Source organism: Thamnophis sirtalis, unplaced genomic scaffold (assembly GCF_051295495.1).
Source record: "Thamnophis sirtalis isolate CommonGarterSnake01/CBP01778 unplaced genomic scaffold, rThaSir2_p1.2 scaffold_6, whole genome shotgun sequence".
NCBI lineage: Eukaryota > Metazoa > Chordata > Lepidosauria > Squamata > Natricidae > Thamnophis > Thamnophis sirtalis.
This window is the reverse complement of record NW_028261386.1, coordinates 48,631,448-49,208,163: the sequence shown is the minus strand read 5'-3', so window position 1 is coordinate 49,208,163 and position 576,716 is coordinate 48,631,448. Positions and strand designations below refer to the sequence as shown.

General features: G+C 38.0%; 12 protein-coding genes and 1 long non-coding RNA gene across 25 annotated transcripts; 6 read left to right on the top strand and 7 right to left on the bottom strand.

Moving 5' to 3' along the window:
• Positions 1-45,358: 45,358 nt before the first annotated feature.
• Positions 45,359-54,705, bottom strand: LOC148044970 (mitochondrial amidoxime reducing component 2-like). Its single transcript, XM_087717822.1, has 7 exons — positions 53,819-54,705; positions 51,876-52,049; positions 50,200-50,362; positions 47,440-47,580; positions 46,850-46,911; positions 46,661-46,732; positions 45,359-45,875 (listed from the first exon to the last, which is right to left on the bottom strand). The coding sequence occupies exons 1-7, from the start codon at positions 54,082-54,084 to the stop codon at positions 45,749-45,751; spliced, it is 1,005 nt and encodes a 334-aa protein (XP_087573948.1). The 5' UTR covers positions 54,085-54,705; the 3' UTR covers positions 45,359-45,748.
• A 2,274-nt stretch (positions 54,706-56,979) lies between these two features.
• On the bottom strand, positions 56,980-69,426 carry MTARC2 (mitochondrial amidoxime reducing component 2). The gene is made up of 7 exons (XM_087717821.1): positions 68,579-69,426; positions 66,242-66,415; positions 63,199-63,361; positions 61,999-62,139; positions 60,083-60,144; positions 59,933-60,004; positions 56,980-58,992 (listed from the first exon to the last, which is right to left on the bottom strand). Exons 1-7 carry the CDS (start codon positions 68,839-68,841, stop codon positions 58,866-58,868), a joined length of 1,002 nt encoding a protein of 333 aa, XP_087573947.1. The 5' UTR covers positions 68,842-69,426; the 3' UTR covers positions 56,980-58,865.
• A 2,156-nt stretch (positions 69,427-71,582) lies between these two features.
• Positions 71,583-73,561, top strand: PFN3 (profilin 3). 2 transcript variants are annotated; one of them, XM_087719115.1, is made up of 2 exons: positions 71,583-71,788; positions 72,986-73,561. In XM_087719115.1, exon 2 carries the CDS (start codon positions 73,066-73,068, stop codon positions 73,477-73,479), a length of 414 nt encoding a protein of 137 aa, XP_087575241.1. In that variant the 5' UTR covers positions 71,583-71,788; positions 72,986-73,065; the 3' UTR covers positions 73,480-73,561. The 2 variants fall into 2 exon arrangements, with proteins under 2 accessions (XP_087575241.1, XP_013914583.2); XM_014059108.2 differs by having other exon boundaries at positions 72,973-73,561.
• Positions 73,562-80,490: 6,929 nt separating this feature from the next.
• Positions 80,491-96,673, bottom strand: CUNH1orf115 (chromosome unknown C1orf115 homolog). Its single transcript, XM_014074186.2, has 2 exons — positions 96,100-96,673; positions 80,491-81,232 (listed from the first exon to the last, which is right to left on the bottom strand). Exons 1-2 carry the CDS (start codon positions 96,391-96,393, stop codon positions 81,113-81,115), a joined length of 414 nt encoding a protein of 137 aa, XP_013929661.2. The 5' UTR covers positions 96,394-96,673; the 3' UTR covers positions 80,491-81,112.
• A 2,631-nt stretch (positions 96,674-99,304) lies between these two features.
• On the bottom strand, positions 99,305-162,308 carry MARK1 (microtubule affinity regulating kinase 1). Of its 6 annotated transcripts, none has more exons than XM_087717815.1 (18): positions 161,923-162,308; positions 133,041-133,244; positions 132,182-132,235; positions 129,520-129,568; positions 127,856-127,921; positions 126,204-126,274; positions 124,421-124,477; positions 122,808-123,044; positions 122,600-122,719; positions 121,895-121,994; positions 121,087-121,199; positions 114,485-114,659; positions 112,321-112,514; positions 110,594-110,694; positions 108,366-108,524; positions 107,079-107,330; positions 103,969-104,013; positions 99,305-101,257 (listed from the first exon to the last, which is right to left on the bottom strand). In XM_087717815.1, exons 1-18 carry the CDS (start codon positions 161,971-161,973, stop codon positions 100,903-100,905), a joined length of 2,403 nt encoding a protein of 800 aa, XP_087573941.1. In that variant the 5' UTR covers positions 161,974-162,308; the 3' UTR covers positions 99,305-100,902. The 6 variants fall into 6 exon arrangements, with proteins under 6 accessions (XP_087573941.1, XP_087573940.1, XP_087573943.1 ...); XM_087717814.1 differs by having other exon boundaries at positions 107,079-107,333; positions 161,923-162,304; XM_087717817.1 differs by having other exon boundaries at positions 114,506-114,659; positions 161,923-162,304.
• Positions 162,309-175,816: 13,508 nt separating this feature from the next.
• Positions 175,817-191,712, bottom strand: LOC148044969 (uncharacterized). The gene is made up of 2 exons (XR_015697150.1): positions 190,910-191,712; positions 175,817-176,092 (listed from the first exon to the last, which is right to left on the bottom strand). It is a non-coding gene; the product is annotated as an uncharacterized LOC148044969 (long non-coding RNA).
• A 162-nt stretch (positions 191,713-191,874) lies between these two features.
• On the top strand, positions 191,875-249,136 carry RAB3GAP2 (RAB3 GTPase activating non-catalytic protein subunit 2). 3 transcript variants are annotated; one of them, XM_087717808.1, is made up of 35 exons: positions 191,878-192,055; positions 203,867-203,931; positions 204,391-204,517; positions 207,930-208,029; positions 211,226-211,273; positions 211,383-211,458; positions 212,959-213,060; positions 214,000-214,099; positions 215,062-215,154; positions 215,720-215,868; positions 218,512-218,591; positions 218,691-218,780; positions 219,589-219,728; positions 220,230-220,446; positions 220,813-220,956; positions 221,887-221,969; positions 223,583-223,647; positions 224,369-224,459; positions 227,624-227,751; positions 228,947-229,160; positions 229,933-230,030; positions 233,221-233,326; positions 234,063-234,214; positions 235,168-235,384; positions 237,799-237,972; positions 238,068-238,174; positions 240,480-240,546; positions 241,251-241,321; positions 242,516-242,551; positions 243,902-243,976; positions 244,358-244,576; positions 245,269-245,358; positions 245,449-245,661; positions 247,225-247,383; positions 248,371-249,136. In XM_087717808.1, the coding sequence occupies exons 1-35, from the start codon at positions 191,935-191,937 to the stop codon at positions 248,512-248,514; spliced, it is 4,161 nt and encodes a 1,386-aa protein (XP_087573934.1). In that variant the 5' UTR covers positions 191,878-191,934; the 3' UTR covers positions 248,515-249,136. The 3 variants fall into 3 exon arrangements, with proteins under 3 accessions (XP_087573937.1, XP_087573934.1, XP_087573933.1); XM_087717807.1 differs by having other exon boundaries at positions 215,056-215,154; XM_087717811.1 differs by lacking the exon at positions 245,269-245,358 and having other exon boundaries at positions 191,875-192,055; positions 215,056-215,154.
• Positions 249,137-250,049: 913 nt separating this feature from the next.
• IARS2 (isoleucyl-tRNA synthetase 2, mitochondrial) lies at positions 250,050-286,508 on the bottom strand. The gene is made up of 23 exons (XM_087717812.1): positions 286,255-286,508; positions 285,083-285,205; positions 284,276-284,432; positions 281,533-281,681; positions 281,024-281,073; positions 280,827-280,936; positions 280,645-280,735; positions 279,628-279,743; positions 278,038-278,207; positions 277,113-277,203; positions 276,592-276,743; positions 275,667-275,827; positions 267,478-267,580; positions 266,716-266,806; positions 262,471-262,579; positions 262,009-262,111; positions 256,380-256,505; positions 254,832-254,963; positions 253,664-253,770; positions 253,284-253,429; positions 251,927-252,117; positions 250,530-250,671; positions 250,050-250,378 (listed from the first exon to the last, which is right to left on the bottom strand). Exons 1-23 carry the CDS (start codon positions 286,459-286,461, stop codon positions 250,236-250,238), a joined length of 2,970 nt encoding a protein of 989 aa, XP_087573938.1. The 5' UTR covers positions 286,462-286,508; the 3' UTR covers positions 250,050-250,235.
• A 106-nt stretch (positions 286,509-286,614) lies between these two features.
• Positions 286,615-300,653, top strand: BPNT1 (3'(2'), 5'-bisphosphate nucleotidase 1). 2 transcript variants are annotated; one of them, XM_087717813.1, is made up of 9 exons: positions 286,615-286,794; positions 290,794-290,918; positions 292,208-292,312; positions 293,447-293,554; positions 293,784-293,832; positions 296,987-297,078; positions 297,446-297,643; positions 298,538-298,643; positions 300,016-300,653. In XM_087717813.1, exons 2-9 carry the CDS (start codon positions 290,799-290,801, stop codon positions 300,162-300,164), a joined length of 927 nt encoding a protein of 308 aa, XP_087573939.1. In that variant the 5' UTR covers positions 286,615-286,794; positions 290,794-290,798; the 3' UTR covers positions 300,165-300,653. The 2 variants fall into 2 exon arrangements, with proteins under 2 accessions (XP_087573939.1, XP_013919732.1); XM_014064257.2 differs by having other exon boundaries at positions 286,615-286,893.
• A 491-nt stretch (positions 300,654-301,144) lies between these two features.
• EPRS1 (glutamyl-prolyl-tRNA synthetase 1) lies at positions 301,145-344,133 on the top strand. Of its 4 annotated transcripts, XM_014064251.2 has the most exons (34): positions 301,145-301,271; positions 303,791-303,875; positions 306,730-306,829; positions 307,252-307,408; positions 309,223-309,368; positions 310,592-310,686; positions 312,102-312,228; positions 313,771-313,963; positions 314,346-314,517; positions 315,843-316,076; positions 317,211-317,295; positions 317,973-318,032; positions 318,321-318,341; positions 321,093-321,203; positions 322,262-322,398; positions 322,816-323,023; positions 323,552-323,664; positions 324,414-324,531; positions 324,858-325,241; positions 326,427-326,684; positions 328,019-328,252; positions 330,456-330,724; positions 332,331-332,382; positions 333,469-333,678; positions 334,014-334,086; positions 334,787-334,866; positions 336,123-336,224; positions 337,315-337,470; positions 337,556-337,753; positions 338,899-339,072; positions 339,495-339,655; positions 340,713-340,791; positions 343,233-343,297; positions 343,769-344,133. In XM_014064251.2, the coding sequence occupies exons 1-34, from the start codon at positions 301,229-301,231 to the stop codon at positions 343,917-343,919; spliced, it is 4,851 nt and encodes a 1,616-aa protein (XP_013919726.2). In that variant the 5' UTR covers positions 301,145-301,228; the 3' UTR covers positions 343,920-344,133. The 4 variants fall into 4 exon arrangements, with proteins under 4 accessions (XP_013919726.2, XP_013919727.2, XP_013919728.2 ...); XM_014064252.2 differs by lacking the exon at positions 318,321-318,341; XM_014064253.2 differs by lacking the exon at positions 326,427-326,684.
• Positions 344,134-353,284: 9,151 nt separating this feature from the next.
• Positions 353,285-357,312, top strand: LOC148044968 (calcium/manganese antiporter SLC30A10-like). Its single transcript, XM_087717806.1, is given in 4 exon segments — positions 353,285-354,338; positions 356,125-356,172; positions 356,884-356,923; positions 356,925-357,312. Coding segments are annotated over 4 exon segments (588 nt in total). The 5' UTR covers positions 353,285-353,890; the 3' UTR covers positions 356,977-357,312.
• Positions 357,313-362,495: 5,183 nt separating this feature from the next.
• On the top strand, positions 362,496-366,402 carry LOC106540903 (calcium/manganese antiporter SLC30A10). The gene is made up of 4 exons (XM_087717805.1): positions 362,496-363,156; positions 363,916-363,999; positions 364,182-364,421; positions 365,421-366,402. The coding sequence occupies exons 1-4, from the start codon at positions 362,598-362,600 to the stop codon at positions 365,906-365,908; spliced, it is 1,371 nt and encodes a 456-aa protein (XP_087573931.1). The 5' UTR covers positions 362,496-362,597; the 3' UTR covers positions 365,909-366,402.
• A 166,173-nt stretch (positions 366,403-532,575) lies between these two features.
• Positions 532,576-554,985, bottom strand: LYPLAL1 (lysophospholipase like 1). The gene is made up of 5 exons (XM_014052809.2): positions 554,828-554,985; positions 552,017-552,116; positions 537,794-537,963; positions 534,067-534,182; positions 532,576-532,909 (listed from the first exon to the last, which is right to left on the bottom strand). Exons 1-5 carry the CDS (start codon positions 554,916-554,918, stop codon positions 532,685-532,687), a joined length of 702 nt encoding a protein of 233 aa, XP_013908284.1. The 5' UTR covers positions 554,919-554,985; the 3' UTR covers positions 532,576-532,684.
• Between the last annotated feature and the right edge of the window lie 21,731 nt (positions 554,986-576,716).

Below are 576,716 nucleotides of genomic sequence, written 5' to 3'. Positions count from 1 at the left end.
CACCCGCCCACGAGTCTTCAGCAAAATCAGCTTCCCAGACTCTTTTTTTTTTCCTACCTCGGAGAGAAAAAAAAGAAAAGAAAACGTTTCTTCTGGGATTTGATTGGACAGGAAGCGGCCAATCAGAGCAGCAGAGGGCTGGCCAAGAAAGGAAGGAAGGAAGAAGGGGGAACAGCAAGCCACGCCCCCGCCGAGCTCTCAAGTTTGTGACGGTCCTCGACCCAGCGAAAATCGGGTTTTCGGGGCTGTCCGTTCCGTGAACTGGGTCTTTCTCGAAAGTGCAGGGTTCTGGCTAATTGGTCTCGCCGGTCCTCTTTGCCCAAGGAAATGGTGTAGATATGCCCGATTCGGAGCCTGTAACTCTTTATTCTTCACGATCCGTCGCATTTGAGCTTCAGAGGCAGCGCTAGAGGCAGCTGAGGCTTCTCTTCGGAGCCTTCTTCGGGAAGGAGAGGAGATCCCCGCGAGCGATGCAAAGAGTGGGCATTCCCTTTCCAAATGAATTACCAAGCCTGGCTAACGGAGTAGGAGTGTTTAAAAAAAAAGAAAAGATTTGAGGCGGGGTCATTCCCCTCCATTCCTGAATATGGAGGATTTGGGCTGTGGGGGGGATGAATCTTTTGTAAGCAGCTCCTTTCATTCTCTGATGTAGGCTGGGACTGACTAGTGCCCGAAACTTCCGTGGGAAGGATCCAGTTGCAATTTCAGTTGCACCGCAGTGAGCTCAGTGGATCTGTGGCTAGGCTGTTTCGAAAGACAATTCCCGTAGACCGGTGCAAACAACACATCCCGATTGCTTTATTTCGAAGTGTGTGAATGGGTGGCAACAAGGCCTGAACTACAAAAAAAGCACAAATAAACCCCCTGGATCTGGACTTCTTTTTCAGAAGTGAAAGGAGATTTTTGGAATTTGATCCAGTCACAGAAACAAGTGCTAGGGAATTGTGGTAAAAATCAGGAAGAAAAACTAGATTCCCCTAGAAATAAATCCCATGAGGTCCAGAAGTGTTTGATATCATATACTGAAACTCAGAGCTACCGTATTTATAGGTTAGATGGTTATCCACCCTCACCTTGAACCCCTGGGACAGAAAAGTAATCAGTGCTGATCTTCAAGGAAACATACCTTTCCTAATTCCAGTTCAATGCTCCAGCAGTATAAGACTTCCCCCTTTTTAATATTCTCTGCAACACTAAGTTTGCACAATTTTGTACAATTAGTCTAAATTATTGCCCTTGAGTTTTAGATCTTTTTCCCCCTGCAAATTTCTTTAAAATATTTCTTCTTTAAAATATTTTGAGTCCAGATTCTTATTACACAGGAATATTGCCTCATACAGAGACAGTATTCGCTACAGAGATAGAAATACTAGGAAAACAGTGTATTTCTCTAAACTGGAGACAGTGCTGAATTTGTTAACCATACAATCATTTTTGTTATACGTTTATTTTCAACGATCAGGTTGAAATCTTATAGTCCAGAACTGAATGTGTGGGCAGTGGAAACAGAAATGTTTATAACGTTGTCCTTTTCCACATTTATCATTTCTAAATTTAATTATTATTTATTTTGCATATGATGAGAACATGACAGAAGAGAAGTAAACATAAATACAGTCCATGTAATTATACATAAAACTTGTACAGGGGTATGGCAGTGGCCTCATAACTACATATCCAATTCATATTTCTGAGTATGAACATGCTACTTCTGCTTGTTAATTTCAACAAGATTTGTGTAAATGCCCTAAAGACCAGATGGAAATAAATGACGTTTACTCAAAGATTTTATATTCAGCATATAGAATAACAAGCATAAAGCAAGCCTTGCACAGCCATTAGGCGTTTTTAAGAAGTCCAAACATTCTGTGTTCCTGATATCTAACCATCCCTATATAGAAGGCTTTTTTAAAGAACACTAGATTTAAATACTCTTCACAATTACCATTTGAATGACTGTGCTTTGTTTTGCAATCCTTATCAGTCCCTCTAATCCTAATGGATTTTACATAAAGTGAATTGCTTCAACAGCAGGGAGGAAAACTCATTGGTTAGTGGCGTGGGCTTCTTCAGGAGATCCACAAGTCAGAATGAAACCAACCCTTTCAAAAAAAATCTACAGCAAATGTTCAGAACTTAAAAAAAATATCCTAATCATAAAATCACTCCCAGTGGGGAGATAGCTATAAAATCACTAACCTTACAGTCGCTTAAGACTAGCAACTGCAGGGGCACAAATCTTCACTAGGAAGGTCCCACTGAATTCGGTGAAGAACATTTTGGAGGAAAGATACGTAGATCAGTCTTCCATGCAATTAAACTCTTTTCACAAGTATGCCTAATGTCCTGTCCAGAATTATGAGCAAGAAGCCATCAATTTTATTTCATTTTCCATTTTGCAGAAATTACTAGGAAAAAACCCCTACCTCAGCCATCCTTGCGATACCATAAAAATCAACTTGTTATTTTCATATTGGCACATGTTATAAATGTTTGAATGCGGTCCTACATATATTGGGTGAAACTTTAGATCCCAGAATAATTATTGTACAATATACATTCACTTTTTCTGGAAAGAATGGCAAGGATTTATCTCCACCATTGACTAATCAAAAATCTCCTTCCAACCCACTTTAGCTCAACTTCTGGTGATTTTGGACATCTCTGTTCAATAAATTTGATGGCAGAGGGAAAGGATTGCAGAGGGATGACAGAGGGAAAGGACTTCTATCTTTTTTCCAAAGAGCTGAACTGACAGTGGCAGAGGGAACATTTGAAAAAGAAAACTTGTTCAGGGAGAAAGAAAAAGCAAAAATCCATCTTCCCAAGTTTGGACATAAACATAATAAAGAAAATGATTTATCAACCTACATTATGGTGATTTTCTAGGAATCTGAAAGACAGCCCTTTCTGAATTAACCAGCCTCACTTTCAAAAAAGTGTAGGTTTGAAGGAGTTTGAGCAAAGTTATTAAGGGCCAGCTCTATTTATTACAAAAGTAAATAGCCATGAAGCCAGGAATATTTCCTTCTGATCCAAGTGGGCAGAAAAATGTCCAGCTGAAGCTTTAGTTTTAAGGCAAATTCAACAAATGTGGCATTTTCTGCAGTGATTTCAAAACAATATTTTAAAAGCAGACTATGATCCTATAAGCAACAGATGGATTTTATTTATAATTGCATCCACAAAAGTATAATCATTACCTTTAAAAAAAACCCAGCTTTTTGAGGTGCCTTGGTGACAGGAGCCACCCACCAACTTTCTGAATAGGCCAGTATTATATGTCCAACTGTGCACTGCCAGGCTTGCCCCAGCTTCTCCTTCACAGCTCTTTTTCAAGGGAGAGGGGCTTTCCCAGAGGTGCCAAATGGGCGGCATCATTCTCAGAGAAGCAAAGTTAGCAGGGGCATCTGTCTAAGAAGAGAGTGAATTTTGAGATGTCCTTCCAAATGTCAAGGGAAATGACGTACATAGAAAGTCAAGTGGGTAGCTGCTTAATTACTTAAAGCAGTAATTAATCTGCTTGGTGTGGACTGATACTATTGTTTTGTCTGGAAGGAGTCCTGCCACCCAAACAGGCGAAATCAAATGCCCTCTGAAAAGGTGGGATTGAAAATAAAGTTTTGCTTCCCCGTTTTTTTCAAAACAGATTCCACATTCTAGCTTGCCAGACAAAACTACCCCCTTGTCTCCTTCCCACTAGCCAGAACAGATCCTTCACTCCTCGGCCACTGGTTTCCCCTTTGAATGGTTTTTAAGACCATTTTCTTGTCAGGGAAAGTGATTTGCAACTGCCCAGTTTGCATTATGAGGACCGGGAAGGGGAGCCTGAGTATTTCTGGATAAGGAATATTTCAGAAAGAAAGAAAAAAATACAGGAAGGAGGGAGGGGAGAGACTCTTGATCAGCTCAGCATTTGCATGTTTAAGGATATCTAAAAATAACCCATAGGAAGTCCTCTCCCAAATAAGTTACAATAGAGTTAGACCTAAGGGTGGGCCTCATGCCTTATGGGATAGCAAGGGATTGTTATCCAGGCAATTATTTGTGAGGTGAAACTATCTATAAATGCAAGATGTTGGTGTTTTTTTTTAAATTATCTCATGGAATCTTACAGCTCACAGCTATTGCATTACTGCAATCCACCTATTTTCTCCAGCGTAGAGCAAGAAAGCAACAACCTTCACCCAATGGAAATATTTTTCTCCAGCATTATATGACAGGAGATATTTTCCCTTTCTCATGAGGTGCATAATTAAACTTCACTAATTCACTACCAAAAGCTTTAGTAGCATATATGTCTCATTTTTCATTAACTTTAATAGCAAATTTATAAAAGTTCCTTCCCTCTGCTGTCACTTCAGTTAAATAAAACTTTCATCTGCGTCAAGTGTTTCTCTGGTCCTCAGATGAAGATAAACAACAGAGGTCAAGCTGGAACCATTTAGAAGAATCTCGTCTGCCCACTGATAAAAGTAAAAAACTTGATTAGTTGGACCTCACAGAAAATCTAAGGCAACTATATTCTGAAAGTTTATTCCCAGAGTTCAGTTGTGCTTGTTCCTAAGCATCCGATATTTTTGTTAGCAATGTCCCATAAAGCTTTCTCTTTAATATCTAAAATTGTTCAGTTTCTGCATCTGACTGGGGTCTTTTTTTTAAAGAAATAACACATACGCACACATGAAGGACACAGAGATTTCCTTCCCCCTGTTGGAAAGTTTTCTGGTCCTCAAATTTCATTCACTACCCAAGCAAATAGTACAGTATGCATCACCGTGGAATTAAACTGCTCCAAATCTCTAGATGAGAAGTAGCAACACCAAAACTGGGGATCACATATGATTGCTCTCCTCGAAAAATCTCTTTAACAGATGCCAGATGCAAAAATTCTAGCTAAGGCAGAACATATTCTAACCATTAAGAAATAGTGTGCCACTGAGCATATGTTGAATACAGAAATTTGTTGGTGTGAACATAAAAACCCTCTCCTGCTTTTCTCCTGAGATTTCTCTTTCAGCAATCTGAATTGTTCAGAAGTCATTTAGTTGTCCTATGGAAGCCCAAATTCCTGACAAGCATCCAGCATTTAAATAGATCCCAATCACTTTTCTGCTGTCTCTGCTTCAGACACACTTAAAACCCATTCCTAGGCGTGGTACTCAGCATTTAAAAAAGAGAAATTATGCTGTTTTGCTTGAGTAAATTGAAGGAAAGGGCGGAGTAGAAATGTAATAAATAAATGCTATTGGTGGTTTTGTGGTTGTGAATCAAGACTGTAATTGTTATGACATGAATGACTGTAGCGGAGAAGCAAATTGCCTGATCAGATTTTGGCATTTAGCGGAGAAGGGAAGAGACAATTTGCTTCTGATGTTGACTTGTTTGCTCTTTTGGCACAAGTTACATTTTCCTTCAGCAAGACCATGAGCCATCACTATTTAATATCTTCCTTGCAGTTTGCTCCCCTTCAGTCACATCATTTCCGTGGATGTGCCTGGTGTGCGGTGACCATAAGATAGTCCAGCAAATTCCACCTCTCAAATCTCATACATATATATTGATTGCCCTTTTGGATCAACATGAAGGCCTATTTCCTTTGGGAGGTTTTGCTTCTTATAGCAGTCCAGCACATTAATGTCTAGGAAGTTCACAAGCAGGCCACAAAGTCTCCCAGCATCTGGCGCTCAGATCTCAGAGATTCCTCTATGTTCTCCTAGCTAATTGGAAGAGCACACTGGGGAAGCATCTATTTTCGGTGTGTGTATTTGCATGTGTGTTTTCTTAATAAAACCTTAGAGACATTCATATAGCTCTTACCGAGTTAAGAGGTCTAAAGATGTTAGGATGATAAGGCCCTCAAAATCTGGGTATCAGGACTGGGGCTCCCAGAGAACCCCAAGACGTATCTAGGAGTCCCTATTGCTGAAGAAGAGGATTTTTATCCTCTCTTCATCAGTGGTATATATTTTTGTTTTTATGATTGATACTTCTGTGGTTTCAAATATTTTTATCTCTTGTTTTTCTACTGGCGGTTTTATCTACTTTTATGCAGCAGAGTAGCCTTTGGTGGGATGGTTGGCCGTACGAATTTGATAAATAAAGGCTGATGGACTATATTTCCCACTATCCCCAGTCAACAGGAGGTAAGAGATGTCTGAGGGTCTCAGGGCGGGGAAATGTTGACGAAGAGATCATGGCTGGTAGGTGAGGTCCAGCCCAGGTAACATCTAGCCTAGATTAAATTAGGGTTAGACAAGTCATCCATCAAGGCTGAAACAGCACTAAATGTTCTACTGTAATACCATCTCAGCAAATCTGACAGATGCGAAAATGGACAATATTCCAACAAGTTAGGTCATTTAATGAATGTGAAGCAATTAGGCCAAGGAGTTATGCAGCATAAATGTTCAAGAATAGCAATAGCACATAGACTTATACACCGCTTCACAGTGCTTTACAGCCCTCTCTAAGAGGTTTACAGAGTCAGCATACTGTCCCCAACAATGTGAGTCCTCATTTTAATGTGAGTCCTGAACTGCTGGCAGCCGGCATAGCCTGGGATTTAAAACATTGCCTAATCATCAGGCTTCCAATTTTCCTTCCTTTTCCTTCTCAATATTTATAGCCTGTGCTACTCCTAATAGCCTTCTGAGTAGGGTAAAATCCAAAAATGAATTGAAAACTTCCAAAAATAAAAATACTTCAACCAGACTAAATGAAAAGCCCCATGTATGTATGTATGTATGTATGTATGTATGTATGTATGTATGTATGTATGTATGTATGTATGTATGGTCTGTCTGTCTGTCTGTCTACCTACCTACCTACCTACCTACCTACCTACCTACCTACCTACCTATCTGCAGGAGTTCCAAAATTGTAGTGTTCGAAAATGAGTCCCTTTGGCAGTGATTCCTTCAGCTTTCACTTTCAGGGGCTCTTTTAAACCAGTCAAGAGGCAGATAGAGAGAGAAAAAAACAGGCGGAGTTCCGATCACAGCTTCGTGGCCGCCATCTTGACCTTTCTGACCACCCCAACTGGTTCTTGAACAAACGGAAAATCTCAGTCACTCCAATAGGTTCTTCCGCGGGTTTTAGCTATATTCTGACGTTTTTGGTCAGAAGCGGCGGGGCCTTTTGGAGCCCCCGTATGTTTCCAAAAAGCGGGCCTTGTTCTCAAGCAGCTTCCAAGAACCAAGGTGTTTGTGTTATTTGCTTGCTTTAAAGAATGAAAGGCCGTGGCTGGAAGAGGCGCCATTCAAAATACGATCCAATTTATGAAATAGCCACTTGGATCAAGTTTTTTTCACTCTGATAATAAAAGCGGCTACAGCCGATTTCGCCCCATGCCCTCCGTTATTTCAGGACAGTGGATTCCCCGCGCTTCAGGGATTGCAGAGGGAGAACCACAACGGCGAGAGCACGCAAACCGCCCCACCCAGAATGGGAGAAAAAAAGCGCTGCCTCCTTCTAGCCCCCCCCCCTTCCCTGAAGCCCCCGCCGGCTGAAAGCCTAGGGAACTGCGCTGCGCTCAGACGAAGGATCGCATCGGCCCCGCCTGACGCGAAGAAGCCGGTCAGGGCAGGAAGGGCCCGGCTTTGCTGGGACCTCGGGTCATCTCCTGTTTTCAATCGGCTCCGAGGCGGCTTAAATGAGCGGATGCGCCTGCCACATTGGGCGCCCAAAATAGAAGCGCTTGAGGAATTTAGAACCCGCAGAAATCCTTCTTTCTTCCGGAGAGAGAAAGAGGGAGAGAAAGAAACGGGGGGGGGATTCATTTACGAGTCGGAGCGTTTCCCTTTCCAATATTTGTGCAACTTTATCTCGCAAGGCAAATCGCGAGGGTGACGCAAATCCGTCCCTGCGTCTTAGCGCTGCGAAAATAAAGGCGATGGAGCCCATTCACTGCTGCCGCCGCGGCGAACCGAATCTCCGGGGCCGATTGCCCTCTTGTCATCTGGCTGTCCCGAAGCTTCGCAGAAAGACGCGGGGGAACCGCGATCTTCTGCAAGGGGCCGCTAGGCGGGAAACCGAGAAGAAGGTGCAAGAATGAGAGGAAGGCGGTTTTAAGCCGTGCCCGATACCCGGTTCTTTTTCTACAAGGAACGTAGGCTGAGGATGATGGAAGCGGTAGTCTAAGCCTACCTGCAGAGGGGCAGCTGGAAAAAAAGGATCGCGGGTTGATTATTTGTCCCATTCGGGTTAGATAAGGGCGGGAAGAGAGAAAGAAAGCCCGAATGCTTCCCAACAGCTTTTGGAGCAGAAATGGTTGCTTCCCAAACGTAGCTGGCAGAATTCCCACTAATGTAGAGAACAACCATCAGAGGCCCCTAATTGGGCGCCATAATGTATACGTCTGAACTCAATATCATTTTATCCGTTGTGTTTTCTTTCTTACTGTATCCTTCTTGTGAGTTCAGACTCGCAATGAGTCTGCAGGGGATGAGTTTAATGAGTCTAAAGAGGGATGAGTTTAAAGGATGGTATCTTTTGATAATAAGTAACTAACAGTTTAGCTTTCTTTCATCCTTAGATTTTATTGTGAGTTGCCTTGCATGTCCTCTCAACAGTAAAGTGAAACGTTAGGTAATGTAATAGCATATAATAGGGTTAGAAATAAATACCCCTGTGCATAATTACAGTATATGTGAATCTTTCCACTGTTTTCAGGGGAGGTTCATTCTTCTGTACTAATAATACCCAAAGTCTGCAGTCCCCACCCTTCATGCGCTGCACTGATCTTTTCATTTGAGAATACATACTATTTCCTCCCATCTGGTGGTCATCTGGATTTTGACAGCTCAAATATGGCAGCCCCAGTAATTGTTCAAAAGGCATTTCTGCAGCAAAGAGTAATAGATGTTTCATCATGCAAATTCTGCTTGACATTTGCAAACTTACATGCGAGACAAGTCTGAAATCATGAAGCATGATTATCGTGTATGTTTTGTTATCATGTACAGGATTGGAGGAAGCAAATGAAAACATATACGTTATCACACAAATACAACAATTTGAAAGTTTGTTCCAGACATTGGGATGTAGATTCTGATGAATCTGGCTTTGCATATGCCATTTTGGCACTATATTTGCTATGGAAGCCATTGCCTTCAACTGAGTTGGTATAAGTAAGAAGTGTAATAAGTTTTACACAATTTGCAAGTGATGTTAGATGATATTATTGTAAAAACCTTTTCTCCCTCCAAAAGAGATGTCCAGCCATGTAGAATCAATACAAAACTATCCCAGCGTGAAAATTGCTTTATCAATTGCTGACCTCTTTATTATCACTTTTCCCAGCCCAAGCCTGTCAGAACTTCCCTTTAAGGATATATACACTGTCCAAGGACAACTCAAGGGGGAAACCATGGCTTTACCACAATTGCCATTAAAAGCAACTTAAGTCTGCCATTACTCATAGACTGAGAATAAGAATGGCTGAAAAGGATATAAGTGCAAATAGGGGTACTGCTTAATAAATTGATTGTTCGATTGATTGTGCCTTGGAGTCAGTTTTTGTCTCCTGATGACTGCTTGGATTAGTTCCTGCAGTTTGTCATTGCCTCCTTCCTAGAGCTGAAAAAGAATGACTGGCCCAAAAGTTGTGTAGCTGGCTTTGTGCCTAAACAGACTAGAACATCCAGTCTCCTGATTTCTAGTCTGATGGTTTAACCACAAAAAAGACTTTCTTTTTAATAGAATAGAAGGATTTAAAGCTGCTCTCTGTACCTGCAGGTTAGTACTAAATAATATTATTTACTTTAGCTCTTTGCTACCATGTAGCAAAGATGTTGTACTTTCATCATTGTCTTGACCAGAAGTCAAGTTATTATTAGCAGCGAGCATAGAGGTTTGATAAGTAGTGACAATAGGGAATCTCATGATGTGGTTGCTCTCTGCAGACTTAAAAGATAAGTGGAGAGCATTCAGTATAACAAAGTCTTGAGTGTAACTGGGTTTCTCTTAGTCAAGGGAGCATAGCAAGAAGTGAGGAAGCTATGAAAATTCCCAGAACTCAAATCATTACTTCCCATTTGCTAAACTATTAGGAACAGCTGGACTGGAGTTAAGGAAGACATATAGAGCTTCATTTTCTTTCCTGCTTTTTAGGGTTCAGTCTTTATAAGCAAGACAGAAACTGAATCGCTTACATATTAAAAATGGCTCATATAATTTATGTTATACAATTAAGCTACCAGTCACTAAACTGTAAGGTCCTCCTTTCAATTGGAGGCTTAACACAATATAATTCATTTTGGGAACATAGGAAATTCAGCCCCATGTTTCAGATTCGCCATCTAACATTTTGGATATCTCAGGATGAAACCTAGTAAGGCTTCAACTACTCTGAAGAGACAGAGCAATGGGAGCATTAAACGTTCTGCTAACTCAAGATTGCAGGCAGCATTTTAATTTAGTGGTGAAGAATAGCATGGATGGTAAGGTGATGTCCTAAATCACTCACAAGGAAATGGCTTTAGAAGCCCACTTCCTTTAGACCATTTCCACATGGCTGCCTTACAATATCACCCAGATGTTGGTGTGGTGATATGAAGGCTGTCTTTCTTAACTGTTTTATCAGCACAGACATGGTTAGATGATAATATAAAATGCTATAAATCACTCATGAGGAAATGGCTTTTAGACACATCTTTGCCTTGCAGAGGGAGATGGTTCAGATCAGAGAGAAAAAGAGAAGTCCAAGGCATAGCTTTAGGAGTATATAGTATGGTAGACCACATTGATTAGTATTTTCAGTTCACACAGACTGCTTTTGGGGCATAATGGCAGATATAGTCTTTTCCTGTTGGAAAGCAACAGATTGGGGATGTTTGTATGACTTATTCACCCAATCTTTTCTCATGCTAAATAACAATCCTGCTAAGGAGTCACAGTACCAAGGCCATTCAATCCACTGCATTTTTGGATCCGAATTTTCTTGAAGCAGGGAACAATTAGCATTCATAAACATTGACCCTCATGGGGAAGGGACAATTAATCCAGCAAGGGTAGTTTTGACTAAGTTCTCAGGGCCAAGTTGCTAATTTTTATTTGTAGGAAGATTCATTAAAGAGCAACAGAGAGAACACCTTTTGAGCTCTTATTTATCAGGCACAAATCCTGAGAACAGGATTAGCAACCTCTAGCACGTCGCCAGACACCAGAAGCCAGAAGCCAATTGTGCCAAAAATCAGCAGAAGGCTCTTTGTAAGAGGTAGGCCCAGAAGAGCAGCTCCATTTACTGGGAATGGGTCCATCTAGCTCAATCCCACAAATCTCTGGAGGATGTTAAATACTTTTGTTCTGATAATACCAGGGCCATTTCCTGTTTCCAGTGTTATTAAGCTGAATTCTTGCATCAAGGACCGTGCTGTTCCTCTTTTTCTGGTTTGATTATTGTTTAGTTTGACTGCTGTTTTAAAACACTTCTTTGAAGTGGCTGGATGCAGCCCAGGCTGTACAATGTGACTAGAATAAACTTGGTTGCGATCATCCTTGTTCACTTTCATCTTCATTGCACAAACCTCAGTGAAACATCAAGAAAGCTACCCAGTCGGTCTTTGGTTAAGTTCTTGTGGTTAACTTGGCCTTGCCATCTTTCCTCACGCTGCAGGAGAAAAGCCAGTGTGTAGCCTGATACTTAGCATGGGTTTATAATGGGCTGAAAGGAAGCTGAATGTCCAAGACATTGTCCCATAGTATTTTATTTTTTTCTATTCTGCTTGCTTATCAAGGCAAAATATATCATCTGTTCTCTGGCTAAAATTTTCCATGAGGGGGGTTAGACTGAGCAAAGATCTGAAGTCACATAGACTGCATTCACATATGGCACTAACTCAAGGTAGGAGCACATGAAACCAGATGCCAGCCAGCCTTATTAAGCTATGGTGCATTATAAAGAAAAATCAGCCCAAGTTTATGATTTGCATGAATCCAAAAAGTTTAGTTATTTGAATAAGACATTAGTGTGTTGTCTTACTGTGTTGTTGAGTACAAGCAGAGCAACATGGTTGGTTTTTACCTTCTATGCTTTGTAAATCACAATCTATGGCTTGGTATGTTGCGCTGACGTTAAAAATGCTATTTAACAAGCCAAGCTTAAGCAAAGTATATTTGAACGTATTGTGAAGTAGGCCTTATATGCCTCATGGCCAGGGCTGTAGGATCAACATAACCACTAGACACAGCACGGAGGGTTTTCTCTATCTCTTGATTGGCTTCTAAGGGTTGACTGGGTCTCTTACAATAATTCTATCTATAGTCCATTTTATTCCTTGTTTACTACTGGAGCTTCAAGATTTTAACTTTTGTACGTATTCATAAGAATCAATGAGTTCTGAGAAAACATGCATAGAATGAAATCGTAAAAGTTGGAGAAATTATCACTAAATAACTAAACACCCACACCCTTGGTTTCAAGCAGGCTTAATCTGAGATCAACCACCAAATGTAAACATAGTTTGAACAAGTACAAGTTTAGGATGATGGCTTTTGAATTATTGATCTTTTCTGCTGATTAAAATTAGCTTTTTCTTTGCCCTGTCATATGGTTTAGGAAGGAAAAACATAGGTGGCGGGAATGTACACAATTGCATTGTTAACCCGCACTATATTTTACTCAAGCTTTCAGACACACACAATCTGAACTTGACATGGCTACCATCTTGGTTGTCTTTACCCAAACTCTAAGCAACAACAGGCTTAAGGTACCAACTGGATCTGACCTGAAGAAATGGCATCTTTTCAATTGTGTAGCAAGTATGGAATACCATATAGCATTTGTGGGATAAAGCAGTGGGGACTTTTGGAGCAGAGAAATCAGACAACTGCCATGCCTGGCAGTTAAAGGGATTTTCCATTAGGAAAACAAGGAAGTTTATAAGAAGACTCACAAAATCTTTATCAGGATGATAATACTTGAGAATAATGTAACCTTTTGCTTTTGGCTTCCATTTATGAATTATGCTAACTGCTTACCAAGCTACTTCAGTCCTTTAAGAAATCTAAGAATAAAATCAGAGAAATTACAGAACACAGTGTAATTTTTGGTGTGGGGGAAGGGGGCTATGTAACTATTTCCCAGAATTTAAAAACTCGAAGGCCGTGATAGCGAAGCTATGTCACATGTGCCAGAGGTGGCACGCCGAACCTTCTCTGTGGCTAAGCGTGCCGTACCCAGCTGCTCTTCTGGTTTCCGGCATTCCAGTTGGTCTTTGTGTGTGCCATTGCGCCCGAAACCTGAAGACCAGGTGGCCAGTGCACACATGCGCACAGGCCAGCTGGTCTTCGAGTTTTCAGCCTTCCGACACGCACATTCCGGTTTGGGCACTCAGTGCCAAAAGGTTTCCCCATCACTGCTCTAAGGCCTCTATTGAGGGGAGGGAAGAGAAAATAACTTGGTGCTGTGCCGGCTCCATTACTGAACATTCTTGCAAATAATACCCTGTGAACACAGCCATTGCTGAGATTTTTGGTAACAAAAGGAATGTCTGTATGATGTGCATTCTCTGGAAGGCTCAATCCCAATTTATTTTATCACACTTGAATTCAAAGAAAAGCTTACTGGAGCAGGATGCCTTAAAGGCAGTGCACATCCTTTGCTGCCTCTGCTTGGTGTATAAATAGAAGCTTAGTCCAAGGATTTGTAAGTGCAGGATATTTTCACCACTGAAAAAACTCTGCTTCTGGTTTTCCACTCTCTGTGAGTGTCTTTCAGTGCATTGCAAACTCATCTGAATTCTTAGACAATAGAACGGCAGAAACCTTGCTGATTTACAACCCAGAAATAATCTACTTGTAGATCCTAGTTGATTGATTTTTCCATTCCCAATCTAATCCCTGTACAAAACTGTCATTACATTCAGGGCCAATCATTCAATAAAGGCATTCAATAATTGGAATTAATTCAAAACACTGTATTGCTCATATCTCCTGCAACTACTGTCCATGTGTTCCATCAGGTATGCCAACATTCAAATATGGAATAAGAATAAGAAAGTTCTGCCTGCCCAATACAAATCTATATTATTTCTCCTTTTCAGATTTCCTAAACTAAAAAGACATGCTTGAACATTCACATATTCACAACCAGTCCTTAAAGAAAAATCCTGTGCTGGAAGAAGTATGTTCTGGCGTCATCTGCTGGCCTAGTGGATACATTACAGATTGCCATTCTAAAAAAAGAAGCAATGGATGGGGGGAAAGAGGGACATCCCTCATCTTCCTCAGATAAAGATCTTCTTTGATTAGAAGACAGATATTTCCCCCCAGAAGAGAAACTACAGAGGATGTTTCCATCATGACTGGACAATAATTAATAATAGTTAGCACAAAAACCCAAATAGGCACCTACATGAATAAAAAATCGTAGAGGATCTTTTTATAGACATCAGGAGACCCTGAGATATTGTCAGGCTGCAGGTAAGGGATGGCATACATTCAGGGGGAAAAGTAAGTAGTTGCAACTGAGTGTTTTTTACTCTTCAGTACCGTCCTATTTTACGCTCTGTGTAGAAGGTACGAAGGGCTTTTTTCACAGAGCAAAAGTGAGCAAAAGCTCTAAGTACCTTCTACACAGAGCTGATTCACCTCACAAAGCAGGAAGCTGTTTGCTGACTTGTTCTCCTTTTAAAGAACTATGTCTTTGTCTGTACTGGTAGTAAAAGATTGGGAAGGATCCTTACATGGAGTAAGTCACGTTCCTCTAAGAATAATGGAAAGTCCCACAGACGGCCCAGGAAGGATCAAGATTAGAACAGGGCTTTCAATGTCTTGATTCTTTTGACATAAACTGATCCCACATGGGGGGCCTGGATTAGAAAACATGCATAAAATTAATATTACAGATAGTAGATGGACATGCTTGAGAAATTTAAAAGATTCTCAAAATACCTCAGGGCAACCTACAGTCATTGGACAAGCAACACCCCTACCCACAACCATATTTTGGTGGTCTTGAGCTTCCAGGAAAATCATGTTCCTAAAAGCCAATGACAAGCAGCTTGTGAGGCCTGGAAGCCATTTTTTGCATTGGGCCTTCAGGCCTGCCACATTTATTTCTGCGGGAAACAAAGAGGGGGGATTATATGGAGTGGGGTAGAATCAAAATAACATTCCTTTCTTAGAGAGTCAAGGACATCTTGCCCTGCACCTGGAGTAGCATGACTGAGAGGCATCTCCAGTTGGGACGGTGCTTGATTGGACCATGTGATGGACGTGTGGGTGCTGGGCAGGGACTTGAACTTTCTTTTGAGTGGGGAAAACCTGGAAACCTTCAGATTCAGGTTTTCCCAGATGTGCCAATATGGCATCTCTAATAAAATGAAACTTTGAGGAATCTCAAGCCTTGGAGGCTTATTTCGTTGGGGGTGTTACCTGGAACCCTGACACTGCTGGTTGTTTGTTTGTTTGTTTGTTGTTATTTTAAAGCAGTTTTAAAACATTACCAAAGAAGGCAGATTTGAGTATTGCACACCTCCACACTGGAGTAATATCAGAAGATGCTGAGATACCAATAGTTACAAAACAGATTTTTTTTTAAAAAAAGAACAGAATCTAAAAAGTTAAAACACAGATGGATAGTAAAGTAAAGAGTTAAATGCTTGGCAAAAAAAGCACCAATAGAGTCCAAAACCAGTGTCCAGTGTATTCCATAGTCTGGGAATAATACAAGAAGAGGACATTTTCAGCATGTTATGTAGATGGCTCTTGACACCGAGGTCACCTTCTTAAAGGCATCTCCTGAATGTGTTAATGCTATGCAAATTGAAGTAGTGCTCTGAATCCCTGGAAGGCAAAGAGCAGACATTTCTATTTTGTTCCTTAAGTCATCCGTCTTGTAAATTCTTTTCTCCAGCCATTCATATGTATATATTCGAACTAGACTGTGATGTTTTTCTGTGTCACATATGCATGTATATGTGGGTATATGCATAATGGTTCTCTTTTGAGCTGAACGCGACAAAATTTCATTTTAATGTACCCTGATTAGTGTACATGTAAAGTGGTAATAAAATTTTATACTATTCTACTATATACAATCCATTGATTTAGGCAGCAAAAAATATTGGATTGGAGTTGAATTACATAAAAAGGGACAACTTCATTTCAACACTCAAACCACAGGAGCAATAGATCCAAGGAACCTCTGACCTTCTCTGCTATATTAGGCAAAGTCAGCAAATAGCAGTTATGGAAAGAGCTCCTCAGTCTTTCAGTCTGAAATTTCCCTAACCCATTTCCATGTGTTGCAGAGCAATGCTTTTGTATGTTACTTTACCTATTTTGCAACCCTTTCTTTCCATCTGTCCACAAGGCTTAATTTCTAGTGTCCTTCACTGAACCTGTTGTAATTTGTCTATGCCTATGTAGTCTATCTTTGTTTCTTAAGGGAAATAACACACTTGATTTGTTTCTATTGAATTTATTTGGCTATTTCCAGGCCATTTTTCCAACTAGCCAACTAGCGTTCAAGGACATTAATTATCTCACCCCAAATTGTACAATGTGCAAATATGATAAATATTCCTTCCATTTTTTAATGCATATTACTAATGGAAATATTGAGGAGTACTTTAAAAAAATATTTTAATTCATAAACATTTTGAATACAGTGTATTGTCAGGTATACCATTTACAAAAGAAGAACCAGAGAAAAGAAAGTAATAAATATTAACACATGTACTAATAACAATAGTAATAATATATTAACACATGTATTAATAATAGTAATAATATAACTAAGTAATTTTAACTGAGAATCTTTTTATATTAGCATATTTACATTTTTGTTAACTATATTGACATGATTGTAGTTGTAAACCAGCTTTATTTTTAATACATACATTCATATTCTTCCTTCCTCTAATTTCTACCTCTTATCTCTAGTCTCTCATAAGAAAAGGAGTATTGAGGAGTATTGAACTCAGGAGAAACCCCTGATGCCACTTGTCATCTAGCACGTCATCAGTTTGCCATAATTTCTCAAAGGTGCTATACGGGCTACTTCCTAAGGTGCCCTGAGACGCATTTCATGGGGTCCTGAAAAGTTCTAATTCTTAAACAAAATTCCTGGGATAGAATTATTTCTTTTAGAAAAAAAAATGCCTATTAAATATTCTAAAATTACTTATTGCACACAGAGGGAAGTTGTAACAAATAACCACGTACAATGGCAACCACAAAATGAACATACCAACTTACCATGGCAGTCATTTTGAGAGTGCCGTATTTTTCAGAGTATAAGATGCACCTTTTTCCCTCAAAAGAGAGACTGAAAATCTGGGTGCGTCTTATACACTGAATACAGTATTTTTTGCCTCCCGAAACCCTGCCCTCTTCACCAGAATGGCCATGGATAGCCTTTAGGAGGCTTGCAGAGTGCTCCTGGGGGCTGGGGAGGGCAGAAGTGAGCAAAAAAGGGCTGCTTTTTGCTTAATTCCCCCCAGCCCCCAGGAGCACTCTATAAGCCTCCCAAAGGCTATGCATGCACTTTTTCTGACACAAAAAATGGGCCATTTTTGCTTGTTTTGCCCCCCCCCCCAGGAGAACTCTACAAGCCTCCCAAAGGCTATTCATGCCCTTTCTTTGGGGGGAAAAAACAGGCCCGTTTTCATGAAAAGTGGGTTATTTTGGGGAGGTCTACAGAGTGCAAAAACTTTTTTAAAAAATTTGTCTCTTCAAAATCTTGGTGTGTCTTATACTCCGGTGCGTCTTATACTCTGAAAAATACAGGTAGGCAAGTCTCCCATAGTTAGGACGACCAGAATTGGATTTAGAGTTTCTCTAGCTCTTTGCTGTCATCTAGTGGTCATTGGATTTTTACTGCAATAGTAACCATTTTGCCAGAGCTTCCACAACACTTTCTTAAGATTTCATGTGTCTGCTGGTCAACTGAATAAATAAGTACATTTAGTGGACTGCTGCTGTAACCACACCATATTTTGTAGTTTTCACAGCTGTACTTGCTTTTATTTGGAGAGTTGCCACAGGAATTTTTCAGAGCGAATCTCACAAAGGCTTCCAGGAATGAGGGGAAAAGTCAATTGGTGGTCTTCATCCATTCACCCTTCCGCTGCAATTTTGTAGCCTTACTTCAAATATCCTTTGTGATGGAGTGGGATGGGATGTGCTATGGGGTGGCTGAGTTCTTTTAATGTGCTTAAAACATTCACTTTATTTAATCCTTCTTTCAGCCCACGCAGGCATCTTAAGTTCTTTTCAATCTGTCCTGACATATTAATTCTTTGGTTGAAAATGATTGTGCCTGACCAGTGGGAACTGCAATGATGGATGTGAAAGAGTCCCATGTGAAGGATTATTGGGAGATGAAAATCAGAGCTATGGTTTGGATCTCCCCCTCATTCTTGATGCCTTATTTTGTACATCTGATGAAGTATGCCAAGCAGCCAAATCAAAACCCATTCTTCCCATTGAAGGAAAAACAGTCTGTTGTGCTTGTGTGGTGGAAGCCTATTTTTATACCGTCTGTTTGTTCTGCAAGGTGACTCTGTTCACCACAATCCCACCAAGCATTGTTTTGAGAAGAATGCTCTTATATTGATTGTTTGTGCGTCAGTCCAGCTTTCTCTAGAGCGGCACTTGGGATGAAATGAGATAATTTCCATTAACAGGACATGCATTATTAGTCCCCTGTGCCAAATAGAGAGGCTAAGCCAAGGTTGCTATTTCTGGCCATGTTCACCTCAGGAAGGAACTTTCTCAGCTTTAATGGGATTTTGCTATTGTTGGTCGCCTTCTGTTTGACAGAGCGCCAGCAGGGTTGAGAATTGTTTAGAAAGCAACATGAAATATAATAAAGCCCTAACCATTTGCTGCAGCACAGTCCAGTGTGGTGTTTATTTTGAAAGGTGGGGGGGAGTGTAATTATTGACTTTGGCAAGGGGAAAATAATAAAAACTCTGCTGCGTGACTCTTATCTGAGGACATGTTTATCACAGCTTTTGGATTTAAAAACTTATTGCAAATGTCACAGCTGAATTGTGTACTATTCAGCCATGTTGCCTTGGCAGTCTCTTCCCTCACAGAAAGCATCAGTTTTTGAGATTGTTCAATATTGCTCTGGAGAGCCAGGTTCTTGGGAATTATTTTAATGGCCACCAGAAGGCCATCATAATAGTGGCATTCTCATTCTGGAAAGTTCTCTTCTCTTCTGAATCAAGCCAAAGCTGGTTCCTACTAGGTTTTAAAGGGGGGGGGGATCAAAACAATTTTAGTATTTTGCTTGGATGTTAAAGAACAGTATTAATGGAGTGGACAAATAGGGGTTCCTCCCTCTTTTCTGCCATTTCTGCTCAGACCAGCTTTGCATATTTTTGGAAAGCAAACCCACAGAAGTCAACAAAATCTATTTAACAGAGGTTAAAAGGGGGGGGGGGTAGTGACTACTTTTCCAACTAACCATCTCACTTTCCAAATGTGTCAGTTCTTGAGTTCTTTCCACCTTAAATCATTTATAATTTGGATTTTTGTAATGAAACAGTGTTTACTCCCAAATAAATGGGCATGCTATTCTACTCCAGGTGTATCAGTGACATCTTTTAGATCATTGGATCAAAAATTAGAATAAAAGTGGAATCCAGATGATTATTCCATTGATTATTATTATTCCTGATACTTCACATTCAGTGGTGGGTTGCTGCTGGTTGAGCCTGGATAGGGAGAACCAGTAGTAGTGGCGGTGGAAGGCTGTGCCCACCTGCCCGGACACTTCTGCGCAAGCGAGCACAGGAGTGCACCGGAATCAGTAGTAAAAAAATTGGCAACCCACCTCTGATCCCATTGCATCCAGGGAAATTTATTGCTGGATAAAATATCAAAGTGGGGATGGGACATTTTATGATCAGTTGCAACTGTTTCTTACCAGGGAAGATAGGCATCATAGTCTAACAATGTCTAAAGAGCCTTTGGTTTGCCACCCTTGAGGACAGTATCATTAGAATGGTAGATTGTAGATGTCTATGTAGATTTACAGTCATCCAGGTCATGGCTGCCCTAAAGATACTTTTTCAAGAGGCTGAAGAAGCTTCTTGGATGGAAAGTAAAACGTCTTCAAAGAAAAACCAGAAAGTCCAGTTGCCTCTTGAAAGAGCATCTCTGGGATGGTAGATTGTAGACTTCTGCCTGATGAAAATAAGATAGTAGATGAATATTTGATCTCATACACCAAGGCTTTTCATATGGCTGATGCAGTGTTATCTAAACTATTATTTTAGTGCAAGGAGCTTTCCTTAACCAGTTTCTCTCCAAGACATCCCTTTAACAGAGCTGCCTGATGGACAACAGCTAGTAAAATTGCCAGTCTGTGTGGACCTGTCCAGAAATCAGTGAAAGAGTCTGAAGTAAAGTACAGAACTAAGAATATAACAGAGACTCAAGAAAATTTGTCCAAACATTCAAAGATCTAACTAGGGGAGGTTTCATTGAATTAAAAAAAAATCTGTGCCATTTTCAACATACATAATTTACCATTACTTTTTCAGGAGCTATTAATATTCAAAGGAATGTCACATTACTTTAAAATGTTCCCTTGCAATGCAATGTAATGTAGTACAAATTACATTTGTCTTCTCTTCCAGATGGCAATTCTTGTAGAATATTTGGAGTGCAGCAATGGTGGGAATAAGCATTTTCTCAGCCTTGACAACTCCCCAAAGAACTATTTTGGACTCACATGGTATGGTTTCATTCTATAAATGATATTTTATAGCAAATATTAATAAAAGTAGAAAGGATCTGGGACAGAAAATGCCTAATCTCTTGGCTTTCCCCACATTTAAAGCACTAAAAGCATTCAAAAGGACAGAGATAATCAGAAGCATAATTTTTCTTTCATGGTGAACATGAAGATATTATGAAGCAGTTGACCAACCTGCACAAAATTGAAGTCTCTTCAAATGTGGCAGGTGTTTGGGAGGATGGAGTTACGGTTTTCTTCCTTGATTTTGAGAATCATAAGAATTGTCTACTAGAATTCCAGGACAGCACTATTTCTGTCTCAGACAGATCCAGATACCACTCTGCCATCAGAGGTAAGAATGCCAGTTTACCTGGCAGAAAATGCTACTGTTCAATATTACTTAAAGCCCAACCTATCTGAAAGGTGAGGATCTCCTGGGTAAAATGACATGATGCAGAACAACTCTTTCTTCCAAGGATTGAAGACAGAACTTTTTTTTTAATGAGACAAAGTAATTGACCCATTAACTCAAATACAGACAAGCTCCATAAAACATATGTTCATTATTTGAAATAAATTCTAGATAGGTAGATTTCATTCATTGGCAATGAACCTAATTGGAAGTCCTGAAGGTAATAATCTCAAATATTTGGAATTTCTCATTTACTGGGTTTCAATTAACATAGCATAAATAAAGGGGGGGAGGTGAAATTAAATGCAGGGGGAAGTAGATAGCATCAAGCTTTCTGTCCCAAGATGTCTCAAACCTTAGAAAGACCCAGTTTAGATTGCTCTTTCAACCTAAGCTGCCTCTTCCGGTTGTTGTAGGATAGAGTCATATAAACCATGTCTACATACATGATTTTGTGCTTCTTAGATGAAAGAGAGTCTGCATAAGTGGTGTACAATAACGTCTCATGATCTGAAAAGCATTCATTTATTCATAAGCATCCTAGTCGATCAAATATGCCACTCCCTAAATCAGTTTTCTGCTGCCCTCTATATGTTACATTATAGGAAACTGAGGTTCAGAACATCATATACATAATATCATGCCCTTCAGCCATTCCGAATGGCTGAATTTTAATTCGGGATGTTGACATGGTTCCAAAAAACTTTAATTTCCTCAGAGAACAACAATTAATCCATTACTAAGGTTTTTAAAAGAGTCAAAATTTTCCAATGAAATCATGAACATACAAAGATTTAAAGCAAAATTTAGAAATCAAAATAGGAACCATGTGCATAATGAAGAACAGCTATAGTTCTCTTTTCAGTCACCATCACTAAAAAACTAACATATTAAAGAATAATTCCATGCAAACCTTCACTTAATACTGCATAATAATGATGGCAAAATAACTTTTTTTTAAAGAGCAAAGTTGATGATCTATTTTTTGATGGACACAAATTATCTACAAGTATCAAGGATATTACTAAACTTGGTAAACATTTATGTGATGTTGGCTAAATATGGAAGTAACAGGTACATGACATGCAGAATTACATCTAGAAAATATGCTATTATTGCAGTGCTTAAAATTATGTTTCTGAAAAACTGCAATATATACTGCAAGTTATAGTTCTTTATTGTTTTGGGTATCTTAGCTCACACTGTAAGATTAATCCAGCAGCCTTACCTGTTAGAATATTCATGACTGGGAGAGACATGGTAACACGGTCAGCCAATGAATAGGCATAGCAATTAAGTCAGCCAGTTGGGAGATTCAACAGATCTGAGTCTGTGCTGAGAATTGAAACTGAAACACAACTGATCTCTGTCTGCTCTAAACTCTGAGATGAAACTATTCTCTCCTCTTTGTATTCTGCTTGTAACTTCTACCACATTGAAAGAATCTACTATTGGTATTGTACATTTATTCATCTGTTATTATGTATATAAAGAAGTTAACGAACCCAGCTGAATCAGTTATCTGTGTGTGCTTTCTGGATTTGATTTTTTTGCAACAAACTCTGACATTCCCCAGTCTGGCACTTGCCTTCTCTCCAGAGGTGGTGGGACTGGGATTCCCAACAAAAGCAGTAACGCTCTTTGCTTTGTCCAAATGAGTTTTTAACCAGTTAGTTGTAAAACTGAAAGAAACCATATTTGTTTTATAAGAGGTGACTATCTTCATTTGGGCCCTTGTGTTGGAACACCAGTTCTCAAACTTCCCAGCATGTTGGTTGGGAATTCAAGTAGTTATCCTAACACACATGAAGGACAGCAGGTTAAGAGAGGCCAGCACTGAGGAACTTCCTCCCATTTATTTTTCACAAAGCCAGCAGAATTCTCCTTCTAAACACATAAAAGCCAAGCTGTAGTAAGGAGACTTTATTTTCTTTGCAAATAACATTGTGGCTGCCAGATGGCTAAGCATGGAGGAAAAGTACAATGAGATAAACAAGATAGAGCTATTGTGTTGGCCTTGTCCTCACAGAGATTAGCTAGACAGACTGACTTTGCTGAATAGCAATTCCTTTGACTTCTTCAATGTAAATAAGATTACAGGGAATCTTTCCAACTCTCTTTAAGTTTAAGTGACTAATTAAAGGGTGATTGTTCCTCAATTATTAGAATTTTGGAAGAACAGATTGTAAGATAATTTACTGATTTTCTGTTATAAATTTAGTTTATTGCTTCAATATATCTGCTTATTTTTAAATGATTGGGCATTAATGAAAGCAATCATTGATAAATTATAGCATAAAACATAGCATTAAGTTCATATATGTTTAGATAGCAATCAATTTACAGACAATTCAAAGAAGAATCAATATATATCATGCCTATTTTGCCTTTTAGTCATTTTTGACCATTCATAAATCAAACATTTTTCTGTCACTTTTAGCTACAGACCTTTAACAGGCTTCCTATGAGAATGGAACCACAGGAAAATATACGACTGATTTGATGTTTTGAGATGAAACTGATTTCATCAATGTCAACAAGGTGGAATTTTGGAGGTGAAGTAGAATACTGTGTTTCCCCAAAAATAAGACCCTGTCTTATATTTTTTGAACCCCCAAATAAGCGCTGGGCCTTATTTTCGGGAAGGTCTTACTATTTTGGGGCGCAACTTGCGGGTGGCAGGTGGGGAGGGGGAGAAGCAAGACGCGCATCTTACCTGACTTCCAGCTCCATCAACAGCGAGAAACGGTTGGAAGTAGTCCCACAGACTACTTTTCTTGCCCTGCACATGGCAGTTCAGAATGGAGTAGGGAAGCAGGTTAGTGAAGAGTTGTGGTTGCTTTGGGAAGGGTGAGGGACCTGTATGTGTTTGTGTGTGAGAGAGAGAACGGGGCGGGGGGGGAGACGGAGAGAACACTGCTGCCAGCCCTGAATCAGATCTCTCTCTCTCTCTCTCTCTCCCTCCCTCCCTCTCACACACACCACTCTTCTTTAGGATCGCAGCACAGAAGCTCCTCCCAGGAAGGCTTCAGATTGAGCATTTTGGGGAAGTGTTTCTGGTGCTGCGATCCCAAGTACAGAATGATCAGCAGGAAAAGGGGGTGGATTTTCCCGCAGCCCATCCTTTCTTTGGGAATCACAGCACAGATGCCCCTCCCAGGATTGCAAGGCTGAAGGCTTCGGATTGAGCATTTTTTCGGGGGGATGTCTTTGCTCCGATCCCAATAAAGAACGATCAGCAGGAAAAGGGGGAGGAGACCGACAACTGGGAAGGTGCTCTGGAGATCTGGGTCAAGTTGCACAGCCTTCACTGGCTCAGCTGATCAGCGGGCAGCAATCAAAGGGCTAAACCTCCATGAGGTGATAGGAAAGGGAAGGGCTGCCTCTTTTTCTGGCCACCCTATGCCTTCACTGGGACTTATTTTCAGGGGAGGGCGTATATTTATGTCCACCCCCAAAATCAGGGTTGGCCTTATTTTTGGGACAGGTCGTATTTTTGGGAAAATACAGTAGCAGAATAATTATGGTGTTATTCACACCATGAACATAGGTTGGGAATTATTGGCACTGAGGTTCAGTAAACTGATGGACACCAAGTGGGAGAAAAGTGAAAGTGCTCTTGGAGGCCTCATTTGAAAAAGCAACGGGTAGGTCACGACAAAAAAAAACCCTTCATTTTTAATACATTTAATTAAAATTAAATACTGTTAGTCAACTTACGACCACAGTTAAGCCCAACATTTCTGTTGTTAAGTGAGATGTTTGTTAAGTGAATTTTGCTCCATTTTATGACCCTGTCTTATATTTTTTGAACCCCCAAATAAGCGCTGGGCCTTATTTTCGGGAAGGTCTTACTATTTTGGGGCGCAACTTGCGGGTGGCAGGTGGGGAGGGGGAGAAGCAAGACGCGCATCTTACCTGACTTCCAGCTCCATCAACAGCGAGAAACGGTTGGAAGTAGTCCCACAGACTACTTTTCTTGCCCTGCACATGGCAGTTCAGAATGGAGTAGGGAAGCAGGTTAGTGAAGAGTTGTGGTTGCTTTGGGAAGGGTGAGGGACCTGTATGTGTTTGTGTGTGAGAGAGAGAACGGGGCGGGGGGGGGGAGACGGAGAGAACACTGCTGCCAGCCCTGAATCAGATCTCTCTCTCTCTCTCTCTCTCCCTCCCTCCCTCTCACACACACCACTCTTCTTTAGGATCGCAGCACAGAAGCTCCTCCCAGGAAGGCTTCAGATTGAGCATTTTGGGGAAGTGTTTCTGGTGCTGCGATCCCAAGTACAGAACGATCAGCAGGAAAAGGGGGTGGATTTTCCCGCAGCCCATCCTTTCTTTGGGAATCACAGCACAGATGCCCCTCCCAGGATTGCAAGGCTGAAGGCTTCGGATTGAGCATTTTTTCGGGGGGATGTCTTTGCTCCGATCCCAATAAAGAACGATCAGCAGGAAAAGGGGGAGGAGACCGACAACTGGGAAGGTGCTCTGGAGATCTGGGTCAAGTTGCACAGCCTTCACTGGCTCAGCTGATCAGCGGGCAGCAATCAAAGGGCTAAACCTCCATGAGGTGATAGGAAAGGGAAGGGCTGCCTCTTTTTCTGGCCACCCTATGCCTTCACTGGGACTTATTTTCAGGGGAGGGCGTATATTTATGTCCACCCCCAAAATCAGGGTTGGCCTTATTTTTGGGACAGGTCGTATTTTTGGGAAAATACAGTAGCAGAATAATTATGGTGTTATTCACACCATGAACATAGGTTGGGAATTATTGGCACTGAGGTTCAGTAAACTGATGGACACCAAGTGGGAGAAAAGTGAAAGTGCTCTTGGAGGCCTCATTTGAAAAAGCAACGGGTAGGTCACGACAAAAAAAAACCCTTCATTTTTAATACATTTAATTAAAATTAAATACTGTTAGTCAACTTACGACCACAGTTAAGCCCAACATTTCTGTTGTTAAGTGAGATGTTTGTTAAGTGAATTTTGCTCCATTTTATGACCCTGTCTTATATTTTTTGAACCCCCAAATAAGCGCTGGGCCTTATTTTCGGGAAGGTCTTACTATTTTGGGGCGCAACTTGCGGGTGGCAGGTGGGGAGGGGGAGAAGCAAGACGCGCATCTTACCTGACTTCCAGCTCCATCAACAGCGAGAAACGGTTGGAAGTAGTCCCACAGACTACTTTTCTTGCCCTGCACATGGCAGTTCAGAATGGAGTAGGGAAGCAGGTTAGTGAAGAGTTGTGGTTGCTTTGGGAAGGGTGAGGGACCTGTATGTGTTTGTGTGTGAGAGAGAGAACGGGGCGGGGGGGGGGAGACGGAGAGAACACTGCTGCCAGCCCTGAATCAGATCTCTCTCTCTCTCTCTCTCTCCCTCCCTCCCTCTCACACACACCACTCTTCTTTAGGATCGCAGCACAGAAGCTCCTCCCAGGAAGGCTTCAGATTGAGCATTTTGGGGAAGTGTTTCTGGTGCTGCGATCCCAAGTACAGAACGATCAGCAGGAAAAGGGGGTGGATTTTCCCGCAGCCCATCCTTTCTTTGGGAATCACAGCACAGATGCCCCTCCCAGGATTGCAAGGCTGAAGGCTTCGGATTGAGCATTTTTTCGGGGGGATGTCTTTGCTCCGATCCCAATAAAGAACGATCAGCAGGAAAAGGGGGAGGAGACCGACAACTGGGAAGGTGCTCTGGAGATCTGGGTCAAGTTGCACAGCCTTCACTGGCTCAGCTGATCAGCGGGCAGCAATCAAAGGGCTAAACCTCCATGAGGTGATAGGAAAGGGAAGGGCTGCCTCTTTTTCTGGCCACCCTATGCCTTCACTGGGACTTATTTTCAGGGGAGGGCGTATATTTATGTCCACCCCCAAAATCAGGGTTGGCCTTATTTTTGGGACAGGTCGTATTTTTGGGAAAATACAGTAGCAGAATAATTATGGTGTTATTCACACCATGAACATAGGTTGGGAATTATTGGCACTGAGGTTCAGTAAACTGATGGACACCAAGTGGGAGAAAAGTGAAAGTGCTCTTGGAGGCCTCATTTGAAAAAGCAACGGGTAGGTCACGACAAAAAAAAACCCTTCATTTTTAATACATTTAATTAAAATTAAATACTGTTAGTCAACTTACGACCACAGTTAAGCCCAACATTTCTGTTGTTAAGTGAGATGTTTGTTAAGTGAATTTTGCTCCATTTTATGATCTTTCCTGCTACAATTTTTAAGTGAATCAGTGCAGTTGTTAAATAGTAACACAATTGTTAAGAGAATCTAGCTTTCCCATTGACTTTGCTTGTCAGGTCACAAAAGATGATTACATAGCCCCGAGACACTGCAACGGTCATAAATAAGAGACAGTTGCCAAGCATCTGAATTTTGATCATGGGGATGCTGCAAAGGTCATACCTGTGAAAAACGGTCATAAGTCACATTTTTCAGTGCTGTTGTAATTTTGAACAGTCACTAAACAAACTGTTGTAAGGTAAGGAATACCTATATGCTGCCTAGACCCGTGATGGTGAACCTATGGCACACGTGCCACAGGTGGCCCACGTAGCCATATTTGGTGGCACGCCAGCTCTAGTGTGCATGTGCATGCCAGCCATCTGATTTTTCACCCTTCCAGAGGGCATTGGGAGGCCGTTTTCCCTCGCCCTCCGGGAAAATGGCTGGGGAAGGTGAAAAATGGCCCCAACGGGCCAACCAGAAGTTCGGGAACTAACTTCTGTTTGAGCCGTTGGGGCCATTTTTCACCCTCCCCAGACTTCAGAAGAGCCTCCAGCACCTGAGGAGGGATCGCGACACAAGCCAGGGGGGTGTTTGCGCACACATACATGGAGGGGCGCACATGCATGTGCAGGTGGTCAGGGAGATTGAGTGGGCACACGCCCACAATAGCGCCCACATGCACAATTTTGGCATGCTGTAAGAAAAAGGTTTGCCATCCCTGCCCTAGACTATTCCTCTCTCTCGCCTTCAGATTAGCATTTGGTAGATTCTGGAGCTTTTGAAAGGCTGCAGCCAAAGCTCTTTTTTTGCCTGTGGAAAGTTCTGGGGCTTTAGGTTGTATGGGTATGAGTTAAAAAGATTTGCCAAGCAGTGATGCACCAACTACCTACATTTAAAAAATAGGCAGAGCTTGCATCATATTGTCATGTCCAGCATCTTGACTTTTTTGACATCTATGGATATGAATCTACATAATTGCATAATTTCCATGAAAGTGGAGTCTCATGCAAATTGCAGACTGGGGAAAGAATAGACAACTTGTTTTTCTTCCCCTGGGTCTCTACTTCAGAAAAAGGTCCTTTATTTCTCATATTAAAATAACATGAATAGCTACTTAAGCAATTGCTGATTTAGAAAATGTTAAACTGCTTTTTAGATATTCTGAAGATTTTCCACTGAAATTGGCCATTAAATAAATATTTCTCAGATATGAGTCTCAGCAAGTTGGATCCATATATCCTTATTCTTTTAAGTATAGCATGAAAGTTACGAGAAGCTAGGGCTACCAGAGTGCCTCAAATATTTGGACGACCTCGGATAGCAGCAAGCCTTCTGTATTTCGCTATGGCCATCTATTGATCATCCACATTTTCTATAGACTTATATACCACTTCATAGGGCTTTCAGCCCTCTCTAAGCGGTTTACAGAGTCAGCATATTGCCCCCAACAATCCGGGTCCTCAGTTTACCCACCTCGGAAGGATGGAAGGCTGAGTCAACCCTGAGCCGGTGAGATTTGAACCGCTGAACTGCTGAACTAGCAGTCAGCTGAAGTGGCCTGCAGTACTGTACTCTACCCACTGCGCCACCTCGGCTCTTTTGCAACTCAATAGAATTCAATATCTTGTAAAGTAAGATTCTTCAGAATCAATATCAATTTAGTGATTAAATGGAGAAATGCATGTGGTTTTCTCTGCAGCGTTTGGGAAATAGTTTGCAATTGCTTTCTTCCTAAAAGTTTTTCTGACTTTCCACCTACCCTGTAGCTTTGTTGGTTCTCGATGGTGACCCTCTTGGCTTTCTGAAGATCAGGTATAATCATAAGTGTTGCCCATGCTGTGATTCCACAGCCAATATCAAATTACCAATTACTTATTTCTTTCCATGACTTATTATCATCATTGTTTTGAAATATGTTCTTTGTTACATCCTTTCAAATAAAGTTCAGAGTATTTCACTGGGTTTTTGTTATTGTTGTTATCTCACAACCACTCTCTTTTGCACAATATGTTTTTCTTCAGAAGCTAAGCATCTTGTTGTTATCGTTTTCCATCTTCCATTAAATTTGTAATCAAAGAATGGATTATAATCTTTGATTATTCTCATTAACTGCCTTCTAGAGCTGTCTGGCTGCATAATTAGTACTGCATCATCTGCACAGCATTTCATTTTATATTCTCTTCCTTTGAAGTTTGATTCCAGTTATTTATCTGTCTGCCAGCACTTCTAAAGCAATTACAAATAGTAAAGGGAAACAGCAGGCACCCTTGCCTGATGCCCTTAGGTATTAACTAAAGTTTATGAAAAGTATTCCATTTCCAAAGTATGCTTTGGTTTACTATGGATATATACTTTCCACCCACACTTTGATTTTTCCTATCCTTCTCTTTCCTGATTTGATATACCAGATGTTTCCCGGGCCCATTTACATTCTCAAAATGATTTTGTTTGACATAATTTTAAAGCTCTTCCAATTCTAATAAGACTAATAGTTGTTTCTTTATTTCTTTTAATATCTGTCATTTGGATTAGCTTTGTTAATACTTTTCTTTTCTTACAATTGCAGTTTCAATCTATTTTTTCCTGATTTTTGTAATCCTTATAATTCCTTTCATAAAACAACTCTAATCTAGTTGTCTCTGGACATCTCTGCATTGCATTTATATTAAAAAACATTTTAGTTCTCCTTTAGATTTTTGTAGAATACCATAATATGCTTTCTTGGATCAATAGCTATTCATTCATTCTACATTTGAAAAGCAATTTTTCTCCTTGAAACCATGATATTAAAATTGGATAATGATCTTTATATGTCATTGGAGAATCTTCACTTCCCTGATAGATGCTATAAGACCTTAGGAACCCAACAGATATCAATTCTTGAACATGCACAATGTCTTGCTGAAAAGAACATATAATCCCTTGCTTTGGGGATTTTTAGCCTCCAAACATCTGCCAAGGCTAACGTGTTCATGTCTGAAAAATCTTTTTTGGGATCATATGGAAAGAATAAAACAGGATCTTGAAAGGAGGAAAAACAAAACTTACTTGGCTGGGACTGAAAGCATATTATGGTATTCAACAATGAATGCAGTGCCCAAGGTGAACTTATTATTTCAAATGGCACCCATTCCAAAAACTTGTAGTGCTGCGAAGAGCAATCAAAAGATTCATATGGAGTGCGAAAAAGTTTTCTTGTCCTCTTCTGTTGTAGGATTCCAAGCTGATTTACTATATCTGGGCTTTGAAACATCAGGTGACACCAGACAGCAGCAAAGACATATATGGTAGGGAACCCTAGCTTGATGCCATATTTTGATGATTGACCAAGATTCTGCATCAGACCCGTTTAAATCCTGATTTCAGTGAATGAACTAGAGCAGTGTTTCTCAATGTCAGAAATGTAAGATAAATGCACTCCAACTACCAGAATTCATGCTGATTGGGGAATTCTGAGAATTGGAGCCCACCCTAATGTTGCTGAGGTTGAGAATTGTTAAACATTTTCCCTACAAAATCTGCTCAGTATGAAGTGTGATTCTCAGTTTTAGAACCTTAAAATAATCTTGTCCTATTGAGCTGCCTTTTAAAGACCTGGAACCTGTATCTGAATTTTTACAAAAAGCACAGCATCTGAAGACATTATTTCTGCCCAATGTCAGGAGATTCTGTAGGCTCGGCTGCCCTCTGCAACTAAAGAAGGGAAATACACTGTCATTCAAATTGGCTTAAAAAAAAAACCCTTAGCAACAAAAATATGTTTGCCCTTTTAAAAACTAATGGGTTATAAATATATACAGAAACCTGTATCTTGCCCAAACTTTTTTCCTTGTCAGCTAATTGCCAGTTCCAACTGAAAACAATCCTAAAAAATACTTTTGTCCAATAGTTGCTCAACCATTGTACTTATATGTACATCAGTTAAACAGGACACAGTCTAAAATAGGGCAGGACAAGACAAAAACTGATTAATTCAATTAATGACTATTGGTTAAAATTATTTGCCTGTAAAATAAGACACTTCATTTGTAAAAAGAATTGATCCTCTATTTGTATGGACATATGCAAATCATCTTCTCACACACACATTGCTTTCTTTAACAGAAGTTGTACTTATATAGTGAAAGAGAAATCACACAAATCTATGATTAAGCCTATGCAATACTATGAATCCCACTGACTTCAATGGCTCATTCTCTCATGTATGAGCTATATAGGCTATTTCTGTGTTGGAGATGAATGTGTTTGATTTTGTTTGATTTGATTTGATTCCTTCAAATTAAAGTGGAAATTAGGAAATTAATTCGGGTGGAATTTGGCTTTCAGTGGAGAATAGGTAAAAGTGTTAAAAACCACCATGGAAGCAGCAAGGATTGCCTTGCCCCTTCTCACATTATGCTGTCTTGCTTCAGGCTTCCATTAGCAATGTCTTGAGTCATTTGTTTAAATTAGCTCATTTCGCATATTCAGATCTTCCCTCCCCACAAATTATCAGTACGTATTTGAGTTATAAAAGCAAAATCCTGAAATAAATGCAATACTGCAAAACAAGGGGCAATGAATCAGTAGTGGGTTTCGGCTCCCGTTGCAACCGGTATGCTCTAACGGGAGCTGGGAGTGCACCACAGGCATGCGCGCATGCACACGCATCGCCTGCGATGCTCCAGCTGCTCGGGGGATCGTCGCACAGGCGCTATTGGCCCGTTTCCTTCAAATACAGGTAAGGAACAAGGGCGGGCGGGCCCTCCAAAGCACCATTCCAGTACGGTGGTTGCTGCTTCCGGCAGGCACCGGTACGCGTGTATCAGGGCGTACTGCCTTCAACCCACCACTGCAATGAATGGATACTAATAAAGAAGAGAACAAACCGAGAACTAAGGAGAAATTTCCTGACAAAACAAACAGTGGGTCGACTTGCCTTCAGAAGTTGTGGGTGCTCAGCGGATTTTTAAGAAGAAAGGTTTTTAAGAAGAGATTGGACGATTGGACAGTCTGAAATGTTAAAGGGTTTCTTGCATGAGCAGGAGGTTGGGCTAGAAGACCTCCAAGATGCCTTCCAGTTCTGTTACTCTGTTAAATTTTGGTATATAGAGCACAGCTCATAATCAACATTTCTCTACTGATGCACAGAAAGAAATGGGAAAACATGTTAGTAACGTCAAGTGGCAAAAAGGAGATCCTGGAGTGATTAAACAAAGATTCTTGTAATTACAAGTGGGGGTCTTATTACAAGAGAAAATATATAGATCTATATTTGGAGTATAGAAAACAAACTACACGAAGCAAGAAGACCAATGTTTGCATACTTGTCAGGACAATGTTGAGGTAGTTTCCATGATGGCATAAACTAATTAGTGAACATTAAATCACAACTCTTTATACTATGTCCAAAAACCACCACACAAAAGTAAGACAATTTCTCTTGTTGCATTCTTTCCTAAACAATCTTCCTAGCCTTCTCAACTGTCATAGCAACTTGACAAGAACTATCATTGTCCCCTGATTGATTGTGATCAATATGTTGCTCACCATTTTTTTACAGATTCCAACTTGCATCCAATTGCTATTTCACAATCCTGGCTTATGCATATCTTCTGTCAGTAATAGAGGGCAACTGCCTATTGTTCCTACCACAATTCTGTGCCAGCCAACACCTTGCAAATATCAAGTGACAAGTTGGTGCAAATGTTAAATGGTCTTGGGCCCTGGAAGCCCAGCTACCCAAACATTAAACCAACACCCAAGACCCCCCCCCCTCCCTTGTAGGAAAATATGCCATTGCAAATATTTACAACAGCTGATTTAGAGTTATACAGTTTCCCTTCAGCCATAAACCAGAACAAATACTTAAAGATTTATTACATCCTTCTCTCCAGGGACTTAAGTAACTGTAGTTAAATAATAGAGCAGTTAAATAACACAGAGTCCCATTATTTTACTTCCAGGATTCCTGAGAGGCATATTGTTTTCCAAAAGGATTAAGGTCTAAAAACTAAACCTCTAAATATGTCCTTTGTCATTCTCAGTGAATAAAAGGGCCATTTGTAAAATTTTCTTTTATTTGCTACAGCATTAAGCTCTGTTGACTCTTGAGCCAATCTCAGAGTCTTCTAGGCTTACTAATGGGTGATTTGTACATTTTCTTCTACATTGAGGAAACCTCTTGAAACCAAATCCTTGCGATGGCTTCCTCCAGTAGTTGTAATAACTCTGAGACAATGGCCATCATTTTTACCACACTCAAATTTAATACCTGTATGTATAAGGTTATTGTTACAACTGACCTTAGCATTAAATGCTGTAACTGACACAATATGACTGAAGCTCGTAAATTAATATACATTGCTTCTATCTTAGTAAATAGGATTGTGTGAAAATTTGGCCTTGCTTGACCAAAGTCACGATGGGTAATAGTAAACAATATCATGAGCCTATTTAGTGATGACCATGGCATATAGAATACTACAACTTTGGATTAAAAGGAGTAAATGGTAGAAGATGAGGATAAATTAGCTAATGAAAAAAGGAAGAAAAATAGACCTGCTGTATAGAAGTATAAATGTAAGTTTGATTATAAAAGAAAAAGCTAAAATATATTGTATGTCAGAAAACATGAATTGTGTCATCTAGTCATATCATGGAGAAAGTTTATGTGGCTGCTAAGAATTGACACTGACTTGATAGTACCTAATGAATTTCTTCAGGTGGTTGTGGGTTGGTGGTAGTTTCATGTTATACTCAGTGGTGGGATTCAGCCAGTTCACACTACTTCGGGAGAACCAGTTATTAACTTTCTGAGCAGTTTGGTGAACTGATGGTTGGAAGAAATAATTATGGTAGAGAACCAGTTGTTAAATTATTTGAATCCCACCACTGGTTATATTCTAATAAGTATGAAAATGGAAAAGTCTCTCATCAGTTTTGGGGAAATTCGTGCAACATTTGAATAAAATTAAGAGGAAACAAAGTGATCAACTGATTTAGCCTGAAAGTTAGAGAATATGGAAGTAGTTTATGAAATTTTATAGGACTAATAGCAATGTGTCAAAAATAAGAATTGGAAATAAATGTTAGTGTTAAACAAAAATGTTGAAAGGGAAGTCTGTAGGAATAGATGGGATAACTGAAAAAACGTTAAGGCGTTTATTTTATAAAATCTATCTTAGATTCAGGATTCAAGGGATGGCATTATTATCCTCCTAAATAAAGAAAAATTAGTGAAACTACAAGTGGCTTAATTGTTTGAGAAGGTAAATGGCACATTTCTGATTAAAAGAGTACAGGAGATGGTATTATGCAAAATGTGAGAAATACAACATAGCTTTATGCCAAGGAAGGACTGTGGATAGGATTTCAGCTCTTCAGAAGATCACTGAGGAATATAGAAATATGAGAAAGAAGATTTATTGCATATTTGTTTTAAAAGAGCATATGATAAAAATAGGTTTGGATTGTGAAGTTGAAAGTTGACTACTGAATGCAATTAGCATGGTATATGATGGTGTAAAATGTAAGGCGAAATAGAATTGCAAAAGGTTTAACTTTGATCAGGGAGTAAGACAAGGATATGTGGCATCCACTTGATTTCATGTACATGGATAAATGTATATAAAATATTTGGGGGTTGATATCAGGGATGTATTAGTTGAAGAGCAATATGGCCAAATATGACATGCTGTTGGCTGAAAACCAAAATCATTTGCAGTGAAAGATGATACAATAAACCACAGATCTGAAAATTAATGTATCCCAGATCAATGTAAGCATTGTTTGACAAGGAAAATGGAGTGAATAATTGCAGTCTATATTTAACTGGCAAAAACCTAAAGCAAATACATTAATTTGCACTTTGGCAGAATGTTTACTAAAGATGAGAAGTGGAGAAATTTTAAGATGTGAAAATACTGCAGAAACACAGGGGGTAGCATGTGGTCTGTTACAAAAAATGAACACTTGTCAAAGGAAGTAAAAATGGTTCTGTATAATTGTAATTGTACCCTCTTTATTATAAGGAAGTGAGAGTTGGTTTGTTAGGAGAAACATAAACGTTGAATTCAATGGGAATGGGGTACTTAAAGAATGTGTGTGGTAAAATAAGGGGAAGGTCAAGAATGAATGAAGGTTAAATGAATGTAAATAGAAAGAAAAGTAAGTACAGTAACCAGCATAAATAAGTGCATTGTGTTCTATTTAATAATATAGAAAAAAGTAATTATGTTTGAGTAAAACAAGCATATAAAGGAAGAGTGAGTGGATCAAGAAGAAGAGACTGAAAAAGTCAATCATAAATGGAGTGGATGTGAATCTTAAAGACAGAGAAGACATTTAAAGAGCAAGTGCATTGTACCGAAATATATGAAGCTATAATGAGTATAATGGGAGTGAGGATGCTTTGCAGGGGGAAAAAGTTGAGGTGAGATATAGTAACTTGTGTTGTTGTAAATTAGTTTTAGCTCTGTTTACTTAAAGGCCAATGGAAAACCATATTGTTGCAATGATGTCCCCAGGACCAAATTTGATTCAAGAGAATCCTTACTTTTAAATCAGGGATTAGTAATGGAGGCACCAAAATCAAAATTGTGGGAACTAAATTCTACTTAGTTTGACTCCAATAATAAAGAATTGTCAATAATTTATCCAATGAGGAATTAATTAATCTATCGGTAATCCTGAATGTTCTGCACTTTGGGCTAGAACTAGTGATCCAGTGAAGGCCCTAATTGCATTACAACAGATCTGTATCCTTTAACAACTATAAAGGAGGCAATTACTGTTCCAGGAAAAGAAAAAGAAAAACAAGCAATAGAGGGTTGAAGAGGAGGGAGGTTATATTAACAGCCTTCTGACAACAATGTGCTTCAGCTGAGTCAAACATTCTCTCACACAAACACATAAGCATACAGACCCAAACGTTTTGTGCTTCACTTGGTTTGAAATATAGCCCCAGCATTTATCTTGGCTACATTAACAAGATCTGTTTTACCAATACATTTATATTTATGATGACTAAGGGCAGATTATAGCTGTTAAAGTTGGTCCTCCTGACATGAAAACACGACTTTGTCATTAATACATTTTGTAATATAAACTGTGATGTCAGGTCAGTGGAAAGGGTGAAAACTTTCCTAAAGTATGCACACACCACTTTTTTTTTCCAAGTAATTGAGCACTAATGGAATAACAAAAGGTCATAATAACAAACCATTACAGCTTTGGTCTTGGCAACCGAGCCCACAGAAGAATCTGCAAGAAACAGCCATCATTTCTCCAGTGTTATGGCATAAGGATGACAGAAATGGTACACAGATGTGAGTACAGCATGGCGGTAGCTATGTGAAAGCTAAACGATCAATTAGTCTGTTGTTTACCAAAAGCTTTCTTAAGTGATGCTAACCAGAGCTCAAGGCAAGAAAGAAGATCCCAGAGACTGTCATAGGAAGCTCTCAGAGCATGTGTTCAGGGGCTAATGTGACAGTTTTATTCAATCTAACATTTCAAATGAGCCACCAGTGCAAGATGCAAGAAAGGATGGGATTGAATGATGCTCCAATTTTCTTATCCTGTCTCACAAATTGAGCGCATGCAACATCTAAAGTTAAGGGCACAAAGGAAAAGCAACTTCACATATAGTTATCAGACCCAACATTTTGCAGCTAAACTTTAAACGATGCCACAAAATGACTTTCCTATCTTAACACTTTTCAAACACATAGTTGCTATTGGATAGGAATTAGCACAAGACTTTGGAGAGGCATGAGGTTCAAAGTTTTTAGGAAGCTAAGGGCTGCAAAGGAGTTGGAACCATGGTGGGAAATACATGGTTTTCTTTTTTTTTAATGTGCTTTTATATTTTTTAAATAATAAGGTGCTTATTTGAGGATTTAAGCTACAGCTCCCATATGTTTTCCAATTCAAAATGATAGGGAGATATGCTTAATATTTAACTATTATGACTGGAAGGGGAACTGCGAGTGTCGTGTAATGCAGGTTGAGGTTGCCTATTACTGCACTAAGATACATATTGGGGGGTGCAGCTGTTTCATCCCTTTTGTTTGTGAATCTCTCTTGTCCTTCTCACATCTGAAGACTTAGCAACATAGATTCCAGCAGCTACATGGAATTAGAGGAAATGCTACAATCTGATATCATTCTGAGGTTTCTTTTATATTGTGTTTCAGAAATAATATAAAATTTACTTCTAGGAAGATGGTTCTTACTCCTAGAAGAGTGGGAATTCATACTGAACCTCATGTTCTAATGGACAAATCATATTGCCCTCAGTAATACTGATTTCAGAATAAATATATATGTAATATATAAGCATAAGCTATCAAAATATATACAGTATATTTCTGAATGGATCAGGATATAACTTCTAGTTCTTTGGCACAGTAAATAAGTTAGTCCTTTTGTAGCCCTTTCCAATTACTTTCAGCTGTCTTGAAAATCAACTTTGCATTTTCATACTGTACTAAGAAATTCTAATACTATATAACTTGTGTAACATCAAGATATAAAATATTCTATTATAAAATTAAAATAAGCTGAATTATGTTCTGAAATAATTTATGCAGAATCTATATATTAACATTTCTCCAAGCAACCGAGCACTTTCAGGAATGCATTCCAAAATACTGTAAATTCACATTTTTGTACCATGCACACTTTCAAAAAAAATAATCATCCCCAAATACGGTAGATGTTCTGTCCTCTCTATTGTAATATTCTGCTATTTTATGCACAGGGTTTTAAAGACTTTCAAACTCTCATTAACTCAAAAAAAAGTTTGAAAAAAATGGAGCTATTTTGTAAATGTACTTCAAATCAGACCTTATATGTCACAATTGCAAATGAACGAAGGGTGCTTATTATTGAAAATATTAGAGGGGGGGGAGATATCTACATATATAAACATATAAAAACACTTATACATTCATATAGACAGATGCATACCAGGGATGGGTTCTGGCAGGCACTACTGCCTGCTTGTGTGTGTGCCGCGTGCACATGCTCAGTACGGTTAAAATTGTTCTGCGCATGTGCAAAACAAAAAACAAGATGGCTGCGCCTAGGGGAGAAACTATTTGGGGGCATGGCAGGCCTGGTTCCTGCTGGTTCCAGCGACCCAGGCCACCAAACCACTACTGGTTCAGCCAAACCGGTAGGAACCTACCACTATTCTTCCAAAAAGGATTACACATCAGGAATGATATACATTTATTTCTGAATACATTTCAAATGTTGGCAACTCCCGTTAAAAAGATTGTGTCTAGAAGGATATGCACGTGAGATACAGTATCAGAGAACATAAATTTAAGGGCTGGGTTCTTCCCAACACTCAGCCATAATATAGTTGTTGCAGTTTGGCCTAATGTGTTAAGTGATCCTAATCATTGTGGCTTGAAAAATATGGCTTGTGGCCTAGTAAATGAACCCAATTGTAATTTATTCAATAATCCATAGTTAAGCAAGCTGTAGCTTAGCAAATATGAACCACATCATAATCTCAACCAGCTCAAAATTGCTTTAGATAACAAAGGAAAATGATTTTTAAAAAATTGAGTTCACAGACTTTAAGTTAGTTCTACATTGACCCAAACAGATTAGACCTAGTTAATATTATCAAGACTGAGAAACTCACAGTGATACAAGGAGAAAGCAGTGTGCTGGTTCTAATAGTTCATATAATCTGTTTATCAATAGTTTAACTACGGTATTTGTGTAAGTCATATCTGCCTGAATTTACAAATATACTAAGCCACATACCAAGTTTTATACATCAAAATGGCTAGATTCATAGAATGTGCTAAGCTAAAAATCAAACTCTTTTTTTAAAATAGTAACTCGTTTCTCTCCTGGGTGGCTAGAATTAGAGCAGAAAGCATTAAAATGCTCTTAAATTATCTTGGCTACATTTTAATTTATTTTTGTGGCAGCAACACTGTTGTCAGATAAGTGATGAGGTTGTAGGGGTAGGAATATTTTTTTGTTATTTGGACATCTTGGAGATAGAGTGGTAGAAGAATTATTTTCTTTTGACCATTTACCCAGCTGAGATTTAGTATCCTGTCCTGCTAAACTCTTCCCACACAGGCATGGAAAGCACTCTGCATTTGCCAGACGAGCTATTGGGATGATTATGGAATCCTTTCCCCTGCCCAAATTTATGGTGCCCCCCTGAAAAGTTTACACTTAGTTGTATTTATAATGGCTTAAAGGCTCTGTAAAACCTGGACATTGACTCTGCTCTGTTAAGATCCTCAAGCTTCATTACACAAAATGAGGATGGATGCTCTAATGTTAGAGAACAGATGACAGAAAGGGAGTTTGTGGGATCTTCTGTGTTATCATTAAACTTGTCAAGCAATCAAAGAGTTATTAGTAGCTTAATGGGATTTTAAAACTGTTGATTAAGTAACTAATAAAACTAAATAGATCTGTATATTACCAAAAGTCTGATACCACTGCCTTCTTGAGTTGGTGAAAAGAAGAGTAAATTAACTTGCAGCGGAATAAACAAAGCTACCACTTGCTGTTACAACTATTATACTTAACATATTCTTTTACATTGGTTATTAGATTAATCCACCAGAAGAAACATAGATCTTAAGACATACACAAACGTTTACTGAATTAATTGATAAGACATGCTGATTCTTAAGCCCTACTGTAGAGAAATATGGAGATGTAGTGAACTGATGCATACTTACTAATACATAATTATTTTTAATCAGAGATGGGAACTTGTTTACTTTCCTGTTATTATGCTGAAAAGGGCTATTGATATTCTACTCTGCTAAGAATGCTGAGAGAGAGGGAGGGAGGGAGGGAGGGAGGGAGGGAGGGAGGGGGAGAGAAAGAGAGGGAGGGAGGGAAGGGGAGAGAGAGAGGGAGAAAGAGGGAGAGAGAGAGACAGGCTCAAAGTCACCCAGTTCATGGATCCTGGCTTCTAATCCAACACCTTTATCCATCACGGGTAGTCCTCCCTTAACAACCACAATTGGGACCAGCAACTTCATCACTCGGCACTGCACTCGCTAGGCATAAAATTAAATGTCCACAATGAACTTATGTCACTTTCATTCAATCATGAAGCAAGTCACTGTGATTGTTAAGCAAGACATCACATGACCACAACTTGCAATGTGACTTCAACATTCTGCATTAACTCTGCACAAGCCAGTTGGGAACCATGGAAATGATGACCACATGAGCACGGGAAGCTACAATCATAATAAATGAGAAGACTAGTTGCAAAGCTGGGGGCGGGATTTGATTTCCTTTGTTGTAACTTTGAATGGTTGCTAAACAAGACAATGGGAAAGCAAGGACGATCTACGCACCAAATTAGCTCTTCCAAAAAGGATGGGTAGATGGCAAAAAAATGTCAGTGATCACTAGATAGCAGTAAAGTGTTACAGTAAAGCTTTCTATATCTTTGCTGCCATCTAGTGGTTGTCCAACATGCCTGTGCTATCCAATACCTTTGATTACATCCAGTAACAGGTCAATTGACTTCACTTCCAAGATAATGCCTCTCCAAGCAATACAGATTCTTCATACCCTGAAGACATAATGTGTTGCTGTCAGCTTAACATAAGAAAATCATACTTTAAAGCTCATCCCGCTCCATTCTGGTAGCTTCCCAGCTTTGACACAACAATTTCTCTACCAACCTTCTTTATTAGGATTCAGCTTCTTGAGTTTCTTTCAGATCTGCCCACAACATCTATGCCCAATTTTCAAAAATGGCTCCTCTGACAAGTTCTAAAAAGGTAGAGAAGACAGTAAGGCCCCACTTTTTAGTTGAAGAACACGCGCCGTATAAGTACTATTCCTTTTAGCACCATTTGAAAATTACTACACTGCTGCTATTCTATTTGAGAAAATCAAGAGACATTTTTGCCCTTTTCTGCTTTACAAGAACTCTGAAATGTATGTTTTTCTTTAGATGCAGCAGCCCTGCTTGTACTCATTGTGAAGTTCAGAAAATAATAAGGGTGCGTATGCGTTTATTTGCCAGTTTCTTTACACTTGTCAGTTTCTATCATGTTCCAGCTCTCTCTTTCAAACAAGATACTTGTTTGCTGAGCAGCTAGTCAAATTAAGTCTGACAGGATCCAGCAAGTTGCATAATTATGGCAAGTCTGCTTCCCTCTATTCTTAACTGTTTCTCCTCTAGTTTATTACCATGTGATTTCTTTGCCACATTATTGACACTTGGGAGATGCCCAGATGAAACTTGGGAAGAAGGACAGACCAACCAGTCTTTTCCATTCCTGCCACAGAGCTTGACTGACAGGTGTTTTCCCCATTGATGAGGACATGCTGAAAAGGGATAGCAACAAAGCCAGAAGAGAAAACAAATCACTTTACCTATAAGGAATAGTACACCTAACAAATCAGGGCAATGCAGTGACTTGCAGCAGATACAACAGAGAAAGCAGAAAGATTGGCACTGGGATAGTCAAAATTAGAGTGTCAGAATGGTTCCATAACTGACTCAAGGATGGGCATTGAACTGAGTACTGAGGAAAGGCCCTGAGTATCTTAGATAAATCATACTAATACATCAACCCCTATTGAACACAATACGTCAACACTATTGATTTGATAGAGGGTACAAGTAAACCTTTCAGGGTTACACAAGAACCGATACAGCTTTTGCCGTCTATCTGGGTTTCTTTGAATGTACATACAGTCTTTCTAGTCCTTCAGAGATAAATATCTCTATAGTTAAAATGTATTAAATGGATTAAGTGAACTTTTGTAGTGCTGAATTTTAGTGATTTCACAATCTACAGTAGCGCCAGGTAGTTCTGCTTAGCAGTCAAATCACAAATGTTAGGTGGGCCTAGATCAGAGGTCCCCAAACTCTTCAGTGCATAGAGCCTAACCCTTCATGAAGTTTCAGATTGTTCTTTGACCCTCAAACATTTCTTACATGAAAATAATTTAATAAATATTTGTTTAACTAATAGTACTGTGAATAACAATGATGACAATGAATAGCTACATCAACCCTTGGTGGTTGGTACTGATCACTTTAGAGTATCCTGCCCTAAATTAATGTATCTAGTTAGACAACAAGCAGGGACAATCCAACATCAACTCTGAAAAAATATCATCTTAAACTAGTATTCTGCCATTTCCAAAGAATAAGACTCCTTCCTGAATTTATCTGGATGGTACAGATACTTTTTGGGAAAATATTAGCATTCTAACTGCTCACCTACTGTGACCAAACTCTCAACTAAATAAGGTCCGATCTACAAATGCTACCACTTCAGTTTTCAGGCCCAATGACCATATAATACATTTTGTCAGACTGCAAACCAGCTAACAACAAGAAATAACCAAATTTCAGAGCTAAACAAAATCACGTCTAGCAATTCTCAGAGAAGAAAGCCTAGCTATTGGTTAGGCACTGCAGAAACTCCAATCAGTTGAGGAAACCCTATACTTTTAAGTAAACATGCAAAGAACTGTGATCTTCTGATGCTGTATCACATAGATACACACTATTTTTGGCATAGAAGTGGTTTTTAAAAAGTGTCATTTCCCTTTTTAGAATTTCCAATGGGTCTTTACTATATAGGGTCAATATTATTTGGGTCAATGCTTGTCAGCACGTACCTGAAGTTGTAAAGAAACATTCTGCAGGAAATATGATCAACCACAGGAACATCTGGGGAAAAAGGGTGCTTATAAAAAGACAAGAGGACATATCACGCACACAAAGCCCTGCATGGCGCATGAAAACAGGTGTGGCTTAAATTGTACTTCCACAGAGGCCCCTGAACACATAAGTTGTTGTTATTCTCCTTCCTGTCCCAAATTTACCTGCCACTTGCCACCACTTATTTTAAAACCACAAATTACAATCTTGTTCCAGGTATTGTTGTGGCCCAACAGCAGCCGGCTGGTGGAATCTGACAGCGATGAACACTATGGGACTGCCCTAGAGGCTGAGGAAGACTCTGGGGGGGTGTTCGGAGGCAGAGCAGGGACAGAGCAGAGGCCTGTTGGCCACCAGGTGGTGTCTGAGTCAGGGAGCAGTGGAGAAGAACAGAGGGAGGCAGTCCCTGACGTACGTATGCGTAGGGCTGCAAGGAGGACAGAGCAGCTTTGGAAAAAGGGTTACAGAAGGAAATAGGAACAAGTGGCTACTGATTGGCCCCTTCCGGAGAGCTTATAGGTGGCGGAACAGGAAGGGAGTTTTGCAGGAAACAACAATTTACTGATCCAGCCGTAGAGAAAGATTGGGAGAATTTCATGAGTTCAAGCCTTGTTTCATAGAGATAGCTTTCTGGCCTCCCAGCTAAGGGGTTGCTTATCTCCTTCCTTAGTTGTGGCAGACAGCCAAGTCTGTATATATTGTAGAGGCTTGGGACAGAACAGGTATCCTAACAAAAATGAGGGGAGGGAGGGAACAAAATGGCAGATTTGCCTACAACTGCTTATGATATGGACATATAGAACACCAGAAGTCTCCATACTTGCACAATAACATATTTGTAAATGGTTTTTTATTCTTAAAGCTTCTTAAAGACTTAATGCTACTAAACCTCCTGGCAGCAATTAAGATATTGAGGTGTATCATGTGTCCATATGGTTATGGACTACAATACAAAAACAATTTAACAAAATGCATCAGCATCTCCCATCTTCCTTCCCACCCAGCCCCCAGCCCAGTGTTCCTGTGTTTGATTATATTTCTATTCATTCACTTCTATTCCATTTCTATTAATTGAAAATTAGATTACAATATTTCAAAGATGCTTATTTCACACTTTGCCACAAGGTGGCAATATTACCACTCTGTATAAATGAAATCTATCTGCAATTGTCAATACATTTTTTTAAACAATCAAAAATAGAATTTTCCATAAATTAATATGTCATAAATTAAATATTTTTACTTATATATGGATCAAATACAGTCAGAAGTCATTTTTTTTCTATTTTCTTTTTTGTGAAGGATAGCGTTCATCTAAAGGTTTTTGGTACTTGTTGCTAGAAATCTGTCCTCATTCTATGATTGCTGAATTCTCACCAGAACTGTCTTTACAGATCAATTTAGCAGGAAGTGAAGACATCTTTCTTGATTCAAGCACCAGAGGCAGTTTCCCAACTAATGCTGCAATGTTTGACTTAGATGCATTCCATGCTAGCACACAGGACCAATTCTGAGGGCTTCACATTTTGGCAGGTAGCAAAATCTTGTACGATTTTTAATGGACAAAGGTTTAACAAACATGAGCTTGAGTTACCCAGAGTAAAAATGCTTAGAATTTATTGATTGATTGATCCATAAAGATAGTCTTCATTTCTGAAATACAAAATATCTTTGCATCATTATATATGAAGCATTGCTTAAGGATTTTGTAAATGTGAAATATCTCCATGGCCATATTTTTTAAATCAATTAGTAACTAATTTATAGAAATTAACCAGTTAATTTATGATTTTTCAATGTTAAGCTTTAGTTTGTTTAATTTTTCTGGGACAAAATACACATTTAAAAAAATGAAATCCAATAAAGCTGGATCTAATAGCACTGTTTGTAAAATTCCCATATTTATTTATTAGAAAGTTTATATTTCCGCCTATTCACACATGGTGACTCAAGGCAGCTTACAGGGAGAGCTACAAATTTAATCATGGCAACATAGACGCACAGCGGGTATATAAAGTCTGCACACACCTGTTAAAATGCCAGGTTTTTGAGATTTAAAAAAAAAGCAGACATAAATCATTTCAGATTTATGGAAATTCCTCCAGTAAAGAGTTTTCTTTACAAATTTACACTGTTAATTCTAGGCAGCTCAACATCTGTACACTTGTTTTTACAAATGGTCAGTCATTAGTCATTTAGAAATAAGTGATCCAAGCATTCTGAAAAGGATTTTCACTTGTCTTGGCTATACAATAATATTTTCATCATATCCTTATATTAATAGCCTTTTTGGGAAATAAGTAAACCGAAGAATATCCCAGAAAATATATATATATATATCCATTTCAATCATGTTTCTAAAAAAAGCAGAGAGTTTTCTAATATGGAAAGTTTTACTTTCACTATCACCAACTCAGTAGTGTTCAGACAGCAAAACACCTGTATTGCATTAAGAATACTGACTGAAAAAGGTTCTAACTCTTATTTGTTATTCATTCAGTTTGCCCTTCATTCAAATTTCTTTCAATTGCAATGATGGTGTACTGATGTAAATTCTCAGTCATGATGATAGTAATGATTTGCCAACAAACTGGTGATGACCCTTAGTGACCATATGCAACAGCCTACGGATAAGTACCCAAATAAGAAGGAAGAAAAAAAACGATCTTAAAAAATGAGTACAGAATCCATATACAGAGAAATTACACCCCACTGCATAAGTGCCTCCCATCATGAGATTATCTTGTACACAGGATCCCCAACTTCAAGTGTTCCCATTTCCTCAACTCCATATAGCCATCCGAAAGGAGGATTAGACTTATAGTCATGTTCTTCAGAAGGATCACACTTGCGATAACTGAAAATAAAGAAAAGAATGGAAAAACAGAATTAGAAATTATTTTGGAATAAAATAGATCCTATACATTCCAGGATGTACAATAGATGAATAGTGAACTGCAATTTTGCAGCACTGGAGATAATAGATATTTATCAACAGTGATTATGATAGCATGATCATCTACTAGAATGGAATGTTTTCATGCAACATATTCTGTCATTGATTTACAGAGGCATTAGTGTCACAGGCATATAAAATGGATTTAAGCTAGAGACATTGCACAGAGGAAGCAATTACTTAGTTTCTCTAAGTGAAACTGGATTTACAGTTTTGCATAAATTATTAGAAATATTGGAGCTTTAATGCCTGCTCAGCTGTTTCAGAATTATAAGTTTAAGTTTAATAAATGCAGAAGCCCCTGCTTCAAAATCAGAAAGAGAAGAAGACCAGGAACCATGGTAGGGAAGGAAATGAAGAAAAAAAATCTTTTAAGTGGTTTCAGTTAATTATTAGGATAAAGTATTTCAAATTATAACAAATGGGGAATTGCTTTAAAGAAGCTAGTTTGACTTATAAAAAACTGAATCTTGACAAATTAACTGATTTACATGCATACCATGTGAATCTGTCTGCCTAACATTGTATGTTTGAGCTACAAAAGATTTATTGAAAAGAGAGTTTTCATATATGTGGTGCTGGTTTCTATTTGTATAAATTGCTACTTTATGCTGAGTAACATTGTGAACTGGTATAGAGACATCCAAACATCTAAAGAAAGAGCATTCATAAACATTGTCTGCTACCTTTTCAGGGTTTTTAGGACTTTCTTTTCACCTATGTTCCCAGTGTCTGGATCCACTGCTGTGAAAATGCACCTACAGACATAGATGTTGTCACATTTTAATTTCATTTAATAATACAAATGTCTTTAAAAATGAAATTTGTTTTGTGTGGGAACATGAGATTAAAATACCATCATTAAACTCTCTTACCTTGGACATGACATTTTTCCTTTCAACTTAACAGTTCCAATTAATATATCAATCCAAGAATCCTATATCAAAGAAATTGTCTGATTAGATATTTTGCAATTGTATTATTTGACTATTTTCCAATAATATATATATGTTATTGAGCAACATTTCTGCAGTTTCTTTTTAAACCAATATACTCACAAGATCATATTTTAAAAGCTATTAAATTTAACATCACAATAAAACTCTTTTGAGGCATATCTGCAATAACATTAGAACTCAGATGGAGAAAAATAGCAATTCAAACACTCAGTTAACATAGACCTGTAAGAACAAGTTTGATCTAGTAGTTATGACACCGGGCTTGAAAGCTGGAGACTGGGAGTTCAAATCCTGCCTTAGCCATGAAAGCTAGTGAGTGACTTTGGGTCAGTCATTTTCTTTCAGCACAACCCATTTTACAGGGCTGTTGTTGTCGTCAATAAAATAGGAGGAGGAAGTGTGTTGGATATTTTCACTGCTTTGTTTATAAAATAATAAAGATGGGATACAAATAAATAGAATAAAATAATAATAATAATAATAATAATAATAATAATAATACTTACTTCCTCATAAGGACTACAGCCTTTAATAACAATATTCGGCCGGAAGATAGTTATTGAAGCTTTCTTTTCTAACCTTGTATTTAGATCATCCAAGGAAGCTTCAGAAATCAGCAAGAGTGGACTGGCTTCAGCATAGGCAACCTTTAAAAATAAATACAAAAAATGTCTATCATTGATAATCATAAAGATTGGGATTTGTCTCAAAGAGCCACATAACATAACAAAATGACATAACAAAATGCAATCTTCTATTGTGAACATTTCATTCCAGAGTTTAGTGCAATTTGATAAAACTACACTTTAATTTCATAAAATGCTTTTAATTAAAACATGACACATCTATTTTGTATTTTAATTGTAAACATACATAATTGCATTAAGCCTTGATATATTTAATTATGATTGGTTGAATACTGTAATCCTAACTGGTAGGTTTCACACAAATTGTTAAATCATAAATCAGTCAAATTTCATGAAGTGATCTTTATTTATGTATTTACGCATTTATTTAGTAGTAACAAAGTACCTATTTATTAGAAATTTTAAAAATGTATGCAAAGGGAAATAACTAAAGATATTTTCTAATCATGGTTATCAACTAGGTGTATTTAAAATAGAAATGAAAATTATGAGCTTAAAATCAATAGGATGTGAAATGGCTTTTTTTTTCTTCGGCTTTCAATGTTGCAATTTATATAGATTCTTCAATCATTCTTCACTATGAAAATAATCCCTTTGCTAAACAATCTTCCTGGCTGAATTATGTTTACCATCATAATGAAATAAGTTAAAACCATATCTTTTTAAAACCCTATATTTTGGCTGTTGCTTAGTATGGAATAATATGAGGATAAGACAAGTTCTTCCAGACCTTGCACATTTAAAATGAAATCTCAGTGAAGCATTTTATATTAAAGCAAGAAATTTTCTTCCAATTACTAAGAATAATACGAATCATTTAATTTCTGTGTCTTATCTTTATAAATTCAGTGCTTAACTAATCATTTAAGCCTTATTAAAAACTCAAATATGTAAGAATCTATTCTGTTAGCAACATGCATGATAATTCAGTGAATTAATTCCCAAATTATTCTACATGTGCTGAAGAAAATAGTTAAAAGATATAGAATATTTATTAAGAAGCCTCAATAAACAGGGACAATGAAGCGGAACAAGCTTGGCTCCATTTCTTTTCCTTAATTAAATTTTTTGGCACAAAGATGGTACAAATTCTGCAGATATAAGTTTTTCTCTGATTATACATATTTTTGTAATACCATAAAGAAAGAGGTGTACATAAAATGGTTGTATGATTTATTCTGATCCCAGAGCAAACATTCCAGAAGTCACAGTATTATCATATGTTTCCAGGAAGTTGACAAAATACACTGAAACTTCCATACTATTTAATAATCCCAATACATTTAGTTAAATACAAATTATAATTATTTCAGTGGAACATAATTCTAAACATACCATATACCGTATTTTTCAGAGTATAAGACACACCAAGGTTTTGAAGAGACTTTTTTTTTTAAAAAAAGTAGGTACTGTAGGTAGATAGAGGGAGAGAAAGAGAGAGAAATACAGTAAGTATGTAGGGAGAGAGAGAGGGTATAGGTAGGTACAGGGATAAGAGAGAGAAAAAGAAGGAGAGAGAAATACAGTCGATAGGTTGGGAGAGAGAGAGTGAGTAGGTAGGTTGCTAGGTAAAGGGATAGAGAGAGAGAGAGAAATACAGTAGATAGATAGGGCGAAAGAGAGAGTAGGTAGGTACATAGGTAGATAGAGGGGGGGAGAGAGAAATACAGTAGTTAGGGAGACAGAGAGAGAGAGAGAGAGAGAGGGAGGGAGAGAGGCAGGGAGGGAGGGAGAAAGAGAGAGAGAAAGAGAAACAGATGGTAGGTAGGTAGTGTTTCCAGGTGTATTTATCCATGTACTGGAGAAAGAAATAGCTGACAATCTGCAGCACCTAACTTTGTTTCTGCTGGCACAGCACTTGATCAATGTGATTCTCATCAATCAGTTAAAGAGCTTTCCAAAAGGGGGGAGGAGTTTTTGCACTCTGCAAACCTCCCAAAAATGGCACGAATAGCTTTCACAAAAACAGGCCCTTTCCCCCCACCCACCCCCGCACAAAAAAGGCATGAATAGCCTGGGGGGAGAGGAGCAAAAACAAGCAAAAACCGGCCCATTTTTCACAAAAACTGGCTCATTTTTTTCCTCAACAAAATTGCATGTACAGCCTGTGCTGCTTGGGGGGGGGGGGGGGGCAGCAAAAACCGGCCAGTTTTTTCCTCATTTCTGCCCTTCTCAGCCTCCAGTTCTCTGAAAGCTCCATAAGGGTATGCCCAGCCATTTTGGTGAAGGGGCAGGGCTTCGGGAGGCAAAAAAAATGCTGTATTCAATATATAAGACGCACCCAGATTTTCAGCCTCTTTTTTGAGGCAAAAAGGTGTGTCTTATACTCCCAAAAACACTGTAAATATTGGAATTAGGATAGGACTGGGGAGATCATGGATCAAGTCAATCTCAGAAAATTATTGGATGAGTTGAGCCATCCAATCTCAACCCAATCTGCCTCACAGAAGCTTGTATGTAAGCAACCTTGAATTACTGAAGAAGGAGGATGAGGAGAAGGAGGGGCAGAGGAGGAGTTGAAGCATTTCAGCCATTACTATAGAAGTATTCTTTGATACACAAAGTTATGGGGTTTAAAACTAATGCAAATATTATTTTTGAGGGAAACTGTATTCTTACCTCATCTTTTGGTAGAAAAGCAGACAAGAAATCTCCTGGCTTTCTTGTCACCATATTTGTTTCATAATGGATCAACCGATAAGGCTCTATGTTCAGGAAAGTAGTGATCCATTCAGCTGCTTCATCTCCACAATCCCTGCCTTGACTCTGGAGTCCATATCGTCTTAATAGACCAAAAGAAACATTTCTGCAATTCCTTGGAAGCTAGGCACTCAATACATATTTCAGTATTTCATGTTCTTCCATGCTTCACCTTTCTGTGTTCTGCTTGCATATAAAGCAGCTTAACTACCATACCACCCATGAACATCTAAGATTACTGCACAAATCTAACACCACTGGAATTTTAATAATGTAATTTAATAGCTACCTAAATTAACAGGAAAAAAGGATAGAAAGAAAGCCACAGTAAGACTATGAGTAAAAGTATAAAGATATTTACTGGGGGGTGGGGGGAGCATTCATGAGTATTAATAAAAATCAAGAGTTAGAAATAATTATTTTAGCTCTGAGTATCTTTCTATCATACCAAAATAACTGGCACTGAGAAACAGAAAGCAATGTGAATTGACTTTATAAGCTAACACAAACTCTTCAAAATATTAGGATATAGAGAATGTAGAAATTAACAAGCATGAATAAAAATATAAATTGGAAAAGTAGGAACAAAAAAAGGGACATTTCAAAAGCCTTTTACTACATGAATTTAGTAGGGGATCAGTTAAATCTTATCAAATAAATTATAAAAAGGAATAAAATTCAGTAAAATTAAGAAATATTTAATGATTAGCATAAATTATTAGTCATAACAATTGCAGAATTTTAATAGCTTGCTGAAATACATTCAATATAAAATATAATGCATTATTTTCTATAGTATTGAAATATAGTTTTTCCCTTTTGTACTCATGTTATGAATCTGAAATATTAGCTGGAAGCTGCACCTTTAAAAACTGAAGAGATTAATGAGGGCTGCAGTGTAATGACAAAATGATGTCAGCAAGCAGGTGGGACTGAGTGCCATTTCTGAGATTGGGTGATATGGGGTTATTTTGAAGACAGAGGTTTTTAAGTTTAAGGGTTACATCTATCTCCTGATCTGCCTTCCACTCCTATTTTCTACTGCACAACACTGGATTTAGTGTACCTCTATCAGTCAGCAGATTACAACAAAATTATAGCCTCCGGAGGAATTTTTAAAAAAAGCTACAGTGGTGGGATTCAATTTTTTTTACTACCAGTTTTGTGGGCGTGGCGTGGCAGGGGAAGGATACTGTAAAATCTCCATTCCCTCCCCACTCCAGGGGAAGGTTACTGCAAAATCCCCATTCCCTCCTGATCAGATGGGATTAGGGAGGCAGAGAATAGATGGGGGCCAGAACCTGCTGAATACCAGCTCTGCACCACCACCACCCCTCCAAATTCAGTTGTCCCAGATGGCCTTTTCATTTAGAAGGCCTGAAAGGCTCTTGGGCCCACAGTATGATTGTTGGGCAACCAGCATTTTTATTTTGTTATTCCACTTCCCCCACATTTTTGCTTACTATGCTCCATACAAGTCTGAGTAATTGGGGAAACATATGGAAACAAATAAATGGAAAGAATAAAATTTTATCAGAATAAAATTGAAAAACTTGTTAATTAGGAAGCAAAAAAATAAATAAAACTTTTAATACGTGCAATTCCAGATTGAATTTGTCTGTGGGAGATCAACAGGAATTCGCAGTGTCTTCATTCCTGGGGCATTCAGGATTAAATAGTCCTCTTCACAGGATACACTAATTAGAACCATGCGAGGAATGTTCTTAGCAGATAACATTTGTCCATCTTCTTTTATCACAGTCCAAAATCTACATAAGGAAGAGCATATATTGTTTAAAAACACTTACATATGAAACTAATAAGCAACAGAAATACATTGCAGCCTTTAAAATCAACTAGACTCAGCAGTATGCTGGACCCAACTGGGGAATTCCACATGTATTAAAGTTGCACTTCTCCAAAAAATAAAAAATAAAAACAAAAAATCTATTGTAAACCTTGCTAATGATACACTACTACTACATCTAGTAGAAAAGAAAGGGAAGAGACCATGGCCTCAGGGAATCATTTTCATTTCCCCCACCCCCAGGAAAGACAAGTTAAATTGGATTGGATTTGGATTTGTTGTTCTCAATATAATGAACTCTTTCTAATCCAGGGGAATATTGGAGTGGAATTTTGTAAATTCCGTGGCTCTTCATGTGTCCATTATCTATCAAGTGAACAAAACAACACCAAATGTGCTAAATGGGAAACGTTAGCTAAAAACCAGATACAGTAGAAGCTGTGTGTAGGAAAACATGCCAGGGAAAAATCCAAGAGATGCAATTGGTAAAAATGCTGCTCTATTCAAAGCTTACCCACATCAGTCTAACTAGGGCGTATGCAGGCCATCTGTGCTTTCCAGTGCATGCAAGCAGAGATGCACTATGAAGACCCTGAAGCAAAGGGAGAATACCTTACTTGACTATAAGGAAGAAAATGCAAATACTTCCAGTGATCACTGCTTGTAAAGGGCTTTGGAAAAATTCCTGAAGCAATGCTTTTGCTAGTTTACTTAATCTAATTCTATACGCAAAAGGTCCAGCAAAAGATAGATTCTCATTCTTGGGTTTTGCAGCTAGCATTTCCATAACAACCAAGGCAGCATAACATTATTAAGAGAAATGATGGGCTAGCAAGATACTCTTCCTATTGAAAGGAAGGAGAGATTGGCTACTAGCCAATGCAATTAGGGATTCCTTCTGAAGAGTAAAACATCCCTCTAGAAATCAGGGGCAAGAAAGTAAAAAAAGGAATGGTTTGAATTGCGATGTAAAGATACTTACAGCAATCAGGATTTCTTCTAAATACTATACCTGTTTCCTAGCAGTTTTCTTTTCTTTGCCCTATGTTTACTATTTATTTATAGTTTGCCCAACTTTAAGATCAGTGGACTTCAACTCCCAAAATTCTGGCTGGGAATCTGGGAGTTGAAGTCGACCCTTAAAATTACCAGTGTTTGAAAAACACTGGGTTAGGCCATCCTTCCATATTCCTGAGCTAGCAGGAAACTTTCTTAATACAGAACATTACTTCGAGGTTTTTTAAACTAGATCTCCTCTCCCCTCGGAGTAATGGCAATCACTTACGAAGGTCTTGATAAGTGGGGATGGGACAGGTGGGTATTATTGATTTGCAAGCGCATAAGTCCTTAAGATTGCACAACAACGTTCCCATCGACCTGGATAAACAAGCAAGCAGTCCAGAACAATCCCTCCGAGTCCCAAAAGTGCTTTTTCAAGGGGCAATTGGACCTTCTGGTTTTCTTCAGCTGAAGAAGCTTCTTGGATGAGAAGTGAAAATTTCTTCAAAGAAAAACCAGAAAGTCCAATTACCTCTTGAAAAAGCACCTTTGGAAGTGGGTGGTTGAGAATCTCCATATAGACAATCCCTCCGAGGTTTACTGGGGATTCCTACAGGCTCGCGGGATCGGGAGTTGATGAACTCCAGCCCCAACGAATAATCCTGAAAGAAGCGGCCCTTTGGAAAGAGAGTCCGCGCCTCGAAGGCGCCCGCTTTTCCGCGACCAGCTTACCGGTCCCGCAGCTTCTCGCTCCCGAGGCCCAGCGAGGTCATCTCGGCTCGCTTTACAGACACCCCTCGGCAGGATTTGACTGGGTAGATGAAGAGAGCAGCCACCGTCCCCACCAGTTTCAGCCGCGGGCTGCGGCTTCGACGGCTCCACTGCCAACGCCAGGCCGCCACGACCCCGTAGAGGAGAGCCGCAGCGGTGCAAATGTAGGCGAGCAGAAGCGGCGGCGGCAGCCCTGAGAAGGGGACAAGGGCGGCGAAGTCAGCCATAGGGGCGTCTGCGAAGGAGAAACGGGCCTGCTCGCTGGGAGTGGTTCTCGGCCGGTGACTCTTGCAAGGTGGCCGTCGACTTTCCTCGTTTTCGTAATAACAGTAGAAGGCGGAAAAGGAGGGTCTCACTTCTGCTCATTAGCCCCCCCTTCCCTCCCGCTCCTCGAAGGGCTCCTCTCCTCCATTGGAAACTCCGGGCAGAACCAGCCTTGCAACCTCCGCCCTTTCTAGGCAGATGGTCATCTCAGTTCCAGGCAGAGACAAAATCGAGCGTTTGTTAAAGACAGCACCACACTTGTAGGCAGGCAATCTTTTAAGAAAGCTTTGGACACATTAAAGGAGGACGATCATTTGGGTACTAAATTTGCAGGAGAATAAGGAAACAGGGAATGCATTGATCCCTGGAAAAAGAACCATGGGGATAGTTTTTGTAGTGTCTATGACAAAAATTAGTGAAAAGCTTTCCCCAAAAAACCCCTTTTGGCCTAGTGCATGTGTGATTACTTTTTCCAGCATCAGAAAGGCTGCTTTTTCAATTTAGTATTTTCCCAACAAATCTTTATTTTCTTTAAAATATATTTATACTAGCAATAATAGAAAATCTATGACAATGCGCTTTTCCGTTTTTCACCAGATACCCGTATGAGTCATGTGATCCACAGACTACAGTCATCACAGATTTGAAGAGGCTGGATTGAACTCCATTGCTGGAATCAGAAAATAATGTAAATGTAGAGGGTAAAGTCTGTCCATGGATGAGAGAAAAAGCAAACAATTCACTAAGTCCCAACACACAAATTTTTGAATGACTATTGTCCAAAATAAAAGTATCACATATGTTTGTGTCAGAGGTCTGGTAACTTTAGTTTAAGATCAGGTTCCTGGAATACAGTTTCCAAAACAGTGTTAGGAAAAGTTAATCATTCAAAATTATATTTTAAAAATGGACAACGATTGGAAAACATATTGAATCCTTAGCTACTAGTTGAGGAGGTATGAACCAACAATAAGTTGCCTTGCAAGATAGTCTTGGGATTCCAATTTCCATAGAATAATGTGAGCATACTTGAAATAAATTTGGAGTTTTATTAAAATGTAGTTGGTCTTTGTGTCTCAGAACTAACTGATATTCTTCTTCCTTTTATCAGGGACTGCTGCATGCGGCTTGGGAACAATCAAGACTGATGTCCCATCTCACTAAAAAGGTTGTGTGAAAGTTTCAATTGACCAAAGCCAAGATGGGTGATAGAGGTTAGTATCTATAGCCCATTTGATAATGATTATTGCATATGGAAGATTGTAACTGGGAAGGTAAGAAGACTGCATGAATGAATGAACAAAATGGAAAAAGGAGAAAGAAAAGGGGTGTGTATTTTTGTATTCACATAATGCCATGTTGTTGATTGAGAATCCAAATTATTGGTGTGTAATGTTACCTAACATTAGGTAGCTGAATGAAGTTGGCATGAACAGTTTGAACTCCTTGGACCTGAGAAATGGACAGGGTTCTTGTGAGTGAGAGCTCAGACACCTGATCTTTAGAATAGAATAGAACAGAATAACAGAGTTGGAAGGGACCTTGGAGGTCCTCTAGTCCAACCCCCTGCTTAGGCAGGAAACCCTATACCGTTTCAGACAAATGGTTATCCAACATCTTCTTAAAAACTTCCAGTGTTGGAGCATTCACAACTTCTGGAGGCAAGTTGTTCCACTGATTAATTGTTCTAACTGTCAGAAAATTTCTCCTTAGTTCTAAGTTGCTTCTCTCCTTGATTAGTTTCCACCCATTGTTTATTGTCCGCCTTCAGGTGCTTTGGAGAATAGCTTGACTCTCTCGTCTTTGTGGCAGCCCCTGAGATATCGGAACACTGCTGTCATGTCTCCCCTAGTCCTCTTTTTCATTAAACCAGACATACTCAGTTCCTGAAATCGTTCTTCATATGTTTTAGCCTCCAGTCCCCTAATCATCTCTGTTGCTCTTCTCTGCACTCTTTGTAGAGTCTCTTTAGATCCATGCCCTACCTGGCTTGTTAAAACGGCTCAGGAGATGTTGCATGACTGTGACTGACCTTAATAAAATAGTTTCAGATATGAAAAAGTTTCATGTTATTTATCATTTAATGGGAATACAGCACAGCAGAATTTGAGAATCCTTTTTTTCACCTTTAAATTTCATAGAACATGATAGTAATACCAAGAACATATATTGCAGAATAAAGGAAGAATACACACTAAAAAAGGAACTACATTCTTATATCAAATGCATAATTCTACGGTGATGTTGTTGATGTTGATGTTGATTTTATTTACATGCTGCCCTTTTCCCCCGAAGGGGACTCAGAGCGGCTCACAACTCAACCAGGGAAGGGGGATACAAACAAGAATTTAAAACGACATAAACAACAATGCATAATTAAAACACAACAGTCATACCAATTCGAGACGGCAACAGTTCTTTAGCCCCAGGCCTGTCGGAACAGCCAGGTTTTAAGGGCTTTGCGGAAGGTCTGGAGGGTGGTGAGGGTTCGAATCTCCACGGGGAGTTCGTTCCAGAGGGTCGGAGCAGCCACAGAGAAGGCTCTCCTCCGAGTAGTCGCCAGACGACACTGACCGGCGGATGGAATTCGGAGGAGGCCTAATCTGTGGGATCTAATCGGTCTAGTGGAGGTAATTGGCAGCAGGCGGTCTCTCAAGTACCCAGGTCCAATACCATGAAGGGCTTTATAAGTGACGACTAGCGCCTTGAAGCGTATCCGGAGACCAATAGGCAGCCAGTGCAGCTCGCGGAGGATAGGTGTTACGTGGGTGAACCGAGGCGCGGCTGCATTCTGGACAAGCTGAAGTCGCCGAATACTCAAGGGCTGCCCCATGTAGAGCACGTTGCAGTAGTACAGTACATATAAGCTTAGTAATCTCCCTAAATCAGACTCACTAGACAAAATAAGATTATTAATACTTTTGCTAATATATTCTTTCAATAACTTCAGATAATTAATCACATGGAAAAGCACTTGTATGTTTTATATTTTTATTTTTAAAAATCAAGTAATAATTCCCATGTCACTTCCAAAGTTTACATTCAGTAACTTGATAATATTGTTATAAGCAACAGCATATATTACAAATGTTAGTAATTTGATCTCTTAAAAATAAATCAGATACAAATTATGATATAAAGAAAACTTATCGATGCATATTTTATCTATCTTTGTGAAGAATATAAAAGGAATTAGGAAACATGATGCCTATCCAAACTTGACATTATCATAAGTTCCAAGTAAGAGTTAGAATTATAAAACATAAAAATATGGACTGACAGTGAAGAATTTGGAACTTAGAATTGCAGAGTTAAAGAAACCATTTAAGCTATTAAGTCCAAATCCTTGTCTGGTGCTAGAATCCAAATTAAACCATATCAGACAGATGGTTCTCTGCATGAACACATCAACCAGATAAGCACCCCACCATCTCTCATTTCATTGGTTCTGTTATCAAACTAGTATTGATTCATTCATTCCTTGATTCATTTCTTGATTCCTTGATTCATTCAATAATTCATTCATCAAATTTATATAGCTACCTATCTCACAAAAAAGTAACAATAAAACAGTAATATATAAAAATAATAATAGAGAAATTTTAAAAACCATGATTAAAGGTTAAGAGAAGGCAGCAGATGTCAATAACAGTAGAACCACCTAGGAATGTGTTTATGATACTTAATGGGAACCTGCCCTCCTATATCTTAAGTCAGTTATTATTTACCATATTTTTCGGAGTATAAGACGCACATTTTTCCCTCAAAAAAGAGGCTGAAAATCTGGATGCGTCTTATATACTGAATACAGCATTTTTTTGCCTCCCAAAACCCCGTCCTCTTCACCAAAATGGCTGTGCATAGCCTTTAGGAGGCTTTTAGAGTGCTCCTTGGTGCTGGGGAGGGCAGAAATAAGCAAAAAACGGGCCATTTTTTTGCTCAATTTTGCTCCTCCCCAACCCACAGGAGTACTCTATAAGCCTCCTAAAGACTATCCATGCCCCTTTTTTTGAAAAAAATGGGGCCGTTTTTGGGAGCTTTGCAGAGTGAAAAAACTACTTTTAAAAAATTTGCTTCTTCAAAACCTTGGTGCGTCTCATACTAAGGTGTGTCTTATACTCCGAAAAATACAGTAATTAAATCCATTAATAAGAAAGATAACAGTCTTGACCTTCTTCCATATCTCCTTTCAGGTATATCAACAGGGTTATTATATCCCCCTCAACCATCTTTTCTTAAGGTAATCACACCCACCTTCTTCAATCTCTCTTCAAAAATCTTACATTCTCATCCTTTAATCATCTTTGCTAACGTTCTCTGAACCTGAACCTGTTTAAACTTCTCTGAAACCTTAAAGTGTCTCAGTCATAGCACTAAACCATAAAAAACCAGAGTGGAATAATTATATATCCCATTATTTGGAAATTATACGTCAGCTTGATGTAGTCTGAAATTGCATTTGTCTTCTCTGCAGCATATCACATTGATGGCTCATGCTTCGTTTTACCTCTCATTAGCTTTCCATAATCAATATGTATTAATTACTATACAGAGTTGAACTACGACAATGTTGTTGACTCAATTCTAGAAAGCAGAAAATCATTTATTTATCACCAATACAATTGCATTTAAAAAGTTACAGGATGTATTCCTAGATTAAAGATAGGAAATTTTCATTAGAAAAATAGCTTCAAAAAAGATATTTAAAAGATGTCAAAAATGCATTTCCATTTGGAAATTTCTATCACCACATTATCTTGTAAACATGATCTCCAACCTTAAGCGTTCCTGTTTTATCAACTCCAAAGTACCATCCAAACAGAGGGCTTGATTTGTATATATGCTTCTCAGAAGGCTCACACAAGCGGTAACTATTAGAAAAAATAAGGTCATAATGAATTACTCATAAAATAGTTAAAATAAGCAGATAACTTTGTTATAAGAAGCTACCAAACATAAGTTTCCTACATGCCTGAAATTCCAGATTGTTACAAAATCTCACAATCGCATAGTAACAACTATTTTGAAAGTCTAAAATTAAAGCTGAAATCTAAACATAATTGTTTGGACTATTGTTAAACTGAACTCAGTTGGACTTTAGTATAACACACATTCTTAAAAGTTGCACTGTACTTGAAATTGTATTTTCATTTTTTTAATTGAATAATATTCATTTCAGTTATTTGGATTAAGAACATTAAAGAGGAAAACTAAGTAAGACAACTGAAACATTGAAGATGAACTACCTATCTTGGGACACTTATATTCACCTTCATTCATGAAATGCCTAATTTTATTAACGAATTCTGAGGTAGCAAAAATTCACAAAACAAAGAAATGTTGCTATTGCATTTGCTCCAGTTTCTCCAACTTGCTTCCTCCAGGCACACTGGGAATGTAATTGCCATCCAGAAAACGGAAAGTCTCATCTCATATGGAGGGTACCAGTTTATGGAAAGTTGTTCTCAATAAATTTTTAGCCTCCCAAATGTGCAAAGATAATTGCCACATTTGAAAAAATCACAATCATGCACATAATGTGTGTGGGTGTGTGGATACCTTCAAATCAGTCTTGGTTCCTGGTAACTGCCTAGAGAAATCCCTGCAGGGTTTGGATTTTTTTGCTACATTGTTGGAATGGGTTTGCCATTGCCTCCATTCTAAGGGCTGAGAGAGGGTAACTGGACCAAGATTACTCAACTGCTGAAGGTGGGACTAGAATTCACAGACTCCTAGTTTCTAGCCTAATACCTAAACTACACCAAAGTGGCTTTCATCAATTGTATTAAAGATGCCAAAATATTTTATTACCTTTTCAAAGTATTAAGAGGTTCTTTTCTGTCTATGATGCCAGTATCTGGATCAACGGTTGTAAGAATACATCTACAACGAGAAAGCTGAATGAGGTAACCACAACCTTAAATTATTTTCAACCATGAAATAGAATAACAAAATGCATACCTGGGACAGGCCATTGTCCCTCTCATTTGTGCGCTTCCAATTATAATATCATTCCAGGTGTCCTACAAAAATATAAGGGTTAAGTCCAAGGCAATTCAACTTGCTCATATGACTTTTGCATTATTATGAGCTTTCTGACATGAATGTAAATGTCATAAAAGAGACCAATAAAAGGAAAGAATAATACTTCTGAGTGATGCATTTCATAGACGAAGGTCAAATTATGTTCCCTGCTTTGAGTTTTAACTATTCAATTTTATAGAATATCAATTTTATCTAGTCTGAAAATAAAATGATACACCTGATAGTAACTTAATATCTGTACATTATAATCATTTACACTTGTATCTGCAAAACATTGGTCAAGCTTTGCTACTTGTACAACCTGAAATTCTGTTTCATAAATGGTATTTGCTTGCCTATTTGAGGCAATTTTATTTGGAACATTCCCACCTGCAGAAAGTATGGGGACAATTCCTACCTTTTTCAATCCCTTGCACCAGTTCCCCAATTTTCAGGAAATCTCCTAATCCAAGGGTCCTCAACCCCTGGGCCATGGCCCACTACTGGACAGAGGTCTGTTTGAAACTGGCTGCACAAGCAATGGGTGGGCAAACAATTCACCTGCAAAAGTGACAGGTGCTTGGGCTTACGTCAAATGTTGTATTCAGCAGGTTCTGACCAGTTCTGGAGAACCGGTAGCAGAAATTTTGAGTAGTTCGGAGAACCGGTAAATACCACCTCTGACTGCCCCCTGCCCCCCATCTATTCTCTGCCTCCCAAGTCCCAGCTGATGGGGGAGAAATGGGGATTTTGCAGTAACCTTCCTCTGGAGTGGGGTAGGAATGGAGATTTTTCAGTATCCTTCCCCTGCCATGCCCACCAAGCCACGCCCACAGAACCGGTAGTAAAAAAATTGAATCCCACCACTGGCTTACGTGTGATGCTCTATTTGTGCTCGCATTGTGTGAGTGCCAGTCACTCATACAGAACAATTCCCTCTCTCCCCACCCCAAATTGGACTGCCAAGCCAGAAAGCTTGGAGCCCACTATCCTAACCTTCCAGAGGTGATTTTGACGAATGGCATTGGGGAAAAGAGGAACCGGGGAAAAAAATCATGCTAGATCAGAAGACTTTTGCAAATCTGCCAGCATAGAAGAAGACTTTGAAATTATCTATCTGTCTTTATATATGTGTGAGTAAAAGAAAACATAGTATGGCAAATATGCCTGGTTGATATAGGAATCATCAATACTGTAATTTTTCCAAATACTACTTTTTGCTACATATTACAATGGCATTTTTGGAATGAATTTTATTTACGAAAACTAACCTTTAACCTAATCTAAAGCTTTAAAGTGTTGAAACTCTGGTCTGCCACACAGGTTCTTTGGTTTTTTCTAAGAAAGGATACTTCGTGTATTTTAAAATTCTATTATTCAGTGTAAGTAAATGAGACCCCTTACTGCATTGCTTCATCAGGCATTTTATGTTTTTACTACTGATTTTTTAGGATTGATTTCACCTTGAACCTAGAAATTCACTGTGACCAAACAAAGAGCAGATTGATATTTCCACTTGCCAGGGAAAATAACTGACATCACAACTTTTTATTGAAGTAAATGATTTTAAAAAAATTATATTCAGCACGGTTAGCATTATTATTTTTACCCACACTAGACACCCTCCCTCTTCAATTAATTTAGGAATATACTAAAGTTAAAAAAAAGCTTCCTTTCACTGCAAAGACAACTGGCAATAACATGAACTTTTCCTCAATTTAGTGCCTGCCGTATGTTCATTTTCTAGATTTCCAGCCTACTTCCTGGCTGACTCCTGTGAGAAGCACAAGTTTAAAAATGTTTTATTAAACAGTTACATGCATATGTAAGTGCAAAATTATGTCCTACCTTACCTCCTCATGAGGACCACAACCAGTGACCAAAATGCTTGGCCTGAAGTTATGTATTTGAACTTTCTTCTCCATTCTAGAATTAAGCTCTTCCAAAGAAGCTTCAGAGAGAAGCATGACAGGACTACAGTCAGAATAGGCAATCTAAAAGAAGCATATTCCATAAATGAATAATGTCAAACATTTACACAAAATACAGGGAGATGGTCAGTTTGTAGCACAAAAGGAAGCAGCCCCAAAATAACTGTCTGTACGGAGAGGAGGGGTCATGTGCTGTCATGTGAGGACCTTAACGACAATCAGTAGTCCCATTACTAAGCAGCATATTCATATTACATTGTGATTTATAACCGCATTGTTTAGCAATGGCAATTCCAATCCCAATTGCCATTGCTAACCAAGGACTAACCAAGGGAAAAGAATAAAGGGATGACAGAGAATGAGGTGGCTGAATGGAGTCACTAAAGCAGTAGGCATGAGCTTAACTGGACTCCAGAGGATGGTAGAGGACAGGAAGGCCTGGAGGAATGTTATCCATGGGGTCGTGATGGGTCGGACACGACTTCGCAACTAACAACAACAACAACAAACCAAGGATTATTTGTGATATCTGGTAGTCTCATTAAATGATGTATTAAAATATCCGACCAGTCATTTGCTGAAGAAAAAAATAGATTTGTCACATGATAATCAAATCTATTCAGGTTTTACAACAAAGAACCCAGCTATCCATCACTTGGAAACTGATTACAAGGCTGCTCTCCTTGCAAAAGGACCTCCCACACAGTGGTACTTTTTAAAACATTTATTCCATTATATTTGTCTTTTAGTATCAATCGCCATTCCTATGCAGACAGTGTATAAGTGTACAATAAGTTTAAGTGAAACTCAATTGCCTTTTTCTTGACAGCATTATGGAAATAGTCTAGCATCACCTTCTTACAGAATGTTTTTGACTTTGCAATCCTCTCAATTGTCCTGGTTCTGCCTAGTAATATTTCATTCAAATACTAATTACTATAGATCCAATTCTATATAGAGTTTGGAGATTAGCTCTGTTTGCATGTGCATAAAGAAATGAATATGACTAATAATTACACACTTAAATACATTCAATTTGTTTTGAGTACATGATAAAAAAAGAATATGGGTTGAAAAAAAGATTCACTTATACTGTAACGTGTACCACTGATCAAAGCTCACCTTATCAGTGGGACGAAAAGGTTCCATTAAATCTTTTGAATTCCTTGGAACCATATTTGGTTCAAAACAAACCAAGCGGTATGGTTCTGACTTTAAGTAGGCTGTAATCCATTGAGCGGCATCTTCTCCACAATCTCTGCCTTGAACATCAAAGCCAAATATCCTAAAAGAATTGTGAAAGGCATTAATAAGATCTCTGCTACACACTACAATTACATTTAATCAGTGGTGAGATTCAGCCAGTTTGCACCACTTCGGGAGAATCAGTTGTTAACTTTCTGAGCAGTTTGGTGAACTGGTTGTTGGAATAAATCATTAGGAAAGAGAACTGGTTGTTAAATTATTTGAATACCGCCACCAATTTAATAGAATTACAGAGTTGAAAGTGATCATAGATGTAAATTAGTCCAACTGCCTGCTCAGTGCAGGATTCACTAAAGATTCTCTGAAGGATAACCACCCAGTTTCTATTAGAAGATCTCTAACAAAGGACTAGCCACATTTCCATAGCCTGGCAGTTCAAATAGTCAGAAAGTTCCTCCTAATGTCTAATCTAAGCCTCCTTCCTTATTGTTATAACCCACTGGTTCTCATCCTGGTTGTTTTAACTTATTTGTTCTGGAACAGCAGATATAAGTCCCCTCCCCCTCTTCTAACTTTCAAATATTTGACAAACTTTCAGATATTTAAAGAACTTAATGGTACTTCTCTGACTCTTCACCATTTTGTTGGCCTTCCTCTGAACTTGACTGCATTTTGAGTGGTTGGCAATCTGTTTGCATGTATTACTGTGATCAAGTGATTGCCATTTACATTTTCTCTGCTAGTTTCCTCAAAAAGGCAGTACAGTCATTCTGTCTCACTCTCAGGAACAAACCTCAAACCTAATGAAGACTCTAGCAGAGACCGGTGGTATATTCTTCTCCCTTCCAGAAGGCTAAGAAAATCCTTGGAAGCAGGGGCAAATGTTAATCCATTCACATTTTCACTCTCTTCTAGAAGGCTCAGAAACTCTCCAGAGGGGTTGGTAAAATGCTAGCAAAGTATGTATTTTCATTTCCCCCCCAAAAACCCTTAAGTTCCATAAATAAATTTCTAACTCCTGTTTTCTTTAAATAACTTTCCCTCTTCTCTCAAAGTTCTTATCATCTTTCAAGTCCATTTGTAATTTCATGAAATAATTCCAGTAAATCTCTTATATTTCAGTTTAAAAGGGTAGCATTTATAAATCCAGTATTTCTATTTATTTAAACTCTGTTAGATTGGGTAAAGGAGGCACACAAAGGCTTCAGTAGCAACAGCTCTTTATTGCAAGTCAAGTAAACATCCAACTGAGGAATGGTCGGGCAGCATCCTCTTTTAAAGGGATCTGTCAGACCTCTTGACCAATGGGATTCAACCTCTGTTCCTGCCGGAACAGAGGACCTTGGTGGAAACCTCTGTCAGTCTGTCAGCAGTGGTGGTGGTGGGGGGAATATAAACAAACTGTAATTGTTAAATCCATCTTAGAAATCATTTCAGTTTATCCCCAGAAGGATTTTGTTTATTTTGCTGTAACTTGGTTCCAGTAAAGGATGAAAAAATCCAAGCACTTCACAGGCCATAAACTGAACAATTTCTTGAAATTAGCCATCTTCTACTATCAACTATTGTGCAACTGATATGTAAACAAGATATATTTTCCCACACAGGAGCGCTTACTAATTAACTTCAAAGTCCAACTTGATTTCACAAAGCCTTCACATTTATAAAAGCTTTACAAAAACAATTTTGAAATCGCCTCCTTGCTGTATTTAAAAGAAATTGCAAAAAAATAAAGATCTTACAAAGCTGGAAAAATGTGACGCTGTTTCTTTTTAAATGGATTGAAGAGAATTCCACACAACAACTAGTAGACTTGTGATTTCCAAGGGTTTTCAATCTTAAAGGAGCAATGAGAAAGGTAAAATGTGATGAAACTGATGAAAAGGATGTGGTTTGTAGAATCTGGAGGCTGCATTTATGGCTCAAAGCATGATGGAACCCACAACTTCCAGCGATTGCAGTTGGTTGCAAAAACAATGGTTTCTATTGTCTACTCACAAAAACCAACTGTCTGAAGTACATATGGGCAATCTCCAGATCTCAGTTTCTACCAGAGAAAGTTTTGGAAGTCCGGACCTCATTTGCAGCTGTCTGTTTGAGCCATAATTCCCTCACAACCATAGGTTCTCATGCCTCACCAGAAGCGTTCTCTGAATAATCTTTAAGTAAAGTAATATCATGTTTCTTACTAGTACAAATGATGTGTATGAATATATGAAGACTAAAGAAGGGGATGGAAATTACATCTTTATAAGATTCAAACGTAAGTTAAATATGATAAACTATTGGTGGGATGAGAAAAAAAGACACCATGCCAGAAAATCTACAGCAGTTCTGCTGGTAATAGATAGAAGCTTGTCCATCTTAGTTCTGAAATGTAAAGAACTAAAGGCAGGAGCAATAATGTGTCCTGTCCTTCCAATGATAAATTGCAATCACTCAGGCACGATAGCAATAGGAATGCTATGTGGAGAAAGGTTATGAATGGACAAAAATAGTTCCATTTAATTAAAAGATTTGATTCTCTATGTTATTCTATTTATTTTCTATATATTCTTAATACCTCCAATTAGAATGTGGATTTTTATCTTCAATGTTTAAGATTGCATTAATCAGCTGTGAATATCTCTACGCAATCTGTGTTAACTTGAGAAGTACATTAAAAAGAATACATTAATTATCTGGGGATCAATCTTCTTGTTGGTATCCCCATGAGGGACATAGATCCTAAACTGGTTTATTAAAGTCAGTTGGCCCAAGACTAATATAAGAGTCAAACTAAGGAGATACAAGATATGTGAGACTAGCATCTCTTTAAGCATTTTCTAGAAGCAATCATGGAGATACTAGACCGGTTTAGAAATGCAGAACTGTGAAGAGTTTTAATTTTGTACTTTTTCTAAATATAAGTCACCTTTTCCCTGTTCGAGAAATTGGAAAAAAATATAAGAAAAAATACCTGCAATCCCGTACTGGATTTTTGGTTGACAATCTGACTGGAATATGACAATCCTTCATTTCTGGAGCACTCAGAGTCAAATAGCCATTTTGATTGTTGATAGAGACCAATACTAGTTGAGGCTCTTGTCGAGCAGTCACCATGTGTCCATCTTCCTTTATCACAAGCCAACATCTAAGTTAAAAACATATAAAACTATTCTAAATACTTAAAAACAATTCAACCTTTCAAAACGTAACTTATGCTAAAATGTGAACGGTAGGCAGTAGACTACTAATTTAGCATTAATTTCCATTTTATTTCCAATGAATAAATGAAAAAGTTCTACTTTCAGGACTCGGGTGATTAACTTATTCTGAGCGCTATGAAAAAACAGTGTGCATGCAATTGCTTATCAACAGAGACATATTAGATAGGTGAGAATAGAGCACATTTCTTAAGATAAGACTGGCACTAGTAGCCTAGTGGGATTTTCTGGTTCTTCCCACTCATGACGTATGGGTCAATTTTCAGCAATGTTCTACAGTTCTGAGGGAGAAGCAGATGAAAAAAGAAACAACCAAGATCTAGCTCTACTCACAATGTCACTTTGAACTCTCAACCTCTAAAAATGTTAAGTGTAAATTGCACACTTTTGCTTTTAAGAGAAAAAAAGGCTCTTAACTAGATCTTTTGGAAGCTTATCCAGAGAGTAAATGTTTGCCAGGAAATGCATCACAGCAAAATGAAAAAAGAAGAAAATCCATCTAGCAGAGCATTTGTGTCAGAGTAAATAAAAAAAGGGGAAAGAAAATCCTGGACAAACATAAGAAGTTGGCATTGCAATTAAGCATTCAAAAATTAGATCCTTATCCTTGTTTGGATTGTAAATAATCCAACCCTGGTCAAATTTCTACAAGGCAACCCACATTTTTCTATTATTTTTGTTTTATTAATTGGAAGAGGCTTATCATCAAAAGGGGAAAGGAATGAGAGGAAATTGAATGCAACTTTCAGAAGTATTTTTTATTTTTGTATGTACATTTACATGCTATTAAAAAAATTCTGTATGTACATGCATAGGCATCTGCATTGTTTGAAGCTCTTGAACTATCATAATTTAATCCTGATCAAATCAGTAAGGTATATTATGGAGTATCCTTATTCACCATATCAGAATAAAAAACGCAAAATCAAATCACAAAAAGGGGGACATTTAAGCTATTAAATCCAACCCCTTGCTTTCTGCAAAAACTCTACAATTCATAGCCTACTACAGCAACCTATGTATAGATTCCCATCTGAGGAATAATTCCTTTATAGTCATTCTTAATTTGAAGTATGGAAGCATTCACTGAAATAGTAAAAACTATTCTTCTAATACTGTTTTAACTCTGATTCAATGTTCTTTCATCTAAAGCTTTTATGAGATAATCACTATGTCTCAGCCACATGTAATTCATAAATCTCTAAACATAAAGTATCTAGTTTCCACTTATACACTTCTCAAGAATTTCTATTATTACTTATTTTTGAAGATCTTCCAAATTGCTTTTAAACAATTGAAAGGTATTTCAAACAGTCAGTCAAAATGGCCTAAGGAGGAGCTGTCATCTGTTTGTTTTCAAGTAGCGGTGCTTGTGCATGCCAACTGGAAGTGCTGTCAAAACATATTCTCCTATGCACACCAGCTTCAGCCTTGCCAAAATAAACTGCTAGTAGTAGCCTGGTTTAGTGTCACAAACATTAGGGACCACTATAGTAAACTTTAAGCTTAAAATGCAACTATCTCATTTTTTTCTTGAAATCACTAGTGTTATTGGAGGGGGAGATTGCACAAATGCATGTATCGTTTTAGGAAATCACAGTATACAAAGTTTGAGGATTCGTTTTAACTGATTTTTGTTTACCTGGTAAGGAAAGAAACACAAGAGGGGGCAGAAAAACACAAAGAGGTCACCAAGGAAAGAGGCTTCCCTAAAATTGCTAATTTTATCCCAACAAATAAAAGCCCTGCCTGGAAGAACCACTAATTAATGCAGAAACACACACCAAGAAAAGGAGAAAAATATGTAGGTCACTTCAAACCTGATGTGATTTTGGATTAATGCTTGAATAAAAATTCAGTCTCTGAGGTTTTTAAACCAGGAGTTGCGACTTTACTTGTTGCCCAATGCAGCCAGTTCTGAGAACGTGACCCGAAATTCAGAACAGTTACACCAAGTAATGGTAATGCTAGGAGCTTGCTTGAAGCAATGCCGCATTAGGCAGTAAGAGCTGCTCCTTTCCCAGCCAAAACGACGGACGTGGACGTATTTATCTCGTGCCCCATCCCCACGCCGACCTCTGAACCCCTACCTGTCGCGCAGATCTCCGTCCCGGAGCCCCAACTTCGTTACTTCGGCCTGCTGCACGGCTACGCCCCTGCAAGACTTGATCGGGTAGATGAAAAGCCCGGACACCGTGCCCACCTGCTTCAACCGCAGCGGCCTTCGCCGGTCCCTCCATCGCCAGTACCAAGCCGCGGCCATTCCCAGCGTAACCAGCACAGCTAGGGCGGCGGAGACGGGGAGCGGGCTCAGCCCGAGCTTCGTCAGTGAAAACGAACGGGAGCCCGTCATGGCGACGACGCGAACAAAACCGTGCAGAAACAGCGCCGTAGCGGGGCGGAAGATTTTGAGAGCCGCTCGTTTGGGACAGGCGGAGCTACCCGTCCCTTCAACATTCCGGAGGCCGGAGAGCGGGGCTGGAGCTCGGCCGAATAAACCTATGGGGCGGCAGAGAGGCTGGGTTTACTTAGCGGCTGGGTCTCTTGTTGCGCCTTGGCTGGCTGGGGTACCTAAAGCCTGTCGTTTAATAGAAGGCAGGCTAGGACCGCGTTAAACACAGTATTGCGCACCAGAATTTAAAATGAAAACAGTTGAATGCAAATGGATGGCTGAATTTATAAGGAAAATGACCTTCAAGGTCCCTTCCAACTTTGTTGTTCTGCATGAAAACTTGACGGGTTGGTTTTGATCCTCCAGCTGTCTTCATAGCAGTAACCAGATACATGGAATCTCAAGCATAAAAGCAAACTAGATAAGACTCCAAGCCCGGTGACCATTTTCTCGGGTAAATATATGACATCTACTGTAATCTAAGTATTTTCTCCACAACTGGTCTAAAGCATTCTAGACAGATGCAACCCCCCCCCCCAAAAAACCCAACAACCTGGCTTTCTGGATTGTTAATCTCTTTTATAGCTCAGTAACCAAATGTTGCTATCTATATTGGTGGTATGCCAACATACCACTCCTTTTCCACCCAGAATTCATTTTCCCTTTCTCAACAACTGATTCCAAGAAACATGCACAAATGGTGGTACTGTAATAAGGGACACCAATGCTGTGTTCCTTAATATTATTTCTGCAACAGTTTGGGTTAGCACAAAACACTCAATTTCTTCTCTTTCTCCTGTTTATGTTTGAGTTAGTCAATTAATACAAGATTACAAGAGATAGATTACAATCTATTACAAGATTAATATTTAACTGGAAGGCAAATGAGCCAGATTAGGTTAAAGCAGGGCCTCTCAAACTCTGTGCTGCTATCAGTCACAAACAAGTTTGAGGAGACATAACGTTTATTGGATATGTACAAATACAACAGGATTGCAGCCAGAATTTAGTTCAAATCTCTGAACAATCTAGCTGCACAAACCAACTCCAGGACATGGTCTTCTAGAGTGTGGAAGCTCAGTGGCATTCATGAGAGAGGAGCTAATCACCCCTTTGCCACAAACATATAATTTGGGAACCTTTTCCTCAATGAATAAATGAACAAGTATCATATTTTTGACTCATTTGTTCAATTGGGTTTTTTTATTTAATTTTGGGACTCGCATCATCACAATTGAAGTCATATTTATGCCAAAATATTGAAAATTCCAAAGGATTTGCAAAATTTTAAGATCCATACATATGTATGTTTGTGTATTTATGTATGAATGTGTGTGCCTTCCTTTTTTAGGAAGTTAAAACTCACCCCTCTGCTGGAAAACTAAAATATCCTGGGAAATATTAAGAAGCAAAATATTATATTTCCCTGGATGTGAAAAGGGAGAAGCATGTTTTTAAAGACAAGAGTAGCTCCCTGCAGCTTCCTGCCCCCATCACCTTTGTCAATGAGCCATTAAAGCCTGAGCTAGTCTACTTTACATAATAAAGATAGGATTAGCCTTCTACGGAAACTCACCACATGACATCTGGGAACTCAACCAAACTTGGACTCAAAACACAGCCTAAATAGTTGCCCCTACATGGCCCCATGGGAGCCTGACAACCAATCAGAATACATTTCTTACACAGGAACAGGAAACAGAGAGGTGGGGACAAACAGATCATAAAAAACCCAGCAAGCCCCTTCTTTTCCTTCTTTTCTTCTTCACTCAACATCTTGAAGCATGTGATCACCTTTTCTGTTCAAGCCCTCAAGCTATGTGGTCCTGTCCACCATTAAACCATCTTTCAAAGCAGCCTCCATGTTTCCAGTGTCTTTTTCTCCACTTGGAACTGAACCCAGGAGGATATTTCAGGAGGACATTTTTTCCAACCCTCCCTCCTTTCCTTCCTTCCTGGATGTCATTTTATTTTATTTATTTTGGCCACCAAGAGCCTTTGGCATCAAGCACACACACATGATGGAATTTATTCTTGAATTGGTGTTTCTTTTAAACCAGTCGATATCAATAGAATTTATTTCAAAATATACATTCAGGAATAATTTCATGTTGCATAATGTTACTTTGCACAGTTGCAGCATGATTTTAAATAACCTAAAGAAATTAATTGCCTTGTTTAGCTACAATCTTTAATAAATATAACCTAACTTCCGTTATTGATTATAACTCTATTACAATTAAGTTTTGATCAGCTTCCATTAAAGTATTTTAAAATCTACCTAATTAAAAATCAATAAATGTAAAATGTAACATAAATGCAGATACATTCAATAAATATGATTATTTCCATTTGTTGAAGGACTTAACTATTCTACTGCATTAAAAATTACAGTTCAGTAATAATTTTATAAAGAGCTGTGGGGATTACATCCAAGACTTGAGTCAGCCATTTGAAATCCTGAAGCCTATTTCTACATCCCTACAGTACTGTATGCCTCCCAGGGAAATGAAACGCAAAAAAGAAATATTTTTGTTCCTTTCAAGACAGCTAGAAAGAAGGAAGGAGACATCTGCTTTCCTTGGTGATATGAGGTCATAAAGGGTTGCCTGCAGTGGGGAAGATACTTCTGATGTCACAAAGGGGGCCTTAGCAACAATTGAAGCATAAATACAACAATAATTGCCTTGTGAGCTCAGAGTGCCTTTGGCTGGCTAGGTGGGTATGATCTCTGTCTTTTTGACACCTGAGATTTCAAGTGCCCAGAAGATTATTTCCAGCTCTCCATGAGCCCAGACGTCTGAGCTAGAATTTGAGGTTTCCACTTTCCCAAAAGCATCTTTTTCAAGTCCTTTCATCCCAACTGGTGGAACTCCTCAAGCTAATGTTACCTCTGGAGGTATTTCAAGTAAGTTTTTCCTTTGTTTGGGGAGACAGTACCAGCTAGTTCGCTGTGAGGCATCCCCAGATGAAAAGATTCAGTTTTGAACTGGAATTGATTTTCCGGTTATAGTAATTTTTAGGGCTCCAACTGATGGTGGTTGTGACATAGAAAATACTTTTAGTAGCTGTGCTGATTCACCCACTATTTCTACACAGAAATAATTTTATTTTGGTAACTTCCCAGCTGGTCTACAAGAGGCGTTACATATGGAGTTGCCTTTAGTATAATAGTACTAAATAAAAACATGAGCAGCTTTCTTTCTACTGTTGTACTGGTTACCAAATGGGCTCTGCGAGACATAAAAAAAGACATGGGGCCCTGATTTATTACATTTACATTTCATCTTTCTTTTAGGAATTAACTTTTTCATCTGTTCAAGCTTTATAAGCCTGCAAGACAACCTAAACTGCACTTTTCATAGTTGAGTAGGGATTTGATCCAGGATGTTTCTAATTTGACTCCATCATTATCACTCTTATAACAATACAGCTCTTTCACCTGTTTTATCTACAGGCATTGCTCTGGTGGAGTTGTTTTAATGGCTTGAATTTTAAACTTTGTGCTTGCTATTTTATGCCTTATTGGAAATTGTGGAGGAAACAGTTTGCGGTAATTCTATTACATTTCTGTAAATCGTGTTGCAATCTGGTTTGATGAAGATAGTATATATACCTTTATGGATACAGGGATGTTTTTAAGAGTGCGTGGGATGATGTATTTTTTAAAGAACAAGTCCTTCAAGGGCTACACTTTTACAGTAAGCAGGAGCATAACGTTCTGTTTTTGGGGGGCTCCTTGCTATTGAAATTTTTTTTTAAAGGGGGAAATCAAACCATTTGAGGTTCTCAAGAAATTAAAGCTTGTTTATGAGAAAAAAATATGGAAGTAATTTTGTTGCTCCAAAATGATATTTTGGAAGGTTTAATGACATCACTTGAAATTACAGGAGCATGGCGGGGATACCCTAGGGCAGTGTTTCTCAACCTTGGCAACTTGAAGATGTCCGGACTTCAACTCCCAGAATTCCCCAGCCAGCATTCGCTGGCTGGGGAATTCTGGGAGTTGAAGTCCAGACATCTTCAAGTTGCCAAGGTTGAGAAACACTGCCCTAGGGAAAAGCAGGTGGATTTTTTAAAAAATACATCTAGATTTTGTTTTTAGGATTAATCTGAAAAAATATCCCACATCCTCAGACCAAAAGAAGAAGTGCTTGTTAAAGAAGCCACAAGAGCTGAAGCAGCATGGGAGACTGGAAAGCTTACATCAATACAGTCCTGAAAGACAAGAATATTGAAGACGTAGCAATCGTTGGACATTCTGACAATAAGTCTGTATGGGCATCTAAACCAGGAGGTCTGTTGGCAGCCATTTCTCCTCAGGAAGTTGGGCTGATCACTGGGCAGGATAGAAAATCTTTCCTACAAACTGGGATCACCATTGCTGGAAAAAAATGCAGTGTGATCCGTGACAACTTGCTATTAGAGAAAGATGCTGTCATGGACACCCGAACCAAAGGTGGTGACAGTAGGTCCATCTGCATTGGGAAATCTTCCAAAGCTCTTATCTTTCTCATGGGCAAAAAGGGGGTCCATGGAGGAGCCCTGAACAAGAAAGTGCATGATATGATAGCAAGCATGAAGGCAAAAGGCAGCTAGATATAGGGATTTGCCTGAATCACTTTTCTCCTGGAAGGAGGACATGGGGAAAGTATTGGTCCTTGAAATAAAAGCGTTTGATGAACACTTTGCCTATTTCTTTGAACTATGGATGGGGGTTGCTCTGGATTACCTATGCCCATCTGAAGGAGGGGAGGCAAAGAGATTATAAAGGTGGGAGAGGTGATCCCCAAATATAAAATACATAAACCACTAAGCAGCAGACTAATTGGCACAATGTTTAAAAAATGCTTTGCCTGAACAAGTCCTCACTGGAATGAATAGATCCAGCATACCTTAGGGAGATAGCAAGTAGTCTCCACCAAGGAATGTGGAATTTGTTTTGAAGAGTCAAAAGAGGCAGGCACTTGGATTCAAGATTAGTTTGAGCCAGTGGTGGGTTCCTACTGGTTTGGACCGGTTCGGCTGAAATGGTAGTGGTTTGGTGGCCTGGGTTGTTTTCTGGGTGCCGCCATAGGCGCCGCCATCTTGTTTTTTTGCTTCTGAACCTGTGCAGAACAATTTTTATTGTATTGTGCATGCATGCGCAGCGTGCATCTAGGGTGTACATGCGCACAGCGCACCCACAAGCAAACCAGGAGTAGAGACCGCTGGAACCCACCCCTGGTTTGAGCCAATGGCTTACATGGTTTTTGGCCACAAGTTCTAATTAGAAATCATTCCAGCCTCATCCAACTTCTGATTTAGGCACACAACAGGAACCAGAAACAATTGACTTAAGAAACTTGATTTAAAAACTTATGATGGTTGACTCTCCCAGGGGTTCACTTTATGTATGATAACCCAACTATTGAGTCACATCACCATTCAACATTTGCTTCATTTTGCTTTTTGAAGAAAAAGAAAAAAAATACATGAAACATTTTGTTATCTTAACTTCTGCTTAATCTCAAACATGCTTAATTTAATATATTTTTAAGAATACCCAAGCACATTGTTCGAAATTCACTTTCTTCAATTCCTTTTTTTTTTTAATGGTAACTGGTTTAGCAGCTGGCATTGATTCCTCCAAACTATCAACCCATTATGGACATTCAGAAGGTGATTACACTTTTGCTATAGAAATTTCAATATGCAATATCCAGTGAAATTTACCAAAGTTGTTTGCTAAACAGCAAGAACAAATTCTACCTTTCTCTTCCTTTCCTTTGTCTTAGTGCAAAGTTCAAGAGGATTCCTTGCATTTGTGCTTGATGCAAATCTATGCAAGAAGCTTATTATAATAAAAATGTAATTATAACCATTAAACTGCATATTAGGAATTGGAAACCTCCAAGCCAGAAGTGGTATTCTGCCCAGTTCGCATCCGGTTCGGGTTAACCGGTTGTGGAGGGGCGTGAGGCTCCGCCCACCCAATCAGATGTCATCATGGGCCTTATGCGCATGTGCATGCTCCCACTACTGAATCGGTAATGAAGAAAATAGGATACCATTACTGCTCTAAACACATTTGTCCAGATGTTTCTTTGGGTCTTTCTATTTGATCATTAACAAGAGGGCAACCGTCTATGGAGATTCTCAATCATCCAGGTCATGGTTGTCCCAAAGGTGTTTTTCTAGAAGGCAACTTTCTTCGGATTTTTTTCTGAAAACATTTTGCTTCTTAGAATTATTTCCTAGAAATTATTACACACACCCCCCATCTCCTAAGGAGTAGTATAATTTTTAGAAAGATTTGTTATATCTTTCAAGGAATTTAGGCAGAGGGAAGTCCTGTGCAAATAAATGAGAGAAAATGATGAACAAAAATGTATTCAACCCACCACCAATAAACAAGTAGTGGAACAGACAATAGAAATCTTATTTTATGGAAATAAAGGAGATGATAAAAATATCTGCACTTCCATTTATCATCTCCAGGGGAAAAGCTCAGTGAGTCAAACACTTTAACTGAACTCAGTGCAGTTATTCTGCAAGTAATTGGGCAATCATAGAATTAAAAATAGAACCATTAATAATAAATACCTGGAGAAGAAAACAGCTTTGCAAAGATAATTGGTTTCACTTGCAGTTCTTGGGAAATCATTTTAGCAAGTATTACCCATTTTCAGCATCGGTTGTACAAAATTACAGAAGGAATGATGTGAAGCTAGAGGTGGCCTTCACTGGCTGTGTCTGAACCGTGTATTATCCTAATTTTGTTATGCTCTATGTAGCCTGCCTTGTCAGGTGGACTCGGCATGGCTGGCAAAGCTCTTGGAGTAGGGGCTTGGAGAATAATTTAGTTAGGGCATGAGCAGGAGGCGGTGGCATCTAGATACTCCAACTAACAAACACAGTTCTCACCACAAAGGGAGGAAAAGGTAGGCAAATGGCTATGAAGTGACTGGTAGGTAGAGGAAGACTTGACAGCGGTCCTAGATTCTAATCCAGCCCGGCGATAATGCCATGTTACCAGTTCAGTAAATGAAGGTGCGAAAACAATTCTGGATGTGTAGTCTCAATTTAAAAAAAAAATCACAACAGCACTCTGTGCCAGAGAAACATTTCCGCTTTTAATTGTTTCTGTAGAAACCCAGAAGGGTTTGATGAGTTAATTTAGGTTTCCCTTATCTTTTAGATAATGAAAGGGGCAGTAACATGGATATCAACATTCCTGTTTTCTCCTTGTGGTAGGAGCTTTATTTTTGAAAACATTGCTGACATCAAAGCAAGCCTCTTCAACAAGAAGCTTAAAATAGAATTTTTCAACCTGTTTTAAAAATATATATTTTAATTGATTTTGCTTGGGGTGTATTTTTTGTAAACTCTGCAGAGCCAAAGGAATTGGAAAGTGCAGACATTTGTTGATGTAACAGCTTAGCCTATGTAATATTTCTTAAAGCTTTTCTCATTCCCAATAGAATCTGAATTTTTCACAGTAGAGGGTGCTGAAGAGCAGTATAGAGATTTGAGCTTTCATAATAGAAATAGCTGCATCTCGTTATCCAGATAAGTATAAAATGCTGAACTTGGCTATGTATTTAGTGCATGTTCCATCTAACTACAGCTATAGTCTAATTTAAGATTTCACCATTGATTTCTACTTTTTAAAAAAGTAATATATCTTATTTCTCAGACATATACTGTGTTTTCCCCAAAATAAGACAGGGTCTTATTTTCTTTTGACCCCCCCAATATTGATTGGGTCTTATTATTGGGGGGGCTTATTGTTTTGGGGTTGCCGGGTGGCTGCTCCCTTGCGAGCGGGCGCCCGAAGAGCCAGGCACAGCCTCAGGAGCAAACGGCTCTGTTGCGCAACATACTAGCTATGAGGTGACCACGCTCACGACCAGCAACCCAGCCATCCCATTTTCCAGCCAGGCAGAGTGCCAGTGATATCCCAAAGGCACTAAGCTGTGTGGTGCTCTGCCCTCCCCCCTAGCTCCCGCGGCTTGATGCATTCGAGATACCCTTAGGTCAGTGCATGGTGCTCTGCCCGGCTGGAAAGGAAGATTGTGTGAGCAACTGTTCCATCCCCAGCTGGTGTGCCTCCCAACCTCACCATGCCCTGGCCCAGCTTTCCCTGCAGGGCCAGTGTGCCACCGTGGCACTTCGAGCATAACGTATTCTCCAGGTTGCAAACTACAGAGATCCACAGTCGAGGCTCTCGGCAGCGGCCGCTCTGGGAGTACGCTCTATAGTTGTGGGCTGGCTGAGGCAGAGCATACTCACAGAGCGTACAACCATAAAGCGTATTCTCAGAGTGGCAACTTTCGGAAGACTCGGCATCCTACCTCCGTGCTTTGGAAACCTCAGAAAAAGCCATGCGGCAGCAGCGGACGGTGGCGGCAGCAGAGGTGCCCTGGCTCTGAAGGGAGAGTTAGGCAAGGGCATTGTGAGGCTGGGAGGTGCGCGAGCTGGGAGCTGAAAAGCCGCTTGCACAACCTCCCTCTCCAGCCATGCAGAGCCCCATTCACTGACCTAAGGGCATTCTGAAGGCGCCAAGCCGCAGGAGCTGGAGGGTAGAGAACATACGCTCATGCAGCTTAGCGATACCCCTAGGTCAGTGAATGGTGCTGTGCCCAGCTGGAAAGGGGGGTTGCCCTTCAGCTGCTCGTGAGCGTGGTCACCTCATGACGGCTGTGTAGTGCTGCTGCAATAGCGCAACACAGCCATTCGACCCTGAGACTGTGCCCAGCTCTTCGGGAACCCGCTCGCAAGAGAGCAACCACCTGACAACCCCCCTCTCCAGTTGGTCACAGCACCACTCACCAATCTAGCGGTATCCTGAAGGCGCCAAGCAACACGAGCCTTTGCCCACCTCATTCCTGTGGCTTGGTGCCTTCAGGATACGGCTAGGTTGGTGAGTGGCACTCTGCCTGGCTGGAGGGGGGGGGGTTGTCCAGAGGGCTTATTTTCGGGGGAGGGCTTACATTTTTGCCCACCCGAAAAAATATGGCATGGTCTTATTATCAGGACATGTTGTATTTTCAGGGAAACACGGTAACCTGGAAAATTTATAAAGTAAACAAAGGCAGGGGGGAATGGGCCAAATAACAAATTGTGCCTTGTGATACAAACTATGTGGCTTATGCACTTGGGGCTGGCATCAGGATCGAAATATGAAGGGCCAGGTTTTGCACTGTGACATCACAAGGACCTTTTGCATTGACCCAGAACACAATTAATCACGAATTAAACAAGTTCTTATTATGCTAGGTGGATTAATCAAATCATTTGGACAAGAATACCTAGAAACAGTGTGGATAATTATCATTATTCATGATAATTCTGTCATGCAGATGGCCTTGGGAGAAATATTCAGAAACTGTTACAAAAAACAATAAGGGCAAAAGCATTCCGTAAACCTTGGAAATTGAGAAAAATATCAGGAAGAGACTTGAACTGGCTAATCCCACCACCTGTCCCCCAAGTGATACTCTGGTTTCCCTATTTTCTATTTCTATCTGTTTGGGATATTCCCAAATCAATCCCAACTCCTCTTTTCCTCACCCATCAGGAAACACCTCTGAGATTTGTGGATTTCATAGCTGTAAATGAACAGAATATTCCTAGATAATTGTTTGATTATCCATGCAACATTTGGAATGCATCTGTATATTCCATTGCAACTGATCATTTTAAACAATGTATTGATCAAAACCGAATGTATTAATAATGGTGGAAATGTACTTGTTCTTTACTTGTCCTACTTTCTTTTGGGTGGGACTCTTGAGATTGTAAGCTTGAGGAGGGAGACTGCCTCATTTCTTATGGATTTTACATCAATAACTGTGGGAATTTTTTTGACTAAAGATGAGGAAGAGGGAAAGAAAGTAGACTAATATCATTCAACAAAGCCATGTATTCAAATTAATTGGTTAAATGTCTTTAATTTTCCTTTGTAAATCATTTTGTTAACAGATATGTTTATTAACAACCTAAACACAATACAGCCTTTAAACTGTTATACAAAATAAATTCTGAAACATATACTGAAAGCAGAGGCAAGCAAAAAAAAAGCATGGAAATGAATGTTATTTAAGCAGAAACATATCATTTGGGAATAGAAAAACTGGAATCTTTCCTCTACATAGAAGAGAGAACTAGTCCATCCAGGCTGTTAGCCCAAGCTTCATACTTTTCCAGTGAGAGATACATCTGATTACTTACGGTATTTTTGGTTTTTGGACTATCTCGGAAAGATAGATGTTATTAAATATTGTAATACAAATGTCTGTCCTACATAGGCAGGCAACATAAAATCCATCTATAAGAGATTTGGGCTGCTGCTGTAACAATTCCAGAGCTTGGACAATGAAACAGAGCTATCCATGGCATACATATACATTTGACATTTCCTTGGAAATTTGGGGTGAATTGAAGTCCCTATAGAGAGGAGCTTTCTCTCCCTTTTGTTAGAAACTAAGCCTTAGTTCCTCTGCAAGTAGATTCCCAAGCAGCATAATTACTTTGGACTGGTGATTCAGTGTTGGCCTGTTGAGTCTCTTGCATCACTAGAGGGTTCTAGAGAAATACTATCTATTCCAATAGCTCAGTGTATCTCAACTTTGGCAACTTTAAGATGGGGGGACTTCGTGACCCGTCAAAACTGCGGTCCACAAAAGCGTGATCGACGAAAGCGCGCATTTGACGTCATCACAGCGCGACGAAAAAAATTAAAAGTTGAAATAAAAATAAAATTAAAGCAAGCCGATTCACATAAAGGTAAGGGTTAGGGTTAGGGTTAGGTTAAGGGTTAGGGTTAGGTTTAGAGCGTTAGGGTTACATTTAGCGTTACGTTAAAGGTTAGCGTTAGGTTTAGCGTTAGGTTAAGGGTTAGGTTTAGGGTTAGATTTAGGCTTAGGTTAAGGGTTAGGTTTAGGGTTAGGTTTAGGGTTAGGTTTCGGGAGGTTAGGGTAAGGTTTTCGCTTTATTTTTACATTTTTTGATCACAGGGCGATGTTTTCGTCGCGCTGTGATGACGTCAAATGCGCGCTTTCGTCGACCGCGATTTTGTCGTCCGCAGTTTTGTGATGGAACCGGGGGATTTCACTCCCAGAATACTCAAGTAGAGCATCTTACAGAAAAACAAATGGGAAAGAACAAAGACACAAGTCATCTAGAAGAGTAAGCATACCTTTCACCTCTACATTAAAGCAATGAGGATAGAAGCTGCTTTAGCAAAAATGCCTCCGTCTATGTCCCCTATAAAGAAGCAGATTGCACAGAATCTCTGCTGAATGGTGAAAACTGAACCTGCTGTATCTCTGCTCAATTCATGTGGATTCTGAAATTGCTAGAATTGAGAGGACTATAGACCAGACACACTGAAGGACTCCACATTCTGATCTTTCGATACCATTCTCCTGATTTACTCCCTCAGTCTCTGCTACACAGTCTTACCCCAGTCTTCTTCATCACTACCCTACTTGATTTTTAAAAAACACATGGGTGATAGTTCATTCCAGACAGTGAAACTGCAAGTTTCTTCACTTCATAAGGAGAGCCTATATTGGGTACTATATGAAAAATTCATGAACCATATCTGAATGGTTTTTTTTGGGGGGGGGGGGGGAGAAATTAATTTCTCTTTTGGAGTCCCCATTCTTCTTCAACCCTTCTCAGTTGGTCTGCTACTCACAATACTCCTCTGGCTGAACATACAGATGCTATGCTATTACAACCTTTCCTAGCATGGCATTTTGGAGAAACTTGTAGTGCTTGTATCTCAAATCATAGACCAACATTTTGATGGCAATGTGGTCTTGCCAAAAAACCAATTACTTCTCTTCTGTTTCCTTAATTTCTCTCCATTTGCCTTCTCTCTCTCCCACCATCTTTTATCTTTCCTTTTTTCACCATTTTTTTGAATGGACTGATTAATTTTCCCCAAGAGTATTTATATGTTTAAATCTGAACCAGTTAATTAGTTTTGTCCCTTTGGCATTACGTGTTCATTTTAATTGATTGATATTAAAGCACTTTGAGAATCATGAAAACTTGAAAACAGCTAAACGTTTTACAAAAAAATGCGCAACTGGATCCATTTTCCTTAGTCCTCCTTTGACAAATTGGGGCATTTACAGAAGATGAAGCATATATATACAAAGAAGAAATTGCTGCTCTCCTCAGTTGTGTTGCTGTTGTTGTCTTCGTCCTTCTTGTCCCCCTCAAAAAGTAGTGAGATCTATCGCACTGATGTACCCGTCCAAACAGCCAAGCCAAGTGGTGAAGTGTAGGCTCTGGCCAAACCCTGCAGGCCAAGGATCAAATAGCTGCATCCTTTCTGCAACACTTTGCCCACATTCTGAAAGTAGTAAAAGAATATTATTAGCATGAGGAAACAATTCACCTCCAAAAAACTCTAGTTTAACAAATATTTCTACAGCCCAAAGATTCCAGTTCTGCTCAGTCAGCACAATTCTCTGAGATTCTTAGAATGTCCAGTGGTTGGGGAGAGCAGGGTTGGATAGACACTTACCCAAGTAGTTCATTGAGTCAACTTGATTCAATCATTGTCTTTTAGGCCAATATATCTAACATCAGGATAAAATTGGGGTTATAGCTTTAACTGTTTTCATGCTGGTTTGTTCCAAATGGGACTTTAAATGCCTGAGCCATTGTTCATTATTCTCATGAAGTGTTGTTATGCATTTCATTTAAAGAAAAATCTTAAATATTTTTCTTTTTCTTCCATGCCTTCTTTTCAACTCAAATGGTTTCAGAGCAAATTACCAATAATGTAAACCAAGCAATAAATCAACAAAATCATAAAAAGGGTAAAGAAAGACAGATTTAAAAAAATCATAGAGGAACAAATGTCAATTTCCATCCAATTCCATCGGATTTTCTCCCAGAAAATTTCAATGCAAAACAAAAACAAAAACACAGGCATGATGTTCCTGGGCTAAATCTCATCAGTGAATATTGTAGTGTTTTGCATTTTGAAATGGTTTTGAAAAGCTATGGATTTTATCACAACCAATAGCAGCCACAGGATCCTGGTGCTTTTGTCAGAATGATGAAATACTGTTACATTGCAAGCTCCAGTCATGCGTGCAATATTGTGATACATGTGGAAAAGTGGTGAGGCTTGCTGTGATGCTTTCATTAGTCTGACTCTTGTTTTGCCTCCCCTAACCCCATTGATCCGAACAGTAGCTGGAAGGGGGGAAAGCAGCAATACAAACTTGTTTTAATATACACATGCAGATGCCACACACACGCAAACATTGATTTCCCATTACAAAATATCACATTGCTTTATCAATACAGCTGGAAGAAGGGGGGGATGAGGACTTTCCTCTCCCCATTCCAGTCAAAACAATCAGTACCAATTTACAGGCAGGTTTGATTAGAACCTGAACAAATCAAAATGATATTTCCCTTTCCTTCTGAAGCTTTTAAAAAAGGAATTGTTAAATATTCTGTCAGTCATCTACTTTTAATCTATGTAAATATTAACATATTGTTTTATTGTGTCATTAAGGGCATGATTTCCTTAAAAGAGACAGGTAAATAGAAGAATCATAGATGGTACGAGGGACAAAATTAACCACCAGCCAAGGAAGGAACCCCCTGATTATCATCCTGACACTTAGCATTGCTGGTGTTGGACTGTGATGGGAGGGAAGGAGGGAGCCAAGGCGAGTTCCAAGAAAGGAAAATCCACAACCTCTACCTCCCTTGATTCTACTCTCTGAGTAAAGGAGTGGGTAGGGCTCAGGAACAAAGGAGAAGCATTGGTGATCAGAGGTGGGTTGCACATTTCATTACCACTGCTTCGCTGTGTGCACGCCTGCCCGCTTCACGCATATATGAAGCAGACAAGTGTGCGCCTTCCGCACATGCACCTGGCATTCTACGCTTGTGCTTTGCTTGCATGTGCACCTCCCATGCATACGCCTGGCCTGAAAAACATGCCTAAATAGGACAGCATAGAGCCGGTCTGAACCAGCTGAATACCACCTCTGTTGGTGATAGAATAACGTGGAGTGAATTTTAGGATACAACCTGTCCTGAATGGTAAATGTCTTTGGTAAAGTATATTTATCATGTTTAACTTGATTGACACATTTTTTTGAGATTTGCCAGAACACTGAACTATAAATCAATCAATAACAACAGGCTGGCTTTTCCTGTAACACTAAGCTACATAAAAATTGGTTGCTCAATTTGTGGTGTGAATACTGCCATAGTGAGATTCTTCTTTAGGAAGGCAGTGTTAAGAAAATCAGCTGTACACACCAGCGGAGCAAAAGACAGTGACACTTGCTTTTTAAAAAAAATGTGCAATTGGGAGATTCATAACACGAGAATGTCTGTTTTGCTTTGTTATAGTGCTACTCCATTTACAGCATTTTGACAGAAGCTTTCTATATATTTATTGTACACAGACAAGCCTTAAGGTCAGCAGGTCATACAAAAGAGAGGGTATCGTAAAACAATCGTACAGGAAATGTCCTGATAGGCTTCAGTGGTGAGGAAATTGAGATATTGGCAACAATCAAGGGCAGTGCAAGACATCCTCTGTACTCATGGCATTTAACAATCCTTGCAATGTTTAAATAGCAAGGATTCAAAGAAAACATTTTTGTAGCCATGTAAAGGTGTGTCCGACATCTCTTACTCTAATAGATAGTAGTGGAAGGACCCAGGAATGCTAAGAATGTATGAGAAAAACAATAGAAAAGCAGGGAGGGAAATTTAATGGTAAAGGAACAAGAAGGAAGAAAAATATTGAAGTAGGTTTATCCTTTTTTAAAAAAACCTAAGGTAGTCATGGATCAACATAACAATATCAGTACTGCAGCAATGATAGAAAAAGGGGGGGATACCATAGTAACATAATAGGTAGCAAGATGACAGAATATATATATCATATAAAAGGTGTGATATATAAGATATAAAAGATACAAAAGTATAAATTTCCACAACACAAAACCACTATTTAGACAAAACTGCCATTGTTATTTTTTTTTAAAAAATAACCTTAACATGTAGATTTCGATTCCTATCAGCTAAGCCAACAGCAAAGGATTATGAGAGCTGTAATTCAGAAGGCCCAAAAGATAATGCCTGAACCTTTCTTTTAAAATAAGATGGATGTGAAAATACACAAGACCTGAAACATTCATAAAACATCCCGCTCCTCCAATATAATCATCCTATAGATACATGAGATGGCTCCAGCCGATGGTGCAAATAACACAATGGAGAAAACCATTGAAATGGAATCCAAGCCATTGCCTTTAGCCTAAAAACCACAAGATCTAACAGCCTGGTGATCAGGTTCAAGATAGTAGCCACATGTAATTGCAAGCTCAACAGGAACCATCTCCTTTACTGTGACTTAGTTATTAGCTTATGGACTGTTCCCTGTTACAAAAATGAACATAGGAAATTCAAGTACTTGATTAGAGGTAATATAAATAGTTTCTGTGAATGAATTTGCTGAATATGATCCAGTTATAGCACAAACCTAGAACTGAGGAGGAATTTCCTGACAGTGTGAACAATTAACCAATGGAACGGATTACCTTCTGAAGTTGTGGGTACTCAATCACTGCAGGTTTTTAAGAAGAGATTGGATAGCCATTTGTCCAGAATGGTACAGGATCTCCTGCTTGTTTAGACGACTAAGGTCCCTTCCAACTTTGCTATTCTGTTATTCAATTAAACTTTGCTTAGCTCTCTCATTCCAGAGTAGGGATAGAGAACTATTCTATCCAACATTCCCATTATTGTTCAAATTGAGCTAATTATTGTAGTTCAGCAATTTTCTGAATATTTTGCAATACCCAGAGATTATTGAAAATCTCCTGGTTAACTGCCAATTGTAGGTGCTAACAGAAACAGCTTCATTCAGATATTTCTGTAATTAATGAAGCTAGGAGCATGAACTTGATATTCAAGAGGAAGGATAGGGAAAAACATTCAATTCTGATACATAGCACAAAACCCTGCACTGAGAATGAATTCTAAATTAAATATATTTCTTTCTCTAGATTCTGATTGGTGGATCTACAATACAAAATACAGCCTACGTCTAGAAATTTTCCTGCCTTTAGATTAGAGTACTGTATGCAAATATCTCCATACCTCTTTAAAATAGGAGTCCCATTTGCACATTACGGCAGTCAAGGGAATCTAAACATGCTGTGCAGAACTCTAAACAGTACAAATAACTTGCTTAATTAATCCAAGGGGAGTTAAAATGTAATCACACACGAACAATCTTTTGATATTTTTTTTTTTTATAAAACAATTTTTATTTATTTCATTTTCATTTTCATTTTATACAATCACTTATATACTGTACGTAACAAGAAAAACAAAAAGAAAAAAAAAGAAAAGAAAAAACCCCAACATAACACTTCGATCCCCCATACACCCTCTCTTCTCCCCCTCCAACTTCCATTTCACCCCTCCAACATTCCCCTCTTCTACTTCCCTTCCCCCTCAGACATCTCCCCCTCCCTCCATCTCACCCTCCTTACATTCCCTCTCACTCCCTCTTTACTTCTCCCTCCTCTTTCCCTCTTCTCCTCGCTTTGGTGTATCCATCAGTTTTTGTTTTTTTTTTTAAAAATAAAAGAGAAAAAGAAAAAAAAAAGGAAAACGAGCCGCAGTATACAAGTGAATTCTTATTGTTCTGAGAATTGAAACTGTAATTCCACCCTCCCCCCTCCCCCCTATAATCCCCCCTCCCTAACCCCCTTACGGCTTCGCAGGTCCCATACCCGGCATAATTCTTTAACAAGCATTTGAGTATAATAAGGCCAGCTAACTTTAAACTTAAAAAAAGAAAAGAAACGAAAAGCCAAAAAAAAAAAAAAAGGGAATAATAAAAAATAAAGAAGAAAAAAAAAAACCACACACACACCCAAAAAGAAAGGAGAAACAGAGAAGGGTCAATAAACCCACTATGTTAACACAGCTTCCCATTATCTGTAAATCTTAAACAATGTAATTCATTCCAAATTTCGATTATTTTACTACTTGCAGGGTTTCAAACTATATTAGAGCCAGGTAAGTTGATCAATTAGGATTCCCCAACTAAAAGTCTCATTGCTTTATCTATCTATTCAAACCGTTAATTTATCTCTTTTTTATCCGAATATCCAAACCTTTCTATAAAACCATTAAACTCAAGAACTTCTTTCATTTTTCATTTCCAACACCTCCCTTTCTATCCTTACCCACCTCCACATGTAAATTTTTTTTACCTTCCACCCTGCCTTTATCCATGTCCATATATATATTTTTTATCCGCGTCCATTGCTCCTCCCATATTTACTCCACTTTCCTGAAGACTCTCCGACCAGTCTTTCTTGACCTTATATTGAAATAGGAACTCAAACAAACATCTGCTTGCATTCTAGCCCCAAGTAGTCTAATTAAGCTTTCGCTACCCTTCCCTCTCCCACACGCCTCCCAACTCCGTTCGTCCCAGACCACAACTCAAAAAGATCGCAATCTCCGCTCTCCTCGCCTAGGAAAATAATTCATGCACAATTTGAGTTAGAGTTCAGACAAATCTTATATACAATATGTGTCCACAATCAGCAACGCTTCTTTCAGTCTCCATGTCTCATCATCAATATACCACTTTTCCATTTTATCCCAGACGGGAATCATAAAACTTTAAGAACATCGCTTAGTCTTTATTCTTTAGTCTTCTGCCCTTCCGGAAGAGGAAAGCAACACCCTCCGCCTTGTAGCCACGTGTCTCGCTGTTTGTCTTCTCCTTCTCCTTGTCTCTCTCCAGGTCCGGATGAATCAGGAAGTCCCGCCTTCAGGGTCTCGTAGTAAAATTCTCGGGCTTCACAGACAGAATTGATGCGGTGTTTTTGGTTGCCAAATGTAACTGTAATACCAGCTGGGACTTCCCATTTGTATGGAATCTGAGAATTTCTGAGTTCTTCGGTTAAGAAAGCGTACTCTCTCCTTGTTCTTAATATTTGAGATGGTAATTCTTTGAAAACAATCAAGTCCTGTCCATCAATTCTCAACCTCTTTCCGTAAAGCCTCTGTATTATCTCATTTCTGGATTCCCTTGTGGTAAAGTATATAATTATGTCCCTCGGAAGCTGTCGCTGTTTTGCTACCCACGAATTCTGGCGGTAAATTCTTTGAATCTGCCAATCAAAGTTAAATTCCGGACTTCCCACCAAGCGGCTGAAAGCCTCAAAGAAAATCTGTTTCAAATTCTCCTGTTGGTTTTCACGCAGTCCTCTAACTCTTATAGCAAAGGCAGTCTTATTATAATTTATCATGACAAGTTGTCTTTGAGCAGTTTCAATTTCCTGTTGTAAGGTTTCAATTTTGGATATCAAATTAAGGTTAGTTTCTTCCAAAAGTTCCAATTTATCCTCCGTTTCAGCAATATAATCTGTCATGACTGTCATTACTCCGATCATATCCTCCTTTGCCTGAGCAATTTTAGCATCAAATTGATCACATAAATCCGATATCAATTGATTAATTTCCTGTCTGAAATCATTAAGCGTTTTGAGAAGAAATTCTTGTGTTAGCAAATCTCCCGTGGAGGGTGTAGGAGACAAGGGTAGCGGCTTCATAGCAGTTTTTGGAGATATGTTATTAGGGAAGCGCTTCTGTTTAGATTTGGGAGCCATTCCAGAGTAAAAATAAAAGACAAGCAATCAAGCGAGCCAAAAATCAAAGTCTCTGCTCCCCTCAGTTAATCTTTTAGCAATTAGTACGGAGAAGCCTTCAGGAAGGTAGGGCTGACTAAGTACGTCACATCAAACACAAAAGCTACGAGATCGCCATCTTGTGACGCAGCTAAAAAAGAAAGGGAGCCTTTTGCAAAGTTGAAGCTGGTATTTTGAATAGTAATGAAAGAAATTCCTCAGGAATGGTCCCCGCCCGGATTAACATTTAAATAGCTTAGCTTTGTCCTGGGGGGGGGCAATCTGCCTAGGGCTGCAAAAAAGGCAGCGCGGAAAACTGGCCGGAGTAAAGGCTCAGCTAATGTTGAACCTCTTCTCCATTCACAGCAAAAAAAAGCTATGAATTACAAAGAGATCCTAACGACTGACCCTCTCCCTGCCCCTTTCTGCCAGAAAGGGGAGATATCTATAGATCTTATAAGATATACGAACCAGAGTCCTGACAGGAGCTTCGTTGAGCTCCCGACGGCGGCAGGCTCCACCCCCCGAAGCCACACACGAACAATCTTTTGAGGGCTAACTCCATTTCCAGATTAATTAATCTTCTTGTATTGTGTGAATTACTTCTTGACCATTAGTTAACATTCCTCGGAAGAAGGCGGGGCTTAGTAGTGAGAAGACGGAGTTTCAGGCCATTCCTGAAATTCCCCTATTCCGGAGGAATTGGACGTGTCGTTTTCGATCCTAGCTGAACTGGAGAGACAGTGAAGGTTTGGGGAGATCCAGTGACCTCAGAGACGTTCGCAGGTCTCGGGGGGGGGCTCGGAATTCAACCCCTTTTGCCAACCCTTTCTGGATTAGCTGTATGCTAACCGAAACTGCAGGTAGCCCCTAAGAATGGTAGAAGTTATTTCAACTGGTAAGCTGATTTTATTACTCAAAGAGAGATGGTCCGCATTAAAATCTAAGCTAATTGAAACCAAAGAACAGAAGAATCTAGCGGCAAATTGGTTTTTTTTAAATGGATTTATGGCTGGTGGTTACCCTATTTCTTAAATGTTTTGAATGCTGTTTACGTGGACAAAGGAAAGTTTACTTTACTTTAACACTCCCTCAGGCTCTCCTTAAGTGGGCTGTAAACCAATTTACTATAATTTGGCTTCTTATAACTTGACACTTTTACTGCTTGGCTGTGTTGGTCTAAGATCAGATAAGATTGCATAGCTCCCAGCGTGTCCTTACTTGCAAATATCTTCTGTGTCACATCATGGCATCCATACTTGCTTCAAGTGATTCGTTTCAAATGATTTTTTCCACTTTTCAAAAGTTGTTTGATACATATGAAAAATCTGAAAAAAAACTGGACTATCTGTTGTCTTTAACATTAAAATATGAAGGAAAGAGTGAGAGCGTTGAATGTTTGAGTGCTCCTGAAATTCAAATGAAGAATGTCAGAAAGGAAGTCTCTCAACTTGCTGACACGTCAGGCGTCTGGTCTACTTCGGAGGCAGAAAGAGAAAGAGATACAACGCTTGAAAGAGGGGCAGCCACACAGAAAATTTATCTCAAAAGACAGATTGCAGGAGGAATGAGAAGCATTAAAGACTCTATACTTTATGAAACATTATTTGCAGAATTTTCGATACCACCCTTGAAAATCAAAGACAAATTGAGTGGAACAAGCCAAGGACAACGTTATTACACCAGAGGCACCCTAAGCAAAAAGGTGCGAAGATATTTCTGTTTGGACTTGCTTATAAAAACGTTTGGGGAACTTGTTTTAAGAATGGCAATAGGACTAAGGAAGTTTTGCTATTGGAGAGACATAGGCTGATAGATTGAAGAATACAATTGAAAATTAGCTAAATCTAATTACTCTTATTTGTAATAGATATAGCTGAATAATAATTGATATTGATAGTAATGTATATAATGTGGAGTTGATATGATAAATAATAATTGGATATGAGAAAGGAAGGTTGGAAATATTTTTGGATTGTATACAAAGGTTATTAATCACAATAATTATCACTATTAAAAATAAAATAAAATAGATACAGTTAAATGTTAATTAATATGGGGAAAATGTTATGATATATGATATAACTACATAAAGAAGGGAGAATGATAATAAACTATACTGCATGGAAGATGGAATTTTTGGTATTAAATATTATGGATGTTCAGCTAAAATAGGATATGAGGATTTGATGTTAATAGAGGATTTTACAAACAAGTAAATGAAATGTCAGCAGGTATTATGGATTAATTCTTTGGCATAGTTAAGGATGAAGGATGTTTAAATAACTGTAGTCAACTAAAAGTGGAGGTATAACGATGTTAATATGGTAAACATTTGAATTAAGATATTTGAATTAATATGAATTAATGAAAGAGATGCACCAAAACATGTTGTAACCAGCTGATATACTTTTTTTTAATATAATATATACCTGTGTTCTTTTTTTTGTTTTTGTCTTTGTTTTTGTTTTTGTTTTTTGTTTTGTTTTTTCTTCCCTGTCTTGTCTTTTGTTGTTTTTGTCTTTTTTTTATTTTTTATTTTCCCACTGGTGTGGGCATGTATTGGTTAAGATTATTATTCTTATTAATATTTTTAAATAATAATTACAGTCAAATGAAAATGGATATATGATGATGGTGATATGTATGAATATTTGAGTTAAAATGCTCGAGTTAACATGAGTTATGTTTGTTGACTGTGGAGGAGATGCACGAAAGTTTATTTGTGACCGAGTGACACACTTTCTATAGCATGTAAAGAAAGATGTTGCACTTGTTTTAAATTAAAAATTAAAAATAAAAATTAAAAAAAAACATTCCTCAATCCTAAAACAATATTCCTAGTGTTTCTTAAAGTTTTTCTCTCTCAGGACTCTTTCCCACTTTTAAAAATGATGGTGGACCAAAAGAGTTTTTGTTTGTATGGGTTTTATTTATCGTTATTTACTGTACTTAAAATGATGCATTCACTGCTGTTACTTCTTCTCATGATTGTTTGATGGGATATTATTCTTCAACACAAGCTGGCAAATAATTTTGATTTGGCAAACTCCTAATAGGAACTTGGAGAACTCCCAGGGGTCTTAGGATCATACTTTAAGAAATTCTAGAAACCCTTCTGCCTTGATAGTTTTCATCCCACACAACAGGTAAAAGGGGGGAGCAAAGGTTGAGGGTATTTGCCCTTTCCAAATAGAAAGATTAAAAGAGCAGGAACTTGGGTAGCAAATATGTCAGCTGCCCGGTATCCTATCAATAGCTTGAGGATTTAAAATAATGGTTGTGATATGGCAGATCAAGCTATCTATTATCATTGCTATTGATAAACAAAGATTAATCTGTTAAATGGAGAAGGAGGTGCTTGGGTTTTCTCCATTGTACATACTCAACTATGATAAACTGTCCATGAAGGGATACTAAAATATAGGTAGATATATCCTCCAAATGGTTCTATTTGCCACTATCTTTTCTTCTGTTCAAAGTAGAGAAATCTGAAGACTTCATTGATCTATATAAAAGTTGATCATATATAAGGTACAATGACACTTTCTTCAGTCTAGCTCAAGAAAGTGACTTCAGTTTTAGAAACAATTGTGTGCCACAGGAAATGCTTAAGCACAGCCTGAACAATGAAGCCCTGATCTCAGCAAGGAGCAAAGTAGTGTTCTAAGAAATGACATGCCTTTCTTTTGTGGTTACTTCCATACAGAGTACAGCAAAAGTTTTGAAGCAGGACATGAATATTTTATCAAGAGCATGAGCATACAAAAAACCACAGAACTCAAATCGTTTTTCTTTTGGTGGTTACAATGGCTAAATACAATTGCATACACCAAGCCTACTATCTTCACTATGTGAGTCAAAATGTTGGATTCAGCTGATCGCTACAATAGAGTGGGCAATTCCCGAGCTTCAGGGATCCCCAGCTCCACTTACTTTGCAGCTCTCGGGGCTTCTGAAATCACAAGCTGTGGCATGATTTTCAAGCAGAAAATGTCAACATTCCAAGTAATGCACCCATAGAAAGCAAAACTCTGAGGCAGGCAAATTCCTCAAAGAAAAATTCAGGAAATCTATAGTAGCTTAATATAGCTGAATGGCAAAGAAACACCCAAGAACATGCTTCTCTAAACCAAAATTTAAACAAAAATTAGAAAACTCTGGGTTACCCATTTGCCATCATTGCTTTGTCAACTGTACTCTCCAGAAAATACTTACACAGCCACCAGGTATCAAAAACTGTCCTTCACAAATTGCAATGATCATGGACAACCCCATATCTGTTATGAAGGCTTTTTCAGCCTGGTGCTCTGCAAACCCTCAAAATCTTGGCTATAGTAGCTAAGACAGGCTGAGCTGAATAACTATCTGAAAGATATCACGTTGCCCAAAGATGCCTTAAAATTGTTCTCTCATTACTTCTTTTTATTTCACTGAATGATGATCAGGGTGAGAAAAACATGTGGTCTTCTAAGTAGTGAACAATTACTAAGTAGAGCACACAATTCATATCATTTTTTTTACCATTGGTTATGCTGACTAGACCTGAAAGACATTAGACTTCAACAATATTTAATATATTACACATGGATCATCACTAGAGCCAAACTCAAATTTCTAGCCCAAGCTGAGAAGTTACGGTAAGTGGGTGATCTCAAGTCTTCATTATCTCTCAGTCTGTTTGGTAGACCTTAAGCTTCCAAAGGCTTGTAAGGGATAACAAGACAGGAATAAAGTGCCCTAAATTTCTTGGCTACAAGGAGCCATATGAATGGAAAAATTAAATAAACAGTAGGAATAAAATGTGAAACGGCTTCTCAAGCAGTAATAAGTTAATGCTGATGCATTCTCTAAATTGCCATCTAGAAATTGTTCTGAAAAGAAATGTTGTCTGTTTTGCTGCTATTGTGGGAGGAAGATACACACTTTCTGCTAACTTGAAGCACTGACAAAATTAAGATGCCAAGAAAAAAGCAACAGAAAGATAAAAAAAACATCTGCTGTCATATGGATTTGCTTAGAATCTTTTCCATACAGAAATGACACATCCCTCTATAGATCTCTAGGTAAACATCAACTTCACTTTCACACTGATTAAAATAGTTTCTTTTGAAGAGAAAAAAAAAACACCAGCCAACTCCCACGCTGGATATAACAAACTCTTTGTTTTTCAGAGATCATCCTCATTCTGTTGCAGGGCTCCACAGAGTATCTAAAACATCTCATATGCCGACTCAGATAAATAAAACCTCATAACATATTTATTTAGACCTTACTGTCTCTACACTGCAATACACTTTGTGTTGTTCACTGGAAAAAGAAAATTAGGTTCCCATATCTTAGGAGCATACAATCTAAATAGACACCCCTTCCTTGGCTCTACTATCCTTGCATTCTTTTGGAAGAATAATTCATTTTGTAATTCTTTTTCATCCCTGATTTAGCAATGGTTATTCTACCAATATTTTCACCTATTTTACTTTTTTCTTCTGTGTTGCATGATTTTGTCTCCACTCATCTCTGATTCTTCCATAATCACCATTCACTGAAGCATAATATGCATCAGCATCTGAGACACTTTTATTTTCATATATATCTACAGCACCTTCTGATAATACTTTCATTCCTAATTAAATCTACATCTGTAATTCACATGACTAGTCTTCTAAAGCATCTGAACTGCAAAGGTTTTAATGCAGGAGTAAACAATTCCTTGATATGTTTGGTTTTCCTTTATTATGGCACAAAGTTTCATAGGCTTTATTGTATTGGTGGAGACTTGTGAAGACTTTGTTGCTGTCTCTCTCTGTATTGTGAATATAGTTGTCTGTTTATTTGTGAATGCAGAATCTCTGTGTCTGTTGTGAATGCAGATTGCATGCCAGACATCAGGCTCATACTCACATCCCTGTGAATGGTTAACTTTCTGTCGTGCACACTCTCAGGGCAGACCCACACTTTATGCCTGGCCCATTAAGAGTACTGTTCAAGCTACTCACCCCTTCCTGCCCACAGGATTGGATTAAGTTGTCCTATTATTCCCAGCCCTTTGAAAATGCATTCTGCAGGCATGTTCTGCTGCTTCAACTCAAAACTATTTTCCAACCTGACCTTTCTTAAGCCCTTCGGAGCAGATGGTAGCCAACACTTAGTCCTGTTCTAGTAGGAGCCCCAGCCATGATTAGCAGCAGTGCTTGGCATACTCCAGTGATCACCAGGTTGCTATGTCCTCTCCCAGTCACCAGTCTCCATGACCTAGTAATGGCTTTAAGTCAATGAACAATCCACAGTCCTAGAAGCTCATGCTCTTTTCAATCCTTATATCCCTCAGTGGCGTCCTTTCCATTTCTGGCCCAGGCTGAATGAAGTCAGCTTCTTTTGCTTTCCTCCCTCTGCTTATAGGGCTGCCAACCTTCCCTTCCCTTTATTTTTCAAATAATGTTGCTACTTTGTTTCTCTAAAACTGGATTAACAATTTGTGCTTTCCACAAATTCTGTTTTCTGGGAGCAAAAAACCCACAACGTTTTCCTTGTTATTGTATAATTTAAAACTGTAATATAAATATATTGGGGGGGGGAGTCCACATAAGTGTCAAAAGAAATAATGTGTGAAGGGGTTTGAAGGCATTTATGTGGGCAAAAAAACGAGAAAGCAAAGGCAAGGCAGGAGAAGTGATGGAAAGAAAGGCAGCCACTGATAGATGCAGTGAAATCTGCCTTTCCTTCCTGCGTGGAAGGGTAAAAAACAGGAAATGATCTTGCATAGTCTTTTACAGGTAGACCTCACTTAGTGACTGCCCTGCTGAACAACTGTTCAAAGTTACAAGGGTGATGAAAAAATAACTTTAGAGTGTTCTTCGCATTTATGACCATCACAACATCCTCAGAGTTATGTGATTGTGCATTTCATGCTGGCTTTCAATGAACAGAATCAGTGGAAAAACTGACAGTACAATTGCATGTCCTGATCATGTGATGTCTTGCTTAATGACCTCATATGACTCACTTAGTGACCAACTGAGAAGTGATGTCATCAGTTGCAGTCCCTTGAGGTTTCATTTCACAACTGCATCACTTAGCAACAGAATTGCTGGCCCCAATTGTGGTCGCTAAGCGAGGACTACCCTATACTCACCATTAAGGTGAATGAAGCAGTGTCCAATAACAGGAGACTCTAAGAGGCACCAACAAGGAGTCGGAGAAGAAAGCTAAGTTCTACATAGTGGCCTTCATAGGACTTACGTCACTGAATCAAGAAAGGCATAGTAATGATGGGAAGACCGTAACAATGTCAAGAATTTCTAAATTCCAGAGATCACTGCAGTTAACAGGATTGAGGATTTGTCCTTTTCTCCTTGTCTCTGAAATAGATTATATCCTAGAGTGGCCTTAAAAAGATCTTTCTAAAAACTCAGTCATCATTTCACTTGTTATCATCCTGCAAACACATAAGGCAGGGGAGGTGAAAGAAGGGTAAAAACGTTAGAGGTGAGTAAGCCTTCATCCATGTTGGTACTGATTCAAATCTAACCATCACCCTTTTCTTTGTGCATGTGCCAAAAATAGGAAGGAACTAACTCAAGACATGACTGCAATCCCAGCTATCCAGTGACCAATCTTTTTTACAGAGATTTTTAAAATGTTTGCTACAATTGAGCAAATTATCCATTATTATATATGTTGCAGATCTGCCAGGAGTATGTGTAAGTTTGCCCTTGGGAGAAGTTGGCTCAGTGGCATTACAAGATGACCAGCTTACTGTGGAAGATGATACTAGTTAACAATTCCAAAAGGAAAAAAAATAAATTTCAGCATCTAATGAGTTTTCAAAAGCGATTTAACTTCAGTGTCTTTTCCTTTACAAAGTAACAAACAAAAGGAAGGAAATTCTTTCACTAGAACTCCCCTATGGAACATCCGCTTGGAAAGTGAACAGAAAGTCTGACCGGCCACACCTTACACACACACACACACACACACACACACACACACACACACACCTTCCTCAGAAGACTTCTTTTAAAGGGCATCCAGTCCAAGACTGTCAGTCACAGTTCTCTGGGAGGCTCCACACATTCACCTCGGCTATGCGAAGATGGGGATTTTTAAAACTTTTGTAATATGTGTTTTTTTTTTAATGTTGTTAATGTTGTACCAAGGTTTGTTGGTCGGGACTTCAGTCCTGACCCCCCAGTGACTATTCTTCTGATACCCCAAATCTTCCTTTTCTCCAAAACACCTGACAGCAGGACAAGAAGCAATGGATAGAAGTTAATCAATGAGAGAAGCAACTAAGGGGAAATTTGCTGACAATTAGAACAATTAATCAGTGGAACAACTTGCCTCCAAAAGCCTTTGAATGCTCCAACAGTGGAAGTTTTTAAGGCGGGACAGCCACTCATCTCCTGCCTGAGCAGGGTGTTGGACTAGAAGACCTCCAAGATCCCTTCCAACTCTGTTATTCTGTCTTGCTCATCTGCCAAAGTGCCCGACCACCCTAAGTCCCGCGTGTTCTTACCTTGCCGTATTTTTTAAGTCTCTTCTTGCGCGCCTTACTTGCGCGCTCCGTTTTCCTTGGCGGCAGTGGCTGCTGCTCGCCGTCCCAAGCGAGAGGCTGGTAGTTGTCCGGCAGGGCGGCAAAGGCCACCGTTTTGGAGGCGCAACCAACCAGCTCCTCTGCTTCAGGCTGGCCTTCGGGAACCGTCGGGGACTCCACTTCCCGCCATTCCTCCCGCTCGAGGATGGAGACCTTGTCCTCCGCGGGGCTGCGCCTCCGTCGGAATTTGGCCCTCAGAGCGCCCGCCACGGGCATCGCGTCGAGGGAGAAAAGCGGGGCTCTTTCGAAGCTTTTCTTCCCTGGACCCCTCGAAACAGGCCCCAGAAGTCCCCTTCGCAACTGAGCCCGACAACAGGTGGAGCTCCAGGAGACAGGCGAGAGCGGGCTTCTGTCGGGTCCCGTCGCAGGAGACGGGGAGAGGCGGCGGCGGAGGGCCCTTCCCTGCTCTGGGCAGGGATTTTGCCAGCGCCTCTTCCAGAGTTCAACGTCCAGCCTCGCGTTGCACTGTTGACACTGCCAACCAGCGCAGCCTTGGCGGCTCCTCTGGACTTCCAGCGCCTGGCCGTGCGCAGGAATGCAGCGCTGCAACTTGTATAAACAAGCCAGGAAGGAAAGGCCGGGCCTTTAAAAAAAAAAAGGCATAATGTCCGGTAGCCGAAACCTCTTTTCATCATCGGATACTAAAAGCTTTAGAGTAGGAAAAGTTGCGGTTCCAATCCCTCCCCCGTTTGCTTTTGAACCTTTGGCTATGTAATCTGGTTTCAACTTTCTAATATAAGTAAAAGTAGAATTAATAAGATTAGGTAATTAAAAGTTAAGAATCCATTTTAGACTATCCCCAGTTATAAAGGCTTACTTGAAAATAAAGAAACCCGTTTCTCAGTTCAGTTTAGAAACAAGAGAAGTGGAGTTCTTATGTCTGGAGACAGCAGGTAAGCCTTCCTAGGTGATCATGAAAGCCCCAATTCACAAAGCATTAGGTCGATTTACATTGAGACTTTAGAAACCTTTAATGGCTTATTCTGCAGAAGCTGCTGCTTTGAAGGTCCTTTTTCAGTCAAGGTGGCTATGGAGCCAAGTCAAGAAATACAGTGCCACAAATACTGCTATTTCCTTGCCATTTCCCCTATTAGCTTTATCTCTTCTATGTATCTGTGGTACCTGTAAATTGTATATATATTTGCTGTCTTCTTTCCTCTAATAAGTAACCTTATTGATTTCATCAAAAGAAAATATGATCCAGTTAATATTTAAAATATGAAGAACCTCATGAGTGACTTAATATGTTCTCTTGATTTTCTGACAGTATGGAAGTATTGCAATTTTTTTTAATTTCTTAAGTTTGATTTCTTAAGTACCAGATAAGCTCCTGATACTTGCTTTATTGGAAAATTTATTGAATGAAGCAATAAAAATTTATTGCTTTTGTTCAACATTATATTCACCTGTCCAGTTTAACCTACATTTTTACTGTTTTGGGTGGCTTGTTATCCAAATGCTAAACAAGACCACTTAGATTCTATATTGAGGAATGTGCTACATCTGCTGATACTTTCATGTTTTTGGACTGCGCTTCGCTTCCTTAATTTCCAGTCATTTGTCCATGTTATATGGATTTGATGATAGTTCAAATAAAGGTTTTAAAATATTCTTATCCAGGTTGTAGATTGTTTACTCCTGTTAAGTGCTTCTCTTCTGAAAATATCAAGAAATCCAATAATTCTTAATTGACTTGATTTTGACAAATTTTGTCCTGATAAAATTTAACTTAATTACAGAGAGAAAAGGAAGTATATTTATGAAACAGGAGGTCCTGTTAACAGGAGGTTAGTAATTGTACAATGGCTAAACTAGACCTGCAATTAATCCACATACTATTTATTATGCAACAGGCAGACTAGGGAAGCCTTAGCAGCCATTCCCACCACTTTCTATTTACATAACAAACAAACCAAGAGGCTGGTTAATTGAATTCATATAATCAACACTCAAGCTTAATTTAGCTCTCATAAAAGAACTCAGGGGAGTAAAAAAAAAAGAGAAAGATTTGGAATAAATATCACCATTCTTTTTCAAATTTCTAGTGTGTGCTTTTCATGCAGACTGCAGAGATTTATAATCATGTTGCTTTCTGAATTCCCAATTGTCATCCAGCAGAATTCAGAGTTTGAGATATATCAATACAGTGTATATATAAGAAATTCATAATACTGTGCTATGAACAAACTTCCCTGGCTTTAGGGTTCTATCTTATATTGTGTGCTATGATTGTTTCTTTAGTTATATATCTTGTTTGCAGAAGTTGATTTGCAAACTTCTGATTTCTTCAGACACAGTTACTATAGGAATTCAATATAGAAGATCAAGTATTATTTCATGCCTCAATGCCCAACTGCATTAGAATTTCCAAGTACTAAAATATCAAAAATTATACATCCCACTCAAAGCAATAATTAGAAAAAGGAGTTGTTTCTGATGCTTATTGCAAGAAAATGTCTACATACTGTATATTCTGAGATTGTATGAAAATACATAGACCTGATCCCTTGACTTAAAATAGTTTAAAAGAACAGTTGGCATCCGCAGATGAACTGCAAGTTCCTTCTGTATAGCCCCGAGTATACCATTTGATGGGTTTCTGTACAGGTAGTCCTCAACTTACCATCATTTGTTTAGTGACCAAAGTTATGACAACACTGAAAAAAGTGTTTTACAAACATTAAATGGTCTTCACTCTTATGGTCATTGCATGTTGTAGCATCCCTGTAGTCATGTTATCAAAATCTGGTCATTTAGCAACCAGCATGTATTTACGACAGTTGAGTGTCCTGGATGTATCACATGATCACCATTTATAAACTGCCCAAGGGGCTTCCAACAAGCAAAGTTAATGGGGGAAAGTCGGATTCACTTAATGACTGCATGATTCACTTAACAGCGGCAGCAAAAAAAGATCATACAATGTGGCAAAGCTGACTTAACAATTGTGTTATTGGCATGAAAGCATTTTCAATCGATGGATGTAGAATATTCACAAATCCAAACTTCTCTGCTGCAACGTATGAAACTGTTGTCTTCCCTCCCCTTTCTCATAATTCCTTTCCAAACTACATCCAGTACAGATTGCTAGATAAATAATAAGGCAACATGTTTGATAGTATGGAGATCTGTTCAAGTAAGTTTTTAATAGAGTGCACCAGTGAATGTGAATTAGGATGACTTTCATTAAAAAAAGTTTAAAGAAACACCAGATAAAAAGGAACACAGTTCTTTCTTGCCAAAACATCATCTGTTTCCTAAGGCAGTACATGTTCATTGCTGAGCAGAACTGTTACAGAAGAGCTACATCACAGTACAGTACAGTATCTCAAGTCCATCTGTCAGAAGCCATTCTCAAATGGCACATTTAGCTACACTTACAGCCTTCTAAATTCAGGTTACAGAGTTTACCACATTTTTTTTTGCTTTTTGCTTTTAAATAAAGTGATAATTTGGGGTGATTTCTCTAATCTTTATAGGAGTGTGCAGATGGGGCCATATGTTGAAGTTACAGAAATTACAACATTAAATAACATTGCACAACCAACTGCTATGATTAATTCCGTACAAGATAATCAATATTAAAAATGTACCATGTCCTAATGGTTTTGCAATTTGAATCACTAATTATGAAGGGATTTTCTTATCTAGGCAACTGCCTGCAAACAGCTGCACCTCACAGGTATAATGATTTATAATAAATACAAGAAAGTGGGCAAAATATTCAAAACTCAAAGATACATGGGAACAGAATTTATACAATCACATCAAACAATGCAATAAACAATGTAGGCTTAAAAGTATATGAAAATCCATGTATTTTTGGGGGGGAATTATTCTAAAAACCAGTTAATTCCTGAGGTGGCATTTAACATTGATTATAATTTCACAATTCTTGTGCTATGAAAATCTCAGTATGAAGGTAATATTTTCACACATTGGGAATTTGTAGTCTTCTGAAGGTAGCAAACAGTATTTCATACTACAATATAGATATATGATGCATATTTTTACTTTAGTGAATCATTGGACCCAAGAATCTAAGGATGTTTAAGATTGCAAATAAAAGTAATCCAATATTTTACTTTATTCCCCAGTGTGTTTCAGAACTCTGTTTTCTTCACTGTTAAGTGCCAACACTGTAAACATGTTTGCATTTTTTTCTGAACTAAACACTGTTTCTTAAAGGAGGATAAGAGTGAAAAGGGGAAACATGAGGAATCCTGTGTAGACTACGCCAACTTTCTTTTAAAGAATTTATATGTGGTTTGTTACAAAGTAAAATTTATTAAGCTACACTTCTGGAAACCATTTTTGTGCATTTTTTAAAAACTATGGACAGTTTTTTAAAGAAAAAAATGCATGGTAGAGGTAAGATTTATAAAAACCACCAAAAATGGGGGAAAAAAGACTAGGAAGAAATTTTCAATTCAAAGTAAACATACTTCTGTGCTGATATCTAAACAACTATACAAGGTCTGTATTTAAGCCTTACTATACAACTTTGTGAACATAAAATGAAAAGAATGCTCTATGTACTTACCTGTTTTTTTAATGTAGGTCATACAGTATTAAATTTTACAATTCAGAATAATTATGTATAACCTTATTGCAATAGGGACAATCTCTACATGGGGAGTTTCACAGGCCAATCGTATTAGGCATAACCAGTACATTCAAAACATAAGCTTGAATCTTCCCTGATCCCAGAAATGTTATTTCTCTCTACAGCTTAAGCTCATTTGCTATTTTGGATGCAATGTTTTTAAAGGCAATAGAAGTTCCCGATATTCGCTTGAAGCGAACTCCGTTGAGTGAAAGGCGTGGCAATTTGCATACTTCCATCTCCCACTGAACAAGGCTATCCTGTCGCGCATCCCCATGAACACAGAAGAGCAGAAATCTTTCTTTTTGCTCGTAGTCACAGTTGTTAGCATCTAATACTTTTCGAATTTCTCTCATCATATCATTTGGGTCCATGGAACTTGTTGTTTTCATACTCCAGGTGAACCTCAAAGACCGTGGCTTGGAATCTTTCCCATCTTCTTTTTCTCTTTCTTTTGGTTCTCCAGAAGTACTCCTGAAAAGGTAAATAATATTTACACCCAAACAAAGCATTGGGTCAAAATATCATTTCAATTACAATTTTGCTGTTAAAAATATCAATGTAACCCCAAAGGAGACTTCTCAGCTGTCACCAATTTAGCCTTCTTTAGAGTTCGCCATCTGTACAGGGCTTCGAAAATACACAAAACAGAAGAGAAAGAAAACATGCTTAAAAAGCAGCAGGAAAAGGCAGCTACCCTGTTTTTCTCTAGAAATGTATTTGTATACCTCTTTATTACGGGAGTGTATTTTGCCAATTTAAAGATGGAGATCTAAAAAAGCAAAGATAATTAATTTTGGATGCTTTTCATTTTTCTTTTTGACAATAAACAAATAGTTTGCTCCAACTACGCTGAAATATAATTCTTGTTACATTACTTTTTTTGGGGGGAAATCTGCATTAAACAATCACAAGGAATTGTTTTGTGCTATAAAAAACACCAGAAATAACACTAGCACAAGTGCATTGTCCTAAGCAGCATGGTGTTCTTTGCATCTTCTAAACAAATCAGAAGCATGTGTAAACTAAGCATTCAGTAGGATAATTGACAGGAAAAAAATATTTCCCCCCAATATTCAGTGTACTTTAGGTATCAATTAACACACATTTATTGATTTAAGAGCCAAGGTGGCGCAGTGGTTAAATGCAGCACTGCAGGCTACTGCTAGATCAGCAGGTCAGCGGTTCAAATCTCACCGGCTCAGGGTTGACTCAGCCTTCCATCCTTCCGAGGTGGGTAAAATGAGGACCCAGATTGTTGGGGGCAATATGCTGACTCTCTGTAAACCGCTTAGAGAGGCCTGAAAGGCCTATGAAGCGGTATATAAGTCTACTGCTATTGCTATTGATTTATTTAAACATTTACACAGCTGCCCATCTTATATCAAATTGGGCAGCTCCCACTCCTCCCCCAAAACATGACATTTTATGTATTTTATGTTCTGGAGCACCTTGTCAATTGGGATATGAAAGAAACAAAACTGTTTAATTGACATCAGAATTGTTACTCAATATACCATGTCTGTGTAGACTACTGGCTAAAATGGGTTAAAATGCCTTGGATCAACAAAGGAGCTTCCTGCCCTTTTGAAAGCAGCTCACCTCAACACCAAGCACATGACAAGCTACCCCCATAGCAAAAAGTAAAAGAATTTCAGAGAAAGAAAGAGGAGAAGATTCCAGGGTAGACGCAGAAGCAGTTGTTGGTTTCTTAAGATATTTTTATCTTCTGCTGAGTATTGCTTAAGCATAAACAAGTCATCATCTGAACTTGACAGCATTTTTCTATTAAGTTATGGTAGGTTTATCATGTTAAGAGCTCTTTCATCTCTGATGGTGCTGATATGTCTACACACACAACCTGCAAGACTGAACACTGTTAGCATAATCTGTAGCACATGCAAGGATTAAAGCTAGAATTATTCCAGTTGTCTTATACTATTTTTACAGATACAAATAGGAACACTATCCTTATTCATGTGGCACTTTAGTCATTAGGTTAATGACCACATCAGGAGGAATTCTGAACTCAATAGCTCAAGGCAGAGATTAGCCACATGAAAGTTTATATATTAAATGTGTCAAGGGCCACCTTCCATGAAGCCTTAGGAAATATACAGCATTCATATACTTTGCTTATCCTGACATGAAAAAGCAACTCTTAAAAAAACTTCCAAGGAGGAATGGAATACTTGCTTAGATTCTAAGAGCAATTTCATGCACAGACTGTTCAACATGCAGTGTGACTGAGGTAGCAACATAGAGTGTGCAAGTATTGCCTTTTATTCTACAAGAAACATAAATTAATGCATGCAATTCTGTTGTAGACTGCATTCCCAAGTCATCATTCTGTGCTGTGGACAGACTACTTATAACAGTATCTATGTGGCCCTTGGCATAAACCAGGGGTGCACAACTTTCTGGGACCAAAAGTCACATTTGCTTTTGGGCATTGCATTCCGAAATATGGTAGCTACCGAAATATCTTTATTTTAATTCAATTACCACTACAATAACTCTGTTAATCAATAGTTAATATGATTACTTTTCATGTATTTAATATTACTTCATGGCCCATTCACAATTCTACAATGTGATGACATTTGAACACCACGCTACCACTGTCTTTCGAAGTAACATGCAACTTTGGCGATCTTCAATTGTGCATCCCTGATCAAACCCGGAAGTCCAAGTAGGATCTATGGGAACTAGCTCAAAGGTATTTATTTAATGATTAAAAATAATATTGGTCTAGATTATTTCTCTGTATATGCCTGTGTTAAGCCAAAAGTGACGCCTAAACATTAATAATTTCGCTTAGTATTTGGGGAAAAGCAGCAAGTATGGCCAGAGTGCTTATTGATTTAGATGATTAGGCCCTTAGCTTGTTCTTGGAAAGTTTATGTAAAAGAACACTCTGACCTTGGAAAGCCTTAGAAGGAATTCAGCAGCCCATACTAGGAACTGCTGTATAGGAAATTGCAGACAATTGCTGCTTTTATAATAAATTATTTAAAATAATAGGAGTTAAAGAAGAAGTAAGAAACTGAACTCAGATGTAATATTTTGAAGATACAGGTTACCTAGAGATTTTGCCATTTACATATTAGTTTAAAAGCTTTCAGAATCATGAGATTTTGAGCACAAAGGGACCCAGCAGCGAAGTATTAATAGTGGCTCCTCACCTTGAGGTGTCAGTTCTGCCACTGGTTTCGCCTTCACTTGGATCCCTCAAAACAAAGTTAAGGTTAAGATTTTAATAAATGAAGGTTAAAAATAAATGAGTCTAGAACAACATTTAAATTACTGATGAACAAATATTCAACATAAAATTGTCATTTACTAAGATTTTAATAAACTTTTTCACAGCTGCAGCTTTTCATATGCAACCCCAATTTATTTTTACTATAGTGGCCAACTTTAGTTTCTTCATTCCCATGCCTATCCCTTACATCAATGCTTCCCAAACCTGGGAAAACTATCCAAAATTGGGTATTTTTTATCTGGATAACGATACACAAACTCATTACTGATCATAACAGGGTCATTTAAAGGACTTTCTGAGAAGTGGTTTGGGGTAATAAAAAAAAAGTTGGGAAGCACTGCATCAGTATTTTTCAATTTAACAGCTTTAAGATGTCTGGACTTCAATTCCTAAAATTCCCTGGCTAGCATGGGAATTCTAGAAATTGACATCCGAATATTTTAAAGTTGTCAAGGTTGAGAGATACTGCCTTACATTATGGCTAAAAATAGCCATCTGCCAACGTACTCATAAACCAAAGTTTTCACTACACTCTTGTTTTATTCTACCCATTTCTCACAAAGCATTGCATTGTTTAGAGCACTACAGCATTCAAAACCCAGGAATGGTTCTTTTTAATTATGCCTTTAACATTTGCTATGACTTGACTTCATACCACAACACTGCAGTTCATTTGGTAATTATATTAGGAATATATTTGTGTGAAAATCTAGGGTACCAATACCTGAACATTTCCATATTAAACATATCTTCCAGCTTCAATAGTACCTATTTAGGAACTTAATAATATCATTTATTTAGTACCCATTTTTGAATGCAGTGATCTGACAGAAGTTATCTTGGGGCTTTGAAAAACAAATCTAATAATGCTTCACTAATTGTGTTCTATTCAAAACTAATTACTCAATATTTACCAATATATATCATAAGATTAAAGTCTATATTGTTATATATTGTGAATTTTAATTTTATATCCAATACAACTATTTTTATCTCAATAGATATAGGAGTCAGTTATACTGAACAGAGCATCCATTTGTGTAAATGTGTTAATGTATAATTCATTATTATTTCATTCAACATTATCATTGAGTACAGGTAGTCTTCGACTATGACCACAATTGGGCCCAAAGTTTATGTTGCTAAGTGAGAAATTTTTTATGATTTTTTTTGCCACATTTGATAAGTGAATCACTGCAGTTGTTAAGTTAGTAACATGGATGAATCTGGCTTCCCCATGGGCTTCGCTTATCAAAAAGTTGCAAAAGGAGATAACAAGACCCCGAGACCCTGCAACCATCATAAATATGAACCAGTTGTCAAGTATCCGAATGTTAATCACATGACTGTGGAGATGCTCTAAATGTCATAAGTGTGAAAAATGATCAAAAACCACTTTTTTCAATGCTGTTGTAACTTCAGTCTCTAAACGAAGTGTTGTAAGTCAAGGACTACCTGTATTTATAACACTATCTCTGCTACAGTTGCATAGCATGTGACCAATGAAATGAAATGTAGCATATACTTGTACTATCCAGCAAACAATACACAGTTTTAAAGTGATTGGTACAAAAGTTATCCAAATCAATAAACAATTGGTTTATTTGCAAATTAATCAGAAATTATAATTTTGGTTAGTCTAATTTAGCTCTCTTCTATTGGTAGTAGATCATTGCATTTTGAAAGGCACCATTTTAACATGATTCAGGGGGCTTTTATAGATACCCACTGGATCACTTTCAGCTTAATAGGTCACAAACTTTGCATGCTTGATATATGCAGAAAGTTCCATATATTAGTGTTAGCATTTTAGATAAATTATTCTGTGATATCAAATCATAAATATACCATGTGATCTAATGCTATGTCTAATAGATACTCCAGATGCCACTAACCATTTGAACACTAAAGAATGCTTGTTAGTGAAATATGTTTCTCAATCTATTATACATGAGAAATCAAAAGGCTGGGTTAACAAATATTGCAATCATGACAATTCCAAACTAAGACCTTTAAGCTGTGTCAGAAATATTTAGATACTTGAGGAAGTTTAAATGTGAAGTGTGAAATATAAATGTTAATGCTATGGGCATTTCTGTTCTGCACTGAAGTGATCAAAGAATGTATTTCAGAAGTGAAAAGTGCTTTATTAAAAATAAAAAAAATATATGTGTTGCATTTGTGCTGATAAATAAATTTATATATTTACAGTCCCTCTACAGTCCCTCTACAACTTAAGGCATTTAAACAAGATTCATAATGTATGCATTTAGTAAATACTGTCTCAAGGTAACACTTTGTTTTGCAAATACAAGTTAATAAAAAGTGAAAATACTTTTAACTTTCTGAACGTTTAACTAGATAATAATTTATTTGGGATTTAAAATCTACTCACAAAGTGTATTTTGTGCCCTAAAAGTTTTAGAGTGTCTGCATTCATTAATTTAAATTCATATTGTCTGCTTTTCAGGAGAAAAGGTTCATTTTAGCTAGTGCTTAAAGTACTGCAGCAGACGGTAAAGCATTTTTGTCCTGTGTATGAGAGATAAGGCTTACAAAGATGATGCCTACATTTTCAATGTTTAGAATTTTACTTAAAATACAAAGAATCTGGAAAATCAGCTTAAAACTTTTAAAATAAGTAATCATGAATACCAGATTCATGCAGTGTAGACATGCCAAAACAGAGATGCTCACCACAATTCCAGTTGTTGAAATGACATCCCTGTAGGAATCTTGTGGTAGAATTGGCTTTTAATGTCTAAAATGCTAGCATGCCTATTAGCATTTTCACATACATTGGCCAATACCATTATAACCTTTACACGTCATGCAAGATATCCAATTTCTTTAGTAATGGCATCAACAAATAAAATCATAATTATAGCATCCCAAATCTTGAGAACATTTGGGCTTCAATGGGGCTTCTAAGGAGTTGTAAAGCACTGACCTGCTTAGTTTTAACAGTAATTAGCCTCTTATTTCACAGTTTGCAATAACCTGGAAATGGAAACAATGGTTCTTACTAACCTGCGGACAAATTTGGAAGTTATCTTGCTTATAATGCCAGTGGATGTTCCTCTTCTAGTTTGAGCAAATGTCCCTGTTTCGTGCGATGGTGAAGCAGGGGGCCCATTGTAAGTGGCATTGCGCCTCTCCCGTAGCTGCTCGCCATGGAAAGTGCTTCGGCTTGAACTCCCCCGAGGAAATCGGGTTCTATCTGGAGTGGTAGTGCTAATACTGTGAGCAGACGGGGAAGCAGCAGGTGCTCTCTGAGTTGCGCTACTGAAGAGGAGAGAAGAAAGTTTGAAAAGCAAAAGCAAAATAAAGAAGCAAGTAAAATGAGGCTCATATTATGATTGGCACCTATCTCAAACTTACCCTGGACTAAAGCTGAGCCTGAAATTTGTATGTGTTCTCAATTTATTACAAAGCTTATGCTTGTGAATAAATGTGGATTGCTTATTTTTTTAAAAAAAAACACTTACTGAAAGAATAAGTTTAAAAATACTTTTGAAAAAATAGAGTCATATGGGTGGAAACTAATCAAGGAGAGAAGCAACTTAGATCTGAGGAGAAATTTCCTGACAGATAGAACAATTAGTCAGTGGAACAGCTTGCCTCCAGAAGCTGTGACTGCCCCAACACTGGAAGTCTTTAAGAAGATGTTGGTAGCCATTTGTCTGAAATGGTATAGGGTTTCCTGCCTAAGCAGGGGGCTGGACTAGAAGACCTCCAAGGTCCCTTCCAAATCTGCTATTGTATTATTGTATATTTGCAAGATATTGGTTTCACAAACATGGAGTACATTTAAAAATAGAAAATTATTCAAATTCCTATCTATCTCCTAGCTTGTTTTGTCTCTTAGAATTGCGTGTAATTAAACTGTGGTAAAACCAGTAGCAGATGTGCTGTAATGTTATAAACACACATAGAAAAATACTACTTCTCTTATCCTCCCTTTAGATTTTCATTTTCCTGCTTACTGAGTCCTCTGCATATTTTCTTCAATAACTTTACACCTGGTTTCACATTTATTTCATGAACTGCATTCCATTCTGATCTCAGAAAACTCTTCCATCCTGCAGGACCACCTTCTGCCTTAAAACAATCCAAACACTTTGTCCACCAAGTGATCAAGAACATTCCACCCTCATCACATGAGACCACTTTTAGGCACTTCAATCCCAAGTAGGTCTGCAATAGAAATTTCAGCGCAACATTGTGTTGCCTATGGCATCATTTCTAAAAAAAAATGAATAATGCTTATTTGCAGACTTCTGACCAGGCAAATAATTATTATATTTTAAAAAATACCTTGGTCGGTAAGCTTCAGTGCCATCTTTGATAGTTGGAAGTGCAACTTTTATAGGATGACCCGAGGCTGACATTGACTTCTGATGTCGAGGTCGTGCAGATATGGCAGAAGGGACCGCAGAGCCAGCAGGAGTGCTACTTGCAGACATTTCTGTTAGGCTTTTATTATAGGGAGGAAGAGGTTTAGAGAAGTAACTTGAAATAAGATGTTCTCTAGCAAAGTAGTTACATGTAAAATTTCCAAAGAAAGGTTACCGTATTTTTCAGACGGTAAGACGCACTGAAGTATAAGACGCACCATGATTTTGAAGAGATAAATTAAAAATAAATTTTTTTGCACTCTGCAGGCCTCCCAAACCCTCTGCACACCTCATTTTTTGCAAAAAAAAAAAAAAAAAGGGGGGGGGGCATACAGAGCTTTGGCAGTGCTCCCGGTGGTTGGGGGAAAAACAAGCAAAAATGGCCTGGTTTTTGCTCATTTTTGCCCTCCCCAACCTCCAGGAACATTTTGCAGGCCTCCCAAGCCCTCTGCACATCAATTTTAGCAAAGGGGGCGGGATTTCGGTAGGCCAAAAATGCTGTATTCAGTGTATAAGACATACCCAGATTTTCACCCTCTTTTGTGGGGAGAGATGCATCTTATACGCCCCAAAAATCCGGTATATCTTTTTCCCCTCCAAAATAAGGTTATAGCCTAGCCATAAACATCAGCTTCTAACAGGAAATGCAGCAAATGTTTGTACTGGCTTAAGTTACAGAAATAATGCATCTGCCCTACAGCAAATATGACTGTGTAACCTCCTTCTTGCTCCTCCACAAAAAACAAAACAAAACAAAACAAAACAAAAAAAACAACACCACCATTAAAGGAATCTTTTCACTAGTGACATCCTTTATGTATCGATCAAGGAAAAAAACAGTATTTTTAGATTTGGTGATGGAAGAGGCAGAAGCATATTAATGAAGTTCCACTTAGTAGATTTATAAAAGTACACCAATAAAGGAGAATCATTTCCTACCCAAACTAATGTATGTGCCTGTCTAATTAGGAAAAACAATTATGGTTGACTTCCTTGATCAACCAGAATAAATGTTTTGCACTCTTTGGTGCAGCTTAGGTCTATCATGTCATTCACAGATCCTGACCACTAACTAAGCTACTAGTAGTGTTTTAAATTAATCTGTTAGTCATTCTGAAAGAAGCCACATCTAGACTTCATTGCAAATGTAATCAACTGATTTCAGAGCACCCAAAAACAACTGTTTGTTCAGGGGGTTATTTCTGCTACAAAACCAAAATATAATACTTCCTAGGACTGAAGGAAGGAGTATGTGGCTAATTATCACAGTGTAAGGAGGAAATATTAATATTTTATTAAGTTTTTATTTAATCAGCAAAGGTTGCACCAGTTTCAAGAAGTTATAATACCTCTGCCTGAATTCATGGCTCATTCAGAAGGCATAGGACCCACCTATCTTCCTTGCTGTGTTTTCTCTATTTTATTTTTTCCCCTTTGTTTATTTGAAGGTTCTTTCTGGTAGTTGCAATTTCCGCAAACCACTGAATGAAAAAATGTGTCAATCCCATGGAGCTAATAGGGTAGCTTTAAATAGGAAAAACAAGAAGAGGTTTTGCACTTTGGTCTGTTTAGAAAACTCAAGGGTGGAGGAGAGAGATAGAAGCAATTAGTAGAAACATAATTAAGGAAGGCATGTGTAGAAGAAATGAACCAGGGAGGATACAACGCCTCTATAGAGGAATGACAAGAAGTGTGTAAAAAATCTTAGCAGGTTTAGCATTCCAGCTAACTTAGTAAATAAATCAAGGGGAGGGTGTTTTGAAAAAGCAGCAATTTAATTTTTGCTGGAATTTTTCAAGCTGACCTGTGCATTTCGTTGACAGCTTTCAGCAAGGACAACAAAGGGACCAACAGCAATTACAGCCCACCATTACAGTGTTAATCATTGATGCATGGCTTATGTATTTATAATGCTCATGTAGCAGCAGTTGTACATAGAAGTTCACAGACCAAAGGGGTTCCAATATTAGTTTTGCTCAGGAATAATGGAGGTAACATCAGAAGAAGGCTATTTGAGGCTAATTGGGCTTCTCTTAGTTTCCATTTTCCTACAGAACCTGCTTAAATGGTTTGTTTCCAAGCATCCTGTATTATGTTGAATATGAATAATTAGGAGATCTTTGATTCTGGGGAGATGAGGTTTGGTACCTGTTGTCTTTCCCATTCTGAATGGCAGAATAGCGATCTGTAGAACGTTCACAGACATAAGTGTTCCTCCGTGTCATGCTAGTTCCAGAAAACATATTGTTCTAGAGGAGAGGTGGACACAGATTTACACATAAATAAAAGTGAAATAATGGCAGGATGGAAAAGTCAAAGTTTATAGTATATTATCATGCTTACAGACAAGAGAAATGTCCCCTTGCTTCTGTTTAAGAAGTCAAAAGCTTTGGCATTATATGAAAAGAACAAACTCTCATTAAGATTTCAAATGCAAAGTGATAGTAATGATGAACAGAGTCCTGAAGGGAAATACAAATTCTTTATGGTCTCTGGCAATAACTAACTGCAATTATCTCCTAATAATAGGCTTCAATGACTATTCACACTTTTAATTAGTCCCTACATATAAGCTATTCAGAGTAGAATGCAACATCAGCACAAATGATGGCGCAAACCACAGCAGAGAGTTGATCTGGTGGCCAGGGTTTAGGTAGTTATGCTGGGGAGGAGGGGGAAATTTTCCAGTTCAAAAATGGGTCTAAACAAAAGGCCCAATATCTTTCCTTGGGCATAAAGGCCTGAGTGGAAGTCATGTTATGTTAGTGGAAGTCTGCACAAGCACTATAATGTAATGTTAACACCAAGATTAACACTAGACCAACAATCAAGAAATAAACTTACCCTAATGCAAAAAAAAAAAAAAAAAAACACAAGCTAACAGAAAACAACAGCTTAATCAAGGAACTACAAAGTCCACTCTCACCAACACTGACAGGGCAAACCACTAGTATATAAAATGAAAGCAGCCCATTCTCTTCAACATTGATGATGTTATCTAGTTTGATAATGAAATGTCTGGGGGGCAAATACTAAGCTCAGAGAGCACAACAGGGCCCACAGGTAAAGATTGCTCACTTTTAAGTCCCCTGCCTAAGTCACAGCTGTAGCATTTCAGTACACAATATCCTGCTATAGCTATCAACTGTTCCACATTACTACAAACGAAGCATAGCTATAAGTACTTCTGAAATCTATAGCATTATCTTATTATTGTGGTTCCAATACACTTAAGCTTAAATTGGCACCACAATGGCTGATAATGCTATAAATCACAATGCAGATATTTTAATATCAAGAAATGATAGTATAAACTTTCAGTTCTGCTATATGAATTGGGTTTTTCCCCCCCCTTCCTAATTATGCTATCTAACAAATACAAAGCAATAAGGCATTGTTTATTTGATTCAAAATAAAGGAGTCTGCAGAGTTGTTTAGAAGCTAAAAGGAAGGATGGGAAGGTGAGACTTTCAGCAATAAAGACAATGAAAGATCCAGTTCCAACTAGTAACCATAGAACTTTTCCTCCATGGGCGTGGTCTAAGTTCGCCAGCAAATCCTTCAATAATCGAAATGACATAATTATTTTTACTACTTAGATATTGTTACTACTTAGATTTTCAAAGTCTTGCTTAATTTTATATGCTACCCTCAAACCATTCACATAAAATATTAAACAATAACTATAAAGACTTATGTGCCACAGCGTGGGTGCCATGACAACACGTCATCACATGATGTATTCTCAACAATTTCCCCCTTCACTAAACCAGACATGGGCATGACCAGCACATGACACATCCGCGGGCCAAGAGTTTTGACACTCCTGTGCTACAGAGATCTTACAGAACAAATGAATAAAAATTTTCACTTACACTTGGAACAACTGTTGATTTTTTCCTTTCGGGACCTACCAATGGACTTGCTGTCACCTCACTTTTGGATCCAACTGTTGTGCTGCTCAATTTCCGTGACATTTCTTTATCCCATTCTTCTTTATATTCACTCTCCACACTGTTTGCTTGAGGTCTTTTTGAATATGAGACAGCAGGAGGGATGGATGGGCCAACTAGGAAACCAAGAAAACATCAATGAGATCATGTAGCACCTTCAGTCAATTTGATAAGTATTCACATTTACTGAAATACAAGTGAGGCAAACTAATATAAATAAGACAAGAGCTATTCTATTTCACACAGATTTTACTTGAAAGCAAATTTTAATTTATTTTTTTACTGATTTGAATAATTTTATAGACGCACCCTGCCCCCGAGAGAAGCTCTAGCCTTTATACATAAACTTCCCAAAATATTAATGGCTGTAACTCCATTTATAGACTTACAGTAAGGGGATTTTTTAATTATATCCAACCATTTTCATGAAAATGCCAAAATAATAATAATAATTTCTTTAGTTATCAATTTTATATATTTATGTACAAACTAAATTTTTGAAAGTTCTGGAAGGATCCCAAACATAAACTCACTCCAAACATGTTAAATTTCAAAATTTTAATGGAACAATACAGATCATATTGCATAATGACACAAAAATGAAAATGAGATAGACTAAGGGCAGCAGATTCAAACATATTCCAGCCCAATGTTTTAAAAGATTGAGCTCACTCATTGCTTGTTTCATATATATCTTCTCTAATATAAACATAGCTAATAGGGGAAATAATTTTCAACCTAGCACCCTCTAGTATCATTTCAAGCATGTCTGAATATTACACATTCTACCAGATATGAGAAGTAAGATCAAATATAGCAATAGCAATAGCAGTTAGACTTATATACCGCTTCATAGGGCTTTTAGCCCTCTCTAAGCGGTTTACAGAGTCAGCATATTGCCCCCAACAACAATCGGGGTCCTCATTTCACCCACCTCGGAAGGATGGAAGGCTGAGTCAACCTTGAGCCGGTGAGATTAGAACCGCTGAACTGCAGATAACAGTCAGCTGAAGTGGCCTGCAGTACTGCAGTACTGCACCCTAACCACTGCGCCACCTCGGCTCTATATATAGCTTTGAATAATTTTTCTCAATAAATAAATAAACAAGTTTAATGGATTTGAGTCATTTGTTTGAGTTTTCTTTATCTGGTAAACAGATCATGTTTTAGAACATATTTATGTTGAAATATTAAAAATTAAAATAGCTTCACAAATTTATAAATGTCCCTATGCTCGTACCCCTTAATCCATCTTTATTCTCTTTTTCTTTTCTTTTCTGCAGTTCTCATGGCAAGAGAAAGAAAATATTTGCACATCCAAAGTTTGATACCGCTTATTAAATTTTATGTTTCAACCATCTCCTGAGATACAAAATTACAGAATCTTCTTGCAAATGTGAACAAGTATTTACTTTTTCTGTAAGAAAGTAACCCTTACAGATTCAAAATGAAAGCAGTGAATATGGCAAATGAATATATTTGGATACATTTTCTTTGGCAGGAATAATGGTTTTCAAATGTTTCCTATAACCAGAAAGAAAAGGGGCTCTTTGGGAATTTTTTCCTTCCTTGTAGAACTCTTCTAGCTCAATGATAGCCTATGTCTCTTTACATGTACTGCATATTTGAGATCTCCCTAGAAATTTTTAATAATATTCAAACTGAAGACAGGGAAAGTCAAAATTTAGTCCATATCACTAAAGAAATCAATACTGAAAAAAGGTTGATATTTCAGCAACCAAAACCCAAAATTTAATTCCAATCATAAAGCACTTACAGAAAGAAAGATAAAAGTTTAATAATGCCCCTGGTTTGAGTATTATTGAAAATCTGTTGAAAAAGCTATAACAATATATGCCAGGAGAAATAATGATAAATACAATTTGCTTTCTTCAGAGTTAAAATAGCTACAGACATAAAAAGAAATGCAAATGAAAACTACATCTCTTCAGTAACCCAAATTATATTTATACAGACAGCTCACATGATAAAAGCACCATGATGTGTTAAGCAATGTACAGGAAGGTGTTGCTGCCAAGCCCCCAGGAAAGAGAACACAACTTAAAATTATATTCTGCTACTTTACTTGGTTGAATGCCATCCCCACCATGTTCACTGAACCGACGCTGTTTCTGATTGGCTGATATACTCCGTTGGACCTTCAGATGAGCAGGAGATTGCATAGAGCTGTTGTTGAGGTCACTTCCAGGTCGAGATCTTTGACTCAAGGTAGTACTGGATAGAGACTCGTTCCCATCACACTGTAAGGATAAAAAACATATATGGAAACCAAGATCATCTCTCTTTTCTCAAAACATACACTATTTCTTTCTTAAATTTAATTAAATTAAGTAGCACAATTAAGGAGTACTTCTAAAGTCACATTAGAACAACATTTATTACCAAATGACCTTAATTTTGGCTGGAGATTGCAGATTTCCCCCCCCCCACCAGATTTCTTATTATTTAAAAAATGTAAAATGTGGCGCGAAGAGCTTGCTACTGCAAAGGAAGGCAATGGGAAGGCGGCTTTTGTTTATCTCTAGAGAAGATTCAATTGTCCTCAAAATTCTATTGTGGAAGAAATAATTTGAATGTGTCAATTGCTATGATTAAATGGAGGAAAAAGCTTTGGTTATAATACAATGTTGGATCAATGGGAAAATAGGTGAAATAAAGGATTGAAATTTACAGTGATTTATAATTTGAAAAATATTTTTTTACAAAATGATGAATAGTTGGCACTTAACATTTGGTAAATTGTCAAAGATGTATAGAGGAGTGTCAAATGTATGATGGGAATGTAAACAATCTGAGGTACTTTTTATCATATTTTGTGGAAATGTAGAAAGCTAAGAATTATTGGAATAAGACATATATTTTAATTCAAAGAATTCTTACACTGAATATAAAAATGAAGCCAGAAGTTTTTTCTTTTGTTTGATGGATAAACATATTGAAAAGAAAACATGAAGTTTTGTTTTTATATGTGATAATACAACAATTCTTCTTTATGTGCCGTGATGGAAAGACCCACAATGGAATAATGGATGGTGAAACTAATGGAGTTGGTGGAGATGGCAAAATTGATTGCTTCCATTAGAGAAAATTTTTTTGGGGTCTTCATTGCTACTTGGAAACAATTCTTGGACTTTTTATATGAAATGAAAAGAAATGAAATTTTAACTTTGGGATTTGATGACTACATATGTTTATTGATTCTAGAAGTATTGTAGGTTATAATTTAATTTAGATTTAATTTAATTTAGTAATTTGTTTTCTGTTTGTATCTATACTGAAGGAAGTTGAAAGTTACTCTTTTTTGTAACTCTTTCTCTTATCAACTGCACCCCCAATTTTGCATTTTCCCTTTCCCCCTTTTTTGTTTTTTTATACCTTTTCTGAAATGCAATAAAAAGAAATGTATAAATGGTTTTTCAAAAAGCAATTAAAACATTTGAGTGCTACAATGCCTCTAATTATCTGTGACTATGGGTGGTCACCTTAATATATGCAATATATGGGTTGTTTAATATTACTGTTTTTATTATTTTCTTGTTTCTTGCCTTGCTGTAACTATCCAGAGTCTCACCATTGAAGCAGTTTACAAAGATGGTAAACATATAAATAAACATCAGTTACAGAAAGGACAAGAAAATTCTTTAAAGCTTTTCCATTCCTAATTATACTCCAACAACGATAGCCCCCCCCCCCAAATAGAGGAAACGAAACGAAGATCAATCACAGAAAGACATGTTTGCTTATAGTGAATGATCACTCTTTAATAAACAAACCCCTGATTTATGAAGCACAAGCTTGCATCCATTGATCCAGTTTGCTAGCCTCTGCCAACTTGTTTTCTAAGATTGCTGGCTTGTGACAAAGAAAAACATATTTTGCTTTTATTTCTCAATTCACATAAGTGTGTGTGTGTATGTGTGTGTGTTATAAAACACCTTAAGAAATCAAATAGCACCAACACATTTATTTTTAATCATTTTGCACTATAGAAGAAAACTTTCAAACAGAGTAGAAGTTTATTATTTGGGTATAAATGAAATGCTCGCAACACTCTTAATGTTTATCTAAATCAGATAAAATCCATGAAATGCTAAGATATTAAGCAGGTTAAGCACGACATGGTAGCCTCCAAAAGAAATGGAGGACTACTCCCTTAACTGTGCAAACTACAGTTCACACACCCAGGAAGATTTTAGATCAATAATAGAGACTATTTTGGGGTTGACACATCAAAAATTCAGAAAATGCCCAATTTGACTCTGCTGGCATATCACCACCACCACCCAGCCCAAACAAAAGGAAAATAATTCTGTACATTTTCATTTTTTAAAAAAAATACAGGCCAATCATGTGCATGATCCCCAGGATCTGCCATGCACTGCTTATCTTCAGGCAGTGTTGTGTTTCTGTAGACAGCACCAGCTGCTTACCCAAGGCTGTGCTCTCCCATGGCCTTCAGAGCCTCTGAAAATTGCACAAGGGTGGGATGTCCTTTTACACAGTTTTCAGAGGCTGCGGAAGAGCATTCTCTGAAGCTGCTTCAAGACTGAAAACCTTGAAGAGGTTCTGAAGGCCACATGAAAGCAAACCCCATTATTGCACAATCTCAGTAGCCTTCAAAAATTGCACAAAAACACACTCCTTTTTTGCACTGGTTTTTAGAGGCTACAGAGGCAATGTGATAGTATGGCTCTCTTGCAAGACTTCTAGAGGCTGTGCGAGGATACACACCATTCTTGCATAATAACAGGGCTGCTTTTAAAAATAATTGTTGTTTGGTATTGGTGAATGCTGCCGAGTCACCTGAAACATCATGGCTTGTCATCTTTAACACACATGTATTAGATTTGCCATCACTGCTCTAAATGTCAACTTGTAAAACATTTCCATGTCTGAAAAATTGCTATGCCACTGGCTGTTATTTTTAATGTTATGTATACAGTAATAATGATCTCAAAATTATTTCAACCTTGAATTAATTTAATCAAGGATTTTCAAGAATTAGTAACTGATTCAAACTTAAAGAAAGATGAAGTATATACTGAAATACTGTGCAGTAGAGATGTCAACATCCAACATACCTTAAAAGATATTCCCTACTTACAAGAACTTCTAGTGCCAGGAAATGAAATTAGACAAGCACTCTGGTCATTACTGAGTTGGAAGCCTATAGGAACTGACTGAATATCACTGAAATAATGGCAAGTAACAGAGACACAGTAATGGTTGTAAACAAGGTATGCTAAGAAATCTAGAGAACAATGTCTCGATGCTTGGAAAAGCTCAATCATACATGGATTTTGGAGAGAGAAATTTATCCCAGAAGTCAAAATGATATACTTATCACAGCATGGAAACATTATAATTAATGAAGAGTTCAGTAAACCATGTGAAATTCAAAAGGGTACAAGACAAAATGTCCTTTATCTCATTGTTGTTTACATTAGTGCTGGAAGATTTGAATAGATATCAGGGAGGGTAAGAAGATGATGGACATAGAAATCAAGAGAAATTTATATCCTAAGATTTTGAGATAAATATAAATCAAGATTCTCTAGAAAGGTATCTCTTGAGTGACATTTCAGGAAGCCTTTTTCAAAAAAGAAACAATAGTGAGCCCAGATTGGTGGACTTATGGTCAGATAATAGCTTTCATTCAAAGTGAATCTAATCTTAAATTTAAAGAAGAGTTGCAATCATAAGGATGTGCCTGTCATTGGTTTATATATTCAAGTAGTTCTTTACTTATAATCACAACTGAACTCAAAATTTCCGTTCCTAAGCAAGATGGTTATTAAGTGAGCTTTGTTCCATTTTATGACCTTTCTTCCTCCAGTTGTTAAGTGAATTTGGCTTCCCCATGGACTTTGCTTGTCACAAAGTTATAAAAGGGGATCACATGACTCTAGGACACTTCAACCATCATAAATATAATTGCCATGACTCAACCTGGATAACTCTACCTGAGAATCTTTGTTTATATATCATACAACAACTTTAATTGCTAGGAAATGCTAGGAAAATAATGCTTAAGATCATCCAATGGAAATTAGAGCTCTACGTGAAAAAAAAAAAGAAAGAAATCTCAGATGTTCAAGCTAGAATCCCAGAACATATCATTGTCCTCATGAGAAGCCATAGTGTGGACAGAATTAAGTGAAACAGACCAGAGTACAAGGCTGCACTTTCCCCTTATTTATTTATATGCTGAATATATATTAAGGAAAGCTGTACTGGAAGAAGATGAAGGGAGGGAGAAACATCGATAACCTGCTCTATGCTGATGACACTACCCTGATGGTTGAAAATGCAAAGGCTCTGCAAACTGCAAATCTGTAAAGGTAAAGATGAAAGTGAAAAAATTGAAGTAAAATTGAATATAACAAAGCCAAACTAATGTTAACAGCTAGAACAACCAGCTTCAGAATTGGCAATGAAGATATCAAAGTGCTGCATATCGTCTTTGGATGGAAACTAATCAAGGAGAGAACATCCAACCTAGAACTAAGGAGAAATTTCCTGACAGAACATTTAATCAGTGGAACAACTTTCTTCCAAAAGTTGTGGGTGCTCCAACACTGGAGGTTGTTTAAGAAGAGATTAGATCACCATTTGTCTGAAATTGTATATGGTATGGCCAAGTTTTCCATCTCTCAGGCTGGGGGGTCAAACAGTACGCCCCTCAGACAGGGTTCGCAATTTGGGAGTCCTCCTGGTCCCACAGCTGACTTTCGAACACTACTTGTAGGCTGTGCCAGGGGGGCATTTGCCCAGGTTCGCCTGGTGCACCAGTTGCGTCCCTACCTGAACCGGGAGGCCCTCACAACAGTCACTCGTGCCCTTGTGACCTCTAGACTGGACTACTGCAACGTGCTCTACATGGGGCAGCCCTTGAAGAGCATTCAGAGACTTCAGCTTGACCAGAATGCAGCCGCGCGAGTGATCGTGGGTGCACCTCGGTTCACCCACGTAACACCTATCCTCCGCGAGCTGCACTGGCTGCCTATTGGTCTTCGGATACGCTTCAAGGCGCTAGTCGTCACTTATAAAGCCCTTCATGGTATTGGGCCTGGGTACTTGAGAGACCGCCTGCTGCCAATTACCTCCAATAGACCGATTAGATCCCACAGATTAGGCCTCCTCCGAATTCCATCCGCCGGCCAATGCCGACTGGCGACTACCCGGAGGAGAGCCTTCTCTGTGGCTGCTCCGACCCTCTGGAACGAGCTCCCCATGGAGATTCGAACCCTCACCACCCTCCAGGCCTTCCGCAAAGCCCTTTAAACCTGGCTGTTCCGACAGGCCTGGGGCTAAAGAGCTTTTGCCCCCCCCCCCGAATGGTATGGTTGTTGTGTGCTTTTAAATTGTGTATTGTTCTGTTTGTCTTTTTTATCCCTTATCTGTACCCCCTTCCCTGACTTGGATTGTGAGCTGCCCTGAGTCCCCTTCGGGGAAAAGGGTGGCATATAAATGCAATAAATTCAATTCAATTCAATTCAATTCAGTTTCCTGCTTGAGCAGGAGATTGGACTAGAAGACCTCCAAGGTCCCTTCCAACTCTGTCTGTCTCCCTTTTAGGATTAACCGTTAACAATACAGGAACAAGGAGTCAAGAAATACACAGTCAAATATCCATGAAAGCTTTGAAAAGATATTCAACTGCTATAAGCATACACAAAGATATCAGAATTATACTAACCATCACATTCCCTGTGACACCCTATAGAAGTGAAAATTGGATTTGAAGAAGCAGGATAGGTATATTGTTGCTTTTGAACTCTGGTGTTAGAGAATATTCCTTAGAGTACATGGGTAGATTAAGAAAACAAGACGAATTTCTGCAAATGCTTTCTAGTATTTTCCCACCTTGGTAGCATATTAATGGTGTTCAATAGACTGAATTCGAGGTATCACAATCATGTTTCTGATAATCAGATATTAAGCCTAGAGCCCAAATTATTAAAGCCAGAAAAACATTTAAAGTCCTAATGATTGTTGCAGCAGTGATAATGACCCTAGGCTCTATTGAAACCCCCAAAGCATTCACTGTTTATCAACTTGAGTCCCCTCCCCTCATCTCATTCTATTACATGCATAGATTAGGCAAACATTTTTAAAAAATGCTAATGTATAAATTCTCACCTTGTGAGTTTCAAAGAGGTTTTTTTGCTTGATAGTAAATGCTATGGGGAGATTAGGGTAATACAAAGTTCTCAAGTAACCACATTGTTTGAAAGACTTGGGAGAATGAGCAAGAGCTGCAGACAGGGTAATAGAGTAATTTGGGGCCAGTCATTTTCTTATGGCATAAATAAAAGGAGGCACAGGTGGAAAAGGAAAAATCACAAGCTTTTTATGCTATTTCCAAGGCAATCGCTGGCTGTCTGCACATTTATATGCACAAACCCTTTATTTTCCTAAAAATGAAGCAGAATGTTTGTCTATGTATGGACATACCCAGACATCCATGGGGCCCGGAACAGCCTTTGAAGCAGCTATGTGAGATAGTTCCCTTAATATGCCAAGAGGAGGTACTTTAAAACATTTCACAAGGTGTCCCTCTTAAAGGTTTGTACAAACCTAGGTAATATGTTCTCTCTCCTTGAATTAGAAATGCAAAACAATTTAAAATAAAGGTAAAAATAAAAATAAATAATGGTAAATTACCTCAGGTGGTTTTCTCCCTAGAAGCAAATATGTAGCCATTACTTCATCATATTTTTGGTTTATTAAGGAGTCATGAATTTCATCTCTTGCAAAACCCATAGTGACCATTAAATCTAGGGGAAAAAACAGAATTTATTTTTGATAAGACTATCTGAAATATTTAGGCTAACATCAGGGCATTTTCTAATATACTCTTTTCGTCCAAACCAGTAATAATTCTGGGAATATCTCAGAAGTAATTATAGATAATTTTCTATTTTATTTATTTAAAATATTTGTATTTTACATTTAGTTGTCTAGCAACATGTTTCAGAACTTCATAGGTCACATATCTTAAAAAAAAAAATCTAACCTGTCAGCCAATTCATAATTTCTCCCATGTTTTATGAAATGTTATTGCCAAACCTAAATCTTCATAGAATTAAGAACTATAAAAAATAGAAAAGAAAATGAAAGGATATTGATGTCCTCTATATGATGGATCCTAGCCGCAAAAGCCAATTTACATTTCTTTTTTAGCACAAAGTATAGCTGAACACAGAAGTATTTCTCCCCTGAATTACCATTCAAGATCATATTTCAAATATGTGTTTGCCACTGTAATAAGAAAGGAAAATGCAAACCATGTTTTCTATGAAACGTGAGTGGAGAATGAAGAATTTAGAGTAAAAATGGTATTCTGGAGACTCGAGCAAGACATATGAATTAGCTCCAATCACATCTGACATATAATCAGATAGGACAGAAATACTGTAGGTAATATTTGAAGAATCTAAAAAGCAATGAATAGTTAGATTAAAACTGTTACCTATTCGTTTAGTGTCATTAAAATCTGGTTCAGGTTCAGTGTATGGCTTTAATTCTTCTTCTTCATGACCAACATTCATCCACCGGTCCTTCATAATTTGCTTGAAAATAAACAAAATGGAAAAATTGAATTACATTGAATTATTTAGAAAAGGGAAACCTTTGGGGAAAACAGGCCCAATGTTTTACTTAAAATTAGTCAGCTTTTAAATTTCCTAATTTTATCAGATTCAATTCAATCAGAGACAACTGTTCACCAGGATGAACATTCTTATCCAAAACATTTGAAGTCTGACGACATATAGTACTGTGTTTTTAAAATAGGTCTTTCTAAATTGCTGCCATATACGCACAAGTCAGAACTTCTCCAAAAGTTGCCATTCACTGTAATTTTTATTGTGAGTCAAATAAATTATTAAGAATAGTTAATGAAGAATAGTTATATTATAAGTATTTAATTAACACAAACTGTAATTATGTTTAAGTTAATTAAATCCAATTTAATTACTATGCTGATTCCATCCATGTTTTGGAGTACAATCTCCCCAATATTACTTAAAGGCCAGGCATAGTTTTTGGGCCAAAAGACTAATACATTTAGGTTAGGGTCTCAGGAAGAATTACAGGACCAGTTTTAAATCCCCCTGGGGTTTAACTTATTCCACTGACTCGGATTAATAAACAAGAAAATATTCAGAGAACTTACTTCTAAGCTTCCTCTCTTAATTGGATTCAACACAAGTAGTTTTTTCAGTAGATTTTCACAGTCTGTGGACATATAGAATGGTATGCGATACTTTCCACGCAATACTCGTTCTCGCAATTCCTTTTGAAAGCCAAATAAAGAAAATAAATTAAATACTAAGGCAAAAATTCAAAAACCAGACTTTAGTAATTTCAGATATTATTTCTACCTTTAAGTTCTGACCATCAAAAGGCAATGATCCACTGACAAGAGTGTAAAGAATGACTCCAAGACTCCAAACATCTACTTCTGGACCATCATATTTCTTTCCCTGAAAGAGTTCTGGGGCAGCATACGGAGGACTTCCACAAAAAGTGTCCAGTTTGTTGCCTATAGTAAATTCATTGCTAAAACCAAAATCTGCAATTTTAATGTTCATGTCTCCATCAAGAAGAAGGTTTTCTGCCTACAAAGGGGGGGAAATCAAATGCATAGCTACGTTTAAAATGTTTTTATACCATCAATAGTAGAACTATTTAATCTAAAGAACAGTGTGTTCCATGATAATGTAAAACATTTAGAATGTCAAATGTCCTTACTTCAAATAATAAATTCAATTATGTGCTGTTTTCCTCTTTTCTGGTATTTCTAAGCTGCCAACTTGATTGCAACCTTATATCAAACTGACATCAGTGAGATTTGTGAAAAGTATTATAATTAATAGCTTTCCCTTTTTCAAAATTATTGTGCATTCTAGAGAAGTAACAATAGCACTTAGACTTATATACAGCTTCATAATGCTTTACAGCACTCTCTAAGCAGTTACAGAGTCAGCATATAGTTGAATAAAAACATAAAACAGTGTGGTATTTAGAAACAAAAATAAAGATCAGTATTTTTGTTCTCCCTATTTCTAATCGAAGGAGACATGTACACACATAACAGAAACAGGTGTATCTGAATCTTCTTTTAAAGATTTATACCATCTAAGAACTATTAGTTCCAAAGGTTTGCTTCTTTTACTATTAAAAATATCAACTCTTCTAATGTGATATTTTCTAAATTAATTATTTCAATTATTTAATTAGGGCATGATACTTATTAGATTGCTTTTTTGCTTAAAAACTAAGAATATAGGTAGTCCTTGACCTTCTAAAGTTTGTTCAGTGACTGTTCTAAGTTACCATGGTACTGGAAAAAGTTACTTTTGACCATTTTTGCACACTTACAATCATTGCAGCATTCATTCCCATGATCTCATGATCAAGCTTCAAATCTGGACAACTGAGTCATATTTATGACAGTTGTGATGTCCTGGAGTCATAAGGTCATCTTTTGTGACCTTCTTACAAGCAAAGTCAATGGGGAAACCAGATTCGCTTAACAATCATGTTACTTTCCACACACATACTAAATAATGACCTAAAGAAGCTATAAGCATGAGAAAGACCTTTAACTAAAGGAAGCTATTTGAGTGACAATGAAAGAGGGACTTGAGAGGCATAAAAATTAATATAATTAAAGTATACATGGGGAAACTAGATACAGGTTGGGGCTCATAATTAAAAAGTGCATGAAACACCTACTATAAGCAAGAAAGGGGCATTATATAACCATTACAGAATAAATAGAGAAAAAAGCATTTCCTTAAAGTCAACATTAAATTTGTTACATATAACATATACTTTTCCCTACAGAAGCATACGTTCAAATAATAAGTATTGTTTTTTTAAGAGATGTAAGATGAAGACCATTTGGAAAATCTAAATCGAGCTCTAAAATGTTCACAAATTTATTTTGCTCTACAAAAGTTTCAATTCTTAAAGAGAAAAATTAACATACCTTGAGATCACGATGAACAATGCACTTTTGATGACAGTACTGCACAGCAGACACAATCTGAAATATCATTGTCCTTATTAGTAAAATAACATATAAGGACAATCCTAACAATAATTGTATCTGTATCGTTGTAATGCATTCAAATTAATCTGCACTAGTAATTTCATATAATTCTCACAATATGTCTATATGTATTGTAATATAATGTCAACTGTGATAGGGAGACTGGTAGGAAAAATAAAAATGGCTTATTAATCATTTAATGGCTACATTCAGTGTCCAACTTTTGAAATTGTGGCTTTCTAATATTGGACTGCTTTATCAAATCACAATTAACATTAACCTTAGAGTTGGCTTGGGCAACACAGAAGCTGCAGGTCAGTACAATGATTCCTCATCCAGATACCCATCATGGTTAACGAATTCTAGGCAGAGAAGAGGTTTTAGTCAGTGGCTTTTATATCATAATGATTCAGATTCAATTGTCTTAGTTGTCACTAGTTTCCATGTTTTGGAATGCATTACTTTAACCAGAATTATTATGCCTTATTAGTTTTTGAAATTCAAATAATGTCAATTAATATATTTTCTATATTAAAACTGTAGTTTTAATATTTCAATCATTATGCTAATACTTTAATGCAGGTAAACAGCAGTGGGGCTGAAACCTCTTCTTTGCTCTAGACTCAAGCATAGAAATGCAATGAATTGCCACTGAAGGAGGAAAATGATCTTTTGGTACAACTGTGGCTTCCCTAAAGAAGGCAACATGATACACCAAAAACTACACAAGCATAATTTGTACAGTACTTTAAGCAAGTATTTCAACCAATCTCAAAGTCGGGCCAAAGGGATTTAAAGAGGCAAGAGATTTCCCCAAAAATCTCAAGGCCAAAAATACACTCCTCCCATTCAAGTGTTAATATTATTTATTGTTATCCACATAAATACATCTACATCCACAGGCACATCCATTCTTGTCTGGCACTTAATGTTATCCACATTATGTGATAGCCATATATACGATTACCAAATCACTATGAACTATATTAAAATGTTGATTAGGAAAGGCATACTGAGAGCCAACTGCAGGAAGCTGCCAAAGATTCACTGGCCTCCTAGAAGCCATTCCTGACTTGATTTTTCCTGTTCCAAACTGGCTGCTTGAGAAAGTCCTCATTCTGCTGCCATGTGTAATATATTGATACTCAGGGGCTCCCTTTTATAAAAAATTGGTTTTATTGCATTTTTGGGGATGAATCATTTCGTCACACATTTTCTGAAGATTGTGGTTGAAAGGACCAGGAGTTTAGTAGTGGGTACAAACCTGAGAAAGATTTTTGTACAATGGCAATAATACATTAATAATCTACCCATTCAAGGGGGTTAGGAGTAGGGTTCAGATGTTGGGTGAAGACAGGAGGGTAGAAAAAGGAATTGATACTACAGCATGTAAGCATGCTAACAAACATGGCTTGATCTCTTTTTCTTTCTACTTCTTTTATAAATATAATTTATTAAATTATAATTATCTATTCATTTTCTAAGGTTTCCAAGATTCACAGCATAATAGAAAATGGTGCAATCTTTTAAAAAGATAAATTAATTTCTCGTTTATTAGATATTTTTGAAATCTGCAAAACATTAATATTTACTTTAAAGATAAATTGATCTGAAAGTTCTTTTTGGGAAAAAAAAAGTTTTACCACCTGAAATTCCATTTGGGACTAAAAACCAAGCTTATTTTTATTTGAAAGTATGTATGTTTTTATTTATTTCATACCTGCCTAAATTTTGCACGGGCCTCTTTCTCTTTCATTCTTCCATGTGCAACCAAGTAGTCAAATACTTCTCCTAGAAGAAATTTAACATTATCACACTATATGACTGAAAAATGTCTTCTGTGCTTTTTAAGTTTTACAAATAGTTACATTAACTTTAAAACATAATACTTTCCCCATTATATATTGAGTCATAGAGAAAACCCATGAGTCTGCTTCCTATAACAAAATAAAATTTGTATTCAGATTTGTTTAGGTTTAGGTTTATTGGATTTATATGCCGCCCTTCTCCCAAGGACTCAGGGCGGCGTACAACATAAAAGAAAACACATATTACAAAAATTAAAAGGGACATTAAATAAAGTATCCAAAAAAACCCCAATTGATATTTACAATAAAAATTTAAAAATTAAATTAAAATTAACAACCAAATTAATCCTATATTTTATTCTATTCAGGCCAGGCCGGCTTGCTGGAAAAGCCAACTTTTTAGGGTACGTTGGAAGGACTGGAGGTCGGGGATTATGCGAAGCTCTGGGGCCAGTTCATTCCAGAGGGAATGTGCTCCCACAGACAAGGCTCTCCCCCTGGGGTCGCTAGGCAACACTGTCTGGCCGATGGCACCCTGAGGAGGCCAACTCTGTGGGATCTCACTGGATGGTGGGATGCTACTGGTGGCAGTAGATGGTCTCGCAGGTATCCTGGGCCTAAGCCATGGAGCTCTTTAAAGGTCATAATTAGTACCTTGAATCGCACCCAGAAGACAACCGGCAACCTGTGCAGGCTGCCTAAAAGGGGCGTAACATGGGAGCATCTAGGTACCCCCATGATAACCCGCACAGCCACATTCTGGACCACTTGAAGCCTCCGGGTGCTCTTCAAGGGCAGCCCCATGTAGAGAGCATTAAAGTAGTTCAGGCGAGAAAGGACGAGGCATGAGTGACTGTGCACAGAGCATCCCGATCCAGAAAGGGGCACAACTGACGTATCAGGTGAACCTGGTAAAAGGTCCCCCTGGTCACCGCCGTGAGGTGTTCTTCTAAACTAAGCCGCGTATCCAGGAGAACTCCCAGATTGCAGGCCCTCTCTGAGGGGGGTAAAGTTTCTCCCCCTATCATCAAAGATGGAACAAGATGCACAAATTGGGATGACGGAAACCACAGTCTTGGAGGGATTGAGCTTGAGCCTGTTCCTCCCCATCCAGATCTTCACAGCCTCCAGGCATCGGGACATCACGTCGAGGGCATCATTTGTATTTGTATTATATTTTAATATTATACTTAAGGGAAAAGGTAAGGATAGTATTCTTCCCTCTCATAAACTAAACTTCTGTAGGAATAAAGTTTTTTGTGAAAAGTCTAATATCAGAGGAGGCCTCAGTTAAAGCCTGAAATGGGATTCATTACATTATCTATTGAAAACTAGGTTGTAGCTCAGCTTGTGTTTCTAAGAGACACAAACATAAAAAAGCTTTCATCAACAATAGCCAAAAAAATAGTAACTTCAGCTAACCCTAACCTTAACTTCCAGCTCAGCTATGGTTTCCATGAAGTGGAAATAAGTTCAAAAAAAAAATCATAATTCTCCATCCTCACTTTCTAATATCCACATTACCTATTCCACACATTAGAAGTAGAACAGAACATTAACTTACCTCCACTAGCATATTCCATTATTAAATATAATGTTTTCTCTGTTTCAATAACTTCAAATAGTTTAACTGTAAGATAAAAATGGTAATAAATTGCCTAACCATAAGCAACGAAGAATAATTAAAATAAAGCTAAATACTTTATTTCTAAATTGATGTATCTTATCCACATCACATATATGAAGTAATGCATGCTGAAATCATAGTTTGGTTCTACAGATGTGGTTCTTGAAATCAAAACCATTTACTATTCTGCTAGAACTAAGTTGGATCAGAATGGTTCCTGTTTTGATTCCCCTGAAGAAGAAAAGAGTTTCCCAAAGGAGACAGCAGGAACTGTTAAGAACCAAAAGAACAACGCCCTGGGATATGTTCCCAAAATCACTATGGTGATGGAAGAGTTTAAGTTGACAAGATTTTAACATCCAGAAAACCTGCTTATTCTGATGAAAGCAGGAGCTGGAGGTCCGTATTCTCTATGCAACTATCTGTATACCTTGTATGAAACAAGCTCTCTGGTCAATTCAGAAACAATAATTTGTCTCTTGAACAATATTGTTCTACCCCTCACCAGCCAGAAGAATTGCCATCACATAGTCAGTCTTTAAAGATGGGAGAAACTAAACCAGAAAGGGAAAGTTACACACGTTCATTATGAAGTGGTACCGATTTGCACTAAAATAAATCTTTAGTGTCTATTTTGATAAAACTATTATCACATTTTCATAAATTAATAATAAATAATAGCATATGGTGCTTATAAATATTCATAGCATATTGCATGCATTATTTCATTGTAATTCTTGCAGCAATCCCAGAAGGTGAAATATAGGAATGCATTACCTTTGCCATGTATTTATGTTTGGGTGGGGAAGACTGAATCTGAGAAAATGGCTTCCTAAAATTGCTAGTGAATTCACAGCAGCAAAAATTGAACCAGGAATTCCTGATTCACAGCTTACTGTATTATTTTAACTACTATGCTAATCAGCCCAATATTGCAATCCTGATTATAGATGTTTTCACAATGAGAATTTGAATTATAGTATTGTAATCAGTTTCTTTTCAGTGCTAAGCAGAGAGAAACTTTCAAGGCCAAAAGGGGCAGAACATAGACTAGGGCCAAGCTTTTATACTTTATCTGTTTCTAAATTGGTATGCTGGATATTAAGACTTTGCCAATTACATTGGCAAGAAGACATTTTTGAAGGCAAAAAGCTGGGACAGAGAAGCGTTTAAATCAAATATAACAAGAATCTTCGTTTTTTTTTTTTAAAGGCTTCTTTCAAGGAAATAATCTAGACTTTACTATGTAATGACATAAAAGGTTGATTATTTAAGGGAATTCCAAAGCTAGATTTTTAGACTATGATTCTGCTATGGCAAAGCTGAAAAGCCAATTAGAAAATTCACTGCCTGTCCAGAAATCAATGAAACAATCTGCATCCTTACTATTGTACTTACAATTAAGTAGCTATTTTCCATAAGAAATATTAAGCTTGCTTTATTTAGGAAAGCATGAATTCTTTAAAAGCCAAAAGCAATATTTATTAAAAATTTAGAAATTGTATATAATAATGTTCATTAAACTAAGTAGTAACTATTTTTCCCCAAAGGTTTTCTAAAGTTCAAATATAATTTATAAAAAATAAACTGAAGGTTCCTACCTATATTCGGATGATTCAGTATTTTCATTATTCGTACTTCTCGAAACAGCTGTTAAAAAAACCCATGTATCTGAATAATTTTTATATAATTTTAATAAATTATATAAATATTAAAAGAATATATATTTAGGAGTTTGGTTTAAAGGTTAGTATACTGTTGCAATAGCAAGTTGTTCCTATACAAGTAAAGAACAAGATCTTAAATAAATTGTTTAATTCTCAGTGCAATCAATTGGATTTACCTTTAATGATCTCTAACTTTTCACACTGATTTCAATGGATTCTTAGCTTTACTGCCAATATCCTTTCAGGTCTGAGTTATAATTAATACAAATGTACATGACTTTCTAAAATTTCCTTCCACACTCAACTACTTTCTGAGGTTTAACAGGGAACTGATCTTATCAGTTTTTCAGATTGGTTTTATACCATTCATATGAAAAACACAATAATAAGAAAATCAAGAGAAAGATCTGAAGAAATGCTTTTTTTAGGCTACACAAAATTATTATTTATTGCAGAAACATTTTAATACTATAGTAAAGCAGCAGTATATCAAACCAACAAAGCAAGATCAATATTGTGCAAATATAAATTAACATGGAAACAGTTTGATGTCGAACAATTGAAACTTTGAATTTTTAAGTTTTATCTTAAAAAAAAAGTTAACTGACATTATATCAACCAGTTCAAGGACCTGGTAAAGGATTTATTCATGCTACTTTAATAAAAGGTTAATTTAGATTAAACAAGAGGATTTGTGAGATGACTAATAAAAAAACTAAATTAACATGTAAATTTTATTGTATGTTTGCTCTTTATATGATCATCACATGGCAGACATGCCCACAAAAATTGCCAAACAAATGTATTCAAATGGTTGCAGTGCACTATATAACAGCTTACTAGTAAGAAACTATTTCAAGCCATATTCTGAGAAATAACTGCCATGATTATGTTTGGATTTGATAGCTCACTTCCAACCGAATAGTGGCCTAGCTAAATGCTAGGATTTGAAGATAATATTTCTGATAATAACTGCATTTTTTAAGGATAATATTTTCATTATAGGAGAAGTTGTACACCAGATCGACATTTTGAGACTGACATTATTCACAGCTTACATCAGCAAAGCATTAACTATTGCTTACATTTCTTGTCAAATGTACCTTAGCAAGCAGACCATTAAACACTCTTTTCAATTAATATACTTTTAAAAAAATTAGAGAGCCAGTTTGGTCTAGTGGTTTAAGGCACCAGGCTACAAAGGTTGAGACTGTGAGTTCCAGTCCAGCCTTAGCCATAAAAGTCAGCTAAGTGGGCTATTTACTCTCTCAGTCCAACCCACCTCACAAGATTGAAGTCATGTCTTGAACCTCAGATGAACCTGTTGTTAAGTTACTCAATAGAAGCAGAGAGAATTCTCCAAAATAGTTCAGTTTTAGAAGGTGAGTATCAAGTACATCAAATTGGAATAACACTTAAGTTCCAGGTCAGAGGATTTATTGCTCAAACCTATACTCAAGACTATTAACTAAAACTCAGTAGTAAACCGATAAGTGTTAGTGGAACTCCAAGGGGACTGGAGTGTTTGTGGCCACATAATAATTCTAGGCTGAGTTCTCTTTTGACTTTGCTCCCCCGCTAGTATTGACTGACAACTTCCCCTCCTCCTGGAAACAGGCAATAGATAGCAAGCTGGGCTTTTACAGGCTCTCATCAGTATTCTTAATGTCCCTAGGCTTTGACCAAGCAAAGCAAGTAGTAATCAATAGAATGAAGGACATGGAGTTTCAAGAAGAACTAAACAGATTGCCTCTCCATCTTAGGGATGGAATCAAACAGGGTGTGTGGGAATTGGCAAGATATCTAAATGATCTGATCTTCCCAAAACAAAGAATAAATAGCTTTCTTCAGAGCTAGATTTAACATTCTCCCTTCAGCACTCCTCCAGGGCAGGTATAGAGAACACTAATAGCAGAAAAGGTATGCATATGTGGTAAGGGAGAAGTTGAAGATATCTCACATGTTTTATTGTACCGTGAGCTGTACAGAGTTCATAAGGCTGCATACATTCTCCCCTTACTAGAGAGATTGCCAGGGAGGGCAGACAATTTTTATGTAGGCTTTCTCCTCCAGGACTAAAACCTGTTTACCATGCATGCAATGGCAACATTCTGTGTTGCTGCAATGTCCACAAGAAAAAAATTGGTTATTATTTGGAGATATCTCTAACAATTTTTGGAACATTATATTTACTCACATACTTATTGGCTTTTCACCCACATAAACCAGGGAGTGGGCCGAACAGTTTGAAAACATGTATTTTCTTAACAGGGATGTTATTATCCACTTTCAATGTCAATACTTTTTTTTTAATATATTGTAAAAAGTGATGTCTATTGCTGATCTTTGATCGTAATAAAGATATATTCTATTCCACCTGTACTGCCTCTCCTTCTCCCAGATTAAGCCAACTAGTTATTATCATCTATTCCCATATTAAATCAGGATGTATTGTAGCTGTCATTTTCAACCTAATCTCAAACAGACTATTAATCGCAGTGTTTTTCAGTTATCTTATATGAGCAAAGAAAGAAAGAAAAATAAGAGATTGGATTCTTGAATCCAAAATGCTAACGTATTATGACAGAAACATTACCTTTTGTAAACTGGTAGGATTTAATTGGGTTTTGTCTATAATTTTGACAGCAACCTAAGGATGGAAAGGCAAAAACAACTTTTTAAAAAGTTGAACAATTAAACAAACTTTTACAGTATATAACAATTGTTTATTTTAGGCAGAAACTGACCCCATTCAGATAAAATTCTTAATTATCAAAGTGTATATTCTTTCAATAGTGAGCAATATACTAGAGAGAGAGATAACAGAGAAAGCACACCTCCAGAACAGGTAATCCTTGATTTACAACCACAATTGAGCCCAAAACTAATGTTGTTAAGTAAGACAGTTGTTAAATGAGTTTTGCCCCATTTTACAATCTTTCTTGCCATAGCTGTTAAATGAATCATTGCAATTTTAAGTTGTAACACTAACTTAAATGAATATGGCTTGCCCCCTGACTGCTTGTCAAAGGGCTGCAAAAAGTGATCACATTTGTATGGACAAGTTTTTGTCTTGAATATTTTCAACTTCTTTTTCTCCTGAGTTGGATTACTTCTAATTTAGAAATCTCATTAGGAAAAAAAGGGGTAAGTAAGTCAAGGAGGGAATTCTTTCTCTTCCACTCACACTATACTTAAAAATTTTCCATAAACTGTTTTACAAAAATATAGTGATAGACCAAAATCTGCCCACAGAACTGCTAGCCTTATATGTCTTATGGTACTAACAAAGCTGCCACACCTCAGGAACGAAGTTCAAGTATACACACTGCAGACAGTCAAAAAGAAAAAAAACCCACCTTTATATGCTGGATTTTATTTTCAATAATGAAAATATTGGACAAACATTTTGAAAACAAAATAATAGTTATCAAGCCTAGCTTAAAGAAACTTACCTCTCTACCTGTAAGAACATGTCTAGCCAGCTTCACTTTAGCAAAATTTCCTTTTCCTATTGTTTTTAATAAGCGATAGTTCCCAATGTGAGGATGCTCTTCATTTACAGAGGTAATTGAGTTTCTGCAACGTGGTATATTCTGTCGACTACTTGATTTTGTGGGTTGGATATGAGATTCAGAATATCCATCAGCAGAAGTGTGCTACAAGATTAAAAACAACAATAATCACTACTTTGAACTGTAAAGGATTTATGATTTCTAAAGTAGTTAAATAAAGGGAAAAGAAAAACTTGAAAATTATGACAGCAAATCCGTATAAAGGAGTTCGATTTTTTAAAGTGCTTTATATAATCATTTGTTTTGTAAACGTTTCATTACTACTATTACTTTCATTACGATTAAGGAAACTAAATAATGTTTTAAAAATAAGCACATTCTATGCTTTCCTTTCTTAATATTTTTCTTTATTAAATTGAAACTTGGACATTTCAGTTGAATTGAATTGAACTGACATCAAATTTTCAATTAAATACTCCTTGAATCTTTTCTTTTACCCAAGAAGTCACAAAGACATTAAAGGAGAGAAATCAGAGAACAATGTGGAAAAATATAAAAACATTTTTGTATACATATCTCTTTTAACACATTTAATAATTTATTTTAAGTTACAAAGAAAACGATAAGCCATATTATAAAATGTATAGTTTAGCAAATACAACAGAAAGGATTAATAACTGGAAAGCACATGCAGACATTGAACTATTAATAGCTATTACAATAGTCTACTGATTATTAAATATTAAAGTTTAAATTTTAATGGAAATGTTTAACATAATGGAAAATAATGCATTTGTCTTCTCATCAAATGTTATATATCTAGTTTATATTCTGCATTTTTATAGGTTAAGTTTATAAAAAAAATCATTTGTGATGTAGATTCATTTTATCTTGAACCCACATTGAATATAGCACAACTCACCATTTTATTTGGTTATTCGTTAAAAATATCTCAACTCTATATAGGATAATATAATACACTATATACATGCAAAAAGCTATAAACTTTGTTTAGAATGCTAGCTCAATTCAGAGGATGAGACTATTACTACCTTTTTGAGTGTTGGGGAATCCAAGCCTTTGGATTCTACCACATAATTCCTCAATTCACGATTTTGATTGTAAAGAGAGAAATTTCTAGTACCATAATTTTGCAGATTTTTTGTCCAATAAGTTTAATTTTATTCACAATGCTAAAATACAAACTCAAAAAAGGAGAAAAAATACAAAAATAAAGCAAAACTAAACAAGACATTAAAATTTTGCATTAAAAATATACATACACATAAATTGTCCTCCCTAGTTGAATACTGATAAATATATTTCAAGAATAATAATCTCCCTTCTACCTTGAAAAACAAGCCTACAGTTTAGGAACGTCTACATTTTTGTTTACCTGACCAGTATAACTGACATCAATCTACTACATATATAAACAAACATAGTTAAAGGTAAAGCAAACAGCAAAGTTGAACTTCAAAGTCCTCTGTTAACAATATATTATTTTATTTAATTCACAGAAAGTTCACAACAGCTTCTAATCTATCATAAACCATCATTATCATTATCTCTGGTCTGTCCAGGATCAAATATTCTTGAGTGATTCCTAATGATAACAATGTTTCCTTAATTTTGCAAACTTCAGTAAGAATGAAGTTATTAATCCTTTGGGAAAAATTTTATTACTGCAATAATGAATGGTACACACTGGCAAGATTGTGTTAAACTAACTTTGCCTGAAGACTTTGAATATAGAATGCATTTTGGATGGTGACAAACAGTAGTAAAAGTTTGGATTTTTAAATAAAATTAGACATTTGATGATGATATTTATGAACACAGATGAAATTATCCTTTCCACTCAAAGTGGATATACAAAAACTTATGTATCATTTTCTGGCAGCAGCTAAAAGTGTACAACATAATAGCAAATGTGTTGATAATCTGTAAGAACAGCACAGGAAAAAATTTTTAACTATTATTTCATTCCTGGACTTTAGTATGGAAAGACAAAACTCAGGCTCATGTGCTACCTCTTCTCTCAAACTCCTCTGGCCTACCATGGAAAAATGACTGCAAAAAATAGCTAGAAAATAACTAGTGTTTTATTAGATCAGCCTGAATTGTATATACAATACCTAGAGCAGTGGTTCTCAACCTTCCTAATGCCGCGACCCTTTAATACAGTTCCTCATGTTGTGGTGACCCCCAACCATAAAATTATTTTTGTTGCTACTCTAATAACTGTAATTTTGCTACTGTTATGAATCGTATTGTAAATATCTGATATGCAGGATGTATTTTTATTGTTATAAATTGAACATAATTAAAGCATAGTGATTAATCACAAAAACAATATGTAATTATATATTGTGAAATATTTCTTAATATATCTATATATTAAGAGAATATATCTTTCTCTTTCTCTCTCTTTGTCTCTATCTGTCTCTCTGTGTGTGGCTCTTTGTCTCTCTCCCCTCCCCCACTTTCTCTGTCATTCTGTCTCTCTCCTCCCTCCCCCAATTTTGTCACTCTGTGTGTGTGTGTGTGTGTGTGTGTGTGTCTGTCTCTCTTTCTCTCTCTCTGTGCCTCTGTCTGTCTGTCTCTGTGTGTGTCTCTCTCCCCTCCCTCCGCATCTGTCACTCTGTGTGTGTGTGTGTGTGTCTGTCTCTCACTCACACACACTGTGGTCACCTTTAATCACAGGTTAAAAGTACCTGGCAGCGGTGTTTTTCTCTGGGGGAAAGTCTCAGAGGCTGTAATTTATGGGGTGTGAGCATGCCTATGTTTTCAACGGCGGGGAGCCATGGCGAGGCTCTGCGTGGCTGGCAATGACTCTAGAGCCCATCCGGGAAGACGAGGAATGCGCGGGGGACCCTTCCCCCCATGGATGGGCTCCGGACCCCAGACATCTTTCACAGTTGTCTCGTTTCCAATTGGGGGGAATCCATGCAGAGGATTTCTCCCCCCCCCATTGGAAATGAGGTGGCTGTGAAAGACAAGGCAGTGCTTTGTCAGAGAACACTTTCCCGCCATTAGGAAGTCTCTGAAGCTGTAATTGTACAGGGTGTGCAAGCACACTTATGTTTTCTATGGTGTGGAGCCGTGGCTACGCTCTGCACGGCTGGCGATGACTCCTGGCGATGACTCCGGAGCCCATCCGCGGGGGATTTCAAGGAACGCGAGGTGGAGTTTAAACTTTAGAGTTCCTATGGTCTTAGCGACCCCTGTGAAAAGGTCATTCGAACCCCAAAGGGGTCACGACCCACAGGTTGAGAACCACAACCCACAGGTTGAGAACCGCTGACCTATGAAAATCTTTGCATTATTTGTTCAATGCCAATTTATTATAATGTTTTCTTATACATTGGGATGCTCTTGATATGACATAGAATCAGCAGTTGATATAAAATATTTAACTTACAGATTGGTACACCAAAATGGAACATAGCAATATCACTAGCAAAAGCACTTAGACTTATATACAGTGGAATCTCCAGCCCCAACCGTAATCCGTTCCAGGACTTCAGTCGCAACCTGATTTGGTCATGACCGGAAGCAAAACTGACTGTGCATACACATACAAAAAAAAATGGTGCAGCAGGGGAAATTGTTGCGGCTGGGAAATCGCCGCAGCTATGTTTGATTGCCACACAAGGATCTGTTTGCCACTAGTGACACATTTAGCGGATTTTTTGATCGGGACCCGATTTGGTCATCGTCAGAAGTGGTTGTGATCCAAGGTTCTACTGTACTTGCTTCATGGTGTTCTACAGCACCGGCGCCAAACCTTTTGGGCACCAGGGACCAGTTGCACGGAGAACAGTTTTTCCACAGACTTAAGGGACATACACTATATTGCCAAAAGTATTCGCTCACCTGCCTTTTACACGCATATGAACTTACCGTAAGTGACATCCCATTCCTAATCCATAGGGTTCAATATGATGTTGGTCCACCCTTTGCAGCTATAACAGCTTCAACTCTTCTGGGAAGGCTGTCCACAAGGTTTAGGAGTGTGTTTGTGACCATTCTTCCAGAAGCGCATATGTGAGGTCACACACTGATGTTGGACAAGAAGGCCTGGCTCTCAGTCTCCGCTCTAATTCATCCCAAAGGTGTTCTATCGGGTTGAGGTCAGCACTCTGTGCAGGCTAGTCAAATTCATCCACACCAGACTCTGTCATCCATGTCTTTATGGACCTTGCTTTGTGTACTGGTGCAGTCATGTTGGAAAAGGAAGGGGCCAGTCCCAAACTGTTCCCACAAAGTTGGGAGCATAGAATTGTCCAAACTGTCTGGAAATGCTGAAGCATTCAGAGTTCCTTTCACTGGAACGAATGGGCCAACCCCAGACCATAATCCCCCCTCCACCAAACTTTACACTTGGCACAATGCAGTCAGACAAGTACCGTTCTCCTGGCAACCGCCAAACCCAGACTCGTCCATCAGATTGCCAGATGGAGAAGCACAATTTGTCACTCCAGAGAACATGTTTCCACTGCTCTAGAGTCCAGTGGCAGCGTGCTTTACACCACTGCATCCGACACTTTGCATTGCACTTGGTGATGTATGGCTTGGATGCAGTTGCTCGGCCATGGAAACCCATTCCATGAAGCTCTCTGCGCACTGTTCTGGAGCTAATCGGAAGACCACATGATTTTTGGAGGTCTGTAGCAATTGACTCTGCAGAAAGTTGGCGACCTCTTCGCACTATGTGCTTCAGCATCCGCTGACCCCGCTCCATCAGTTTACATGGCCTACCACTTCATGGCTGAATTGCTGTCGTTCCCAAACACTTCCACGTTCTTATAATACATCTGACAGTTGACTGTGGAATATTTAGGAGCGAGGAAATTTCATGACTGGATGTGTTGCACAGGTGGCATCCTATCACAGTTGCACGCTGAAATTCACCGAGCTCCTGAGAGCGACCCATTTCACAAATGTTTGTAAAAACAGTCTGCATGCCTAGGTACTTGATTTTATACACCTGTGGAAGTGATTGGAATACCTGATTCTGATTATTTGGATGGGTGAGCGAATACTTTGGCAATAGAGTGTAGTTTCATGTGCTACCTGCATCCTGTTCATGATGCTTCACTTGTTTGCGCAGACCGGTTTCTGGCATGTTGCGACCGGTGCCGATCCACAGACTAGGGGTTGGGGACCCCTGCTCTACAGCATTCTCTAAGAAGTCTACAATGTCAACATATTTTCCCAACAATCTGGCTTATTTTAGCAACCTCCGAAGGATGGAAGTGACTTCCAGTTTGCTGGTAGGGTCGTTTTTTGCCCTCCGGAGCCTTTAGGGAAGCCTCCTGAAAGCTCCTGAACACTCCGAAGGGCCAAAACCAGCCATACGAGGAAACCAGAAGTACCTTCCTGAATTTCCAATTTGCCCGTAGGGCTGGTTTTTCACGCTCTGGAGGCTTCAAGACTCCAGAGGGCGAAAAATGGCCCAAAAGAAGGCCGAAGTCAGCTGGCCAGCGCGTGCATGCACGCTGGCCAGCTGACAGGGCAACGTCTCGCGTGCTCTGACAAATGGCTCCTTGTGCCACCTGTAGCACGCATGCCATAGGTTCGCCATCACGGTCCTATATTATTTCTTCTTAAAAACCACCCAGTATGCAAACATACAGCCGATTTCCACTACTGGTCCACCCAGTGCATACCTGGAGCAACCCACCTCTGCTGTAGCCAGAGTTACCCTGAAATAATGCATTCTAGCCACTATGCCATTAGGGCTCTTTTTGATGTTTAATTCATGTTTAATTAGACTACATTAGTGTAGCATTGGTGTTTAATTACAATAATGTCAAGTTCTCTAATGAACAGTAAAAAAACACCAGCTTGATTCTCATAAGGTTGTGTTAATCAGGTTTACTGCAAAGAAAAAGGATGAGATAACAGAATCTTATGGCTACCTGCATTTACCAACTCAGGCTGGTGGTCTTTGTTGTCTTTGATCTTCTTTTTAACTCTCTGTTAAGTGAGAGCTAGGAGATATTAATAGAATGTACAACTGTTCTTATTCTATAATGTTTCACAAAAGTCCAATCTTGTTTTTTTCCCTCAGAAAACACAATAAATTCCCAAATATGAAACAATGTGTTTGCTTTATTTATTTTTTCAATCCCTAAATCAGGGTAAGCAATTTAGCTTCATACTCTACAATTTAATTCAGAATATAAATATGGTTAAGGATACAGGAAGTATAATCTGAAATATCACAAGAGCAGTAGTCCTAAATAGTCTGAACCAAGCATACTTTTAAAAACTCTTCTTGGTCATCCTTCCAGTCGCCCCCCCCCCAGAAGCTGCCTCATACCATGTGACTTCATCATATCACAGAGTAGGCTTTTAAATAATGACAGACACAAGGCATGCAAATTTGTGTACTTGTTTTGGTTTTCCCATCATTAACATAAAACTTGCAACTGTTTCCTCCATCTTGTCTGACGAACATAACTACATTAATTCAGATCCATTCTCATTGCACTATACAGTCTATCTTAAGGTATCTCAAAGGTTGACTCAGTCTTCCAACCCTCAAAGGTGGGAAAATGAGGACCCAGATTGTTGGGAGCAATATGCTGACTCTGTAAACCACTTAGAGTGGGCTGTAAAGCACTGTGAAGCGGTTCACCAACAAATGCACGCTCGACAAAAGCGTGCTGATGAAAACGCAGAGAGAAAACTGCGAGTTCTAAATTGCGCCGATAAATGAGCGCAGAAGCGCGCTGACAACAGCGCGCCGACAAAAGCGTGCCTTCAACAAACAAGTAATAACCGCGAGTTCTAAACCTAAACCTAACTCTAAACCTAACTCTAAACCTAACCCTAAACCTAACCCTGAATCTAACCCTTACCTTAACTTAAATCGCGCTTCCCTTACCTTAACTTAAATCGTGCTTCCCTTACCTTAAATCGCACTTCTGTCGGCGCTCTGTTGTGGGTGCATTGATGATGTCGCGGTTTTCTCACCGCGCTTTTGTTGGCGCGCTTTTGTCGTGCGCGCATTTGTCGGGTCACGCTGTGAAGCAGTATATAAATCTAAGTGCTATTGCTATATTTGCTGCAAACTGGGTTCTCATTTAACACCACGGTGTTATATGCACAGAAAAGTACATTCACATTTTCAACCAAAATATCTCTACAAAATTCATTATTCACATCTGTAAAATCAAGTATCTAAGGGAATTTTATACAAATTTATTTTACTCCCTGTTCAATGTTGAACTATTCCCTAAATATCCATTTATTATCCCACACACTTTAATTTTAATCAATCTGCCACTCCAGATTCATGCAAACCATTCTCTAATTCAGGGCTACTTACTTTATTAGTCACTTTCCGAAAATCAACAAAAGTTTCCATCCACATCCTCATTTACTTCATTGTTTTACTAAGCATTCTTTTTCATGTTCCCTATTATGTTGCTATACAGATATCCATGGCATTCTGCAGCATAAGCCTTTTCAATCTGTTCCAAGCAGTGACTTCCACATGCTCTTTTCCTATATATATTTTCTTTGCATGTTGTTGGGAGATTAATGTTATCTTTTATAACTTTTTCATACTGGATTAACCTCTTCTTTTAGCTGTTTTATTCTCATTGATTTCTTTTGATTATGTGTCAGCCTCTGTTTTGCTGCTTGCTTTTCGGCTGCCATTGAAACGGGGAGGGAGGGCATGGTATTTGGGAGGGGAAAATAATCTGTACAGGAGGACTATTAATTGGGAGTTGGTCTCACCATCTATTGCGCATGTGGCAAGGAGGGGAGTTTCCCGCCAAAGCCAACTGTCCGGCATACCAACCTGATGATGATTTTTGAAGATGTCTCCCACCTGACAGCTGGGGAGACGTTGGATTGGACTATGGACTGGGACTGCCAAGGGGAGGGGAATGGGTCATGTACGATATCAGATGCTTTGCCTGCTTTTGCTCAGATCCAGCTTTGCTTAGCTTCTATTTACTTATAATCAGTAAAAGTACTCTTAATTCTGCAAAATGGAGTTGAGTGGTTTCTTTCTTGGTTATTAAGTGAAGCAGCCTTGACATTAAGCTGGATCTCTTCTCGCACCCATCCCGGAGCTGACACCTTCCGAGAGGGGTGCACCCAACACTTAAAAGATGTCCCACCAAGGCAGTGATCAAGAAGAAGATATGGGAGCAGCTGCATGCTCTTTGGACACGGAGTTAATGGCTGGCCTGCACTTGGAAGAATGATCCGTTCGACCCAGATGGACTTGGGGAGTGGGACGAAAAGAGGACCCCGAAAAACCTTTGACTGGAATTACTGTGAGGAGACCCAGACAACCAGTGGCTGACTGGCGGGACCCTGAGGAGGAGAACCTTATAATGTCCTAAGCGATGAAACTCTTTGAAGGAGCGTGGGAGAGGCGCTGAGCCCATGAGAGTGGTCTGGAGAGAGAAGCCAATATCCAAGAACCAGAAGGGAAACATACAGAAACCTTGTTTGATCCAAGAGAATCTGGAGGTGCTGAAGGGAGAGCTGAACAAGATGACCCAGCGCCGACCGCAATCACAGCGGCTAGAAACATTCCAAGAGGAGGGGCCCCTTCCTGCAGACGCCGGATGGCTAAGGTCCCCCCATTAAGTGTAAAATACGGGGGAGAACCGAAAGATTTAGGGTTCTTCCTTGTTCAAGTATGGAATTATATGCAAATGTATGGTGATGAACTGGTTACTGATAAAGCAAAGGGGGTAACTTCAGTAAATTTTCCAGACTAGCATCCACCATATACTGGGGGTGGCAAGGTTGCCCGGCTGTGCCCATTGTTTCTGCACTACATTGAGGAATAATTAAACTGTCATTTTCCAGAGTGAGTTGCAGGATGGTCCAGTGCTGGGACATACCCAAGCTACGTTCCATAGGGTGGGCCCTTACCGATCCGACAGGACCTGTTGTAAGACCCTGCATCCAAATGCCGCATCAGTAGATGCAAAAGCATTCAATCTATAATGCTAAATGAATGGCAATGGGGACACCCAAGCCACTGCCCTACAAATATCACCTATTGCCGCTTGAGTCGCCTAGGCCACTGAAGTGGCCACGCTCCTTGTGGAATGAGCCGTGATGCCCTCGGCACCCACAAATTCTGAGACTCGTAGGCGAGAGCTATGGCCTACCTAATCCAGTGGCTAATGATGGAAGAAACCCTCTTCCCCAATGATGAAGGTTGGAAGGAGACAAACTCTGCTGTACGCTTCAGGTAAATTTTCAAAGAGCGCCGTACATCTAAATGGTGCCATTTGATTTCCTTCTCCCTAACTGGGTCTGGGCAGAAATCCAGAAAAATGATTTCCTATGACCAGTGAAAAACGGAGTTCACCTTGGGCAAGAAAACTGGATCCAGGCGGAGCACCACCTTGTTGCTGTGAAAGATGCATAGATCCTCCCTGGAGGAGAGGGTCCCCAGTTCGGACACGCACCTAGCTGACATGACCGCCACCAGGAACACCATCTTAAAGGTGAGCAGCTTATGACTAACGGTTCTCAAGGGCTCGAAGGGCTCCACCATGAGGGCCTGCAGGACTATGCAGGGACTCCCTGTGGGAAACCGGTGGATGACAGGGGGACGCAAATTCGCAGCCCCCTTGAGGTATCTCCTAACTACTGGCACCTGGGTTAATGGTACCGAACCCTTGTCAAGGATTACTGTGGTGAGCGCCGCTGTCATCTTATGGTACCCAGGGACAAACCCTTGTCCAACCCATCCTGGATGAAATCCAGAACCTGCGGTACTGAAGCACTAGTCAGGTCCACCTGGGCAGGTGGACCTTTGCTTGACACCAACAAGCAAAGGTGGCCCAGGTTGAGTTGTAAATTCTAGTGGTTGATAGCCTTCGCGAAGCCTCAATCATCTCAATCACCCTGCGGGACAAATGGCCTCCTTCAGGAGCTCCCGCTCAATCTCTACACGGCTAGTTGCAGCAGGTGCCGTAGCCTCCCCTGATGTAACTCCAGATCCGCCTTTGGAATCCTCCATGACCTCCCCACAGACAGGTCCATGAGATCCACGAACCAAGGCCTCCTGGGCCAGTGCGGGGCCACCAGGATGACCTCCACCTGTTCCCAAACTACCTTCTAAACGTCCCCGGGGATGAGGGGGAGGGGGAAACATACAGCAGCCCGACCAGCCATCTTGTGTGAAGGACATCAACTCCCTCCATTCCCTGAGCTGGGAACTGGGTAAAGAAGCAAGGAACCTGCGCGTTGGATAGGGTGGCAAATAGGTCCACCACCAATCTCCCAAACTTCTGGCAGATCTCCAGGAACAGCTCTCTGGAGAGACTCCACTATCTGTTGTCAATCGTCTCCCGGCTCAGCCAGTCGGCTTGGTGATTGTCGATGCTGGTGATGTGCTCCGCACAGATGGACATAGGTGCAACTGCGCCCAGCGACCCAGCAACATCACCTTGTTGTGTAGAGGTCTGGAGCGTGTGCTATCCTGTCAATTTATGTGGGCCTTTGCTGCAACATTGTCAGTTAGGACGAGGACGTGGCGCCCCTTGTTCAAGTCCCGGAAATGCTGCAGGGCTAGATGGATCACTCAAAGCTCTAGCCAATTTATATTGTGCCGAAGGTTGCTCCAAAACCACTGACCCTGGGCCAGATGAGCGTCTAGAGTTGCCCCCCTGTCTGTATCAGGATGAGGTGCTCCTGCTCCAGGAAGTTGCAGCCCTTTAACACGGCTGTCAACACCACCACCACAGTGACACCAGTACCTGAGGAGTGCCAGAACCTTGGCCGTCAAGTTGTTGGTGTTGGACCTCTGGTAAGGTAGGAGGTCCCATTGTAGAGTCCTGCCGTGCAATCTTGCCCATGGCACCATCTCAATGCAGGAGATTAATTTTCCTAGCAAGGTGGAAAGAAGGGCTATGGGAACACAATGATCCCTATGGATCTGCTTAACTAATTTTAGCAAACTAGATCTACGATCCGGGGAAAGGAAAACTCTGCCCAAGTGGGAATCTAGAACTGTCCCCAAGTGGAGAATCTTGGTAGACAGGGTCAAAGTACTCTTATCAAAATTAACAGAAAACCCTAAGTTCTGGAACGTGGTGATGACCTGCTGGAGGTCCACCCAATTTGCTGGGGCGACACTCCCTGGATGAGGATGTCATCCAGGTAGCATTGTAGATGGATGGGCACCTCTCGTAAGTGAGCAGCGACCACTGCCAGAACCTTGGTGAAGGATCTGGGGGCTGAGGCTAACCTGAAGGGCATGGCTCTGTGTTGTGGCCCTGCAGGAGCCATTGGAGCTGCAAACAGACTCCAATAGCGAGGGATCCTATGAGTCGGCTTTGGAAGATGTGGAGGACCTTGGACAGGGTTCAGACTCCGAGCAGGGACCAGAGAGGCTGGTTGTCCACCAGGAAGTGCTTGAGGCATGGAGCAGCGGTGAAAACCAAAGGGAGTTGGTCCCTGATGTTAGGCCCTGGAGCAGTGGGGAGAAGCTAAGGGAATTGGTCCTGGACGCCAGGCAAAGACGGGCAGATAAGCGCTGACAGCAACTACTGAGATATAGAAGATAATTGGGGCCAGGTGGTTGTGATTAGGCTCCTCCCAATAGAGTATATAAGAAGAGACTTTGGGAGGAGGCTGTTTGCAGGACTCAACTATTATACTAAAGCTGGAGAAGCTCTGGTGTGTATTTCTTATCTGTGGAAGTCTGGGTTGCTGCCAAAGTCTTGTCGGTGTGTTAATTTAATGTGAATAAATTGTTTTAGCAGTAATCTTGTGTCAGCGTGACTCATGTATGGAGGGGGGTCAGAACAACGCTGTATTGATAATGTGCCCCTAGATAAGAGAATATAAGGAACTGTCTATGTTTCATGAGGATGGGAATATGCAGGTATGCCTCCGTGAGGCCAACGGAGGCCATATAGTCACCCTCACGAATACCTGCCAAGATGGACTTGAGAGAGGCCATGAACCGGCGATAAACCAAGAACTGGTTTAGGAGTTTTAAGTCTAGAATGGCTCTCCATCCTCCCAAAGATTTCGGCATGAGAAATAAATTTGAATAGAACCCCTGGTCCACCTAGGGGAACCAGCTCTATTGCTGCTATGTCAAGCAGGTATCGGATAGCTTGACACATCTGCATGCATTTGTTAGCGCTCTTTGTCAGGAGAAAAGTGCGAAATTGGTTCAGGGGGAAACTCCAGTCGGAGACCAGAAATGACCATACTCAGGACCCAGGCGTCTGAAGAAATCTCCGCCCAAGCCTCTGAAAACAGAGCCAGGAGATCGCTGATGGGTGGGGTGTTGTCCGCTTGCCAGCCATGGAGCCAGAGAAGACAGCGAGAAGTCATGAGCTCTGGAAGCAAACTTCATAGCATTTAAGGTCGCGTCAGGTAAAAATTGAGAGACCACCACTAACTTGTTCAGATCCTGGTGCAGTTGAACATCTTCCAGAGGAATATGCTCCTGGATTTTCTCCAACCAGAGGATAGCTGTACGGTTGAAGAAAGACGCCGAGGATGTCACTTTGATGGCCCAAGCTACCGACTGGAAGGTCCTCCTGAGGGTCATCTCCGCCTTCTTGTCAGCAGCCTTCACATTGTCTGCCACATCCCTGGGAACCAGAGAAGCAGGGGACGCCAGGGTCGCCACAGGGGGATCCACCGTGGGCATCAGTAGAGCTTGGGAAAAATCTGGCTCAATGTTGTAGAACCTTCTGTTGTTGCTGCCAGGATTAGGAAAAACACCCGGATTTTCCCATTGCTTCTTTACCACCTCCAAGAACAATTTGGGAACTGGGATCTCTTCCTTGGCAGCCTGTGGCTCTGAAAAGACTGGGTCCTCAGGTTTCTGAGCTTGGGCCCCATCCTTTGTCCCTCCCCCCCCAAGTTGTGCAGTAGCACGCACTTTGCACAAGAGTGATCAGAATAAATTTGGAGGGAATAAACCCATAAAAGCAGGGGGATCTGGGACAGGGGTGTCTTCATCATCAGACAGATCTGGGTCTCTCTGGACCCTGTTCCCCAGAATTGATCCCTCACTGGTGAGGGAGGGAGAAATAGGTGGACGACCTTGAGGATTCATACCCCCCTCCTGCGAGAAAGGTCTAGGGACATGTCGCTGCAGGCCTATAGTGATGCCACTCGATATGGCCCTCTCTATGGGATTTTGGAGGCCTACAGGTAGGTCATCTACATCCAAATTATCCCAGCTAGGCCTACCCTGTTCCAGGCCGGCTTGAGGGGCCAAAATGGGTCTATTAATGGTATCTCCCTCAGACTGGGCCCCAAATGGGCTAGGATCTTCAAGATCAGAGCACTGGTCCTCCATAGAGAGGAGTGGAAAAGGGGTAGCTTCCCAAACTTCTCACCCAATGAATCTGGGAACCCAGCGAAGGGCCTCTATATGGGGATCTGGACCTTGATGGGGAAGAGCTCAATGCGCCCTGCCAGGCCCGCATTCTCTCTGCCCTGGAGAAGGTTTTGGTTAAAGCCTTATGCTTCCTTAGTTTGTCTCTCTCAGAGGCACGTGAAGGGCGATTGGCAGCCCATGTTTTCTGTCTTCTGGTGTGTGACTGTCGGGCTGGAAATCCCAAGCCCAAGAGGCTCCAAAACGATGTGATCTAATTCAAAAAGCCACCATGTGGCCGCCAGCTCAAATGGCCGCCAAAATGGCATTCGAGCCTCCGGAGTTTCCAGGCTCCCAAAAGCAACTCCCAGGGGGTTGGGAACCACAGCCACCGCTAGGGGATACTTACCACTAAATGGAGGCAGAGGTGAGGTGAGGAGGGTCCAGGAAAGAAATATATATTTTAGGAGCTCAAATAAATGTCTCTCGTCTCAGGCCATACTGGATTGAAACTGGAGTCAGAAGGAGGAGCACAGAGGAGTGGCTTCAGGTTCAATCCAGTCTCGAGGCCAACTGGACGTGAGAATACTAGCACTGGACCATCCTGCAACTCACTCCAGAAAATATAGGTATTCCATTTAGCAATGGTATTACATCATGCAAAGTATCATATCTCTCTCTCTCTGTGTGTTTGTGTGTGTGTGTGTGTGTGTACACACCAATAGTGGGTTTGGCCAAACTGGTAGTAGCTTGGTGGCCTGGGTCGCTGGAACTGGTTCTCCTGGTGGTGCCACAGGCGCCCCCATGCTGTTTTTTGCTTCTCCACATGCTGCGTGTCCTGAGCATACTGGCAGTAGTCTCTACCGGAACCATTCTGATACACACACACAAACATTGCCTTTAACTACAAATATTGCCTCTATTAACTCAGTAGAGGTTTTCTAGTGCTATAATGGCACAGCAATAAGATATGCCATTGATGATCCCTTAAAAACATGTTGCTATAGCTACACTATATTGTCAAAAGTATTCGCTCACAACTGATTCTGATTATATGGATGAGTGAGCAAATACTTTTGGCAATATAGTGTATGTCCAAATTGCCAAACTCCCACCATAAGCTACACTATTTAACTAATAATCTCCTCTTACTATCCAAATTAGACATGTAAATTCTAAATTAATTTCATTAGCATTCCCATCAATTCTCAGATTTCATAAAAATAGCAGGTATTCCTACCTCCTAAATTGGGATGCAAACAATTTGGAGCTAGAAATAAAGTCTACTTTAGGAATGCATTATCACATTATTGTTGTGGCAGTGATGACTATGGAATATTTTAGCAAGAATGGCAGGATAGCTGCATTTAGATCCAGAGTCATGGGTATTAGGTGACATACAGACTCAATGAATTTAACTCAATCTAAACTACTGTAGCATACTAAAATGGATAATAATTTAAGCCTTTTACAAGAAAACTTTGGTCATAACTGAGTATTAGCTTTTGATAGCATATCAGTTTCATATACTGGAAATAGATCAGTTCTTTCACATACTATTTTTCTGGAGCCAAGAGCATTCTAGAACTCTTGAGAAATTTAGCAATACTCATTGTTTATATTTTAGTGGAACACTAGACTTTGCAAAGTTTCTAGACAGTCCCTCAGGACAACTAATTTTCTCTCATGTGCAGAGACATTAAGGCAGCTGAACTGGAATGGTGCTTAATTTTCTATTCAGGCTAAATTCATAAATTACCAACAACACTATGGAATCTGCTATGGTGCAGCTGTTTGCATCTCCATTCAGCTGTTTCAAGGAAGCCATCATAAAGACAAAATGATTTGCCATGGTTATTTTCAATATCACCATCACTGGTAGACAGTAAGTAAAGTAAGCAGTTCTTGTCCAAACATTCAAATATTCCCATCTGGCTTTGAAGCAGATATTCTGTCAATTTCCACATTTTTATAGATATGTCCTCTGATCAAACTTTTTTTCACATGTAACAGCACCTGTCATCCATACTACTCCCTTCCCCCCCTCCTTCAAATTGAAAAAAAAAGGAAAAGAGGCAGGAGCATCTTCAATACTATTTCAAAAATGGAGTACACAAATTAAGACATTTTTGAAGCAAACTATCAAATTGATTTGGAAAATTTGTTCTCAAAATTTAAACAAATTGCCTACACTCATATTTCCATACTGAATCTTTCAGCTTGAATCCTTGTACTAATTCTCAAAGCCTCCCTACTTTATTTTCTTATCTCATAAGAAAGGGTAAAATTATTTTATACGTGCATAACAGTGAATGAAGAGTAACTCATCCTTTCTACTCCTAAGCCACTAGAAATTGATACACCACGCTAACGGGGTGATTACTGCACACAACTGAATATAATAGCCTTTCCAGTCAGAACATAGGATCATCTTTTCTTCTGGATTTTAATAGATAGACTTACATAATTGATGAAGCACTTACACATTCAACAGACAACTACTTGAGAATATTTTAGCTCTATAAGGAACATTATGTTTTATGTTAAAACTATAAGCTTGAAAGGAGATGGGGATATACACAACCAATCATTCCACTTACTGAAACAAAGCCAGCACTCCACACACACCCCACCAAGATATGTGTGTGTGTGTGTGTGTGTGTGTGTGAGATCCATGCATGCTGGTCTCGTTGTATTCGGATCTTGCTAACATTTTGGCGAGGTCTCACTCGCCATCCTCAGGCTGGTGTTTTGGCTTAAAGCGTGGCCAGAGCTGCCCTCTTTCTATAAATCTTAGTGGTGGTGTGTGGAGTGCTGGCGTTGTTTCAGTAAGTAGATTGATTGGATGTGTGGCTGTATCATGATTGGTAGATTGGTGCTGATTCGTGCTGGCTGTGAGTCCGTTGTTGTGTTGTGTTGTAAAGGCATGGGTGGTGGGTGGGGCTTGTTTGTTTATCAGGACTGGTTTCCAGATGTCTGGTAGGCGGGAGGTATCATCACATTTATTCACGTTGTGGGGGTGTTTCTCTATTTCGATAGCTTCCATAATTATTCTCTTGTTGAAGTGTTCAGTTTTGGAAATTAATCTGGTTCCTTCAAAATCAATTTCATGTCCTGTAGCTTTAAGGTGCTGGAAAAGGGAGGAAGTTTTTTCTTTTTTTCTTACTGCGTTCTTGTGTTCTGGATGCGTGCATTTATTCTCCTGTTCGTTTGTCCTATGTATGTTGCAGGGCAGATTTTGCATGGTATTTCGTAGAGTCCTTGGTTTTCTAGCTGGATTTTGTCTTTGAGGTTTCTTAAGATGTTGGCTACTGACCAAAAAATAGCCAACATCTTAAGAAACCCCAAAGACAAAATAACACAAAATAATGTTAAAAAGATACAGCAGCTAGGTATGATCTAATCTATTATCTATACAACCAAGGCCTTAGGAAAAGTCAACAGGGACAGGAAATTCTAACCTCAGAAGGAATGATGTTCCAGAGTGGGTGGCATGGCAGAAAACTATGTTCTATCTGACTTGCTATGTCTAATTCAGTGGTTTTTCACTTGTGAGTCAAGAATTTAAAATGAGTTCTCAAGCCTTTTAGGGTGGAACACCACAGTCTTGTTGATAAACTGAAAGTTCTTTCTGCACAGGGTTCATGATGAGCTGAAAGCTGATTCAACAGTGCTAAGTAGATTTTCAACAGAAAGAGGTGAATTTGACCTGAATGTATACGCAACCTTTCTGCTATCTTTGAGAGTCACCTCTTCTTCTGCAAACTTCAAATTCTCAGTATCTATAGGCCTTCCCTTCTTATTGACTTACAGTGGCCTTCACTAAAAATTCTGTACTGCAATAATATAAATAGGTTTGTTTCCCTGTATGCTTAGTTATTATATCTTGCTGGGCACCTAGTTATTATGTGATACTATGTGCTGTGCTGTATAAAATCTCTGGTTGCTGTATGTTAAAAAAGCAGAAAAGATGAGTAATTTAAGTTGTGAATATAGCACTGACTTTTTAAAAACAAATTTGGACTTGTATAACCTCAAAATATGGTAAAATAACAGTACAAAGAGAATCTTTTTAGACAAGAGTTTCACATTTCTTATTGATCATGGAATTGTCAAGCCATAGTGTGAAATCTGGGGTGAAGTACTAAGTAATGAATAACTAAACTAGAATGATCTAAAAAGGCACCTTGAAGCTGAACACAGAACTTTGATGGCAAAAACAGAGCTTTTAAAAAATAACTTAAATGACAGTGAGTTGACAATGTAGACTATATAGATAAAACTACCATATTTTTCAAGGCCTAGTCATGCCATTAAGTCTGGAGGCCCCAGGGGATGGGTGAACTCATGAGGTGCTCCATTATTATCAACATCTCTCCATATATTCTTTTCTAGTTCTGTTTTTATAGTTTTGAATGTTTTTAATCATTATTTATCATGGTTTTAAGTTATTATTGTTATATACACACACACATTTTATTGTTGTATGCATCCAAAGTCCAGTCATATAAATTTGATAAATAAATAAAATAGTAAAGAGCTTAATAAGTTGGTTGTCAGACATGAACTAAATTTAAAGGATAATTTATGAAATATACAGATATTTCATGAAAGTAATTGGGACTGGAATTTCCATCATTAAGTAATGCAGTTCTAAAGCATGGCATATGACAGTGCCACTTAACCATGGAAATTCCAGCACTTTCAACTGCCATTGTTAAATGAATCCCCAGAGGTCATTTAGCAGGGATGTCACATGACTGCCATTTGCAACCTCCTGCCAGCTTCCCCATTGACTTTGTCAGAAGCTGGCAAAGAAGGTTGCAAATGATGATCATATAACTGTGAGGAGCTACAACTTTGTAAATTGTGAATGAGACACTGAGCACCTGTATCATGATCATGTGATTAAGGGAATGCTGTGACAGTCATAACTACAAGAACCAGTTGTAAGTGCACTCATTCAGCACTGTTGTAAGTTTCAACAGTCACTGAAAATACAGTTGTTAAGCAAAATCTGCCTGCAGTACATAAATACATTATCAGTTGTCTTGATTTCATATATGTTGATAGATGTAGATAAATACAGATATAGCTTTATAATCAACATTGTTTAGTCACAATTGAAATAAAAATGTCAATAGTATTCTAACTGGCAAAATGTTCAGCATAACAACAGAAAATATACTTTCTCAGAAAGAAAACCGAAAGTTCCTGTCGAATGGATTGAGGAATCATCCAAACCAGAAAGTATATACTGCTATGCAAGATAGGATTTACGTTTTACCCTCAAAAAGCAGTTTTTCTATGACATTTTTATACTGGAAATGCAGCACAAAAATATGACATGTTACTAGCACAAAGTATTACTGCACAATAATATTACTGCATCACAATGTGCAAAAATCTCCTCTATGACTAGCGTTCCCTGATTTGATGCTTCCAGCTTGGTTAATGACTGCAACTAAGCCACAATTCTGGATAAAGGGCTGAAGCTGGTAAAGTGAGAAGCAGTGTTTCCCATATTATTGAGCATGATCAATTATCTGTTCTGCAGCAGGCAGTCAACTATGAGTTAAAGTCTTCAACCTTGCTTTCAGCAAAGATTCTAATTTACCAAGTTGTGTCTGAGTGTTCTTCCAAGTCCACCCAAGTGCCGAGTGGGGTGTTAAATGTCCAGAGAGCTATGAGTTACTGCTATGATTGGTGTGAAGCCTGACAGTGAAGAATTCCAAGAGCAGGAGACCTGTGTATTTTGAGGCTGCAATAGCCATGATAACTCCAATTTGCATTAATCTCTTATATGCCAGATTATGAAATATACAGCCTTATTCTCAGCAACCACAACTATTGCATATTATTTTTTTAATGATCAATGGTTGAGGAGGAATCTATTGCCAACCTTTGTGCTTTTTTTAATGCAAGTTTATTTAAACCCATTGTGCATTTAACTTAATTTAGTAGCACCACAAGTTTGAAGAATTTCCAAGGACAATCTAAGTATAAGTCGTTGAGAGTTGGGCGGTATGCAAGTTTAATAAATTATTAATATTATTATATATGCAACAATGTGAAATTACAGCTGCCAGATTTTTAGCTGGTGTTGGACTTCCTGCACATTGAATTCTTCCCAGGAACCTAAAATGTCATAATGTATTAACATAATATATGTATGGGTCCAAAGAGTATGGTCTTTTGCAACAGACCGATAGAAATTCTGTCAATTTTCCATCCAATACTTTTTTGATATGGCATTCATTCTGCCCATAACTACTGGTACCACTATGGCTGGTTTATGTACCTTCTTACAACCCCAGAGCTACAGTGCACCAAGAAGCCCCAGAATCACAGTGTTGCAAGCAGGAGTAGAATCATGTGGCCTTGGGACTGCTGGTGGCAGTGTAGGATGGCCAAATGGGCATTAATGGGGGAGGGGGGCGATGGAGGCATGCCCTTATCTTTTTTACTGAGGTTTGGAATTGGGAAAGAAGAAGCCCAGATCGGCTTGGCTTGTGGTGTGGTTCCTCAGCTAACAAGCAGCAGCTGCCATGATTATTGTCACTAAGCAATGCAATCATGTAACATCATATTTAATCTCTTAGCATCTGAAATTTTGGTTCCATTGTGGTCATAAATTGAAGATTATCTGTAGTGGTAAAAGTTGATGAACCTTTAATACCCTGCAGTACAGTACTGTGACCTACAATGTGATCAGACTTTCAAATCCTATTAATAAAGAAACAAGCACCACACAAAACAATGTACAATGTCATACCTTAAGAAACACTCTAAGGAGTGATGGCTAACCTTTTTCTACAGATGTGCGTCGCACACGCATGCACACATGTCATCCCCCAGCACATGTGCATTTGACCCCCCACATGCGAGGGGGGGGAGTTTTTGCCCTCCCCAGGCTCCAGAGGCTTTCCTGAAGCCTGGGACGCGCGAAAAATGGCCCAACCTGAAGTTTAGGAACAAACTTCTGGTTGACCCATTGTGCCTGTTTTTTGCCTTCCCCAGGCTTCACGGGCTTTCCTAAAACCTTGGGAGGGTGAAAATGGCCTCCCCCAGCCCTCCAGAAGGCCAAAAATCAGCTGGCTCATGCACGGATGTGCTCCAGAGCCGAGGACTACCATGCTGGCAAATATGGCTCCCCGTGCCACCTGTGGCATGTGTGCCATAAGTTCACATCATGGCTCTAAGGCAACATTCATGGTCTTTCTTGTGAAAAGTATGGGTAGTCCTTGACTTACAAACATAATTGAGCCCAAAATTTCTGTTGCATAGCAAAACAGTTGCGAAGTAGTCATATCCCATTTTATGACCTTTTGGCCATGGTTAAGCAAATCATTACAGTTGTTAAGTGAATCATGCAGTCATTAAGTGAATCCAACATTGATTTTTCTTGTCAGAAGCTCCCTAGGTAAGTTGCAATTGACAATCCCAGGACTCCAGGATGCTACAATCATTGTAATTAAATGCTGGTTGCCAAGCACTCCATGTCTGATTGTGTGACTGTGGGGCTATTGCAATGGTTATAAGTGTGAGAACTGGTCATAAGTCACTTTTTTTCAGTGGTGTTGTAACTTTGAACATCGTTAAATGAATGGTTGTAAGTCAAGGACTACCTGTATGCAAACCTTACTTGTTAACTGCTAGCCTCTCCTTTAGCAACAATGGTAATTTCTGTATCTGTTGATCAATCCATCACATGAATTTGGTGGTATTTTGGCTGATTTCAACTCACTGATATACTTACATTGATCCCTTGTTTTACATCATACAATCATTCATGAAAATCAGATTCTAAAATATGAATTGTCTGTTGCATATCCTACACTCATTTAAAGCTCAAGTCACAGACAAGTAACTTAACATTTTCCTATAGAATTTGCTGGTATAATCCAAAATCCATCATTTTCTCAGGAATTGCAACCTATGTAGATCCTTAGAGAACAAAGGGGCCCCACGTGATATTCCCAAGCCTGTGGAGTATTTTATTTTCTCTAATCTAATTGAGCCCACAGGATAAAAAATTGAAGTTTCAAACTGGGATAGGAGGTTTCTCATATTTAGCCAAAATGAAACACTGCATTCTAACAAGACACCCTAATTCTAACCACAAAATGCGGGTTTCAACAGCAAACTACAGGGCTGTTCAAAACACAAACAGCATCTGAAAACCTCTCAAGCTCTTGTATGCTTTGCTGCTACAACAATTTTTGCTGGACAACTCTGGAAACAGAAGTATGTTTTCTTCATGTGTATATTTTCTGCACGACTGGACTGATGGAAGCTAAAGTCTTTGGCATTAGTTTTATAGCCCTTGTTAGCCTCATGAGCATCAACTCTTCTCTTCTAGGATCTCCAACAATTTCTTTTGAGTTGGATATCATTTATTTTACTTCCATATGCCTGTGTTGTAAAGACCATGTCTGCAGGCATAATGTACCGTTTCTAGCAAAGACACTAAATTTGATCAAGGTGCATAGTGGTTTGTTCAAAGCCTATGTGTATGTATGTGTATATGTATGTACATGTGTGTACATACATATACACATATATACATACACACACACACACACATATATACACACCCATACACACACACACACACCCATACACACACACAAAGATATATATTCACTTATCTGAGAAGAAAATAGTCATCTCATTGGTTCTGAGGAAGGACAGAAGAAAAAAGTTGAGGAAAACCTCTCTCCTAATAAACTGAAAAATAAACTAGGTTCTAAGGTGAAAGCATTCTGGAACCTTATCACTTGCTTTCTTAGTAAAATGATTCAGTGAGAATCCTGCTTTGAGTTGAGTTGGATCTCAATAGCCTGGTAACGTGTTCAATAAAGATATGACACAGTTGCATGTTGTTTGTTTAACCAGAATCTCTTTATCTATTAATAGAACTTAGATAAAGCTCTGATCACATTGTAGGTCATGGTACTGCAGGATTATGGATAATTATAAAGGGTTCACAAACTTTCTCTCATCACTGTAGCAGCCTCCTTTTGACATTTTATTATGGTAGCATAATAAGAAGCTATAAAAGCTGATCATCTACTAACCCTGCAGAAGTCACAGTATGTTGAAGTTCCTGTTTCTGACCACCTGCTGTAGCTAAAAGCATTGACTGAAAATAGAAACATAGTAATCAGTAGCAAGACAATAATCAAGGTGTAACAGATAATATAGTTTAGGCAATGTTTGCTGCAATTTGGTAGAAGTAGGTAGGTGCTAGTGTTTAAGAATAAAAGCAAAAGAAAGGAACCATAGTATGTTCAAAGAACATATCAATACCTAATATTCATGATTAAAACATTACAATATAACTTTTTATGTTACAATTCATTATAATAGCTTTAAGAATTCATTTAATATTACCTTATTTTATCTAATCAACAAAAATGCTAGTAATAAAATTAATCTATTGTCAAAATTAACCATTTATTCTTCATATATCAGTACTGGACTAGTTAATTTTTAGTCCCATCAGAAATAGAAATGATGTTCATATTTTCAAACCATGATCATTTTTATTATTGTGTTTTAACTGATTATACTGTTTGGAAATTTCTTAAAGTCATTCATGAGTGGGTGCAATTGAAAATAGGAATAATAATAGAAATAAAAATTTTAAAATGTGGTTGTCTGGCATAGTAATATGGTTAAGTGAGCAACCACTTTAATGACATATACTGAATTTATGCATTGCACCAAGGCAATGTTTAATAGCCTAGTTCGTTCATCATGTAGTGCTAAAGCAAACAAATAATATTATGCTCTATTGAAATACGTGAACCTAGTTCTAAACTGAAAAGGCCATATTTTGATTTTATGTATATTTTATTGATAGATTATAATCTGTGTTGGATAGTCATCACTTGTAGGCAAATTTGCAATTAAAAAAAAACCATGATGACAACCACTATATTTATTTGATTTCTTCCCCTAAATACTTTTCTTACACTATGGCTTTGAAGTCAAAAGTACAAGAAGATACAAAGCGACGTAGCCTGCATATTAACAGTATGCACACGTTATTATAACAGTGGACTAAAGATAGGTGATTTTCTACCTCCAGATGAAACAGCAGAACTCAGCACAGGTCAATCCTAATTAACAAAGAATATTTTTGTGATTTTCAGCCAAACTAGCCATCTATATTTCCTGATAAGAAATACAACAGTGTGTTCTGAACTCTGAAAATGACCAATGCTGACTCAGATCAGAGATAAGTTTGAAATTCTTAAGGCAGATAAGTAAACCATTCAACTCAGTCTTTTTTCTCAACATGTGGTCAGCAGTATTGATTCATCAATTCAGATATTTGACTGATCACTGAAAAGGAATTGAAAGGTTGCATAGACATCACACAGTCATAAGGGATATAAAACAATGTTATTTATTAGATGTATTTTTTATCGCTGAATCAGAGTTCAGCAGTTACAAACAATAGCAAGATATTGCTACCATATTCTACCCCAATCCTCAAGAGCTTAACGTTTACATTTAATGAAGGAAATAACAAAATACATGTGTCCAAAATATAAGTTTCTACTGATATTCCAATATTTTTTACAAACATGAAAGTACAGTATTACACCTGCTTAATACCTTTAAAACAGCAGTAACCATGTAACGATTACTCACAATACCAAATAATTTGATTTCTTTACACTGTTTTCAGCCAGTTTGCTCACCTCTCCCAAATTTATGAAATAATGTTTATTTTATAATAAAACAAAAATGGAACTACTCACTATGGCAACTCCTCTACTTCATAATTATAGCTAGCCTTGAATGTTGCCTACAAGTTTAATAAATTAAGTAGCGGGAAGGTGGGGGAAGTCAAAAAAGTTAAGATGGTGGTGGTGGAGTCCTTGGGAAGGACTTGATAACTACCAAATCTAATCTAAATGTCTGGCTGTGCAACCAGCCATAATATATTAATCCTGAATGCCACCCAATTATCAATGACTCTGAAGTTTTCCTATCAAATTTTTTCTCCAGCTGCACATCTAGGAGTCGGAAAGATTGGTTCACAGAGTCCACACATCTCTTCTTGAAATTAATTCAGTGTCCAATATTAAATAAGAGGCATAGGAAATACCAACATTGTTATTCATTATATGAAAATAAGTAACAACAGAATACTGATTTGCTGTAAATTAATGTGTAAACTCACAATTAGTGAGTTCATACCTACTAGTCAGAGGTATGGATGCGTTTAATCTCTCAGCTACTTTTTGTTTCCTTCACATGTTTCTTAAAGTCATTTAAGTTGAGAACATGAGACTACTATTTTGAAAGTAATTTCAGCTGTACATTACTACTCTAGAAAAACCGAGAAATAGCATATTATCTGACAAATGCATCAACAATGAGACAAGCATTTTAACATTTCTGGGTCTTATATCCTATATCTGTTAGAGTTTCTAAAAAAATTCTTGTTCGGCACCTTCATTTCTGGTGTCTTATGGCAGAGGGTGCATTTCTTACTTCCAAACTATAATAGGATAATTGTGGTGCACAGTAGCTGAGTTACCTCAATTTTTTTAAAGGAAAGCAAGACTCATCAAATTAAAGCTACAAAGAGCTAACAAAAAAGATATTCACTATTTATGACAGTAGAACTAGAAAACAGTGAATGACTTTTGTACTATTCCAAGCAAACTACAGGGGAAATAAGGTAGTCAGCAGAAGTTGAGTCTGACTTCAGGCAGTCTTATCTAAAACAAACTTGGAAGTCAGCCTTGGACTTTACTTGCCTGTAATGGTGGGCTTGATCTATAGAGCCTTCTGCAAACATCTCTAGTGCTTCCAAGTCCAGAAAACAAAAGCTATTTCCAGAAAAGTAGATACAGTGGGACTCATTTTTACATCATCAAAACAGTCTGAATTCTATCTATATCCTCATCCATACACAGGAAGTGAGATGGTCTACAAGCTGACAAATCCTTATATTATAAAATTGGAGGAATGTAATATAAGTAAAAAAAATGGCTACATAATTAATTAAATTTGATTTCTTATGGCAACAACACAACCCTACTAATATGAAAATGGGCCCAATCTACAGAAGTCAACAAAGAGTTGTGGAACATTTAAAAGTGAAACTAACAAGTTCATTTAATACAAATAAAAGTTTGTTTAATAAAAGGAAATATCAAATGTTAGCATTCTCATATCCCATGCCAAGCACATAAAAAGCACTGTGGTCTCCAGACCCCAACTGTGTGATGCCAAAAATCTGAGGCCTTTTTTATATTTCAGATGTGTTGATTTGGGCTTAAGGAGCAATAACCTTGCAAACAATTAAGGTACCTCCCACAGCCCTTAAAATTCCTTAAACTGTCTCCCAAAATGGATCCTAGCCCTATCAAGTTTGAGAACATGACAGTGATAGTAGTGCAGTGCTGTTTTATGTCTACATATTATTCTCCTGTATCTTTTCTCAAGCCCTATCTTTTTGTGATCCCAGGTGAAAAACAAAACCTGCCATCTTTTATTGTTTAAATCTTACATGGAAATCCTGGCTTTCCCCCCAGAATTTTTATGTATTATTATTAGGAAAACAAATATTTCAATAAAATATATTGAAGTTTACTACAGGAATCCAAAGAACATTCATTTGAACATTAAATGCTTCCCAGCTCGTTTTAACTATTATAAGATGAACAACCAGTAAAGGACTGTCATCCATACACCGAATAAAAGAAACAAAACGATCAACTCAAACTTTAAAATCCAACATGCAAAATGTCAAATACAGGCAATCAATGTAAAACATATTTTCTCCCCCATCTTTCAGATCACGGGTTGGCTGAAAATCTAGAATGTTGGCACTTTATCTATAAATCACATTCCTTTTAAAGTTAAACAGATTTGCCTCTGGAAGAGTTTCTGATAGCCAAGAGCATTGTGTCTAGAGAAACCATTATCCTTCATTTTTCTTTGCAGAGGCTGCAGTGAGTGCAGACAAAGAGAAATCAATTCTTTGAAATCCTATTTGGTTCATTCTTAAAAATATCAATACCTTTCTGGATAATATTTAGTGTAATAATAATTTTAAAAACTTGAGTATAAGAATATTCAACTTGGGAAAGGACTACAAATCAAAATAAAAATTCTTTTAAAAGCAACTGTTTGTCTACAGTATTTCAATTATTTTATCAATTGCTGACTCACTCTAGGAAAATTATATATGGGGAGAAGAGAAAATAGCAACCATACTTATTTCAGATTGTAATTCATTAGAACAAACTAACTACAGTAAGAAAATTAGATAAAAGTTCTAATACATGGTCTACAATAAATGGTAGGGGTTGCTAAAACATACTCTCGGTTTGAAACTTATTAGAGAAATTAAATAATCTTTTTCAATATTCTAGAGTTGCCTGTTTCCCTAATAAATTTTACCCCGAGAACCACATTCATGATTTGTTTGTCCTGCACTTACTCAAATCCAATTACCAACTAACTCTATTCAATCTACAGTGAAGCAACTTCAGAGACCTTATTTATTTCTAAAGTCCATCATCTGTTTCTCATTGCAACCAATGCCCTCAAGGTTCAATGCACAGAATCATCACATTTTCAAAACTAAGTAACTTACCATTAATCAGAAAGAATAGTTTTATCCAAGTTGGTAAACAACAATAGTTTCATGTAAAAGTTTTTTTTGCTATTTTTTGTACTTTTTTGGGGGGGGGTATTATAAACAGACACAAGTATTGACTCTTTTCAACAGTATTTTTTTAGTTATCTATGTGACGATAAATGTATGTTTCTATGCACACACACAAAAATTTACGCATCTTTCCTGCCATAACTTATTTTCTCTAAAATGGAAGTGGGACAGGATCCTTACACTGCATTAAAAACTATGTCTTTTTTTAACTTTACATATTAAAGTATTAGCTAAGACAAACTAGATCAGGATTATTGAAGTATCTGCATAAGATATGGTGGGTATCCATGCAATTTCTTCATACAGCATTCTGATTAAAACAGTCTGGAATTCTTTAATTACACTGAGCCAGTGAAAGCAAAGCTATTTTTACAGTCAGCATTTCCTTTCCTTCTCACCATTGCTGCCATACACTTTCCCATTAAATGCAACTATTCAAATTAGAACTGATAAATGGTGCCTAGCATACTGTCAGTAATTCCAGAAAAGAGTGAATAGAGCTTATGTTTGCTTAGAAAAATAAGCACCATCAACAGTGATGGCATATTTCACATGAACACTGTAAAACTATGGGTCAATTAAACTCTTATTGCATTATTGTATCTCAAATGTCTTTTCTCTCTCACTTCTAATAAATTCTGACATGTTACCAGAAACAGTATATAATGCCAGATTTTATACAACTTGGATATTCAATTTCTCTTCCTTCACAAGACAAGCAACCATTAACAATGTGAAATGGGCATTCCAGTCATATTTCTGCTACCCCAAGTCTAACATCTTGCATCCTTGAATTTGTCTGTGTTTATACAACACTATTTAAAAATACTTGCATGTATTAAGACTTTTTATTCTTGTTTTCCTCTATTGTACTGTTCCTATAACAACCATCCAGTAAAAACTAACCATTCCTTTTTATTTCTGAGGCTGTTATGTGAAGACAGCGTCCAATAGTAATTGTTTAGATGAACATATAGGAATTCTGCACAAGACAAAACAAAACTAAGTACCAGGAAAACTCGGGGTGGGGGGGCGGGGGAATCTTACTCCTTGCTACGGATGATGGATTGACAGAGAAGCCCTACTTTTGGAGGTCACAATATAGGCATCTCTGTCTGGCCTAGAAGATCCGGGTGGCAGACACTGAATGACTACTGGATCCCAAGAGGATCCCAAGAAAAAAAATATGGATGTCCGTTCCAGTGGGTAATCAGTATTAGCAGAAGCGTCGAGAGATCCGAGCAGAAAGTTTACCTGCAAGGTTACCTTCTCCCCAGATTACCCGCTCCTTCCCCTCCTCTTGCTTGCCCACGGACAACCGACTATCCCAACCAGATGGAAAGCTTCCACGCACACCGAGACTGGCAGGCCAACAACAGCAGAACTAGACACACCAGAAATATTTCCCAGCGGCTGCACTGCGGGGGGAGGAGGGGGGACTGGAGTCTCGCAGCACGAAGGAAGGACAGAAAGTCGCCCGGGGAAAAGAAGCCGGCCCCGGGTGTGGCGAAGGAGGGGAGGGAAACATCCCACCGAGGCGTGGCTGCTGTACGAGGACGGGGGTGGAAGGGGGATCCGGAGAAGGCCTCCCCGGAGGGGGGAAAGGTTGACCCTTCGCCTGAGACGAAAGAGGCGCCGGGCGTCACCCCGAAGGGCACCTCGGTCCTCCCTCGGTCCCTCACGGAAGCAAAGCCGCCCCTTCGCCCTCGGAACCCCTCGACCGGCCGCGCGAAGGAAGCCCCCGCAGCAAACTCAACCCCGGCTGCACTCACGTTCTCCGTATCCCGCTCGTTGACGGTGGGCAGCGGCGTGCGGGTGGACATCTTGCGCGTGCGGTTGCGCCGCCCTGCAAAGCCGGCCCGGGCCAAGACTGGAGAGGGCCGGCCCCACGACCGCCTACTGGCCTGGCCACGCTCTCCGCCCGCCTTTCACGCTCCGGGCTGGCAGGCCTCTGCGGGTCGGCTTCTCCGCTGGAGCTCTTTAGCGAGGCGAAGGCGACCCCTCTTAGACTCCCGGAGTCCCTGCCATGGCTTCTGGGTCGGCTGCCCTCGCCGCCGCCCCCTGGGCCGGGATCACGGCGGCGGCGGCGGCGGCTCCTCCTCCCGCTGCCGCCACTGCGCGCTCAGGTGAGTAGCCGGCCGCGCTGCGCAGGAGAGCCGGAGCTCTTCCCTCCCTGCATCCGGCGGCGGCTGCTCCTCCCCGTTCCCCTCCTTCCTGAGCCGACACGAAGGGGACCGCGGCTGGCGCTGAGCTGCCCGCGAAGGACGCGGAATCTCAAAAAGCAGCCGGTCTCTGGCAGTGCGGAGAAAACGCTAGGGGCGCTTCAGCCGCGCGGCTCTGCGGAGAGGCTCGCGCCTTCATTCATTGCTGAGCTTCCCTCCCGCCTCCCGCCCAGCACGAACCCAAATCCACACCTCCCGCCCTTTCGGCCTGCTCCTCCTCCGCCAGCTGCCGAATTCCGACGGAGATTTTTCCGTACGCGAATGACGCGCGAAACCCACGTGGAGTTTGAGCTGTACAGTGCTTTATATTTCCCAACGCCAATAGAAACGGGAAGATTTGTGTCTAGCAAGGGTCCCTGCGTGAAACCAGTCCCTTCCCTCACCCCACTTTAGTTTGCACGCTTTTGGCGGGCAGCCCCCTCATTACATTGTAAGGAAAGATCTTTGGAGGCATTTTTCATCCCTTGACTGTGAAACTCACAGACGACCCTACCTGCTTTGATTAAAAAGTTATTTAAAGCAGAGTTTCGCAATGGCGACCAGGAAGAGGCAGAATTAGACCAAATGACATAGTCTAATAATGCCTTTTCAGAAGTTCAAACCGAATCTTCACTGTTGAATTGGTGGAAAAATTGAGATGAGCTGGACATAAAATAATGTAGTGGAAACTGCTATGACAATTTTCAAAAGGGGATGCCAAAAGTAAATAATAGTTTAGACCCATAATATAGATACAGACAGACAGACAGACAGACTCTCTCTCTCTCTCTCTCTCTCTCTCTCTCTCTCTCTCTCTCTCTCTCTCTCTCTCTCTCTCTCTCTCTCTCATTAGAATCAATGTCTTGCCTACAGTGTTAATTTTAGACAATACTAGTTTTGACGTATGTGCCATTTGAACAATGACAGAAGGACATATCTAAATTTGCATAGCAGGGGGGAAAACCTCAAGTTAAACATAAGGTATTATTATAAGATGCAAAAGAAAGGAGAATTAAGCTCACCTGACTTGAAATTATATTTTGCAGCCTTGCTCTTTGGTCTGGATAGAAAGAATGAAAGTTGTTAAACAAGAGGCTTTTGGAGTTAGAAGGGTATGATTTGAGATTTGGATGGCATGAATATCTACAGTATGATAAAAGTAAAAGTTAATGTAGATTTTAAAAATAATTTTATTAGAGGTGCCACACTGAGCATATGGAACACTTGGGCTGTGCCTGAAAATACCTTTGTGGCTCCCAGCACAGAAAGCATTTTATAGAAGAAAATGATTACTAAACACAAATGGTTGACTTGCTCTAATATATTACAATTTTATCAAGGAGACTATTGAATAGGAACAAGAGAAATACTGGCGGGATAAGGATATTCATGTCTATGGGTTTTGTATGTATAATTATTAGAAAAATTTACAGTACATAAAATAATAAAAGAAAAATGAATAGAATAGAATAGAATAGAATTTTATTATTTGTATGCTGCCCTTCTCCAGGAGGACTCAGGGCGGCGAACAATTCAAGGGGGAAAAAGGGGAACATAAAAAAACAAAATACAAATAATAAAAGTAAACAACAGTCGCACAACCATACATGTCGAGAGGGGAGGGAACTCATCATCCCCAGGCCTGCCAGCAAAGCCAGGTTTTGACGGCTTTTTGGAAGGCCTGGAGAGAGGTGAGGGTCCGAATCCCTGCAGGGAGTTCATTCCAGAGGGCCGGAGCTGCCACAGAGAAGGCCCTCCCCCAGGTAATAGCCAGGTGGCATTGGCTGGTAGATGGCACCCGGAGGAGGCCAACCCTGTGAGATCTAATGGGTCTGTGGGAGGTAATTGGCAGCAGGCGGTCTCTCAAGTACCCAGATCCAATACCATGAAGGGCTTTATAAGTTATGACTAGAATGAAAGAATGTATGACAAAATAGGCTAAAACTTGTTATAATATAAACAGTCAGTGGCAGAATATGTGATTGAACAGATTGAATTTTACATTGTATCATAGTTTTAAAGAGAATTTTTATAAAATGTTAATGCATGTCATTCGAAGTTATCAGTTTTTGTATAAAAATTCTTTAAAGTTATGCAAGAAATATAATCAACAAGAAGGAACATTTTATAATGCTTGGTGCACATATAAAAAAGCCAGGAAATTTTGATACAATAAAACAGAAGATTTTTAAAGATACTTACACAATTTATTTTGGGACTGAGGGATAAGCATCTGAAATAAATATGGAATTTTGTTTTTATATATGACTGCACCAGAACTATTATATGCCCCAAATTGGAAAGATTCAACTTTATCTTCACTGGAAGAATGACTAGAGATAGAAATTGCTGGTCAAATGGACTGCGTAAATTATAGGACATATCTAAATTTACTGATTGGAAACCTCTTACTTGCATTTTTTGGGAAACAGAAAAAAATGTAATATGATTTTGAGGATTGGAATAAAAATAATAGATTATAAAGAAAGTGCATACAACGCTGTAACTATAATGTAAGAGGTTACTTTATAACTTCTGTAACAGAAAATTGGAGTCACTTTTTTCCTTTTGTTTGATTTCTGTACTTTTATCTTTGCTCTTTTTTCCTTCTTTCATTCTTTTTTCATTCCTAATATTAGTTCATGTTAGTTTTTATTCTGTATAAAAATTATAATACATTTTTATTTTTTAAAAAAGGACTGGGGATCTGGTAAAGCTAAGGTGCTGCAAATAATCCAATCCCTGTCTTCTCTGCCCCAAATGCTTTTTAAGAAAAGAAGGTATTTTTCTGGGCACCAAGTTGTCAGTACTGGTGCACAGCTTTTGCAAAACAAAGCCTCTTTACTGAACACCTGCAGAAGACGTAAGAAGAAAAAGCAGTTTCTGGATTGGAAAGGGCTACAAGAGGTGCAGAAAAACAACAATATGTCAGTTTTGGGAAAACTATGCAGAACTAAAATAGCAGTAGAAAAACAACAATTTGTGTTAATGATAATAATTGAGTTTGTTCTTTTTATCTAGAAGTTCCATATAGGATTCTTCAAGTAACATCTGCATTATGTATACCGTTACAAAATTTACAGCACTATTCTAAAAAATTATGTAACCACACTCTAATATGTGAACAAGAAGACACTTGCAGGTGCAGATGGTTAAATTTTTATTCTCTGTCTAGTTCCATTGATATTTTTTGTTTTTCAGAAGCCCCACATAGATTTCTCCATTTTTGACTATAGGAATAAGCATCTTAAATTATGAACCATACAATGTTTTCAGTGTCACCAGTAAGCATGGAAAAATTTGATGTTTTATAACTGTATTTAATATTGAGGTAACCGTATGCTGTCTCAGATTATCATCATACATAATGCTATAGTATGTTTCTAGTAATCCAGGCAGTTCTTATCCCAATAGCCCATTTTTATGTCAATAGTACAGTACTAATTCTAACTTCAGATATATCTTAAGAAGAGAAATAGGGAAGGCTGTACGTTAGAGGAAAAAGATTTAATTGGAATGCAACAGTCCATAAGAAATGATCAAGGCAACAGCTTCTCATTTGCTTGGACTCCATTATCTCCCTGCCTAACTAAATAAGCTTAGCAAATAGGCTTTGTGATTACTTGATAGGTTCACGTGCTGTTTGTCCAATTTTCTGAAGTTAGTACAAACTCGATGTAACAAACACATCTTCATTACATAGATTTGAAATACATGGGGCAGAGAATAACTAGGATTTAAAGACTGAATTCACACAATATTAAATTAATCATTTTTTTTAACATCCTGCCATTTGTTCAAGAGCTCAAGATGGCCTATATAGGACCTCCCTTTTCTTCCCTACAATGAAAGCCCCTGCAAGAAAAGTGAGCTGAGAGAGAATGATTATCCCAGAGTCACCTAGTGAGCTGCTTCAGTTGAGAGTAGAAGGGTTACTGGACCTCCCTGCTCCTAGATGAACATTTTAGCTTTATACCATGCTGGATCTCTGTTATGATTTAACATGTTGTATAAACCAGACTTAACTTTGTAACTGCTATTCATGGTAGGCATATAGATCAGATTTGGGTAGAACAGGAATATTTTGGGATCCCAAGCAGTATTGAAGTGATAATAAAAGGCAATTATGTATTCTTTCCTAGGAACTCAAATCTCTGGTTTAGAGAGAGAAGAAACTCATCCTTGCTGTACTGAGCTATACAGAATCAATGGGAAGCAGTGAATATTGGCTAAATGACACATTGTGCAATGTATTGTTTTTTCCTGGTTTGTTGAATAATTCTTAATACCTGAATTCAGGAACCCCAAGGGTTCCTAACCCTAAGGCATAAACTTTGGTTTTACTACTAACAGTGAAGGCTTTATACAATATGGTATAACTCAAAACCAAACAAACCTCATGATGCAAGGATACTCTGATGTTCAAACCGTATTCTGGCCATGGTTATTAAAAATTGATGATAACATCATGAGAAATAAATGAAAACTGTTATATAAGCACATCACACATAGAAAGCAAAAAGAATCACAAAGCTTCCCCAAATCTCAGTTCCAGACCCATATATGTTGTAGTTCTAAGCCCCACAAACAAGTTTAATATAGCCCTTCATTACCAAAAAGTTGTCCAACACTGGTTTAGAATGATAAATTGAGTAAATTGAGTCACTGATAGGATATTACTTCATCCTTCACATAGTGTTCTTTTTGTGGTTGAAGAATATATCTACAACTGTATCTGCATCCATGGTTCCACTAATATATATTTGTATATTTGTATATTTGTATATCGGTATCAGTACTGGTATCTATATGTACCTCTACATGCATAGTTATATCTCCTGTAGTTCCAGCTATATATCATTATCTATATATGTAGAGCAAGATTTCGGATACTGCACATGCCTTAATCTGTATTCTGAAACCAAGAGTTTATGACAAAATTGGCAGAACAAATGCAAACTGTTTTGCTGTTGGTGGGCTCTATAGCCGGGATGCTGAACCTATTATGTGTGCCAAAGGTGGCACACACTGCCCTCTCTGATAGCATGCCAGCCATTACCCCTGTTCAGCTTCACCATGTATGCGCACACACCTCGCCCCAGCTAGCTGGTCTTCGTGTCTCTGCCGTGCATGCGGGGTGTATGTATGGGTGGTCATGTGTGCATGCATAGAGCGAGGCACGTGGGGGGTTGTGTGTGCATGCACGGGGGGTACGGCATGTATGGGGGGTCACACATTCACAGAATCCAGGTTCATGCGGGGGGTCGTGCATACATGCATGGGGATATGGGGCGCATGCTCAGGGGGCATATGTAGGGGAATGCGCCCATTGCATTTTGGGGGGTTCAGGTGCATGTGCATTGGGCACTCAGACTGGAAAAGGTTAGCCATCACTGCTCTATAGTTTATATTTCCGTAGTCCAAAAAGAAATAGCAAACCTAAACCACTTTGAAAATCCCAGGCTTCTTTTATAGACCAAACACAACCCCCCTAAACGCATCCTGGACCTGACCAACCACTGCCTAACCAACACATACTTCATCCATAATGGACAAAGATACAAACAGAAGGAGCACTCATGGGATCACCCCTATCACCCGTCATCGCAAACTTATACATGGAACATTTTGAAACTAACGCCTTAGATAAATCTGAACACAAACGCAAACTCTGGCTTAGATATGTTGATGATACTTTTGTGATTTGGCCACACAGGAAAGAAAAACTGGACAACTTCCTCACACATCTCAACAGCCTACACCCCAAAATACAATTCACTATGGAAATAGAAGCAAACAACCAACTTCCCTTTCTGGATGTCTACAAAAAAAACCAATGGCTCCCTAAGACACACCATCTACCAGAAAAAAAAAACACCAACCGCTACTTAAACGCACAATCCCATCAACACCCTGCACAGATCAACTCTGCAGCCAAGACCCTCATCTCCAGAACCAAACGCCTAGCCGACAAAAAACACCTGAAAACTGAATTACACACTCTCACAAATGTATTAATCTCCAACTGATTCCAAAGAAAAACAATTACCAACCTAATTCAAAGGGAGACTCCCCAAAAAAACCAAGGCACAGAACAGGGCAACGGCATTGCCTTCGTCCCTAACATCAAAGACACCACAGATAGAATCAGCAAAATTCTCCAAAACACAATATCAAGACAGCCTTGAACCCTGACCAAAAAATAGCCAACATCTTAAGAAACACCAAAGACAAAATCCAGCTAGATAACCAAGGAGTCTACGAAATACCATGCAAAATCTGCCTTGCAACATACATAGGACAAACGAACAGGAGAATAAATGCATGCATCACAGAACACAAGAACGCAGTAAGAAAAAAAGAAAAAACTTCCTCCCTTTTCCAGTACCTTAAAGCTACAGGACATGAAATTAATTTTGAAGGAACCAAGTTAATCTCCAAAACTGAACACTTCAATAAGAGAATAATTATAGAGGCTATCAAAATAGAGAAACACCCCCACAACATGAATAAATGTGACGATACCTCCCGCCTATCAGACATATGGAAACCAGCCCTGGTAAACAAATGAGCCCCACCCATCACCCAGGCTGTTACAACACAAAAGAACAACGGACCCACAGCCAGCACCTATCAGCACCAATCTAACAATCATGATACAGCCATATATCCAATCAATCCACTTACTGAAACGCCAGCACTCCACGCACTCCCACCAAGAAAGGGGGCAGCTCTAGCCACACTTTAAGCCAAAAACACCAGGCTGAGGATGGCGAGTGAGACCTTGCTGAAACGTTGCCAAGACAATCTCAATCTTACATGGGAAAAGACCCGAATACAACAAGACCAGTATACCTACAACCGTGAAAATCTACAAATATATATATATTCATAGATTTTCATGGGTTCAGATATGCGGGTCTTGGCATATTTGGGTCTTTTCCCGTGTAAAATTGAAAGTATCTTGTCGATGTTTTGACAAGGTCTCACTTGCCATCTTCAGGCTGGTGCCTTTGTGCGAGCAAAGCGTGATCAGAGCTGCCATCTTTTTATATATACATGTATGTATGTATGTATGTATGTGTGTGTGTGTATGTATGTGTGTGTGTGTATATGTATATGTATGTATGTATGTGTATGTATATATATATATATACATACACACACACACACACACACACACACATATATATTAATGGACACACAGCTAGTACCTCAGCCACACAGGATGTTACGAAACAGCTGACTAATCTGCATACATCAACTCCGTCAACTAATCAAGATGTAACAACACAGCCAACCAACCCGCTTACAGCAACAAAGCCAGAACTCCACATACCCCCACCAATATTTGTAGAAAGACGGCAGCACTGATCACGCTTTGCTCAGACAAGCATGAAGCCGAAGGTACCAGCCTGACGATGGCAAGTGAGACCTCATTGAATCGTCGCCAACATACTCTCAATCTTACACTGGAAAAGACCCGAATATGCCAAGTCTTGCATAGATAGATAGATAGATAGATAGATAGATAGATAGATAGATAGATAGATAGATAGATAGATAGATGATAGATAGATACATACATACATAATCTCAATTGATATCCTTCCAAGCCTATTAAAAGCACATTACATGATGTAAATCTAAATGGTTGCCCACTGAAACAAAACTATCTTAAGGGTGTTCCAAAATGTCAAAAGGGGAGAATCCCAGTTTACCTCTGGGAATATCATGTTCTCTAATGTGGGGACTCTATGTTACTCGGTAGACCTCAGTAGTTTTAAAATTTGTAAGCCAAAAGACAGGAACTTAAAATTATCTTGTCCTCGCTGTGGCTAATATGAAGGTGAAGGCATAATGGCCCAGCAATTAAAGGGGCTGAACTTGTCAGCTGAAAAGCTGACTACGCGTGTTTGAGACCCAAGCTCCACATGACAGTGTGAGCTCCCATTAGTTGGCCCAGCTCCTGCCCACTTCAGTTTGAAAGCATGCAAATGTGAGTAGATAAAAAGGTACACTTAAGTAGGAAGGTAACATTCCATGCAACTTGGTTTATAGTCATGCTGGCCACATGACCACTGAAAATGTCTTTGGACAAAACTGTCTCCCTTGGCAAAGAAACAGAGGGTACCACCCCCAAGAATCAGACACGACTGGACAGAAAAACCTTTGCCTTTATTTTTAATATGAAAGTAAGTTGTTTCTTGTATCTTCTCAAAAACATGGTAATTAAAATGGCTTCAGTTTTATTTTCCTATTAACTCCATGGTTTCTACTTTTAATTCTCCATCATGATATCAGCTGGGCTTCTTTTGGTCTAATAGCTTCACAGATCCATTATTCAGCAAACTTTTAAGTTAAATACTTTTATTAAATATTTTTATTCCTGTTTATCTCTATGTCTAAACTATTAGAACTTAGTATATTGCACTGTGTCCCAGCTTGGAAATACAATTTTTCTCTTTTGTAAATAAAGCCTACATAGGGAAGGGTGAAGAAAAAAAGTCAAGATGGTGGTACAACCGTGTGATCAAAGCCTTTATGTGCATTGCAACACATATAAAAAGGGAGCACATTTTCATCACATGGTTGTGCTTGTGATAAAGCACATCTTGACTTTCTTGACCCCTCTGGATTCTGAAAGCCTGCATGCATTGAATCATGTGATTTGGGAACTATTTTCTCCCACCAATCAGTATTGCTCTGTATGGTCAAGGTATTTAAAAATAGTTGCCCTCTTATCTGTCTTATGTTTTTGTCCTTTTTCTCTCTGTGTTTTCTTTTCTCCTTTTTTCTGTTTCTCTTTTATGTATCCTTTCATTTCTGAATATTGAAGCTTTTTGTTTAAAAAAAAATCATATTGTTCTATTTAAATGATTTGTGATTTAGTTATCCCCACCTCATAGTTGTCAGGTCTTACTTCCTTATGTGCAAGTCTCTTTTCTGGAAAAGATTATTTTATTCCCACAACCTCTTGAATATATTATGCAAATGCACATAATGCATATGAAAGAAGATAAGTGGCAATATCAATAAAGTCTCTGATGCAGTTTGAGATTTGGTCCCACAGCATTTTTGCAAGTGCTTTACTTGTCTATAACAAGAGCACTTTTGTATACAATCACTGCATTCTTCCAGAATACATGTCATGGCTGTGTATGCTGTGAGCTTTTATTGAGTACAATGTCAATGATACACAAAATAATAGAATACGTTAAACTATTCTATATACAATGAAAATTAACAATTAGTAAATTTTTGAAAGGTAGAAGCCAATTCACTTGTTGCAAACACTATTAAGTTGAAACTGCAAAATCATCAAAACTTTTAACATACATGGGCAAGAAAATATTTACACTCAATGATTATTAAAAAATTTAAATAACTTAAAAGTAAATCTGAAGGGCAAATAAATATAGTTATACAACTTTATTTTAAAGGGGATCTGGGAATATATGAGAATTGATTACTTCATTTTCAATTATCATTACTTAAATTTATTAATAATAAAATAACAGTATTGGCTATCAACTATAAAACAGCCAATTTTAAACAGTGGAAACTGAACTAATTTGCGTTGAACAACAAAAACTTTATTAATTTGATTTAAACAGTGATGGGGTTTACATAAAGTTGAGGAAACTGGTTCCGAGAAAAGGAGAATGAGACCATCCATGTGGCTCAGTGGCTAAGATGCTGAGCTTGTCAATCAGAAAGGTTGGGAATTCAATGGTTCAAATCACTAGCACCGCATAACGGAGTGAGCTACCATTACTAGAGGGCGTGCATAAGCGTACCAGCATGCCTAACGTCCCTGTCCTCCTGTCCCTATCTATTTGTATTCATTTCATTTATTTATATCTATGTTTATATTTATGCCTGCTATCTTGTTACATGTTTGACAAACTAATAAATACAAATAGTTGTCCCAGCTTCTGCCAACCTAGAAGTTCGAAAATATGCAAAAATGCAAGTAGAAAAAATAGGAACCACCTTTGGTGGGAAGGCTATTGCTAAGGTAACAGGGTTCCCTGCACCTTTAGCGTTTAGTCATGCCGGCCACATGACCACAGAGATATCTTCAGACAGTGCTGGCTTTTTGGTTTTGAAACGGAGATGAGTACTGCCGCCCTAGAGCCGGAAATGACTAGCACATATGTGTGAGGGGGAACCTTATAGTCCCCAATAAGCAAACAGGGGGAAAAACCAAGGAAAAATTCAAAACACTTTTTTGTGCTTTTCAGTCAGACCCCTGGCAACTATTTGGACTAGTCCTTGAAGTTTTATTGGCAAGATTTTTAAAAAGGTTTCACAATTCCTATGCCTGAGAGAGAGAATGAGTGACCCAGAGTCACCCAGTTGCCTCTGGCTTAGGGAAGACTAGAATTCAGTTTCTAGCCTAGTGCCTTAACCTCTACACATCCAAATATGTTCCCATACACAAATTATATTCACTTATATTATTGAGGTTCATGTTTTTTCTATTTTGCCCATAGACAAAAAACAGTAAATCCTGTACATCCAACTTTGAGCTGTCATTTTCCAAGCACATTTCAGCAGCTCATCTGACACATGGCTTGGCAACTAATACTTGATCTCCTACACAGTATTGTTTATCTAGTGAAGTCCACTCTATTTCATAAACTGTGTATAATTTGAGTGGTGTCACATGTTCTTCCAGACCACTTTGCTCTGCTCTTTTACCACTGTCAGTCAACGGCTGTGCTTATGACAAGGAGCATGCCATTCTTTAAAAACCTCAGTTGTCAGTTGCCCAAGGATTATTCAAACATTCTCTGGGGTTATACGTATAGTTATCTGGAACGTAAGAATTTTGAGTGTTCATTGACTGAACAATGGTTGACAGTCCCCCTCAACAATATTTGACATAAACATATTACATTGTGTGTGTGTCCATATCTCTCTCTCTCTCTCTCTCTCCCTGTGTGTGTGTGTGTGTGTGTGTGTGTGTGTGTGTGGTCTGGGCATAAACAATGTTAGTAGGGAAATACTAGGATATTTTAAACTATTCAAGTCTTTCCTGAGAAAACCTCAGCTCCTATTTACAAATGATTGGCATATGGATCTAGAAAATACATTTCTACAGAGCCTTATGGTAGAAAAGGTGAGCAAACTAAGGAATAGAATACTTGCTAAAAATCTGCTCCTAATAGTGCTGTCAAAGTTGGTTTGAATGAATGGCACTAAATTCAACATTCAAATCCCGCCATACTAAATCATTCCTCAGGGTTCAGTTTCTTTGCAGTTGCCAACAATGATAGCTGGCTTTTAAAATGAAATCTAGTTACCAATGGCTAGCCATGGGCAGTGCCTATTTCAGAAACACTTGTAACACTCAACATATCAAAGTTTTTAAAAAGAATCTGATTCAAGTCAGTGTTGTGCTTTAGCTTTACATAACATACTAGGTCATAATGTGATCTGTTGAGCAATTGTGGCTTGTAAATCATGATTTATGCCTAAGAATGTTGTGAAAACCCAGCCAACTGTGGCACAACAGTCTTATTATTGGTCTGAGATGTTAGGTTTTCATATTTATTTAAGATATAATATGCTTTATATGATCTAGTGGAATATACAAACGTAAGTATAAATATATATATTTAGTGTCACAACCCCTGGTATGCCCCAATTATGGGAGGAAGCTAACTGCTTCCATTCTCTGTCCATCGGCTCATCACAAGAGACCATCCAGACAGAAAGCCCAATATTTTTACTGTTGCCTTTTGTTACATTTGTGTTGTATTTGTGCTGATAAATAAATAAAGTATAAGTATATATACCATATATGTAAGTATATATACCGTATATGTAAACTTGCTTCTTTAGTCTCACGGTTCATGCCGTATGTTATGTGCTTACATGCATATTTTGGCCTTCCCAATGTTATGTCCTCCAGATGCGTTTACTACAACTCCCAGAATGCCTATCTAACTTCCATGTTGATTAGGAATTTTAGGAATTGTGGTCTCAAGTTCTCAACTTAACTGGAGGTTCCATATATATATTGCTGCTAACTCTTCCAGTTTGTGTGGAACAATCATAGTTGAAGTGAGTCCTTGTAGCTGATAAATAAGACCCCCCCAAAACCCTGATACATACAATAAGGCAGCAGTCCCCAAACTTTTTGGTACCAGGGATGGTTTCATGGAGGACAATTTTTCTGCGGACAGAGGAGAAAATGGTTTCGATTTTGCACGCTCATCTGCTGCTCACCTCCAGCTATGTGGCCGATTCTAACAGGTGATGGATCACAGACCTGCAATAAGGCAACATCTAGTTCTCTGATTGTAGTGGCAGATAGAATAGTCCTGGATTAACCATTGAGCTGAATAAATTCATCAGAAGCACTGAGGGAAGAAGGATACCCCAGATTTCCCACCCCCCAGCCATCATGCTCATAATTCTTTCACTGTCACACTCAAATTTTCTGTAATTGTCATGTTGTTAATTTGTCACACAGAAATCATTCAAGTAATTTGCATGATGACATCTTAAGGTACTTGGTATCACATCCCCACAGATGCCCGTGAGATCAGGAACATCACTTACCATCATAATATTTAGCAGATTGCTATGATTTCTCAACACCCAGCTGCTAATTCTCATAACATAAATGTGAAAGATCAAATTACTTAGAAATTTTCCTGGACCTAATTATCTTTCGGTGCAATCCAGAGGTGGTATTCAGCAGGTTCTGACCAGTTCTGGAGAACCTGTAGCGGAAATTTTGAGTAGTATGGAGAACTGGTAAATGCCACCTCTGACTGGCCCCACCCCCATCTATTCTCTGCCTCCCGAGTTCCAGCTGATTGGGAGGAAATGGAGATTTTACAGTATCCTTCCCCTGCCATGCCCACCAAGCCATGCCCACCAAGCCACACCAAGCCCACCAGGCCATGCCCACAGAACTAGAAGTAACCAATTTTGAATCCCACCACTGGTCCAATCCATATTCTGCAATGACCGACAAAGCAGTGAATGCAAAACAAATTTCCAGCAGTTTTTGTTTAATTAAAATATAATTTGTTGGATGGATTGATGGATGGATGAAGTTTAGAAGAAGGCTGCAAATCCTCCTCCTTAGTAGTTACTAATGCCTTACTTTGTTGGAATAAGATACTATAATATACTGTGGGTATATATATCTATGTATACACACAGAAAGAAAGAGGGGGGGGAGAGGGAGGGAGCGAGAGAGAGAAACAGAAACAGAGAAAGAAAATATATACTGTATATATTATGTCACAGGTAGGCATGCCACAGTGCCTAATGTGATTCTGGTTTTTTGATCCTGACCAGGTAATATCAATAACCACTGTTCTGTTATTAATCCCAGCGATATATTCTATAGAAAATACAACCATATTGTATTCAACCTCTTCCCTGAAAATGCTGTGTGATCCATTTCAAAGAAGATTAAAGGAAAAAAACAATCCAACAAATTGCTTGAAAGTTTTATTGAACAATGAAATTTAAGGCCAACTTAAACATGACAGTGGTTCCTAGATCTTTATATACAGAGCTGCTTTATTTCTTGTAAAGGAAAGGGAGGAGTTGAGATTCCTGCCCATTCTTTTTCTTTCAGCTGGACTCTGGTCCGAGAAAATTATCACAGAAAGAAGACTAGGATTCATGCCATCAACTGTCAACAGTGCCCCCCTGAATAGGCCAAACTTTGTGTAGAAGGATGAATGCCACAAGTTCAACATCAGTACTTAGAACAAGGACAAAATAAAATTATTAGGTCAGCTTCCTTGAATACTGCTGTATTACAAATGTCAAAGCAGCTAGTTTGGAAAACAGCGCAATCAAATGAGAGGGTGCTAAGATGAGGTTAAAAATTTGCAGGCTATCTTAAAAGCCTCAACAAACAATGGGTTTTTACCCATTATAATTATTAGTCAACGAAGCACCTGCACTTGGTCTCACCTGTAAATTGCATCTGCATAACCATCCTTATCTTTCCTCTTCTTTCCCTTCCCTACCTCATCCCAGTTTAAATCCTACACAACTAGTCACTCTACTGTAACTGAAGAAGAGAGTTGTAGCACATGAAGCTTATGCCTCTTAATGCAATAAATATGCTACCAGAATCATCTTGGTTCAGTACTTTCCAGTCCATATAGTCTGTGTATTTTAGATCTTCTTTCAACTTCTGCTGAAATTAGCTTATAGTTATTTGCATATTTATTTATTTAGCCCGAGGAATGCTAAAGTCCCAAGCAGGAACTGTTCTAAATGAAACCTAGAAACCTATTGTATTTGGAATATCGCTCAGTCACAGCTAACAAGCTGTATTCAATGATCCAAGGATGGCACACTGGAAAAATCGATTACTGACTTCTTCATAGTAGCAAAGAGATGCTGATGTAGCCACTGGGTTTTCCTTTGCAAGTTCTGATTCTTAGAGGACCTAATGCATTAATGTGGCAGAAATCCACCAGCATTGGTAATAGAGTTACCAAAATTGCCCGCCATTCCTAAAGACATTAAAATCAAGCGCAGCAGAATTGAACTTAAATTTCAAATACAAAAGATAATAGCAGCAAAGGACAAACTAAAATCCTGCTCAAACCACTTAATGATTTATGAGTCCACTTTCATTCCTGGATACTATCCAAAACTAATACCAATTATAGATGATGATGATGAAATCAAAACAGGTAGCTTAAAAGCTTTCTCTTCTTTTTCTTCCTTTTTTTCTTTTTGCCCAGAAGGATGTTGAGAACTGAGAAGATGAAATGCTGAGATAAAATGCTGCAAATTTCATCAGTGTTAGAGAACAAGTGTTTTGTAGAAATTCCATTTATTTTAATTAAATGTAAGGTCTGGCACCTTGGTGACATATAGTAGAATAGTAGCATGTTTTAAATAGGTCAATCTGCCAGATGTATAGTAGCAACAGGACTTAGACTTATATACCACTTCACAGTGCTTTACAGTCCTTTCTGAGTAGCTTACATATTACCCCCAACAATCTGGGTCCTCATTAAGAATGGAAGGCTGAGTCAACTTTGAGCCAGTCAGGATCAAACTCTTGGCAGTGAGCAGAGTTAGCCTGCAATATTGCATTTGAACCACTGCACCCTCACGGCTCAGTGTCTCACAATACATTCCATTAATGCTACAGTGGCACATACAAATATCTCTCTCCTAAAAACAAACAAACACAAACATACACACCCCTATATTGCACCATTGTGAAACAGTCATAAAGGCTAACTACAAGTTGGGACAGTGATGCAACATGTTCAAAAATGATGCTTCAAGATTGTCTACCAGGTAACTTGGAGGGGTATCAGAAAAGACAAGTTTGTGGTTATGACTGCATCATTGAAGCATTTAATATATGCAGAACATGTAAAGTATTTAAAAAGGGGTAGGATTTTGGACATGTGGTTGTGGCTGCCTCCTTGACTTCTTTGACCCCTTCCCTTGCTTGGATGCCCTCGTTCTACATAAGGAGAAAACTATGGTTGTTTATTTCACAGAGATAAGTGTAAATTCACAACTGTTTTTGAAAACTGATAAAAATGTAGTCATCATCATTATCAGCAGCAGCAACCTGAATCAATCCACTGCAGGATGAAGGCCTCTTCACTGAAGACTATGGACTGTAATCTACCACACTGGTCTGGTACAATTGGAAGATAGATATTTCACAAACTTCCCAGTCTGGCCCAAAATTATCTGTTTCTGTACAAATTGAGGACTAGAACCAGGCACTCACTGCTCCAGTATATCACTATGGCCAGCCTTCCCTTTCTCTCCTCCATCTCTCTTTTTGTATGATTGAGAGAGAAGGAGAAGAATGTTAACTTGCAAAAATGTTGTTTATTTCTAAGTTAAACTGTGACATTATGGCCTTAGATTGCTTCCAGAAAAATACATTTCTTCTAAATATGTTTATTAATATATAATAAATATGTTTATTATTCTGAATTACTTTTCCATTTTTTTCCTGTAGAGGAAAATGCTAATTCAGAAACAAATGAATATTTTGCGTTTCATTAAGTTTATAATGTACTGTATTCCTAATGTAGGTTTAATAAATTTGGGTTGCAGAAATATAAGCTGTCATAAGATGGCACCAGTGAGGTATAGACAAACACAATCTTTTACTGCCCTCTATTACCTATCTAAATTTTTACAGATTGGCTACATTAAATATTTTCACCAGGAATTTCTGTTCTTATGAGATGGTCTGCAACCATGCCTAAGGATTATTTCTGTGTGTATGTAATTATAGGAACATAATATCCCCATTAATGCATGGACACAGTCCTAGTGCCATGCAAAGGAAGATATTTGAGAATAAAACTTTGAATTGAAGATAGATTTGTATTATAGTGTAAGAGAAGAAAAGAAAAAGAGGTGTCTCAATACAGGTAGTCTTCTACTTACAGCAGTTCACTTAGTGACTGTTCAAAGTTACAACAGTACTGAAAAAAGTAACATGATCATTTTTCATACTTATGACTGTTGCAGCATCCCTGTGGCTACATGATTTACACTCAGCTGCTTCAGAACTGACTCACATTTATGATGATTTTAATGTCCTGGGGTTATGCAATCACCTTTTCTGACCTTCTGTCAAGAAAAGCTAATGGGGAAACCAGATTCACTTAACAGCTGTGTTACTAATTTAACAAGTGCAATGATTCACTTAACAAATGTAGCAAAAAAAATCGTAAAATGGGACAAAACTCATGTCAAAAATTTCTGACCTAGCAACATACATTTTGGACTCAATTGTGGTCGTAAATCGAGGACTACTTGTATACATTTCATAAAAAAAGTACATGAAAATAATGCATGTTAAATACCAGGGTGTTTCTTCCAAGTGAACAAGCATTTGATTTCAATTCTTGTTCTTGTTAGAGATGAATGGGATTTACAATCTGCTTAATTGGATAAATTCAGAAATAGCGGTATATTTTACTGCACTTTTTGCTTTCAAATTACTTGCTAAATAGGACATATTCCTTTACTAGCACAAGAGCAAATTTCTCCTACTTGGTGATCTCCATCTTATTTAGATTATTAGCCTAAACAATTTCTAGTGATAGTGAGTGGGGATTATGAGTTTTGTAGTCCAATAAATCAGGAGGTCAACAGATTGGAGAATGTTACTATAGGTCCTTAAAAAATGCTCATGAATTTGATCAGCTAAAAAAATAGAGATGGTGCTTGGATAAGCAAGGATCTGCCTCTTATTTTTTTTTCATCCAGAGTTTCTTGTAACAATCCAAAGAAAAGTTGGCAGCTTTTATCTGCTTATTTCAGATAATTGTTATTTTCTGTATAATCTTTAGCTCTTGCTCTTTTGAAGGTATAATCTTGTCTAATTGGATCCCATTTAATCATCCCACATTCCCTGTAAAATGCTACAGGCACATACTGAACAGGTGAAGTCTTAAAACTATGAGTTCAGTTTCAGAAGTGATTCCAACAGAAGGTTAATGAGGTGAATTTGGCAGGAAACATTTCCCATTAGGTAAAAGGTACCCGTTTGAATGAAGTGAGGAAAATAAAGGAGACAACTTTCCCTTAAACTTACTGGTTAATTTTTTCTGCCAGAGCAGGCTCGTATAAGATAAAAGAACATGAGCTTTATTGCTGCATGCTTCTGTGCATGAATTTTAGCCACTACACAGGTAGGGCACACTAAGTATGTGCCCAAACGTACACTATTTTCTTTTTCTTTGTTTTGCAAACTGTCATTTCTACCTTGTACATTTTTGGTATTGAAAAGTCTCCTGGATCTTATAATAGTAACTAGAAGTTTTTCTAGTTGCACACCTTGAATTGGTCTGATTTGGCATCAACTATCCAGGCCAGGCTTCGATCAAGTTAAGATAACTGCAGTGCAGTCTTGATAAAGTTATTCTTGGAACTCATCCAGAAACTTTGACTGATACAAAATCTGGCAACTAGGCATAAAGCACCAAAGCCACATAGCTGTACTGGTTTTATTATTCAAAAAGGTTAAAAAGAGCCGAGGTGGCGCAGTGGTTAGGGTGCAGTACTGCAGGCCACTTCAGCTGACTGTTATCTCAGTTCAGCGGTTCAAATCTCACCGGCTCGAGGTTGATTCAGCCTTCCATCCTTCCGAGGTGGGTGAAATGAGGACCCAGATTGTGGGGGCGATATGCTGACTCTGTAAACTGCTTAGAGAGGGCTGAAAGCCCTATGAAGCGGTATATAAGTCTAACTGCTATTGCTATTGCTAACTGGATTAGAGCTCAACTGTGGCAAAATTGTGGCATCATGCTTTTATCATTAGCAGGGAATGTTGCACATGGCATAGGTATCATCAGGGCTGGTGACCTTGTCTACTATGTCTCTGTCTTGTTAAAAAGTGAAATAGCAATAGCACCTAGACTTATACACCATTTCACAGTGCTATACAGTCCTAAACACTTTACAGAATCAGCATATTTCTCCCAAAAATCTGAGTCCTCATTTTACTGACTGTGGAAGGATGGAAGGCCAAGTCAACCTTGAGCCTGTGAGGTTAGAATCCTGATGGTCAGCAGAATTAGCCTGCAATACCACATTTTAACTACTGCACCACCACAACATGTGAAAGCTTCGATTGATCAAAGCATTGTAGAAGCCGGTATTTATATAGGCACTTCTGTTAATGACCACTGCATGTGGAAGGCTGTCACTTGGAATCTAAAAAGAACAACTGGTAGTAGTAGTAGTAGCAGTTAGACTTATATACCGCTTCATAGGGCTTTCAGCCCTCTCTAAGCGGTTTACAGAGTCAGCATATTGCCCCCACAGTCTGGATCCTCATTTTACCCACCTCGGAAGGATGGAAGGCTGAGTCAACCTTGAGCCGGTGAGATTTGAACAGCCGAACTGCAGAACTGCAGTCAGCTGAAGTAGTCTGCAGTACTGCATTTAACCACTGCGCCACCTCGGCTCAGTGAAAACCAAGTTTGTTCCTTAATCTATTTCTCTAGTAATTTCATTAAATGTTAAAGTTTTCCACACTGTAGCCTACTCTGATGACATCAAGACTTCTTGGTGTATATGTTCCATCATATTCAGCAGGGAACAAGAAGAACTGTAACAGTTAAACATGAGTGACAAAGCCTTCTTACGTTTTAGCCTTTAGGAATAATAACAGTTAGAAATTTGAAATCAAAGTTGTAATTTTCAACAATTTTTATGTACTTATAAAAGAACATCTCCCCTTAAATTGCTTTTGGTGAAATAGAAGATAAATGTCTGCAAACTATGTGAACTTTCTGGTAGCTGTGAGAAAAATGTGTACTGCCTAGAAGTGAGGCCTTTTTCCCAAGGAAAGTGCTTACATATAAAGTGTGAAATCATCTTCTGGATAAGTAGTCTTGAATGGTCAGTGCCCAGCAGATTTTTGGGTGATGTTAGAAGAAGCATTAATTCCATTGATCTCTTTACAGATGATTGCATTGTAAATAAAATGCTATTTTAAAACTTGTGGTTTGTTTTAAATCAAAGTTGCAATCATATACACATTTCCTTGGGAATAAATTTTAATAAAATCATTATGGCTCACGCTGAGTGGAGATGTTTGGAAATGTATTGTAAAATACCGTTAGGATTTCCTCACCCTTTTAAAAGAGATTCATTATATAAAGAAAATAATAACAAAAATGTGAATTGGTAAAAATATATGAAATTATGGTAAGAACACAAAAGATAAAAATATTACTTTGGTTGTCATAGAAATGGCTCACTCCATTTTATATAAAGAAAAATAATAAACAGCTTGAGACACAGTTGAAAATGCCTGTCACAGAATAATGTCAGACTAAGGTTTCTAAAAGGCATCAATGACGTTAGTTACCAAGGGAGGAAAACCTGAGAACACAAATGGTATAAAAAGTGTTGTACAATGACTGGGATGGTAATTCAGCAATATCAGTGAGTCACCTAACACTGTAGAAATTCTCTGTAAGATTCTTTTGTAACGATCTACATAAGAGGAAATTATATTTAGATCTGGATAATGGTTCAGTCTAGAAATCTATAAGCTTATAAGGCATTATTTGTTTAATTTATAAAGACATGCATAGCCGATCCTTGTCCTGCAATTTTTGCAATCCTGGCTGAGTGGCACTGGAGACAATAAATATATATGCATAGAATACCTATATTCTATACATACATGCGTAGAATACATACATTTTATACATACATGCATAGAATCATGCATACAATCAAAATCACATGAAGTACTACCACCACTTGGTAAATTCTTAGCAAGACCACACCTGGAATACTGACCCAGTTTTGGTTACCACATTACAAAAAAGATGTTGAGACTTTGGAAAAAGTGCAAAGAAGAGCAACTACGAAGATTAAAGGCATGGCGACAAAAACATATGAAGAACAGTTGCGGGAACTGGGTATGGCTAGTTTAGAGAAAAGAAGAAATAGGGGTGACATGATAGCAGTATTCCAGTATTTGAGGGCTGCCACAGAGAAGAGGAGGACAACCTATTCTCCAAAGCATTGGAAGGCAAGACAAGAAACAATGGATGGAACCTGACCAAGGAGAGAAGCAACCTGGAATTAAGGAGAAACTTCCTAACAGCAAGAACAATTAACCAGTGGAACAGCTTGCCTTCAGGAGTTGTAGGTTCAGGAGTTGGAGATTTAAAAGAAAAGATAGGACAGCCACCTGTCTGAAATGGTATAAGATCTCCTGCTTGAGCAGGGGTTTTACTAGAGCAGTGTTTTTCAACCTTTTTTGTGCAAAGGCACACTTTTTTCATGAAAAAAATCACGAGGCACACCACCATTAGAAAATGTTAAATTTTTTTTAACTCTGTGCCTATATTGACTATAGGCGGGTGTTTTTCCCACGGCACACCTTACACTATGTCACGGCACACTAGTGTGCCGCGGCACAGTGGTTGAAAAACACTGTACTAGAGGGACTAGAAGGCCTCCAAGGTCCCTCACAGCTCTAATCTGATTGATTGATACTGGCTTTAGCAGGACTCTATTGCTGCATTCAGCATAGATAGACAAGGAGCTGACAATAAAATAAATTACAATAAAATAAATAAATAGATAAATAAATAAAGCTAAAAGACCAAAGATGGCAGTTGTGATTGATAGATGGAACAAAGAGGCAGATCTCATTTTCCTTTGCCAAATAGCAAAATACATATGGAATATGTATTATATAAATACTGAGTGAAATTAATGAAGCACACTGTAACATGAAAATGTACGGTATGTAGTAAATTTGCTATTATCTCAAACACTGTGTTATTTATCTATTTGCCTTTTATCAGTGATTGCACGGTGACTTAAGGGAAAAATACAACAGATCAAGAAATAAAATATTTTTACACATCAAGGAATATTTAAAACTACATGACATTTTTTTAAACAAGTCTGAAGAAAATGTTAGGTGAAGATCTATAAGCCTACTGGATACTAAGAATTCTGCAAAGCATATTTTTTTCTGTCATTGCTGAAAATAACAACAGCAGCACATCAGGCAAAATTATTTTTCTTTGCAGTTCTTGATGGCTAATAAATGCACTGACAGTTTTTAGCTCTAGCTCTGATCATCCTGAGCTTTACTGGTACAAGATCTGCTTTAGAAAGAGAGGGTCAAGAACACCTCCTGGCTGCAGATTTTTTCTCTAATAAGTTGTTTACTATGCAGGCTACTGTATAAACAACAAACCCCATGTACTTTTTTGGACAGATATCTATGGCTGGGTCATGCAATATGTTCAAGCTACTTATTTTAAGTTACAAATTTTATAGAATTAAAGAATTTCCCCATCACCCATTTGTAGGAAGTATAGAAATGCAGGAGAGTTAGATAGAAATGTTAGCAGAGAGAAGAAACGTCCCATCCTTTCACCAACATCCAGCAGTATTTTTTTTTGTAGACTGCTAGTATTCTTGCTATGCTAATTTAGAAAGGTTAGCTTAATAACTTCCAAAATGAAAAAAAATGTTATGAACCATTGCTCCCAAAAATAGTCTTCTGGAGCATGGTCCTCTGATGTTCCACAATCTTAGTTTCTTTTTATAATTTAGAAACAGCTAAAAACTCAGTTTGATGCAGTGCTACACAAGGAATCTATGCACCACATGAAGTGTTTTTCAACCTTGGCAACTTTAAGATGTGTGGAGTTCAAGCATGGAGAATTCTAGGAGTAGATGTCCACACATCTTAAAGTAGCTAAGGTTGAGAAACATTGCCATAGAAAATATTTTCTGTTCCCCTAATGCTATTGTGTCCGTCTGGTTGATTCAGTCAAGAATATCTGTGTGAATATGATCATGCACTTTCTGAGCTATTGCCAGTATCTATCAATTTGATGGATGCTATAGACACTTTTCAATGATAGCTTATGGAGCATTTGCCCCAGGAGATCATAAAAATCCTTTTATATGACTTTAAAATAAACTTTTAAAAACGTTATTCACTATAGCTTGTTTAATTTCTCACGTGATTTGTGGCTGTCATTATTAATTTGTTGGATTTGTTTTAAACAATTTTTAAATTTTCTATGTTTATCACTTGCTAGAATCCATGTTGTGCAGATGTACCATAAAACAATGGAATGAGAAAATATGGAATAAAAATTGAATGGTATTTTGTGACAGTATTTAGAGTAGAAGTCTCTTTTCTTCAGATGCATTTTTCAGAACATGGATATGAACATTTTTTTCTTCCAAATTGGGTCTGATTCTTAGAGACTGCCTGGACAAAGTTCTGCAATTTGTTGGAAAGTTTTTTCAGAAGTGGTTTGCTACTGTCTCCTTCCTGGGGCTAAAGGTCACTCAGCTGGCTTTGTGTCTAAGGCGGGTCTAGAACTCACAGTCTCCCAGTTTGTAGCCTGATGCCTTAACCACTGCATCATATTTGCCTTTAGTAATTTTAGCATACATCTCATTAAATGAAAGAAGGACTAGAAGATAGCAAAAGTAGAATTGAACAACTAACTAGGGGAAAATCAAGAGTAGATTTTTAGTAAAGAGTTTAGGCATGACTAAGTGTCAAAGGCACACGGAACACTGTTACCTTCCCACCAAAGGTGGTTTCTATTTTTCTACTTGCATTTTTACATGCTTTTGAAGCTGGGACAAGTAATGGGAGCTCACTCCGTTACATGGTGCTCACTCTGTTACACAGTGCTAGGGATTCAAACCGTCAAACTGCCGACCTTTCTGATCAACAAGCTCAGCGTCTTAGCACTGAGCCACAGCATTCCATCAGAAGCTACTTAACAGTTCCACATTTCCGAAACATTGGAGGGGCTGAAATTCCAGGTGCTGCTTTTTGCAGAACAAGTCATTCGGAGCATTCTCCCAACAGAGATCAATCTAACTTCCCTCCTTGCCAGTTTTTAAATACAGAACTATTGTAGGCTGCATTCTACTGAGTTTGTATAGTGCATTATTTTTCATTTTTTTAAATCCACATCTTAGTGTTTGTTGATAATATTCTTGATGGCTGGGGTTTATCCTGCAGAGACCATTATGTTTATCATTTTAACCAATTATTCAGTTATTAATTAATCATTATAACTGGCTTTAAAAAGTTAACTTGTTTTGTATTCTGGGCAAGCTAAAGAGAGTCATTTGATTGGAGTAGGATAGATTTTGAAATTAAAGGAAATAAATAAAAAAATGGTCCTCTGCTAGAACAAAGAAAAGCCAGACAATGGAAAAGAGTGGATTCTTAGAACCGGGAAGATGCAGATGGTAATCTCTTAGGAGCCAGACCAGTATTTCTCAACATTGGTGTTGTGGCCCGCTAGCGGCCAGCAGAAGATTTGGACAATGCGGAGGTTGGGGAGGAACATGTGCCAGTCCTGGAGTCTGGGGAAGGCTCTGATGAGGGGTCTGTGTTAGAGGTAGAGGGAGCCAGTATGCCAGTTATCAGCTGCCTTCAGAGTCAGACATCAGTGAGGCAGATGAACAGCTGGAGCCTGTTCCCAGCTAAAGAACGGGTTGACTTGGGAGTAAGACCACAGGTAGAAGATGAATGGCCCCTCCCAGAGGAAATAAAAGGGGAGTGAAAGGGGAGTGGAGTTTGCAGGAGACAATTAATTCGCTTAAATTGGTTTGTGAATCTCCAAGTCTCCTTGCCAGGTTTTGCAGGTACCGGCCTGGCAGCTCTCCAAGCCCAATGACGTGCAGTCAGGGGAGGCAGAGCCTCACCACTGTCATCATGAAAAGAAAAAAAAATGTAAAAGGAAAAAGGCTGAGGTAGTTGCTGCCAGAGTCACAGTGGATGAGACTGCTTATTGCTTAACTGTTTAAAAAAAGCCTCTTAAAAAGTGCCCTCTACAGGAGGAGGTGGGAGAACCACGTGCCTCATTTAGTCTGACTTTATCATCACTCGAGCAAGTTAAGCAAGGCTTAAAAGCCGAAAAAGTCCTTATGTATATGAGGCACGTGGTTCTCTTGCCTCCTCCTGTAGAGGGTGTTTTTTAAGAGGCTTTTTTAAACAGTTAAGCAGAGTCATCCATTGGGGACTCTGGCAGCAGCTAGCCCAGCCTGACCTCAGCAGCTCTTACCTTTTGCCTTTTACATTTTTACATTTCCATGATGGCAGAGCAAGAGCAGAGTTGAAATCCTCTGTGATTGTGAAACATCTGGAAAAGGTATGTGGGTCGGAGAGAGGGGGAGGAATTCAAGATTAATGTAATTTGTAAGTAATTTGTGTGTGTGTGTGTGCGCGTGTGTGTTTGTTTCTTCCAACAAACTCTCTCTCAATTTGAGAGGGCAGCCCGCCAGCTTTCTTTCTCTGTGTCCAGGGCAGCCCGCCAGCAGAGGTGGGTCTTTTACTTGCCTCTGCTGGCGGGCTGCCGCTTTCTTTCTTTTGCCCAGAGGCAGGAAGCTCAGGCGGGCTGCAGTCTCTGGGCAAAAGAAAGCGCCAGCCCACCGCTGGCTTTCTTTTGCCCACCTCTATGTCGGACATAGCGGCGAGCAAAAGAAAGCCAGCAACGGGCTGGCGCTTTCTTTCGCCCGCCTGTCAGAACTCAGGCGGGCGGAAGAAAGAAAGCGCTTTAGACAGTGGGATGTTGGGGGAGAAGACTGCCTCACCAGCCATAAATCTCACCGCACGTCACTGTCCAAGCCAGATAAGGTCTGTGACTGTAAATCTTCCTTTGAAAGACTTTGCTCGATGTGAATGACAAATTCACAGTAAATTAATAAAAGGGTTTTTTGTCAGGATAAGGAGTTTGCTTCATGTTCTTGGGAAGCCTAGATCAGAACAATTGGCAACTTTAAGATGTGTGTTTTCAACTCCCAGAATTCCCCAACCAGGTATTGCAATAACTGGGGATAGGAGCCAAAGAGCATCCAAGTCGTGTAGATGCATTCACTGACTTGGCTATGACAGCTGTCAATTGTCATACTACATTTTCCACCTAGATTTCCTAACCACTGCTTTGTTCATTTCTTTTGAGAAACTTAGATGCCATTGCAATTCAGGTTTCCCTCATCCTCTCATTAGTGTACCCCAGTCCCATCTGAAAACCATTTGGAGATTTTGAAGGGGGGGGGGGCATGAGCAGTTGCTGGCTTGTGAAACATTTAGTCCCTTTTGCCTTTTACTGGATACTTCCTGTTTACATATCCTGATGTTTTAATTGTTCTTGCTGCTAAAAAATCAAATATTAGTAACAGCATGCCTTAATAACTCTAGTGCTGCCCATAGTGAACTCTAGTGCTGCCCATAGTGAAATTCTTCACTATGATTTTTTTCCCCATTTTTTCCCATTTTTTTTTGCTATTACAGCAAGAACAGCCATTTTGCTAAAGAAAGGAAAGAAAAATACATGTACAGGAACCAGTAATTAACTTTCCATTAAGCAAAAATTCACACTGGGGCAATTCAGGAAGACTACCCTAAGAGTAAATAAGAGAAAGTATTTAACTGCTATTTGGAATCATAAATGACAAGAAGCAATAGGATTGCAATGAAGCTATTAATTAACATTAGAAAAGCCTGTACAAAAGTAACATTTATTTTTCAGTAAACTTTACAAAAGAATTTTGACAATTCTGGGGTCTATTTTAGATCACACACTATATTAAATTCTCTGTGAAAGAGATATCTTTATTTTGCTTCTAGGTCATCACTTTAACAATTTTTCATTTTTTTGTGTATGGGAATGGCCTGGGGAGTCTTATTATCAGAGGATTTTCTGAAAGCAAATTCCTGAAGACAAATAAGTGAATGCAGAACTCTCTAGAGTTCTCAAACCTCTTCCCCTTTTATTTCATCCAATTTTTCTCACGATGGTATTTTTAAAACCTACTGTAATAGTATGAAGGCAAGGAAGTATCTGCGGGACATCTTAAGAGCCACTCCATATCTTACTACTTTATTCCCCCATCCAGTTTTCCCCCTTATATTTTGAATTCATGCTTTTGAATTAAATAGTCCTTTGAGTCTAAACCCCTAATGCAAGAATTCTAAATTAAAGCATCCCAAAAATTAGTTATCTAGTTTTCTGAATATCTAATGAAAGAGACCCCTCCACCTCTTTTGATAATTAGTTCCACTCTGTCCAATGAGCTGGAACAGAAAACTTGAATGCAGATGTTATTGTGCTATATGGGCAGACTTCCTCAGAAATGAAGCCCTGATAAAGGGACAATGGACTTATATCTACTTTCAACCCAAGAACTGCATCCAAGACTCTTGAAAGAGGTTGCTGATGTCATTTGGGAGTCCCTTTCCGAGTTACTGAAAACCACTGAAGGTAAGAATAGTGCCAGAGAAATATTTTTGAAATGGAAATAAGAAAAAGAAAAACCACTTGCAAACTGGGTCACCTCCATTCACAGGCAAAAAGCTTCTTCTAACCCACAAAGTTGTAGAAGATGCCTAAAAAGTCTTCCATCTTACGGAGGCTAAAGAAGACAAAAGCACATCTCCACAGAAAGCGAGCCAAGAAGCAAAATCCCTTCAAGGTAAAGAAATCTCTTAAATCACAATATTGTGCAAGACCCCTCATACAACACCGTACCTAGGAAGATCTGAACATCTAATGTATCTTGTGATTAAACCCTATTTTTGACTTCTCACGCTTCCAGGGCAAGAGAATCTAAATTTACACATCTAACATGCTTTACATCAATGTCCATTACTTCCAGAGGTTGGCTGCTGCTGGTTTAGACCGTTCGCCCAAACCGGTTGTTCCGATTCTGCATGGTTTGGAGAATCGGAAAATTGGACCACTGGCTGGCCCTGCCCCTGCCCATTTTCAGGGTTGTTTTCAGGCCGTTTTTCTGATCAAAATCGACCTGAAAACCAGCTTGTAAAACAGCCTGAAAATGGCCCTCCAAAAATTGGCCTGGAAAACAACCTGAAAACGGCCTGAAAAAGGCCAAAAAACGCCCCCCAAACAGGCCATTTTTAAAATCCAAAATAGGTCCAAAAAAGCTGGCTGCGAGAGAAAGAGAAGCCGGGGGAGTCCAGCTACCATAGATTTGGACCCAGAATTTTCTTCCAACAGGAGAAAAAAAGAGGATCTGAGTGACCACAGATCACATTAAGCAGTCAGTCAGTGAGCATTTAGAAGAAAATGCATACTTGGAAGAAGCCAACATAGATAAATCATGATGTGGCTTCAAACCATCTGATCTCCTTTTTTTTGACAGAATAATTGAGCACAGGAAAGCAATGGACAAAATGGTAGTGAGTCTCCCATGAGATTCTAGCACAGAAAATAGAAAATATAAACTAAATGACGCTACCATTAGACTATGCTACTACCAAATAATTGTACTAAATTATACTAAGTGGTATATGTCAATGGCTCTGTATCAAGCTGAAAGGAATTGTTCAATTGTATACTGCAGTGATCTGTTCTTGTATTAGTATGGTTCAACTATTTATAAATGCCTTGGATAAAGGTTAGTAAACATGATTATCAAATTGGGAGGTCATACAAAGATAGAGGTATAACCAACTGAGGACAGTATCCGTATTCAGAAGGATTTTCAGTAGTTGGAAATGGGTAGAAATAAGATGGATTAAGAAAGAAGGAATGCAGTTATTAATTTGGGTAGAAAAGAACAAAGGCATAAGTAAAATTTATTTATTTACTCAATGTATAGGTAAATCCATTCAATAGGCAGTGGGTGAAACCATAGCATCAGCATATGAAAAATAACAAACTGGTATTTCGGTGGATCACCAGCTGAAAATACATCACAGTGTAACTGTTTTCTTGTAGCACTGTTCAGTTATTGTACAATAAATATGTACAGCATATTTATCTTAGTTTGCATCCACAGAAGGGAATTCCTGCCCAGAATCGGAGGTTGGATGCTGAAGCGAGTAAAAAATGCTTGTCCCCAACTTAACAGTTGGTGGAGAGAAGCATTTCCTTCTTGCTAGCCTCATACATTGTACTAATACATGGTTTGTTTAAATAAAGTTTAACAAACCACAACTGACTCACATAGGCTCACATAGTAAACACTTTTAACTGGATTCACACTAAAATTATTGTTTAAAAGTTTTGCTCACCCAAAAGAAACATATTTCACAGCTTATCACAAGTGAATCAAATGGAACCTCTATACTAGGAATGTGGCACCTGTTCTGTGTGTGGTGCAGCTGTCGTTCCTGAGCTGAAACACACATATTCGAATGCTCCCTGTAGAATCAGCAGTGCTGTTCAGTACTGGTATAATGGAGAGAAGCAATAAAGAAAGAGAGAAAAGGCCTGGATCCCTGGAAGTGGCAGCTGAAAGAAAGCACAGGAAATCTGGGATCACCCAGCCAGTTGGATTTGACGTACTGGGAGAGGGAAGTGGGATGCTGTATACCAGTCTTTGCTCACACTATAAAATCACTCTGGGAATCTCTTCGACTTCAGGTTTGGTTTCTGCCGATCAAGCAGAAACAGCTCAATAAAACTTATGGCTTATTTTGGCTTTGGAATAAAATATATCTCTCCTTTCGTGCCTCGCCCTAAATGGGATCTTTTACTTTGTGTCTACGCTAAAACACAGCGTATTCTCTGGACTGGAACAGGGAATCTGTTGGATCTAAAGCACGTGCCCCCTCCTTAATCTGCCTGCAACTCCCTTCCAACGAAGACAGTCAGGACTAGATCCCTTTCGCAAGGCCAGCCCGTGAGGACAACTCACAGCTGTCCGGGTGTCCCAGAAACCTGAAAATCTGTGTCCACTGAATAGCTGTCGAGGTGTGCGTTAAGCCTGTCGGGCAAATCTACCGTCGTCCTTAAGAAGCTGCTAAAGAAGAACGCCTCAAGGAAGGCTTTAGCCTTCCCCTCTTCTCAATCCACCCCGCCGACTCCGAGCGAAGCCCCGCAGCCCGAAAACATCGCTCCTCTCCCCAACCACGTGGACAAGCCCTGGGATTCCGGTTTGGTTCTCCTCCCTTTCCTGGTTCTGCTCGGCGCCTGCGTGGTAGCGTCTGCAGAGCCTTTGACCGCTTCCGGGTGGGGTTGGCAGTCCAGCTCGCGACTCGGCGGGGTTGGGGGGGCAGCCTGAGGGGCTTCGGCCGCGGAAAACCCGGGCGACGCCATGGCCTGCGCTCTCGTGCCTTTCTGCAGCTTCCAGGACCTGGAGTCGGCGCGGGATTTCCTGTGCTCTCATCTGCGGCAGAGCGGCGCGGGGGAACCGTGGGGCGCCAAGGAATGCGGTGGTGAGCCTCGAGCCCCGGGTCCGAGTGGGAGGAGATGGGTCGGGGTTGAGAGGATAGCAGTGGCGCGACGGTAATTTGCACTGTATCCTCTGTCCGCAGTGCCAGCAAGGGACTTGCCTTCATCCATCCTTCCACTTCTTTTAGCTCCAGGTTTGCATGTAAGAAGTATAAGTAGAGTTGGGGTCGTCATCCCTTCAACTTAATCTTTTTATTTTTGACTGCAGTAGGTAGCCCATGTATTTTCCCCCTTTCCCTCCGCCCATATGCACCAGGTAACTGATAAGGAACCACTTGTGTACCGAGTTTCCTATTTTTGATTCAGGATCAGCCCTTGTGGATGGCGTCTGCAGCAATCTGTCACTATATTAACATTGGACAGCTTTATAAAAGAACCTACTACTTTTAGGGCCGACTGGTTATTCAGTACCCTGGTTACGATTTGGACACTTATTGTGGATCTTGCAGGTGCTGGCTGAGTCTGATCAGTGTTTTAATTAAAAACATCCAACACCAGGCTTACTAGACCTGACATAATGATTTTTGAAATCAGAGACAGCATTTCCACAATAGAATAGAACACTCTGAATGGCAACATTTGTGTTAAAATACCTTAAGTAAAATGAACAAAAAATAAAGTTTAGAGAGCCACTTTGGTGTAGTGGTTAAGGCATCAGGCTAAAAAATGGATGATTGGGAATTACAGTATTGCTTTAGGAGCAAAGCCAACTGGGTGACCTTAGGCCAGCCACTCCTTCTCAGCCCTAGGGAATCAGACAATGACTTCCACTTCTGAAATCTTGCCAAGAAAACTGCCAGAACTTGACCAGGCAGTTGCCAGGAGTAAAAAGTACTGACTCGAAGGGACCTACACAAGAGTCACATAGACCTAGAAGCTGTTGATGAGAGCATGGATACTGTAGATAGTTTATTTTCTAACAGAACAGAATATAATATAACTTAGGGTTGAACTGTGGAGTCCTTGCTGGTTAGTTGTTTGCTTGCAGACATTTCATTACCTGACACTATGTGACAATGCTGATCATATTACCAACACTGATGATGTTTCCTAATCAGGTAATGAAACATCTGCAAGCAAACTACTAAGTTCAGGAGGCACCAAAGACTTCATAGTTTATTTTCTCTTAGCAAACTTTTTGTGTAGCTCAAATGCCACATATGTGTCAAAAGATCTGTTACAGAAGTTTGAGTAAGTCTAGATTTTGAGATGACATTAATTAAATAATTAAACCATGCCAGTTTTATATGTCACAATAAACTAGCAAAGTTAATAGTGAATAGTGATTTTAGAATGGCAAACTTTTATAGTCCAGTACTTCTCAAACCTGGCAATTTTAAAATGTGTGGGCTTCAACTCCCAGGATTCCCCAGCCTGCGTGGTAGTTAAATTCTTCACATCCACAATTCTGGGAATCCACACATATTAAAGTTGCCAAGTTTGAGAAACACTGCTTTAGACATTACAAACTAGCCAAGGTAAATGGGCTAATGAGCTACTATACGTAACAAAACTAATTTTGTTTTAGGTAATGTAAGCAGTGTATATAATAATTAGAAATAATCAAATTCAGGAAGAAATCAACAAGTCTTTCATAAATCTTAAATTAGAAACAGAAATAATTTATTTGTACTTCTGTTGTAATTGACCTAATTCTTTGCTAACACAGGAACATCTAAAGAGGATTGTTCTATTAGCTAAGAAGTTCACTGTTGCTCTCTAGTAACCAGCCTTAGGTAAACAGTCATAATTTATATTCAGTGATGGTTAACCAAAACAGGAGATCACAAGGTTCAATGGTTATATAATTTCCCATGAACTACCACCAATTTGGAGAGTTCTCAGCAAACAAAATGCAGTCCATGTTGCAGTTTACCCTTTCTGGAAAAAATATATTATGTAGTGTAGTTATTTATGCTCTTTTTTATTCCATTAATTAATTTGTCATGAACCATATGCATAATACAGTATTCTCATGTCTTACCCTGTGCAACTACAAGTGCATATATTGGTGGGTAGCAGCTTGGTTTTGAGAAGTTGGTCATGAGTAGTATGAGTAGAAATCTTTCACTCATTTGCTATGTCATGCTTATTAATATGGCATGGAGATGATGAACACCTGACATTTATTTTTCATTTCATGTGGATTCTTTTTTCTTCATATGTCTAACAGAGTTTTGTGAAATATAACATGGACTAAAAATCAAGAGATCTATTTATAAACATGCTATGAAGCAGGTGAATTGGAGAAAAAGAAGATGTGGGATAATATTGATGAGGCTCTTCTGTTGCACTTCAGATATACTGATCTCTGCAGTTTCCTTAAATGGAGGAAACATGACTACCTAATTTGTGATAGCCAGATGATTGTGTTTGTGTTTTATGGCTTGCTTTCTGAGTGAAAATATTGCCAGTGACTGTAAACATAGTTCTAGTAGTAAGATTCATCCCACTAGTAATTATTTGTTTTCTTACGTATGGAAATTGGTATTTAATTTAGGGAAAGTGTGTGGAGAATAGCTTCTGCAAGTCTTTTTAACCAATTCAGAACAGCTCTGCTCCACCATGGCCAAAACAATAGTAGGAGGGAGGCTTAGAATGATGAATTGACAACCTTTTGAGAAGCTGCCCAACTTCCTCTTTCATATGGATATACAATATTGGGGAACATTTTCCTAAATCCAGCTGATTTTCAAATTTATTTATCTTGCTTACTTCTCCCTGCACCCCAAAATTTACTTTTTCTAGATTTTGGGAGATTTTTTTTCATTTATTTAGTAAATATGTATGCTATCTATCTAGCCTCAAAGGGGGGGGGGCTCTAGGCTGCTGACAATATAAAAACAAGTTTAAAATTTAAAATGTTAAAATAATAATAATAATACTAAAGTTGGTTTAAAATTAAGATGAGAAGGAGGGAAACTAGCTACATGGGGAAGAGGTGGGAATAGGAATAGGAATAAGTTTATTTATAGGCCGCCCTTTTCCCTGAGGGGACTCAGGGCGGCTAACAACTTATACGGGAGGGGGAATACATACAGTAACATATAACATAACACGTAAGTAAAAGAATAAACAACATTCATTCAGCATTCGGGTGGGGGCAAATCTTTACCCCCAGGCCTGACGGGATAGCCAGTTCTTGAGGGCTGTGCAGAAGGTCTGAAGGGTGGTGAGGGTACGAATCTCCACGGGGAGATCGTTCCAAAGGGTCGGAGCTGTTACTGAAAAGGCTCTCCTCCGCGTAGTGGCCAGCCGGCACTGGCTGGTAGATGGCACTTGGAGGAGGCCTAATCTGTGCGATCTAATGGGTCTCGAGGAGGTAATTGGCAGGAGGCGGTCTCCCAAGTACCCAGATCCACTACCATGAAGGGCTTTATAGGTGGTAAGAAGCACCTTGAAGCGCACACGGAGATCAACAGGTAGCCAGTGCAGCTCGCGGAGGATCGGTGTTATGTGGGCGAACCGAGGTGCGCCCACAATCACTCGCGCGGCCGCATTCTGGACTAGCTGAAACCGCCGGATGCTCTTCAAGGGCAGCCCCATGTAGAGCACGTTGCAGTACTCCAGCCTAGAGGTCACGAGGGCGCGAGTGACTGTTGTGAGAGCCTCCCGATTCAGGTAGGGTCGCAACTGGGATATTATCTTAATTCATTAATCACCACTAGGGTGACATATCCTCATTGAAGTTCCAGTCCAGTTGGCAGAGCCAGGTCTTTAGTAAGATCAAAAGGTGGTATGGATCTCACCTTGGGGGGGTGAGGATATTGTTTCAAAGGAGAGTTATGGCAGAAATGGCTTTTCTCCTGGCCTTTACTGGCCAGAATTCCTTGACTGATGGTTTGTAGGATGCCCCTTTTGGCAGCACTGGTGGGGTGGGCCAATCCCATTGGAGGGAGATGGTTCCTCAGATAGCATGGACCATGCTGTGAAGAACTTTAAAAGGGGATAACCAATGTTTTGAATTGAACCCAGAAGAAAACTGGCAACCAGTGCAGCTGTGAAACAGTGGTGTAACATGAATCACAGTAGAGATCCCAAGAATTATCCTGCTGATGGCCAAATGGTTAGTTAAACCAGTGTTTTTCAACCACTGTGCCGCGGCACACTAGTGTGCCGTGACATAGTGTAAGGTGTGCCGTGGGAAAAACACCCGCCTATATTGAATATAGGCACAGAGTTAAAATTTTTTAACATTTTCTAATGGTGGTGTGCCTCGTGATTTTTTTCATGAAAAAAGTGTGCCTTTGCACAAAAAAGGTTGAAAAACACTGAGTTAAACAGCCTTCTGAGGCCCTTTACATAATTTCTTTCCTACATTTAGTTAGACAAAAAAAATATTTTAGAGAAAATAATTATTAAAACTGGTTTTAAAGAAATGATTTATAGAATGAAGAGGCATGTCTTGAAAAACTTAAAAGGCGTTGATTTTTAACTTGTGACATAGATTTAATATTCAGTGAAGAGACACCCACATAATAAAAGCAACTAAGCTGTTGAAATAACTGTTTAATTTTGCCATTATGCATCATATGGAACAGTGCTACTTCCTTAGCAAATTTCATGCTGTTTTAATGAATTAAATTACTATGACATGATTGGTGTTATGAAGCTTTAGAAAATCATCCAGGTTACATAATTTGGGAGTTAGATAATTTCAAATACTACCAAAATCAGTATGATAGTTTGAAATACTACTTCAATCACTTTATAAATATTATATTTACGTGGATCAACTTATTTTCCTTTAAATTTTTTAAAGATTATTGCAGTATACAAAAAAAATAGATGAAGCAAACCTAGAAAACCTAAGACTGCTTAAGAATAACATACTTAAATATATTACTGTTGTTGCAATTTTCCTCTTCACTTTTTGTAGCTTTTGGGTGACACTAGTGAATCAAACAAGGGACGTGGTGGCTCAGTGGCTAAGATGCTGAGCTTGTCGATCAGAAAGGTCGGTGGTTTGGCGGTTTGAATCCCTAGTGCCGCATAACGGAGTGAGCTCCTGTTATTGTCCCAGCTTCTGCCAACCTAGCAGTACAAATGCAAGTAGAAAAATAGGGACCACTTTTGGAAGGTAACAGCGCTCTGTGCGCCTTCGGCGTTTAATCATGCTGGCCACATGACTACGGAAACTTTTTCGGACAGCGTTGGCTCTTTGGCTTTGAAACGGAGATGAGCACCACAACCAGAGCTGGAAACGACTAGCACCTTTACCTTTTTACCTTAGTGAATCAAAAATTGTGTTCAAATTATGATTGGATGTGCAGTACAGCTCATCTTGTGAATTTCTAAAATAAAAACTATGAAAATCTCTGCAGAATATCTACAGATATATATCTGTAGAATTGTGTTATGTATGCATGCTGTAGTTTTCATCAAGAATTCCAGCAGGAATTTTAGTGTTACTTAAAGTTTGATGTTCAATCTTAAGAATACATGTACATATTCTAAATAGCACAAAACTTTGATTTATAAAGGCCATTTTTTCTTTGGATCTTCAGAGCTGCCATCTTTATAACTTAATGTTGCTTAATATAAAGGACAATTTATTTTTATTTTCAAAGCCATAGTGTTTATGTTCCTCCTTAAATCTGTTTCTTTATGCAGCATAAAAACAAATGTATCAGCAAGGCTTTCTAGATTTGCTTCATTAATTTCTATGAATACTGCAATTGTCTAAAAATGTTGAAGGGAAAATATGTTGTTCCATGTAAACATAATGTTTATGAAGTGATTGAAATCACTACATAATCAGATTTGTTATGTTATCACGTTCAAAGATGAATGACTCATTCAGCTATGGGGATGTGTTCATTAAACTGCCTTCAGTGAGAATCTAAAAGGAATACTTTAGTATATTAGGAGCAACTGTTTCTCTTCTATGAAACAGTAGGTTCTGTTCCTATAAAGACATATATTAAGGCTGTTTTGTTTTGAAACAGTCTGGGTGTGAAATATGTTGTCTAAGTATTTTCTAACATTCCAACCTTCAAATGTTTTGAAATATTAAGTTTGAAATGCTTCCAAAATGCTGAAAGAGCTGGTATTGTACTTGAGACTGGAAGTTTTGCAAAATTTCACATTTTGAAATTAAACAGTTGCACATACTGCACATATCAGTTTTAGTCTTCTTGCATAGAACATTAAGCTTATTGAAAAACTAACTTGAGATAGATAAAATGATTAGAATGCAAATGGAGATAAAGGAGAGCCTAGTTAAGGTGCCAGATCAGGAGCAGAGACCCCAGTTCTAGTCTTCCTTTGGGGGGTAAGAGTAGTGGGTGACTTTGGGCCAATTGCTTGTCCTAAACAAGGAAATTTTAAAAAATCCCAGAAAAAGACAGTGTCAAACCACTTTTGCAGTGTTGTCAAGAAAATCTCTTATGAAGTAGTCAGGTGTCAAAATTAACTCAAAAGATACTAGGGAGAAAAAGAGAGAGAGATAATATTACTGATGCCTGCTATATAAAAGATAGTGTTAGCCTCTTTGATGCTTGCTTGGTATTGGCTGCCATAGGCGGGGGAAGAATGGCATTTGGGTGGGGAAGTGAGCTGGAGTGAAGACGGTTTGTGTGAACAAAAAAGGAAGGGATACTTTCATGATCTACTGGAGTTGTTTATACCCAGTCAAGGTTAACCGTCCTGGAATACCAGATGGGTGAAAACACCTGAAGATGTGCCCCACATGACACCATATGGGATGGGGATTGGACATTCAGCCTGAGTCCTTGGTGGAGGGATTTGGGGAAACTTTCAATATGTAACTTTCACGCCTTTTGCTTCAGGTCTTGCTTTTCTTTTGTTGCTATCATTTCAGCCTCAGTAAAAGTACCTCTTCTCTACAAACATGGAGTTGGGAGTTTTCTTTCTTTGGTTTTGAATGGAGATATGCCTGACAGATGGTGACAAAGTCCTAGAATTCCATGTACACAAAAAACCAAAATGCCACATACATCTTGAGTGCCCTTAAACTCTGTATCCTTTCCTATCACCTTCCTTATAAAAAAAAAGGTTGCAGGGGCTCTGCCCTGCAGATAATCAGATGAGTGCAATTCTCTGGTTAAAGTTGGATTCCATGGAACAGATCAGATTGTTGCAGTTGTACTGCTCTCTCTGCTGCACAACCTTGTCCTTGCTTAAGCTGCTGGATTTCCATTGCTGGTAGTTGGGATCTTGAGGCTCTTGGTTTTGAGGAACTTCAATTTACTATCTGGTGACATCAAGTCCAAGGCAGCTCAGGAGATCCTGGCAGCCATGGACCTGTCCCATGTCATTTTAGGCCTGGCACCTATTGGGAGTTAAACATTGGATCTGGGTTTTGTTACAGGGTAGTTGAGATATATTCGGATTTTAAATGGTGTTATTTGCCATTATCCCATTGTTATGGTCAGATTGCTTTTTGGTTCATTGGTGACCCCTACCATGAAGAGGGGATATCTGTTAGGTTGCCCTGCTCCAGATGACTGATAAATCCAGAAGGAGTTGGGCTCCAGAAGGAGTTTGGTGATCGCTACATGGATCTTATGAGCAGTTCAGCTGAGGCCTTAGTTATAGCCTCAGCTGAACTGGGCATGGGACTTGATCCCAGGACACACCTTAGTTCTCTAAGGAGCTCCAGGAAATGAATTGGAGATGATTCTTGGAGCATCATTGGAGAAAGATAAAGAGTGAATCCATCTCATGTTAGGGATTACAGTGTGGTGATAGGCAGTGAAATATTCTTTGTTTTCTGTTGAAATTGTATGTACTGATAGCTGCATGAAGTCTTTTAAAGTTTGACCAAATAAGGTCTTTTAGATTTACCTGGAGCAAATTTAATTCTGTGTCTCCTGAAGAACAGTCAAAATTTTCTAGCCTCTAAGTTTGACCATCTGCTTGCTAGATCTAGGTCTCCCCTGGACAGTTATCGTAAAACTATCTGGCAGGTGACCTATGGTTGGGTTTTTGCAATTATCTCAATTTCCTTGAGTGAAGGATTAGCCCCATGTGGGGACTGCTTGTGTGAGTGTCTGAGTATGCCTGATTCGGAGGACTTGGCGGGGCAAGCGGGGGCCATTGGGGTGGTTGGGGGAATTATGCCCACGGGAGAGAGTCGGAGCATTGCGGTCATAACAGGGAGAGGCAGATATGGCGGGGACTTTAGGGCTGGCCATTATCGGGGAAGGAGGGTTCGCTATATCGCAGAGATCCCTCCTTCCGGCCCTATGAGTCCCACTCCAAGGTCAGATGGCGTGAGCGATCAGGACCCTGGTCTCAGGCTGCTGTCGCTAAATGCCAGGTCTGTTATTCATAAGGCTCCCCTCGTCCGGGACTTGATTGTAGACGAGGGGGCAGACCTGGCATGTATTACTGAGACATGGCTGGGCACGGAGGGAGGAGTCCCCCTCGTAGAGCTGTGCCCAGACGGGTTTCAGGTGCTTCATCAGCCGAGAGCCCAGGGAAGGGGTGGCGGTGTGGCTATTGTAGTCCGGGAGTCTTTAGCTCCTTGTAGGATCCCTGCTCCGGAGCTTGCCGGGTGTGAGTCCCTACTAGTGAAGTTGGACCTCAAGGGTCAAGCGGGTTTGCTGCTAACGTACCTGCCTCCCAACTGCGTTGCAGCGGCCCTCCCTGCGCTCCTCGAGTCAGTAGCCGAGCTAGCAATTGAGTTCCCTAGACTAATGGTTCTGGGGGACTTCAATCTGCCTTCGCTCGGTGAACACTCTGACGGAGCGCAGGAGTTCATGGCCTCCATGACAGCCATGGGCCTGACCCAGGTAATTCGAGGCCCTACCCACTTGGCGGGACATACACTCGACCTCGTATTCCTCTCGGAGCAGTGGAGTTATGATCTTGGTCTGAGGGGAAATGAGACCATTCCCCTGTCGTGGTCAGACCACTACCTACTGAGGCTAGACTTCCGGAGGCCAAACCCCCACCGTGGGGAGGAGGAACCGACCAGGTGGTTCCGCCCCAGGCGACTGATGGACCCTGTTAGGTTCCAGACGGAGCTTGGGGTCATTCCAGATGCTCTCGCCCACAGTTCGGCGGAGACTATTGCTGCGGCCTGGCACTCGGCGGCATCAGAGTCTCTGGACCGAATTGCGCCACTACGGCCCCTCCGGGTCAGCGGCTCGCGGAGGCCCCCTTGGTTTACCGAGGAGCTCCGTGAGATAAAGCGCCGGAGGAGACGCCTAGAGCACCTGTGGAGGTCCGACAGGTCCGTATCGAACCGAGCACTGTTGACAGCTTGCACCAAGGAGTATATTTGGGCATTGAGAACCGCCAAAAGATCACACATTGCCTCCTTGGTAGCGTCCGCCGAGTCTCGCCCAGCCGCCCTGTTCAGGATAACCCGCTCCCTCCTAAATAGGAGGGAGACGGGGAACCTCCTGCAGGGTAAGGCTGAGGAATATAGTCAGTTCTTGGCGGACAAAGTTGCTCGGTTCTGATCGGAACTGGACTCCACCCCCGCAGATCCAGCCGGGACACAGGGGAATAACTTGGTAGACCATCTCTGGGTTGAGTTTCAGGATGTTGCCTCTGGGGATGTGGACAAGGCTATGCGAGCTGTGAGTTCCTCCACCTGTATACTGGACCCGTGTCCCTCTTGGCTGACTGCCAACAGCAGAGAGGTGACACGAGGCTGGATCCAGGCGGTTGTTACCGCCTCTCTTCGGGAGGGACACCTCCCCACCGCGCTTAAGGCGGCGGTGGTGAGGCCCCTCCTGAAGAAACCGTCCTTGGATCCAGCAGTTCTTAACAACTATCGTCCAGTCTCCAACCTCCCCTTTGTGGGGAAGGTTGTTGAGAAGGTGGTGGCCTTACAGCTTCAGCGTACCTTGGAGGAAGCTAACTATCTTGACCCCTTCCAGTCTGGCTTCAGGCCCGGTTACAGCACTGAAACCGCTTTGGTCGCATTGACCGATGATCTCTGGAGAGCCAGAGATGGAGGCTATGCGTCCATCCTGGTTCTCTTCGACCTCTCAGCGGCTTTCGATACCATCGACCATGGTATCCTTCTGCGACGACTGCGGGAGGTGAGGGTGGGCGGCACTGTTTTACAGTGGTTCTCCTACCTCTCGGACAGGTCGCAGTCGGTGTTGGTGGGGAGGGAGAGATCGTCCCCGAGGCCCCTAACCTATGGGGTGCCGCAGGGCTCGGTTCTGTCCCCCCTGCTATTTAACATATACATGAAACCGCTGGGCGAGATCATTCGGAGGCACGGGATTAAGTACCACCAATATGCGGACGATACGCAGTTGTATCTGTCCGCCCCGTGCCAACTCAATGAAGCGGTGGACGTGATGAACCGGGGCCTTGAGGCTGTTAAAGACTGGATGAGAGCTAACAAACTGGTGCTCAACCCGGAAAAGACCGAGTGGCTGTTGTGTTTTCCTCCCAAAAATTCGGCTAACGTTCCATCAATCAGGCTGGGGGGGCAAAATTTATACCCCTCAGACAGGGTCCGCAACTTGGGAGTCCTCCTGGATCCACAGCTGAGTTTTGACCACCACTTGTCGGCTGTGACCAGGGGGGCATTTGCCCAGGTTCGCCTGGTGCGCCAGTTGCGGCCCTACCTGAACCGGGAGGCTCTCACAACAGTCACTCGAGCCCTTGTGATCTCTAGGCTGGAATACTGCAATGTGCTCTACATGGGGCTGCCCTTGAAGAGCATCCGGCGACTTCAGCTAGTTCAGAACGCGGCCGCGCAAGTGATCATGGGCGCACCGCGGTTCGCCCATATAACACCAATCCTCCGTGAGCTGCGCTGGCTACCTGTTGATCATCGGGTGCACTTCAAGGTCTTACTTACCACCTATAAAGCGCTCCATGGTAGTGGATCTGACTATTTGAGAGACCGCCTCCTGCCAATTACCTCCCTGCGTCCCATCAGATCGCACAGAGTAGGCCTCCTCCGAATTCCATCCGCCAGTCAGTGCCGACTACGCGGAGGAGAGCCTTCTCAGTTGCAGCTCCGACACTATGGAACAACCTCCCCGTGGAGATCCGTACCCTCACCACTGTCCAGGCCTTCCGCACAGCCCTCAAGATCTGGCTATCCCGTCAGGCCTGGGGATAGGATTACTCTCACCCCGCCCGAATGTTGAGTGAATGTTGTGTTTTTATGGATAATTTTCTTTTATTCACGATTTTTTCTTTTTAAGTCTTGTCTTGCACTCCCTTCCCCTCATTGTTGTAAGCCGCCCTGAGTCCCCTCAGGGAAAAGGGCGGCATATAAATCCTCAATAAAATCAAAATCAAAATCAAATCAAACCATGGGCCTTTTGGTAATCAAGAAGTTATCATTGGAGTCAATGGTCCTGGACAATTATCATCCAGTCTTTCATCTTTCCTTCTTTGGAAAGGTGGTGGACAGGGTTCAGCTTCAGAGAACCTGGAAGAAATGCGTTTGTTTGAATCCATTTCAGTCAGCCTTTCTGCAGTCTAGAAATGATTTTAGAATTAGTAAACGAAGGTAAACGTACCCTATTTTCAACTTAGTTATAAATAACTTTTTATGCTTGTATCATTTTCTAAAACAGGTGGAAATTGCTTGACATGCCATAATGCATGACTTGAACCTATGTTATTAATATAAAAATATGCATAGATTATCTCTCATACTTATATTCTAGGTTTAGGTAATGATAAGATATTCTTAGCATTTCTGCTAGGAATTACTGGTATTTTAAAATCATTATTGTTATTTAAATAATAATCATATTTTCATGAACAATGCAGCATTTTATTTTAGCATGTGACACTAATGGCTCTAATTTGCTAAACTAAACTAGGTTTTGTAATTCTAGGTAAATCATCAAACTGGGAAGAAGAGAATTGGGGTTCCTGGGATGAAGCAGAAACTCAAGAGCCTGTAAGCCTTTTTATTTATTCTTTATTTAATATATTAATTATATCTTTTATAAACAAGCTCGATATCTGTGTCAAAACATTTTGAATAATACATTAAAAACTGAAGTTCATTAATCAATTTGTAATGCATAATACACACATTTAGGTTGAATACAGATTGCCATATAGCTATTCATTATTGTCTGCGTGATTTTCCTCTGTATTATGTGATTTGTCTCTCTATTATGTGATTTGTCTCTGTATTGATGGCATTTCAGGACAGGTAACAATATTACAATTAATGAAACAAATGTATAATTTCGATAATGTTTAAATGCTTTCAACCATATATTAAGATTGCAGTCACATTGCTAACTTGCATATTCCTTAAATGCTAATATTGTTATACGTAACTGTTTAAAATTATATATAGCTATTTTTTGCTCAGGAAAGTAACAACTTCAATAATCAACATTTATAGGAAGAAGAAGAAGACTTAGCATCCAAAACGCAAGCAAGTTCCTGGCTTCAGGACTGTGTAATATCTTTGTCGCCTGCAAATGATCTCATGGTAATAGCTCGTGAGCAGAAAGCAGTGTTTTTTGTCCGTAAGTGTTTTTTTTTAATGTATTTGAAAATATATTCCAGTAAATATCTTTAATTGAGATTCACAAATAGTATTCTGAATAAGAATAGGTTATGATTAAAACCACATACCTTGTTAGTCACTGATGTTTCTATTTATCATGATAAATGAAGAACGATTGTTTTATAACAACTATTCTATTAAAATCAATCTACTAGCTTCACAGTCTTATTGTATTTTTTGGACTATAAGATGCATCGGTGTAAAAGACGCACCAATATTTCAAAGAGGTAAGTCAGGAAAAAAGGTTTTTGTCCTCCCCAGCCCTCAGGAGCACTCTGCAGGCTTCAGCAGGGCTCAGGGAAAGCAAAAATGCCCCTGTTCTCCAAAATGAGGGCATTTTTCTCTTACTCCAGCCCTGCTGAAGCCTGCAGAGTGCTTCTGGGGGATGGGGGAAGGCAAAAATGCCCCCATTTTTTTGCCCATTTGTCACCAAAACTGGGGCATCTTTCCCTTCCCCCCAGCCCTGCTGAAGCCTGGGGAAGGTAAAATCACAAAAATGGGATGCGGGGGTGGGGCTTCAGGAGGCCAAAAATAGCTGTATATGGCATATAAGACGCACCAACATTTCCACACTCTTTTAGGGGGGTGGAAAGGTGCATCTTATATTCCGAAAAATACGGTATCTCTGAAACTGATGTGTGATAAGTATATTGTGAAATGTATGGTGATATTGCAAATAATAAGCCTCCACATTTCTTGATACTTTAATCACATATATATGATAATCAACACCCCTAACTCAAGTTTTGCTAATAAATTTGAATTCCATTTTAACCCTATATACATATATACCCCAGTACTAGGGTTAAATAGACGTTTGCTTCTCAAGTAGCTTTTATTTTCTTTGAAAATGTTGGTTCCTATGACTTTCTTACCTTTGTGCCTCTTGTTTTCTTTGGATGAAAATTGGTTTCATATGTTTTCATGATTTAGAGTGGATAGGGCTTCTTCACAAGTTGGTAATTGATTATCTTGTTATTTGTAATGTAAATAATTGAAGAAAGAGATTCACTTCTCTTAGATTATGTTAACTTTGTCCGTCCTCCCCCAATCTCAGCTATCTGTATCTATAATGGTGATATTAAAATAATTAAATTGGATGGAGTCATTGTGATGACTCACTGAATTCTCAACTGAAAGGCAATTTTACAGATCCCTCTTTTATCTTGAAAAGCTACTCTCGTGGCAGAGAAGATTCCAAATTGGAGAAAAACACAAGGATGTTTATTACATAAAAATTACATCAACCAGGCTTGTATTGAAATTTATTGTGATATATTTTAATAATAGAGCAACTTGGCTTAAGAATAACCTTCCGTTTCACCAGATGCTTAGACACATCAAATTGTACCATAACTAAGCTTCTTATAATGTAAAATGGAAGATACTAAATATAAAATTAATTCATTACTGAATTTTAGTGAAAACTAATGTAATTACTTCCTTGTCATCTGTTTATAATGATCCATCTCAAACCAAATTGCAAAAGAAATCTGTCATTCACCTAAGCATTGTCCATAATTCTTTCTTTTTTAATTCATTTTTGGAGTTTACCTCTAGTCATTGACAATAACCTCAGGAAAGTGAATGACAATAGAGTACTATTTTTATAAGCAGGTATGCAAAAATTAAACAGGTAAGGTTCTTTTTAAGGATGTTGGTTGAACCTAATTGGATAGTGGTATGATGAAGTTACCAAATTCATTTCTAAAACTACTTGAGCTTTTATTATAGCCATTCCAGGTAGTTCATTAATATCTTTCAAATATTCATTCAGTTCATTCAAAAAAGGAAAAAAAAATAGTTCCAGGAAACTACAGACCTATCAGCCTGACATCAATACCAGGAAAGATTTTGGAAAAGATAATCAAGCAACAAATTAGTGAACACCTAGACGTAATAGCCAAAAGTCAACATGGGTTTGTCAAAAACAGATCATGCCAGACTAATCTTATTGCATTCTTTGACAAAGTGACAAAATTAGTGGACCAGAGGAATGCCGTCGATATAGTTTACTTGGACTTCAGTAAGACATTTGATAAGGTAGACCATAACCTACTACTAGATAAAGTAGAAGAATGTGGGTTAGACAGTATCATTACCAGATGCACTCCTAATTGGCTGACCAACCACACTCAAAGTGTAGTCCTCAATGGAACTACATCTACATGGATGGAAGTATGCAGTGGAGTGTCCCAAGGCTTTGTTTTAATGAATTCCCCATTTATTCCATCATCCAAATCCTTGATGAAGATGTTGAAGAGTACTGGGCCTAAAACAGAGCCTTGGAGCCTTCCCTCCATGTAAATGCAGTTCCATTGAGGACTACATGTTGCGTGCGGTTGGTCAGCCCATTACGATTCCACCTGGTGGTGATGCTGTCCAACCCACATTTTTCTACTCTATCTAGTAGTAGGTTATGTTCTATATTATCAAATGCCTTACTGAAGTCCAAGTAAACTATATTGACGGCATTCCTCTGGTCCACTAATTTTGTCACTTTGTCAAAGAATACAATAAGATTAGTCTGCCATGATCTGTTTTTGACAAACCCATGTTGGCTTTTGGTTATTACTTTGTTTACTTCTAGGTGTTTGCTAATTTATTGCTTGATTATCTTTTCCAGAATCTTTCCTGGTATTGAGATCAGGCTAATAGGTCTGTAGTTTCCTGGATCTATTTTTTTTTCATTTTTTGAAGATGGGAACCACATCAGCTCTTTTCCAGTCCTCTGGCAGTTCCCTGGTGCTCCAGGATCTCTGAAAGATATAGTTCAGTGGTTCTGAGATCTCGTCTGCCAGTTCCTTCAGAACCCTGGGGTGTAATCCATCCGGTCCTGTTGATTTGAACTCATCTAGGGTAGACAGGTGCTCACTTACCATAATTTTCCCTATTTCAACTTGTGTTCCTAATCTGATTTTTGTGGTGCTGTTTTTGATAGGTTGGACTGTTTTATCCCTTTGTGTAAAGACAGATGCAAAAAATGAGTTAAATAGTTCTGCTTTCTCCCTGTTGCTTGTCACCTTCTTGTCACTTTCTCCTAGCAATGGACCAATTGTTTTCTTAACCCTTTTCTTGTTTTTAACATGTTGGAAGAAGCTTTTTTTTGTTATTTTTTACTTTTGTGGCAAGCCTTTCTTCATTGTGAGCCTTAGCTTTCCTTACTTCATCTTTACAGGCTCGGGCTATTTGCTGATATTCTGCCTTAGTTATGTCTCCCTCTTTCCACTTTTTATACTTAATTTTTTTGTCTTTCAATTTGTCAGAGAGTTCTTTATGCAGCCATGCTGGTTTCTTTTGGGAGCTGTTATTTTTCTTCTTCATTGGTATTGTGCTAGACTGAGCTTTTGTAATTTCTCTCTTCTCTTCAGCAAAATGGAAACAGAATGAAAAGGGGAAAGAAGAAATGCAATTTGCAGTTGGCTGGAGTGGCTCTCTTGGCTGGAATGGCCCTTGCAGCATTGAAGAAATGTAAGCTTGGAAAGGAGAAGGTTTTGGGAACTCCTACTTTTGACCTTGCTGTTTTCCAATACCACATCATCTATAGTAAGAGCCAAGGTGGCGCAGTGGTTAAATGCAGCACTGCAGGCTACTGCTAGATCAGCAGGTCAGCGGTTCAAATCTCACCGGCTCAGGGTTGACTCAGCCTTCCATCCTTCCGAGGTGGGTAAAATGAGGACCCAGATTGTTGGGGGCAATATGCTGACTCTCTGTAAACCGCTTAGAGAGGCCTGAAAGGCCTATGAAGCGGTATATAAGTCTACTGCTATTGCTATTGCTATAGTATAGTTGGATAATTTCTTGCTACCTGGGTGTTGTTCTTGAAATTTTGGGAAGGCCCTAGGTCAGGGGTCAGCAAACTGCAGCTCTGGAGCCGCATGTGGCTCTTTCTTCTCCCTGCTGTGGCTCCGTCACCGGTCGGTGCCACAATTTTGAGAGGAGCTTCCGGTGGTGGTGGGAGGGGGGGGGAGAGAGAAGCACAGTGCACCAGGAGAAGACTCTATGGCAAGGGGAGGTTTTTCCAGTTGTCTCCATAATTGATATGGCTTTCGGTTATGACAGATAGAGGAAAAAGTACGCCGCACTGGGAGGAGACACTATGGTGGGGGAACTGAACTTCCGGTCAGCTCCAGAATTGAACGGGGGGCTTTCAGTTAGGACCTTTGTGGCTCCCAGTGTTTTCTTTTCTGTGGAAACGGGTCCAAATGGCTCTTTGAATGTTTAAGTTTGCTGACCCCTGCCCTAGGTCCATAGAGAGTGGTGATAAGACAAATTTCACTTAAATTGAGAGTGTGTCTTTATTTTTTTACTATTTCCTGCCTCAAATACTGAGAATGGTTTGGGTAGTAGAATAATCAGAGTTGTGAAGTCTTATAAAAAAACATTAGGAGGCTGCAAGTTGTTTACTGGGACAGCTTGCATCCTGCAACGATATCTGTAATGCCATCAAATGTCCATTTCTGCCTATTGGAGGTCCTTCGGAAGGACTCAATAGGCAGACAAAAAATGCCAAATCCAGTCTAAGTAATCTGGCTGACTATGTGATGAACCATAATAATAGTAATAAAAAAGAGGGAAGGTGGACTCCAATTGCATTTAGTTCTCCACATGGCCTTCTTTAACAGGGTAGAGGCATATATCATCCAGGTCTTACTCTCTATATCTTGCCTTACTCCCTTGAAAAGAAAAAGTAAGAGGGCTGTAAAAAGAAATCCAGTATTTGATTTTACATATAATTACGGCGCTGAGGATTGCCTTCGCTCAGAAATGGAAAAATAAATTAATACCAAGCTAAGATGAAATAATAAGAAAGGTTATGGACTGTGTCGAAATGGACAAATTAACAAAAGAAATCCAGGTAAAAGAAGAAACAAAATATTACCAGATATGGGATAAATGGTGTAGGTGGATGGAGGAAAGAAACAAGGATCAATGAAGGAAGTTCATAAAGCCCAAAAATAGTAGTTAAGAAGAATTCTCTCTCTCTCTCTCTCTCTCTCTCTCTCTCTCTCTCTCTCTCTCTCTCTCTCTCTCTCTCTCTCTCTCACTCACACACACACACACACACACACACACACACACACACACACACACACGCACTCAAGAGAATTTAAATTTACTAGAGGTAATCACCCAATATAGTAGATGAGTAAAATAAGAGGGTTAAAAATGGAGAAATACAAATGAAATATACTAGAAGGGGAAATAACATATGGAGAATTGTATCGATTTGAAATTGCTATTAGAAAAAACAGGAAGCTCCTGTTTGTACTGTATTGTGTAAATGTAGTGTTCATCTGAGTTTTGTGCTGCCAAAAGGTTTTATTTCTTTTAAAAAACACAAATATTTCATCATTCGTCAATCATTAAAACATTGAAGTACATTTTTTTTGTATGCCCCTCCCTCCCTCCCCCCCAACCCCCCTCCTCCTTCCCCCCCCCCCCCGACTTCCCAGAACCCGTACACGGTATGGATTTTTAACTAACACAGTCTAAAATCTATTGAGAAAAAAGAAATAAAGAAATTAATGACATTCTACATTGACCTTAGCTTCTTCTTACTGAACTAACTTTTAACAGTTTAAATCATTTCTGATCTTAAGCATAGGCTAACTGGAATTTCTTAGTCCGGTATTTATTTTGTATATAGTCAATCCATTTTTTCCAGTCTCGTTTATATCTCTCATTTGAGTGATCTTTAAGATATGTGTTCATCTGAGTTTTGTGTGTGGGTATTTTGTATGTTTCTAAAAAAATAAAAAATAAAAAAATAAAAAATAAAAATCTCCTGTAGAATCCCCAGCTGCATCAGTTTTATTTTGTGCCTTGTCCCTCTTCCTCAAAGGAATAGTAGGCCATAAGTGAAGTGGACCCTGTACTGTATTCCTGAAGGAATAATGTGGAGGATCTGATTATGCTGATTATTATCAGTGATGGATCTGATTATCTGATTATTATCAGTGATGGATCTGTTGGGTTGGATATCTTCAGTTAAGACTGCAGAGGTTGCCTAGACTGGCTGATGATAGAAAGGTTTCAATTCCTGCTCTCAATTGGGGAGTGCAATTACTCTTCTCTGTTCAGTGTGCCCCTCAGCATTTGTTATCAGACCATATTACTATTTCTTTTTTAAACATTTCATACTATCCATGCTAAGTTTGTTTTATGGTTAATACACCATTTTGCCCATTTACATGCTTTATTGAAAAAGGAACAATTGATTTAGCATTATTAAAAATAAAGTACTGTATGTTTCTATTTCTTTGAACCTACATCTTCTCTGGAGTTCTTTTTCACGCAGCCAAAGATGTGCACATTCTGTTATACAAATTTGGCATGTTGAAAAATTGTAAATCTAATCTGCTTCTAGGTTTAAAAAGCATACTGTATATACCAAACACATCATAACGGAGCAGCCAGGGACAAGACTGAACAGATAAGAATGCTGGTGTGTGTATAAACGTTTATAATTCAGATTTTTAAAGGCATTCTTTTTAGTTCCTGAGGGGCACATTCTCTGGAGACCACACTCCCACTAACTGGGTCACAAGTAGTTGGACAGCAGCTTAAATATATATTTTTTCTCTTTAAAACGTCAGAAATTTTTTTATGTCTTAGCTGGGGAAATATTCTTGAACAAATTAATATCTTTATACTTTGCTTCTAGTGAATATGTAACCAGTGCATTATGTATCCCACTTGCAAGTCAAAAGAGGTAAGTGCAAACTTTTCTTAACAGTTAAATTATCTTATTAAGTCTAAAGCATGCATTATATGAGAATAAGTTTTGATAAAATTTATTCCATGTTCTTTATATGAGACAGGAGCTCCACAGGCCGTCCTGACTGGACCTGCATTGTTGTAGGATTCACCTCTGGCTATGTCCGCTTCTATACTGAGGTACATCAGCTATTTCCTGGGTTGTTTGCTATTGTCACCTTTAGAGTTTATTGTATTGCATTCTACATGAGGCTGCCTTTGGAAATGCCATGGATATTGCAAAATACAACAGCAGCCTTGTGGTAGGTGAGAACTGCCAAATGCATATAATGTTGAGGGGCATTGAGCTCTTCTCTGTAATGGCTGCCGCCTGGCAGTTTTTTAGCAGAATTGAAAGTGCTAGTTTTAACCTATAAAATAATGTAAGCCACATAGAGTTGCCTCTGGCATGATGTTGCTAGGTGACCGCTTAACTACAAGATAACCTGTATCAGATATAATTTACTTCTCTGGTCCACATGTACTGAAGAGATTTGAAAGGTCAGGAAACAGGAGGAAGATTGGAATCAGTATTTTTCACTTGTCAGACTCTATCTGGAATAATCTTCCCTTGGAAATCTGGAGAACCTTACTCCTGACCCAATTAAGAGCTTACTATATGAGCTCTTACCCCAAGAAAATGTTGCCAACTCGTCATGATCTCATTGGTCCTTCCCAAGAGCTGCGCCATGGCTTGAGCACTGTAGGGGTAGAGAGTATATTCTGTGCTGTCAGGCTTTGGTAGTTGTAATGGAAAGGCTTTGTTTTTAGCCTTTAGATTTTTTTCTTGGAGAATGAGTCTTGAAAAACAAGCCAATTTAGGGTGTACATTGACTCACTATTGAAGGGCAAAATGTCATTCAGAGTACCAAGATATGCCCATAGCACTTGTTGGAAACTCCCCAAACCAAATGTGCCTTTAGCTGGAATCATGCACAATCTGCGGAGAGCAGTCATGCAAGACCATGGAAAGATGTATCTTCACAGTTGGAAGGCATATTTTTTTAGTGTATAGTTATATTATATTAGATTTATTAGTGCTAGGTAAATAATGATGACGTTATCCATTCAGTCATGTCCAACTCCTGGCGATTCTATGGGTCAGGTTGCACCACAACTTCTCATTTTGCATTGCTTCTTTGAGAATATACCAAATTTGATTTATTTTACAGTTGCCAATATATAACTGCAGCTATTTCTTGTCGATACTAATTGTAATTGTAATTGTTTATTTTGGTTTATTATTTTATGTTGCTGGTTATTGATCGAATAAACAAATTGTATCTTGATAGCAGGCATATATATGTAACTATTCAAGTTCATAAAGGAGGTGAGAAACATAAAAAACAAAATGGAACAATCAGCACCCTTCAAAGCAATGTTCATTTATTCATTCTATTTATAGAGCTGCACATCATGGCTCTACATGATTATGGATGTCACAAATAATTAAAAATAACCACCACTTGCTCAAAAGAAGACACACATAAAGATAAAAAGCTAAAACAATTATAAAACATATACAGGGTTTGATGTATTTGTATTAATAATTAATTTACTGAATTGTAGCAGAAAATATTTTGAATTTTATTCCTATAAAATTATTAATGTGCATGTTGCTATGTTTTCATTTTTTTAAAGAGTGGAGTATTACTTCTGGCACAGCTTTTAAATGAAGATCCTGTTCTGCAGCTGAAATGTAGAACTTATGAGATTCCACGCCATCCTGGAGTAACAGAACAGGTATAAAAATAGATACACAAAGTACTGAAATTGTAACAAAACGAACTGTTCTCTCATCTGTAAATATTTCTGAAGTCCAGCTTGCTTTTAAAATATTTATGGCTAGGTATGCTTATATTTGCAAATATAAATCATAGTTCAGCATTAGCAGCCCATTTTGTGGGTTAAACTCAGGCTGTATAGTCCTTAAATACACAGATTTTCATTTTGTCTCTTGTACTGTGTTTCACTGGAATATGTTGACACTAGAGATATACAATAGTGTTCCATTGACTATTTGCTTGCTGAGCTAAGGACAGCATCAGTGATACCTTATATTCTATGCCTCACTAAAATATTAGAGAATTGTGCTGTATAAAATTTAATGTATTTTTCGGAGTATAAGACGCACTAAGGTTTTGAAAAGGCAAATTAAAAAAAAAAGTTTTTGCACTCTGCAAACCTTCCAAAAATGCCCCCCCCCAAAAAAAGGGCATGGATATCATTTAGGAAGCTTATAGAGTGCTCCTGGGGGCTGTGGGAGGCAAAACTGAGGAAAAAATGGTTTTTTTTTGCTCATTTCTGCCCTTCCTAGCCTCCAGGACCTCTCCAAAAGCCTCCTACAAGCTACGCAAGGCCATTTTGGTGAAGGGGGAAGGGTTTCAGGAGGCAAAAAATGCTGTATTCAGTGTGTAAGACGCACCCAGATTTTCAGCCTTTTTTGAGGGAGAAAGGTGTGTCTTATACTCTGAAAAATACAGTATATTAATTCCAGCAGCTATTTGTGCTCTAGCAATAGCTAGAGTCAGATATTGGTGCTGCTGCAGCAATGTCCATAGACTGTCTCTCTGGGAGGGGACTTAGTACTTCTGTAGAAATAGTAAACAGGATAGCATATTTGGGTACTTCCATATATACTGTTTTTGCCTCAAAGTGATTAGTATCTTTCTTTTTATTTAGAATGAGGAACTGAGCATCCTATATCCTTCAGCAATTGTGACAATTGACGGTTTTAGCTTATTTCAGTCTCTCCGGGCTTGTCGAAATCAAGTAGCCAGGGGTATGTTCAGCCTTATTAAAATAGTTTCTTTCTTTGCAATACTTGCTGTAAAAGGACATGGTTTTACTTTTCGATCATACAGTTTGTTCAGGGCATAGCAATGTACTGCTTGTGAAACCCTTAGTGTTATAAAACCCCTAAGTTTAATACAAGCTTGCTTTAATATACGTGTATGCATGTTCTCATAAGGTTTCAGTGTTCTTGTGTGAAATTTCAGATTTTTGACTTTATAAGTTTTTCACATATGATTGTGCCAGGTACCAGGAATGAATTCTTCCAAATCTTGCAACATTGGATATTTATTTTTTTAATTCACACTTTTTGTATGTTAGTACCTGAAGAGTGTGCTGGCGTGAACTAGATAAATTCCTTATTAATTGCTGCATTTTCTAAAAAAGTAAGAGGGCTTAATAATTTTCACACACTATCTCTAGATAGTTTGCAGGGGGGAAAAAGAAACATACCAATACATATATAACGTATAAGCTAACTATTATGATAGCAACCTACATCCTTGCAAAACTCCTGTGGATTTCTAAAGACTATCAGCTAAATGGAGTTGAGCAAGGATTTTAATTTTGTTCACTCCTTTAATGTGCTATAGTAGCTAGAATTGTATGTATGTTTACATGGAAGTAGGTCTGTTGAGCTTGGCAGGACTTACTGTACTCATAAGCAAGTTACATGTAGGGTTTCAGTTTTAGTAGTTTTTCTTTTTTTAATATAGGTTTCTTATGCTTTCAAGTCAGTCTTGATTCCTGGTGATTCCAGAGGCAAGTCCTTGCAGTTTTCTTAGCAACATTTTTCAGAACTGGGCACCTGCAATATAAACAGTGCAATTTATTCTGTTCTTTATAACTAAAAATATTTTTGTAATACATTACGTGTTGACTAATCCATGTTAAACATTTTAAAAATAACTATTCTTTCTAATTTATGTCTAATCAATTGGCCAGCTACAGCTGCAGGCAATGAAAATGTTCAGCCACCTCCACTAGCCTATAAGAAGTGGGGTTTGCAAGATGTGGATACTATTGTTGATCACGTTAGTGTTGGTAAGTATTACATTGATCATCCTTACTGAATTGTTATCCTTATTCACCATGAATTACTTTTTTAAAAAGAAATCATGCATATTGTACTGGAGAGAGTTTAAAGCAAGGACTGATAATCTGCAGATAGACTTCTCTGAGACAGCATTAAGATCTACAAATGCTATCAAATAATTCTATTTTACCAAAGGAGATGAATTAATACTGCCTGCTTTGAAACTGTTTTGAGCTAAAACCTTAGCCCAGGTACTGTATGAAGCCAGGTGGAATTGCTGATGTGCCCCAAACTACATTTCTAAATTCTATACCAGCAGCTCTCAGAAGGTAGCCAATGCACTTCTCAGAATAGAAACAGGATGCCTAAAATTGAAGTCAAAGCACGGAGTTTGATATTGGCTGAAGGTCCAGTTCTTCTCCTTGGGACTTCTCCCATAATAATGATTGTTAGGAGGTGTATAGGTTAGGAATCCTTAAAATATTGAACATACAGTATTTGGATCAATTCCAGAACAGATATTAGGATCTGAGAAATTTCTTTTTAGAGCTTTATTTTCATTATCTCATATAGGTATCATGACTTTATCACCTTTTGATCAGATGAAGACAGCTTCCACTATTGGCGGATTTAATGCAGCTATAAAGAACAATCCTCCTGCTATGTCTCAGTATATTACTGTGGGGTCTAATCCTTTCACTGGATTCTTCTATGCCCTTGAGGTAAAGAACTTGCTTAATCAGGAAGTGTAAGATGCAATGGGCTGGATCAGGGATCCCCAAACTTGGCAATTTTAAGACTTCCATAATTCAACTCCCACAATTCCCACTTCTTTTCTTGTTGACTCTGTTATGGTTTTTTCTTTTTTGCTTTGCTGCTAATGGAAATTAGCAGCATATTATTAACATGCTGTAATAATATGGATATTATTACAGTCTTAGACCAAGGACCAAGAAAATGAAACTAAGAGCAGTTTACTTTTTAATTAAAAAAACTTTCACCTGCATAATGATATTATTGTCGATCAGGATCTACTGGTTTGGTGACCTAGTTCACATTACAATCTTCCACATATTTAACAATTGCAGAAACCAAACTCTCTTGTGCCTTCCCCCTCTCCAAAGGTAACAGCATGAATTTTTGGAGGGAAAAGAACCTAAATAATTTCTGTAGGGTAGAATTTAATGAACATTGCTCTAGTGCTGAACACACATTCCTCAGGTAAGACATTTCCCCAGAGGGCCACAGCAGGGGGCAGTATCTACTCAATCTTGGTTAATGTCATATGGGCTTGGATAACACCCAGAGGCATTCCTGCAAATTCATATCTGCAGGGTAGATTGAGAAATATTTCCTAGAAGATGGCAATATCAAATAACCTTTGTATAGTTGCCAAGAAAACTATATGGATGCAGTCATCAGGTGTCAACTAGGAAACTTTAAAAATTTTTTTAAACCTTTCATGCTTAGTGTATATTTTCCTGCTTACGCACCTTTTGCAAGATTCTTATATAAATATATATTGTACCCATAATATATGGTTATGCCTCACTAGCTTGGAAATTGGAAATTCACATTCCTATTTTTTTAAAGGAAAAAAGGAAACCAGAGTAATGTTTTTTTTAACAACTGCTACAGTAGTACATAAAGCATCCTGGATATATCTTTGATAAATTAATAAAAATTCTTTCTGGTGGATGGAATTGATTACATTTGAAATATTATGCTCAATCTGAAGTGTAAAGCTTGGGAAACTACCCCCTCTGTCCTTTCCAATAGAACTGCAAGGAAGAAGTTGCTGTTAAGGTTTCAAAGCTGAACTTTTAACGAATAGTCTTAGTTTCAATGAAGTTTTTGAATGGGAAAAGCAGAAATTATGTTATGATTTGATGAGTCCTCTCTAGGTCATCTATAGTCTAATTAGTTTACAGGTAGTCCTTGAATTATGATTATTTATTTAGTGATTGTTCAAAGTTATGGCACTGAATGAAGGTATTTACTGTTCTTGAAATTCTGGCTATTGTACTATAGAACTAGGTTAGGATTCTTGGCAATCAGCTCACACTTAACCACCGGTTGCAGCATCCCTGGTTATGTGATTGCGATTGCTGACCTTCTATGTTGGCTTCTCACAAGCATAATCAATTGAGAATCCAGCAGGGAAGGTAGCAAGTCATTGTAGTAAGTTGTCTCCCTCAGTTTCTTCACTCACATTTACTGTGCCTTTCTTGGGCTTCTCTGCCCTTACACACAGGAACACATCCATCAGTGCCCGCCTTCCCTCAGCCTCCCTATGTTTGCACAAACACATGCATGCACCTTGTATCTTCGTATGTTCATATGCATATTTCCCGCTCTTCTCCCTCTATCCCACACTATGCTGAACCTCCCTGGGTCTCCCCCAGTTCCCTGAAGCATCCCCTCCCCGCTTCTTACTTAGGACTCCCTCTACTTTGTGTTTAACAACCCACATCTCAAGTTAGTGCTAGCAATGCAGTCACTTGATATCACACTTTACAACCACATCGCTTAGTGATGGCAATCCCAATTGCTGTCATAACTCAAGAACTACCTATAGTTTATCACCATTTCTAGAACTGAACTTTGCATAGATTTGTGTAAAAGTCCTTACTTTAAGAAATAAAGTAATCCCTATTAAAATAAATTCTGGGGCTCAGGGTATATTCTGCCAATTAATATCTGACTTTCTGAAACACTGTTTTATATGTGGTTGATGGGCTTCAAAGCGAATGCTGCTATGGCACACCATAATTCATGGATCTTGTTATGGTCTCTTATATTTTGCAGAAATGTATATTTCTACCCCTATTATGTCTTCTACCTCTGGTCACATGTTCACATTTAAGATTTTTATGCTAGGAAGTTGTATAAATATTGAACATATTATTCAATAATGCTATTTGGGGCTCCTTTTTTCCTATTCTGTGTAATTCTCTTATGCAGTATGATTATTATATATAGGGAATTGTTAATAGTTGATAGATGAGTTTATATTCTATAACAATCACTATATGTTACTCGGTATAATTCTTTCCTGTTAAATGAATAATAATTTGTAAATAAAATAACATTGTCACCATATACTTTTGACCAAAATGATACATTTTTAAGCCTGCAAAATTCGATGCTCTTAAATCTTTTTCTGTGTAGTTAGAACATTATCAAAAAAGGTTAATTTCTTCTTCTGAAATGATATAATTTAGCAAATGATGCAGGATGAAAGTTAGTTATTCCTTACAGAGAGTTTTATTTCTGTAAACAAAGTTCTCAGAACAAAGGTTAATAAAAAGGAGTCAATTATTTTTCACTATTTATAAACAACAGCATTTTTATCTTCTCTTTAGGGCAGTTCACAGCCATTATTGTCTCATGTTGCTTTCACCGTTGCAAGTAAGCTGACATCTGCATTCTTTAATGCTGCTAGGTAATGTATAATAGATGGAAGATGCAGTCAATTTACTCCTTTTGTGTGTTTCCTCTAAACTGAAGCATTGAAATTTTAATTTTAATCTTTGCATTGAAGCGGCTGGCTTGGCTGGAAAAACAAACAGGAAGAAGAGCCTGTGCAAAAGCAGAAACCCAAGGTTGAACCTGCAACTCCTTTACCTGTGAGGCAAGTCTTTTAAAATACTTTTTCCAGAGAGATTATGAGATAATTTCATTACCAGTGTTGCCATTATTCCCTGAGGATGCTTGAGCCATAACCATATATGAACGAGATATATGCAGACTACATATATTTCATCCAAGCAGTTTTGTGCACAATAAAGATGTTTCTATTTTCCTCCAGCTGCAGCTGTTTTATCTCGAAGAGATTCTTCCTATGTAGAAATAGTTTGACTGAAGCTAGCATTTGCTCTTTACTCTGGGCGTATATGGGATTCTTATATTGTTGCAATTTTATTGGAATGGCAGTTAGATCTTAGTGTAACAAAAATTAATTTTTTGTGGAAGAATTGTGAGCTCTGGATAAGTTTGGTAACAAAAAAACCCCTTGCCCTGGACTTAGAAATAAACATTATCCTAAAGGATGGTTTTCAGTAAACTACATTTGGGTTCTCAAAGACTTAATCATTAATTAGGTTTATAGTTCATAATGTCTAAGAAAAAGCCAAAAAAAGTGAGGATTATATTTCAACAGAAATTTATGTATTGTTTATTTTGTATGTTTTGCACCTGCCCCTATTAGATTGTCTTGAAATTCTTACCCAAACTCCAAATTTCCATAAGTCTAAAATTTGACTTTGAAAGATAACACTGCCCATAAATGGTTGCCCTGATTTCCCAGGTTAGCCAACAGCCCTGAAATTCCAAGGTGTTTCTCAACTCGAATATAAACCAACTGGTATTATTACTTTATTTAGTAATTGGGGAGCCAAATTTAGAGATTGTTTTCTAGATTTGCTTTTATTTGACTGTAGGTTTGGAATCCCAGATTCTCGTCGACATGGAGAAAGGATATGTTTGTCACCTTGTAATTCTTTAGCAGCAATTACTGATGATTTTGGAAGGATTCTTCTATTGGATGTTGCAAGAGGTCTTTCTGTTCGCATGTGGAAAGGTATCGTTTGAGCATCTTTTAATAAGTTTGGGGGGGGGGGTAAATAATGGTCACTTATTTATTTGAGAGATAATTTTTATTTCAGTTTTAAGTGGGAATTTTAAAATAGTGACTGTTGGTGTTTAAAATATCAGATATTCAGATTTACAAAGGACTGTGAAGTGTAAAGATGAGCTCTGGAATAGTAACATTGCAGTGTAGTATTGAATTCTCATATATTTTGTTTTACACAGATACGATTATTACTAGCCTGAATCAATCCATTCAGGATAAAGACCACTCCATTTGCAGATTATAGATTGTAATTTACTACAGTGGTCCGGTTGTTTTTTTAACTTCCCAGTCTAGAGTCTAAGAGAGACTGGTCTAAAGTCACCACTTTGTGTTCCACGTCCAAAGGAGGATTAAAATCTGCATCTCCTCACTCTTAGTCCAGCAATGTAACTAGCCATTACACCAAAACATATCTAGCATCTTAACCCATTTATCCTTCACACACAGGCTATCGTGATGCACAGGTTGGTTGGATTCAGATTGCAGAAGACCTACATGAAAGGGAATCGATAAAGATAGACTTTTCTTCTCCTAGTACCCCTCAGGGACCAAGCAGAGTGGCTCAGTTCCTGGTGATTTATGCTCCTAGGAGAGGAATTTTGGAAGTATGGAGTACCCAACAAGGTCCAAGGGTTGGAGCCTTCAACGTAGGAAAACACTGCAGGTAAGACATTTTTGGTAACAGAAGAGATTTTAAAATGTAAGACGGAATAGTCTCCAGAAAAATAATTGAAATTAAGCTCATCAAAATGCCATCTCATCTCTTCATACACGGCTCTTATTTGCTAGCTATATGCTTTATGCATGCATATACGATCCAGAAAAATTAAAGATGTGGGATAATACTTTCAAATCTGCAAGCAAATTGACAAACTGCATTTACCCAGGAATTGTCCTATATAATATGAGATGTGTGCACTTTATATTTATTTATGAGTTTGAAATAATGATATTTTAAAGCCTATAGTTTTATACAAATATATATGTTGATCATTATGTTTTTTATTATATTTATCAAACCCATATTTAGATTGCTGTATCCTGGCTATAAAATAATGGGGTTGAACAGCGTAACAAGTCAGGGTTGGCAGCCTCAGACTTATCAGATCTGCCTTGTTGATCCAGTATCAGGAACAGTAAAAACAGTTCACGTACCTTTCCATTTAGCTCTGAGGTAAGACTTCTTGAGTTTTATGTTGCATAATTATACTAAGTCAATATTATGAGATGAATTATAAAGGTTTTTTAAAAAAATGTGGAGATATTGGTTAGTCTAACATACTCAGTTCCCAGTTCTGAGAGATACTAGGATTTTTTCTCTAGCAAATTCACTTATAATAACAGCACTTTCTGAAAAGCCAGATTTTCCACCTTGTAATAGTATTACTATTATTTCATTACTAAAACAACAGTATAGAATTCTCACCATCTTGCTTTTATACATTTTTGCTCATAATATTTCTTGAAATATGCATTTGTATTAACTAGTGCTTATCTAATGAAAAGTGGTATAACTTTCTCTGAACACAGGGTGAGCCTAGCCCTATTGGCGAGCACTATGGTGAGGGAGGTTATCAGATGACAATTTCTTTTTAATTGGTTATTTGAAGGGGGTGTACTCCCCTTTTTCAGACCTCTGGAATGAGGTGCCCCCCCCCCCCAAGATCTGGGTGGCCCGTTATCGTCACCAGCCTTTGGTGAGGGAGAGTAAGCCCCCCTTGCTTCATACTGTTTGCCATGTTTTATATTTATCTTTTATTAATTTTATGTAATTTCTTTGATTGTGGCAAGCTGCCCAGATGTATTGAAAGTCGTGCAGACACATAAGTTTAATAAATGTTTATGGTTCATCACATAGTCAGATATTGAGACTGGATTCCATCTACGTGTAAAATCATTATTATATCCACAATGATGTGAACTCACAGTTGCCTCTTATGCATCCATTTCTTCCTAAGGAAGTCGGGGCAGCCTGACAAGTGTTTTTGATATTTCATAACTGACCTGTTCAGTAAAGTTGACAGAGAAATCAGTGCAATGGCAAATTATTATTTTTCAACCACAGTTGCAGACAAATAATTGTATACATTTTTAATATTTTCAGTGACAAGAAGAGTGAGCGAGCAAAGGATATGCATCTATTGAAGAAATTGGCTGCCTTGCTGAAAGCTAAAACATTAAATTTGGGTAGGTTTTGTCTTTGTTCCTATTCAAGATCACAACACTGGTGTCTTTTTAAAGGTCATGAATATGATGAGACTACAGTTTTATTTAAGGTGATTGAACCTAATTTAGTGTTGTGTAGTTTAATGCAATGCTGTGCCTCCTGTGCAAAAAGTATAAACACCAATACCTTGTGCAATTGGGCCTAATTTTATGGTAGCCAGCATATAAATAGAATTGCAGCCTGCATGAGGACCTCAGTTTTGATAACTGTCATTTTAGAATGGCACAATAAGATGTATAATCTTCCAATATTATTAGGAAATATTTAAATACTAAATCTTTCAAATTACAATATTTCTAAAATTGCACTTAGTTCAACATTACTTTGGCAATGCAACAGAGGAAAATCAAATCATAGGTTATTTGATAGACTGCTTTAAATGTGTTTGCTACCATGGTAGAATGTTTGTGTTTATGTGGATCACGTAATCAGAATTGGGATACTTGGCGGCTAGTGTGTCTTTATGGCAGTTGCTTTGTCCTAGGGTCATGTGATCACTTTTTATGACCGTCTGACAAGCAAAGTCAACTGGAAAGCCAAATTCATATAACAGCCATGCTAGTAACTTAACAAATGCAGTGATTCATTTAACCGTGGCAAGAAAGTTCATTCAATGGCCCAAAACTCATTTAACTGTCTTGCTTAGTAATGGAAATTTTAGATTCAGTTGTGGTCTTAAGTCAAGGTCTACCTCTATTACATATGTTCACCGCCTTGAGTTACTCATAAATAAAGATGGGATAATATAATATAATAATTATATTATTATAATATAATAATAATAATATAAGTCTACATTATGGAAGTATGAATGGTGCGTTGAAGCATCAGTTATCAGTGAATTTCTTTCTCAAGAGTTCACTTGCCTTACTCTATTTTCTTACTTTTCTGTGCCAGTGTTTGTAGTAGTTTTGATCACAGTTCAATGGCTTCAATGTAATTACCCTGTTTCCCTGAAAATAAGACCTCCCCAGATAATAAGCCCAATCAGGCTTTTGAGGGCATGTACTAAAAATAAGCCCTCCCCCAAAATAAGTCCTCCCTGAAAATATTGCAACACAGCAGCAGCCATGAGGTTGCCACACTTGCAGTCTCCTGCACCTCAAAAATAATATGACTTCCCCGAAAATAAGGCCAAATGCTTATTTTGGAAGTCTAAAGAAAATGAGATCCAGTCTTATTTTTAGGGAAACACATTAACCGTCCTGGAGGTTGTTGTTAAAAAGAGGAAGCTAACTTCTAAAAGCAGTCAGGGTACTGGAGAAACACATTTCGACCAACCACTTGAGATAAGAGGATTAGAAGAAACACAGACTATTTTACTTGGTGTTGACCGGATTGGAGCAAATCCTGACTTTTCTGCAGTGCAAACAGATGACGATCATTGTGATGTCCCGTGACACAGCAGAAAAAACAGGAATTTTAAGTTTATATCAGTCAGAAGTAGCTGTCGGTGAAGTATTTGGCCTTAAGCAAATAATATTCTATTGTCATTTACGAAAGGAAGAATTTGAATATAGAACCTCTTGCCTCAATGTTTTTTTGAAATTATATTTCTTATCTTTGTTTCTAGATACGGTTGAGATGGAAGTAAAGGAATTAATACTAGATGTTAAATATCCTTCTACTAAAAAACAGGTAATTAGGAAATGCATTATGTGGCAGATTAATCTGCTTTATATCTGCAAATTAATGGTTGTTAACTCTGTTAAAAAAATTTTGAACTTCTTTTTTATATTGGTGATTAGAATGTTTTTCTAGGAGATTTTAGCTTCAAATTTTTGTCCTTCTTGGTGCTGACAGGAAGGAATTTGACTATACGAGGAAAGGCAGAATACTGTATGCATATTGTAATTATTTAAATTGGAAAAGAGAATATAAGAAAGGGAGTTGCTCTATTTTCTGTCACTGTGTAGGTTTGATGGTGGTGGGTCTTGATTTTCTCTCCTGCTTGTTATAGATTTGATTTCAGCCCTCAGCAGCTACTGTACATGTGCTACCTGAAGGAGGACTGCATGACATAAAATTATTTAAAAATAATTCCAAACTGGATTTACTTACAACACGGTTTCTGTGTTTACCCAGTGCATAAATCTAGTTTGTGAAGTATGGCCATTTTTGTAATAAGACCTATCATAAACAAAAGACTTATTTCATTGGCATTTATATTTTTCTCTTTATAGCTCCATATCTCCTGGGGTCTACTTTAGGGGCAGCAAAGTTTCCAGCTCAAATGATACTATAGTGAAGCAATATAAAAACAAGTGATTTATACCAGAATGTAAACTATTACTAGATTTTATTTTTAAAAATAGTAGCATGAACTTTGAAAGTCTGTATTATATTTTACAATTGATAGGCTTTAGAAAGCATCCTGGCAAATGAGCGTTTGCCATTATCTTTTCTGATGAACATCACTCAAACATTGATGGAGACCTTTAAAAATCAGGGTAAGTGAATATTTATTTTCTGACTACCTGTTATGTTACAAAAAGATATACAGAATAAGGATTCAATTATGCTCCCTTGAAAGAATATGATAGTCATTGATAATATTGCGGGACTTGTTTCTGGTGTTAGCGGGTAGGTAATTCAGTTTCATTCGAAAGAAACAAGTATAATTCTCTAAGGAACTTGTTGTGGCCCAGCAGGAGCTGCCACCAGACTCCGACAGCGAGGGGCCCTATGAGTTGGCTCTGGAGGATGTGGAGGACCCTGGACAGGGTTCCGACTCCGAACAGGGCGCAGAGAGGCTGGTTGGCCACCAGGAGGCACCTGAGCCTTGGACCAGTGGGGAGGAGACAAGGGAGAGTGAGCCGGACGCTAGCAGTGAGTTGTTCCTGGATGCACGGCACCGAAGAGCTACTAGGCTTCAGGAACAGTTGCGCAGTTACAGGAGGTAATTGCACTCAGCTGGTGGTCATTAGGCTCCTCTCCAGACTATAAAAAGACTCCTTGTGCACACAACCCTCTTGCAGAAGTTAACGCAGGAACGAATGTCGGAGAACATTACTGTGAGCTTGGCAGGTTGGATTGCTGGACTGCTGCCCAAGCTTGTCTGTGCCGGTTTGCTGCCAAGGACCTGTCTGTCTATTAATTAAATGCCATAACCTATCTTTGGCTCGGAGTGTGTGTTGGTGTGCGACAAGGGTTGTCAGAACAGGAACTATACCATACCTGGACATTTTATGGCCCATGGGCCACATCTAGCTTTTTGGTTAGCTCTGTGTGGCCTGCGGCATTGATGTTGGCAGGTGGATGTTGGCCTCGGGAACAGAACATTGGGGTTGGGGTGGTATTAGGGGAGAGGAGCAGGCATTGGCAGAGTTATTGGGGTGGGATGGCGGCAGCGGCAGCCCTCCACAACAGTCCCAGTTTATCATTGGCCCTTTGGGGAAATTGATTGCCCTCTCCTGGACTATACTGTAGCATTTTGAGATCCTCCTTTAGGAGAACAAGGGAATGCAGTAATATATGATAGAAACATTTCAGAATCAAATAATTCTCTCCCCTTCAGGGATTGTTTTGACATCATTCAAAAATGGGAATTGCTCACTGGAAAAATGTGTTGTTTAAAATGAATAATTGTATCAAATGTTTTCATAAGTGTATCGCTGGAGATTTGCTTGTATTCTTCCTTTGAAGCTTATATCAGATAAATTCATTTTAAGATCCATTATAATGTTCTGTATGGTTTCATCCTTCCTTCAACCTGCTTTGAGGAAGAGCTGTAATCATCTTTATGGTATTCCACCTCCAGTCTTGCTATTGATATTTTTTCATATCAAGGTCTTTTGAACTAGTAATAGGGGAGGGAAGGTATCCAGAGTGACTATATCAGTCATCTGATTGAAGTGAGAGACCAAGGTTTCAGCTGAAAAGACAGTTTCGCCGACTAGATATTCCACCAGGAATTCTGACAAAACGTTACGCTTTTTAGATAAGATCCTAAAGCAGATAAAGACTGCAAGGCAGCCCAAGGAACATGATTTGGTTCCATTTGTATAAAATAAGAAATCGAGACAACATAATTAATGATATTTATGAAAGTAAACCCATACTTTTTGTTTGAAAGACCTGCATTGCTTCAATAGGAAAAGATACAGTCAAAATATTAAAATTTTCAAATACCGTATTTATCGGCGTATAACACGCAGTTTTAAAACTAAAATTGCAAGCTTAAACCCTGCCTGCGTGTTATACGCCGATACTGCGTGTTATACGCCGGGTCCCAAACTGCCTGCTCCAGCTGATTCACCGGCGCCCATGATACTCATAGAAGTGCAGCATCCATTTCATGGCAGCGTCGGCGGCTCTCCAGCTACCCTGCCTGATATAACCCCTACCTTGCAGCAGTGGCGGCAGCTCTCCAGCCACCTGCTGTTCGCTTTAACCCCATCATTGAACAAGCGGCGGCTGGAGAGCCGCCCGCTGCCTGATTTAACCCCATCCTAGCAGCAGCGGCTCGCAGCGGCCAGAGAGCCGCCCGCTGCCTGTATTTTTTCTCCATCATTGCGGGTGCTTACCTTCCCGCCCGCCTGCTCTCTGGTCCCAAGTGTACGCGCCGGCATTCTCCCAATCAGCTGTGAGTCCGCAGCCGCCCGCGCTGCTGTTTTAAAGGCTGCTCCTCAGGACCCTCCGAGACCACCGTACTTCTGACGAGTGACGTCCCTGACGTTACGCTGAGGACGTTACTCGTCAGCGCAATTAAAGAGTAACCTGAGTCTGCTAGCGACACAGGCCAGGTACTGTGGTGAAAACAAAAACATATAGAAATAGGGGTTTATGTGGGGGGGGGCTTGTTATGTGGCGCAGGGGGAAAGAGTATGTGATATGGGGGGTGGGGTTATATGGTACAGGTGGTATCAGGACTATGTGGTACAGGGGGATTAGGTTGTACAGGTGGATCTGGGGGGGGGATTAGGTGGTACAGGGGGATCAGAGGGGGGAAAATGATGTGACAGAAGAGGGTGGGGAAGTAATTCATGTTCTAATGTTATAAATTTTAATCCAACATTAAGTTCCGAGCTTCCAAGTCATTTATTTTTAATGAAAAAAATTTTTACTCAAATTTTTGTGTTAAAATGGGGAATGCGTGTTATACGCCGGTGCGTGTTATACGCCGATAAATACGGTAAATGTCTGGAGGACTCTTAATGATTGTGGATTGAATGTTCATTTTTCAACACTGGGAGGTAAATCAATTGTTGCGATGGCAACTGAGGAAATAAATAAAGTAGGCATGATCAAGGAGACAGCTTTGTAGGAAATTCATTTTGCGGATTAGCATTGTAAGCTGGAGAATTCATAGAAACATTTTCCTTAGATACTTTTTGTTACGAGCTTTCAAATGTTGCTTTTTCTTTTGTTTGGATTTGATTTCAACTGCCTGTTTAATGGGAAGTTGACACTTAACTTGCCTACTGACAAAACCTATCCAGGATTTAACTTGATGAAATGGTATCCTCTTGCCGGCTGTTGTACACTGAAAATACCCTACTTAGCAGCCTGCTTAATGAAGCTGCAGAAAGCTTTAACAGCTCAAATGTGCAATTCATTGACCACATTCATTGAGACTAATGGGCATTATTTTACTGTCTGTCACTCTGTCTAGAGATGGACTATATTGATGAAGGGCTGCTACAGTTCTGTACAAATAAACTAAAACTGCTGCAGCTTCACGAGTCAGTCAACAATCTAAATTCTCAGAATATACAGCCTGAGACAGAGCCATCTGATAATGTAAGTATTGAGAAACTTTAATTTTATGAAAAGAAAAACACCCTTGAAAGGCAGACATGTGTATTAAAAAAAGTAGAAAAAATCATACAGCCCTCTTTTTAAAATAAAAATATATTTATGGTATATAAGAATGATATGTATTTATGGAGTTTGTGAGCACAATGGAATCTTCCTTCTCCAGGCAAGAAGACAATATTTATAGGTCAGTGTGGAACTGTGGCATCATTGGTGCTTTCTAAGCTTGGTTGTTTGCTTACAGATGTTTCAATACCCAACTAGGTCATATCATCAATGCTCCCTGTAGCGCTAATCAAGTTCAGTTATAAAATCTCTGTAAGCAAAAGACCAAGCTCAGAGAGCATTACGTTTTCCACAGTCTTCCTACTCCTTCGGTCTTGGACTGGACTGGACTTGCATTGGACAAGGAAGCCCATTTATGCAGGTAGATCTACAGCATTGAACTCAGCTCTTTGAATTTACTGTTCTGAAATTGGAACTGACAATATTCTGCATTAAGGAGATGTTTTATCAAAAATCTGGCATCTTAATTGTGTTGGTGTTTAACACGTGAACCATAGGGAAGTATCAAATCTTGCTTTATATATTGTGTTTTTGTAGACTTAAAATGATAACATGAAGATACAAAAATAATGGCACTAGAATTGGGCAGCAGTTGGTCAGTGCAATACACTTTTTGTGGTATATTTCTTATGAGATCTATTTTTTGCTTTTCGCAAAATTATATGGAATAATTTGAAGTTCTTCTATGATGCTATTTTCAATAGCCTTCTTGAGAAAAGCTTTGACTTATGGCTACAATTAAATTAGTTCTATTAGTATTCTAGGTCACTTCAATCTATGTATTCAGCTCAAAATAGAATGTATTTTAAATTAACTAATGGGCAGCTACATTTTTGAAATGTGAGCTATACCAGATGTCCAAGCAAACATTTTTAGAAATATCAATACATTCAGTTGTTGCATGAAATAAATTCAGTGCATGTAAGATCCTCCCAATTTTCTGCAATGGTAGAAGGGATATTGGGAAAAATATCCTGAACCATGCAACATAACAACTACTTAGCAAAATATCTTAAATCAAAATTTATTATCAGAATAATTGTGATGAATGAATATGAGAGCAGTTTCAAGGATAAATCTGACTTTCTCTTATTCATGTTTTATTGCTTTTAAGATCTTGGCTAAATTACTCCGGTTAGATGAAAAAGAATTCACTAGGCTGCAGATGTTACTTGAGAAGTACAAACAGCAGAATACCCAGCCTTCAGTACATTTTGAAGAGGATAAAGATGGAATGCTGCCTGTGAAAACTTTCTTGGATTACCTCGATTATGAAAAAGATATAATTAATGTGAAAAAGCTAGATGACAAGGAATATGTGGCTTTAGGTATGAGCTTGGATTATTAACATAACCTTGACTAAGGAGCTCGGGTAATAGATTTTTTAAAAATTTAGTTAGGAAGTTTTTCTGAAGAAGCTCCCTGAAGACATTAATATTAGGAAGTATTCGTTATGCTTTACAGAGCAGACTAAAGACTTGCCTTGATCTATGCAATGCAAATAACATTGGTTTAGTGCAATGGGAACAAGATTGTATACAGGTAGTCCTCAATTTACGAACACAATTAGGCCTGAAATTTCCATCATAAGTCATTCCATTGCAGTCATAAGTTGAGCTGGACCCAATTTTTATGCTGCTTGTTAAGTGAATGACATTGTTAAATGAATCCAGTTTCCCTAATGTGTTTTTTGATCCAGATTTGCAAAAAAGGTTGTAAATTGCTATCATGTGACAACAGGATGCTTCAGCCAATCATAAATGCAAGCCAGTTGCCAAACAACCAAATTATGATCTTGTTATCACGGGGGAGGTGCATTAATCATAAGTGGGAGAACAAATTGTAAGTCACTTTTACCCAGGCTGTCATAACTTTGAACCATTGTTAAATGAATGGCCATAAATTGAGGACTACCTGTAAACAGGAGGAGAATGCAGAATATAAATAGCTCTCATTGATGTAATTTACTCTCACTGTGAATAGGTCTGATCTTCACTTTCTGATAGATTGATCTGTTTTCAATCAGAAAAAAATTAATGGGTAGAACAGAGGGTTGAAGAAGTAAAAAAAATGTATGATGTCTTCTGTGTATATGTACAGGAGGGTTTTTTTTCTGGAAATGTTTACATGGAGAAAGTTCAATGGAAGAAATGTGTCAAACTTTGAAGTCTGCAGGATTTAGCCCCCAAATATTATTGGTGAGTGTTGCCTGTTTTATTCTTTATTGTAGTCATCAGGCCTATATTCTAATTGCTTTTTGGTTTATAGCCAATATATGGGAAATAGCTCTCCTTGTTAGAATAGAATAACAGAGTTGGAAGGGACCTTGGAAGTCCCAACCAGACATAGGCAGGAAACCGTACACCATTTCAGACAAATGGTTATCCAACATCTTCTTAAAAACTTCCAGTGTTTGATAGATGAATAAGAATCTAAATTATAGCATTAAGTGGGTGCGGAAGGGAATTAAAACATGGAAGAGATTGGGGAGAAGACACTTATATATAGAAACAATTTGCTCATTTGCATTCCTATATGTTTTAAAGAGTTCTGAATTTAATTGAATTAATAATTAGATTACTAATCTGCAATAAAAGGCATATATAATAAAACCAATCTGGCGGAGAGGAGTAGCTGACGTTGCGACGACACGACATGCAATCTTGGAGCTCTAAGATCGCAGTCAATATTTCTGCTGCTGGACAGTCCTTTTGGACCTAAACCATCCCTTAGAGACAGTGATAGAGAAGAGTACGTCCTGCTGATCTCAGGGACACCGCAAAGTCCCTAATTGATCCAGGAGAAGCTCTTATTTCTGATGACAGAAATGCAGCCATTGAAGCTGCTGAAGTTGAGACAGCTCTGGAACGGAAAGAAAGCGGAAAGAGAAAGTGCGTTGAATTGGTGAGGAAATTTTATTATTAGAAAAGAGACTACCCCCAAAAAAATAAAGCTAAATTTAAATTGAAGACAGAAGAGAGCAAGTGGCGAAATTAAGCCACATTAAACTTAGTGTGTTATCTTTTTTAATTTTCTTCCTCATTTAATTTTAATTTTCTTTTTATGGATGGAATTTTTGCAAATGTTTCCTATTTTTTAAACTGAATGGATTAGTTTTTCTATTTTTTATTCTTTTTTATACCTATGGATTAAAAATTTTCTTTTTTTTACAATGTTTGATTGGATTGTTTTTTCTCTCCATTTAAGAATCTTTTTTCTTTAAGTTTGGAACAGATATAAAGAGGAATACAAAGAGGGCTGTAACAACAGAGGAAAAAGAAGTAACACTGCCACTTAGAGGCTGGAGGCTTGGAAACATTGTTTTTTTCTTTTTTCTCTTTGATCATTTAACACTTCAAGGCTTTTCAGCTTGTTTACTGAGAGTGATAATAGGAAGAACACAGGTTGTTTACACAAGTGTTCTTCGGGAGTTCTATCAGCAGCTGGATTAGAGGGAAGACAAAGTCTTTACTTGAAAGATTATAATGAATTTGCTTGAAATCTAACAAAAAGCCTTGAATGCTATAGTGGCAGTGTTGTGTATGGCAGTTTCCTGGTTCTACTAGGGGGCGCCATACTCGGTTCTGATTGGTTCCTGCTTGACAGCCGGCATATATAAAGAACTGATGGAAAGAGCAGACGTAGGGTTTCGAGTTTTCATAAGATACAAAATGAACAACAAGTTGCGAAGAGAAGTCCATACAAGACTTACCAAGAAAGTAATCAGAATACTAATGCTACAAATGAAAAGAGACATAAGACTGCACTATTACTGCTTTGCCCCTGAGGCTGTGCCCGGCTCTTTAGGAGCCCGCTCACAAGGGAGCAGCTGCCCAGCAACCCCAAAACAAAAAGCCTTTCCCCTATAATAAGCCCAAGGCCATATTTCGTGGGGCAAAAGAAAATAAGACCCTGTCTTATTTTTGGGGAAACATGGTAGTTTTACTTTAAATTTAGAATATTTCCTATAAAAAGATGTAAAAACAATCATAGTCAAATGAAGGTTGAGGTACAATAATAGTAATATATATAAATATATTTGATTTAAAAATATGTGATTTGATATGAATTGTAAGTGATGACTATGGAAGGGGTGCACAGAAATTTTGTAACCAACTGACACACTTTTTATAATTTGTAATGGCAGATAGTTTTAATGTTTTTTGTTTTTTTGTTTTGTCCTTTTGTGTTTGTTTAAAAATAAAAATAAATAAATAAATAAACCAATCTGGCTACATCTCTATCATAAAAATGGGATGCTTAACTTGTTACAGAGTCAGTTTGGTGCAGTGGTTAAGACTCCAGATTAGAAACCAGGAGACTGAGAGTTCTAGCCCTGCTTTAGGCATGAAAGTGGCTGGATTATTTTGGCTAGTCATTCTCTCTCAGATCAGCCCATTTCATGGGGTTGTAGGGAAAAGAGGAGGAAGAAGGAATCCTGCCATCACTGTTTATAGAAATATAGAAATTTATAAAAATAGTGAAGTAAAACCTAGAAAACTGTAGGGGAGGCAGTTACCAGGAGTGAAGATTGAGACACATATTTTTTAATTTACTTCCATGAAGTGCTGTAATAAAATTTATCTTTTAGTTTCCACAGTTTTCTTTCCCTGTGAAAAAAGATTTTCTATTTTATTCACAGGGAACGTTAGATATATTTGTGATGATTGTTTTGATCCTGTTTATTGTTGCAAGATTTAAAACTGCTTGTATTATTGTTGCAAGATTTAAAACTGCTTGTTTCTTGTTAAACATATTTTACATTCTTTGTACTCTTTTCAATTATTCATGCTTTCTGATTTGGAAGAAACCCCCTACTAAGGAATTCCCTTATGGCATCTTCCTTTGGAATTTAATTGAGGCATGGGAAACCAGTGAACCCTAGACCTTTGACAGGAGGATTCTTTGACAGGACACATACAACACACAATTAGTTGCCATGTAGCTAAAATGAGAAAAAAAAGTCTTATGGATTAAAATTCTGCTGAGATTATCCACTTTGTTGAGATGTATGTCGGAAAAATTAAAAGCAATTTTAGATTAATCAGATTAAGCCAAAATGATTGAAAACATCAGAAAAAAATGTTTGGCATTTTAAAATTAGGATAACTCTTTGCGGAATGCAAATGCAGAAGATAAGGAACTGGGGTCCCAATTAAATCATGATTAAAATGAGAAAGAATGATTGAACAAATACACATGACTAGGATTTCAAACTTGAAATCCTGTCTGTCTCTAGAGGATATTAATAATATGAATGCAGTGGTCAACAGATGAACGTTGAAGTAACTTCTCTTTTGTTTAGAAAAGTTTACTAAATTTATTGGAAAAGTGATTTCCCAAATCTGTTCTCATTAAACCTCCTAAACTGTCTACCTCTTTTTTTAGTCCCTTCTGCTCAGTGTGTGGCTTTCCAAGGAAAAGATCGTTCTTCAAAGAACCCAGTCAGTTTGCTGCCTTCAAGCTGCGTTGTCACTTCTGAGCAGAATGACAGGTGGGAGACGTTCAGTGAACATGCTCAATTTCTGAAAACAGGCAGTTGCCAGAACTTGAAAGCAGATATTACAGACCTAATGTTGCATGCAAATAAAAAAAAAATTCCCATGATGTCATTGAAAAGATCTGAATATTCACATGCTGTGTAGAGAGTTTAGAAAATTACCTTGATGGAGATATGCAAGATCCGTTATAAAGCAATGAAACACTTCTTAAGTCCACACAAATATAAAGTGTGGAAGAGGTTCAGATAGAGACCTTCCCAATCCATAATGTTATAAGAAGCGGGAGGAGGTATAGCATGATCATACTTGCCCAATTCTGTTATAGCCACTCCCAATAAAAATAGTTTTAGACTTTGTGTGCAATTGAAATCAACCTTGCAAATCTGATAATCATCTCTCTTTTCTTGTCACTCCCTATTGTTAACAGATCTTGCAAATCACCATCAAGGTCATCTCCCATACTCTCTACACATGCTCAGCTGACAGACTTTGCAAATACTCCTTTGATCTTACTGTGGGTAGTTAATTCTCTCCCCCTCTTAACAGCTACCTGAGGTCTCTAAATGTACAGATATCCTTACCTTTGTTTTTAATAGTTTCTCTTAGTCTATCAGTAAACAAGTTTCCCTGTTCACAAGTGAATATTTGGGAATAAAACCTCTGTAACAAATGCATTTTCTAACTGTTGTTGACATCCCATATGCATGTTTTTGACTTTGGTTGCTACAGATGATTCTTGGGATTCTCAGTCCATTTCCCCCTGGTGGCAGCAGATGAGAACAGCTTGTATTCAGTCTGAGAATAATGGAGCTGCTTTGGTATTTGCTCATGTTGGGCATTCAGTAACAGCACAGATAAGTGATAGTGTTGCAGAAAAAAAGGTATGTAACTTCAGATTCTGTTCTTTGGTTACAAAGGGGGAAAAAAGCCTACCCCAAAATAAACAATCAACTCTTAATACTTGCCGCTAAACATCCAATTATAAAGTATCTTGGAAAATGTACAAGTGAGGTCTCATTGTTTAGGCAATGACTGGATGCAACTAAATTTCATATGTTGCTTACCCATTATGAATACTATGAAATGGCTGTACTAAACTGTATACAGCTACTGCCAGGCCTTTGAACCTGCTGTATAAAGAAGCTAGGATTTCTGTAATTCTCTCACTAGCAGATGCCAACAAACTTTAGGGGTCTCCTGGTTTGTTTTTAGAAGAAAATTTTAACTGACTCAGTGCTGGTGTCTTCTTTGGTGCCTTGATTCATTTGTTTACATTTCTAAGTTACAATCACTTTATAGTTTATTATTGTTAATAAGCACATTAAGTGCCAGTAAAAGAAATGTAATGTAAACAAAATACAAATGTTTCTTCTTACTAAACAAAAGTTGACTGTTTTTGAATTTGCTCATGCTCTATCTCAGTCCTTGTATGAACACAGATCATAATACATGTATTTATATTATCACGTCCTTTCCCCAAGGAGTTGAAGGGATGCAGATCTCCCTGTTCACTCGTTTTATTTTTAGATTAAATAGAGCAGTACTGCCGGCTTCTTTCCATCCTCAATTTAAACTTCTGGCAATTTAATATGAAATGTGTAAACATCTTATGTGTATTTACTCAAGGTGCATCTCCTGCTGTTTCTCATCTCTAAGGGAACCTTCTTAAAAATAGCACGTACAAATACAATACGTATGTGCTGAACATATGACAGAATGCTGTAACTTGTTTTCTTCTTTCTTCATTGAAGTTTGTAAATCTGGACTTTCTGCACGCAATATGTAAAATGTCAGCTTGTTAATATGAGAAGTTCACAAAGCATTTTTTTATTAGTTTCCCCAAATAACTGTAGGTGCTGATACAGATTCCTGGGAAGCCCTCTCTCTTGATATAGAATACTGGAAGCTTCTCCTGAAACAATTAGAGGATTGCCTAATACTTCAGACACTCCTGAATAGTAAACTGAGCAAGAAGACAAGCCCAGCTTCTTCTTTGCAGGCTGAGCCCCTCGGGAGACTTTCTGTAAAGAAGTTGCTTGAAGGAGGAAAAGGTGATCCCCCTCCCAAAAGGGTTGGGATGGAAAAGGGTGGCGGTTAATTTCTTCTCCTGGGGTAGCTGCTTGGGACTCAGCCCAGGAAACTCTCCAGAGTAATGTGTGAAATAGAGTAGGAAACTGCAGAGGGGACTGAGACTGACAGTGTATTTCCATTGAAATCCTCTTGGGGACAGTTTCATGACTTGAAGAGTTTTATTTGGGAACAGTCTGAGCTGGTTTCAACCATTTTATCTTTAATAAAGTCCAAATTCCATAACAAATAGAATTACAAATGTGTATGCACATAGAATAATAAATAAATAAGAAGCCTGCCTAAATGTCACATTGGCACATGAAACTTGGTCTGTGGAGGATGACACACCTTCCCACCCTGAGTGGTCCAGTTCATTCCAATTTTAGTTCTTCCCTCATGCCCTGGAATCTGGTGTCGTTTTCATATATAAAAACACTCTGGTTTAAAAGGTATAATATTGATACAGTTTATAGTCTCCTCAAATCCTGTAGGGCCAGCCATCCTGAGAAGGGTTGAGTAGCATGAGAGGTAGAAGAGAAGCAAGGGCAGCTCAGTAGGCTACCAGCATTCCTGGGCTATGCTGAACACAGTGGTGGGATTCAATTTTTTTTTACTATCAGTTCTGTGGGCGTGTCTTGGAGGGCTTGGCTTGGTGGGTATGTGAGTAAGTAGCTGTGACCAATTCAATGTCACTCCCACCCAGTCACATGATGCCCCCCCAGCCACACCTACCCAGATTTTGTGGCTTCCTGTGTGTTCTGTGGGAAATGGATCATGTGACTGGGTGGGCGTGGCCAACTTTATTGGTGTCACCCTTAGAAAATTTCTCCTTAGTCCAACTCACAATAAAATAGCACTGTTCCAATATTTAGAATATAATAGAATAACAGAGTTGGAAACGACCTTGGAGGTCTTCTAGTCCAACCCCCTGCTTAGGCAGGAAACCCTACACCACTTCAGACAAATGATTATCCAATCTCTTCTTAAAAACTTGCAGTTGGAGCATTTACAACTTCTGGAGGCAAGTTGTTCCACTGATTTAAGTGTTCTGTCAGGAAATTTGAGGGGCTCCCACAAAAATGAGAAAGTCAATCTATTTTCCAAAGCACCAAAAGGCACAACAAGAAAGGATGGATGGAAACTAACCAAAGAGAGAAGTAACCTAGGACTTAGGAGAAATTTCCTAAGGGTGAGACCAATCAACCAATGGAATAGATTGCCTTCAGAAGTTGTGGGTGCTCCATCACTAGAAGCTTTCAAAAAGAGTGAGGGAAGTACACCCCAAAAGGACAGTGCCAGGCACCATTAAAACAATGCAGAAAACTTCCCCCTTTTTTAAAAAAAAGTCAACCCCAAAGCAAACGCAGCAGCTGAGGGGGAAACTAAGAACAGCTGCTCAGGCTAATTGAAAGCCTTGGTGTGCTGCCAAAAGCCATTAACCTTTCCAACTCTATTGTTCTATGTTCTCTATGTTCTAAATGGGGTGCTTCACAGCAGAAGCAATATAGCTGGCTGGATCACACATGCATTAAATTCATGGCCTGTATGAATAAGATGCATCATTGTCCCGTCCTGTTAACTTTTCCCTCAAGACAAAACAAGAAGTAGCCAACACTGCAGCAGCTATAAAAGGTCTTAGGGAACTCCAGAGAGTATCAGCTGATCACAGAAGCGTTACTTAACACTTTTTATCATGAAAATGCTTGTAATCTTGTCCTTCTTCCTGAAGGGAAGAGATTAATCCCATCCCTAGATGGGTGATTGATGGGTTTCCCTGCCCTAATCCTGTCAGTTTCTGCTGCTGTTTATTTACTTGGTACAGTATGTATGGGCTGCATTCCAGTTGCAGCTGTTAAGTGGAACTATTAACTGAAGGGAGGGAGAGAGAGAGAAAAATCCCTCTCTAGCACCGGTCCTCTGAACTGCATAAGCAATTAACTAACGGTTCGGGGGAACTGGTGAGAACTGCTTGAATCCCACCTATGGCTAAACTCCCAGACACTGTCCTTCAAACCATTTTCATCTTACACCTGTTGAAACATGCACAGAGACAGCAATCTACACTTTCAGACGCATAGGCATGGAGAAGACGATCGACTATTTAAAGAATCGACATTAAAATATAGTATGCTGCTTGTGAGACAGGAAGTAGTATAGTCATCACACCTCTATATTTATAAATGTTTTAAGTGTTCATAGATAAAATGAAATCCCCAATATAGTAGTCACTGAGAACTAAGCGTTCCATGAATTTGTCCAGTCCTATCTCCCTATTTGTGCACTACTATATCCAATGGCAGCAAATTCCATAGTTTAAGATTACAGTAGAAAGAAAGAACTATTGTTTTGGGGGAAATTTGCAAACTGATCCTAAACCTTGTCCACTTTCCTTTAGGAGGCGTTGCTGACAGTGTAGCCAAATGGATTTTTAAGCAAGACCTCAGTTTGTCCTTACTCAGATTAGGCCGACAGAACAATGAAGCAGAAAGCAAGGAGGAACCACAGCAGACTGACAGCAATTTTGTAGGTGAAGGTGGAGAAGATCAGCCGAGCATGGAACCCATGTTAGGTAAAAAAAATAATTCCAGGCATGCTCTTTATTTCTGTTTATTGCAGCAATGGAATTCAAAATAATAATCATCCTTTCTTAAAACATGTTCCCAGAACTACTCCGTTTAGCATACGAACAGTTTCCTTGCAGCCTGGAGATGGATGTCCTCCATGCTCATTCCTGCTGGGAGTATGTTGTACAGTGGAACAAAGACCCAGAGGTAAAGGAAGCCTTTCATTTCCTTACTCCTTGTGTTTTTTATGATACGCACAATCTTACCTGACCTTTTCAGATAATGACAGTAATTCATTATTTTTTGTTCAGGCTTTGTAGTTAGAAAATAGGTAGGCTTAGGAGCCGAGGTGGCGCAGTGGTTAAATGCAGCACTGCAGGCTACTTCAGCTGACTGCAGTTCTGCAATTCGGCTGTTCAAATCTCACCGGCTCAGGGTTGACTCAGCCTTCCATCCTTCTGAGGTGGGTAAAATGAGGACCCGGATTGTTGTTGGGGGCAATATGCTGACTCTGTAAACCGCTTAGAGAGGGCTGAAAGCCCTATGAAGCAGTATATAAGTCTAACTGCTACTGCTACTACTACTGCTACTACTGCTAGGCTAAAAAAATTGCTTAAAATTGCCAAAAAAGCCAATGCAGTCTTAGGTTGCATCAACAGAGGGATAGCTTCAAGATCACAGGAAGTGATAGTACTAATCTATATGTATTAGTGAGGCCATACTTGGAATATTGCATCCAGTTCTTGTTGCATGGCACAAAAAAGATGTGAAGCAAGCCCTACCAAGAGTGCAGAGAAGAACAGCAAAGATGATAAGGGGTCTGAAGGCTAAATCCTATGATGAATAGTTAAGGGAACGTGGTATGTTTAGCCTAATCCCCCCCCCTCCCAAAGAAACAACTTAGGGGTGACGTGATAGCCATCTCCAGTAGCGGAAGTACTGTCGTAAGGAAGAGAGGATTGATTTATTCTGCATAGATAGCATCTTGCGCTGCCCCACTCGCTCACACATTCATGTCACTATAGTTTATGGATGGTTTTATTGGTATTCCCCAGCAGTTCCCTTCACCTAGCTTTGGAACTGTCCCAAACGAAGCCAGCCACGACCATGCCCAGATCAATTCCCCAGGCAATGGTCAATTAGTCCATAAAACAAATAACAAGCTGCTCAAACAAGTAAATCCAAGAAATGAACATAAAGCCCCCAGGCAAAACTAAAAGTACATTTACATTAGCTCACTTGTTATAGAGGTTCAGAAGCTCAAAAGTCAAGCAGGAAACAAGGACAAACACATGGCCACAACCCACACATGTCGTTCCCAGCAATGCCTCCCTCTGTCTGCCGTACTAAATAGCTTCCCAGTGCAGTCATTCAAGAGGAACGGAGCCTTTTCCCAAGCAATCTGCAGACCTCAGTTTTCTGCCCTGCATGCTGTGAGATCCACCAAGGAAGGCAGCTCCTCCCCCTCCTCTTCACTGGCCTGCAAGCTGTCCCCAACAGAAGCCTGCGATTCTTTTTCTGCTGGCAGTTCAGGGTCAGTAATTAAAGTCGCAGGAGTCATCCAAGAGAGATGTCTCACACCTGAAGGCAGGACAAGAAGCAACGGGTGGAATTTCATCAGAGGGAAATTCAAACTGAAATTAAGGAAGAATCTTCTGACAGTGAGAACAGTTAATCAATGAAAAAGCTGCCTCCTGGACTTATGGGGTGTTTTTCATTGCTGGAGGTTTTCAAGAAAAAATTGGACAACAATTTACTTGGGATGGTGTAAGGGTAGTTGTTGGATTAGAAGACCTCCAAGTTCCCATTCAGCCTTATGATTGTCCGATAATTTTATTTTGGTATGTGGGTATCCTTATCCTCTTTGTTTCAAGTGATAGGGCACATTTTGCACATTGATATTGTTATAATTTATTAGAAGTGATGGCATATAAATGTTCTCCCCAAGTGAGCTGAAAAAAGGGACACACTGTATTGATATAGAAACTGTTTAAATGGAAGATCAGGTTATATGTCAACTGTACAAACTGTACTTTATCACTATTAAAACTTTGCTGCAATTTTCTAGGATATGGTAATTAAAATAAAATATATAAAATATATTTTATTTATTTTATTCAATATTTGATATCAATATATCAGCCTTAAATAATATATCAGAATATTTAGAAATTATTTATGATAGGTCCCATTATATGCTACTTGGTGGTTATAATAACTTTTACTTCAAACTTTGAGAAGAGTCAACTCAGCTGCGGTTATTTCTGTCTGAATAACTTTTGAAAAGCTGAAACTTTTATAGAACTATAATTTTTTTTATTTGCTTCTGTGAATAGATAGCATTTGTGTTGTCATGGCCTACACTATCTGGTCATAAAGATCTGTATGCAGAAAATATTATCTACAACACAACCTGTAATAATAAATTGAAATAATAAGTAGTTGGGAAGATTATTGTTTATGTGCTTCATTGCACTGACTAATATTGGTTATTTCTGTTGTTCTAATCAAGGAAGCACATTTTCTCATCAGAGCCATAGAACATCTTGGATGCATTGATAATGGTTATATTCAACATGGTAAGAATAAAGAAAGTATTCTGGAAGTGTCAATGCGAAGTAGAGAATTTGATTCAGAATTATCTATGTGTTGAGTCCCCAGCTGTCATTTTTGTCTGCAAATCAAAACTGCATGGAAGTATTGAAGTATTCTGAAGTCAGTGTCAAAACTGGACTTGGTTCACAATAAACATTGTATGTCACGTTTGTCAGTGCCCCATTACATTAGTAAATGCTTATTAATTTATAAATAATTTGAAGATCTCTCCAAGCAACACATTGCTACTTAACAAATACAGGAAATATGAGAAGTGTGGAGCCTCTCTCAAATCAAAATTCCTACTCATTTAATGATACTTAACTCCCTCCCTCCTGGATCTTTAGCCATGGTTTTCAGGTTACCACTTAATAAACACTTACAGGTAGAGCTCTGGGGTGAATTGAGCCCATGAAAAGACATACGGTACTCTTAGCTGTACGTCAGGTCCAGTCATTTTAGATTTTTCAGTTTTTTTCTAAAAGCACATATTTTTATGTTGGCTTTACTAAGTTGTAACTGTTAGCCGTAATCAATTACGAATTCTTCATTAATGAAACTGCTTGGTATTTATATATAAGTAATCCGTATAAATACTTATTATTGGCGTTTTTGAAACATGCAGTTTATGAGTTCACCTGGCAAAACCATTTGATGTTGCTTGCCTAAATTTGTGTAACTATTTCAGGAATTGCTCTAATGATGTGGAACACATTCATAGTGAAAAGGCTGTCTGCGGCTACCTACTTAATGGACAAGGTATGTATTGCATTATGTTAAAAAACCAAGTTAAATAGAATATCTAATATCGCTTTCATGTAAGGACTCTCAGTAAATGAAACTTGGTTAGCTATAGATTTTCAGGTCACTAAGTTCAAACCTTTCTTAGGACTGAATCTAAGTTCTACAATTCTGTAGTTAGCTATACTCAATGAAGAGGAGCTAATTACCTCTCAGGACAATTTGGTTCCATTCTTAAACACTGCTTACTTTACTGGGGTTATTTTCTGATATTCAATTGACACCTGCCTTCTTTTAATTTAAATCTGTTATTTCATCATTGACATTCTAGAGAAAAGAGCTTGGCTTTCTTTCTGAATTGCATTCAAATACTTGGATATTATTATTCTATGTGGAGTGCAAAACAAGACACAGCACACAAGGTGGTATCTAACCAAAACAGTAGAAAGTAGAACTGTTAGTTCTTTTGATTTGAAAGCCATTAGGAAAAATATTTTTAGATACTACGTATCACATACTACCGAAGAGATGTGTGCATGCTTGCTACATCTGTCAACACTTAATTCAGCTAGCGAAATATTTTTCTGGATTCACATGGTAGTCATGCAGTCTTCCCAAATTACAGACCTACTCCTGTCAGGAGACAGTCAGCAGCTCTTAGGATATACTCTTTGTACTCAGGAGCAATTCAGGAGAGAGCTTAAGGCACCTGGCTAGAAATATAAGTTTGTCCATCCTTCCCTGCTCCCAAGGGGGGAAAAATAGTGGATGTTGCACTTGCAGGAGAATTCTAGGGAGAAAAAAAAATCTTTTCATCCCTCTCAACTGCACACATTATCTCTTCAAACCGAGTTTCTCAGTGATTTTTTTAACATCTTGTTTTTTTTATTGCTGCTGAAGTCCATCAGTAGATGTTTTTTTCTCATCACTTCATCACCAAATCTAGACCTCTGTCTAGATTGATTTACTAATTCGTTGATTAAAAGATTGAAATAATTAATTCTGGGGAAAAGCACTAAGACTTAGCTACTAGTCATAACTTAAAAGAAATGTTATTTCACGCATACCCATAAACATATGGGAAGTTGGGAGGAGGGAGGTTTTTTTTTTTAAAAAAAAAACGTTTGTGGTGAAAAGAGATGGCAATTTATCTATTTGTTGAGATGGAATATATTAGCGTATTGAGTCCTTCTAAATAAATTTCTGCCATAGGTTGGAAAAGCACCAAAAGACAGGTTATGCAGACGGGCAAGTAAACCTTTTTCTTTATTTAAAATATGCATACAAGATCTGATGACATCTGTGTTAACTAGAATTTGGGGATTTCTGCCAACTTTAGCTAAGGCAATACCCTTGGCTTACAGTTATTTCATCATTTTATTTAGCTCACCTTTCTCTGAGCTTAGCCCAAGAGACACCTATTATTTTAGGTTTTTAATTTAAGATGATATTTAAGACAAATTTCCATGAAGCGAACATGACTTTGAGCAGATTTGTACTCCTTCATTCACTTTTTCCCTCCATCTTAAGCATGTTTTTACCAGAATAAAGTAGTTCTGATGTTTAGGTTTGAATGAGGAGCTTTATTTGTTTCTCTACAAAGTTAAAAATAAAAATGTTTTCACTGAATCTAAAGATTGGAGGGAATCTTTGAGACCATCTAGCTCAATCTCCTGCCCTTTTAAGGAATTATTGCTACACACTAGTGTATTTGCTGGCCCAGTTATCTTGTATTTTTCCTCAATCAGATTTGGTTGAGTGATGCAGAATTTGTTTCCGATAAAGTAAGCTCCATATCCATTATCCACCTCTGTTGTATTAGAAATGATGCTGATGCCAGTTGCCAGTTGCTCAGATTTCTTTTAAAGTTCAACTGAAAGAACAAACTAGAAAAAGGCCTGAGCAGCCTTGTGCTGAATCGGTTCAACATCTTTCTCCTAAAGAATTAGCATTGGACAACTATGATTGAAACTCCACAAATTATATATTATATAGAATTCTTGATGAAAAATATACCATTTTTTTGTAAACTTGCTGCCTATGTGTGTCTGCATCCTTTCAAAATTTGAAACTTTAGCAAATGTTTGGCAATATTCCGATTAGGGCCTTTCAGAGAATCTGTATTTTAATCTGAATATTTTGCAATCCTTTAAAAATCCTTCTAGATTAGTATTTGGTGCCAGCTAATGTTCCTCCCCAGCCCCATTTAAATCCTAAACAATTTTCATTATCCTCACATGGCCAGCCTTTATAAGTAAGTGAGGTTCATTTTTTAGGTATGATTTCATCTTGCCAATGACATATTCCACTGAAAAATTACTGGAGGCAGATAAATGTATCTAGTAATTTTCAATTTATTTAAATATAAATTTGACTGTTGATGAAATATATAGATGTAAATACAAAAATATATAAAACATTTAGTCAAAGAACTTTATAAATTAAAAAATGCATTGAATACTGAGTCTTGCATGACTCATTTTTTTACTGCTCAGATTCTTCTTTTTGCATTAAATGTTTAATTTCTGTCTACAAATATTTTAAAACATATTCAAGAAATGGGTTTTTTTTACAAATGAATTCCTCTTTGTCAAATAGGATGTAGGGATGAGTGACAACGCAGTGTCCTGTTTCCTTGGGTCTTGCTCAGATCTTCTTCAGATTCTCATGGAGGTAATAACTCCTTCCTCAACCTAAACTGCACATTATTTCTAATACATTCATCATCTCTCATCAGTCTGACCAATTTCAAAGTAATGTCAATAGTTCTGTAAATTAAACCTTATGTAAGGATTGTTGCCAAAGATTCCTGTAAACCAGAAGATAGTAACATAATGCAATTTTTAGCCACATTCCACTTGAATAAATAAATATTTTTAGCTGTACATTTTTTTTTATTTTCAAGTAAGATTTCTTGATGCAACTGTTACTCCTGGTCCTGCTGATAATTTTCCTCCTTCTCCAACTAACCTCTGAGTTTCTTTGAACATGGCCAATGTGCCATGTTCAATTACTTTTAAAATACCAATGCTTTTCTCTTTCTTACTGCATCAGGCTGATATACGGTGTGATGAAATGCCACTTCCTGTGCTGGACACAGAAGATGCCTGGGTGTCTGTTGAAGGACAAAGCTCGTTAGTGGAGTTAGCACTTGAACAGAAACACATCCATTATCCTCTGGTTGAGCACCAGTCCGTGCTCTGCATCATTTTGTATGGAACCATGAAGTTCTCCCTGAAGAGTGTGAAACCCCTCTCTCTTTTTGATAGCAAGGTATGCGGACATGACACTTTGTTGAAAACTGCTGACTCTCAAATGTGGGCTCCAAGTTAAACAGTGGTGGATTCAAAATTTTTACTACCAGTTCTGTGGGCGTGGCTTGGTGGGCATGGTGTGGCTTGGTGGGTGTGGTGTGACTTGGTGGGTGTGGCAGAGGAAGAATACTGTAAAATCTCCGTTACCTCCCCATTCCAGGGAAAGGATACTGCAAAATCCCCATTTCCTCCCAATCAGCTGGGACTCAGGAGGCAGAGAATAGATGGGGGCAGGGCGAGTCAAAGGTGGTATTTACCAGTTGTCCGAACTACTCAAATTTCCGCTATCGGTTCTCCAGAACAAGTCAGAACCTGCTGAATACCACCTTTGAAGTTAATTGAATGTGAAAAGTATCTCTAACCCTAGAGTTTAAACTCATGCAGGGCATTGAATGAGAAGCTACGGTTAGAATAGAAAAAATCTAGAAGTTGGTAGAAGTTTTTTGGGCAGTTCTCCTACCAAGTTAGATTTTGTATTTTATCCACCTACATAGGAATCAAGGCTAATTGACTTTACAAATTCCGAACAGAAATTAATGCTGCGTTGACCTGGGAAGCAGCCTATTTACTTCCATACTTTGCATACTGTATACTTGCATTAAGCAAGTGTAGCTGTTTTCTATCTTGTTCCTCTGTGTTCCATTCTTACAGGGTAAAAATGCTTTTTTCAAAGACTTGACTTCAATTCAGTTACTGCCTAGTGGAGAAGTAGATCCCACTCTGCTTAGCTTACGCCATCAAGTAAGTTAAATCTGGGGAGGAAATGAACAAGCGTGGGTGTTCTTTTTTGCAAACTGGTGCTGATGTGGAGGTTTTTCTTTTGCTTGCAAGTTCTTAACCAAACTGGTGAGTGCACTGGCTCAGGCCCAAGCTCCGTCTCAGATGTCAGACAGATCGGAAGAAGTTGCAGTGTCACTAAAGGATAGGGATTGGCCTGCCTTGGCTTTGGATCTGGCACATCATCTTCAAATTTCTGAGGATATAATCAGACGGTACTACGTGTGTGAGCTCTATAATTACGGCCTGGATCATCTTGGAGAAGAGGTACACATTTTACACACAGAAATTGTATGCACAGCAGTCATGCATTTCTGCCTGTTGAGGGCAGCAGCAGATATACAAATTGTACAGTTTTGTCATGGTTATTAGTGAAACTTCTTTACATTGCTCTCAAATCCTGGCTTGGTTTTTTCCCCCTATAAATGCAAAGATGCATTTTGAATACGTTTGATTAAAAAAGCTTGCAGAATTTAAAAAAAAAAAGCTTGCTAGAGAAAGGATAAACTGACTCTAGCAGATTAAAAAAGTATTCTAAGTGATTATGGAGAGTGTATTAGAGACAGTAGAGAACAACCAAGTATATGATGTTATAATACCATGTCTTATTTAAGGTGGAGAACATTTCCCAAATTGGCTGCTAGAGTTGTCACACCATTCCTCCAAATTTAGATGAAATTTAGGTCAATCAGGATCCATTGCTCTATATTACTGTTCATGTGCTTTTCCTCCACTGCAGCATCTTTTATGTAGATGTGGGTTGGGGAGCAGAAGCAACTGTAGTGGTTAGTCTACACCTATTTCCCTCTGAAGACCATATGAAACCTATGTTAATACAAACCTATACAATTGTGTGAAAAGCTGTAGTATTATAGCAATACTATCCTGGAAAACATCCAGAAAACATTGTTAGGTATAGTTCTGACTTTAACACCCATGATCCAGTGAGTTCAGGTGCAGATAAGCAGCTAATAGGAGTGAGAAATTTCTCCTCTCTCTAAAATAAACTTCTGGCACTGGTACTGCTGTTTTTGCATGTATTCATCTGGTGTGCCATCTAGAAAGGATGCCTTCTTACGCATCTAAACATAAAAAAGAGAAGTGCACCTGTTTTCCTCAGGATTGTGCCCTCCAAACTTTGTGCCTTGTAGCAGAAAATGGGAAGGAGAGTAGGAATTAAGAAGAGGTTTTTATTAAAAGGAAAAGAAAAAGCTTTTGGAGCCTTCTCAGCATTTGCTCAGAAACTAGTCACTCCTAAGCCAAGACACTTGAAATCTCCAAATTTGGTATTAATTGTGCTTTCTTATGCGTGGATAAAAAAGGTTTTTATGTTTGTATTGTGGTGCTTTTTTCATGCCCTATATATGCAAGAATTTTAGAACATATTTACGCACATATTCACAAACACACACACACAACCAATCACACACGACCTTCACCCTTTTTTCCCTATGCACCCCATTTCTGATATGCCAACACAGTATTATACAATAGAGTAAAGCCTTGCAATGACTAAGTCTTGCAGGGATTAAAGGAGTTAAATTTGATTTTTAAAAACTTTAAAACCTTTGTATGTTGGCTTTATAAATGTGTATATTTGACCATTACCATATTATTTTTTTGTGAACAAACTGTTCTCTTAATACTTTTAACTAACTTTTGACAGGGTACTTTTTAAAATGAAAAGTAGCTTCATGAGAAGGTGCCTTCTTGGACTGACTTGCATGTATCTCCATCCATCGGAGGCTTCTTTTCAAAAGTTGTTTTGAAAAACAAGTATTGTGTGTTGCAAGAGTAACAGCTGACATAGTTGATGTCTTGTATATGCAGGCTGTTCTTCAGGTAGAGGACAAAGAAGTGCTTGCATCCCAGTTGTTGGTGCTGGCTGGACAGAGGCTGGCCTATGCTTTACTGCACACTCAAACAAAAGAAGGCATGGAGCTCTTGGCCAGACTACCTACAACACTTTGCACTTGGCTTAAAGCTATGGTAAGATCCACTGCTTTTTAAACATATTGCAAGATAAGATAAGGAACAGTGTATTCAGAAAACTGTAATTTAAGAAGTTGATAGGTACTTTTGTTTATTAATGCTGTACAAAAAAATGAAATGGATGCAAAAAGGTTTCATACGTGAAAATGAAAATAGAGTAATATATGTTGCTCAGCAGCAGGAAAGCAGGGCCAACTCATTTGAGCATGCTTACCTAAGATGTACAATATAGGAGCCAACGTGACATTTACACCACTATTTCCCTAATAGCATGCGCTGCTTAAATATTAACAGTCTATATGGCGTGGAATCTGAACTTTGCTATGGAGGCATAAGAGTGTGTGTAATTTATCTGAGAATTTCATGAGTTATTTATACAGTACAAGTAGTACACTCAGCATTTGTCATATTTTTTGGAAAAAGGATGGTGCAGAGTAGAGATGGACTTCATTTAATCCATGTTATTGTACAAATGTATTGAACAATGCGCACACCTGCTTCATATTGGTCCTGCAGCAGTTGGAGGCGGAGCTTTATTTCACTTCAGTGCACTGCACAAAAACATAGACAAGAATTGATGATGTGTGTATGGTTAATTTAAGGGTAGGGTAAGCAGTCTTTTTAAAGACGTTTTTTCCATCTCAGAATTAACCCCAGAAGTAAAGTGGTGAGGTTGCTTTCTGTAACTAGAGTTTTGCTGTCTTAGCTGTCAAACTTCTAAATAAAGCAAGAAGTCATTCATCTTTTATCTTCTAAGAATGGCTGTGGCAGGGTTGAAAATTCTTGGAAATGATCCTAAAGCTTCAACAGTAGTTATCTGCTATATTCATCACTGAATTAGGGTTCATTCATAAAACTAGTTTAAAAGGAGGTTCCTAATCATGAATAGAGATTCTCTTAGGTTTATCAGTTAGGTTTTAGAAATGAACTAGTATGTCTATTTCTTGTAGAGAAACCTAAAGACTATCTCAATTCTCTCTGCAGGATCCACAAGATCTTAAAAATGTAGAAGTGCCAATTACTACAACAGCTAAATTGGTAAATAAAGTGATAGAACACCTACCAGAAAACCATGGGCAGTATAGCATTGCCTTGCATTTAATTGAAGCTGTGGAAGGAATGTCATGACAAGACTGAAACTGAAGCACGGTGGCTAAACAGGTCTCTAATAAAAATGAAGATTGTATATAAGAACCAGAATCATCTTGATGAAACAGTCTCAACATCTTTGGTAATCTAACAGTTCAAGACTTTCGGAGATGATAAATATATGTTAAGATCTACCGTTGGTGGGTAATACCAGCAGTGTGTATATTTGTGTATAACTCTAAATATTTATTTCTAATACCGAGCATTTGTGTAATAGTTTGCTTAAGAACAATTTAGTGCTGTTCAAATTAACATATTAAGAATTTCCTATGTGCTAGAAAATAGACTGCTTTTTAAATGTTAAAACAAGATGAATTCAACCAGAAGCCAAGAAATCAGAGCTCTTAAATATTATGTATGCTGGTTAGGTAATACTTCTTCAAAATGATAGCCTAATTACATTTAATCAAGAGGCAATTGGCCATAAACTTGCAGCATTAAAGAATGGCTTTCTACAGTTATATTATGGCTGAGTTTTCACAATAAAAACAGTATCAACTTATGAAGAGCAAGCTGTCTGATGGGAAAAATTATCATTGTGGAAACAAAAAAAGGTGTTGCCTCTTCATGTTTTAAATATCAAATAAAATCAGGAATCTAATTTTAGTTTATCACTTTTGTAAAAACATTGGTCTCATTTGTAACAACTTTCCTTGCTGTATAGCTAATTGTAATTTGGTGTACTCCATTCTCTTCCCTATGTTGAATGCTATATTTGGACCATAACTATTCCAATATATGACAGTGTTAACAATTGAGAAATTGGACTGACTTTTAAGATATGTGGCCTTCAACTCCCAGAAATCCCTAACCAGCATGATGGATGGGGAACTCCAGGAGTTGAAGTCCATGTATCCAAAGCTGTCAAGTTCGAAAACCCCTGGAGGGAGTGCTGAAGTTAGCATAGAACAGTTGAAGGAACTAGGTAGCTGTTGTCTGGAGAAAAGAGGCTATGGTGGTCCTTCAGTTATTGTGACAGAGTAGTCTGAAATTCAGTGGGACTAGGGATAGAACCAAGTTCATGAAGATCTTTCCATCTGTCTGTTGTTGACGGTGAGTGGAGACTTTGTAAAATAGTATTTCACTCTTAAATGGTTAACAATCACAGTGAAAAATTAATTGAATACTGAACTCCTACTCATTGTGTGGAAAGCAGAGCCATCCACTCATATTTATTGCTACACAGTTAAAGGGCAAACGCTTATTTAACAAAGTAATTTCTTAATTATGATTGAGAAATCTAGACCAGGATGAAGGCTCCACATATTTTTTTCTTACTGATATGTGATCTGCGTTGGCGGAGGGGGGGGGAGAGGGAGTTGATTGTGCTGGAAGTAACTACAGAAAAAAAGTTCATGCAGACCCATGAACGGCAATAAAGCTGCACCACCTAAGTGCTAAAGTCTAAAGTCAACTGTCAGCTAGCGAACACCAGACTAAAAAAGCCAGCTTGTTCATGGATTTGAATTCCTCTTGTGCTGCTTTTCTGACTTACAAAGAAAAGGACTATCAGCCATTTTAGTAAGCAGTTTATTAAGTGTACAAGCTTAAATATATACACGTGAATTTTGAATTTAGCTTTCCAGCTTTCAGACAAACAATATGTTGGTTTCTTGTAGATACTTCTATATTCCACGTTTTCTCAAAATGTGAATCTTGCTTTAGCCAGCACAGCTATTTGACCGCTATGGGAATAGGTATCATTTCTCACCAAGTATTTGCATACAACGTGTACATGGAGTCTCTGCTGAATCAGCAGTGTATTTTCGACAACGGGGGCATTTTGATTTGGCAGCTGGTAGAACAATGACTTTATAGGCAGACTCTTCTCGGATATCACCACCTATTTCAGAAAAGATTCAAATTAATCCCACATGAAAGCCCATTCTTTGCTGACTTATCTCTAGATCAAGAGAAGTTCTCCTCTAGTCCTATTATCACATGCCCCAAACACATTCAACATGTTGTGGATGTGTAACAAAAATCTACTTTACCTTCTAAGTTTATTAGAAATGTGCCTTTAATCATATCATCAGCATTCACATCTCTAGGTATTTCAGTCAGCAGCGTTGTCTGTGATGCCATCATTATTTCATTTAACTGAGATGTACTAGAGCACCCCTCAGGTTGCAGCACCTAAAGATAAATTATCATGCTGACTAGTTTTTGAAAAGGGTACAAATGCAAAAAAATCAGTGACAATTCTAATTAAGACAATAAGCTAGTTTGCCTGGTTTGCCATATTTGAGCCATAATGTGATTTGGTACCAAGACATGCAAACATACGTCTACTTTGGCTTGTTCAGACTTAATACTGAATATTAAATTCAGGATTAATACTGTGATATCGGATGTATAATTTCCATTTATGGTGTACCATTATGTACAATTCAAGAACTCCTAAGACATGACCACACTAGGGAACTATGTTATATAGCTACATCTTGTTAGTCTGTAATTGTAGATATATATAGTAGGGCTCTACAGTCCGAATACATGATCTTTTCAAACGGGGGGTTATCTAACTCCTCAAATACTTTGCCTCTATTTCAAGAAAGTGAAACCACCAAATAAAAAGGGAGAAGTATAGGGAATCTTGGTTACAAACAGTTCAGAGTCCAAGGTTGAATATTACTGAACTGCATATCTTGTTCCCTAAAAGTAGAAAAGTGAACAAAAACAAAATGGAAGTCAAAGGAGGCCTTTATTTTAAAACGGGCAAGCAAACAAAACAAAACAAAAAACTTTTGTGCTCAAAATCATAGGATCATAAGGTTGAAATTGGGCAAATAAACATGTTCTATATCTTGTCTTTGGATTCTGTATCTTGCTTATCTAAATCTAAAGTAGTATTTATCATAATAATAAATGAACGTTTCTATGTCAGTGTTCGACCATTACAGGTAGTTCTCAACTTATGACCATTCTTTAATGACCATTCATAGTTGCAATGGTGCTGAAAGTGACTTAAAACTGATTCCTGCACTTATGATCATTGCAATGTCTCAATAGTAATATGATCAAAATTTGGGCACTTGGCAACCAGGATGTATTTACGAAGGTTGAACCATTGGGGATCACGATTACACATTTATGACCTTCCCAGCAAAGCATCAAGCAAAGCCAATGGAAGAAGTCAGCCACAGCAAAAAGGTCATAAATTTGGTCATGGCTCAATTAATGACTGCATCAGTTAGTGAAAGAAGTTCTGGCCACAACTCTGGTCATAAGTCAAGATTACCTGTAATTAACTGAGTAAATATCCCTTTATATTTGTAAGTATTTCTGAATTAAGGCATTATAAATGGCTTTTCTCAATAGCTTTTCTTAAACATTTGAAAATTAAAGTACTAGTTAAGATGTAATATTAGGTTATGAGTTTTCTGCTTACCTCCATTAATTCAAAGAACAACCCAGGCTCAATCACTAGAATCACCTGATATTCCGCAGCATTTTTGCCTGCAATAAAGCCCAGGAAACCATCTCTCATTGCACATGCTCCATCCACTGCTTCTTCAAGGCCTGGTTTCTTCCATACAGCACTTGTGGTCATCCATCCGGAACGAAATACACTATCTGACTCTTGCAAAAGAAAAGGGTGGGGAAAATGAATGCATTAGCAGCTCTGTAAACAGCATAAACAACATTGTACTATATAAAGCTAAGAATAAGGGTTAAAATTTTATGTGGGCTTGTCTGAACCCAACCCAGAAACTTCAGCTGATGGAGATATGGTTGCTCATTGAGGCGAATTCATTAGATTACACACCAATATTTGTCTCTGACCAAGGAAACAATTTCTATGAATTAAAGTTTCCCATTCACCTTAAGTGGCCACGCTTGAGTTTATATGTACCTGCCCCCCAATAATTTTTAGTAATACAAGCCAGATCAGCAGTTTCCTCTAGAGCCGGAGTGTCAAACTGATAGTCTGTGGGCTGAATGTGTCACATGCGAATGTCATGTGATGCAATGTGACGCCGTGAGTTTGACACCCGTGCCCTAGAGTATAAGTGCTAAAATTACTCTATAGAATCTGGTTTATTTTGTTGTTAATTGCGAAGTTGTGTCTGACCATCGTGACCAGGCCCTCCTGTCCTTTACCATCCCCCCGAGTCTATTTAAGTTCACGCCTACTGCTTCAGTGACTCCAGCCAGCCACCTCTGCCATCCCCTTGTTCTTTTGCCTTCAATTGTTCCCAGTATTAGGCTCTTCTCTAGTGAGTCCTTCCTTCTCATTAGGTGGCCAAAGCATTAGAGTTTCATCTTCAGGACCTGGCCTCTAAAGAGCAGTCAGGGTTGATCTCCTCTAGGATTGATCGGTTTGATCGCCTTGCTGTCCAAGGGGCTCACAGTAGTCTTCTCCAGCACCATAGCTCAAAGGCCTCAATTCTTCGGCACTCAGCCTTCCTTGGGGTGTTCTTAATTTTAAATTTTGCACTGAGCAAGGGTTTGAATTCAGTGATCTGACTATGATTCCATAAATCTGCAAACTTGCCTGGACAATTATCGGTACTTTATTAAGGTACTAGTGTGACTTAGTTTAATTTTAAAATGTGCACAAGCAGATTTCATCCTGCAGCTAAGAATTTTAATGACTAAATAAAATTAATATTGATTGTTCTATTTTTTACAACACAAATGTAAATTAAATGAGTAATGAACTCAACACATTAAGAGGTTTATGTGAAGAATCTAAGAATCTCAGTAAAATGTCTATTTTCTTAACCATTTTATAATTCTCATACCTTTTCTGTATGGAATATACTGGAATACCTCTTCAGCCAGATGTGGAAGAATTGGTGCAAAAGAACGAACCATTGTATCCAAAACTGCTGCCAAGGCTGTTTGACATGAACGGCGTTTAGCATCTTTTTCCTCTTCACAATAAAGTCTGGATTTTAGAGAACAAAATAATTGGGGAAACAATTTCTAAACATTTAAATATTTTTGGAATAAATAATGTGTATCAAAATGCATGTGAGCTTTAAAGAAACTAGCTGTTTATGTTAGTTACAAAATAATCCATCTCTCTGTGTCTAATCTGGAAGGATTTATCTTGGGGACAAACAGCACAGAACATGCATTTCTCATTTTATCTGATAAGGCGATAAAAAAGTTCACATACCTGTCCTTAATTATACTAAAATAAAAACTGGAGAGATCTTTACTACAAAAGGCTTGAAGTAATCGGATGACTTTTCCATAGTCATGTTCCTTATATGCCTGTGTAACCTAAGGAATAAAGTACAAAAAACCCCCACCTAATTTAAAATGCAAGTAATTGTTATTCCAAAGAAAAATAAAGATGGAAAGGAGACAGGAAGCACCAGAAATTAGAAGTTAGTGAGTATAAACAGTATCTAACCAGAATCTAAATTATTGGCAGACTTAGCTAGTTAATCCCAAAGGTGCTTTTTCAAGAGGCAACTGGACTTTCTTTATCCTTGAAGCTGTTTCATCTCTCATCCAAGAATTGAAGAAGCTTCTTGGATGAGAAATGAAATGTCTTCAAGGGAAAACAAAAAAAGTCCAGTTGCCTTGAAAAAGCACCTTTGGGACAACCATGACCTTGATGGCCGAGAATCTCCACAGACATTTAGCTAATCATTTTTGTGCATTCATACTATTTAAAGCAATACCAGACCAACCAAGTATTGTCCTTTCCTTCTCCTCCATACTACTCTGTCCAAGATTTCTCCAGTCCTATAACTGTCTCCCTCCTTATCATAAAATTAGGTTTTGATAATCCACTCCTTACTCCTTCCAAGATATAATAGTGGTTTAGATGATTGCATCTTTGGAATTGTTGATTTCAGCAAAGGAGGAAAGATGATGTCTAATTGTAGCATGGCCAAAGTATTCAAACAGTCTTGGCTATGCAGGGCCTAATCCAGCAAACATCCACAGAAGATAGGAAGCTGGTAGTTAGATGTTGGTCTCTGAAGACATGTCTTCTACCTTCCAGCTGTAATTTTCTTCTCTATTCACATTTTGCTAATGTATTTGGTAAACAAATGTTAAGGTTTTCTACTGGGTAGAATGTTACTAAAGATGGAGAAATGGATGGAGAAACGCTACACACACATACACACTCTAGCAGAAAAGTAGTAGAGGGTAGTGGTCTGTTGTAAGGTATTCTCTTAAGCCGCAAGTTGATTTCTATAGCAGTTGTTCCAGTACAATAATGCAACAGTTAAAAGAATTATTTTCTCCAAAAATGTATCTATCCAGTTCACAGATCAACCGTTCTGTGCTATAAGTGTCCATAGTTCCAACCACTCCCTAGTGCTTACCTTGTTAGCGAAGCCATGCAGTAGGTGGAGTATGAACTGGTCTATCAGATACATCTCTGATGTAGGGATAGAGTCTGTCTCTGGGCTGAAGCCAGTCAGATTCCCCAACAAAAAACGGAGTGTATTTCGAAGCTATCAACAAATTCCAAAATAGTCCATGAATTAAAGTAATTATTTGAAAAAATGTTTACCATAAATATAACCATGTATTTCAAGTACGTTATTTATTTTGGGAAGCAAAAAGAACCCTGGAGATCTTTCAGACAGGCTCTTCTATCTTAAGATCAGGGGTGGGTTCCTGCCAGTTTTAACCTCTTCTATAGAAGAGGTTCCACAAATCTACAGTGCCGTTTAGAACTGGTTCCAGCTCTCTCCCCCAGCCCGTCCGCACATCATCAAGATGAACAGCGAGAGGAAGAATTCTAGGAGTTGAAGTCCACAAGTCTTAAAGCTGTCAAGTTTCAACTTGACAGCTTTGGGTTTTTTTTCTAAAGGGTTAGGGATGCAAGGGTCTTGTAACTTGACAGCTTTAAGAATTGCACACTTCAATGCCAGAGTTCCTGAGCCAACATTTTGGTTGCTAAGCAAGAGCGTTAAGTGAGTTTCACCATATTTTACAAGTTGGCCACGGCAAGCCACTCCCACAAAGCAGGGCACACCTATAGAAGGTGTTCTAAAATTTTGTGAAACCCACCACTGCTTAAGATTTGTTTTGAGATTTAGGGCGAGGTGGCATGGAAATATTTAGAACTTTTCTGGAAATCATCCAAGAGAGTTGCTAATCCTAAAACTTTATGGAATGATTCTCAATAGCCACCATATTTCTTCTAGTTCTTTTACCAGTCTCTTCTTCAAAGATTTGGTTTGCAGTGATATAGAAAGGAGAGATTCCTAATGAGTGAAGCTGTCTTAATTCCCATTAATGATCAGTAAGTCCTTTGATTAGAATACAACACTTTGGACAGGTATATTGCACTTGAGGTCTAAGTACAAGCAACATATATTTCGATATTTAGTGAAATTTGCAGTTTAAAAATGTCACACCTTGAATACCACATGTAGAAGGAACAGACAGAAAAGGAGAACTGGCTGGCTTGTGATATCAATTATTCTAGGATCAATAACCATGAAGGGCTAGAGTCAGTTTGTGCTTCAAAAGTAGAGAAGAAACCATGAGATCCTGCCTTAGGTACAAAAGTGAGCTGGTGGATTTGGGCCAGACACTTTCTCTTTGCTCTAGGTAGAAGGCAATGGCAAATCTAAAACTCAACATTTTTGAAAATGTTGTCAATAAAATTGCAAGGAGTTGTCCCTATATTTGCTAAGAATTTACTTGAAGGTACAGATAAATAAATGCAGCCATGATGGGTAAAGTCATTACTATTATCATAAGATACACAAGTGAAAACTATTCCAATGGCAGATGAATAGAAAACTATTGAGATGCTATTGATACACCTTCTTTCCTGACTACATATTCCAGAAAGCTGAACTATTTTTGTAGTGGCTTCTACTTAGGAAAAGGCAACAGTGTGTTCGTTTGCTTACCTTGTTAATATCATCTTGAGCAGAACTGAGCACTGTAGGTCCAATTTGCACTTCTGTATAAACATTGGACTCAGCCACCCACCAGCGTAAAGTATCAGCCCCGTATGGTGGCTCAGTGCTATGGTCCTATACATTGACAAGATGGAGAGGAAACACCTTTCAGTGCTGGTAATTGCTCAATGAACCCCTGTTCTCCGAAATAAATTAAACATATTATTTTATAACTGTGCAGCAAATTGTGCCATAAAGACATTTCCCCAGAGAAATGTAGAGATTCTGTCAAGAATTCTGGAAAAATAAATTTCTGACAAAGTATTTGTTGGACAACTCATGTGAAAGTAAAATGCTGAATAGTGTTAACTCTACAAAGCATGCCTCATTAAAAAAGAAACAAGCTGCTTATGTTATTTATTATTAGATTAGATTTTTATCTCACCTTTATTATTTTATAAGTAACTCCAAGCAGCAAATGTACATAACATTCTCCCCTCCTATTTTCTCCACAGCAACAACTCTGTGAGATGGGTTAGGCTGACAGAGAATGATTTGCCCAAGGCCACCCAACTGGCTTATGTCCCTAAGGTCAGACTAGAACTCACAGTCTCTTGGTTTCTAGGCCAGCACCTTAATCACTACACCAAATTAACTGCAAAGTGAAAGTAGCAAATCATGTTTGCTACTTGAACAACCTTGACATCAATCAAGGCGGGACACTGCCAGAAAACAAGTGTCCTGCTTGCTGCTCTGCAAAATATCATACACACGCACACACATATTCTCATACCCTAGCAAGTAGAAGCAATGTAGCATTTTGATAGTGATAGAGACCCAGATTCTTAGGAATTGAATATCACTGGATGACTTTGGAACACACTCTCTCTCTTGACCCAAATTTACTTCACAGGGTTGTTAAATGAAAAAATTGAAGGGAACATCTTGTATGCTTGACTTGAGCTCCTCTACAAAAAAATAATAATAAAGCAATAAATAGCTGCTGATATAACTACTTAAGGATGGCCTCCTTCTGAGGACTAACTTAATATAAAAGAAGCAACAGTTCTGTGGTGAATCCGGAAGTGCAGTTTTCATGACCTATAAATATCTTCCAGGTAATTTTATTGAAAAACAAAACCTACAAATCCTTAATGCCAACCATGTTGGCTAATAGTGATATGGCGCTCAAGTCCAGTATCTAGGGATTGAAGATTGAGAAAGACTTAAATAAAGTGTTTCCTACACATTAGTATCAGTCTCACAAGTAAATCTGAATTTTAAAGTTAGGACTGCCTCTCTGAGAACAAGGTTGATCAATAGACCTAACCTTAACTCTTAGAAGATATGGTAGTAAGTAGAGACAAGGTAGCAGAAGCCCACTAGGGAGAAAAAGGCCCTTTTTTGTTAACTTTGGTAACAAAAGACTAAACCATATTTATTTGTACCACCGTCCCATTTCCCCCCACAACATCTTTGTAAGGTAAGTGAGACTAAAAGAAAGTGATCAGTTCACAATTACCCAGTGAATTTCCCTGGCTGTTGGTGGACTTGAATCTACCAACCTTTATTGGTAGCCTAACACCGCCAACCACTATACTTTACTGCGTTGATCACTCCAATTCACCAAAACATCAATTTTCCCTTTGCCTCCAGCAGTCATCTCTACTTGAGCCAGGCACAAAGGTCCTCCCATCAGTTTGTGCAAATGAAATGCTATAAAAGTCTCAAAGCAGTCCTGCCTGTTGAGATCTGTTTTTATACTTATCTAAGTGCACTAAGTACTTAAAGGTGACCAAACTATGACAATGAACACTGTTGTTGGGCCCTGGTTTTCCATTAGTTTTGCTTAACACTTTGCTTTAAGTGCCATAGGAATGAAAAATACAGAAAAAGGAAGGCAGTCTCTATATAGAAACCAACACCCTCCCCCCTCCCTGTTACATAGCGTGTAACAACATAGACCCACACCCGGCTAAATAAAAAAACTGCAGCTAAGGTTAAAGCTTTTGCAGCTTCTCTTCCCCACAAAGCAACCACTCATAAGCAAACTGAGAAGCAATAAAACTGTTCATGTTTATTACTATTCGTTTCTATAGCCGATGCTCTCAGATCTATGAGCAAATGATTGTTTGAGAACATACAGGGAAGTTTGCCAGTAAAATAATCTAACTCAAGGGATATGTGGAGCTGGACTTTATCTTTTCATCAGGAGCTTTGGACTTTTCCTGCATGGCAATGAGAGCAAAATCAAAGGCTTCTGAGGTTAATAAACTATGTTAAATGCATCAGCCACAGTTTAAACTACCAAAACCAATGTTCTGTTGTATGCTGCCTTCCAGGAATACTAAGACTATTCATGTGCTACTTTTTCTAAATTGCAAAAATCTGCATGACCATGAGATGACAAAAAGCAGATGTTGATGCCAAAAAGTGTACCATGCTGGCATCTGGTGGCTTGATGGAATTTTGTAGTCCTTACATGGTAACTCTACTATTAATGTTAGAAAACACATTGAGCTGCCCAAATTACTATTTTGCCAATAATAAAGATTTAGATTTATTTTATTTGTATGCCGCCCTTCTCCGGGAGGGACTCAGGGCGGCGAACAACTCAAAGGGGAAAAAAGGGAAACATAGAACACAATTCAAGTAGTTAAAATAGCCAAGAATCGCACAACCACACAGGTCGAGAGGGGAGGGGAACTCATCAACCCCAGGCATGCCGGCAAAGCCAGTTTTTGATGGCTTTTCGGAAGGCCTGGAGAGAGGTGAGGGTCCGAATCTCTGCAGGGAGTTCGTTCCAGAGGGCCGGAGCTGCCACAGAGAAGGCCCTCCCCCGGGTAGTAGCCAGGTGGCATTGGCTGGTAGACGGAACCCGGAGGAGGCTGACCCTGTGCGATCTAATGGGTCTTTGGGAGGTAATTGGCAGCAGGCGGTCTCTCAAGTACCCAGGTCCATGAAGGGCTTTATAAGTTACGACTAGCACTTTGAAGCGTATCCGGAGACTGATCGGTAGCCAGTGCAGTTTGCGGAGGATAGGTGTAACATGGGTGTACCGAGGTGCACCCACAATCGCTCGCGCGGCTGTGTTCTGGATGAGTTGAAGTCTCTGAATACTCTTCAAGGGCTGCCCCATGTAGAGCGCATTGCAGTAGTCCAGTCTTGAGGTCACGAGGGCATGAGTGACTGTTGTGAGTGCCTCCCGGTTCAGGTAGGGACGCAACTGGTGCACCAGGCGAACCTGGGCAAATGCCCCCCTGGTCACAGCCGACAAATGATGTTCTAAGGTCAGCTGTGGGTCCAGGAGGACTCCCAAGTTGCGAGCCCTGTCTGAGGAGCGTAAATTTTCACCCCCCAGCCTGAGTGATGGAATATTAACCAAATTCTTGGGAGGAAAACACAACAGCCACTTGGTCTTCTCTGGATTGAGCACAAGCTTGTTAACCCCCATCCAGACCCTGACAGCCTCCAGGCACTGGCACATCATGTCAACCGCTTCACTGAGTTGGCACAGGGCGGACAGATACAACTGTGTATCGTCCGCGTATTGATGTTATTTTATCCCGTGCCGTCGAATGATCTCACCCAGCGGCTTCATCTAGATATTAAACAGGAGGGGGGACAGGACCGAACCCTGCGGCACCCCATAATTCAGGGGCCTAGGGGTCGATCTCTGCCCTCTGACCAACACCGACTGCGACCTGTCCGAGAGGTAGGAGGAGAACCACCGAAAAACAGTGCCTCCCACCCCCACCTCTCGTAACCGTCGCAGAAGGATACCATGGTCGATGGTATCGAAGGCCGCTGAGAGGTCGAGAAGCACTAGGATGGAGGGATGACCTCCATCCCTGGCTCTCCAGAGATCATCGGTCAGTGCGACCAAAGCGGTTTCCGTGCTGTAGCCAGGCCTGAATCCAGACTGAAAGGAGTCTAGATAATCGGCTTCATCCAAGGACCGTCGGAGTTGAGAGGCTACCACTTTCTCAACAACCTTCCCAATGAAGGGGAGGTTGGAGACTGGACGGTAGTTGTTCAAACTGGCTGGATCCAGTGATGGCTTCTTCAGGAGGGGTCTCACCACCGCTATCTTCAATGCCGATGGGAAGAAGCCCTCCCGAAGAGAAGCATTCACCATCGCCTGGATCCAGCTCCGTGTCACCTCCTTGCAGTTCGCGACCAGCCAGGAGGGGCACGGGTCCAGTACACACGTGGCAGCACTCATAGTTCCCATGGCCTTGTCCACTTCATCAGGAGCAACAGGTTGAAAGTCAGTCCAGAGGTGTCGTTCAAGACCTTTCCCCGGTACCTTGGCTGGCTCTGCGCAATTGGAGTCCAGGTCCATCCGAAGCTGAGCAACTTTGTCCGTGAGGAACTGGACATATTCCTCTGCTCTACCTTGTAAGGGGTTCTCCGCAACCCTTGCATTTAGGAGGGAGCGGGTCACCCTAAACAAGGCGGCAGGGCGTGACTCGGCGGATGCTATCAGAGCGGCAATGTAGTTGTTCTTGGCTGTCCGTATTGCCGATAGATATGCTCCGATGCAAGCTTTTAATAGTGCTCGGTCTGACTCGGATTTACTGGCCCTCCAGCGGCGCTCTAGGCGTTTCTTTTGGCGCTTCATCTCCCGGAGGCCCTCGGTAAACCAAGGGGCCCTCCTGGATCCACTGCTGCGGATCGGCCGTAAAGGCGCAATCCGGTGGAGAGCCTCAGACGTTACCGAGTTCCAAGTAGCAACTAAGGTCTCCACCGGACTGCGGGCGAGAGTATCAGGCATAACGCCAAGCGCCGTCTGGAAACCCTGGGGATCCATAAGACGCCTGGGGTGGAACCACCTAATCGGTTCCTCCTCCCTACAGCGGCGGATTGGTCTCCGAAAGTCGAGCCTCAATAGGAAGTGGTACGACCATGACAGAGGCAAGATCTCACTACCCCTCAGACCAAGATCACAACTCCACTGCTCCGAGAGAAATACAAAGTCGAGTGTGTGACCTGCTGAGTGAGTCGGACCCTGTATTACTTGGGTCAAGCCCATGGCTGTCATGGAAGCCATGAACTCCTGTGCTCCATCAGAGTGTTCGCCGAGCGAAGGGAAATTGAAGTCCCCCAGTATCATAAGTTTGGGGAACTCAACCGCCAGCTCGGCTACTGACTCGAGGAGCAAGGGGAGGGCTGTTGTCACGCTGTTGGGAGGCAGGTACATTAACAACAAACCCACTTGACCCGCAAGGTCCATTTTCACCAGCAAGGATTCACACCCGACAAGCTCCGGAGCAAGGATCCTACGAGGAACTAAGGACTGTCGGATAACAATGGCCACTCCCCCGCCCCTGGGGTCACGGTTGATGAAGCACCTGAAAACCCTCTGGGCACATTTCTGTGAGGGGGACTCCTCCCTCCGGGCCCAGCCAGGTTTCAGTAATACATGCCAGGTCTGCCCCCTCGTCTGTAATTAGGTCCTGGACAGGGGAGCCTTGTGAACCACAGATCTGGATTTAGCAACAGCATAATGGGTGAATCGGGCCAGGATTTAATAGCAAAAAGATATTTCCGGGAAGGAAATAACTGAACCCCAATTACTCTGAGGAACCTATAAACTGCATTTCCAGATGGCAAGTAGAACTATGTAATTACTTACACTGCCTCCATTGATAACAACATCTGGATCAACCACATTGCCGATGGATTTAGACATCTTTTCTCCTTTTTCACCGACAGTGAATCCATGAACAATAAGAGTCCTAGAAGAAAGACCTCTGGGTAATCCAATACTTCCTTTAGACTGTCATACATACATTCAAAGAGCCATGGTGATGGAATGGTTAGAGTGCAGTACTGCAGGCTATTTCTGCTGGCTGCTGGCTGCCTATAATTTGGCAGTTCAAATCTCACCAAGTTTAAGGTTGACTCAGCCTTCTATCCTTCCAAGGTGGGTAAAATGAGGACTCAAATTGTTGGGGGAAATATGCTGACTCTGTAAACCACTTAAGAGAGGGTGGTAAAGCACTGTAAAGAGGTATGTAAGTCTAAGTGGTATTGCTATTCTTAAAAGCCAGTGTATATTACCATAGCTGCCCCAGAAACTCATCCATCAACTTACCTATATGGTGCCTTTTTTCGTGTTGCTACGCTAATCAAGAGGGAAGACTGGAACCAACCTCCCAGCTGGTCTTTTCCTTCCAAGTATACATCAGCCCTTTCACCTGTATCTAAAAACACAAGCAACATAGTATTTGTAATTGAGATTCTTAACCATTCTGAGTATTGACTTACTTCAGTGTTGAATCAGATGAAGTGGAAATAAGGCAACATTTACAAAAAGTATTTTTTTAAAAAAAATATATAGTACTTTTTGTTACTCAAATGGCAATTCTGAAGTGTTTATAATGGATTTAATTTCTTTAAAAAAACAACAACAAGAATTTAGTTGCTGTTAGGCAAACCTAAATTAAAGACTCTTACACTTAGTAATTATGCTATGTTATTGACTTGCCAGATCAATGCAACTTACAACTGTGAACATAATAGAAGGAAAGAAGAAAGAACCTTTGAAAAGTGCAGCTATTGTACCGTGAAGTGCTAGGAAAGAAAAAATGGAATTTTTCCTTTCTACAAAGCTACTAGAAGCACATGTTCCTTATAAACCTGCTCACTATAATTATTCAAACTCCATATAAAGTTGTAAGACTGCCTTTCCTTCTAACACTTCAATTACTTTTACAAAAATATATAAATTTAGATATAGCTGTAGCTAGCACATTTATTATGGTAAAAATTATTTATTAATAAAAATTCTGAAGCAGTGTTATGAGGCAACCTATTGAGTATTTAAAGGAATATTTTTTTTTATTCTCAATCATAAGTCACACAACCATATTAATGATTTTTAAACATGATGTATTACTGGTAATAATTCTGACATAGAGTAATGAGATGCAATCCACAGATTGATAAGAAAAACTATTCTTTTAAGCAAACATGAACTGTAAGATAATTAAGTACTGTATATTACTTTTTTCTTTTTAAAATGGATATATTGATTTAGTGAAATGAAATATATATCTATATCTATATCTATATCTATATCTATATCTATATCTATCTATCTATCTATCTATCTATCTATCTATCTATCTATCTATCTATCTATCTATCTATCTATCTATCTATCTATCTATCTATCTATCTATCTATCTATCTATCTATCTATCTATCTATCTATATACTTAAAGTCACAACCCCTGGTATGCCCAAGTATGGGAGGAAGGTCACACTTCCACTCTCTGTCATTAGGCTCGTCACAAGAGACCATCCAGACAGAAACCCAATATTTTTTACTGTTGCCTTTTTTGTTACATTTGTTATATTTTTGCTGATAAAGTCTCCCTTTATTTATTTATCAGCAAAAATATAACATATATATATATATATATATATATATATATATATATATATATATATATATATATATATATATATATATATATATATATATATATATATATATATATATATATATATATATATATATATATATATATATATATATATATATATATATATATATATATATATATATATATATAGCTGTGTGTGTGTATGTTCCAGTATAACTCTGGAATGTCTCTATTCTGTTAAGATACAGCCTGTTGTGCCATACTGACTTCTACTGTACAGCACAGTGGAGTTGCCATAGTAACAGCTTCATAGTACTCCACAAAAGGGGGGGGTCTCTCTGGTAAGGGGGAAAATCCAACATTAGAAATTACGTTTGGTCCGGATATTTTCCCCCTATAAATAAATAATCCGGCAATGCTGGGTTATTGGCTAGTAATAATATAAAGAATCTCTGTCAAGTATGTGATTCTTTATATTTGTTCTGTCATGTATTGTTCTTTGATAAATTCAAATATAATACAGTGATAAAAATTATGATTTCATCTAGGCATTGTTATGAAAACTTTACACTATTTCTCTCTGTTTCCAAAATACTGGATTCAATATCTATTGTTACCAATACCTCATTTGAGATTGAAAAATCTTATGCAAATTGAGAATGATTTTTTTACTTGCATATAACGTACTGCTTAACCTAGATGTTACATTTTTCTCCCACAAACATTTTTTGCAGTTTATCATAGATCACAAGCTTTAACAATTGATAAAGCTTTAATTAGGGTTATTATTTACAGTTAGAGGGCATAGGTCCTTAAAATCCTTTTCTGTTATTATTTGAGCAATGTAATGTGTATCTTTGATAAGAGACTTTAACCCCTAGATTAAACACTGTGTGTTTTAATGGCAAGTACAATTATCTAGGCCTTTTCCTTTAAATACCCTGTCAGCACAAAAAGCAGGCATTATAAAACAGTATTGTTTTAGTTAAACATTAGTATGATAGCTCTGCGGGGAATTAGGCTGCTGCATTTATCAGTTCTGGAAAATGATCTTGATGGTCACATATTTTCTTTATCTGATACTACACTGGCTGCTCCATTTTTAACTAGAGACTTGGACTAATTGTGTAGGAAGAACTCAAATTATGAAGTTTTAGTAGCTGCAATCCTGCATTAAAATTGCAGTTTGTGACTTTCATACAGGTAGACAAATCAAAAGCAGCATTTTGCTTTGCAACAAAGCCTGCTTTAGCTCAACTGCATACAATACATTCCAACTACTAAATCATTCTGTCCAATTCATGCATATGCACACATGATTATGCATGCATTGATTTTAATTGAGGATCAAGACAAGTATCCTTTGAAGTAACACTGTGGTACAGAGTCCCAACAATGTGCAATAGAGGACAACAGTTTCATTGCTTTGCTTTGCAACCCTATAGGCTTCTGCTACACCTCCAGAGTTACTCCTGACCCTGGAACAGAGCACCTTATAGCCTGATTTCAACTTTGCTACAGTTGAATACATGGAGGACATTAAAATTAGATAATGAATAGTAATTTTTCTAGAAATCTGAAGGGGTAGTGGACTTACATTGGCTTGGCTGAAACTATATCTCTCTGCATTAGCTTGGAACTTAGTAAAGCAGAGTTTCTAGTCATACTGTTATTTGCATTCAACCAAACTTCCAATTGAACACATGGAGTCTGAGGTGAGAATGTCTGAACAAGGCTACAGTAGCATGAAAAAAAGTAAATATGATTGATGGAATTTTCTGCACACCTCCTTATTATTCTCCCTATCATTTAACAGGAGATGCTATAGGCTCAGGACCAGGAATATATAATTTAATCTCATAATCCTATTTAAAGTCTCAAACATGGGTAATCTTTCATTCTAATGATTTTATTTTGTTTGTAAATGAAAGAGGAATTTATAGAAACTCAAATCACTAGTTGAAATAACCAGTGAAATTTTCTAGCATGGCTGGGAAGCAAATACCTATAGGACAGGGATTTTTAGCACAGAGCTGGGCTAAGGGCTGTTGCATGATCAGACAAGGCTAGAGAAGACTATTAGAGCTTTTAATTGGTTATGACTTGGCTTCTGAATCTGCTTAAGTAATATGTGCAAGAAAGGAAAAATAAATGACCAAAATACAATGTAATGTGTGAACTCCAACTGTAAAACCTTTCATGCCTAGTACCTCAAGTTTCATATCTTTTTGTTTCTCTGAATATGGTAAGAACTTTACAACATCAAGTAAGTTAAATGACAGTGAATTTTACACAGCTTAATAATTTCAAATCAAAGTGCAAGAAGTCATTAGATAAATTCATTCTTGATGATACTATTGCTTCCCTGGGTTTCAAGGAAATTAAAAAAAAATAATCCAGGGCCAACATGTTTTACAATTCAACAAGATTGCTATCAAACATTTGTGTACTCTTGGTTTAAAGTTCAAAAGCAGTTGATGTCCTACACTAAATTGATTCCAAACTGCACTAGAGCTTCCTACCATTGTGCTAAAAAAATATCTGGATTGTTTTAAAATTAGTTTTACAAACTGTTTTACATAAATGAGAAGTGATCAACTAGAAGATATCTACACCCACGATTTTCAAACAAGTTATCTGTATTATATATGTTTACAATTACTAAATCTTCTCTATATTGTATTTTCAAAATTCATTGTACTGCCTAAAAGTTGAGTAACACACTGTCATCTTAAAACACCTTTCTCCAAATTGTCACTCTCTGGATGTAGCTTAATATATTTCTGGATCAGAGATAATCCAGTCGATTCTTCACCAAGCACATGACCTCTAAAGTTTTTTCCATTTCTATGATTCTGATTCTATATCTCCTTCATTAAATGCAAGCCCAGTTATGTTTAAAATTTACCAGGCAATTCTGATATACATTTGAATTTAGAACTTCTTACCTCCTAAAACATGAGCCCAAGATGTTCCACTGTCAAACCAAATATCCAACACATCTTGTCCTTGTACATATTCCTGGATATCATTAGCAGCCTGATTTAAAAATATATGGGTTACAAATATATGAATTAAGAAAATAAGGACAACTTAAATTCTTCCATTTCCGCACCAAAGGACCAGTAACAGCATAATCACTATTTTTTTAAATGGCAACATGAATAAGAGAACATTGCTGTATTTTGGATGTTCATTTGTATGCACATTAGAAAGATGAACCTATGTTGTTTTTGTTGCAAGAGACTATCCTATTTTGGCATCTTAAAAGCTACCACATTATGTAATAAACCTTGGTGTACAGTCCGTTCCACCTGATTATGTAACTTTTTCGTCTGACTGTAACTGTATACACACATACACAGTTATACATATAAGGTGCTTATGACATTGCCTTAAATCTCTGCTGCTACCCTTTGGGTAGATCTGGGAAATAATTTTCACAGAAATAATTGCTAATGCAGTTATTCTATGTTGGCTCACATTCAAAGTACATTGGCCTATACTTTATTGTACTTGTTGGTAAGTCCCCAAAACCTTACAGCAGCATCACTTTCAGTAGATTAGGTCACTACTACAAGTCAGTTCCAAGTTAGCCCTTGATCTGCCAGGCTTCTGGATTGTCTGAATCCTGCCCCTTAATTCCAGATTTCAGCTACACTTTGTAGTTCATAGCTTCATAGAGTGCTTTCCATTATCCCCAAATTTACCTTTGCCAGAGCCTCTTTGGGAAGAAGCTGTTCAATAGGAAGTGTCCACCAGACATCACTGCCATGTTGCTCCACTAGTTTAATAACATTCTCAGTGCTTTTTCTACAAGGAAAAAAAAGGGAATCAGTGACAGAAAGACAAGAAATTATTAATCTGTGTTCTGTAGATGACATTTAATTGGAAAAACCAGGAGCCACTAAATGTTTTCACATGTAAGAAAAGGCTAAAGTATAAATTACAATTACAATTTCCTAAACACATTATGGACAATCTATTCAAGATAAACAATGAAAGGCCTGAAAGAAATAGCAAGTGAGTAAAAACAACAACTGTGTAAAACTACTTTTGCACACTTTGATCACTAATCAAAGTGCTTCAGTTTAACAATACCCGATCTTAGCACTCTTGAACTTTTCTTCCTATGGATGTGCCATGTTTATACGACTAACCAGTTAAATAAGAGCTCCAACTTTTGATTTGCAATGGTTTCCAAATCTCAACGAGGTTTCCCACCTAAATCCATTAGAGAATCATGGATTTTCATGATTCTCTATAAATTTTCTATGCTTTTCTAACATTAAGTCTAAGCCTGATGATATACGCCTTTGTTAATTTTAAAATACTGTTTTGTTTTTTAAACAGCATCATAAAAAGGGGCTAAAATTCTACTCTTTCTCATTTATGAGGTCATCAAATCACCATCATCCCCCTTGCAGCTAATAATTTTTAATTTTTGTTGCAGCTGCAAGTTTCTCTCCCCTAATACTTCATGAAAAACTTATATAGGTTATGCTTTGTCTTCAAGTGAAGAGGAAATGACTGAAAGAAAACCTAGAACAGCCTTTCCAAAATGCTGTTTATTTGCCATGATGGGCTAATAAGGAAGTGAATGAAGACATCAAGTCTGTAAAAGTCATCTGAGGCATGGGATGAGGATATTGTCCTGATCCTACAAAGATAGTTGAAGTTAGTCTCAAATTATTTAACAGCACTCTTTTTTAAAAATCAAATTAAATCCTTAATCAAACCTGTAGCTTCATGTAGTTTAAAAATCACAAGGTCCCCAAATTTGCGTGACTAAAAAAGTGGCCTTTTATGGGAGAAGGTTGCCCATATCTAGAGATTGAATCCTAAAACGAGTCTTTCAAGATCTCACAATAAAAATTATATTCCAGTTCTATCTTCCAGGTTCTTTTCATGGAAAACGACTTGTTCTAATGCCATATTTTGTCTGTATAAAGATAATTACAGGAAGGGAAGAAATGCTTGTAGCTATATTTTAAAATTGAGTATTTGGCTGAGGATACGGTATATCAAATTCCTTAAACTCAGAAGCCAGTATCTATTTTCAGATTTATTTATTAAGGAAACTAGAATTAACATACTGTATAAAACAAGATATAGTCTCCAAAGAAAGAGTTTTTATAATTAAAAAAGTATGTGTGGTTGACATAGTTATAATAAAAATAAATATAAATAAAATTATAATTAATATAGCAACAGAAATAGTACTCAGACTTATATACTGCTTCACAATGCTTTACAACATTTAAATATATAAACTTGATTTATTTATTAACTGTAATCATTAATAGCTGTTCTTGCCCTTATAAAACCAATGATTTTGCTGATTTCATAACGTTACTAGACCTCCAAGGAATATACATTATATTATCCTTAAAATCTTTCCAAAACTTGTCTGTTTGTTTTCTCTTAGAAGCCATTCTTGTGGCTCTTGTCAAAATGGTTACAAATATCAGATATGTTTCCTGTTCTCAACTGTAAAATGTGTATAAAAATCTTAAGTTAAAAGTTCTCTCTACAGTGTAAATTCAACACCTTCCTCAAATAACGACTTATCACTCTGCAAATGGCAGGTTTCAGTTTGAGAACCATAATTCACAGTGTAAGCAACAAGAGCCCTGCTGTAAAACTTTGCCCTATATTTGAATGCCAGATTGGGCAGAACTCATATTACGTGTCATTCTCCAGGTTTCTAGCCTGGAAATCCACAGGGCAATTCACGCTACCATGACGCCAGCCAATCATTTTGAACCCTGATATTGATTATGCCAAATGCTTATTTAGTGGGAAATTAAGCAGCATTCAGATATTTTTCAGGCATGGACAGAAACGGATGCTGACCATCCTCACTCCTCTTAACAGCATGGATTCCAGGTAACTTCTTTTTTATGTAAGATGCAGGTGATTTTTGAAACTATTTAAGAATAGTGATATTGTCCATTTATAAAATGTAGTTGTACTCTGGATCACTGTGACTGTAATACATGTCGAAGGATTAGATGATTCAAACTGATTTAAGGTATTCTTTTTTTAAGCAAAGGGCAGCAACTTGCAGCAATTTGGAAAATCTTAACACATTTTAACCTGCTTTTCAAGTTAAACTGGAGCATGAAGAAAGAAGCTGATTTAGCAAATAAAGTAATTCAACTTAAGCTTGAATCATACCAACATAAATATTTATATTAATTACAGGTTTTCTGTATAACATATTACTTTTTACCATGAATGTTTTTAAATGTATTCAGAATTATTCAGGATTAGTCTATACCAATCTGTGGTATTTTCTTTTTAAAGCTGAAAATATTTAAGACCTATAGCGTCATTAGATTAAGATAATTAAATAAATTATTGCACTGAGCTTTAAACGTAAGTCCTTCACAATGTTTTAATTTCAAAGGTATGTTTCGTCCCTAAACTTACATCTTTCTGTTTTAATCAGTTTAATGTTTATTAAACCGAAAATGTCATGCCCTTAATCACAATATCAGAGGGTTGTTTTCTTTAGAAAGACTTATCTATATTCAAACTCAGTTTCCATTATTTTTACAGAGCCTTTGTTGGACAACTGACACCTGCTGCTGTTTATTCCAATTTGTATCGTACTCATGGAGTGGCAGTAATGTATAAGGTCTCAAATTCTCACCACATTCATTTTGGGTATCCGTAGGGGAGAAAGTACCGAATTGCAATAGAATGAAAGAATGGTAATTTCCTTTCCCTATGTAGGCTCAGAGAGGCAGATAACTAATGGATCTTAAGCAGTGTTATCAAGTGTAACAGCAACTCCATGTGGAATAAGCCTCTTTCCAGTGGAGGTGGTGTTACTCTTGAAAGCCACTGATCTATTGACTGAAGAAGTAAATTATACCAAAAAGAAGTAAATTCAAGCAAATTTGTTATTACAACTTTGTATTTACCTATGTACCACCTCTACTGGTAAAGTTCGTACTTTTTATTTCTTTCTGAGCATCTTTTTTATTTTAATTATTAAGGCTAGTCTTCCGGTTATTTCAGATAAAAAAACATCTATTCAGCAAAAGAGCTCTGGAGGATTCGATGAACGTTTCTCCCCTGAAATGAGGTCTAGGGTAATGACCTATGATTTGACAGACTGTGCTATCTAAGTCTGCCTGTCATTTCTGTAGGCCAATACTCTGCATGTTCACTGCTCTACAAGGAACACGCGTTTCTATGTTAAAATGCATGAATCAATATCAACGAAGGAAGTTAATTTTAAAAATGAAAGTCCTCTCTATGTTTTAATGATTTATCCTCTTAGTGTATTGCTATGGCTTGCAACTTAAAAGAAAAATTAAATGGTGCCTCCATAACATGTGTTTATTTTCTCTCTGAAGAAATTATGAAGAGATATAATTTTGCTCTGGTGATTTAAAGGGTTCTTTATAAAAAGACCTGTGTCTAATGTAAATTATATAAATGGACAAACATATTAGCAAGACAGCACATTCAGGATTTGAACTAAGTTGCTGTACTTATAATATTTATGCTGTCCATTTAATTTTGTCTCACTGAATTCTTGCCTGATGTTCACAGTTACTAGTGATAAACTGATGGACTGAATGGCTTTAGGAGCTTAAGCATATTCACATTAACCAGAATTAGCCCGTGTAATGTTAAAACCCAACAGAAGAAATATTTAACATGGATAAAGCATAGCCATTCTTTTAAAACTGCTCTGGATTCAAAAACTCTAATAGAAGTTGGCACATTACGACGTTCGTGGTCTGAAAAGGACTCCTCTGTGACAGGGAGACTTATCCGTGTTTTGTTATCATTATCCTGGAATTTCTTCACCACAAACAACATCTATTCAATCATACAAAGTCTGTTATTCTTTATTTTTCAAACCTCTTAATTTACTAACGTGTTTTAAAAATGTAGAGAGCACAAGAGCATATTTTTTTCAGTAGTCATAATTATCTGATGTAGATGATACTACTAAAAGCACTCGTGTAAGAACCTAATAAACTAGATTAAAGTCACTAATTCCAGTAGGAATTGGTGAGAAATGTAGTGACTTCCCAGCACTAGGCGCTTCACTGAAAATTGCTCTGCCTGTGAACCCTGGTTACCTTTCTTATTCAACCCTGCTCTTAAAAACATCTACCTGTATCTGTTGCATAATATTTGCTCAAGGAGGAGTTTAAGCCGTCATACAAGGGAAAATTATAAGGTGTGTCTAAAATCAGAACCCTGGCAGTTTATACAAGCAAACCAACGACAAAGCTTCTTTAAAAAAAAGATTGAGCTATGTCTTAAAATTCTTTTACAACTAGGCACTGAGGAACAAGCAAGTCTTTTACTCTCAAATTGGTAGGTTCTTATAATGCACAAAACATCGACAAACACATTTTCTCCTTTCATCAATTAAACCCAGCTCAAAAAACAATTTTTTTTCGCCCTTTGCATTCAGCCAACCATGAGCACCCCAATCATGAACAAATGGGAAAGCATTTCTCATAGAAGCAATTGATATATCCTCTCCTTTATTTTTTCTGGACAAGCCGGCAGGCTAGATTAGGACTGGGTTGTGTTGGAGGGTACAGCACAACCAATAATATCTAGTCCAAAAACATTTAGCCTCATTTGCCTCTCTCTCTCACCAGTTACTGAATGATCAAATACCAGATTTGAACAACTAGAATGAACTAGAATTTCTAAGAATCCTAAAAACTTCATTGTTCTCTTCCCCCCACCCCATCTTCCAATAGATTTTAAAAGCTCCTTTCTCTAGAACTTTTATTTCATTCAATACTGATCAAGGGTTACTGCAGGGATGGTTAACATTTACCCTCTGGATGTTTTTTACTGGTATTGTTTCATTAAATGGAATTATGTCTTACATGTTGTCCTCTTTAATAATGTATATTACCTAGGGGTTATTTTAGGAAGCATTTTAGAAATCGATATATAAACGTAAATAAATCTACAATGAGAATTGTGTTTCCCATTACCATTCCAAGCCAAGAGCCCTGTGATATAAATATCATAGCCTTCATTTTTGTGGTTTTTCAATACTGTGAGGTAACATTGGTTTGCCATAGGGAAAAAAGCTGCTTTTCTGGCAGGTATTTTGTCCCAAGTTTTAATTGTCTGAAGCTTCATTTCAGATTAATGGCACATGTTACATATAAGATTACACCTACACAAGCCTGCAGTTTGGTAGCAGCACTACTCTGATGAGAAGAAAAAGTAAAAAAAAAAAAAAAAACAACTTGACATATTTTCACTACAAAGTAACTCATTAATACACACACACACACACACTTTTTTAAACCCAGAAGCATATATACTGCATCCTGGCCCATCACAGTCTCTCTACCGGTATTAACATTTCTTCTGATTCCAATGTATAGAGCACCTTGTTCTTTGCATAACAAAGAAATCCATACCATAGTTGGTTCCTCTTCTCACTGCATTCCATCGGTCCATTCCTCTTTTATTTTTCACCTCCCCAACCTACCCTTTACTGTTTTTGAACTACATTTGCTTCTATCTATAGTTCTCTCTGAAAAAAGACAGCAATGGTATATGTAATATACACAGCTTTTCCAGAACAATCACATACTGAAGGAGTCACATGACATAGATTCTCTAAAACAGTAATTTTTACTGTAAATTTTTACTGTAAAACAGTAAAAATGAGTCTTTTGAGTTTGCAACTTGTGTTGGATCTGGAGATCTACCATATTTTGAATAGCATCTCAACAGACATATTTCAACTGTGGTACGGTCAGAATTCTTTTGTGAGTGTTTCAGGGCATGGATAATACGAAGAATGGCTTAAGCTCCTGCAAGACTAAATATACACATTTTGTTGCTTAATCTTCTTTCCCAAAGTTCAAAAAGGGGCCTCTGATGGCAAATTTTAGGAGACTCACTCACTTGGGAGGAATGCAAAGGGATGCTAATACATTATTGTATCCCTTCTTTCATTTAAAATTACTATTAAATGTATTTCTCCTTGCAACACCAATACTGCAGTTGTAAACTCACCAACAGAGGGCACTATTGTTCTGGATTTCAAGAAACCCTCGATATGGTTTATAAATAAAAGTAGAAAATTATTTTTACTATGATCAAGCATTAAAAAGAAATAAATGGATTCCTAGAATGTTAATCAACTTGAGTGGAGATTAAGAGTTAGGCCAAAACTGGACCCACTGCTTGAGAAAAGAGGATTTACATCACAGAGCAAAACACTGGTTTAGCAGCTCCATTTCTGATATAAAAAGAAACACTGGGCCTCCTTTACTTAACAAAAGCAGCCTCATGAAGTATGCATTACGTACCTCTCCTGTCCTATTCTCAACATTACCAACAGTTGCTGCAAGATTAGTCATAGTGAGCAGAAAGTGAGCAGGCCTTTTGCTACATCACAGACTTATGCAATCAATATGACACACTCTTAAAAAGGTAAAGGTTTCCCCTGTCCGGTCATCTCCAACTCTAGGTGACAGTGCTCATCTCTGTTTCTTAGCAAGGGAGCTAGCTAGCATTGTCCGAAGTTGCTTCCGAGGTCATGTGGCAGTCATGACTGGGGCACATGGAACAATAGCAATAGCAATAGCAGTAGACTTATATACCGCTTCATAGGCCTTTCAGACCTCTCTAAGCGGTTTTACAGAGAGTCAGCATATTGCCCCCAACAATCTGGGTCCTCATTTTACCCACCTCGGAAGGATGGAAGGCTGAGTCAACCCTGAGCCGGTGAGATTTGAACCGCTGACCTGCTGATCTAGCAGTAGCCTGCAGTGCTGCATTTAACCACTGCGCCACCTTGGCTCTTGTTATCTTGTTACATTGTTATCTTCCCACCAAAGTGTTATCTATTTATCCACTTGCATTTGCCTGACTTCAAATTGGTACCGGTATATTTGCAGGAGTTGGGGCAAAAATGGGAGCTCATCCTTTCATATAGTATTTGGATTTTGAACCCCCAACCTTTTGGTCAACAAGCTCAGCGCCTTAACTGGTAGGCCACCGTGTTCCCTATGACATACTTTTAGTACATATAAAAAAGAGAACACTAGAGGGAATGTCACAAAACATTTAGGTTTGCTTGTCAATATGTATTTATGGGTCCATCAGGTTTAACATAATTTTCAATAGTGTCCCAAGCACATCTCTCTATTTGCACCCGTTATGAGTAATAGCATTATTCTATTCATATAAATAAAATACTGCACTTGGAGAACTTTTGTCCAGTTGAGAAATAATAACAATCCTTTATCTCTCGGGTTGGATTTGTGTGTGTATGTGTGTGTCTCCAGTGAAAAGGATTGGCACCTGTGCAATCTTACGAAGACAAAAGTACTTTTTCTACTCACTGTAATGTATTTTCGGCTAGCTAGTTTCTTACACCCACACCAATTACTTGTTTTGAAACACCACTACTTTGTCCTCACTGGGATATATAAAAATGTGTGTACAAATTGCTGTATCACAAAAGCTTCCTCACTTGTTTTAATAATGAACTTAGAACCCAGAAAGCATTATATCCCATACCAGCTCTGGAATGGATTACATTCCATATTAACCTCTGAGTGAAAACACTCACTGATTCCAAATATATATTGAGGCAACTTGAGGTGGGGTGGGGTTTGGAAATAATTTTTTGGTTACGTATGAATAGGAGCTGCAAATGCCATACCCATACCAAAGCTGCTCTATCAACTCATCTCATAGCCATACCAAAGCAACTCTATGCCTGGAACAACAGCAGATGCTAAAAATGGTGCAACACTGCATTATTTACTTGGCAAATTATTGCTCTGTTGAAAAATGAAAACAGTATTTCTGCAACAACTATTATCTTTCCCTCCCTTCCCCTTCCCCCAAAATAGGTTGATGAGATACTTACTTGTTTATTAAAGGCTCCCCTGTTGACTTATGGTAAAAAACTGGAATGGGGACACCCCAGCACCTCTGCCTTGATATGCACCAATAGGTCCGTCTTTCCAACATTTCTAGCATTCTGTTCATTCCTGAGGCTGGGACAGTTTTTACTTTCTTTAATGCTTCCTGAAAAAGACACAAATGATATGAGGGAAATACCAAAGGTTAGATGCTAAGGGAAGAAGAGGGATCACTGTTCTTTAGTAGATTGTTATAGTAAAATAAAAATGGTGAAAAGTATACCAATCTTGATGGTAAGTTGATAATCAAATGAACAGTTTCAAAATATTTCAAATATTATGCATGTAATAATTCAACCAATGTCCACAAGTGTTGCTAAAATAATAAGAAGCCCAACACCATTTAATTCTTCATAAGTGCTTCTTATTGTCGTGTGATTTTTAATCTGTCAGTTCTCTATAAATTCTTTTACATGAAAGGCAGACAGATATCATGCTTTCATTTGAACGCATACAGCCCCAAAGTCAGCACCCCACCTACTGGTGTGCAGAAACAAGATTCATATAGTTGATCATTTAAGCTAGAAGTTAAGTGTCTTCTACCAGTTGGAGACTATACTTTTTCTTTATTTTTTAACAACTGAGACTCAGAGAGCTCTAGAGATTGTGGATAGTAATGTAATAACATGATGTGAGTGGGTGAGGCCAGAATTTTAGCAGGTTTCTTGAGATAGAGTTATCCAATTTTGCTCAACAGAAAAAAAGGAGGAAAAAAGTACAGTATAAATTTTAGTGGCCCAATCTGAAGTTACTCAGTAGATACGATGCATATCATGGATGATATAAATTGAATTATAAAAAAACAATAATGTATCATAAAGTGTAATGAAAGCGACAGAGGTCCATTTCTATCAGAAACACATTATATACCTGAGCAGCAGTCTTGAGATTCTCTGTATTAATGAACCACTGTTTGCTGGCCCGAATAATCACAGGTTTTTTAGTCCTCCAGTCATAGGGATAGCTGTGTACATATTTCTCTTCTTTCAATAAATTCTTTGCTGCTTGAAGCATCTCAATGACTATGGAAGAGTAAAAATATATGACTTATTTTCAGCTTTAATTCAGAAATCTTTTGTGGGCAGTCAATTCAGACCTCTGACAAAAGTTTCTGTTCATCCCCTGGAAGTCTACTCGGTAGAGAAAAAGACAGGCATTGTGAAAATAGTAATGGCAGCCCCATGTAGTTTTGGTTTAAAGTTGACTAATACTGATATACACTGTGTGTGTGTGTATGCAAGTGTATGTAATTTATATAAAGATTTTCATGGCTTATGCATAACTGAGGGCAGCCAAAAAAAGAAAAGAAAAGAAATTGCCTATCTCTGGTTTAAGAAAATAGATCACTATTTTTCCCCTGCCCAAATTATAGTACAAAATACAATACAAACCAGTCTCATTTCCTTCTCCAAGAACAGCTTTCTTTTGGAGCTCTGAACCTGCAGCTTCTGTGAAAAGTCCATCTTCATCTACCAGACAGTCCTGGATAAGAAAAATTGTTTAAACCTTTGTTAAAAAAAAAAAGTTCTCAAATTTGTCAGCAAATATAATTTCACAAAGATGTGATTAGACTAACTATCCCTAAACTACTGAGGTTATATTTTTTTCCCTACAAAGTAAGCCAGAACATTTTCATCTTCAGAAGTAACAAGAAATATTTTAATGATTGCAGCGGCATTAGTTTTGGCAAGTAGTTACCCATTTTAAGAGGAAATAAAATTTTAAAGCCAAAAGCAAATGAAAACCATTTTCTTATTTCGTTTAAAATTCATAATATTTATCTTAGAAAATAGCCTTGGTTCCCATAATTTGCATTTGACTATACCTCGCTACCAATGGAATGGATTCATCTGGAAGCAGTGATTCTCCCTCCCTTATTCATAGTTCTGAAATCTATTCTAAAGAGTTGTAGCAGATTTGGAAAGTTGCAGGGAAAGTAAGATAAGGGAAGTCTCACTATATAATTACAAATCTGCTTAAAAGAACCCAGATTTAAACTTTATGGAACACTGCAACAATTCTCAGTGTGCACAAAGTGCATATCAATGACTTTCAGGATGTTCTCCAACCTTCAGGCCTGGCATTATACATAAAAGACAGGGGATGAGTAGGCAACAGAAAAGCCTTGTAGGATGTGATTTAAAGTCTACTACTATACCTTCTTTCTCACTTTTTAGCTATACTTCAGGTAGCTACACAATGATTTTAAAAGGTTTCCACTCATCCTTTTCAACTTGAAAGGCTTTGATACATGATAGTTTTGGTGTGAGCAGGAAAAACATAGATTAAAAACAAAGCAAAATAAGACCACAGTACCATGGGCAGTTGATGATGAGAAGCTACACTGTAATCTTCCATACCATGAGCTGGAGCTGTATGCACTAATCCTGTTCCTTTTGATATGGTCACATGGTTTGCAGGCAAAAGAGGAGACTGCCTTCCAGGAATTGTTGGATGGGAACAAATTCCACTTTCCAAATCTGTACCTGAAAACAGCAGAATTAAAACTGTTCACTATCTGCCATTTTCTGCCTACTAGTGGGGGAAATAAAATTTTAACAATTACACAACTAATAAGACTCTCACACTGAAATTGCATATTGTATTTTAAAGTATTCTGATGCAGATAGCTATATTCACTAATTCACATTATTAGTTATTTAGAATGGGCATGATTACAAATCAAATGAATGATAATAGCAAAAACCAATTACTATTTTAAATAACTAACAACATCTGGATTACCAGTGGAACACCATCATCACTGACTAAATCTTTATCAGTCTATTGCAAAAAGCAGTTTTACCTGAAATATATCCTGCCATGATACGTTTAATGTCATCAAACAACATGTGTCTATTCCAAGATTCAGTAGGTGAATAAAAATGCCAAATCCAGTCTAACATTTGGCTGACTGCATAATCAACAACAATAATTTTTCTCAGAACTTCTGATCCAGCTTTTCTTAATATATATTCAACATATAGTTTGAATAAATAAAGGGCGAGTATACAGTCTTGTCTCACTGCTTTGCCAACCTAGAAACGGTCTCTTTTGCCATATTCTGTCTGTTCTGTGGCTTCAGAAAATAACGTTGTTGCATAGGAACAATGAATAGAATAGAAACGAGAATATTTGCTACTAGCGTCTCTGATAGGTAGTGTACCAATGTGATCCAAGATTAAAAAAAATCCGCTACATGGAATAGATACAATGTTTTAGAGATAACTAAGAATTGTATACTTCTGCAATTGTGCCATAATAATAATGCATGATTTTGGCCCTACCATTTTGCAAAAAATATATATCTAAAAACGGTTTCCATTATAAGCATATTAAAAAATAAAAACCAAATTTGCTTAATTAAGAATGTTTTTCAATCATATGACTGTATTAAAACAATATAAATTCTAATGCAGTTCTGCAGTTCTGCAGTTCTATTAAAAGATCTCTCAAAATAAATTTCACTCTCACACACACTTTTAAAAGATTGATGATTATCTTGAACTGCAATATTAAAGAGCTCATTCAAGCTACAAAAATATAATCTCCCAGCTATTTCAACTCTTGTGAAAGTCAAGATGTTCCTAATGTCAATTTAACTAAAGGAATAAAGACTCAGAAGCAACTGCAATAAAACACAACAGCAACATCATCCATTGTTGGTAGCATGAATACATGTAAGATTGATGTTGGCCACTGGAAATTGGTAACGACCTTTTTCCTAGTAAAAGTTCCAATGTAGTATTGTTGTCAAAACCGTACGAAAAAAATAATGTGCACAATTCTTGAATGCCACAAACTTGCCACTTTAAACTCCCCTGCGAGGAACAAATTAACTTTCATTTTTCTCTATTATTGTATCATTCATTCAAAATTAATGGTTTTATTGCAATGCATTTTTACCTTTAAATGTTGAAATCACATCAAACTGCGTATCCAAAACAGCAGCTATAGACTGAACTCTATCTGCAGCAACTATAAAATGCTCCCCAGTACTGGAACACTTCACAACGGAATACCTACAAATACATTTAGATCTTTCAGATTTTGAGTAGTTACATTAGCACTACATAATGTTGTATTAAAAACATGAAAGCATTGGAAAGATACCCAAAACTTAATATTGAACGCTTCCATTTCATTATTAATATTGGTGCTGACACAAAAATGTTTCTCATGGAAATGGGAATGTTATATCAATGAATTTTCAGAGTTCCTCATGACAACTGTGATCACAAAGAAGAAATCCCTAATCTAATTTCGCAACTTACATTTAATTATTTTTTTACTGTGTTCCCCCGAAAATAAGACAAGATCTTATTTTCTTTTGACCCCCAAAATAAGTACTTGCCTTATTTTCGGGGAGGTCTTATTATTTTTGAGGTGCCGGAGGTAGTGAGTGTGGTCACCTCATGGCTGCTGCAATATTTTTGAGGAGGGCTTATTTTTGGGGGAAGGCTTATTTTAGCACATGCACTCAAAAGCCCAATTGGGCTTATTATTCAGGGAGGTCTTATTTTCAGGGTACATTATATTTTGCATCTTTTAATCCATTTCAAACATGCAACAAATGCTTATTCCATACATTGTATCTTTCTTCTATTGACCATAGAGAAAAAATTATTGGAGACTAGGCATGGTTTACACATGCAGCATAAAATCATATTTTCTTTAGCTGGACATATAAGAATAAATAAAGGGCTATAAAGTAAAAAGAAAACTGGAAGATTTATATTACCTGTAAAAATAAAGGAAAGGGCAAGAAATGGGAAAAAACATAGATATCATGGTAATCTCAAATATAATATTTACTTTAAAACACCCACATGTAAGATACCTCAATTCCATGTGATCTTCAGCAAAATAACACATAGCTCTCAAGAACACTATGCCCTAGTGATAAAGTAAATAAATACGTACTCCAGATTTGGCATAAAACAGACAGCTTGATTGGCTACAATAGTCCAGGGCTGGGTGGTCCATACTATCAAACTCACTGCAGGTAATCCATCTAGTGGTAGAATCAAATTTAGCACAAGTTATCTTAAGTACATTAGAAACACATTTAAACAAAATGAATTTAGAACATAAATAAAACATACCTACTGCAGAGGCTATTTTGGGAGGGGTTTTCAGCAAGGGAAATCTGATATAAACAGCTTGACTAGTATGTTGCTGGTTGTATTCAAGTTCTGCTTCAGCCAAAGCTGTACTGCATGAAGAATCAGCATGAATTGTATTTTAGTGCAAAGCTCTTCCATCCCCAAAGATAAGGGTAAAAAGTATGACAATATCTTACTTTGTTGAAGGAGACCAAAACACTGGCTTATAGTCTTGATAAACAAAACCCTAGGAAATAAAAAGAAAATTAAGAAATTAAAATCTATTTAGCTTTATATGCAGAGGTGGGTTCCTACCAGTTCGCACCTATTCGGTAGAACCGGTTCGTCAAATCTACTGAACTGGTTAGAAGAGGTTCCACCAGTGGACCCGGAAAGTAGGCCACACCTACAGAAGAGATTCCAAAATTTTTTGAAACCCACCACTGGCAAGGATCTTGTAACTTGACAGCTTTAAGACTTGCATGCTTCAATGCCAGAGTTTCTGAATAGCTACTTGGACCGACCTAAGTACTAATTCATAATTTCATATTCGGTCACATGGGCAGCAAGCCACTCCCATCCAGTCACATGAGTGGCAAGCCACTCCACAAAGGAGGCCACACCCACAGAGTAGGTTCGAACAATTTTTGAAACCCACCACTGCTTATATGTAATGTAAATATTCCTTGACCATATATTAACCTACCTTTTCATACATTTGGTGGAAAACACTCAACTGTTTTGCTTCATACTTTGGATCAAATGTGTAGTAGCAGTTCTCCCAATCTGCCATTATGCCCCAGCGCATAAATGCTGATTTCTGTTTTTTAATTACCTTTTCTGCAAATGCTTTGGCTGAAGAAGGAATAGTCATTTTTAATATGAATTCACTAATGTTACGTGAAGCTGAAAACAATTATAAACTAAATAATAATCAGAAGCCAATTATTTTTCTTTCGTTATTTTAGATAGACAGATATAGCAGTTGAACTTAACTTCGTGACAAATTCCCACAGTTTTCTTGGTAAGGTTTTTGGGAAGTGGTTTGCCGTTGCCTACTTCCTAGGGTTGAGAGAGAGTGACTGATTCAAGGTCACTCAGATGCCTAAGGAAGGACTAGAACTCAGGCTCCTAGTTTCTAGCTAGCTGCCTTAATGCTATACCAAATTGGCTCTACAAATATATTTCATATCATTATTTTTCTACTTAGCGTAATTATAAATATAATAAATAATCTTTTATTGAATCCTAGAAGAACTAGAACATTTAGTTTATCCTACATATCTCATTTTATTCAAGAAAACATCTAATACTTGTACTGTGTTTTGTCCCTCTGTGCTCGGTCTCTGGCAGCAGCTGCTTAATGCCAGAACAATCTGCAGTAAAACTCACCTCATCCATGACATCTAGTTATGTATGGGAGAGCCAATCTGGCTTGTATTGCTGAGACTTGGTTGGGCACAGAGTGGGGTTTTCCCTGTATGAAATGTGCTCTCCAGGATTTTGAGTGTGACCTCAACTGAGACTCTGGGGCAGAGCTGGGGATGTGGCAGTTGTTATTTATGAGTCTCTGGTGACCTCCACAGGGCCTGCCCTGGACATCTTTGGATGTGAGGCCTTCTTTCTGAAGCTGAGCCAGAGGAAACAATGGGGATTGTTGCTATTGCCTTCTTCCTGCAATGTAGCTGCATTCCTCTCTGTGCTACTGGACTTGGTATCTGAACTGGTATAAATGTCCTCGGGCTTATGGTTCTGGGGGATTTCAACTTACTGTCTCTGGGACTTGGATAGCAGAAGTTCATGGTCACCATGGTGGCCATGGGCCCATTTAAGTTAGTCATAGTTCAACTGACACGGGAATCTGGTGTTCGGCTCATAACAGTGGTGTTGTGATCTGGATTTGGGAGTTCATTAACAACATGTCCTGCCCTCTTCGTCTTGGGGTTCTCAGCTGCTGTCCCTCACTGAAGGGAGTGGGGTTTATTTGATAGACATGCTTCAGGCACCTAATGGACTCATTGCAGTTTTCAAGGGAACTTGGGGTTTTTCCTCATTTCTGCTTGAGAAAGTGGCAAAAGTGCTGGACCAAATCTCACGAGTGTGTATTCTGTACACCTTTGTCATCTTTATGCTGGGATGGGGTTTCACTCCTCTGGAGTGAACTGGTGCACAATTTGAAGGTCCTTCTAGATTCATGGCTCCCGCTTGATGACTAGGTGGCAGCTGTGGCTAGGTGGTTTTTGCGCCCTTTCCTGGACCGGGAGGCCTTGCTCTCAGTCACTCATGCCTTAGTCATTTTCTATTTGGATTACTCTACTGCATTTTAAATGGGGATGCCCTTGAAGACTATTTCGAAGTTATAACTGGTCCAGATTGCAGCAGCACACACCAAATTGGGTATCCATATTACATCTCTATTGCATGAGCTACTTTGGCTTCATTTCCTTCTGGGCAAAATTCAAGGTGGTGGTTATCACCTTTCTAGCCCTACATGGCAAGGATCCAGGTTATTTGCAGGACCATTTCTCCCTAAGAATTTTCATTAGATTGGATAGTACAGGCATAATTCAGATCCTTTCCCTAAAAATCTACCACTTAGTGGCATCTTGGAAGCATGCCTTTTCTGTGGTTGCTCCTACCCTCTCCCTAGGGATTCAGCAGGCCATCTTTTAACCTTCTGGAAGCCCATCAAGATCTGGCATTTTACCAAGGCACTTGGTAAGGCGGATGATTAAGGAGCAGGTTTTTTCTTTGACTGGTTGACGTTATATTTTATTATTACTGATTTTCTTGCTATTTAAAATAGGCAGACCTGATTAAGGTAGGCAGTCATATAATTCTTTTCATTAATAAACATCTAGGATTAAAACCAACCTACTAAATATTAGTTTAAGAGGGTGAGAAACAAAATTGTATCTAAAGTCCTATTAGATTGAACTCTGACTTTTAAACAAACAGAGCAGTGTATTTTAAATTGTATTATGTCTTACATATATTAAGAAATACATATAGATGATGGCAGCTTTTTCTATTCAGAGTAAAACTAACTGGCAACTTAATCAGTATATTATTGTTACATTTGCAATTCTTCCTTCGACTATCTTTAAGCTCCCAATTTGTCCATGTTTTCTTACCTTATGGATAGTAATATAAATATAAAATATTAAGAGGTTTTTAAAAAGTAGGTAGGCAGCCTGTAACTTCTCAATTGTCACTGAAAATCAACTTTCAGTAGCTTCATCCATTATGGTCAATGGTAATGCATACTGGGAGTGGTTCTTCAACATCATTTGAAGGTCACTCTTTGCCTATTGGTGTTTTAAATTATATATCTCATCTTAGAAGGCATCTTTATTTGAAAGTGGAACAATATTGCTGTTCTCCAAAACATGTTGTCATGGAATAACATTCACAGATCTCTCTAAAAGTGTTTATCAAAGGAAAGATACCTTTCTTTCTGATTTCCATTGGTGTAAGATGTTTTGTTTCTCCACATTCTGATAATGCTTTCAACTCAATGGGTAACCCATGGCAATCCCATCCAGGAACATAGTGCACTTTATAGCCATTCATGACATAGAATCGATTTGTGATGTCTTTTAAAATCTGAAAGGAGAGGAGAGAGAAATAATTATTAAAATTCATACTTTCATCTTGCTTTATAATTTTCTTAACTTCTACAGTATTTATACTACAGTTAGATCCAGCAACCTATACCCTAACAAATTGTTTTGTACGATTTCTATTCCAAAAGTTATCTTCTAATAGATAATTAACAATGCTTAAGTAAAATTACAGACACCTACCACACAAATAACTTATAAGATATCCATAAAATCCATAAAAGCAAAGAATGTTATGTCTTTGGATAGGCTCCAACTTTTAGCAAAGCTAAAGTTCAAGCCAAACTTGGGTTTTCTTCAAATTACATTTCAACATGGCAAAAAATCCACATTAATACATGTCTGATGGCTAAATACTATTTTCACCAGGATACTTCCATTTACGTTCTCTGTAACATCTATGACTCATTGTGCATACAGCTAAAATTTCTATGCAGCATTTATCAACTCCATTAGTCTTGAATTAGTTCTAGTTACTATAATGACTATAGGATTATAGGACTATATATTTAGGATTATATGGTTATGATGGTTTTAATTTTGGTTTTAATTCAGCGTCACTACTATGAGTTAGATGGCTTTATACATTGCTTAAACAAATACATATATCAATTAATTTAGGAAAATACTCACTTTATTCAAAGCATGACCAACATGTGGGTCTCCATTGGCATAAGGTGGTCCATCATGAAGACAAAAATCTTGCTTTGTTTTCCTTTGTCTTTGCCAAGAATACAGTTCTGAAAAGCTACATTTCTGAAGAATAATAAACTAGAATTAATATTATACACCTTAGATAATGAATTATTTTTGAAGATGACAATATATTTAATCTAATTTAGTCTCCCCAAAGAATTCCCATCATCTTTAGTATGCTCTGTCAATGTATCTGGAAGCCTCTGAGTTAGAGTGTTCTACTATATTCGAGTGTTCCAAACATATAAGTCTATAGCGTAGCTGTACAATTTACATTGCTTGGAGGGGAAAGTGACCAAACTGTTACACATATATTTAAATTAGAATGGAATCTCCTTAATGAATTGGGCTACCACATCAGGGCTGCAAAATGACAGTAACAAATTGAAACTCGCAGTATATATTTTACTGTTCTCTAACGATGGTTAAAATTTTTGCAGCCCATATATGGCAACCCTAAAATTGGGCTTCAGTTTCTTGAAGTATGGTTAGATAGCAAATAAACTGCGGCCCAGATTGGATTTATGTGTATTATCAGTCGTATAAGGTGCCTTTATTTTGTAGAGTCCATGCAGTGTACAATGCTGCTGCTTCCTCTTTTTCCCACCACCACAACTCTTTGGCATGGGATGGATTGAGACCAGAGACAGTGAATGGCTCAAAGTAACCCAGGCAGCTTTCATGCCTAAGGGAGGACCAGCAGAGTTTGGCACCCAGTTAAACTTAGCCTTCTCCAATTATTTACCAACGGCTGACATATAAGGAGCTTGGTCTGAGAAAAGTCTAGGAAGCTGCAGAACCACGAAGCTACTTAGGGAATCTTTTTCCTTTCTGCAGGGCCCGACTAAATTCTGAGATGGGTGTTTTGAAACGTAACTAACAGCAACCTAGCTACCTAGGCGACAGCGAGGAGAGAAAGGCAAAGCCAGCCAAAGCATCTTTTCAGCGCATCCCCTGTTCTGCGGGTTGCAAAGGTTTCCCCACAGAGAAGCGTCACAAGTTACGAAAGATGCACCTCTCGGTTCAACTCGTGCTAAATTTTAATCCCAGGACTATCTCGGCGGTGACTTTCCAGCATCTCTTCCCCCTAATTCATTTTCTTCCTCTACCTGCTGTATCTCCAATTCAGTTTCGGGCTGCAGCCGGCCAGGCAACTGGCTGGGGAAATCGCTTTGGGGCAATAAGATCGTTTCACGATATTTGGAGTCCGGCTTCGCCTTTTGGCCCGTGCTGGGTCCTGCGGACACCGTCCCGCGAGCCCAACAGCCAACATGCTTGGGAAACCTCAGCAACGGCGGGGTCCGCAGCGCCCACATCGCGCGCACTTGGTCCGCGGGCACTTCCGGAAACGTTTACGGCGAGCAACGAGGCAAAACGTCTTTCCCGGTTCTTTTCCGGCTCTGATGGGCTTCTCAGCGCCCCCTGGAGTTCGGTCCTCCCCCCTCCTTTGTTAGCTGGGGAGTCTCGCAAGCATCGCCTCTAGATCTGGGTGCCCCGAACCCCGATATCAGTTCAGTTTCGCAGCCCAGAAAAGTGGCTTAATTGTGTAAATGAGTCTTCCCTGTGCATGAATTAGGAACAGACATACATCTAAACGTTATTGGCCAGATATTGGCCAATCTGCCAATAAGGACCCAGTAAAGGACCCGGTAAGTGGGGCGGAGAAAGAATAGGAAATCGGCACTGAGTAATCTCGGCGCGAGCATTCTTGCGAGTGTTTTGTAACAGTGAGACTGCTGGAAAAGGAGGTACGCTGCTATTTTCATTTTTCTCTTGTCCTTTTCGGATTATTTGCTTTTAGATATTCATCGATAGAGGTCTTGTGATAATGAAGGAGGTGTGTGGTGAAATAACACTTTTCTTTCAATCCCGTCGTGCCAATGTCCTCGAATTAGGAAAAGACATATATACAGTCACGGTGGGAGGAGAAAGCAGCCTGGAATTATTCTAGTGGCATGGTCAAGCTCGTATTGTGTTCATTTGAGTGACTAAATGTGGCACAGGTGCTGTTTCTTACATGTATGATAGTTACTATAATGGATTAGAACTTAGAAAACAACCAACAAACATGAGCGGTGTGAACAAGTAGTTCCTGGTGCAATTCTATATATGCCTGTGCAGAAAGTTTTCAGTTAAGTAGCTGTTTTATACATACTTATATTTTGGATAAACGTTTATAATTTTAAAAAGTTCCTGTGTCAGATCAGAAGATTTTGCTTTGGAAGATGGAGTAAAACCATTTTAAAGAAGTTTTGTGCAAATCCTCACCAATATTTTAACCAAATAAAGGAGGTTTGTGGTACTTCATAAATAATATTTTTGGTCCACTGTGATCACTGAATTCATGGGTAAGATTCATCAGTATAACTGCTAAAAAGAAAGAGAATGTAGAGGGAGGAAAGAAGGTAAGAAGGAGAAGAGAAGGAGAGGAGGAGAGCTGAAGATGAAATAGACTATAATATGAGTGTATGGAAAGCAGAAGAGCAAATAAAAATTGAAGAGGCTTGATGGCAAAAGGAATTGATATATTATTGAATACTCAAAAATGCGTGTTAAGATGTACTGGTATACTTTGGATTATATTATATGTATGTTAAAAAATAAAAAAAACTTGACAAAAAAAGATAAAGCAAAAAAAAGTATAACTGATAAAAATAAAGTTGGCACTTCCCATAATATGAGGCGGGGGGGGAGGGAAGTGCTGCTGCACAGCCTAAAATCAGCCTAATAGTTTTTATAAGCATCAATTAAAAGATGAAACACAATAATAAATATGTTCATGTGTGTGAGGCCATTTTATGTTCTGTTCAGGTGTGGTTGTTTCAAAAATGGGTCTTCAGTGCTCACCATATAGTTGTTATGATAAAGGAATATTGAAGGCAATGCAATCCAAATTTCTTTAAAATGGGCTGGATCAGTCCCAGGGCTAATAAGAATATGGGCTTCAAGTTCCACTGCTCAGAATGTTAAATTATCTTTTCTGTAAGTGGGTAGTTTCTTAATTTTTGTTTAAAAGCTAAAGAAACATGCACTTTGTAGAAGAAGAAGACGCAAACTAGATATAGTTCAGATTATGTAAAGTGGCCATGACCCGACAAATGCGCGAATGACAAAAGTGCGCCGACAAAACCGCGGCGCTAAAACCGTGATGTCAAAAGCGCGGCAACAACAGCGCGGCGACAAAAGCGCGGCAACAGAAGCGCGCCGACAGAAGCGCGATTTAAGTTAAGGTAAGGTTTAGGGTTAGGGTTACAGCGCGCTTCTGTCGGCGCACTGTTGTCGGCGCGCTTCAGCGCTCATTCGTTGGCGCGCTTTTGTCGGCGCGGTTTAGTCAGGCGCGCTTTTGTCGTTCGTGCATTTGTGGGTGAACCAAAGTGGCTACATAAAGTCTACAAGGAAGTGGTGAATTGGAAAATAAATTCTGCTTTAAACCAGAAAAACTAGTTGCAAAATGTTAAGACAATAACCAATATTACTGGGAATAAAAAGCAAGCAGATGAAGTGAAGTTTTTCAGCTTCTTTCCCAATGATATAATTTAACAAATTAAATGTAGTTTAAAAGTTGCTAGTTCTCAGATTCCCTTCTCCGTTAACATGAAACTGAAGTTAGGAGTTTTTTTAAAAAAATGTTGCACCATTCACAGTGAGGAAAGAGGATTACTTATGTGATCATTTTCAATATTTATTAACTCCTTTGCATGTCCACAACTACATAAGTTGCCAATTTGCCATACTAATGAAATCTTAGTTTTCTCAATGTTTGAGGAATAGACAAGGACATATGTTTCTACTGAAGCTTATAGACCGTTGTTTACTTACTCTTGGGCTTGGCATGCTTTCAACTAGGTGAAACTACAAAAAAGTTTGGCTTAGTGCAATACATGAACCAGAACCTCCCACTCTTCAGAAGAGTTCTAAAGGAAGTTAGATGGGGAATATAGTACAGGATTACTTCTGATCCTCTCCATCAACATGAGGCTGCCAGGATAAAGGGAAATTGGTCACAGTAAAAAGTTTATGTTTGCAATTCTATAATGTGAGAAGAAAGTTGATAACAAATCTTCATATGCATCTTCGTTGGAGTTGCACATTAAATCAAATCAAACTATGTATGATTATTAGTAGTGGTCGGTTCCGGATCTCGGTGTAAACGGGGCCCGGCATCCACCACATGAATGCGCGCAGCGTGCACATGCGTACTTACCACCTGCAACGCTCCGTGACACCTCTGCGATGCTCCAGCTGCTTGGCGGAGCATCGCACAGGTGCCATATGCTCCATGCGCATGCGCAGAAGCCCTGAAGAACTCTAATACCGGTAAGGAGCGTGGGTGGGTGGGTGGCCCCTCCATAGAACCGTACTGGAATGGTATCCGGTGCTCTGGGCAGGCCCAGAAAATTGGGGCTTACTCAAATAAGTTTGGCAAAGCAAATCATGACACAGTGAAATATTGTATATAAATCCAATTTGTATTGCTTTACTGCATACCTCACTTACTGACAATCATTCAGTGACTATTCAAAGTTATAACACCTGCTCTTGTTTACTTATATCTTACCATAGACTTTAGTAAATGGAAAACAGTGGAAAACTGGTCCTGTAAAAACAATCCAATTTATTACTTCATATTATTACATAACATTGGCAGCAAATAAAAAATATTCAGTTTGAAGAATGGATGCAGATTGGGGTTTAAACATCCAGTTACATTGGTGATACAATGGTTAGAATGCATTATTTCAGGCTAACTCTGCCTACAGTCAGGACTTTGATCCTTACCAGCTCATTATTGACTTAGGCTTCCATCCTTTTGAGGTTGATAAAACAAGGATCAGATTGTTGAGGACAATATACTGACATTTGTAGACTGCTCAGAGAATGCTATAAAGCACTATGAGGGGGTATGTAAGTCTAAGTGGTATTGCTATATTTTATATAGAGAAGGTGAAATCATTACTTTAACCAAGCACAAAGAAGCAAGTGTTAAATCCTAACACTAATTCTTTATGAGACTTTAACATTTCAGAAATAGTGCTACCTGAAGCATCTGTTTCTGTGCTTCACTTTTCCTGAAATTCCCAGCTTCTTGGAAACTCTAAATCATGGAACTTCAAACCTTAGAAAACTCCAAAACTTTGAGGGAGCAATATAAAACTCATGGCAACTTTGCTCTTTGCCTTTAAAAAATCAGATTCATCTTTTTTCATAAGAGGAAGGAGTATCATCCCTTCTGTATGTGACAGATAAAATCTCTACCTCATGAAGATGGTGGATTGGTATCATCCCTCCAAGGTAGACCATATTAAAAAAAACCTTGGTTGTCCTTCAAGGCCACTGCCTATGTTCTCTACATTTGGAAATGTCTGAGCCAGATGCTTGAAACTAAAAAGCAGACTATTAAATTCCTAACAGGCTTCTTTTTGAAAGAAGGAGATATAATTAAAAGATTTGTAATAATTATAATCTATATTTTGACTTCATAACTACATGGGTATTTCTGAAGTGTCTTCTACTGCTAAAAATGATTTCTAATCAAAAAGATTCTTTAATCTTTTCCAATGTAAGTCAGGGCCCAAAGGTATTTCTTTCATAAGAAAATTGTGCTACTTACAAGATTGCCTTTGTTTTCTTTTGTTTTTTCTATGTAGTAATCATGGCTTCTAATCCAAGTGTATTGTTGCGTCTTGTGGCCTCAGCATATTCTGTGGCTAATAAAGCGGGAACCATTGTCAGAAAAGTTATGTCTGGAGGAGAACTGGACATAGTGGAGAAGGTAAATGATCAGTAGCATCCTATGTGTTTCCAGTTGGAACTTATGTATCCAAATAAAGAAGAATTAATTGCTGCTGGTATAACGTGCAGAACAAATTTTGTGCGTCTGTGCTCAAAAGTAAGGCTTGTAGTGTTTAATAAGGCTTGCCCAGTAATAAGGGTGTTTAGCATTGTAGCCTCATTTATTTTAGATGTAGGCACAAATAATTTGGTGCAAGCAAGTATCCTTCTGGATTCACTCTTTGAAATAATGATTGCTCAAAGTGTCAGTACAACTTAGTCTTTGCATGCCCAGACAACATCTGCTGGAATAGCCATTAAAAGGGCTCATCAAATATTTTATAACTCTATCATCAATATTAATCATTTAGAGACATCTCATTTGCTGACATGCTATATATAAAGTTTTATAGCTCTTAAAATAATCTATAATATGTCTGTGATTTTGTCTTCCGGTTTCCCAGTTACTTTGAATAGTCTTTATGAGAGTAGAGAAAAATGACTAAACTTTCTTGCTTTTCAGGATGTTAAAATATTTAAAATATCTAACAACCTGTATTAGGGCCAAGAAATGTGTGGATCTCCATTTACTGAAGTACAATTCCAACAACCTTAGCCAGCCTGGCTATTTCTGAGAGATGCTGAAAATTGTACAGAAATATCTAGAGTTTTCTCATACAGAACTGAAAAAGCAAAAATAATTGGTCCATATTTATTATATTTTATTCCTTTTGAACTGAAAAAGCAAAAATAATTGGTCCATATTTATTATATTTTATTCCTTTTGCTCCAAGGCCTTATCTTTATCCTCACAATGCCTTTGAAGATACTGGCTGACTTAATTTTACCCAGTCAGAAAAAAAAACAGGATTTAAGCTTTGGTCTCTCCAGTCACATTCCAGCATTCTAATATTACACAGTATGTTGTGTAATTATACTTCATGTATACATATACATATACATATACATACACACACACACACACACACACACACACACAAACACACACATACATATTCATTGAATGAATGAATGAATGAATGAATGAATGAATGAAGTAAAAATAAAGTAAAATTTTTTTCTGAGGAAGAATATCTTAAAATATTTACCCAGTGCATGACAGTAAGATGATACATACAATTGAAAACATACACAACCCCTAGGATTTTCTCAATAACCAAATACATATTGCAAAATTTCCAGTAATTTTACATCTTCCTAATGATAACACAATTATTTTAGCCAAGATGTTATTTTGATTATAAATTGACCAGGTTTCTTTTTTAATAGTGTGGAGCTAATGACCTCCAGACTAAAGCTGATCGCTTGGTACAGATGAGCATTTGTTCGTCCTTGGTTCTGAACTTTCCTAAGGTGACAATCATAGGTGAAGAGGTGAGGAGTCAGCATGTTCTTTTGTACTTGTTTGATTCGATACACTACCTTTATCCTCTTAAAAAAAAACAAAACCCTAACCACTACCAACCAGTGAGAAAAAACTGTTGATAAATTGCACCCCAGTCTCTCCACCATTTTTCTTCCATATGACCATGACTGCTGTTTCATACATTTATAGGTAACTTGCGTTCAAATACTGTAATAAGAAGTCTTAACTAGTCATATGGGGATTACAAGACTAGAATAGATTTGACAGCAGCAGCTATATGTAATATTATTTACTTAGAAATAAAAAAAACTTTCCAACTACCTTGGAATTTGTTTGTTTATTCAAACATTTCTATATCTGCCCATCTCACAACAGTGACTCTGCAAAAATTAAAGCCACTATAAAAATATACTATAATCCACAATTAATGATAGCAGTTGGGAGTGGAATTTTCATTGCTAAGTGATACGGTTGTAAAGTCATGAGATTGCAGTGCCATCCCCAAGTTCAAACAGTCTTTGAATAAGAAGTCATTGAGGACAGTTAAAAACTGATTTTTTAATATGTGTTCAGCAGAGTCCTTGATCTCAAATGGCTCATGGATTTAAACATTTAGGTAGGACCACCAATTCAGTGGCATCTGAATTTGGGGTCTTACCTAACAAGATTCATCTCTCTTAGTTTGGTGTTTAGTCTCCATGCTTTAAACATTACAGAAACTTGTTAGCATTTAACGTTATTGAAATTTCTCTCCGCTCTACTTTATTTTTCATTACAAACATCTGCTCTATTTTATTTTTCATTACAAACATTTGTAATGTGTGCATTTAATGAAGAATGTTACTTATATTGCATTTTCAGCTGTAGCAGTAAGACTATTTTTGCAACTTATTCTTTGGATTAACACTGTTTAGCAATCATTGCAACTAAATTATAATCAATTGTAACCAATTCTGCAGCCAATGTTACAGGCCCATCTGTATAGACTTTTGCTGATAGTTTTGGAATGTTACAGCACTAAAAAGTCCAGCTTTCAAAAACTTCTCTTTCATTAAAATTATTTAAACTTGCCTCTAGTTGGCTAAGAAATGAATAAGCATTTTTGACTTTAACTGTGCATAGTCTTTTTAAAAAAAATCAAGGATCTTCCCTTTGAAGAAGTCAGTGAAGACTTACTTGAGAAAAGCCAATGTGAGGAGATACTGAAGCAAATCTGTCCACCGCAGTATACTGCTATAAAAGAGGAAGAGGTATTTAAAAGGGTTAATTTTTTTAATAATCCCTGATTTATTTTCCAGACAGTAACAACTGCTGGATGAGAATCATTAATCACTATGGGGTGGAATGAATTGTGATTTGAGAAGTGATTGACTATTTATGAGTCCACTGCAGCTGGGCAGCCACTGCAGCCTAGTAATGATTTACTCTCCACACTTTCCGCTTTTGAAACTTTCTACTTTTCTTTTGTTTCCTTCAAAGCTTGTTATATGGGTTGATCCTCTGGATGGAACAAAAGAATATACTGAAGGTTTGTTCTTTGTTTCTTTGGTGAGAGGTTATTTATAGCATTTATAGATTTGAGGACAAAACTATCCACAATTGTCTGGCTTCTAGATTAATATCTATCATTAATGCATGACCATATGATATATAGAAGTCGCGGTCACCCTTTAAAAGTTTGGAAGTACAATACAAAGTGTGCAATCAGAATAGATCATTGAATGATTCATTCCTTATTGTTGACTGAGGCCCAGCTTTTCCTTAGCAGGGCTTTTACACTATAAATGTATGTGAATGTCTTTTTGTGCTAGAAGCTATCACATAAAACAGTAACCACCACATTTTATCTGTTTTAATTATTATATTTTTGTAAGGAATCAAGGATATCTATGAGGTTCTCTCTCTCCTCTAAGATGGGGTACATTAAGCTGAGAATTAATCTCTCTCACTTCTTGGCAAATAGATGGGGAAGAAATTGAGGTAGTGACAAGTTTTATCTTCCTGGGCTCCAAGATCACTGCAGATTGGGACTGCAGCCAAGAAATTAAAAGACACTTGCTCCTTGGGAAGAAAGCTATGGCAAATCTAGACTAAAAAGCAGAGACATCACCTGCCAACAAAAGTGTGTATAGTCAAGGCTATGGTTTTTTCCAGTTGCAATGTATGGCTGTGAAAGTTGGATCATAAGAAAGGCTGAACGCCTTTGAATATGGTGCTGAAGAAGAGTCCTGCGATTCCCTTGGACTGCAAGGTGATCAAACCGGTCAGTCCTAGAGGAGTTCAACCCTGACTGCTCTCTAGAAGGCCAGATCCTGAAGATGAAACTTAAATACTTTGGCCACCTAATGAGAAGGAAGGACTCACTGGAGAAGGGCCTAATGCTGGGAAAGATTGAGGGCAAAAGAAGAAGGGGATGACAGAGAATGAGGTGACTGGATGGAGTCACTGAAGCAGTAGGTGTGAGCTTCAATGGACTCCAGAGGATGGTAGAGGACAGGAAGGCCTGGAGGAATGTTGCCCATGGGGTCGCGATGGGTCGGACACAACTTTGCAACTAACAACAGCAACAAGCTGAGAATTATGCACCATAAAGCAAGTCCAGAACCTTTGTTTTATATAGTTTTAGTGATTCAGGGACATGATGGTTAGCATTTTTTTAGGATTGCATTAGGAAGTTTTTGAGTTCTAATAGAAAGTTCACCCAATTGGTTATTCCAGAGATAGAAAATTGGAAGTGATGTCTAGATACTTAAACTACTTAACCTGATAAAATGGATTTTTGTTAATTTCTCATGTAACAATGAACTTAAAAGGCCTTTAAGGGACAGTTTGTTGTATAGGTAGTCCTTGACGTATCATTGTAGTTTGGACCAGAAAATCAGTCATTGAGCAAAGCAGTTGTTAAGCGAGATTCCCATGTGACTGCTTCACTCTCTAATGGTGAAGCATTCCTTCCCAACACTCCGGGTTGCGGTTAAGCAATCTTGGGTTGCGATCCATAAAAAAAAATACTTCAGCTGTTTTGAACTATGGAACTGCTAAAAGTTCCAGTCAACATAGTGGTAAGGGATGCTGAAAATAATGATTCAGCAATGTCTGAATGATTATAGATTTCCCATTTGTCCTACACAAACATACCGTATTTTTCAGAGTATAAGACACACCAGAGTATAAGATGCATCAAGGTTTTGGAGAGGCAAATTTTTTAAAAAAAGTTTTTGCCCTCTGTAGACCTCTCAAAAATGGCCCCATTTTTCACAAAAATGGGCCCATTTCTTTTTTAAAAGAAGGCATGAATAGCTTTTAGGACGCTTGTAGAGTGCTCCTGGGTGGTGCCCCCCCCCTAAAATGAGCAAAAAATGGTCAATTTTTCACAAAAATGGGCCCGTTTTTTTGTCAAAAAATTGCATGCATAGCCTTTAGGAGGCTTATAGAGGTTCACCCACAAATGCACGCCGACAAAACCGCGGCGAGAAAACCGCGATGTTCAAATCGCGCCCACATAGGCGTGCCGACAAAAGAGCGCCATCAACAAACAACGCGAAAACAACATAAGAACCCTAAACCTAACCCTTACCCTAACCCTTACCCTAACCCTTACCCTAACCCTTACCTTAACCCTAATCACGCTTCTGTCGGTGCTCTTTTGTGGGCGCGCCTTTGTGGGCGAGCTGTTCATGTGGTTTATCGCCATGGTTTTGTTGGTGCGCATTTGTCGGGTCACGGCTTATAGAGTGTTCCTTGGGGCGGAGGGGGGCAAAATTGAGCAAAAAACAGTCCATTTTTCACTCATTTCTCCCCAGTCCCCAGGAGCACTCTGAAAGCCTCCTATAGGCTCTGCACAGCCATTTTGGTGAAGGGGGCAGAGTTTTGGGAGGCAAAAAAATGCTGTGTTCAGTGTATAAGATGCACCCAGATTTTCAGCCCCTTTTTTGAGGGGAAAAAGGTGCGTCTTATATTCTGAAAAATACAGTACTATGAATTAAATGCAGTCAGGCTTATCTCTTGCACACAAGTAACATCAGAATTATTTAGTTGTTGTTCTGTAATTGAAACAGGCACAAATCAGGGCTCCCCCCCTCCTTATTTCTAATTGCTATTTTCATTGCCTCTGGAATTTTTCTTTTAGCTATATGGGGATCCAGAAAACTGAAAAAGCATCACAAAGATACTTGCAAATTACTTCTTAATGTAACAATAGATACAACTGGGATTGTATGACAATGTATTATAGTCGGTGTTCTACTGAATTGATGTCCTTGGCAATTTTGCTTGGTTAGAAATCACGAAATGTTCCATGGATTTGATACCGGAGAGTAGTGAACTGGAAAATAACTTGTTAAAGCAAGGCAGGTGTGGGTTCTACTTTATTGTTTAATGAAATGGAAGAAAAATGACCTTGAATAAAAAAATGCAGCAAGTTTCTGTACTATACTGTATTATAACATGCAAAACTTTAATGAGAGTTTGTTTTGGTTTTAGCTTTGTGTATTGACTGATGTTTAGCATAATGTAAACCCAACCAGTTGTGGCTTATTTAACAAACATACTTAAGCAACTAGTGTATAAGCATGATCAAATATAAACAGTCACTGAAATTATAAAGTATCATGTAAGTCAACTGTAAAATATTAGAAAAATCTTGATTTTCATTTCCATTGACAGATGTTTATCTCTTTCAGGCCTTCTTGACCATGTAACAGTTCTTATTGGTATTGCTTATCAAGGAAAAGCTATTGCAGGGGTCATCAATCAACCATATTACAACTATGAAGTAGGAAATGCTTTAATTTCTTAATGTTCTTCTATTTTACTGCATATCACTTCTAATTAATTAGAATAATGGGGTTACTTAGAAGGAGGAATGGTCCTTTTTTCCTGTTTAAATTGCCCTAGTTAAAAGGATGTACACCCATGTCAGATTTAGGACCAGCATAAATCCAAATTTCAGATTTCATATACTGTAGGAGATGACCAGTCTGAGCCCGAGGGATGTGTCAGTCTCAAATCCCTTCACGCCTCTAAGTCCACCCAACATTGAATTCCATTGATTTTTATCTGCCGGCTCAACCATCATATATATTTACTCCTTTTGTTTATTTTTCAAAATAGAAACTAGAATGTTCAAATATTTTTTTCAGGCAGGTGCAGATGCAGTTCTAGGCAGAACAATATGGGGAATCCTTGGTTTGGGTGCCTTTGGATTTCAGCTGAAAGAGGTACCAGCTGGACAGCATATCATTACCACCACAAGATCACATAGCAGCAAGATGGTAAATGATTGCATTAGTGCAATGAAGCCTGACAGTGTGGTGAGAGTTGGAGGTGCTGGTAATAAGGTATGGACACCCCTACATTTTAATGCCATGATAATAGGGTTAATTTTTTTAAAGTACAAGACGAGACTTTCATTTTTATAGTAGTGTCCCAGACAAAGTTTTCCAATAGGTGATGCACAACTTGCAATTTGATTTCAACCACATTGTGTGGGTGGGGCATAGGAATTATGGACATAATGTTATTAATTGCTTTGGCTTCTTTGGGATTTTAATTATTTACATATCAACTCTCAAGGTGGTAGAAATTCTTAAAAGAGTGGCTTAGAAATGGATCAATACTTTCTTTAGCAATAATAGTTATAGTTTACTTTATTGTCATTGCACCTCATACAATCAAATTAAATACCATCTTCAGTGTACATTATACATAAAAAATAAAACAAAAACACATATCCTTCACATTCTATACAATTGAATTGAAAACCCCTGATATTGCATGTCCTTACCTCATCAAGAATGTTTTTCTATAAGCTATAACCTAATTAAAAGGTTAATGGTAAATTTTACCACTTGAATCATAATATCTTTATAATCCAAAAATGTGCATAAATATATGTATAGAGAATCTATCTATCTATCTATCTATCTATCTATCTATCTATCTATCTATCTATCTATCTATCTATCTATCTATCTATCTATCTACCTACCTACCTACCTACCTACCTACCTACCTACCTACCTACCTACCTACCTACCTACCACCTATCTACCTACCTACCTACCTTCCCATACACCCACACCCCCACACATGCTATATATAAGAGCAAAGGAAAAAGGCCATAGAAAGTAATCAAGAACTAAAACATTGATCTGTATGTAAACTTATTACTTATCTTTAAAAACATTGCATATGTGCATATTAAACAACTCAGGTTGTTTTATTTGTATAAGATCATTCAACTTGTTGAAGGCAAAGCTTCTGCTTATGTATTTGCCAGTCCTGGATGCAAGAAGTGGGATACATGTGCACCAGAGGCTATTTTGCATGCAGTTGGAGGTAAGTTAGTAAATGCATCGGAGAAATAGAAACAAGGAGATGTATAAATATTTCTCTTTGTAAAGCGATATAACAAAGAGGCCAACGATGCTAACTTAAACCTAGTATTTTAAAAATATGTTTATATTCTTTTCAATTAAGCGTACAGAAATATTTATTGGATTAATATATGTTATTTCCTAGCTGATGGTCATCCCTGCTACTTTTCTTTCTGTAGCTGGACAATAGTTTAACAATGATTGCTCTTTTGTATTTTTACTCTTCTTAATTGTGTGATATAATTATAGTGATAGTGATTATATAGTTATGTGATAGTGATATTTTTTGCCTGTACGTGCCAATAAGTATACATAAGGTATTTAGATTTAAATTTAAGATTTCTTTGATTCATATCTGTTGACATTGACAGATATGAAAAGAAATAAAAAGCAATTTCTAAATTTTTAAAATATAAACAAATAAATAAGAAAACAAAAGTTGGCAATTATGCTATTATAGAATTCTTGGGCTCTGCAACCTGTGAAAATTGTTTGGAAATAAGTGCTTCAGAACCCAAAAGAACACAAAACCCTGCTCTTATCTTTTAAAATATGCTGTTATTATTTATAGCAATAGTAATAGCACTTAGACTTATATACCTCTTTACAGTGCTTTACAGCCTTCTCTAAGCAGTTTACAGAGTCAGCATATTTTCCTCAACAATTTTAGTTCTCATTTTACCCACCTTGGAAGGATGGAAGGCTGAGTCAACCTTGAGCCTAGTGAGATTTGAAATGCCAAATTGCAGGCAACCGGCAGTCAGCAGAAGTAGCCTGCAGTACTGGACTCTAACCATTTTACCACCAAGGCTCTAGGTTTCTAGGAAAGTCTGAAAAAAGTTGTAGTTACTTTAAAAATCATATTAATTAAGAGTTAATTTCTTAAAACATGTATGTTTTAAAGAAAATGAAGAAATACTTCTCTAATTGTAAGATGTCTTAAGCACGGCTTCAAAATAATTTTCAGAGTAAGCATAATCTTGCAAATAGATAACTATTAATTTTCCAGCTAATCCATTATTGCTTTTTTATGAGATATGGTGGTATCGGAGGTTGATGTGTGTATAAAAGATCTAACTTTAAACACCCAAGTTCAGAAGAATTATACTGATTTTGATGCCAGTTTTGTGTATTAAAGCACGTTAATTATATTGTGTATTAACCTGTTATGCTGAAACATAAGGAAAAATTCAAATTTAGCCAACTATAATTTGGAAAAGGAATGTTCAGTTTTTATGAATTACTTTTAATTGTTTGTTCTTTTGCAGAAATACAGATACTGTGTCTAAATCCATTCAAATCTAGAGTTATGTTTTTCTTTTCTTTCTTCACAGGCAAACTTACTGATATTCATGGGAACTTTTTTAATTATAATAAAGAGGTCAAACACATGAATTCAGGAGGAGTCCTTGCTACTTTAAAAAATCATGACTATTATGCCAGTCGAGTTCCTGAGGCAGTCAAAGAAGCCCTTGTGCCATAAAAATGTGCATAAGATTGTACATTCCATTTGGCTGGAAAGACCTTCTTAACTGAAATAAATTGTGATTTTTGATAGGGTCACACTTTGGACCAGTTCCATGATCTTTAGTCTTTAATAAAATTGTCCAGTTACCCTAATGCTTATTAATATCATATATGTTCACCTATATAATTATCAACTCCTATTAAATTATTCAATCTATTTGATTTGAAGAAAAAAAAATAAACCAATTACTTCAATTGACTTTTCTTATGCAAGCCTCACACATGTATGCATCATGTGAAGGGATCATTTTGTCTAGCTAGCTAGCTAGCTAGCTCTTTTGTTTATATATACATGGATGTATGGGATGTATGTCAGTTTTGTGCCTAATTTTCACCTCCTCCATTTTCACGTGAGATGTTTATATGGAGAAATCTGGAAATATACCTATTTTAGCTTTTATACTCTGAAAAATACGTTCTTGAAATAAAATTATAATTTTGTTGATACTTTTGTGAAGTTTTTATTTGTAGATTGTAATTGTTTTGATCTCTGTTAAAAGAGAGCTCTTTTCCTGGTTTATTCCAGTACGTTTGACAGATAGTTCTGAACCTGGAAAACTAGCAATTTGAATTCCTCTGCATTGCATCTGAAAACAGGTGCAGCTCTCAGAAACAGCTGGTGCGGGACAAATGTGTGGCAGAGTCGGTCCCTTTTAGTGACGGATGTTTCTGAAGACTAAAAAAGGGGCTCAGCTTTTCAGTCTTGGTCAAGCTCAACAGGAGCAAACCTGAGCTTCATTCTGTTGGGTCTAATTAAGGGCTACACGAAACGTGCTTGGAAATAGCCTCGCAGCGCGTTCCGCAAACCCAACTTGGAATCGGGCGTTGCAGCTCCTGAGAGGAAAAACTCCAAGGGGCGTCCGCGGGCGGGCGGGAGGCGAAGGCGTGGCGAGGCTATGACAAGTTGGGAGGCGGGACCGGGGCGGGACTAGAGCCTGATTGGAGAAGGGGAGGGCGGTCTCGGCCCTCGCAACCGTGTCGCATTCCTTCTCGGTTCTTTCTCCTAGTGCCGCTGCTGGAATGGCGCTGAGCCTCACTGTCAACCCCGGCGATTTGCCTCTCGGTAAGGAATTCCCGCTCCTGTTGCCCGAAATACATGCCGGTTGTGCGCGGCTCAACCTTCACCCCCACCCGCCCCAGCTCGCCCTAATCTCCCCTTCCACGGCGCAAGTGTTGCTGCCATGTTGCATCAGGCACCGTCCGCGAGAGGCCATTGGCCGACTCTTCTTCATTCATCCACCTCTTTCTCTTTCGTTAAAGCCGGTTCCTGGACAAAGCGACGGGCGGAAGGGCTCCTGTCATCTGGGACGGGTGTTTGTGTGGGGCTAACAAAAGGTCGTTGGGGAGGAGGCTGAGAGGATGAATTCACAAGGGCTTTTGAGGCTTTTGACATGGATAGAGACGCGGATCAGGAGGTCCAGACGTTCAGTGGAGGTGGGGATTAGAGAGAAAGCACTGACACGTGGCACAGATTGTGGGAGACTCTATGGAGGAGTAAATGTAGGCCATAGGCGTTTTTCACCCACTAACTTGCGTATCTGGGTTATCTTCATCCCCCTGCCCAGTCAGACTCATGCTTATGCAGAAAAGTCGAATTTTGGCTTCACTTGCCAACGAGGTGTGGCTTCTCAATGTAGTAGTAGTGAATGTAGTAGTGTCACTGAAGATGGCATTTAATTTCATTGTACGAGGTGCAATGACAATAAAGTAACTAAACTAAAAAACCCAGATCAGTTATCACATGGATAGTTAAATTTGTGTTAATATGCTGATTGCCTGCTGCATTTTTCCCCAACCACAACATTGCCTGGTCACTTTCTTCTTGGTCAATAGTCAAGTTTGTTTACATTCTGCTGCTTAAATGTTTTGGATTTTAAAATGAAAGTCAAAATATCAAGTTATGCTTTGAATATGTTGCATTATAGATTATATTTCCCACTCTAAGGTTATGTGATTTTCCTAGTTTTGTGATCGTTTTGGATATTAACTGTTATCTAGAATAGTGTAGAGTTATTTGGATATAAGCCCTGCTGAATGTAATAAGATGTGGCAGTGACATAATGGGTTAACATTATAAAACAGAATATAGTCTACAGATGAAAATGAGAAAATGAGAAAAAAATTAAAATATAACAATCTGATAAAAGTAACAGTGACTACTGCACCTTTAAACATTTACTTTACATGGTTTTGTAGCATAACCTCTTAGTAAAAGTTCTTTAAATGTATTTCTTTTTAAAATCTGAGCTGCCATAGGCATAGTAGGGTGTACTTCAAGAGCATTTATGCTTAATCATGGAATTTCTAGGTGTGTAATTTTAGCTTGTCATTCTGCATCCCAAAGAGACTGTAGAGTAGCTTGAAATAAATAATCTTGCCTGCAGTGATGCTTCTTAATTGAATTTTCAGTTTTGCATACATATAGCATAACATATAGTTATATATTTTTCTACAACATTAAATAATGACTTAGAAAGATGAAATTCTACTGGCTCTCTTGAGTTCAGCTCAACTTCTGATAATATGATGTGTGAGTCTCATCAATAAGCTGGAAGTGATAAGCTGCCGTTTTATCAGAATTTTTCCCAGTCTGGCTTATAGGTGTGGGACTTCCCAGTGGTCTTCCATTAAAGTGCTAACCAAACTCACCCATATCTTGATTTTTTCAAAGTCAACTAGAATCTGATGTTGCTGCTGTGGTACCTTTGTGGGAATTTGTACATTGCAGTCAGGAGTAGATTTTTGAGAAAGATTTGATTTGGAAATTTAACACATCTTTATTACTTTTATCTAATACAACATTACAGTAGGGTAGTTTCTTATTGTAATCCAAGTACTATAATAATTTTTCAGAATTGTTTACAATATTGAAATTTCAAGAATTTCCATAATTTGGCATATGTGTACCTGGAAGCTTCAGTAAATTTTTGAGAACTTGGTATTGCTAGGCTTCAGCTTCAAGTTCCAGCCTTCACTGCTGCTCAGTAAACCTCATTTTGGGATTCTCTTCTTCCCATAAATGTATTGGAAATCACTCTGCTTTTTCTAAAAAGATGAGACTTAAATTCCCCTACATTATTTCTCCTATGTCAATCCATTCCCAAGTTCCCACAGCTGTTAACTCTCTACTTTACATGTAGAGAGCACATATTCATATCAATGAGACTTAACCCCTTAGGCCCATGAAATTTTTATTTATATATTTATTTGACATATAAACTAGTCCATTCTCATTGATTCTGAACAATGTTCAACAAAAACAAACTGGCAAATGATTATCTCAGTAATTAAAACAAAAACATACCCAACATGACCTCAGCATGAATACTGCAGCCTGTCAGTTCCATGGAAGGCATGGAAGTGATGGTGCACTGCTCTGGCAACTTTTTTTTTGCCAAGGGTGGGGTGGGGCCTTCTCTTGCTTTACATTTTAGACCTTCTCTTTAATACTGAAAAGATTGTTGACAATTGATACAATGTTAATGTTTTCCTGACTGGTAAACTTCAGGTAAAAGAGGAAATGCTATGAGAATTTAAAAAAAAAATCTATCTGTGAAATAAGCCATCTTGTAATCATTTTAGGAGCATTGCTGACTGTAGAACATGTAAAGGATCATGTTAAAATTTCAGTTGAAGAAGGCAAAGAAACCATTCTACGAATATCTGAGTAAGCTTTTTGCAGTTATTGCTTTTCAAATTTAATTACTATGATATTGATACTGTTAAGAAAATGAAGAAAGGCTGTGTTCATTACCCTGAAGGATGAAATGTAATTATTACACTTCTTAATACTTACTAATCATTTCTGCATGACTTTTATATATATACATACACTCTCAAATAATTTTTTTTCAGATAGATGTGATAACTTTTACCTTTTTTTCTTGGAATCCTACTGTGGAACTGACATTAGATTCAAATAATGCTTTTGTAAATTTTTCCTATTGAATTTCTCCAGTGGTATAATAGTTGCTGTGAGATCTGGTAGTCTGATATGGATTTTAAGGAGCAGGGAATATAAAATTCTAAAATGGATTTGTGACTGATATGGGTGGTTATATCTTGGGTTGTACATCTAGAATGTCATTCTTTTCTATCTCACTTTTCCATTTTTGGAGGGTGATAAGATCTCATTGTGTTTTCCCTAAAACTAATAACCTTCTGCTATAATAGTGGTAAAAGAAAAAGTCATTTGATATGAACTTAATTGCAGTGACATGCGGTGAGGTTTACGGTTGGTGGGGCAAGAGCAGGGTGGCGGCGAGAAGCAGCGTCCCCGCTGCGGTGCCCGACAGAAGCATCTCGCATTTATGTCTGCCGTAGATGCGAGACGCCTCTGTTGAACACAGCGGCGGGGACGGAGGGGGTAAGGCGGCGGAGCATGGCGGTGGCAAGAAGCAGTGTCCCTGCCGCTGTCCTTGACAGTGGCGTCTCGCGTCTATGTCCACCATAGACGCGAGACGCCTCTGTCAGACACAGCGGCGGGGACAGAGGGGGCGAGGGGCGAGGCGGCAGCCGGCGAAGAAAGGGAAGAGGAGGAGGAGGAAAGGGAGAGGGGAGCAGGATGGGGCTCCCGGTGGGGGGGAGAGGAGAAAGGGAAGGGGGGCACAGTAGGCAAAAGAAAGAAAGGGCCAGCCCGCCAGCAGAGGCGGGTAAAAGACCCGCCTCTGCTGGCGGACTGCCCCTCTCTTCTCAAACAAGCTGCCCTCCCTGCCTCTACCTCTTCCCTCTTGTCTCAAACAAACTCTCTCTCAAATTGAGAGAGAGTTTGTTTGAGTGAAGTGAAGAAAGAAACACACACACCCCCACGCGCGCACACACACACACAAATTATTTACAATAAAAAATTACTTACAAATTACAATAATTTTGAATTTCTTCCCTCTCCCTCCGTCTGACCCACATACCTTTTCCAGCTGTGTCACAGAGGATTTCAACTCTCCTCTTGTCTGCCATGATGAAAATGTAAAAAATGTAAAAAGAAAAAGGCAAAAGCTGCTGCTGACAGAGCCTCCAATGGATGACTTTGCTTAACTGTTTAAAATAAGCCTCTAAAAAAAGTGCTCTCTGCAGGAGGAGACGAGAGAACCACTTGCCTCCTTTGCATAAGGATTTTTTCGCCTTTTAACCCTTGCTTAACTCTGCTCAAGTGATCATAAAGATAGTCTAAATGAGGCACATAGTTCTCTCGCTGCCTCCTACAGTTAAGCACTAAGCAGAGTCATCCACTGTGACTCTGGCAGCAACTACCTCAGACTTTTTCCTTTTAATTTTTTTTTCTTTTCATGATGACAGTGGTGAGGCTCTGCCTCCCCTGCTTAATTGCTTGTGCTTTATGCCTTATTTCAACTTCTGACAAGGTGAGTGATCTCTGATTTAATTGCTAAGTCAGAAACTGATTAACTTTTCAAGAGAATAGTTAACTCTTCTACATAACTCAGCTTTTCTTAGGTCTGCCAAGGTATAGATGCTGCTCCTGCATTGAAATTGTCATCTTTTCCATTGTGAAATAATGGCATTGATTTTTTTAAAAAAGAAATTGGAGTCATTGAAAACTGTGACTTGTAGGTAATGAAACAGTGAAAATTTAATGCCTTTTTTGAATGAATGTGAATGTGATTTTTCACTTAGTGTAGTCCTAGATAATAAAACCTTTTAAATTCCTTATCATCCCAGGAAGATAAAAGGCAGAGAAAAGTGCTGTGGAAAATCCATGCATGTAGTTTGCACAGAATCTTGTGATATAAATCATTTCTATACTTTGTGATGTATTCCATGTCCCTCCAAGGAAGATATAATTATTTATTTTATTCTCCTTTGTGTGACCATTTTAGTTACATAAAAATGGTTTTTAAATGTGCTGCACAATTCTAAATAAAAAACAGAAATGTAGAATTTCACAATAATCTATTACCATCAGGCAAATGAAAAAAATGAAAGTGCTACACTTCAATGAAAGACCAATCATATAGCAATAGCAGTAGACTTATATACCGCTTCATAGGGCTTTCAGCCCTCTCTAAGCGGTTTACAGAGAGTCAGCATATTGCCCCCAACAATCTGGGTCCTCATTTTACCCACCTCGGAAGGATGGAAGGCTGAGTCAACCCTGAGCCGGTGAGATTTGAACCGCTGAACTGCTGATCTAGCAGTAGCCTGCAGTGCTGCATTTAACCACTGCGCCACCTTGGCTCTTGACCTATTTTTGTTCAATCAACCATTGTTTATATTTGCCCGATGATGAGAATTCTTTTATTATGAAGTGTTGCATTTATGCATGGAAAATAAAGTGAAGGTGTCTTCAATTTTCAATAGCTTTTTAAAATAATTTTTTATTTTATGAAAAATTTAAAAGATACATTTTCATTAGCTTCTACTGTATTTGCAATATTTAATTTATGGGGTGGAACGGCTATGAATTAATCTGGAAACATGATACTGGGCTGCATGTTATAATGAATTCCTATACAATTCTCCTTCAAATATGAATAAACACATATATGTTCATTTTTTTTAAACAGCCAAGTTACGTTCACTGATGTGAATTCTATAGTTCGTTATCTGGCTAGAATTGCCACATCTGCAGGATTATATGGATCTAATTTGCTGGAGCATACTGAGGTAAGAAATGATCTTCTAATTTCTTGGAGATACACAATGGGCTAAGGTAGTCCTCAACAAGATAGTCCTTGACTTATAACAGTTCAGTTAGTGACAGTTCAAAGTTACAACAGCACTGAAAAAAGAAACATGACAATTTTTCACACTTAGCACCATTGCAGCATCTTCATGGTCACGTGATTTACATTCAGATGCTTGAAAACCAGTTTGTATTTATGATGGTTGCACTGTCCCAGGGTCATGTGATCACCTTTTGCGGCCTTCTAGGCTGATAACTCTTTAAATTCTAGAATTTCATTATCTGAATAACTATTTAATTATTTCTACTACTTATTTTTTTCTAATAAAATGTGTAGGTTTTATTGGCTATAATTCAATCTTTTTTGTAATTTATCGCACACATTTTTTCTTCTTTTTCAAAGATTGATCATTGGATGGAATTCAGCACCACAAAACTGTCCGCTCCTACTGAGTTTGCTTTAGCCATCCAAGAGCTCAATAACTCCCTTTCTCTGAGAACCTATTTAGTAGGCAACTGTTTGAGCCTTGCAGATTTCAGCGTTTGGGCGGCATTAAAAGGTAAGGGAACATAGTAAATATAGTAGCATAGTCATATCATTTAAAAAAAAAATAATATAATTAAGCTTATCAAGATGTAAAATACAAAAGAAAATGAAAATAGTAGGAAAAGTGGGGAAGGAAAAGGAAAATGAAGTACATGGGAAAAAAGAAAAAAAAGCAGCAATTCCTGACTCTTTTTGGCATTTTTAGCACAGTAGAATAAGATGGTAACATTACAATCTCAACTCTTTACTTTTATATACTTAATATGTACTAGCTGTTTTGGTAACAAGAAACTTATCAGCAAAGTCAAAGTTTCATTTCCCCCCTCATTTAAAGAACAATCTCCACAAGCGGTTTCCAAGCAGAAACAAAGTTGGATGTGTGTTTTTCTTTGATTAAGTTCCATCAGTTTTTCCAACCATTCAACCATTGTAGGAATTAAAATATCTTTCCATTTTTGCACATAAAAGCATAAAATCCTTGCTGCTGTTAATATAACAGCATGTTAATATCTTGATAAAAGCTCATTTATGTACTGAAACATCATAAGTATATAGAAGTTCATTTGCACAAACGACCAGAACCTTTGAAATTTAAATCCATAGAAACTTTTCCTTATCTGGTTTTCATTATTTATTACATTTAAGAGTACATACAGGTTGAGGGTTGAATATCACTGCGTCAGAGGTGGTTTGGCCTGGTTTAACTGAACCAGTAGTGGAATTCAGGCCTGGGTCACAGAATCGGCAGCAACCCAGGCCTGCCACGTCCCCGAACTGGTTCCCTCGCTGCTGCTTGGCCTCCGCTATTTTGATTTTTAGTGACTGCGCGTGCACGGTTCAATGTAAATTGCGCGAAGAACAATTTACATTGAACAGTGCACGTGTGTGCAGTGTGCATCTGGTGTGTGTGTGTGTTGCAGACCAGTAGTAAAACTGGCAGCAACCCACCCCTGCAGTGCATGTGTGTAGTGTGTGTAAGGCACACATATTCCAACACATTTGTTTACTAAAATTTCTCCAAAGTCAGATTTACTTATGTAAAATATATTTGAAAAGTCAAATGTAAATAATGAGGACATTGATAGTCGTGAAATCTCTTTAAAACATAATTAAGCATTTCTGGGACAGGTGATATACAGCGCTCAATGCTCTAGATACCCTGGTAAAGAGTCAGCTTTTTATTACCTAACAAAATGAGACAAGAGAGTGGAGCCTCTACAACTTTCAGGGTCACAAAGTGTGGGACTGCTAAAATATCAGTCACCTTTTAACATCCAATTTTTAAGTGATCTAAAAGGACAGCCCAAGTAGAACACAAAATGACATGAAAGCAACATTTTACCACAATAAAATATGATAATTGTACCTAATTTATTGTCTTTGAGCTATGCATGGAAGGCACTCCCGTTCTTTATATAGAAGTATTTCTTCCACAAATTCAGCTCTCATTTTGTAAATGCTGCCCCTTTATATTCACAGATGAAAAAGACTTGATAAAACACATTGAACTTAAAGTTCAAATACATTTCTTTGGGCAGTTTTCCCCCATTGTTTCTTATGATTCCATCAAAAAGTATGCTGACTGGTTTCCCCACAAAATGTAGTTAAATAACTTGGAAAATTTAGGCCTGAGTGATTCTATTTCCATACTTCACAAAGTAAAATAAGATATTAAAATGCTCTCTTTGCATTAGCTATTTCTCCAATTATTATATATAATTAAATTGTAGTTATTAATTATGTCATCTTTGGTGTAAGTTGTGTTAGTTATATTATCTTGCCACATGGTATTTCCTAGTTTGTAATAAATCTATATCTTTCCAATAGGCAACAATATATGGCAGGAGCAGTTATCTCAAAATAATGCTCCTGTCCATGTAAAACGCTGGTACAAGTTTCTTGAAGCACAAAATAGTTTTCAGTCTGTAGATTCCAATTGGAATGTGGGAGACACTGTTCGAAAAATAAAAATGGTAAGTGTTCAGCGATCCCTGTTTCAGAGTGCATCAAAATATAGATAGATAATACTGAACAAGCCATTTTTATACTTACCGTATTTTCACCCATATAACCCGCCCACGCAAATAACCCGCACACGCATATAACCCGCGGGTTTTCCGGATCGTGTAAAATATTTCCCGTATACCCCGCCCACGCATATAACCCGCCCACGCATATAACCCGCGACGAGTAAAAGAGAAGGGAAACAGCTGAGATGGGGGGGGAAGAAACGGAGAAAGAAGCCTGCGCACGCTGGGGAAGAGGAAAGGAACGGAGGAGAAGGAAACAGCTGAGATCGGGGTGGGGGAAGAAACGGAGAAAGAAGCCTGCGCACGCTGGGGAAGAGGAAAGGAACGGAGGAGAAGGAAACAGCTGAGATCGGGGTGGGGGAAGAAACGGAGAAAGAAGCCTGCGCAAGCTGGGGAAGAGGAAAGGAACGAAGGAGAAGGAAACAGCTGAGATCGGGGTGGGGGAAGAAACGGAGAAAGAAGCCTGCGCACGCTGGGGAAGAGGAAAGGAACGGAGGAGAAGGAAACAGCTGAGATCGGGGTGGGGGAAGAAACGGAGAAAGAAGCAAGCCTCCGATCGTGTAAGCCTCCGATCGTGTAAAATATTTCCCGTATACCCCGCCCACGCATATAACCCGCAGGGGGGCGCTGTGCATGTAAAAACCGCATATAACCCGCGGGTTATATGGGTGAAAATACGGTATATCCTAAAGAAACAAATACAACTTGCATATAGAGGCATGCAGGCAAATATATATTCATACACAGCATGAACATGCTTCTTAGGAATGAAAATAAAGCTTTTAAAAACCTTTTATGTTGAATTAAAACTAAAAGCAACTAAAACTGTTGCTTTTGAATCACTAACAGTCCAATAATTTGAAGGACCTATACATACCTGGTTTGAATTAAGAAATTGAATCATAGATCTGTATTAATAAAATAAAAATTAATACTACTTCGCGGTGTCCCCCCCCCCCCAAATACTTGTTATTTTAATGTGTGGTTCTATCTGGTGCAGAAACAGAGTATTGTTATATAAGATACCTTAATCTAAGATACCTTTAAACAGAATAAGCAGTAGTGCTTTCATATAATTGTTTATTAGTAAACCCATTATTTATTTTCATTAATTCCTGGGTTCAAACTTTGCAATTGAATAATTTCCTTTGTATTTGTATTTTAAGACAACAGAAAAGAAACAAGATATTGGAAAATTTGTTGATCTACCAGGTTCAGAGATGGGGAAAGTCATTGTTAGATTTCCTCCTGAAGCAAGTGGGTAAGGTGAATTGTTTTATAACAACTCAGTTCTATATGTCTTTGGCAAAATGGAAGAACATGCAATTAAATGAAGTTTTGCTTTCTATTTATATTACATTTTTTAAAAATTGTTCATGTACAATGAAAATGTTCTCTATAAAACTGCATTTTAAAATTCCAGTGACAGACAATATGTGAATTAGAAAAGAACATGCAATGTAGTTTGCATGTTTGATTCAGTATTCCATTCTGTATTATACTCATAATTTGGGGTTTGGAGGAGATGGTAAAGGGAGAGCCCACACAATATTGAAAATAACAGAAGCACAGGTGGCCCTTCAGTTATGATGGTAATTGGGATTGGAATGTTTGCTGCTAAGTAATTTGTTCATATATCTTGATATCATGTGACAGCTTTGCTTAGTGATGGCAATCTTGGTATTCCATTGTCATTGTTAAGCAAATCAACTGGTTGTTAAGTGAGGACATATCCTAATTCAAGCTACTCTGCCTTAGTCCCTACCAACCCAAAGTTTCAGTAAAGTCCATCTCCTCCTCAGTTCCCCCACCTGCCTATCTCCCTTCCCCCCCCACCTTCTCTGCTTTTTTGATTTTCTTGTGGGCTACCACTTCTGCCAACCTTGCTGTCCTCCACTCTGCAGGCATAGTTTAAATTGAATACTTAGTGATTGGATCTCTATTAAGCAAGGAATAAGCAAGATTGTGTAATGCTTGTTTAGTTGTTTATTTAGAGGCAAATATATAAGTAGGTATGTGCATGTACTTTTATATGCAGATGCCGTAGTTGTCTGAGAATCTGAATTATTTTGAGCGTTATATATTGCATGATGCAACAATAAGTATGAATCTGAATGTTTATCAAAGTTCGAATTGTGCTTAACATGAAAATGGAGTGAACAATTGCAAATATAAATGAATGTTGAAAAGCAGAAGAATCTCTGTATATTGATAGTAATTTTACAGCAGTTTTGGGTTATGCTGAAGTTCTAAGAAGAAAAACCCACAAACAGTTTACGTGAATTTACTTAAATGTTGACATAGGGAATTTCTTATTTTATTAGTAACTTCAGAGCTCCTTTATGTATCCTTACTCCTTATTCTGAATGAACTTAAACTTGTTTCAGAAAATTTCAGCCATTATGTACTGTAAAGGTTGACTGATAGTAAGGGGTAGTATAGGGTAATTAATGTAAGAAAGGCATTAGCTATTGATTCATGAGATTATGAAATTGTGACTGAAATTTAAATTGTCAAGTTTTTTATTCTAAATAAAATATATTGACAGTATGGAATCTGTTGTAGTAGGACTTTAAATGTTGCTTCATTTCTTTTCTTTCTTTTTTTATATTTACTTTTCCCCTTCCTATTGAAATCATTAAATTATGCTGTTTTCTTCTATGACTTTATTTCTAGCTACTTGCATATTGGTCATGCAAAAGCTGCGTTGTTGAATCAGCACTACCAGATCACCTTCAAGGGTAAATTGATCATGAGATTTGATGATACAAATCCAGAGAAAGAAAAAGAAGATTTTGAAAAGGTAATTCAGATATTCATGTGTGGTTTATTTTAGAATTGAAATAAGCAAGATAAGTCAGTACAGATTTTGAGCACATTCAAAGGGTATAAAGGTAAAGATAAAGGTTCCCCTCGCACATATGTGCTAGTCATTCCCGACGGGTGGTGGTGGTGCTCATCTCCGTTTCAAAGCTGAAGAGCCAGCGCTGTCCAAAGACATCTCCGTGGTCATGTGGCCTGCATAACTAAATGTCGAAGGTGCACAGAAAACTGTTATCTTTCCACCAAAGGTGGTTCCTATTTTTCTACTTCTATTTTTACATGCTTTCAAACTGCTAGGTTGGCAGAAGCTGAGACAGGTAACGGGAGTTTACTCCATTATACGGCACTAGGGATTCAAATCACCAAACTGCCGACCTTTCTGATCGACAAGCTCAGTGTCTTAGCCATTGAGCCATCATGTCCATGTAAAGGATATTTACAAAGTGTATAAATTGCTTTAAATGCAATTCCTTTACAGACTTGCTGACAGTAATGAAATGACAGTACAATTATTAAAATAAATGCGGACCATGTTGATTTCTAATCTATTTGAATGTAATGAAAATTTATTTTCCCAATGAATTTCAACTTTTAAAAAAAAATGTCACTATTTTTACTATTTGAAATCTATGTAACCCATGCCTTCCAATTCATTATTGTTGGATTAAGGAGCATCTTTTCATGATACCTTCCCAGGTTCTGGATGACACTTTTCAGGGCTGTACAGGCGTAAAGGGAGGAAATACCACACTCTATTTCTTGAGATATTTTTAAGTAACTGGTATGCATGGAATCTTGGTTAGGTTTCGTTTTGAGAAGGCTGCAGAGTTATGTACTTTAAAACAGGCCCATGTGAATTGGGATAATAATTATTACCTTCCAAAACTGTTTACTGCTCTTATCTTTTATGTTGCTTTAATGTGGGTTAGAAAATTGAATAAGAAAGTTCTCCCAGTAGGTGGAGACATCATCCAGACATGGGTTATTCCGGCCGGTGAAATGCTCCCATTAATAGCAGTTTTGCTCTTTGCTGAATCTACCCCTGCATTGTTTGTATATTAATAATGCCTGCTTATGTTAATAATATCAACTATATAATATGCAGAGTGTCTGGTTTCCTACTACTTCCTGATAGCCCAAAGAGCACACACATGCAGTATTGTTCGGAGTTCTACTCATATATTTCCTTGCTTATTCTCAGATTTTGCAGCAGTGACTCCCCAAATGCTTTACAGCAATTTGGGGTGATGCTGAAGTTCGAAGGACAAATAATCCAACCCACAAATAGTTTATGTGAATTTACTAAGTGAAACTTTTGATAGTCCTTCAAGTGGGCACAATTGACTGTCGGTGAATTTTCTAAAATTTTCTTTCTTTAATTACACATTTACAGCTCTTTGAAATGATAAAATGTAGCAATGTAGGAGAGGTTGCCATCTCTAATACAATGATAATAATAGTAAACATTTTTTAAATACCGATCTTAAATACCAATTTAATGTTTTAAAAACCATATATACAGGTGATCTTGGAAGATGTTGCAATGCTTAACATTAAGCCTGACCAATTTTCATATACCTCTGATCATTTTGAAAAAATAATGAAATATGCTGAGAAACTCATTCATGAAGGAAAGGCTTACGTAGATGATACACCAGCAGAACAGATGAAAATGGAAAGAGAACAGAGAATAGAATCTAAACACAGGAGTAATTGTAAGACCTTTTATTAAAGTTTTATCCCTTTTTAATTGAATGAGTGAAACGTATATACTATTTGATAATTATGTTATTAGCATAAGTTATATAAGCCTTATGAGTTTGAGATAATGATTAAAAATAACCTTATTAAGATGTTTGTTGCACTTAGGTTTCTCATATAAGCCAACATATTACTTGTTTGATTTTGGTTGATTGTGAATCAAGCCTGTGGGATTTATGAATAACGGTTTATAGTTTTATTTATGATTGGACAATGTCCAACCAACTGAAAGTAATGTTGAGATTCAAAACAAATTATTAATTATGTAAATTATTTTTCATATGTAAATATTATTAGAGCAAACTTAATCCTAATTAAATATTTGTAATCTTATAGCTGTTGAGAAGAATTTTCAAATGTGGGAGGAAATGAAAAAAGGAACAGAATATGGACAAACCTGCTGTCTAAGAGCAAAAATTGATATGAGTAGTAATAATGGATGCTTGAGAGACCCAACTCTTTATCGTTGTAAAAATCAGCCACATCCACGTACTGGAAATAAATACAAGTATGTGTTGACGAAGAATTCCTTTCACTTTCTTAGATTTTCTACTCTACTTTTCTTTCTTTTTTAGTTATTACAACCTAGTTTCTGGTTCCTTGGGAACAATTTTAACATTCCAGATCTTTATTTTTGTAGAGATTTTTATAAGCTGATATAATCTGATACTGAATTATGTATATTATTGATATATGTCTATTATTAAGTATGGAAAAAATCCATTCTTAAAACAACAAGCAATTTTAAGTTCTTAAATTGTTTATTACTCTAAATTATTTGTTTCCATGAGGAAGATTTGCTTCCATGAGAAAAGCAACTTAGAACTAAGGAGATCTAAGGACAATTAGAACAATTAATCAGTGGAACAACTTGTCTCCTGAGGTTGTGAATGCTCCAACACTGGATGTTTTTAAGAAGATGTTAGATATCCATATGTCTGAAGTGGTGTAGGATTTCCTGTCTAAGCAGGGGATTGGACTAGAAGACCTTCAAGGTCCCTTCCACCTCAGTTATTCTATTAAAGAGGTTAGTGACGGGACTGAATCGCTTCATCCACTAGACTTGAAGATGGGCAGAAAGGAGCCAAGAAATTATATAAATATTTATTTTAGGTCTTATTGAGATATTCACAAGTACACTGTTGAGCAATGTAAGAAAAATAGTTTTGAGTTTTACTTTGTTGATCTTAGTTGTCATAGCTTATTAGGATGAATTATCTCTCTTACAAAAGAGGGGAGAAAAACTAAACTAAAAAATTAAGAACTAATATTGTAAAACCTTCTCCCCATGAATGTTCAGGAGGATAAATCTTGATTTGGTAGCCTTGATAATAAGAAATGAGAAAGAGTAAGCACCTTTCCCTTCCATATTGATTCCTCCCTAAAACTGCTCTTCTGCTTCTACATACTCTTATTGGAGAAATGTTATTTGTTGATATTTATTTACTTTCTGGAATACTCTCATCAAACCAAATTTGCTGTATTTACTAATATTTAAGTGTGAGTTCCTGTTTTTATATGAATCAAAAACTTGTCTATTTCCCCACTTTCTGGAATATATCTAGTACTGAGAAATAACATGTTACCCAGATTTCATAATAGATTCTCCAGAATCTCCTTAATATTTTAGGAATAAACTGATACTTATTGTCGCTCTATTCAAATACAGTGTAAAGTTTGCAATTGCTGTAAACATTCTTCTTGTTTTTAACGTGCACCATTAGACTGATAAATACTGTTGCGTCAGTGATCGCTTTTGAAATGTATTAATGATAAGATGTGACATCTGTCAAGTATGCATGAAGGTTAATTCTGTTTCTGCTTAACTTTCAGTATTTACCCCACATATGACTTTGCCTGTCCCATAGTGGACAGTTTAGAAGGTGTTACTCATGCATTAAGAACAACAGAATACCATGATAGAGATGAGCAATTCTACTGGATCATTGAAGCCTTGGGAATAAGAAAGCCCTATATCTGGGAGTACAGTCGTTTAAACCTCAACAATACTGTGCTTTCTAAAAGAAAGCTCACTTGGTTTGTCAATGAAGGGCTGGTAGATGGCTGGTAAGTGAAGTTGCTTAGCTTGCTGGTGTCTGGATGCTTCTAAAATATGTACTAGATTATTTCATTCCTATATTCATACTGTAATTTATATGTTATTAATAAATAAAACTTCCGATTACAAAAACTTTTTAAATTAAATGTGACCCTTACCCATTATCACATTTATGTGTTTGCTGTTAACAGAAAAAATAAATTATTTTTAGACATTTTGCTTTTATAAGTATTCCAAAATATTGGCTTTTATGTTTTTTTAATGTTGTTATTACTAGTTCATGGGCTTCATGAGACCTTCAGATGCCTCTCTGCTTCTGCGCCTCCCCTTTCCTTTGAGGTTCATTAAGCATTCAAAAGTTTGCATCATATTAATTTGGTCAATATGAAAAATAATTTGTCAGTGTGGAAAGGATGATTTTAAGTTTCTAGGTGTACTGTGAGCGTATATAAAATTCTGCAGCCACTAATGTGACTTTCAGTTTCTTCCCTAATGCTCCTAAATTGTGGTAATTTGTGGTAACTTGCCTAATAAATGCATCTGGCATGGTACAGTATTGGGTGCACAGTACTTGATACAATGTTAGAACAACAGAAGAAAAAGATTTAGGTGTGCTCATGGATAACTGCAAAATGGCAAGCAGTGTGTTGAGGCAGCTGTGGAGTCAAACAAAATTCTGGGATGCATCACCAGCAGGAAAAAGGAAGACCTAATTATATATAATTATACACAACACACACACAAACACACACAAAATTTGGAATACAGTTCTGAGACCTCATAGATAGATAGATAGATAGATAGATAGATAGATAGATAGATAGATAGATAGATAGACAGACAGACAGACTGACTGACTGACTGACTGACTGACTGACTGACTGACTGACTGACTGACTGACTGACTGACTGACTGACTAGATATAGATATAGATAAGATTGAGCAAATATACAACAAAAATGGTGCAAAATCTGAGGGACACAAATTAAACAAATGCTAAGAATTAGCCAATATTAAAAATTGGAATTCATGCAATCTAAGATAAGGCTGTGTAAAATGGATGGGAGAACTAACCTTGTGTTTTGAATTAACAAGCGTATTTTTAAAGCCATCCCATTAAGTATTGATTGCTTTCTTTAAGGGATGATCCAAGATTTCCAACAGTTCGTGGTGTCCTTAGAAGAGGTATGACAGTAGAAGGATTGAAACAGTTTATAGCTGCACAGGTAAGAGTCTTTATTTTCAAATTATGTAGAAAGTGATTGCTACAGTATCTTTGTAAAATTACAGTGGAATCCATTGCTCATCTTTGACTTGCAGAATTTCCTGCAGTCTATGCACCTTACCCAAATTTCTTTTGAGAGATCACCTGTCTCTTTTGGGACAAGATTTGAAGAAAATGGGCGAAAACTTCAAATAATATTCTAAAGTATTGGAAGTTTAATAAAGCACACTTTGTTAAAGAAGCTGTGTTAGAAAATATTAAAATATTTTAAAATATTAATTATTAAAAGATTTCCTCTAATTGATTTATCTTTTCAAAATAACCAATTAATATTGCTATATTCTTAAAGGATATTGCTGTCGTGTTACAAAAATATAGTTTATACACAAAAACATAAAGACACAGGAAAATGGTTACAATTAATATGACTTAAGTTAAAGTACTTAAGTAAAGTTACAAGTTACTTCCTTCTTGCTACTTGATGGATACAGGATTTCTGCCTTTGCGTTGATTGATTAAATATATGTAATTAAATTAAATATACATAAGATAATTGGCCAATTAGCAATAGAACCACGTTTGGCTTTATACCATTTCCACCATTTATCATTGTGTATTAAATGTCTGTAATTATTATTTATTCAGATGATGCATTTTTTTTTCCTTTATATTTTACAGGGGTCTTCAAGATCAGTTGTAAACATGGAATGGGATAAAATTTGGTCATTTAACAAAAAGGTACATTTGTCTTTATTTTAATTTGATGAGCTTTCAGGTGGAAACCTGCTCTAATGTGGATAAGAAATCCAGAATTATCTGAGTGCACTTTGAAGACTAGTGAATGTAGTTTATTGCTTCATCAGCCTCTTTTTCAGGAAAATGGAATGTCTTTCTCGCTAACAAGGCTTAAATTAATCTTACTTACTTTGCCAAATCTATTGAACTGTTTTTTTGAGAAGGTAATCGTATTTTGCTAATTTTGTAAATCTGATATGAAATTCTGCATTTCATTTTTCTGCCATCAAGCTGCGAGCTATCTGTAAGAAGGTATTACTTAATGCTTTTTCTGCCTTAGCATATAGCTTACAGTAAGCGTACATAGCATAAGCATATGTGGTTTCTCATATACAATCACATTTGCTTACATAACAAGAGCTATATATATTTCCATAAAAATGCATTATTCCTATGCTAAAGAGAAAAACTTGATTTCTCAAAAGAGAAGAGAGTTTAAGAACTTTCTAAGTTGCCTCTCTGCAGAAGGCTATAATATTTCCTTTGTAAGATTATCAGTGAAGTTCTTTCATTGTTCTTCAGTTGAAAGATTAAAGAAGGAATACTGCATCTTCACATGATTAGTTACTTTTTGGCAGCAACTGCTTGGACACTATAATAAGGCGAACTGTTGGTGTCTCTCTACAATTCTATGGCTGCTCCTATTTTTTTAACTTGCATCTGGAACTTTGCTTTCAAATAGGTTTCATTTTTCCTCAGATTTCAGTATTTGCTTGCCTGGCATGTGCTTTGTAGTGTCCTATAGTTCTTTTACTTTGTTCTCTTCATTTATATGAGGGATTATCAATTGGTTCTTTCTGTTGCTGCATTAGTTGTATAATACATTTACAAAACATAATTTTTAGCTAAAGCTGTTGGACTGCACACTTGTTAGAGCTGTACATTGACATGTATAGTGACTTCTCATGGACCAAGAGTAAAGCTAAAGTATTAAATTTCCTATAAGATACTGTTGGCTCTCAAGAAAGAAAAATTATCAATAGAAACATTGGCAAAATTTAATGAGTAGAGCAGAGCAGAATCCCTCTTTTGTAATGCAGTAAAAATCTGATCAAACAAGGACTAAATAAAGATTTTTAGTTTTTCAAAAAAATGTGGATAAAATAAGTTATATGTATCATTGCATACTTTTTAATCACATAAGGGTTGCTAGTGTGTAAATCTCATCCAGAGCCAGAGAGCTGACACTGAAACCTGTAATGTAATTATTATGTTAACAATTTGCTTGTATTTATGATAGGCAGCAAAGGCACAAGTGATACTTCTCTTATATATTTATAAGAATGTCGCAAAGGTGCTTTTTTTAAGAGACAACTGGATTTTCTTGTTTTTCTTTGAAGACATCCAAGAAGCTTCTTTAACTCTGAAGAAGCTAAATGATGAGCAGTGGGAGGATTTATATTCCTTGCAGACAGTTAGTCATTTGCGTTCTTTTAGAGAGTCATTGAGACCACTTGGAGGCGTTGAGCCTTCTTGGAACTGCTAAAATGACTGTGTTGTAGACAGGAGATAGATGATGTTGTATCACTCCTGTTCTGTTGAGAGAGGGCTGTTTAATTATGACATAGATGGCTTCTTTGACCTCTCTTTCAAACCAGTGGTCCTCTCTGTTCAATTGTGGACTTTGCTGTCTTCAAAAGAGTGCCCTTTTTAATGCAGAAGGGACTGCTGAATCTTGTCCTAATGGGTTTTTTCCCTATGTTGTGCCATGAATTTGTGAAGTGGAGATAAACCTCCAAGTGGCCTCAATGACTCTCTGATAGAATGCAAATGAGCAGCTGTCTGCAAGAAGCATAAATCCTTACATTCCCCACAATCCAGTCAGAGCTGAAGAAGCTTCTTGGGTGAGAAGTGAAACATTTTCAAAGAAAAACAAGAAATCCAATTACCTCTTGAAAAAAGCACATTTGGGACAACCATGATGTGGATGATTGAGAATCTATGTAGACATTTCTATTAGTCATGAGTGCTCTTTTATATAAGTTTTCCCCTCAAAGAATACATGTCCTTATAAGTAGTAATATGTAACAATTGTTTAAACTATTGTAATTCTGGGGATTGCAGTTGATATTCTGAGAACGTTGGAAGACCAAAGTTTTCTCATGCTTCCTTAAAACCTCCAGTTGTATAAAATAGTAAGTTATTGAAAAGGCTGGTAATGCTTAAAGTAAGTGGTTTGGTAGCGTGTTAACAAAATAAACAATATTGGTGGAAGATGCTATGCTTGACTATTGAGTAAGTTAGAAAAATATTTTCTCAATGAAGCAGAACTATAGGGTGTTTTTAAATAATGTTGCCTTATTATAGTGCTCTAAAGCTGTTGTATTTAAATAATCATGCTAGAGTGCATGCTTTTTGAAATACATTTATTGAAAATATATGGCTGTAAAGCCAGTGATTTGGTAAGGAGAAAATTGTGGACTTTTGTATATTTATAAAAAAGTATTTTAAATTGTAGTGTGCCATTTGGCATTTTAAAACAATCTTTTTGTGTGTTTGAAGAGCATCCCACAGATATTCTGATTCTGCCTATTTTTCAGTCTCAGAAAAAATGATAATGTAATGCATACATGTAGATTATATCTGCTTTAAAAACTACTGAGTGATAAAATCACTCAGATCCCCCCAAAAAGTTTACAGTTAGCATACACATTTAGCCTAATTACAGTATGCTTAGCCTAATTGTAGTTTCCTCCAGTTAGGAATGCATATGCTTACAAACTCTCTCCCAAAAAGTGATTTTAAAACATTTTTTCTCAAAGGACAGGAAAATTACACAAGCATATTTTGTTTTGGCTTTGTTTTATAATTTAAATTCAGGCAGCTTCAATTGCAGCCAACAGTGCAGTAACATAAAGAATACCAGTTAATATTCCTAGATGGCTTGTTGTATATGTGTACTTTTTTCATTCATATAACTCTTCATTTTAAAGATTTTTGCTTGAAATATAATTGAATAATTGAATAATTATGTATTTTTAAATTGTTATCCTTGGGATATAGGTTATAGATCCAGTGGCACCTCGGTTCACTGCATTGCTAAAGGATGAAATAGTCACCGTAAATATTCCTGAAGCTCAAGAAGAGATGAAAGAAGTGGCCAAACATCCAAAGGTTTGCTTAAAGAATGCTATAATAAAAACATTGAATCATTGGAATTGACAGGGCTTTCTGCACAATGAAAAGAAAGCAAAACCAGATTACCAAGTATGTAAGAGGCTGTCATCATTAAGAAGGCCAGCAGATGAATTAAAAGAGTTTTAAAAATGTAAATATCTTCAACCTGAGTTCAAATTCTGGTTGCTGTATCCATGCAGTTTTCTTAGCAGTTTTTTTAAAAAAAGAAATGGTTGGCCACTCCCTTCTACCTGGTTGCTTTTTCAATTTCTTTCCTAATCTACAGCCAGGATACCTCCCCATCTAAGTACTAACCAGGCATAACCTTGTTTAGCTCTGAGATTTGAGCACTGCTATCACCGGCTGAGAATGAGATGGAGTTTGGAATGGAGTTTTCAACTCTGGACAAAAGTCCATGAAAAGAAAAGAAAAAGTCCTATAAAGTATTTAAATTACTGTGCATTTAAATATATTCATTATGTAAAGTATTTAGACATCATTTAAATTAAGCATTTACTTTCAAAAACACTGGAATTAAACATTTGATTAAATTAAATTAAACTACACATGATGATGGTTTGGATTTTGAATCCATCCACATTTTTTTCCAGTTTCCCCTATTTTTGGGGCTATAGCCCTCTAGTGTACCTTAAGATACCTGTTAGATCAGAGGTGGGCAATTAATTTTTCCAAGGGCAAAATGATAAATTGGGACTATTTTAAAGGGCTGCCACTTCATTTTGCATCACCACCGTGTCCTTCAACATTGATGCCCCGTCCTCTGGTGCCATTGCCCTGCTTCCCATGCCCTGCCCCCTGATGGCACTGATACCACAGGTTGGATTGGGGACCACCTGTGGGCCAGATGTGGCCCGTGGACCATAAAATGCCTAGATTTAGATCATCCAAAAAGTTGTTCCCTCTTGGTTGAAGAAAAACAATGTACCACAATGACAGAGATACAATGTTTGCCTTTTTTCCTCCCAGAATAGATTATTGTGTTGTAATTTTTTCCAACGTAAACCAGCTCTTTACCCTTTTCTGTTAATATACAGAATGCTGAAGTTGGCTTGAAGCCTATATGGTATAGTCCCAAAGTACTGATTGACGGAGCAGATGCAGAGACATTGACAGAAGGAGAAATGGTTACATTTATTAACTGGGGCAACATAATCATCACCAAAACACACAAGTACGTTTTTCATTGGATTTTATGTTTTGATACTGGAATTTCCATTTCTTAAATATTTAAAATGTGTAGTGGGTAAAGAATCATTACAGTATATAATCCATTTCAAACCTTTTACCCTTTTCACTGTACATGAAATTGTTGGAAACCATATGGTAGGTGATGCAGAGAATTATATTGAGGCAGAGAAGAGGGTTGAAATAATGGGATGTAGTGACTTGCATGACCACAAGCTTTTTCTCTTCATACAGGAATCCTCTTAAATGTAAATAATAAACTGGGGCTATTAAATTTGACTGCTATTTCTTAAGATTCACTGATTTTTGGAAACTTAAGTTAATTTGCACCGATTTCTTGGTCAAGGATTCATCATTTAATTTTAAAACAGATGGATAATCAAAATACTCTGTTTCTTTGTAGGAACGTCACTGGGAAAATCACATCTATGGATGCTAAATTAAATTTGGAGAATAAGGATTACAAAAAAACTACTAAAATCACCTGGCTAGCAAAAACCTCTTCTGCTTCTCTCACTCCAACTATTTGTGTGAATTATGACCACTTGATCACCAAGCCTGTCTTAGGCAAGGAGGAAGACTTCAAACAGTACATCAACAGAAATAGCAAAGTAACTTTCATATTATTATCAACTGTTGCATTTGTGCCACAAAATGATAGTCTGTTCTACATGTATTCAAGAAACTATGGAATACATGAATCCTCCTCCCTCTTTAAATCTCACTCATCCTTAAGTCTGGCTTAGATTCAAATTGACCCAATAAATTCTGTGCTGACTTGAGATTTTATCCTTTACATTCCTGATTAAAATTCAACATTCTAGCCCATCTTCCATAAAATGGTGTCTTCTAAGCCTTGGAACTCCTGTCATCACTAATTATTGGCAAGAGTCACATATTAGGAAAGATCAGGCTAGCCATAATTATTTATTGATTGTATGATTGCTTTTTCTTAGTCTTTCATTTGGATTTTTATGAGTTGCTTCCTGGAGAATGAAGGGTTTTCAATATCCAGCTGAAATGTTAACTTTCATGTTAACTATAGTAATTCAGAACAACTACAGTAATATGTACTTGTCATATATGTATAGAATTTAGTTCTTAGGAAGTTATACAATTTATTTTTAATTTTTTTACAGCAAGAAGAACTGATGTTAGGTGATCCTTGCCTAAAAGATTTGAAAAAAGGAGACATCATTCAGCTTCAGAGAAGAGGCTTTTATATTTGTGATCAACCATATGAGCCTATTAGGTGAGCATTTAGAAACCAGCTTGATTTTAACTGTATCAGATTTGGACATTTGGAACAGACATATTTTTCAGGACTGTTGAAGTAGAATTAATCATCTGCTATCTATAACAAGTCTATGTTTCTGCATTATATTTACCTAAATATATAGAAGAGCATTACATTCTATTTAACAAAGGAAAGTGGGATAATACAGTTTAAGAAAAACATTTGAAAGCCAAGTAACTTACTTTAAGTGACATTTTCTCCCATTTATGGAATATGCAAATAACACATTTAAAATTTTCTATATGAGTAAGCAGTGATTGTTATTTTAAAAACTATATTTTGAACTGCAATATTGACTATTCATAAGGATTTAATATGGGCTTGATATTACTGTCAAAAATAATTTTGATGTACACTATATGGAAATGTAAGAAAATGCCTACTACTTCTGTCTGTCTCTTTGTTTTCACCAAATAAAAGACATTTTTCTCTTGGATTTACTGCTGTAGGGATGGGTGAAGTATAGTAAGAATGTATTTTGATATTCATTGTTGAAGCTTAACTCAAGATCCACACAACCCTTCATGTCAATTTTCTGCTGTCTTTCTTGTTCTGAACTCCTTACAAATATATAATTTCACAACAACTTTTATTTCTATAAACATTTGAAGTTTAACTGGTAATTTTTCATATTGATTTATTCATCATCTATTTATTCAATTAGTATTGTTAGTATTCATTTAATTAAAAATCTTACTTTATAGCCCATATAGCTGTAAAGAATCTCCATGCATTTTGATTTATATTCCTGATGGGCATACAAAAGAAATGCCAACATCTGGCTCAAAGGAAAAGACCAAGTCAGAAACAGCAAAGAAAGAGGTAAGTAGATTCAGTTGATATACGTTGTTCATCTAAAATAATTACAAACTCTTTGATATTCAATATGGACAGATGCATTTGTCATAATTGAAATAACAAATGCACCTGTAAAGGAAGCAGAATATATGATTTGGGGAGCAGAACGTTTGAAAAAGATCTCAGGATTATAATCAATCACAAATTGATCATGAATCATTAATGTGGCAATCATTAATGTGGCACAATTAAAAACAATTGCTGCATATTGTAGTTAATTTTTTGGTGCATATTGTAGTTAGTTATTTTCGTCACTTTTGTAAATGCATAATTTTCTTTTCTTTTCAAAGGTTGGTACTACAATGAAAGGTCCTCCTTCTTCATTTGGGGCTGATATTTCTTCTACTTCAGTTTCCTCTTCAGCCCAGGATCCCTTAGCTCTTTACAGGAGAGTGTCTGCTCAGGGTGATGCAGTCCGTGATTTGAAACAGAAGAAAGCAGCAAAGGAGGACATTGATGCTGCTGTGAAACAACTCTTGGCTCTGAAAGCAGAATACAAGGAGAAGATTGGTCAAGACTACAAGCCAGGAAATCCTCCAGTTCCAGCAGTTCCCATCCAGACATCCAGATGTGAGGTTGCCGCCATTGCCAGTGTAGACAGCAAAACTCTTTATGATCATGTAGCTGAGCAAGGAGAAGTGGTCCGAAAACTTAAAGCAGAAAAAGCTTCCAAGGTTTGTAAAGACATCAATTAGGCTACCTTAAATTATTGTTGTCTGATTTTGTCTAAAGCCATGTGTTCCATTATAACCTTTGAAATCTTCATAACATATCTCTTCATATGTTTTTCTGAGAGAAAATGTTCTCTGGATTCTCCCAAGATCCAACTATTATCTTCTATTAACAGAAGAGCAAATATCTAACTTGGTTTTGGAAGTGTATCACTTTTTGCTGCTGAATTATGAGAAGGCAGCCCTATTTTTCTTATTATAAACTATATATGTGTGTGAATGATTTAAAATAATTAAATTCTTTAGTTGCATTATTGTTTCAAATTTGGCCATGTGTCTCTTTAGATCCATATCAGTTTCTCCTTTTCTGTCTTAATCCCCTTTAAGTGTGTTCTTTTATTTCTGGTTTTAAGTTCAGCTAGATACTTCTGTCATAGTATTTACTGCTCTGAAAACAAAAAATGAAAAGAAAAACTGGCCAGGAGTAAAAACTAGCAATTCACCAGTGTCTTTCCTAGTTCAATTTGTCTGTCCCTGTAGATGCTTGTGGGAAAACTCATGACTGTAAAGTACATAAATTAAGAAGTTCATAGATATAATTCAACAAAATATAATAGCAGTGGAAGTAAAATAGGATAATGCAAATGTTTTTAGATCTTTGAAAAAAAAATATTGTTAAGTGATAGAAAGCATTCCTTCCTTTACTTTTAGTATAGCTTCTTTTACTGCAGTGTTATGTGGGTGCATGTTATTGCATACAAAACAGATGGTTATTTTGTCCACATTGAAAAAATAAAAAATAGATTGAACTTTGCTTTACCTACTTTACTTCACATACTTCACCTTAGTTTATAAAAAACATATGTCTCGGCATCAATTCTGTTTATTCAATCTTATTTTAAAAAAATGTCCTGTTGAATTATATCCAAATCTATCAGCCTTCCATTCTAAAAAGAAATCTAAAACAATCACTTGGTCTGGGGAATGGATATGAACAAAGCTTGTTAATTGCTTTTCTATTTAAAGTTTAAATAGAATATTTTAGACCAACGTGAACCATATTATGTCAATTGCAGAGAAAGACTGGTTCTAGAAAGTTTTAATTTAAGAAGCATTTATATGCACCTAATTTATAAAATGAAAATATTTCTGCATTTACTGATGTGATATATTGTCTCCCTGCTTCAGGATCATATAGCTGCTGCAGTAAAAGTGCTTCTTGCTCTAAAGGCAGAATATAAACAAAAGACAGGTCAAGATTATAAGCCTGGACATCCACCTGCAGCTCCTCTTCCTCCTTCCTCCTTGTCTTATGCTTCTGATTCTACTTCTTTAACTATGAATGGTTTGACATCTTCTAGCCAAATAGATGAAAAAGCTCTGTATAGTAAAGTAGCTGAACAAGGCGAGGTAGTGCGGAGACTCAAAGCAGAAAAGGTTTCCAAGGTAGAATAATGATAAATATTCCCTCTCTCTGCCCCTCTCCCCTTTCTTCCTTCTCTCTCTCTGTCTCTGTCTTTACTTATATTTCATAAACATTTAACTTAAACCTATATATGTTTGACACTGCTTCAAAATTTATTATTTCAACATCATTGTGAAAGAGTAAAGCTATTTCCTTTACATCTTCCACTTTAAGAAGTTATTGTAGGCATTTAATCCTAATGCATTAGCTTTCTAGCTTAACTTTGTATTAGATATTTAAAGGAATGTGACAGCCAGTAATTTCTATTTTTCTTATGTACGGACACCAATTTGTGTACATTCGAGTGTCATGAGAAAAATATGCCTTTTAAAAAGTGACGTGCAGAAACTGATAGCAACAAAAACAGTTAAAGAAAAATGGGTGGGTTGCACTAACCCAGACACAACCTGGTGATTTTCAACTAGAAACTCAAAGAGCAGGTGTCAGTTGTGGTGAGAGGGCCTAGTGCAATTTCATGTTGTGTGCTATTTGGGACCTTATCTGGAACATGAGGTCCTGGGTCTATGCCCATGTCATCTCTTGATTGGATTACTGCAATGCACTCTACATGGGGCTACCCTTGTAGTATTCAGAAGCTACAGCTGGTGCAGAATGAAGTGGCAAGGACAGGTCTGGGAGCCGCTAAGATGGTACATATAACATAACTGTTCTTGAGCTGCATTGGTTACCATTTTGCTTCTGGGTCCAATTCAAGGTATTTGTTATTACTTTTAAAGCCTTATAAGGCATAGGTCCAGGGTATCTTGAGTAACTGTTTCACCTCAATGGAATTAGCCTGCCCCACTCATGCCACTGGAAGAGGCCTGCTACAGACCCTGTGTGCCAAGAAATTTGGGCTGGGGTGTGGTCAAGGAGAAGAGCCTTTTTCGCTGTGGCCTTGACCCTGTGAAATAATGTACCACCAGAGCTGAGAACTGCTCCCATGCTTTTGACCTTCTAAAAGAGTGTTAAAATGTGTTTTTGCCATGGGGGTGGGGATGGGGAATGTTCATTGCTGGAGTGGTTGACACAGTAAGAAGACCTCATCCCTGCTCCATCTGTCTTTTGATTCCTGGGTTGTTGTTTTTTTGACATAGTTTACAAGATTTTAATTTGCATAAAGCAAATCTATTTCAACAAATACATTTCATTTGTGTGCAACACATCTTTTGCATAAAATAGTACAGTATGTTACTAAGATGCCGAAGAACATATTGTTTATTTCATAACAGAATTGTAAATAATATGCAAATAGTTTTTACTACTACTTACTTTACTACTACTTACTTGCTCTTTCTTGACAATACTCACGCAGGATAAAGTAGATGAAGCTGTCAAACTGCTCCTTTCCTTAAAAGCAGAATATAAAGAAAAGACTGGCCAGGACTATAAACCAGGACAGCCAGCTTCAGCTCAGACATCTGGCTTAAAACACCCGAAAAACACAGAAACCAGTAGTCCTGGCTCTCCAGAAGCACAAGTTCTCTTTAATCAGGTTGCTCTCCAAGGAGAAGAGGTTCGGAAGTTAAAATTGGAGAAGGCAGAAAAGGTAATTCTACTAATTAACAGTTTCATATACTTGAAGGGATCCTGGAATAAGTATTGCATTCATTGTTATTCTTTGCTACCATCCTATTCTTTGAAAATAAGTTGTTCTCTCATTAAGTGTTGCATGTTCTAACCATTCTGAAATTACTTCAACAACATTTGCAAATTGCTTTAGCAAAATCAGTAATGTTGGCAACTTATAAAAAAAACGTTCCAATTTTCTCTGAAGGTTCATCTGGGAACCATCACTTCTCACCAAAACAGCTGGTCCTTACATACAGAACAAAACTTAAATAATTATTTTTCCACTCTTTGACTAGTTCATTTTTACTGTGTGGTAAATTAGCTGTATCATTCAGAAACATGCCACATTTTTAAAAAAGAATCTTAACCTTTTTTTCAAGATCTTGTTCAGTATTTTGTTAGGATTTATCTGTTCAGCAAATGTACATACATTGTTTGCCATCAAATACAATATAAAGCAAAACATCTAGATAATTTTTCTAAGGAGTTTACAGTATCATTTTTATTGTGGCAAGCAATATGGGCAGAATGAAAAATGTCTTTTAAAAAAAATATATTTAATTTTTAAGACATTTTGTACTTTCCATGCTCTAAAAGGTATTGGAATACATTGCATACAAAACATAAAAGATTAAACTATATTAAAGCATATTAAACTACATTGACAGCAGATACTCTGGTGGCCACAAGGAGGGAGGTTATATATCATCAATTTTCAAATGGCAAGCTAATAAAAATAGCTTTAGGCATACTTAAATTGAAATAGAATAGCACCATCAAGATGAGGATTTTTCAATCTTGGCAACTTTAAGTTTCAACTCAATCCAAAAATTTAAAATTAAAGCCCATACAACTATATGTTGCCAAGGTTGAGATATACTATCTAGATTAGTATAAGCTTACCTCTCTCGTAATCCTCAACGTACAACCTTTTTTTAGTGGCCATTTGAAGTTATAATGGCACTGAAAAAGTGACATGACCATTTTTCTCAAGACCATTGCAGCATCCCCAGGGTCATGTGATCAAAATTCAAATGCTTGGCATGCATTTACAGTATGACAGTTGCACTGTCCTGAGGTCATGTGATCTTTGCAGATGGCTTCCGACAAGCAAATTCACTGGAGGAAGCCAGATTTGTTAATGATCAAACAATTCACTTAACAACCACAGTGATTCATTTGACAACTCTGCCAATAAAATGGGGCAAAACTCATTTAATGACTGTCTTGCTTAGCAACATAAATTTTAGACTTAGTTGTAGTTGTAAGTCAAGGGCTACCTGCATAATCACTGATTGGCTGCATCTGTTTAAAATGTCAAGAAAAACTGCTTAAACATTTGGGCATGTTTGGTTTGCTTCTTTATTTCATTAGATTTAAGCCTAGCCCAACTTCAGATGAATTCTGGGCACCTCAAAATTTAAACAGAAATAACAACATATAAAATGCATGAAATGCATAAAATGCAAAATAAAGGATTCAGAGCCTGTCTGAAGAGCCAAGGTGGCGCAGTGGTTAAATGCAGCACTGCAGGCTACTGCTAGATCAGCAAGTCAGCGGTTCAAATCTCACCGGCTCAGGGTTGACTCAGCCTTCCATCCTTCCGAGGTGGGTAAAATGAGGACCCAGATTGTTGGGGGCAATATGCTGACTCTCTGTAAACCGCTTAGAGAGGCCTGAAAGGCCTATGAAGCGGTATATAAGTCTACTGCTATTGCTATTGCTATTGTCTGGATAACAAAAAAACACATCGTAACAAGACAGCTGCATCCATCTTACTCTATAGCTGGTTGGGTGCAATTCTAACAATGAATAATGCTTACTGCCTGCCTATAGAATACCAAAAATTTATTTGCAACTCTGTAAGCAAAAAAGATTTTTTTAAATTGAGATCTTTTATATTTTTACTTGAGGTAGGAATTTAAGAATGGGCAAAGATTTTCATTCCTTCTGCTCACTCAGCGTTTCAGGTTTCTCTTGTTAAGATGCAATAACTAATGATGCTTTTCTACATAAGAACCCCCAAAAATCCATGTCTCTTTAAGTTCACTTTATTCACGCTTTTGTTCTATACTTACAATATCAATTATAGTAATATATTACATATTTGATGCAACTAATTGCCTTCTTGGTTTCTCTTTTATTGGCTATAATTCTATGGGAATGTTGCCTTCCCAAAGGATAAAATTGATACTGCAGTACAAAAACTACTTCAGCTGAAAGCTCAGTACAAGCTGTTAACAGGAGTGGACTACAAACCAGTTTCTACAACTGGTGCAGAAGATAAAGACAAGAAGAAGAAGGAGAAGGAGAACAAATCTGAAAAGCAAAATAAGCAACAAAAACAGAATGAGGGACAGAAGAAAGGAATGCAGAAAGATCAAGGAAGTAATTACAATCTGTCTTCTGATGGACCAGGGGATGGTCAAGGCCCTAAGAAACAAACAAGGTAAAAATCTTAAGATATAAGATAAGATATAATACAAACATTGTGATAAACAGAAGAGCTAATTTTCAAATAATTACATGGAATAGCTTGATTTTACAGCTATTTTGTAATTTTAATATCTGTGGACTTCAATTTTAAACTTTTTGATTAAGTTAGAATGCAGTACTGTGGCTATTTCTGCTGCCTGCTGGCTGCCTGCAATTTGGCAGTTCGAATCTCACCAGGCTCAAGGCTGACTCAGCCTTCTGAGGTGAGTAAAATGAGGACCCAGATTGTTGGCGGCAATATGCTGGCTCTGTGAACCGCTTAGAGAGGGCTATAAAAGCACAGTGTAACGGTATATGTCTAAGTGCTATTGCTGTTTCTAATATGTTGCTTCTAAAGCTGTCAAGGCAATTTATGTTATTTACATACGTATATATTACTTATAAAATTTGATATAATTTAGCTCCAACGGCTCTTTTAGCCTGTAAAAATTAAGATTTTACCATGCACACAAAGATGATATGTATGCAGTAGTGCTTTTCATAATAACATACTATATATAGCAGGGACTTTTTTCTGTCCTTCAATTATAATTGAACAATTTTAACTACTGTATTTTTCGGAGTTTAAGACACACCTTTTTCCCCTCAAAAAAGAGGCTGAAAATCTGGTTGCATCTTATACACTGAATACATCATTTTTTGCCTCCCGAAACCCCGCCCCTTCTCCAAAAATAGCCATGCAGAGCCTGTAGAAGGCTTTCAGAGAGCTCCTGGGGGCTGGGGAAGGCAGAAATGAGTGAAAAACGGGCCGTTTTTTGCTCAATTTTGCGCCCCCCCCCGGAGAACTCTGCAAGTTGCCTAAAGGCTATTCATGCCTTTTAAAAAAAATGCCTATTTTTGGGAGGTTTGCAGAGTGCAAAACCTTTTTTTTTTAATTTGCCCCTTCAAAACCTTGGTACGTCTTATACTCGGAAAAATATGGTATGTTGTGTCTGTTTAAAATTTATTCAGTACCAGCTATTTCCTTGATCATGTGTAAAATGTGATATAATCTCACCTTTGATAACAAACATGAAAGAAGAGAAAGTAATAAAGACATTATTGTGCTTGAAGTGATAATGCTTCATAAAAGAACTTTACAACTGAAAGATTTTAAGAAACATTTAAGGAAATTATGGGAAGCTGACAAAGAGATACCCCGCTCCCAATAGAAATGAGCCATTTTCTGGAAATTATGATGGCAAATCCAGAATTTTCAGAATATTTAGATTTCAGAAACAAATTATATATCTCAAGTATATGAAAAATAAGTTGGCAAAACCCAGAGATATCAAAATATTTTGTCTTTTTAAAATAAACTGTTGTATCTAAATATAGACATATAATATGATTTAATCCACTCTTAGTACTGAAGCTCAGGAATAAATATTTATTTTCTATTTTTAATATGGTTGTTGCAATAAAAACTATATATTAAAATTTTATTTTTTGTTTCTGAATTATGTACTGAATATGCAATTTAATTTTTTGTGGTAAAATATTAAAACAAATAAACTATTGCTTTATTAATTCAGCAATTATTAACCAAAATGTATTAATTTATTCTCTCCTTTCTACAGATTGGGTCTAGAAGCTAAGAAGGAAGAAAATCTAGCTGAATGGTATTCTCAGGCAAGTATATCTCAAATGGACATATTTTTCCTCAAAGTGGCTTGCTTGCAACAACTTAGTAATTGGCATTATATAAATTATATTATTAAAATACCAACATTATCAAATTCTCAGTATATTTTAATGATTAAATCTATAAATCAGATTCAGAGTTCATTACTGAAGTACTGGTAATAGAAAATTTCTGTGAATTATTGCTCAAAATGAAAAAAACTGAAAGAAAACCCAATATGAGAAGGGCTACAGTATTGAAATGGAAGTGAATGCAAAATTATTGTAGTTGTTTATTCATAGCTACTCATTTCCCAAAACATGACCCTGTGTGCCATACAATGAAATAATAAATGTAAAAAGAGGCAATATATTTTATAAAAATATAAAATCCCTGTTAAAATGGAATTTATGAAAACAAATAGACCAATCCTAAACAAAAGGGGAATAAGAATGATCATCTAGCAATGGTGCCATCATATCTTTAGTTCCCTGGGAGTTGTGTCCCTGATTACATAATCAGGTGTTGAAGGACTTCTGAAATATCAAAAGGGATGAAGCTATTCTAATTTGGGGGAAAAGAATGTTCCATAAGGTGGTGGCAGAAAAGACATGTCTCCTATAACCCACAAATGAAAATCTGTAGCTGGTACTTGCAACACATCTGCCACACCTGGTGGGATGATGTTACCAGGGATAGGGTTGGGTTTTTTTTAAATATAGGAATACTTTTTATAGGGAATTTGGTAGTACATTTCTGATAAAAGTTATTTCAACCCTACACACAATTTTCTTGAAATCAGAGGGCTACATTTAATTCTAATACTGATTCAGTGGTATTCACAACCAAAATAAATGTATGTATTACATGTACATTATTTATACTCCACTACTATGTGACTTGACATTTTACAGAAAATATTGACAGTTTCTATTAGAAGACTGTTTTAGAAGAAGCCCCTCTATCTGGGTACTTCTGTCTTTTTTCACTGTAATATTTCTTATTTATTTCATTCCACTATTTTATTGAACATTTATTCTTCTGCGTACCCAGCAACATTATCCATGACCAAAGCATATTTATTTTAAATGAAGGTAATTACTAAATCAGAGATGATTGAATACTACGACGTGAGTGGCTGCTACATCCTCCGTCCATGGGCTTTTTCAGTATGGGAAGGTATCAAGGACTTTTTTGATAGTGAAATAAAAAAACTTGGAGTGGAAAACTGCTACTTCCCCATGTTTGTATCTCAAGCTGCACTGGAAAAAGAGAAGACGCACATTGCAGATTTTGCTCCAGAGGTAAATTTAAATTTTATATTAATTTCATCTTTGCTATGAATATGCTGCAAAGATTTCAAAAAACTAGCCCCAAATTTGTGACCAGCAAAAAGTAGCCATGTGTATTTAGAGGAGCTGGGCATTGAATTATGTATGTTTCAATACTTATATATCTAACTTATCAGTTAATCAGTATAAAAGCAATAGTATAGGAATATACTATAAAAGCAATATATCTTTTTTATAGCAGCATTAATTAAATTGTACTTCCCATATATTTAAAAATACTTTGTGTATACATATGTGTGTATATAAACAAAATGTTTGTAAAAAACAAAACATTCTGTGGTTTTTAGGTTGCCTGGGTTACAAAGTCTGGCAAAACAGAGCTGGCAGAACCAATTGCTGTACGTCCTACTAGTGAAACAGGTAACAATGAATGGTGGAAAATGAACTAGAAAAACATTAGATTTCCCCTTAATGTGGTGCTATTGTAGGCTAGTGTCAACGGATTTTGAAACAAGAATGGATTCAAACTAGGAGCAATCAGAGTGTTGCTAAGAAGCATACCATGTCAAGAAAAGGGGATGGAAAATATGGATTGGTTTTTAATTGAGGTAAATTTGAGATAAAATCCACTTAAATCATATAAATCTATTAGAAGTATAATTATATTTGGATTATAAAATTGTACTGCCCCTTTTCCTACTTTTACAAATTCTGGGTGACAATATACAGCTTAAAAAATTAAATAAGGTGTTAAAACAATAAATACTAAACCAGATCAGGAGAGCAGCAACATCACCTTAACCAAAGGAATGCCTGAGAAAATAGAGATGTATGAAACTGATCTCTAAACTTACAAGCCTTAACTCCAGCTGTATTCAAATAGGAAAGACATTCTGCAATTGGGGCAGTTGTATTAGCAAGGTCTTTTTTGGAATTCACATGACAGATGCAGCACACTTAGGAGGGCACCTCTACTAGATCTTATTTGATGACATGCACTGAGAGAACAGACCCTTACTCTATTACTGATATCATTGAAAATCAACTTAATTTCAAAACAAATAACAGATTATGTTGCACTCTTTCAAAAAATATTATCTTCTATGTTTTTTATTTGTAGTAATGTATCCTGCATATGCAAAATGGATTCAGTCGCACAGAGATCTTCCAATCAAGCTTAATCAGTGGTGCAACGTTGTAGTAAGTAGAGGTTTTTACAGAATATGTATTATTATTTGCTAGTTAACTAGTAATTGTTGCTCCTGTCTCTCATTACGGTGTGGTAAAATCTTGATTTTCCAGTTGCACTGGAGCAGTATAGTCAAACTATCTAGCTTGACCTTCCCCAACAAACTGGATAGTCCGGCCTTGCCAAGACATGGACTTGCTACCATTACCAGCCCAAAGAGCCTGAATGAGTCCTCCCAAAACTTAATTGGAACCCAACCACCCGGGCTGGTATACATGGCTCACCTGAACAGTCCCGCATAAAACTGGCCTAATTGATCCAGACCCATTCTATCTTCTTATATGCCAATGTTAAGCTATATATCGCAGATATGTCCAAACTGACCTATTTGGTCACACTCTTTTGTCTTAAGGGATACAATGTCTCCTATAGACAGCTTATTTGGCCATAACTGGGCCCTTTTACTGACATGGCTGTGTTGATAGTCAGCCAAGTTGAGCATCTTGTTCCACAAATTCTTAGGAAGGGTTACCTGGGCAGGTCAATGAGAGAAGAGAATGAGAAAAGATAGGCAGAGGACATTATGTTCCAAAAATATAATGCATCAGATTATGAACAGCAGATATATAGTACATAAGCCACAAAAATTGTAACCTCTGTCATTAAATATCTGGCAATTCTTTTTGCATCAGCTGTTAAGCAAATCACTTCAATTGTTAAGTGAGTCATTCAGTCATTAAACAAATCTGACTTTTTCCATTGACTTCATGTCTGAAGCTGGCTGGGAAAATTGCAAGTGGTGATTACATAAGCCCAGGACAGTGCATCTGTCATCAATAAGTACCAGTTACAAAACACACAAATTTTAATCACAGGTCCACAGCGATGCTGCAATGGTCATAAATGTGAAAAATGGTCATAAGTCACTTTTAAGTGCTGTTGTATTAAGTTACTAAACATTGACTTGAACGGTCACTAAATGAATTGTTGTAAGTTGAAGACTACCATTATAGACTATTAGTCTGACAGGAGGGAACTAATACATGACTGAAGGTAATGATAAATGAACGTAATATATTGTTCCAGTGATGCAGATCATTCCCTTTTAAATAGGTTTTTTCACAGTATGTGAGTAAAACTGTAGATCCCTAAATTTCTTAAATCATAACTTATCATCAGAGACAATAGTGTCTTTAAAAGTGAATGTATTGATGAAGATTATGATTTGAACAAAGACTTGTTTTTGTTTTTATTAAATTGCTTGAAGCGCTGGGAGTTCAAGCATCCACAACCATTTTTGCGTACTCGTGAATTCCTGTGGCAAGAAGGACACACGGCATTCTCTACTTACGAAGAAGCAGCTGAAGAGGTACCACATGCCAAATAATTTTTAAAAAGCATTGCTTAGCCTTTCAACGTCCCAAAGGTGCTTTTTCAAGAGGCAACTGGACTTTCTTGTTTTTCTTTGAAGGCATTTTGCTTCTTATCCAAGAAACTTCTTCAGCTCTGACGAATCTTCTTGGATGAGAAGTGAAATGTCTTTAAAAAAAAACAAGAAAGTCCAGTTGCCTCTTGAAAAAGCACCTTTGGGACAACCATGACCTGAGAATCTCCATAGACATTTAACATTTCAAGACTTTCAAATAAATCCGAAATATTTGTCTAAATATTGCACTACTATTTTATACATAGAACAAACATTTTTAAGTTTTGCATGTACACTTGTTTGTTTATGAGGGTGAAGTTATATGTCTACATAATATGTTGGAATGGACAGCTGCAACAGACTTACCATCAACATCATCACCCTAAAAAACAGCGATCTCCAGGAAGCTTCTCTGATAAGTGCATTTGCAGAAACAGCACAGTTCACAAAAATGCCACCATTACATACTTAAAGTTTGGTGCAAGTCTGCAGCATTTGCATTATGATGTCACTTATGTTATTTTTGCAGTAATCATGCTTCCTGGTTGAGAACAAAGATTTGATAAATTATTGTTATGCTTTTGAGAATACATGCAATGCAGTAATGAATCTAATTATATTTTCCTGTTGTATGCTGTGAGGTTTATAGTAATATATTTGATTTCTATAGTTTGCTACTTGCTCTTCTGGGTGCTTGTAAATCAATATATTTTAAAACGATTTTATGAAAGATGTAAATCTTGTAGGAGCAGTACAAATGCAAAGTTAAACAAAAATCACATTTAGTTTAGGCATTGAACTATCAAGTTGAAGAATAACTGAACATTTATTTTCAAAAATCTGCATTATTCATTGTGATTCTAGTTATTACTTCAATTTAAACCTACAATTAATGTTATAATCTTAATCAGAACAAGTAGGTTTGTATCTGATTGAGCATTCTTGGCTTATAGGACACTATCATATATTAAAATCCTTTCCGTATAGTATATATTTAGAAAATTAAATAGTTTCTAACTTTTTTGCTTGCTAGGTATTGCAGATTCTTGATCTATATGCTCGTGTATATGAAGAACTACTTGCAATTCCTGTTGTGAAAGGAAGAAAGACAGAAAAGGAAAAGTTTGCAGGTGGAGACTATACCACAACAGTTGAGGCATTTATATCTGCAAGTGGGAGAGCTATCCAGGTACAGTACCAAATTTGTTGTTTACCATATATTCATGCATAGAGGTTTACTAAATAGTTTTTTATTTTCTTGTATTGTATTTTAGGGAGCAACTTCTCATCACTTGGGACAGAATTTTTCAAAGATGTTTGAAATTGTCTTTGAAGATCCCAGAGTACCAGGAGAGAAACAATTTGCTTATCAAAATTCTTGGGGCATTACAACCCGTACCATTGGTGTTATGACCATGATTCATGGAGATAACATGGGTTTGGTGCTGCCACCTAGAGTAGCATGTTTTCAGGTAAGTTTTAAAAAACACCTCTTTGATGCACATAGGATGGCGTTTTCCTTTTTTCCTTGGCATTTTGTAGAAAGGGCAATGTAGACAAACTAAATTGAAGCCATAGTTGACTAATTCTGAAGTCCCAATTACTTTAGCTGTAGTTACTTGTCCTGTAAATTTTAGAGAATCTTAAACTTCCATAATTAAGTCTCACTTATATTTGGGTTCAATCCTTCAACAATTGGCAATTAAATTTAGCTAGGGAAAGCTGTTTTCATAGAGGGCTACAGGGGCAATGTTCTATCTGGTACCACAAGGGGGCAAAGAAGGCCACGTACCATGTGTGGTGCCATCATCTTTGTGTTGCTGTGGCTGCAGGGAAAAGTGCAAGTAGATGCAACTATTTGCGTTGCTATTACATTCTGAGGTTTTGAATAGACAAGTAGAAAAAAGGGGCTGAGGTAGAGATTTAGATTTTATATAAAAATAATCCTGATGTTCTATTGCCTTTCTCAGCAAATTGGTGTGATTGCAATACTTCACTGTTGTTTGTTTACTTGTTTTTATATGCTTTAATAAATATGTGCAAGCACAAAGTTAAGTTGGAATCAAGTATTAGCATGAGAAAAAACATTTAAAAGGTTCTAGTAGTAGAAAAAGTTGTTCAGTAATGTACTAGACTCTAAGTATGAAAGTAAAGAATGCTAAATTATATATTTGCAATGCTTTCTCTTTGAGAAAGGTAGAAATTATGAAAGAAAGATATCATTAATGAAGGAAGAATGTATGGGCCAAACAGCATGACATAGTAAAACATTGGCAACATATTTTAATTTTTGTATCCCTTTCCTTTGAATCAAATAGTTTGAGTAATTTTCCAAAGTTTTTGGATTGTCTTCTTTAAAAATTATAAAATAAAAATCCATCCTGCACATTTCATAGCTGTATATTATAATCCTCGCAAGTAGTACATTAATTAATGGAACTTTGCAAATCTTTGGGAAACATAAAATTGTATATCTGGGACATCTTTCCTGAAGCAGATGCATATATTTTCCAGGGTCATGCAGCTTTTTTAGGAACTTATACATGCAGCTGCACAACAGCTTCATTTAGTGAGGCTTTCTTCTGTCTAGCTTTATAACTACTGGGTCCTTATTCAGGTGGTGATTATTCCTTGTGGTATCACTAATTCCCTTCTGGAAGAAGAGAAAGAAGCTTTACTGACAAAATGCAATGAATATTGTAAGAAATTGCGCATGGCTAATATCCGTGTGCGAACTGACTTGAGAGAGAACTATTCACCTGGCTGGAAATTCAACCACTGGGAGCTTAAGGTAAATATTTTAATTCTGTTCTCTTCTTATTAATTCTTTATTAAAGGCTTTTTCACCTGTATAATTTGGTATTGGAAGTATATATATATAAAATAAATGTAAAAATGTAAGATAAATGTAAAAATCAATACAAACTGATAAGTTGTACTTTATTTATGAGTACATGCTGCTATTTGGAGAGGAATCATCAATTCCTGAGTGTCTAAGGGGTGAACATTTCCATCTGTCAAGAATTATTACCTCAGTGCTGAGTTTTGGAAAAAGTATTTTTTTTGCTATAGTCTAACTTTAGTGGAACATATTCCTTAATATTGGCTGTTGAATTGAAGAACAATTTGCATAAAATGTTACATTTTAATAGATCTAAAATGGAGAGTCATCAGCATAACTCCAAAGAATGTTTGTGACTTTTTGACTTATAGGGTGTTCCAATCAGGCTTGAAGTGGGACCACGTGATATGAAGAATCATCAGTTTGTAGCTGTTAGAAGGGACACAGGAGAAAAGTTGACCTTTTCTGAAAATGAAGCAGTGAACCAACTCAGCCGTATTCTGGAAGAAATCCATCTTAATCTTTATAACAGGTGAGACTTGAGAATGGGGAAAAGTGAGTGTGATAGAATGGAGAGGATAAACACCATCTGCAGTCCTATTTCATGATTTCAAATACATATAAAATAAGCTTACAGTAATAAATGAAAGATAAGAACTAAACAAGGGCATCTGAATTCCAAACAGAAGATTAGCTTGCAGAAAACAGTGAGGCCACCTCTGAAATTTACACAGTCCAGATAAGAAGTAGAATGTTGTTTGGTTTTCCATACAGCTGGAGAGCCCACTGTTGGATAAATGCCATCATGGTGAGGATGCACTCTGGGTCACAGACAAACAGCCTTCTTCAAGTCCAAGTCCAGAGAGCAGACATGCCCTGAAGGAATTTTAGCCCTTAGTTGTTCACAGCTTTGTATAACAGTACCTTAAGTCTGGAAGACTGACAGCCACTTTAATCTGTTTAGGACAGATATAATACATATATGTAGAAATACCCAATCAGCAGTATAGCAACTTAATCTATGCTGGTTGTATTAAGTACTTCTGAATGAGATTTGGTTACACTTTTATAAGGGACTCTCAAGTGAATTTAATATGTGGAAAAAGTTAAATGCATATTGAAGAGAATTTGAATATGACCTTTTTAATGTTTTAAACAACTTGATTTAGCACACTTATGCAAGTGTACTGAATCAGATTGTTTAAAACAATAAAAAGGTTTGTTACAGATCATCCTTGACTTATAACCACAATTGGGAGCGTAATTGCAGTCATAAGTTGTTATGGTCATGTCAAAGCACTCACGTGACTGGATCTTTATTTGACCATTTTTACATCAGTCATTAAGCAACCACACAGTAATAAGTTCAAAATCACATGGTTGTTGTGAATTGTGTGGTCATTAAATGAATCTGTTTTATCACTGGCAATTTTTTTAAACAAATTGCAGTTACACAACTGCAGGATGCTACAACTGATCATAAATGCAAGCACCTGTTTTGAGGCCATCATAACTTTGAACACTCTATAAGTAACTAGTCATAAATCACAGACAATCTGTAACTGGAATGAATGTTTGCTTTATTTTAGAGCTGCTGAAGATCTTAAGAGTCATATGGTGGTGGCCAATTCCATGGAAGAGTTTCAGAAAGAGCTTGATTCTGGAAAGGTAAATAATTTGCCATTGCACTGAGTCCCTTCCTATGCATTCTTAAAACCCAGTAAAGAGTAAATGCAGTAAAACATGCATTCATGAAATTTTTTTTAAAAATGTAACTGCTAGGATTCTGGAAGCTTTCTTGATCCTGGAACAGAATACAAGAATTCTGAAATGCTCCATTTCCCTCAAACGACAAAGCTTTTCCCAGACAATGCTGTTGTGGAATGCAGCTTGCTTATTTAAACAGTGAAAACTGGAGTGGTGCAAATCTGTTTTAAGAATGGCTTGGTCCTGAAATAGAACTTGGAATGGCCATGTCTAATACACCTCAAAATTACTTCAAGTTGGAGGATTTACTTTACAAAACACCCCCTGGAACATCACTATGTCAGAAGGAAGTTTGGGAGGTCTGGAGAAAAACGAAGCATTCTGGAGTTTCCAGAATGTTCCAATCGTAGGGCAACAAGCCTTATGCATCTCTAATAAGGAACATTTGAGCCACATAAACTAGCTCAAGAATTGCAGACAATGCTTTCAATTATAAATCTGGATGAATGAATAATATAAATCTAGCAATGCAGACATTTTTTTGCTTAGTTATTCATTTAAAAACATGTTCATCTATTAGCTTTAATTAATACAGCATCTGCAGTTAGCCATTCTAGGTGTTTCGTTTCAAGTGAGTTCTTGTTGAGCAGTTTCCTCACCAGACTGCTAATTCAGGAATACAGGACATCTCAGTGATATGGAGATGTTTCTCTTCTATCAGAGTGGCAATGGAGGTGAACTATGGCAAGTACTTATCAGAAAGATAACATAGGGATAGCAACTACTTTCATCCTCTCTCTTTTCAAAACATTTGTAAAGATAAATGCTGTCACCCCACCATTGGAGCACTTGCTGTCTTGCATTATCAGCAGAAAAAAAACCCAGCAAGTTGAATGTCTGATCAGACCCTGTAATGAGAATAATTGTAAAATAATTTAAAATGATATAATTAATGCATTCGGTTCATAGGACACAGTATTTACGTCAAGAATCCATTTCTATCTGATTTCAAAAGGCAAGAGGTTATTAAAACTGATATGGTAGTGCAATAAAATACTTCTCGCAGCAATAAAATATTGTTGGTTTATAGAATGCAAAGTTTACTCCTTGGTTTACAGTAGGTTTATTATAAGGCACCACTTACCTATTTGGCAAAACATGTAAAATGTTTATTCCTTTAAAATAAAGAATATACTTGATGCAGGTAGGTAGGTAGATAGGTAGATATGCATTCTTTCAATTTATAAGGAAATCTCAATTAGAATTCATTAGATATAATACAGATTTGGGAGGAAGTGCTGAAGAAGTGCAGGGAAGAATGGATAGTTTCATCCACTAGTTCAGGGGTCCTCAAGATTTATATTAATTGGAATGAGTCCTGGTCACAAAATGCAACTGAATTATTAGAGATTACAGATAGATCTCGACTTACAAACATGCATTTAGTTTGAAGTTACAACAACATTGAAAAAAGTGACTTATGACTGATTTCCACACGACTGTTGCATTGTCCCCATGGTCACATGATCAAAATTCAGATGCTCAGCAACTGATTCATATTTATGATGGTTGCAGTGTCATGAGGTCATGTGATCAACTTTTGCAGCCTTCTGACAAGTAAAATCAATGGAAAAGCCAGATTCACTTAACAACCATATCACTATCTTAGCAACTGTAATGATTTGCTTAACAACTATGGCAAGAAAGGTTGTAAAATGAGGCAAAATTCTTTTAGCAAATGTCTCACTTAGCAACATACATTTTGGGCTAATATACTGACCACAATGTATATCAGACTATTAAAAGTTATTGTAAGTATTTGCAAAGACTTTTTTTCATTGTTAAATAGAAAAGATAAAACTTGGTTGCCCTATTGCATCTGGAAAATGCACTGGAAATTTCTAAATTTTATTAGAATAGTATGGCTATCAAATTTTTGAAAACAGAACCAGAAATTAAAGCAGGAATTTTGCCTTTTATCCTCCATTATTTTGTTAAAATAAGGATGATCTCCACATTTGTCTTTTTACAATGTTCAGTTTTTTTATTATAAAGATTAGATTCCCACCCCTAAATTCTGTGGTTTAATTTGTTATGTGATTTTGCTAATAAGAGGTGCTTTTATGCGTTCATTAAATGTGCATGTTAAAGTCTTACGAGACTTAAAGAAAACACTGAATAAATCTTAACAGTTGTCTATGTATGAATATACAAAGACAATTTATAAGCAAGAAGAGTCAGTGTGATTTCTTTTAAGATAGCTGGAGTTACTTTAGCTCTTTGGTATTGCAAATCTAAATAGAGAGCCACTAAAGCAATGGATATTATTACAATTTAATAAAATTTAAAAAGTAACTCTTGTTACATGATCTCTAAAATATTTGCATGTTCTCTTATTTCAGATAGTGCAGATTCCTTTCTGTGGAGAAATAGAATGTGAGGATTGGATCAAAAAAACAACTGCCAGGTAAAAGAGATGGATGTGTTTTGTCGATGAGTAAAAGAGAAAGAGATTTTAGAATGTATATTTTTCAGTTATAATTTATTTTGTGTGTTAGGGTTTGAAAACCAGAAAGTAATTTTTGTAAAAACTTGCATGTGTGACTAATGTAATGAATTAACCTATGAAAAATATATTCGTATGAAACAAGGGTGACATGCTGTGTGTGCTGGTGAACAAAAGCGATGCCCTGCTGGATTGGAGCCCTAATCCATCTAGTCCAGCACTCTGTTCTCTTAGTGGCCAGCAAACTGCACAAAGAAGCCCAGAAATCTTCCAGCAGATGGTTTTCAGAGGCAGTCTCACATCTTTCAAGGCTAATAGAATGTATTTTTTTAAATTAAAGATGTACTTAAAGACATTTGTAAGGTAAGCACTAACTAGATCATACCTGACAACTTCTAACTGACAAGTATAACCCCCTGCTTTCTGTTTCAGAGAACAAGATCTCGAACCTGGCGCTCCATCCATGGGAGCAAAAAGTCTTTGCATCCCCTTTAAACCACTTTGTGAACTTCAGAATGGAGCAAGATGTGTCTGTGACAAGAACCCTGCAAAGTTTTACACTCTCTTTGGACGCAGTTATTAAATTACTGTTGGAAATGATAATTTCCTTATATTTCAACTTAACTTTTTAAATTAAAGACCAAGATGTTTCCTGATACTATCCAGGTTTTTGTTGTTACTTTTTAAAATAGTAACTAACAAAGCCATAGAGAGTCATATCCTTTCAGTGCAACTAGCAGTATTGCATAAACCTTTCTGTATACAGTATCTCTATAATAAATAAGTATTGTCATCTATTACTTGCCATATTTTTTGTATTAATGAAGAAAATTTATCTGTCTAATGGGTAATCACAGAGTTAGAGGTGGAAAAGTTGTTAGAGAAGATATAATAGCATCTCTTGCTCAGTATAAGATCCATTAGGGCTAAGTACTTGCAAGTCTGTCATATGTTCAATTATTTCTGCCTGTCTCACAAGATCTGACATGCTCTTCTGTATTAGAAGGTGACATCCAGGAGTCATGTCCGCTATATCAGGTGTGTCAAACTTGATTTTATTGAGGGCCACATCATGGTTGTGTTTGACCTCGGAGGGCGGGGAGGTGGGCGTGGCCATGGTGAGCATGACATGGGAGTTTGACCTTGGGTGTTAGGGGCACATGTGGCCAAGTGCTAAGGCAGGACTTCCCTTAGACCCTCCCTCACTCTCACTCTAACCAACCTACCTACCTTCCTTCCATCCTTTTCTTTTTTCTTCCCTCTTCCCTCTTCATTCTCCTTTCTTCTTCCTTCCCATCTTTCCTTATTTTTCTTTCCTTTCTCTCTTCCCATCTTTCCTTTTTGTTTTTCCTCTTTTCTTTTCTACTTTCCATTCCCTCCTTGCATGTTCAAATGCAAAAGCTGAAACATTTCGCTTTTTGTTTTTAGTTTGTTTTGATAGCTCTCTGCCAGGAAAAATGGAGTGCCATGTGATCCCCCGTACCCTGTTTTTGGCCACGACGGCCTGCAATCTTCTGCCAGAGAAAACGGAGCTCCCCCATATTCTATTTTTCCTGGCACAGGGCTGCAGGAGGTTGTTGCAGCCTAAAACAGGGCACGGGGAGGCCATGTGTGTACTCCCTAAGCTCCATTTTCACTGGCAGAGGCACTGTGGGCTGGTCCTTTGCTGTTTCCAAGCTGGCCTTGCAGCCAGATCTAAGCAGCCAGATCTAAGAGCCTTGAGTTTGACACCCCTGCTCTTTATCATGATATCTGTCCTCTGGAATACTGTACTCCTAGATTCAGTGGCTCTAACTGATTGCTCTTCTGTAAGAGCTTGAGGATCTGGCTTTCTATTGGACATGGGTAGGGTGTTGGATAAATCATTTATTAATTGAGTGATTGTGAGCTGCCATTAGCTATACTTTAAAAACATTTTTTTATATTAATCCAGAATTCAAATTGGGAATTAGGAAGGTACATACAAGTTTTTTTTCTTTAAACTAAAATTTTTTTTTTTTAAAAAAAGCTTGTATAAAGTATTTGGATCAAAACTTTTCTTGGAAAAAAAGAGAGACACTTAACTTTGCGAGCTTCTCAATTTCTTTTAATTACAAGACCCTACAAGAAAAAAAAAACTGTAATCAAATAGGGCAAGGGAATTTGGAAGGCACCACTGTATATCCAGACTGATAGGCTCCATGGAGTTTTCCAGAGATGCAAGAGAAAGCTATTTGCTCTGTTTGTTGTCATTTCATCCATTGAATTCAGACTTTTGCAAGCACTGAGTAAAGCAATGGCAATAGCACTCTATCCATTGCGGTCTTTCTGGACCTGCTGAATTAAGAGCATTAATAATGGCTAGCAGTGAAGGATAATGTAAGCTCTAATTTGACAGGATAATGTAAGCTCCTATCTGACAGGATGGAAAATAGAACATTCATTTTTGCTTTGAGATAAGTCCACATTATTGGTTGCATTTGTACAAAATGTGACTACTGAATTAAAATATTTTCTGCGTTTGCAGAATCACCTGAATCAAATTAATCTGTGTTTGCAAAACATGCTAAACCCTAAAAAAAAACCAAACTAGCCTAAAGTGAAAACAACAATAAATAATCTGCAATAGATCCTTAACTTTTCTTTTTAAAAAAATATGGTGGCAACAAGTGTGTAGTGTAGCTTGAAGTAGGAGCCATGGTGGCATAGTGATTAGAATGCAGTGTTGCAGGCTAACTCTACCCACAACCTGGAGTTTGATCCCAACCGGCTCAAGGTTGACTCACCTTTCATCCTTCCAAGGTCAGTAAAATGAGGACCCAAATTGTTGGGGTCAATATGTTGACATCAAGAGTGCTGTAAAGCATTATGAAGCTATTTACAAGTCTAAGTGCTATTGCTACTGAAGTACTATGAATCAATATATATTTTGTACAGTTGGTGGTCATATTTGAAAATTTGATAAGTGGATATGTTTGTGAGTGGAGCTGATAGTTTGAGAGTTAAAGAAACAGAAGTAAGGTGGAATTCTACTGACCACATTACCAATTAATCCAGTGGACAAAGCTTTGAGAGTGTTACTCCATTCTTGCTCTCAGCAATATATCAAGGTAATGCTCTCATCACAGTGTGGTCTTGGATAGTATTTTGGTAATGGGGAATTAAAAAGACCTTTTTAATATTCAAAAATCTTCTGAATACCTCAATTTTAATCCTAAATATCAGGAAACGACACCATCTGACTCCCCAACAAGACAAAGGGAGGCTATTCCAGAGGATTCTAGGGTCTTCATGCTTCCATTCTTAGCCGCGCCTCCTTTGCCTCCTGCCTCAGCCAATTTACAGGCAGCTTTCCTCCGCTGGCCCTTCCCCAGCCATTCTGCCTGGCCAATGGGCCTCTGCCCCACGCCCTTCGGCCCGGCCCATTTGCTGATACAAGGGACAATTAGCTGCCACCCAATTGGCTGGCAGGAGGAACCCATGATATTGTGCCAATCGCAGGGGCTATGGGTGGGGGTGCTATGGTGAGAGCTTGTGGGGTATGAAGGAGAATAATGGTGCGAGGCTTCTGATGGAGGGGGGCAGTATGGTAGACCAACTGCCTGTTTAGAATCAGCCAGGCAGGCTGAAGTGCGGGAGCGCATAGAGTGGCAAGCCAACTGCTTATTTGGTGTCAGGCAAGATGAGATGCGGGGCCTTGTGGGGGGGGGGGGGGAGAGCCAACAGCCAATTTGGTGTAAGGCAAGATGAGATGGGGAGTAGCGGTGGCAGACCGGAGTCCATGAACAGAGACAATGAAGAGGAGCGTAGAAAAAAAAAGGAAGCTGCTGCTCTGCAGTTTTTTTAAAGCTGTCAGAGGCTCCAGGCATAGCGGATAATAGATTGGCAGCAGTGGATGGGGGGGGGGGGAGGGCTTCCCATTTTGACCCTTCCACCCTGTCTGTCAGCGTTCCAAATAACACCCCAATGAAAGAAGACTTTGAGGCTTGAGTTTCCTCAAAGTTCCATTTTATTAGAGATGTCATATCTGGGAAAATCCAAATCTGAAAGTTTCCAGGTTCTCCCCAACCAAGTGAAAGTTCAAGTCACTGCCCAGCACCCGTATGTCCATCACATAGTCCAATCAGGCACGGTCCAAAACTGGAGATCCCAGTCACCTCATTGCAGCTGCAGGGTAAGGTGTCCTTCACTCTCTGAGAAAAGAATGTTATTTTGACTATATATCTCCCATACTCCATATAATCTCCCCTCCCATTTTCCCACAGTAGAAAATGTGGCAGTAAAGTAAGTAAAAAATGATTTCCAGGTCTAACACTGTCGGAGAATGGACTCATCTCACCTCTCCCAGACACTTTCCCCCTTTCCTCTCCGTTCACGCCAGTCTGGTCTGTGCCCCTTCCTCCTAAAGCCTGTCAGGTCCTTGGTCCCCTGTTGGACCCCTACAATGGGGGGCTCCACTTGGGAAGGAAGGAAGGCAGCAGGGATCTCGGGTGCTGGGTGGGACCTTGGCAGCAGGATCTTGACATGTAGGCTTTGTTCAAAAAGAAAATAAAAGAAACTGAAAAAAAGAAAAAAATCACCACAAAAGGCTGCAATTAGGGTGATGTGGAACAGAGGCAGGCTGTGACATCGGGGAGAAAAAGAATGACCCCCCGCGTCAGAAGGAAAAACTAAGAGGAAAGGTCAAAATGGACACCACCACCCCCGCCCACCACTGCCTGCCTGTTGTCCTCTCTGCTCATAGCCTCCGATGGCTTAAAAAACAACTATGGAGCAGTGGCTTTTTTCCTACTCTTCCCTTCATTGCCTCTGCCCATTGCCGGCTTGCTGCCTCACACCACTCCACACCTCACCCTGCTTGCCTGAATGGGCAGTTGGCCTACCATGTCCCCCCCCACACCAGAAGCCTCATACCATTCTCCTGCTGCGCTCCCATGCCAGAAGCCTGGTGCCCTAGTGGACTCCATAGCCCCACAGCCCCTGCTATCGGCAGTCACACTGCCTCCACAGCACCATGGCTTCTGCCTGCCACCCGATTGGGTAGTGGCTAATTGTCCTGTGAGGCCAAAGGCCCAGGACAAGTGATATGTTGGCGAATGGGCCAGGCTGAAAGGCATGGGACAGAGGGCTGGAGGCCCATTGTCCAGGGAGAATGGTTGGAGGAGGGCCAGTGGAGGACGAAAGCTGGCTGGAAATGGGCTGAGGTTGGAGGCGAAGGAAGCGCAGCTAAAGGCGAGACCCTGAAGGTCCCATTCCATTTCTAGAGATTGGTGCTTTAACTAATATAGTGCTGGTTTTTTCCCCCAGCTCTTCTCCAAATCTGGGAATGAATCCATTCCAATGTTCTACACAATTAGCTTCAAAAGGTGTGATTGAGTCATATAATGGAAATTATTCGTTTAAATAGTTACTTGTGTCAAATTCTAAATATTTAGCAGCATATTTTTGCTATCATGAGGATCTGGGCCAAGAAATGTTCATCCAGGAATAAAAGAACAGCCTATTCAAACAATATTTAAAATATACTGTATTGTGAAAATGCAGCTTAATAATTAATGTGCATTAAAAGAGAACTTTGCAATATGTCTTTAATTTTTAGTGCCTACTCAGGCACTGACTTCATCTTTTACAAAAAAAGAATTAGGAAAACCTAGTTCTTTATAATCGTCATAAAGACTCTGACCTTTACAACTTTAGGCTTGTTTGCATAAAAGTACTAAATAGCTGACCGTGTCTATTACCTTAAACGACCAATTTATCTCACACATATTGGGTTTGTTTGCCAAAATAAACAAAAAAACCTGCCAAACTCTACAGATAATAAAACCAAACTCAGAATGGCAATCTGCCATTGAATATATAGACTTGTTCTGAGTTCTAATCTTTTCTTAAAGGAAAGGCTCAACATTTAAACTGTTTAAAAATATTTATATTTCTATCTTTTGTGAGAACACTTATTACAATGTTAAATTTGCACTGTGAATGGATACATTCTAGAAAACCAGGAAAGTAGAGATCCGATAATTATGAGATATAAATAGTGGCTCCTTATGATTTTCTGTTAGTATTTTCTGTACTAATAAAGGAGATTATCTGTAGCTCAGGGTTGACACGAGTAGTCTCGATGCTCACTAAGCTTGCTTGTATTTTTGCAGATGTTTCATTACTCAAACTAGGTAATAGCATCAGTGCACTAATGATGTTACCTAGTTTGGGTAATGAAATGTGTGCAAGAAAGCAAATATTTTCTATCCCTAATTGTATTAGTTGGATTCCTAGTAATTCCTTACTCTTCAGATAAGGTTTATTTGAAGCTAAGGTGCTGGGGTGAAAAATGTGTAGCACTATGTTAGTAGAACAAGGTTTTCATGAATCTGGATATATGGGGAATTAAGTGAGACTGTTTTTGTATGCAAAGCAGCAGAGTGTCCCACTTGTACAGCACATCTCTAAATAAAAGTCAACACATTTTCTTTAAAGCAATGGAAGCAGCCAAGTTCAATTGGTTAATGCCGATAGTTGAAGCCTTGTCTGAGAGAATTCCAAGAAGCTGACTAAGCACAGATATAATATTGAAACTGGACCCAGCTATAATGCTGTGTACACATTGTAAGCGCTATCTCCCTGGCAACTCTTTTACTCAGTATGCATTATTTATATTATTAGATTATGGAATATTTGGTCTGAAATAACATTTCACCTATAAAACAGATGGCGGGGTTTCAATATAACCTGCTTTCATGTAAGAGAGGGACAAAATTAATCAGAAGGCTTCCTGCTTTATAATTCAACTTGTTAACTGTTACTTCAGAAATTCCCATTCTAAGGACGCTGGTTAATGCATCAAAGAATAGATCTAAGACCTATTGGGATCAATGTTTGCTTGCACAATCAAGATGTCTTTGGGAACTGCACAACAAGACATGCAGGTAAGGGGGCTTTTTTTTTTTTACCCTGGTTCTCCATCTTTATATCTTGGAGTTCATAAAGAGTGATAGCAGACAATAAACTTTTCTTGAAAATATGTCTCTATTGCTATTAAAAAGTCATCTTATTGAAATATTGTCAGATTTTGTGGCAGTAAATATATAAGTTAACATGTTTGTGCAGAAGTATTTCCTTTTATATCTCTATCATATTCATAAAATGAAGTGTTAATGTTACTAAACTCTTAATAAACCGAGTTCAGAAAAAAACCTGCCATATAGACAATTTCACAATGGCTCTTCAGCATTATTGTTTGTATCTAAACAAGCAGCTTCTATTCAGTTCTGGCTCAGTTAGTAGTGTTTAAATCATTAAAACAGGTTTGACTTAGATGTCTGAATCATAGTGCTAGTTTTGTCATGGTCTAATCAAGAGATCCATTCAGAATGATTTTTGCTTATAGAAGCTCATAGTAGTCTCCATTAAAAATATTTTAAAATGCATTTACATCTTTGCTTCCTGTGAGAAGCTTCTGGTTATTTTAGGAATGCAGGTAATCCTCACGTTATGACCACAATTGAGATCAGACTTTCAATGGTTAAGCAAAGCAGTCGTTAAGTGAGTCATGTCCGCTTTTACTACCTTTTTGCCATGGTTGTTAAGCAAATTACTACAGTTAAGTGAATCATATGGTTGTTGAGCAAATGTGGCCTCCACCATTGACCTGGCTTGTTGGAAGCCAGCTGAGAAAGTTGCAAATGATATCAAATGACTGCAAGATCCTGTAGTCATCATAATTCTTGCTGGTTGCCAAGTGCCCAAATTTTGATCACATGATTATGGGGATATTGTGACAGTCGTTAAGTGTTAGAAACACTTCTAAGTAACCTTTTGGAATGTTGTAACTTCAAACAGTCACTAAATGAATTGTTGGAAGTCAAGAACTACATTCTTCCAAATATGACTGATAGTATCTTCTAATGTTAGCTAGTGCCTCATAAACTGGGCTTCATAATTTTCCAGCCTCAATATCTTCATAAACATAGTTTCAATATCTTCATAAATGATTTAAATGAGGGGGATAGAAGGAGGACTGATCAAGTTTGCAGACAACCAAGCTATCAGGAATAGCCAGCACTCCAGGAGATAGGCTCAAGACTCAGAATCTTGACAGACTTGATGCCAACTTTCAAAATGACTTTGGCTGAAATTTCATTTTCTTCGTTTCTTAGTTGCCATGGAGGAGGGCCTGTAGGATGTGGGGTATTTCCCTCTGCTGCAAGACATAACAGGGATAAGGTCTGTGTAAACCAAAGTCATCTCAACAAGCACTAGTAATAGCCGGAGGAGCAGCTGAACAGCTTGCCACCTATCTGATTAGTTAACATGATCTATGAACAGTGGTGGGATTCAAAAGTTTTTACTACTGGTTCTGTGGATGGCTTGGTGGGCGTGGCATGACTTGGTGAGCGTGGCTTGGTGGGTGTGGCAGGGGAAGGATACTGTAAAATTTCCATTCCCATCCCACTCCAAGGGAAGGTTACTGCAAAATCCCCATTTCCTCCTGATCAGCTGGGACTCAAAGGCAGGGAATAGATGGGGACAGGGCCACTCAGAAGTGATATTTACCGATTCTCCAAACTACTCAAAATTTCTGCTACCTGTTTCCCAGAACTGGTCAGAACCTGCTGAATACTACCTCTGCCTCGGTGGGTGATGTCTATTTGTTTAATTAGACTAAATCATGGATCTTATTTAGAGTTGGTTTCACATCTGAACGTCGATATGATGTACTGCATAAAATAAATCTTTCAGAAAAGCTACAGCCTGAGAATTCAGAATTGATTGGGACCACTACTCAGAACCATGACATTTGAACCTTAGGCCCTATCTAACAAAATGAAATTCAGTGGTGAGAAAACTAAAATGTTACACTTAGGCAAGAAAGTCCAAATGCACAGGTATAAAAAAAGGGGTACCTGGCTCAATAGCAGTAACTGTGAGAGAGATCTAGGAATCCTAGTAGACAACAACTTAAATATGAGTCAACACTATGCTGCAGTTGCTAAAAAAGCCAATGCAGTGCAAGGCTGCATTAAAAGAGAAACAGAATCCAGATCATCTGAAGTTTTAGTAACAATTTGTAGTGCCTTGGTAAGACTGTGTTTGGAATATTGCATCCAGTTTTGGTCATCACGATATACAAAAGATGTTTAGACTAGAAAGAATGCAGAGAAGAGCAACAAGATGAGGAGGGAGCTAGGGGCTAAAATATATGAAGAATGGTACATGAACTGAGTATAACTAGTCTGACATGATACCAGTATTCCAATACCTAAGGGGCTGCCACAAAAAAGAGGGGTCAACTTATTCTCCAAAGCATCTGAAGGCAGGACAAAGAACAATGGATAGAAACTAATCTGTGAGAGAAGCAACCTAGAACTAAAGAGAAATTTCCTGGCAGAGCAATGAAGCAGCATTAACGGTTGCCTTCAGAAATTGTGGGTGCTCCATTCCTGGAGGTTTTTAAGAGGAAATTGGACAGCCATTTATCTGAAATGATATAGATCTCCTGCTTGAACAGGAGTCCAAGGTCCCTTCCAATTTTGTTATTCTGTTATTCAGCCAATATTTCAAAGTTTCTGGACGGACCTGCATTAGAATGCATTTTGTTTGTTTTTGAAGAAAAAATTCAAAAAGGAAGATTTCCCCATTTTTGTTTCTGGTCAGTGGGGATATTTTACATACAAACCAATGAATTGGCTCTGTTTATAATCTTTTACCATGACAAACATGGTTTTCTTATTTTATTTCCACAACATTCCTATAAAATGGATCAGGTTACGATAAAATGAACCTGGATCTTTCCCATACAAATAGAATAGAATAGAATTCTTTATTGGCCAAGTGACACCTTTTTGGCTTTTATGCAAGACTAACTTGTATTCTCAACCTTGTAATGGTGTATAGAAAGAAGAATGCATGTCCAAATTTAATTTAGAAAAAATGGTGGTAACAGTTTTGAGAAGCTTGAGAAATATGGACTTAGGGTATGTTACTGATGTAAGGATCTTTGACCTTTTACATATGTCAAGCATATAATGCAGACTTTAGTTGAGAAGTGAGAAAACACTTTCATTTATGCCTTGTAGTTATTTGGCATCGAATCTCTTAATAAATGGAGAAGGAATCTGCAGTAAAACATTTTCCTTCCTTGTTATCTGTCTATCCATCTATTTGAAGAAAATAAAAGAGGAAAAACAACAATACAAGATTATATGTCTAATGAAACCAAAGACCTATTCTTGTTTATTCTAGTGTTATTTAAAAGACTAGATCCAGTGAAATACACAAAAGGCTCCATAGTTTTGTACTTTGGCTATCATGAAGAATAAACAACCAGCGTGTGACTTTAGAGGCAGATAGATAGCATTATGTTTTACGTATGCCTTATGAAACGGTCTTTGCAAGATAACCTCTTGCTAAATTACCCTTGAAACAGGATTTATTGTTTTATTGTGTCTTATAAAAATTAACGTCTAAACATCTCCAGCAGCAGATGATAAAAAGAAGAGAATTGCTGAAATCTTTGCGAGTGCTACTTAGGTGCTTGCCCTAGACGCAGAGAACCCAAAGAGCATTGAAGCCATGGGACGCTACACGGGAAGAAGCAGCCGACTTCTTTTTATGTCCTTTGTCACCTTTCTACTTTTTGTGGTAGAAATGGCAGTATCATATGTGGGCAATTCTCTTGCGCTAGCCTCCGATGGCTTTGCCGTCCTTTCCCACCTGATATCCATGATTATTGGCTTGCTTGGTGTCCGTTTCAGTCGCATACGATGGCATAAGAGCAACACATATGGCTTTTTGCGGGCTGATGTTGTAGGAGCCTTTGGCAATTCTGTCTTTGCCACTGCTTTGATGTTCAGCATCCTGATTGAAGCTGTGAAGAGGTTTCTCAACCCAGTAAAGACAGAACAAGCTCTGTATGTTCTCATTGTCGGAGTCGTAGGTCTACTCTTCAACGTGCTCAGTTATGTCATCTTCATGGACTGTTGTTACTGTCATGGTTCTGTAGACCAAGATGTGGCAACAGGTAAGCAACATAATAATGGCATGTCCTTTCCCTAACCAATACTTAGAAGTAAAGATTGATATTTGCCTTAATTCATCAAAGATTGATGGTTTTTGAAACTCAAAATGAGTTTCTGTCAAAAGGTTCGCAGTAAATCCAATATGTCTGTATTTAGTTTTATAGTATAGCATAGTTTTGTATAGTTTGAAATAGAATATGTTTGTTATAATTGTATCTACTTCCATTTAAAATCTCAAACTATATAATAAGTAGACCCAACTCTTCCAGAGTTGAAGGCTGCATTGCCTTTTTAGCATACTATAGGAATGCACAGCCAAAATGGATATCATCTGCCCTGGAAAAATTAAGTTTGATTTTATTAAGTTTAGTAAGATTAATAAACTGGTTAGGTTTTTAATTCTACATGGTTTTGGTCATATTACAAATTATAATTTGGAAGTCCTCTTCTGGTCAAAATTCCGTAGGTCAGTCACATGCAAGGTTGGGCTGGATGAACACTTGAGACTAGATTAAGCACCTATTAAGGTTTGTGATTGTGAGCATCTTTCAAATTTTATGAGAACCAGTTTGATATAGTGGTTAAGGCATCAGGCTAGAGAGACTGTGAGTTCTAGTCCTACCTTTAGGCACAATGTTAGATGAATAACCTTGGGCCATTCACTTTGTCTCAGCCCTATGAAGGAGACAATGGCAACCCACTTCAAAAAAATGCTTGTCAAGAAAATTGCAGGTATTTTTCCAGGCAGTATCTGAGAATCATACACAATTGAAAAAAAAAAGAAAATTTCTGAAGCAATTAATAATTATTCAATTATCTTCCTTTGTAAGCATGAGGTATGGATGGCAGCTAACAAATTATACACAGGAGTAAACTCTGATATAAGACAATTATATGAAGCATAAACTTCATTAATGAGATAGTTCAAACTGATAAAGAACTGGGATGAATGTATCTAAGGTGGCTTCAGATCAGGGGTGGGTTTCAACCGGTTCGCACCGGTCCCTGCGATCCGGTTGGTCGCCGAACCCGGAAGTAAGTAACTTCCGGGAACGGCGAAGCCACCCCCCCGCGCCCGCGCGCGCCTGCACACCCGCGCCCGCTCCTTACCCGGTTTTTACGAATTCTGCGCTTCCACGCATGCGCAGAACGCATAGAGCGCCTGCGCGATCCTCCAGGAGCAGCTGGAGCATCGCGCAGATGCTAGTACGCACGCGCGCGCCGCGTGCGTGAGGACGCTGCGTGCGTGCGTGAGGACGCTGCGTGCGTGCGCAAGGACGCTGCGTGCGTGCGCAAGGACGCCGCCGGCCTCGTTCCAACCGAACCGGTTGGAACGGGGCGAGAAACCCACCCCTGCTTCAGATCCTACTGTGCAACACATTTATTTTATTTATTTATTTATTTATTTATAGGGTTTGTATGCTGCTCTTCAAGGGCAGCCCCATGTAGAGCGCGTTACAGTAATCCACATAAAGTGAGAAGATATATTCTCATTATCCTTACTGTAAAAAAGTGTAAATTATGTTGTAATATCTCTTGTACCTTGTGTGAGATGCAATGCTAATATCTAAGATCCTGTACTAAACTGTTAAAGCTTAATTATTAGGAAAGATGAAGTTCCATAGTTACTTTACGGATCTGGTACTCAAAAGAAAAAGCATGATTGGCATCTATTCTACCAACACAAAACTTCTGAAACCATAACATTGCTGTGTCCAGCAGTGTAATGAGATCCGCCAGAGTCATTCACAGAATATTAAAACATTCTTTACTTTCTTCTTTTTTTAGATTACTTTGCTAATGATAGTCCAGTGATGATTCCTATTCCGACTATATGTAAGTCTTCAAAATATTTTAATTCATTTAAAGAAAACATATTAAAATAGCTATTGCTGTAGGAATGTGTGTGTGTGAGCATGACCGTGATTTGTTAAATGCTATCCTTCGGGGTTTTTTTAGAGGATGGGAGAAAAAAAAACAAATATCACCATTCCTAGAAACTAAATTACTTACCTTGAAATTAGAAGGAGGATATTACAGGCTTGGGAGAAATTTCCTTCAGAACTGTTGAAATCCAATTCCTTTTTTTTAAAATCAGCATCTCCTGCAGTTAGCAGGAGCTGCTACATTAAATTTCACTCATATTTTTATATAATATGCATTTGGTATAAAACAATACTTTTCTCCCAAGTCCTCAACACCCTTCAGATAAGGTGCTCTGCTTGGATAGGAGCTACATGTATAAAGCTATGCAAAAAAACATAGCTTTACAACTAGGATTCTACACCTGGAAAGAAGCTATACCAGTGCATATGTCTACTTCAAGCCTATATACTGCCCCAAAGATACACATTTTTGTTTTTAACTATTATTGTGAGTCATTGCAGACAAGACAGGTTACAAAGCTGTTAAGCAAAACTAAACTAAATAGAACCAAACAGTTGGACATTGTACATTGAGTTTCATAGAGAGGAATAAATAAATAAATAATTTCTGACTGCTAATTTGTTATTAACTAAATATGTTCTCTAGATTTATTCTGTTCAGTGATTCTAAGTAGAAGATGGTGGATTCATCTCATAGAACTTTAATATCTTTAGAAGATATGCTTATCAAAGGTTCCTCACTGAACAATTTTAGAATAGAATAACAGAGTTGGAAAGGACCTTGGAGGTCTTCTAGTCCAACCCCCTACTTATATGAAGCAGTATGAGAAGCTTCCCTGAAAACAGAATTAGCTTGCACATATGACATGCTTTGTTAGAAATATATCCCATATTGCTTCTTGAAGGTCAAGGCAATTCCTTCTAATTTTCCCCAATAGGTTGGGCAAAGACTGATTGGCTCAATGTCACTCAATAGGCTTCCAAGATAGAGGGTGAATCTGAACCTAGGTTTTCAAAGTCCAGGTCTAACACTTCAATCAATGAGTCACACAGTGCATGCTATTCTCAAACATATAACATAATTGCACCAGCCTTCTTACACATACCTGGGTACCTGAGAGACCACCTCCTGCCAATTCCTCCCATAGACCGATCAGATCGCACAGACTAGGCCTCCTCCGGATCCCATCTGCCAGCCAATGTTGGCTGGCGACTCCCCGGGGGAGAGCCTTCTCTGTTGCAGCTCCAGCCCTCTGGAGCTCCCCGTGGAGATCCGGACCCTTACTACTCTCCCGGCCCTCCGCAAAGCCACAAAGACCTGGCTGCTCCGGCAGGCTGGGGGGCTGTTGAAATAGTCAGCCCCACGGGAACTATGAATGTTGTGTATTTTAAATTGTTGTTTGTCTATTTGTCTATTTATCCCCTTCCTTTGTTTATTGTAAGCCGCCCGGAGTCCTTCGGGAGTGGGCGGCATACAAGACCAATAAATTCAATTCAATTCAATTCAATACATTCTGGTCTCTGCCCACTAAAAATATTGAATCAAGATTCCTTGACTGTTCAAAGTTTGGGCATCCCTGATGTATATATTTAGAAGATAAATTTGATCTCTTCAATCATTATTGTGGAAAAAGCTCACTTCAAAACTGGACCAGTTACCTGGTTTGGGGGTCTTTAAGTCAAGTATTAGGATTACTTAGATAGTACATAAGCCTCTATTCCTTGCTGATCAGGAGCTGAGGAAGCAGATTTTCATATGCAACAAACTCTTTGCACTCACTGACTTTTTGTACTCCTGACTTGTCTGCACTCTGTGACATTAGTGATAATTCTGCAATCTGGTGAGGTCCAAGGGCATATGACATCCCTTTCTAGCAATTAAGGATTTGGTGATTGTATGGATGTCAATTAGGCAAGACCTGCAAGTTAACTATACTCAAGGAGGTATTGTGGGTGAAAGAACAGGCAACTTTACAGAGTTATTCTTTGGGACCAAGGTTCACATATTTTGGATGTACAGGAAAAAGATTTCAAATGACAAAATGTTTTCGACTACACGCTTCCCTTTCCTGGAAAGCAGGATTTGATGTACCATTCAAATCCTGATAGTTACTTTTAAAGTCTCTTATCAGGAAATAACTTTTTTTTTCTGGAGAGAGTTTAATAAAGCTCTTTTTTCTGATTTGTGTCATATCTTATATTAAATTATAATATGGTTTGCTTGATCATGGCTTTTTATTGTCTGAATCCAAGTTTCATGTATTCAACGTTCATGTATTCAGTTAAACAAACCATAGTTTAGTGCATTGTGTGCATCCAGTCAGTTAGGAAAAAGTAAAATATCTCTGCCTTCTGGATGGAATTTTCCTGCTTCTATTCTTGCCAGATAGCTGCTAGGAAAGAAACAGTTACTCTAAAGACATTTTCAGAAATCTTTTGAAATCAGACCAATCTGATATTAGATGAAGTGTTTTACATAGTGCAGCCTATTTGATTCCTGTAACCATCATCTGGTGGAGCATGAATAAAACCAGAGATAATGCTTCCATCTGGTTCTATCTCTTTGAGGGAGAATGAGCATTTCAGAAATGGAAATAGAAATAAAATAAATAAAAGATTCCATCTCTACTTGTGAAATTGCAGCTTTTTCATGTTTCTCATGTTTTTTTTCTGTTGGTGTAACAGGAAAAAAAAATACTTTGTTCCTACTAAGGTTTTAGTCCATTTGTAGGAACCTGAAGAACAGTAAAAGTAGTAGTAGTAGTGACTATAGGATTCAGGGGAAAAAATGTCCACCCGTTTTTTTCAACTGAAGTTTCTGCTTGATTGTAGTCTTTTTTACAAACTAAATAGAAAGTGCAAGAGTGCCCTCTAGTCTCTAAATAGTGGATTTAAACAATGTTGTTTAGGCTATCAGCTGGAACTTCAGTGTAGGAATCCAAATGAAAGTTTATATATTTATTTATTAAATTTATATGCCACCCATCCCACTATTGAAGGGATTCTGGACAGCTTACAGAATGATAAAAAGATGGTAGGAAACAATTAAAAATAAAGAAAATTAATTAGAGACTAAAACCGAAGAGGACAGATGACAGGAGCCGGAGGATCTTCTCTATAGCCCATCAGCCATCGGTAGCAGAGAATACTCCCAATGTGGCCCCAAACCAGTTGGCAGAATGAAGCTTTAAGGCTCTTCCAAAAGGCCTGGCAAGTAGGGATGGACCTCATATCCAGCAGAATATTCCAGAGAGCAGTGGCCACAGCAAAAAATTCCTTCTCTTGGATCCCACCAGTTAAAATTTTTTGACAGACCAAAGTTGGCCTTTTCTGCTGGATTGGCTAATACTACTGGGGCAAGATGGCTCCTCAGATACCCTGGACCCTTTCATAAAAGGCTTTAAAGGTAATAACCATAACCTTGAATTGGACCCAGAAGCAAATGCAACCAGTGCAGCTCGCCCAGCAGATGTGTTACATGAGTCATTCAAGGGGTCTCCAGAAATATCTCCGCCATTGTGTTCTGTACCAATTAATAGGTTGGCAGGAGAGGGGAAAAAAACAGAATTAGAGATGGACAAGGTATATCAAATAAACTGCTTTGATTTACTGGTACTGAAGATTGACAATGTGATCATAATTGTCTTAAAGGAAATTCCTGTCAGAATTTTGAGAAAAAAGAAAAGCTTAATCCCTCCTAACAAGAAGAGAATTTTTCTCTTTTGCTGGAAAAAACTCAAGGAATGATGTTTGTTTGCTTGTTTGTTTACCTAATTAAGGCCCATCTCTCTCACAGAGGGAGTCTGGATGGTGGACAATTTAATTAATACAATAAAACATTCCAACTGAATAATTTAATATTTAAAAAATGCAAATGTAAATGTAAAACATTATAAAATTACAAGTGATGGAGAGATCCAAGATGGGGCAACTAAGAGTGGTTAATATAAGTGTGTATGGGGGTCTCATAGGGCCAACCAATCCAATGGCTGTAAGGGTTCCTGTGTCCCCCATGCAAAAATACACAGTCAGGTTTTAAAGATTTTCCAGAAGACCAGAAAATTGGGCACTTTCCTCACCTCTGGCAGCAAGATGATCCACAAAGCAGCATTAGCAGCAGAAAAGGTCCTCTTCCTTGATCCTGCCAGTCAGAATTCTCTGATGAGGTCTGTAGCATGCTTTCCCTGCCTGAACAAGTGGGATGGGCTGATGTGGTGGGGCAAAGCCAGATAAAGCGCCACCTATTCCATGAAGGGCTATATAGGTAATGACCATCATGTTGTATTGCATATGGAAGCAAAGTGGCACCAGTGCAGTTTTCAGAGCATATGTGCCTTTCTTTGGGCACCCAGTATAGCTCATGTAGCCATATTCTGCACCAATTGAAGTTTCTGAATACCTTTCAAGGGTAGCCCCAAGTACAGAATGTTGCAATAGTCCAACTGGGAGATGACCAGGCTGTGAGTGACTGAGTGGAAAGCTTCCCTATTTCAGGAAGGGGCATAACTGGCTCACAATATGAAATTAGGAAAAGGCCCTCTTGGCCATGGATGCACCTGCTTTTTGAGAAGGGGCGGTGAGTCCAAAAGAACCCCCAAATTAAACACTGGGTCTTTCTGGGGTAGTGCAACCCCATCCAGAACCAAAGATAATGAACTCCTGGACACACAAGGGTCCACCATAGCCATTCCATCTTACTAGAGTTCAGTTGAAGTCTGTTACTGGTATTTCCCATCCAGACCCCCACAAAATCCAGGCATTGCCAAAGATGTCCACTCACTTCACCAGGGATGGAGGTCTATAGCTGGGTATCATAAGCATATTGGTGATACCTCATCCTGTGGTGACAGATGATCTCACCCAGTGGATTCATGTAGATGTTAAATGGAAATGAAGTGAGTATCAAGCCCTGTGGCACCCCTGTGACTATTAACACTGATTAGAACCTTGGAGGAAGAAGGTGAACCAACATAAAACCACCCATGCCTAACTTCCCAAGTTGGCCCAAAGGGATATCATGCTTGATGGCATCAAAAGCCACTGAGAAGTCAGGGAGAGCAAGGATGGATGCATCACTTCCATCCCGCTCCCACCAGAGATCATCCATGAATGTGAATAATGCATTTGGTCCCATATCTGGACCTGAAACCTGACTGAAAAACAGTAATCTGTTTCCTCCAGAGTCCTCTGGAGTTGCAATGCCACCACTTTTCTTTCCTTTTTACCTATCATGAAGGAAGAGTCAGTTTGACTTCTATAGAAAAAACCAAAGATTTTTTTTTGGCTACACATACGTTAATGCTTGAACAATGGGAAAACATATGGATGTCTAGTTTCAAATTTACGCTAAACTATAATCTGAAATGAAATGTTTAGAAGATGATTTATTGTTGGCATTTAACACCTGTACAACTGTCAAAGTTATACAGTATAAAACTGCCTCAAATGTACACTGAAAATGTTACTGTAAAGAAGGAATTTCTTATCATCTTTATTGTACTTGTGACAAAGCAATATTGGGGCCAGACTCCTATTTTAATGCAGAATATTCTTAAAATGAATATAAAATTTAAACTAGAAGTCCCAAAGATGCTTTTTCAAGAGGCAACTGGAGTTTTTCTTTGAAAACATTTTGCTTCTCATCCAAGAAGCTTCTTCAGAGCTGAAGAAGCTTCTTTGATGAGAAGCAAAACATTAAAAAAAGACCAACTCCCCCCACACAAGAAAACCCCAAAACAAAACCCAGAAACTCCAGCTGCCTCTTGAAAAAGCACCTGTGGAACAACCATGACCTGGATGACTGAGAATCTCCATAGACATTTAAACTAGAAGCTTTCCTTTTAGAATTATTGGATAAGGAGCGTGAAAAATAACCCCTGGAACTTCATTATTACATATGTTGATTACATCTGAGAATTCCAGATGCACAAAAATGAAAAAAGTCCCCCCAAAAATCCCCACAATGTGATGGAAAAAGTGATGGACCGAGCAGAGATGTCAACACGAACTGTTACAATCAGAGAAAAGAATAGATCTAATTTTCTTTCTACCCGGAAACTGTTTCTGGATTTTCTGCAGAACATTGAACATAAAATTTGGTTCTGCCCATTAGATTAATTTGTTGCTGTAGAGATGTCTAGTATTTACTAAATATGTCCAGACCACACCTGCAAATTACCCCAGTACCTGGGAATAGGGGCGTTACCCGCGCCGTTATAAAGCAAAACGCAGAGTCACCATCACCCGGACACTTGTCGCCAGTACCCTCCACTCTCAGGAGGAGAGGAAGGAGAGAGGCAGCTCACAGCCCGGATCGGGACGGGTCCTGGAAGAAACTTTAGATGGTAGTGAAGAGCGGCGGTTCCAGCTCTCCTCATGGGGCGCTACACGGGCAAGACGTGCCGGCTGATCTTCATGCTAGTAATGACGTCGAGCTTCTTCGTGACTGAGCTGGTGTCGGGCTACCTGGGCAACTCGATCGCGCTTGTCTCCGACTCCTTCGCCATGCTCTCCGACGTGCTGGCTCTGTGCGTGGGCATCGTCACAGGACGCCTGTCTCACCGACGCACACGCCGTCCCAGCGCCTCTTACGGCTCCGGACGGGCCGAGGTGGTGGGCGCCCTTTGCAACACCGTCTTCCTGGTCGCCCTCTATTTCACCATCCTGGTGGAAGCCGTGCAGCGCCTGGCGAGGCCGGAGGCCATCAGCAACGTCACGCTCATCCTCGTGGTAGGCACGATCGGCCTGGCCATCAATGTCGTGGGACTCCTCATCTTCCAGGACTGGGCCTGCTGCTGCGGTCGAGGGTCGCAGCCCCCGCCCTATGTTAGCCCCGAGGACGAGAGCCCAACCCGAACCGTCGCTAGCAGCTCGATCGCCTTAGAAGGGATGGTGGAAATGAATGGCAGCGCCGCTGAACCCCTCCCGAAAGCAGGTGCCAACCGGTTGCCTCCCTGCTCGTCGTTCGCAGCATCTTCCCGCATTCCTTTTTTCCTTCCTTCTCTTTCAGCTGCCTTTTCCTTTTCTCTCTAGTCTCCCCACCCCACCCCGTTCCTCCTTCTCTTTAGTTTCACCAACTTTTCTTTTCCTTTTAAGGACTTTTTAGGTCATAATTTTACCCTTCCTTTCTTATTTCCCATTTCTTTTGGAAAGTGTTGTGTTGCACGTGCTTCTTTCTGCTAATTTTTATTCTTTTCTGATTATTCTATTTGCTTGTTCTTATTTTTACCTCTCATTCCTACTCTATTACATTACATTACGTTTATAATAATGTACTGGCAGAGTATTTGTATAATAATTTATTACTGAATAAAGCCAGATAAATAATTGTATTTGTAACATTAAAGTAGATGAACGGAAGCAATCTTTGTGTCAATTAGTGTTTGTTTTCACTGTCTTTTGATACTATAAATTATTTTTTCTAAACTACAATAGTAGAGAAGAGATTTCAGAATTAATTAGATGTCAGGTTGTATAAGGTGGCCTTTATGAATATTAAACAATTCCATTCAATTTCTCCCCATTGCTTGGTTGGCTTGTAATTATACTACACTGTGCATGTAGAGTGTATGCAAGCGTGAGTCATAAGTAACTTGCTGGTTCTGAATGATTAAGATAACTTGTCTTTGAAAAGATTTGTATCTTTCTGTGTATAGAACTTATAAACAACACAGTGTTTCTTCTTTGAATGCAGGTGATTCTGCGGATACCCAGAAAAAACCTGAAGAGGATAAGAAACAGAAAACAGAAAAAAAGTCCGAAGCCTTGAACATAAGAGGTACTATATTAGAACTGAAAGATTTTTCCAGCATCAGGCAGCCATAATTAGAGATGAGGTGTTCTTATTTGTAGTTGCTCTCTATACAAGTTTATACAAATTTTTGGAATCTTCATGTATTCCAATATAGTTATCCAGGTTTTTTTCTGGTTACAAAATGTTTTCCTTATGCTTTGTTTCAGGTGTTCTTTTGCATGTGATGGGAGATGCTCTTGGCTCAGTTATTGTTGTGGTTGCTGCTTCCATATTCTATATACTTCCTCTGGATGAGAACACACCTTGTAACTGGCAGTGTTACATTGATCCAAGCCTGACCATTGTTATGGTGTTTATCATACTGTCTTCAGCCTTTCCACTTATCAAGGAGACAGCAACCATTTTGTTGCAAATGGTCCCCAAAAATGTGAATATGCAAATATTGGGTAAGTTGCTTTAAGGACTGTTATGGCCCTTAAAAGTTGGTGCTCTTTCTGGATTATATCTTCACTGCAGCATTACATGCTTAAGGGTCACTTGGTGATATTTCCTAGCGTCATGACTCAAGTCTTAGAGGATTAATAAAGACACATACAGTATTTTGAGAACAGCCCACATAGGAAGAATGAAGCTGTTGTGTGCAGAAATTCTTATACACATGTGTAGACATTTGTAATCCATGGCTACTAATATAAATAGATTGGTTTATTCTTTTGCATTGTGAATTACAATATCATATTTAGGATATATGATATATCTGTATCTATATTTATATCATATATATCTATATCATAAGTATATGCTTTAAAAAACTGAAGAATGTACTGTATTACAAAATGTGGATTGATTCAGCAAGCAAATCTCATTACAAATTTCCAGGTTCAGAGGAGTAAATTCAAAAATAAAATCTCATAAATATACACATACATTCCAAAGCAGCCCTGAAATAAAAAATTCAAACATACTACATATTACACAAACATACTACAAATTGATACTGTTTCCCCCCAGTTTTACTTGGTCATATGATCTTGTGCCTTAGTTCATCCTAGTGTCCTCTAGTTCCCATTCAGCCCTCAGAATTCTCAAATTATCCGCAGGATATTAGGCAGCAAAAGTTGACTTTCTTCTGTTTATTCCAATGTAATTATTAATGCTGGCAGGAGGAATTTCAACAGGTTCCTTCCAACAGCCTCTTTTTTCCTTATTTCTTACTTGGAAGCTGTTGCAATAGTGATACATGGACTCATTGTTTCAGCTGGGGCTGCTTTCTGTTATATCAGCCCTACATTATTGTACAGCCTGAAAAGGTTATGATTAGGTTCTTATGCCGTCCATTCATTCTTTGTGATTGTAGATGCAGTTAAATATTAAATGGAATACTGTAGAGCCTGGATAAAAATCTGATTTTTCACTTTGTTTGTATTTTTTCTTCTTCTTCCTAGCAAACAAATTATTGGAGGTGCCAGGCGTTAGCAGCATTCATGAGCTGCATGTCTGGGAATTTATCAAGGGAAAAAACATTGCCACACTCCATGTCAAGTGTCACTCTACTTCTGACTACCCTGTTGCTTCCTACAAAATGAGGGAGGTGTTCCATGAAGAAGGGATCCATTCAGTAACCATCCAGCCAGAGTACCTAGACCACAATTGTCCCAAGGTCCTGTGCAGTACACCATGTATCTCCAGATCCTGTGATCCTCAGTTGTGCTGCAACCAGCGGGATGCTCTTCTTTCTCAGATGAATGGTTACAGTGAAACAATAGGCAGCTTTTCTCCATCACTGAAGAAGGTCTTCCAAAAAAAAGATGCCATAGAAATTCCTGTTGAACCCACATGGGCAGAAGACATGGTCAAAAAGAACAGTTGTTCCAAGGACAGTTATAAAGAAAAAAGAGAAACAATACCACCAATAAATAGCACTCAATTTTAGACTTTTGGGATAAATATATTCTAAATTATTTTGTCTCAAAAAAAAGTTGGGGAGCTTCCTTGTACAAAGCTTCCTGAGTTGAAAAAGAAGTAGCTGTTGGCGAGTGTTTGCCATGTTTCTGGGACGCAGCAGTTGAAAGTTGAATACCACGTTGAATATCAAGTACTACAACTAAAACAGATGCCATTGGTTTCTTCTAAGGTCTAGTTGAAATGGGCAGCCATTTTCTTAATGTTGGGCAAATAACCAATGCCAACCATATTTGCTACCCTGCCCTGCAAAGAGAAAAGGATAAAGCATTTATTCAATGAGCAGAGGTATCTTCTGCTCAGATCACTCTTCAAACCTTGTCTTAATTGATAGGTGCGCATCTTTCAGATGCAAATAGAAATCTCAAGAAGGTTGAGATTTCTGTCTGTTTTAATGTATTAATTAGGATGCAGATTGCAAGCCTTACTCCTTTATGATTGTCCTAGTTTATGGCATATCTTTATTTTTCAGTTTTTTTCTGTTTTCTTGAGATAGATTAAAAGGAGAAAAGTGAGGAAATAGGCCTCATGGATGTAGGGAATAAAAGAGTTTAATCAGCAAAAGAGCCAATCACCCTTTTGTGCTTGACAAATGACATATTTCTTACTGAAACTTGAATGGAAATGTTCAAAATATTTTATTTTATCCCCTTACTGTCTTTACATTTTCTTCATATTCCAGAAATTATAAAATGCTGGAATATTTTTTAGAAAACATTTGAAATAATTTTTTGGATTATATGCCATGAGAAATAAAATGTGAGTTTTTCAATAAACACTTATGTCATTTGTATTAAATTAGCAAAGAAGTAGAGCTGCGAGAAGTAAGGATTTTCATTTGTCTTAGGCAGAGTAGAACAATCCTCTGAGTTTGTTTTAATAGAGTAATCCTATGGTACACTGAGCTTTTCCGATACTGATTCTCTCTCTTTTCTTTTGTAATATGGTGCTATTGAATAGTTTGGTTTTTTTTTTTAAAAAAAACGGGACTTCTTTCAAGCCATTTTGTAAAAACATTTAGATCTTTAGAACTTGCTGGCCTGCTTTAAACCTCAATCCAAATAAATATACACAACTGTAAATCCTTTAAATACCTCCTTTAAATACTGCCCTTGTAGACATATAAATTGTTTGAGTGTGGCTGAATGATGATTGTCCTTCTGCTATCTTGAGTATCTTTCATGTTTTAATTTCTTTAAGTTTTTATTGTTATTTATGTCTGGTGTTTTTCATATTGTGGTAAGAGCCGAGGTGGCGCAGTGGGTAGAGTGCAGTACTGCAGGCCACTTCAGCTGACTATTATCTGCAGTTCAGCGGTTCAAATCTCACTGGCTCAGGGTTGACTCAGCCTTCCATCCTTCAGAGGTGGGTAAAATAAGGACCCAGATTGTGGGGGCAATATGCCGACTCTGTAAACCGCTTAGAGAGGGCTGAAAGCCCTATGAAGCGGTATATAAGTCAAACTGCTATTGCTATTTGAATTATTTTGCTGTCCGGAGGTACTTTTTGTGAAATGGGTGGCTATATTAATTTGCTAAATAAATATAATATAAATATAAAATTGGTAAAAAAAATAAAATTGCTAGGAATATCTTACAAATTATTTTAGAAATTTCTGTACGCAGCTAAAATTCATAGTGTCTGGCTATCAGGTGGTTTACTCCTGATGAAAGAGGTGGGGATGGAAGAAAAGACTAATTCATATAGCTGCCTACATAATTTACCCCTACCTAATCAGTACACTGCTCTTCTGTCTTATTGTTATGGACAGCAAAATGTAACCCTACTAAACAGATTCTGTGTATGATATCAAAGCTGTATTTATTTTATTTCATGTTTTGTTGAATGTTATTAATTTCACACTCGGCTTTTGCAAGTTGAGGATTAGGAATTTAGACCCCAAAAAAGTTCTGAGCAAGTTTTAATGAAACTACTGGCAATGAACATTGGGTATCACCCATGAAATTAATGCTGCTGTTTGAAATTAATACTGTCCCATGCAAAATTTAATGGAAAACAAATGATTGTAATTACTGCCTGTGTACTGAATTTTCTTCTCATTTCAGTTAATGTTGGTTGTATTTGCACTTTTGTAGCATAAACTGGGTTTATGAGGACCCGGATTGTTGGGGGCAATATGCTGACTCTTAAACTTAGAGAGGGCTGTGAAGCACTGTGAAGCGGTATATAAGTCTAAGTCTAAGAGCTATTGCTATTAGTATGTGTTCAATAGAATACTGTTTTTAATTTTGTGTGTGTATGTATGTATGCCTATTTATATTGCCTTAATATAAATAGAAAATTTCTTCTTCTAAAACCTACATCACTTTTAAAAACTATTGCATGAAACATCTCCAAATGGGCAATAATGCTTTGTTGGGATGGTAGTCATTATTGTTTTTAATTCCAAAAGTGTATATAATAAATAAAGAAGTGTTAAGTTATTTTCATAAATACAGAATGCTGTTCTGTATTTTATATACACCACTTATTTGGACTTTTTGAACTGTAATTCTTAATCAGAGCATGGAAAAAGAGAATAAACAACAGACTTGTAGAAATATACAAATAAAAAGGGACACAACGATAACCAATTTCAAATTCTGTATCAGTGAAAAATGCCATTACATTTACAAACTGCTCATAATAAAATATAAAATTTTACTACAAATTTCTAAGTTTGAGTTTGATCCATGCCAGATGAGACCAAACTGATATGTAGTATTCTATTATTTAATCTGTACAAGTTGGGGGCACCCACCAAAATTTGCACTTTCCAGAGAAAAGTCATCTTTTGATTGTTAGTGTAGTTTTGATCTAACTTTTCTCAACCACTTTACACAAATTTACTGAGTAAATTGGGCTCTGGTGCATCATATGTTTTATGCCCAGTCCATGTATGCTGCTTTCTCAGTATAAGTAGCCCTTAGATCTTAACATTTGTTTTTCTGTAAAATTATTGATCTACATATCTGGCATTACCATGGCTTTATTGTGCTGAGTAGATTTACAACTGCCATTTCATTTAGGCAAAACTTGTCACAAAGGTTATTGATTTATTTATTGGCAATGCCTTATATTGTTCAGCAATTAAGACTACTGAAATTTGAATATAGCTCCATTCTACCACCTAAATCGTGCATGTTGTATAACAAGATTTTTCTCTCTTCTTTTTGGTGGAGCTCCTGATGGCCTTGAAACATCTATGATATCAGGAGAGGTGCAGGATTTGATTCCTGTGAGAAATTGGAAGATCCAAAATCTATAAAAATCTTAAATAGAATATTACAAAGAGTCCTGCAAATATAATGACTTTTATGAATGCTTAGTATGTTTCATTATCACATTATGGCTTTTAAATATAACATTTATGAACTATATATGACGAAGTATCATCTTTGGAAAGCATCAACTTCACTAAATGAAAGTTTATGTTATGATTTCCTCTAAAGTCACTTTTACCTTCTATCAGGACAGCACAAAAAAAACCCTTCGAAATTGAAATTTGTTTGAAAGTTTGAAACTTTAATTCTGACAATTTATATTGGTTTTTAAGTTCCAACCATAATATGCACAATTGTTCTTTTGTTTATGCACATTATTTCTTGAAAGTGTCATAAAAGTGCAATATGTAACACTGTTTTAAAAGTTTTATATAAATAAAATGTTTTTATGTGCACAACTAATTTTGTTATCTATTAAATAAATATTTTTTAGAAATATCAAGCACTATTTTTTTCTTTATCTTTTTTCTTCTCATTTATAACTGGAATCACACTTTTTGGAGAATATTTTAGGAGGATATGTACACCATTTTACATGATATAAGAAGAGCTTTGCACCCTAGTGTATTTATCACATTTCTAGCAAAATGACCCCTATTCCCTCATAAATTTATTTCAGCACCTTCTCATTTGAAAAAAAATATTCCACAAAGACCCGAGAATTTAGATATTTCAAAGTTTTGAGTAATTCTGTTGATTTTTACTTCGGGAAAAAGTACACCATTTTCTTCAGGGTTTAAAAACACTACTGTTTTTAAAATAACTGGTATTTTGTAGCATAAAAATAAGACATGATTAAATGGAAGAAAATGCAGGTGTAATTTTCCAGAGTAAGCTAGGATCGTTCAGCCTGCCCTGCTGCTCCGCACTTCTGGAAGCTCAGCTATTGACTAAGAAGCTGCATCCCCTGAGACCAGTTTCTGGATCTGTTGTGGAAGGTTTCGGTGCTGGATTTTGGCTTTGCTTTAGCTGAGCTGCTTCTCACCCAGAAAGTGTCTCTGCCTGGAGCAAAAGAGTGGGCATGCCTGTGAGAGGACAGATGTGGCTTTTTGGGCTTATATGGTATTCTGCCTCTGTTACACCCAAACCTTCCCATGCTACCTTCATCATAACACTAATGTGTTGAGATAACAAATGGACAATTAAATGAATTATGTGGGGTGGCACAGGGCTCAGTGCTTTCTGTTTTGTTTTTTTTAACATCTGGCAAAAGTAAGTGGCTTTCAATTTGGAGCCCCACTGCTCCCAGAACTATATTATCTTTGGTAATAGATGATAGTTAGGACTGCACTATCCCTGACAGACCAGTACACAATCTGGAGGTCCTCCTAGAGTCACGACTCCTGTTTGTCGAACAGATGGTTGTTGTGGCTAGGAGTGCCTTTGCACAGTTTTACCTTGTAGTTGCACTTGTTCCTGGATTGGCAGGCCCTGGTTACAGTCACATCCTGGTCACTTCCAGATTGGATTATGACAATGTAATCTACATGGGGCTCCCCTTGAAGAGTATTTGGAATAGAGGTGGGTTGCTAATTTTTGTACTACCGGTTCAGGTGTGCATGTGCAGAAGCATCTGGGCAGGTGGGTGGAGCCTCCTGCTGCCACTACTACTGGTTCTCCTGATCCGGGCCGAACCGGCAGCAACTCACCTCTGATTTAGAAGCTTTGGCTACTAGAAAATGCAGTGACTTGGGCAGTTATATATGCTCTTAGAACAGCATGTTACACCTCTGCTCTGTGAGCTGTGTTGTCTACCAGTTTGTTTCCAGATACAATTCAGGGGTCTAGTGTTAAGCCCTTCATGACACTAGAGTGGGCTACCTAAGGGACTGCCCCATCTGAAAAAGAAGGCATGCTGCCGGTACCATTGTTTATTTTTTTTTTTATTAAATGTTTTTTAAGTTTTAGTTTAAAGCTGGTACAACATCTTTCTTAATATATCAATCAATTACAGATAATACAGAAAAAAAACAAAGACAACAATCAGAAAGACAAAACAAAACACAGGTATCTATTATGAAAAAATAAGAAGTATATCAACTGGTTACAACATGTTTTGGTGCTTCTCTTCGATTGACTCCTATTAATTCAAGTATCTTAGCTCAAATATTTGCCATATCAACATCATTATACCTCCGGTTTTAATTATTATAATTATTTAAACATCCTTCATCCTTAGTTATGCTAAGGAATTAGTCCATAACACATGCTGGCAGTTCATTTACTTATTTGTAAAATCCTCTATTTTCATCAAATCCTCATATTCTATTTTAACTAAACATCCATAATATTCAATTATATCATATATCCTAACATTTTCCCAATATTGATTAACATTTAATTATATGGATTTTATTTAATTTTTTAATAGTGCTAATTATTATAGTTAATACTCTTTATGTATACCCTAAAAGTATTTTCTCATATCCAATTGTTAGTTATCATATCGATTCCACATTATATACATTACTATTAATATCAATTATTATTCAGCAATATCTGTTACACAAAAAAGCAATTAGATTTAGCTAATTTTCATTTATATTCATCAATCTATCAACCAATTCCAAATTATATATATTGCTATCTATATCAATCATTATTCAGCTATATCTATTACAAATTGAAGTGATCCAATCTAGATTCTATTTTAGCTAAACATCCATAATATTCAATTATATCATATATCATAACATTTTCCCAGTATTAATTAACATTGGATTGTATGGATTCTATTTAGTTTTTTAATAGTGCTAATTATTATAGTTAATACTCTTTATGTGTAATCTAAAAGTATTTTCTCATATCCCATTGTTAATTATCATGTCAACTCCACATTATATACATTGCTATCAATATCAATTATTATTCAACAATATTTGTTACACAGAAAAGCAATTAGCTTTAACTAGTTTTCAATTGTATTCAACAATCTATCAGCCAGTTCCAGATTATATATATTGCTATCCATATCAGTCATTATTCAGCTATATCTATTACAAATTAAAGTAATCCGATCTAGCTAATTTTAAATTTTATTGTCCCATCTGTCAGCCTGTGTCCCTCCAGCCACAAGGTTTCCTCCGTCCAGTAGCCATTCGTTGAATAAATTTACCAAATGTTTCCATAAGCAAGTCCAAACAAAAATATTTCGGCACCTTTGAATTCTGAATGTCAGTGATGAAGTAATAAAGTTGTTCTTGGTTTATAAAGCTTCCCAATTTAACTTTAATTCTCAAGGGTGGATTCTCCATTCCTTCTGCACACTGTCTCTTTAAATGAGTCGTCTTTATGGCTTCCCCCTTCTTCTCTTCCTCTGAGATAGACCAGACACCATTTCTCACATTTTCCGTTTGTGTTTCAGGAACATTTAAGCATTCAACGTTCTCAGTTTTAGCTTCATATTTTAGAATAAATTGATCCAATTTTCTTTCCAATCTTTGGTAAGAATGAAAAAGTTCTCTACACGCAGAGAAAAGAGTCTGAAATGAAGTCTTGGAAGTATCTTGGGACGCCATGATGTGTCGTAGTTAAAATAAAGGCTCTCTTTTTTTTTCCCCAGAGGCTTCAAAGCACTTTTTGTTTTTTTTTTTGTTTTTTTTTTAGTCTCTTACCGGCTGTCAATCTTATCTAGTTGTAAACAGAGCTGGATAGTAAAGTAATAAAAATGTCGAATCGTGACGGGCTAGTTAGTAGGAAATAAGTTTTACGATCCACTTAGGGAGATTCAGAGGGAGGAGAATATCGCGGAGTTTCTTGAAGCATTTAAGAGGTAGAGTAACCACCAGTCATAAAACCATTAGAAAAGCTAATTCGCCGCTGATCTTCTGTTGTTTGGTTTTCAATTAGCTTAATTTTTAACAGGAACAATCTCTCTTGAATAATAAAATCAGCTTACCAGATGATATAACTTCTTCCATTCTTAGGGGCGACCTGCAGTTTCAGTTAGCACACAGCTAATCCAAAAAGGAATTGGCACGGGGAGTTAATACCCTCCCCCAGAGATTTGCGATTATCTCTGGGGTCCTGGGTCCCTCCCCACCTCCACTGTTGTCTTCGGGACAGCTGGGGTTCAAAGAACCCGTCCAAAAATCCTTTGGTATAGAGGAATTTCAGGAGTAGCCTAAAACTCCATCTTCTCACTGCTAAGCCCCGCCTTCTTCCCTCGGTACCATTGTTTAGGGACCTACATTTGGTGGGTCCTAGGAGGCCTGGATTTTTGTTCAAAATTAAATCAGCTTCATCTCTTTTGATATTCTGACTGGCTGCCTATCCTTGGTTGGAAACCAGACTATTTTTGATGTTGTAAGTTGAAGCAACCCTCCTCAGTTTGTATCCCATATTATTTGATGAATTTGAGTTGCTCTTGAATCTATAAGTCAGAGGTGAGTTGCTCCCGATTCGGCCCAGTTCGGCCGAATCAGAAGTGGTGATTTGGCCTGGGTTACAGAATTGGGAGCGACCCAGGCTGGCCACGCCTCCAAACTGGTTCCCCGGTCTCTTCTGGCATGTTTCTGTGCATGTGCAGAACAAATCACAATCAACAGTGCATGCGCAGTGGGTACGCACGCAAAGCGAACTGGTACCAACTAGAATAGGAACCCACCCCTGCTGTAAGTATATCATATTAATAAAAGTGAACTGTATATCCCATCTAATTAATAACCAAAACATTCAGTTCAGTTTGATAGTTCCTTGGCTAGGCTTCAAAATATTTAGAGACCGTAGCAGCAATGATGTTTCAATTTTAGTGCCTGTAGTACCATTTCATGTAGTAAAAGTTTTCTAGATTATACAGCTTTGAACTCATTATCCCATGGTATACAATATAACTATAACTTTGTTTGCCAGGATTTGTGAAGGCAAAACATAATGTTGAACTCATTCAACAGTTTTTGCATTTTAAAGGGAAAAAATGTACATTGATATTTTACTTCATTCAAATTGCATGCACCCCGAAGGAAGAAATAAACACTATTTTTTTATTTTTGGTAAGAAGATGAGAATTGTGTAATTTAGAACAAAAACAAACACTTTTTCAGGGGCTGAATTAACTCTTTCATAAACAGAGAGCAGACAGTGGACAAAACAGTGCTGCAGTTGTTTCATTGAAATTAGTGAACAGGTCTGATGGTTTGAGTGGGGGAATTAGATTTTCTAGATGATTTAAGCCCAAATGAAGATCTACAGACTTGTTTTTTGTTATTCTGAAACACAATAGGAAATACATCTGTTTTGGTGGAGTTTGTCACTGAAATTGACCAGTGAAATTTTTTAAAAATAATTAGAACTTTACCAGTATTGGATTGCCAACTCCGTCCAGACTTGCCAATTTTGATGTCTAGGCAATTAATCAAAATATTACTCCATCCTACTAACTTATCAAGGTGAAACCACTGAATTGTGTCCTATTAGTTGAATCATTTAAAAATTCACTGTCTAAAATCACTTTGTCCCTTTCATTCATTTAGTTCCTTCTTTCTATACAATAACTTGTTGTAAAGGAATCCGCTGACTATTCTAAAATACAGAAATAGAATAGGAATGAAGTCCTACTTTTTTTCTCTTCTTTACAAATAATGCAAGTTTAAATCCTGTGTCTACAATTAAAGGCATAGTATAAAGTTGAACTGAAAAACAACATTTATTGATTGTTAACTAGTCATGAGAGAACACTTGTTGCTCCCATTAAAGAAAACTTTTGCATGGTGGCTTTGCAGTTCTAAAAATGAAAACTCTCTGTACATGCAGTTTTTAATATATCATTTCGGATATTATAACTATGATAGAAATGCTTGTTGACTCTTTTCGTTGCATGCTATTTGGCTTTGACAATAACATTATTAAAATCTACAAGTTGCGTTTAAATGCTGGTAACATTATGAATGCATCCATGTAATTTCTTGGTAACCATTCTGAAATTATTGACATTTCATATATGCTTAGAATTATTTAATTAATAAGTACTAACCACTCCAACTTGCTTAACTTTAGAGCTTTAACTTAGGCGAACTGCCAAGATAATCATCTTATTCTTCTCGGTAATATTTTGTACGTGACTTTGAACAAGTCAAGAATTTTCAGTCTTTCACTTTAGGGTAATTATTAGACCAATACAAAGGTCACAAATATATGCAAATTTGGGGAAATTTCAGATTTCTTCCTTAAACAAGTTATTACAGAAAGATATGTGCATATGTGAATGTGCCATGTGTTTTGGGAAACAGTGAAAGAAGTGAGAACAATTAATCAGTGGAAGAGCATGTCTTCTGGTTTCAGAGAACCCGAGCTCTTAAATGATAAGTATAGAGGTGGAATTGCCAGGATAGATAAGGATGATTTCTTCTGAAGTGGCCTTGCTAGAAAATGATAGATAAGAACCATTTCTTCTGAAGTGGACTGCTGGAAACCTGCCTCCCATTGTATTTTTTGTCACATTAAAGTGAGTTAAAAGCATTTTTCCTAGTCCAGGCAATTTGTTCCCTTTCAAATATTCAGATTATTAGAACAATGCATGCATCTTTATCTGCACATTTTAGAAATTAAAATATATTATATAGTTTCAAAAATGGTTTACATTATATATGAATGAATTTCATCAACTTAAGTAACAATTATTAGGGGAGGTAATAGATTCCTTGCTTATCATGTAGATGTAGAACTATTTTTCTAAGTGTATTACAGAAAGAAATATAGGTTATAAGACATGAATGAATAAATCACAAATAGAAAGCGCTATCAGATGTGTCTGCTGAAGTACCAATTTTCATCAGCTTCCTTTCTACTACAGCCCTCCATGACATATCTCATTCTGTTTCTGAAGGTCTCAATTCGGGAATAGATTTGAAGGTTTTAATAAAATTTCAGTAGGCAGGATAGAGGATTGTTGGAAACTGGAAATCTTGATTTGTGACAGTGGAAATAATTTGCACTGAGACTGAGCAACATGGATTGTTGTTGTTAGTTGCGAAGTCGTGTCTGACCTATCGCAACCCCATAGACAATGTCCAGGCCTTCCTGTCCTCTACCATCCCCCGGAGTTCATTCAAGCTCACACCTACTGCTTTGGTGACTCCATCCAGCTGCCTCATTCTCTGTCATCTCTGTCATCTTTTGCCCTCAATCTTTCCCAGCATTAGGCTCTTCTCCAGTGAGTCCTTCCTTCTCATTAGGTGGCCAAAGTATTTGAGATTCATCTTCAGGATCTGGCCTTCTAGAGAGCAGTCAGGGTTGATCTCCTCTAGGACTGACTGGTTTGATCGCCATGCAGTCCAAGGGATTCACAGGAGCAACATGGATACAGTGCACTAAATTGAGAACCAGCTACTGAGCAGAAGAACTTCAGATGAACACACTATCATACAATACAATACAATAGCAGAGTTGGAAGGGACCTTGGAGGTCTTCTAGTCCAACCCCCTGCCTAGGCAGGAAACCCTATACCGTTTCAGACAAATGGCTATCCAACATCTTCTTAAAGACTTCCAGTGTTGGGGCATTTACAACTTCTGGAGGCAAGCTGTTCCACTGATTAATTGTTCTAACTGTCAGGAAATTTCTCCTTAACTCTAAGTTGCTTCTCTCCTTGATTAATTTCCACCCATTGCTTCTTGTTCTGCCCTCAGATGCCTTGGTGAATAGTTTGACTTCCTCTTCTTTGTGGCAACCCCTGAGATATTGGAACACTGCTATCATGTCTCCCCTAGTCCTTCTTGCTATTAAACTAGACATACCCAGTTGCAACCATTCTTCATATGTTTTAGTCTCCAGTCCCCTAATCATCTTTGTTGCTCTTCTCTGCTCTCTTTCTAGAGTCTCCACATCTTTTCTACATTGTGGTGACTAAAACTGAATGCAGTATTCCAAGTGTGGTCTTACCAAGGCATTATAAAGTGGTATTAACACTTCACGTGATCTTGACTCTATCCCTCTGTTTATGCAGCCTAGAACTGTGTTGGCTTTTTTGGCAGCTGCTGTACATTGCTGGCTCATATTTAAATGGTTGTCCACTAGGACTCCAAGATCCTTTTCACAGTTACTACTGTTGAGCAAGGTACCACCTATACTGTACCTGTGCATTTCGTTTTTGTTGCCTAAATGTAGAACCTTACTCTTTTCACCATTGAATTTCATTTTATTAGATAGTGCATAATGTTCAAGTTTGTCAAGATCCTTCTGTATCTTAAGCCTATCTTCTGGAGTGTTGGCTATTCCTGCTAGCTTGGTGTCATCTACAAATTTGATGAGTTCCCTATTTGTTCCCTCATCCAAATCATTGATGAAGATGTTGAAGAGTACTGGGCCCAAAACAGAGCCTTGGGGTATTCCACAGAATACTTCCTTCCATGAAGATGCAGTTCCATTAAGGACTACACGTTGAGTGCGGTTGGTCAGCCAGTTACAAATCCATCTGGTGGTGATGCTGTCTAATCCACATTCTTCTACTTTATCTAGTAGTAGGTTATGGTCTACCTTATCAAATGCTTTACTGAAGTCCAAGTAAACTATATCAACGGCATTCCTCTGGTCCACTAATTTTGTCACATTATCAAAGAATGCAATAAGATTAGTCTGGCATGATCTGTTTTTGACAAACCCATGTTGGCTTTTGGCTATTACTTTGTTTACTTCTAGGTGTACGCTAATTCGTTGCTTGATTATCTTTTCCAGAATCTTTGCTGGTATTGAGGTCAGGCTGATAGGTCTATAGTTTCCTGTAGTTTCATATTCTCTTCTATCAGGTTGCTAATAAAATAATCATTTCTTCTTTATTTTCTCTCTCTCTCTCTCTCTCTCTCTCTCTCTCTCTCTCTCTCTCTCTCTCTCTCTCTCTCCCTCCCTCCCTCCCTCCCTCCCTCCCTCCCTCCCTCCCTCCCTATCTATCTATCTATCTATCTATCTATATATCTATATATATATACACACATGTATGTATGTATGTATGTATGTATGTATGTATGTATGTATACATACATACATACATACTTTTCTTCTGTCATGTTCTCATCATATGCTAAATAATAATATGAAACCAAGGATGGCTTCATTCCCCCCTCCTTTGTATTTGGTGTTGGCTCTTTCACAAATCTCTACTGGGGCAGCTTAAGGGCTTTCAGAAAGTGCCCACCCGCAAAGTCTGTTATTTTATTTTCTCCTATAGTTTATTTTCTTTACATTCTTCTAGGAACAGAGTACAAACATATCTATTTGATGACAGGTTTTCCCAACTGGGATCTTTCTAAATGTTAGTTTGCAGTACTGATTATTTTCAATATTTGTGGTTTGACTGAGGAACCGTGGCAGTAGATTTGTGTTTGTGTGTGTGTGTGTTGAAAATGCTATAGGAAAGAAAATAACATTCAATTCACATTATTAAAATCTACAAGTTGAGTTTAAATGCTGGTAAAATCATGGATGCATCCATGTAATTTCTTGGTAACCCTTCTGAAATTATTGACATTTCATATATGTTTAGAATTATTTAACTAATAAGTACTAACCACTCCAACTTGCTTAACTTTAGAGCTTTAACTTAGGCGAACTGCCAAGATAATCATCTTATTCTTCTCAGTAATATTTTGTACGTGACTTTGAACAAGTCAAGAACTTTCAGACTTTCACTTTAGGGTAATTATTAGACCATTACAAAGGTCACAAATATATGCAAATTTGGGGAAACTTCAGAATTCTTCCTTAAACAAGTTATTACAGAAAGATAAGTGCATATGTGAATGTGCCATGTGTTTTGGGAAACAGTGAAAGAAGTGAGAACAATTAATCAGTGGAACAGCATGTCTTCAGATGTTGTGGGTGCTTCATCACTGGAGGCTCTTAAGAAGAGATTGGATAACCATTTGTCTGAAATGATATAAGATGTCCTGCTTAACTAGAAGACCTCCAATTCTCCTCCTCTCCTCTCCTCTCCTCTCTCCTCTTCTCCACTTTTAGTAGCAGACAGATTTTCAGAAAACCAGTATGAGAAAATTTGATTTAGCATAGAACAGGCAAGAATTCTAAAAGCTCTAGTTTCTATCCGCAGCAATTTCCCAATTTCATTTTGATTCATGCTTAGGTATTGGGATGTTTGTAATAAGATAATTAATCGCCATAGTAACTGACTCTTCTTTTACCTTGCCTTTCTTTTAAATCAACTGACATGGAAGACAGCCTTTTGTATCCATATTTTGATAAATAGTTGAGATGATGATTCAGCCAAACATAGCAATCATAGATCTGATTTCAGAGAACCAGAGCACTTAAATGATAAGTATAGAGGTGGAATTGCCAGGATTATATTATGTTTTTTTTAATGATAGATAAGGACGATTTCTTCTGAAGTGGCCTTGCTAGAAAATGATAGATAAGAACCATTTCTTCTGAAGTGGGCTGCTGGAAACCTGCCTCCCATTGTATTTTTTGCCACATTAAAGTGAGTTAAAAGCATTTTTCCTAGTCCAGGCAATTTGTTCCCTTTCAAATATTCAGATTATTAGAACAATGCATGCATCTTTATCTGCACATTTTAGAAATTAAAATATATTATATAGTTTCAAAAATGGTTTACATTATATATGAATGAATTTCATCAACTTAAGTAACAATTATTAGGGGAGGTAATAGATTCCTTGCTTATCATGTAGATGTAGAACTATTTTTCTAAGTGTATTACAGACAGAAATATAGGTTATAAGACATGAATGAATAAATCACAAATAGAAAGCGCTATCAGATGTGTCTGCTGAAGTACCAATTTTCATCAGCTTCCTTTCTACTACAGCCCTCCATGACATATCTCATTCTGTTTCTGAAGGTCTCAATTCGGGAATAGATTTGAAAGTTTTAATAAAATTTCAGTAGGCAGGATAGAGGATTGTTGGAAACTGGAAATCTTGATTTGTGACAGTGGAAATAATTTGCACTGAGACTGAGCAACATGGATTGTTATTGTTAGTTGCGAAGTCGTGTCTGACCTATCGCAACCCCATAGACAATGTCCAGGCCTTCCTGTCCTCTACCATCCCCCGGAGTTCATTCAAGCTCACACCTACTGCTTTGGTGACTCCATCCAGCTGCCTCATTCTCTGTCATCTCTGTCATCTTTTGCCCTCAATCTTTCCCAGCATTAGGCTCTTCTCCAGTGAGTCCTTCCTTCTCATTAGGTGGCCAAAGTATTTGAGATTCATCTTCAGGATCTGGCCTTCTAAAGAGCAGTCAGGGTTGATCTCCTCTAGGACTGACTGGTTTGATCGCCATGCAGTCCAAGGGATTCACAGGAGCAACATGGATACAGTGCACTAAATTGAGAACCAGCTACTGAGCAGAAGAACTTCAGATGAACACACTTTCATACAATACAATACAATAGCAGAGTTGGAAGGGACCTTGGAGGTCTTCTAGTCCAACCCCCTGCCTAGGCAGGAACCCTATACCGTTTCAGACAAATGGCTATCCAACATCTTCTTAAAGACTTCCAGTGTTGAGGCATTTACAACTTCTGGAGGCAAGCTGTTCCACTGATTAATTGTTCTAACTGTCAGGAAATTTATCCTTAACTCTAAGTTGCTGCTCTCCTTGATTAGTTTCCACCCATTGCTTCTTGTTCTTCCCTCAGATGCCTTGGTGAATAGTTTGACTCCCTCTTCTTTGTGGCAACCCTTGAGATATTGGAACAATGCTATCATGTCTCCCCTAGTCCTTCTTTCTATTAAACTAGACATACCCAGTTGCAACTGTTCTTCATATGTTTTAGTCTCCAGTCCCCTAATCATCTTTGTTGCTCTTCTCTGCACTCTTTCTAGAGTCTCCACATCTTTTCTACATTGTGGTGACTAAAACTGAATGCAGTATTCCAAGTGTGGTCTTACCAAGGCATTATAAAGTGGTATTAACACTTCACGTGATCTTGATTCTATCTCTCTGTTTATGCAGCCTAGAACTGTGTTGGCTTTTTTGGCAGCTGCTGCACATTGTTGGCTCATATTTAAATGGTTGTCCACTAGAACTCCAAGATCCCTTTCACAGTTACTACTGTTGAGCAAGGTACCACCTATACTGTACCTGTGCATTTTGTTTTTGTTTCCTAAATGTAGAACCTTATTCTTTTCCCCATTGAATTTCATTTTATTAGATAGTGCACATTGTTCAAGTTTGTCAAGATCCTTCTGTATCTTAAGCCTATCTTCTGGAGTGTCGGCTATTCCTGCTAGCTTAGTGTCATCTGCAAATTTGATGAGTTCCCCATTTGTTCCCTCATCCAAGTCATTGATGAAGGTGTTGAAGAGTACTGGGCCCAAAACAGAGCCTTGGGGTATTTCACTGCATACTTTCCCCCATGAAGATGCAGTTCCATTGAGGACTACACATTGAGTGCGGTTGGTCAGCCAGTTACAAATCCATCTGGTGGTGATGCTGTCTAACCCACATTCTTCTACTTTATCTAGTAGTAGGTTATGGTCTACCTTATCAAATGTCTTACTGAAGTCCAAGTAAACTATATCGATGGCATTCCTCTGGTCCACTAATTTTGTCACATTATCAAAGAATGCAATAAGATTAGTCTGACATGATCTGTTTTTGACAAACTCATGTTGGCTTTTGGCTATTACTTTGTTTACTTCTAGGTGTACGCTAATTCATTGTTTGATTATCTTTTCCAGAATCTTTCCTGGTATTGAGATCAGGCTGATAGGTCTATAGTTTCCTGTAGTTTAATATCATGTTCTATCAGGTTGCTAATAAAATAATCATGTCTTCTTTATTTTCTCCTTCACAACAATCAGATCTTTGTATGATATCCTTTTATCTGGAATATGTAAATGACAGAAGGACCTGTTTTCTCCTAGATGTTTCTAATCAGAAAGGGCAGAGAAAGGGCAGCAATTAACAGAGACTCCAAAGCGATTCAGTCTTTTTATCCTTAATAGGCTTTCTGGGGAAAGAAATGGAAGGAGGAAGGAAAATAAAGCAATGTTTCAAATGGAAGCAACTGTAGGTGTCTGCAGGGTGAGTTAAAAAAATTCAAGATGGAAGTCTCAATCATGTATTGGGCAACCATATGGATTCTAAAAGTTATTCAAAGTCCTGTCCCTTTTTTCATATGAGTAAAAAGATGAGGGTTGCATGGTTGTGGCTATCATCCAGACTTTTTTTGTCTATCCACCCACCCCATTGGCAAATCTGCAGTGTGGCTAGATATCCATAATTTTCCATGAGAGAAACAGATGAAGACCTTGCCTGGATATACTTTGTGTTAAAGAAGATAGATAAAAGGCACAGTGAATCACCCAATAAAAATGCAAAGAAATAAGGCATAACATATTGGATTTCAAAGTATAAGTGGGGTGCTTTTGGTCATATGGAATAGAGTCTTTGCTTTGTTCACAACTATTATTTTCTCCATTTCTGCAGTCATCTGTTACTTCTGTTTCAGACACTTCAGCATGAATTGGAGGAACAATCACTCCCAAAGCATATATGACTACAAAGCAAGCAAACGTGTCATAAACAAAGGCAATCACATTTCCCACTGAAATAAATGTCACTTGAGAAAGCAGTCAAGGAGTTCACAGAGTAGGAAGATGGAACAAAATGACCTCTGTTCCCTCATAAACTTATTTGAGCACCTTCTCATTGAGGAAATAGACTGTGAGAACTGAGATTTTCTAAAGCTTTGAATAACACTGTTGATTTTTTCCTTAGAAGAAAAATAATAAATAATTTGTTCAGAGTTTTTTAAATATCATTTTAAATAGCTGGGAGTTTGTAAAAGACATAGTTTTCCAGGATAGACCAGGATGCTGCTCCACATCATCTCTTCTCTCCTCCTCCTTTTTGACTTCTTGTGTTCAGCTCTTGGTTAAACACCAAGTCAGAACCAAGACTGTGGGAACTGGTCTAATGAAGAGAAGGATTAGGGGTGACATGATAATAATATTCCAATATTTAAGGGGCTGTCCCAGAGAATAGGAGGTTAATCAATTTATTCTCCAAAGCACTTGAATGCAGGACAAGTAGTAACAGATAGGAACTTATCAAGGAGAGATCCAATATACAACGAAGGAGAATTTTTAAGAAGAGACTGGACAACCATTTGTCTGGGATGGTATATGGTCTCCTGCTTGAGCAGGGAGTTGGGATAGATGACTCCAAGATCAATTCCAATTCTCTTATTCTGTTAACCTGCATCTGCCAAGACAAAAAACTGGGACCTTTTATGGAAGATTTTTGAGGTCTCTTCCTGGAGCAAAAGAATGGGCATGCTTGTGAAAGGACAGGTGAAACACTTAATAGAAGTTTTATACTTTATTTTCTTTACATTCTCCCAGGAACAGAGTACAAACATATCTATTTGATGACAGGTTTTCCCAACTGGGATCTTTCTAAATGTTAGTTTGCAGTACTGATTATTTTCAATATTTGTGGTTTGACTGAGGAACAGTGGCAGTAGATTTGTGTGTGTGTGTGTGTGTGTGTGTGTGTGTTGAAAATGCTATAGGAAAGAAAATAACATTCAATTCACATGTTCTATTTTTGATAATATCATTACTATTTTATCTAACTTGGTAAGTAACCCTCCTGGTAACCCCTCCCCCTCACTATAAAAGTGAGACATAAATATATTTACAGACCAGTGGTGGGATTCAAATAATTGAACAACTGGTTAGGGTTAGGGTTCTCTGCCCTCATGACCAGCTGGTTAGGCGTGGCTCGGTGGTCATGTGACCATGTGAGCGTGGCCAACTCAACATCATTCACATTGATGGGTGCTTTTCTTTAGCTGTTACAATGTAGTAAGGCAGTTTCTGTAAGCAAGGCAATAGGGATTAGGCTAGAAACAACACCATAATGTTTTCTTCCTGCCTTCCTTACAGGATTAGCCCAGTTAAGTGAGAAAAAACCAAAAGGAGATTTCTTCCAACAACTGGTTCTCCGAACTGCTTAGAAATTTAACAACCGGTTCCCTTGAATAGGTGCGAGCCGGCTGAATCCCACCACTGTTACAGACCAAACTACTCAACATGTCTCTTAGTTATTGAAAGATTCTAGTCTTACACCTTAGCAATTTCAGTATGCTGAATATATTAGTATCATAGGTAAGGTGGAACAATATTGTCTAATGTCCTTGATACTGTTTTGGAAAAAAAGAGACATCTTAATGACAATCAGCTCAAAGGTAACAGAGTTTACTACACTTGAAGCATTTACCTTTGATATAAGTTGTGCGTCAGAACTGAGATACAGAAAAAAAAACCTCCAGAAACAGGGCAATTAAAGTTTGATAATCTCAACCAAAAGGTAGTTAGATCTTTGTTCTTTTACTTTTTGCCTGATCAGGAAATGTACATGCTTAAGCATTCTTAGGAAAACTTTGAAGGTTGGAAGGTTTAAAGAAGAAAATGATTAATCCAGGTCTTACCTCACAGATGTATCTAAGGATGGGATTTGTTTGCTAATTCAGTATTGAGGGAAATTGATATTGAGAAGCAGGAAAGATGGCTCTTCATATGCAGTAATTGGCAGTAGGATGTTCAAGCTTCAGATAGCAAGATATTTGAACGTATTTTCATAGAAAAATATTGTACACATGTAGATCTGTACTCTTTAATTTTCTTCCCTCTGTAGTCATAAAAGGCATAACACACACACACACACACACATACACACACACAAAATACCCTGTTAGAAAAGATTTCCTCTTGTGGAGGGGATGTAATTGAAACACTAGTTCATGTTCTTTTTTAAACAAAATAGGCTGTTTTTAAAGAAGAATTTTCATGTTACTTTGTTATATCAAGAAATTTGTAAAATCCTTGCTTACTCAGATTATGTTAGTTGTTTGCTTGTTTGTTTTTGCCTAATTCTGCCTGGGTCTTCTTGGACTGCTAATGAAGCATCATGAACTAATTAACTCAGTAACTTCCTAACATGATTGTGAGATGGGTAGTTATATAAATTGATTGAATGAATGAATAAGATTATTTAGGGAAAAATGAATTGTAGTTAAGAAGAACAATATTTCTGAAGGATTATGCTTATTAATATGAATTAGACAATCCATGTCCTATTGGCTCATCATTTTAAGATCTTCTTCCTTTTCCTTCCTGGAATGCCTGCTGGTTTCCCCATTTCCCTGTTCCTGCTGATTTTCCCATGTATTGCTTTTGGAAACTCCAGCAGGAAGTAGCAAGTCTAAGGCCAGCAGGCAGGTAAGTGGCTGCTGCCAGATGGGGAAGGGAGTAATGGGTGGACCATGAAGGATACACCCATATGAAGGATATGCAGGGGTGCATGAAGGTGCTGTATGGGTTGGGAAGTGTGTATGGGTGTGCACAAGAGATGCTGAGGTGGTCACAGAAGGAACATGGGTGGGCAGTGTGGGTTAGCAAGGGCTCATAAGGTTGGTCAAGAAGGGTAGGGAGTGTGAGATTAGGGGTGGCATGGGTCAAGTATGGTGCATGGAGGTTGCCAGGATATGTAAAAGTGTCATGCAGGTCAGAGAGAACACATGGAACAGTGTGCATTGGGAAGGGTGCATGGGGGGGCGGAAATCACAGGTCAGGGATGACACATATAGGTGCATGATAGGTGCCATGAGGGCAGAGAGGTCTATGCAAGGGTTGCTGCAAGAGTTGGGATATGCAGGAAGGGTATGCGGGGTGCTATGTGAGTCATGGAGGGCACATGGCAGGTGCTGCAGTTTGGGAAAGATGTGTGGGGATACATAATAAATGGCACATAGATTGGGGAAGATGTGCAGAGGGCCATAGATGGGGAAAGGAATGAAGGAGTGTGAGTGGCCAAGAAAATGTCACAGAATGTTGAAAATGAGGATCATGTGCCAGCAGCAGCCTGGCAGCACTGAAAAAACCACAAGTATCTGAAATGTCATTCCCTGGGGAGTAATGGATCATGACATTCTGTAAGTTAAATCAATTTGAAGTACCTTTTGACAAAGTTTTGCCCTATGATGTCCTGGTTGGCTCAGTTAAAAGTTACAGACACAAGAATTTTAGTAGTATAAATATTATATTATCTAACTAAAAGTGCACTTTCAGGTCCAAAGCAGAATCCTGTCATTGCCTTCTCTCTACAACGTTTTTTTGATAGAGCTAAACAGCTGCTGAAGAATTCATGCCCATCTTTACTTTTATCATTTTGGTGGATCAGTCAATTTTCATCCAGTGGGAGATTTTGTTCTATGCTGGATGAAGTAGGGAATGTTGGATTAATGAGGGACAACATGAAGCACCTGAAGTAACCTAGTTATTGAGGAAGAGCAGACATTTGGGGATGGGGGAGAGCCTTATTCAAAGTTATAAATGTTGTGTGGTCTGGTTTGGCAGGATGGAAGCTTCCTGTTCTTGATTTACAAGGTATCTCCTAAGATATCTTTCTCTCTAAGGACTGCCAATCATTACTGCGGAATGTCAGCAAGAAAGCTGGATAAAGTATCTACTTTAAACCTATTATAAGGCAAAGGGTGATTTTCTAAGTAACAAAGCTCATTTCTTTGTCAGTCCATGAAACACTTTCCATTTGCCATTGACGCAAACTTCTAGCTCATTTATATGTAGTTATCAGAAGAGGGCAGGATGAATAAACTAAGTCGTTCTGATATCAGTCCTCCAGAGAAACTAATTCATATACCTGCAGTGTAAGCTCCTATTTGCACCTCTGATGAGATGACCAACAAGACTTTGGAACTGCTATTTGAATATAATAAGCAGAAAACTCTAAAAGAAGCATTTTATTCGTGCTTTATCACATTTCCATAACTGATTCTGCAAACTAGCCAAAAGTTATATGCATTTTCTTGGAGCAGAAAATCAATAGTTAATAGCTATCTGTTCCAAAGGCCGCTGAATTTCTAGTTGGTGTTGTTGGCTTGGACTTCATTTACATATCATTTCATCTTATGTGAGCCATATAAGAATTTCTTGAAAGGAGAAGAATGATTTATAATTTTTTTCAGAAATTAACTATTTTGAGAGCACCAATTACTTGAACTTTAGCTTGTTAGAAAATCTTTGCAACAGAATTACAGTATTTCAATAATCAGATCAGAGTTAATAAACCCTATGAGTTTTGAGATATACAGACAATTTACTAGGCTGACCAATAAATTCAAGAGGTTCTTTTGAATTCAACTTAAATGATTCTGCTGTCCATTCCAATCAGTGATTAGATCAAATACAAGACAGAATGGGTGCCAAGCACAAGAAATTGGGAGCCAGAATTAGGTTCAAAATGAGTATACATTTATTCCATGCTGCCTCTAAACAAGAATCTGAACTACTAACCATCAAGGCAAATTGATGGTAGAGTCAATAGAATTCAAGGAGGGCTGGACTTAGATCTCTTATGAGTGTGAAGATGATGCATTTGACCCTTTCCTTAGGCTCAGCCTGGTCATCTCCTACATCAGGTTCACAGCTATAATTAGTAGAAAGAAGAAAAGGGACTCTGAAAGCAACCAGGTCAGCTTATCTCATTTTGAACAAGAAATGTAAGATTTAGTGGGACTTAGGGACAACAAGGTTGGCCCTCAGCTCTGAAAACTTCTGGAGTGCTTTGTGTTACTTATGCTCTGAGCCCAGATAATAAAAGAGGAGGGTCAAAAATGGGAAGCTATGAGGAGCTTACAGAGGAAAGGTAGGATAGAAATGTGATGATATAAATGAAAGAATTAAATAAGTAGCAATAGCAATAGCAGTTAGACTTATATATCACTTCATAGGGCTTTCAGCCCTCTCTAAGCGGTTTACAGAGTCGGCATATTGCCCCCACAATCTGGGTCCTTATTTTACCCACCTCTGAAGGATGGAAGGCTGAGTCAACCCTGAGCCGGTGAGATTAGAACCGCTGAACTGCAGATAACAGTCAGCTGAAGTGGCCTGCAGTACTGCACCCTAACCACTGCGCCACCTCGGCTCCTTTTCAGGTAGAAAGTAAACATGTGTCCATGTGTATGCTCTGGTGAAATAAACAAATGCATAAATGTTACCATCCGAAGAGATCATTCCTACACAGAAAGATCATTCAGCTGAGACTTCTATCAGACTATTTAGGACAGAGTACTTTTTTTCTCATATTGGCAACTTTAAGATGTGGGAGCTTCAACACATAAGAACTGTCAGTTGGGAAATTCTGGTAGTTGAAGTCCTCATTCCTCAAAGTTGCCAAATTTGAAAAGCACTGGTGTTTTCGGAATTTAGCTTTCTGGACTTCAGATACAGCTCAAGTAAACAGCAGGAGAAGGAGATCGAAGAATAATCCTGCCTTGACCTTACTGTCTTTAAAAAGGAGTTGTGAAAGTTTTGGATCTGCTCTCAAAATTCTGTTTCTATACCCTAGAACAATAAAAGTAGCATTCCTGTAACACTGACATTAATTCCCCTAAATGCATTATTATCTTGCATTATCATGTGCTTCTCATCTCTACACTCTCCTAGTTACCCCTTCACTATAAATCCAAAACTGTTCACTGTCACAGAGACCAAAATGAAGTAATATTGAATTAATTTTTGAAGTTCTTTTCCTGGTGTAGGAAGGTTGGGGTTTTTAGATTGTGTATGTTTTAATATTGTAAACTGCACAGGGTCATCAGGTATGAGTTCGGTGTCCATATAAATTAAATAAATAAATTTACTAGCCAGGCAAAAAGGTTTGAGTAGCCCCACCAGCCCCAAACTGATATTTTCTACTTGCATTGGGCTGTGCTCTGATGGGGGGTGGGGGGTGGGGTCGTTCTGAAAGTTTTGGTCCCCAAACATTGGTGGAACGTCAGACTGGAGGCGACAGTATACAGAGAGACCAGGGAAGGAGTTTAGATTTATTTTCAGTAGTTCACTCTGAACTTTGTTCCTGCTTTACAATCCAGAGCATGAGGGCATTAATTGACCTAAACCAATTCAGTCCCTTTGCACCAATGCTTTGATAAAGAAAGAACTTCAATGTAAATTCCAATTATTTGTGAAAAAGGCGAGTGGTTGGGCCTAGTTTTTGTAAAGCTCCTGTAATATTCATCTAGTAAAAAGTCAGACAAGTGAGTCTCCTCCTTATATAGAAGAAAGAAAATTCACCTATATTACAGACTATCATACTTCTGTCCCAGGCAGTTTCTTCCTAGAAGCACACCTTTAAGCCACATGTTCCCACATCTGCATTTCATTACAAACCATTCCCAGCTGTTAAAACATCTTCTTTTTATTTCTGCAAGGAAGCTTCAAAGGCATGAGTCAATAGGCATATATCTAAAGAGTATTACCAAAAAGGCAAGTTTGTAAGAACTGCCCCATGCTCTAACCACAGAATCCTGCAAATATTCATGATAATCATTTTATAACAAGAACCAAATGTCTTTTTATAAAATAGTTATCTTATTCAACCCCTTCATGTGTTTACAGGGTTTTATCTTTTAAATGAAATAAAATATTATGGCCATTCCCAACTCTGACATGGCCAGTTTATGCACTGTTTTTATTGCCAGCCAGCCAGCAAAAGAAAACCTCTGTAGCCCTTATATCTGTGCAATTCTAATAAACACACCCCATATGGCAAAACAAGAGATACGTGGCAACCCAAAATTTCTCATGAAGTTAACTCTATATCACCACTGAAGGAATTTGGTGTCAAGAATGCAAATATATATACTGTTGCATTTATTTTATGTTCTGTTAAATTTGAAAGGCTTGTTATAATTGCTGTAGCCATTATTTTCTCTATTCCTCTCTGCAGTCACTTTGACACCCTCACCCCTTACCAACCCAGGCTGAATATACATTCATGGTATCTTCTTTGGGGATTTAACTGAAATGTGGGGAGGCAGACAGGCTACAGAATATATCTGAAGCTGCCCTGAGATTGACAGGCCAGCTTCCTTGAGACTTCCAAGCAGGGACTTATGGACAAATTATGGAGAGTGGAATAAAGTGATTCCCCCACCCTCCAGAATAGAACTTCTGAGAAAATATTAAAAATACACAAGGTAAAATACCAAAAGTTTTTTTAAAAAACTAATGGATAATTTGAAATTTGTTTTGTTAATAAAAATATGAAATTAGAAGGTCAAATAGAACTGATGAACAAAACTGATTTTAAGATTGAGAAAAAAGTAAAATACTTGGGTATTGCTATGACAAATATAAATTGTATGTTATTTCAAAATAATTATGTTAAGACATGGAATGAAATTAAGAAGGACATGTTAAGATTGAAGAAATTAAATTTATCAATGTCGGGGATGATCTCTGTGATAAAAATGTTTTATATATGATCCATTTTTTATCTATTGTATAACTATTTTATACCAAAGAAAGGCAGAAGCCTTTTTTTATCCTTTTCTTTCCTGTTCGCCTTTCTTCTTATTGTGCTGCTCATCTGGGTTTTTTTGTACTTCCTTTTTCTTGATTGTTTACTTTTTATTCGTATTTTTGAAATTTAATAACATCATATTAAAATGAATGCTTTTGCTAGAATGATATTTCTGTTTTGACAACTCATATACCATTGAAATAATGGCAAAAAGATACATCTAAATTTGTATGTTGGGGAAGGAGGGAGTATAAAGTGTTAAATATAAAGTAAAAGAAAGGGAAGGATTGGGTTTACAGGATTTGAAATTGCATTTCACCTCTTGTTGCAAAGAACATGATGGATAAAGTAATGGATGTTGCTGAGAAACAAAAGACTTTTAAGGTTAGAAGATCACAGTCTGAAGTTTGGCTGGCATGGATATTTATGGTACAATAAAGTTAACATTAATGTGAATTTTAAAAATAATCTTATGAGATGTGCCATATTGAGAGTATGGAACAGATATAAAATCAGGTTGTTCTCAAAAACACCTCTGGATTTCAGCTAAAGAAGCATTCTTATAGAAAAGAAACAGCAGACAAAGCAAATGTTTGATGCACTGAGAATTATTGGAAAACCATCCAGGGGAATTTAAGATTAAATTAAGAGTGCAATGAATAGCAGCAAGATACAGTTGCCAATGATTTTTCCATTTACAGTTGTCAGAAAGATTTAAAACGAGCAAAAAGACATGGCACGGAACAAAATAAGACAGAATTTGAAGTACAAGTACTGAGGATAAATATGTAATTGCTAAAACATATAAACATATTTTGTTGAAATTTGAAACAGGAAGAAAGGTTCAAAGATGTAAAAATGGGTTAATTAGTTTGATTACAACATACAGAAGGACTGATAGGAAAATATATGGTTAAAGGGGTTGACATTTATATTATAATTTTAAAGATTTTTTTTTAATGAAATGATGTATTATTGGTACATTTTGCGAGAGAAATTATCTAGAATATATAAAGTCACTTCAAATGTAGGTTAGAAATGTGAACAATGTGAAAGGATATTCAAATATATACATTGATACAACAGATTTTAAAGGTATATTCAACTGATGCCAGAATGTTTTCTTTTAGGACTGATGGATACACTGTTGGAAAAATGTCATGGGAAATTATTTTAACATATGATTATTGTGGTGAGATTATAATAATGCACAAAATGGAAAGATTAGTCACTATTCACTATAGACGAATGGTTGGTGAAATTGATAAGAAATGAACTTGTGATTTATGATTTTGATCATTAGATAGGATTACAGGGCATTCTGACAGCTTTTATCTGCACTATCTGATCAAGATAAATTTATTTCTCTAAAAGTAGCAAAATTTGCCTATCGTGTAAGCTTTGCCCACAAATGGTTGCTAATAGTTCTTGTTATTAGAGGATAGCTTTGCTTTAATTTTATTGATTGTTTTTTATTGGTCAATGATGAAAATATAATTCTGTTTGCCTGATAGCATAGATTACAGAAAGAGGACAGTCGCATTATAGTTTTAGAGAGGTTAAAACATAACCTGCTTATAGCATGACTGTGGTGAAGGATATTAAAAGCCAGTTCTCTATGTCTTTATCTTTTTCAATATTTTGTTCTTTTATTCTACTTTACTTTCTTATTGAATTTTTCTGTTTTTTCTTGTTCACATTTTCTGTTTCAATGTAGTTTGTTACAGTTTTTACGATTGTACTTGAAACTTTTAATTATGGCGTAGGAGATGGACGGATGGAGGAAGGGATAGAAAGAGAGAGAAAGGGAGAAAGGGAGGCAGGGAGGCAGGGAGGGAGGAAGGCAGGGAGGGAGGGAGAGAGAGAGAGAGAGAGAGAGAGAGAGAGAGAGAAAGCAAGCGTGCCCAAACAGGCTCCTTCATATTCCTAGCAACCAACATGATTTTCTTAGCCCTTTCCTTTGCATATTCATTTTTTAAATAAGCCTCTAATTGTAACCAAATAAGACTACCTTACTATTTGTATTAAAGTAACTATAACCTTCCAGTTCCACAAACAGTATTGTGTGGGTGTACGAACTTTAGACCATACCATGTTTTTGAATGAATTATATGAATCTTTTGGTATCCTGGAATGACACTTGTTCATAGCAGTTCATTCTTTTTCTCTCATATGCATCTAACTGGGTGGTCTGCATAAGAATGTGCCAAATTTCAAATGCACAATACTAGTTTAAGCAAACCATCTTTCCTCTTCCTCTTGCTAAATGCCCAAAGAAATAGTTAGGCCACGTAGCAGTTTCAGTCCTCTTCTCCTCTGCATTCTTTAACCCTGTTAGGTAAGTTCCCCATTGGGAGAGTGAGTGCGTTCAGAGAAGCGTTGTGAGAGTTGTGTTGGAAAACACACAAACCAGCATACAGAGACACTGCTGTTTAAATAGACTTTTACTTTCGTGGAAATAGAGGTATCAGAGTCCATCAAACGGTCCAAGTCATACACGGATAAGACAGTCAGTCATCAATGTCTTTCAGTTAAGGGATAATCCAAATAACATAGTCCATAATCATACAGTCTGGTACTCAAAGTTTGCTAGCAGTTGCAAAACTTACAATAGCTCACGGCACTTTCTAACAGCCAGCTTCCAAAACACTCAGATCAGATCAGCCCAGCATCTAACAGAGAGCTAACAGTCATTCTGGCTCCCTCTTATGGCCGATTGAGGAAAACAGCAACCAATCACATTTTACAGTATGATTTAAAGAAACAGGTACAGCATTGTTACATGATTTATATATTGCCAACCCAACCATTAGATTATATTCCTAACAAACCCCAAGGACTAATAGCTGCTTTTAGGGAAAAAAAGAGAGAGAGTATAACAGTGATATAAATTTCTAACCAGGTAAAGTGGTTAGAAAGGGGGAAATGTGCCAGGGAAGAAGTGTTGCAGTTTTAAGAACTCTTCTTTAGGGATAGGGATAGGCAAAAAATATGGAGGAATGGGAAGCATTCTATGTTTATGTCAAATGAGGGATATTTGTGTGTGTGTGTGTGTGTGACACAGAGGGAGAGGGAGAGAGAGAGAGAGAGAGAGAGAGAGAGAGAGAGAGAGAGAGAGAGAGAGAGAGAGAGAGAGAGAGAGAGAGAGAGAAATACCATATTTTTCAGAGTATAAGACACTCTGGAGTATAAGATGCACCTTAGTTTTTAGGGAGGAAAATAAGAAAAAGAAATTCTGCCTCTGCCTACCAGCATCCATTGGTATTCATCTGGCTAGTGTCCTTAGCAAACAGTCTTGTCAGCTCCAGCACATTGGCCTGATTCAGCACGAGCAGCTGATTGGCAGGTGGATCGGCCTCCAGGAATACTCCCAGACAGCTGTTCCCAGAGGTGAACTTTAGCAACAGTTTCACTGGTTTGAGTGCATGCCTCATTGGGGTTCAAAGCAATGTCAAAAATGCAGCTGAACTTTGCAGGGCACTCCAATGTGTGCAGTAGGCATGACACAGAACAGGTATGAAAAGGCAGCAGCAGTTCCAGGCTGCCTTTTCGGCCTCTGCACCTCACATCTTCAGCCTCCGAACGCTCCATTTCAGAGTCATTCAAGGCTGTAGGGATCACCAGAGCACATTGCTGCCTCCATGCATTGCATTTTTGGCCTCTGCGCATCACATTTTCGGTCTCTGGATGCCTTGTTATTGGCCTCTGTGCATCGCGTTTTCAGGTGGCGATTGGTTGCAATGTGCTTTGGTGATCTCCGTCAGACCCTTGAACAGGTCTGAAACAAGACGAGTGGAGGGCTAAGGGTGGGGGCAGTGGTTGGGTGTATAGATACACCCAATTTTTCACCCTCTTTTAGGGGGGGAATGCATTTTATACTCCGAAAAATGCAGTAGGTCTGAAGTGCTGCAGAATATGGTTCATGCGCAATAAATATTCTCGAAAGCTAGTAAGATAAAGGAAGTGTGTTTTTGTAAATGTACTTGGAAATATAAATTCTAGAGATTAAAAATCAAAACCGTTTCTATTCAGAGATATAGAGGTTCCTTGGCTATTAAATTTATTCAGTTGCTCTGAATAAATTATAGTTTAAGCAGTTTCATGTCAAATAACTATTATCCACTAGATGGCAGGATTTCATAGATATTTTCATTTGAGGTCCCTTTGCAGGCAAAAACCTAACTTCTGAAGAAGTATCAGAACACCAGCTCCCTGGTTTCTCCTAATTTACTTGTGAGCCATAGTTAAAGTCACCACCGGCATCAATCTTTTGCTTCCTTAAAATTCCTGCATGGCAGCAAATGATCTGCTGATCCAGTTATTTAGGACATTTATGTATCACTTGGATATGCTTTTTAAAGGGTCCCAGAAAACAACTATAACCTCAGAAACATAACATTTTCACTAAGATACAAAATAAAATAAGAAAGATATTACATCAATTACACTAATAATATAATTGTATGCATGCCAACTGAGAATTCATATATGCAAATACTTGGTTTATTCCTAGCTAGTGCCCATGGGATTACGGCCTGAGTCTGTAGATGCGATATAAAAAAGGAGAGCACTAAGAACATTGTCTTGAAGTGGCAGCTGCCAAAAAAGCCAACACAGTTCTAGACTGCATAAATAGAGGCACAGAATCAAGATCATGTGAAGTATTAATACCACTTTATAATGGCTTGGTAAGGCCACACTTGGAATACTGCATTCAGTTTTGGTCTCCACGATGTAGAAAAGATATGGAGACTCTAGAAAGAGTGCAGAGAAGAGCACAAAAATGATTAGGGGACTGGAGATTAAAACATATGAAGAAGTGTTGCAGGAACTGGGTATGTCTAGTTTAATGAAAATAAGGACTGGGAGAGACATGATAGTAGTGTTACAATATCTCAGGGGTTGCCACAAAGAAGAGGGAGGCATCTGAGGGCAGAACAAGAAGCAATGGGTGGAAACTAATCAAGGAGAGAAGCAATTTAGAACTAAGGAGAAATTTTCTGACAGTTAGAATAATTAATCAGTGGAACAACTTGCCTCCAGAAGCTGTGAATGCCCCAACACTGGAAGTCTTTAAGAAGATGTTGGATAGCCATTTGTCTGAAATGGTAGAGGGTTTCCTGCCTAGGCAGTGGGTTGGACTAGAAGAACTCGAAGGTCCTATCCATTTCTGCTATTGTATTTGTATTTGTAAAAATAGCAGCAACAGCAGCAGCAAATCTGGTTAAACAGTTTTGTAGATTAATGTAGTACTTCAAACAACAACTTGACCAGAGATGAAGTGGGATGTAAGAAGTCAACAAGTGCAATCAACCCTGGTCAATGACAGCACTATCAAATCAACTTGAACTTATTTGCCTCAAGCATAGGAAGCAGCTGTGATTCATTTTTTAAATCTCTAAATGCATTGTGCTTTTAAAAACATTTACACAGAAGTTCTGAATATATCTTAGAACAATCCCCAGTCCAGGAGCACTTTAGGTAAAGTTAAAGGTAAAAGTTCCCCCACACATGTTTGCTAGTCATTTCTGGCTCTAGGGGCTGTGCTCATTTCGGTTTCTAAGCCCAAGAGCCAGCACTGTCTAAAGACATCTGCATGGTCATGTGGCTGGCATGACTAAACGCCGAAGGCACATGGGGCACTATTACCTTCCCACCAAAGGTGGCCCCTCTTTTTCTACTTGCATTTTTACGTGCTTTCAAACTGCTAGGTTGGCAGAAGCTGGTAACAAGTAATGGGAGCTTACCCTGTTATGCGGCGCTAGGGATTCAAACTGCTAAACTGCCGAGTTTCTGATCAACAAGCTCAGCGTCTTAGTCACTGTGCCACTGTGTCCCTTTATAGTATGTCAGTATAGTATAAAGTAAAAGTACTTTATAGTACGTCAATATTTCAATTTGACTTCTTTAAATACACTACTGGAATTTCCAATGAATTCTGAGCTTCACAGAGATAAATTACAAATTAATGCATGTAATAATTCTGTAGTGTGTACAAGAGGTCTTCTTTTTCGAAAAAATGTCTAATTCCTGGAAATAAATTTTTATTTCAAACTAGAATCTTTACATCTTGAATAAAAACAACAAACATTTTTTTTTAATTAAAGGTATTTTTATAAAATTATATGCGAATTTAACAAATCAAATGCAGGAAAAAATTGTATGGGATTTGCCTGGTCTTTTATTTGGTTTTCAAGCACTAGATGGCACAATGCTAAAAAAGACACTAGACTTCGGTGGCCTCCTACAGATATAATAAGTATGCCAAAGGTGAACTCTGAATGTCTTTCAGTTATTTCAAAGCTCTATTGTGGAGGAAAACACTTTTAAATGCCTCTGATATACACATTAATTTGCAGACAAATCATTTGCCCCATATTTCTCGCCCTCATATTTTATAAACTGGTGATGATCTACAAACTAGATTGATATTTTATGGCAAGATTGAGAAAGTATCTGCAGCTGTGGCATGCTGGGTCATCTTCTGAACTGATGAATGTTTGTCCCCAGAGGCCTTCAATTTAACCCGCTGATAGCCAAGTGTGAAGTGTGTTGACTTTTTTTAAAAAATGGTAATAGTACATATGATGCCTGGACCACAAAGTAATGCAGGGAATTAATTTGGGATAATACTGTAACTGCTGCAGGGTGAGACCTCTGTTACCATTTAATAAATGACAACAAACTGCACCAGCATGTTATTTGGTGTGGAATTGTGCTACAGTTAGCAATACGGTCAGGGGTGGGCTTCAAAAATTTCAGCAAAGGGTTGTCTGCCCCATTCCTGGGTGGGCATGCCCATGGTGGGCATGGCCTAGTCAGCCTCCTGCACCATGGTGGGGGGACATTTTCGCCTTCCCTAGGCTCTGGAGGCTTTCCTTGAGCCTCTGGGAGGGTGAAAACTACCTTCCCCTGGGCTCTGGAGGTCTTCCAGAGGATCCCTTTCCCCCTCCCTGAGCCTCCACACAGGCCCTGCACTTACCTTGCATCCAAAACTGGCTCGCAGAGTGGGGTGGGTGGGGCCAGCCAGGGGTGGGATTTGGAGGTTCTCCGAACCAGCCATAACATTAGCTTACGGGTTCTCTCAAACCCGGGCGAACCTGTAGCGGCCCACCCCTGAATACGATATCTGGAAAATTCAGAAATTGAGTTGTGCCACAGCAGATCCAGTCTGACATTGTTCTCTGACTTATTTCATTCAGAAAGACCTTCCAAAGAAGCAACTTGGGAATGTATTTAGTTTTTAGATTTATAACCCAGGAACACAAGGCAACATATAGATCATGTCCTCCTCTAATATATCCAGCAACAACCCTTTAGTATAGAGCTGAAACAGAAAAACTTTCCCAAAATTATTCATTGATTTTTTTCTGGCTAACAGTGGGCTAGAACTGAGGTCTTACTGGTCCCAGTCCAAAAATCAACAAGTGCACCATGTTGCCCCTCTTTAATGGTTGGAAAATATGGGAAATGCTGTTCTGGATATCTTTCCCTTAGAGATATTTATGGCTTTACAGGTTAAAAACAGCAGTTTGGGTAGGGTTTTGAAACAGAGTTTTTATATTTAAGTATTTAAGTATTGTTCATTTTAAGCCAAGTTTTATTTAAGATTGTTCTTGTTTGTTGGTAATCTGGTAAGCTGGTAATCTTGTTTGTTGGTAATACTTCTGGGAGGAAGAAAAGTATGAAAGTACTAGTCAGTTTACTAAGATATGTAGAAAGCACACCACAATAGTAATGGGGGATTTTAACTACCCTGACATCAACTGGGAAACAAACTCTGCACCAAGTGGAAGATCCAACAGGTTCCTAACAAACCTAGAAGACAACTTTGTTTTCCAAAAAGTAGAGAAGGGAACAAGGGGATCAGCCATATTGGACTTAATTCTCACTAACAGAGAGAAAATGATAGAAGGTGTTGAAGCCACAGGAATCCTGGGGACAAGTGACTATGCGATATTGGAATTGAACATTATGCAAACACAAGTAGTAGAACAAAGTCAAACTAGAGTCTTGGACTATAAGAGAGCTAATTTCAATAAACTTAGAGAGAGCTTGGGAAGAATTCCATGGATGAGAATCGTCAAGGGGAAAACAACTCAAGAAGCTTGGGAAATTTTGAAAAATGAGATTACAAAAGCCCAGTCTAGCACAATACCAGTGAAGAAGAAAAATAACAGCTCCCAAAAGAAACCAGCATGGCTGCATAAAGAACTCTCTTACAAATTGAAAGACAAAAAAAGATAAGTATAAAAAGTGGAAAGACGGGGACATAACTAAGGCAGAATATCAGCAAATAGCCCGAACCTGTAAAGATGAAGTGAGGAAAGCTAAGGCTCACAATGAAGAAAGACTTGCCACAAAAATAAAAAATAACAAAAAAGCTTCTTTCAACATGTTAAAAATAAGAAAAAATTTAAGGAAACAATTGGTCCATTGCTGGGAGAAAGTGGCAAGAAGGTGACAAGCAACAGGGAGAAAGCAGAACTACTCATGTTTTGCATCTGTATTTACACAAAGGGATAAAACAGTCCAACCTATCAAAAACAGCACCACAAAAATCAGATTAGGAACACAAGTTGAAATAGGGAAAATTATGGTAAGTGAGCACCTGTCTACCCTAGATGAGTTCAAATCAACAGGACCGGATGGATTACACCCCAGGGTTCTGAAGGAACTGGCAGACGAGATCTCAGAACCACTGAACTATATCTTTCAGAGATCCTGGAGCACCGGGGAACTGCCAGAGGACTGGAAAAGAGCTGATGTGGTTCCCATCTTCAAAAAAGGAAAAAAAATAGATCCAGGAAACTATAGATCTATCAGCCTGACCTCAATACCAGGAAAGATTCTGGAAAAGATAATCAAGCAACGAATTAGTGAACATCTAGAAGTAAACAAAGTAATAGCCAAAAGCCAACATGGGTTTGTCAAAAACAGATCATGCCAGACTAATCTTATTGCATTCTTTGACAAAGTGACAAAATTAGTGGACCAGAGGAATGGCATCAATATAGTTTACTTGGATTTCAGTAAGGCATTTGATAAGGTAGACCATAACCTACTACTAGATAGAGTAGAAGAATGTGGGTTAGACAGCACCACCACCAGATGGATTTGTAACTGGCTGACCAACCGCACTTAACATGTAGTCCTCAATGGAACTGCATCTTCATGGAGGGAAGTATGCAGTGGAGTACCCCAAGGCTCTGTTTTGGGCCCAGTACTCTTCAACATCTTCATCAATGATTTGGATGAGGGAACAAATGGGAACTCATCAAATTTGCAGATGACACCAAGCTGGCAGGAATAGCCAACACTCTAGAAGATAGGCTTAAGATACAGAAGGATCTTGACAAACTTGAACATTGGGCACTATCTAATAAAATGAAATTCAGTGGTGAAAAGAGTAAGATTCTACATTTAGGCAAGAAAAACGAAATGCACAGGTACAGTATAGGTGGTACCTTGCTCAATAGTAGTAATTGTGAGAGGGATCTTGGAGTCCTACTGGACAACCATTTAATTATGAGCCAGCAGTGTGCAGCAGCTGCCAAAAAAACCAACACAGTTCTAGGCGATATAAACAGAGAGATAGAATCAAGATCATGTGAAGTGTTAATACCACTTTATAATGCCTTGGTAAGGCCACACTTGGAATACTGCATTCAGTTTTGGTCGCCACGATGTAGAAAAGATGTGGAGACTCTAGAAAGAGTGCAGAGAAGAGCAACAAAGATGATTAGGGGACTGGAGACTAAAACATATGAGAACGGTTGCAGGAACTGGGTATGTCTAGTTTAATGAAAAGAAGGACTAGGGGAGACATGATAGCAGTGTTTCAATATCTCAGGGGTTGCCACAAAGAAGAGGGAGTCAAACTATTCTCCAAGGCACCTGAGGGCAGAACAAGAAGCAATGTATGGAAACTAATGAAGGAGAGAAGCAACTTAGAACTGAGGAGAAATTTCCTGACCCTAAGAACAATTAATCAGTGGAACAGCTTGCCTCCAGAAGTTATGAATGCCTTAACACACTGGAGTTTTTAAGAAGATGTTGGATAGTTATGTGTCTGAAATGGTATAGGGTTTCCTGCCTAGGCAGGGGGTTGGACTAGAAGACCTCCGAGGTCCCTTCCAACTCTGCTTTTGTATTTGTAAAAATAGCAGCAACAGCAGCAGCAAATCTGGCTAAACAGTTTTGTAGATTAATGTAGTACTTCAAACAACAACTTGACCAGAGATGAAGTGGGATGTAAGAAGTCAACAAGTGCAATCAACCCTGGTCAATGACAGCACTATCAAATCAACTTGAACTTATTTGCCTCAAGCATAGGAAGCAGCTGTGATTCATTTTTTAAATCTCTAAATGCATTGTGCTTTTAAAAACATTTACACAGAAGTTCTGAATATATCTTAGAACAATAAGAACCTTGCTGGACTCTACCATGGTCATCTCTCTCTCTCTTTCTCTCTCTCTCTCTCTCTCCCTCCCTCCCTCCTGCCCTCCCTTCCCCTCTCCCCCCCTCTCTCTCACACACTGTAGCCCTTAGTTCACAGAAATATGCTGCTTTTAATAGACAGAAGTTTTACTTACGGGAAGAAGTTAAATCTTCATTGGCTGGATTAAGTTGTCTTTGGTTGGATCCTATTTTCAAATCACTTAAGTAAATAGAACTTTAAATTTATTAGGTGTTGCATGGGAAAAGTACTTCCAATCTGAAATCTTAGGCTACAAATGCCACCACCCTTGTTCATTGTCCCTTTTGCCTGGAAATGATGATGCTTACAGTTCAACAACAACTGGTGATCCCAGATAATTTAAATCTGGGTTCTCCGATCCATTGTCTTCCCAATGTGTTTGACTTCATTCAAACTGTTGTCTGGAGAAATGGGAAAGAGTTATTTAGAATAATGGAAGCAGTCTAAACTGCTGTTTGGTACCATCATAGTATTGTCCAATAGTTCCCCAAAATGCACAACAAATGAGTATTTGCCCTTAAAAAGTGAAAATTGTCATGTTTACTTGGTCTTTGAATTACTGGATTTGAGAGACTCCAATCCACTAAGTATGCCCTCAGCACAATTCCTGTATGCTTCCTCCCAAGGTAGAATAGAAACAGTGCTTGGTAAACTGCTCCTGTGTTAATCTGGTGCTGTTTTACTACCCTTTTCACAGTTGTGCCATCTGATCCTCTGACAAAATACTGCATACTAAGTGGTCTCAGGAAAGCCTACCAGCTGGGATGAAATCTGTCCTTTCAACTGAATTGTAGCAATGATAGGCGTAAAGGAGTACTTATGTTACAAGCATGATAGATTTCTTGACTACTATTTTTGAAAGTGGTCCTATGGATTATATGTCTTGAGAGCAATCTAAAATTGTTTTCAGAAAAGCTGGGCAGAGACTGGGGAAAGGACCTCTGATGTTCCCTTTTATTCGTATCCATTTCATGTATTCAAAATCATATTTATACTTATATATGTTATTTAAGACATGCTTGACAAAATAAATAGAAAATAAAAAAATTAAACACCTCCTCTAGGCTGGTCCAGTCTTGGGAATCCTGCCATATCCAATGATTTTCAATGCGCTCCCTCTTCTTTTCCTGCTATCCATCAAATATGTGCCATCAGGCTTCAGAATGTCTTTCCATCCTTTTTCCCATGGCATGGGGCCAAGAAAGAGGATAATAGGCTAACCCGTGATAGGAGTTTGGGGAGAAAAAAAGGTCAGCCATTCTTCTTCCACAAAAGAGGGAGAATCTATCAGCTGCCATGCCATGAACCTAAGGTGTCAGCAGCTAAAAAATGTCTGAAATCGATCATCATAAACACAACACAGCTACGCTCAAAAATATGTGGGGGCAAGTCTGTGTGGGAGAGGAACTGATCTGGTTCTTCCTTCAAGTATGAATGAGGGTATCATCTTTCAACCTCCTCTTCTTGATAAACAGTCTTCGGGTTCTTGCCAAAACCATTAATAAGGAAGCTGTCTCCAATGCACAGGCATCATGATGGTGGGGTTCCCGCTAGGAATTCCAGATGAGGAGTGGGGGAAAAGACAAGAGGATTGGTATAGTGCTACGGGGAGTGATAAACTAGGTGCTGTGAGAGAGCTCTTGTGTCACCCCGACTGTGGAATATAGGTTAAAATATTGGCTTGGCTGACATGTGAATTTAAACCAAACCCCTGCTTCAGGTTCCCTGGGAAGGCATCACCTGGAAAAGGGAGCAATAATGATTAGTCTCACGGTCAAATGCATTCCAGTCTTCTGAGCCAGGAGATTTCCTTGCAGATGGGAGTTAAATTCATGAAGGTTTTGCTTCCTGGGAATGAAGTAACACGAGGGTTCTGCATTTGATTTGCTTGTTCATACTCATATTTATCTGAAAGGAAGGTGGCCCCTAAATTTAAGGTCAGTTGTGTACGGCATCCTATGCTGTCCTGCCTGTTTCTTATCCTCTTCTTATATGGTGGGTTTTTAAACATTTATTGTTTGTTTTTTATGCTGTATGCTGCCCAGAATCATATTATTTGATCGAGCAGCCAAACAAACAAACAAGGAAGCAAACAAACAAAGTCAATTTTAGAAATGTCAGTCTGGATTGCAACGTGGGTGTGCTCAATCTGGACTATGGCCTTTGCAGGATTTGATTCACTGTTCCTTCGCTTCTCGTTCTTCCCATCCCTGGCCAATTCTGCCTACTCACCAGTACCTGTGCTGTCCTTTTACTCTTCCTGATGTTTGTGCAACACAAACAACATATTTCTCTTTGATGCTAACATAATCTCTTTGATGCTAAAGCAGATATTTTCTTCTCCCCCCCCTTACGATATAGTACAGAGGTGGGTTACAGCTGGTATGCCCCAGTACAGTCATGCTGGGAGCACCAGGTACCATTCCGGTATGGTGCCCCGGAGGACCCACCCGCCCACCCACCCTCCTTACCTGTATTTGATCCAACCAGGACATTTGCACACACGCATGGAGCATACGGCGCCTGCGCAATGCTCCACCAAGTAGCTGGAGCGTTGCAGGTGGTGGTGGGTGCACATGTGCACGCAGCGCATGTGCAGGTGGTGGATGCTTGGCCCTGTCGCAGCATAACGGTTGTGACGGGATCTAGAACCCACCACTGATATAGTACAATCACAATTCTGATGCTACAATATTCAAGACGATAGGGAGAAGGCTGTTCTTTCGCTTTTGAATGGTTCATGGAAATGCTGTAGCCCAAAAGAACTGTTACTTTAGCTTCACAGAAAAATTCTTACTCTGCAAATTAAAAGTACAAAAAAAAAAGAATACAGTTAAAGGAAACTTTGCAGTACTGTTAATAGAGGGTGGGAAAACAATGGAGCATTGATATATGATGAAAGCAGATGACTTTATTCCAGGCTGAGAAAATGAGAAGTACAGAAAGTGGAGAAGTAAACAGGTGTGGATCATTGATGACTTTAGTGAACAACAACTCCTCACAGTCACAGTTATTGTGAGCAATAGTGAAGATAAAATGTATTTGCAATTTATATCAAATTATGGCCATGAATGGATGGTATTTGGCTGCTGCTGCTCTTACTCTATGCATTTCTGAAATGATGGGCTTACATTTTATTATAAAACAGCTTTGCCCAACTTACTGCTCTCAAGATTTGCTCGTAAACACCTTCATTATTCTCTGGCTCTGCTGTTCTGGGGATTTTTATTCCAACACATTATAAAGATGGCTTTAACAAGGAAGTTCTTTTTTAAAATATTTTTTTTAATTTTTAATTTTCAAAACAAACAAAACACATCCTTCTTTACATGCTGTAGAAAGTGTATCAGTTGGTTACAAAAAGACTTTCGTGCATCTCTTTCACAGTCAACAAATATAATTCATATTAACTCAAGTATTTTAACTCAGATATTTATACACGTTACCATCATCATATCTCCATTTTCATTTGACTATAATTGTTTAAGTGTCCTTGATCATAAAATATACGAAGATTTAATACATAACCACATACTAGCCTTTCATTTACAATTTCTAAAATCCTTCATTAATACTGAATCCTTATGTCCTATTCTAGCTAAATATTCGTAATATTTAATAACAAAATTTTCTAATCCTCCTTTCCAAATCACTGTTTACAATTTACATCCAGTTTCCTTATATTGTATCCATATCTATATATACGTTGTTATACTTATCTCTCCTTTATTTAACTATATCCTGTATCATAACATTTTCCCCCTAATCATCAAAATTTTAAGTGTATCTAACTTAGTTCTTTTTTATTAACCTTTATATATAATCCAAAGGGATTTATAATCTTCCTTTCATGCGTACCATTCAATATTCAATTACTACACATCATGACACTATACATTGTATACATTAGTAACATTATCAATTATTTATTTAACTATATCTATTGTCACTAAATTTTTCTAAGTTTAACTAGTTTTAAATTATACTCTTCCATCTATCAACCTGTATTGTTCCAGTAGCAAAACAGTCTCATATCTTCTGCCATTTGTGGTGTCAGTCCTCTAATCATCTCCTTAATCAACTTTGTATGGACTCCTTTTAGCAACTCCTTGCTTATAAAATCTCTCATGTAATCTCGATGCCCTTCTTCTGTTTCCTTAATCACCTTATCTTTGATTGTCAGTAGTGTTATCAATGATATTGCTAATAAACATCGCGGCGATATGGACGTACGGTCTCAATGCTCTGAGACCGTAGCCGATACTTTTGCTGCTGGGTGGTCCAATCAGACCATCCCGCAGAGACAGTGAACAGGAAGAATACATCTTGCTGACCTCAGAGACATTGCAAAGTTCCTGATCGATGCAAGAGAAGTTCTTCAAGCCAGTGACAAAAAATCCAGCCAAGGCTGACAAAGTTGGGGCAGCTCCAAAATGGAATGATATAGAAAGAGAAAGTGTTTCCAGCTGGTGAGGAACTTTTACCATTTTAAAAAGAGACTGCCTATAAAAAACTTAAAATTAATTTAAATGGGAGAACAGAAGAAATAAGCGGCGGAGTGAAATTTGGAATGGTTTTGGACACTGGGTTATCTTACTTTTTAAATGCTACCTTTATGGATGGAATTTATGCAAGCCTTTTAAAATGAATGGATTAAGTTTTCTTCTTCTATTTTTGTCTTTTATTATTCTCTGTAACATATGGACTAAAATTCTCCTCTTTCATTACAATGGGTGTTCTCCTAACTCATTCAAGAATCGGACTTTTTTCAAAACTTGAAATACAAAAAAGATACAAAAAGAAACAAGGAAAATTGCAATAATAACACTGTTATTCAGAGACTGGAAGGTTTGTATATTGGAAATGAAACATTCTTATTTTTCTCACTGATTATTTTGGCTTGGCACTACAAAGTCTCACTGCTTGTTTATAGAGAGTGATAAGAAGGAAAGCATACAGATGTCCCTTTGAAGTATATCTTTAACCAGCGAAAAGTGAAAATAAAATGTTGTTGTGAATCTATGCTTAATCTTATTAACCTTACAAGCTAGAGCAGCTGTGTTTGTTATCTGGACATAATGGCACAATTTCAGCAGCAGAAAGAAACCTTAAGTCTACAAAAGATATTCTCAGAAATACAGAAATTATCAAATACATATGAGAGGATAGAGAAGAAGCTGGAAGACTTAGAGCATCTAACAGCAAAATATGATGAAGAAGTTGAGGATGTTTATCAAGTGGAAAACATGGTGATTAAAACTCAAAAAATCAAAGTGGAAAATGAATATAAAGAAATTAAATTTGCTGATATTTATGGTGATTGGTTTGTGTCTGAAAATGGAAAGAGTGGAATACTGAAATAAGAACTAAATGGAGGGGAAATCTACCCCAGATGGCAAGATACAGAAGAAGAAAAAACAAAAGAATGTATGGATTTAAAGAATAAGAAAGTTCTATAACAGTTTTTATTAGGTTTATTCAAAGTTCTGAACCATTGGAAAAATTATGGATTTTGTTTTGCACAGCAAGACATTTGAAGACAGCCAATGATTTGGTAATAATTGCTATAAGCCAAATGTGAGGTGTTGAATTAAATAAATAAGTGCAGACAGCTAGATGAAACAGTAGAGGAAAGGGCCAGGCACTTACAGGAGTTGATAACAGTGGGGCGATTTGGAAAATCTAACATAATAAGACTACGTATGAATAGAACAACATTATAATTGTCAGCAATGTGTAACCACTATCTCGGGCAGATACTTTTAGAGGAAAATCTAATATTTTCTGTGATCAAATCAAGATCTAAGATCTACTTCTGGAACAAACATATGAACTAATATGGTACTACTCCCTAGAATGCAGAGAGCTCCGTCCTGTGGAATATTCATCATAGAAAGCAGTAGTGGGTTTCTAATTGTTTTACTACTGGTTCGCAGAAGGTTCTGGGTGGGTGGGTGGAGCCTCTTGCTGCCCCTGCTACCAGTTCATCCATTCCGGGCTGAACTGGGAGCAATCCACCTCTGATAGAAAGTACCTATTCAGTCAATGGACTGAAAAAATACCCAAGAGGTGGAAGACTATGGAAGACTATAGATATAAGAGACCACTCCATTTTACGAACCCATGTTCTGGGAAGATAGTTGTTGGCTTTGTTTAACCAGCAATCTGTTTCTTTGTGTTTTGTTCTGTCTGGGAGTTTGAGGCTGCATGGATATGTGTGGTGTTTGCCTTCATTTCTGTTAATTAGCTACAGCTGTGTTCTAAGTAGCATGCTAAAAAGTGGGCTTTGCTATATACTTCTCTCTCTGTGCATCTATGTATATATATGCATTTATCAGATCAGATGACTCTTCTATAGGCTGAAGTTTTCTTCATTAATAATTATAGACTGTAATCTATTATATTGGTCCAGTGCAGATTGGTTAACAATTTTTTTTAAATTTCCCAGTTAGGGCTGAGAGAAAGTAGTTGGCTCAAACTTACCAAGCCAGCTTTCATTTCTAAGTGAGGACTAAAACCCGGGTCTCTGGGTTTCTAGGCACAGATAAATAGATGGGTAGGTGATGGTGATAGATAAATAGATAAATGATAGATAGATAGAAAGATAGAAAGATAATGAAAGTAATCTTGATATAATATAGTGTGTGACATCTTGCAAATCAAAACCAGAAGCTAGAAATATGGTTCAAAGTATGTAGCTGACTCTGCTAAAAATGTTCCCAAACACCATTTCCTTTGAACATTGAAGTTTTTCCGATCTGGATCACTCTTATTTCAAGTTTGCTTAGAACATTTAATAGTAGTTGATGTTTCACTTAATATGTCATGCTGATCTTCAGAGAAAATGTAACCTTGGCTAACTCCTCAGCTGCACTGGGAAACAGATGCTCCTAATTGTATTGTTATTGGGTTAAACAGCCAGTATAAAAGAAAGTGGTGGTCAAATTAAATATTTTCCATGCAAAGTACTGTGTAATATTTATGAATCACATTTATCTTACTTTATCTTCCCATATATAAAAGGATCACAAGGAAACACCCTTATATTTGGATGGCTAGAGAGGCCCATCTTCAATGTAATTTATTAGACAATCAAATCTCATTGTTTTTGCAGCAGCACTATTTGTGTGTTCATTTAAATAATTTGCCTCTCCATCTTGCAAATGCAACTCTGGGTAGTTCACAGGAAATTAAAAACCAAAAGCAACACCCACCTACAATTATTAAAAACATTTAGAACAATACAATATTCAATATATTACTGCCGGTTCAGTGCAAAAAAAAAAAAAAATTTCTGCAATGGAAATTGTTCTGTGCATACACAGAACCAAAAATCAAAATGGGACTGCTGACAATAGGACCGGTTCAGGTACTTACTCAGCTGAACTGGTCCAAACCAGTAGGAACTTACCACTGGTGTGTGTGTGTGTGTGTGTGTGTGTGTGTATGTATGTATGTATGTATGTACGTACGTACGTATGTATGTATGTATCAGTGGTGGGTTCCTACCAGTCTGGACTGATTCGGCTGAACCAGTAGTAGCTTGGCAGCCTGGGTCACTGGAACTGGGTGCGACCTAGGCCTGCTACGCTCCCGAACCTGTTCTCCTGGTGGCAACCTAGGCGCCGCCATCTTGTTTTTTGCTTCTGCACACGCGCAAAGCAATTTTAGTTGTACTGTGCATGCACAGTTCCCTGAGCGAACCAGCAGTAGTTTCTGCCTGAACCCACTCCTGGTATGTATATATCTTTGTTGTTCAGGTCTATATAAGGAAATGTATGAGCCTTACTAAATAGACCAGATCAGAAAATAAAATTCACACCTTTATGGAGATTGGTTATAATAACAGAATCTTGCAAGTCTGATAATGCTGAACATCCCCCACCCCTTTTTTATGTAACAGTGAATCAGGGAAGTATCTGCTATAACAGCTTGCTAAATGATCTGCTTCAGGTTTGGGGTAAGTGTTGTGTGACTAGATATTTAGATTATGGGACAGAAAGGACACTCAGAGTTTATAGAGGGCAAAGAAATGTCATATCTGAGTAGGAAATATTATCCATTGAGCCAAAAGGGAAAAGTTGAGGATCTGTTGGCCAGGAGAGAAAGAGCTTTGAAAACAAGAAAAGACTAAAGTTAGCATGTGTGGCAAACTATAAAATGTCTAATCTGAACCAGATCCTCTCTGTACAGTATGTCCAATGTTTCCTGGATTTAATCCAGATACTTCAAAATGGTGTTATCAGTGAATTGTGGCCTCAGAGGAACAATGCTTGAAGGAAATGTCAGCTTCAGATCACAATTTCCTTTCACTGTTGTGAAAAAGAGAGAGGTCGAGTTAGCAGGAACTATGCCCACCCACGGTTTACATGTAGCTCTAAATGGTTGTCATGGTTAACGTTTGAGGTTAAATCCCAAAGAGAATACTAAAATAGCTCAGTCATCCCATCTTGTAAAAGGGAGTTCAAAGGTTCTGATCACATTGCAACACATTTTACAACATTTAGAACAGTTAAAGAAGATACTGCCACTTTTTAACTGTCCTGTAAACTTTGTACAAAATTTGTGCACGAAGCTCTGGCAGATTCTTAAATGGTGATGAAAATTGACATTTTCTAAATCATGATGGATCCAGGCTACATCAGGTTTCCAACCTGGATTAGTAGATAAATACATTGTTATTGTTTTGCTGTTTAGATCTATCAGCTTTGTTAGATAGGAAAGGATGCATTTGAAAGAAACCCCTATTTCAATTTCTGATTAAAATTCAAGATCTCTTGGTTGTTTTGACAAGTTGAATACTTTTTAATAGTGATATGTAGAAATTTTTTTTAAAAAATATTCTCATTTAGTATAATGGGAAATAGATTGTCTTTAGTTCTTTTTCATAGGAAAAGAAAACTTCACTAAAATTCTCATGGATGCACTAAGAGATAGAAGATTTGAATCATAGAGTTTGAAGAGGCCATTTTGGCCATTAAGTCTACCATTCTTCTTCGATGGCCTCCCCCCTAGCACATCTAGTGAAGAGAAGCTGGCAATCAGAATGACATCTATCTGTCTGTCTGTCTCTGTTAGAATCTCCTTCCGTCCTTCTGAATTGGGTAAAAGGAGGACCCAGATTGTTGGGGGCAATAGGATGACTCTGTAAACTGCTTAATGCATTCTATATTACCTCTTTCCCATTTCCCAGACTCTGGAAAGAGTGCAGAGGAGCAACAAAGATGATTAGGTTAAAACCTATGAAGAATGGTTTCAGGAGTGGGTATTGCTAGTCTAGTGAAAAGAAGGACTAGAGGTGACATGATAGCAGTGTCCTAATATTTGAGGGGGTGTCACAAAGAAGAGGGAGGTCAACCTATCTTCCAAAGCACCAGAAGGCAAGACCAGAAGCAATGGTTAGGAACTAACCAAGGAGAGAAGCAATCTAGAACTGGAGAGAAATTTCCTGACAGTGAGAATAATAAACCAGCAGAAGGGCTTGCCTTCAAAAGTTGTAGATGCTTCATTCCTGGAGGCTTTTAAAAAGAAATTGAATAACCACTTGTCTGAATTGGTATAGGTTCTTCTGCTTGAGCAGGGGATTGGATTAGAAGACCTCAAAGGTCTCTTCCAACTCTGTTATTCTGTTATAGGTAGTCCTCAACTTACGACCACAATTGAGCCCAACATTTCTGGTGTTAACTCAGACATACAGTACGTTAGGTGAGTTTTGCCTCATTTTACAACCTTTCTTGCCTCAGTTGTTAAATGAATCACTGCTGTTGATAAGTGAATAACCCAATTGTTAAGGGAATCTGCCTTCCCCATTGATTTTGTTTCTCAGAAGGCCGCAAAAGATGATTACATAACCTTGAGACACAGCAACGGCCATAAATATGAACCAGTTGCCAAGCTTTTGAAGTTTGATCACACGGTCATGGGGATGCTGCAAAGGTCGTAACTGTGAAAAAGGATCAAAAGTCACTTTTGTCAGTGCCATTGTAACTCTGAACAGTCACTAAATGGACTGTTGTAAGTAGAGGACTACCTGTATTCCATTATTTTGCTTTCATATAAATTGTCTCAGATATGTTAAACTGAATGACTGAACAAGGTAATTCAAACACCTTTATCTTGAAAATTAGAGTTTGAATCTTGTTTGCTGGTTGCCTCTGTCATAGCTTGATGGCTTAACTGATCCATCCTCTGTGCTGTTCAAGTTGTGCACTGAAAAATCAGCAGGCAACTGGCAGATCTCCAAGCTAGCACGCCCGGCCAGTGGAATATGTACAGTACTTTGACTTGTCTGGAGAATATCAGGCTAGGAAAGCCCCCTCTAATAACTCTACTTACTTCTCTGGCGATGGCTTCAAAACAAGATGACACTCCAAGCCTTTTGTTTCTGTAAGGGAATCTTTTCCTTATATATCCTTTTGCTTTGCTGCCAGCATAAACTCCTTTGAGGGTTTTGTAAATTCTCAACGGGGTGGAACATCGGAAGATCAAGCATAGCAGAGACACTTGGCTAATATTTATTTTATTTTTGTTTATTTATTAAAATTTGTCAAGCAAAAATGAGAACAAGAATAAAACAATAAAAATACAGTGACAGGGACAATAAGCATTGATGCACGCCTTCTCTACTAATCATTTAAGTATGTTGTAAGGTCCATGGCAGTCAATTTGTGACTGAAACTGTGAACATTTGTAGCTGAAACAAGTGGAGCATTCCAGACTTTGACAACTCTATTACAGAAATCATATTTTGTTGTTTAGAACGATTTACATTAAATTTAAAGCAGTGCACGTATTATTGCAATTAAAACAAAAAAAGTCATTTACAGGTAAAACCTTACTACATATAATTTTGTATGCAATACCTAGGTCTGACTGCAAGTGATGCAGTTCTAAGTTATCCAAACTGAGAATTTCGAGCCTAGTGGGGAATTCTATTGTGTACAAAAGAGTGCAAGACTTTTCTCGTGAAATACTTCTGAACCCGCTCCATTGTACTGATGTCAGATATATGGTGGGGATTCCAAACAGTTGAACAATACTCTAAGATTGGTCTAGCATAGGTTTTATAAGCTCTAATTAGAAATACAATGTTTCCAGGAAAAAAACCTGTGCAAAATTAAATTTACAACTCATAATGCTTTTTTAGCAACAATGTTAAAGTGAACTTTGGAGCATAGATCATCAGAGATAAGTACACCTAGGTCCTTGACAAAGTGAGTATCATCTGCTAGATCAATATCACCTAGCTATATAGGAACAAGCTATGTAAAAACAATATAGGAACAAAGGAACAAATGGTCCTTTATAGGAGCAGAAACAGGGATGGAATTCAGCCAGTTCAGACTGGTTCAGGCGAATCAGTAGCTCCGACGATTAGGTGGGCCCACCCACCCGCCCGCCCGCCCGCCTTTGTGCTATACTGACCTATATTTCCTTTTTTCTGAAGTCCAGATGATAGGCAAGGCAGAGAGATTGCTGCCCTTCAACTATTTTATTGCAGTAGAAGGTAAGTTTTTGGAGCTATTTTCAAACCCACTGTGGCCGCGGAGTGAACGGGTTGTTGCACTGGTTGAATCCCACCACTGAGCAGCAACATTTATATCCTAACCAATATCAACTCACTCTGGCCCTACAATAATTCCCAATTCTGTTTTCTTGATGGAAAAGGCTCCCCAAAGCAGAAGAAATGGGAGTTATCTCTAAGGATTTTGAGCTTTGCCTGGAACTGTCCTTCCACCTGCACTTTCTCAATCTCTCCCTTCACTCCCCTTCTCTTGCTGAAATATAACCTGCCAGGAAGTACCTAGTGTTGCCATCTTTCAACTGGTGGTTTCACCACCCAATCATCACAGATGGTGATTCTCTGCAGGACTTGATCTTCTTAGAACTATGCTCCCCCTTCCACAAAGCCCAGCATTCTCACTCCTTGAAATTCATCCAAGCAAGTAGAGCACCTCTAATTGAATAAACCCTGCATCTTTGCAATTGATTCATCTAATGCCAAGACTCATGTTTATTATAACATTCCTCACTTAAGGTGGAAAAATAAAAGCAAAAATATTCTGGATCATATTGATGAGGTTCTTTCTTTCTTTCTTCAAAAGAGGAAGAATACGTTGCTATAAAATTAGATGACAGCCGAGATGGATGAAGGAGGATAATCATTGTCTCCCGTAACTTGGCATTTCTTCTAAGTTGCATATGTTTCAAAGCAATGGGAAAGGGTTAGGTTTGGGACAGCTGATCCTTTTAAGAAAACTGGAGGCTCTGAATCACAAATCATGCTCATAGTTGTTCCTTTTGCATTCGTTTCTTATCTCAACAGGCATTAGGCAGTGAGGTGGCTATTCAGGCTGCCAAATTCTGGAGAGCACGAAATGTTTGAAAAGGGAACAGTCCTGTCATACTTTTAATCTGTTATATTTTACACTTCTAGCACTATGGCTTATTTAATTATGTGGCGTGACCCTGCTATTGAACAACAACAAATGTTTATTTGATTTATGCAAGGAGTTCTTGCCTTAAAACAGTTCATTTTGGGACCATTCAAAGTTACATCATCAGTAAAAAAAAAGTGACTTATGACCATTTTTCACAACCCCAGGTGCTCAAAATTTGGGTGCTTGTCAACTGGTTCATATTTATGATGGTTGAAGTGTCCCAGGATTATGTGATCCCCTTTTGCAACTTTTTGACAAGCATAGTTAATGGGGAAGCCAGATTCACTTAACAATTCTGTTACTAACTTAACAACTGCAGTGATTCCCTTAAGGGTTGCAAGGAATATCATGAAATGAGACAAAAGTCACTTAACAACTGTCTCACTTAGCAACAGAAATTTTGGGCTCAATTGTGGTCATTACTACAGCTACCTTTCTACTATCCAGCAGCAATGATGGATTCCTTGACCCAAAGTTCAATAATGGAGTAGGACAGGTAGTCCTAGTTTAGTGAGCACAGTTAGAAGCAACAACTCAAGTTATGAAGCGAAGAGGATGATAAATGAAATGGTGACTCTACTTATCATCTTGCTTCAGCTTTTCTTTGATTTACAGACATGTAAAGATTAGTTAACAAGTTGTCTTTTTATCACTGTTGTAACTGCAAACAGTTGCTAAATAAAGCATCTGCTAAACCAGGATCACCTCTAAGGAGAATTGAGAACAGTTTAGAACTGATTCATACTTCTTGCTTGAGTTAAGGTTTGGACAGTGCGCTCATCATTTGGGGAGGGCATGAATGGATGGAATCATCCTCAGTCTGTTCCAAGGCTATTGGGAAGGTAGCCTCCATTCAGGTATTATTGAACTGAGTCAATAATTTATCTCCTTCTGTTAGTGCGAGCTGGGGAGTCATTCTTCCTGATGTAATTCATTCCATCTTATACAAATGTCTTTGTTTCAATTGATTGGTGTGTCCTCTGGCTGGCCTGCCTCCCAGACCTCCCTGGTTAGTCCCTAGTCTCCACCTTCAATGACCACTTTATTCTGGGCTGCCTGCCATAAGAGGTTGGGTCTTTCTTTCCCAACTTCACTAGTGGAACGGTAAAACATTAGTTTTTTCTTTTCTTTTTGTAGTGAAACTGTAGCTATTGCAATTTAGCGTTTTTGTTTTAACTGCATACACTGAACTATTGTTTTTCCTACTGGACTAAATGAAAGGAAAAAATAATAAAACTTTCGCTCCTCCCCCAATACTTACAGGGGAAGTAGGAGAACCCATTAGTTGGAAATGTGTTAAGTCTGATCAGGATAGAACATCTGGTCATCACTGTGACCAAAATGGAGAAGGCATGATATTTAGAAAACGATTTCTTAAACCAGCTTCATTTTCTATCAGTTTATGCATGGGAGAGAAGCAGCTGAAGACAGCAGGGTGGAAAAACCTTCAATCACAGCAGGGATTCTTCAACCAATACAGAAAATGATAGAGAGCCCAGTTGCCTTCTTAAGCGTTCAGAAATGACTACAGGCCAAAATCTGTATGTGTCCTCTTGCCTTTACTCTCCCAGATGAATCTCTTCCAGCACAGTAAGATGCATAGATTTTCTAGTTGAGGCTCCAGATTGCATTATTAACACCTTCCTTTCCTCATGGAAAGAACATCACAATCGATCTGAATCTAAAGAAAGGTGAGCAGTTTACAACTTATTGGCCATCTTTGCACTGGCCTCTTTAGCCTATGGTCTTGAACCAATATCAAAATTGTATAATTTCTTCTAAATTTATTTTGTGAATAAAAGACATATATTTTATTTTATATTTTATTTTGTTATGTATGTTCCGTGTTTTGTTTTGTCTTATTGTGTTTTTTTCTTTGCTGTGTCTTTCCTATTGTTTTTAGAGATCAAAACATTTAATAAAAAATATTTAATAAAAAAAATACAAAAAAGACATATATTTTAAAATATAATTTGCACCACTCCCAAATAATGAAAATTTCCTCCTTATAGCGATCTCAGCAGCTCTTTTCCTTGTAGAAAAATATCTTAGTCATGGTGATGTAATTATTATGTTCTGTCCCTTTCTTATTCAATTGGAAGATGAGATTTTTAAACAATTAAAACTTTAGAATTACAGAATTGAGATCTGCAGTTAGTTGAATCCTAAATGAGAAAAGTGTTTCTGATGGGAATGCACAGTCTTTATCTATCAGCACTGTAGAAAGTTAGCACCCACCCATCTCCTAGAAGAATCAAATATTCTAGGAAATATTAAAAAGGCAAAATATTATATTTCCCTGGATGAGAAAATGAAAAACATGTTTTTAAAGACAAAGCAACTCCCTGCACCTCCCTGCCCCCCACTTCAGTTCCAGTGTGATGAGATTAAGACCTTCACCCTCTGGACATGATAGGATTAGCTTCATTACCTCATCACTCAGCAAGATTCAACCAAGCCTGGGACTCAAGACAACATACAAAGTTACCCCCGCATGCCCCCATGGGAGTCTGACAACCAACCTGCTCTTGGGTGGGGCCCAAGAGAGGGTATAAATATCTCCTCCCTTCCCCCCTCTCCTTCCCCTCCCCCCATGTGTTCAATTGCCCAAGACCTCAAACCATGTGGTCCTGTCCACCAGTAAACCATCTTTCCAATCAGCCTCCATGTTTCCAGTGTCTTTCTTCCCACTTGAAACTGAAGCCAGAGAGACATTTCTTCCAACAGCACATTCTTAAAGAAGCAGTGTCTTTTCCTGGGCCCCACAAGGTAGTTGTGCAGTCCCAGGAAAATATTGGTTTCAGTTAAAGAGACACCCCTATAACACTTCATCTTTTTAGGATCTTCTTCATTCAAACATGCATTTTTAAAAGATCATACATCAGATAAAAATAAGAGCTCATTGATCAACATCTGGAACTTCATAACTACAATAACACACAAACTATTTGGCAATTAATGAAATGCAGTGAGAAACAGTAGCGTCCCCTTCCCTTGCTGTTGCTCAAGAATTCTCTTTAGTCCACAATTAGTCCATTGATAATGCCAAAGCAGATTCAGATTCTAAAGTAGTACATATCAATGCATAAAAACAAAAGAATTATCCATTCTCCTATGAGTACAGAATCTGTAAGAGGAGGGGAAAATCCAAAAGTTTACAGTTGAGTAATATTTTTCTGTATATAATTCGATCAGGGGAAGTCTACGTTTTCTGTATTCCATACACTAGGTGAAAATCAACACCAGTTGCATTTTAACAAATGTTCAATTTACAGGTGCCAGCCTGAGTCAAGTGACAAACATCATGATCTCACTTTGTTCCTTGCTGTGTCCCATATTTCCCTGCCTTTTAAAAATAACATGCTTTTATAGTAGCTGATCCTAGCAAGGATATTATTCAATTGAAAATTCTGAATGGCTTAAGAGAGCTACGTTCTTTGTTTAAATGGGAAGGAAGTTTAAATGAAGTGTCCATCCATAGAACAAGTCACATACTGAGCTGCTACAGTGATGCATTGAAAACGTTTGAGGATTCATTGACTTCTATCCATCAACAAGTTATTCAAACAAAACTTTATGGAGCTTTCTCTACATCCAACTATATTTATATTCTTCAGTTTTTCTGCAAGATGAAATTGTATGCAATGTCATTGTGTCAGCTGAAGCCTTTGCCAAATCCAGTTAAGTTATTCAAAAAGTGAATTATAACTTTGTTTCATTGTGTAATTTTAAATGAATAAATTAAATAATACTTTATTGACCATTCTTTTCCAGAATCAAAAGATTCACTTTAGCATTCATAAAATGCTTCTCCCTCCCATCCTCACCACATCAAGCACATACCTCTTATTTTTTGTAAGAGGTTACAATAATTTCAAAATTCTGGCAATTTGTCAACACATGTAGAAAAATCTTCACCTAGAATTTCTTCTTTGTAATGGAAAACATCTGTCTTCAGGAAACATTAACTGACATTTTTTAAAAAAATCAGTACCAAAGCATGTAATTACAAACATCACCTTTGAATTAGCTCTTGCCTCATGGCATTCAAGATCCAGACCTTACTGAACTCCAAGGAACACTTCCATTGTGGCTAGTCTGCCAAAGAAACCATGATAGCTCTCTCATGGGATTTCTGCATGTTGATTATGATGGTTAAAATTAGGCAATTTTAAGAACAAATAAAAAAAAAAGACTAGCATGATTTGTGTTCCCATGCTTGCAATTGACATGTCAAAGAATGGTCTGTGCACCACTTTTTATCTATGGAGATTCTCAGCCATCCAGATCATAGTTTTCCCAAAGGTGCTTTTTCAGGAGGCTTTTTTCTTGGATGAGAAATAAAACATCTTCAAAGAAAAACGGGGAAGTCCAGTTGCCTCCTGGAAAAGGACCTTTGGAAATACCATTTTTTAGCTTATTATATTTTAAAATACTGTTCACAATAGCCTTTGGAATCAAATCATAATCTATAAGACCTATCTTAACTCATCTTAACTCAAAGGACAGATGTTAACCACCCTGTGTTGGGGATTGCAGTACATTTTGCTGAACGAGTTCTCCCAAAAGTCCAGGCATTTGATCAGGGTTATGAGGCAGGGGAAAAGGGAAACTTGGTATCTACAAGAAGTGTGTGGGCTCAAAAAATTCAAGATAACATGATTGAAGCCCCATCCCTTTTAATGTGCTATTCATGCCCAACACATGCAAAAAAGGGGGAAGTTGTAGCTTTGTATGGTTGCCATTTTGAATTTTTGCACCCTCTTCCTTCTCTGTAGCAAACTGTAATTAAGTCATGGAGTGCATCATTTATTTAAAGGCCCTAAGTTTACTTCCTGAAGTAGCTACATTCTTTTCTTTAAAGGATCCAATCGGTGATTAGCAATCATACAGAGACCAAAGTGCACATAGAGAAGTTTGCAAACAGGTGAAGCAAATTGTCTCTCCTGTATTTTCCAGGTGGTCTGTCACTGAGTCACAGTAGCTGCTGGGCATCATAATCCTTTACTCTTGAAAACACAACTGTACTGATCTGTAGGCTCTCCATTGAAATTATCATATACAGAGTGGGAGAACGCTAATCTTTCCTTTTAATTTCTACCAAGAATTTCCATCTTCTCTACCAAGAATTTTCCTCTAAGGAATAGGTTTAATGCAAAAGACACTCTCCAACATTAGCAATGTTGCTACGGGAACAGTTCCAGTTTCTGGCAATTCCTTCTATCTGGCTCTGCGCAGTTTTTCATTAACAATTTATAAAGCCATTTGAGCATCTGGGTAGCAGTTTATTATTAATAAAGAATGACCTTATATCAGACAGCAATCATTGGGAGATGCTATAAATCTTTAGTGAGGAAATATTCTGTGTGCCTGGAGGCTGTAAGAGGAAGTGAACACTAGTTAAATTCCATCCAGAATATCATATCTAAGGTAGGCAATGTAGGGATGGACACAAAATCTTCCACTCAATTTGTAGGTAGATAAATTTGGGGGATGATATTCTCTGCCCCTATCTTAATTAGCAACAACAGTTCCAGAAACAGAAAACAATTTTTTTCCCAATGTCTTTCCTTAGATTTACATGCGAAGCGAAACAGATTATAGATGGTAGGCGAGGTTTAATCCTTTTAATAAATAGGTGCAAGAACACAAGATGTCAGGCCTGCAGTTATATCCCTTTTAGGATCTTTGGCCTGCCACACTCTCTCTTATTTCATTATGCTGTTTCATTAGTGTAGTAGTTGGGAGGGGGGAATAGAAAGGAGTAAAATTGTGGAATGTGTTGTTGTCATTCTTTTCTAGAAGCCAAGGTCATCTTTTGTCTCCATACCTCAGCACCTGACTGGAAGCAGCTGGGTAGAGATGCCAGCATGGAAGAAGAAGATTGGACCATGTCATGGATTTGTGGGTGTTGGAACTTTCAACTGGGTGGGAATCCGATGTAACTTCCAGAATTGGGATTCCACAGTACGATGCCAACATGTCTGTCTTATTAAATTGGAACTTTAAGGATAGCTCTGCCTTGGACTCTGATTTAATTCTGCATGATATTTGGAACGCTGACACAAGAGTCTATTGAATGAAATTTTATTTTGGAAAAGTTTAATTCTTTGCATTGTTTTAATGCCTTTGTGTCTCCTACATTGCAGGTTCTTACTTAATTCACCTGCCATAGAAACGTTATCAGACTTGCATTATTTTAAAAAAACATAAATTATGCTAAATCCCCACTGCACTGATAAAAACTAGGACTTCTGAATAAAAAAATACATCCTAGATGAGAAGAATGAGTGTCAAGCTAGACGATCAAGACTTTTGCTTTCTGAAGCAGAGCAAAAAATGACCTACTTGAACCTAAGATTGATTCTAGATGCAGTTTTTCTTGATCATTCTTTTGTGTGTAAACAATTTTATTCTGGAAGTATGGAATGTTGCCTTTCATACCAGGTTCATCCATATCTTTTCCATTTTATTTTCACACACACACAAAACCTAATGAGAAAGAAGAGATGGAATAATTAACAATACATTTTCATCAATAGCTTTTGATTTGATACTCACTTTCTTGTAAATTCCACTTTTTAAGAAAACAGGAGAGACAAGCATCATATTACTGGCCTGAATCCCAGTGTTTTGGTTGAAAGATATCTGACATATGTTTGCTAAAGAGCTGACCTTCTTTCTTGGTTACGAAGTCTTCTGCTTTTAAAATAGTTTGCTTGTTTTTAAAAATGTCATCAGCTGATGATCACCATAGTTGGAAGTTAGGTGATTTCCAAAAAAAGGTTTGACATAGTGAGATCTTGCTAACACCTGGAAAGGGACCACCAGGAAACTCCTGGGGCTACAGTCAGATAAGGAAAAAAAAACCAGCGGAAGCCATAGTCTTCTATAATAATAGGATACTATGTAATATCCTAACATATTTCAGCATTACATCAATATACAGCAATTAAATTATACATGATTGGACCGATATACTTTTAATATTCTCTATATTGATCTATTAGAATGTGCCCTGTCACAATCAATGGTCATTAAAGGCGAGATGAAGTATTATTCAGTCTGATTACAAAACTGGGAACAGAGCAATTATTTCAGCACATTGTAATAAAACCAATGATTTTCTTCATCTAGTAAGATTCTGTACCCATTTCCATCAGGCCAATAGATTCTGTTCTTCATTTCTGAACCAGAGCCTTTTCAATAAGGCATCCAATCTGGAAGAAAAGCCTGGAAGAATATCCAGGGGATATGTTGAGTGGTTGTCAAAGCTTTCATTGGGAAACTCCATTAATTTTCAAAAGGCAGAAAGAAAATCAAGCTCACTCAAACACCTTCAGTTATAACACAAACTGAGTAGCTAAATGCTGGATGGAATTGGGTAGGTGCCATGCTTGATTTACATCCAAGGTCAAGCCATTGTTTCAAGAGATCCATGATTTTCAAAGGCACCTTTTGATAGAAATTAACATAAGAATGTGAAATATGAATTCAAATTGTAGAGATTTTACTGTGCAAACACACTGATAGTTAAACCATTAGGACATCCTTCAAAACTTATTTAGTTCAACATGAGCATCAGCAGGAAAAGGAGTTGGGGAAAAAAAGTCAAGAATGTAAAGTAATGCGTCTATTAGTTCTACTTGAGTCCATTCCACTATTCCAGTTGTATATCTAATGAGTGGAATTGTCCAGGTGTTAATTGCCTTGATGGTATTTCCTCCACTGACTTTGGACTTCCAGATGTTTTAATTGGGCGAGATACAATCTATAGATGAGGAACAATAAAGAACTTAAAGCTCTTAAGAGTTATGCTTGAAACTCTGCAAAGGCAAAAAAACTGCTGAATCTCTAAGTCACCTTTGAATCTTTCCAAAGCAATTTAAAGGCATCTGATTCAATTCAGTGGGGAGATTCAATCACATTTCTTTTAAGTGAATCACCTCTTTGAAGTTTTACATCATATTTTAGGCAAAACAATCCTTATTGTTAAGATCAGAGTTGATACATTTTTTTTACGTAGAACTGTATTTTAGTTCTGAAAACTGATTTTATATGCTCTGGTCAAGAGACATTCTTTTTAAAAGATCTGTTTTATTTTCAAAATCTTCCAGTATCCCCAAACAGAAATCCAAGCAAAAACATTAGTTCTTCATATCCAGCAGAGAGTTGAGAATTGTAGGCTTATAAAGGTCAGGAAAGATGTACTTCTGACTTCTTGGTAGCTTATGGTGAGATTTATGATGTAAAGTGGTAGAGAACAGAATAAATATGGAGAATTAAATCCTCTCAACACTGATGGGGGGGTCCAATTTGTATGATCAGGAAATGATTAATTGTTCTGTCAGGAAATTTCTCCTCAGTTCTAAGTTGCTTCTCACAACTTGCTTGATTAGTTTCCACCCATTGCTTCTTGTTCTGTCCTCAGGTGCTTTGGAGAATAGTTTGACTCCCTCTTCTTTGTGGTAACCCACGAGATATTGGAATAAACTTTCTACATTTTAAAAGAGGACAATTCAATGAATACAAACTGAAGTCCAGACAACTATGAAATTTTTTCCCAGAACTTTGAAGATTCTTAAAGCATTGTTTGGCCTTTATTTCTAGGTATATAACATCGACATAAATCCTGCAAATGCTGAAAATATTGCAGTGGCCATTGAAAATTCTCTTAGAATTCATTCATTATTTGAATATATGTTTTTAGTTTAGACTTAGGGAAAGATTGCTCCAACTATGCAAAATGCTACTTCAGTTACTGATACATTTTAACTAATCCTAATTACTAACCTTTTTAAGGCTTTAGAATGTAGGCTGAGTTGGAAGTAAGAATAACAAGGAGTGGAAAATGTCTTTTTCTGATTCCAAAATAAAGGCAAGAAAGTGTTTGTATATGGATCTATTGAAAAGATACCACATGCTTGAAGGAGAGAGAGATTTATATCTCCAATGTCACTGTTACTTGTGACTCTGGCCAGAGTTTAATCATTACCAAAGAAGCAGAAATATATACACAGATAAATGCAGTTGTGGGGTAGATCATCCAGCTCTGATGCTTTAGTTAAACATGATTTTGTTTATTCATACTTGCTTGTTTCCTTTCTTTGATACACACCATTGGCCTGCAATTTTTATACAGTATATATTCTGTCTTCAGAATAATTGGACAAAATGTTCCTCCGGTTTAGAGGATGGCAGGAACTCTAGGAAGTGTGCATAGTTTATTTGGGTCAGGATTTCAAAACCATAGAAGCCTCCAGGGTATTTATGTCACAGGAAGCTTGGTTATGGGAAACATCATTTTTAACAGTGGAAAGTTAAAAAAAAGATTTTACAGTTGTAGACAACAAACGTGGTATTAGTAAATAGTGGTACATTTCAGCCCTGAATGTAATGGCTAAAATCAGCATTTGAGCTTAATCCTACAAAAGAATAAAATGATTAAAAAGTGCTGTTCATTTGATATTTCTGTGGATTTCACAAATTTAATATTTCAGTACAAAATGTTTTGGAAATAGAACAATGCCCTATGAAGTCAGGATGGATAGAAACTAAAATTGAAATCTTTAATTAAAAGGTAAGGGTTCCACTGCACATGCGTGCTAGTCGTTTCCGGCTCTAGGGGGCAATGCTCATTTCTGTTACAAAGCTGAAGAGCCAGTGCTGTCCGAAGACGTCTCTGTGGTCATGTGGTCGGCATGACTAAATGACAAAGGCGCACGGAGTGCTGATCACCAAAGTGGTGCCTATTTTTCTACTTGCATTATTATGTGATTTCGAACTGCTAGGTTGGCAGAAGCTGGGACAAGTAATGGGAGTGCACCCTGCATTAGGGATTCGAATTGCTGAACTGCTAACCTTCTGATCGACAAGTTCAGCATCTTAGCCACCTTTAATTAATCTTTAATTAGTCCCTGACTATCAGTGATAGAGCAACAATGAGTCAAAGTTCCATGATTTAAATAAAAGGAAGAGAAAAAAAAATCTTTTCTGCTAAACTGTTTTAGTTTTGTGCCTTCAAGTAAATTTTTGACTTCTGGTGACTGCTTGGACAAGTCCCTGCTGTTTTCTTGGCAAGGTGTCCAGAAATGGTTTGCCATTGCCTCCTTCCTAGGGCTGAGAGAGAGTGACTGACTCAACGTTACTCAGCTTGGATCTAAGGTGGAACTAGAGCTCACAGTCTCCTAATGCCTGATGCCTTCATGAAATCAACTTTTTTTCTTTTAAACTAGGCTGCTAAAAATCACCAGGAAGGGAAGGGATGAATATATTTGCTTGTCAAAGATATTTAGTATTGTAAACATATTTATACATTTTTAAATAAAGCAAATAATAAATCACCTTACAAAGGTGTGCTGGATGGCTACCTTTGGATACAAAAACAGCAGAAAAATAACTATGTTTTACCATCCCTCTTATCACTATGGAATTCCTAATGCGGTCTCTTACTTGTGTTCAGCTGGGTTCACCATTTGCCTTTCTTCAATAGCATTCTAGTGTCCTGCTTTCACCACCCAGAGTGATTTGGAAAATCTATTTTTATAAATCTTGCTGTATGGACCATTTTTTTTCAACCAGAAGTAATGTTTCAGGTTTTATCTAAGGGGCTAGAGTCATCTTGGTAGAAATGAGCCTCTTTAGACTCTTCATAAAATGAAAAGTTTTGATGGCTGAAAGTATCAAACTTTGGTCAAGTAAGAAAAGTAAACCTCTTTGAGGCAAGCCTTTTTCCCCATAAACCAAAACATCTATAAGATCTTTCTGCCAAAACAGCCTGTATTCCGGGAATGTGGTGAGTGGAATGGCAGGGGTTTGCTTTATGTATATTCAACTAACATTTGCAGCCACAACTGACTTGCTAGTTGACCTTACAGCCAATGTTTTGCTTTGATCCCACAAATGCTGCTTCCTCTTCCAGCGTATTGTATTTCTTGAGAATCACATGTAAAGAAGGGAAACACAGCAGCAATGAATCTAATAATGTAGTTCAGAAAGTTGGCTTAAGGTTCCTTTGCCATAAAATAAAACATATATGAGACAACCTGAATCTGTAACTCTAGTAAGAAGTCCTGTCTGTGTACTAAGCAGACTTCACACAGTTAAGTAGAACCTTCATGTGTTCTGTCCTGACAAACCTACTAGTAGCTAAGACATTTGCAACAGACACATCAACCTACAACCACCCTATGAACCCCTCAGAATTCAAACCAACCATTCAGCCAACCAGAGACAGCACTGACCCATGCAAAGCCCCCAACCAGCACTTCCCAATGACCCTCACCTGACATAACCTTCCCATCATAAGACCCACCGCAAGACCCTCACTTGACACACCCAAACCTGACCATCACAACGCCCATCACAAGACCCTGACCTGATGTGACCCCCACCTGACATGACCTCACTATCACAAGACCTACTCATCACACAAAGCCCCCAGAACACTGACATCCCTTAAATTCCACTGAAGATGTTCTCTTGCCTGATAATGAAATGGTCAGAAACCAACTGTCAGGTCCCTGTAGATCCCTATTGAGATGCTGCCATTCGCGGGGTTGGGTGGTGGGTGGGTTGCCTTAGTGACATTTTATGAGATTTTCAAATCTCTGGCCTTTCCATTATTTTGATGTATTTTGGACTAGGGAGGAGGGAGGAATTGGCTTGGGCCACGATAGCACAGTGGTTAGAGTGTAGTACTGCAGGCTACTTCTGCTGATCACTGGCTGCCTGCAGTTTGGCAGATCATATCTCACCAGGCTCAAGGTTAACTCAGCCTTCCCTCCTTCCTAGGTGGGTAAAATGAGGACCCAGATTGTTGGGGGCAATAGGATGACTCTGTAAACTGCTTAGAGAGGGCTGTAAAGCACTATGAAGTGGTATATAAATCTAAGTGATGTTGCTATTGGGGGCATCTGTTTTGTCTCAGCTCAGGGGGAACAAGCAAACGGCGCCTGAGAACAACTTCTTATTACCTTCTCATCTTGAAGTTCCCACAAAAACTTCACACCTGTGGATTGGCTCGCCTCCAACTGGACAGAGGGGGAGGGATTTCTACAATGTTTAACCTAACACTTTTAAGCTGGAACTTCAGATCCTGCCTATTCTTCTTGCTATCTCTAACGCCCAATAAAAGTTTCCTTTGAAATGCTGCCTGTTTCAAGAGTTCTGCTTTCTTGAAGGGATTTGAGAAGCAAGTCCTTACACCAACCCACAAACTTGCAGAACCTTCATCCTACATTCAAAGCTATAGATATTCGCCACTATCTCAAATATTCCATGTCCTTCTGAAAATCTTCATATCTTATGGTTCTGCTGAATAATAAAGGCCCTCTCGGAGAATAGTAAAGCTTTGAACAGAACTGAGGAATGTGTTGTTAACTAGCATATTTCCTAGGCTTGCTAACATTGTAAATCTGCAATTGGCAATAAAAGGCAGACCACACTCTTTCCCTTCTACTAATATTTATTTAAATCATACCATTAAAGTGTGCTGAGCTGTTTCTTCAGACTCTATCAGACTAGAGCCTCTTAGCCAAAGTGGAGGGTGGTGGCTTATAACACTGTTCTGTAAAAGTTTAAAATAACATTTGCAGACTATAAAATACAGGGTGCAATCCAATTGTCATTAAGCATTTCGAAATCCATTTGATTTCAGTAGGAAAGTTGTACTTATTTTCCCTGGATTGATGGCATTAAGGACTGGGTTGTTCCCATAACGTTACTCAAACTGCCAGGGTTCTTTCATGTTGGGCATTCTATTAATCAGAAGGCTAGGGAGTCAATAGAGAATAAAAAGATAGATGGTTATCTCTCTTCCATTCCTTTCTTACTTTGCCATATATTTTAGATATCCTGCTAGGAAGAAATTGGGGTGTTTTGCTCCTTAGGGATACATGGCAAGACTATTACTTGATGGCATAAAGTCCCACTGCCTTTGATATGGGCAGGAAAGTTTGGATCTTTTTTCCAATGTGCAAGATGACTAATTATTTCAGTTCTTAAGAAAACAATCAAGTTGGGAGAACCTTGAAAAGCAAAATGCTTCAGAAGATGCTCAAAACTGGAAACTATGGTGCTATGATCCCAGTTTGTTTACATCAGTTTACAGTGAGATGGAAAACTTTGATTTAATATAATTTTACAAACCAGATATATAAATAATAATGGAAATAATTGGTTAGCATACTGTCAATAAACTAGAAAAACCTGACTCATTCATGAGAAATTTAGATTTTTAAAACTGGTTTTGTTGAATAAATATTTTATATTACTTCTATTTCAAATATTGTTCTTAGAAGAGCAGTAGCAGCAGAGGAGTGAAGATATCCTCATTCTCTCTTCTGCCACTCCAAGTTGGGCTGGTGGATGTTGGCATATAAACAAAGTATGATAAATATTTCACTGTAGATTACAAATTGAAAGTGTTCATGTGGTAAGACCACAGATAACATCATCCTGATACTGTAGCAATTAACCCTGTGCCAATTTTAAAGTAAAAATGCATGCTATTGTTTCTGATCTATTTTGTCAATAGGGTGGGTGCTTTGATTTTGAACACATTGGCTTTCTCAATTCCAGCCAAAATTTGTGTTCATCCCCCCCCCAAAAGAATTTGTATCTGAACTCTTTTGAATCTTTTCATATGAATTGCAAATTTGTAGAGAAAATGTGTGCAAAAATAAACATGGTTTCTCCATCTTTCCTCTGTAGGAGGAAATCTCTAAAGTTAGGGGCAAGGAAAAGAATAAAGGAGGAATGTAGTTTTTGGATCAATGTGTGATGCCTTTATAAGCATCCTCCACTCACAGTTCTTTGATTATGTGTGTGTGGGGACAATATTGATGTAATATATCACTAAATTGTTTTAGTTTAAGGCTCTTCATTTACTTTGACACGCAGGAGCATGGACATTAAAACAATTTTATTGGAAACTGTAGATCTGGGGGGCATAGCAAATTAGGTAGCTCTCTATCCAGGAAATCTCTGAATTATGGCAAATCAGGGTAGATTGTTTAATTTATTGAATCAGTGTCTATACCAAATATTGTAGTCATCACAGAGTCTTCTTTCTACTGTAGACTGGTGGGATTTAGAAATGAAAAACAAAGCGCCCACTAAATTAATTTGCTCAATGTAAAATGGAATAAACAGTATGTACACATCTTTTCCAAACAATTCTGTTATGAGTCAATAAGTGCTGATATTTCCTCAAGGAACTTACTGAATGTTTTGATTTATGAAATGGAGTCTGAAAGATGAACTACTGAGCATTGTCACCAATAAATAGTAGCTTTATGATAGTCAAATGTAATCCTAAATATTGGAGCAGTAAAAATTAGAAGTTTTTTTTAAAGCAAATGGCCACTGCATTGACTAAATTTTTAAAAAACATATTCCTTCTTTAGGGAAAGTTATTCCTATCCTTTCCAGTATGAATTATCCAGCAACAGTGATTGTGATGAAAGGACCACTGCGATATTTTGCCCCAGCAGCAGTATTACTATGATGGGATATATACTCTCTTAGGACATTTTAGGAATCTTGCCTCTATGATATTTGCAGGGCTAGCCCTATAAAGAAGGGCAGCATCTACCCAATATTGAGAAGCATCAGGTGGACAGAGAGAATAATCCTTCTACATCAAAAACTAATATAGTGGGGTGCAACAGAGAATCTTGTATCTTATTCAACTGCCAATGGTAAATTTGATTTTTGAAGTAGAAATGGCAGAGAAATATCATCTTGTCCTTCATCTCAAACAAGCAAATGTCTTCTTTTGCCCCCAGAACACTTCTGTATGTTTAGCAGCAGCTTGGTTTCCAAATTCTAGGGAAGCTACAATTTTGAGGGATTTTGTAGTCTGAAATGCTTTTATCACCCCCATAGGCCAAATTGAATCCAGAGCAATTGTTTTGCTTGTAAGAAATTCAGAGAAGCAGGAGATGTTGAGGAAGTTTAGTTGGGGATTTGGGTCTCCAGACTTGCTCCTAATGCCCATAACGCAATGTGAAGTCTCCAGAACTCATTGCTTTTCTGCTAACAGAACATAATGTACATGGCGGTTAGGACAAAAATATGCTAAAAATGAATTGAAGCAAATCTGAGCTGCAAGTTAGCCAAACAAAATTTGATTTTCCCATTGGAAATACTCTATGAAATCCCTACTATGGGACAATGCTGCAGCCAAGTGCACAATTTAATATTGCACTTATGACTGGCTGAGGAATTCTGGAAGTTGTAGTCCATACACTTTCAAGGTTTCTCAAGACTGATAAACAGTCTTGCTTTAGATAGTTCATCTTCATATCTTTTCAGAGCAATGCGTACAACTCTTTTACTTTCTCATGTTATCTATGTGAACCTCCTGAACCGGTGGAGAAAGAATCTAGATTGTCCAAGAATGCTGATTCATGTCTGGCTAAATTGCATAATACTATTTCCTAAAAAAATGTATATATCTGGGGTCAAAAGGGACTGAGAGGGATGGATTCTATCCAGTTGAATGAATGGGAGGAATTCCTTTACAACACTTGAAGAGTTTTGTGAGATCAATTGCACAAGGAGAAAACAGATGAATCCATATGCAGAGAGGTTAATCCTTACAGAATGGTCCACAATTGCATGTTTTTTCAAGCTGAACGTTTGTTCCCATATTTTGTTGGCAGTTACAAGATGATTGTTAGGTGCCTTTAGCAGTAGGGGGAGGTGTAAGATAAATAGTGGGCTGTAGTAGGCTGGCAACTCAGTGAAGGGAAGCGGCCACACAATGTGAGAAAAATGTGGCTGGAAACGCTTAAGAAAAGATTTTGTTTTAAATGCGTGGATTGAGAAAAGCCTGGTAGCCAAAAAACAAAGCAGCCAGAAAGCTAAATGCATGCAGCTGAAAACCTTAAACAAATCAGATGGAAGACATGAGTAAAGGCCAGGAGAGCATTAGCAAAACCAGGCTCTCCTCCAGGGCTTAATCGGAGCCAGGAGGATTGAGAAGGCCTTCGCCCAGGAACCAATTCTGAATGTTTTCAAAGAGTCAGTTACGGTCCCCAGATGTACAAAGTCATAAGAAAAAAAGAGTATAGCTTGGAGGATGCTCATTCTTCTGTTCTTGAGCATCTTTGGAATGTGGGAAATTGCCTTGTGCTGAAGCAGGTCACTGGTTCTTTTAGTCAAAATATGTGATGTGACTGCAAAGCGGGCAAAGGCCATTTTAGGCTTCATGAACAAGTTTAATTTCCAAGTCATGGAGAATAATTATTCCATTTTATACTACTTTAGTCAAATCCTGTCTCAAGTACAGTGTCTAGTTCAGCGACCTCACTTTAATAAGGATTCGGAACAGGTTCGGAAAGAAGCAAAAAAGGGAGAATGGGGAGCTACAAACTAGGAAGATTGAAGAAACTAGTTAAGTTTAGCTTTGGAAAATATGACTGGGGGAAATCTGATTGCCCTCTTTAAATACCTGAAAGGATGTCCTAAAGAAAGTCAAGACCTTCCTTGTCACATAATCGATATAGGAAGGCAGGTTCTGATTAAATGTTTAAAAATTCCCAATAGTAAGAGCATTTTGATCCAGTTACTCAGAGGTATGGTAAGTTTGGTTCATTCACAAGAAGTTACCAAGCTCATCTGCATGGATTCCTGCACTACTCAGCAGGTTGAGTTTAGGAACTTAAATGGCCCTTTGCTTCTGTTTCTAAACATCAGCTTTTGGGATACGAGGAACTAAAATTCATATCTTCCCCACCCAGTTTGGGGAATGCTGAACTATCTGATTGGTGGTGTCTCCAGATGGTTTTAGACTTCTTTCTCACTTTTTCATTGGGTATAAGTGACTGACAGGGGTTTGGGTTACAAACAGAAAAAAACAAGGGGCTTTGTGTCTATGGAGCCCCAAAAGTGCTTTTTCAAGAGGCAACTGGACTTCCTGATTTTTCTTTGAAGACGTTTTGCTTCTCATCTAAGAAACATCTCCACCTTTGACTGGATGATGGGGAATGGAAGGATTTATACTCCTTGCAGACAGCTAGTCATTTGCATTCTTTTAGCGAGTCATTATCTGGAAGTTTACCAGGGGCCTTGCATGCATAACTTTTGCTTGTGAGCTATGGCCATAGCAAAACAGAACAATTAATACCAAGATAAGGTTTAAACCTTAGCCTGTTTCTTTTTTCCCCAATAAAATTTTATGTCTTTCTGCTGTACTTTTGTTTTCAGGTGTTGTTGTACCTTTTTTTCTTCCAGTAGATGGCTTTTACGACCCCACAAACAGTCAAATCAATAAATTGTCAAAGTTTTCAAGAGCCAAAAGTTCCAAATCCATTCAGTTATATTAGCCACAATCTTCTTGGGCAGTCACCATTTTTTCCCCTTTCTTTTCCCTCCCTTCAAGTTCCAAGTGACAGTTAGCCATTATTTTAAATCACTGAACAAAAAATTTTTAAGCTCCAAATTTAAAGTTTTCTTTACCCTTGGTTCAGCTAGCCTTTCTCCTGGTCCCAACACCCCATCCGATTACTGCTCCTGCTCTAAACTTAATCTGGATGCCCCAGCTCCAGAGTGGTCATTGAAGATGTCTGCCATCCCCGCCACCGATATGGAGAGCTTGTTTTGGACCTGCCAAAGAGCTTGCCTTGCTCCTCGCAGTTGTTTGAAATGCCTCTCCTTCTTCCCCATCCCTTCAAAACATTTCTGGCCTAAGGGCCTCCTGACGACGGTTCGCTGGCTAGATTTTTCATGACGCTCTATGGAGCTCACTATTTTTCCAGCCTTTCCTGCCCTGAGACTTCTGGTTTCTCTGCCCATTTCTTTTTTTATATATTGGCCACACTTTTTTTTTTCTGACCCAAATTTGCAAATCAAGTATCTGGGAAAGATCTGAGATGCTGCATGATTCCTCTCTTCAGAAGATGGGTTGGGCCTTGAATATTTACGGGGGCAAGGCCACTATGATAGAGTCTGCAATCTTTGCATAATATTTCTACTTCAACTTAGGCTACTGTTTATATCAGTGGTTTTCAACATTCCTAATGACGCGACCCTTTAATACAGTTCCTCTTGTTGTGGTGACCCCCAACCATAAAATTATTTTTGTTGCTACTCTAATAACTGTAATTTTGCTACTGTTATGAATCATAACGTAAATATCTGATATGCAGGATGTATTTTTATTGTTATCGGGTGAACATAATTAAAGCATAGTGATTAATCACAAAAGCAATATGTAATTATATATTGTGAAATATTTATTTCTAATTACAAATAAATGAAATTTTGTGTGGAAGTTTAAGAGCAGGCTCCCGGCTCTAAATGGAAAGAGTGCCTTTCTTTTAAAAAGAAAAATAGGAAAGAAAAAACAAAACAGCCACCAATTCTTCCTTTCTTTCTCTTTCTCTCACTTTCTGTCTCTCTGTCTCTCTCTCAGTGTCTGTCTGTCTGTCTGTCTCTCTCTCTGTGGCTCTTTGTCTCTCACCTCCCTCCCTCTCTGTAATTCTCTCTCTGTATCTCTGTCTCTCTCTCCTCCCTCCCCCATCTCTGTCTCTTTGTGTGTCTCTGTCTCTCTCCTCCCTTCCTCCCTCTCAATCGCTCTGTGTGTGTCTCTGTCTCTCCCCTCCCTTCCTCTCTCTCTGTCTCTCTGTAATTCTCTCTCTGTATCTCTGTCTCTCTTTCCTCCCTTCTCATCTCTGTCTCTCTGTGTGTCTCTGTCTCTCACCTCCCTTCCTCTCTCTCTCTCTGTGTGTCTTTGTCTCACCCCTCCCTTCCTCTCTCTCTCTCTGTAATTCTCTCTCTGTGTCTCGCTCTTCTCTCTCATCCCTCCCCCATTTCTATCTCTCTCTGTATCTCTGTCTCTCCCCTCCCTTCATTTCTCTCTGTGTCTCTGTCTGTCTGTCTGTCTGTCTGTCTCTCTCTCTCTCTCTCTCACACACACACACACTGTGGTCACCTTGCCTCCTGTTCTTCGGCTACTGCACAAGCCCACGTGGCATGCACTGCCCTCTTCTCTCTTGACAGTTGCCTCATTTCTGATGGAGAGGGTGGGGAATGCATGTGTTTTCCTCCCTCTACATGGATTTCCCACCACTATTGGTCCCGTTGTTGCTGGAGCCGCTTTTTCTGAATCTGGTGCAGCGGCGGGACTCTTGCCATTGCTGAGAGCTTCGCTGGCAGCTGTTCAGTGGTGGGTTGCTGCCGGTCTGCACCAGTTCTCGTGAACCGTTTGGTCACCGGACCCGGAAGTAAGCCTGCCCTGCCCTGGCCCTGTATACCCAGCCAGATGGTATTTTGTCCCTTCTGTCTCCCCGTATTCAGAAAAGCAACTTCGGGAAGGTCCTTTGCAAGCAGACAGGTTCTAGGTTGCCTGCTGCCACCAAAGGACCTTCCCAGAGTTGCTTTTCTAAGACCAGGGAAACAGACGGTATTTTTGTCTCTTCGGTCTCCCTGTTGCTCAGAGAGCAACTTCAGGAAGGTCCTTTGCTAGCAGGCAGGTTCTAGGATGCCTGCCACCACCAAAGGACTTTCCCGGAGTTGCTTTTCTGAGCACGGGGAAATGTACGGTTGAAAGAATTTAGCGTGCCTTCCCGTACCGGGGCTTCCGGGGGCCAGGAACTGGAACGGTCCCTCCCCTCGCCTGCCCTTCCCTCTGGCTCGCCTGCCAGCAGAAGCCTTCTGGGAGGTTTTGCCTGGTGGGTATGTGGAGGGAGGGAGGGGAATCCATGCAGAGGTAGGAAATAGCATGGATTCCCCACCCCCTTCATTGGAAATGAGGCAGCTGTCAGAGGAGAGAGCAGCGCACGCCCATTAGCTTGTCCAATGTATTTATTTATTTGTTTGTTTGTTTGTTTGTTTGTTTGTATGTTTGTTTGTTTATTTAGTAAATTTATAGGCCGCCCAATCCCGAAGGACTCCAGGTGGCTTACAAAGCGAAAAGAAGAGAAATTAATAAAAAATAAAGAAAACAAGTTAAAAACATCACACATGCACCCAATCTGATTGGGGCTGGACCTCAGCAATGAGGTCAACAGCCCCAGGCCTGCTGGAATAGCCAGGTTTTAACAGCTTTTCGGAAAGCCATGAGAGTGGGTAAGGTCCGGATCTCTGGGGGTAGCTCATTCCAAAGGGTCGGAGCAACCACAGAGAAGGCTCTCCTCCAAGGAACCGCCAGCCGACATTGTCTGGCTGATGGCATCTGAAGGAGGCCCACCCTGTGGGATCTCACCGGCCATTGGGAGGTATGTGGCAGTAGTGGTCTCGCAGGTACCCTGGTCCCAAGCCATGTAGGGCTTTAAAGGTGATAACTGTTAAATCGGCGGCAGTAAAGATGAAGAGGCGTCTGAGGTAACCTTCAAGAACCGTTTATTACAGGCAAGAACAGTAACTGTAAGTAGACCGGCACCTCTCCTCCGTCTGACAGACTTTTATATGGAGCTGTCAGACGGACGAGCCAATAGCCTTTTGTATGACAGCCCGGCAACTTGCAGGTGCGTCTGATTGGCTAAGACGTGCCTGGCTGCTGCTGAGCTGTCATTCGTAAGTCCGAGGACTTATGAGGCTATTACAATAACCAGCACCTTGAATTGCATCCGGAGACCAATAGGAAACCAGTGCAGCTCACGGAGGATAGGTGTAACATGGGTGTACCTTGTTACACTCAATATCGCTCGCACGGCTGCGTTCTGGACTAATTGCGGTCTCCAAACGCTTTTCAGGGGCAGTCCCATGTAGAGCGCATTACAGTAGTCAAGGCTTGAGGTGACAAGGGCGTGAGTGACCGTTTGAAGTGCCTCCTGATCCAAATAGGGCCGCAACTGATGCACCAGGCGAACCTGGGTAATGAATCCTCCCCTCCTGTTAATTCTTCTTCTATTTGAACAGCTTTTTTATTTGCTCTATTTATTATCTTATTTTCATTAATCAAAAAGTAGAATTAAAAGGTCCACTGGAATTATGGTTGTAGAAAGCTTAGTACTAGATAAAAACTATACAAACCCAGCTGTTCAGACATGCAATGTCATATTAATCTCAAAACTGCTAGAACAATTGTTTAAAAAGCTACATTGTATTAGGATTTTATGCAGCTTGAAAAAATACACCTGAAATTTTCAGGAGAAGGATGTGTAAACTTTCTGTCTTTGTCTTTATGCTGTTATTAAACTGAGTGAGATATTATTGATACAACTGATTTTAGGGATGATGGAAAAATAATAATTGTTACTTTAAACTTTATTAATATATTACATCATTTTTTAATTTGCTATGATTATCATCTATGCCCTACACCATACATTTGAAGTTTTATTTATTTTATTTTAAATTTATTGCAATATTGTACATACCATAAATCACAAATGAAGTTTTATTTCCTGGTCTTGGGACTTAGTTAATGGGCATTGAGATTGGCAGTTCTGCTCTTTAAAACAAATTGGAGAGCACATTATATTGCATTTATACTTCAAGAGGTCACAGGAGATGATTTGCAGGTGAAGATGTTGCACTCTAAGAATGCTAAATCCCTGGTCTGCTAGTTGCATCCTGTCTACCCAAATGTTGCTCTACTGAATATGGATGTCTTTTAATACAAACACAGCTGCATGGGATTTCTGGTGCTGTTTCCACCATCTCAGGGGAAATATTTTGGCAGCATTGGAATAGTGACCCAGAAACATACTTGCTGTGTAGTGTTTAAAATATATTTGGGATGGAATGTTCTTTGAATGCAAAACACAAGTAATACTGATTAAAAACAATTTTGATTTTTAAATGAATGTGTACATTTAAATAAAATTGGCAATGATCAGGAACATTAAAGATGATGGTCAAGGTTGAGTGTGGTTTTTAAATTCACTTCTGATTAGGATTTATTGCTATTGCAGTAGAAATGCATTTAAGTTTACAATCCATGGCATTAAACTTTGTTGTAATGACTAAACTTGTAGCTTTTTTGGATGCAATGGGGATCTTAAGCTATTGTAGCTATTGAAATCCCTTCAGTGCATAGAGAAAACATTCCTGACTTATGACAATAAACTAAACTTTGGATAGGATCTGAAAAATTCATGAAATGCTTGATATGAACTCATATTTTACTTAGATTTCTTTCATTTCCATGGTATTCTACTAGAAACATATCCAGGCGCCTTGGGACCTTATCTTGCTATCCCTTTTACTCAAAACTTTTTAAATAGCTTCTATTTCTTCTTGATATTGGGACATTAAAACAACAGGCTTTAAAATGCCACCCATATTTAAAAACATAATATTCCCAATTAGATAGTTAAGATGTAAGTGTTTTGGAAATGACATGTTACCTTCTATTTTGTTGAATATAATCATGACAGCCTCTTCAATATAGGAAGCCGGGGATATGTGATTTCCAGAGTATTGAATTTCCCAATACTCTTTGTAATCTATATGAGATTAGTAATTTATATTTTGAATTAAAGGATAATGTCAGAGATATGTCATCTTTCATAATTTGTTTGAGCATTTGGTGCTAAAATACTTGTATTCCATACCAGGGATTAACATTACCTGAAATAGAGTTATTGGGTGTCAGGTTTCCATTAATGGCAATGGATTCTCAGAGCAGCAATCCCAGGAATATAAATATGCAGTGGGCATTAATGTTTGAGCATGACAGGGTAAAGGATAGACATAGGAGAAAGGATGCAGGAGAAATCTGTATGCATGGATCTAATGCAGGAGAAAAAATATGAGTTCTGTTTCAGCCTCAAATCACTTAATCGCTATCCATTATTTGTAATGATTACCCCTATAGAATTAGAGTACAACTTTAGTTCCTAGATATTTATTCCAGTCTTTGGGAAATATCAGACTAATTTATACTTGCCTTGGAGACTCTGACATTAGGAATTTGCCTGGGGGGCTCCTGTTAGAGACCTGAAATTCATGCCAACAGAATGTGTAGTTTACACAAAATCAGTGATTGTCCTCATGTTCTTACATTGTTTGTTTCTTTACTGGATTTCTAGGCTGCTCAACTCCAGAATGACTTTTATCTTGGTTTCACAAGTTAAAAGGACAGTATCCATTGTCTGAGGGACAACATATCATCTCATCACATCACAAGGCCTGAGGTAAAAATAATTTTCTAAAGATAGCTTAAAGTCAGGCAAGATAGGCACCATACAAATCTTTGATGGGATGCTTTTCTAGAAGGCATGCGTTGCAACAGAGAAAACCCATTTCCTGGGTCTCACTAGATGGCATTACATAATTAGTAGGTTTCAAAGAAAACCAATTATGTTGGAACATATTAAATGGCCAACTGGCAACCCCTCAAATATCTAGGCCTTATAATTTGCCTTATGCCATGTATGATTTATGGATGATAAACAGCACCTTGAATTGCACCCAGACACTAAATGACAACCAGTGTAGCTCACAGAGAAGGTGTGTGTATGTTCACAGAATACGAAAGTAACTGTTTTGGATTCCTCCTGAATATAATTTCTAGAAGGTATAGACTTCCATTAATTTCAGATTTCAGTGATAGACTCAAATTCAGACATAATCCACTCTATAGTGTTTTTAAGTCAGCACTCTTTTGCCAATGTTGCTTGCAAGAATCAATTTGTCACAGTGATGCATAATAATGACTGTTCCCATGAATAAGGGTAAAGGTGAGAGAGAGTGCTTTTTTCTATTACTTGTTTTTAGAAATATGCCAGAAGGTAAGTAGGTGGTTATAAAAACATTACAGATCCCCTGGTTTGTATTTTCATTAGCCATCCATCACGTTCCTGATAGGAAACATTCCAGGTTTCATTTAGTAAATCAGATAGGTAGCAACCACATCCTGCCGCCAATGAAATGCCACCAATTCTGGGTAATGTATAGCTGTATTCTTTAGGAGTTGGCAACTGTCCAAATAGCTGGGTGAGTTATTTTGAATCATGAAGACATTTCCAAGAAATTCCGAAATGATTCACAATCTCTTCCCACAAAAGTCTAAAGTCATGCTATTCTTCACTCAACAAATGTTAGTTAAGATACTCTCTTGTTTAGGAAGGGTTGAACTATTTGCAGTTCTTCTGACAAAAGACAACAGCAAGTTTATTTCTCCCTCACTGATTTTATCTCTGAATGCAAGACAGCTCTGTGGCTATTAGTCACTGAGTAAAAAGCATGTGGTCTGCATATTGAGACTTCAGATATTGCTTTATGAGTGTTATTTCTTAATATTGTCATTTAAGTCTAATGTGAGAAAATGAATCCAAGCAAAGGAAGCTCTGGGATAAAATGTGTTGATAAATGATTGTTGTCCTGGATTTTAGAAACTAATAATTGAAAGAACTATATGTGGTTTTGAGATAGTACATTAACACTCATATCTTTCTTTCCAAAGTTAATAGTTTTAGTTGCTCAGAAAGTCCTAATCTTATCAGTTCTCCAGTTCATCATTTTCACCCACCAACTTTGGATTCTCTTTTCATATTTTAACAATATATATTCATTTTACCTCATAGCTTTTATTTTCCCAACATTATATCATTTGCAGCAGATACAATGGCCTATAAACTGTAATGAAAATGATAGCAAAAGAAGATATTTGACAACAATCTTTGTGATTTAGAAATATATCTTAAAAGGCAAATCTATTTAAGGATCTTGTGATCTATTTCTTTGTTAGTCTGCCAGCTAGGAATAATTCTAAAGTCTCTATCCCTTTTCAGATTTTGGACTGGATGGCTAATAAATAAAGAATACTTTAAATAAAACATATAATCTTATAGAAAATATATCAACTTAGCTGCAAACGAGATCTTGGTCTCAATTAACAAGATGAAAATCAACTTTCAACCAAACATCTTTGAATGCACATTATTGATTGATTGATTGATTATGTGCGAACTAGTTGTTTTCGACTCCTAGTGACCACATAGGTATTTTCTCCATGCAATCTATCTATAACTTGTTCTTTCAAGTCTCACAATGGTGCATTTTGCATTGTAGCCACTGTTGTTGTTATATCTGCTAAATAAATAATTTCTTCTTCATTTTTCATGTCCTGAGTAGTGAAGAGTGTGATCTTCTGTTGGTATTTATTTGTAAACCACCCAAAGTCGCTTAGAGGAGATGGGCAATATAGAAATTGAACAAACAAACAAATAAATAATTTTTTTGCATTATTTCAGATTATATCATAAGTTTCCATTGAGGCAGTTACCGTAAATATAAAATATAAAAATTTTAAACACAATACAGAATGTTCAATTATTATGAGCGTAATAATTATCAGCAAGACATTCAGCTATCTGACAAAGCCAATCAATATAAGCTATAACTTAAATCTGTTGAAGAAAAATTGGTACAGACAATAGTAAAAAATAAATAAATAGACTGATAGAGAAACAAACCCCATAAAGGAATATCAGCATGGATTCTACAAAGGGAAATCCTCACTCACCAACTTTCAGGAGAATAAAAAATGCAACACAGTTGTCATGACTGCACAACTAAGCCCATCCTCTTTTATTACTGGCATTATGTCACATATATGTAGGAATAAAAGGGATCTTTTTCAATGAATGGAAATAGTAAATGGAATGTTTGAAACAGGATCTTCTACAACCTCAGATTGTGCAAAATGTTGATATGTAAACTGTGATGTCACAATGAATGTTCTGCTCTTGATGTGATAAAATTACAGCATATGCTTCATTTCCCACTCCAACACCCCACCCCACCCCAATAGGAGGCTCATGCTATCAAGGATCTGCAGTGGGAGCTGTGCCATTTAACTTGTTCATAAGCAGAGACCTGGTCAAGTTTGTAGGTGACATGATAATATTCATGGAAAACATGAGCAAGAAGAATATTTTTCTCTCCCTCTAAGAGTCAGGACTCATCCAATGAAGCTGATTGGAAGGAGATTAGAAACAGACAGAAGGAAGCAATTATTCACACAGCACATAATTTCCCTGAGGAATTCATTAACACAAGACTTGGTGAGACTGTTTCTATAAAGGCTGTTTATCTTGAAGACTCAATATTAACTACACCTATTGAGGAGGAACAACAATACTTTTATTCATCCCAGAGGCAAAATATAATGGACCCAGAATCTGGTTCTTCCTATTTTAAAATCTTTAATATTGTAGTAGATGGGATTTGGACTAAACAACTGTATGGAATACAAACCAATATGCTCTGGGTCTATTTTGTATAGAGTTTGATTTTTAGATTAAACCTAGGTAGATGTGGGTAGGAATAAGGGAATATGAGAAAAAGAATTATGAGTGTGTTGTTTTATGCATAATCTTAGCCTCTAGCATGCTTTTTGAATTTTTGAAAATTATATTAGTACTACTAATTCTACATGAATATAAAGGGTTGAAAGAGAAATAGGATTACTTGCAATCAGTATCTACATAAAAATAAATGATTAATTCCAACCTCAATGACTGGAACTTAAAAGTGTAGGTCTATTATTGACTTAAAGCAGAATAAGAGTGAAGGAAGTATCTCCCAGCTGGAACTCATAGGGACTATAGTTTTCTGCATTTATTACTTTTATATGCAGGAACTATTTTCTCTTTCCCTTTGACCAGATGCTCTGTGAAATGTGACCAGTGCCTACCTAATGAATTCTCAGGCTTTTCATCCAGAATCCCCTCCCCCCCCAGCGCACATCTTGAAGGGAAATGGTTTTAATTTGCAAGGCAGTCAAAGATTGGCTAATGCTCTGCAGAATATATGCCAATGCAATTGCAACATTTTTCATATCAACTGACTCCATTGCTCTGAACATACATCTGTACTGCTTCTAATTGATTGCTATGGAACACATTTCCCAAGGGACACTCTAATTCCCTTCCTCTTTTTTCCCCTTATATCTCTGAATATTACATGTCACAGTCAGAGATCACATTGTAGTTCAAGGTTCACTAACATTCTTTCACAATAATAGCTGGGATTAAAGATACATGCATTTGTTGACCTAGTATGGATATCAGCAGGAATTTTGTGGCTATAAAAAAGGTTTGAGCTGAAAAATGAGAGTGCAGAAAGGATCAGGTATCAAGACTGTACTTCAACAGAAATGTCATTCAGAAAGGAAGAAGAACTCCAACTGTGAGGCCCGTCTTCTTTTTCTGTTGGCTTCTTAGTATTTAAAAATGTGAGTAACTTAGTGGGATACTGCCCTGTTTGACTTTTAGGCATAAAATCCTCTGAAAGTGAGTTCACAGTGAAACAAAGAACACTTAACAAGCCCTGGAAACTTCTGAATGTTTGTTAAACATTACTTAATGGAGGGAAATCTGATTCTGTAATTCAAGCTTAAAAGTAATAAAAAACAGAGAGGGTTTTTAAAAAGTATTACATTACAGTAGCAGTAACAACAACAACAATGATGCAAAGGTAGTACCAATAACAACAGGTGCCTTGGGTGCAATTCCAAGACAACTGCAGCATCATTTGAACAACATCAGCAATGACAAAATTGCCATTGACCAATTGCAAAAGGCAGCTTTACTTGGAACAGCTTACATCCTGCAACAATATTACACCATCATATATCCACACTGGCCTATCCCAGGTCCTTGGGAGGACTCAATAGATGGACAAATATGACAGATCCATTGTAAACATCTGGCCCACAGTGCAATGAACCATAATGGCAATAACTAGACAATCCGTGCCCTGCTGGTTCATCATTTTGGAGATATATTGTTACCTGAACAGAGAAATAGAATGACAATGGGTGGGCAAAAAAATAATGGGAGTGGGAGCAGGTTTTAACTTCCTGCTGGATTTTCCACTGACTTTTCCTGTAGGAAGGTTGGCAAGGAGCATTGGAACTGAGATCATCAAACTGTGGTTGATTGTGGCAGCATTGAAGCAGTCACAACTTTGCCTAAATTTCAATCCCACAAGACTCAGAGGTCCCAGATTTTGGAACACATTCTGTAAATTAGCCCACATGAGGTATGTTGATTCCAAGATTATCGCCCTTGATGTACATTTCATTCTATTGAAGGAAACAAACAATCAAGCAGACATGAAAGTTTTTGTAGTATATACACAATAATTCTAATTGAGGAGGTTTTGGAGTGGTTGTAGCCCAACTCTTTTCTTAATATAGCACTTATGCACTGTGTTTCACTTAAATAATTGTCAAAAGGTAATCAAAATATAACCTCACTCTTACATACTTTCCATCAGTCTCAAGTGTAATGTGTTTCAATTTTTCAATTCTATAGGCTTAACCTTTGGGCATGTTTTCTGAGTGCATGAATAAACAGAGATGGAGGTGGGTTTTTTTTTGAATAGGGCAAACAAATGTAATTTGTGCACAATTACTAATAGAAAATTAATTAGTTTTGCTGTCAGATCTCTTAATGGAAGATTTTGGCATGCAGAATATTATCATTTAAAAAAACATTCAAATGAAAGAATGTACTTCTAACAAAGCACATAACTTTGGAGCTTCTCTTTTGCAGAATCCTTTGCCTTCGATGGGCTTATAAATTCATCAGCAATTGGAGCTAATCTGAAATTTGCAAGAACACAACCTTTCAAATATATCTATCTCTTGCACGTATAGTTCTTATGCATTGATATGCAGAAATGTGGTACAGATGTCAGGAGTGGATGTTCTCTGTTTTGAATGTTCTCTGTATTTCACTAGGGATTGTCAAGGCAGGGCTGATTTGCCTCAACTTGACTGCTACCCTTTGCCTCTCTGTTGAACAAAGGGAAGATGCATAATTTCTTTGTTGATCAGAAACAAGGGCTGCTTGCTTGATTTGGCTGCTTGGAAGGACTCTTCAGTTAAAGCTTGGCCAAAGTGAAGTATTCCTTTGATCATCTGCTCAGCATACAATCGTTTCATTGTCACAATCACAAAAGTGGCTCCAGTGCAGATCTCAATGACCGTGACATTTAGTTAATTAATTAATTAATTAAGCAGCCCATCTCATTAAAAGTGACTTGGGCAGCATACAACAAATAAAACCACAGATGCATGAAAGTATTAAAAATAAAAAAATAATAATAATTAAAATATAGAAACCACGCAGAGGGAGAAAAATATTAGGTTAAGAATAATCTGTCTTGGCAAGATCCACCTCACAGGGCTGTTGTTATTTTGGGAAAATAAGAGGAGTTGTATATTGTGTTGTGTTGTATATTTTCACTGCCTTGAGTTATTTGTAGTAGTAGTAGTAGTAGTAGTAGTAGTAGTAGTAGTAGTAATAATAATAATAATAATAATAATAATAATAATAATAATAACGAAAAACCAGGAAACTAATGACAATGCACTACAGTTTACATCCACGTGGTGATACTGATAGACTATATCTGCCCCGAAAATCAGGTGGCAGAGGATTATTACAAGTGAAGCAAACAGTTGAAGAAGAAAAACATGCACTGGCTGATTATTTAAAAGAAAATCAAGAACATCTATTAATCGAAGTAAAGAACAAAAATCTACTGAAGGCCCAACAGACGAAACAAGAATACAGAAAAGATGTGATAAAATCAAGAATGGAGAGTTGGCAGAACAAAGCACTGCATGGCCAATTTCTGGAAAAAATAAAAGATAAAGTGGACAGTGAACAAACTTGGTTATGGTTAACAACAGGTACATTAAAGAAAGAAACAGAGTCACTAATCCTGGCTGCGCAAGAACAAGCTATCCGCACAAATGCCATTAAGGCCAAAATCGAAAAATCCTCTGATGATGCCAAATGCAGACTTTGCAAAGAAGCTGATGAAACTGTTGATCACATACTCAGCTGCTGTAAAAAAATCGCGCAGACTGATTATAAATTGCGGCACAATTCAGTAGCACAAATGATCCATTGGAATTTGTGCAAAAATTATAATATCAAAACAGCAAAAAACTGGTGGGAACATCAGCCTGAAAAAGTCACCGAAAATCAGATGGTCAAGATCTTGTGGGATTTCCGTATACAAACCGACAAAATACTGGCGCATAATACACCAGACATCACACTGGTTGAGAAAAATAAGGTCACAATCATAGACATCACAATACCAGGTGATAGCAGGGTTGCCGAGAAGGAACATGAAAAAATCGCAAAATACCAGGACTTAAAAATAGAAATTCAATGACTGTGGCACAAACCAGCAGTGGTAATTCCAGTGGTAATTGGCACACTAGGTGCTATTCCAAAAGCACTGGAGTTACATTTAAAACAGTTAAAAATTGACAAAATCACCACCAGTCAAATGCAAAAAGCCGCACTGCTTGGATCTGCACGCATATTACGAAAATACGTTACGACGTCCTAGGCCCCTGGGTGGGGCCCGACTAGTAACCAATGTCAAATCCGGCGAAACAACTGGCCGCTGTGATACGATTGTATAATAATAATGATGATGATGATGATGATGATGATGATGATGATGATGATGATGATGATGACGACGACGGTGGTGGTGGTGAGATACAGGTGAAACTTGAAAAATTAGAATATCATGCAAAAGTTCATTTATTTCAGTAATGCAACTTAAAAGGTGAAACTAATATATGAGATAAGACTCATTTCATGCAAAGCAAGATAGTTCAAGCCGTGATTTGTCATAATTGTGATAATTATGGCGTACAGCTCATGAAAACCCCAAGTCCACCATCTCAGAAAATTAGAATATTGCATGCAATCAATAAACAAGGATTGTACATAGAACTATATCAGACCTCTGAAAAGTATAAGCATGCACATGTACTCAGTACTCGTGCCCTGACAAATGCGCGCATGACAAAAGCGCGCCAACAAAACCATGGCGGCAAAACCACGACATCATCAATGCGCCAACAACAGCGCGCCAGCAACAGCGCGCCGACAGAAGCACGATTTAAGTTAAGGTAAGGGTTAGGTTCGGGGTCAGGCTTAGGGTTAGGTTTAGGGTTAGGGTTAGGTTCAGGGTTAGGTTTAGGGTTAGGTTTAGGATTAAGTTTAGAGCGTGCTTCTGTCGGTGCGCTGTTGTTGGCGCGCTTCTGCGCTCATTCGGCGGCGCGGTTTAGAACTCATGGTTTTCTCGCCATGGTTTCATCGGGTGTACTTTTGTTGGGCCCCTTTTGCAGCAATTACTGCCTCAATGCGGCGTGGCATGGAAGCTATTAGCCTGTGGCACTGCTGAGGTGTTATGGAATACCAGGATGCTTCAATAGTGGCCTTCAGCTCTTCGCATTGTTCAGTCTCATGTCTCTCATCTTTGTCTTGGCAATGCCCCATAGATTCTCTAGGGGATTCAAGTCAGGCAAGTTTGGTGGCTTTGGGGTTTTCATGAGCTGTACGCCATAATCATCACAATTATGACAAATCACGGCTTGAACTACTTTGCTTTGCATGAAATGAGTCTTATCTCATATATTAGTTTCACCTTTTAAGTTGCATTACTGAAATAAATGAACTTTTTCATGATATTCTAATTTTTTGAGTTTCACCTGTACAAGTAGAATAAATAAAATAAAATAATAAAGTAATAAAATAATACCTGTCCTATGTACAAAAAACACAGTTCTAATCTAAACACATTTTAATTTCAATAAAATTCATTAGTCAACTACCAAGAAAAGGAAGAGAGCCAGTTCTCTTTCTTCTCACCTCATACAATCATATCAGCATTTGTCATGTTGTTTCCTGTCTGAACTTGCAGGAATTGGGACATCCATGGGGGAGGCGATGAAAAGAGTCATAACAGCAGCCACGTTGTATGTTTAAAGACCTTCCCCCTTTACACCCCCAACAGACAGAGCTAGAAAAGGGGTGCGACTACCATCACTTACCTGCTTCAATTGTTTATAACCTGAAACAACATTTGATATTTGTTGACTTGTATTCTCATCTGTAAAATAATTTGACTGGAGGCAAATGTACCTCTTCAGCCTCCCCAGGGTGTATTTGTATTCTATATATGGGCAGAATGGTGTCACTTCCATGCATTTCTAACCCTTGCTGGTTTGGGGGACCTTCAAATTGCACTAGGAAATTTAACCTGGATTTTTGCCTCAATGTTTTGTACATTAAGTATGGTTGTGACTAACTAAACAGAATTATTGCCAGCTTGTAATTTCTAGGTTTTTGTGCCTTAAAGTAAATTAATTAGTGAACTGGAAAGAGTTGTTCCCCTAAAAAGCCAGAAACTTCAATGGAAAACCCATATGGAACCCTTCCTATCCTTTTATTTCTTACAAGCCTGAGTTCTGTTTCAGAAAATGTTCTTCACACATCCTATGCTTAAAAAAGGATTTGGGAACATATAAAACAGAGTACTCTGACATTACCGAATATTTATGAAGTATATTTCCATGCATATAAAATATATTATGCCATGTTATTGATTTTAAATGCCATGAAAATTGGCCATGTCATAATATTTTAAAGCTTGTTTCATACTTTGTCAGAATTATTTTGAAAAATTATGTGCTCAGCATTTTTATGAAACTCCTAACACATGGACATATGGAAAATATATTCCAGGTTCACAAGGGACAACATTTTAAATGTAGGGTGTAACAAATACATGTTGGCTAAAGAAACAAAATCTTGCTGGTTTGGCCTTAAGGTTACTAAATCCCCAAAGCCCCAAAGGTTACTATGTTTGGCACATCTTTACTTAAACAGGTATAACTTTTTTTTAATGATGTGTTCCAGGATTTAGGGAAGCTGTTTTTCACTTGACCGTGAATACAGTACTAATATAAAAATGATGCTGCATTTAATCTGATACTGTAAAACAAGAAAACTACCAGAATGATAAAAAAATATGTGAACAGCATTCAAAGCCTTCATATCTCAGGGGCGTCTGGTATGAAATATTGGTGGAGAAAAGTGTAAGTAGGCCTGTAAATCATGGATAACACAGGGGAAAAAATACTAACTTCCATTAAGGAAAATTTCTCAAAATAAGAGGGAGTAGATACTGTAAAATGATTTTGTTATTGTGGGGACAGTTACATTGGACAAACTGGATGTTGCACAGAATGCCAAATTTTAAAATTTGAAAGGAACTTTTGGTTTGAAAATATTGTTCATATGTACACTGGTAGAACATCAGTCGAAGAGCCAAATTAAAAATTAGATCTGGAGAACGTTAACATCTTGGCATGTTGCAACAAATACTTTGCATGGATTATTAAATACAATAAAAATTAATTAACAGCCCAATACTTATAATAAAAAGAAATGCTATTAACTGTCATTTGTGTTTCCTTTAATGACCACTTGGGAGCAACATATAAAGCATGACATAAGTACATCAACTCAGTTTCAGATCTGCTCTGAAGAAGTTAAAGAAAAAAATCCACTGAAGTTGGGACAAAGAAGGTGGAACAATTTTCTATCTGGACCAGAAAGTAGAAAGCAAGAAAAATGAAAAAAATCCTAGACATTTAGTGACTCCTCAAAAGTACACTTAATTTAAAAAGTGTCTACTAAATTGGTAATTTTATCCTCTGAGTGAAATTAAATGTGGAAGTCTAAGACATAACAGATATGGAGGAACAAACTAAATAAAGAAAAAGAAGAAATATGGTCATATTTTTGGTTTGCTTTTTTTCTTCAAAATTTTAAATATATTTCAGTCCATTCTCCTTCTTAGCTTGTGTGTTAAAATAATGACACATACATTACAAAAATTAAACTCCAATACAATATAATCTTTTAAAGTAGTTAAACATCTTTTAAATGAATTAGTTAAATGAATTTTGCCCCATTTTATGACATTTCTTGCCACAGTTGTTAAGTGAATGACTGCAATTGATAAATCAGTAACCCTGTTGTTAAGTGAATCTGGTTTCCTTATTGAGTTGGCTTGGCAGAAGGTGGCAAAAAAGTGATCACATAACCTTAGAATAGAATAACAGAGTTGGAAGGGACCTTGGAGGTCTTCTAGTCCAACCCCCTGATCAGGCCGTTTTAGACAAACGGTTGTCCACTCTCTTAAAAACTTCTGGTGGAGCATTCAGAATTCTGGAGGCAAATTGTTCCACTGATTAATTGTTCTAACTGTCATGAAATTTCTTAGTTCTAGGCAGCACATGAAACCCCGCGCCCTCTGGTCTGTGGAAAACCCTCTCTGCACGGAACCGCTCCCTAGTGCCCAAAAGGAACTACAGTATCCCATAGTCACTTCTAAGTGATAGTCCCTTTCTATGAAAATGGTTGCCTTTAGGCATCTGGACTACCACTTCCCTGTTTGGCTTATAAAGATTCATTTAAAGGGTGAAATATTTTTTTAAGAGAGACAAAGAAAAACCCAAGCTATTTCCTAATTATGACAGTTGTCTTTGCCACCTTAGTTTTTCATATCTTTTGAAATGGAATTCACACCTATTATGTTCTTAAGAACACATGTTAACTATGTTGCCTTCTAAATCAGGAACTCTTTCTCATACAATTGAAACACATAATTTGGAAAGTTATGATATCCAATTATACAATCTCTGGAACATTATGTGTGATTTCTCTCTCTCTAAAATATTTGAAATGTCATAGAAAATTATTATTTTCTTGCCTACAAATAGTAATGATTAAAATACTTTACCAGGTCAGTTAACAAAAAAAAAGTGACAGCTAGAGTGCCTGGGAGGGAAGCTATACCTGGTAAATTTTGCATTCATTCTATATGTCAGCCCTCAGGCTGCCATCCAGGGGGAACCTGCCCATCACCATGCCCGCCCAGCCATGCTTACACGCCACTAACGCTGCCACGTTGATGTTGCCTCTCTGATGTCGATTGAGCCTGTAGCTGCATTTGGCTCTTCTACTCTGATGCAACTGCCTACTCTGATGTAACCCTTCTATTCGGGTGCAATTACTTACTCTGATGTAACTCTTTTGCTCGGATGCGGCTAACCAGGAAAGGGGCTATGATGACACTGAGTGGGGTTGTGGCTGAAGGTGTGGGTCATGGTGATTGGTGATGGTGGGTGGGTGTCATATGGGTGGAGTTGTGGGTGGAGCTGGATGGGGTAATGGTATATCTATATCTATGTCTATGTCTATGTCTATGTCTATGTCTATGTCTATGTCTATGTCTATGTCTATGTCTATGTCTATGTCTATGTCTATGTCTATGTCTATCTATCTATCTATCTATCTATCTATCTATCTATCTATCTATCTATCTATCTATCTATCTATCTATCTATCATCCATCTATCTATCTATATAGGGGTGATGGTGTTAACTTGGTTAGAACTGGCTTGGATTTGATTACCTTTGTATCATTGTCATTTAGTGCTGGTTATCACGTAGTTTCTTAGATAGAGATAAAAGTTTTTCACCAAACAAACTGAATCTCTGTTTGTATGCAATGTGAACGCTGGAACGTGACACTATAATGGGATATATCAAAGCAGCTTTCATTAATTGTCTGCTTTATACTTACTTGTAGAAATAAAGACATGGTTTGCACTGACAGTTCATTTATTTCAATTACAGCACACATTTTTTAAAGAGTACTGGTTTCTTATAAATGTTTTTGAGAGACAGGGAGAAAGGCAAGTAAAAGGAAATTAGAACGTAAGAAAATATAAACTATTGGCATGTTACACTTCTACAGCTGGGCAGTCATGTTAACAATCCACCAGTTAAAAATCTACCTGTAAAACAAGTATATGATTCTACAATGAGAGGCAATAGAGTAATTCAGATTACAGATTACTTCGTTTACAACCAGAAACTAAAAGTCCTTTAGATATTGCATGCAGTTAAAAGAAAAAAAATGTGGAAAAATAGAGAATACGCAAAACTTTGAATGGTGTATTAAAATAAATGATAGAGTTCACCAGGATGAACAAGATTTATGTAGATCAAATTCAGATTGCAAGACTATGCCAAATGCCTCTGAAAAAGCAACATCAATATAACATCATTGGCTACCTTACTGGAAACTCCTGAGGAAAACTTTGCCAAGTAGGGAGAATATATTCTTCTCATTTAACCTGTGGGACAGTTAGATAACAAAGGCATGATTAGATCAATGTGGCATGCAAGATAAAAAGGCAATCGAATAAAATATGACTCAGGTTTCCCAGCTTGACAAGAGACAAAGGCAGTGTTGAATTGGGAGGTTATTATATCTCCTATACTGTAAGCACTGATGGCAAAGCATTGAATCTACTTAAATAAAGACTGTCTGATAGAATGTACAAGAAATTGGTAGTTAGCTGGGATAAAAGGGCTACTGTATTGTTACAGTAATGGGGCATATCTAATTTCATCTCCATGTTGCTTCTTTTGATCCTAGATAGGGTCAACAATTGAGCAGAGAGGCATAATGTCTTATGACCCAATTTTATACTTTTCTCCAGGATGATCCAAAATTAACCAAACTTACCAATTAACCATTTAACTTATATTTAAAAAGCCTGAATTTTAATGATAACATCTCATACATGTCATTAGGGAGATGAAGCCATATTCTGGTGCGAAGGGGATTGGAAACATACAACAGAAGCATGAACATCTACAAAGCGAGAATTACTACTACTAGTGCTACTAAATTATAATATTCATTTATATCATGCTTAAAAACTGAGTAAAAGATGCATAGAACTGCATCCGTAGAACTCTTAACCACCTTCCCCTCCTTCATTCACTTACTATATACGATATCATAGATTGATTAATTTAGAATAGAGGCTTCATGTTCTGTAGATCCCAGCTATTAGATCTGCACCAGCACCCATGTATCAAGTGTTCTAAAGGACCATTGTACCACTGCAGGAGAAGTCTGGATTTGACTCCCGATAATTGTAAAAAAGCAATAGTGAACACAATCATTTTCTGACTAAAAATCAGATCAATCCATTAGAGTCATACAACCCCAAGGCTTAATTATTTCCAGGTTCTTTAATTAAATCCTGTGGTGTGCTAGATCCATTGCATCATAATTGCTGTTAGGTGCCCTGATGACTACACTGTTATTTTCTCTCTATTTTCAAGTGTGAGGGTTTTGCTGTTCCAAAAATGCTATATTCATGAGAAATATTAATTGTAAAATTAGTAACTTCATTGTTGTGGGGTGGGGTGGGGAAGCTTCAGAAATAATCTTGTTTGCAAAAGAGGCAGATAAATATAATTATGCACACTATTTTTCTGTGCTCTACAGATTGCTTGAAAAGGTTCTATTAAATAAGGGGGTGAAATGAGACAAGAGTTCATGAATTTTCTGGCCTCCCAAGCAGCAGTCTCCATCAGGCTCATTGGAAGAGGTAGGAACTTCAGCTCCATTCCAAAGTTTCCATTCCCAGCCCAATGCACAAGTATTTGGCAAGGGAAGAGGATTTTTCCCTGCTGGTGTAATGAATGTTCCAATGTTTTACTGCTCGAGTAAAGAAGGTTTTGGTCTTTTTTGTCCTACACTCGCTCGGTTTCTATATGTGTGTTGCATATATGTTCATAGACAGTGACTGAAAAGCAACATTCCAGTTCAAAACATTGCTCAATCTTAGTCTATAATACTAGCCATCTCAGCTCCATAACTGTTGTACTGGACAGGGTCAAAACCATGCAATTTCTGCACAGTAGGGAGACATCATCAGATTTAGAAGAACATCCAGATTAACATTAGCAGAAAAAGTGGTTAGAAGAAAATTCCTTGGGGCAAGGGAACAAAAACAGCATTCTAAGTGGCAATGGCATGTTGACTGACTTTTAGGGAGTTTCAAATGAATTGGAATTGGGCGTGTTCTAATCAACAGCCATGCACACTGTAACACTTTATAGGAAGCCTTGTGTGTGTTAAGTCAATGCATCGATCCCGTGGAATCTCTTATTATCATATTTACTTATGAAACATTGCTGCATTTTCACTTCGATGAATTTGGTGAATTGATATCTGAGAAACTCTCTTGATCAAGCTGTTATCTACTCACGGGGCAACTTTGAATTTGTGTTCAGTGACTGAACATGCTGAAGTCATTGATGTCATGGATAATCTAGGAACTATACCCACTGGCAATGTAATTAATATAGAAACCATTCTTGGAAGCTATTAAAAGCTAGTCAGACGAGAAAGGCCCTGTGGCATCATAATACTGAGTGGAGTTGCAGCATCTCTGGAAGATGGAATCATTTCCAGGAACTCTTGGCAGCGAGTGTTTGTAACCTCCTAGAAAAAGAACCATCAGCCAATAGCATAGTTAACATTTGGTCTTGGGCTTCTAAGAGCTATAATATAGAAGAGTTGTAGTTTGTAGCTTGCTCCCCCCCCGCCCCTTTTCTTTTTACAGTAGAACAATGTCCTATGACTCCTTTATACGTCTTAGTAAGAAAGTTTCAAGGAGATATTTTATTGGATCCAGTTGGCAATATTGCAGAAGAGCAGTCTATTTATTGTCCATCTGCTTATCATCTCTCCTTTCTCTCTCTCCCTTCCCCCCTTTTCACACATATAGAGTTGGCAGTTTTGAGGAAATGAAACAAGTATATAGATACATTTGATAAATATACCTAACATGTAGATAAAGAAATTGAATGGGTGATTTCTTTGAATTTTTCCCATAGGAATTTTTCCTGCAAATTTTCAAAGAAGTCTCACCTTTAATTATGATAATAGCACTTCTACTGAGACATGCAATGTAAGGAATCCTCTCCTGATCTTTTTCTTGGATGAAATTGAAAAACGGGTGGCTGCAAACCATTGGTGAGATTAATATATAATGAAAAACTTTGGTCATTTTCTAATTAAATAAGGACAAAAGTACTATACTCCATTTGTGAGAATTCATTGAAATCCTTTGAATAAATATGGAATGCAGTTTCTCTTTTATTAAATTGAATGAAAAATAAAAAGAACGTAGGACAATTTCTCTCTCTGTAATAGACTTGTTTCATTGCTCTGTAATTTTGTTTGTTTGGTCACTAACAGTTTTCAGCATTTAAATAGAGAAATTAAACTTATGGTGAAGAAGATGCATAATCAATCAGCATGTATTTAACACTGTTAAAATTGAGACAGATGTTGAAAATGTTTTGATGCATCTAAGTTTTCTACAATGTGTCATGGCAATGTTGCAATCCTCATTGTTACCTGATTATATTATGCTTCCTTTTATAACTTAATGTATATTGTATTCAATATATGTTAATATTAACTAGGACTTTGATGTCCTTCATGATAATCAATATTCCTATACTAAGTCACGATTTGGATTAAAGAACTGTAAGGTCCTTTTAACTCATATATTTTATCATAAATGTACATAAAATATAAATTCTGGTCTGAGAAGTTTCAGGAATCTGGGAACTCATATATTTTATCATAAATGTACATAAAATATAAGTTCTGGTCTGAGAAGTTTCAGGAATCTGGGAACTAAGTTTCACAAGGAGCCATGATCAGAGGGTAAGCCGTTTAGTGCAACAACCAGAATCTCACACATGCTAACATTATAAAAGAGATTGGCATTGAAGGAAAGTTTACCTGAATAAGTAAAGGTAACAGCTAATGAGACTTAATCTAATAAATTTAAGATGCTTACCACTGATACATTGATCAGCTCTTTATCAAAATGCCTTTTTTAAAGAAAAAAAATCCAAAATCATCATTTTTGATCGTGTATAATTGTACAGTTGAAGTGATGTGATGATATGGTAGCACCCCACATATGTGGTTTTACTAATAACCTTGACAAATATAGGTCATTCCAGATGAATCTCAGGAAAATGTTTTTCTACAACTTTAATGATTACTGAGTACAGAGCCACTGCAGAAACCTTGGTTTCCAAGCACTTACAAAAATGTCTCTATGTCGAATGTTAATTTAGGTTATGGCTCAAATAATTTTTGCCCTTGTCCTAAGGCATATGCTAAGTAATATATCATATTTCAAACACAAGTAGAACAGTGTCAAAATTAATTCGATTTATGTATCTCTGGCTAATACACTTCTTTGCTGCCTGCGCTGAAAGAAAATGTATCTCTGTGGAATTAAAGCTGTACATTTTAACACAAAGAAGTGCAGTTTTCAAGTGGTTTGGTTTTGATGCTTGTCACTTAAAACATTGTAAGCAAATCCTTAAACATACAGCTCAAGAGATGAAGAGATGATTTAGTGAATGCTTAAAGTAGGATTGTTCAATCAAGGTTTAAATATATTTCTAAAGTATGCAGAACATCATTCTCTAGTATGTCAGATAAAAGATACAAAAGCTTTTGAAGTCAAGTGCATCTGTTTTTTTTAAGTCAATTTATAGCCATTTCTTTTAAAAGGAATAAATTGTATAAAGCAGTTTAAGACTTTCTCCATCAGCACAATAATGCTCTGAAAACAAAACAGAACATGATCAAACTTGGTATTGGGGGAGAAGCTGTCAAAAGAAATGTCAAGTTTGAAAATAGCTCAGGTTTACAGAAAAAAAAATCATTATAATTCTTCAATGCATCTATAAGAGAGAAGCAATGTGGCAGCAGCTCAGAATATTGAAAAGGGGTCCTAACTAGGACCCCTTTCTTCCCCATTCCTGGCTACATGATTCAGAGTAGTGCATATGCCAATCCACTCTGTGCTTCCCAGAGCACATATACATCTAAACACAGATAGATGTAGCAAGAGAGAAGAGCAAGTATATAGACCTATGAAAGTCTGTATGTATACATACGTCATAGGCACCCATCCTGATTAGACATTGTCATACAAACACTGGCAATCAGAGGCATCTGCAGAAGGTAATGATTTTGTCAAAATGCCAAAACAGGCTTTGCACCTCCATGATGTATGTACAAAGGAGATGGATTTTATACTTCAATCTCTGCAGATAATCCAAAAGAATACCATGATTGTTGAATGGAAAATGACTGAGAGATCAATAGTTGCAATAACATCATTCTGGTTCTCTCAGATTTCATTAACATGGACCCTTCCATCTCCACACTATATACTGCACTGAAACCCAACTGAAAAGGATTCAGAGAATCTTCCTCAAGGACCCTCTGAAGCTGCAAACTGACTACCTTTTCAACAACTTATTCTGAAGAGGGAAAATTGGAAATTGGAAAAACGTAACTCAGTACTGTTGGGTCCATTGATGGCTTCTTGAAGAGAAGGCTTACCATTACTTCCTTTAAGACAGGCAGAAAACTCCCCTTACTCAAGAATGTATGAACCAGTCATTGAACCCAACTATGTATATCACCTCCTGTACAGCCTTAACAAGCATTGATCTAAAAGATAGGTGCTAGTATTCTCAGGGCATACAACATAAACACTTTCCAGATAACAGAACAAGATCATGTCTACTAAGTCAATTCACAAAAGCTTATCTAGACTGAGCCTAACTTTAGGCAAATTTGATGGACTTCATCTGACAGACAGTCAGACATCTAGAAGCCTTGAAAATATTCCTGAGATTTCTCTTTCCAACAAGGACGAGCACCTTAAACAATGCTGCTGTCCGGCTAATGGAGGGGGCAATAAAAGTAGAAAAATATACTTATTGTGCTGCTTTTATTGCCATTATGTAATCTCTAATGTAAGTTCCTACGTGTGTATAGTCAAATGGTACATTTATTGAACCCAGCTGTATCAGGAAATTAGATAGACTAGGATAAGCATTCACAATAATGTAGAAAATTGCAGACAATTTCAGTAACAAGATGGATAATTTTCACTGGAAAACTGGAAGCTTCATCAAGAGTGTGCTTAATAGTTTCATTCTTCCCTTCCTATGAATAATTCTGCTCCTTGGAGATTTTGAGGAAGTACAGGCCATCTGAAACTTTGGAAATGAAATGTGTTTGAATATTAGTAGCTCAGGTTGGTAGTTAGGCTATTGCTTTGAGCTCCGAATTTGACAATTTAGTTGCAAACTTTTTGTCACCATTCGAGGAGACATCTTCTGTGCATTTTGAGTTGACAACTCAAACCAACAGCCTAACTTTGAAAATGGTCTACCAGCTACTTTTTACTATAAGGGAGCTGAATGGTATAGTAGAGTCTGAAGTGGCTACAATTGTCCACTCTCTGCACCCCATATTTTTTATTAGTTATATTAATCTATTTTTTCCTTATTTATTTTATTGTTCTATTATTTTGCTTTCACTTTGTTTAAACTTCCATTTTATTTTTTCCTTTATTATTGTTGTGAGCTGCCTAGAGTAGCCCCATAAACAGCATTGACAAATTCACCATTAGTCAATTGCAAAAGGCAGATTTACTTGGAACAGCTTGCATCCTGCAATAATATCTGTAATACCATCTAACAAATGCCAAATAATAAGTAACAACTGTTGTAAACTTATAGCCAGCACTGCTAAAATTCAATTTGAAATTTCAGTTCTCAGAGCTTTAAGAGTTCATTCTCCACTGAGCGCACAGTGTTTCTGTTTTTCAAAGAAACTATTGTCTCCTTGATTTTTTAAAAAATCATTTCTTCCTGAATATTTCTAAACCTTTGTTGAGAAATATATCTGTTAACTGAAATTTTGCTATTGAATGTTAAATTATTCCCACAATCCAAATTGCAATAGATGCAACAGTTGTTTGAACATTAGTATTAATTTAAAGTGCTTCATGAGGTCATACTGAAATACTTAAAGAGGTATTGTTCACCCTCCAAACCTTTAAGGTTCCCACAATTTCTTTTGACACTAGGACACTTATTCAGCTATTAAATAAGTGACTTACAACTCTGTCCTCAACCTTAATAGTTACAAACTGAGTTTTAAATTATTATGTTTTAAATTGAGAAGTCTGGTCTTTGCTTTCTCAGAACACAGTAATTCATTGGCAATAGGCCAACCTGAATACAAGTGTAAATACAACTGCACAGTTTCAAGCAGTTATATTTCATCATTTACTAAAGACATGATGAAGAGATGGCTAAAGCTAAAGCTATTAAAATACGGGCATTTAGATCTAGATCTTTACTTTTAATCCAATGAATGCTTCATGATGGTTTTTTTTAAAAAAAACTAGGAGTAAACTTGGAATATGGACAAATGGAGTCTTATGTTTCTCAGAAAGCTTTTTCATAGAGCTTTTCTCTGAGAAATGCTGCTCCTGAAGGTGGCAATGGAATTGGCTTTGATACTGAATAATTGATATTTATTTTCAATAGCAATTATTGTATCTTGAGGAAATTCATCTTAATAGATACATAATATTCACTTGTTGCTTGTTCACTTATTATCATGATATTCATATTTTTCAGCAACATTGTCAGTTATATCTAATACTGGACTTGTGCCCTATGAATTTATGACATCTCAATCTGCTGTCTAGGGATATTTGTGGACAAGTTCAAAGAATTCACCATTCTTTCTTTATATAGATCTTCATTTTAAAACCAAAATAAGGTCAATGTTCCAAGCAGAAAATGTATTCAAATAAAATAAGCTGAATAACTTCTAATGTGCTATTTGACAATGTAGTCAATTCTGGAGTCCTTTGTGATGTAACATTGAAGATGTTATTTAGTCTGGTAATGTAACAATGTTCAAACAATGAAGCTCAGAGAGAACCAAGATCTACACAATTCAACCATGGGCTACATATATTCTCTTTGGTAGTCAATTCTGCTCAGAGATAGGCTGCAGTTACCTTAACAACCGGTTCGCTGGTTGTGAGCGCATGCGCGCACTCGCTTCACTCGCATGTGCCTCTTTGGGGCAGAAAGGGAGCTTCAAACATGCAGCTAATCAACTTAGACAGCAGGCATGGTGCGGAACTCAGCTGGGCAGTATGGGTGGGGGGAACAAGCCAGAAAGTTAGTTATAAATGGATAGGATAGCACACATGGGGCTGGGCAGGCACAGCCAGTGATCACAACTACCAGTTTGCCCAAACCAGACCAACCAGCCCACCACTGATTCTGCTCCCATCTTCTCTAGGTGAAAACTCAGAGATTATAGTATTCTCAAAGAGATTTCACAGATGTGTACAAGATTTTGTTAGACCCTTCCTTGAGTCTTCATCACTAACTTCAAAATTACTTAAGGCAAAGCTTTTCTTCATTACCCAAAACACTTATCAGAATAAATAAATAAACACCTTATTTAAATGTACCTGGGTAATAGCAATTGTCATTATCCAGACACCTTTTACCCAATTTTGGGTTATTTACCCAGGTTTAGGAAGCACTGATTTAAGGCAATTTATTTTCCTCGAATTCACCATCAGTTGGGCTCTACTTTCCATCATTACAGTCAAACTGCTACACTGCTGTTTAACAAAGGGAGGTAGGGAATGTTTCTCTCTTATTCTTTTCTTGGACATATTAATTCTGCCTTGAAATACAAGTTTCATGGAGCAAGCAAGCTGCAATTTATTTGCAAATAGTCTAATCTTCAAGTAATCTAAACATTGCATTTATTATTATTATTTTGTTTGACTTTGTAAACATGAAGAAAGAAACTCAGCTTCTGTAACAAGCTTGTCATAAAACCATTGCAAGACAACTCACACTATTATTTCTGATTTGAATTACAAAGCAAACACAAAACCATGCCAATCCCCTAATTGCAATCTGTAGCCAAAAGGTGGCAGTACTCAACCATTCTTCAGTGCTTGGAAAAATCCAAAATTTCTTGCCAATAGTTCTCCCTTCCGCCTCATCACTTCGTTAAAGTAGAAAACATGTATGTAAATTTAATTTGTTTTATTTTGGTAGATACTAGCATTTATTGTATGTTTTACAGGCACATCTAAGTTACAGTTTGGTAACTTCTGCTAGAGATTTTAATTTATAATGTATCCTTAGTTGAGGAGAATACATTTTAATCTGGCTAAGGCTGATCCCAGTGTAGATCCGCTGCTCCTGGGATCATGTGGTTGAACTAATTAAGGCAAGGTTTTTGTCTTGTAAACTATGAAGAGAGCTAAAATAATTTAAGTAGGTTTGATTGTAATCTTCCTTCTGCATCATACTGTTTGACAAACAGATTCACAAATATGTTGTGAATGTTTTCTAGAAGAGTGCAGCAATCCCATGCCATGCTAATGCCACATCATCCCATCCTATCCCATCCCATGAACTATAATCCATTTAAGAATATGAAACACAGCCTTAGAGCAGGGATGGGGAACTTAAGCTGACCCAAGAACTTTATTGAGTCTTCAAAAATTTCTCCAGAATAGATGACTTCGGGGAACATGGTTCAGAGGGATTCATTTGGCTCACCCTTCAATAACAATTTCCTGCCTTCCTACATAATGTATCTACCCAAAACTGTAACGGAGATGGATAGCTTATAAATGTAATAAAATGAGTAACATAATTAATAACAAAATTAAAAGCCTTATGTGCTGAGAATCCCAGTCTAATGGGGCAGAAGGCAAGAATTTGGGAAAGGGAGAAATCCTGTTCAAGATTCCTTTATTTTCCCCCTTAAAATTAAGAATTTCTGTTAAATGTGTACTTTCTGTTCTAAATTCTGTTACCTACTACTGCACCTAGTACTGTTTAAACTGCGGAGGGTTATGAGGAATGGCATAAAGTATATTCTCTCCATAGAAAATATTCTTATTTTCTCTCTTGTCTGCTGAGAGAGAGGGAGAGAGAGAGAGAGAGAGAGAGAGAGAGGGAGAGGGGTAGGCCACTGCTGCAGAAGTTGTCAAGAAATCTGGTGTGTATTAATCAGATGACAACTATCTAACTATTGCAGCAGGAGGGGCTACTGGATTTAATATTGGTTCACTAAAATGAAAGAATGTTCTCAAGTCTGGTAATGAGGCTTTTAGCATTTCTCAGGCGAACAATTACCCAGGAGAACAGAAATAGTTAGGCCTTTGTAAAAAAACATGAATCAATTTTCTCTGAACAATCCAAGTACTGTGTAGATCAGATCAATCCCTTTTTGGCTCTAAAAGCAAGTTAAACCCTCCCGCCTTGCAGGCCCATTATGTCAAGAGTTACCGTTAGTTTTACTAAAAATTACAGTATATGTAGGTGTAGAGATAGGCGAGAAACATAAAACTAAAACCCTGAAGCAATATATATTATTTCCAGCAATTTGAGCAAATCACTTTCATATACAATAGACAGTAGGTCATTTTGAAAAGCCCTTTGGCTAAACTTCTACCCACTAATGGAGAGTTTAAATGCTGTCCCCCCTGGCTTTAATTAATTAGAATAATCTAGGTACTTTTCTCCAGGGGTTCGAGAAACTTGCAGGGGTATTTGATCCTCCTTAATTCTACTTATAGAACAACAATCCTGAGGAAAGTTGGATTGTGAATAGTGAGCATAGGCCAAAAATCAGCCAGTGAAATATCATGGCTAAGACCGGACTTGAATCCATATGTTCACAAGCCAGATTTCTTGCCTTAACCACTGCCCATCCCAGGGCATATTCCGCTAGTACTGAAAAAATACTTTATTTGTATGCATATATTCATATGCAAATAAGATCCTGATAAATTTGCAGAAGACTGATTGGATCCCAGATATCTCTATATACATTAATAAAAGGGCATATCCAATGACCATTGCTAACCTTTACCTCTTGGTATCCTCCATTCTTTGGGCATGACACCATTGTTCTATAGCAGTACTATCATATTTTGCATTTGAACTTTTTAATTCATTTTTTCATCACAATTTATTTTAACTTTCCTAGGGTTTTTAAAATACATCTCTGCACATCTGACTTTTCTGCACAGTGAAGTATTCTTGCATGCTACAAGTTCTCAGTTTTGTACTCATGCTCTTAAAGTGATATTGTATGTCTTCGTTTGCCTTTTTGTGTGTGATATGTTGATGTTGCTCGTTTGTGTGATTTAACCATACTACGTCTATTTTAATCCTGTGATCATAATTTTACTCTGTTTTTTTCTAAGATTTGAGCTCCTATTGTGGTCAGATAAACAACCTGTACATTGCTCAGTCACCTATGAAGGAGATAGGTGGTTTCTAAATATGATAAACAACAACAGGCTTGGGAGACACTAGTTGCTATAGAGTCTAGATTTACTGCAGTATGTGGAAGGATACTTCACAGAATTTCACAAGGTATAGGAATATGAAAAATTCTTTCAGCAAAAGTAGCTAAAGGAAGAAACATTTCCCCATGTACTCCAAATGGTCATGAACGATATCAGTTTCTCTAATCCCAAAAGGAAAAGCAGAATTAGTAATATAGTAATCATAAATGGTACAAACCTACTCTGATGTTAAACATCAAAAGGAAATGCTTTTTGTGCTTGAATCTTTTTTTCATATCAGGGACAGTACATAAATGAATATGAGTGAGTCTGGTTCCAGACTCCAGAAGCTAGTTTATGGATTGCTAAATTTTGCACTAGATTTCAATGAAACGCCAAAAGCTTCATTCTTTTCTGCACGATGAGATATAACCATAATTCTGTGTGTCATATAAGGAAAGTACAGTGTCATTGGTACACTTGACTATCTGCTATGATATATTTTGGTCTGCAGGATTAAAGCTTTTTAATACCAACCCCACCCACCGAAAGATCAGATGTAGCAAGCTCTGGTTCTGCAGAAACCCACATTTTTTTCCAATGAGAAACCTTTTGTACCATATGCTTATCCATAAAAAAATATGTAGTTTATACTTTTCTTTGCACTCAGCAGCATAAAAAAGTCCTCATGGGATACAGTCCATTGAAAGGAGCAGGTGCCAGCTTTCCATGAGGTTGAAAATGTCACTTAAGATCCTACATTCTTGTCTAGGTTTAGGTTTAGGTTTAGGTTTATTGGGATTTATATGCCGCCCTTTTCCCTGAGGGGACTCAGGGCGGCTTACAACCACAGGGGAGGGGAGGTGCAAGGTCAAAACAAAACAATTGGTGAACAAAAGAAAAATAATAAAACACAACTTTCATTCAGCAATCAAACACTCGGGCGGGTGATTGGAAACCTATTCCCAGGCCTGCTGGGAGAGCCAGATCTTGAGGGCTGCGCGGAAGGTCTGGATCGTGGTGAGGGTGCGGATCTCCATGGGGAGCTCGTTCCATAGGGCCGGGGCAGCAGCAGAGAAGGCTCTCCTCCGTGTGGTCGCCAGTCGGCATTGACTGGCTGATGGAATTCGGAGGAGGCCTAGTCTGTGCGATCTAATTGGTCGATTTAGGGAGGTAATCGGCAGAAGGCGGTCTCTCAAGTCTAAAGAACATTTGCCCTGGAAAAAATCTTTTTCATCTATTAGCAGGAATCTACTGTGCCCATCTCTCCTTTCCTCTTTTTTGTTTTCTCCCCCTTGTGTGCTCTATGAAAAAGTTTGTACGGTAAATAATGATAGACTGTGTTAGGGGCCTTTGCTCTTCTGCCAAGCTCCTTTTAGTTTTGGCAGTGGTTCTGTTTTCCCTGTCATCATCTAATGTATATTTATTTTACATAGCTACAAAGACAGTGAAATTCCCTCTTAAATCCTAGGCTGCAACAAGAAGCAAATCAATTTCTTTTCTAATAATTCCCTAATGTGTTCCCTTCTCTATCTACTTTCTAATTAGATTCAAAAAGGTTGAAAATTTCTGCCTTTGGAGCTCCACTGAAAACTGATAGACACGAGAGGCTATCTGATAAAAAAAGAGCTATTCATGAACTATTCACTCCTTATTTTGGAGTAGTTTGATTAAGCTTAAGGAAGTATTCCCTGCAGGCTGTCATGGTTCCAAGTAACACCTCTAATGATAGAAGACTCTGATGCTTGAGATTCCTCAATGTTCCATTTTATTAGAAATGTCAAATTGGCACATTTGGGAACTTTAGGAAAACCTGAATCTGAAAGCTTCCAGGTTTCCCCCACTCAAACGAAGGTTCAAGTCCCTACCCAGCACCCACATGTCCATCACATGGTCCAATCAGGCACCTTCCCAACTGAAGATGCCTCCCAGTCACACTACTCCAGATGCAGGGCAAGATGGCCTCAAGTCTCTGAGAAAGGAATGTTATTTTGACTATATCTATACCACTCCATATATTCCCCCCTCTCAATTTCCCACAGCATTAAATGTGGCGGGCCTGAAGGCCCAATGCAAAAGATGGCTTTCAAGCCTGACACAGGCAATTAGTTCTACAACTATTAGCTATATGACTTTGACCCTTCCTCAATGTATATGTTTGAGGCTATGTTGTATTATGCTTACATTCTTCTTATTAGATTGAAATTTGTCTTCGGATTTGCAATTTCCAATGGTGCGATGTCTTATTTTCCAATTTGGTGCTACTTAAAACAAGCTGGTCCACTGGAATATATGAGTCAACATCTATTTCATTCTCAAGCAAAGATGTCTCCATTGAAGATATGACACTGGCAAGTTAACATTTTAGACAAAGAGATCTGATTTAAAAAAACCATAAAGTCAAAAGTTTTTGTGAGTAACTTTTCTCCAGTGTTTGGTGGGGTGGGGGGAGTAGGGGGTCTTCTTTAATTTGGACCTCACTTTCCCTTGAGACCTAAACTTTGTGAGGAAAAAAAATCTAAATAACTTTGGGCAAAAGTGACAGCTTGGGATCAGATGTAACATTAGGTAGATCATCCTTCAAAAATGAATTTGTGACCTAGTTTATTTCTTAAGACTTATATGGCCACCCATTTTATATGCAACAATTTTTTGGAGGGGGGGATGGGGAAGTGCCACAAAAACAGTAGTAAAAATACTAAAACTAAATGAAAACAACACTCCCCAGCTCTTACCATCACGATTACTGGGCTCCAACTTACCCAAACATTTGGTGAATGAACCAGCTCTCAAGTTTTTCAGACGTTTATAAGGGTTGGGAATCTAATGATGGAGGATATTTCACAAAACAGAACTTCTACAAAAAAATCTGCTGCAGTTTTGCCACTGAGTAGTGACCAGGATATGAGTGATTGTTGGCAAAGCCTCCTGGTCCAGAAATTGGTGCATTTAGCATACAATTTGTGCAAAAGCCCTCTAGCTATGGTTGCCATCTGCCCTTTGAACTGGATCTGTAAATCCAGGAGAATACCCAAACTGCATATCATCTCTGTCTAAGGGAGTACTACATCATTAAGTGTAAAAGAAAATATCTCATGAGGTATCATCTATCCAGGGTTGAGTTGGAGCTGGTTTCTTCTCATTCAGGCTATTATCTGAATGGCATCACTCAACTGGCTAAGGAAAAAATTGGGTATAATCAGTATGTTGATAATATCACATCCTGTACCATTGAATGACCTCACACAACAGTTTCATGAAGTCATTAAAATGGAGTGGCCTTCAGACATGGAGTGAGCCTTCAGACATAACACATGCAAGTTAGAATAAAATTTTTCTCTCCTCACAAACTTTGAACCATGTATGGAGAGAGGAGGAGAACCATTATAAAAGAACAGCTCTCCTAAATCCTCAAAACTGGTCCAGAAAATGGTCAATGTTTATTAAGAGAAAAAGAAACTGCAATGACATCATTGTAGATGTGTACTACAGGCCAACCACTAAGCATAAAAAAGAATTAAAAGAATAATGTGGTCATCTGCAAACCAAATGGCCAAGTTATCCAAGCAATACACAATTTAATAATTGGGATTTCAAATACCCAACAATAAAAACCTCTGTTGCAGATGGGAGAGTCAAATAAATGGTGAAGAAAATTGGTGAAGAATCATTGGTGAAGACAATTACTAGGTGATTGGCTATATTTGACTTAACACTTACTTACAGAAGACACAGTCCAAAAAGTGAAAGTGACAAGGACCTTGGGAGAGAAGGGACCATATAATCCTAGAGTTTACCAACTGAACGTAGTCACAACAGTGTTTCAGATTTCAAGAGAACTGACTTCAACAAACTAAAAGTAAATGTAGGAAGGATTCCATGGATGGAAATCCTGAAGGAAAAAACAGTTCAGGAGAGCTGAGAAATTCTGGAAAAACAAGTTAATTAAAGTCCAAACATAAACAATACCAAAGAGGAAACATAAGTCCAGCATAGTTGCTCCAAGAGCTTTCTGGTAAACTCACAAACAAACAAAGCTAAGTTTTTTAAAAAATGGAAAGAGGACCCTATAACAAAAGCAGAATATCAGGAAACAATCTGAACCTGCAAGTATGGGGTCAGAAAGGCAAAGAGGCTCAGCATGACCTAAGGTTTGCTATGTAAAAATGTCAGAAATCACAAAAAATAATGATTATTTGGTTGAATTCAGAATAAGAGAAAAGTGGGAATGGAAATGGTTAGCCCACTGGTTGGAGATGAGAGCAAGAATGTGATAGATAAGAGAGAGAAAAATAAAACTGTTTAATTCCTACTTTAATTCTGCTTTAATTGAATTGCTTTAATTTTTCTTTTCATAAAAAGAAACACTAGTCTAACTTAAAGGTGCATTTGGGGGAGCAGAAGAGACATGCAAACCTAACCATCTTACTTGGTCCCAAACAATTAATCACAACATGGACAGCAAAACCCCAAGCTGCTGTTCTTCAGCCTTTCCCTTGGCTGAGCTACTGCATTTTCAGGACCTATAGCAATAGCAATATAGCAATAGCAGTTAGACTTATATACCGCTTCATAAGGCTTTCAGCCCTCTCTAAGCGGTTTACAGAGTCAGCATATTGCCCCCAACAACAATCTGGGTCCTCATTTTACCCACCTCGGAAGGATAGAAGGCTGAGTCAACCCTGAGCCGGTGAGATTTGAACCGCTGAACTGCAGATAACAGTCAGCTGAAGTGGCCTGCAGTACTGCACTCTACCCACTGCGCCACCTCGGCTCTTACCACAATATGAAAAACACCAGACATAAATAACAATAAAAACTTAAAGAAATTAAAACATGAAAGATACTCAAGATAGCGAGATTTGAACAGCCGAACTGCAGAAGTAGCCTGCAGTGCTGCATTTAACCACTGCGCCACCTCGGCCAGTCTCTGCTGCTCATCAGCTGAGCCGAAAACAGGGCACCCTGGAACTTCGCTGATCACTGCCTTCTCTCCATATAGTCACTCTACAGCTGAAAAGCCACCATTTGCCACAAACCACCGGTTGGCTTCCATGGGTAAGCTCACACCTTCTCTGTGGCTGCTCCAGCCCTTTGGAACGAGCTCCCTGTGGAGATTCGGACCCTCACCACCCTCCAGGCCTTCCACAAAGCCCTTAAAACCTGGCTGTTCCGACAGGCCTGGGGCTAATGAGTTTTTGTTCCCCCTCGAATGGTATGGTTGTTGAGTGTTTTAAATTGTGGTATTGTTTTGTTCATGTTCTTTTTTTTTCTTATTTGTACCCCCCCCCCTGAGTTGGTTGTGAGCCGCCCTGAGTCCCTCCGGGGAATAGGGCGGCATAGAAATATAATAAACTCAACTCAACTCAACTCATATAGGGATCCTTCTCAGGACTTCACAACAAACAGACTCATTTGCAATCCAAACAAGATGCAAGTGAAAACTGTTCTTCCCACCTTAGAGATTTTAGCTTCCAGCCTGTTGTACCACAAAGGTAGGAGAAAGAGGCCCAAGGCTGTGAACTTTGATTTCATTATAAAAGTATCATGCCAAAGAAATTGAATGAATATACTCATATAAATTACCAGGAATCAAAAGGAACTCTATGTTTAAATGTGCTCTCAGTGGTGTTCCCAGAAAAAGCATATGAAAATCTGTAGATGCTTTCCCAGTAATTAACTTGGGCAATTAATTTGATATTACTTTGGTGTTAAGACTGGTCTCCAGACAAATACTTTTTTTGTTATTAATGATTGTGATTAATCATCCATTTTAGTGCACAGCAGCAAGAATGAGAAATTTAATCCTCCTTTATAGTGATGTATCTGAATGAAAGTGAACTAAAATCAAACCAGATTATGTAGATGCCATGATCCAAGCAAAATTATGTCCAGAGCAGAACAATCACCTTTGGCTTCAAAATGAAGTTTCCATGCATTTGAAAGCCAAACCAGTTTGCTTGGTCAGGTTTTTCATTTGAATCATCACTTCTTTTGAATATTGGTGATTTCAAAGCTGAGTAAGCTTGAGATGAGCAACAGCCAGAAGGGCAATAGTCCTGCCAAAGCTTATGTGTCATAAAAGCTAGAAACCCAGACAAACATTATGGAAGAATCATAGGTATCTGATACATCAATTCTGCAAAAGAAAACATTTCTGCCTATGTCCTGAAGTAGGGAAGTGAGAAGTGGTGGCCATCAGAGAACTTCCTGCAAAAAGGGACTGAAGAAGCAACATGTCAGCCTGACAGAGAAGTTTTAAGTTAAGAGATATGGGCTTTCTTCCTGGGGTTCATATTTGAACAGTGAGGGAAGCAAATAGCTGGTTATGCAAATGTTACTAAAGGGAACAATTTGAAACCTTGATAAGAAGTATTTTCTTTAAGTATCATCTGAAGTTCTGTTGGAAAGAATTCATTACTGTCTCACTCTGAGATAGCACACAAGTCATTCCTCCCCACAATGAATCAGAGATACATGGTTTGGATTTTCTTAGAAACTCATTGGATAGGCTGAATGTGAAATTATGGCTGCATTTTAGCCAACTAAGGAAAAGAAACAACATCTCTGAAAAGGAAAGGCCAATCTAATAATTAGACCCAAGAAAGAAAGAAACAAAAAGACAGAGGAATGGCTGATCTATTTTTTTTTACTGTTCCCCCCCCCCCCTTCGTAAATAATTGAATTTACAACTAAACCTGTCCTTATGTTCTCCGTGATCACAATTTTTGTATTTGTATTTGTATTTATTGCACATTTATAGGCCGCCCTTTTCCCTGAGGGGACTCAGGGCGGCTTACAATCAAAGGGGAAAGGGAGTGTAGGACAATACAAAAAAGATGTGAACAAAGGTAAATTAAACAGTAAAACTCAACATTCACTCGGCATTCGGGAGGGGCGAAAGTAAACTTATCCCCAGGCCTGACGGGCTAGCCAGTTCTTGAGGGCTGTGCGGAAGGCCTGGACGGTGGTGAGGGTACGAATCTCCACGGGGAGATTGTTCCCCGTGCTTCCCAGCTTGTCTGAGTAAAGTGGTTTGAAATGGCTAAAATCAAGCTCCAAATAAAATGGGGACAATTATATTTCCTTCCATTAAAATTGCCATCTTGATATTTTGACATTAAGCTCTGAAGGAGCCATTCAAATAAATATTTTTAGGTGTTTTTCAGCATGCCTTTGGACGTTTTGCGTTTCCAGCTGGGTTAGAAGTCAGGGGAAGTCAAAAGGAGCAGAAGTGCCAAAAGGGTGAGACATGAACATAGAAAGGCCAAAATACCGAGACAGTAACAAAATAATAATGAGAAGTATTGGATGCCCTACAAGACAGATTTTGGGTTGTGAGATATGTGCTGATTGGTAAGTTCTAACTTATTTTAATAAGCTTTGAGTAAGGACTTTAATCTTGAGATATTTATCCAAATTAAACTCAAATTCATTCTAAAACCTTTGGAGTTGGCCCATTATTAGTAATATCATTGGAATACTTTAGTACTCTGTTTCAGAGTTTGTTTGGATTCTAACAGTATGGAAAAATACTATTTAACTATACCCCAAAGAACTAATCTTGCTGACATTTGAGTCACAATGTATTATATATCCAGAATAAGCAGAACTGCTTTTTTTTTGGCTCATTATATTTTAGGAAGACAGTCTGTACAACTTTGCAGATAGCCAAGGCTGGAAATGTGTAGAGAGAATACTCTGGGTAGAAATATATTTTTTTCTAACCAATAACAGAGATATTCTTATTGAGATACATTTCCTGACTATAGGAATGGTATTGTACTCTCTGTTGTTTATGGTCATAAAATAGGAGGTGGGGCATATTCTGCCTGCCACAGTGTTGAGTTGATGAGGGGTGATATCAGGATAAGCATTCTGAAAAGATTTGGGTACAAACAGAATGAAATTCTTTCTATTCTACCAAAATATTGGGTTTTTTAAATCTGTGCATACAAAGTGATACATTTGACAAATTTTACTCAGAAGGTGTCACTGTGTATAGCCTCCTAGAAGTGAAGATATTCTATCCATCATATTAAAGCTCCTATGTAGGTGAGATCCCTATACAGTATTTATTGAATGAGCTAATCATGGTTCAGAGATGTCTGTAGAGAGAACATCCAAAAAGTCAAGATGGCAGCCATGACTGCACAAATGAAGCCCCACCCATTTGTACAAAGCTCCGACTCCTTTATAGGGTTCATTCCCAAAAACGGAGGTCTTTTATTGAACAGTTACAACTGCTATCTTTTTTATTTATTTATTCATCTTGTGGATGTTTCTATGATGGTTGTTTTTTGAGTAGATCACAAATTTTATTATTTTATTCGGTAGCTGAATTAATGGAACAATATTTGTACATTCACCTACCCAGCTTTCAGAACCATATGTAAGAGATTCCAGAGGAAGGCAGACACATATTCAGGTTTCTTTCTTTCAGATCATAGACTGAGTCCTTCGAATGTGTCGGTTCCTCCTTTCTCAATTCTGTGTGTGCCTTCACTAGGTATGTGGGATTTCCCCATAATTTAGCTTTCTCTTGCTCTGTTTGTGAGGTTTGTTTGCAAATGGGAAACTGTTTTTGCTGCAGAAGCAACAATAGATCACTTAAGCCCTGGCTGAGTCACCACTGCTTATCTCCTGGCCATAAAGGACTCATTTGGACCAAATGTTAGTTCTCTGCCAACACTACAAATTCACAGGGCAGAGAAGAGAGTCAGAACAGGCCACTCAAGACCTGTTTCATCTCAAATATAGAATTAGAACACTGGGCGATGATAAGCCTCATTATTTAGAAGTGGAGAGGAAGGGAAAGGGGACGTGGGGAGATTGCTACACATTGTCTGTCAGCTGAAAATTATAGTGATATTTTGTTTACTCTTCCATTCCTGATCCTTATACTTCACCTCTGTTCCCTGTCAGTGGCAGTAATGAGTAAAACAAAAATTTAAGAGATTTTGTATGTCCTTGTATGGAAGAAAACTACTTACTACTTTAGTATTGATATAATTAATTTTTTTTAAAAAAATCCACCATAAGCCTGTCTTGTTCAGAAGTGGGATGAGATGAAGGCAACATTGTAAGGATACACCAGGAAAAATGGGGCATTGTGGCTAAGGGTTAGTGGGGAAAGGCGCCTGTGTGCTTCTTGGTTAATCTGTCCTGAGTTCCTTTTACTCTTTGGTGACTCAGCCTGAATAAGTTGCTGATTCAGAATATGGAAAGAATCTATGCAAGTTTAGCAAGTCAAAATAACTATGCCTTGCATTTTTTAGCACCTTAACAAAGACAAGGTAAGATATTACTTAATTGATGGGGGAAATGTAGAACTTGCAAAAGAGCAAAAAATGATTTTTTTCTACCCCAAAATGAAAAAAATAAAAGCCAAGTTTCTCATAAGAGCTTTGCACTAGGAGGAAGAACTGCCTGTTTAAAAAAAATCAGTAAAAGATTTTAGCATGCCTTTATTGCCTTTTTATTTTCAGGAACTATGTAACCACAAAATTCCTGTTTACTATATTTCTTCAGGATAAAGTTTTCTGTGGTGTGAGGTACCTAAGACTACTCAGCACACATACTAGAGATCTAAAGAAAGTCTATTTATTGAAGCTTCCAGGAAAAATGTTGACTGGATAGTAAAAATACTTTCCTTGATTACTCAGGCTCATATGTTAAACTTAAAATTACAGGAACTTCTTTTTTCTACTGATTTATTTTTAGACTTTAAAAATAAGTGCTGGATTTTAATGGGAGAAAACTTACTTTTAAAATTGCTTACTTTTCATTGATCCTGCAGGTCCAACTAGATTGCTTTAGATCTGCTAGCAATGGATAAAATGGCTATAGCCCTCAATGACGTCAATTATCATCATTCAGAGACTTCTGGGTTCCTTGTTTTTTAAAAGAAGTATTTGCCAGTGAGTGCAGTATTATCTCACAGATTAGGCACAGGCATGGGACTAATTAATATTTTTTCTGATTCCCATTATTTAGGATGCAATGCCACTGTTGAATATTCAGTCCAAAGGTATCACTTCTAGGAATCTTGTTCAACTCTCTGGAGTTCTTTGACAGAGACCTTGATGCCTACAGATGTTCATTAAGTTAATTCAGAAACCAAAACTTTAAATTAGAATGAACCAACATGTGCAAATTTAGATGTTGTTAAACCTATTCTCAGCAATCACAACCACTGATAGTGAAAGATGTTATGAAGTATATAAGATACTCATTCCCTCCACTTATTTTATCAACAGTTGCTTCATTGCTGTGATAATTATATGCTAGAAAACAAGAGATAGAATGGCTAAGCCATTGGAGAGCCCAGTTTGAAACTTTTTCCCTTGGTATGTTTGGGTTTAGGCACAATAAGTGTGTTGCAGGTGGCTATTTTCAAATATTGGCAATGAATAAGAGATCTATTTTAACATCATGTTTTAAAATATGGTACCATGCTAGATGCTTCATAGAATTCACATGCCCCTTTCTTTTTATTGCATATTAATTCATCATCTTGATGAATAGGGTGAATTAAAGCAGAACAAACAGTTCTAGATCATAGCCTCCTTCCTTTTGAAATACTAGCCAGATAGAAGAAATATGTGGTTGATAGAATCCCAGCTCATCTGAGCCAAGATTCTGAAATATTTAAGGAAAATATTAAATTGAATGCACTGTATTTATATCATTCTAAGTTACTTGGTGTTTGCCATTTTATCCATACCAAAATAAACATGAAGAGATTTTGAAAGCTTGAACTGATTTATATCTCATCTTCAGAAGTCAAAAATTTCTCTCTTGTACCTACTGGTACAAAAAAAAGGAGTCTTACAATATTGAATAGAAAGATCTCTATATTTCCACTCTTATATGCACCATTTCCTTCTACATTTGGAAGAGTCAGTTAAATGGAATGTCATACCTATAAAGTTTTTAAATTTTTTAACTGTAAGAATCTGTTTGAAGTCAGCTCTGAGATTTTCTTTCTGAGCCTCACATATGGCAAAAAAAGACGAGAAGCTTGGGGGAAAAATCAGGGAAACATAAAAATAGATTTAATAAAATGATCTTAAGTACTGAAAAACCACTTGGAAAATAGTTTATTCTGCAGCTTTTCCTGTATGTGGCATAAGTAGAAGAATGTGGTCTGAAATAAGGGTTTTATTGGCACAACTTTATGATAGCTGCATTACTCACCAGCAATCAAGCTGTGAGACAGTTGCATAGAGGAAGTTCCAAGTAAGTGGCAAAATGCCCTTTAGAGACACATCAGTTTCTCACCATACATTCCAATGGGCCCAGGCAAGTCATGCTCCAGTAACCAATGTGGCACATATTCCTTCTACACTTAACAGGATTATGAATGCAAACATTTGATTGTGAGTTAAAACAATATTTATTTTCTCCTAAATGTTGATTTCCAAAAACAGATCTAGTTGATTTCTTTATTTCATTGTGGCACTGTGGTGGCAGGTTTTGGAAAACAAAGAGGATTGTTTTATTATCAGGAACTTTGTTGTCCTAAGGAAAAAAAGTGAAGTGCTTTACTTTGCTTGTGAAGTTGTGCTACAGCTGATCAGAGGGAGAAAGCTGGTCGGAGGAGAAGGACCATTCAATCCTATTTGTCTTACAGTCACCAGGCAAATAAGTTGAAAGACCTGTTGTGTAGTCAATGTCTTGCATCTGTAACTGAAAGGATCAACATTCACAATGCTGTGCAAAATAGAAGACTCCTTGGCTCAGTTTCTCTTTAGTCTCATAGCCTGTTTTCCTCCATGGGCTGCTTGAAGAAAGATACCTCTCAGTTTTGAAGGATGAATGGATTGTTGTTAGGGAACCACATATTTTCCAACATTGTCCTTTGATTGAGTCTCCTCCCCTTCCCTCTCCATTTCTTTCTGAGCTGATTACTTCCTTCTATTATTTTGATATCAAAGTTAACCTCCAACTTCCTTTCTGGAGTTCCCCTTTCTCTCATAAAATTGCCCATTTTTTCAGTTGAGGTCAGTAATGACAAGTTGATCCAGAAATCTTGGGATAGTGGTGAGGAGTTATTTATGCAGCATTTAATTTTATTTAAGTATGAAGGCCATTATTTGCTCTTTTCTGGTTTCCCAACATTAAATTTAGGTAACAGGGAAAAATTTGCACTTGCAAACCACCAATTTATTCTTTAAACTCCCCACAGCCTTCCCTCAGCTGTATTTCCATAGCTGTGGGACTATCTACTCTGCTTTATAGAGCAGCCTTTTTAGGGCTGGCATCTCCAGGCATGTTAGAATATAATTCCCCAAATTCTCAGCCAGCATGGTAATTGAACACTAGGTTGAAAATGTTGTTTTAGAATAAAAGCAGTCTTTGAGGTTCGGCTTTTGTCTACTGACTATAGGCCCCATATCTTACACAATGTTTTTATTAATAACCCCTACATGAACCCCAGATTCATGAATTTATTAATTAGATTAGTATACTGCATTTTCTACAGGAGCTCGAGGTGGCTTACGCATGGCCTTACGTGATTCCCCCTCCGATTTTTCCCTACAACCACCATTTTGTGAGGTACATTCTTCATCCAGCTTTTCAATTGATCTAATATCTGGGTCTGTGTGTAGTCTTTCACAGTGTTCTAGTGAAGAATCTGTGCCTTTCTTCTTTTTTTCCTGGATCTACATAATGCTTCAGACATACTAATCAAAGGTATTATTATCCATGTCAGTACTCTTATGATTCAAAACTTGGGAGTTAAAATTAGGCCATTTAATTAGTTGTCTCTCATTCTGGAATCAAACTACAATTTAATTAATTTCTTGTTTTGTACTAACATCTAACACTAGGAAACTTCTGTTATCCTGTGGTTCTTGGTTTTTGTATTTGGTTAATTTATTTTAGCAGTGAGATTATAATGAACAAATATTGTTTGGCAAACTACTTTGGAAATATAAAGTGAAGAATGGAATAGAGTTTTATAGAAGAGACCAAACCCAAGTTTGAAACCAAGGTCCAAATGAAGAAGCTCAAATTATCCTATTTGGGGCACAATATGAAAAGACTGAGCTTTTTGGAAAATGGTCTAATGCTGGGAAAGATGGAGGTAAAGAGAAGAGGAGAACTAGCAGTAGCAAGGTGGATAGACTCTGTTACCTGGTAATGAATGCACCACTGGGAGACCTGAAAGAACAGGTGAATAATAGATTGTCACAAAGAAAAAAATCTACCTCTGTGGTCACTGGGAGTTGAAAACAAGAAGTGCCATCAATTATTTTTGCCAACAGCCATTCATATTCTGCTGAATGAGTCCAAAGAATATTTTTCCTCAGCTTTAGCTGTTTTCACACACTTGTTTTGCTTCCATTCTTTGGAATGAAATCTGTACCTTATTCTTATTTTTTGTCTCTTTAAATGGTAGTATTTCAGATAATTGAAAAAAAAAACTTTTAAACTTTTCTAAACTATTAATTATGGATTATTTAATTAAAACTACTCCGTTTACAAAGCTGACTTCAAAACGATTAGCAAAATAATGCAAGTTGTTCCAGAGTGGTTTGGATTTTTCTCTCTCTTTTATGTTCCAATCAAAGAAGCAACTTTTTAGAGCCTTTATAACCCCTAATTTACTGGCAGTGTGAAAAAAGCAATCAACATCCATAGAAAGGCAAGAAGAAGAAATCAAATGATGTTTGGTGAAGGGGCTGCTATTAAAAGAAACTGTTGAGAGTAGGTATTTTAATGAATAGTAACTTTGCTCTTAAAAAATGGAATGAGAAATGTGGTAGATAGAAAGGCACCAAACACAAGAATATGTAAAACAAATTACTAATTTTTTAGAACCCTGGCCTCATGAGACCTTCTCAAAGGAAAATAAAACTGATTATTCAGTGCAATATTCCCATAAGAGTTTATGCCAATGGGTCTGATATTTGATGTCTATGTGGTTTAATGTTTCTTAATATATTACTACTTCTTGTATCAATTAACATCAAGCTTTGAAAACTTGGTGTCTTCTTGGCCTCATGCCAAAGCTAACAATGATGGCTTAGCTTTCTATGACATTGTTATAAGAGAGAACAATCACAGCATAATATCTTAATACGTAAGCCTCTTCTTTGCTCCTTTGAACAGTAGACTATATTTTAGTGAAACAAAGTTTTCATTCTTTCCCTCCTATCATTTGCTTAGTATTTCATAGGACACCCAAAAATGGTGAAATTAAGTGGCTTCTTTTGATTTATTAACACTTCTCAAGTGCTTGGTGGAGGTCACTGTTGCAAAACATTAAAAGCATTCTTTTCTTTTGCAGTAATGCCAGGAAAATATGAGCTTCCCTATTTTTAAGAAAGCCAAGCCAATTTTAACAATTGACAACTCAGTTCATCATGTCTGTCTACTATACACAGTCTTTTGAAACCAATGCTTTACATTTAGCCAGTTAATGTGATTTGAAATCTGAATGTAAGAATCTATCATTGATCCAATACTTTCCAAGTTTTCCAAACTAGTTTTCCAAATTTATTCCATTAAATTCATCCAGACATTGTGGTGATTTTCAACAATAATCAGATACAATAATACAATAATATAATAGCAGAGTTGGAAGGGACCTTGGACGTCTTCTAGTCCAACCTCCTGCCTAGGCAGGAAACCCTATACCATTTCAGACAAATGGCTATCCAACATCTTCTTAAAGACTTGCAGTGTTTGGGGCATTCACAACTTCTGGAGGCAAGCTGTTCCACTGATTAATTGTTCTAACTGTCAGGAAATTTCTCCTCAGTTCTAGGTTGGTTTTCTCCTTGATTAGTTTCCACCCATTGCTTCTTGTTCTACCCTCAGGTGCTTTGGAGAATAGTTTGACTCCCTCTTCTTTGTGGCAACCCCTGAGATATTGGGACACTGCTATCATGTCACCCATAGTCCTTCTTTCTATTAAACTAGACATATCGAGTGCCTGCAACCGTTCTTCATATGTTTTAGTCTCCAGTCCCCTAATCATCTTTGTTGCTCTTCTCTGCACTTTTTCTAGAGTCTCCACATCTTTTCTACATCGTGGTGACCAAAACTGGATGCAGTATTCCAAGTGTGACCTTACCAAGGCATTTAAAGTGGTATTAACACTTCACGTGATCTTGATTCTATCCCTCTGTTTATGCAGCCTAAAACCGTGTTGGCTTTTTTGGCAGCTGCTGCACACTGCTGTCTAGATACAAATAACTTAATGATTTGGAGAAAAGTTCATCTGAGAGCAAAATCCTCCAGGCCTCTGAAATTGCATCAAGAAGTACCTTCCATTAAACCACCGAGTTTAAATTAATGCATGGTGATAAAAGAAGAAACATTCTAGCCTCCTAAAGCTCTTTCAAGTGATATGATGAAAGAATATAAATTCTGATATACCATAGACTCTAAATAGAGGTTGTCTCCCATTTGGCACGACTTCAAAATATGCATACATAAAATGACCAATATATTGTGATATGCTTCCAAATCTGTATTATGTGTCTATGGAGATTCTTAAACATTCAGGTCATGGTTATCCCAAAAGTGCTTGTCAGAATGCATCTGGACTTGGTTTTTTCCCGTTGAACAAAGAAAAATTGAAGAAGGTTCTTGGATGAGAAGCAAAATGTCCAATTGCCTTTTGAAAAGCATATTTGGGTCAATACCATGTGAATCATTTCTAACTATAAATTATTACCCATACATTTTCAGGATGCATTCATTTTGATGCTATCTTTTAGTACACCTTTCTACAAAACCTCTTATTATTTGCTTCCCAGACAAAAGTCAACTAAACAACATGCATTTTTCTCCATTCTAGAGATTGGGCAAACATTTTTTAAAAAACAGGAAGCCTGACTTTTATTTATTTATTAATCTGGGACATGTAACAATCCCTCAGTTTTCTCAGTTCTTCATGTGACACTTCTATTGACAATTATGGTCTACTTCTAGTAGAATTACATATCTCATGGGCTGTGTTCAGGCTAGATCAGGCAAGATCAGAAGCAACTGACAACAGATAGGTCTATTATGATTATAGCACATAGGTAATTATGCATGTAAGATATTAGAACTGTTATGTATATGGCTTGAACCTTACAGTCTGGGCTGCTTGCGCTATTATCTGTTATTAAAGTCTCTTACTAAATATTGTGTCCCTGTGAGCCTTATAGCTCCAGTATTGGTCTGAGTTGAAGCAACCCCCTCCTCCCTACAATTTGTGCTGCACTGCCTTATACATATATATTGACTTTAACTGGCATGTGGCTAAAGAAAATAATAAAGGAGGAAATGCTGATAAAAATTCTGGCTTGAATTTTGGACTAGCCCTTCTTTTTGAGGTGGAATGTACTTCATGAAATCAAAAATTCATAACCTGGGACAGTTCCAGGTGCTGACTTTCTTCCAGGATAATGTACTTGCAGCTGTGAATAGAAGTTTTCTTCTGCACTGTAGTTGGTTCCTTCATGTAGCTTTTCAGGAGAAAACATTTCTTGCTATGGTTACTATAACTCTATTAGGAGATAACAGAGAAAAAGCCGAGCTATTCCACTCCTAGTTTGCTGCAGCTTTTTTCAGAAAAAAATAGTATGCTTTAAGATTGTGAAAAGTAGGATGAAGGGGCAAGGCTGAAGTTTGATAGAAGCATGACCAAAAAGCAACTTTTTCAAAATTTAAATGTTCAGGGCCATAAGAACTGGTGAAGTGGAAGATACCTGGAAGACAGTAAATGTTGCCCAATATTTAAAAATAGGAAATAGCAATATCTGGAAAACTACAAGTCATTCAGTTTCACATCAATACCTAAGAAGATTCTAGACCAAATTATATAAGGACTGATTCTCAAGTCTTTTGAAAATTATCAGAAATCAGCAAGGATTTGTCAACAATAAATCTTACCAATGAATTTTTTTATTTTTCTTCAGCTGGTAATTTCCTAGTAGCTGTTGGCATTACTACATTGTGAATTATGAAAACAATAGGAAACATCCAGCATAGGCTGGATAGCATTGTCAATTAAATGCGTAATAGTTGCTGCAAAAATAATACTGAAAGAGTTTATTAACGATATCAATTCTGGGTTCTCCAATATTTTCATTAATTTATTGATTGAAAAAAAAAGGGAAAACTTTACAAGTATGCAGAGGACACAAAATTGGGTATGATAAATACTGTTGAGGGTACAAATAAAATTAGAATTGATATTGATAGATTGGAAAAAGTAACAAAATAAATTTTAACACAGTCAAAAGCAAAGTTCTTCATTTAAGACACAAGTATACCATGGCAGATACTTATTTGGATATATTAAAAAAGAAGCTGGAGTAGTAATTAATTGCAAATTGAATAGGAGCCAAGAATGTGATGTGAAAAAAGACTAATGCAATATAAGTATAAGTGTAATCTTTATTGTCATTGTACTTAAATACAACAAAATTGAGCAGAAGGAAACATCTCAAATTAAAAGAAATAATTGATTCACTCTATTCTGAGTTAATTAGATCCTACCTGAGTAACTGTGTCCAATTCTTGGGACACTACTTTTCAAAGGATGCAGAGAAATTTGAAAAGGTCCACTGAAAGACAATGAATATGATCAGTGGCTAGATTTATGAAAGGACCTAGAAGAGCTAAATAGTTTAGCCTTGAGAAAAAATAATTGAATGGGGATATGTGGTTCTGGAAGACCTCTACTTGTTTGTTTTTGGGAAGGATTAGAGGTAATTTACGTGCTCATAGCCACCATGACAACCATGTACTTGTCCGAGGTTATTAAAAGTCATTCCCATATGGGAAATCATAGGCTGGGTCTGTTATTTGTCTCAGAAAGGATGTGATGACATCTTAGGGTGGGGGACAACTGCCTGCTGTTATGGACAAATTACTTTCTGATTGCTCCAAAGCTAACCAGTATCTTTAACCTCTAGGATGGTTGGTTGCTCTGCTCAGGCTTTGTAAGGTTTCCTACTTGTTTTTCTGAAGATACTTGGAGAAATTTGGAGTCCTTGTTGGGGAATTCTGTTAAAGTCTTTGTTGACTTCAACCAAGGGAGACAACTGAAGCACTTGATGGGATTGCAACTGAGTACCCTTTCTCTGATTGCTGGGTTTGTTCAATTTTGTGAAATAAAGTGGCATAGAAGATACTTAGGATGATGTTACCAAAAGATGAAGATAGAATCCAACCAAACACTGGCAAGAGTTCAGGTTCAAACATACATCTTATTGTTACAAATGATGAATAGATAATATTTCTTGACTATTGCCTTTATACAGTAGTATATTGCCTACATAGAGTATTCATAGACTATTGCCTACATAGTGATATGTAGTAGCTATGCCACATGAATTTTGTATCTTTGACCTTCCTTGTTGATAGACATCTCTAGGAATATAAAAGGAAGCTAGGTCACAACAATGGTTAATTCATCTTTGAGAGATGGTGAGTTGTTGCCTGCCTGGAAAGAGGCAGTGGTACAGCTTCTGGATTATTGCTTGACCCCACTTTGGATAATTATTGGCTGATCTCTAACCTCTTCTTATGTACACCTTGCTGAGAATTTAGTGGGCCTGCAAATACACACAATTTGTATAAAACTGAGCTTCATGTAGAATAAAAATGTAATTGATTTTCTTAGTCTGCCATATAATATGCTGGAACCAAGATGGGGATGTCTGACCCTCTTAATTCAGTTGGATCTCTTAGCTACATTGATACCATTCAAAATGCATTTGAATTGGCCCCTTTACCTCTATGATTTTGTCGAAAATAAATCACTGCAATGTTGTTTCGTTGTATATTTAGACAGCACAATGTTTTAAAAAACTTCAAAGACAATTCAAAATGCAGCACTACAGAAGCCCAATATTTGCTTTCTAGACTTTTCTCAAGAATAGTTATAATGGATGCAAAAAAGTAATAGATCTCTAGGCTAGACTTTGAAGTTAAAAACATAGAGAAGGTAAGGGAGCATCATTCCATATTTTTGCCAAGAAAACTACGTGTTTGACTCAGAAATTATTTTTTTAAATATCAAAGTTATGGCAACACAACTGATTAAGAGTTCTTCCCAGGCTCCAATCAAAGTGCAGAATTTGACATTTAGATCTTAATAATTTTGGAATTGCTCATTGGAGAAGGCTTACTGGATGACTTGCTAGATGACTCTCACTGTCTATAGTGTTCCAGATGAGGACATAAGACAAGGTCTTCTTAATGGCAGTCTCCTGCCATCTGGCAGACTGCTTTTGAAATCTGCCAGATTCATTACCACCATCTCTACTTTCCAAAGTTGAAATGACGCTGTATTTTAAAATTTCTATTACAGTGTGCTTTTACATTACATGTTAGCAGTGGTAGTTGGCTGCCTTGAATCTCCTTTTGGCATCATAGAATATTTTATTTTTATTCAGGAACAGCATGCTTGTGTAAGCTATGGAAGTACAGCAACCACTGGTGAATCTAAAAGAGTGTGATACACATGCATTTTCTCTTTCATTTATCATGCCAACTTGTAGAGAAGGATCTTCTGAACTGATGACTCACTTTATATTTCTTTGGCCTTGGAATAAAGCAAACCTTACCAGCAACTCATCCTTCTGACATATGCTTAAGCAGATTCAGCACATGGGAACAATAGAATTCTGGATGAGAGGCTCCTTTTATTTATGAGAGAACAGGTCTGTTTCCATAAAATGAAAAAAAACAAAACAAAAACAAAGCTTGAAGCATGGCAGCACAAACTCTTTATTGTATACTACAGTTGCTATAATAATCTGAAGACCCTCCTCCCCAAAAATGTCTAGAAAATGTTTGTTACTCACAAACCAATACTATACTTTATTTTAATGCAAAAGTACTTTTATAAAAATTCATAAAATAAAATAAAATAGCAATAGCAATAGCAATAGCAGTAGACTTATATACCGCTTCATAGAGCTTTCAGCCCTCTCTAAGCGGTTTACAGAGAGTCAGCATATTGCCCCCAACAATCTGGGTCCTCATTTTACCCACCTCGGAAGGATGGAAGGCTGAGTCAACCCTGAGCCGGTGAGATTTGAACCGCTGAACTGCTGATCTAGCAGTAGCCTGCAGTGCTGCATTTAACCACTGCGCCACCTTGGCTCTCAGTAAAATAGTCAGTAAAACAACGCAAACAAGTGGCAACTGTTTAAAAAGGGAACCAAACAAACCACCCAACCAGAACCTCATCCAGCAGAAAAAGCTGACAAATGAACCTGAAGGGGAAGAAAGAGAAAGAGGAAAGATATGACCATTCGTTACCAAGATAGGTGTTGCCATCAAGAAACTTGCACAATGATGACTAAATCTAACTTTTTTTACAGCATGGTATTATAAAATGGAGATATCTGAGGATCTCCAAGTCTTGCTGAACCTTAGTTCCCAACTGTCCTTGACTAAATACTGGTATAATGAATAACCCTTGTATAAAGAAGAAGGCAGACATAATTACAATCTCTATTCAAAGGGAAGGCAAAAAAAATAGCTCTTTCCAGCTTAGCTTGATTTAGATAAGTTAGCTGTGGTGAGATGGCCACAGTGAGATGGCTGTGGCAAGTTGGCTGTGGCAAATTGGCCACAGCGAGTTGGCCACATTAAGTTGTTCTAGATCTTAGTCTCATAGTGGCTATCTATATGTATCCAGCATATTTAGAAGACATCAGGCTGGAGAAGGCATGGTTGGCTGGGGAATTCTGAAAGTCCATGCATCTTTAAATTGTCAAGGTTAAGAAATACTGTCTTAAAGTGCATAGGATCCAGGCAGAAGATTTTCATAGTTAAATCAAGAACTACAGCTGAAAGAAGTATTTCTCTTCAGGTTTTTTTTTTTGTCAAGACAGTTAGAGATTATAGTTCAGGTGACTCTGATTCTAAAACAGCTTCATGTAGCTACACCGAAATTACGATGAGCAGAGATCTGTCTGTCCTATTTTGTCTTTAAATGAGTTTTGTTTTTTGTTTTGTTTCCTTTTGTTGCATAGGACTGTGCCTTTTCAGAAAAGGCAAACTGGAGGCAAGAAGAGATTTACACAATATCATCACATCCTAAATTGTTTTAACTCCTACCTCAATACGACACTGTAGAGCACAACTAGACACAAGAACAGTTTTTTTCTGAAATGCCATCACTCTGCTAAACAATATTTCCCTCAACACTGTCAAACTATTAACTAAGGCTGCATTACTATTATTGTTAGTCTTCTCATCATTCCTATCACCCATCTCCTCCCATTTATGACTGCATGACTATAACTTTGTTGCTTGTATCCTTACAATTTGTATTGATATTGTTTCCTGATTGCTTATTTGTACCCTACGACTATCATTAGGTGTTGTATCTTATGATTCTTGATGAATGTATCTTGTTTTTTTATGTACACTGAGAGCATATGCACCAAAGACAAATTCCTTGTATGTTCAATCACACCTGGCCAATAAGGAATTCAATTCTATTCTATTCTATTCATCAAAAGAGTAAAAGAGTGGGATGATTTGAATACTTTGGTATAATTGTATGTAGTGACCATTTTATATTAGAAAGATCTTTGTATATTAAACGTATCAATGATGATGTAAGGAATAATCGATATATACATGAATTGAAATACTTAACCACTATATGGATTAATAATTAATAATGGGAAACTATTCTTGGAATTCTGGATGATTGGTGACATTATGGTTAATTGAAAATATGAATGTATAGTATAAACCAATGAGAATTCTTTGTTCCAATCTTTGTTTTTGCCCCTTAGAGATAGGTGATACTGTAACGCTTAAAAGACTCATTGTTATTTGATAGATAATTATGAACTCAAGGAAATAAGGATTGTTACAAGTGAAAGAATATTAATGGTAATCTAACACCTAATGCTCAATGACAGTGACAGTGAAACATCCAGTTATGTTTAATGTAAACCAGTGATGTTAATCCTAAATTTAAGAATTGATGCACAAAAACTTGTAACCCAAACGACATGCTTGAGGAAATGGAGGAAAGTTGTTCTCTTTTCTTCTCTTGCTTTGTTTTGTATGTGTTATTTTGTTTAAAAAGAATAAAAATATATATTTTTTAAAAAAGAGTAAAAGAATTGAAATGGAAATGGTCTCATCACATAGAAAGAAGAACTGATGGCAGGTGGACTAAGGCAGTCATAGAATGGATTCCACTTGATAAAAAGCAGAGATGGAGCGATGACATCAGAAAGTATTGTGGGTGCAATTGACAAAAGAAAGCTTGAGACCATATTTGTTAGAAACATGTGGAAGAGGCCTTCAACTTGGAGTGAAAAGACAACAGCTAGAATGATGAATGATGATGAAGAAGCAGACCAACATACTGTTTCTTCTTTATTGTACATAAACCTTTCTTTACATAAAAAGCAACTGCAGTGAAAATCTTCATTGGAGGTCCTAGGGTTTCTTCCTGTAAGCATTATTTTGAATTAAGAGTAATTCCATAGTCAACTCTTTGATCTTTGGAAATATTTCATCTGAAATATGAAAAATAAAACTTTGTCAAGTACATAAAATCATTGCAATGCATTCAAGGGGTCCAACCACTTACTTTTAGCATTATATTCTGATAAATTTAGAGCTAGATACAAGACGATAACATTTTTTGGGGCACACAGTTCTAGATCTTTGGATCATGGGCTTTGTACTGTTTTGTACTGAAATAGTATGTGTTAGGCTCTACCAGATAGACCAGAACATTGCCTGAAATTATTTTTATTAGTATCATAATCTTGCAAATCTGATTGTGCTTCTCATCTTCCCTGTTTTGTATTCTGGGGAATAGGAGATGGGGGTGGGAATCTGTCTGAAAGGTTTTTATAGCCCCCAGTGTGGGCTTAAGCAGTGTTCATCTACTGGCTGCATTGGTATTTCTTCCTTCGCTTTGTCAAGGTTATCCTCTTTTTTTGCATTAGTAATGGCATGAAATCATGTAAAGAACCCAATATCTGCAGTAGCAGAATTCAACAGCAATCCAATATGTGCCATGGCTTTCATTTCCATCACTTGCAATAGTGCTCCTTTAAAAGGATGCTTTATGATGCAATACCTTGTGCACTGTCATGCTCACACTGCTGCAGACAGAGCAGAGAACAGTCACATGGCTGTCTTCCCATTCTCTAGTTCAGGGGTGTCCAAACTTTTTGCAAGGCGGGCCACATTTGGTGAGGTGAAAATGTGTGGGGCCGACTATTCAGACTCACATTCTTTGAACCATTAACATTAAATGCAAATGAACTATTTTATGAAAGACTAAACAAATAACGGGGAGAAGAGGCTGGGACCGCTCAAAATGTGAAAATGGGCCGCAATGAGCCCCCAGGTTGGATTTTGGACATGCCTGCTCTAGTTCCTTATCCAGCTGTGTGCTGTTCTCTCTATCCTCATGAAAAGGTGATGAGTGGAGGCTATTAAATGCAAAGAATACTTGTTATCATCTGTCTTCCTCTTTCCCTCCATTTTGTCTTCTTTGAGCTTCATTGAAGGCAGAGTAATAGAAATATTTGGTGTTTGAAGAACAATAGGTCAGAAGGAGAACATACAATCTGAATATAGAATGTCCCAAGTTAATTGGGATCTCCAGAAAAGAAAAGAAAAAAAAAACCCAGTCTGGAACTCTGAAGAGTCACTAAGCTAGATGAAACAATCAAGGAAATTTCTTATTGACAACTTTTCCACCCAGTAATAGGATGTCCTTATGTACTTTATTCCTATGAACTCAGTGTAACTAATATGACACAGAAACCTTTGTTATGATCAACACACATTGAATAATAACTATTTTTACAATTTCCAGTCATTCTAGAATTGTATACTATTTATGCCCTCTGTTTCTGTCATCTGTCTATCCATCCAATTCAGTTTCTCAAATGCAGAACCTTTTTTTTTTTAAAAAAAAGAATGTTAAAGATGCCAGTCTTAGCCTTAATGTGAAACAAAACTGTGGGGATATTATACAGCCATTACATCAGGCTCAGAACATCCTGTCAGAGAGTTCCCTTAGTGGGCAAAAATGAAAAGTGATCTTTAAACAGTCTTCAAAAAAGCCTGACAAGATATTTCCTGAAAAAAAAAAGAAATGAAAAGGCCCCCAAGGTACAATTTTAAAAATTAGCCAGAATATTTATCTATTTTGACTTCACCCCCATTTCCTCTCTTTTAATTTCCAATGAAAAGTATGTAAGTAAGCCTGATTTGATACTTGTTCAAAGAAGATTGTGGATTTGCAAATCTTAAAAGAGACTCATAGCCTGGTTAAAACAATGCAGTGACTTGGGCCTACATTTGTTTGTTGAAGTGCTACAATCTCTTCTGCCACCTGGGAACCCTTAATCTGGCCTTCCTCTACTCCATATGTTGACTGTGAAGTTTGAGTTGGGCATATTCATGGAGGAACACTGTGGAAAAACACCTATAATAAAATTTCAATAAATTTTTTGGATGGCTGCATGCTGTGTGAAGCTGCAATGGCAAAACTGAGGTAAAAATAACTTTTTAATACACATACACATAATACTGCATACCATTGTTTGTTTCTTTCATCCTTAATACAGAGCACTGACTTTATGGATTAGAGCCTTTAAACAGTCTATTGTGTTTGGATCGAACAATATTTTCATATTCTTTTCTTCAAAGGCTGTGTTCACTCTTGGTTCCACATGACTGGTTTTTATCTGGCATTTAATAAAAACCAAAGGACAGAGAGACCCAAGCAAAAAAGGGAAGGGATTAGAGAAAGAGAAGAAGAAATAAAAAACAAAGAAAAGACAGAATAGAACTGGAAATGAATAATGTGAACTGATTTTTCTCTCATTGTGTTGATCCAACTGCTGGATGCTGAAATACTCAATGAAAACACAATTGGTATCCCAAGAGACTCCCTGTCAACAAACCCTCCTTCCATTGCCCATTACATTATCTGTTTAACTAATCAGGGGGAAATTTATCATACAGGATTTGGTGGGGTTGTTTGGGAGTTTCTAAGCACAATAGTGCTGAATGTTCAGATGTCATCTGTGCTCCTCTAGAGACAAAACACCACAGCTGGTAGGAAAACAAAAAGTTTCCAGAAGTTGGATTTCAAAATAAAGGATGCTCTTACAAGAGTGCAATTTTTAATCATTCATAATGTGCCTGTTTGTTTATATATATATATGTATCATGATAAAATAAGCCAAGCAAACCAAACAAAACTTTGCACAATGACTACCATAAAGTTATAGGAATAAGTGTTAAGGTCAAAGCTGTTCAACATCCCTGGAAAGGGTGTGATATTTTTTCAGGCAGCTGAACAACTCAGTAATGAATTCCTCTTACATCATATGAACTTACAATGGATGATAGTTTGGGGCCACTGTACGCATTTGTTTTTACATGGAAATCTCACCATGAGGCGATAAATAAGACTTATACTGTTGTGGTTACCTACACTTACAAATAAAACTCCCGGTGTAGTGATATTTTAAAAATAGAAATAGATATAACTGTGTAAAAAGTTCTGCTTTGAAGATCCTTTCCAGTGAAAGTGCGAATTTAAAAAAATGGAGGAGTAGGGAGAGAAGAAATCCATAGAAATACATGAGTTAAGGGGAACTGATGGCATGCCAGAAGGCTAGCGGAGAGCAAATGTTGTGCTTTTCTTCATATAACCTTATTCAGCATTATTCAGTGAAACTGAACAAGGTCAGAAAAGGACAGTGAGGATGATCAAAGGACGAGAAATGTCCTATATAGATGAATTCATGGAGCTGAGTATTTATTATGAAATTTTATTTACTATGAACTCAGATGCTCAGAACCTTTATTATTTTTATAAACAACTCAAGGTAGGGAACATATCCAACATACATTCCTCCTCCTTTTCCCCTCTAACAAAAATTCTGTGAAGTAAGTTGGGCTGTAAGAGAAAAGCCAGTTGGGCTGAGGTTGCCCAACTGGCTTTTATGGCTTATACAGAGCTAGAATGCAGTCTCCAGTTTCTAGCCTAGTAGTTAACACCAGGGGTGGGTTCCGACAGACACTACTGCCGGTTCACTCATGAGTGTGCCACATGCACCCACTTGATGTGCGCTGCATGTGCATGCTCAGTGCAATAAGAAATGCTCTGCGCAAACGTAGAAGCCAAAAACAAGATGGCAGTGCCTACAGCGCCCCCCCCCCCCCGAGAACTGGTTCAGGGATATGGCAGTCCTGGGTCGCTGCCGGTTCCAGTGACCCAGGCCGCCAAACCACTACCGGTTTGGCCGAACCAGTCTGAACCGGTAGGAACCCAGCACTGGTTAACACTGCACCAAACTGGCTCTCAAAAAAAGAGTGAGCTGGGCATATATAGGTCTCTTGAAAAATCTGAAAGGATATAATGTACAAAGTCAAAATCCATACTCTACTATTCTAGATTGCAGGACATGGGATCATGGATATAACCTATAGAAATGCAAATTATTATTAAAATGTCCTAATACAGGTAGCCCATGACTTATCACCACAATTGAGCCTCAAATTTATGTTGCTATGTATTTGTTAAGTGAGTTTTGCCCTGTTTTACGACCTTTCTTGTTAATGATTCACTACAGCTGCTAAGTTAGTAACTAAGTTGTTAAGTGAATCTGGCTTCCCCATTAATTTCACTTGTCAGAAGGTTACAAAAGGTGATCACATGTCCCTGGGACACTTCAACCATCATAAATATGAAATGGTTGACAGGCGTCTGAATTTTAAGCACATAACCATGGGAATGGTGCAACAGTCGTAAGTGTAAAAAATGTTCATAAGTAACTTTTTTCAATGCTGTTGTAACTTTGAATGATCCCTAAATGAACTGTTGTAAGTTGAGGACTACCTATAGTAACAAAATTTCCCAATTTATTGGTAAGCTGCCCAGAAACACATTATTCAAGTTGAGTGTATCAAGCATGGAAATTGGGAAACTCAGGTAGTTCACAGGAATATAAAGGTTTATTGCAACCTTTAGCTCTCTATGAGATCTGAACAGTCAAGCTAAATTGGTAGAAGATAAAAGTCAATGGAATTCAAGGCGGGCTTGAGACTAATGATGCATTTCACCCTGCCCTCAGGGTCAGCCTGGCCTATCTCCTACAGAGTGGCCATGCAGGTTCTTAAATAAACATACCATAGAAGCAGAAGTGGAAGATCAATAGCTTGGAATTAGTTCTGGTCCCTGAAGACTCTCAGACCAGCAGGCCTGACGAACTCTTATCTCTTTCTGAAAGGCAAACTTTGGAAGAAGGGAGAAAATGCATAAATAGACCAGATGGATTTATGTATGACTTATGGGTTAAATATGAGAGTACCAATGACTCAGTCTACTACTTACAAGCAAATGTAGAAGACTTTCCATGAAAAAAATGACACCCAAGAACAAGAAAGCATTTCGTATGTATGTATGTATGTATGTATGTATGTATGTATGTATGTATGTATGTATGTATTAAAGTAACCACCTCCCTGTAAATGTCCTCAGGGAAATATTCTTCAAGTAATAGCTGATTTTTCAACATTCCACTATGGATTTCTGTAAGATAATGGCTTGGATAAGTCTTCCATCAGGCCTTCTCTAATTTTTTCATGCTGTTGCCAAAGGTTTCCAATCACAGGGGAATAGATCAGGAGACAATCATAGAAAGAAGAAATGAGAAATTTTGTAAATGAAGGCTATTTTCTATTTGAGATAGCACTAAATACAACCCCTAATTTTCATCTTGAACTTACCCTGTTTTAAAATACAATGTATTGAAAAGCTAAACTTTTATAATTATATCACGGCAGAGAATTCAGAAAAATAATATGATTTAAAAGTGGGTGATTATGTGGGGCATAAGTTATTATGCAGAACATCAAATATCCCAACTCAGCATTTTTAAGTAATGCAAAGTAATGGACTACAGTGTTTAATCTACAGCACACCAGCCTTCCAAGTATGAGTCATAGCAAAAGTTCAAAGATAAAGATCAAAGAGGGAAAATATTTTTTGTGTGCCCATGAGATCAGATGCTCAGAGCAAAACCTATTTTAAAAAAGCAGTGAAAAGGAGAGGCCCATATTTTGGTTTATAGGGATGAGACAAACATTTTTCTCTGGCAATATGAAATATGTAACGTGGCATAAGATAAACCCTTGCATATTGCTATCCTTTAGCTACATTCTGCCCATTGATTCGCAGTCTGGTCTTTTCCTTTTCCTTTTTTTTACAGAAAGCCCATTGCTTTCTGAACAAAACCAAATGACTGGATTCCTCCCAGCAATGGAAATCTTTTTTCATCATTTAAAATGGATTTCATTTCCTCTTGTAACCATTCATAGCGGTTGTTTTCTTTTGCAATAAGACTAAAAGACATATAGAAAAATAAAGTTAAACCTGCTTACAAGTCAGCTCACTGTCTACACTCGGCTGATTTAAATGCAATGGCCACGAAGATAACAACTGGCAACTCTTACTAACCATGATGACACCAAACCTGAAAAAAAATGTGCATTAAGCAACAAAATACCAGTTTGTCCTTTTGTACTTAAGTTATAGGTGGCTCAGTGGCTAAGACACTGAGCTTGTCAATCAGAAAGGTCGACAGTTCGTCGGTTTGAGTCCCTAGCACTGCATAATGGAGTTAGCTCCCTGTCAGGGTTCCATTACTTGTCCCAGCTTCTGCCAACCTAGCAGTTCGAAAGCATGTAAAAATGCAAGTAGAAAAATAGGGACCACCTTTGGTGGGAAGGTAACAGTATTCCTTGTGCCTTCAGTATTTAGTCATGCCGGCCACATGACCACAGAGATATCTTTGGACAGCGCTCTATCTTTGACTTTGAAACAGAGATGAGCACCGCCCCCTAGAGTCGGGAACAACTAGCACATATATGCAAGGGGAACCTTTACTTTTACCTTTACTTGAGTTGCAGTGTCATATGCAAATAGATAAGAATTGCAGCTACAGAATATGTATGAAATATACATAAGGAATGGAGATATAGAATGGCTTCTTGTCCTTAAGAGAGTTCTCTGGATAATCAGTAGGATCATGTAATTTAAAGCCTGAGCCACTTTGGATGATGGCATGAGCAGTTATTATTATTTATTATTATTTAGTGTGATAAGAACACGACAGAAGAGAAATAAACATATATACATGTAATTATAAGTAAAACGTCTATGAGGGTATGACAGTGGTCTCATAACTGCATGTCCAATTCAGCTAGCCAGGCAATTGCCTCTTGCATTGCTTTCTGCAGATCTACTATGGAACCAGTGAATGCACATCATGGGCAATCTTGCATAATATGTTTAAGAGTTTGCATTTCAGGACCACAATCACAACAAGGGGAATCTTTCCATCCCCACAGATACACAGCAGAGGCACTTCTTCCAGTATCACACCTAAGTTCAATTTCGACCAGACAAAGTGAAGCAGATCAGGTGGTTTGGTAGAGGTATCACAAATGGTCAGGCCATAAGAAGGTACCTTAGACCATTTCTCTCTCTAGGCATTCTCAAGGTTAAATTTAATAAATAAATTAAAATAAATAAAGGCGGTGAAACTAGTCTTTTTCTAGCTTCTCCCCCCCGTTCTGGTTATTTAGGAAATGGATTTATAGTTGCACCTTGGGTGCCAACTGTAATCCGTTCCAGGACTTTGGTTGGCACCTGATTTGGTCGTGACCAGAAGCAAGACTGGCTGCACATGCACGCACGCACACACACACAAATGACACAGAACAGGGAAAGTCGCCATGGCTGTGTTTATTTGGCACCCAAGGATGTGTTCGTGACCTGAGTGAAACATTTAGCGGATTTTTTGATCGGCACCCAGATTGGTTCGGAGTCTGAGCCGTTCGGGACCCAAGGTCGCACTGTATGCAGTTGCACTCTTCAAGCCTACTTTAATATTCTGATCCATTGTTGTTGTTGTTATGGTAGAGCTGCACAAATTATATCACTTTCAAGTGTCTTGTTCAGTTGTGCTGGAAATGTTCTCTAAAGTGTTCCCACTTTTCTCTTCTCCAAGGTATCCCTGGGCCTTGCCAATGTTCCACTCTAGGTTTCCATGAAAACAATTAGACAGCAGGAGGTACAATTGGGATAGATTTACATTGGCAGTGCAGCAGAGATGGAGCCCAGTAGAGCATCCCTGTCCTATACCATGTCCCTGAACCCTTGGGAAAGAGTAGGCTAGAAATGAGGTAGACAAAGAAAACTGCAGTATTGGAACTAGAATCTATAGCTATGGATAATTTACTAAGGAATATTTCTTTTCCTATTTAACAGTGCCTAGAACCTGTTTTTTGTACTCTCTTGCAAGAATAGAGATCAGTTGTTCTTGCTATATGCTTTCATTTCAGCATGACGCAGGCTTTATATATTTATAAGGAAGATAAGAACCGGATTATAGCTGGAAGGAAAAAAGAAAGCCCCTCCTGCCAATATAGTAAGTTTAAATTTAAAATATATAGGCCTCTCTTCACATCTGTTCAAAAGTACACTTGTGGAATGTTGAACAGAGCCAGATATGATGTATTGTTAGTACATACTAAAATGGAAATTTATAACACACTGCCTCACAATATTTCTTTCCCCCATTTCTTTTTCGAAACAAAATAAATGTGCTATCTGATATATGAAACAATGACTCAAAGCTGGAGAGTGGATCATGCTACTGTACAGAGCTTGTGGTACTTAACCATCCTCATCCTCATTCTCATCCTCATCCAGGGAAGCACTACTGGTTGGGGAGCTTGCATTTTCTGAGGAGGATGAGAGCTATGCCAGAAATTCAACCATACTGGTTTAAGAGGAGCCAGACAAAGAACTCCTCCCCCATAACAAAATTGTGAGATGTAATTTAAAGAAATCCATACTGAAGAGCACCCAAGGCCAACAGTTGCAGGACTACTGGAATAAAAGTTGCTTACGTGTCGCAAATATACAAGGACTGAAAACAAAGAAATAATGATAGCTTGCATCTGGGAATTATACATTTAACACCATCAAATACCAGCTCCGTTCTTGGGAAAGACTCGATAAATGGATAAAAGTGCCAAATCCAATCTCAACATCTGGCTGACTGTATGACCAAGCATCATCATCATCATCATCATCATCATCATCATCATCATCATCACAACAACAACAACAACAATACCCCACAAAACAGGCAACATCGGGCAACCACAAGCCAATTACCTGCTCAACAACAAATTTCAAATTGCTAACTGTAGTAGTTAATGCAATCAAATAGCATCTACAGATAGTCCTTGACTCACAATAGCTAATTTAGGGCAGGGGTATCAAACTGGTGACCAATGAGCTACAACTATCTCACTTAGCAACATAAATCTTGGGCCCAATTGTAGTCATAAGTCGAGAACTACCTGTAGTCAAAAACAAGCTTTTTCTATCTGAGCAGAAAGAAAACTGCCCAAAGACCAGAGGGACAAAAGATCAGCAACTGACAAAATGCACATAGTTTGGATTGATTACAAGAAAGCATTCAATTACCTGCCACATGATTTGATAATCAAGTGCCTAAAAATAACAGGAGTCAATAGAAACTTCAGAAGCTTTGTGTAAAGATCAATGGCACAATGAAAGACATAATTGCTTGTCAATGGTGACAGACTGAGAGAGGTTAATATTAAGAGAGAAATTTTTCAAGAATATCTACTGTTTGTCATTGCATTGATTCCTATGTCAATAATCCTGAACAAGTGAAGCCATTGCTATAAATATTTGCCAAGCTATTCCATATCCTTTACATGGACAATCTGAGTCTATATAAAAAAAAAAACACCATACAAATGGAATCACTACCCTAGAAGACTGTCTGAATATATACAGCCAAGATATTTTAGCTACTTGAATGGGTTTAAGCAGAAGCATGAACAGGAAGACCAGAAAAATAACGACATGAATCATGCCCTTCATTCATGCACTAATGTTGATAGACCCTACTTACCAAGAAAACAGATGGCATGGAATGTTGCAAGTATACTAACAGTTGAAGAAGACAAAAGGGCATTGAAAGAATATCTGAAAGACAATGAAGAAGGTGCACTGAAGCTAGTATACTATGAGAACTTACACCGAAAATATGAAACTGGCCTTTAAAACCAACAGGCAAAACAGATAATAAGATCTGATAAAGGCTAAGTGTGGGAAAATTTAAGAAAGAGATCAGGGACAATGACGGGAAGCTAAGCTAATTCTAGCTGCACAAGATCAAGCCCTTAAGAACAAATACAAAGATCAAGCCCTTAAGAACAAACAAAGCCAGAGTTGAGAATGGACAGAAAAAGCCATCTCTGAAAAGAATCTGAAGACACAGTAGACAATCTAGTTATCTGCTGCAGGAAGATCACAAAGACTGACTATAAACAATGGCATGGCATAATAGCAACAACGGTGCATTAGAATATCTGTGAGGAATACCACTTGCCGGCAAGCAAGAACTGGGACTGGGACTACAAAACGAACAAAAAATGAAGAAGTTAAAATGGTCTGGGATTTTAAATTCAAAGACGCAAGCCCCTGCCATAATTTAACAACTTTTGATAAGAAAGACAAAAAAAAAGTCTGGATAGTGGATACTACAATAGCTGGAAGCAGCAGAATACAAGAGACACAACTGGAGAAAATTACAAAATCTAAAGATCTACAAATAGAAGTAGAACAACTTTGGTAAAACAAAGCAAAAATAAAACCAATAGTAATAGGTTCCTTGGGTGCAATTCCAAAACATCTGGGGCATCACTTGAACACCATCAGTTCAATTGCATCATTTGATAAAATCGCCATCAGTCAATTCAAAAAGGCAGCTTTAATTGGAACAGCTTATTTCCTGCTACAATACCTTTAATATGATTAAACTGCAACATCTGCTTATCCTTGGTACTTGGGAAGGACTCAGAAGATGGATAAAAATGCCAAATTCAGTCTAAATATCTGCCTGACTGTGTGACCGACCAAAAGAATAGCAAGAACAGTCACAATTATATAATATAATATAATATTTGTTTATTTTAATTTATATTCCACTTTTATTATTTTTTAAGTAATTCAAGGTGGCTAACATAAGTAATACCTCTTCCTCCTCCTATTGTCCCCACAATGAGCTGAGTGGGCTGAGAGAGACTGATGGGCCCAATGTTACCTAGCTGGTTTTTGTGGCTAAGGAGGGACTCGAACTCAGAGTCTCCTGGCTTCTAGCCTAACTACCATAATGATAGAAACAACAATGTGAATTTTATCCTGGTAAATTGTAAATAAAGAAAAAAAATATATGCTGACAGTCTAGTAAAGGAATTAGTTTCTGACCCTTAAACTAACTAGTACTGTTCTTATTGAGAACATCAAAGACAAAGTTAAAATATCACTGCTAGAGTTTATCTTTACTTTGTGCATGGATCTTAAAGGGAAATGCAAGAACTAGACTTGAAAAATAAATGACCAGAATAAAAAGCAAGGATTGAAAGATATTTTTTTAAAAATAAATTTGAAACACCTATACGCAAACATTGTCTGAACAAATAAATGAATAATGATATCCATGTAGGTAGTGAATAATAATGTGTTTAACAAAGCAAAACTAGAAGATAAAACATCTGCTGCAAACAGTACAATTCAAATCAATAATTAAAATGTCAATAGTTGCATCAGCTAACCTAATAGCCAGATTAGGATTGAAGAGAGTGAAATGTGGTTGACATTTTGCTTTAATTGAGATATGCAGATTAATCAGTTCATATCATAATTTAGCTTCATTATGACTACAATTTAATTAGCAAAGGGAATAATATGAACAGGTCAGTGTGGATTGAAAATTAAACTAATACAAATAGCACACTTTTTTCAAATATGGGGGGAACATATTAGCATTTCTTTGAACCCACTGGAATTTTTCTTTGTCCAACAGCTCCATCTGTTACTACCTACATGTCTTTATCACTGTCTGTCTCTGGGAGAAAAGATAGCGATTTTGATTTAAAAGGGGGTAATTCAAAAGTTGGCCAAATTTTTGATGCAGTTCTTCAATTAAACATTGTGTATGCAAAGAGGTTATATTAGAATTAAATACTTGTATTTTTCGGAGTATAAGATGCACCTTTTTCCTCAAAAAAGAGGCTGAAAATCTGGGTGCACCTTATACATCGAATACAGCATTTTTTTGCTTGCTGAAGCCAAAATGGCTTCACCAAAATGGCTGTGCATACCCTTATGGAGGCTTTCAGATAACTCCTGGGGGCTGGGAAGGGCAGAAATGAGCAGGAAATGGGCTGTTTTTGCTCCTGCAGCCCCCAGCAGCACTCTATAAGCCTTCATAAGGCTATGCATGTAATTTTTTTGAGAAAAAATGGGCGCATTTTTGTGAAAAATGGGCTGTTTTTTGCAGTTCACCGACAAAAGGGCGAATGACAAAACTGCGCCTGACTAAACCGCGTTGTTGACGTCATCAACAGAGCGACAACAGCGCGGAGACAGAAGCACGCTGTAAACCCTAAACCTAAACTTAACCCCTAAACCTAAACCTAACCCTAAACCTAACCCTAAACCTAACCCTTAATCTAACCCTAAACCTAACCCTTAACCTAACCCTAAATCTAACCCTAACCCTTAACCTAACCCTAAACCTAACCCTAGAGCTAACCCTAAACCTAACCCTTACTTTAAGTTGAATCGGCTTTCTTTCAACGCGCTATTTAAAGCGCCCTTCTTTCTCCGCGCTGGCTGTTGTCGCAGTGTTGATGACATCAGCAACACGGTTTAGTCGGGCACGGTTTTGTCGTTCACCCTTTTGACGGGTCACAGTTTTTTGCTTGATTTTGCCCTCCCCACCCTTCCAGCAGCACTCTGCAAGCCACCCCGCCAAGGCTATTCATGCCTTTAAAAAAATGGGGTCTTTTGCGAAAAATTCTTTATCAGGTTTTGTAAACAAGTTCCAAACCCTTCCGTTACAAAGTCAATGAGATCAAATAGGAGTGAACAAAGGATACATTGTTTCAAAGAAGAAAAACTTCAGACTCAGGCTTCCGAATGTTAGATTTAACTTTTTTATACTTTCCCTCAATTTTATGGAAAACAAAACTCTTTAAGTGTCTTTGAAATAATTTTATAACAAATAGAAGGGGGAATTTGTTAAAATAAAAAAAGAGTTTTAATTTAAGCCAAAAAAAATAAGGTAGTAAAAAATAGAGGGAAAAAAATCAGTCCATTCACTTCAACTGGAGAAACAGGAAACATTACAATCACTTCAATCCACAAAACATAGTTGCAAGCAACAACAAACACTTTCTAAAGCAGTCCAATAAGGATTAAATTCGCCGCATTATTCTTTACTTAGAGGACTAATTTATCTTTTTTTTAAAAAAGGTTTCTTTGGGCAATCTTTCTCAAAGTAAAAAAACCCTCACCCAATGGACTCACTTTCACTTCCCTCCATCCGGAGCCATCTCCGACTTCGTCAGCCTGGGAGCTGCCTGTTTGTCGTCGGTTTGAAGCACTTCCTTGGGTCAATCAGGGAATTTGCGGTGTCCCTGAGACCAGCACGGCTTTGTCTTCCTGGTCACCATCTCTCTGGGACAGTTTAGGTCCTACTGGACCATCCAGGGGCAAAAGTGTCAACGGCAGCCTCGGACAGTCGAGACCGCACATTGTGTTGTCATGACATTGGCTCCTCCTTCTCCTTACTTGCATTCTTGACTATCTTAAGAATACGCCTCTTGTCTCTGCTAGCAATAGCACCTGGCAGACACCTGACCTCTTTTAAAACTTTCCTAAATTTACATCCCTTACGATTGAATCACCAACCAGAAGGTGACTTCTCTTTTTGCATACCTTGCTCTTCTTTTGTGACTGATGTGTGATACCTGGTTCCCCTTTCACCTTTCCGAATAAAGTTCTTAATTTTGGATCACGATCCCTGCTTATTTGAGTCATCATTATCACAACTACCTTGACCTGTCTCTTTAGTGTCCCCATTAAGGTCAGCAAGGGCACCATATCTGTTATGCTGGGTCACAGCAAAAGCTTTGTGTTTATGGTTCACAGCTCTCACTCTGCCAGATCCCATGGGTGTCCAGACTGCTTTTCTACTGCAGGATCTTTGTGGTAGAGGGGGCTGATAGCGTGGCATCTCCATAGAGTGGAATGGCCAAATTGGACACCTAATTTCTGCTTGGAGAGCACAGATTAAAGATTCTAGATAGGTAATATGTCTATGTAGACTAGTAATTTGTTTACAAAGGGGGGACACTATCCAAATTTGAAATGAGGACTGCGAAAGACAGGTGCAAAACAGCTATTACATACAATTATGTGCTTGAAATGTCTTAAACCAGACATGTCCAGCTCTGCAGACCTAAACAGCAAGTAATGAAGCCCCACAAGATTTATAAAAAAATAAAGGAAGTTTGTTATTTATATACATTAACCATATTATATTTACACTAGGTACTATATATTTTATATGTGGCCCAAGACAATTCCCTTTCTCTCAATATGGCCCAGATAAGACAAAAGGTTGTATACCCATGTCCAAGATCACGTCAGCACTGTGCCAGCTATTTTATCTTGCATCAAAATCAAGTGCAGCGCAAGTCCCTAAAAGTGGACTTGTCTGAGCTGGAGTATCTGAAAAAAAATTGAAAGTAGATGGAGACTCCCCGGAAACAACATATGCACTCCATTATTCCATTATTCCAACCTCCATTATTCAGCTATAAAAGTTGTTTTTCACACATAGCAACTTTTAAAACCCATAGGCACTGAAAAATATTTCGTTGGCAATTAAAATTGTGTTATCAAGATTTTTTTACAATTAACATTTGTAAACATGTGAGCTATGGAAAGGAGGCAAGACATCAGCCAGCCATAATATCTCTTAAAAAATTATTTGTCTGCCCTTGGAGTATTTCTTTACATTAAAGAAATAGAAAATGGCCTTAATATTCTCAGAAGTGTTCAGAATCAACTTGGGGCCATGGAACCCTACTATGAGGAAGGAGCGCAAAGCTGTTAGACATATAAATGTTGCTGAAGTACAACCCTTAACTTTCCCCAGGAATGGCCATGTACAATAGGTTTGGGGCAGTGGTGAGATTTAAATTTTTTTTACTGCCGGTTCTGTGGGTGTGGCTTGGTGGGCATGGAGTAGCAGAGGAAGGATACTGTAAAATCTCCATTCCCTCCCAATCAGCTGGGATTCGGGAGGCAGAAAATAGATGGGGGCAGTGGCCAGTCAGAGGTGGTTTTACCCGTTTCTCCAGAACTGGTCAGAACCTGCTGAATACCACCTGTGGTTTGGGGTTGCTGGGATTTGGAATTCAGGAACACTATTGGGCCACAGTTTCATGGAATGTAATGTGGATAAAAATAGGGCTGTAAGAATTGCAGGAATCAATAAGACCACCAAAAGATAAAAAGGTTCATAATTTTCTCCATACTACAGTATTCTCTATTTGATTTCGCTGGGGATTGGCAGGTGGGCTTGCAATGCAAGTAAAAATAGTGTAGAGCTTTGGTCATGTTACTGTAGCTGCTGTCTTGATCATTTGAACCTTTCCCCAACAGGCAGATAATGTTGCATGTTGTCGTTTTTGGTCAAAGTGGGTTGTCGGGGCCTTCTCCTGGGATCAACTTTCTCTTCTAACTTATAAACCTGATATTTACTACAGATCTTTTACCCAAATAGTAATCAAGTATCGTTTTGTTTAGTACTTCAGCTTAGCCAAGGTTGGCTTGGTGACTAACTGGCTATGAGGATTAAGCCAGTTTTAATTCTTACACTCAGATGACATTTTGTTTCTCTCCTTATTTAATTATTTTTATCCCACCTTTATTTTTCTTCAACTCAAGGCAGCATAAATACCTAATGGTCCAACCTCCTATTTCTCTGACAACAACTTTGTGGGTTAGGTTGGACTGAGAGAAAGTGACTGACCAATGTCATCTAGCTGGCTTTCATGCCTAAAGGAGGACTAGAAGTCAGAGTCTCTAGGCCAGCATGTTATCCTCTACCAGCTGTTAGCTGTAAATACTTGGGAACACTAGAATTACTACTGTTGCTACCAACAATGTATTTAAATGTTTATCATTAACTGTGTTAGGTGAACTATGGGCTATGGGATATTTTTGTGGAAAACGTACGTTGTGGAGGAAATATGATTATTATTTTGTTCTTCTGCTAAGGATTTCATAGTAATCAAGATCTTGTTTAATATCTATATGAACCCAGTGGGAGAGATCACCCAATCGTTTAGGATGAGGCATCAGCAAGATGCCAATGATATGTCATTGTATATTGCACCTTGGGCTAAATGGGGGAAGCAGTAGAAGTTCTGATCCATTGGTGGTCCAGATGGGGTGAAACATGCTAATCTCAAAGGAGACTGAGCAGATATTCATTCAGAAGTCTTCCGATTACTTGATTATATTATCTTTGGCTCTTTATGGGCTTACCTATGAAGAACAGGTTCACAATGTGAAGTTCTTCTAGATTCAGACTCCTGCCAATTGTAGTCAGATTCTACCAACCCTATTTCAATGAACTGGCAGATGTGTCTTATCACAGACACCACCAACTGAGAGATATGATAAGAAGATCCTAAAAGCAGGTATTCTCTGAGCAATAACATTTTGACAGCAGCTTGTTCTGCAAGGTGAGAATGACTCATTTCTCATGTTTTTCTGAATGGTGGTAAAAACATGGCTATTCAGGCATGAACTAAGAGGTGTGGAGTTGCTGGCCCCAGATGTCTTAACTATTTATTGAAATGTCATTTCTTAGGTTTTAATGAACTTGTTATTATTTACTTTGGCTATGTCACTAGTGCTATTTGTGTGCTCCTCAACAGTCCTTCAAAATGAAGAATTATGAAAATTTCATAAGCAACCAAAACAACAAACAAAATAACAATACAATTGGAATCAAGGAAAATCATTAATATGCAAAGTGTCGAATGACAGATTAGAACCAGAGAAACTGAGGTTCAAATTCGGACACTGCAAGCTACAAGGGAGAGAGGGAAAAATCTTACCAAATCATAGTTTTGATAGTGTATTGTAATGAACTCCTAAATTGCATGTTGAAGTGCTTATGAAAAGTACTAGGAAGAGAAAGCTGTTTCTGAGCTCCATAATTCATAATAGAACTCATCATCTACAGTGAACAATTTAATATTGTTTTAACAATGAACAAATAAGCTCTAAAAATCCAGTTCTGCCATCCATTTTCTATGAGAGTTACCTCTCTTATCTGCATTGCTGTTTATTTGTTTTTTTGGATTACAATAATGTAGGATCACACATGATCTTTGCCTATTAGTCTACAAGGAGCTCCAGAATACAATTTATTTACATCCCCCATTGAAAATAAATTCAATTTATTGTTATGATGTAAGCTGAATTCTGTTAAATACAAGCTTTGTTTTGGTTGTTCCCATGTTTAAGTCTTATTCTGTGGACCAGCCATGTCATTCATGATTAAACTACAACTTGGAAGAAAGTTGTACATTGCCTCATGATGGTTTCACACTACACAGCAAGTTCCTGGAATTTCTCTGTGGCAGATTGCTCCAACTTTGGCATTCTTCAGATACGTGGATTTCCTGAACAACAGAGCCACGGCTGAGAATTCATGGAACTGAATTCTGGGAGGATTATATTTATGTAGGACGTACAAACAGAGACCACTAGACTAGGATATATTGAGGTCCTTATAGAATTTAGTATCTTCACATGTTCAAGATATCCAGAAAACTTCACTTGATCTGGTCTTTTTTGACAGATTTTCTCAGCTGACATGGCTGGTTTTGTGGTAATCTATTCTTTTGACCAGACCTGGGGGCTAAAGTTCTGCCAGATATTCTAGCAGTCACCAACACAAGACCTGCCAGGAGCCTGAGTGCTGGCAATCACACTCTGAAAACCATACCCTGAGTCAAAAAGAATAAGTAGCTGGCCTGATTTCACAAAGAGGGCTTGTAGCTGACATTCTTGCTGGTGCCATATGTAAGTACTGAATATAGAATTTCCACTTGGTTATTTCCTCAGCACTTTGCTATCCCAGCATGAAACATGCTATTAGAAACAGAGTTTATTGCAGCCTTGCAAAAATTTGAGCTGGTGTCAAGTTATAGTAATACGGTGTTCCGGGAACTTCTTGGAGAACGTTAATGCTTCAGAGAAAACTCTACTGGGAATTCTTCTGTTACTGGATTGAAAGGCAACACTGTGTACAAGGAGCTGAAAGTAAAAAAAAATGGATGGCTGAACCCACTGCTGGGCTTCCCGACTGAAAGAGTTCTGTTTGCTTAAGCAGAGAAAACCTTGGCTTCAACAGGAAAAAAAAAAGAAGGCTCAGATGCCTATAGCAGTTTTGGTTTATACCCATCACATGAGATAAAGCATAAAAAAGACATTAATTGTTCATGATCTTTTAACAGGAGGAAAAAATTATGATTTGGGGGCTAAATATAGTGATTTGTTTGTGTGTCTATTCCACCTTGCCCTCACACTCCCCTAAATTATCTTTTAATAATATTCCTAATTCTGCAACTAATTGCAGCTATAGCATAAAGACACTTCCAAAGAGAAGAGGACAATGAAGGATTTCTCTGTAACAGAGAAAACGATTTTTTTTTAAAAAAAAACCATCTCTATATATTTGCCAGTATTTGTTGTTATGGTCCTTCAGGTGAACTGTGACTCCAAGTTTACATGTAGAGATCCATACAATTTTCTTGACAACATTTTCAGAAATAGGTTCTTCCTAGAGTTGAAAAAGAATTACTGGACCACAGATACTCAGCTGGTCTTCTCACTCCTAGTCTAACACCTTTAATCACTGCAGTAAACTGGCTGTCACTAAGTAATTATTACATATGAATTAAAAATCAGCAGTGATATTCCTGTCTTGCAATTAGGACATATATGTCTAAATCTCCTTCAGATACAGGTTCCTCCCTACCAATCACTTTCTAGTTTTGCCTGGAACTAGATGTATGGCACATTTAAAGTTCTCTTTGATGTATGGCACATTTAAAGTTTAATGTATGGCACACATTTAAAATTCGCTGCTCCTTGAAATCTGCTGAAGATTACTGCTCTCCTATAAAATGAAAGTTTTACTGTAAAATTTGATGCTAGTTTTTTCCTAACTCAGACATTAGACTTCAAGCATAGCAAATAAAGCACCTACCCAATTAGCTATGTTGCTGGAGTATATAACTATCAACTTGCCAAAAAATAAATAAATAGGAATCTAATATAACAACATTGGATGATTTCTCTTAATATAATATTTCTACCAACTTGGGACACCAAAACAGATGAAGTGACTTAAAAAAAATCTCAACATTCTTAGTCAAAAGAAAAAAGAAGCCTTCACAAGCAAAACAATATTTGTGACAACCACAAAACCATCAAGCATAGAAAATGCAATATATAAAACAATTCTTGACTTCTTTTGTCCTATTCTTTTACTGGCAATGAGGCACATATATCTTAGGATGTTTTACCTAATACAGTGAACATCAAGCACCCTGATGTTTCAGCATAATTTCTCCTTTAAAGTGAGTGGTTTTTTTAAGGATATTTGATGATCTCATGCTCACAGTTGGTCTCAGATTCATCTTGTAGGTATCCTGATCACAGAAACTTGTTTATATTATAAAGTTGACTTCATGGGGGTGGAAAGAGAAAGAAAAGAAAGTCATGAATCAAGAATAGATATTCCCCTGATTTTCCACCCCAGCAAATTAAGATCAAGCATTAGAATACTTATGGCTGCACTAAAGTATGATAAAGCCCACATACCCAACTGCGCAGAATAAATTCAAAACATGGAAGAAAGTGAGCAATTAGTATTTTTATTTGTGAGAGAATGAGAGCATGGCTAGAATATGAACGAAGAAGAGAAAAGAGAAAAAGAAAAAATAGGTGGAATGATACTGATTTTAAATAAAGAGCATCGCTACTTACTAATCTCTTCTCTTTTGAAAATCTTAAGAGAGAACAAATATAGGAATACAAAAGACTACCAGATGTTGTTGAATGGTAACTGTCTAAAATTCAGCTTGTCATGGTACAACAGATGTTAAAATTACTGTATGTAATGTCCTTGTGATACATCTATGAAAAAACAGAGCTGGAGAAAAGGAGCTTGAATATATAACAACAACAACAACAACAACAACCATAACAACAACAATACTGTAACCATACTATATGGATATATATATACAACATGTTGTAGGACAGTTCAACAAATACAAAACTTTAATTTTGATGCAACGGGACCAATAATAATGAAATAAAGGAAATCAATCCAGAAATACAATGGAAATGTGGTCACCAATAATGAAAGTAATGGAATGAAACAATTAATACAGCATTGAATTGTCCCATGGTGAGTTCTCCTATGGAAAATTGTCCTGTGGTCAGTTGGCCATTGTGAATTGGTCATGGTGAGTTGGCCACAGAGGGCTGTCGTATATCTCTCAAATGAGGTGAGTGACCATTGTATTACCTGCAAATTTCAGCACTTTAACAGAAAGATCCCTAAAGATACAGTTATTGGTGTATAAACGGAAGAGTAATGGAGGGAGCAGATATCTCTGAGGGGCACCTGTACTAATTGTCTGGATACCAGATGTAATTTTTTTTAGCTTCCCCTCTTGCTTCTTATCTGTCAGAAAGCTAATAATCTACTCACAAGTATGGATGGGCACAGTGAGCTGAATCAGTCTAGAATGAAGAATTTTTGGAATGATTCTTTGAATGCCAATCTAAAGTCTACAAAAAGGACCTGCGCATAGATCCCCAGGGATTCAAAACAATGCAACATGTAATGCATATTGACAGCATTGTCTGCCAATCTATTTGCTCGGTAGGCAAACTTTTCTGAAACTCACTCATTGACTTCAGCAGGATTTCAAGGAACAACTCATGGCACTGCATTTCATCTTCAAAATGAAGTTTTTTTAAAAAAAAAAATTGCATGCCCCCGTATTTGGACCAATCTAATGCATTGGGGGATGCTTTTAGAATTTTAATTCAGAAGTTATTCTTCCAAACAGATTATCCTAAATACAGAGTCTTCCAGCAATATTAGAGTTCCATCTCACCAGTAAGCATGACCAGTGATGTGTGGCTTGGATGATGATGGACGTCGCAAAATAACATATCTAAATGGAGCCAAGTTTAGAAAAAAACCAGTGATCTTCAGAATGGTCACTGTTCTTTAATTCCTCAATTTCTTTGATATGCTCTACACTTAAAAATAGTGTGATTGTAAAATGTCCTTTGCCTTAATAACTATTTGTATAGCTATATATGTAACAACAGAAGAATTCATAGATTAGTAAACTAATTTATCCATGCTGCCACTAGGGAATTAACAATATTACATGTACTGATTGTGATTTCCAGGCAACTATTATTATTAGCTACTCTGATAGGAATGAACTAAGGAGTGAAATCTGAATCATTTTAAAGAGAAAGAGAAATAATCTTTAATTCGTACATATGATTTTGGAATTTTTTGCATCATAACATTAAAGTCAAATTGGATAGCATTGGCAGCTGCAGTCATACATCAGATGGTGTTCAGATGCCTAGAAAATAAAGAACATATGTGAATCCGGGACTTATTATGAGACAAGGAAAGATGTTACATTTCTTTACAGACACTCCATCTGATGTACTGGTTAAGCTAGACTGGTGATTCATCATCAAGGTTAGTCATAAATTCAGATGTTCAATGCAGATTTCTGAGAATTGTATAATATTTACTAAAATATTTGTACAGTGCTTATTTCAAAACTTCTGGCTTTGGTAGACACAGGCTATTCAGAGATCCTATCACTAAAAATGGAGATAAGTCATAGGAGAACAGAGAGAATAAAAAATAAATACATCATAACCTGTCTTGGTCCATAGGGTATTCTTGATTTATTCATAATTTTCCTCATCACAAGATGTTTAATAGGCTGGATGCCATAAGAAAGAATCCCTTCCAAAATGTCCTGCATCTGTATCTCTGCCATAATGCATCAGGGACAGAAATTGAGAAATAAAAAAAAAAGAATAATTGAGAAATTACAGTAAATGAAAGTTATCTTGCTGGAAAGTGTAGCTGTTTATTTCTGCCAATAGGGATAAAATTCAGAAGTGATGAAAAGCACTGATGAGGAAAGGTTTTCATCATAGACATTTCATGACCATGAAGTTACATAAATTGTATTATTTTGAATATCATCCATGAATTAAATACAAATTTTAAAAAGGAAGGAAGGAAAGAGGGAGCGAGGGGAGAGGGAGGGAGAGATAGATAGATAGATGCATTAATAGCACCAGTCTTTCTGATGCTTTTATTTTTTTTGACATGAAAGAGATTCATAAATAGAGATAGATAGAGAAGGTACAATATTATAGAGCAAACTACAGTGGTGGGATTACAGGGGAACTACAGGGGAACAATAATGTAAAATCTCCATTCTCAGCCCACTCCAGGGGAAGGCTACTGCAAAATTCCCATTCCCTCCCATTCAGCTGGGATTCAGGAGGGAGAGAATAGATGGGGCCAGTGCCAGTCAGAGGTAGTATTTACCGGTTCTCTGAACTATTCAAAATTTCCACTACCGGTTCTCCAGAACTGGTCAGAACCTGCTGAATACCACCCTCTGGCAAACTATCAGTTTTCAGTATTGTCTTGTTAAATTATGTTTGGGTCAAATATAGATCTAGAAGGCTTTTTCAGGAAATAATGGTGGATGATTTCAGCACAATATTTTGTTTGAAGGTATGGCCACAGCTCAGAAAAAACGATAAGGAGTGGGATTGATATAGAAGAACCTTGAAGTCCAATGGGGAAGATAGAAAACCATCCTCACTCAGTTGGCTTATTAATTGGATTCCTTGTGAGTATATGAGCACCACACTAAATATTTTGCCAAAGTGCCACAAATATGCTTCAACGTTCCTGATATGTCCATTGGCCACAATGGTTGTCTATCACTTTTTAAATTATTTCTACATTAATGGACTAATTGTAAGTAGAGGCAAATAATTAATTTCATATTTAACTCACTACGGCTAAAACTGGCAAAATACTGGAAGGACTCTATTAACCATAATTTAAAACAATAGCTTGTAAAACACAGTAAAACACTATGTTCTTATGACTGAATAAGTGAGTTATTCAAGAAGAAAGGAAGAACATAAGCATGTCAAAACAAAAAAATCTCTATATCATTGACTTCTTTTCCTTGGCAAAATATTCAGTTGTGTGTGTATATTGTTATTGTTTCAATATGTTTTACTTTTTAAGTTTCTGCTTCTCTGTTTTTTGTCTTTCTTAGTGTGTTACTAGGGAGTTCACATTATTTCCTTCATATATGGCATAAAAATGATAAAGAGAATAACACGTACTGTTTACTTCCACTGCTGAAACATCCAATGAATGATATCAGAAGGGTTCTATGTCCATGTGAATGCATCCTCAATTGACATCTTCCATCTAGCTAAGATATTTCTTTCATCCTAACAAGCTTTATATACTGTACATTCAGGACTATGAAAACAAAGAGAGAGAGAGAGAGACTGGCATATGCATGCATGACAGTTCTATATCTATTTCAGTTTGCTGGCTAGGGAATTCTGGGAGTTGAAGTCCAGACATCTTAAAGTCACCAAGATTAAGAAACTACTCTCTAGGAATCAAAGCTAGCACAATGGCTTCATATGTTACATCTAAGGTTAAGAAAGCAAAGTCCTTTAGATTAAATAGAACCTGGCATTTGAATCTGCCTTGTTTTTTGAAAGTTGATATTTTTTTCTTTTCTTATTTATCAATGATGTGAGGTTTGAATCTAGGTTGATTTTGCAAATGAGGCAAACTGACTACAGGTTACAGGTAAAGCTTATGGGCAAAGGTGGGTTCTATTTTTTTTACTGCTGGTTCTATGGACATGGCTAGGTGGGGGGGGGCATGTGACTGAGTGGGTATAGCCAACTTGACATTACTCAGGCACACTCATTCACATGATACCCCCAACCAAGCTATGCCCACTAAAATGGTGGTGAATTTTTTGGGGACTTCGACAGAGGGAAGGGGAGGGGGAAGAGATGGGAAAAACTCCCAAAAATAGACTTCCAGAGGAGGTAAGGTGTGGAAAAGCCATGAGTTTCCTAGATGGAATCGAAGCATTCAACTTTGCAGCCCAGAGGGCACTCCTGTGTTTATAAATCCAGCGGGCCTACTGGGTGGGTGATAGAACAATGGGAAGGAAAGGGTGGGAGATAGGAAAAAAATAGGCAGAGGTGCTGAACTGTGCAAGCAGGTTTCACCTGATCCTGGCTTGGGACAAGGGGGAGGAGGAGGAATGGGCTGCAACCCGCCAAAACACCCCCAGGCATGGCCGGGGCTGTTGGAAATTACAGAGCCTGGATTGCACTTGTGCTTGTGCCCTGCAGTCATGCGTTGTGCCCCCACTTCACCCCAGGTTCCTCCTTTTGCATTCTGTTTTTGTGCCTTTGGGTGGAGCTAAAGAGCCACTCGACTACATCAAATTCCTGCAATGGGTAAGTTGAGTGGTGGGGCAGGAGGCACCCAGGCAAGCAGGGCCCAGGCGGGCTGCAGAGTTCAGAGCCAGGATACCATGCAAGGCCTGCTTGCGACAACCCAAAGGCACAAAAACAGAGCACAAAAGTTGGAACCCAAGGTGGGGTGGGAGCACCACATGCAACTGCAAGACACAAGCACACGTGTGCAATCCAGGCTCTGTGATTTCCCATGGCTCCTGCAACACCTGGGGGTGCTTTTGGGAGTTGCAGCTGGTTCCTCCACCCCCTCTTGTCCCGATCCAGGATCAGGTGAACTTTCCTTCCTGCCTCCCTGCTTGCACAGTCCAGCATCTCCGCCTGCATTTTTCCTATCTCCCACCCTTTCTTTTCTGTTGTTCTCCCCCCACCACCACTTGCCTACCAGATTTAAACACAGGTGTGGCCTCTGGGCTGCAAAGTTGAATACTTTGATTCCTTCTAGGAAACATATGTCTATTTCTGGCTCTGTGTTCCATAGCCCACTCAGGCCCTGCTTGGCTAGGAGCCTACTGTCACCACCGCTCAACTTACCCACTGCAGGAATTTGATGAAGCTGAGCGGCTCCTTGGTGGGTCCTAGATCCAAACTAAACCTAAATATTTCCAGTGTAGAGTGAGCAGAGTGCAAGGGAGGCATCTCTATTGGTTTCTCGCTCTGGGACTTGGGATGCTGCCCTCTCCTCCCACTGCCCCCTCTCCTCCTGCTGCCACTGCCCTTTCCTGCCGCCACTACCCTCTCCAGCATGCTGTCCCCATCTCCACCGCAGCTGCAATGGTGGCGGCTTTGGGAGATACTGGCCAGTGGGGACAGGGGGGGGGGGCTAGGCTAGCGTGAATGCTTATTTGTGTGTAGGCAGGAGGAGGCAGGTCTGTGGTGAAGGTGAGGCAGCGGAGAAAGCCGTTCGGTAGTGTGGCCAGCCAGTCATCACTACCAGTTTGGCAACCCAGGTCCAATTACCACTACCGGTTCAACTGAACAGGTCAGAACCAGGAGTAACCCACCTCTGTTTATGGGGAAATATGAGATATCTTGCTGTGTTTCTGCTCTTACACGTACAATATACATCTAGTACTAGCTTAAGGATATATGGCACAACATCCGGGACAAGATAATTGGATAAGATAATTGAATAACACAAGCTCCCAGCCCTGAATCAGCCCATAACAATTATTACCTCAAATAATAATAACTACAGGGAGTGACTGCTTTGAAAATTATTTGAAACTAAGGTTTAAAACTTGTGTGTAGCAATCTTTTCAGCAGGAGGGGACAAGAAACAAAGGTTATAAAAATAAAAATGCTCTTAACTCACAAGACTGTGAAATTATGTGAAATTTCAGAGCAATCATCTTGGATGTCTTAAACAAACACCAACATTTTGGAAATTCTTTTTAAAAAAATCTTCTGAGATGTCAGGTAAAAACACTGAGATTTCAAAACATTTGGACAGCTCACAGCTTTTGGCCATTAAAAGTTATTTTAAAACATGCTGCTCCATCTCAGATGACTATAGCTTCTTAAAGTAGTTCCAAACTATAGTAAGATGTAAGAAATATAATAGTCTATTTCTATTCTTTGTTTTTCTTTCCTATAGGTTGAATGGAAGATGGTTCAGAATCCAGAGATTCAAAAAGTGAGTATTATGGTTTCAGAAGCTTCTGAGTGTCATGGCGCTTTTTGAAATAGGTGGTTCCAGTAGTTTTTATTACTAGTAAAACAAACTGTTTTACATACAACATACAAATTTCTGTTGTGGCACTGCCTATATTGTACTTAATTTGAACAATTTTGCTAGAGTCACTAAATCAATATCTCTACAATTTCATCTGTGACTTTCCATAGCATTTGATATACATGAAATATGTTCAGTTTTGGCTTTGTTTGCATAGCCTGTCACTCTAATGGCTCATTCAGTTTCTTTTTATAAGAATTCCAGTTGTCAACCACTGATGTCAAATTTTGATTTGATTTTCCTTCAATGTCATATATAAGTTGGTTATGATTATATGTCGTATACAGCAATGATCATAAGTGACTGACTGATTGGCTACAAATAATCTCTCTCTCTCTCTCTCTCTCTCTCTCTCTCTCTCTCTCTCTCTCTCTCTCTCTCTCTCTCTCTCTCTCTCTCTCTCTCTCTCTCTCTCTCTCTCTATATATATATATATATATATATATATATATATATATATATATATATATATATATATATATATATATATATATATATATATATATCTATCTATCTATCTATCTATCTATCTATCTATCTATCTATCTATCTATCTATCTATCTATCATCTATCTATCTATCTATCTATCTATCTATCTATCTATCTATCTATCTATCTATCTATCTATCTATCTATCTATATATATATATATATATATCTTCCTCCCATACTTGGGCATACCAGGGGTTGTGACTTTAAGTATATACCTCCCACCCTGGCTGGCTGATAAAGGAGTCGTTCTCTGTAGCTCAAAAGGTTAACTCCCTGCCTGGGAGGCAATGGAGCACAGGTTCGATTCCCAAACTTGGGTATGGCTAGCTGATGAGAGCTAAATAGCTTGAAATAGATCTATACTAGTCTCCCTTTATTTATTTATCAGCATAAATATAACATATATATATATATGTGTGTGTGTGTGTGTGTGTGTGTGTCTATATAGAGAGAGATTATGTTTGTTTGTGTGTGTGTGGTGTAGTTATTTTAATGCTATGTCACATTTCTATTCATTCCAAACACTCTAAAATCACAGCTGTTAACTTCAGATCCACGGAGGCCTAGGAGCCAAATTTGTCTTTACACTTGATTTGCTTTGGGTTACTTCATGCCATTACTCTACAGTTTTAATGTTATGATTCCAATCTTTGAACACTGTGATACATTTAATTTTTTTAATGATCACTCCCTTGGAGTGTGAACGCTCTATTGTGAGACAATGTAGTATCTTCCTTGCCAAAGGACATATTTCATCCATGTCCCAGGAAACAATTTCTGAGCCATTTAATGGCTATTCACATCTGTGAAAGGGAATGAAGCCAGGCTAAAGTATACATCTGGGAAGATGTTATTTGTGCAGTGCAAAAGGACGTGTGCCTTTCAGTGTAATGAAACTTTGGGTAACGAAAAGGCCATTGGAATGACATCATTTGAAAAGTCAGAACTGTATAAACTAAGAGGAAGATATAATGAGTAATTTGGATTGTATTAGCCACACCTTTTTTTGTTTAGAAAATAAAATAAGCTGTGCAAATAACCTATCGATCACCAAATCTTCTGACAGAATTATGATCTACTTATTTTCAAATTAAAAAATGTAAACAAAAAAGCCAAGAAATATATAAAACACATGAAACAAGAAACATATGCAGAACAGTTGCAGGAATTGGGTTTGGCTAATCTAGAGCAAAGGACAAGGGATGATATTATAGCAGTATTCCAGTATTTGAGGGGCTGCCACAATGAAGAGGTGGTCAAGTTATTTTCCAAAATACCAGAGGACAGGACAAGAAACAATGGGTGGAAACTAATCAAGGAGAGAAATAACCTGAAATTAAGGAGAAACTTCCTAACAGTGAGGACAATTAACCAGTGGAACAGCTTGTCTTCAGAATTGTAGGTGCTTCATCACTGGATGTTTTTAAGAAGAGACTGGACAGCCACCTGTCTGAAATGGTATAGCATCTCCTGTTTCAGCAGGGGTTGGACTAGAAGACTTCCAAGGTACTTTACAGCTCTGTTCTGATTAATTAATATATGTAGCTATGGATTGTTCATGACAAGCTCAATAAAATGTGTAGACACCAAGGCCTAGTAGCTATGCAAGCTACTTTTTTTACTTTTGAAAAACATACCATTTGTGAATTCTGAATTTCAAACAGTATAACTTAGAATTTTTTTTAAAGAGAATGCATTCATTGCCAGAACAGATGGGATTGCCAGAAATCATGGATGAGTTGTGTAGAACTTGATGGCAGAAAATGAAAGGTGATATAACCAAACTTGGGTATGTACCATCCATCTTACATTGGTAAAGGCAGTACACCAACATAACCTTTCTGCTTAGGTAACATTTCTACAGTGTCATCCAGCTCCTAGTTCAGTGTAATTTAGACTCTTTGGGGAAATGATGGATGGAAAGTTCTGCCTTGATGCTATTGCAACTTATTTACAATATATTTTGATAATAAAATGACTCATATTCACATATAATTGGACACATTAGTGACATAGTCCATTGAGATGTGTGGAACAACAGCTTGCAATGTGATCTGGGATTTTTTTGAACCTTTAAAGGAAATGGATAAAATCATCTGTATTATTTGCTCAGTCATTTGCAGGTTGAATCTCTGCCCTGGCTGCTTTGAGCAACCAAAGAGGGAGCAACCAAAGATGTTGAATTTTTTTTAAGGAAGGGAATATAGATGTCTACCATTCTTTCGGGGGAAAGATTTGTTGAGAACATGGGGTCATCTACAGAGGATCCAGGAAGACGTAGTTTCTATTTATTTCCATTTATTCTTGGTAGTTGGGCATGGATCAGCAATGACATTGATTGCTCTTATGGATGTCCTGTGACAGGACTGATTAGATATTTTAATGGTGCCCATCTCTATCATCATGGTGTCTTTCCAGGCTCCTGTAGGATTATCAGAAATCCATTTCTGTTCAGAAATCTAGAAACAGTAAAGCTTCTATTCAAAGCTTTCTTGGTTGTATTTGCCCCTTGACTTTTCAAGTGAAGCTGTGAAATCTAGGAGCATCCTCAGATTGCCATCTGTTCCTTCAGGGTAGTATAATCCCATGTAGACCTCGGATGGAAATAACCTAGAAGCAACTTCGACAAACAGCAATTCTATTTTTCTGGAACTCAATTGAATTGAAAAAGCAATAGAAATAAAGAGAAGAAGTAATATTTTGAAACCCTCCAACATTTTAAAACTAGAAAAAAAAGTTACATAATTTTCAGTCTTTTTGCCATGGAATATGAAGAGTCCTGATTCCATGGAATCCATTTCCCTAAACTCATGTCCTGTATACTTTTTCTCCCTTTTAATATCTAGGCCAGCCCAGCCCCCAAATTATAGTTTAATAAATGTATTCTTCCTTTATTTAGGATCCAGTGATCATCCAACTTCTGATCTGAACCTAATTCTAAATATCCTTGACTACAATTTTCAGCCCTCCAAAAATGGTATTTTTAAAAAATTGGAAGTCATCCCAGGAGACTATTTGCGAATGACTGCACTAACAATATGGATTATGCATTCCTACTCATATTGCAAGGTATTTATTATTTTTATTTTATTTGCTAGAAAGAACATTGATGCATCCTGGGATATAAGTTTGTGAATGATTGCTTTTGTTAGCATAAAGTCATTATATCCCTTGGTTGGGAGAAAACAGTCTTTCTTTTAGAATGGCCCCACATTTCCTTCACCAACCTTAATACTAATATGACTGCATTTCCAGGGAGCTAGGATTTTCATTTACAGGAGCAAGTCTTAACAGTGCTGTAGGGGGAACGAAGGAATCTATAAGACAAATCTTGTACTACAAGTTTTTGTGGTTAACCAGGAAACGTGCTATGAGTCAATCCTTTGGAAAGAGTTTCGTAATTAAAGACAAATGCTATGACATAATCATTTACACACAGCAGAAAGATTTTTAGATTAAATCTGCCCTGACCCCATTGCTCAGCAAGTGTTATCTAGTTTTCTGGAGAGTCATTCATTTATTTACGTTCTAATTTAGTCCACATGTTTTATTATAAACAAGAGTTTGCCTTTGCTCGGTGTAACCTGCTCCAGAGTCCAGACCAATTGTTGATAATGAGCTCAGTTGACCTAGATCTGTTTCAGTGAAGAAATCTATAAAATAACAGCTCTGAGAGAAAGCTCTCTCCAATAACTAGACCTGTATTCTTTCTTAAAGTGAAGTTAGTCAGCATGCATTGTTCCAGATAAACAAAACAGAAATTAAGCTCTTCTGATTAATAAGACCAATTCTTTCACCAGCTCGTTATATTTCACTAGTCTTTGAACAAGAATGTTATGCTTTTGATGGCTGAGAATTTGCTTTTAGAATATCTTTTTACATTACAAGCCTAGATGAAAATAAAGTTGTTTAATCTCAGAATACTTAAAATGCTAAACATCCAGATAATTCATAAATCAGAGTTGTTTTGACACATCTGACATAGACTACAAATGATTTTTCCCCAACAATCAAACCTGTTAATATAAATAGTAGGGGGTTTCCTCTGAGATGATTACAAAGCAGGATTTTTAATGGATTTAATTCAGAAAACCTAAAATTAGAAGGAACTTTTAAAGTTCATTATTGTAATGCAGAATATCCCTTACACTCATGGCTGACCTTTGAGAAATATGGTTCATTTGTTATTAAAAATGACATGTTTGATCAACCTCCCTTTTCATGCAAGATTCTGAGAAGCATTTTCCTCCTGTCTCCTCACAAAATGAACTTTTCAGACATTCTATGTTGGCCTGGAATAGAAAAACATTTAATATTCCTGTTTCCTATGCTTCTTCAATCTCAAGGAACACTATCTCTTCACAGGAAACCTGTAGCTTATCCATTAGTTATCTCATCCTAGATATGATTTGAAAGAAGAAAATGGAACCCTATAGTGCTTTATTTTCTTCTACTATCCTCACCCTCCTGCATGTCATATTACCCTGAAGGTATCCTATCTGTTCTGCAAGGTAAATTTTGAATATGAATAACAGAGAAGAACAAAATATATGCACTATATATGTTGACAGTAATGGAAAATCTAAGTGCAGCAGGGACCATGCTCAATGTATCACCTTTATTTATATTATATTTATAAATATTGAAGATGGAAATTTAGGTGATGAACCATATATTTATTCTGCCACGGTCACATCTGTTTTCTCAGAAACTGCCAGGTACAAAAGACTAGGTCCACATGTGAAGATCCAATTAAACTGATTTATTGCTTGAAAGCCTATGCATAGGAATCTTCTCAATAACTGGAATGCTTGGAATTACATAAGGGTCAACAGAGCTTACCGATCAGAAAGGTCGGCAGTTTGGTGGTTCAAATCCCTAGCCCCGCTTAACGGAGTGAGCTCCTGTTACTTGTCCCAGCCTCTGCCAACCTAGCAGTTCGAAAGCATGTAAAAATGCAAGTAGAAAATTAGGAATCACCTTTGGTGGGAAGGTAACAATGTTCTGTGTGCCTTTGGCATTTAGTCATACTGGCCACATGACCACGGAGATGTCTTTGGCTCTTCGGCTTTGAAATGGAGATGAGCACTGCCCCCTACAGTCGGGAATCACTAACACATATGTGCGAGGGGAACCTTTACCTTTACAACATAATTCAGGGGGAAGGGGGTAGTTGAACTTAGTCAACTAGGTAGGAATTCTAAGCAGATTCCTCTATTAACTCTGCCCCTCACCCATATTCTGCCTCTCCTTCTCCTATGCAAATAGTTAGAGGTTTTTTTTTAATCATATCAGATTCTTTGCTTATATAGATGTTACTGGCTCTTCTTCCTAGGACTCTGTTACTTGCATCCCTTCTGATCGGAAACTGAATCTGGGATTTTCTGTGTGAAAAAAGCAAGGCCTCTAATAGTGAATTATGTTTCTCCTCATAGCCAAATACTTGCCTTTAGCAACATGTTTGTACAGAATAATTCATTAGCCATGCCAATATATTCTCCTCTTTCTTGCTCCAAAAAGAATGCACATAGTAGACCAAGGAGGATTAGCTAAAGTATAGAATGATGCCTACTTAAAATACCCCCCCCCCTTTTTAATTCCCTCAAGTCAATCTTGATTACTGGCCTAGATAAGTTCATAAAGTTTTCCTGGCAACATTTTGCACAAGTGGTTTGCCATTGCCTTCTTCTTGTCTTGGCTTCATGTCTAAGGAAAAACTAGAACTCTTGTAGTTTCTAGTCTGGTGCCTCTGACTGTTACACCAGGCAAATGTAAATATTGGTTCTGAAGAAGTTAGACATTACAACTATTGTCTTTCATTTTCAAAAATAGCTTCAACCATAGCATAATATTTTTCATTCCATCCAACAGTCAAGAATAAAAGGATTTTGTCATGGATCTTTAAATCCTGCTTCCCCCTCCCAAAGGATTCATGGGGTGGGGGGATGAACAGAAGCAGTCATCCTTCTTCCCTTCCCCAAATAATCTGACTCATAAAAAAAATGAAGCTGCTAGCTCTTGCTATTCTTGTTTCATAGCAAAAGCATATTTGTGTTTAATGTAGTGTGAGATTTTCCACAAAGTTCATTTCTTCTTTGTAGCATCTCCTACACTGGCCATCACCCACATAAATGTACTGAAATTATCATCCCTTGAAGTATTACAAAGGGTTTGAAGAAAATCCTGTGCTTTACTTTTATTTACTTTGCAGCCAAATAAGAAAACTGGGAACCTTCTTCAGACCCTGCCCACTTCACAATGCCCCCATGTGCCAGTCCATCCCCTGCGAGCATCCATGCCCACAACTCTTCCCCCGCTGTTCCTCTCGGCTGTCTTACCCTGGCCGATTTGCTGTGTGGTACAATTAGTTGCACATTCCCCCCACATACCAAGTGTTGGACCTTTTCTTTCCATTGGTCTCAGAGCACAGAGAGGGCACTAGGTAGCACAGGCAGTGACCTCGGGCACTAGGCCTTTTCGAAAGGCTGTGCACCAGGAGCTGCAGGATGCAGTGGTTGCTCTGGGGGGCAAGTGGCCAATCCTCTCCACCAGGCATGCCTTCTTGAGGTGGTACAGAGGGCACTGGGCTTCAACCTGCCTTGCCATGCCCACCCACTGCCCACCACTGTGTCACCTCCAGTATGCACCTAAATGGCCAAATTCTCACTCTTGACACATATTCAAAATTTCCTTTTGGCTTGTAGGAACAAATTTTGTTTTTACTGCTTAAGGCAAATATCAATGTCAATGTCTTTTAGTTTCTAGAAGAACAATGCATGAGTGCCAAAATAACTGAAACTAAGGTAACACCAATTAAATTCTCAGTTGTCTTGTTTAAAAACATACCGGCTTAGGCCTAAATCAAATATATTTTCACCATTAGCAGTTATTTGGATGCTTCTATGTAGTGCAATGTAGAGCTCTTCTATTCCCGGCCATATTCATCTTTTCCATAAATCTGTCAAGACTTAAGATTTACAGGGTAATCAGCTTCAAACAATCTGTAGAGGATGCCCATTGCATCATGGATTGCCTTTTTGGTTTATGGAATAACTCAACTTTAGTAGAGATTATAGACTCAAGCTGTCTGAAGGCAGGTTATCTGCTGAAATACTTATTCTGCTTTATGAGGGTGAATCCGGAGTGCATTATGTAATGTGTAATAAAATTAAGGGGTGGGGGTGGGGGAAGAGGAAGGGAGCTGAGCTACAGGAAAAGATAACAGTAAAATAAGCTCCAAATGACTTCACTATTCAGTAATGGCTCCTACCAAATAACAGCCCCGAAATTTTATCTTTCAAAACCAAGATTGTGTTAATGCTCTAAAATTAAATCTCTTGTGAAGTTATCTGGAATTTCTCAACAAGTTTAAAAGGGGGATTATTTTTTCATCCGAGGTCATGCCTCAAGAATTTGTAGGAATTCCGCCTGGAAAGTAATAATCAGTGGAAACTGGCAGTCAAAGCTAATTTATATTACTCTTCCAGATAAAAATTCCTTCCATCTTAGACCTGCATTTTAGAAGAAAAAGGGAAAGAAAAAGAAAAGATTATTATCACTCAGGAGAGAATACATCCATGCAAAAACAGAAGAGAATGACTTCAGAGAAGACTGTGCTCTATTTGTGGCATTTAAAATACAATTACATAAAAAACAGTCCTTCTAAAATGCTTGAGTAATGAATAGATTTGTATGGCAAGAGACCAGTTAAGTGTGTGTGTGTGTATGTGGGCCGGGGGGGGGGGAATCAATCCTATAAGAACCATAAGGTTACTTACAACTGCACAGTGTAAGACTTAAAAAAACTACCCTTGAAGTAATGAAATGATTTGAGTGTATTGCAATGGCAAAAAAGCCTGTTTTGCTAATTAAAAGCTGATTTCCTTTTTTGCATGGAGCCAGTCACATTAATACATTATATGTGTGTGTGTGTGTGTGTGTGCATGTGTATATGATGTATATGTATATGATGTATATGTATATGTATGTATATATATGTGTGTGTGTGTGTGTGTGTGTGTATGTATGTATGTATGTATGTATGTATTAATTGCCTAATATGTAATGGCATTTGCAACCTCACTTTTGGTCCGAGAGCCAGATATAAATTAATGAATAATATTGCAGGATTTGTCATTCAGTAAGTTTTCTTGTCTTGCAATTTCTTCTATCATGAAACACCAATTCAATACCCCCAAACTCCAGAAGGTTTCCAGGCATCCACCAAATATGGACAATCTGTCTTCACATTACTTTTGGGAAGGTCACTGTTCTTGCCTTACCTGTTACAGTTCACAGCTCTGTACATCACACATCCCTGCTATCCTGGGCCAATATCAGAATCCGACAGATAGAGAAGGCCTACTATATCATTTATTGTTAAGATCTTCATGCAGACAGTTTCAATAGATTCTGAAGCCCTATATTATTTTTGCTAGCATCACTTTTTCCAAATTCAGAATTAAAGCGATAAAGGCCACCATAATGTCTGTCAATTAAAGGGAATAGATGGATGGATTTCTGAAGAGAAGAATTCTTTTTGGCATAGATAATTCATATTCAGTAATACTTTCCAATGATATTTTATAGCAACTAATCTTGCTACATTGCTGACTTTAGACAGTGCTAGTGGAGGTCACATCTAATTTCCTAAGCTGTTGGTGATGTCATGACTTGCCACTGGTATACTTCCAGCTGAAACTGATTTTAAAGAATAACATTGCCAAAGTTGCAACTACTTAGCAAACCATTGTGGACTCCAACAAAATATTGATCTAAGACTTTGTTATTTACCCCTAAATTGTTCAACCTGGAATTGATGATCAAAATGAGACTTGTACATGAATAAATTCTGTTATGGATATTCCCCCCCCCTCAAAAAAAGCTAAACTGTCATAATGTTTCATTCTAGTTTTAATGCTATGATACACAAATAATGTTTCATTAAAGTTACATTATACTGCAGCAACATTAAGTAAATAAAACGACAGATGAATCACACCTGCTTCAAAACTCCTAAAGATTATTTTATATTGTATATCTCAGTTTACAATTCTGCAAATTTGTATGTACAGATATGTATACATAATAGATAGGCAGTTACATATAAAACAAAAACACATTTATATCATATCATTTATTATCATAAACAAACACACACAGACACACACAGATATAGAGAATGGTGGAATTACTAAATATATAAAAGTTAGCTACATTGAAAGGTATATACCAAAGTATGTGAAAATCTCTTCTTAGAAATGTGGCTGGTCTTGATAATCAAAACATCACTGTTGGACTATATCAATTAACACTAAAATTTATTTATAGCAGCTATATTTTTTTTCAACGACTCCATAGACACAGATAAAGGCATATGTTCTATTTTTAATCACTTAGTGATATAAAATACTTACCCTAGTAGATGCATTTTCCTTTTATCCCATCCAAGATGGAATGACTCTTTTAAGATTATGTTTGTTATGATAAATGAACTTTATTCTATTTAAAGTGAATCCAGATCTTCCAAACTGGGAGCCTGAACTCACTATTGCCTTTTCTTTTTCTTAGTTCTTGCAAATAAAGCGCATAAAATTGAGTGATTAAGGCATGCCAAGAGAATACACTGTATATCATAGCAAGCATCACAAATCCAATAGGAAACCAGTCATGAATACAGGATCTTAGCAATAAACTCAGAAACAGAACAATTCTTATACATTCATCTGTGAGTAGCCAACAAGTTTATGATATCCAGAGATTGGGTAGAATTGTAACTCAAATAGAAGAGCTACTGCAAAATCTTTGATCTATACAATAGAGCTAAAAACTAAAGTGCCTTGCTACTCAGGATCATGGTTGGCAGTATTCACACTATTTGCTATGGCAAATTCTAAACAAATCATCTTACTAACATGCTACTGGAGTAATAGTCTGTTTCAGGATAAGACAGCTTTCTTGTTCTTAGAAAACATGACATCACTCAGTGTGTTAATGAACAACTGGGATCATGCCTCGTTACGATAACAAATGAACTGATCACTAGATGTCTACATAACTTAAAAATAAATTTATAAAACCCAGGTTCATGCAACTAAGTAATGATATGGTTTACTTAGTTTTGGCTTAGAATAGTGCATGAATCCAGTACTTGTGATTTATTAATCATTGTTTAAGATTTAGTATAAGGTGTTGATTGACAAATTATGGTTCAGTTAACTGAACTCTTCTGAGCAAAATAAGATGTTGTACTAATTTATTAGTTTGATTGTTATGTCATCCAATTCCTGAAGGCTGTGAGTGACATCAATCAATAAATTAGATTTAAAAATCAACAAATCCACAAACAGTAATCATTGCAATAAAACATGAAACAGATGTGCTATCAATTTCCCAGGACTCCTGGATTGAAAACCAGCTCTCTATGAAGGAACCGCCACTAGAACTGGTGCTAAATCTGGACTATCACTAGACTCCATCACTCTTTGAATTCCCAGTCACACATTTTCCTAGGATTCAGCCAAAGTCTAATATTCTCCATCAGTATCTTGACAGCTTCCACAAATTAGATCTACATCTACCATCAGCCAGGGATGGAGATATGTGCAAATGGTATCATCTGGATGTGTAAATCCATGCATTTTCACATGTTATTGTGATATGTAATCATCTGTCCTCAGATTTCAATTAAATATATGCACATTTGCTTAATTTGAAGCAATATAAGATATTTTATTTTTTTTGAAATGTTTTGTAATTAGAGGCCTGCAAGCTATGTGGTCAATCTTAAGTGTCTTGCTGCTTAGCTAATAATTCAACAGCTATTATCCTTGTTCAGTGAGAGATAGTGTAGAATTTATGCTTCTTTGCCTCCAGGGACAAAAGCCTAGAAAGAGACAATTTCCTAACTGGACCTGGAATACAATTCCAGTGCCACAAAGTTCCCCCAAAAAGTGGTAAGGAAAAATTGTCAAGAAATCAGAGGCAGAAATACAATGGATCTTTTCTTTCTTTTCAATCCTACTTTATACCTACTTATTCTAAACCAGTGCTTCTCAGCCTTGGCAGTTTGAAGATATGTAATCTTCAACTTCTAGAATTCTTCTAGGTGAATGATTTCTGAAAGTGAAAGTTTACACATCTTCAAGTTGCCAAGGTTGAGAAACACCTTTCTAAGCCATATTTGGCATAGGGCCTGTTTATTTGAGGGACTGTCTGTCTGATCCTAGTATTTGCCTGACCACTTCAATTTGGCAGTGTTGGCATGACTCAGATTCCTTCAATGAAACAATGACATCTATTGAGCCTCTGGAAGCACACCATCTCTGTAGCAGGGTCTGCCCTCTACAGATCTTTTCCACAAGATTTAAATAGACCCCAATCAGTTTCTCACTTCATCAGAACAGTGATGAAGACCTGGCATTTCACCCAGGCCTTTAGTGAGCGAGAGTGAGACTTTCCTTTCATTCCATCAGTCTGTCACATTTGCTTTTGAGGGAGGAAGGCAGAGACCGCTAACATCTCAGAAAAGAGTATCAAAGTTCAAAAGGATTTTGATAGTCTTTAACATTAGATCCTAATCAATGAGAATTCTTCAGTGATGAGAAATATACAGGTAATTCTTACCTAATGACCACAATAAGTCTGGAATTTCAGTGATAAGTCATTCGGAGTATCGTTCAGTCTGCCTAAGCATTCTCTTCCATGCAAAAAGTAGAAGAGCTGCCTGCATCTGAATGTCCATTTCTGATCACCACAATATGAAAAGATCACTGAGGAAGAAAGCAAAGGGAAACCACTTTTGAAATTTTGCCAGGAAAACTGGAGAGGCTAGTTCAAGAGACCGCCAGAAGCTAAGAACTGATTTGAAGACATCCTACTCTGACACTGTATTTAATATAAATTATAATATTTCACAGAGTTAGTTAATCAATTCATTGGCTTTATGCCCTGGCATACAGCTTCCCAAAATAAGAGAAAAAGTACAGAATAATTAACACACAATTTAAAATATATAGTGCAGTAATTGCAAACTTATATGAGTTTTATAAATAAATTGTACAATGGTCATTATATTAAGCTGATTTAGGTGCTTCAAATAAATTAAATATATAGCCCCAAAGATTTTTGCAACCATAAAAGGTTCAAAAGTACATACAGTATGTGAGTTTGTGAGTTTTTTTGCAGTAGATCTACTCATGTTTGAATAGATGTTTGTGATATGCATTTTTATATCTAATCTTCCTACAGAAGAAAAAGTTATTTCCCTGGGCCATTGAAATATGGCATATTAATAAAAGATGACTGGAGATAGTCCTCAACCTACAACCATTCTTTTAGTGGCTATTTGAAGTTACAATGGCACTGAAAATGTGACTTATGACCATTATTCACACTTAGAACCATTGCAGCATCCCCATGGTCACATGACCAAAATCTACATTTTGGGCAACTGGCTCATATATAACATATTTGTGTCAAGAAAGGTTGTAAAATGGAGCAATTTCTTAATTTCTTTGTGTCAAGAAAGGTTGTAAAATGGAGCAATTGTCTTGCATAGCAAAGGAAATTTCAGGCTCAATTGTAGTCCTAAGTCAACAAACTATCTGTATAGGCACATACACACATGCATACAAATTAATACAATAAACTATTTAAACTAGTAGAAGCAAATACAATCTAAATATAAACTAATAATAATTTCTCCCCATGTCATCAGTCTGCTGAACACTTAATACCCACAGCTGTCTCATTCCTCTTCTTTTTTTATCTTGTCATCTTTCTAGTATCTTTTCCAATAGGTTTCTTATGATTTATCAATTGCTGTTTGTAATTTATGAGCAATTGTAATGATTTATGATCTATGATTGATTACTTGCTGTTTATATGTACGCTGTGATATTAGGCCCTGGAGATAATTCCTTGTATGTCTGATCACACCTGGCCAATAAAGAATTCTATTCTATTCCCATCCCATCCCATCCTATATTGTGTGGGTGGATGAACATTCCCAAGGATGGAGGATGGTAATAATGGTACCATTTTTAATGTTTTGTTGATTCTAGTTTACTGTATTGTCTGGAAAATTGGAACATTTTACAAGCTCATAAACAGAAGTCAAGGTATAGGTGATTTTTTTAACATACCAGACAAAGACTTGGGAGATTATTAAATGTCATTCATATCTTAACAAAAACTGACAACACAGAAGGAGAGAGACCTCTGTTGGCAAAGTTAGAGATCAGAATGCAGGAAGTAATTTGCCTTGTGACTCTATGGAAACAAAATATGGATCTTGAAGAAGGATATAGAGTTTTGATACTTTTCAACATTAATATTGGAGAAGAATCCACAGAAAATCATGGATAGCCAGATGGATCATCGAATAAATCAATCAAGAGTTTTCACTTGAGAGATAAATGATGTGATTAGATATTATCATATTACAGAAAGATGCTAATTCTGGGAAAGGTGGAAGAAAAGAAGAGCTTGACCAGCAGGAAGGAATTAATTACAGTAGCAATGGATGGACCTTTCAAAGACATGAAGAGAAAGGTTGGAGACAGATCATCTTGGAGGAGATCTATCTAATGTAGTCACTAAGAGTCAAGGTGACTTAATAGAAGCCAATCAATTGATCGCTTTTGAGTTCTTATTACACGGCAACTGACTTTTATTTATTTAAAACATTTAAATAGCCACCAATATTAAAATAAAGTTTGAGTGGCTTACAATCAATAAAATAATACAAAGCAATATAAAACAGAATAAAACCAATAGCAAAAAAATTAAAAGCAGAAAAATCCTGGTTCCATCCTTCCCTACTGCATCCACATTCTCATCCCACTCTAACCCAGGCAAGCACTAGATTTGGACACAGGAGAATGGTCTTAGAGAAAATGATATGGTCTCAAAACTCCTGATATTTATGTCTGAAGGTGACTATCTCTATTTCCAAGAATCAAGTATCATAGCTGATGGAAGACGTTTACTTGATGATTGAAGCCCAAACATGAAGAAATATTGCAGTGTGAACTTTCCTTAACAAACCTTATGTAGAGGAGACATTCTTGACAAAGGAATGTAATTGCTATGAGAAAATAAACAGCTCAGTCTTGGGAATGGAGGGGGTGTGAGAAAGAGAATAAATAATCCTGCCTTGGTTCTGTTTGGTGTAAGAGGGAGCAGAGGGAGATTTTGGCAGAAGTTTGGGATTTTGTTATTAAAATCTAGAACAATAAAGCAGAAATCCCTTAATCCTTATAGTGTCTGTTTTCTGATTTGGCCTACCACAAAGGGCTTTAATCTTTAGTCTTTAATCTCTTTCACATTTCCTTGGCAGACAGAAGAAATAGAATAATACCATGTTGTATGTACTCAAGGCCACTTTCTGATTAATTTCAAAATAAGGGCATTGGAGTTAGCAATAGCAATAGCAGTTAGACTTATATACCGCTTCATAGGGCTTTCAGCCCTCTCTAAGCGGTTTACAGAGTCAGCATATCGTCCCCACAGTCTGGGTCCTCATTTCACCCACCTCGGAAGGATGGAAGGCTGAGTCAACCTTGAGCCGGTGAGATGAGAACCGCTGAACTGCAGATAACAGTCAGCTGAAGTGGCCTGCAGTACTGCACCCTAACCACTGCGCCACCTCGGCTCTAAGTTGATCATGATCAGCAAGATCTCAGCAAGATAATTATATATTGTGGAGTCCAGTCAGTACTTTGATATGACATGGTTCCCAACATTCTGAAATTTCAGATGTTTTTCGTAGGCAATTCAAATGTATTACATAAGAGGTATTGTTGCTATGTCCAGATCTGACATTATTGCTATGACCAGATCTCACAATAGAATACCTTATGCCACCAGGCTTGAAATTTTGGGCTTAGACAATCTTGAACTATGCCGCCTATGGTCTGATCTAAATATAGTACACAACATTGTGTGCTATAACATCCTACCTGTCAAAGACTACTTCAGCTTCAACCACAATAATACATGGGCAAACTATCAATACAAACTCAAGGTAAACCATTCCAAATTCGACTGCATAAAATACAACTTCAACAATAGAGTGGTCAATGCCTGGAATGCTCTGACTCCATTGTTACTTCCTCAAACCCCCATAGCTTCAACCTTAAAATGTCTACTATGGACCTCACACCATTCCTAAGAGGTCTGTAAGGGGTTGTGCATAAGTGCAGCATTGTGTCTATCGTCCCTGTCCTACTGTCCCCATTCATTTGTATTCATTTCATGTGCTCATGTCCATGTTTATACTTAGACCTGTTATCTCGTACATGTTTGATGAACTAAATAAATAAAATAAATAAATGTTCTAAGGACAGCATAGTTGGTGTTGGGTACATGATCCTAATCTGCCAAAATGTTTATTTCCTTTTATTTCATGGTACAAAGATCCATTTTCCTACTTTTGAATCTTTTCTGGTGCCATTATCTACATGCAAGAATCAAAGCTAGTATGAACAAAGATAATCTCTTTGGGTCTATTCATGCTAATTATCCATATTGTTATTTCCAATGGCTCTAGAAAGTTCTGTATGCTTTTATCTATAGTCATCTATAGATAACGTTAATGCTTGCCTGCTGCTTGTGTCTTTCTCTCCCTCCCCCTGCTTTCATTCCCTATTGCCTGTTGTTGACTGAAGTTTAAAAAACAAGCAACAAACTATATTCATTTTAGCTGAACTGAGTGCTGTGTATGCTTGTTCTATTCTGATCTGATCTAGCGATTGACTGGTAGTGTGCTGGGTGCAAAATAAAGTGGAAATTGCACACAATCATTTTCCAAGAGTTAGCACAGAAGTCTTGGCATTGTAAAAGTATTTGTGGTTGATTCTGAAACCGGGGCATTCTGTAGATGCAAAGTTTGTAGTTCAAGAAGACTGGAAGAAAATACACTTCACACATTTACTGTTTTCCATTGTAATCTTAAAAGCATTCTTTCATGGTTCAGGACACATTTTGCAATGTCATGGAACTACAGTAGCTGGAGAAAGAAGCACATCTTCAAGTTTGAGTTGTCATTTGACAAATATGCCCTCATCTGAACAGACTCATTTCCTTATCCCTAATGTGGACCCTTTTATTTTTCCTTTGGAACCAGTCTACACAGCTGTCTTTTTACTGCTTGCTCATTTGAGGATCAGATGAAATATTGTTACAGGAGTGGTAGTTGAGTGGTGCAGACATGGGCAGATACTGACTTCTGACAATGGCCCTAAGAAGATTTTATCTCACTAGTATTTTACATCATATTTTGAAGTTTTTATGTGATCATTTATGTTCCCATGCTAAAAATACTTATCTACTGTGATTGTCATATTGAAAATTTACAATTTGAATTTGCTTATAATAATGTCCCAATATTATTTTTCTACTTTCCTGGAATTTCTTTTCCCACGAGTGCAATTCCAAAACAACTGGAGTACCGTATCTCTTGAACACCATCTGCATTGACATAAAGTATATCCTTTGTCAATTTCAAAAGGCAACTTTACTTGGAACATCTTAAATCCTGCAATGATACCTCTAAGAATAGAAAACATCAATACACACCTATCCCAGGTACTGGGAAGTAATCGATAGGTGGATAAAAATGTCAAATCCTGTCTGAAGAACTGGCTGATTGTGTGATAGAAACCACAGATAGTAGCAATAGTAATAATAGATGCCTTGAGTGAAATCCCAAAACAATTGGAGCACCACATGAATACTATTATCATTGACAAAATTTAGGTCCTTTACCTCTTTGATAGGAGATAATCATTATTTCCTCTTGACTTTAATGGAGTAGAGAAGAGTTAGATTGACTAAAATTATTGGATGAAGAAGATTACCAGAAAAGAAAGGACACATATTCCTTAGCTATTTTGCAAGAGTCCTGGATCCCCTAAATTTCATGAAGGTTTTCTTCTCTTCTATAATTTTCTTTTCCATGACATTAAGTAAATGGTTCTAGAGCAACTAAGAAAAAATTGACAGGGTAAATTGAAAAGATAAATTCAACCTTTTTCAAAAGAATTAATGAGGCATACTTTCAGTGAACAATCCAACACCATTTTTACTATTGACAAGAACACACTCATAAATCAAACAGACATTTCCATACTATATATTTTGTTAGACTGGATAAAAAAATATCAGAATAAGGTTTTTGAAAAAAAACTAATTACTTTGAAACAGATCCATGTGAAATCATTTAAGCTGATGGTGGTTCCCCATGATATCACTGCAGAGATACATGGCAGATTTTTTTGTGGCTACAACCATTATTTACTTTCACTTGTGAGAGGTATCAGAGAAGTTATGCATCTTGCCTCTTGGATGTCAAATGTTTACTTTTTTCCAGGCAATGAGATCATGGCTTTATGTGTCAGAAAAATGACTTCATATAGGAGGTTAACATGCATTAAGTTGATTGACATGTTGGTATAAAAACACTAATTCAACATGAAATGGAATAAAAGAGAGGACCTTTCAGAAATGATACAAAATACTATTAATAAAAAGCGTTTATACTATTTGTTTTTCTTAGGAATATGAGAACAGCCTTTTATTGTGTAACACCATTGGTCCATCAACCCAACTTCCAAGATTTCAAAAGGGACAAGGGGCCAGACTACCTGAAAAGCCAAAAGCTGAAATAAGTTGCACCATTGTATTCTCAAGCAAATCTTTCAAGTTATTTGAAGCATGTTTTGGTCAACTGAGCAATTTAAGGCTTTTGTGTTATACCCAATGTTATATTCTATTAGCTACAACCCAGGGATTTATTTTATTTACATAGATATTCCAAAGTATTCCAGTGCCACAGTGATACGTATAATGGTTATAACCAAGTGAATATTTACCTCATGTTACCAGCTCATGGGAAATGACAATCTGAAAAACCTGAAGGGTACAATACCTTCTAAATGAACTGAGATATTTCCAGAAAGGCTTACTGAACAATAATATCTCTTTCCATTCACAGTTTTATAGGGTGTCCCAACATTGTCATCTTTTATTTGCAACCCACAGGTTTAATGTATATTTAAATTCAAAACAAATGACAAAGAAAGGGAAAAAAACTAAAGAAAACTAAACAAAACCCTAAACAAAAATGACACAAAACAATTGAAGGCATAGACTTGTATGCACACGCACACATACACACCAGAGGTAGGTTGCTTCCAGTAGTGGTGGTGGTGGCCACACACAGGCAAACATGCACGTGCAAACCGGTAGTGCCGGGATTTGCAACCCACCTCTGATACACACACTCCAACAATTATTTACTGTTAGAAAGATGGAAGAATGCCATATTCTGTTTAATAATTGCTAACATTAAGAGCTCTCCATTAGAAGGCGGAGGCTACCATCATATATAGCTTGGTCTGTGTAGTTGAGCAATTTATCAGGTGATGATTTCCTATGGTGGTTATCTGCATTTGTTAAAGTTTCATGTGTATCATCTGATTTAATTAAATCAGATCAACAGGAAAAATTTTAATGATCCCCTTTAAATACCATATATAACAGCTTCTACTGGAAGAGTCTGCTAGGAAAATATTACAACTTATCTTAAATTCATAACTGGAAAAAGCCTTAAAATCTCAACACTATTCAGAATTTGCCAGCATTTCCATTATGAACCACAACTTTCAGGAACTTTTACTTTTTTCTTTCAAAAACGGTTTTCAAATCAAACTTATATTTGTTCCTTTCCATCTTCTTCATTTTTCATTGGTGAGAAAATTTGAATTAAGTGAAATAGGAGACAAATTGAATTAATATCTGATGCCTACTTCTCCATTCTCTGGGGTCTGAGTAATGTTCTAGTCAGGATCTGCTTTTCAAATTGAAGTCCCCCCCCACCATATTAGCAAATTTCTAGAATGCTTACTTAAAACAAAACAAATCAGATCCTGGAGACTAGACATATAAGGAAAAGTGGGATATATAAGTGGGATGGAGATAAAAAGCTCAGTCTTGGTCATCAGCAAGGCTGGCGTACTTAATTGTCTAAAATACCACATTAGCAATCTTATTGAAATGATCAAAAATTCAGATTTTGCAGCTCAACCATTACTCCATTGAAGATACAATATAGCTATCTATCCAGGGACTCAACATCTAATGCTGCTTGGGCCTAGTTTCCAGATAACAGTGATGGGGAAGGGTTCCAAAGTGTAAGTTGGAACAGCTTCTTTCAAGCAATGATATTTTTCATAATTTCAAGCCCCTCCACAATACACAACCAATTTTCACAAGTAAAGCCTTTCAAAGGAACTTAGCTGTTATGTATTTATTCTCACTTCTTAACGAACTTGATAGACTACTCTTTAGGCAGAACATAAATATGGTAAATACAGATGCACATACATGATTGTCCACATCATTTCTGTTGATGGTCACACAAAAACTAAAACAGCTTTGAGTGGGGTATCTGAGGATAACATGCTGTTTGACCTCAAATATATACCTACATATATTTGTCTCCCTATCCGACATGTTAACTAGCTGGCTTCTGATTTGTCCTAAAAGTGTTCTTTCGAGGTTTGTTCTTAAACCCTGTTCTTTCAAGGTTTCTCTTTATTAAACATTCATTATTGAAAAGATAACAAGACCAAACAAATTTTTCCTGAACTAGATGTCCTCCAGCTAAGTCATCATAATAGGCAAAAGCGAAAACCTTTTTTTTTACTTGATCTTTTAAAACATGGGCAATAAAGTGTAATAGTTTTATAAAAAATTATTCCTAGTGGAAGTACAATAGAAATTGAAGAATTTATAAATTAAGATGAAGATAGTCACAAGGCTCATAACACAGATTCATGAGCCATTTATTTTGTAAGCAAAGTAACCAAATGGAAAAGAGCTTTGAGGACACACAAGGTTGAAAGAAATGTCAAAGCTTCTAAGATCATGTCTGATTCTTAAAACTAGTATGTAGCCCGAAAGCAAAAGTACACCTGAAGGAAGTATCACAAAATGAAATATTTAACTTTTGGATCTGCAGAATTTTCTATCCTCCTTTGGAATTAAAGGTAAAGGTTCCCCTCGCACATGCGTGCTAGTTGTTCCTGACTCTAGGGGGCGGTGCTCATTTGTTTCAAAGCCCAAGAGCCAGCCCTGTCCAAAGACATCTCTGTGGTCATGTGGCCAGCATGACTAAATGCCTAAAGCACACAGAACACTGTTACTTTCCCACCAAAGATGGTCCCTATTTTTCTACTTGCATTTTTACATGCTTTTGAACTGCCAGGTTGGCAGAAGCTGGGACAAGTAACGGGAGCTCACTCCGTTACGCGGCACTGAGATTTCAACTACTGAACTGCCAACCTTTCCGATAGATCGGGGTTAAATCTCTGTATTTAATAGCCTATCATAACAGAGTCTGTGAGTTTTATTGCTTCATTATTTGAAAAAACAACCTAAAAAAATCAATCAATTCCTAACCCCCAAAAGAAGAAAGGAAACATTTACCGTACATATTTACCTACATGAGCCTAACAAATTCAGTTCTGCAGTCCTGACAGCAGGACCACAAATTCTTCTCTACCATGAAGAATATTAGAGGTGTCAGCAGTCTGGCATTAATCAAATGCAGTTTCACAACATTTATTTTTGCAGAGAAGAGAATATCACCATTTTGAGAACAGCACTGCCAGTCCTGTAAGCAGCGTAGAGATTCTGCTTACAGAAGCATCATCATCATCTTTTTTTTTTTAAAGAATAGCCTGAGAAGGAGCCAAGGATGATTTCATGATACGTACATTTACAAAAGGTTCGCCTGTTTTTTTCTTTTTAATGTCAGCATGAATGTATTTCAACCTTTAGAATCATTCCGATATCATTGTATCATCAATGCGAACTAACTCCTGAAACTAAGTCACACTGAAGTCAGTCACACTAAATTATATAATGCATGTTTCTAAAAGAAGTCTACACATGGCAGTGATTAAGTTTCCCATCTCATCATCATGCTCTGAAATGTTTTAATGCCTCCAACAATTAGGAGATTCCAAGCCACATATGGCTACATTGTAGGGTACAAGTGACTCCTTGCAATAAAATGTTGTAGTTTGAATGTTCCCACCGCTAGCCATGCTGCTAGCCACGTCATACTACTAGGTTTTTATTCTGTTCTTTTTATTTCCTTTCTCCATCCCCTAAACGAGCTTATTCAACCTCAAAGGAGCTACTTCGTTTTTTAAAACATTTTTTTGTAGTTCTGAGAAGCATGGTATTTCCCAGATTGACTGATACTACCCTCTTGCTCATGGATACAGAAGAGAAATTTTATTTGTTTATTTTTCATACTTCTTAACCACCCATTTCCCTCTGATTCTGGCTACAGAAGGACTGATAATAGAAGGTCTTTACTGTTAGTGTACAGCAGAGGTGTTAAACTTGCGATGACACATTGTTGTCAGGCAACTATCGTAACTTTTTCCCTTCGCTAAAATGGGGTGGGCAGGGCCAGCACGTGAACGCATCTGGAGTGCGGGTGGCAAGTTTGACACTGCTGTTGTACAGCGATCAATAGCCTTCTGGTGGTCAGACCTATTCTGGTATCTTTGCCACAAACAAATCAGTGGCAGGCAGCGATTAAGTTCAGGTTCAGGACTGAACCTCAGCAGAGTGACTTTGGACTATTTCTCTCTCTTTCATCTCAGCCTATCTCACTTTTATGGTTAGGAAAACCCGAGAGAAGTTATAGGTTAATCTGATGTCATTTTCATCAGCTTGATGAATTAGGTACTTTGCAAATGTCAAATAGCAGCTTTGGAAGTTTTTATGAAATAGCTCTGAAGATCAAGATTCCACCCCACCTCCAGATCTGCCAGGTGGTTTTCCCCTCTTTAAAATGATTTAGAGAAATGTGTAGAAGGTAAGTGTACTAGTTTATAGTCATGACAATTATATTGCCTAAAACATCAGAGCTAATTCCAGTGGCTAGAAAACATCATACTTTTGTTGTTTGCTTTTGAATTTCTCCAACCATATGACAATGAAACGAACAAAATGTTAACAAGTTATGATATTTATGTAATTACTTACCAAGCACATCTAAATTATATTAAAGTAATCACCTTTGGGACAACCATGACATGGATGACTGAGAATATCCATAGACATGCTAAAATCAGTTTCTCTCTCTCTTCTGAAAGAGAGTTTACATTTATCTCAATATATAGAGTCAAAAGAGGTGTGTAAAACGTTTCAGATTCGAAATGTATTTAGTGTGTAATATTTTCAGCATGGAGAGCTACAGATAGAACTGTTTTAAATTCAAAATATTTTGAAATCGAAATGTTTTGCGCCCCGCTGAAAATTGAGTTTGAATTTCTGAAAAAGCAGTTTTCTCTCCCATTACTGTTGGACAACTGCATTGCAGAATTACTTTGCAACATTGCAGTGTGAAAAAAAGCACTATACAAAATCATTCCAAGTGGCTTTGATTCTAGCTTTAATTTTTGCAAGAATAGACTGCCTTTAATTCTGCCTTTTGTTTATTCTGTTTCTTAGCTTTTAAGTATTCTTGTTATTATGAAGGTTGTAAAACAACATACACCACACCTATCTCCGGGAAACTGGCTCATCCAGGAGGAAGAATGGTATAGAAACAAGCAACTGCAGTCTAATTATGCAGTCTCAAGAATGCATACTAAACAGTACTTGTACATTGCAAAGACACTCAGGCCTGAATAAATGTAATTAATATAAACCTATTGATGACAAGTGATTTTGGATTAATTGTCTAAAGTAAATCAAAATGATAAAGGTAGTACTTGGTGTACAACCATTTGTTTAGTGACTGTTCAATGTTACAACAGCACTGAAAAAAGTAACTTATTACTATTTTTCAAATGTATGACTGTTGCAGCATTCCGATGATCAGGTGATCAAATTTTGGGTGCTTGGCAACGTGCATGCATCTATTTCCAAAGACTTGGGGTCATGACCATTTGACAAGCAAGTCAATGAGGAAGCCAAATTCACTTAACAAATCTGTCGCTAACTTAACTGCAGTGATTTACTGTGGAAACTGTGGCAAGAAAGGTTTCAAAATGGAGCAAAACTCAATTAACAACTGTCTTGGAATTTTTGGCTCATTTATGGTTCTAAATTGAGGATTACCCATACATGGATCTGGGAAATATTTAACTTAACTAATATTTAACTTGCTGCCATTTGTCATGTAATGTAAAGAAAACAATCACAAAATTAATTTCATTGAAATAAAATCATAGTGTTAATCCACCTCAAGTGACTGAACTATATAGACAAGTCTTGGTATGTATACAACTTTTTCAATATGAGAAGGACTATTTAATATCACTTGAGATACAGAAATAAAAAAAGAAGAACTGAAATACACTGAATAAAATTATCAATGCCCTATTTTATGAATTTTTGCAGACATTGCCACTTTCATATATATATATAAAATAATGCTACTTTACGATGGTATTTTCCATTATTGTTCTTTAATCAAAGCTCTTCTGGCAATTTTTTCAAAATCCAAGATTGCAGTTTTTCTAGCTCACTTTTGCTTAGTTCATGATAAAGGTTTGGTAGACTCAGAAATGTAGTTCTTGCTCCCAGAGCTTTTAATGTTTTGTTGGTGTCTTCTCCCCAAGAATACAGGACCAGTTCATCAGCAGTTCCATGACACTGAAACAACTCTGGGAGTTCTCTTTCATTCTTCTCCAGTGCCTGGTAGCAAAAGAGACATTAACAATCTTAAATCATGTACATTTTTAACAAAAAGGAAATAGTTGTCCAGACTCTGTCTGAATTCATTATCTTCTCCATTTAAAAGGCAGACAATTATACAATAAGGGAGCGTGCAAGTTTTATGCAATGAAAATAGTATGAACATATATGTGCTACCTGGCTCCGCCACCTAAAATACCTAATATTTTATACATATAGGATGAAGGTCTGCATTGGAAGGACCCTATAAACAAGCAGGTTTATTATGCTACGTTGATCTTGCATTATCACAATTTTAAATCAGGCAAAGCCTCTATAAAACTGTAGCAGACTCCTTACCTCAAACTTGTTTTCCAACACACAAGAACAAGGAGACAGGACAAGTATGTGATAGAAAGATATACCCACTAGCAAATGCCTGTTCTCTTGCGCATTGTATGAAGCTGTGAGTGCTTAAAACAGTCGTGTTAATGAGTTTTCAAAGAACCAAGCATAGTAGGGCCTGTTCCTTTCGATGCTTCAAATGGAAATGCCCCAAAACAAAGACAAGGCTTCAACTGCATGAACTTTGCCTCTGATCTGTAGCTTCTAACCAAATCTCTGAAGAAAAAATGCTCTGGAAGAAACTAGACTTATGTAAGTCCATTAATGGAAAGAACCCTTCTGTCCCTGCCCTCATATATGGCACAATATTATAACTATCATTCACATGTGGCCGACTATTCCTGTTCTTAACCTATTTGGTCAAGGATTCCTTCAAGAGAAGGAAACAAGGAAATTATATAACCAATGCAGATTTTTTACAAGCTTATAAGATATTAATGAGCTTTTTTATTGAAGTAATTTGGATTCCATAGAAAAATATAGTACTGGGCAATCCAAGTGTGGACAATCCATGAACTTTACAAAATGTAAAGTGTGGTGGACTTTTTGTGCATAGTTTAAGCCTTATGGATGAATTCCCATGTGCTCCCCCAATTGTTTATTTGATTTATGTCTTGCCATTCTGTTAAAAGAAAATGTCCAACAAACAAAAACAATTCAGTAGATGAAACAAATACAGCTACTTCATAATGTCTTATTTTTTGCCAATTCTGGAATAATTTTATGAATACAAGGTAGAACTGCGGATTATTTAAAAACTAATGAGCATCTACCTGGTAAACAGCTGAATTCTTATTGAGAAAACTTGAAAGAGCGAATACTCCGGCCACCTCTTGGTGATATCTGTAAGCCAACTGTAAAGCCATGCATCCACCCATTGAAAAACCACCTGTGGATATATTTTAAAGATAAGGAGAGAGATTAAACTACATATTTAGAAGATTTCAGAAGTGTTTTCTTTTGTTCCCAAACAAATGTGCAGCTTGTATTGTATATTTTTAAGCAAACGTTTTTCCTCCCTTAAAATAATTATTAGTGAGGACAGAATGTTAGATTCCCTGACCACAATGTAATAGAAAAATAAGTAATGATTAGGTGATACAAATAATACAACAAATGGCTGAAAAGCAAACAGGAGACTTGGTGTTAAATTTGTCATTTGACTGGCAAATGCCTCACTTTCTCAAACACCACCTTTGGATTTTATAAATTTAAAATTCTTTTGATGAATTAACTTTGCTTTAAGACAATAAGATATATTTCACATTTCTTAAGACTTCAGATAATTGGTTTTGTGGTAAACTCCAAATCTGTTTCATATTTCTTGCATCCTTGCTATATTTATTTTAGTTCCTTTTACAATTGTTCATAAAAGTGAATTATTGGTTTAGTGTTTATAAAACTAATATATATTGAAAACTACATGAGTTTCCAAGACAGCTAAAAAAGCTGATCCAAAGAGAACCACAAATGCTTTAATTGGATCTGTAGCAATTATCTTTTAAAAGTTTCATAAATCTCATTAATTTCTTCTGGCAGAGGATTGATGGTTGGTTCGATGTTGCTTTGAATGGGCTTGTGAGAAGGTACAGCACTATAGTGGAAATGCAAGTCAGGAACCAGTTATTGGCTGACAAAAATATCTCCAGAGTGAAGGAGAGATATGACGATCACACCCTTGTGCCCTGGAAGAGCTGGTTCCTTGCGAAGAGATCACAAGAACTGGATTTTTTGGTGGTTGATCACCGTTGATATGAATTTAGTATAGCAATAGCAGTTAGACTTATATACTGCTTCATAGGGCTTTCAGCCCTCTCTAAGCGGTTTACCGAGTCAGCATATTGCCCCCAACAATCTGGGTCCTCATTTTACCCACCTCGGAAGGATGGAAGGCTGAGTCAATCCTGAGCCGGTGAGATTTGAACTGCTGAACTGCAGATAGCAGTCAGCTGAAGTGGCCTGCAGTACTGCACTCTACCCACTGCACCACCTCGGCTAGGTAATTTAGTACCCAAGAAAAATACCGTATTTTCACGACCAAAAGCCGCACCAGATTATAAGCCGCAGTATCAGTTAACGTTAATTTTTCAAACTTTTTCCATATATAAAGCGCACCGGGTTATAAGCCGCACGTTTCCCGACGCTTCTGGACATCTGTTGCAGTCGCGAGGAGCGGAGAAGAGCGCGAAGGTTCTTGGCGCTCCAGGAAGCCGCGAAAGCAGCTGGGAGAGGCGCATGGCTTGGTTTATCCTCCCTGGACGTCGCAGCAGCAGCCCCAAGCGCACCGATCTCTGTGTTTTTCGCATCGGGGCATGCTGCAAGAGAGAGTGAGTGAAGACCTTTCCGGATTGCTGGTGGTGGAGGTGCGGGCCCGTCGCCCTGTGCTCAGCAAAAAAAGTCCAGGGGAGTCCTTTGCGCTGGCTGGAAAAGGTCTTCACTCTTCACTCATTCCCTCTTGCAGCACACCCTGATGCGAAAAACACTGAGATCGGTGAGTTTGGGGCTGCTACTGCGACATCCAGGGAGGATAAACCAAACCGCGCGCCTCTCCCGCTTCCCGGAGCGCCAAGAACCTTCGCGCTCTTCTCCACACTCTCCTCGGCTCCTCACAACTGCAATAGACGTCCAGAAGCGGCAGGGGCTATCGAGCTGGAAATCCAATCCCCATTAGCCCCAAAAGCTGCTTCTGGACATCTATTGCAATCCCGAGGAGAACGCGGAGAAGAGCGCGAAGGTTAGGGTTACTGGGCAACGTGGGGGTGGGGGAGGCTGGAGCAGTTTCGTTCTGAATGGAGGGAGAGGAAAAAAGTTGGGATTCACCCTGCTGCAGCCTTTAAATGGCAGAGAGAAGCCGAACTCTTTCCCCTCCATTCACAGAGAAGCTGCGGCTCCCTTTATGCCCCTCTGGCTGGCCCCCTCCCTCCCGGGGTGTGTGTGTGTCAAAGTACCTGAAAGGGGCATGCAGGCTGCTATAGCTCCACTGAGAAGACATTTCTGAGAAGAGAAAGGGCTCCGGTCAGGCTGCACCCAAGCTGATGGAGTGCTCGCAACCGCCCGCCTATCGCCAGGGAGACAGCCAGTGCAGGTGAGCCGCGTGATTGCTCCGATCGCAAGGGCGCTTCACCAGCTCGGGTGCAGCCAGACCAGAGAACTTTCGGTGATGCACCGATTCCAGCAGCTGTGTTTTTCCTTGAAATTTGCTATCCCTGCAACCCGAAGTGGACATTCTCCCAGCGGCATCTCAGACACTCCCACCCTTAACCAGGACGAAGTGAGGATGGCTGGGCGCAGTTTGGTGCCTCCCGGCTAAGGAGGAAGGGAGAGACCCAAGGGACGTGTGCGTGCCTGCTCGCGGTCATTCGCTTGCGAGTTTCAAGTTTGAGCGTAAAATCGGGAGGGAGAGATTTTCGATCTTTTTCCAAATATAAAGCGCACCGGGTTATAAGCCGCACTGCCGGTTTTTGATCAAATTTTAGAATTTTCAGTGCGGCTTATAGTCGTGAAAATACGGTACTTCAAAAGGCAGGGAAAATATATTCTTGGTGAGGTACCTTCTTTTCACACTAAGTGGAAACATTTGTGACCAGAAACAACTTATGAACTTTCTATAAAAATGGAAAAAATGAACTTGTGAATTATTGACTTTGATTAGAAATGAAGCACAACATGTTTTTGATACTTTCAAGAAAATTTCAATAATAATTTGTTAAACAATATTGTCAAAATTATGGAAGAGTGTTGTGCTATCTTTCTGAATCATAGCAACACTTAGCAATAGAGCCTCAGCACATTGTTTCGGATGGACCAAAATTTAGTTGCTTCTTTTTCTAGAATCATCTCAGGTTGTTAGGTCTTAGTTATTATTCCACTGCATGAATGACTAAGCAGGAATTTTCTAACTCAGTGTCTTCCAACTGTGTTGGACTGCAGAATATATTATCCACAGCATAATGTGCTACCTGGTAATGATGAGATTTGTAATCTAACTAGTCTGGAGTACATCAGGGTGGGAAGGATTAGTATTAATGGGACTAAGGAAATCTACATGTTTTGGCTTTTTCTCCTCCATTTTTCATCTTGTACCATGTCTATCACTATAAGGCTTTAGGCAGATAAGATACTGTTTTCTTAAGAGCTTAGAAAACTTCAGATATTTTAATAAATTGGCATTCTTAGGCAATCTCTATTGCCACTTTATGCAATATAACAGTTTTCAAGAGATTAACAACTCCTCTCTGGAAAATAATTAGTTAGTGCAACTGGGTTTTATGTCATCATTTCTCTATAAATTGAATGATGTTTCCTCTGCAATAGAAATCCAATGTCACCAATCCTAGTTAAAATCAAGTTTGTTTCTAATAATAATGATTAGTAACTAAAGACTTACAAACTCTTTGGCTGTTGAAACCTTCAAAGCCATTCACCATATTTTTAGGATTGCCTTGGCTCACAGGATGAATTCTCCTACAAATGTGATATATTTCTCCTTACAAATCTTACCCAACAGTATTCTGTTTTTCCTGATGCCATTTTTAACTTCATCATCAATCAAACTGTTAAGTGCTTGACACATCACATCAATGGTTTCAGTATGTTCTGGGCAATCATTAGAGATCTTGTATCTGTCAAACCACACATTGGACAAAGATCCCCTCATTGGTGTATATGGTCTGAAAGAAAGATGGATGAGAAATGTATGAGGACAAATTTCATACAAAAGTTTTTTGTGTTTTAGAATCATTCTCTTTGTACCTAGGAGACTGGTGTGCAAAACTGCCATTCAACCATGGAGGTAAGACAAAACTACATCAAACAGCTATGTTTGTTTAAACAAAACCTGACTCATTTTTAAGGGTATGTATGTCTATAGAACATTAAGAGCAAACAGGGTGTTCATATGCAGGAACCTAACCTCACATTTGCCATTTAGTCTCCTAAACTTGGTTGTGAGTATCTTTGCTTTAGAGCTTCTCTTGGCATAGATTAAAAAATATGGAATACAAAGAGCCTATATTTAGAACAACTACTCAGATCCCTAAGTACAGCGACAAACCTTTAAACTCAGAATGCAGCTCCCCTTCCATCAGCATTGTTTTACTCCTTATACCATACCATTAACTGCAATTAAAAAGTTGCTGTGAGTGAAAACAAGAATATAAAGCGAATATTGCTATAAAGCATGTTGTTTTAAAGTAGCAGTTACAGAAATCCATAATTAAAGAAACACTCTCATCCATAATTAGAGAAACACTTGATAAAATAGCACATATTAATTCTCTTAAATTCTTTAGTTTCTTGGATTATCAGTGTTAACAGTTTCAACATCAGTAAGCAATGTTAAATGTATTAAGAAACATTTTCTAAACCTTCAAAAAGTCAACGCTGCACTCAATTGATTCTTCACACAGCTTATGCCCTTTGCAGATATCCACTAACAGAGGACAACCCATCAAGTTGAACAAAACAATATTTTTTTTAAAGCAATGCAGATTTTTAAAAATAAAAGGCTGTTTAGGAAGACACTATTAATCCATTTAAAAAAAAAAGTCTTGTCAGAAAGAAAGATGTGTAATTCCATTTCTTCCAAAATGAAGCTCTGGAATCTAGCCCACAGTCCCAGAACTGTCGATCCAGTTTAGTAGAAAAATAAACATATGTCAGATAAGGAATGATACATTCAGAATCTGAAGAATAATGTTAATGGGTAATAAAAAAGTCTCAGCAATGCAAAATACACTGCCCTCCTTTTTTTAGAGTTAAGATTTTTTTCTTGTAAAACGGCTAGCAGTAAATTTAGGTAGAAATGTCTGTAGGAATGATGCCATCTCTTCTATGTTGGAGGAGCTTAGTTTACTTTTCCCGATACTCAGTTTGAAATAGATCGGTCCACTGGTGGTAGCTTCTGATGGCTCTTGGCTTCCAGTTCACTGGCAACAGAAGAACTCAGGGTCGGCATGGGTGCCAATTGCCATACTAAAGAATAGCTTTGCACACATGCATGTTTTAAAAATTCATTTTTTGTCAACTCAGCTTCTTTGTTGTAATAAATGCTTCCCAGCTGAAGTTTCTTTTAATTCCATGAACATGATCCAAGAAAGCTAAGCAAAGTTTTAAGTGTCCTCACTTTCAACATGGGAGATTTAACCACTTGGCTAGCTCTTATCCTTTTATATTCTACCCATTGAAGATGGATGTATAGGCTTCATTATTTTTCTGAGCCTCTGGTTGTGCAAAAATATTTCTCAGGCATTATATTCAAAGCTGTAAGATAGCCTTCCTCCCCAAACCTCAAAATGTACTAAAATTTCTAAAGAGAGAAAATATTTGCTTAACAACGATTTTAACATTTATTCATAAGCCATAAATTCATATTCATTGGCATAACTACATTTGGGCAAGGAGTGTGGCTATACAGGTAGTCCTCAACTTACAACATTCATTTAATGACCGTTCAAAGTTACAACAGCACTGAAAAAAGGATTTATGACCGTTTTTCACACTTACAATCCTTATGGTCACATCATCAAAATTCAAATGCTTGGCAACTGGTTCAGATTTATGACAGTTGCAAGGTCCTGAGGTAATGTGATTTTCTGACAAGCAAAGTCAATGGGGAAGCCCAACTCACTTAACAACCGTACTACTAACTTAGCAACTGCAGTGATTCACTTAACAACTGTGGCAAGGAAGGTCGTAAAATGGGCAAAACTCACTTAACAACTATCTCACTAAGAAACAGAAATTTTGCTCATTTGTGGATATAAGTAGAGGACTACTTGTAGTTAGGCAAGGGGAATCAAAATGTGAGTAGAACACATACCTATAGTTCTGAAATCTGAGGAATAAAGAGCTATTGAAAACCTTCAAAATGAAGCAGATCATAAAAGAACCACACTAAGGAATATTTTAATGAAGTTATTTCACTTGTGTGCAAAATGTAAATGCTGCAGTAAAAAAAAAAAACACCCTCAAAGCCAGGTTGCCCATGTTGAGAATAGCTATCATTTTTCAGACACTAGAGGAGAAGATTTCAATAACCCTTATATTTAGATTAGGAAATCTTGTTATAGCATCATACTCTTATTCTGAAGGTCTATTTTAGATATAACTTATGAATCAACCTTTGACGTTACTATCAATATTCTTTGTAATTGAACAAAAATACAATTATTATCACATTATGATAGTTTGAGGGAAAACATATATTTCTTCTACTGTTCCACTTTTGTAAGTGTATCTATTCAGTAATGTTAACCAAGCATTAGACAGACTATCATTATTGACTTGGATTTTCTTTTTGATGCACCACCATTCCTCAAAATGAAATTATGATGCTTCGTTTAACATCACTGTTATTGATGTAATAGTATTCAGAAGTTATCTGATTAAAAGGTTCTAGCCATTTACTGTATGGCAGAAAGACCTAGTATATCATTGATTCATAACCAATTCTCCTGCACCCCCTTCTCCAAAGAAATGCACCAGAGATAAAGGCATAACCAGGTCAGAGTAAGAAACAAGCAATGAAAAGTTGTTTAGTTTGTTTATACAACTTTGAATGTGACTAAGAACACTCTCTTTGTTGGTAGAAGACAGTAAATTGAACCAGGCAACACTTGATCAATCACAACAGATACTGCAGGGAAATTCTTAGATAAAATATATAATAATAGAAAGAGAGGAAAACTGTTACCCTAAGATTTGATAAATGGGACAATATGGAACAATAGTTCTGTCAAAAGTATTAGTGAAACGATAAAAAAATAGGGAATATTCCTTACTAAAAGAACAATTGATACATCAAGAACGATGCATAGCACTAAATCTTAATAGCCATGGTAAAGCTGTAGCAAGCTGCCAAAATAATTTCAAAAGCTTAGAATGTCCTTTTACATTAAACGTCTTGCAGAAAGTACTCTGAAGAAAGCTTGGGGAATCAATTCTACATGATATTTATACATATACAAAAGGTATAGCTTTACTTTCACTGTCATGGCTGCTGTCTTCTCTGTTTGGACTCCCCCCCCCCTCATTGTTATGTAGAAATTTGGAAAGAACTGAATATAATTATGTTTCCTATGTAGAGTTTTTATTTTAAGAAACTATAGATGTATTACTTCAAAATATATATGATTCTTTTATGTTCAATCTATTTTTAGTTAAAGAAAGCTAGCCAGGCAAACAGGATGGTTAGAGAAATTAAAAGGTGGTGAAGGATGTATAAACGCCAAAAATGCTGTCCAAATATTTATCAGATAATTGTACTTGAGCTCATTCAATGTCTAATATTGTTTGATATTGAGATCAACATTCTGCTTTTTTGATTAAATGATTCTGAAAAATTTCTAAATAATTACTTTGCATGGTTATGTATAGTATATTATAAAAATGAAGCATATACTAAAGAATGGAGTCCTGAAAAATGTATATTTGTGTTATCTTATATAGAAAAAATACATTTTTCTGGAAATGATAACTTTAGAAACTTTTTGACTACTGAATAAATTATGATAGAAATAATTATGCTGAGTCTCCTTAATTAATTATTTAATCCATTATTTAAATTGTTTACTCCTTGTATAATGTTTGTATTTAATCCTGGGTGAGTGTTCATTTTTATTTTACAAATGTTTGACATTGGCTCTTTTCTCAAAAGAGGCTGAAAATCTGGATGGGTCTTATACGTCGAATATAACATTTTTTTGCCTCCCGAAGCCCTGCCCCTTCACAAAAATGGCGATGCATACCCTTATGGAAGTTTTCAGAGAACTCCTGGGGGCTGGGGAGGTCAGAAATGAGCAAAGAAATGGCCGTTTTTGCCCCCCCCCCCCCGCAGCACTCTATAAGCCTCCATATAGCTATGTATGCAATTTGTTGATAATAAAATTGGGACCGTTTTTGTGAAAAATGGGCCATTTTTTGCTTGTTTTGCCCCTCCCCAGGAGCACTCTGCAAGCCCCCTGAAGGCTATTCATGGCTTTTATTTGAAAAAAATGGGCCCGTTTTCACAAAAAACGGGGCGTTTTGGGGAGGTTTGCAGAGTGCAAAAACTTTTTTTCCTCCTTTTGGAAAGCTCTTTAGTTAGAGTGATTGATGAGAATTAGATTGACCAAGTGCTGTGCCAGCAGAAACAAGTCTTAGGTGCTGAAGGTTGTCTGCAATTTCCTTCTCCAACACGTGGATAAATACACCTGGAAACATCTACCTACCTACTGTATTTCTCTTTCTCTTTCCCTCTATCTACCTACCTATCTACTCATTCTCTTCCTACCTATCTACTGTATTTCTCTCTCTCTCTCTCTCTACCTACCTACTCTCTCTCTCCCTACCTACCTACTGTATTTCTCAATATATATATACCTCTACCTATCTACTCTCTCTCTCTTTACTTACCTATTGTATTTCTCTCTCTCTCCCGCTACCTACTCACTCTCTCCCTACCTACTCTCTCTCTCTCTCCCTACCTACCTACTGTATTTCTCTCTCTCTCTCTCCATCCATCCATCTATCTACCTACCTACCTACTCTCTCTCCCCCACCTACCTACTGTTTTTCTCTCTCCCTCTATCTACTATTTTTTTTAAAATTGCCTCTTCAAAACCTTGGTGCATCTTATACTCCGAAAAATACGGTACTCAATTTTTTAAAAATAATGTATTTAAATTAATTCCATCCTGGTTGCTATATAGCTGCACATACTGTGCAGAGTTGAAAAATAACAGGCATTAGATATCTTTAAATCAGATCTCCACAAGCTGAGGCCCTGGAGATCCAGGCAAACTTTAAATGCAGACTGTAGACTTTGAAAATTAGTTCATTTCTAGAAGAGTTTTTATACTCCTTTCATAAAAGGTCAGAAGCAGTTTACAGAAGTAACACTATTATTGCATAATAAAAAAGATTATAAAGAGAGATTCAACAGGATAATGGTATAAACAAAATTTAAAAAAGAATACAGGAAGTTTTCCAAGTCAATCTTGGTATAGGACAATTATACAGACATATCTAGGTTATTTTCTTTACAATAATAAGGAAGTGATTTACTATTGTCTTTTTACAGGTTGGCTTTTTTTCTTCCCAGATTAAGTCTCCAACTCTGGAATTTCCAGTGATTTCCCAATCATATACTCACTGGTTATGACCCTGTTTATCTTTTTTTTTGTTAGTATGAATCAAAGACATTTAAATGAGAATAAAAAGCAGCCACTATAATAGAACTATTAGGAAATTTGGTAGCTGGAGAAAGTCAACATAAAATTATAGCTCCTTCAGCTCCTATAACTTTAGGGAAAATTAAAAAGCATATACCTAGAGACCTATAATTCTAAAAAAGAAATTTGGTAATACAATGCTAATATATAAAATTACCAACCGTAACTTTATTTAGAATAGAAAAATGAATTCTAAACAAAAACAACATCATTTAGGGACATTTTTTATTTGAGTATCTCATGAAATTCTAGCCTTATTGAATTTTCATTGGATTGCTTTGTATGTGTAAATAAAAATAATGTATGCTTAGAATATCAGAAAAATGTGACCATAGTTAAAGTTGGTAAAAAGAGTAGGAATCTGACTGAGGTATTTGGGTGAGTTATCCAAGTCTCCCAATACAATTCTAACAATTCATCTCCATTACTATCAACAGGGTTTTTGTGAGTCAAGTATCTGCCAATTTATTTAAAATAGTGTCAAGCTGACTGATGATTCTGTATCACAGCCAAAGAAGAGAGAAATGCTACAAGGAATTCAGGGGGACCAAAAAAAACCCCCACCCTGCATTGAAAGATTAAAAAAATGTCTGCACTATTCTACAAAGCCATTTTCCAAGGCTCCATAAATATTTTCTTAAATGGAAAGAGATCAACATTCTTCACAATATATACAATAAAAACTGCAAAAGTTATCTGCCGGTAACTGAAAAGAGTGCATGTAGAGTCCATGGTCTTGCTAGGTTCAGTTTGAATTTGGAGTGGAAAGGATTGTGAGAAGGAAATGCAGAGAGATTCCTTGACCTAGATTTAGTGAAGCGTAACAAGGTACAGTATAGTTATTTCAAAAAGTTGGGACAACATCATTTTTACTTGAACACGTTACCTGCTATAATGCCAATTTAAACTATCACTTTCTATTTAAGAGAAATATAAGAAATATTCTTTCTTGATTTAGGCATTCAACAGAAAACAAATGTTTAAGTTGCTCTGCTAGCAGCTGTAACAGTATTTAAAGTTTTAGCCATGCCTGCTCAAAAGAGAGAAAAGGCATTTTGAGACACGTGGCAGCAGATGCTATTTTTAAAATTCCAACCAAAGTTGCAACACATTTAATCACAATAATCAAGGCCTGCGGGAATTAAAAGATGAAATTATATATCATAAGAGAAAGCTGAATCAGCTGTTTTTTGGCACTGTAAATAATTAAGTGACCTATGGAAATGTAGAGCAGGTTTTCTACATAATCCTTAACCTATAAATTATATAATCTTTGCAAGATTATTATTTGGCCACAATTATAAATCATTTAGAAACTGGCCATTGGAAAATACAGCCCTTAAATGCATTTTTTTTCCAATGACTATTGAGCATAAAGGAAAAGGTTAGTATATTCACCAAATGAATCCGTTATTTCAATTGGTCACCAGCTAATTCACAAAATACTGCAACTTTGACAAATTGGAAAAAAGTGAAGGGAAATGAACGATAAAGCTAACACTCAAATCTCCCCATCCCCCATTTTAATAGCCATGACCACTGGCAGTCTGATTGTAACAGAAACTCTGGTTGAAAACAGAATTGTCAGTTCCTAAAACAAATACCCCCACAAGTTTTTTATTTACAAGATTAAAGAACACCCCCCCCCAGCATTTTTTTAAAGCAAAATTTTCTGACGATATCCACTGCAGCACACAGGAGCTCATGAGAAACTCCACTGTACTATTATAATAACTGAAAGTTGACTTCTAGACTAATCAGTATTACTTCATCTGATTTGCAGAGGGTCTTTATGGTTTTAAATGGAAGAAAATATTTGTAGCATGATCCATTTTGATCTGGAGACTAAATCTGAGTCTTTTTTATATAAAATGTGCATTCTAAATGAGCTATGCTTATCTTCCCATATATTGTTCCCATTTAGTGACCATGATCTATTGATACAGAAAACTTTTATTAAGGAATATAGTTAAGTGAAGCTCTGAACCTAAAGTTAATAGTATGAAATAATCTAATAATTCTCCCCAAATTGCTATAGTAAAGAAGGCTGTGCAGGTCTCTGAAGAGGTGTTACACTTCTAGCCAGTAAAGCAGCCATAGGCTTTACTTGCAACTCCTACCTCAACCTTTATCAAGATAGAGGTCATCATCTACACAAGCCCAGCCGAAAATGTCTATAGTTCAGTAAATTAAATTAAGCAGCAGACAGCAGAGTTAAATCAGACTCGTGAGATTATACTGGGAAACTATTCACAATTTATAATATCAAGAAGCACCTTCCCCCCCCCCCCTTTAAATTAAAACTGGAAGATTTGTTTTTAAATGCAGAAAGGCAAAAAAAATCTGTTCCTTTGATCAACTCCCAAACCATTCTGTCACTGGAGCACTATTATTGCTAATGTGACATAATCCAGTTTTGATGAACTGGTTTTGGTATGCCCTGGCTCTCTTTCTTCAGTTGATGTTCCTATTCATATAAGGTCAGCAAGCAAACCAAATATATTGCAAGTAAGCACACCAATCAAAGGAACTAAAAAGCAGCCATAATCTTGGATAGATATTAACTTCTAGTTTTGAGAAAAAGCATCCCATATCTCAGTGTTTTCAAACTTGCCAAATTAAGATACATGGACTTCAACCTCCAGAATTCCTCAGGCAGAATGATGGCTGAAAAATTGTGAGAGTTGAAGTCCACACATCTTAAAGTTGACAGGTTTGAAAACCACTGCTCTATCAGAAGGGTTCACAACAAATGTTCTAATCAGAACTGAGCTTTTCAGCCAGATCTACCATGCTGGCCAAGCATTATTGCTGAAAGTGCACTAGATTTTTTAGATAAACAGCATTGAGTAAAAGTCTGTCACTTCTAAGAGACCCAGTCAGTCTCCTATCACAAAAAGTTAAAAATATCTGCTCTCACAATGATCATGTTATACTTGGCATTCTAAGTGTTGATTTGAGGGTATGAGGCCAATTTTAGAATGAGATGGTTTACCCTTTTGGCATCAGGGCAACAAATCTAATTTACTTCAGTAATTCTATTTGACTATGCGGTATATCAAGTCTGAAGTTCCTGAAAGCAAATGAAGGCAGCACTGACTATGATGGAAGCCACTTTCATTCGTACTGTCCTTTCTCTGATTAGAACTGTCATTCCCATCATCTTTTCTAAAGCCTTTGAATGGAGAACATTTAATAGAAGAGAGAGAACGTGTCTTTGGCAACTTTCTTCCAATAACTGGAATGTAAGAACAGCAAATCCACTGCAGATAAACCCAGGAAATACCAAGATTTGTGCTCTTCCTCCATTGCCTTTGAATGCTTCTCTAACAAATAACATTTGTTTTCTTCTTGGAAGGAATACAGTAAAGCCTCTCAAGCTTTTACATTCCTATGTAGAGACACCAGTAAAGTGCAAATGAATGAGCCAGCTTCACTTGAGAGAGAGCTATCTGGATTCCCAACTGCTGGAGTCAACTAGGATCACGCCATGATTCTGCCAATTGATACATTGAGGTAGATTGTTTTGTTTAGAAAGAAATCCCTTTTTTGCACATGCACAAAAAATATCATCAAACTCCAATGCAACAACTAGCAAATCTGTTGTGACCACTTGAACATTTTATGTTGTGAACCGGTATCAAAGAGCACTTAACAGAATGCCAACTGAATTGGTTGTTTATTCTATAAACTCTGAAATCATTTTAATTGCATTACGTATGGGTTTTGCAAACCTCCTTTCATAATCACCGGAAAAACTAATTCAAAAATTACTAAGCAAATTATCAAAGGGAAGACTTAGCAGGGTCATTGTTCTGCCTATCTATCTGGAGAATGAAACTGAGATTGTCTATTATATTTGAATATGTATTTGAAACTTGGATCTTTTAGGAATAAGTACAGAACCCTATCCATGGAAACACAGAGACTTAAAATGATTTTCTGCCAAAATCTATTGTGTCCATTTACAAAATACTTGCAACATAACTTCCATCTGCTCTGTTTCAACTTGTTACTGAATTATATCCAGGAAGGTGACAGCATAGCAACACTCTGTGATTTACTGCCCAGCTGTCAGTGTCATATGCAAAGTGACATTTTTAATTGCATACAACAAATAGAAGAAGGTTGGAGAAGAATAGCCTGTAAAATCTATTGAAGTTTAAAATATATAAATGCTTTGCTGTAAAAACCAACAAACAAATGCAGAAGAGATAACCTGGCAGCTACAGTTCAATTTGATTATGACACCAAATCAGTGCAATTCTTAGCAATCAGATAGATTTTCTCCACGACAATTTGTTCCCAATCTAATTCTTTGTTCCAACGTTGCATCCACTGCCACTGTAGGCAAGGGCATGTATCTTGATGCTTCTTGCTGCCTTCTTGTCTTTTCTTCCGTCTTTCCCAGGATTAGTTTTATCTAAAGAATTGTTATTTATAGATAATGTTTATGAAGTATGATAATTTGAGGCAGCTCATTTCTGCCTTCAATGAGAGGTCTGGGCTCATTTGTTTGTTTTCTTCCGTAGTATTCTCTGGACCAATACCAAAATGCAAAAATGTCAATTCTCTTTTTATCCTGCTTCTTCCAAATCTGTACAATTCTAACTATATATGAATGACATATACCGCTTCATAGGGCTTTCAGCCCTCTCTAAGCGGTTTACAGATTTTTAGCAAATTGAGTCAGCAAATTGCCCCCACAGTCTGGGTCCTCATTTCACCCACCTCGGAAGAATGGAAGGCTGAGTCAACCTTGAGCCGGTGAGATTTGAACCACTGAACTGCAGATAACAGTCAGCTGAAGTGGCCTGCAGTACTGCACCCTAACCACTGCGCCACCTTGGCTCATATGAGCCAAGGTGGCGCAGTGGTTAGGGTGCAGTACTGCAGGTCATTTCAGCTGACTGTTATCTGCAGTTCAGTGGTTCAAATCTCACCAGCTCAAGGTATATAATATATATATGTAATTTTAGCTCCATTTTCCACTTTTCTTCAAGACTTTCATTATTAGAGCTGTCAGTTCATTTACTACCAGACACTATCAAAATAGTGTCCTCAGCATAGTGTAAGCTACTGTTATTTTTCCTCTAATTTTTAAAAAAATATTCCAATCCAACTTCCTACAGTAGATGTTTCACATAGTTTGAATAAATAAGGTGATAATATATAGCCTTCTCTCATTTGCCTTCCTGGAGTCATTCTGCTTTGTAGTGTTTGTTTAAAATGAGGTTTCCTAATCTATTTTATAGGTTTTGCATGAAGATAATGTATTCCGAGATTCTGACTTCCGAATGACACATTTCAGAGTGTGACATGATGGACACAACTGAAGTCTGTCTATAATTACTGAAGCACATATAGAGTTCTTTTTTATATTCTTTGACTTTCTCAATTATTCAGCATGAATGAATAATAATATTTCTTGTTCCTTGGCCTCTTCTAAAACCATTTAAACATCTGGCATCTCTCTTTGCATGTTGGGATAAAATATGGGTTGGAGGATCTGAAGCATTGTTTTGCTCTCATGTGAAATTAAAGGCACTGTAAGATAATTTGTACATTTCATTAAATCTTCTTTTCATCATTATTGGTATGTAGACTGATCTTTCAATATACTGGCCACTATGCTGTTCTCCAAATTTGCTGGCATCGATTGGGCATAACCTTTACTGATTCTTCTTCTGTTACTTGCCACATTTCTGTATATTCCTGTAGGTTCTGACTTGGTAAAATGTGGGGTATTGATTTAACTTCATCTTCAGCATAGGAAATGATCCACTTAGAATCAGTTACTATCTCTCCATCTGCATCCTTTAACATACCAATTCAAGGTCAGAATTTACTTCTGGGTCAGAAATGTTCAGACTCCCCCCGCCCCCCAAAGTCTTAAAAAACTATTTCTTGCATCAGTCTTCTCCTTGACAGAAAACACTGCATGCTACTTCTTGATCCATTCAACTTTTTCATATTTTCATATTAATTCAACCTGCAGTAGAACACAGGCGGAGTTCAATTTTTCAAACCTGGTTCAATGATTCCTCCATTTATTTTTTTTATAACAATTTTTATTTAAAATCACAATAAAAACTAATACAAATAAAAACTACAAAGAATAAAATAAAGCAATGACTTTCCCCTTCCTTATAAATATAATTTTAGTAACTTATCTCATTTTCTTAAAATGCAACAAATGATCTTTCTCCATATCCTCTTTTTTATAAACAGATCCATAAAAACCTCATCAATTTAATCCAGATATCAGCAAGAATCTTTTAAGTGTTGCCAGAGATAACAACATATACATTTTAATCTTAATCAAATAAACCAACTTTATTATTTTACTTAACCATCTTGATCTTTAGTCCCTTCTGATAATGTCCTAGAACTTGTTTTATTTTCATTTTCTACTTTGTCCCTTCTCACAAAATTCTTGAAGCTTTAACAAGCCGCTTTTGCAAATCCAATATATGTCCTTTCTTTGTCTGGAGAGGGATTATTACCTACTCACTCTACTTTTTGTGAAACTGTCTTCAGTCCACCATTTCTTCCCTGGAAGACCCAATATCTTTGAGTTGGGATCACAGTATACAAGAAGTGACATGCAATCCCTCTCGGTTGTGCTTGGTTACCAGTAAGAATTGTGGATGTGCCACTGCTCTCTGCAACAGGAAGCCTTTAGATACATGATAGTTTTCTCATGAACTGGAACTTTATTTGCTGCTTTTCAAAAATAATCTAGAATTATAGACTTGGAAGGATTCTCAAAAGTAATTTAACCCAACTTTGTGATTGATGCAAGATCTACTAAAACAACACTGGAAGTTTTTAAGATGATGGTGGACAACCATTTGTCTGTAGTGGTGTAGGGTTTCCTGAGTAAACAGGGGGTTGGACTAGAAGACCTCCAAGGTCCTTTCCAACTTTGCTATTCTATTCTATTCTATTCTTTTCTTTTCTATTCTATTCCTGAAATGCTGAATTTTACATGAAAATGTTTTTTTTCTGAATAGATCCTATGTTAACCATAAAAGTGAAAGTTTCATGTACCTGAATGCAACTACATCTCTCATTAGTTTATAAAAATACCCTAGAATGCTAGGATTAATTATACTAACTTGGGAAATTCTTGGAAATAAGAGTTTTATAAGAAGCTGGAAAAATAAGCCTTATGTAAACCATGATTTTGTAACTTGACATTTTTATATTTCTAGGATCAGCTGCAACTATAAGCTATAGTTTCTCGATTTACTTTTCCATTCAGCTAAGAGGGCAGGAAAAGTCTTTGTGATGAGCTGCATGAAGATATTTTATCCCTAAAGGAAGAAAGTGATGATACTTTTCAAGTTTAGAAAAAATAATTATTACTGAAGGATAGGAAGTATGATTTCTGGATAGCATTGCATTAAGGACAACATGAAGAATCAACAAGGAGTTAAAAAAAATAGCCTGGCAATATTCTTAAGAAAATAAATAAGCCTTATGTATAATCTGCCATGCAGTGGCTGTGACCATTGGTAAGTTACTTAACAATGGTAAGTAACTAAGGAAAAGCAGTTCTTAAACTTACTGTGTTTCCCTGAAAATAAGACCCGATCTTATTTTCTTTTTACCCACAAAATATGGCTTGGGTCTTATTATGAGGGGAGGGTTTATTGTTTTGGGGTTGCCGGGTGGCTGCTCTCTTTCGAGCGGGCACAGCCTCAGGGGAAAATGGTTGTGTTGTGCTGTCGCAGCAGCGCAACACAACAGCCATGAAGTGACCACACTCATGAGCAGCCACCCAGCAAACTCCCTTTCCAGCCAGGCACAGCGCCATTCACTGACCTAGGGGTATTGATTCTTTTTTTGTGTTTCTGTTTAATTTAAAAAAAAAAAAAAGGATAAGTGCCGAAGAATTGAGCCTTTGAACTATGGTGCTGGAGAAGACTCCTGCGAGTCTCTTGGATTGCAAGACGATCAAACTGGTCAGTTCTAGAGAAGATCAACCCTGAGTGCTCTTTAGAAGGCCAGATCCTGAAGATGAAACTCAAATACTTTGGCCACCTAATGAGAAGGAAGGAGTCACTGGAGAAGAACCTAATGCTGGGAAAGATTGACGGTAAAAGAACAAGGGGACGATAGAGAATGAGGTGGCTGGATGGAGTCATCAAAGCAGTAGGCGTGAGCTTACATAGACTCCAGAGGATGGTAGGGGACAGGAAGGCCTGGAGAAATGTTGTCCATGGGGTCATGGGTTGGACAAGACTTTGCAACTAACAACAACAAAAGCTTAGGACTTTTGAGACTTGAGAGATATACCCTATTCAGCTGTCTTTTATTAGTATCCCTACTGGACTTATTCTTACCTCTATAAACAACTTCTTTACTAAAGAAAGAAAGAACAAGTCAGAGAGATACTGATTTCTGAAACATGAGTGGAACTTTAAATCCTTACAAAAATTACCTTCTATTTTTTCAATATCATTTTATAGATTTACACTACCAAAGATAAGAAAGAACACAATACCTGGCAGGAGCTGTTGGATAAATGACTTTTATATGTTGGAAAGACAAATCTTGCTTCAAAACCTGCTTGATCCAGTCTCTTATCCCTTGACCGGTATCACCTGAATAACACAAACAGATAGAACTGAATTAGACATCTATACAACGGAGCAATGTGAACTGTCTTATGAACCTCAGCGTTCATCTTGTCCATACAACTTTCTCTTTTAAAACTTAATTTTAGAAAAGATACAACTGATTGCTTATAGAAACCAAATCTAATGGGCAACTGGTTTTCAAACATCAACAATAAATAAAAAGGTAGTCCTTGATCAAGTTCCCTTGATGGGAACTTGCCCATTATGGATGTTAAGTCATGAGATAAGTCAAGGCCTGTACCCATCTTCACTAAGGAGGTCCCTGCCCTACTCAGTGCAAGAATCCAACTTTATATTGGATTATATAGTCCTTGTCAGCTCTCATCTCTGCTTGAATGCATCCAATGAAGGAACACGTTACCTCTCTGATGGCTGGTTGATTCCCCAACCAAACTGCTGTTATTGTTTAGAATTTCCCTCTTAACATTTAACTGGAATTTTCTTTCTGTAACTTAGGATCATAATTCCACAATTTATACTCTAAAATGATAGAAAGCAGATCTTGGTCTTTTACTATGGGAGAGATAATTGAAGATTGCATTTATATTTTGGTAAAATATATTTCAATAAAATATGTGATACACAGAACTAGACCAATTAGGGTTTGACATAATGAACTACAACTTCTTATAATGTGGATCCTCTGCTTTGATTGACACAGTCCTATATCAGTGAAACTCTAAAACTGCACCATTTTTAAAAAGAAAATGCCAATTATCAAACTGCTTATTTTAATTATGTAGGTCTGGCTGTCTTAAAGGAAAAGGTAACGGTTGATTGTACTTTTTACTGTAAAAGGGAAAACCTGAAAATTTCAATACTTGAATAGGAAATACAGATTTTTAAAAAGCTATCCAAATTATTGTGGATGAAGGAGGAACAATTCCATATTGTTATTAGTGAATACTCTGTCACTTTCCAATAGAGGTTTCTAGCATATGTCAATCATATGACAATGAAGTGAGTATTTTGAACATAGCATAAACGAGACAATTGGAGAGTTAGCTATGGGGAAACTGCCAAAAGCCTCCTTGATTATGGTGAGCATAATTTAAATCAATCGTTTTTTTCAAAACAAGAAGCATTGCTATTTCTATTGCTTAACACTTGTGCTTCTTATTTTCAGCTACTCTGTATGTGGAGAACGCTTAACGTGGAGATATGTTTAATGTGAATTACTGAATGTTTAACCTGGAGCAGGCACTGTTACAGGTAGTCCTCAACCTATGACTCCAACTGTATTTCTATTGCTAAGCAACACAGTCACACCCCATTTTGCAACTTTTTGCCATCGTTAAGCAAACCACTGTTAAGCGAATCTGGCTTCTCCCAGTGACTTTGCTGGTTGGAAATTGGCTGGGAAGGTTGCAAATGGTGATCACATGACCCAAGACAGGGCAACTGTCATAAATACATTTCAGTTGCCATGCACCCAAATTTTGATTGTGCGATGCTACAGTTGTTAAATGTGAAAACCAGTGCTAAGACATTTTTTTAGGGGCCAGTGTTACTTCAGTCACTAAACGAATGATTGTAAGTCAAAGACTATTTGCATCTGCATGATTATAACAATTTGTAAAAAGAAAGCCACAAATATAAGGGCATCAGTACAGCTGCCTCTGCAAATAATAGGGGCATGGTCTTTTTCCATACATTAATCTGTTTGATACCGAAATCTACTGGGAACACGAAAGGTACACTTCTGTATGAACGGGACCAGACATAAAAACACTCCAGAACACACAAGCCCCTGCACTACGTTGCACATGTCTGGAGAGAGCTTCTACTGCCTTCAGAATCAGAATAGAGCCTTCTAGTCCAGCCCCCTGTCCGAGCAGAAGGTCCTATACTTTTTCAGACTAGTGACTGTGCAGTGTCTTCTTAAAAACCTGCAGTGATGAAGCACCCACAACTTCTGAAGACAAGCTGTTCCACTGGTTAATTGTCCCCACTGTTAGGAAGTTTCTCCTTAATTCCAGGTTGCTTCTATCCCTGATTAGTTTCCAACCATTATTTCTTGTCCTGCCTTCTAATGCTTTGGAAAATAAAATGATCCCCTCCTTTTTGTGGCACTCCATCAAATACTGAAATACTGCTATCATGCCCCCCCCCTCCTTCTTTTCTCTAGTGGTTCCCAAACTTGGCAACTTTAAGACTTGTGGCTGGAGAATTCTGGGAGTTGAAGTCCACAAGTCTTAAAGTTGCCAAGTTTGGGAACCACTGCTCTAGACTAACCAAACCCAAATCCAGCAACCATTCTTCATACATCGGCAATAACCTGAGGTTAGATTTGCCGCAGCCCTGGATTTGACAATGAACAACTGTGATTGTATTCATTTAGAATTATGCCATTCCGAACAATTAAGGCACCATTATGAGGAATGGTGGAATTACGAGGCAGATTTTTAAGAAAGGAAGAAAAATAGGGCAATGATCATCCTCCCGGGGCAGCCTTTCCCTTCCCGAGTACCTCTCTGGGAGGGTTCACACATTTGGGGTTTAGTAAACAAACCACGAGGGCTTGCCCCATTCCACACGCAAGTCCTGTATGCCAAAACGAGGCGAACCGCGTCATGGGCTTAATGCACGCGTGACCTCTTTCGGCGAAAAGGCCCCACGGGCTAGCCCAGAGATTGTCGCCCACAGCAGACCATCTTGGGATCGGGAGCCTCCACCTGAGCCATGGAGAAAGATCACAGAAGCCGTGTGTCTCCCCGCCGGGCTCACCACTACCAGGCTCTTCTGCAACGCCGCCTGAACAGCCATAGCGCCTATTTCCTTCCCCCGGCCGAAGGAGGGGTGGGGATGGGGAAGCAAACAAGCCGCCGCTTACGGCGCAGCCGCGCGTGAGAGGCGCACGGAGCTTCTGGGAGCAAAGCTCCGCCTCCCACCAGTTCAGCGAAAGTGGCTCGGTTGCGTGGAGAGGAGGGTTGCGGGTGTCTGTTGCTCGCTTGGATGAGAGGAGGAGGAAGGGGAAGTGATGCTCCGGGCAATGCCGTGTTAAACCGATTTTAAGTCTTTGAAACCTATTTCAAAGGTTCAAAGTTGGCATTGAAAATTTAGCTAAATAATACCATTTGGCATTTTCAGGGGGAAACGCCAAGAGAGAAGAGCGCGAAGTCTTTTAAAGAAAATAACGCTGTATTTTGGAGAGAGTGTTTATACTTGTATATCTTATCGAATACATGCTTGACGAAATAATAAAAAATAAAAATGACATTCGCCTGCTTCGGCATCTTTACCTGTGTTTTCCCGCACTCAGTTTTTCCGAGAACCCACTGTCTGATAATCGGCACAGTTCTAAACATTCATTATCTCTAATCCAAAATAAAGGTTGCCTTATCAGCCACGTTTACTACTTGGAGAAATTTGCGTTGCATACACAGGAATCCTATCCTGAGTAAACTTGTGTAGAATCGTGCAAAAATGAGCGTTGCAAGGGCTGGAGGAAAAAGAAAACGGGAAGATAGGAATTGGTGATAGAAGCCGGTGTTAAGTTATTTTAGAGTAATGTTAATAGGACTTGAATTTATACAGATTTCCCATCCCATAGAAATAGGAACTTGGTGATTATGTATGGGTCTACAGTATTTCTTCCTTTTGTGCCCAGAATGCAGATTTTTACATATTTCTCCCAGCACTTGCATCCAACTCCTGTACAGGTGTGCCCAAGCTGTGGCTTTTCTTCTATGTGGCTGTGATGTTTCATCTGCTCCCTAGTCAGCCCTTGCTTAAGCCATCTTTTGCTGCAACAGTGTTAAAACTATGTTTCCCTCTCCTCTTGACACAGATACACTCCACACCCTACCATCCCAAGGGTGTGGTGCGGAATCAGCAAAGTTGGGTTTGTCAAGGAATCTGCTCTTATTTCAGGGATTGGTTGTCTAGCTGACTGGGGAATTGTGGGAACTGAAGTACACAGATCTTAAAATTGTCAAGGTTGGACACTCCTGTTTTATGCCTGCCAAGATAGCTTGCTGCTGTCAGAAGGGAGGATGGTGTCCCATGGCCAGCACTGAAACAAGACTCAATATTCCTTCTGGTCCAAGGTCTATGTAGATTGTCCTATCATGCAGCAACATGTCTTGGCTGTTTTCACAATTGCCTAGTCCTGTCAATAATCCTTCTGTCTTTCTCAAATCTTCCTTGGCAACTCAGATCTCCTTAGGAAGGCCTGGTGCTCATTTTGAGTATTGCTACAATTTGTAGGAGGCATTTTAATCTCCCGCATATGTGGATAAATTCAGTAAACACAGTGAAGTAAACAATTATCCACTCCTTCCTTCCCAAATTACATTTTATATTGCTAGGGTCTCATATTTATAGCTTCTATGTTTTGCCTAATAAAGATAATAAGTGGTGTATTTTTCTCTCCAGTTTATATTCTGCCATAATAGTAGCTTCCCATCTCACCCCTGCCCCCTGCCTCATTTTTCATCACTTATTAGTTCAGCTTTCCAGCTGTTCAGCATCACTACTGGGTGTAAAGGCATAATTCTGATGAGTTTACTTTGGTCCAGATTTATGGCATGTCACATAGGTAAACAAGTGTCTTATTCACATTTCCATTACAATATACTTATTTTTGCATGACAACATCTGTCCACACAGCACTAACAGGCACTGAAAATGGATCATTTTTGCCGGGTTAAAATGATGTTTGGGGTGGTGTGCTTATAATTGGAACAAACTGACTGTCAACAAGAGGAAAATCAAACATGTTGGCTGAAGCATCAAATTCCTTGTTAGCATCAGGCGTGACATCTCTTTGTTAGAAAAAAGACTGCATCATTTTATTTAAAAGTGAAATAGGCTGCAGTTAAAAGCTTCTAGAACCATCTGTGACAGAACACATTATGCCATACATTATGGTTAACCTCATTTGCAGTCATTATACTTCTGTGAAATAGGTCATGTTGTAAGATAATAGGTGACCCAAGCCAAATTTGATTCCTAGAGTCCTAGACAATATTGTATTTCTACCACGTCTTGACATTAACATATATGAGAATGCATGTTGTAAGATAATAGGTGACCCAAGCCAAATTTGATTCCTAGAGTCCTAGACAATATTGTATTTCTACCACGTCTTGACATTAACATATATGAGAATGCAACCACAATGCACTTTGAGGTGGCTTGGTCTAGGACATCCATTAGCAACATCAATTATATACTTAGTTTATAGAAGTATTTTCTTCTGTATGTATTAATCACTTACAATCCAATTATACCTCTCCACATAACCCAAAGCGAACCACATCCTCAGTTCAGCAGCTGCTTTCCTAGAGAAATCACAAACAACAGTTTCAGAAATTCTGAGACAAATGCTCTGATATTTTCTGTTATTATCAAATATGCGGCTGATGGTATGCGTGATCAATTGATGTGTCAGTGCAACAAGGTTTGGCTATCTCTCTTCCCTCTGTCCACATATATGTCCTGAACGAAAAGAAGTGGCTATCTGAATGGAGTCAAATATTGTTCTGCAATATATCTGGTGGTTGGGGAAGATTGTTTGCCTCTCTTGCTGCAGTCCTTTTAAAAAAAGATGATCTCCTTGGCAGATTTAGAACTCTGAACTATCATGCAGTGATGTTGCTGAAGGAGAGCTGGGTCAGGGCCACTTCAGATTTGGTTTGTGTGATTTCCTATGAGTCACAGTACTTGGGAATGGGAATATAAACAAAAATCCATAGCCTAGAAAAATAATAGAATACATTTTAAATGGCTTCTCTGGAGACTTCTCACATTCCATCCCCTTTGTTCCAAGAACCAATTTAACATTCATTCTCTTATGAGAAAATCTGGCTTTGAAAGGTTTCTCACATTTTTATTGATATAATGGACCCAGGAAAATTCCTCAGGAGCTTTCCTCCCTTTTTTTAAATAAATGCAGATAGATGATTTCTATTAACTTTGGTTAGCAACACCCTGGAATAACTTTCATAAAGATAAGCCTTTCTTTAACACCACTTAAATTTGGTTGTGGGAAAATAATTTCAGTTGACCTTTGTAGAGGTTATCTGGTAACTTGTTTATTAACAAGTAATTTCAATAGTTCAGAAGATTTTTCTCAATAGAAAATAAGGCAACTAATGCCACTTTCATTAAAAAGTCACTGGATGACAATGCCTTCAAAGAACTTTAAACTCATGAATGGATTTCATTATCTCCTGTGCCCATCCTAAACACTGCATGTATCACTTTGATTCCACCTAAGTGGTTTCCTCTTAGTCCTAGTGTTAGATCGATTAAAGGAAAGGCACACTCAAGCTTAGGCAGAAACAGCTCTTTATTAATCCTGAAGCAACTATGCACAATCCAGCGAAGATTCAGTCTGACAGCAGCCCTTTTATAGGGAGCTGTCAGAACCTTCGATCAATCAGGTTGAATCTCTGTTCCCGCTGGAATCTTGGTGTAAACCATTGTAACTGATTCTGGTATCTAACACCCCTCCTCTCTTAGCTGGGATCAACTGACTTGTGATATAGTCACACAGGTAGGCGGGCTTTCTGGTAGCTCGCCTAGACCTGCGCAGTTCAGTTGGTGAGTGTTCTTCAGTCAGGTTGGATGGACCTGTCTCCGCGGCTTCGCCTGGTAGAAGCTCCTGGAATTTCTCACAGGCAGTGGCTGGAGTTTCTGGAGCAGGTTCGCTAAGAACTCACTGCGGGCCTGCAACAATTTCAGATAAGTGCCCCGGTACCTTCGGGATTGAGTTATCTGTGGAAGGAGTGAATTCGTGCTCTTTTTGGGTAGGGCTTTGGCTAACTCATGCAGGACTTATCTCTGGTTGCCTAAGATTGGAGTTGGAGAGACAGCCATGGAATTGGTCAATGTGCCGTCTCCAATTCCGACCATCCTCGAGCTCTACTAGGTAAGAGCGAGGTCCGGTGTTGCCTAATACTGTGGCAGGAATCCACAGAGCTCCCCCAGCGTAGTTGTGGGCATAAACTGAATCCCCTATGCTAAAATTCCTTATTTTGCTTGTCAAATCTGGGGGCGATGCAGCAGAGTAATTTGAGTGTAGCCAGTCTAAGTGGGATCCTTAGCCAGTGACCCATTAAAAGCTCGGAAGGGCTTCTCCCAGTGGTAGCACTTGACGTGAAGTGCTGTATGAGGAGGAATTGATCAACCCGTGTTTGCCAATATCCCGGGTCCATCCTGGATAGGGCCTCTTTTGCAGATCTCACCATTCTCTCTGCCTGACCATTGGAGGCCAGATGGAATGGAGTGACTGGGGTATGTCTGATTCCCTGTGCTGCTAAGTAGGTCTTGAACTCCATGGCCGTAAATTGGGGCCCGTTGTCAGAGACCAAGACATCGGGCAGGCCGTGAGTAAATAAAAGTCTCTGCAGTGCCTTGATGCCCGCTTCTGCCGTGGTAGAGGTCATGAACACTACTTCTAGTCATTTCGAGTAGGCTCCCATGAAAGTCTGGCCATGAACTGGGCCAGCGAAATCTATGTGCATCCTAAACCATGGTGCTTGAGGTTGCTCCCACTCCTTAGCGGGTGCCTCTGGGGAAGCAGGTGTGGACTCCTGGCACTGTGTACAGGTAGCCACCCATTCTTCTATCTCCCTGTCCATGTTAGGCAACCACACATAACTCCTAGCCAAAGACTTCATCCTGACAATTCCAGGATGCCCTACATGCAAAGCCTCTAATACTGCAATGCGCAGTTTGGGTGGAACAACGACCCGGTCCCCCCACAGTAAATAACCATTTATTACAGAGAGTTCATCATGTTTTCAGTTAAACATTTTAAATTCAGACCCGACAGGCCCCTTTGGCCACCCCCTCTACACCCAGTTCAAAACCTGTTTGAGTGTAGAGTCTTTTGCAGAGTGGCGGGCAATATCACTAGATAAGACAGGACCAGTCTCTAGGCCGTCAATGAGGAGGACTGGCATCTTGGGGGTAGGGTCTGCAAGCCGTTCAGGCAGTGGGCATTGACAGTGGGCGTTGGCATGCTCCAATGTAGAGCCAGGTCGATGGATGAGGTGAAAACTGTCTCATATGGCGTTGATTCTGGTCACTTCTAGGCCCAGGGCTTCGAACCAGTCAAGCACCAGGAGGCTCTGAAGGTCTCTGTTGACTACCATTACTGGTAGCTGGCATTTTAGGTCTTGCATTTTACCCGGAAGGTGTCCTGGCCCACAATGGGGACTTGGTTCCCCTGGTAGTCATGAAGGTAGATGCTGCTTCTTAAGGCTAGGGATAGCCTGCTTGAGTGCTGCCCAAGGCATTATGGTCAAGGATGACCCAGTGTCAATCTCCATTTCGCATGGAGAGTCCTAGATGAGGACTGTGACTTTCAGCTTTTTTGGTCGCTTCGTGCAGACTTGGCCTATGGAGATGTGGTAGGTGACTCTGGTGTCGCCTTCTGTTCGCCATGGTGGCGGCTGCTTTGCCCCTTGGTTGGGCCTCTGCTGGCGGTTTGGTCAGCTTCTGGACTTGCAGGTTGTAGTGGGGTGATTGCTTCTGCATACCTTGGCGATGTGCCCTTTTCAATCGCAGTGTTGGCAGATTGCGTCACGGAAACGGCAATGTGTTCTGAGATGGTCTCTTCCATAGCTGGCACAAGGTGGGAAACACGGTTTGAATTTTCGCGCCAGCTTGGTGCGGTCACTGCGCATGTGGTAGCTGTCATCTTCGCTCTCCTAGCCTTCAGGCTCTGTAGCCTCGCGATGCATGCCTGTGCTCTTCTGCATGCTCTTAGGACTGTTTTGGTGCTGCAGGGTTTCCGTTGACTTGATGGAAGACTCAGTGGCCCTGGCTTCATCTAGGGCAATTTGGAGAGTCAGATTAGATTTCGCTAGCAGTCTCCTCTTCAGGCCAATGTCTCGAACACCGCATATGATGCAATCAAGTATCAGTTCATCGAGATCTCTAGTATGCTGCGGCCTTTCTGAGCGCTGCAATGTGTTCATTGATGGATTCACCCTGTTGAATTTGTGCCTTCGGACGTGTTTAGACGGTCTGGGAACATAGTATGTCCTCAGCATCTGTTGTAGCACTGACCAAGTGACCGATTGGAGTGGTGTTGGCTCAGACAAGTCCTTCGCTGTCTCGAACACCTCTTGTCCGCAGTAGCTCAGGAAAATGTTCTTTTTCCTGCCTTCAGAAAGGCCCATGAGGTCGTTGTCTTCAAGGAAGCAGTCGAACCTCAGCATGTAGGATTCCCAGTGCTCGGTGACTGGGTTGTACAGAGTCGGTGGGGCATGCACTGACATCTTGTGTTCCTGAGTGTGTTTGAATTTGCTGTTCAAAGATGGCTGCTTGATGCTGCACCGAGCTCCAGGCTGGATTTACTTGCTGAATTGTTGTGCTCTTTTTGTTTGCCTAGTTGCCTTCCAATCCCATCCTCATCGCCAGTGTTAGATCAGGTAAAGGAAAGGCACACTCATGCTTAGGGAGCAATAGTTCTTTATTAACTCTGAAACAACTATGTACAATCCAGCAAAGGTTCAGTCTGACAGCAGCCCTTTTATAGGGAGCTGTCAGACCCTTCGACCAATCAGGTTGAATCTCTGTTCCCACCAGAACAGAGGACCTTGGTGTAAACCATTGTAATTGATTCTGGTATCTAACACCTAGCCTACACTAATTTTGTTTCCCATGGAGGTACAGAACATCAACTGCTTTTCCTTCCCACAATTCAGATCACAACAATGTGGTTTCATTTGGATATAATGGATAGAAGTCACAAACATCATGAGAGAATCCTCCATTAGATATACTAATACTAATTGTATTTGCCCAAAATTGGAAATCAAATAAGCTACCAATAGATGAAGAGATAATAAAACAGATATTAGATTGTGCAGAGATGAATAGGTTGACAATGAAAATAAAGGATAAAGAGGAATCGGAGTACTTCAAGACATGGGGAAGATTCTATGATTGGCTAGAGAAAGGAAACTAGAAAAGAAAATAGGGAGAAGATATAGAACCCAGACGAGGCACTGTTAAATGGAAAAGCGGGGGGGGGGGAGGGAGAAGGGGAAAACAGAAAAGAAAATATTAAATATATAAGTATACAGCCAAAAGCGAGATATAAAGAAAAGAAAATATAGCTAGGATAGATTAGTGAAGGTAAGGCAATAAGAAATGATATCAAATTATATTTGAATCTGCGAAAATACCATCCCAAGGAAATGTAAACTGAGGCCAGAAAGAGACACTGACAATAATAGAAAAGAAAGAGAGAAAGGAGGAGAACACGAAAGGAAGATGGGGGAAAGAAGAAAGAGGCAAGGAGAGGAGGATGGAAGGGAGAGGAAGAGAAGGAGAGTGGGTAGGAAGGGGAAGAGAAGGAGGAGGAGCAGGAGAAAGGCAAGGGAAGAAGGAAGGGGAAGGAGAGGAAGAAGGAAGAAAGTAGAGAAGGAAGGGAGGGAGAAAATAAAGGGAAAATGAGGTGGTGTTACAACAGGAAGAAGGGATGGTAAATAAAACAACGCAAATTGTATATCATAACCCATTAAATGAAATACTAAATGTATAAGAATGATAAATGTATAGAAGAAGAATAACTATGTGAATGTATACTTAAAATGCTATGTAAGAGAATAAAAAAAAAATCTCAAAAAAAAAGATATACTAATCTGCAATTCTTGGAGATGTAGTTCCTCTAATGCAGTGTTTCTCAACCTTGGCAACTTGAAGATGTCTGGACTTCAACTCCCAGAATTCCCCAGCCAGCATTCGTTGGCTGGGGAATTCTGGAAGTTTTAGTCCGGACATCTTCAAGTTGTCAAGGTTGAGAAACACTGCTCTAATGGGTCTCCAACCCTATTGAAGACTACAGTAATATTAGCTGCCTGTGCATGTCTTGCGCTTAATTCATAGGTTGGCAATCAAGCCTGTATTGTCACCACTTTCATGGTAAGTGTCTCTGTGTGTCAGGAAGCTTATGTCTTACACAACACTTTACATGACTGAACCTTGGGACAAATTGCTTCAGCTTGTGCTCTTCAAGATATTCAGCCTGTCCCTGGGTGCTCTTCTGAAATTGCTTCCTTGTCATTTCCTGGAAGGATGCTGGTGTGCAAAAACATCTGATTATTTTTCTTTTGCTAGCAGCAGAAGAAATATTGCATCTGAACAAAAATAATGCAAAGACCATGCAGATAAGAAAATAAAATAAGGAAAAGGATATCAGAGACAGAAGTTATTATGCGACACATTGTAAAGAAGAAAAGTTAGCATTTTCTTAAAACTGGAGAGAGGATTTTCTCCTTCTGTTCTCATTGTTTTGAGCCAAAGTTCTTTTTGTCCCTTCAAATCATTTATCCATGTTTTCCCTTATTGTTTTCCAACAAATTTTTCCTTATATTTTTTAAAATATACATTTCTCTAATGTATATTTCTACATTCCTACACTATCAATAAAATCAATAATTACCCAATTGCACTTTTTTAAAAAAAAATTAATTGACTGTAAAACTTTATTAAACTTTAGAGAATTACAAAAACATATGATAATTGTGTTACAGTTTATTCAAGAATAGGCAATGTGATACTCATGGACCCCATATGGTGTGGACACTATCTTTGATTCCTCAGAGGTTCTCTCTCCCTGTTAGATTTTTTAAAAGAAATATTTAAAAATGTGCAACTCATAACATCAGTTTTCAGGACCATATTTATTTGTGAGAATGTTTGAGGTCCCCAGTTGTTCTTCTAGGACATGGGTATTCAAACTCACCACATCATGTTGCTGTCATGTGACATTTTACAATGTTTTCCCTGCTTCATGGAGCTAGCTGGGGTGGGCGTGGCCTGAACGTGACCCATCTGGTCTGTGGGTGCCAATTTGACATCCCTGTTCTATGATGACAGAAAACATTTTGGGCTACTTCCTCATGTGGTGGATAGGTATTCAATGATTGACTAAACATATAGCAGCCAATTTGTAAATGGGCCAATTCTAAGTGAGCATTCATGTTCTTGAAATGCACCCTTAGCCTTCCAGATTAAGCAAAACCTGGCCACACTAAGATTCTTTGGCAGTATCTTGCAACCAATTCAGTTTGGATTGCAGACAATTGCCTGCAAAAATAAGGCAATTGTTAGACAATTGCCTTATTTTTGTGCCCTCCTATTATTTTTGCTTCAGAAGAGCAATTGCCAAGTTCTTTCCTTCCTCTACGACTGCCTTACTAGACATACATAATACACATTGTGGGTACTGTATAGTGGATATACATTTACTTAACATACAGGGCGGGGCATAACCTTTTCCTAGGGGGTCACAGCAAGATCGACAGCAGTTTACAACTTCCGCGACACCTCATTTTAAAGCCCATAAAAAACTGAATTGAATGAGCTATTAAATGTTAAATTTGCTTTAAGAATGGCTGGAAAATTCGATTCGGAAGAACAAAGGATCATTGACAGAATAAAATGCATTGCCTTTCGAGAGGCTCGCGATGCTGGAGCGACGTTTATCAATCGAAAATGGATTGCAAACAAATTGAAACGTCATCCGGATTGGGTTACTGATAATTGGAACAAAACAGCCCAAGAATGTTTCACAAAATTTGGAGAAGGGCATCCTCTGCAACTGTCCCAAGAAAGCAAAGCCATCATTGCAACTGGCAGTCGCAAACAACGAAAAGGAAACCGAAAAGTGGCCCAAGAAATCCTTCAAATTCGTGGAAAACGAGTTGATCAAAGGACAATCGGCCGATATCGAGAACGAGAAGGTTTGAAGCCATTCCACGTCATTTGCAAACCATTGAAAACTCAAACATACGTTCAAGATCGGCTTTGGTTGTGCGATTGGTTGTCTGAATGGACCGAGGAAGATTTTCTTCATTTGGCGCCATCTGACGAATTCTTCGTTTATGCCATTCGAAAACCGAATTTCCAGAACGATCGAATTTGGGCTAAAGACGTCGACGACATCACCAAACATGAACGATATCGACAAATCGTTCGCAATCCGACTTGCATCGGGATTTTCGTCATTTTCACAGCCAAGAAACTGCATTGGGTTTTGAAGGATAAAGGGGAATCCTGGGATGGCAGTTATTTCCGTGAGAAAATTTTATTGGAGAATGTCATTCCATTTCTCAGTGATCCAGACAATGTCTTGGTGGTTGGTGAGGCTGTCTTTCTTCATGACAAAGCTCCTTGCATGCGTGCAAATGCGACTCAGCAATTGTTAAAGGAAAACAATGTCGAATTTTGGGGCAATGACGTCTGGCCGGGAAATTCGCCAGATCTCAATCCGGCAGAGAACATTGGGGCCATAATTAAGGATGAAGTGGAAGCTCTGATGATTCAGGAGCAAGGTCAAAATCGATATTCGGTTGAAACTTTGAGAATGAATTTGGAAACTGTGTTGAAAAATCTGGAAAATCGAACGGAACTGTTTGAAGATTTGTTGTGTTCTTATCCACCTCGTTTGAATGCTGTTCGAAGGGCTAATGGTGGTCATACTGACTATTAAATCGTGTCAATAAACTCAGTTTTTGATGGGCTTTCGAATGGTGTATGAATTATTTGTGTTGTTATTACAAGTGTTGCTGTGACCCCCTAGGAAAAGGTTATGCCCCGCCCTGTATATAGCATCTCCAGTTTGAAATTGATCAGAAACATAATACTTTTTATTTTAGTTTATTTTAATAATGTTGTTTTCCCTGTGCTACCTACTTTTCTCCTGGGCTTTATTTGTGGCAGCTGTAGGTAAGTAACACCTAGAATCACCTTATTGGTGACATAAAAATTAATAAACTAAGTAAACAAAAATAATCTAGAAAGTGTTGGTGCTCTGTTAAATACATGGCAATTAGATAGTAAGAATATGCTACTGAATTTTGCATTTGAAAAAATGTTGTTGATTCATATCATAGGAGTTAAAAGAACTTTTCTCCATGTATTGTTGGAGTCCATTTATATTTTACTAGCTGGATACCCATGCTTTGCTATGAAACTATGTGATTGGGCTTGATAAATTGACACGCAAAGCCCGCAGGCTGTATGAGGCGCTGGACACCCCACACCCAGTCTAGCAAGGGGGAGGAGAGTAGAACGTCTAACTCCTTAGCACGAAGTGTGTTAATATAATACTGTATAAGGAATACTGATGATCTGATGGTCACTTGGAAAAATCCTTTCTTAGCAAGCATCAAGAAGCCAAGAGGAACATATGTGCCAAGTTTCAAGTTTGTAGGCTTTACCATTCTAGAGATTTCATGATGAGTGAGTGGTAGTTGGCTTTTATATATATATTGATTTAAACAAAATCTTAACTATTGTGATGGACATTAGTTTCATTGTTTAATAGAAAAAAGAAAGCCGGCCAATCCCTCAGGTTCCTTTGAGTAACAGAAATTAATGTAGAGATTTGTGCTTCATCCAACCTTTCCCAAGCCTTACTACTTCAATCTATGTTTTCTGTTCAGTTGGGTCCATGTCCAAACAAAGCACCAGGTTATAGACTTTATCATGTTTATTTCTGAAGCATGCTAGAGGAAGTTCTGTGGGGTCTAGGGGTAGTTTTACAATAAAAATTATGCAAGAGGCTGTCATTTAGTTTTGCAAGCTTCACACGTCATTACTAATTGCTTAACTTTTACAATTTTTAAGTGTTAAATGAGTAGCATTAGATGAAAGAGCAGGAGCTAAGTGATGTGTACTCCAGTATCCACCTACACCATGTATAAGTTATGATACGAGAGTGATAAAAATATATTTTCTCTCTTTTAATGGGTGGATTGGGGATTTCAACACATGTAATGCAACCCCTTGCCAGGTATAGCTTTCATTCCAGATTAATTCATGCAGAATGCAGGCTTTGCCATCTTGTATAAATATCACGTGAGAATGATTAAGAGGTAATGAACATTCTCCATTACCCTTTCCCTCTGTTTCTTATTTTCTCATATTTATAGAAGAATACTTTTCTATTTTGCCTTCTGTTCAAGACACAAGTCTCTTTATAAAGTGTTCATTGTTGGGCTAAAATATTTTTCCAATTGAGAATTCACTAATACTGTTTCTACCATTAATTTAATTTCTTTATTTAATATTTAGTTATGTTTGCACAAAACTCTGAGCCTTTCATGTGTGAAAGCTTTTATGGTAATGTAATACACATACACCTTCCATTTTGTTCATTTTAATTTAATGCTCATAACATTCTTCACATTTCATTCTTGACCCAATTACAACAACTCTGCCTTACTTTTCCTTGATTAGACTGAATGGTGACAGAATATCAACTATGTCTTTTAACAAGTTTCTTAAATATGTCCAACCTTTTCTTAATATTTTGTCCAGTTACACAAAGCACTTTCAGAAGTAACTTCTATTTTAATGTGGAGGCAACTGTTTAATTTTGTTAACTGCATTCAGCTACTTAAGTATTGCTGTCAAATAATTACATTAATGTGTCCATGAAATGATGAGTAGTCATGTTTGACTTGAAGAAGATTTTACGTCTGCAGTCAACTTCGAAATGTGCCCATGCTACCACAGCCATCTTTTAGTTTCTCAGCTTGCCACAGAGTATGGAGAGAGGGAGAGGTTTGAAATGTCAGGCCAGACAGTAACAACTCATCATCCCATGGGAACCAAAGTCATCTCAATAGCTGCTGGCCAGAGACTTGAAGAAGTCAGAACACCTAATAGGACAATGTGACATGTGACAAAAAGGGAGGAGAATATCTTATTATTTAATTATATGAAAACCATAGGAAATAGTTAGAGCTGGTTTTGCTTTCATGTGTGCTGAAATGATGTACTCAATAAAACAGTTCTTAAGCAGATCTAATCATATTGGAGTGCTGGCTTGGTTCAGTAGAACCTTGATATCTACTGAATAATGTTAACTCTGGAAACAGAGGGAAGTTCTTTCACTTTGTTTTTCCAGACTGGGAAGGCCAGGAGTTTGGGGTGTGAATCTCACATCTGATGGAAGAATATTCCAGAGGGCAGGGGCCAATCCTACCAGCTGAAATTCTTTGGCTGACAGAATCCAGTCCATTTTCACTGGAATGAGTGGGGCGGTTTAGTTCCACTTGGGTAAGGTTCAGAGGTGGGTTCCTACCCAGGAACTAGCAGCGACCCATGCCTTCCATGCCCTGAACCGGTTCTGACATCTTGATTTTTGGTTTTGCGCATGCGCAGAACAATTGTAATTTTTGCATGCCGGCAGTGATGCTGGGAGCAACCCACCCCTGGTAAGGTTGTTCACCCGATACCCTGGACCCATGCCATAAGGGGCTTTGAAGGTGATAACCAACATCTTAAATTGGATCCAGAAGCAAACTGGCAGCCAGTGCAGTTCAATAACAGCAGTGTCACATCTGTCACCCAAGTGGCCTCCAGAACTGTCTGTGCTTCTGTGTTGTATACCAGTTGTAACTTCTGAATGTTCTTCAAGGGTAGTCCCATGTAGAGCGCATTGCAGTAATCCAACTGGGAGATGACTAAGGCATGAGTGACTATGCTCAAGGTCTCACAGTCTAGGAACACAAAGCTGTGGATAAAAAGGTAAAGGCTCTCCTAGCCATGACTGCCACCTGCCCTTGAATGAAGTTATAGAAGTGGTAAAATTCATGATAAGGAAACATCTGGGAAATGTCTAGGAGGAGGAGAAAGATCTTCAACAGGGGGAGAAGAGGGAGGGTATGCTGAAATTGGCAGTCAATATGGGAAAAGCAACACATTTTGGCTCCAAATGGCAGGACCTTGACTTCCCTCTCACACCCATGAGCAAAATCAATGTTATGATGAAAGATATAGGGAAAAAAACCTTTAAGAGTATAGAAAGGAAAAAACCCCTATAGATTTACTGTCCAAAAACTATAAAATTATAGAATGCTGTCTTGGGCTGTACACAGACAGTATACAGAAAACATTCCCCATCCCCCCCGCGCAACCAAGATGTAAAGGTTGAATGAAGGTAACCTAGCACTATTAAAATTCCAGAGCTACATTTGAAAGATTTACATAATTTGATCTGGTTATGTGCATTGAACCTGACACACTCTTTTCCATCACTACATTTGACTTGGAGAATGAATCACAGGGTTGAACGGTGGAAAAAAGCATTGTTCTTATTATGGCCATGCATAAACAGTGCCCTCTTTCATAGAGATAGCTGCAGGTTTATTTATTTCATAGTACATATGAACTTGATTTGAAAGAGTTCTTTCTGCCAATTAGTGGCCACATGATACACAACAGTCATCTGGCCCTTTTGTGTACATTTGGTTCCAGTTGAGTTGTCTTCGCTTGTAAGTGCATTGACTGTTAAGTATTCATTTACTATTTTAAAATGTCAATCATTCAACAACCCAATGAAAAGCAAATATCTTATACAGATATTTTCCTACAATTGAAGGGCTGCTGGAGAGTAAAACACGCAGAGCTTCTGAAATGTTATTAACATCCAAAACAAAAGCCATACGTACAGTGCACAACAACATAATTAGTGAGCTTAGGTGAAAAGCAGCTGTATTTACTGACATCTGCCATTTTGCATTTTATGCAATCCCTTTTTCTTCTGAATTTATAATTTCACCACAACCTCTGTTGAGTTTGAATATCTAACTTTGGTATACTCTTACTTATCTAAATAGTTTGTGAGAGACTTGTGCAAAACATTGAAAGAAGTCTGTAATGGAAATTCATTCTAATCAAAGCCAATTCATGAATAGAAGTAGGAGCCCATTTGATGCCTCATATATTTGTTGTTTTAAAAAGGGATTTGGGGTGCCACTTTTTGGGTGCCACTTTCTGGGTGCCAGACTCTTTCTTTATGAACTTCCTATCCAGAAGTGGGTTCCTACCAGTTCGGACTGGTTCAGCTGAGTAGGTAGTAACTTGACCTGCTACAGCCCCCGAACTGGTTCTATCATTGGTGCCGCCATCTTGATTTTCAGTTCTGTGCATGCACAGAACAATCTTCATTGCAAAGATGTATTTTTTTCCTTTTCTAACGTTGTGCGCATGCACAGACTTTTTTAAGTGCAAATTTTGCGAGTGCGTTCGTGCGGAACATTTTTTGCATGCTTAACCAGCAGTAATGCCCACAGCAACCCACACCTGTTCCTATCCCTGTATAATTGTATTTTGTTGCCCAAGCCTACTCCTGCTAATGCATAATACTATACACTACTGCCCAAGAGCCAAAACCAAGTTTGCTCAGATGTTTCAACAATAGCTTCTTACTGGCCTTGCACTGGACTATAGCTAGCAATGAATGGACTGTTTCCATGACAACACAAGCTTGCAACCAGTTAGGCAATCCCTACTATCATCCCATAAAGCCCAGTAATCATTGGTAGCCTATCTATAAAAACAAATCAATGGACCTTCTTCCGTTCTTTTCCTACTCTATAACCCAACAAAGCATCTAGAAAAGCAACAACTTAGTTTTTAAAACTGTTTATGTTTAGGTTGGAGTATTTTTTGCAACTTTCAACCCAACATGGATTTTTTGTTGGACAATCTAAAGGCTCATAAGTGACCATGTCCACTTTGTGTCATCTCTGCCTTAGAAATGACTAAATAGAAATATTTAAAATAAATAACTGCAATTGGTAGCCGAGCTGGCAATTGAGTTCCCTAGGTTGATGGTCCTGGGGGACTTCAATTTGCCTTCGCTCGGTGAAAACTCTGATGGGGCGCAGGAGTTCATGGCTTCCATGACAGCCATGGGCTTGACCCAAGTAATTCGGGGCCCAACCCATTCGGCGGGTCACATGCTCGACCTCGTATTCCTCTCGGAGCAGTGGATTTGTGATCTTGGTCTGAGGGGTAATGACATCATACCCCTGTCGTGGTCAGACCATTGCCTACTGAGGCTCGACTTCCAGAGGCCAAACCCCCACTGTAGGGAAGAGGAACCGACCAGGTGGTTCCGCCCCAGGCGACTCATGGAGCCATTAAGGTTCCAGACGGAACTTGGGGTCATTCCTGATTCTTTCGCCCACAATCCGGTAGAGACTTTGGCTGCTGCCTGGCATTCGGCAGCATCAGAGGCCCTCGACCGGATTGCGCCACTACGGCCCCTCCGAGGCGGCGGATCCCGGAGACCCCCTTGGTTCACCGAGGAACTCCGGGAGATGAAGCGCCGGAGGAGATGCCTAGAGCACCGATGGAGGTCCAATAAGTCCGAATCGAACCGAGCAATGGTAACCACCTGCACCAAGGAATACACCAGAGCGCTTAGGGCAGCGAAAAGATCCCACATAGCCACCTTGGTTGCGTCCGCTGAGTCCCGCCCAGCCGCCCTGTTTAAGATAACCCGCTCCCTATTAAATAAAAGGGAGGCGGGGGAACCCTTGCAGGGCAGAGCTGAGGATTATGCCCAATTCTTAGCGGACAAAATTGCTCGGTTTCGGTCGGACTTGGACTCCACCCCTGCAGTTCCAGCCGAGGCACAAGAGGATCAGATGGAACATCTCTGGGTTGAGTTTCAGGATGTTACCCCCGGGGATGTGGACAAGGCCATGAGGGCTGTGAGTGCCTCCACCTGCGTACTGGACCCGTGTCCCTCATGGCTGGTTACCAGCAGCAGTGAGGTGACACGAGGCTGGATCCAGGCGGTCGTGACCGCCTCTCTTCGGGAGGGGAACTTCCCCGCCGCACTGAAAGCGGCGGTGGTGAGACCCCTCCTAAAGAAGCCATCTTTGGATCCAGCTGTCCTTAATAACTATCGTCCAGTCTCCAACCTTCCCTTCCTTGGGAAGGTTGTTGAGAAGGTGGTGGCCTTTCAGCTCCAGCGGTCCTTGGAGGAAGCAAACTATCTCGACCCCTTCCAGTCAGGCTTCAGACCCGGTTACAGCACAGAAACCGCTTTGGTCGCATTGACTGATGATCTCTGGAGAGCCAGAGATGGAGGATTTCCCTCCATCCTGGTTCTCCTTGACCTCTCAGCGGCTTTCGATACCATTGACCATGGTATCCTTCTGCGACGACTGCGAGGGGTGGGAGTGGGAGGCACCGTGCTGCGGTGGTTCTCTTCCTACCTCTCAGACAGGTCGCAGTCGGTGTTAGTGGGGGGGCAGAGATCGTCCCCTAGGCCCCTAACATATGGGGTGCCTCAGGGTTCGGTCTTATCCCCCCTACTATTCAACATCTACATGAAACCGCTGGGAGAGATCATCCGCAGGCACGGGATCAGATACCATCAATATGCGGACGATACTCAACTGTATCTGTCCGCCCCGTGCCAACTCAATGAAGCGGCAGACGTGGTGAACCGGGGCCTGGAGGCGGTTATGGACTGGATGAGGGCTAACAAGCTTGTGCTCAACCCAGAAAAGACCGAGTGGCTGTTGTGTTTCCCTCCCAAGGATTCCACCAATATTCCATCTCTCAGGCTGGGGGGTCAAACTCTATACCCCTCAGAGAGGGTTCGCAACTTGGGAGTCCTCCTAGATCCACAGCTATCGTTCGAACACCATTTGACGGCTGTGGCTAGGGGGGCATTCGCCCAGGTTCGCCTGGTGTGCCAGTTGCGACCCTACCTGAATCGGGAGGCACTCACAACAGTCACTCGGGCCCTCGTGACCTCTAGGCTGGAATACTGCAATGTGCTCTACATGGGGCTGCCCTTGAAGAGCATCCGGCGTCTTCAGCTGGTACAGAAAGCAGCCGCGCGAGCGATTGTGGGTGCACCGCGGTTCACCCACATTACACCTATCCTCCGCGAGCTGCGCTGGCTACCTGTCGATTTCCGGATGCGCTTCAAGGTGCTGTTAATCACCCATAAAGCCCTACATGGTAGTGGATCTGGATACTTGAGAGACCGCCTTCTGCCAATTACCTCCCTGCGACCAATAAGATCACACAGATTGGGCCTCCTCCATATTCCATCGGCCAGCCAGTGTCGGCTGGCAACTACAAGGAGGAGGGCCTTCTCAGTAGTCGCCCCGACCCTTTGGAACGAACTCCCCGTGGAGATTCGTACCCTCACCACCGTCCAGGCCTTCCGCACAGCCTTGAAGAACTGGCTAGCCCGTCAGGCCTGGGGATGAAGATAGTTGCCCCTCCCGAATGATGAATGCATGTTGGTTACTGTTTTTATTATATGTGTCTTTGTTATTGTCTGCATTTCCCCTTCCCTGATTTTATGTGAGCCGCCCTGAGTCCCCTCAGGGAAAAGGGCGGCCTACAAATGTCAATAAAATCAAAATCAAATCAAATCAAATTGTAGAATACTCTTAAAGGGCCAGCAACAGCCTATGCTGCACCCTGATTGGCTGCGACGCAGCATAGCCTGTTGCTAGCCAGCTAACGCATTGTGATTGGCCGAGGTACTGCGTCAGCAGTTGCTGGACAGTACTCGGCTCCCTATTGGTTCCCTATCGTACAAACCGCATATAAATACCTTGGCACGGATTCTGTTCCTTTGAATCGCTGTCATCTGTTCTGTTCTTCAATAAATCGTTTGCTTGTTGGAAGTCCTGGCTCTCGCGTCTTCTGTCCGCCTTCAATTCACAAAACAAATTATGAAGCTATCAGACAGGTTCATGACAGGCTTCACATTTTCTAAAGGATATACTATCCCAGGGGTGGGCTTTTGAGGGTTTGCAGGAGTTCGGGAGAACCTCTAGCTAAGATTCTGTGCAGTTCAGAGAACCCCCAAATCCCACTCCTGGCTGGTCTGCCCACTCTTCCCCTCCGCTCTCAGGAGTCCCCACATGGCCCGTTTTGGATACAGGTAAGTGGGCCCTACCAGAAGTTCAGGAAGGATGGAAATGGGTCCAGAGGGCCTTCGGAGCCTGGGGAGGCCGTTTTTGCCCTCCCGGAGGCTCAAAGAAAGCCTCCAGAGCCCAGGGAGGGCAAAAACACCCCTCCCCATGGTACAGGAGGCTGCTAGGCTATGCCCACCATGGTCATGCACACCCAGCAACTGGGCAGAGAACCCCTTGCTAAAATTCCTGCTATTTTCATCCCTTTGGTCAAAGATTGGAGCAGTTATTGATGCTTCAATCTCTCCCCATTATAGTTACCTTGTGATAGATAGGCGGCCTATAAATTTTATAAATAAATAAAAATATATACTATGGATGAAGTCCATTTTTTTCAACTCAAATTTCAACTCAAATAACACTTTGTTGATTTAAACCAGTTAATTGAATCTTCTTTTTTCATAAGTGTCTTCCTTGACTAGACCAACCTTGTTTTGAACATACCATTCTTCATTATACATACATTTGAAAATCACTTTATTTGCCAAAGTACTTTGTTCATTATTATATTTTCACTAGCAATTTTGACATCCTACAGTAAAATGTAGAAAACATTCAGATTAGTCTGATGTCTGCCTAGAAATGTTTTGAGGCAAGAGAAGTTTATTATTATATTAGAAATGAGTAAACATTTTGGATTAATGAGGAAATAATTAGAGCTGTACAGACCCACCCTGCCTCTAGTTCTCTTCATAATAATTGAGAACATTGCCCCCACCATATATTAAAACACAAGCCCAAACTAGAGATAATTATTCTGATGATAGAAATAATTATGAATTCATTAATAAGTTTTTCTCTATTGAGAATTCTTGGTGTTGACATTCTTAAATCTTAAAGTTTCCAAGATTGAGAAACACTGTCCTATAAGAGTTTTGGTGGTTCTTATAATACAGTATCTGTTTCTCAAAGTTGCTTACATCAAAGAAGTGACGTGTATGTGTGTGTTTGTGTATGTTATAATTTCCCCTGGTACCAAAATAGCCCTTGCTATCCACCAATTCAAAGGTGATGAGAGGGCAGGAATAATTCTAAAGCTAATAAACATTCAACACCATTTCCATTTATTTCAATAGCTAATAATCACAGCATGATGATTTACAAAAATTGTCTGCCCTCTGTTTTGCTAAGGTTTTTGCCTGTGATCACTGTAATCAATTTTACCATTTTAAAGCAATGCTTGCTTACACAGCTTGAAACATTTAATATGTCTCAAGCTGGGCTTTGGCACGGCTTATAGTATGTCCTGTGTGTATGACAGTTAATCATGTGAGCTTCTGCCTCTCATCTACCCCATCCCTTTAAAACTGCTTGATAAGATTATCTTTTTGTCCACATTTTTTGACACATTGCTTCTTCCATGTCAAATTTCCAGTACAAAGTCCATAATCCTCAAATAATTAATCCCATTTTCTGAGGGTTTGTAGCAAAGTGTAGCCTTTTTTGTAGGCTTTGAGTTATTGCTCTGCAGTAGTATTTATTTATTACAGCTGCTATGCTTCTAAGCATAGGCAGAAGGACATAAATTCTCTTGAACTCAATAACAATCAAGGAATCATGTGAAAGTCCATCTCTGAAAGGTTTAAACTACTCTGCAAAGGATCTGTATAGATGGTAACATTTCTCTTTTATAAAGAACATACTAATGAAAATATATTTATCAGTGAACATATTAGTGAAAAAACAATGAAACCTGATATAAGGGCAAAGGCAACTCTTGGGATCTCAACCTCCCAGTAGAAACCAGTGCTCATGCTCCTTGACTCTTTACGTTTAACCATAGTTTTTTTAGCCGTCCAATTAGCATTAGCTAGCCAAGGCTTGAAATTATCACTTTCATTTCGCACTACTATAAAGAAAAGGGTGCACTATTTTAGCCTGAGAGGATTACAATTCAATCTTCGGGGAGGATTAACAAGTGGCACTCAGTGTCATCAGAACAAGATGAACTGGATGTTTTGAGTCCTTTTGGGGAGGGGGACTTCTTTGGGTGAAAATGGGAGACCTTTTAAAGACAATTAGTCCCATTTCTTCCCTTAAAACTATCCGCAACTCCAGAATATGAACTAAATCAGCAAATCTCTTACAGAAGTACAATCTTGGTCTGATGAAGTGTCTACACTTCCCTAATTCAAAGTGAGTTTTTCCTCCTCTGCCCAGGCATCCCATCACATGGTCCAACCAGGTCACAGTCCATGGGTCACTCAGTCTCAGACCCCACCTCCTTGTACCTGATGTGAACATTCTTGGTTCTCAGGAGAAATAATTTTATTATGGCTACAATCCCTCAGTTATCTCTTCCTTCTCCCTCCTGTTCCCATAGCTTGACATTTTCCGATGTGGCAGCCCCAGAGCTGGGATTCGGGGTAGGTGGGAGAAAAATGGTTCCAGGGCTTTATGGTCAGATTTTTTTTACAGATGTTAAAGTATATAATTTCAGAAAATCTACAAATCTTTTTGAAGTAGTATTAAATGATGAAATAAATAGTCACGATTATGATTAAAGATGGAAAATGAAGAAAAAATGAGGTAAGACTTATAGCTATAATGGAAAAAAATATTTAAATTTGGAAACAAAATTAATTTAGAGTATTTTGTGGGACTTATGTAGGCAACTCAGATAAATTTTAAATATATCATTAAATGGAAGAGATGATATGAGAAACGGTGATCTGGGAAACAGGGGAAAAATTTCTCAAAACACTGTTAAGGCACCTCCCTTTCTGTATAAATAAGAAAGGATAGACTGAAATGTCCTTTTCAGAATAAGGCAGAATGTTCAGTTCATTTATGAGCACAGTTGAAGATATGTTATCTCTTAAACTGCAAATGTGTTCTTATGCAA

Coding starts and splice junctions, on each gene's coding strand:
- PFN3 (XM_087719115.1), top strand. CDS start 73,066: ATGGGAGACTGGAAAGCTTACATCAATACAGTCCTGAAAGACAAGAAT.
- LYPLAL1 (XM_014052809.2), bottom strand. CDS start 554,918: ATGGCTGTTCAGGCGGCGTTGCAGAAGAGCCTGGTAGTGGTGAGCCCG. Junction 534,183..537,793: donor GAAAAACAGAATACTGTTGG/GTAAGATTTGTA, acceptor ATATATCCACAG/GTGGTTTTTCAATGGGTGGA. Junction 532,910..534,066: donor AGAATTCAGCTGTTTACCAG/GTAGATGCTCAT, acceptor TTTTGCTACCAG/GCACTGGAGAAGAATGAAAG.
- LOC148044970 (XM_087717822.1), bottom strand. CDS start 54,084: ATGGCTGACTTCGCCGCCCTTGTCCCCTTCTCAGGGCTGCCGCCGCCG. Junction 52,050..53,818: donor AGCGAGAAGCTGCGGGACCG/GTAAGCTGGTCG, acceptor TTCCTTATGTAG/ATTTTGGACTGTGATAAAAG. Junction 46,912..47,439: donor GCTGTAGTCCTTATGAGGAA/GTAAGTATTATT, acceptor TCTTTGATATAG/GATTCTTGGATTGATATATT.
- IARS2 (XM_087717812.1), bottom strand. CDS start 286,461: ATGTGGGCGCTGCGGACCCCGCCGTTGCTGAGGTTTCCCAAGCATGTT. Junction 281,074..281,532: donor TCCACCAAATGTATGAAAAG/GTAGGTTAATAT, acceptor TTTATTTCCTAG/GGTTTTGTTTATCAAGACTA. Junction 250,379..250,529: donor ATTTCTAATAAACTTAGAAG/GTAAAGTAGATT, acceptor TTTCTGAAATAG/GTGGTGATATCCGAGAAGAG.
- RAB3GAP2 (XM_087717807.1), top strand. CDS start 191,935: ATGGCCTGCGCTCTCGTGCCTTTCTGCAGCTTCCAGGACCTGGAGTCG. Junction 229,161..229,932: donor CAAGGAATATGTGGCTTTAG/GTATGAGCTTGG, acceptor GTATATGTACAG/GAGGGTTTTTTTTCTGGAAA. Junction 245,359..245,448: donor TGCTTAGCTTACGCCATCAA/GTAAGTTAAATC, acceptor TTTGCTTGCAAG/TTCTTAACCAAACTGGTGAG.
- MARK1 (XM_087717814.1), bottom strand. CDS start 161,973: ATGTCCACCCGCACGCCGCTGCCCACCGTCAACGAGCGGGATACGGAG. Junction 124,478..126,203: donor CCCGTGCAAAATTTAGGCAG/GTATGAAATAAA, acceptor ATGATATTTCAG/ATTGTGTCTGCTGTGCAGTA. Junction 114,660..121,086: donor TAGGGAGAAAACCACCTGAG/GTAATTTACCAT, acceptor TTATCCTTACAG/TGTGATGGGAACGAGTCTCT.
- EPRS1 (XM_014064251.2), top strand. CDS start 301,229: ATGGCGCTGAGCCTCACTGTCAACCCCGGCGATTTGCCTCTCG. Junction 306,830..307,251: donor ATTTGCTGGAGCATACTGAG/GTAAGAAATGAT, acceptor TCTTTTTCAAAG/ATTGATCATTGGATGGAATT. Junction 314,518..315,842: donor CGTACTGGAAATAAATACAA/GTATGTGTTGAC, acceptor CTTAACTTTCAG/TATTTACCCCACATATGACT.
- MTARC2 (XM_087717821.1), bottom strand. CDS start 68,841: ATGACGGGCTCCCGTTCGTTTTCACTGACGAAGCTCGGGCTGAGCCCG. Junction 66,416..68,578: donor GACGGAGATCTGCGCGACAG/GTAGGGGTTCAG, acceptor TTTTTAACTTAG/ATGTTGGCTTGTGATAAAGG. Junction 60,145..61,998: donor GTTGTGGTCCTCATGAGGAG/GTAAGGTAGGAC, acceptor ATATTTTTGTAG/GACACCTGGAATGATATTAT.
- BPNT1 (XM_087717813.1), top strand. CDS start 290,799: ATGGCTTCTAATCCAAGTGTATTGTTGCGTCTTGTGGCCTCAGCATAT. Junction 290,919..292,207: donor AACTGGACATAGTGGAGAAG/GTAAATGATCAG, acceptor CTTTTTTAATAG/TGTGGAGCTAATGACCTCCA. Junction 293,555..293,783: donor CTGCTATAAAAGAGGAAGAG/GTATTTAAAAGG, acceptor TTTCCTTCAAAG/CTTGTTATATGGGTTGATCC.
- CUNH1orf115 (XM_014074186.2), bottom strand. CDS start 96,393: ATGCCCGTGGCGGGCGCTCTGAGGGCCAAATTCCGACGGAGGCGCAGC. Junction 81,233..96,099: donor GACTTAAAAAATACGGCAAG/GTAAGAACACGC, acceptor TACTACTTTCAG/AATGTGGGCAAAGTGTTGCA.
- LOC106540903 (XM_087717805.1), top strand. CDS start 362,598: ATGGGGCGCTACACGGGCAAGACGTGCCGGCTGATCTTCATGCTAGTA. Junction 363,157..363,915: donor TGAACCCCTCCCGAAAGCAG/GTGCCAACCGGT, acceptor CTTTGAATGCAG/GTGATTCTGCGGATACCCAG. Junction 364,422..365,420: donor TGTGAATATGCAAATATTGG/GTAAGTTGCTTT, acceptor TCTTCTTCCTAG/CAAACAAATTATTGGAGGTG.